The sequence below is a fragment of the Archocentrus centrarchus genome, chromosome 6 (genome assembly GCF_007364275.1).
Source record: "Archocentrus centrarchus isolate MPI-CPG fArcCen1 chromosome 6, fArcCen1, whole genome shotgun sequence".
Classification (NCBI taxonomy): domain Eukaryota; kingdom Metazoa; phylum Chordata; class Actinopteri; order Cichliformes; family Cichlidae; genus Archocentrus; species Archocentrus centrarchus.
The window spans coordinates 27,458,815-27,911,366 of record NC_044351.1 but is presented as its reverse complement, the minus strand read 5'-3'; the positions used below and the strand labels follow the sequence as shown (position 1 = coordinate 27,911,366).

Below are 452,552 nucleotides of genomic sequence, written 5' to 3'. Positions count from 1 at the left end.
ATCCTGACCATATATTCATTTTTAGAGGTTTACCTCTGAAATAGGCTTTTACAGATACAGCTCTATGAATTTTAGGCTTCTGGGATGTGACAGGCCCTATAAGACATAGAATATAAATAGGCAGTCTTTAGATATATTTTTAGTATTGCTATATTTAAGAACTAAGACTTGTCTGTGAAGCTTTTAGTGTAGGCTAAGTGAAACACACACCGGCTATTAGTCTACTCAGAACCTTTATTTGCTTAGTCTACAACCAAACCACAAGGCACTGACAGGCTTTTGTTTCCCACTGATATTGGTTTATCCATCCTGCCCATCATCTCTGACTGTGGGACTGCCACAGACACATGCAAACAGAGAATGGGAAAGATATCTGTCATTCAAACTCACTGGGTGTGGCGAGCATCCTCAAGCATCTTTCCCTTTTTAGACCATCCAAGACATCAGCTAGTCATCTGTTGCTAAATTATGTAGGGGAAGGCCATGATTTCAAGAAGTATTTAAAAAACGGAAAACAGCATTTATTCCTTAGGCCAATGAAAAGTATTGCTTTTGCTCATGCTGAATGAAACAGAACTTTTTTTTATTGCAGAGCAGAACACTCCTGTAAAAGGACAGTTTCACTGAAGCTCTCTCTTCTTTGTCTCAGCCACAAGTCAATTTTAACTCAAGATGATTTCCACCAATTAGGGTATCCTTACCTCACTGTCTGCCATCTCTCACTCTCTGCTTGGTCATGTTGCAATATGATACAGCTTCTTGTTGTGGTGGTTTAAATAATAATATTTTAAATAAATACATTTTAAAAAATCATCTGGTGTGATAAGAATTATATTAGCATATTTGGCAAACCAAAATGGGCTAGGACAACATTATAGTGACAGCTCCATTTCCTCCTCTTGGCCTTTATCGTTTCTTTAATATGAATAACAGATGTGTGGTGTCTAGCAGACAGACATAGGAGCAGAGGGATGCAAGGAAAATTAATAAAGGAAGGAAATGAAATAAGCTAATAAATATAACAATAATGAGGAAAAAAAAAAATATATATATATATATATATATATATATATATATATATATATATATATATATATATATATATATATATATATATATATATATAAAGAACAGCCATAAAACATTAAACACACATATTTTTACCAACAGCTGGTGACATTTTATTTTCTCTGCACAAGGTATAATTTGAGTTAGCATCACTTACATCAGTTAATACTGTATATCTACTATAACAAAGCAGTTCTCCTGTAAAATCTGCCACGCAAGGAACCTCACTACTGAAGACTAGACTGAATCGTGCTGATAGAACTTGAGAAAAAAAATTGTCAGCTGATTTAAATATACTTCATTAGTTTTTGAATTTGTTGAAAACTCTCAGCCACCAATGTGTAAGAAGCTTCCCAAGAGAAAAGGGACGAGGGTTACGATTTTATATGTGATGACATCAACCTTGACAGTGTTCCTGTAAACAAAATCGCATCATCCATTAAATCCTGAATTAATTACATTTCATTCATTTACAGCACAAAGTACAGTTAAACATTTCAAGACATAATAAACTCTATGTTTTGGTTTAGTTCTAGGGATATTCTTCTACTATTCACCACTGGCTCACATGTCTTCATTACAACTACTGTACATGTTGTCAGTGTAAAAAAAATGCATAAAATTTCCTGGCCAACAAACGCCACAGTGATAAAAACCTGGAAAACACACATAAAAGTGCTCAAAGCATTATCTATGCAAAACCAAAACATAGTACATGATTCCAATCTGTTTCGTCCCGTCTTTGTTTCATTTTTGTACATTTTGTCTTTATTCCAAACTCCAATGTCTCTCCATTACTGCTTTTCCCTCTTGTTCTAATATTGTCTGTCTTTTGATTGTACTCTTCTGTTTGCAGCTCTCAGCATTTGTCTTTTTTCCCCCATTTCTCACCAAATTTTTTGCATGTTTTCTTCAGTGAGCCATTTGGACCACAACTGCCTTCCAAGCTCTGTCTTTGTCAAAATCCTGCAGCGTTCCATTCAATGTTTGCTGTTGCTGGATACAAACAGGAGAAATCAGGTGTAAGCATGAGCAGCACTGTGTCATGTTTGCATGCAGTTCATTAACTGATATATTATTATGTTTAAATATCATTTATATGTGCTATACCTGGTGAGAACATAAATAAATTGGTTCTATCACCTTGTGTCTATTGTTGTAAGTAGTGATATAGAGAAGGACAGGCTAAGACTGACAGACAGATTTGCACATATAAGTGTGTTTACTTGCCATACCTCACAGTAATGCATTGGGGTTGGAATGTTATCGCCACACTCTGGAGCTCCCATGCGAAGCTGACTTTTGTAGGTGGCACAGTGCACCACAGTGGCTGAAGTAAGAATTGCCTGCACCAGCAGCAGCACCATCAGAATCAGCAACAATATGTCATATGATTGCTGGGATACACAGGACAGACAAATGCATGCAGGTGAAATTAGAGGATTTTTAAGTAATTTCCTCGTGAGTCACTTCCACAGCTCCTGTGTTTCTTATTCTTATCCAAAGCTAGATGGGTAACTCTTAAAAATGCGCACACAACCATATATTTTCACTTCATTAAACTCACCTTGGCTGTAGGCACATCATGCAGGAATATTTCAATAAAGCTGATCACACTGCAAGAGAGGAAGCCAGAGGCTGAAAAGAGCAGGGGAGACGTCACGCTGCTGATGGCAATCAGCACTTCCACCTGAGAGATACAAAGATGAGAGCAAAAGGAAGAAAGGAAGGGGGGGGACCCCACAAAAACCCAGTAGAAAGAGGAAATAGATATGGTGTTTAGATCTATGAAATGATACCTCCTCAGATAACATTTTGGTCCCACGTGACAGCAAGTAGCAGAAGGAAAAAGTTTAGATTGAAAACAGAACAAAGTCATAAAACACAAAAGTGGATGAATTCCAAGTTAAATGCCAGCTCCACAGTGTTAGTTTAGTAGTTCACATTCACACCGTACTAATCTGCCTCTCTGTCATATTTATACTCATGCTGCAACAATCAGATTATTGTACTCACCAGGCATTTGTTGGGGTATTCTGACACAACATGACTGGCAATAGCACTGGGGAAACACTGCAAGGGATTACATGCAATGTTATGCCGTTGTGTTGATCAACCACTTTAAATATACCTCATCATTCTGAGCTGTCACAAGTGCCATGACAAACAGTAAGATTTACTAAGCCAACTTACAGCCACAAGGATCCAGAAAAATGTAACAGACAAGTAAGGACCAGGCAGCAAAGCGTCCATGTTGAGCGCAATAATGCCTCCAAATACAGCCGAGATTCCTACAATCACTTCAATCACCTGTTGCAGACATTTATTAGGAATTCATAAATATATACATTGAAAGCACACAGCAGCATCATATGCAATAACCTGTTAGTTTACTCACAGAATATGCTTTAAGGAGCCGAGTGGAGAATACTGCAGGTTTGATAACAACAGGTCTGTCGTATGACTGGAGGATGGATAGAAAAATGGAGAGGGATCAGAAGGTACCGCATGAGAGGGGTGAGACATCCGATGGAAAAGCACTCAGTCACTCGCTTAGGCATGTACACACTCACACACCTTCCTGTGGCAGCAGCAGTCCTCTGCAGAGCGCGCTGATAGGATGACAGTGCTGGCCATCAACACCTCCAACAAGATCATCAGGATGAGGTTGAAATTAATCTGAGAAGAGACAGAATGCATTAGGGAGGGAGAACAGAGACACAACAGCTGAAAGAGAAAATAAATTATATTAAAGAATAACTTGATAGGTTTGTGTTTGTGCATCCAAATGGACAGGTAATTCTTGTTATAAATGGATTTACATTGACAGCCGAGGGGTTCAAGACCAGTTTACAACCAAACCAAACCAGGCACGTGGTCGTCACAGCAAATGTTGACACATAGACCACTTGGAAATCTGACACCTTGAAAAAAATCATGAGACCATAATTAATGCCGAGCTTCTGTAAAAGCTTCAATTAAAAATCCATTATCTCTTTTGCCTTTGGTGTGTTCATTGTTTACTTACTGCAACATGTCTATTCTTGGCAATAGCAAAACTAGCTATTGCTGCAGGGATGCCCTGTGAAGAATACCAACATGTGAGCTGCTGAATGTATCTATGCAGCAAATTATGTGTTACTGCCATTTTTGACATGACTCCAGTCTAAACAATGAGAATAAATGCATTAAGGTAGACTAGCTTTCAAGACAATATCAGCATGTGATTAATGTAACTGTGATGGTCACTTACAGAGCCTGCGGCACAGCGCAGGTAGTCCATGGCAACAGGAAACACATTTCCCAGGTACAGAGAGAAACCAGATGTGATGAGCAGACTGCCCTGAGGACACGCACACACACACACACACACACACACACACACACACACACACACACACACACACACACACACACACACACACACACACACACACACATTTATACACAGGCATACATACACAATTAAAAGGGTCATTAATGCATTCAACAGGTTAGACTGTGCAAGAATTCCTCTCTCAAACACAATTTTCAAGGTAACCAGTGTCACTACATAATCCTGCCTGGTGCAATAGCCCCACCTAGACTCTTGCTTCTGGTGGGCGGGTGTTTGCCTGATGAACACTACATACAGAATTAAAACTGACATAGACTGGTTGTCCTATAGTTTAGCTTCTTCCAATGTGAAATAATTTACACATTGCAAAACTTTCCCCATGTTGATCCTCGCATTGTGTGTGTCACAGGGTGTGCTCAGTCAGACGTGCACTATATGGACAAAAGCATTGGGCCACACCTCTTAATCATTTAATTCTGTAATGTTGTTGGGTTGTTTTTCTGGAGTTAACCAGGGGCCCCTTCTACTTCCAGTGAAGAGAAGTTTTAACACTTCAGCTTACCATTATATTTTGGACAATTTTGTGCATCTAACTTTGCGAGAACAGTTTGGGGAAGGCCCTTTTCCGTTCCAGCGTGACTGTGTCCCAGTGCGCAAAGTAAGATCATTAAAGGCATGGTTGGATGAGTTTGGTGTGGAAGAACTTGACTGACCTGACCTCAACCCCACTGAACACCTTTGGGATGAAGCCAGGCCCTTTCATCCAACATCAATGTCTGACCTCACAAATGTTCTTCTGGATGAATGGGCAAAAAAATCCCACAGACACGCTCCAAATTCTTGTAGAAAGTCTTCTCAGAAAAGTGAAAGACATAGATACAAAGGGGGGCACCAACTCCATATTAATGCCTAGGGATTTAGAATGGGATTTCATAATAGCTTCTTTAGGTGTAATGCATAGGAGGTCTAATACTTTTGTCCACATAGTGTAACACAGTATACATGTCCAAACTCAAACTGCTAACATTTGGAGGTAACACTGCAGCAACCCCATCACACCCATGCATGGTGTTGCTTACTCGCGTAACGTGGAAGCACAAGACAAGATTTCTTGTTGCCACTTCTCACTCAGATTTTCAAGTTTGGGGATGCACAAAAAAAGGAATCTCCCCAACCTTTAAATTTGTGTGTTATGGACTAAATAGGAAAATCCTGTAGTGTGCCTCCTTAACTCCCCCTGACCATCTTTTCTCTCACCCCTATGAGGACACTGTAGAGCCAGGCCCTGTAGCTGAAGCAGGGGTGCTTTAGGGGCTCCGGCTGGGCCAGCTGCAGGTCACTGGCTCTCACGTCCACTGTGTAGCTGTCCCGTTCAGGCCTGTCCCGCTCCCCTCTGTCTGGCCTTCTTTCTGTTCCCCTGTCGCCTCGTCGTCCCAGTGTCCCACTTCCTCTCTCCAGAGTGGGCATGTGGCTGTAGGTGAACTCCTCTCTGGCCGACAGCTCCTCACGCTGCATCATTACAGTGGCTGCTGGCAATCAGAGCGCTCAGATATGGGCTTTCGGAGGGAGATCGATTAAAAGCACATTTAACAAAAAGAAAGTATGCCATGCAGTAATACCCCCCACCCCCAGTCTGCTCAAGCAAAGACAATGAAACTTACTCTAAATTCCTCTTTTTCACAGCTTCTTTTTTGCTTGTCTGAACTCACCTATTGTTGTGTTTCTTGCAGAATCTCCACAGTTATTGTCCAACAAATGTATCCTTCAACAACCGCAATCATATCACCACATAGAAGACAGTTTGTTTTTGCTCGCAGCTCCTTCTGCTCCCCATCTCTCTGCCTCGCAACTCACACCCTCTCGCACCCTCCTCCTCTTTTCCTTTTCTCTCTCTTTTTTTTTTTTTTTTTTTACACAACGTTACTCAGAAACAGTTCTGAAAAGTTTTTTGAGACTATCAAAGCGTGGAGCTAAAACACATGGCTCTTGTGCTGCCAGCCTACTTTGTGCCAAAGAGAGAGCGTGCCTGTGCATGACAACAAGGGGAGGATGAAGGGGCTCGCACTGGGGGCAGAGTTAGAAGGGCAAATACCCTTTTTACGCTCCCTTTTGCTCATGCAGCCACACAAGCCACACATGCACATCAAGCCACTCACAAAACTGAACAATAGGCCTTCAGAATAGAACACATAAGAAATTTAGAAATTCAAATTTATAGCAAGTAGAAATTCACATAAAAGCTACCAAGTACAGTATCAAACTGTTAGTTCTTGCCTATAGCTGAGTGTGCACCCCTGTGGTGTTCTCCCTCACAAATTCCATCTGTATTTCACTTGCAGTTCATGGCCCACTAAATTAAGATGCCCAGCAGTGCTTTAGAAAAGAGGCGACAGAGACATTTCCGTGGCCTAATCACATGGTCCCTTGTGTGACACAGCTAATCTGATAATGGATCATTCCTGCTTCATGCAAGAATCTCCTAACGACTCATTAAGGACTAAATCCAATTGGAGAACAGCATCTTCTGAGTGTGTGTTAAATGTGTCCGTGTTTAAACGTGTACATGTGTGAGCACCTCGGGATTCCTTTCGGTCTTTAACACAGCCAAGCATTCTCAGCCCAACATTGTTCCTGGGCGGTGGTAACTATGGCGACTCCTTAACAACTGCTGTCACCACAGCCCTCGCCATTCTCCACCCAACACACACACACACACACACACACACACACACACACTGCAAATGCCATGAACGTTAAGAGACAAGTATTTCGCAACTGCCTCTGGGGATATTAAAGAGGGTCTGGGATGAGATACAAATCAATATCCAAATATTAATATAACAAATAACAAAGTATTATGCTGCTCGTGACATTTATGCCCAATGAAGAAAAATGAATGTCAGTGTCATGTTTGGCTGGCTGGCAAAAACAAAAAACAAAAAAAAAAAAACCAACCCTAGAGCCAAAGTGACTAATTAAAATGAAAAACTATCTACTGTAATGGCACTGCTCTTCTCTCGACAGTAATTTTAAATGGATGCATGTCTGCCTTGAAAGTGCAGCAGTACAGAGTGACCACACACATTTTTCTCACTGCTCTGATTTTAGCCACTTTTGCACAAAAGTGGACTTGAAAAGAACAAGGCTGGTCTGTCCGTTTCTCAGGCTTTTGTTTCTCTTGTTCCTCTTGACTTTTAGTGATGCACTGACTGATTTTTCCCCTCTGATGAACATCTGTCTGCTTCCCTCTCTGACTGTGACTCCAATCTGTACGTGAACTCACTTTGACATTTCAAGCGCATCTGGCCAGTGCTTGAATGTGGACATAACAATCATTCCCAAGCTTCAGACCAGTGCAACCCAGTTTGAAATGTAAACATTTTCTTAAGTTTAATAAAAGTTTAAAAAAAAAATTAAATCATGTAATAATTAAGAATTGCAGTTAACTGATTTTTTAAAAAGGTATTCTTTGTAAATGACATAGGAGACCATCTGCAGTACCTTCATCACCCACCAGGGGATCACCGCAAAGTAAAGTGTAGTAAAACTATCAGAATATGTTGTAACTGATTATTGGACTAATTATTAAATTACTAAATCTTGAAAGAGAAAAAATGATTTACTGAAAAACTGTTTTTAGTACATAATAACCTGTATTTTCTTCACCATATTTCCTATTTTTGGAACACATGCTTGACAATATAATTAAACTGGCTGCGCATCCATTTTTAGAGAATAGTATTGGTGTTTGTTTTCAGCTTGGTACCTTCCTAAAAGTAAACTGTCTTTAGTAAGCTAACTGCCCTTATACTGTACTGGACACTGACATGCACACTGAAACTCTTGTAACAACAGCAGTCTTAGCATTTTAGCTGTAACACTAACCAGTGGCAATTCTAGAGTTTGTTGGGGCCCCTCTAATCAGCTTTTTTTGCCTTTGTGTTATAAATAATCTGGCACCACCAACAACTGTCCTATAAAAGGATAAGTAAACTAGTACTCAAGCAATAGCATAGACTATGCTTATTTCAGTAACAATAATCAAGACCAAGTTGGATGGGTCCGTCCCTCTAAGGGAGGTCAGGTTTCTCCTATTATCACTGCAAACTTTGCACATTGCTTCTGCTGTAATTTAAAGTTTGTCAGACCTCAGGACCCCCACTGACCTGGGATCCCATATGTGTACAACCAGCATTTGTGCTCGAAGAATTATTAAAGCACAAGTGTAATGCTTATGAACCTCCCAGTAACAAATTAATTTTATTGGTTCCAATGCGTTGGCAGCTGGAGGTGAAGTAGTTAGCACTGCTGTATTATGGTCCAGGGGCTTTTTATGTGTGGCGTTTGCATGTTCTCCCTGTGACTTCATGGGTTTTCTAGGGTACTCTGGCTTCCCCCCTCAGTCCAAAGATCTATATTAGGTTAACTGGTGTGGATGGTTTTCTTTTTTTTTTTTTTTGATAAACTGGCAAACATTCCAGGGTGTAGCCTGCTTCTTAATCAGGACAGCTGATTAAGCTCCAGCTACCCTGACTTGGATAAGCAGTTAAGAAAATGGATGGTACTATTGCAAAGCTTTAGCTGCTATTAGAAGGGTTGATAATGTCATGCTACAGCTATTTGAAATATAGCATATGGTTAACATTACATGCAATTTATGAAAAATTATTTACATGTTTCAGTTAGTTCAGAGACTCCATAAATTAAATGTGCTGTGAATACATGACATGCTTTGTGTTTTCTTTTATGTCACTGATTTCAGACTAATTACCTACATGTGCGTGCATTTAATCGCACTTTAAACTGCCTACCAACTGGGATCTAACCTTCTGGCAGGAGAACAAAATACTAACAGGGCAGCCTTTAAATTTTACATCTAACAGCATTATAGATGTCACCTTGCATAGGTTTTTAGGCCAGAAACTACATCAGATAAACCTGAAAGCAAATACATAGTCTTCTTTATATTAGTCTTTGTAGAGGAAAGATCACACACATACAGTAATATGATTTCACAATCCCTAAAGAACATCTGATAGCATAATGTTCCCAGTTTTAGGACTAAACGCACCCACCGCCTGTCACACACACAATGATGACACCATTTGACTGCAACACATTTATAGTGACCCATGCTGAAGACAAAGCTAGTGTGGAATCAGCTCCTCAATGTAATCGTCCAACAGTTCAAACATAAAAACAAGTCACTCCTCAACATGCAACACTTAAACATAGATATTTAAAAGATGAGCTTTTTGTTTTTACAGCAATACAGTAACAGTAAGACACATGAGAAAACATCTGTGGATATATACATTAACTTACATTATCAATAGCTCTGTTTTTTATGAACAATATTTACACAGTTATGGTGGAAGGAGAAGTCCTCTTTCCTACCATGCTGCCCAATGTCACGTGTCTCAGTCGCATTACAGTTGTTTGTCATGTTTGGCTTTAAGGAGTAATCAGCACAGGTCTACAGTAAGTGACTGACAAATATACAAATTAAGTTATCTGTACAGGGCCACGTGTGTAGGCAAATTATAATGTGAGCCTGCATTTCTTCTTCATATCCAGGGATAAACTGATGGCTTATCACATAATGCTGAGGTTGTTCATCTCATTACACTGGTTGAAATTTCCCCTCTGAGTTTCTGCAGCCCCGGCTGATCCTGATCAGTTTAACATGTAACAGAGCGTACTACTACTTAGCTGAGATTTTTGCTGAACAAGGGACAGTAATATGTTATTGGCAAGTTGTGGCATAATACCGTACAGCTATCATATGACAGTCATGTTAGTAGACATAGATCAACAAGGCAGACAGACAGACGTGTTAACCATCTGTGCTAACAAGAAGCATTTTAGCAACTGATGAGAGTCACAGAGAGCAAGATCATAACACAGAGAGGCCATGATGCCCATTTTTGTTTTCACTCCGAAATCATTCATTGCTCAGGTGCATATAAATAAGGTGTCACGCCTCTGATTGCACTCTGCAAAATCGTCTCAGTTTCTGGGTTTAGAAAGCTCAGGAGTTCAGACAATCGATCCCTTGGAGGAGGACAGGTGGATGGACTGGATGCGAATGGCCAATGTTTTCTCCAGGTCTCGGAGGATGTCACAGCCGGGGCTATCGGGCGGTGCATCGTACAGTAGCTGTTTGAATGGCTCCAACTCAATCAGGATTACCATGTTCTTCAGGAAGTAGCCCTCTATATAGGATGCTAGATCTGGAGCATCAAGAAACTGAGGAAAAGGGAGGATATATATCATCATAAACTTTTTCAAGATATCACAGATTTGACGCTACTTCAGCACCACATATGCACCTCAAAATGCCTTGTAGCACAGTATTTGTTTTTACCTTGGTGTGGTTGTAGATCTCAACACAAGTGTCTGTGTTGATGTTTTTAGAGCAGATAATCTCACAGTGCCTTTGCAGTGCCTCCAGCTGGAAAAACTTTGCTGCTGACAGAAGCTAAAGAAAAAAAACAACCCACAATGCAAAATTAAAGATCAGAATTTAGTTTTTTTTTTTTTTTTTGAGACATTTGATGATAGAAATGTTCATAATTCATTACTCATGACACTAATGATCTAACCTCCATAACATCAGTGTTCCTGATGTGCAGAGCGTCTGTCCCTCCACAGTACAGATACTGCATGACCAGCTGAAAAGAAGAGCCAAATAATACAGTGCACACATAATGAAAATATGGCATATTAAAGATATAACTGAAGTGTACTTAAAAAGTCTGCCTTGTCAAAAAATAATAACACTACCTGAAATATGTGATATTTGACATTGCTGATTTCAATGCACGTGTTTTCACCACAAGGTCTGTTAGCTAGAAGAGTTTTAAACCTTGAGAGAAAAATAAAGAGAGAGAAGGAGAGAGATGTCAACAGAGAAATCACAGGTTTGGTTAACTGGCACTTGTTTTAAGCACTCACAGAATGGAAATAAACATTAATAACAGGCAGCAGCAGGGAGACCAAAAAAGCAGCAGTTATAGTACTTCTCTCTATAATATTGTAATTTGTCTTACATGCCCTTACTTTTGCTTTAATTTGGAATAAACAAATAAAATAAAATTGGACTGAGTTGAGTTGATCATTCTTTCAAGATTACAGATGGAGGAGAAAAGACTGAAGATTTGTCAGATAAAGTCCAAAATATCAGAGCTCAACAACACATTAATTCAGAAGTATTTCCTCATTGCTATATTAAAAATAATTCAGTGCCGGGGTCATCGTATTTAGCAGGAATGCATGCTAAAAAACATACTATGTCAACATCCTACAAGTACATTTTGAAAGCTGAAGTTTAAATACCTGTTGGAAGCTGTGAAAAGCAGAACTTTGTGGGCGTAGAAAGGCTTCCCCTCCACCAAAAATGTCACATCAGACATTTCTTTGTTGTTTAGAAAGTGAGGATCTGAAAGACACATGGCCAGAAAAACTTGATGTTTTTCTGATTTTCATAAAAAGAGCAAGTGGAGTGTACAACTTAGCCTTACCACCCATTCTAGACACATTTCAGCTACATGCAGTCATTTGCTTGTATTGAGGTGACAAATTCTATTCTAGTCTCTGAACACTAGAGGGCGTCATGTGCACTTTCTAGTCTGCATTTACTAGTAAGAGCTGACTAAAAGCAAAGGTAAGATCAGTGATTTGATGCTTCTTTACTGTTACACATGTACATTTCTATGAATACAGTTTATATTTAATTAAATAAGAATGATGAAGACATATGCTCACCCAAACGTGATGACTGCTTCTTTTTGATCTCTGGTAGTTTGGGGATGGGGTAAGGGCCGTAACACTGAGTGAAGATCGCAGCCAGCTGCTGGCTGATCACCTCATTCTGACAAAACACAGACAGAATGACAGAAAAGGGTAAGCAGAGCTCACCTTGGATGTATCATGCTAAGCCAGCATCCAGGAGTCTATGTTATGCAAGAGCATAAGCTCATACTGCACAGCGCTCGTCTCCTACACAAACAGCCCCGACACAAATATCAATACAGTGAGAGAGGTTAAACTTCTGCAGCCTTACCAGGCTTAGCATCCACTTTGTTCGAGCAGTTGTTCAAGTACACTTGTATTTATGGATATTTCACACATTAGATAGATAGACAGACTTTCATGCCCACAGTGGCTTAGGTTACTGTAATGGGAAATACAGCGACAGGCTGCATTTTTGTAGGCGTGAGATTAAAAGGGAACTACAGGAGATCTTCTTACCCTTCTACTAAACTTTTCACTTGTGTGTGTTCAGAGTTAAAGTAAAACTAAGGAGGGGTAGAGGCACGCTACAGTACATTCCTCACATGTGCCGTCAGACTGTTTCAGTGCAACAAACATAGATTTCTGCAATGTTTTCATTTCAATATTTTATTTGGTGGAGGGGAGAGATAGGGAGAAAGTGAGAGATCTAATTCATCTAAAATGAGCTGGACTGAAGTGAACTAAAAACTAAGATGCTGAATGAAGCTTCAGAGGAACAAGGCAACAGGAAAGACGAACGACCTGTACCTTGAGGTCTCTGGGCATCAAGGTGATGCAAACGCAGCCTCTCTCAGAGATGAGGACCCACCCATACATCAACCAAGGCAGAAACAAGGACTGACACTGCAGCATTTCAGCAAAGCATAGCATGGATGAAGTGTATGTACGTGCGTGCATGTGAGAAAGGTATGCTGCTGGTAGAGGACTGCCCATGCACGTGAGCCTCTGTGGCTCATTTATATGAGTGTGTGCACATTCACACTCTGTGCCTCCAGTGTTATATTTTTTCTCATATCATCAATGAGAGCACACTTATCGTGTCATCGGGGCAGTATTAAGCTTACGCACAATAGACAAAGCAAAAGGAAGTGCCAGACAGGACAATGGTGATCTGTTTGAGCTCTCGTATAGCCTACCAAGGGGATCATAAGCTTAAGTAATGAGACGAGACCCTGATATGATGAACTGCAACAGAGAGGAATGGGGGCATATTATAAGTCATTATCCTTTTAGATAATTGATAGTGAGTAAGGCTCTGGGGCTGTTTCAGTCTCTATGAAGCTGATGACCTGACTATGTAATAGCAATTATACAAAAAAGAGGAGAACAATGCTGTGGCTCAGTAAACAGAGCAGACACTTAAAAGGATGGACATTACAGTGTAGCTTTGAAGGAAGTTTTCTTCCATTTACAGATCCAATATGTTATGACCTGCCTTTGTTTCCTGGTAACAGGAAACACATACAGTGCAGTACCTTGCTGGCTCTGAGGATCTGGAACATAAGAGGCAGGCCATGTGTAATGAGCTCCTCGGTGTACTCCTCTTCCTCAATGCAGCTAAACTCTTTGAGAAGACCCTGGATCAGAGGTCGGCGGTGCTGATGGAAACATGTGCGCAGTGACTCCAGCCAAGTGTGCAAAGTCCACGGGACTCCTAGGTTCCACAAGCACAACCCCCATGAAATAAAGAATGCACCATTTCATACAAAATGAGATACTGTAGAAAATGCATGCACACATTTCCAGGAAACCCACCGAGGCTCCGTATATCTATGGTGATGTCTACATGACCGTGTTCAGCACTGTGGTACATGGCTTCTTTCAGAGCTTTAAGTTTGGCTTTTCCAGTTCTGATCAGGTCCATCTGAGACAGGCTTCTGCCTTCCAGCTCCGAGCCTTCTGCGAGCATCTCTTCCAATGACAAGACATCTCCTTTCCCTTTCTCTGTATGGGACAACAGCTTGCGAAACACATTTCTACATGAACAAAAGCACAAAAAAAAAAAAAATCATTTGATTAGACTGCACAGATTTCAGGACTTTATTTAAATGATTTTTTACCAAATATGAATTTGTGTCTCTCTTGTCCGACATCAGAAGTATGACTAAACTAGAAGCACTCAGAGAGTGCAAACCTCCGCCAAGGCCATAGGGTCACTTACGCTGTAATACGTGTATCTAAATACTGTGAACAACAATAACCCCCTATCCCACAATGGTGAAGAATCCTTAAAAAAATTCCTGGATCCAGATCGTGATCCGGATCACCGCCAAAATTGAATCACTTCTTCCTCTTGTCATTTCCAACCACTCCACAAAATTTCATCGAAATCCGTTCATAACTTTTGGAGTAATACTGCTGACAAACAAATAAACAGACAGACAGACAAACAAACAAACCAACGCAACCGAAAACATAACCTCTTATGACAGTAATTGGAGTTTAGTCATTACTGTGGTAGTCAGCTGGCAATCTAAAATTAATTGTCTCATAGCTTTAATAGTTGTTGTTACAAATGGCTGCATTTTAATTTATGGGTATGGATAGATAAACAAATAATGCCCCATATCAACAAACAAAGGGCTAAGGGCTTACAAAGAGTTTTATATTTCTAAAATGGAAAGTAATATACATATAGTGCTAAACAGTGGTTACAGAACATGGGCTTTTATACAATTTTATGCAAAAGCCACCTGAATAATGATGCTTTTGGCTTGCATTTCAAAAATACAGCTGGCCAGCCAAAAAAAAACCAAACAAACAAAAAAAAAGAACCTACTGGTTTGAGGCAATAATTTATTTTGCAGGTCTATATTTCAGAACAATTTCCACCTAATTTGCAAAACTAAAATTAAATGGAAACATAGAATTCAAATTGAAAATGTTGAGCTAATTACAGTTATTGGCAAGAAAGATCCAAAAATACTGGCTCTTTATACAGATAAGCCAGTAAAGCAAAGCATTACCAAAAACCTTTATGCATCAATTATTAAAATAAAGAAAGGAACTGAAATGCTGCACTTGACATACATGGACATAAATGATCAGAATACTTAATTAGACAAAATTAGACAATTAGACAAAAAAGAGGTATATTTAGAACTTTAGTTTTATTGTTATAATATGGCAAACTAAGTAATAGGTGTTACCTTACACAGCAACCACCGTTTGCAGTACAACCCTCAGTTTTATTTTTGCCGTTATTGATTCATTGTATAAACAGTACATTACTGCATATTTTTACAGCAGTTTGTTACAGTGCAAATAGACCAAACTGTGCTCTGTTAAGGCATACTTTTAAAATAGTTGTGCAGAGTTTTAAGTCTTTACCAAACAATAGGAAGACAACAGGAGGTTACTCGTGCAGGAAACGTAATAATAAAAATCAAGTGAAGAATGGAAATGGTCTGCCGAGGTTGTGTTTGTACATAATTAAGATTATATGTTGAGTACACAGTGCTTGTGTGCTTTTTGTTTAAACCCTGTGTAAGTGTGATTATTTAGCATAAATGTGTCTGTTACCTACCTGTGTCCATGAGCTGCTGCCAGGCTATAGGAGTTCATGTCTCCTTGCGGTGCAGTAGAAATGCCATTGCGATACATAGTTCCCACCATGGGGTCAGCCCCGCGCTCCAGCAGCAAACTCACCAGCTCAAAGTTACCTGCACATGAAAAATGACAGGCTCAGTTTAAACATGCACACACAGAAAAATAATAAGATTAAACCAAAATGAGACGCAGAGGAAGATGAGAGTGAAGCACACATTTCATCATTTGTTCTGCATTCACGGCTCTATTTGTCTTTATTGTTCTAACCCCCAGGATAAGTAAGCTTCTAAACTTGTAATTCAGCCACTGATCATGCTGACACTCTGGTGTTGTTATTAGCTGAGTATAGATGATGGGCTGCTGCTGCTGACAGCATGGTGCTGTACAGCTGGACTGGAGGTGGAGATGGTAGTCCTGCTGTGTCTCTGTACCTGCAGCAGCAGCCAGCTGCAGCGGGGTCTCTGTGTAGTTCTCCATCCCATCCTGCAGGGAACCCTCCACATTGGCTTTGGCATCCAGCAGAAGCTGTAGGTGAGGATGCACGTGAGCATGATAGACAAAGACAGAGAGAAGGAAGAAGACAAAGAGAGGAGAGTGAGGAGATGAGGGAAAGTCAGTTGCTAATGAGTCTGATTTGATTTCAAGGTGGTAAGTTTGACTTAACTGGCTAATTTACAACACTGCCTATCATTTCTTCTCTTTAAAACAGTTCTACATTTGGAGAAAAAGAATAGATAAGAGTCAGGTGTTTATATGTCAATTTTGGCCAACTTCCTTTTTTTTTTAAATTTTTTTTTTGGATGGGTTATACAAGTCCCATATTGATTGCTATTAAATTTTAGAGGTTGCTTATTTTGCCAAAAAAAGAACCAGGGCTTTCCACATTTGCAGCATGTGAGCTAAGCCAACCTTGTTCCAACTCCAGATTTGCACAGACATGAGGCTGGTATCCATCTTTTCATCAATCTCTTTGCAAGAAAAAAGTCTATTGTATAAAATGACAAACAAATCCCTTGAGATATGCTGACTATGGGTCTATGTAAATAGCTCAACTGTTGTCATTTTCTATTGTCTTGCTGTTGTTATTTTTGCAACACTGTACAAAAATAGAGATATAATAAAGTAATATGAACCTAAATCACAACAAAGGAAAAAAGCAGGAAATTAAAATTACAGACAATCCAGGCACCCATTTTTTCCCCCTTCAATATTTTAAATACATACCCACTATGTTGCACACTTATGGCAGACTTAATTGGCTCTGCTTTAAATTTACAAATCTTATTTTGAATAGAAGAAATTTGTTTAACTTTAACTTATGTTGGCGCTTCCAGTGATATAAAAGAAATCTGACTGCTACAGTAAAATCTGTTACTGTCGGCCCAAATTCTGCTCTAGCGAGCCCTGAAGGTATGAATGATTTAGCTCCTAGCAGTTATGGAATGCCATTATATGTTCTTTGAAGCACCCTTCAAATGTTTTTTTCAGTAACTTTCCCAAATAAACAACATATGGAAATGTGAAACTTGTTTATTATATTTCTAGCAGTTATGAAATGTATAAAGTTATAATAATTTTTAAACCCTGCCACTCTTCTCTAGTCTAACTATCCATTATCTACAGCTTGATGGAAACTGATGGCTCACTGATAGAACATCTTAGACCATATTTTCCACTATACTTCTAGAAAGAACCCTTTTTCAGTTAAATTAAACCTCTCATTAAGTTCTCAATAGACTTCATATAAAGTAATCTAATGATCTAATGATCTTCTGGCTGTAAAATATGTGTCATTAATAAATAGATTTTATAAACTTTATTTATTTATTTATTACTGAGATAAGGACCTGAACAAGTTCCTAAATGAAAGACAAACAAATATTTTTTAAAGTCATTACATTTTAATGGCAATATTTGATGTGATTTTAAACCAAATTTACTCTTTTTAACTTCACTGTTTCAGTTTTCTGATGCCCTCAGAGACCAAACTGTAGTGTCACCAAAGCAGTTTCCACTGGACTTTAATGATTCAAAATCAGATCCCTTAGAGGGCAAACTGAATTAGTTAAATGAGTTCGATTACAATTAGTGCGCTTCCATTTTCCACTCTCTAAACTCAGTTTGATCCATTTGCTCAAAAGTGCAAACTGACAGGAGGAAGCCATGTGCTGACCTAAAGCACGACTGCATAATTGTTCTCTTTAAGTATATAAAGCTCATATTGTACATATTTAGCAACTGGGTCATTTTCATAAAAGGAAAACAAAGAGAAAGAGAGAGAGGAGAAAACTCGTAGTGGAGAGCCATCATCATCACCACTGAGAAGCTTTGATGGCAAAAATGGCAATGATGACCAACCATGAGCTGAAGCACAACAAGAGGTCATGATAAGAGAATCACAGGTGAGAAAGGACGTCACTACCTGCACCACAGGCACATGTCCGTGTAACACAGCGAAAGTGAGGGGCGTCGCCTGCCGTGTTTCGGGAAAGACTGAGGGGTGCTTATGCACTGAGTTTGGCACCTGGGGAAGGGACACAGGTAGGTGGGTTGGGTAGGTAGGAGGGACAAAGGTGAAGGAGAGAGATATGAAGCCATTAAATCTACTACATGGCCTATGAGGTACAAGACAAGCAGCTGAAGGGAGGAGAGAAGGGGCAGGAAGCTCTATAGGAGAAACTAGAGTAATTAACCAGGAATCCTGGGGCTGCAGAGGACATCCTGCCACTATGTCTGCCTTCTAATGAACATGATCAATTGATCTGTCTAGTTGGGCCTTGTCCTAATGGTTTCACCCTGATTTTTCACCCTCCACTTTGGCTTTCTCTGACAGCGCTCTGAACTGACCTCTCCAAGGCTCATCTCACTGGTCAGGTTTACAAAATGAAATACATGAGACACAGGAAAATGAACAAAGCACAAAGGTTTTACTTAGACTGCTCTGGGGGAAAAGAGGCTGGGATGCCCATTAGATACAGATAGAATAATTAGGTAAAATTTTATGAATTGGTACTTGACAGTGTCATATTGTTGTATGAACCAGGTACCAGCAGGGGAAATACACATGATGGGTAAATGTGAAGCACCATAGTGGAACAACACAACAAAAATCATCTTCTTTATTATTTATTGTAGCTACTGTATATTGTGTAAGCTGGCCAAGGTTTTCCCTCTGTAACAGCTACAGTCTTTATCATTAAATAGAGAAGAGATGTTCTGTTGGGGCATTGGCACATAATAAATGCTACGAGCACAAGGCCATAGCACTTGTTTGTACTGTACTTAAAAGGAAAAGAAGTCAATGCAAACATATAGGTAAGTATTACTGAAATTCCCCTTAAGTATGACAGGTCCTTCAGTATTCCAAGATTTGTTAATCTTTTCTATGACCTTACAATCTAATATTACAGTGCTGTACAACAATATTGGTGCGTACACCTGTCAGCATTCTGGGGACATAACATTTATGTTCTACATGTCCCTTGAGATCACCATCTTGTAAGTTTTGAGCAATTTTCCTCAAGATGCCATTTGCTATTTTGGCTTTGCTTAATAATCCATAATTCATAATTAATTACAGATAATCTAGGGTCAGAAGATTATTAGCTGTCTTATACTTTTCCACTACTGGAATCTATAATCTTACTCCCCAGAGTCAGTTTTTCTTTTGTCCTTACATTTAGAGGCCAGTAGGAACCATTTATTTTTGGTACCTGATTCAAACAGTGAAAGTACACAGTACATTTTAGGCTGCTGAAAGAACATTCATAGGTAACACATTTGAACAAATTCAAATACACATGCCTGAAATGAATATTAAAGTGGGTTTTATTAATGCTTTAGTTGAAAGTGCTTTGTGCTTTGGCCAGCAAATGTGCAGTGGGCTACAAATCAACTTTGACACAATAGCTGATGGGACATGTTGCTGCTGAAGTGACTACTGGAGATGAGGATCATGAGATCTTAACTGAACGACCTCGCTGATGTCTGCACAGAGTCAAAGAATGCCATCGTGATTCTCTGCAGTCTTTGTGAGGATTCCTGTTTGCTTTAAGTCAGCCAATCTCTATTTTTTCCCGGACACAGTAAAGAATGACTCAGCACGAAACCTCTGTGTCATGTTGCACGCTCTAAATGCTGAAATGCAGCAGATTTCAGCGTGAAAGAGCAGAGCGGTGAGTGCCTCATGATCATCACCTCTTATACATTTAGCAGCATGACACATGGGAGAGAACGAGAGGAGATGACGGATGACATGTTTGGTTTTCTCCAAAAAAAAAGCAAAAAACACAAATAAAGCTATTACAGTAACACTGTGCACTGTTAATGTATTTCAATATTATAATTTTAAATTGTTTATATATAAAGTTATACATAAATGTTAAAAAGGCCCTGTTAACACAACTCAACCAGGCTTACTTCTGTCACAACTCCTGGCATAAAGAGTGCTGATGTTTCACAAAGGGATTTCATTCATTCTCAGTAGCTCAGTCTTATAATACAAAAAAGGCAAACGATATTCTCTGTACTCTAATCAAGGTAACCTAACTCTGTTCTGATGACTTCCGCTCAGTGTCAAAACAGCAGGCAGAAACATTTTCTTTCTTTTTTTTTAAACCACTGACCTCGCTGTTAATATCCGCTCCTGCATCCAGCAGCATCTGCACCATAGCTTCGTCTCCACGGACACAAGCGTACATCAGCGGGGTCATACCCTGCACAAACATATGCACATAGAACAAAAGCAACTGGAAGTTATTCCTTCATTTTATTAAAGCACCAAATGACATCACCAAATCCTAAACCTTCCTCCCAGCTCACCATTTTCAAACATTTCTAAATTCTGAGTGCCATGTTTCACGTGCCACCACTGAGTAATGTGAACTTTAGCTCATACCATCTGTTTTTAGGGGTTCAAAACAAGACTTAATGTTTGGCCTGCTTATCTTCTTGACAGCTCTACTCCAGGCTTGAATTTGATGACAGTAATATTCTACTGCTGATGAAAATTTTAAAGGACACCATATGAATTAATATCTCCTCTGGGCCATCTGGGACGCCAACCGAGGCTGTCTGAAGGAAATATACAATACAGTGCTCTGTCTGTGAACATTTCTGCTTAGATCAGCCCTGAACTGAATGTTGACTTTCCCAAGGAAAATCACGAGTTACACTTGCAGTATTTCCCTGATGATTTATTGTACTGGAGGTGGAAGTCATGATACAATGCTGAGCTCCTCTGGAGGAAAGCTGCAGGAAAACATATGTCAGAATAAAATTTAATATGCATAACTGTCTTTTTGCTTACAAGTCAGCACTGTGCTCAGTGGTGGAGGAGCCTCAGTTTACCAAAGAAACAAAATAAACTCTTCCATAGGCTGTGTGTGTGTGTGTGTGTGTGTGTGTGTGTGTGTGTGTGTGTGTGTGTGTGTGTGTGTGTGTGTGTGTGTGTGTGTGTGTGTGTATGTGTGTTCACGTGCCAGTATATGCATTATTAAATATGTTGACTGCTGACTAACCTGCTCACTCATGCTGTTGATACCATCCGGCCCTAGCAGGTTGACAGCCTGCTTTACCAGGTCTGTGCGTCCACAGCTGAGCATGCGGAAGCCCAAATCCTGCAGGAACTTTGCCTCAGTAGAGGCAGCATCCAATTTCCTCGAGGCACAGAAGCAGTCATCCGTTCTGAAAGGCAAAGCACACAAAGTGAGTGCAAGCTGACTACAATGTGCAGTGTTTTGCCTAAACACCCGACAGGCTTTATTTCTTACCACTACGGGGAGGATGAGAAACATGCACATCTTTCCTTGCATGTATAACTGACGTGTGTGTGTGTGTGTGTGTGTGTGTGTGTGTGTGTGTGTGTGTGTGTGTGTGTGTGTGTGTGTGTGTGTTTTTGTGGGTTCAGATGAAGAAGTTGAGTGCACACATGTACTGTAGCTCAAGAGCAAGCACACTCCGCCCAGGCCTACCGGAGCTGGCGGGGCTCACAGTCCACTCCAGGCAGCAGCAGCCTGGCAGCCTGCCGAACATCATCGCTGTCCACAGTGAAGCTGCGTCTGTGCTCGGTGTGAACCACAGCTACACGCACCCACTCCATCAGAGGCGGCAACACCATAAACGGCCTATTGGGGGAGGTAGAAGCACATGTAGTTACCACCACAGACACACACTGAACTTAAGTCACATTGGGTGTGCGCAGACATTTATCTAATACAGAATTTGCATGTTATTTTCACCAAAGTAGTTAACTATTAAGAAAAAAATTAACTCACTATAAAGACCCTAAACAAGAATGTAACAGGGATGCTTAGATGTAGAGAGATTATAGACCATATATAACCGAATGGAAAAAAATACAGAATTTTAATCTAGTAACTGTCTACTCTGCTCTCGTCTAATAATCTAAATTTGGTTATAATACCTTAAAATTGTTAATTTGGTAACAGAACACAAACCCACATAGCATTGTGTACTGTATAAGCCAACATAGTGTAGTGCAACTTGTGCATAATGCATTATAAGATTTATATGCCTTTAAAAGAATTGTGATGTTATAATGGTGTCAGCAATAACATGTGTAACACGTGCATCATATGTACTTCACAAGATCAACTACTGCAAGTTCCTTTAAATGTCCCCCCGCCCCACTCCCTTCTTTATACATAATATAAATAAATTTATGAAAGCTCACTTCCAATTTAAGTTTAATCTGAAGGTGTGTTTGTTACTTTTGAAATGCACAGTACTGTAGGGTTCAGAAAGAAGCAGGAAACAACCATCATACAGCCGATCCTGACTCAAGTTCTCTCACTGAGAAGATTGAGAGAGAGCACGCAGGCATTTAAAGCCGAACTGTAGTTGCACAGAGCAAACAATCTAGGTTGCATTACCAACCAGGCAAAAGCCCCATGGGCTCTCAAACAAGCTATGTTTACTCCATATCATCTGGGCTTATGTAATTAGATTCATTTCAAATTAGTCTGGCTCTTTCATACTCCATCTTGACCACAGCTGAGAAAAGAGAATGAAAGCCTTGTGCAATGACCAGAAATGTTTCAGTTCATATTGTGATCACCTTTATTAAAGTTTTCTTTTTTCCATATAATAAGTAAACAGCACAGAGAAAACCTCAGGCAAGGTTGTATTATTATTATTCCATCATCACCCAAAGGCTGTAACTTTTTTATTATCAATACATGTGACAATTATTTTCATTTATAATTGCCTGATTGCACAGTGTATAAAATGCCAGTCATAATGCGAGATATGCCCATCATTATTCCCTGAGGCCCTGTTCTGGCTCTAATTATGTAAAATACAATGGCTATGAGAATGAATGAATTAAAAACCTCCACCTCCTGGCCTTCTCTCCTTTACTCATCATGCGTCAGTGTTTATTGAAGCCATATGGAGTCCATATACACGGAAATACATATGCATGATGTTATATTTTCACCTTCGTGGCTCACTGATACAAGTACAGTCCTTTTTCATTTAAGTAAAACAGTGAGCTGGTATTAAGACACCACCGTGCTTTGTGAATATAAAAATACAATGTCTTTTCAAGATCTTGTTAAGTAATAAGTAATCAGTAGCATGTATCAGTAAGAGACTGATATGTGCTATTGCAATGCATCATGTGTACATGCACAAAAGTATTAAAATATATATATGTTTTATATTTTTACGCAAACTGATTAAAGTGAGGCCATTTACTTTTAAAATCATGCATCATTTTAATTATATAACAGTATTTGGATTATAGCAGTAGCAATCTGTATAGTTTCTTTAAAAAAGTCAGGCAGAGATAATTTCACTGTTGCTAAATCCATAAGTTGGTTATGTGTTTGTGTGTTCTTCTGGGATTTATTAATCAATATGCCCCTTTACAAAGGATGCCTTAATGGCTGGTCTGCCCTTGACACATGCTGAGCAAACAACTCCCTCATCTATGCTCCTTTGAGTTGACAGGAGGGTCACTTAATATCAGTTTGATACGCTAAGAAATGCAAACCCTTGTGTTTGTGTTTTACTCACTTCAAAGGAGCCTAACCTTCAGCCACATGACATTATTGCTTCTGCAGACTTCATTAAAGCTGCACACAACACCTAATCAAGAGGCGGGTAATGTATAATGGCAATGCATTCCTTCACAAGCCCAATGGAAACTCTGGTTCACAAGCAGTTCAAGGTCTCTCTCTGTTTCCATGCAATGCTCTTTTAGACGCTGCAATAAAGTGCAGACATTCCTGAAGGAAACGGCTGCAATCAGAGGGCTTTCCTTAATGTTGGGTCTGGCATTGTGCTTAAAATGACTTTTTAGAAAAAAAACATGAGTAAGTTGGATATCTGGGACACACATTAGCTGATAAATTGTTCCACTCCAGGTGATAAAGTCTGGACTTGAGGGGATGACTGTTCAGGCTCAACCATCAGCCCTGTATTCCACAGAGGTTTCTATGAAAGTGTAGGAAATACTGAATATACAGTGAGTAAATGTTTCATGAATAGAAACAGCAAAGAAAGTGCAAACTGTGGGAAAAATGTCAAGTGTCCAAACACAGTGGAAACACTGCCTGATTTTCATGTCACGGCACATTATGTCACCAACAGAGTCCCACAGTTTCCTGAAAATAATTTCCCAATAGGTCAGTGGTGGTAATTATCAATGCAGGTCTGTTCGCGCCTGCTCCCACTGCCTCTTCCTGCCACTGCTCAGGTCACCCAGAGGGCTCACTCAAGTAGCCAAGAAGTTGACAATTCACTGTACTTTCCTTCAAGAGGAAAATATCTGGTCTGCCATTTCAGGGATTAGCACAGAGGGCCAGAAATACAATAAAAGAAAAAAAAAAAAGTCTGCAGAGGTGTACAATTGCAGCAGAATGATCTCTGCAGAAGGAGCATCACCACTGGACTGTAGCCATAAAGTTATAAGCTGAGAAGGAGGAGAGATGCAGAAATTTAGAGTCTAACCAAAGGGAGTTTCCACTTTCTCGCCCTGTGACCTGTGATGGGCGTATTTGTTATTAGTGAATATTAAATATACAACATTTTTACATTTCCATACAGTTTGAAGTTACAGTTACCCTATCCATAACAGACATGTATTGTTTGCACTGTAACGCAACAATGCTACTTTTGAAACCTCTCACAGCATAAAAAACACAAAATAATTATGAGATCCAAAAACAGCAAATCTTTTCAACTACTTTACTGTACAGTGTGCTATATTATTAGTATACTAGATGCTTTTGTTGCATCTGTTCTCTAGCTGTCCCATTTCTTGTTGTATTTCCAAAATGTGTGCTTTATTTTTTTAGACAAATAAGGCTTAATACTGTGAAGTACACTTGCTGATGTCCATCTTAACAGGTCTGGATGGAGGATGTGCTCTCAGTTCCATAGTTTGTTATAGCCCACAAATTTCTTCAAAATAAGCTGATAACCTTTAAGCATTATCATTCATTCATTCATCACTCTGCAGGAATTCTCAACCATGTTTTGGTGTTGGCTCCTTTTGGAGCATTTTTCTTTATCAAATAAACAATATGGCTTCAAAATGGTGGCATCACTTTGGTTATGTCCATCTCATTTTATAACTCTTGAGGTAAATATCTGTTTTCTAGCTTGTAAATACTCCCACAGCTAGAGGCTGTGTTTTTACACTGTAAAGACCAATTTGGACATTTCTTTTCTTTCTTTTTTAAAAGTAGTACAAGAAAGCCATATGACATACAACAAGAGCAGCAAAGTGAACCAGGACTGGAGGCTAACTGTTTTGGTTCACTGGCTCTATGAGCTAATTTTTTTGTGGACAAAAAAGATGCGGTGAAACTCTGCTAATCTGACTTTTGTCTTTCATTGGTAAGTATTGTTTGCCCCATGCTGTTGTTGAGGATTGTGCAGCTCCTTGTACATGCATTTATGTGTGTGTTTGAGTCTCACCTCTCTGTTTGTAAGGTAACCTTGGAGGGTTCAACGTTGGGGTTTTCCCACTCTATCTGATGGCAGTGCATGAAGTAACACAGTGTGTAGATCGCTTCAGGTGCCCAGTGTATCACGCCGCTTTTCTGGTGCATTGGTGTCCCATTGTTGTGGTTCTTCATATAGAGTGGCTGTAGGTGGTGCATGGCCCGTGACACCAGGTCACCTACACACACACACACACACACACACACACACACACACACACACACACACACACACACACACACACACACACACACACACACACACACACACACACACACACACACACACAGAGAATCCAAACAGGAAAACACAAAAGTAACATAGGCAGTGAGAAAGGAATTCACGGGTTCACTCAGTAGATGAGAGAGATGAGACAGAAATATTTTAAGCACATGGCCTTTAAAAAGACATCTGGGAATTATTTTTATTCTTCCCAGCACCCTTGGAGCTCACTCTGTCAGGGGAAGTTGAGAGTTTCCATGCACCGCAATCAGGAAAAAGAGGGTTCATCCCAGCTATGTGCAGCTCACAGGATGAGAGCAGGATAAAAAGCGTGCCCAGGACTGCAATGGGTGAAGAATGAATATTTATGGATAAACATTAACTACTCCAAGCTATTTCCTCTGCATAATTTCTCAGTACTTTAAGGTCATCCAGTTGAGCTTCAAAAATCAAAACTTGAGAGGACTCTGCTAATAAAAATTTGAACATTCTCCTGGATGGTTTAGAAAAAAGTAAATAGTTCTTGGAAAAGTATGTTCCTGCCAGCTTTTTATACCATAGGGACAAGACAGATGGCCTTTTTGTAGAGCAAATTCAGTTAATCAGAAATCAAGAGATGACCTAGAAGTTTCTTTAACAGAAAGCCCATGTCTTATGACTGTGGTTGCTTAGTTATTGAATGCTTACTTGACAAACAACCCCGTTTTATTACAGCATGGACTCAAATCCCACTTCACTGAATGCTGTCAGGTTTCTGTTGCTTCTCCCTTCCTGTCTAGACCCACTGAGATGATGAGAAAATGTAATGAAAATCTGAAGCAGGGTCACCCTTAAAAAAAAAAGAAAAGAAACACTTTGACATATTTTCCTTGCCAATTTGATAGTGTTGAAGGCACAAGTAATAGAGCACGATGACACTTGGTTCCCTGTTTCCAATGGACTGTATTGTATTTGTGACTATACAATACAGAGAGGGAACAAACAGCGATTCCCATATACAAAAGGGTTTGTTTGGCATCAAAATTGCACTATTTGGTGCTTGCCAAGATTCCATTTAGCCTTGACAATGTGAGAGGCGAGCGTGAAAAGGATGCCTGAATGAGAGAGTGGCATTCATGCAATAAAACAGTCAACTGTCCTTTGGGAACAGCGGCGCTGTGCTGATAGAGAAATCATGTTGTGATGCAATAAGCAGAAAAAATGATGGCAGGAGTGACCACCTCTTCCAGACTTTTAACTTAAGCTTTGACATTCCTCTCACTATCTTTTACTCATTCTTTCTCTTAATTGTACCAATGAGAATACAGATAAACGGAGCAGCAACAGACAGTTTCTGTGTCTTATTTTTGCTGCTCTATGAGATTTCCTTTGCTGGCAGAGAAAGCTAGCAAGGTTAAAAATGTAGATTATTTCCATCACTGAAAGAGTGCAGCAGGTGTACACAGAAATAACTGCAGAGAAAGGATTATAACCTGTTGTTTTCAGCGACCCCGGTATACCAACACAAAGCAGTAAGATTTCTCTTTGGAAGGACATTCAGAAGTGCTGCAGTTTAATATGCTAAAATGTCAATAGCCTTTTTCATAATAAGATTCAAGCCTTTAATCAATACCTCATCCTTGGTGATTAATTGTTTATGCCAACAAGAAGAGGAGCGATGGAGGACATAAAGCAGACCCTGCACCTCGGGTATCTCAGTGATTACCTTTTAGCAGTGAAGTCATGCTCTCTATGTTTTCAAAGCTTTATAATCCTCCTTGAATAGCAAAATCACACAAAATGGCCAGTTTACAGAGTGTAATAGCACTGCTTTAAATTACAAGGTGTTTTATGAGAGCTGGCTTAAGGTCAGTAACTGGCAATGCACAATCCAAATAACAAGCAAACTGCTCATTACAGCAGAGCGTGAAAACAGTTTAATGTTCAACAGTGAGAGATAAATGTAGAAATTAACTCTCATTTCTGATGAAGTGATTATATTGAAGCCTTTAATACAGCTTTTCTTGGGCTACTGATGAATAGGTTCTTGCTGCACTGTGCAGCTGCTGACGTCATCACAGGTTCTGTTTCGGTTATTTGCCACTATGTCGTGATTATAATAGTCGCCTGCAGACATACTGACTCAACCAGATGCTAAGCTATACTTCTTGCTATTAGTTTTGCCAATTTCAAAACAACCAGAGCTTTCAGGCACACTCTGCCACACATAACAGATAGCATGAAGGGCACAAACTGCTTGTGGAGTTGTGAATGTAACTCTTACTCACTCAGGAAGTCTTTAACTCTACTTTACTTTTGAACGAACATCACAGCACATAGCATCCCTGCAGTAATCTGTGGACTATCTTCTTTCATTCAAGACAGGTTTGTTTAGTCAAACTGCTCGTAGGACTTGAGGAATTTTTAGTAGAAAAAGAAGCATATATGCAGAGGAATGTGGCTCTGATGTTACACTATATTGCCAAAAGTACTCGCTTGTCTGTCTTCACATGCATATGAACTTGAGTGACACCCCATTCTTAGTCCATAGTGTTTAATAAGGTGTTGGCCCACCCTTTGCAGCTATAACAGCTTCAACTCTTCTGTCAAGGCTTTCCACAAGTTTTAGGAGTGTTTTTGTGTGAATTTTTGACCATTCAAAAACTATTTTTGAACGGTCAAGTTCAGGGGTGGGCAATTCCAGGCCTCAAGGGCCGGTGTCCTGCAGGTTTTATATATGTCCCTGATCCAACACACCTGAATCAAATGGCTGAATTACCTCCTCAGTATGCAGTCAAGTTCTCCAGAGCCCTGCTAATGACTTCTATATGTGATTCATCTGTGTTGGCTCAGGAACACATCTAAAATATGCAGGACACTGGCCCTCGAGGCCTGGAGTTGCCCACCCCTGGTCAAGTTCTTTCCTAACCAGACTCGCTCATCCATGTCTTTATGGACGTGCTTTGTGCACTGGTGAGCAGTCATGTTGGAACAGGAAGGGGCCATCAACAAACTGTTCCCACAAAGTTGGGAGCATGAAATTGTCCAAAATGTCTTGGTATGCTAAAGCATTAAGAGTTCCTTTCACTGGAACCAAGGGGCTGAACCCAATTCCTGAAAAACAATCCCACACCATAATCCCCCCTCCACCAAACTTTACACTTGGCACATTGCAGTCAGACAAGTACTGTTCTCCTGGCAACCACCAAACCCAGACTCGTCCATCAGATTGCCAGATGGAGAAGCGTGATCCATCATTTCAGAGAACACATCTCCACTGCTCTAGAGTCCAGTGGCAGCAGGCTTTACACAACTGCATCTGATGCTTTGCATTGCACGTGGTGATGTAAGACTTGGATGCAGCTATTTGGCCATGGAAACCCATTCCATGATGCTCTCTACACACTGTTCTTGAGCTAATCTGAAGGTCACATGAAGTTTGGAGGTCTGTAGCAATTGACTCGTAACCTCAGTGCACTATACATCTTAGCATCCACTAACCCCACACAGGTGGCATCCTAATATGGTACCACACAGGTTCTGAGCTCCTGAGAGCGACCCCATTCTTTCACAAATGTTTGTAGAAGCAGTCTGCATGCCTTGGTTTTATACACCTGTGAGCATGGAAGTGATTGGAACACCTAAATTCAGTGATTTGAATTGCTGAGTGAATCCTTTTGACAGTATAGTGTATATCCATATATAGAGCGTTGTGGTGGCAGGTGTGGTTTGGGGCATGGCTGCAGGGGAGAGGTGGGGCAGTGGGTTCAGGGAAGGGCTTTAGCGGAGGATGGGCAGTGCGCAGCTACCCGGTTTGACATTGGTTATGTATGTGTGTCTTTTTACACAGTAGCTGGAGAAGGAGACGCTGAGTGGAGCTGAGGTGGACGCCTGCTGGAATACAGACAAGAATGTTTGCACGTGTGGGAAATAAAGACCATTTGTGGAAAATACCCAAGTGTAGTGAACGTGTGTACGGGACTAAACTAAGGCACTTGTGATAGACACATAACGTTAAGAAGAGGACCCATCACCGATGGGGGATATCCTCCCACAATTAATGAAAATACAAAATAAATGTAGAAGACAGGATAACATTACAGCCCCATTTCATAATAGAAAACCCTTCAGCATACATCTTATTACCTTCTGACAAACCATTACGCTTTAATTTGGAGGCTGTGCCCTAAACTTTTATCCAAATACTTTTAGTCACCCCTGGTTAGTAAAGCTATAATACATATTCCAGAAAGAAAGTATTTTGAGTATTAACAATACTCATTAAATCAAATGGGTTTTAAACATGCTGTAAGAGATTGGTTATCGTTAACATTTCTATAAACATTTTTTGGTAACTCATCCTAGAACAAACAAATAATTTCAATGATAAACAAATTAGAGAAAGTAAATACTATACTCTTGTACACGGGTGTATACTACATAATGTCTTTCTAGTTAAATTATCTATAATAATAAGACAGATATAATGCATACTTACAGGGTTATCACATCATATTATACTCATGTGTCTACAGGACTGTTACTACAAAATGGACCCATTCTACATAATCTGCTGATATCAGTGCATTATGTTTAACATTACTATAATCTTAAGACAACCATATACAAAACATAATGCAACCACATTGCTACATTTGAGCAATACTGCTGAGCAGTAGGTATGGCTTTAATATTGCTCAATGATGAGTCATAGTCTGTACTATCTTTGGCCATGAATCATCCCTGACCAACATGTTAGACAATGCTCAGCCAGCCTACTTGCTCCATTTCAGTCAATAATGGTCAAGTAGGTATAGCCAATCACACAGCACAATATCATCACATGATTAGGCTAAGCCAAGTAGGCATGAGAAAGATGTTGCATACTATTAGCATATAATATCATAGCATTAGCAGCCTGAAATCATCCATGTTATTTATTCTCCAATTCAGATAACTACAGCCAAGATGTACAAAGGGTAATAAATATCCAGGAATATGAATATCATGTCGCATATCTTTGAAGAGTGGCTCAACTCCTTGTGGTTCTCAAGTCTACAGACTGGAAAAGTAAACCTTCACGGACAAATGCCCGGACAGACAGATGGAAAGACAGATGGATGGACAGACGGACGACATGACGACAACATCCTCCCACTTTAGCTGAATCATCACACAGACACTACAGACAGGCACACATTTATTCTTTTTAAGCTCAGTTGATTTCATTCAGTATCAAACTGTAAAGACATAATTCCAACTGTCGAACTGCTCAATCAGAATTACTCCCAGAGAGCAAACCGCTGCAGTTATCACTTTGTGCCACGAAACACAAAAAACGATTAATCTGCTGTTTTCTTTGACATGGGTCAAAAATCTCAAAGGAGTTAAATGAAAAAAAAAAAAACTCAAGATGTTTTCACAGCTACAGAAAAAAAAAGACCTTTAAAAAGTGGAAACATAAATGGCTGATTAGCAGCACCTGCTGTTAGTTCTTGGTGGAAAAAAAAAAAAACAATAACATCACACTCAACTTCGAGTAAAGATGTAAAGTCAGAGATGAATAGATGAAAGGAAAGGCAGGCCAGCCTGCCTTTCCTTTGTGGGACTTTCATCTGGCATTATTATTTTAGTATTATATATAACTGTAGGTAATAAACTAGAGGTCATCTGAACTCTATAGTGGCATGTTTCCACTGACTCTTTTGTTTCTCTGAAGTGTCCAAATTGTGTTTGGTAGATTTCTGACGTTTGCACTTTGCACCGTGTGGTCCGATAAGGCTCAGTATTTGCTTGATGAGGGATGCTGTCAGTGGAAATAAACAAACATGGTGACTGGATCAATATTTTCTATACAGCATCATTTTAGTTAGCATTCTGGAGACAACTCCAGCAGTTTGTTGATAGGTCAGGCTGTCAGTCTCATTATGTGCCTCGTGGATGATTTCCAAATAATGTTCAAGAAAAAGACAGGAAAAATCAAGAGATTCAGGCTGACTTCTTTGAAAAAAAAATGAGGAATTCATTTTGGGAGAATTTGAGAACCATGAAGCTTTAGGGTTGAGTCAGTCTTTATTAAAACTGATTTATGGGAGTAAGTGTAATGTTTCATACAGTGCAAGACACAGAGAAAAAATAAGTCTATGAACAAACAGACAGCTGATTGTTAGCTTAATTTTGCTTAAATACGAGAGGACACTATAACCTTGGCTCATGTATAGTTCCCAATATGTCAAATTAATCCTTTTAAATTTATGTGTATGTGGTCTGAGATAAACATTTTAACCTGCACAGGAGGCTCACTGTCATCTGACATTATTTCCCTTTGTGGTGCTGAAGTAGGTTTACATATATATGGAGAATCTTTATGCATACATATTCTCTGTCCATTGCTGCTTCTATGAAAAGACTCGTTCAGATTTAGTAACATACTGGGCTACAGCGATATGTGGAAAATGTCTGAAGCAGGACAGCATGACTGAGTGATGATGACACACCCATAGTCCTAATAACTGCAGCATTTGTGGAGCCATCATTTCAAATATGCTAATATGGCCTTTTGGTAGAAGAGATGAGAAAATACAAAGAGGTAAATCAGTGAGAAACCTCTTAAATTGAGTCTAAATGCCAGCGCAAAAAAACTCTTCCTGTTGGATGCAAATTTTCACTGTGCTGGAAGCTCCAGTGTTTTATTCTGGGAAATTTGTTTCAGAAACTCATGCTGTTCTTTTCCCCTAACCTTTTAATCTTGTACTCCTTCATTCATATCTTGGCCTCTTTCAAAAAATACACTATGTGACAGCCCGACAGTGCAATCACTGCTGCTTTTCACAGTTGTTCATTTTGTTTCAGCTTGAACTGAGCGACTGGCTACAAATCCTCTAGTTATTTACAGAATTGCTCTCCAGAGCTGATAACATTACCACTGGACTAAGCTGTGCTATTAGACATGAGCGGCTGTGTTGTCTCACAGTGTGTTTGCAGTGTCAACACAACAGAACGAGTCCTTGCTTGACCTCATCAATACAAGCCGGACAGAGGACTTGCGATGTGTCTCATCACTACAGCTGCCCTGCAGGGCTGAGAAAAGCATACAGTGAGGAGAACTGGCTCACTATTTATTGTGATGATAAATGTTTACACTGGATATACAGAAAATATTTTCCCAGTCTTTTTTTTAGCATACCGATGCCAGAACAACAGAAAAAGACCCGAAGACCCTTCCCACATTATTTGACTTGGGGATTTCTTTAATTTTTGTCTTGCACATTAGGACCCAATTTGTGTTTTCTCTGCTTATGCATCTGTTATTCTTCGTGACACTACTGTGTTTTCTCTCTTGCAGAGCTGAACGCAACTGAAGACACAACTGTTCGGCATTTCAAAATGAGCATCTTGATTCTGTAATTATATCTGATCAAATCAAACGGGAATGCGCGACACTGTGTATTCAGTGGTTTGCAGCACAGCTTCCTGCTGCAGATGTGTTCGAGTGCTATTATCATTTGTCAGAAAGTTTCACCTTAAAACAGAAAACAAGGCAAAAACTCTCAAGACGGCTTTATATTAGACCTTTGTGAGTACTCTAACATAGACAAGAATGTAAAACACAACCAGTACATCATTTCTCAAATGGTGCAGAAATCTATTATCCTAAATCTTATGTAAATGACTTCATGCTGTATAAATGTAAGCAGACAGCATTGTGACGCCTATTATTCTTTGAATAATGAGTACATTGTGAGTGGACATGCATTCAATTAACTTTTGGAGGATTTGTCAAACTTTTAAGCTAAAATAATTTATTTTAATGAATGGCTATGGTTCATTAGAATTGCTCTCATTGACAGTGTAACTCCCACACGTTCACATTTATTTAAATAAGCACTCATTTAGTCAGATTATGATACAGTGATTTACTGATAGAGCAGCACAATATTTGTGCTATCAGACATCAGATTATCACATTGCCTATTAATGCCGTCCAGCTCGAATGCAAAGATTTTCCAATTGGCCAGAACTGCACACCTTCAGTAAAAATGAATACTGAGATACAGTACTGTGTAAAAAAAAACTACCCCTCATTTCTTACAATTCTAACAAGCTTGACAGTCAATGTGGCACCTCAACAAGCCTTCTTATAATTTCTTTAAGTAGTCTTCAGGAATAGTTCTCCAGGCTTCCTGAAGGACATTCAAAGCTCTTCTTTGTTGGCTGCCTTTTGTTCTATTCTCTGTCAAGATGATCCCACACTGCTTCAATGATGTTGACATTTGGGCTCTGGGGAGGCCAGTCCATGACTGATAGTATTACATTGTGCTTTTTTTTCTATCCAGGCACACTGCATTGGCAAGTTTTACAAAATATTATTTTATTATTATAAAATGTTTATGTGTCTTGCAGATGTAGACACTCGCCGTTGTACCTCTCTCCTGACCTCCTCTGTATATATTCACTGATGATTTGAACCAAAAATTTCAAATTTGAATTCATCACTCCATTTGACCTGTTGCCACTGATTTTCAGTTCAGCTCTTGTGTAATTTGGTAATTTGAGCCTTTTCGCCCTATTTCCCTTCCTTAAGAATGGTTTCTTGACAGCCACCTTTCCACTGAGACCATTTGTGATGAGGCCTCAGCAAACAGTAGATGGCTCAACTGAAGGGGCCAAATGTGTCAGGTCTTTGCTGGATTTTTTCCATATTTCTTAAGAACATGTTTTTCAGATACTCTCTATGTGCTGTAAATAGTTTTTTTTGTTTGTTTGTTTTTTTTTAGGTCTGCTACTTCTTTTTGGCTTATAGTTTTGGCTAATAGCCCTTTGGGAATCACCCTGCTGGTGCAATAATACTATTTTATGCCTGTCAAAAAGCATTATCTTTGGCCTGTCTTGTACATTTAAACTACTGCTCAGACCACCTAAAAAAATTATAATAAAGTCTGGCTCCTTGAAAGCAAAACATATAAAAATGTGGAGTGGCATAAGACTTTGGCACCGTACTGTATATTCTTTACTTACTAAATAAGTAAAGAATGGTTGGATCTACACATTGAAATTTAAACTATATGGTGATCAGCAATGGATAATGATTATAATATTGTAAAAGTTGGCCTATACAGGTTTTCGGTTTTTATGTCATGAAATGAATTTGATCATGCCATGATCAAACTGGGAACTTTCACCTTTTTTTTTTTTTTGCGCATTTTTGGCCACAGCGGCTCTTCTGTCTACAGTGAAGAGTGACAGGAAATGGGGGAAAGATACGGGGGAAGACACGCAGGCAAAGTGGCGACGGGCCGGGACGCGAATCCGCGCCGCCCGCACCGCAACGTGGCGTGTGCATGTGGTCGCCGGCTTCACCACCAAGCCACCCAGGCGCCGAACTTTCACCTTTTGACAAGATCTCCAACACCAAGTGTGCTGCTAGCTAAAAGGTTAGGGATAACTAAATGTAGCAAATTGAGTCTGGCTATTTTTTATTTTTTTTTGATAAATGCCAGATGTCTGCAAGCTTTCAAGCCTCAATGATTAAAACGTAATACACACACCATGTTTTTCAAGTGCTGGTTTTCTTCTCTCTTCTCAAGCAATATCCTGCCTCACACTCACACAGTCAGATGAAACAGGTATCTAAAACTATGTGAATATGCAAAGTGCAGACATCCAAAAATTACAGCTGCAGCTGGAAATTAATATGATGCTATAAAAGCCATCACTTTTCTTCAAGTCTTTCCACAGGACATTGGTATGTAGCTGCCCTGCTTTGCCCCAGTGTCATTTAATTAATAAAGACCAAATTCACTCTGAGTTTTGGGCATGCTGGCTCACGATCACATTTGCATGGCTTACTGGGATATTTGAATAGAACAGAGCCATCAGTACGGTTTCTGCTACGACAAGTCAAAATGCCTGCTGTGAAAAATGTTCACTGTTAGTGAAGCTGGATGATAAGACCTCACTTGCAAATTTATCCCCCAGGCGTTGGTGGAGGCTGAAGTCAAACTTTTTTTACCTGATTGTCTTTTCTTTTCTTTTCAACAGCTCAGTGAAATATGTTACAACCAAAGAAAGGAGTGTTCATTAAGCATTACAAGAACACTAACATTTTATATGATAGAAACAACTCCAGTGAGACAGCTGACTAGCTAAATGTCTTGCTTAAATGAATAGTGAATCTAGAGGGGAGGGGGGCTTATGAGAGTTTCTCACCTCTCCACCAACACTTTGCCACATGCATGCATGCACACATACATATATGACTCACTCAGTTCAGAGAGGCTGCCCACTCTGGTGGCCAATAAGCACTGTTCAATGGAGCGTAGTTCAGACTGACTGTAGGTGTTTCCCTCTCCACTCTTTCCTGCTCTCTGCTGCTGCTGCTGGTCCCTGTGAAGAGTCAGACCCTCAGGTAGGCTGAGCACACCTGAGAGAAAGAGAAACAGATGAGCATTACACTATGTCATGGTACAGCACAGGTGTGCAGTCTGTAAACAAAAGAATTTATTGTTTAATTAATTGTGTATCTGATACAGTTTTTTTTGGGTGTTTTTTTTTTTTTTTTTGTGGCTGTTTTTTTCAATGTCAACATGTTTGATTTACCACCACACAATATCTTATATCTCTGTAACCTGTTATTAGTGCCACCCTGTGCAAGGACCACTTATCAATTGGATATTTGGTACACTTCATGTTTGGTGCATTGCCCCTGATAAATACAACAAATACACCGAGTTGTTTCTTCATGTTATTGAAGAAATAAAGCTGGCACATAAATTCTAAAATGTCATTAGTATCTCATTATTTTCCCTTATCATATAACTAGAAAGAACACAAAGGTTCAGAACATTAGCATACGAGAGTTTGGTTGTGAAAACAATGGAGGTAATACAACATAGGATTTATGCCTCCTAGCTACACCTGTCCGAGACTTCTCCCGAAGGTAATAATGTGTAATATTTCAAATGTGGTTTCATTATTCACAGCTCTTCCTCGCTCTGAGAATGATGAAGCAGATTCTCCATTTCACTCTGCTGACAGTTTCTGATTCCTCTGCAGCTTTGTGCTGCACCAATCTCAGTGTTCACAGGGTGTCAACTTATGAAATGACTAAAGCCTGCGACTCTCTGCTTAGCCCTCTAATCACTGACGGAAAATTAGCTTTGGTTTTAATGCCTGGTCTCTTTGAATATGCTGCTAAGTTGCCTGTACGTGTAACCCATGGCACTCTTTATTCTGCTTGTGGAAGAATCTTTTTCATAATTTGCAATAGGTTTTTCCCACACTGGCTGCATGACCTGGTGGTTGTTCATCAACATACTGTTCATGGAATAATATTTTGTAAAACTTTTTTTTTTCAGTATATGACCTCTGAACATCTCTAAACATTGCTACTGAGTACTGAAATTAAATTATTAAATTATTTTGCGCACTTACAGTTGCAAATATTAAGATCAACTGTAGCACTATAACATCACCTAGAGATATTTTAATAAGACATAATTATCAGCAGTTTTTAAACATGCTGGATTTAAAAGACATGCTTGTAATCATACATTATTTGTGTTTGCTATTCACCATGCATTATACAAGGAATAAAATGTGGTGCAAAAACATCTGGAAAGAGTTAATAAGTCACAGTTATTTAGCCTATAAACCTAGAGACCAGCTGTCTAGAGAGCAGCAACTCTGGCACCATCTTGTCTACATCTTTGCTCGGGTAAAACTCGGGCCTGCGTGACTTGAAACAAAGAGCAGGAAACGGCACCATCTGCTGCACCAGAGTCAGGTGTCATAACTCGCTTCCATTTTCAGCCAAAGCGCCATGTGAGCCAGCAAGACAAATTACAAAGAAAATAAACTTTTTTGTGTGTTTCTGCATCAGGAACTTGTCTATAGGGATTTGGTTAGAACACCTCCTTTATTACTTTTATTGCTCACAATGTGCCTTCTTTAGTAAGCGGTTGTGCAAACTGCTGGAAATCCATTTTAAACAATTTAAACCAGCAGGGGGGCTAACCTGGCACCTTACAGCCTTTTACTTTCCTTTCAAATAATTATACATCAAATAAAATCAAATCCCATCAGGTGTCTCTGCAAGACTCGTGACCCACTTCCTTTGATGTGCCCAGACTAAAGGTGTCCAGGTGTGATCCAGCAGAATGCTACAATATAGATACCATATTTTTTCATAATTAACATAAAAGGATTTTTTTTTAAAAGCCTCATTAGTTTTATCTCCGTCCCTGCCATCACAGTCTGTAGGCTGTATTTAATCATTTGTCTTCTTGCCTTGATTGGATTTATTTTCTACACATTGCCTCGTGTAGAAAATTCTGAAAATTTGAAAAAAATATTTTAAAAGATTAAATATGATAATTACACTCTTAATAATACACTTACACTACTCATTTATTTTTCTCTAAAAAAATAAGATTGTTTAATGGCAAGACACAGAACATTTCCATCCATCACAGCAGGGCTAGAGCCTATCCCAGCTCTCACTGGACAAGAGGTGGAATACACCCTATTGTTATTACTGGATATATCACACATATTTATCATTAGATATGCACCATTAGAAGCCATATTTTAGTAAGCATAAAGCACAAAATTCTGAAATGGTATTATCACATGGTTTGTCAAGCAGAGTTACTCTGACTCTGTTGTTTAGAATATTTTCATCATGTATATCACAGTATCACAGTTGAGCAAATGTTTGTCAAAATCTGTCTTTGTGGCAAGTTGCTAACTAGTTTGTGAAATATATTGTCAGAAAGTGAATAAACAATGACCCCCATTATTATGTATACAAACATAGGACTGAAAAAAATCTACTGCAACCCCCCCAAAACAAAACCATTACGCTTGATCTCTCAGCTGTCACGCTCCTTAACCTTGTTCAGGGAAATAACAGGACCAGCTGACAGTGATGGTGGTTGCTCTTAGCATGGACTGAGGCAAGGTGACTCACTGGCTCTCTGCCTCCTAATGCAAGGCACTGTCTAACCTCAGGCAGGAACTGATGGAGCTCTTACATGCCAGGCAGCCAGTGCGGCTGCTCTGTGTGTGTATGTTTGTGTCAGTATCTTCCTCCAGATGTCACTCCGTCAATACACTTTGACTCTCCTGGGAAATGCAATGCTCTCAGGTTTTTCAAGTACCTCACAAAATATTTTAAGTTGATTACTGTTTTATAATCATAAAGAAATAATAGTTGGCAACCATGTTAGTTTATATAATAGTGAGATATCCTATTGCCTCTCTTTAAGTGAGCCAGTTGTGTTTGCCATATGGCAGCTATTCAGTGTTGCTGAAGAGATGAGGCTAGATGATCCTCCAGGCAAGACAGTGTCACTGAAGAAGAAGTAACAAGTACAGGAGTTCCCATTAAGATGTCACTGAAAGCACCTCAGATAGACAGCTGCATAGATGGGACCCAGTGCATGATCAAATATGTATTCCAGATGTTTGGTCACTTAAGAAATGTGTTGCATTTGTGGTCAAAATGATCACAAATGCAAAATCACAGACTCTAATATCGTTGTTTTTCTTTCTAGATTTCACAATACTAACTTCTGGATCCATGAGCAATGTTGCAGGCTTGCTTGGTGCAATTGTTCACTTTAACTGAAAGCTTTCACTTAATGTAAATGTTGAATTCATATTCTTTCATGATCTGGGTTAAAATGCATCTTTAATACAATGGCTCTGCCTGTCTTTAAGATAAGATGGGGCCTGATTATTGAAGACCTTGTATGTGAGAAGAAGGAATTTCAATTCAATTCTGAATTTAACAGGGAGCCAAAGAGAAGCCAACATGGAAGAAATAATCTCTCTCAAGTCTCTGTCAGTACTCTTGCTGCAGCATTTTGGATAAACATAATGGCTTTTCAGGGAGATTTTAGGACAACCTTATAGTACTGAATAACAGTAGTCTAACACAGAAGTAATAAATGCATGAACTAGTTTTTCAGCATCACTTTGAGAAAGGATGTTTCTAATTTTAGAGATATTGTGCAAGTGCACGAAAGCAGTCCTACATATTTGTTTAATATGTCCTTCATGTAAGTTGTGCTTGAAGTGTTGCTTTCTTTGATTTGAGTAGTAGTAGTAGTAGTAGTAGTAGTAGTAGCAGTAGTAGTAGTAGTAGTAGTAGTTTGGATCTGCTGACTCTCAGAGTTGACTAGAGCAGTGGGGCAGGAATGCTATGTAGCTCCTACCCTGCATTTAAATCTATTTTGGAGGGACGCACGGGGAAGTGCACTTCTCTAAACATACTTTAGCTCTGCAGGAACACTGGCTTCTGGTTTCACATGCAGATAAGACACAGCGACGGCAGAGTGGAGCTTTGTTTTTGAAAACAGGCACTTTAAGCAACACTTACACATACAAGACGTGCTAAAAATCTAATTTGACCTCTTATTTAACTGGGAGTGGCAATTAGAGTGAGAGAATGAAATTAGAAGAGGAAACGATCAAAATAAATAAATGAAACAGCCTGACATAAATACACTCTTGCTGGCGATAAAGGGTTAATCATGTTGTTACTGTACATGGATCACAGTAGTGCCGCCCCACACTAGGCTTCATGACTGTTCTGCCAGGCCAGATGGACACCATATGTATACTGAGCGAGTGATCATAGAGGGAGTCATAGCATGACGGAAAGCAGGAAACAGAGTGGTGAAATGTGTTAAAATTCCTTTCTTACTCTTGATGGCTGCTTAATGTAACCATATAGAAAGAATGATGTAAATATAAAACTAGCCTACTTATTAGAGACCAGGTATGCCTGGGTAGACTGTAAATCTCCAGAGGTATGGTTTTGGCTTGGGTTCTCAGGTAACCACAATATGGTCTGAGGTAGCCACAAGCTTTCAGTGTTTTAGACCTGTGCTCACCACATGGGTGTGAAGGAGTTTTGTGAAAAAATACATGTACCCATCCAAATGTCTGGTAAAATTAGGAAAATGGCAGAGAGAACCACACGCGCGCACGCACACACACACACACACACACACGTAAATGCTCCTTTACAGTGAGGAACCGCAAACAAGTTAATAACAAGTTATGTTGTATACAACGCTTGAGTGCATGCACACACACATAATTATCAGTAATTAAAAAGTCTTAATCCCAGACATTTCATGGGATGTGATGTGCTGGTGGAACAGTGTGTTCAGCTAAATCCAGACTGAATAGTTCCTCTTGCTCTGCAGCCACGTTCAAGATACAGTCTGTTGAAGATCCTCTTGAAGAACTGAAAAAGCTCCCAAGTTTGCATCATGCGTTGTTCTGAAAGAAACACACAAGCCTCCTGATGTGTTCTTACACAATTACGAACAAAATGCCAAAGGAAAGGTGTTCCAACTGTGAGTTTAGGTTTATTTTTGTTTGCAGATGATAAGAATCCTGGTCCTCTTCATATAAAGAATGTAAAAATGAATGTGATACTATATTGATCCCTTATTGACACCCCTCCTCCACACAGAGGCCATGGGTCTGTTAGAAATACAAAGGTGCCTCTTTGAGTTGATAGTCACTGTCTCACACCTTCAAGGACACAGTTAGCTCCTTCTTTTTTCACCTTGCCCTTCGTGGTGTTTCTGCCTCAGTTGTTAGCAGGATTCACTCTTGCTTAGATTAGATTCTCCTGATTGAGGTTACATGTCACCATTGACCTTGTTTGAAGCAAGTACACACTGACAAATCAGGAGGCAAACAGACCGATTACAATCAGATGCAGTGCATTTTGTCTTTAATGTGAAGACTGGCTTCTGATGGCAGCACTTTAATTGGCTATTCACTCTCTGCTAGGTAAGCACTATTTCCCTACCCTTTTGGGAATGTTTTTGGTTAATTGTTTTGGTTTTACATCTCACAGCTTTAATGCCGCTGCACACTCAGCTGCGGTTATCTTTATTCATGAGAAAGCTAGAAAAACCACTTTATAGTTGTATGCTTCCCTCAAACTGTGAAGTTTGAGGGAAGCATACAACGTTCCTAAATTACATTTAATTAGAAATTTTTAATTAGCAAATGAATTCCTAAGTTATGGCTAAAAAACTAGGGGCATAGGAGTTTATGGACACAAAAACAGGCCCTAACGGAGAGAGAATAGTGAACTTAAGTTTGATCAAAAATCCAGCTCCAAATATATCCATGTCCTTTGAATGTACAAATGGGCAACCATTTGCTAAAACTTTCAATTTTCAATGTAATAGCTTTTTGGGTGAACATTGCAGCACCATTACAGGTTAAATATATAATTTCTTTGAGATTGATAGCTATAAGTCAGTGTTTTTCCAGCTTTAGTGTATTTTTTTTGCAAGATAATTGCATATAATTACATAAAGAAATTGCACATTAATGCAAATTAATTCAAATCTAACCCTCCAGTTGGGTGCCATTAAAGGAAACACTGGAAACCCGTGGAAATATTGCATCTAATTTTTTAATATAAATTCACTTAAACACAGATAATCTGAATTTCAAATTTCTCAATAATATTTTCCACACTTACTTTGCACAGCTTGTGAAGCTCTTATACTGAAGAGTCAGCTATTGATTGGGCCAGTTTTTGTATTAGAAAGACTTTGGTTTATTAGCAGGTTCCCGTTTAACGACGGTAGGGGCATCTCTCTTCTTTTTACATTTTTTTTGTAATTTTGACAGTTACATTGCATAAATCTCACTTGTCTTGTAAAAGGCTGACTTAACTGATCAGCATCAACTAAAGCTGGATGAACTATGGATAATAAATCAGCAATTTTTAGGGAAGAGTTTCCAGCTTTGTCGAGATAGTGGCCACAACATTGTTGCAAATAGCAATGCACAAGAACTAAGAGCTAAAAAAGGAAATAGACTGTAATGCAAAAAAAATACACATGCAACAACATACCATACAAGTCAACAACAAACCACAAACCACACACACAAAAACACACACGTATACAGGACTTGACGGGTGAACGACGCACAACAAGGGCACCACTAGAATTATGCAATCTTCTCCAATCAGAGAGAAACCAGCACTGCCTGCTGGCTGTGTGTTATTCCACCCTGAGGTAGCAGCGCTTTCACTATTATTTCTCTCTTTTCATCTCATTTCTTCTGTCAAGGGTAATAAGTCTGTGTGTAATATCCGTGAGTCGCACGCTTCCCGCAGGATGCTTTCCAGACAACACTGGCAATCAGCAGCAGCAGGGAAAAATCTGAAGTCACTGAGCCGTAATCTCTCCGCTCATCCTGCACTGCTTCTCTACAAGCATTTGGGAGAGTCCTAAAAATAAGTGCTACGGTATTTTCCTTCTTACTGTTACCTCATATAATCTGATGTGGATAGGATTTTTTTTTTAAATATTAAGTCTGCTGCATACAGTAACAATCAAGAATGGAGTGGATGTGAATTATGCTGAAAAATATGAAAACCCGTCTGAACTTTCAACAAACACATGAAGCAGTTGTGCTAAATGCAACAGTGTTCTGAAGTAATTGCTCATTTAGCACCGAGGGCACTGGAGTAATTAAAGGATATGACTAATGTCATAAAATGAGATTTGCTGCAAGGGGATCTTTCCCTCTGGGTCATTTTTAAATGGGATGACATCATATGGAGCTGCTTGTAAACACTTGGAGCTTTTAAGTGAAAAGGCTCTCGGATATTAAAACATAAATGAGAAGTAAAGTGCAAAGCAGATAAGACAGTAAGTGCTTAAGGCAGGAAAAGCGCAGTCACTGCCTGTATGCAATGTATGCACAGATGAATGTTTATTTCTGTGTCTTGTGTGTGTCTGCATCCCTTTGTGTATGTCTCAGTGTGACTCCTTGTCTCTGTTTTGTGTGTGCCTGTGAGATGATGGTATTCCCAGGAAGTGCTTGGCACATATTTAGATTACTGGTCAGAATAGAAACAAATCTCAAATCTTATTCACTATTAATGGTGTTTACCTCCAGTTTTTGCTTCTGTCTGATAAACTATTTTTGTAGCTCTGGATCTACACTGTACATATTCCCAGTAGAATATGAAACACGCAGCAAACAAGGCATTTGCAATTAGGGGTGAGAGAGGATGATTCAAAGTATTCTAAGCAATACATTACACATAGTGATGGATGTAAGGAGTGATGAATGGTGACACCAGGATTTGTAATCCACAGAGGAGCTGGCTCAGTGGATGAAGAAAGTATATTTGAAATGTCGTCACAGAGACACAGGACAGCTGTGGTAATATTTTTACTGTCAACAAATTCCATAAAGAGACCAAAGTCAACAATCCCCCTGAAAATGGGCAGTTTATTTTGACTCAGTCCAACACAGAGGTCCAGCTGCTATAACGACTAACTTGACCACTTCAAATGTGAAAACAGTCCCCCACAAGTGCACTATTTATACCTGTTTGAGTAAAATTTGATGAAAACTACAGTCCTTGGTTGTTTGAAGGAAAATATTAAGCCTTATTCAAAACGAAGACTATATATTTGTGGCTTTTTTTTTTAACCCCACAGGTAGTCTGCCGTGGTTTTTGTACTGTTATGTTTTAGATGAAATTATCTCCTGTTTTATTTTGTAATATTTGGCTCTTGTCTATCGTTGTCAGTTTCACTTCCACCGGTAATTTTCCATCCTTGTTTGTTTGTCCTGGCCCGATTAATGTCACCTGTGTTCAGACTCCTCTGTCCTATCTACTAGCACTTGCCCATCAATTTTCCTTCTACTTTAACAGATTGTCTCATTGAGTTTGTTCAAGCCTTCTAGCGCCTCTTGCATTCCCATGGTTTTCCATTGAACTTCCTAGTGTTACTGTTGATCTCTTTGTGTTTGACCTTTTGGACTGTTTCACAAACTTTGACTTCTTCTGTTCCTCTTTTGGATCTATGTGGCTTTCTGCCAGCTTCATGATTTTGAGCTCTGCTTGTTTCAAAATAAAGGTTTGGATTTTGAATTTTTAACTCTACCTCTGAGTGTCCAGCATTCAGGTCCTTTCCCCTCCAAGGTGTCACATTTTCGGCCCTTTCTACTAGAACAGAGCAGGTGAATTGAAGTCCAATGATGTAACCAGATTTAGAACACCAGACTGTAGCTATTAAAGCTATTTCATTACTTTCAGTTGTCTGTATTCACTTACTGTAACATCATTAATCAGACTAAGCAGTCACATGAAACTGGTTATCAGCTCGCCAAGTCAATCCAGGGTTTCTCCTGTGCATTCACATGAAAGAGGTGGTGCTGGAAGCATCTAACCAATCATAATATGGGTAAGTGTAGTGGCAGCAGAGCAGCTGCTTTTACAAAGGAAGATAGAACTATGCTATGGGAAAAATATGAAGATGTTACAGACTGAAAGCAAGACAGCTGCTGCAGACAAAGCAGCGGTGTGAGAGGAAATGCACTGAATGAATGTGTGGGCACTTCAAGTGCTTTGGTCAAATAAGACTGGAAAAGAGTTACAATATCGATAAAATTTAGCCTATTAGAAACCAGGAAGGAAACCTAGCAAAAATGCTGACTGTGTAAGTTAACAGACTTATCAATATCACAACTCTATAATTAAGACATGGGAAAATGTGATGGAGTATTTGATTAAATTAATGTTTAAAAGACAATTTTATCCATTCACCTGCAGCCTCTGTGGCATTTATTGGTTTAAGAATAAGTAGGAATTAATATAAAATTCAGAATTCTAATGTAAAACACATACAATGCCAGCGTTATCTTTTTTTATGTTTCCAAAACAGATCACTTGGTCATCTAAATCTAGCTATTGGTTGGTTTCTTTTGTTGTTCTTTTTTTTTTTTTTTTTTTTTTAGTGACGTCTTAAATGTTACGCACAAATTCACACCTAAAACCTACTCTATATGGAATATCCATCCATTACAACACTGAACTGCTGGCCACAAAATTTATCTCTATTTTTATCCCTTGCTCCTCCCAGGAGTCTCATGTCTGCAAACTGGCGGAAATAATCTGATAACTGCTGCCATCCCAGCAGACAAGCTAGACCCCTGCCATCCTGTGCGTCACTACAGTCACATCTATGGCATGTCCTGTTCTCGCGTTCCTAATTTACTTTCTAAATGCCAGTTTATTATATTTACGGTTGGCAGATGACTCGGTTATCATGCCACCTGCATGATAACGCTGCACAGTGTAAAACTATGGAGGTCTCCTTAATGTGCTCTTGTTCTTATGAGGATTTAAAAAAAAAAAAAAATGCAATTTTACAGTTGTGCATGTGTTTAACTTTATGTCTTGGTGCATGAAGGTTTTGCAAGCCCTCATTTTAGACCTTCCAGCATAGCAGATATGGCAAAATAGCACAGAAGTGAGTACCTGACTGTCAGAAAACACTCCCAAAATATTATTTATTAGCATCAAAGACTAGCTTGAGTGACTAATCGGACTTTCTTTTCAGAATATTGAATCATTACTCTTCCAAGAGTTGTTTCAGGGTGGGAGACTAACAATTTATGAGGTACCGAGTTCCAAATTACTCCATAATTGTTTAACTCACCTAGCGTAATCTATCATTCTGACTCTGCAAAGTGGCTGCTTGTAGCACAGACACAGCATGGAAGTGGGCCATGCCTGGCAGAGAATGATGAGGCCTGGGGCTGTGTGTCGCTCCCTGTTGCTTCCACACTTCCCTCTGACCCTCCGCCGGGGGAGGACCCTCACAAGGCTTCAAATATTCCTGTCAATTTTATAATGGGGAGAGCACTCATGTCTGACATGTAATCATTCAATTTTCAACAATATTTGAACCTCAGGGGAAGAGCCCTGATGGCCTCAGCTGTATTGCTTATTATGGAAAATGTGGAAAGTCTGACAGAAAAACACTGGTCTTTTTGTTATGTCTTGCGAGTGAACGATTGCACTCATACTTATGGGTGAACATCAGCCAAAGCTATAATTGAGCAATTTGCAATATCGCCCACTAAAATGGCCATCTTTCAAAAGCACACTAAATATAAAGGAGCTAGAATCTGCGCCGCTACTTTGTGCATCACAACCAGGCTTTAGCAGGAAAGATAGAAAGGTTTCAACTAAGGATGTGCTCCCTAAGTACAATTGTTATTGCAGGTTAAAATTGTCACAGCCCATGCCAACAGTACATGTTTTACCAAAACAGGAAAATGAAGCCAAAGAAAATATTGAGTCCAGTCAGCTGCAGACAGTTGGTAGGCCGGGTCTCCCGCCTACTCCTCCAGGTTCTCCCCCACATGTTTTCCCAGCCTTTCTCTCCCAGGTACACTAGCTCTTCTGTGAGAAGGGAAAAAAAGGGTGGAGAAAAATGGCTGGCAGAGAGCACCCACTTCAAATCCAAACACATAGACATGGAGCTGGAACATATGTGCCAAGCTCACACACAAACGCACATGCAAATGCACATTTTTCCTCTGTTTCAGCTTCACTCTGTAGTGAAATAAATTCCTGCGTGCCAGGAATATAAATGCAAAAAGGGAGTCATTGTTGAAATGGCCAAATGCAGCATTCAACTCTCCACTTAGTTTATGAGGTGGAGTTCACTCAAAAGTTTAAAACAGCAATACACGGATACTGCAGTCTTTCAAAGACACAAATAGTGTAGTGTGTAGTGTAAACTGTGTAGTTCACAGATTTCAAAGTTTGCATTAAAGTTTAATGTTCTTTAAAGTTCTACATTTCTTGAGAAGTAAAATATACAGCACCATAATCACTTGTGGAGGCTATGGAATGCTTCCTCTTCTCATTTCTCTTCATCAGTGTTAAACTCTTCTTCCCTCAGTAATTATTTATACACCATCAAAATGCATATTTGCTGCTACACCCCTCTAACCAGTGCAGCCACATTTCCCCACATGTCCCATCAAAGCACTGATTCCCATATTATTCCCTTTTCTGTGTGGAAGATATATAGTCCAGCATCATCAGGTCACTCATGTTCAACTCATCAGTGGTAATTAACAGTTGCCAGGTCTCGGCTGCCCCAGGCACTAAAGAGTCCAAAGCTAACCCAGACTGACCCTGCCCGAGCCAACAGAGGCAAGAACAAGTTATTTTTCTGCTTGGTTGGCTGTGGCACTTCATCTATGCAGCTTAATGCACTTGGCTGAGGAGATGGAAAAGGGCCAACCCCGGAGAGCCTGATTTTTTTTTTTTCTTAAACTGACCTTTTAAAAGTGAAATTAAATCTGCATATGTGCGGGGTTCTTCATGGAGAATGATAGTGTGACTTTGAAGTGAATCAGCTTGCGAGAGGGCTGCACGTCGGATACATGGCTTTGAAAATTGCAGCTGCTTGAACTAACACCCCAAAGGTATGAACAGAAAGCATCATTCATCTGTTTCAAGTTCTGTTGGTGAAGGTACACATGAAGTGCAACTACACATGACCCCAAATGGTTGCCACGTTAGCTTGTTCTGCTTGCCTAATTTCTCCACTTAAAGCCGAGTTCTACAGCTGTAAAGTTAGTGACGCATTAATGCAAGTCATGTACAGAGCATTTCAGTAGAGAGTAGCATAAAGATGCCAATAACTGTTTGACTTCTAATGCACAAAAAATGTTTTGGGACAATTAACTGCACTGAGCACAGGCAAAGGACTCAAGAATTCATGGACTTATGAGCCTTGTGCAATGCTTATGAGTTCTGTGTCTTTTTCAGCAAAATGAGAGCAAACACCCAAGGGCCTGTCACACTTTAATATCATGCTGTCAGCAGTCTTGTGGCAAAAGTCTGAACACTGGTATTGATAGGCTTTTGATTTTCTCATCCATTCTTCCACTGCCTGAAAAGTAATGGTTTTTTGTAAATGATTTTCTCTGTTTGCATTACTTACTGTCATTAAGCTAATAAGAGCAGTCTCTTGTGTTTTCACAGTGTACACACTCATATGCATTATATAATGCTGACTTGGCAGCCAGGGGTATTACAGCCAAGGTCTTGATGGAGGGTATGACCATGAAGGGCCAATGCCTTGAACTGAAATCCGCCTTTCAGAGGTTTTCAAAACACTCAGCTGCCTGTTCCAATTAGAGAGAGGATCAAACTTAAACCTCTGCTCGATCAGTCACGCTCATGGTCTTCACTTATTCTGTGTATACTTGGTATTAGTACATGTTTTTGCACAGGGACAGAAAGTGTGCTGTGTCAACGGAGCGTGTGAGCTCCCCAAAAATGGTAAGGGTGGGGTTTCTAGAGATTAGCATGTGTGATTGCACACAGTGCTGCTAACTGTCCTTTGATTTCTTCCATGTAAGAGGTTTTGACATAGTAGCTGTAGTTTATATTAACCACTTCATGCTATGCCAAATTGCCTATTTTTATGTTCTCTAAGTGACTTTCTCATTTCCTCAGTCACTTCAAATTAGAAGGATGGAAGACAATGAAACGGCATTTAAATATGTGAGGTGCCATCAAGAGAGAAGCATGTCTTTAACAGCTGTGTGCGTGTGTAAATCTAGTGATACAGCAACCTGCATTTTTAACATCAGCACGTGGTCTCCCAGAGTCTAGAAACCCCACTTTCAGGGACTGCATAGGCCAAAGGTATATAGAAGAAAACTGAAAAGAATTCATTATATATGTCAACTGTGGTATGCAACCTGTCACACTGCCCCTGAAACCCCAGTCAGTCTGTTTAGGAGGAGAGCTATTCTACATTAAGACATTTGGATGCAGTTTGTCTGTCTCAGGTCACCTAGCTATAACAAAACTGTGAGCAGCTACAACTGAGAGGAAATGACTTAAAAACAGATTTGTTGAGCTCCTGAAAAGAAAGATGTTATTTTTTTTTTTTTTTTTTTTAATGAGGGGCACTAATAGAAAATAAAATGTGCAGGTAGGCAGACAGATGACCAGGGAAAGGGGAATATTTTTGGTGAGACCTGTCAGTGCTGGAGTCCTGGAGGAGCTCACTTTGTGACGAGAGGATACAAAGAGGAGGCATATGAAAAGAAAATACTTAGGTATACTGAGGGAGTTGATAGTAGATGCGAAGCAGGACTTGAAAGATTGAATGGAAGCTGAATTGTAAAATCAACCTTAACAGAACCGGCCGATGACTTAGAAACTCCTGAGAGGACATTTAAGCATATGGTGTGCCTGAGGCAACGGTAGGTGTGTTTGAGTTGTTTACTGGAGTGAAAAGGGCATTAGAGACACTGTCCTTAAGAGATAATGGTGTAAACGACTACTTCTTTAGCAGGTACATGTCTGCATAAGCACTGCTGGCAGGCACAATATGTACTGATTTGTGCTGTGAGATGAAGGTTGTTGGGTTGTTTGTTGCTTGCACAATCAAGCAGATTGGGTGGAGTATTGGGTGGAATTACTTACAGGTATGTGGATCAGTCTTTCAAGAAATTTCTTTGTAATACACTCACCGTCTTGCCAAGAGTTAGATGAAAAAACATTAATGCCGTCGTGTCTCAAGATGTGTTTTGGCATGACATTTCCTCTTTCATTGGCTAATAATAATAATAGTAATAATAAAAGAGGTGAATGATATCCAACCAAAAAGTGGATTCTTAAAGCTGATTTGTATTAACTGGAAAACTGCCAAAGCAGCCAGTGTGCCTGCCTCTAAAAAACCTGCCTCTAAAAAGTTTACCAGTGAGTTATAGCTCTAGCACAACAGTGCACAATATTTTGGGGGGTTGAAATAAGCTAACTGTCTCCTGGCTCTCATTTACTGTACTGTACAAACATGAGAGTGGCATTTCTTATTCTTTCTCAAATGCAAAACTCTGATGCAAATAGTCAGCAGTGATATGTGCTATACTGTTTCATGGGAATTCAATCCCAATCTATAAAGTTACTGACCCACCCAGGGGAAAAAAAGGATTTATTTTCTTTGGCTACAGAATAACATGCCGAATAACATTTGAGTAAATCCATTTTCCTATTCCTAAATTCCTCATTCCTGAAAATCTAACTGGCAACAAGTAACTGGTTTCAAACATGAAAGTTGGATGCTTTCTGAATGTAATTTTGAATACTTTGATTTTTTGACTTGACTTTTTGAACCCACTACAGAATAAAGTCTGCATCCCCCAACCCCCCCCCCCCCCCCCCCCCCCCCCCCCATCTCCTTCACCAAACCCAGTTAATATAATAACTAATCTCTTCACAACTAACACAACCAAAAAGGAATACTTACAGTCAGAGGTACCACTTTCCACCAGACATAGCAGGTAACTGCTTGAGGCCACAGGTGAGTGGACTCTAGCATTTGTGAAATAATGTTTTAGCTTTTGTTTCTATTCTTTGAATGCTGGTTGGTCTGTGATTGGGTCAACAAAACATTTTCCAAGATGTCCTTGCTCTGTCTGATGGAGGATTTGAAATGGCAAAATTCCCTTTTTAACTTTACACCTGACAACAGAGTTATGATTGGAATCTGATATCAGAATCCTGTATAATTGATTTATGGCACATAAAAGTGACAGGATTGGTGTTTTTGATAAGTATCTCCAAACCCTTGTTATCATAGAAAGCCTAAATACCTGTTTATACTATGACTCATACCTTTGTCTCCAAATGAGAAGCAGAGTACTATTGTTTGTGCAAATTAAGTCATTCATTGATTCTTTATTTCCAGTCTCACGGTCCCCTGCTGCAATACAGGGAGTACAAAGAGGCAGTCACCATTACAATGAGAACAAATTGATTTACAGCACACATGCTGTCATCTCAGACAAGAAGGAGCACACAGGATTAAACTGAGGGAATGAACTAATGCATGACTTCTTTGTTACATTTTTTTTCCTTAATATGATAGAAAAGATTTACATTTTTCCCATGAAACTAATGAACTAGCTGTAAATGATTTACAGTTTAAACTGAAATGAAAAACACATAATACTCAAGTTTGTTTACAATTAAATAATTCCACACTGGCTCTGAATCTAAAACTAAATGTGCAAATCTAAAATTACATGCACATTAAAAGGCTACATTGCAACATGTTTTACCTTTTTTTTTTTTTTTTTTTTTTTTTTTTTTTACAAATTGCACAAACCATATGAAGTATGTAATTATGATACAGTAGGTTAGTGTACACTGTTAACTAACCCACAATTCAAATAAATTTTAAAGGAGCTGCAGAATGTTCATAACGTAGACTCATTTCCATGCATTCATACTGTATCTCATTTAATTGATGAGAACTATTCAAGATGTATGCTTTGCAGCCTATTACTTTCCATTTAACTGATAACAGAGGGGCGAAAGTAAGCAAAACTTAAATACCTTAAGTGCCTGTTTTTAATGAAGTTTCGATTTTTGGGGAAACTAGAATGAAAAATATAAAGACTAAAGTTCAGTATCCACAGACACACGGGGAAGCAAGGACAACAAATTACAAGAAAATGCTGCATAAGAATACACCGTTAATCATCCAGCTGTGTGACTGAAATGGAACAGCAGTATCAAGGGCAGTGGTGACGTGTAAGCATGCTTAACTAATATTGTTTTGATTTCTGTTGTGCTCAAATGATCAATAAAGTTCATTTAGATGAAGTGAGACAGCGCTGCTACTATTCATCGGCACCCTAATTTAATGAGAGAACAAATAGCTGGATCATTAAAGCACTACAGTTTAATGGCCTAAATATTGAGTTTGTGAATAAAAGCCATGGAGTGAATTACAAGAGCTACTTCACTGAATATAAGAAGAAGATGATGGTATTCAGTGGACTTTACTGTCAGCTTGTGAATGGAAAGAGAGCCAGTGGACTTCTGTCAGAATAGCAGCTTGTGTCACACCGGTGCTTCTTCACCCCTGCAGGGAATTTATATTTGCCAGAGAATTTTTATTTGCCAATGAATGACTGGCAAGCCATTCATATCCTCCCTGAGGGGATAGAGTCGGTGATCCAGTTATTTACTCTAGGTCAAGACAGAGGAAAATCACTGATACAGTCGCCATAGCATTGGGAGATGAGAGGATATCAGTCACAGATGCAAGAAACACCTTGGGTCCATGAGTAGAAAATAACAACCAGGCAAGGTTTTGTGTTTGCTACAGAAGCAAGATTCAGCTCCTCATCAAACTACAACCTCCTGACTGACAGGTAATCTGACTCTACAAAAATGCCTTCACACCAGACGGCATCCATGTTTCAGGAGTGGATTTGTGCATACGTGCATGCATGCATAAACCAGCAAGGGATAAGTGTGTTTTTCTCTGCTGAAACTCTAGTGAAACTACAGCAGGGAATAATACAGTCAGTAAATGAAAGAGACTCTGTCCTCCCATAAAACATCTAAATCTTACAACTATGTATGCACCTTTTCTAAAAGCATAAGGAGAGGAAGGAATGACGAGGTTAATAATGAAGCATTAATAAAACAGGGAAAGGTGCTGCACATAATCCAAAATTGCATGAATTACATGTAGAACCATGTGCTGAAATTCAGGGGCTGTAATTACACATTCAGGCCAGTAGTAATTAGAAAAGACTATTTTCCTCTTTTGGTAAAAGGTGTTTGAAATGAGAACATCACTGTCTCTGCTCGCTCTCGACACTGACTCATATTTAACTAAACCAAGAAAGACCCAGATCACAGTGTGAGGAGTGATGGTTGGGTGTAGGAAGAGTGGAGAGGAAATCAATGAAAATAGGGAGACAGTGATTGACAGTCAATAGACCTGAGAGGATCTGGAGACAGTACTGCAAGCTACTGACAGTCACTTCCCCTGACGTATCTTGGAGATCCAACCTGCCAAGATGTGACTATCAATCACCCTCAAAAAGGCTTCCGCTGTCTCTTGCAATGACCTTGTGATGTGCGACTACATATGCAGAAGCGACAAAAATACATCCTGAAGGTTGGGGCTCAGTAGCCAGTGCTCTTTGGTGGAAAAAGCGATAGTGTGTCTGCCCCTGGCCTGTGTGAGCAGGGCAGAACAGCCTGCAGGAGCGTGTGAAACACAATCGTTCCCTGTCAGCTGCAGGTCAGCAAGTTTTACAGCACTAAAATAGGCCTTTGTTGTCAACCTCTGTAATCAGTGTTTTAAAGTGCATGGCCCACATTTCAGCTCATGTAGCTTTTTGTCTCCCATATAGCTTTGCATGTGTTTAGCAAACAGCGGCTACATGTGGGTTAAAATAAGAAGACAGGAACAAAGGCAGCCTTGAAAAATGCTTGGATGGTGTTGCGACTTTCTGTTGCCCTGCAGAAAACTACCAAGAACTTCCATGGCTGAGCATACATGTAGAGGGCGTTGATACCAGAAAAGCCACAATGACATCAATAGCTGGAGGCTGTCCTAGCCACTGGCCTGTAGCCATCCAGTTAAGAACTCCAAAATGAAGGGCCCCACCCCCATGTTGCCTCAAGGAATTGCACGGCCTCAGCCGGAGGGCTGACAGACTGCTCGGTCACCCATCCATAACATTGCACTGACTGACCAGAAATGTCCACAGAAGAAAGAGTTGTACATGAAACTGACAGGGGAGAGGGAGTCAGGGCAGCAGAGTAAATTGTTGGATTGACTTAACACAAGTGGGAAGTAATAAAACTTCCCACCACACAAACTAATGACTACAGCATGCAAACTGCAGGGCGCAGTTCTTCCCTCCCCCTTTTTTTTCTCTCTCTCTCTGTCGTTCTGCATAGACCTTGGGAAAAACCACATATCTCAACAAAAAACAGAGGACAAAGCTGTCATTTATAGAAGTTACAATGAACACAAAGTTATTCCGTTTGCACTTTTTGGAAACTGATCCAACTTTTACAGAAGTCACAGTGTTAATGTCTTTGTCACGCCAAAGTCAACAGAATTATGCTAATGCAGATTTAACAGCTAAAGTGGTTAATGAGTAGGGATGACTTTTCTCTGGTTCACGTTTCATCTCTAAAATTAATTGAGTGGTTTGTTTAAGGTGCTCAGCAGGGAGAATTATATCTGATACCACTCATGACACCTGCCAGGCTGCACTTCCCATGCGCACTGGTAGAGAGAACAAGAAATAACATTCCTGCAAGAGCAGGAATGAAGAATGAAGTATAGTTTAAAAGGTCATACACTGATCCTTTGTAGGCGTGTACAGTTTCTAACCTGCAGGTGTCCAGGTGTGAAAACCCCACTTGTCCTTGTCTAAACATAAGAGAAAACGTCTCACAAGCCTCGGCTGTTGAAGAGAGGGCATGATGCTGCAGCAAATGTTTGAAGCAGGTGGGAGATTTCTCTCTTAAAAATCATACTTCATCATCGCTGCATAATCAGTGATGATTTGCATATTTAGTGAAAAAGTACTTTTTGCTGCTTCTGTGCTTTATGTGGCATAATTGTAAATGTTTTCATCATGTAAGGTTTGTGTTTAAACAGAGATGGTCAGAAGCAGGGGAAAATAAAAACTATGCAAATGCATCACTGTAATCGTCATATGGCCACTTAATGGAAACATACAGTATACTGTTGTTTTCAGATATTTTGCAGGACTTAAGGGAAGGTAGACATTTCTACTGTTCCAGCTAACAGTGTTTTTTCAATACACTATCTAATATAATGCAAAATACAGTCTGGATTTTATCTAAATTGGGGGGAGGGGGGGTTTATAGTAGGAAAACATAATGCAGTGCAATTAATGGAAATTTTTGAGGAAACTATGGTTCTGCCTTTTCTTTTTAAAAAATTGAATGTAAGCATTGCTACATCTGTAGGATAAATAGTCAGTAGACATGCAGCTTAGCGTAAAGGCAGGGCACAGAAATCTCTCTCAGCCCTTTCTCTGTTCCATATATCTGTAATGACACTTGCTACAAATAAACAGCTGCCTCCACAGGGAGCCAACCCAAAAACAAAGCAAATATAATATAAGGTAATGCAATAAAATAGCTCTACAATAAATGCTGCCTCTATGAAGGTTCTTGTGGCTGTTTTAGTGATTGTGTCAGCCAAATTCTTTGCATAAGTATATGCTAATTTGGGTGTCTGTAGATTGCTAAAATTAATTTGCATTGGCCTTTTGTGTTTATGTTATTATGTCATTGTGTGTTGCAGCTATAATGAGTTTGCATCGATAATGAGTCAGTCTGAGAAGTACATAACCAGTACGCTGTCATCATTTTGCAAATCCCCACACAGCTGAATACTCACAGGATGATCCTTCATTGATCCTACAGATGCTGATCAAACACCACTGTGCAGCTATTTGAAGGATTGGATGATTGACTTTACTGATTGTGAATTGATTTTTTCTTTTTTCTTTTTTTTTTCTTTTTAAATCTAGTCACAAGTGCTTTGGTGTGAGCGCTTTGAGAAAATGAAAGTTCGGAATTGCAAGGAAAGAACAGAAAACCATTAGCTATATGTATTGTGTGCAGAGGCCATACAAACATGGATGTTTCCATATTGTTAAGGCATGTGTGTCTCATAAGGCCTCTTTCTCCTTTTTCTATAGGAACAATAGTCTCTCAACCAAACAAAATGTGTTTTTCCCTGATTCTGCTTTTATCCTAATCTGTTCCCTGATGGTTCAACCAAATTCCTCCCCCATGGGACACATTAAGACAGAGCTAATAGGACATCACTTTTGAGTGGAAAAGACGTGATGCAGCTTTTTTGTACTCTTACTTCAGTGCTATTTTGCACTTGCTAGGTTCAGTCAAAAGCTGGATCAAACTGAAGATATGGGCAAAGGTAACACAGCAGAGACTGTGAAAGAGTGCACATAGGGTGAAGGATCAGAGACACAGTATGACATATTAATCTCCTTCTCCCTCAGGGAACCTGACACTAGCAGAACACAACAGGTAAGACAGAATATTCACTTTGCAGTCACCAGCACAGGCCTTGTTGCCAAATTGCAGATCGTTCTCATTCCTCATCTTATTATTTCTTGGGTAGGCTTTTCAGCGTTTATTGAGGTAGGACAGTGAAGAGAAGGCAGCAGAGCTGGGAGAGAGAGCAGGGGCGGACACTCAGTGAATGGCATCATGACAGATTCAAACCTGGGCTCTGCAATAGCCTTATTGCTCACCTATTTAACCAGGTGAGCTATATCAGCAATCATTCTGCTGTTATTTTAATATACTATGTAAGTCAAGCAAACAATGTAGTCAATGACACTCAGGTAAAACCTCAGTAACTGTTTCAATTTGTTATTTGATCTGTACGCTTGTTGTTATGAAGACCTGAGATATTCTATCATTTGCTTTCTTTACAGCCATGAGGCAGATGTATGTCAGTTTGGTGTCTGCATATCAATATGATTCTAAACCCTAAAAGACAGGGATTAACTCTCCTTTGAATAAAGGCATGAAAAGGAGGGACATGACATCCAAGAGTGCCTATAAAGCAAAATAATAAAAATGTCATATATCATCCCTTTGGAGCTGTAAAAATTACAGCTGATGGGTCTGTGTAGTTTCTTGTTATCCTGTGTTGCCAAGTTATTCCTCTTAGAAACCTCAAACTGTCCTTCATTTTTGCTCAGGAACATGTAAAAAAAAAAACTTTGTGTAAATGAGTCAGCAAGTGTTGTTATAGACAATTTTTTTTTGACATTTCCTTCTGCTATCAGTCCAAATGCTAGACAGCATATAATTCTCCTGTCTATATAAAAAGTAAAATGAAGAGTTAAACTAAAGCAAGTAGAACAACTGCAGTTTCTCAAGTGGTCTCCTGAGCATGTGCCAAAAAAGGAGTCAGCCACAATAGGTGCCCATGTTTTTAGTCTCTATAGGTAGGGTCAACCCTCTTAACAATTCCTTGAGGAAGGGGGGGCGGGGGCATGACTGATCAAGGACAGGAAAGGCAATTTCCCCAAAACGCTAAACAATTTCTTTAAGTTGAAAATATTGTTTGTATCTTTTAAATAACTCACTAAAGAAATAAATAAAAGACCACAGTATGAGCAAACTGAATGTTGTCATCACAAAGTGTGCTTGGGGGCTTCTTGCTTGTGGATCAGTGAATGTTGTTCTCATGACAAATCTTTCTTCATGTGGCTCTCTGCCATGTTTCCCTCATTACACCATGGGCCAAAAACCCCCCAAAACCAACACGACCACAACCCAAGCATGTGGGTCTTTTCTGTTCAGTATGTCTCATCCAAATGGATCCAGAGAGGCGCTCTGTGTTGTGATGTCATGCAGTAATTTTTTATTACCAAAGCTTCCAGTGAACATGTGAAATCCGTACGAGTTCAGACGCAGATGAGCAATTAATAATTAGAAATGAAAAAAATGCCCCCTGCAACCAGCACTGATACTGTGGAGGAGCAGCTTGTGTTTACAAGGACAGAAATGACTAATTAAGAGGAGTTCATTTCATAAATACTGAGCAAATAATATGATGTGGCACACATTTGTTTAAAAAAAAAAAAAAAGGTGAGGCTTCAAAGCTCCCTTCATCCTGAGCTGCATCCATAGTGATATCACTGCAGTGGTTTGGGCCCATAGAGTTGAGCTGTTGCACGCTGTTAAAGACACATCATTATGCGCTGCGGGGCCATCGACTACAAATCAAAAGCACATTCAATGATCCAGAGAAAGTTCTCATATAGAACAGCTAATATTTCCAGCAAATACAAAGTAACATTATAGGACACAGGCAGGATAATAGTGCATTTGTTTTGCTAACACCCCCTTTTTTACAATATTAACTGCAGAATTTCTGGCTTGCACACAGACTGAGGATGTTTTTTACCACTGAACTCGACTGTAAGTCCAGCTGCCTTGGTACACAGTAAGTACTGTGCCACCTCATAATTTCTCTCAGAGTAGCTACAACTGAACCCCTGCGCCTGCATTACGCAAGGGGAGCTCAACAAAACTGAGCGCAAGCTCCGGCCCCATTATGTAGTTTCCATGTGTAGAGAAATAAAGTAGGTTTGATTTTCAAAGTAAAGCATGTTTTAATGGTTTCTTAATGATGTTTAAATTCCACTGAGACACTGCCAGCGGTGGAGAGTGAATCCACTAGATATATCTCAAGTTATTTGTCCCCTGGTTGTAATTTGTACTTATGATGTGTGAATTTTATGGAGTTTGGAGGAAAGCTGCATCAAATCCACATAATCAACATGACTGAAAAAAACAGAAGCATTTTGTTTCAAAGGTGAGATGCATAAATCATATTCTCTCATGCACAAAATGCATGAAAGACTGAAATCACATAAAAAGAAGATAGTGGAATCTGATGAACATCTATGACTTGCCTTATATTTAAAGTCTGCGCTGACAGTTTCAAGGAGTCTTATACTGTAGTTCTTACACTTCTGAAAATGAGGTGTGGAAGTCAAATATGATGTGACAGGATGAACTCTCATCTCTCAATAAATCTAAAAAAAATATTATTGGTCTATTTAGATAAGATGAAATAGAAACTTTGAGGCAGAAGAGCAATGAGAAGTTGTGAATATATATAGTACGCAAACCTGTTATATACTGAGATATGCAAACTGGGCTTTCTTCATCACAAAGTTATAACTGTTTGACCTTTAACTCCTAGGAGGAAACATTTTAATAGGACTTTCAATTATTTCAAACCATTAGCTGCTCTATATAAGGACTTATTATGAAGCTTTTCACATCCATCTACTTGAGCTGCTTCTCAAATGTCAACATTTCTGTTAAGAAAAAAAAAATCATGAAAATGTGACTTTTTCAGCTGGAGGTAGCTGAAAGATTTATCTGTCCTGGGCCTCTGAACGGATCAAACTCATCCTTGCAACGCTCTCATTTTTCTCCTGCTGACAATCAGGCCTTGAGAGGCAGACCTCATGTGATAAGTTAGACATAATTTATTTGCATGAGTCTACATCACAAAGAGGATTTCAAATCTCTGCACACAAATTTTACACTTGTGGTTGCCCAACTTTGATTATGCATAAAATAACCCTTTCTGTCAAGTATCCATCTCCACATATTCAGTTGTAACTTTCACAATATCTGTCCTAAACATGAATGTGGGTACAAGCAATTCAGTTACTCCTCAAGTCAAAAATCCAATATGCCATTTGATAGAAATAGATTGTCTCTCATCCTGCCAGAATTAATATGCAAATAACTTGTATCTCTTTTGGATCTTGAGCAGTAATCCTTGTCCATAGTGAAGCTCATATCATAGTATAAGCTTGGATCCTTGGCTGATCCAAGTACATACTCTGACATTAGAGCAGCGGTGAGAATGTGCTTCTTCAGAATAATATGCTGTGCTATCACTCAATCAGTCACTGTAAAGCAGGGATGAGACCACAAGGCTACATTTAAATATGTAGGTCTACAGGAGTATGCAGCATTAAACTCTCCCTTACTTGTCACTGTAACTTCGAAAAGGTGACAAGAAGAATGCTGTCACTCTTTGATCAGCATGAATCCGGCTTCATCTCATCCATTAAAGCTGCAATCAGTCTGAGAATCAGTGCTAGTTATATATTGTGTGCTTAGCGTGAAGAAGCAGAGAGTTCTGCTTCTGATGTTCTAGATAAAGTGCTGCCTCCTCAGCTGCAGTAGCTAAAACAGACACTGTGATGTCTATGTGATAATCTTTTTGCCCCCAAAGCAGGTTACACCAGGGTCGACATCACTCGTCAACCCCGAGGAGCATTTTTCTCTCTGCCTTTGTTTTTGTTATCAAACAGCCAGAAGTGGCAGCAGAGGCCAAAGGGTAGGGTCTTTATCTCAAGTGCCTGCAACCCCCTTTTTTTTTAACAGAGAAATCTGCCTCAAAACTTCACACGGCTGAGAGCTGCAGTTAGGGCGTGAGAGGGCTTCATCACTCAAGATAAAAAAAAGGACAAGACAGCACTGGTGCTTAAAGAAAATCTTTGGCAATGCTGTTAAATTTATCTCACTTCTGCACAGTAATGTAATTGGTAATTATGTAAGGCACTCAATGTATATGACAGGCAATTTGCAAACTGCAAAGTAGCAGTGTAGATTAGGGGTGTAACAATTCTCCAAATCCACAGTTCAGTTCATACCTCATTTTTTTCTTTAGAGGGAATGAATTATACATTTTACCACGGGCCCAATCACTTCATCATGATTGATCATCATGAAAGAAAATAATCACCACTATTTTAGAGCGATTCCAGTTCACTTGTTACCTGAGAGATCATTAGACTTTCACATGCATCAACAGATCCACGTGGGTATCACAGTGCAGGAAAATGGAGTCGCGGTACAATATTGTGGAGATTTGTATCACAGTTTGGATCTAGGTTTTGTAACGTTGTGCAGCAGAAGCACAGATTGGTAGAATGTGGAAGTCAATTCATTAGGCACCATTATCAGTAGGAGCACAAATATTAGACTACAAACATAGAAATCAGATCTTTGCATTGTGGTTATGACAGCTAGCATGTAAAGCAGCATCTATTTTACATACTGTCTTCTTCAGAATAACCCCACTCAGTAGTTCAGTGTGCTGCAGCTTCTGTCTCACTCTCAGAGTAGTTGTCATGCATCTTTTGAGTGCTGGACTATACCGTCATTGTGGCTGCGCTGTTTTTGATGCTGCTTAGCCTACTTGGTCCAAGCCACAGACAGGCAAGCAAAGAGACGATATTGGATGGATGCAACTTTCCCTGCCAGCTGTGTCAACCCTAATAGTTCACTTCAGATCTCAACTCAGCCCACTCTCATCTGACATACAAAATGTGCAGTCTTTTGTTTTCAAGCCCTCAGTCCCAGTGTTTTTACAGCCTGTCCTCTATCTGCTACTCTTCTTTCCCTCTCTCTTTCTCAATAACGCTGTGTGATCTCACAAAGCACACAGCACATGCTTGAAAACAAATTATGCTTGGGATCTCTGTGCTAGTGCAGCCAGTTTGAAGTTACCATTTCATTCACAATATGTTCTGCAGGTGTGCAAAAGGTTACAACAGCAGAAATCGGTTTTGCAGTCATCATCGCCTGGAGACCATCAATAATTTATATCCTGGAAAAAGAAGGAGCCTGAATTTGACATTTTCTGAGGTGGGATTTTCTATGCCAGTGAGCTTTATTTCAAAAACTTTTGCGACCACATTCCTCCACTCAGATACGCCATGTATTGAAGGCTTATGTTTGTAATATTATATGGGGATCTAACTAGTGGTGCATCTTGATAAAGGTCTTATATCCTTAATCAGATCCAACATTAACCACATGATATCTCTTCTAGCAGAGGAAGGAAAAAAAGGTTGAATTATCACATTCAGGATATTTCCCATGAGAAAACATTGCAACAACTGCAAGATGAAATGAGAAAGAAAGAATAGATACTTTAACTCTGAGGCATCAAAGATGATTCAGTTCCAGATGCTCAAATACACAATAGTCATGTGATTCACAAAATTCATGAAAATACCCTGCTCCATAAAATTTTTCATTAGGTTTAGAGATAATCTGAAAGTGAACAGCTTTCCTCACAAAATCCTCTACCTCATCCTCCCAGTGCTCACCCAGTTTCCTTTATAAAAACTGAAGTCTTTTAAAACAGACTTCTAGTCATGTGTGTGGCTGTGAGACTGAGCTGATGCACCATCATGCTAGGTATAAAACTGACAGACACAACTGTCTCAGCAGCATCATGTCATCCTCTCAACTCCTCTCTATCCAGTGAGTCAGATATTGTACCCAACTTCTGTCTCTCCAATGAGAGCAGCTGAACTAAAACAACAGAGCATAATAAGGAGGCTGACTCATTTTGGGGTGTTTTATCACTATTGTACCGTGGCAGCGGTGTGGGCGTTTCCCAGAAATTAGCTTTGTTCCGTAAAAAATACAATATGAATTTTTAAAATCCTGTCGACTGATGCAGGTAGGGCTCGAACTACCAAGTTTCCGACCAGCAGGTGACATGTGCTCTACCCCCTGAGATACAGTCAGGCCAAACAGAACTTACTATCCCCAACGTTGGTCTCCCATCCATCCAGGCAGCAGCCTAAGCAGAGAAGCCCAGACCTCTCTCTCCCCAGCCACCTCCTTCACCTCCCAGGCCAGCTGAGAGATATAATCTCTTCAGCGTGTCCTGGGTCTGCCCTGGGGCCTCCTTCCAGTACCTCACCCAGGAGGCGCCTAGGAGGCATCCTAGTCAGATGCTCAAACTACCTCAGCTGGCTTCTTTTGATGTGGAGGAGTAGTGGCTATACTTTGCCGCTTGTATCTATGATCTTTTGGCCTGCCTTTGAACACCTCGGTGTTCCCCAGATGAGCTGAAGGAGGTAGCTGGGTCTCCCCAGCTCCCCAGGTCTGGGCTTCTCTGTTTAGGCTGCTGCCCCCGCACCGGCCATGGAGAAGTGGAAGAAAATTAGACATTTTTTCTGGTGAAAACTTCCATGTGTCATTATGCTCTCAATGCATCAGATTTCAGATATGTATTTAAAGGCCAGGTCATGTTTATAATTGAGAACTGGTTCTCAAACTTTTTACCTGTTAAAATAAAGGTTAAATAAAAATAAATTTAAAAAAATCATTAAAGTAGAATTTAACAGTTTTATCTTTAAAATAAACATGACATATTCGTGAAATTATGTTACTCTTCTGACTGACTGCTTGACCTAACTCCATGCCCTATAGACTGTAGAGTGCCTCATCAAAAGTGGTGTACAACTAGTGGGTGCTAACCATTTACACTGTTTGGCCAAAAGTAGTGGGCCACCTACACATTACACCAACAGGAGCTGCTTGGCCATAGAAACCCATGCTGGAACGCTCCTGATGCACAGTTTTTGTGCTGATGTTAATGCCAGAGGAGGTTTGCAACACTGCAGTTATTGAGTCACCAGAATGATGGTGACTTTTACGCACTACATGCCTTAGCACTTAATAACCCTGCTCTATAACTTTACATGGTCTGCCAATCATGGCTGAGTTGCTGTGGTTCCTAAACACTTCCACTTTGCAATAATATGACTTACATTTAATTATGGAATATCTAGAAAGGAAGAAATTTCACAAACTGACTGGCATCCTATTACAGCACCACTCTTGAATTAACTGAGCTCTTCAGAAAGACCCTTTCTTTCCCACATGTTTGTAAACTGCATGGCTAGGTGCTTGTGGGAATGGTTCTAAAAACGCCTGAATTCAAAGATTAAGATGTGTGGCCTCAATACTTTTTTCAAAATAAGATGTGCTATACCATCATGCATTGCACCAAAGAAAAAAATGACAAATGTGAGTATTAAAAGGCACACATCACAACAACAGCGACACCAAAGTAATAATAAGAATTAATTAAGAAAACACACTCTATTCATCACCAAAAAAAGCACGCCGCATTCTTTTTTTTTTAGCAGATGTACTTCTGTCAGTTTCTAGCTGTGCAAGAGCAATGATGTAAAGTGGCACAGAGAAAATTTGCTGTTTTAACACTTAGTCGATAAGTTCACTATAAATCCTATTACACTGAACTCCTTAAATAGGAAGTAAGCAGTATTAAATGACACAATCAACAGCTGCTTTAAACTGACTCTAACCCAAAGAAATATTTAAAATTTCACCCTGTGCACCCTTGTAATAAAAGATGTTACAAATAATTTGGGGACTGTATAATCACAAGCTATGGACTGCAAAGAGGGTGTCAGAAGGGGGTTAAAAGAGGCACATTTAACCCTTTTCCTGATATTTTACTAAGCCTTTCTCTAAACCCACTTGTCACAGATACACTATATTGCCAAAAGTATTCGCTCATCTGCCTTCACACGCATATGAACTTGAGTCACATCCCATTCTTAATCCATGGGGTTTAATATGATGTTGGCCCACCCTCTGCAGCTATAACAGCTTTGATGATCTGGGAAGGCTATCCACAAGGTTTAGGAGTGTGTTTATGGGAATTTTTGACCATTCTTCCAGAGGCACATTTGTGAGGTCAGACACTGATGTTAGGCAAGAAGGCCTGGCTCGCAGTCTCTGCTCTAATTCATCCCAAAGGTGTTTGATAAGGTTGAGGTCAGGACTCTGTGCAGGCCAGTCAAGTTCTTCTACACCAAACTCACTCATCCATGCCTTTATGGACCTGCTTTGTGCACTGATGTGCAGTGACGTTGGTACAGGAAGGGGCCATCCCCAAACTGTTCCCACAAAGTTGGGAGCATGAAATTGTCCAAAATGTCTTGGTATGCTGAAGCACGAAGAGTTCCTTTCACTGGAACTAAAGGGCCGAGCCCAACTTCTGAAAAACAATCCCACACCATAATCCCCCCTCCACCAAACGTTACACTTGGCACAATGCGGTCAGACAGGTACTGTTCTCCCAGCAGCTGCCAAACCCAGACTCATCCATCAGATTGCCAAACAGAGAAGCATGAGTCATCACTTCAGAGAACATTTCTCCACTGTTGTAGAGTCCAGTGGCGGTGTGCTTCACACCACTGCATCCAACGCTTTGCATTCTTACAGTGGTGATGTAAGGTTTGGATGTAGCTGCTCGGCCATGGAAGCCCATTCCATGAAGCTCTTTACGCACTGTTCTTGAGCTAACCTGAAGGCCACATGAAGTTTGGAGGTCTGTAGTGATTGACTCTGCAGAAAGTTGGTAACTTCTGCACACTATGCACTTCAGCATCCACTTTGTCATTTTACACAGCCTACCACTACATGGCTGAATCGCTGTCATTCCCAATCACTTCCATTTTGTTATACCACTAACAATTGACTGTGGAATATTTAGTAGTGAAAAAATTTCATGACTAGACTTGTTGCACAGGTGGCATCCTAACACTGGAATTCACTGAGTTCCTGAGAGCGACCCATTCTTTCACAAATGTTTGTAGAAGCAGTCTGCATGCCTAGGTGCTTGATTTCATACACCTGTGGCCATGGAAGTGATTGGAACATCTGAATTCAATGATTTGGATGGGTGAGTGAACACCTTTGACAATATAAAGTATTTTTGAAAGATCTTCTTCATCTGTAACCATTACATAAGTGTGTCATTAGTTACTGATTTCTCTTAAGACTTGGATATCTACAGGCATTTGGAAATGGGACAAAGTGGGTTTAGCAGAGCATAATATGCCAAAGAATATAATTTCCCCATAGGAAAGTTAGAGGAACGATAATTACAATATGTAGAACTCTGACTTAGATTCATTAGTGCCAGGCTATATTTATCATTTGGGTTCAAGGTACTATATTCTGCTAATGCATACTATAAAAAATACTTTTTTGTTTTGTTTTTTAACTAAAGAGCAGACATTACAGTTACTGTTGGCATCTGTCTTTTCACTGCGGTTGATCTGGCAGTCTCTGATCCACTTTGACAATGCAATGGAAGTAAAGCAGTAACCAGCATATGTTAGTAATAAAAAAATGGCATGAACAAAATCGACATGTACCTTCTCCTGTGGTAATCTGTACCACATGTTGCTAGTTCAGCCGGAGGCTGAGCAAACTCATTCAGCTGGACTGACAGCCTAAAAAGACTTTTAACATTTAGGCACATTTTAGGGAAAAACTGTTTGGGACTGTATGTGTGGACGTCATTTTGTTGTTGATGTCTGACACTTTTCCCATTTAGTCACATCACCAGCATACACCGCCATCCATTCCACAGTACAGACCACAGTTACAGACTGTAGTTCAATCTGGAGGAGATCTGTTACAGTTCAGACACATATGTCTGAATGTGTAGCATGTGCTCAACCCAGGCTCCCCAGTGGGGCCTTCCATGTCTAAATTGACAGAACTATATGAGCCCTGCCAGATATGCAGGGCGGGACAAGGTTACCTCAACTCAGCACCAGCTCTCCTTCTAGGAAGTGGTGGAGTTTGTGTTATTTCTTATATCAGCAGTGAATGAGAAAGCTGGACTGAAATAGACAAGGGAAATGGAAGAAGCAAAATAGAGGGAATGAGAAAACTGGCAGCAGCATAAATGAGGCAAAGGGGAAAAGACAGAGAAATAAGTGAGGAAAGACAGAGACATCAATTCATTCACATCTTGTTTAGACTTAGGAAAATCAGCTGATAAATCTTTTAGGGCACATCCTATGATTGAGGCAATTTCACAGAGGAAAACAGAATGAGAAATAGTGTATTCACTTTATGCAAGTAGGCATACATTAACAGTATATGCAGTGACACACATATACTCTGAAGGTCAATAGTATAAGCACAAATGGGAGGTAATAGGATACTGGTCCAGTGGAAAGAATTGGTACTGTTTGTCTGAGAACTGCCCTGACATGTGCATGTCTTATATTCCATTCTTCATGGGCAACTTTACATACTTTATTGAAAAGTACAAAAGCACAGAAAGTTTTGCATTTTGTGTTTTAAAAAAATCCTGCAGATTCAGTAAAACAAGACAAAATATAAAAACAAAAAGGGAATATGTTGTGATAAACGGCTTGATTAAACAGCTTTCCTCAGGTCATTAACTGCATTAAGGCCAGGCTATTCCAAAACATAAAATTGTCAGTCATTCTGTTGTTGATTTAAGTCTGTGTTTTTCATTATTGTTTTGTCATATTGTTTAACCTCTCCTAAGCTTCAGGTCATGTTCTGATGCACTGAAATTCTCCAGTAAAAGTTTTTGGTTTGATTTGGAATTCCTTGTTACTCTAATAATTGCAAGGCACTGGTCAAGCTACAAAGAGCCACAAAACATTATGCTCCCTCTACCATACTTCACAGTTGAGATAAGGTTCTGTTGCAAACCTGTAGTCCTGTGCATATTTTGTCTTTTTTTCCAAAAAGTTACAACTTTTATCTAGTCTGTCCATAGAACATTGTTAAACATTCTACTTTTGCAAACTTAAGATCTAAGGGGATTGCAGAATTTAAGTCTAAAACAGTCAGAAAAAGAGTTACTGATTTACAGGTACTGCCGATGAGGCAGGTTGATTGAAAGTGGGCATATTCAAGTTGATGTAATCACGTTTGGTTGTTTTCTCAAGTCTTAAGGGTCCCACTTCATTTTAATCCAATACCACTGAGCAGCGTAAATAATTCAATTCCATTTTATTTATATAGCACCAAATCACAACAGACAGTCGCCTCAAGGTGCATTATATTGTAAGGTAAAAACCCTACAATACTGAATGTTATTACACAACAAGTGGTGCAAATCAGTGTGTAGCTTGTGTACAGTATGTTTAACCCAGCAGAGTGAGCTTATTTTTGTCACACGAACCAAATGGGATGTGCTGATCCAAAACTCTGTGTCACTCCAATAGAGACCAAAATTAAAGAACTGGATATCAAAGGGGAAAAAGTATAAGCTGATATGATCCATGGTCTTCAACTATGACATAAACGCTTAACTAATCTTTGAGTGCAGGTGAAGGCTTTCATAAGTGTTGAGTCATATCCAATACCTTTGTTTTTCTAAATACTATAAGTTGGACTTTAAATTTAACTTTGAATATGTAATTGGGTCTGACGAATCAAAACTGGCGCTAAAAATCTTATATATAAAAAGAAGAGCATATTTCTTTCAGACATTTTGGCTTAGTTTTTTTTTTTTTTTTTTTATCAGAGGTCAAAATACTGTTGGTATCAGTGCATTATAAGTACTAGGCATTATAAAGTGGTATCAAGGCAGCCTTATAATAGTAATAGAATTTCAGTTCCTCACATTGATTTCTAAAATCACACTCATATTTGCTCCATAATGGCTCAGTGACAGAAAAAAATGTGTTCACCGTGACTAATTCTTGGTAAATGTTTAGGACACCCAAAGATTTGGAGATAAAATATGACAAATATTCCTTAAACGATATAAGAGTATTTTTTTTATATCTAGATTATAGCTTAGTTTACCATAAAGAAAAACATAGACAATCTAGTTTATGTTACTAAGCAAGCTATAAAACTGCTGATATGTGAATTCTGTTACCTTAGACAAAGGCAGGTAAACCTCCTCTTTCCTTTCATTATGTGAAGCTTGCAATCTGTCAGCTGTACCTTTATATTTACCTTTTTTATTAACTTCCAAGACAAAAACGAATAAACATATTCCCCAAATTAATTTTTTTCAACTTTATTTGACAGGCAGTTTAGTGTGAAACACTGGTTCTGCGTGGCTGGTTTAGAGGAAACCAACAGTCCTGATTAGTATAATCAGCTAAAAATGACCGCAGTCATCTAGAGGAAGCAAACTGTCACTGCAAACAGGTTTCACACAGTGAAATGATTTGCACCATAACTGCCTCTCATCTTAGTCTTACTGTGATCAAACAACAACAGGTTATATGATACAGACCTAAATGTATTAGCACAGTGTGGCTTGTTATCAGCGCTGCTCACAACACGAGATGGCGCATTATGTTTGCTGAAAGCCCGCTCTGCTGATTACAGCACTTATCTGATGGAAGATGATGTAAGTGTTGTAGTGCATGTGTGTATTTGTGTGTGTGATGCATGCGTGAATCTCTTTGGGTTATGTAAATATCTTGGAATTTGGTTCACAGTTCACCAACTGTGAATCTGGAAATGCCCTGGTATGTCCTGACGTGCAGCTATCTATCTCTATCACACATGTCTCTTTTTCTACCAGTGACAAAACAATTTCTGAGTTTTGCTCAGCTCACTTCAAAGAGGGGGGGGGGGGGGGGGGGGGGGGGGGGGTTCAAAGCTTGTTTACCAGTATCTTCTTCACATTTTCCGGCCAGACTGGATGTTACTTAAATGGGATCATTTCCCTCTATACAACAAAAGGAATTCAGAGCTGCAAAAAAAATGTAATAGATACTGATGCTTCACCCAGCTAATCCACTTGCTGGTACTTGTTTGTTCAGACTTTTATTCCTGCTATAATAAGAAGGAGACATTGCTTGTATAGGTCTCATCTGTCACCCACAGCTTCTCTTATGGATTTTTCCTGTTTTGATCCTTGCCATCTGTGCCTCTTTCTCTCTCATTGTTTTTCCTTCCAAAGTCGACATCTTGAACAATTCCTTCTTACCCACAGCTTTACTACATGAAGAGTAATTATCAAACTATTCTCGTCTAGCAGTGGTATATTTTCATTGTTTACCTATGATTCAGAAAACTGAAAAAAGGTAAACTTTCCATCTGTCCTTTGGGAAAACGTACTAAAAAGTACCCAGACAATTTGGTCCAGAGGGAACTAAATCTACCCCAAAGACAGAAATAAAATGGCTAAAGCTCCCTTGATAATGTCATCCAGGCATGAAAAGAAATTGTGGCTCTTTTCCACTGGCAGTAAACAGGAAACTAAAAACATTATGCTGAGTGATTTTAAAGCAATAAGTGCACACTTTCTGGGTTAACATAGTCAGGGTCGTAATGGAGTAAATCTCTTTTTGGTATGAAAGGTCAACCATAAAAATGAGAAAAAACAGCTAAATTAGTCAATGCTGCAGCAGCTCCAGAAGTGTTTTCTCAAATGACATCACATAGACGCTCAGGGGGTTTTACCCTTGAAGAGATTGTTCATAAATATTGATTGATTTGGAGCAGATTGTATTGTTCTGTTCTTCAAAAAAAAATAATGAACAACAAGGCACAGTTTCATCAAGTCATCACTGAAAAGTCACAGAGAAGAACTTTGATGGTATGATCCAATTATGTTTTTGTGCATTTTCTGTGTGCAGTGTCTGGAGTTTCACATCGGTCCACCAGCTAATTGTACCAACACCTACACACTCGCATGCGCACACACACACACACACACACACACACACACACACACACACACACACACACACACACACACACACACACACACACACACACACACACACACACACACATTAATGATAATATGCAATGGAAAGTTTATGTACAATTCAGTGATGTGCACAAGAAAAAGGATGGCTGCAAAAGAACAAACAATAAAATAAATACAATCCATTGCAGGCACTGCCAGCTGGGTACAGAATTAACCACAGTTTATCACTTGTCTCCTCTTAATCAACTGAAGCAAACTTGGCTGGAACTCCCCCTCATTGTACCAGACACCGTGTCACATCAGCATTCCTCACCCACCCCAAAACTTGCAATTAATACCAGATCTGCTCCTGGCCATGTGTAGCTCTGTCTGCGTGTGAGTGTGTGTGTTTCCATTTTTGCCTGTGTTTATTGCTGCCTTACATGAACAAGTGTATGCTGCTGTGTCAGGGTTTCCCTAGCACAGATATATTATATCTTACTTCCAGACATAATGGGGACTGGTCTCCACCAGTACAGAATGGTACCGCAGCTAATGGCAGTCATTCCTGTCTGCCTGACTTCACCACAACACACGCACGCACGAACGCGCACACACAAACACACACACATATGCATATACCAGGCACCAGCCTCACGCAACAACACCAGCAACTGAATAAGAGACAAAAGACCTGTGACTGGAACATAGTTCGACCCGTACTCTTGCACCTCTGTGATGAGTGTAGAACCAATGTGACTAAAACAGCCAAAATTACAGCAGTAAAGTGTCCCTGTTGCACACACACCACTGCCTAAACAAATGGATGATTGCTTTTCTCGTATGATGGCAGAAACTTTACACATGTGAATGTTAAATGCTAAATGGAGGACCTGATGTTAGACTTTAAAAGGACAACCCCACCTCGGTTATGCACTTCACACTGTAATGGCACAGTGCTCTCCAAGGGATGTGCTTCAGTGCTGTAATTTACTATTTTTGTGCACTCCTTTTCTCTGTATTTGCCTTTTCAGTTGGTGATTTTACACTTTTTCCAGAGTGCTTTTGGACCCAACTCATAGAGGTGTATTCTTGGGCTAAAAAGAGTGGGCACTAGTGAAAGCAAAGGTTTTTTTGTTTGGTTGTTTTTTTTTTTTTTTGGATTGTTTTAAATCATGCAAGAAAAATAAGCATGAATAGAGAACAATGCCACAGAGCAGCAGGCCTGTTGTTCAAATGATCTCAAATTACCTCTCAAGAGTGTTGTATTTCCTAAGCAGCTGGCAGCACTTCCACAAAGATGCAAGGTGTTACGGCATTGAATTTCTGATGATACACCCAGTGTTATATCATTTTGCATCTCTGGCTTGCATCAATAAAAATATTTTCTGTCTTTTTCCATCTGCTTAGATCATGGAATAATCATTAGCTGAAATATAAAATTTACAGCATTCAGCTGTAAGACAACACCTGTAATGTTGTTACTTGTTACACAGCCTTTTGAAGTGCTGCTACTGAAAATCTATAATATAAGCACAGTGCTCTTGCATTGTGTTATGATTTCCACCAATATGTGTGCTTTTCTGGGTTTAAATGCTCCACTACTCTGTTTTCACTAGCTATCCATACAGTGGTTTTATCAGAAATCCTATTTTCTCCCAAGGTCAAATGCAATGTGACACTCACAGCAGTGAGAGTTGCCACCTATAAAACCAAAACAATGTCCTTAAAGACACCTATATATCCTATAATAGATACAGTAAAGAGCAGCCCCTTTCACAGTCAACTGTTTATGAAAGAAAGCTGATTATAGTTAATGTGAGTGAAAGAAATGCCACCACTATACAAACAAAGCAGATCAAACATAGTATGGTGCACTGACAGTTGTCTTTAGGGTGAAATTTTCCTTTAAATTTTCCAACCAAATGAGATTTGCCCAGACTTGAAAGTCATCTCGCACATAAAGTGTGGTTACAAACTGGTCCCCAGGGTGGAACATATCCCTGAGCACTGGATATCACGTTCCATTAGACATTTTCTTGACATGCACACGTCATTAAGGAAATCAAAGAATCACTGTGTCCTGGCTCTAGTGGGAGCCATAAGAAATATCCCACCATATAGAGAAGTTTCCTGTTCTGACAGGATACCACAGCGAAAGCAGGGAAACCCAACACCCACCTGCAAATAACACAAATGGTGAGAGGAGGCCCTGATCTTTAATGTATGCGTGTATGAGTTGGTATGTGTTAGGCTTATGTGGGAGTCTTGCCATATGCTGCATGTTGCAATGCAGAACTGCAATCTGCAGTAGGCCATGGAGCTTCTGTAAGGCTTAACAAATATAATTCATAAAACAACAAAGTAAAAGTTCCTAAATTCTTGTTGTTACCTATGGGCAGAGACTCGAAAAGTTGCTTCTGGCTAAGAAAAGCTGTCCAGCACATAAACCTTCATAACACCACTGATTTTTTAAAATTTTTTATTCTAGACTAACAAAAAAACAAACAAATGCTAATTATTGACCTTCAGCTGATTTTATTACTTCACATAAATATAACATACCTAATGGATAAAGTTTAAAATTGACCGTACTGACATGAAAGCTAACCTTTGCTGAGGTGCTGGGTTGACTGAGTGCAGTCAAGTTGTAGAAAAGTAGCTGAAAACTGACAGATTACACTCTTAGAGCGGAGTAAACTAACTAGCTCTGTAAAGCTGTAAACCCTTTCACATATTCACATCAAAAATATTGATTTTAGGTGTTTTAATGTTTATTTTTAGGTTAATGGTTTAAGAATTGCTACCTAACCCTTTAACGGAATGCTATATTACACTGTATTGCATGATTTCATGCACTATATCACTGTTCTAGCCTAGAGCTTTATGTCAATATTCCATATGCTCCAGACATTTTATTTGCATCTTATCCAATTCACTTACTCAATGCACCAGTGAACACTTATCACACCTCTTCCACAGCTGGAGCCTTGGTGCATGCCAAGTGGCCTGAGTATACCTAGTGAGTGAATCTTAATATTTATTAATGTGCAGCTAGTCTTCATACTCTAAATGCTGATGTTTTATTGTGGGTTTTTTTTTTTGGTGTGTGTGTGTGTGTGTGTGTGTGTGTGTGTGTGTGTGTGTGTGTGTGTGTGTGTGTGTGTGTGTGTGTGTGTGTGTGTGTGTGTTTTAGCATTTTGACATTATTACACAGTGTTTCAGTGTATGTTGCAGACATTATGAACACATATACTATGCAGAAGGGTGACAAATTAAAAGAAAGCATTTATAAATGAGTAGAAAAACACAGCAGATGCTTCCATACAGGTGCACTACATGGTACAATTAAGCAATTATCATCCAATCATGCACTGTAGCATGCATAAAACTGCTGAGCATTCTCAAATTATTCTGAGTTTGTCTCAAGATAGCATAAGGGGGAAAAAAATCTAAGTGACTTTAAAAGGAGCACAGATGGCAGGAGCTTTAGTCATGAAGAATACTCAACTGGCTAGTGTTTCATTAAGAAATTGAATCTGCAGTACATCTCTCAGAAAGACATTTGAGTTGAACATAGAATGCATTTGATAAACATGATGCTTGCATGTGAGTGTAATATGAAAAAAAAGAAAGAACAGGATCTCTTCCTCAGGTGACTGAGAATATCTGTGCAGCATGTGATCAGACTGTCAGCAACAACACCAACAATTACATAGAGAGGGATATTAGAAGGGTTGCAGTGTATAAACCCCTCATTACAAAGATGAGGTTCAGTTCAGTGGTGCAATAAAAAAAAATTTTTTAAAAAAGCTTAGGCACTGGTCTACAGAGATGTGGCTACATCCAGATGAATTATCCTTCATTGTGTTCTTGACAAGTGAGTGAATGCATGTGTCAGGCCTGAATGTTTGACCCCTACAGTGAAGGTGATCTTTAAGGTGAGTGGTCAGGATGACAGCGCCCCATCCATAAGACACAAAGGGTTATAGAATGGTTTGATGAGTATCAAAACGTGAATCATTTGCTATGGCCTTTGCAGTCACCTCATAACCCCAGAATTGAACGTTCTTGGGAGAGTTTGAACAAAGAGTTAGATAATCATGGCACATGGTGACTTTACACCATACTAAGGCACTCTGTATTTTTTTTTCTTTTAATTTGTTGCCTGTCTGTAGATGAGTTTGATTGTGTTCTACAATCCTGTACCATTGTGAACAAATAAACAAGGAAATGGCAAACCAACTGACATGCACTTAAAACAAGGGGCACAGTGAAATGAAGTACTATTCTCTTCTGTGGGTGATTCATCAATACAGTCAGTCTTTCTAACTTTCTCTCTCTCTCTCTCTCTGTCTTTCTCCCTCTCCCTCTCTCTATAACTCAGTTTTATTTGCATCACTCTGCATAATGCACGACAGCACATACGTCCCCCAGGGCCTTTTTTATTATGTAAACCTGTTGCAAGAGGAGTCACAGCAGTGCTTTTACAACATCCATCAAAACAGAGGGAAGAATGTCTTAGAGTGGTTTCTGATGTATTGATGGTTAAGAGGTAGCGAAGTCAGAATACAATTAGACTTGTCCTTTGAACTCAGTTATTTTCAAAGATAGACAAAAATTATTCTTAACACTTGGAAAGTCTGAGTGCTGTGTAATAGAATCAGTAGCTGTACACAGAAAATAAAAATCCTCACTCTAGGTGAAAAGAATAGAAACTCATCTCTCCAGTGCATCACTGCAGGGAGAGCCCCTTTTTACTGAAAGCTCTCAGAGTGAATCACTAAAGCCAGGGATGCTGGGCCCATCCTAATTATTTTGTGCATTAACAAAACAGCCACATGCAGTATGACAGAGAACAGCAGCTCCAGTCTAACCCTGCACAATAGAGGCAATCTGGACAAAAGCTGATCTCCCTTTCACATCAAGATGAGTCAGTGTTCAATTGCTTGCAGCTCTTGCACTCATGGGAAGAACTATAGCTGCAGGAATCCCATATTCCTGTCATTTAAACTTTCACAGTTCCTCATAAGGGAAGGGGCTGCAGGAATCTCGCAGAAAGTGAATCTGGGAGAATCGAAGGTACTTGTTTATATAAATCTTCAATGTTCTGACATTTTTGCACTGTGCTTATAATTTAAAAAGAAAAAACTGCTGTGAGAAGAGAGAAGTGACTCTGCAAGTGACAAATTTTAAAAATTTGTGCATATACGAATGTGAAGTGGCGAGGGAGTTCCTGTTAAACTGACTTACAGTATCCATAACTTACCATTTGCATTCTTCCCGCAGATCAGGTGTTGCCAGAGCTGCAAAGAGCCCCATATCTCCGCATCACTGTTAACGGCCTGGTCCAGGGTCTCCACAGTGAACTTAGGGATCCCGTTATCCCGCTCCAGCAGCGCACTGCGCAGCACCCGCGCATATATATCGCGGAAAAGGTTCTCCATGCACGCGGCCAGGTAGATCGCCGCGTGCTCATGGATCCTGACTGCAACCCTACTATCGACCATCCACCTGAAGAAGTTCCCTACGTTAAAGATGAGTCCGCAGCGCGCCGACTTGCCGCGGGTGAACTTGTCGTCCTCCGTGCTCATATTGTACAGTGACAAGGCACCGAGGGCCGCGCTGATGCAGTTCATCGAGACAGTCCAAGACAGGACGATCTTTATGGCACTTTGGATCTCATATTTGGTACATTTGGCGTAGCGCAAACTCAAGCGCTGCGCCTCCTTGGCGACCCTGACCAGGGCCCGGCTGACCAGAACCGAGAGCCTGTGCAGGACGTCCTGCTGAGGTGTCGGGAGGCTCATCTCCTCGTCCTTGCTCAGAGCGCTCGCCACTTCCCCGAGGCTCCACGGCACATCCTCAAGCTCGGGTAGTTTAGCGCATTGCCCGGTGTACTCCAGGATCTCGGCGTCTTCGACCAGGACCGTGTTAACAGTGTCCAGACTGTTGTGTCGACTGTGCATCGAGTCAGTTAAATGCCAGTAATTCCCCCCATGTGCCTCTGAGCAGCACAGCGACGCACTGGAAGACCTGAAGGAGTCGGCGGCTCCACCATAACCCGAGTCTAGCGTCAAATCCTCCAGGGTCCTTGCTACTGTCTTGCTACTCCTTGCCATAACTGCACTTCATGCTGTAAAAGAGGGCTTAGAAAAAGTGGAGAAAAATATTGACGGAGTTTGGATACACAAGCGCCTTCCACGAGCTCTGCTTACTAAAACGTTTTATTCCTTTTCTTTTCTTTTTTTTGTTTTTTGCTTTTTGGAAAAGTCCATGCAAGTATAAAGTTTTAAGAGTAGTATCTCCCTACAGTGCATCAACAGTCACACAGTGCCGTTCAAGCGCAGAGGCTGACAGATGGAGGCGGGACCGCGGAGAACCGAGAGCAGCTGTGAACCAATGGACTTACGGGAAGAATCAGCAAAGCGTTTTAATTGGATCAATAAAAAATACATAGCTCATGATAAAGATTGTTAATATGAATACAAACAGTAAAGACATGAGCACTGTGCGCATTTTTTCTGTTGCCTACGCCTGGAAAAGCTTGATTTCTCAAAACTCTTGACGAGCATAACCACACGTTCTGTGGAATGAGCTGTGTAACAACAGACACAAATTGCATTGAATAAGAAATCTTATAATATAGAAGCAGCTGCTTTTATGTAACCACGTTTAGAGGACAAACCCGCCACAGGCCCAGACTTTTCAGTTATTTTCTGAGGGCCCATGTCTGATCGTAACATGACTCAAGACCATTAATAATAGATTGCATGCATAATGTATCCTTCTCTGTTCCTCTGGAGGAGAACTCATTGAAAAGATCGGAATTACTTTCAAGGTCATTATCTGGGATCTCACAGGGTCTAACGTTAGTTTCTGTGTTTAGTTTTTTTTTCCCCTTCCCATTGGCCATCGTGGCTCTGCAGGATCTGCACGAACACCTTAAATAAAGCCACAATGTAGCAGTACTCTTTACTTTCGAGTAACAGCGATCGTGTGTATCGTTACAGTAAAATGCAGGCTACTGAAAGAAATCATGGACAATGTAAGACATACGAAAATAAGTTCGGTGGAAATAACTGTACATTTTTAGGTTCAGTGTTAAAAAAAAAAAAAAAGTCTCACTGTAATTAATCTAAACCAGCGGGATTTATATTTCAGATGCAGTACTTTCTGTACTGGACAGCAACTTGGCTAAGTCTCCCTGGAGCAACAGCGAACCCTTGTGTTGTGTAATAAAACTTCAGTTTATTTGTCAGTGGCAAAAAGAACATTTTTAAAACTCACAAGCTCTAACAATAATGACATAATGCAACTAGGATTGAAAGAAGACATTGCATTGTACAGTTAAAGTGGCAATGTGCAAAGGAAAAGTGCTGCACTGTCTTCTACACTAAACTGCAGGATGCTGCGTTGAGCAGGATGACATGCACAATTCTCCTATTCTAAAATCCTGGCTTTCTGTTCCACACTGTATATTATAAAGTGCTGCTGGTTAATAAATCATTCAATGTGAGGCCAATTCCATTTATGACGATGGAGAAGCTGCTTTCGCCTACTCTGCTGCACATAGAACTAGCTTTCTGATTATCATAATAGATTAAATGATTATAACAAATTAAAAACTTCTTCTCATGCACTGGTTTCCTTTCCATATATTTTTAAGTCAATATTATGCAAAATGGCCTACAGAGACGTGAATACAACATAGCATTTAGTGTTATCCGTGAAATCAGTCAAAAATGCGTGCTGTTATTAAGGTAAGCATGGCATATACAAGCTTGTGATAATATGCGAATATTGTGGATATTTCTTGCACACTGCAGTCAAGCATAATCCTGTATTGTTCTGCGATTATGGGATGTCTGCAAACAAATTCCTATTTCTCCAAAACCAGCTGTCTTGTGAAATTTCTCTGGTCTGCATGTAAATGGTGTAAACATAACATTATCTTTATACATAAAGCTTTGGAGAAATGCTAAACAGTCCAGAAGAAAAGCAAATAGGTTGGGAGGAGTCAGATACACACTAAATGCAATAGAAATGAGAGGGGGGTAGCACACATACAAGCAGTGTGTAGCATGTCAGCAACAATGAGGATTCTTGTGCGAATGGGCAGACAGTCAAGTCCTTTACAGTGATGTAGACTGATGCAGATAAAATGAGGCTGGTCCACCTTTATGTATGCATGTGCTTCATTTGATACTGTCACACATTTTGAAAAGCTGTGCACACATTAAAGCTTTACAGCTGTATGTCCTCTTTCTCCAGGTTTACTGAGAAAAATGCAGAGAGCGCCTAATTGATTTATGTCAGCACTCTGTATTTAAGGGGGAAAGCTACAATGCTTAACCTTTGCTTTTTAAAGTAAAATAGCCAGGATAGGCTCCAGCCCCCCTGCGACCCTGAATTGATAAGCAGAAGATGGATGGATGGATGGATGGATGGATGGATAAAACTGCTGAAGATCAGATCATTTGATATCACAGCTTAATGTAACAGTTAGGTGGATTGTAATAAAATCTGGTATAGATATTCATGCTTTCCTTTGGATGTACTGTAACTCTGTAACTCTGAACTTATGGCCTTCATCACACCAGCAGCCAACTATCATTACTCAACAGCATTGTTACATCATACTCTTTTTTTTTTTAGCAGTCAGTCACTGCCAAAAGCTTTGACACTTCAACCACTGAAAATGAAATTTTAATGCAAAACCCCTCAAAGTTCATGAAAACTGACTGGCTCAATGGTAAATACTAAAAGAAATAGAAAAAGTTGAGTTTGATGCTTCACAAAAACAATTTCTGGTTAATACTGCCATCTAGTGTCAACTTGCATAAGTGTAATGGCATGTTTTTGACTGGACAGCATTTTTACTGCAATCTTTACAGCAACCTAACTTTCTTAATATATTTCTAGATATACCTAGAGAAAGCTATAGGCTTTCCAGAAATTACTGGAACTGTTCGACTAGAAGGAGCCAGAAGGGTGGGAAAAAATGACTTTTTCAGGAATGGTTGAGGTGCATCTTTGAGAAGTCAGAAAGTAACTGCAGAAAAAGCCAGACATTGGCAACAATTATGTTCAAAGGCACTCAGCAAAAAAGAAAAAATATTTGACTGTAATTGTGAAAAGCAGTACACGCCTTACCCACACTGCTATGGGGTTCTTGGCACATCCATTGTAATTTTCTGCAGAAGAGATGGATGTCCAATCAAGGACTTCTGAAGCACCCAGAGAAAAACACAGACTGTCAGAAAGTTACAGGATTTCACCTCATGACTACATCTATTACAGAATAGCTATAGTCCAGACTTTACTGCCTTTGATTAAGCTTTATTTTCTGATTCACTGAGCAGGCTGCTTCAAGCTGTTTTTCACTTAGAAAATAGAAACAGAAATTATCAGGTGTAATGCACATTAAAAGCCATACATGATACTTACTAGAAAAGGAGAAATGTTGTATAGCTTCACAGGTCTGCTTGTGAGACAATGATCTCACTTGACATTCTGCCCCAGGGTGATACAACATGTTCTTCTTACTTAGTACAGCATGCCATCTTTGCTCCAACCCTGCCATTTCTGGGAAATGCAAAATATCATTAACATTTTTTTTTCTTCTTTAAAACAAAAAGATAACAATTTACATTAACCTTTCATTGCTGTAAAGAGATAAAATGGTAAGAAAATATTTTAGCCTGTTTAAATCATACCTAAAATGTAATAACCTATGCATAATATACATTCGTTTTGCCATGCTGTAAATTAAGAGCTAAAAAAACTACACTGAAGCTGGTTGTGCTGGCTCACAGACCATCTGATGTGGTGTGTATATTTAAACACAGGATGAAGCAGGTCCTTCCAAAGGGTTTATTTGTGACAATGCAGATGGAGGGTGGGTTGATGGATTGATGCATAATCTGTTCTATACATCCCAATAAGAACAAAAAATTACGATTAAGGATCAAACCAAATAACAAAACTATCATGCTACTGAAAGGATTCAGTACATTAGGATAATATGAACTTACATCACTAATGCATCCACCATCTTACTATTTTCCTTTTTTTTTAAATATAACAATACAAGGACTTAGTGTAACACAAAACACACATTAAAGTCAGGAAATATCCCTTTATATCTTATGGTAATCAGTTAGATAAAAGGCAGAGTCTTCTTAAATTACAGGTTCTTTGTTTTTAGTCTGGTGGTAAGGGTTGAGTTATATAGACTATATAGAGCTTGACAGGTGTCAGGATATGCTGCGTGCTGAAGTAGTTCAACTCATTTGCTCAATTTTCATTTTTCTTACACGACAAGAGACACAAGAAAATACAACTGGCATGCAATTTATACAATAATCAAATCAAACTTGCAATTTATTTATTGCAATCAAAGTACTCAATAAATACCAGTGATAAAATAATCAGTTTCATGTCCAAATCAATTAGAGAACGCTGTATAATAGTAGTCAGGCTATCTTCTTTTCAACTAACTCTGCAGCTACTGTTATGTATTAACAGCTGCAGACGTCGTGTCACATCTTAAGGTTTTATGCAATTTAACGTGGCTCACGAGGTACACATTGGTTAGAGATTACCGCTGATGATGACAGTGGGCGGGGTTAGATATGTCCGACCAAACAGACAGTTGCAGCAGGAGCGTGTTGCTGCTGATCACTAGGAGGAACCGAGTACACCTGCTTAGAAAAAATCCTTGCTGCGCCGCATGTGCTCATCCGGGTACTTGTGGCTATACCACATAACTGAAACTAGTCTCCTAGAAGCTGCCTTTAATCGCAATTTTTAGAGGACATTTTCGGGTGTTGCGCTTCAGGAAGGAATTTGTTAGAAACTATTTCGACAACACACCGACATCAACGTTTGAGCGTTTAAAAATAACCGCAGACGGCGCGTAAGCAGAGGTAAGAAAGCACATTATGGAAACGTGACACGGAACACGTTGCATAACGCTTGATTCTGTCCAATCACATTGCTCTGTTCAGCTCCGTGTTTTCCTGTGGGTGGAGATGTTGATAAAGAGGACATCTTCCATGGCGACTTTAACTGGTGTTATAGTTTACAGTATTTAATGTATTAGTGAGGTCGAAATAGTTAGTTTTGTGCCAGCTAACCCTATTTGTGGCAACAAACGGTACGTATTTGGGTGTTTGTACGTTTTGCTAACTAAAAGGTTGTCTTACAGGGCCTTCGCGCTAGCGCTGTGCGTTAGCTCACCAAAACAATACATTTGAAACATCGCTGTATGCTGTTATCACTTTATCTTCGAACTAAACCACGTTAAATTGCTTCCTTTCAGTGTTGGTGCTGATCGAGAGAAGAGTTGTGCGCTTTTTCTGCGGCCGCGGTGGTTACCAGCTTTCCACACATGCATGCACTGCTGGTCAGCAGACCCAACGCTGTGGATAAATTCATGGAGCTCGGTTGAGGTCCGACAAACCTTTTAGAGAGACACCAAGAACACAGACCAGCTTTAAAACTGCTACGGCCTCGGATGTGTATTTGTGACTTTATTTTTGCCACAGAACAACGTTAGAGGGCGCCGTTTGTTGTTTGTGGGAGCCCGGACTACCCTTTTCACCCCACTAGTGATAAAGAAGGAAGGCGACATGGTGGTCAACACCATCCACTGGTTCAGGAAGGGACTACGGCTGCATGACAACCCGTCTCTGAGGGACTCTGTCCGTGGAGCGGACACTCTTCGTTGTATCTACATCCTGGACCCCTGGTTCGCTGGGTCCTCCAATGTGGGCATCAACAGGTGGAGGTAAGACGTGGGACATGCTGCAGACACTGACTGTGTATTCCTAAACATAACTGGTCACTACACTTAGGAGCCTGTTACAGAAGTCATATTATGTAGTTTAAGAACTATGGAGAACTGTATCTTTACACAATATGGTATGTTTTTACTTGTCAAAGAATGCACAGTGCTTAGTTCATACTTGTTGCCTGCTTGTACTTGCTTAGTATCATGACCTGTGGTGTTTGAGCATAGTTTAAATCAACATGTAACTGATCCTAGAGAATTTGGGGTGTACAGTCAAATGGCTGAGACAGATTATTGTTTTGGATATAGGCTTTATCTGGACTAACTGGTCACTTGATTACATACACCTGTTCAACTGCTTGTTAACTTAAACATCTAATCAGCCAATCACATGGCAACAACTCAGTGCATTTAGGAATGTATACATGGTCAAGATGACCTGATGATGAAGTTCAAATCAGTTATCAGAATGGGGAAGAAACATGATTTGAGTGACTTTGAATGCGGCATAGGTGTTAGTACCAGGTGGACTGGTGTGAGTATTTCAGAAACTGCTGATCTACTCGGATTTTCCAGCACTACCATCTGTAGAGACTGTCCAATAAAGAGAAAATATCCAGTGAGTGGCAGTTCTATTGGTGAAAATGCCTTGTTGAGGTCAGAGGAAAATGGTGAGTTCACTGTATTCAGATGGCTTACGCAGTCACAAGATCTCCATCTAATAGTGTACCTTTAGAATATGTTGGAATGAGAGATTAGATGTGCAGCTGCCAAATCTGCAGCAACTGTGATCCTATCATGTCAATTTGGATCAAAATCTCCTGAGGAATGCTTCCAGCATCTTGTTGAATATATGCCATGAAAAATTAAGCCATTTCTGAAGGCAAAAGGGGGTCCAATCCAGTACTAGCAAGGTGTAACCAATGAACTGGCTGGTGATTGTAACTGGGCTGTCATGTGGAAATTCCCATAGTACAACAGACTGCAGGATTAGTTGCAGAAAGTTGTTTTTTTTTTTTTTTTTGTTGTTGTTGTTTGTTTTTTTTAATAGAAAATCAAATAGTAAAGAGGAGAGAAGCAGTGCAAAGTAACGCTTTCTAATGGGCTCTCTAACATTCTAATTTACTTTAATATTCCTTCTGAACCACTTATCCAATTCAGGTTGTAGGATTATGAAATTAAGGTATTTTGAAAACATTTCCATAGACTATCAGAATTCATGCATTGCACATGGAAGTGGTCATTTCAGGCAAATGGATCTGTGCTAAAATATGTGTATTTATGCTTTACCTAGTGCTACTTTACAGATGTAGTGTATCCCAGGAAATTTTAGCCTGTCACAGGCCTACTGTTGTCCAGTGTGACATATCAGTTACTTTCTCAAGAAGGCCAGAAAACAGCAAAAATAAAATATATTATCACCTTGAGTTTTTCCAGTGATGAAGGACCTGGGCCAGTTTCAGCTAGTTGGTGATATTTGTCCCAGAATCTGTTTTTCCATCCTTTTTTTTTTTTTTAAATGGTCAGTTTATCTAGAACCATTACTTTGTTGTTGTTTTTCATTAACGTAATGATAATGGTAAAAACAGTGCAGATACACAGTACAATAAATACAAAAAATGCACGCTACAATAAATACAGAAAAATTTCTATTCTAAAAAGTAATAAAGGAAGAAGACGGGACATATCACCGCAGTGATATACATTTAGCAGCATATATTCTAACAGCAAGGTCAAGTGTGGAAACGGTGCAAATTACAATATTGTGCAAGGATGCAGTAGTACAGTCACAGTAGTGCAATAACAGCATTAAGTTGTGTGACCAAGTCAATTTTGTATGTGTGTTATAGTCCAATATCATAGTCTGTCATATGTGTGTGCACTTGTGTGTCTGAGTCCATCAGTTCCTGTTGGAGTTCAGGAGCCTGATTTATGGAATGAAGCTGTTGCACAGTCTGGTTGTGTTTGTGCGATGGCTGCGGTACCTCCTCCCAGATGGCAGGAGAGTGAAAAGTCCATGTGATGGATGAGATGGGTCATCCACAATGCTGAGAGCTTTGCGAATGCAGCAGTTGATAAAAATGTTCGTGAGAGATGGAAGAGAGACTCGGCTGTCCTCACTACATGCTGGAGGGTTTTGCAATCCGTTGCAGTGCAATTCCCAAACCAGACAGTGATGCAGCTGCTCAGGATGGTGAGATTTTCTGCTAGGTGAACACCAAGGAATTTGGTTCTCTTGACAGTCTCCACTCAGGAGCCTTCGGTTGAACCCAACCTTTTGACAATACTGTTTCAGTTTGCTACTCAGTGACTCTTAAAAGAAGCTGCAGATGACGAAGTTAATGAATGTAAAACATGCAACAGGTTGTATATGTTTATAAGAATTTTTTTAAACTATATTTACTGCAAATGTTTATATGGTTCATTGCGTTACTGGCATGTTTCACCAATGTACAACTCTTTCTCTTTGAATTCAGCTGACTGTAGTTGGTAATAATTTTTTTTTTTAAATCAGTCTCTATGGGAGAGAAACGCGTTTCACCATTTGTGTCCCAAGAAGACACACAGTTTGCAGGCAGTAAGCTTATTTTTCCTGCTTACTGACTCTTCTGTTCAACCCTGAATCAAGGGCTGCAAATCTGGGTCAGTATGTTATGGTCATTACATCATCTGTCCTCACTGCTTTGACCTACATTAAACACACTCCCACCACACCCCCTTAGTCAGCTACACCATCTCATTTGTTTTATGTGCACACTATTTTTAGCTCATCGCATATATCCATGTAGCCACATTTGTCCACAATGCTGTGAGTGAGTATAACTGCTCAGTTTCACCACACACTGGCATCACTTGTTTGAGTTATTATGGAAGTGCTCTTGGTCTTCTCTCCATTTTCATGCCTGAACATTGCAAACTGGCATTACTACTCTGGTCAGTGGTTTGCTCTTTGTAACTGCTGAGCATTAATGGAAAAATAATCTAATATTTATTTTATGTAAATGTTGAAGAAAACCCAGATTCTAACCTCAGATGCATGTTGCACAGAGCACTGACCCATTGAAGCCAAAATGGACACAAAGATGGGAAGGCTGGTTGCAAGAAAAAGGTGATAATTGTGAACTGAGACTGCATTGAATAATTAAGAATTGGAGCTGGAGAGGTGGGCTAAGGTAGAGAAGCAAGCCGGGGTTAGTGGAGCAGGGGTTTATGGGGGAAGCTAACCAGACAGCACAATCCAGATAGTAGGGAGTTAAGCTAATCTGGGTAAGCAGTGTTGGAGTGTTTAAGCTAAATCTAGTAAAAGAAAACTACGGCGAGCAGGCAGACCTGCAAGGTCAATGAAAGAGAGTATCATTTCTAAGACTGCAGACAGCAAAAACAAGCAGGTGAGGGAGACTGTCGGTTAATGGAGTCTGTGATGTGTCAGAGCTGAGTATTTGAAGAGTCTTAAAAACTGAATAATGTGCAGCTGGTGAGGTTCTTCTCCAGTTCAAACACATCCATCTCCACTGTTAAAATACAGCAGAGGCACACCCTGCAGCACAGAGGAGGGGAAGCCACTCTGGGAGTGATTTTATAGGTCAACCTGACCCAAAAAGGAAGGTCAAGGAAGTGTCATAAGGGATTGCAGAGTATAACAAGAGTGTAACATTAGGAAATTAAAAAAAAAAAAAAAATTGTAATCTGCAAGAATCCTCTACTTAATTTACAATAATTAGAAGGTGTTGAGCTTAAAGGATTAAAATGTCATGTAATAAATGAGGCTATTGAAGCATATTTGTCAGGTTATCGGTAGTATACAGAGGTTTTTGTTTACTCTGAATCTGCTTATCAAGTCCAAATCCCTTCTAAATTCTTTAAGTGAAGGAGTAGTTCTTATATAGCACTTGAAAGCCAAGTAATAAAACAATCAGTAGTTTAGGTTGGGATTTTGGTATCAGTTACCAGACGAATGTGATTTGGATACTGATGGAGACCACAGTAAAAGACCATCAGAACTAAACAATGTACATTTGGTTTGTAGAGCTTTCATGTCATGGTTTATTCCTGCTTTGGGGCATTCATTGACTGTTGACTGTTTCTTATTACTGAGGGAAAACAGCATTTACAGGACTTCTTCAGTGCGGTGCTGTAAGAATAAAAGAGAAAATAGAATTAATTTAAGTTAAGTTAAATGAATTGCTATGGGATTCTTTTTTTTTTCTAACTATATTTTTGTATGTACTATGCATTTCAACTTACCTTGATGTAGCAGGAGTGGCATTGAGTTTACATCACTGCCTTGCTACATCCTACATATCTCATTGGTTAGACTGGTTCAGCCTAGTCTTTGGTAAGATGCCTTATGGGCAATTTGGTTGCAACTTTATGGCCAGACTGAACATGTGGCAACAGCTCCCAGCACAACCCAGTTCCTTAGTTGACAAAATAATATTTACATAATAAATGTAAGCCCTATTGATGGAATAAGAATTCACAATACAGAGCACAACTAGGCATTCATCCTGTTAAATTATCTGAAAGCTCTTATTTATGGGTACATGCTAGTTTTTTGTTCTTTTTAAATTTATTTTAGAAATTTGCCAATAATGTTAATATCAATTTCACCAGGAGAGGGCTGCAATGAAGCAATGAAAACTGCAGTATTGTATTTTGTCCATATCTCATGATACAAAGTGATTGTCTAAATTTCTTTTTTTTTTTTTTTTTTTTTTTTTTAAATCGTGGTGCTATTGTACTTCTGTGGTGTTTGATTTTATTTATATTTTTTGTTGTTTGTTTTCTACAAATGCAAAGCTTTTCCAATGCAACATTATGATACCTTTTTATTTTATTTTTTTTTACTTGTGTTTTATGGTGCCATTTTTTTTCAAACATTTAATCTACTAACAAAATTTCTACACTGAATTGTATTAACTGTAGTCAATCAGATCCGTTACTTTTTCCATTCCTTACCTGTTATCAGTGGTCTCATTTCACTTTGCATGGTTGTGGTGACAGTTTTACTTTATCAGTCAGTTGTAACTAATTATTTGATCCTTCTGTTCGTTTTTTTTCCACAGGTTTTTGCTCCATTGTTTAGAAGACTTGGATGCCAGCCTACGCAAACTCAACTCCCGCTTGTTTGTCATCAGAGGCCAGCCTACAGATGTCTTCCCTCGTCTATTTAAGGTATAAATTTTAGAGTAGAGTTCAAGATGCAGTCCTGTGCTTTACTTTTGCTTAAAATAAATCTTATATAATAAAAAGAAATGAAGCACAGTGTAAAATTTTGACACTCTGTTGAAATTTCACAAGGGATATCCAAATTTGGAAAACAGATGTATAGACTGGCAAATCAATATATTTATTAGAAAAACCATGTTTGTAGTTGTATATGAAATTAAGTATATATGATTTTGGGTTAATCACCCAGTTTGTCAATAAAATTAAATGGTACGAGATTACTAAACTGCTCAATAAAAATAAAAAATGACTAGTTTTGCATTTGGCTAGGGTCAACATCATTACTCGTAGCATGAGGCAATACCTGGACCGGTTGCACAGGTGGTCCTGCTCTTGCAGGATGGCACAAAACGTGCCATTGCCAGAGGGTTTGCTGTGTCTCGTAGCACAGGAGCATGGAGGAGATTCCATGAGACAGGCACTTACTCTAGGAGAGCTGGACAGGGCTGTAGAAGGTCCTTAACCCATCAACAGGACCAGTATCTGCCAGGATGAGCACTGGCACAGCCCTACAAAATGACCTCCATCAGGTCACTGGTGCAAATGTCTCTGAACAAATAATCAGAAACAGACTTCATGAGGCTTGGCATCCTTTTAGTGCAGTGGTTCTGAAACTAGATAATGACAGGTGGGGCACGATCGCCCTGGGAGAAAAGTCATTCGGAATAAATGTTGAACATCGGAAACATTAGCAGGTACAAGAGCACAGTGACTGGCGAAACTCTCCGTCTGCTGCTCTCGCTGGACCTCGCTTCGGCACTGAGGGGGGAACCCCCCCCACCCAATTAGTTTTCAGGGTAACCAGTCCCTATTAGTATAGATATCCAGTATATTTTCCCTATTGAGTTCTCAAAAAATAAAACATATTAGCAGTGTACTTTTGTCTATTTTGTCTAGGAATGGCAGATCACCCATTTATCTTATGAATATGACTCTGAGCCTTTTGGCAAGGAACGTGACGCTGCCATCCAAAAACTAGCCAATGAGGCTGGGGTGGAGGTCATGGTGCGGATATCACACACCCTCTACGATCTGGACAAGTGAGTACTAAGACAAATGTCCAATATTGAACCTGTTTGAAACAAGGCAGATTGTGACCACCTACTCTGTATATGTAGGGATTGCCTTTCAATATACTTTTCTCTTTCATAGGATTATAGAACTCAATGGCGGTCAGCCTCCACTCACCTACAAACGCTTCCAGGCTTTAATAAATAGAATGGATTCTGTGGAGATGCCAGCGGAGACAATCACATCTGAGGTCCTTAAGAACTGTGTCACACCCATCAGTGAAGACCATGATGAAAAGTTTGGGGTGCCCTCCCTTGAAGAGCTTGGTAAGGTCCCACCCCTCGAAAAAATGTGTGTGTGTGTGTGTGTGTGTGTGTGTGTGTGGTCTGTGTGCATGTACACATTAATACATTGTGTTGCATTTATATAAATGCAATCTAGCATACATCGGTGTTAGAGTTGGGGGGCAAAGAGCAGTTTTTAAATCTAATTTGGTACTCCTTTCAGGTTTTGAGACAGAGGGACTAACCACAACAGTATGGCCCGGAGGAGAAACAGAAGCCCTCATGAGGCTAGAGCGGCATCTCGAGAGAAAGGTAAAATAAATCTCACCAAGGCTTTATATCTTTGAAAAAACTTTAATCACCACCCTACAAGTGTAGTGTACTGTTCAAGTAATAGCTAAAGTATGTACAGGTGAAAGTTAAATATGCACTCTAACTGGGTGATCAGCATTCATCCAATTGGGACTACGATGCAGACTGACATTTCAGTACGGGTCTTAACAGAGTACACTATATGCATGGGGCATTTTACATTAAAAGTCTCGAGTTAATTCCATTTGCAAACCAACTGAATTTCTTTAATGACCCTCAGTAGTAACTTTTTTTTTCAACACCTTTGAAGCTCAAGTATTGATTATTTCTGAGTATTAATGACTCAGAAATTATTTGTTCTGTTTTTCAGATGAAGCTGACTAACCTTTTTTTTTTTTTTTTTTTTTTTTACAGGCCTGGGTGGCAAACTTTGAGCGTCCACGTATGAATGCCAACTCCCTGCTGGCCAGTCCCACAGGCCTCAGTCCCTACCTGCGCTTTGGATGTCTCTCGTGTCGGCTCTTCTACTTCAAACTTACTGATCTTTACAGAAAGGTGATTAGTTTTATCTTGTGTGTTGAGCTTTAGGTAAGCAATTAATCTCTGTCATGATTTGTTAGAAACTAAACCTTTTGATCCCCTTTTTACCTCTGCTGTTGACATAGCCTTGGCATTGGTGGTGTCTGTTCCACAAAAACTTTAACATTGGCCGTAACTAGAATGGTGTAACCTAAGATCTTCCAATTCACACCATTAGATGCATATACTGAAAATCTCAGTTCAAATTTCAGCGACCTTGACCTAAAGGTCAAGGTTAGAGGTAAAGTTTTCTGAAAATCTTGTGAATGTAATAACTCGATCTCACCTAGGATGTTCAAATTCACACCATAGAAATATAATGTTAAAGCTAGACCCATCAAATTTCACACACTTGCTCACTGACTTTAACCTGCTCAGCAGTGCGCTTGTTAAATTTTGTATATTTATTTTTTTATTATTAACTCAAACCAGCTGTCCATCATCCCATCAGGTCAAGAAGAATCGCACACCACCACTGTCCTTATATGGCCAGCTGTTGTGGAGAGAGTTCTTCTATACAACTGCCACTAACAACCCCTGCTTTGACAAGATGGAGGGAAACCCTATTTGTGTCCAGATACCCTGGGACCGAAACCCAGAGGCACTGGCCAAGTGGGCAGAGGGACGGACAGGCTTTCCTTGGATAGATGCTATTATGACCCAGCTGAGGCAGGAGGGGTGGATCCATCATTTGGCAAGGCATGGTGTTGCTTGTTTCCTCACCAGGGGAGACCTCTGGATCAGCTGGGAGGAAGGCATGAAGGTAAGAACAGTGAAAAGGGAACAAATGCCTAAATCAGTCTAGATTTTCTGAAGCCTGGAAAGAAAGGAAAAAAAAAAAGGAACTCTGAGAATGTGCAGGAGTCAGGCTTATTCTCAATCTTCTTGAATAACAATATGCTTAAAGGGTATTATAGATTTTATGTCCGATGAAGCCAAAATCATGTTTCCTGCCCCAGTTTTTAAGTGCATATGACTGACTGGTAATTATTTATTGAAAGTGCATTGAAAGAAGAATCTAAGTAGGTGCCTAGCTGCTGTCTTCTTGCTTTCCTTTGTATTTGACTGTCTTCTGTACGTGTTTTTTTTTTTTTTTTTTTTTTCAAAACAGGTTTTTGAAGAGTTGCTTTTGGATGCAGACTGGAGTGTAAATGCTGGCAGCTGGATGTGGCTTTCTTGCAGTTCATTCTTCCAGCAGTTTTTTCATTGCTACTGCCCCGTGGGATTTGGACGACGCACAGACCCAAATGGTGACTACATACGGTCAGTCAGAACTTTTATTGCATCACATGAAAGCAGCCTGGGTATTTATGTAAGCCCTACAGTCATTCCAAGTGGCAATTTACAAACTCATGGTTAACTTGTGTTTTTATTTTTGTAGTCTCACATGGTTGCACTGAACTGAATGAACACTGAACTCTGTTTAGTATTTTGTGCATTTGTGATAATGTGGTCTGTGTTGCACCACAGAAGTTCTCCTGAATGTGAAATGTGATAGTCATGTGGTGTAATTGGTACTGATGAAAATTTGTCATGGGACAAAAACTATGAACTTTAGGCCTCAGTATTAACTGCATGTATACCAGCTAATCAAACGTGACGTGCAGTACCTAATGTGACCAGGCTGTCACATTAATTATATTACATCCAGGGTTCGTACGGGTGCTGGAAATCCTTGAAGATGCTTGGATTTTAGTATTGTCCTCTCAAGGTTTTGAAAGTGCTTGAATTTCGTACATAATCTGTGCAAATAATGTCATTTTGCAAGCACAAGTATTCATTCCTCCTGAGTAAATTAACAACTCGCGTGCATAGAGCTCAGCACAAAGAAACGTGGTGCACACGAGTGTCTGCTGTGCGCACGCTGCTGCAGGTTCACGCTCTCGCCTTCCCCTCCAATTAAGAGGGTTAAGCAAAATGTCAAAAGTAACTTAAAGGGCCAAATTGTGTGTTGTATTTGACATCAGTGTATTTGTATGAAAATGTATTGCAGTGTTAATGTGTTGTAAAATCTTAAATGGACTTTGAAAGTGCTTTAGAAGTGCTAGAATTTGATCCTGGAAAAGGTGTATGTACCCTGTACATCATGTTCAACTCATTTTGACTCTGCTTTCAGGCGTTATTTGCCCATACTGAGGGGTTTTCCAGCCAAATATATCTATGACCCTTGGAATGCCCCAGAGGAAGTGCAGAAGGCAGCCAAGTGCATCGTCGGAGTCCATTACCCCAATCCTATGGTGAACCATGCTGAGGCCAGTCGCATCAACATTGAGAGAATGAAGCAAATTTATCAGCAGCTTTCCTGTTACAGAGGACTGGGTAAGTACACAAGCCACATGCTAATTCAATATTTGTGTTAAGTCTGGGTTTATACGGGTACTGGAAATGCTTGGATTTTAATATTGTCCTTTCAAGGTTTGAAAAGTGCTTGAATGTTGGATATAGTGCTTGAAATTTTAAATGCTTTTTTTTTTTTTTTTTCTTTTTTTTTTTTTTAAATTAAAAAAAAAAAAAACAGTTCGCTTATGAGATAGATAAAGAAAATGAGTCAGTCTAAAATGAAATTTTTTTCTGCCTGGCCTGCATGTGACCTGTCAGTCTTGTTTGTGACCCCGCCCCTCCCCTGAAGACAGAGTGACGCCCTTTTAATGAGTGTTTGCTGGAAAACTGCAAATTCCAATTATGGATAAGACGCGTGTGGAGGAAAAAAACATAATCGCACAAATGTCATTCTGCAAGCGCAGGTATTCATTGCTCTCGAGTAAATTCAACAACTCGAGTGCATAGCACTCAGCAGCTGCGCACACAAAGAAACATGGCACACACGAGTATCTGCTTTGCGCGTGCTGCTCCAGGTTCACACTGTCGAGAGGAAACTTTACACAACTGGAGATGAATTATACGCTCATGAAGAAACAGACTTTTCACCATTTGGACGGAGCCTAATGTCACTTTGATCCAAAGTTCAGGTTACTGCATTAGACCGACTTACACCGTGGCAGCAACATAGGTTTATGCCAAGTGCCAAGTTTATCAGTAGTTATTGTTTTCTATCAAGTGACTTATGGCATAATACTATCTTTTTAATGTGATTTTAAAAAATGTGAAATAATTTTGAGTATGTATGTATTTGTAGAAAAATATCAGTGTTAACATGCTGGAAAATCTTAAAAATGAACCTTGAAAGTGCTTAAAAGGTGCTTGTATTTTATCCTGGAAAAGGTGTATGAGCCCTGTAAAAGTGTACTTATTTATTCAGTTAAAATTTTGTCGTTCACGTTCTATTTTTAGTTCCTACAACTGACCATATTTTCTGACAAATGCATTGATCAGTTATAGTTTATTCTAATGCAATATGATAATTGACAGATGGTGTCCCCATAATAGTTATGCTGATGCATTAAATAACATTACCAAGTGCACAAGTATAGAACGTGTTTGACATGTGGAAACACTTTGAACCCAGAAAATAAATAAATATATTTACTTTTAAGGAAATGGCATCGTATTTTGCGTATATTCATTTTCTTAAGTGTACTTTAAGAAGTTTGTAGTACAGTAAAAATCAGGTATTACACAAACATTACGTAGGAGTAGGTAATGGATAATAGGTATTGATTTGTAAATAACTGGACATGCATAACTTCAGCTTATTATATAACATAACAATAATTATACTACAGTGTATTTCTAACTAACTAGGCAGCTCATGGGCAGCATAGTGGCATGGTGCCACCATGCTGCCCTGGGTCCTGGGTTTGAATCCACCTTGGCCTTTCTCTGTGCAGTTTGCATGCTCCCCCTGTGTCTGTGTGGGTTTCCTCCCATGGCCCAAAGACATGCATGTAGTAGGGTTAGGTTAATTGGTGATTCTAAATTGCCCATATGTGAGTGTGACTGGTTGTCTGTATTAGCTGGCAACCTGTCCAGGGCGTACTCTGCCTCTTGCCCCTGTGACAGCTGGGATAAGGAGAAGAAAATAAACAGGCATTCTTTCTCTTGACAGTACTTTAAAAATTTCACACATTTTGGGGGCAGCTTGAAAGAACGGCAGATGTGAAATGTAAACGTGAGATCAGAGGTCAAATGTGACACATTTGGATGCAAGCTGATATTTAGAATCCCCTTATACCAGTATCATTTCCTAAATGTTGCCAACACAAACAAAGGCAGTAGAATTTTAAGCCATTTTCTCAGTGAAAGTTTGACCTTATTTCACCTTGAAGAAGAGGTCAGAGGTCCAAAGTAATGTGATACTTGGAATCCCCATATATCATTCCCTGTATGCCTATATGTTAATACAAATAATGGCAGTAAGTAGTTTTAAATTGCTCTATATAGTGTTATCACTTTGACCTCTTCTTCAAGGTCAGACTGCTCTGAAGGTCAGAAATGTGGCACATTTATATCTTTATATGCTACTTTTCTATATGTTGACAATATACACCACAGTTGTAAGTTTTTTGTTTGTTTTGTTTTTTTTGTCAGTTTTTGATCTATAAATCATTAAGTTTACTTTGAAGACTTTAGCGCATGTAAACCAGATTTTAATGGATTGTTAACATGACCATACTCTGCACCCCAAACAGTTTTATCAGAACTCATTCAAAACTTTTCAAGTTATCATATTTACAAAGAGTAACAGATACATGTGCCAACACTACCAAAAACATAACCTCCTTGGCAGAGGAAATTAATGGATGTATGATTTTAAAAGGTTAATTTGACTTTTTCTTTGCTGCAAATAAGTCATACATTTTGAGCAAGAGCGCTGTTTCTTTATATATATATATATATATATATATATATATATATATATATATATATATATATATATATATATATATATATATATATACCTTTTTTTTTTTTTTTTTTTTTTTTTTTTTTTTTAAATCTCTTTAAAAAAATTTTGAATCAACAGTTATTTCTTTGTGGGTTAATTTGAAGTGCTTTGGTCGCCTTGCAGGCCTGCTGGCAACAGTCCCTGCCAGTTCCAGCTATGGTGCAAATGTCAGTAATCCCAAAGGAGTCAACACAGTGACCAGTGATGGTCCAGGAGGATCTTCTGAAGACCCCTCCACACAGGTGGAAACATCTCAAACAGGTACATAAGTTTTATATTGAGTATTTATAGTCACACCTACACATTGAAATTTTTGATTTATTGCAAGATGCTATTTACAAAGATTCAACATGCTCACGACTACAATAAATACTCGTGAGACTAGAGTGGTAGGAACTGTTATGAATTCCCTGACCTGCGGGATTTCTGTTAGCTGAGGACTAGAAACTGAATATTGGGCTTTATCACAGAGCACAATTGAACTACAGTTCTGTTCTCAAGAAGCTACTGAAAACCGATCAAGGGTGCTGAGCACCGAAAAATGAACATTCAGCAGTTTTATGTTACAGACTCGCAAATATAAGTTGTTGAATAGCAAATGAATCTGAAATTCTCTCCATGTATGTCATGTTTTAAAGCAGAAAGAGGACAGTCTGTGCAGAAGCGTCGTCTTGAAGAGACTCCATTTGAAAGAAGCTCTAAATCCTGGAAGCAGAGTAAATAGGGTGCTGAAGGCAGAACAAAGGTTCCTCAGTCAGTCTGTATCATCTGGGTAGCATCCTTCCCTGCAGTGTCCCCAGCACAAACAGTAATAACTGACACTACCAACCACTGCGGTGATTAAATCTGGGTACTGGAGCCATCTTCAGTCACTGACTTTTAGTCTTAAAACCTCCCAGTAGTACAGATATTCAGATTATCAGCACTTAGAACAGTGAGCTGTTAACATGACATGATCAGACACATTACACATTTTGAGAACAGAAGAATTATTAAAGGGCACATATCATGCTTTTAAATCCTTCCTTTTCATATGTAAATCATTCACTTGTGGTCTATATAAAGTAGAACTGCAATCCTTTGGTCTGAATTCCTCGTTATTGTAGCTCCACAGTTTGTTTTACACCTTTTCTGAGGTGCCGTCTTAGAGCGGCTCATTTTGGTGCGCCCCCTTCCAGGTCGCAGAGCGTTCCACTCCACCCCGTTCAGCCATTTTTGTAGTTTGATAGCAGCGATACGATTATCTACCGGCAGAGAAACAAGCACTTTGAAGAGGCTCTGATGTCGGGGCGCGATGTAAGGAATTTTGTGGGTTAATACACCCAACAACCAGATATTTTGACTTGTCTACTTGCAACTTTGGCATAACTGAACTTGAACAGAAGTCCATGACCTTGTTTAGCAGCTCCACAGAAAATACTGTGATGTAAGAGGAAAGAAAACGTAACATGGAATAGCGAAAACTGAACAGACTGAAAAATATGACCCAAAAAGAATATAAAGATACCTACACAGCACCGGGACAAAATGCATTTAAATTTCCTGCACTCCTACACAACAAAATGTATTTAAGGGCTAAAGTGGATTTTGCATGATATGTCTCCTTTAGCAAAAGGAAACCTGCAAAAGGGGTGAAGCAGCAAATATAGTTGATTATAAAGTCTTCACATCAGGGTGTTGTGAGGCTACCTGTTGTCTTCCACTGCAATATATAACAAATGTGTACAAATGATGAACCTACTAATCAGTAGGCTTTACCCCCTCCACACTGCACATAAGTGAGATTAGGACACAATCAGGCTGTAATGGGAATGTAAAACCCAATCTGGCATCTGTTCTCAATCAGTGACTGGTAGTCACCTGATCTGATGCTTAAGCTTCCACACTTCATGTTTAAAAAACAAAACAAAACTGGAGTGACAACTGTAGGAGATTTGTTGTGTACAGCTGACCCTATCACTCACTTTTAGCAAGCTGACTTAAGGTAAAATGACCTGGATAAACTGTATTTTTCTTAAAACAACCTCCTAGTATCAATATTATGTCCTGATTGTACATAATGGAAGAACCTTTCCTCATAAAGGTTTCACTTTAAAAGATTAGGAGCAAGTTGATAAAGCAGGCTGTACAAAAGCCTCCATACGTTTTGTAAATATTTCTTTTTAATTTCCAACTTTGTATATTTGGTCACAGGATCTCAAAACTCCTTTGTAAATAAAGTTACCAAAAAAATGTTCTCCAAAAATGTATGCTTTTTTTTTTTTTTTTTTCTTTCCCCTTGTCTCCCATGTGATCATAAATCTGTTATTTTTGTATCAATTACCAAATTCAAAATGTATTGAAATAAAGGATGAAATATTATTGAGTTCTCCTTTCTTATGTGCTGTAATGCCTAAGGTGTTTGTTCCTGTCATTCATTTCATGAGACTGTTAATTTCTGGTGGCAGTGTTCAAAATTCCACCCCAACCTGAAGTTGATTAGTTCTTAGAATGTTTTACAGCAGACTTTTTGACTTGGCATTTTAACCATAATGGTTATTTTCCACAAAGTGTCCCAGTGAGCCAACCTGCACAACTGCAACACCACCCCCTAAGTGGAATAAAGTTGTTGATGCACACCTGCTTTTCCAGCTAAGAAAAAGTCCTGTTGTTGGTGCCAAGACGGATTTACCTAGGCACCAGTTACAGTTGAACGTCCTTGCAGCCGATCCAATCTACATGATATCTAACTTCAAATTTAGACCTATAAGTGAAATGAGTGAAAATCAGTCAATGTCCAGACAAAAAATTTGAAAGCCCTCAATAAAGCCTGGAGAACTGTTGCTCAAGACCACTTTGTTTTTTGTTTTTGTTTTTTTTGGTTTTAAGTGCAAGAAAGGCTGGCTGCTTGGAAGCAAAATATAAAAAGTGAGGTGATTCAAGACTTTTGCACAGTACTGTAAAATAGAACAATTTTATGGTCCGTCACAAAGCAACAGAAATTCATCTTTGACGTGGCTCTAAAGAGAAACAACGAATAATGTCCCCCAACAGCAGGCTATCAGGCATGAGAGTCCAAAGTCGCAGTCCAATACAAATACGTAGGGTCTATGTCCATAAGACAGGGGTCGGCATCCCGCGGCTCATTCAGGCTTAATCTGCGGCTCTGTGCGCTCGCGCAAGTAAATTATAAGTATCCAATTGAAGTGCATTTTATTTTTGTCAGTTCAGTTTTTGTTGTAGTTTTAAATTGGAACATTACTGTGATCTTGAAATATTAAAATAAAATCATTTTATTTATCTATTTATTTATTTTCGTTTCTCAATATATGCGTCACTCGCGGTAGCAGCTACCGGCTTCCGCAAGTATTTGCGGCTCTCACTGTTTTGTTTTCCGTGGAAACCGGGTTCAAATGGCTCTTTCCGGATTACAGGTTGCCGACCCCTGCCATAGGACATAAATCCTTGTCATTCATATTTGTGTCGTCCAGCTGTTTTCATGTATTTGCATAATTACGGATATGCTGTCATAGAACACATTTTTATACTCTGTAGTTTAATCAAAGTTCGCCTTTGTTTGCATACAAGTCCTTTTCCGTGTCTGCAGCTGGGTTGTCATTTTGGACTAAACTGTGCATTTTCTTTTCAGTGTTAACACGATGTGAGCAGCATTTTTTTTCTTCCTGTATCTCGCCCTTCATTTCCCTTTCCCCTTTTTTTGTGGACTGCTTTTACAAAAAGTAACCCTGGGCTTGCGTGTTTTAGGGGATTATCGTGTATTACTGAAAAGGGTACCTCGTGAGCCATGCTGCTGAAAAATGCGAGCAAGCCTATTGTGGATGCACTGACCGTGTCCAATAAGCAGCTTCGGCTCGGTGGGCGGTGATAAGAGTCCAAACCTCAATAAATTGTTCCCACGCACAGGCGCAAATCTCGATGCAGAGCGTGATCCCTTGCTCCTAATTGTGTGTTTGTCTGACTGAGTGCTACTGGAGATGGAAACGAGCTGGGACAGACTGCAAAAGAAACCCGTTCGCCTCATAGCAGCAGTCTGCAACGGCAACGGGATCGGGAAAGATGGAAAATTGCCCTGGGATTTACCGTAAGAGCCAAACCACAGTAATGAGGCTTTTATTTACACAATTAAAGGAATAAATTCAGATAACACCATTTAATACTAGTATCCTATATATTGGCGATAGCTACTTTGCGTTTTACCTCAGCTACAGTAGATAAGTTATATATATATAGAGAGAGAGAATAACTTTATTACTTAAAAGATTTCTTTTCCTCATTTGATCTTCTGCAAGTGGATTTATTATTTTGAGGAACTTTCTGATTTACACTTATGGACCCATGCAGAGTTTTCTCAATTGGTCCCTAAACTGAAGAACACAGTGGAAATGCAAAAGCCATAAAAAATTTCCAAAAATTCATTAAGAAAAGCAGTGCTTCAAACAGCAAGACTAGTTACAACGATAACAATCATAACCAGTCATTAAGTTGTTACAGTGAGAGCAGCAGTGCTAGAAGAGGGCAAGCAGGAATAATAAAAATGTGCCCTTTGAGCATCAGTCAGCCTACTGAGAATAATGAGCTTACTGCAAAATGCAACTGTTTTCTGTTTGACTTAACAATGGAAATGTGACTTTCACAGGGCTGAATTCCGGTACTTTGTGAACACTATCACGACCGTGTCAAGACCAGGTATTTCTCACATCCTGTCAGACATTTCTCATTCACAACTGTGAAATGCTGCTGCTTCCAAACCCATGTCTGCCTTTATGGACCGAAATGATGATGAAGGTCTATACTTGCACGTATACAGGTTTTAAAATCAATGAACATACTGTATATTGTGATATCGCTCGGTCCTACTGTCAAGCTGACCTGGAATGCTTGTGTCATAAATAATTACTTGCATAATATTAGATCATGGAAGAGGCTCATTATGCAAGTAATTATTTATGACACAAGCATTCCAGTCAGCTTGACAGTAGGACCGGGCGATATCACAATATACAGGTATAAGTGTAGTTTGGGAACTTCTGGAGGAGGCTTAATTTAATTAGAATACTTTGATAGTATGTTCCATCATTAAGGCACAAGAACTACAAAAGCTGAGATGTTAATGCTATTTTATTCTGTGTTACAGGAAGGATGAATTTGATGATCTGGGGTCGACTATGCTGGAACTCCTTCCCTGAATCAGATTTCCCACTTGCCAATATTCTGCATGTTGTGCTGAGTAAAACCCTGGAGTGAGTGTCTCACACACACACACACACACACACACACACACACACACACACCACACACACACACACACACACACACACACAGATCAAGCAACCTGGGTGTTCTTTCTGTTATTCTTTTTTGTAATCTTGTCTTTCAGCACAGTTCCAGATCACGCACACTTCTTGTGTAAAGACTTTGAGAGTGCCATCCGTCTGGCTGCAGAGCCCCCCTCGCTGACTTAATAGAGACCATCTGGATGCTGGCGGAGTGCAGGTTTACAAGGTAAACCAGCACGCCCACTGGAACACCTGTTGTTGACGTGTCACATGTCATAGTAGGAAAACCATATGCCATAAATCATAAACGGGACTCATTATCCTCATTTCCAGCTCTATATTTTTATTCTCGAGCTTTACTAGAGAGACTTTGCATGATTCAGAGTCCAATTAATTATTTACCTCATATTGGGCTTTGGTGCAATACCCCAGTTGATCCACTTCCTGAAACTGGCCATGTTTAACATGAACATGTATCACTGTAACTATCTTAACTATATATATATATATATATATATATATATATATATATATATGTATATATATATATGTATATATATTTATGTATATATATATATTTATATATATGACATAAAAAAAAAAAAAAAAAGGAAATACACTTTACTAACAGAAAGATCCTGGTCTAAATTGTCCTGACTTACTGTGAAATTTGAACAGTGCAGAGCCATTGTTAATTTTATTACTAATAGCCTTTTTTTTTAACTATAAAAGTTCAAAGTGTGCTTAGTGGCAGTAAGAGACTCTTCTGGCTGCTGTACAAATGTGCAGTTGTCTTTTAGCACCAAAGAACATTATTCACATACTCCACTCTAAAGGGGCAGTTATTTTCCTCTCGTTGCATAACAAAGTACCTTATTTCCCAAGTGACATGTTTATGCACATCATTCTTGTTTTTAAGTTTCAGCCCCTCATTAAAGTTAAATTATCTGTTGATCAGCTTTTCACACATTTCTTTCTAATGATTTTCCACAGTTGTGGTAGAAATTAGCTATGTTGTCCAGCTCATCAGAGGACATTTGCATTGAGTATCTCTCTGAGTGCTAACATCATATAGCTGGAAAAGGGAATAAGATTGTTTAACAACCTTAAATCTGCTTAGGGGAAAGCTGTATTTAAATACAGTCAATGTGACTAGAATCTCTGTTACTTCTTCTTTTTATCCAGGATGCATTAAACCACCCTTGGTGTGACTTGCTTTACCTGACAGACATCATGGCTGACTTTGACTGTGATGTTTTCTTCCCAGAATTTGACAAAAATCGATTTCAACTACAAGAAGGGTAAGTTTTCACCTGATCTGAAGTGCAGGGCATACTGATCCCAAAGGCTCAGGCTCCATGTGTAAATTTGCTTTGCTTGTTTGCTTTTTTTTTTTTTTTTTTTTTTTTTTAATTTTAAATGCACATCCAGACATCACATGACCCCAGTGAGGAAGTGATTTTTGCTTTGTGTAACAAAGTCAACATCAGCACCATCTGTCAGCCTGAGTCGTCATTGGGTTTAACAGTTTACCGACTTGTTACTTTAATAAAACTGAATTTGTATGGTAATTGGCCAAATGTTTAGATAGGGTAGATATCGTGGAGTTTCATAATCATAAAAGAAGGTTAACTGACCAAGGTAATGAGTATTTTATTGTTTTATGTATATATATATATATATATATATATATATATATACATATATATATATATATATATATATATATATATATATAATATAATTTATTTATTTATGTCAGATTTTTGTCCCCCATCCCATTTCAAGGAATTTGAAGATGTTTCTACTCTACTCTAATCTGCTTTTATGCATTTTGACTGTTTTGTTAAATTATTTTATGTTCAGCTGAACCTTTTTTCTCTTGTTTTCAAATAAGATTTCCTGGTGTGCCAGCGTGAATTTCAAGAGGAGATGGTATTAAGTACAATACCAAGTATTCAAGAGAGACACTGCTGACACCGTGTAGCTTACCAAAAGAAAAATGATAGTAAATAAATATTTTGTTTTATCTTTTAATTCAATAAATGTCAATGTCTTGTAAGAGACTTTTGATAATGTAGTCACTGAGTAATTCAATCAGTGTAAATATAACTTCATGGTCTTTGTAATCCATAGCAACTGAACCACTGTAAGTATAGACACTCCAGCAGTTCTGTAGTCCAGTTTGTTTACTCATGTATTTTACTTTTTTTATATATATATATACTATTCAGATCTGGCATGTCACTTCTCCTGTCACCCTGTCATTTGGCACTGTTCCCATCTCATCCTCCTACTCAGTCACTTTAATGCAGCACAGAAAATTGTGCTCGAGTCAGTCGTCAGCCTGCATCAGTGCCAGCCTCTGATACTCCGATATCACAGCAGGTCTCCTCCCTTCTCAGCCAACATGACAGGTGCCTGTTTAGAAAGTGATGTTTCAATAATTCCACCTGTCTGCTTTCATATTATGAGTCTTATTTAAAATGTTACTGCTTAAATCTATTGTGGTTAGAAATTGTGAATCTCGTATTTGTTGATGATGGCTCTTGCTGTGACGTTTTTGTTGACAGAACCATAACTAAGTGGTGAAGTATTAATAATTGGCAGTTAGTCTTAATAAAAGAATCCCACATTTATCTGGCTGTATGTGATCCCTTTAGCCAGTAGATGGAGGTATATCAATAAGGCAAGAGACAGAAAGTCTATGTGTATGCTTACATGCATGCTGATTACCAATATTTTACCTATTGTTTCTAGCCAATGAATTTCTGAAATGTGCTCTATAAATAAAACTGACTTAATCAGAGCACGAAAACACCACAATTAAAAGTCAATTATAAGTAAATTATACATAGATTTTAGCACAGAAAATCACCAGGGACTGTCTGTGGGTAGAGCTGGAGGGAATGAAGGCAGCATAAAGATTTAAATTGGAGGGTTACACACTACACGCTATCACTAATTTGCTTAAAGCTCTGTAATGATGAACTCATGTAGTCTTTATCCACCCAACCACCACCTCAGTAGATGTCTAATTAGACAGAGTAAATGAAATGAGCATACAGGGACAGGACACACTGTGGCTCATCTATTCAGTAGTCAAATTACAAGAGGAACAGTTACTGCTAAAATGCCCAAAACAATAAGGAAGGTAAACAGGCCTTTCTCCAAGCAAATATTTTTAACCAGAACAACAGGTTTTTGGCACACTGTGCATGTCTGGTTGACCTGCTGTAATAGGAATGCTAATAACTGAAGCTGGCTGAAGGTATTAATGTCCCAAATGGTCAAGGAAAAGGTCACGAAGCATTCATCCTTCATCCTTCAAGATGACAAATCATCTTTGCATCCCTGTTGAAACAAAATTCTTCTCCTATTCCTGTCGCACCAAACTGGATCTGGACAGTCCATCTCATGCACAATAACAAACTTTAACAAGGACCTATAAAGACCTGAGTTTTATTGACAGTTTTCACAACAGGTGTCACAAACAGTAAATGATAATAAAATATATATCAGACAGGGTGAATACTTTGTTTCTTTATAAATAACATTAAAAACGTGAATAATAACAGAAACCAAAGCAGCCAGTGGTGTAGCACAAAAATCCTGTTCACCTGCATCCATGCAGTGAACTCATTGTCATGTTCAAAAAAATCAGCTTGAGATGATTTGAGCTTTGTGGTATGGCACATTATCCTGCTGGAAGCAGCCATCATGTGGGATAGACACGGCCAGCAATAATATTCAGGTAGGCTGTGGCATTTAAACAGTTTGTACTAAGGAGTCCAAAGTGAACCAAGAAAAAAAAAAAATTCTGTGCATCATTACACCACCAGCAGCCTGAACTGTTGATACAAGGCAGGATGGAGTCATGTTTTCATGTTCTTTACATCAAATTCTGACCCAGCCATCTGAATGTTGCAGCAGAAATCAGGACTCATCAGACCGGGCAACATTTTAACAATCTTCTATTGCCCAATTTTGTTGAACCCATGCAAACTGTAGCCTCAGTTTCCTGTTCTTAGCTGACCGGAGTGGCACCTGATGTGGTCTTCTGCTGCAGCCCATCTTCAAGGTCTTCCATGTTGTGCGTTTAGAGATGGTCTTCTACATACCTTAGTTGTAACAAGTGGTTATTTGAGTTACCGTTGCCTTCCTATCAGCTCAAAGCAGTCTAGTAATTGCCCTCTGACCTCTGGCATTTTCACCCAGAGAACTGCCGCTCACTGGATATTGTCTGTTTTTCGGACCATTCTCTGCAACCCTAGAGATAGCTGTGTGGGAAAATCCCAGTACACCAGCAGCTTCTGAAATATTCAGTCCATCTGGCACTAACAAGTCATGTAAATCACCTGTCCTCCCTATTCTCATGCTAGGCTTGAACTTGATCAGATTGTCTTTATCATGTCTACATGCCTAAATGCAGTGAGTTGCTGCCATGTGATTGGGCTAGGCGTGTTAATGAGCAGTTGAACCGGTATACCTAATAAAGTGGCCAGTGTGTTTATAATAAGATATTTACTATAATGTACTATAATATATACATTGCAATTTGTAAAGTTTTATTGAGAACATTAAATAAGATCACAATTTTAGGTTTGTTTGAAATAAAGGTAAAAAGTCACTTTACTCTAAAAAGGAGAAAACACTGTATTAGCTTTTTTGCACGTTCGGCATATGTTACTAAACAGGGTTACTTTTTATTGCGCAAGTAAAACATGATTGGGTGAATTCTTGTTTCATAAGTTGTCCTAGTATGAACATTGAAAACACAAGATTAGAACCTACTATTGCTTTCAAAAATCAGATTTTTTTTGATGCTGCTTGAGGATTATTTGAAGGAGCAGTTAAAGTGCTAAAATGCAACAGTAAATGGTCATATTCAAAAAGCTTTCAGACGGGGTCTTCAGTGAAAAAGGCCTTGTTTATAGGCACAGCAGATTTTAACATGTCTTAAGTTTAACCACTGACAACTGTTGCTTCAACTGGTCAATCAAGGGATAGACTCAGTCATGAGTGAATAAATGATAGTGATATCCAACACACCGCAGCCCTCACCAGGTGAAATTTCACCAAGTGACAGACGAATCTTTGTTTCAAAGTTGTGAATCTCAGATGGAACGTTCAATATAGAAAGTTATTTACTTTTTGCTATTGAACATCCATCAATGTGACATTTATTTCCCTCCTGCAGCATGTAAAGTATATTTGTGTTGTGTCATCAGGGTGACAGAAAACAAACTTTCTAGTGTAGGTGGGGAGAGAAAAATCGAGATTAGAGCACACAGTATCTCCGGTTCATGATATGAATATAAATATACCAGAACAACTCACAGCATGGAGTCAAACACATTTTTAAAAGCTGAAAATGCATTAGTGATGTTAGCATGAACAAAACCCAAACATGAATTTTGAAATATTCTGATATTTGGTCCTTTTTTTTTCTAGTTTACATAAGACAGTGTGATTTTTTCTTTTCTTCGAGCCCTCGTGGAATATTTAAGTGGCAAAAAGCTCATTTTCCACCTCCTTTTTGCTGCTTTTGAAGAATAGACTTCTAAATGAAAATGCCAGGGCTTAACTCACACTGACTTCAAATGAGGACTATTTACTGCAGCAGTGGTCGTCCATGCTCCTGCGTCAGCTGGAAATCATATCTTCTAATTGCAGATGTCATCTGTTTCCGGTGAGATATGACCCATAAAAGCAGAATGTTAAGCATGGTGAGTTTCAACCACTGGTGTATTTGAAATGAAAAAGGACAATTTATACTCCTATTTATTAACCTCTCTGGCCTGCCTGTGTAATTCACGAGCCCAGCACAGGAGGACAAGGCTGTCCATAGGACACTGGGTAAGAAATCGAGATGACTTCCACTTATACACCTGAGGCCTCGTCTCATCTGCCTCGCCTGATATATCCTGATTAACTCCCTTGTATTTATTACTAGCATCGGTGAAAGACGAAGACGTAACCTTGCAACACGACGAACTAAAGCAAATGTCAGTGATGTCTGTGCAGAGTTACAAACCTTCAGTGCATCAGCTGCAGTGTACTCAAGGTAACGCTGTAGCCCCTCAGGGCTGCCATGTTGTGAATGGCTGGAAAATGAACTCTAGTCAAACATCCATCTGCTGAGCTCACATTCTTTACCAGATGCACTCACTTTTTGAATCATCTGCCCAGTGGCTACGACCATGTCTACGGGACCATGGTGAGTGATTCAGACAGCAGCAGATGGGAGGCTGTTAACGCACACCCCCACCCCTCTAGACACACAAGTCCTCCCTCTCTTTGTTGTGACCCCCATCATCTACATTATGAGAGTGTGGGGACCTTGAGGCATAAAGTCATGACTTCATTAGCTGTGATGCTCGCTCCCATTAAAAGCCACTCTTAAGCATGTTTCAAGGGCTTTTGCTGGCTTTGAAACATTAAGACACATTCAAAATGAGACATTTTATGGTGCCCTCTCTTGGTTTAGACAATGCCTAGTATGATTGTATATTGATTTTGTGGCTTACACTAAAATGGGCACTTATCCAAAAGCCTTTTTAGAACCACGTGACATACATAGACATGAAAACCTTTAATTAATAAAGTCAAACCTTATGGAAAATCGATTTAGCCTAAATGAAATGAAAGTCTCCTGCTTTCTGAATGCAGGAAAGGTTGAAAAGGTCCAGTCCAAATCAAAGGCACATCACTTTCATTCCTTTTTTTTTTATCTTGTGTGGGTGCATCTGAATTCATTTGAAATGATAATGAAGTGACATTTTAGAAGTGAAATAGCTTCTAATAAAGTGTCTCCATCTGTAGAGTAACAATAAAAATCTGAGGCGCAGTTAGATTTCATCCCTGAGGGGAACAGTTGTGGAGCCAAGAATATTGTGTGAAAATGAGACACTTGCACAGACAGTAAATAAAATGGTTTGAAAAGCCTTGTTTGTTCTCGGTGTTACATCTGATAGACCAATCAGCACGTTTGTCACCAAGCTGTCATGTCATGCAGGGTTTTATGTGAAGTTATTGTAAGGAGAATTTTTAAAAGTTTTTTTTCCGTCAAGGGGCCGTATCTTCTCTAGACACTGACACATTAAGATGCCACTGCATTTGTCTCACTTTCTGATATCACTCTGGGAACTCAGCACATATCCACCCTCATCTCTTCCAATGTGAATTTACACCTACATGAAAGTGCACTGCTTTTTCTTTATAACACCATCAGACTTGTAAAAACTGGATGTTGGGGTGCAATCACAGCTTTCTTTGGTCTGAGCTATAAGTGAAAATTTTACTTTTTTCGTTCTTTGTTTTGAACTTTTTTCAAAATTCACACAGCCTACATAGACTAAAAAAATATTCACAACACTTCACAGCATAGCTTCTTAACTGGATTTTAATGACTTTATATCCCACGAGGTTGGAGGCTTTGGGAGCAGGAAAACAGTTAAAACATTCTCTGCATTGAACCTTTAGGTGAGTGTGATCCCAGTTTTAAAAATATGAGTAAAAAAGAAGGCAGCCTTTAACAGATTGTTTTCTGGAGTATGCACACTGTAATATTTAAGGCATCTTCACAGACATGACTCACTGTACATATTAAATGGCATCATTGTAGTTTATCCAATTAAACTACAGCAATAAATACATATATCTGATTATAAGGTAAACACTGGAAGTCAAAGCACCTTTATAATTAAGACAGTATGGATCCAATTACAGTTTTATTCATGCATACATTAGTCCATAAAACCCATGTCAGTCATCCCCCTTTACAGGGGCAACAGGGTTAAAAATGGGTCTCTCTCTGGAGAGCTGTAGTTTTCCAAAGCTCATCTCAAAGTCCTTCTTAGTACCATTTAGGACCTCCAGACTACCTGTCCTTATGTCATAGCCTCGAGCCTTCAGTCGCTGGATGCGATAATTTACTATTTGTGTGGTCAGCTCCAGGATAGTTGGAGTCTCTGTGATTTGAGACATGCTGATCCCAGCCCTGAGAAGACCCTCAAAGCGCTCAGCCAGAGTAGATTCAGGGTAATAAAGAAGAGCCGGACACCGGAGGATGATGTTCCGCAGCTCTGCCTCAGAGCACCCAATGGTGTCTTGGGAGTACGTCAGAGTGCGACGCATGCTGTCTGGGTTTAGCTCAGTCACAAAGCCCTTCAGACTGGACAAAAGGCGGAGCAGCTGTGTTGTGCTGAAGCCCTTGTCTCTAAGAAAAAGGAGGTTCTGCCTCAGCACCTCTGGAGACTTCAGAAGAACAAACGGGTTCTGACTCAGCAGCTTTTGAAGCCAGACTTTCATATTGGCCTCCTCTCCACCGAGCTCCCGGTAGGCCCGCTGTAGGGTGCGAACCATCAACTCATTCTGCTCTACTGGCCGGCTGAAGCTTTGAGGCGCACTGGCCATGAGTTTGGTGATGATTCGTTTGTTGAGGTTTAGACTCTGGAAGTAAGAGATGTTGTTTCGCTGGTTGTCATGATGACTGGAGGAGGTGAAAAACGCAGCTGGGAATTTCTCAATGATGCCAACCAGCTCCCTCTGGTTTGGACACACAGACATCCACAGCTCCTTCTGAGTCTGAATCTGCTCAGGATTGCAGAGGACAGCCTCAGGGTGACTTGTTAAGATATGAGCGATGATGGGGCCGGAGGCCCCCATGTTCTTCAGGAGTTCAGCTACCTCTTTCGTGTAGGCTGGACTTTCATGCAGCACCCATCCTTTAAGTTTCCGAACTTTCTGGATGTCCACAGAGAGATTGTAAAGAGCCTCTACAGTCTGCTGGTTCTCTGCTACACTGCGTGTCATGCATAGCCTGAGGTTTAACGGTAGAGCCGTGATATGTTGGCACCGGAGGCACAGGGATGTTGCAATCAAGCGCAACATTGGTGCAAAGTCCTGACACTAATCCCCTAAACATGAGGAGGAAAAGAAGATACTGAAGTAACCAAAGGACACTAAATAATGACAGCCTGAAGAGACAGTTGCAGTAATACACATTCACATCAACCAATCGTTACATTTATCAAACTCTTCTGGTTACCCTTGTTGGCCTCTGTGAGGTCAGTGGCCATCATGACAGGAGAACAACCAATACTCTTTTATTAACTCCATAAATTTTATGCAGAATAAAAACAAGTTCCAGACGTGCAGAGCCGGGGGATATTTCTAAAGCACACACTACCTGCATTGATTCATCTACCTTTATTATTGCTAAACTGTCACACTTGAACTCTCCAGCTCTGACTCCCCCGCTTTATGCTCCTTTAGTTAATGTCACTCATTCCATCCTTGCATGCATGACATGTTCCTTATCAGAACTTAATAGTTTCTCTGCACAGCCGCTGCCACGTTTCATAGGGAAAATGAGCCCACTTGATCATCTAACACTATTAGCGACTGCTTGCAGATAGCATCTTTGAAAACAGCTTGTTGTAACCTAATGCTCTTTATTTCCACACTGTAAATAAACGTATTCGTTACATCTTCCCAGAAGCCGCCTGAATGACTGACGGTATCCACTTGACGATGTCAAAATAAAACACTTCTTGCACTTGCACAAGCTTTCTCATTTGCTGCAGAGCATGCGAGCTCACAGCCACTACGGACAAGAGCAGTTCCACTGTACTGCTGGGCGCTTATTTATCATAATAATTATCACTTCGTGGAAACAGAAGTATAAACATTGAGCTTTAGCAGCAATTATTACCTTTAGCCGCGGTCAGAGGATGTGACGTTCAGTTATGAAACCTAATTCTTCATCTACAGTTTGTGTGGTGTGGTGTGTCACAGCGACACACAAAGGCCGTGACTGGTACTGTAAAGAAAGGCAACTACCTATAAACTCAAGTGACACTGAAATAGAAAAAATAATTTTGTAAAGAAGTCGATGTAGAAGTGTTTTATTTTATTTCATGTACCAATTTACCCTACTCTGTTTTTTCAAATCTCTTTTTTTTTTATTGCAGCCCATATGTCCAGTAATTAAATAATTTTGTCAAAAATCTGTAGCTCAAACAGCAGTTGGTGCACTTCCAAAACCCTGCAGCATACGCGGCCCTGATGAGTGTAATCAGTGCCGGGCTGAATTGGAATGAGCACACGGAGAGTTTCCTCACAGTTGGTGCTTAATCATGATGCTTGATCACCAGCTCTGCAAGCTGTTCCCTAAGTAGCACAGGAACTACTGCTGTTGCTGCTGAGTTATAGTTTATATAGTACTAAACAGATGATATGCCTCAAAGGAAAAGGGGTCAGTGCGTTTGTGAAACCCAGTATGCTCACAGGAATAAGCTGGTCATCAGAGTGCACTGGTACACATATTAGTTGTCAAGGCTGAATCTAGCCTGCTATGTATGGGTGGGCAGCCAACTTGGGTGAGACAAAGATTAATATCAGGTTTCTGTTTTGAATTCCTATTCACATCTCTGTGATGAAAAAAAAAAATAAGCATCATAAACAACTCAAGTAAAATTAATATTAAAACATCTATTGGTTCCAGTCCATATGTAGCAGCCTGTTATGTTTCTACTGGCAGAGGAACAGCAGTCACTGCAGGAATTAACAGCTGCACATTTATTCTCTATAACAGCAGCACAGTTAACACGCGCACAGAGGCAGACACTCTAAATCCTGAGAACAAAAGCTGTCCAGCTTTCTTTTTTTTTTTCTGTCAGCATACTTATTACAATACAATATAATCAGCGCTGTTACAGCAAAATGAAAATCAGTGGAAGAAGTTAATATTTACTGAAGCAAAATATAAAAATATGTCACCATCTAGTTTCCATGGAAATTTAAGGGGCTCTAAAAATTTTTAATTCCAGTTTAAATTAAAAATAAGACTACTCAGTCAGCTGTTTTTGATTTTGTTTTGGGTTTTTTGGTTTTTCTGACAAATGAATTACAGTCAAAATAAGAGTGAAGAGTAACTATGTATCCCCTCTAGTCACTTGTCTAAAGTGATGTGTAGAGAAGCCGGTAATCACTGTGTGCCTTGGTAGAGGCATGCAGTGATTACAGTGAAGTTCACCCCATGATTCAGTAGCTTGTAGAACTACCCTTAGCACCAATAACTTGAACTAATGGTTTTCTGTATGACTTTATCAGTCTCTCACATCAATATGGAGGAATTTTGGCATACTCTTCTTTACAGTGTTGCTCCCATTCATTGAGGTTTGCAGGTATTTGTTTATGCAATCAAGGTCCCATCACAGCATTTCAATAAACTTCAGGTCTGGACTTTGACTGGGCCATTCTGACACCTTGATTCTTTTCTTTTTAGTCATTCTCAGATCATTGTCCTGCTCTATAACCCAATTTATCTGTCAGATGACCTCACATTTGAATCTACAATACTTTTGTAGACAGCAAAGCTCATGGTCAGCTCAACAGCAAGTTGCACAGGTCCTGTGGCTGCAAAGCAATCCCAAATCACCCCTCTATCACCGTGCTTGACAGTTGGTATGAGGTGTTTATGCTGATATCCTGCCAATTGTGGCGTGGTGCATTATAGCCAAATGTCTCCACTTTGGTCTTATCTGTCCAAAGGACATTGCTTCAGAATTCTTGTGGTTGGACCAGATGCAACTTTGCAAACATAAGTCATACTGCTGTGTTCTTTTTGGAGACATTTTCTCCTGGTAACTCTTCCGAACAAGCCATACTTGTCATTTTCTAACTTTACCTTCATAAAATTTGGCATTTAATATTACTAACTGTGGCCTGTAGAGTCTGAGATGTAGATCTCTGATTTTTTTTAATTTCTCTGAGTATTACACCTTCTGACCTTGTCCACAACTGGCAAGATTGACAACTGTCTAGAATGTTTTCCACTGGTGAATAATTTTTCTCACAGTAGAATGATGGATTGGGAATGGCCTTCTAACCCTTCCCAGATTGATGGGCAGAAACATTTGCTTCTGAAATGTTTTGCCTCATTGGTATTGTGTTAACGCACATCTGAATGCTCCAGACCAGCAAACAACCAAAACGTCTGCTTTTACAGAGGTTTCGACACTTGCTGAAGATCAGTTAATCAGATGTATTTGATAGCAGCACTTGGCTGCTACTTAACCTTCTTAATTCCCATGGAAGCAGTATGGATGTACTTAGTTTTTTGTATAGTCTGCTTTGATGATGGATTTTTATCCCCAGCAAGGAAATATTGCACCCTGCCTGTAACCACCACACCCATCTGCAACCAAAGTGGATGACAAAGCCAAGAGAGTTTGAACAGGGGGCTACAGGTGTCCTTTATAATCAACCTCTGATTACAGGAAGCTGGAGGAATAGTCAGGACTAAGGCAATGTTCACCAGCACTACTCTGAGGAACATTCTACACTAGGTGAGCACCCCCAAATGCTTAAACACAACAGTCTGCTGTAACTGGTGTGTGACTTAGTAAGACCTAAAACAAATATATTGCCACATATTTACTGTGATTTTCTCTCTTGTAGTGACCATCATCTCAGCCGGATCTCCTAATGGGGCTCTTGGGATGTTTTCCCACAGCATGGGAAAGTCAGTCTGTTCTACTGACCTATCCAACTGACCTATCCAACATGTCCTGTTATTAGACCAGCACCTAATCTGTTCTCTGCACAGATGCGGGGGTTTCCCCTTATCTGATTGCCCTCTCTCCTCGACATACTGAAACAAACTCTGGCATTAACAACCTGCGAAAACAAAAGAAAAATACCCAAAGACAACAACTTCTTTAACAGAAGAGCATGCTTCTAAAAGCTGGTTTTACGTAGCACACACAAAGATAAGACCTGTCCTTGTTAATTTACCTTTACAGTGTTGCGAAACACTTTATACTTTATTGTATGCTGCTGGTATTAAGCATGTACTTAACCAAGAACCCAATATATGTGAGAATCATTGATGTTCATAGTTGCACTATTCATCAACTATAAAGAGCTCAGCATTCATAGAGTGAAAATATATTGAGTAATATGATGAGTGAAGTTCTAGCTGTGACCTGTTCTTTTATAGCAGCTCAAAGTCTTTTTTTATTAATTAGTCTGCTGACATTAGACCATTGATCAGAAAACTGGCCAAGCAGTTTATTATTGACAGATTTAACATCTTTCATTGTTACAGAAAAATAGGTCACAAGACACAGTTACTTTACAATGTGCACATATTACTAGGCTTCTAATAGGAACACTGATAAGGACATCGTCTTCTATTCATATTGTAGATGTACCGTCAATGACACTTAACCCAGTATAGCAGGACACAGCTTTTATGTCTTGTAAAACTTACTCAGATTTTGCATTATCAAACTGATAAAGCAATGGATGAATATTTTGTGTCATCTCACAATGACAAAAAAAAAAAGACAATTAAATACACCAGAAACATACCATAATACAGTTTTCCTTATACATCCAGAGTTAGGTCAGATTAGTCCATTTATCCTGTAACACTATAATGCTTAAAAAAAAAATACTTGAAGTGTAGGCATTTGCAAGTGTGCAAATCAAGCTTGCATGGAGAAAGAAAAATACATCACATGGATACCCATAAGGAGTGATGCAACCTGGAGTCATCAGGTGTTTCAGGTCTTTCAGCATCAGCATCTTCCAGGCCATCTACTGAGGCTGATCAGACCCCAGCTTGTGTCCCAGAGGTGATTATCCAAGGACCTGCCCTCTTAATCTAAACCCACCTGGTGGCTTTCTCTGTGGCTTCAGAAGCTGATCTAATGGGCCTCCTTTTATCTTGTCCAGTGATACCTAGCACTTTGTCGAGGAAATGTAATGTAAAACCTCAGCAGCCCACTGCCACCAGCTTGCATGCATCCACTAGCCTTTCCTTTGTCACGCATCCCTTTTGATTGGGTGGAAAGCATCTAAGAAAAAAAAAAAATTAGGAGTGGCCAGCCAAGGAGGTTTTAGAGACACTTATTAACAACTGATAAAACAATTTACAATAAAATACTATAAAACTAGTCCAATCCAGCGATAACTGAAAAGTACAAAAGAATAATAAACATAAAAGGAGTTCAAAATATTTATAGAAACTCACAGCTGTGGAGCACACACCAGTATCTAAACTAAAAGTTTTCACAATCAGGAGCTTCCACAGCCCTAAAACAATACTGCAACTTCAATAAACAGAGTCCACAAAAAATAGAAAAGTCCACTAAAGGTTTACAGGCGCAGGTCCTGTACCCCCTCATGTAGCTGCCTGTCTTCCTCTCCACACTCTGCATAGCACACTCTGACCTCCCGTGGAGAGCGAAATGACTGGCAGTAGCTTGCCCAAAAAACAATCCTGCTTTAGTGCTATGGAGGGTCAATACTCTCAGAGGTCAGGCAGAAGTCTGAACTCTGCTTGAGGCTGTGGCTGATCCTCATTCAGTGCCAGCCATTTCACCAATCCTGCCATAACACCATAGGGGCTGCAAGACCGTCTGCCTGCTTCCTGCTCTCACCGCAGCATCTCTCTCTTAAAAACCAAGGCCACCATGGCCTCCCTGCCATGGCCCTAAATAAAATAACTGTCATGCATGTCTGTTCTTTAGTGTAGCTTGCTGCACTAGGTCATCCCCATTGGCTGCTCTGCTATGGCTGTCTCCTGCTGTTGGCCTGTCTCTATTTTTAAGAAGGGTTGACAGGGCAGGAGTGCCTCAGTGCCTTGGGAGATGTTAGTAGGAAGTAAAACCCCCAAACAGATTTCAAAATAAAAACATTCAAATAAAAATAAAGTAAAAACATACAAAGCATAAAACAATAAAAAATCTATTAGTAAAAACCGTACCATATTAAAATACTTCCACTGGGTGATATACTGTAGGTAATGCTCACTCATCCCAGTGCGATGGAAGCCACCTGTGCCTTCTGTCTCAGTCATTACTCTGCCACCTAAAGAGATTTGCCCGCACTTCATTTACTGCTTGTTTGAGTTTGGATACCTACGGTTGTCACTTTTGGCTCTGTGGATTAGCTGTACTGCGACGTTTCCCACCGTGAACTCTTCAGTGAGGCCACTGATTGCGAGCATGCAGTGAGCATCACTATAGGCTGGACCATGTCAGTCATCGTCTGTGCACTTGCCATGAACATGGTCAGTGGCGGTCCTAGCCTGTTTGGCGCCCTGGGCGAGCATCCCCGCCAACGCCCCCCCCATAGCGATCGCCTCAGCAGCGCCTACCGCACTACTCCACTTGGGGGGTAATGAGCGCCCTCTGCCTGCTGTGTGGTGAATTCTGCCATGGCCTGACAGACAGTTTTTAACAGAAGCCCCCCCCCCCCCCCCCCCCCCCCCCCCCCCCCCCCCCCCCCCCCCCCCCGCTCACAGGCACACTCAGAATTTCTTTTAAGTTTTTATTTGAAAAAACATGGAAGAAACTGAAATATTATACAGCTTCTGCTTACCTTTATCTTTTGCTTCTTAATTTTCTTCTTCTTTTCTCTTTTCCTAAACTGCGCGCCTGATGGCTTTGACCCTTTCCTTTCCATCTGCCGTAATTCATACTGAAGCGGAATACGTTATCACCGCCACCCATCCCCAGGGTTGTCAGATCTGATTGACAGTAGCCAGCCCAACACAACAAAACCTCCACTGAAACTCATGTTAATAGCACCAGGTGTGATATATATTTAAATATACACAGCTTTGGGTAAGTTGCTAAAATTTTGGCTGCTTTATTTAGGAAGTTTTTAATTGTAAAATTATATATCTATATGATTTTATAATTATATAGATATATCTATATAATTTTCCAGCCCAATGTGTTCACAAGCTGCCCAATCTGGCCATCTGACAACACTGCGCCATCCACCAACATTTGTCTGAACCAGGGTTATAATAGTTTTGGATTTTACATTATAGTTTAGTTTTAGTTAGTTTTTACTTTTTTTTCTTTAATTCAGTTAGTTTAATTAGTTTTCAGAGTGGTTTTTCTCGTTTTTATTAGTTTTTATTTCTGGTTTCATGCTTAGTTTTAGTTAGTTTCAGTATTAGTTTTAGTATTTTCATACCTAATCAGGTGCAAGATTCAAGGCGCAAAAGTGACTATTGTGTAATGAAAACTTGACAAAAGATACAGTTTAAAGAAATATATTCAACAACCAACTGTTCACAAGACATGCTAAATGTGTGTAATATTAAGGACACACATAACATCAACAGGGAGAAACAAAGAAAAACATGAATTCCCAAACTCAATAAATTCTACAATAAACTCCACAATAAACTTCAGCATCAGTGCAGCAGATTAACAACAGCTACATGTGGTGTTTGACAAAAACAAACTCTTTGAAGGAGTCAAAGCTCAAATCCAGCTGCATCCTGATGTTCTCACCACCTGAAGCTGCTTCTGTTTTGGAGCTACAGTGGTGTGAAAAAGTGTTTGCCCCCTGCCTCATTTCCTGTTTTTTTGCATGTTTTTCACACTTAAGTGTTTCGGAACATCAAACCAATTTAAACAATAGTCAAGGACAACACAAGTAAACACAAAATGCAAGTTTTAAATGAAGGTGTTTATTAGTAAAGGTGAAAAAAAATCCAAACCATCATGGCCCTGTGTGAAAAAGTGATTGCCCCCCTTGTTAAAACATACTATAACTGTGGTTTTTCACACCTGAGTTCAATTTCCCTAGCCACACCTAGGCCTGATTATTGCCACACCTGTTCCCAATCAAGACATCATTTAAATAGGAGCTGCCTGACACAGTAAGGTCCACCAGAAGATCCTTGAAAGCTACACATCATGCCGAGATCCAAAGAAATTCAGGAGCAATTGAGAAAGAAAGTAATTGAGATCTATCAGTCTGGAAAGGGTCATAAAGCCATTTCCAAAGCTTTGGGAATCCAGCGAACCACAGTGAGAGCCATTATCCACAAATGTCGAAGACATGGAACAGTGGTGAACCTTCCCAGGAGTGGCCGGCCGCACAAAATTACCCCAAGGGCGCAGCGACGACTCATCCAAGAGGTCACAAAAGACCCCACAACAACGTCCAAAGAACTGCAGGCCTCACTTGCCTCAGTTAAGGTCAGCGTTCATGCCTCCACCATCAGAAAAAGACTGAGCAAAAATGGCCTGCATGGCAGAGTTCCAAGAAGAAAACCACTGCTGAGTAAAAAGAACATTAAAGCTCATCTCAATTTTTCCAAAACGCATCTTGATGATCCCCAAGACTTTTGGGACAACATTCTGTGGACCGATGAGACAAAAGTGGAACTCTTTGGAAGGTGGGTGTCCCATTACATCTGGCGTAAAAGGAACACTGCATTTCAGAAAGAACATTATACCAACAGTAAAATATGGTGGTGGTAGTGTGATGGTCTGGGGCTGTTTTGCTGCGTCAGGACCTGGAAGACTTGCTGTGATAAATGGAACTATGAATTCTGCTGTCTACCAAGAGATCCTGAGGGAGAATGTCAGACCATCTGTTCGTGTACTCAAGCTTAAACGTACTTGGGTTCTGCAGCAGGACAATGATCCTAAACACACCAGCAAGTCCACCACTGAATGGCTGAAGAAAAACAAAATGAAGACTTTGGAGTGGCCTAGCCAAAGTCCTGACCTAAATCCTATTGAGATGTTGTGGTATGACCTTAAAAAGGCCGTTCATGCTCGAAAACCCTCTAATGTAACTGAATTAGGACAATTCTGCAAAGACGAGTGGGCCAAAATTCCTCCAGAACGCTGTAAAAGCCTCATTGCAAGTTATCGCAGACGCTTGGTTGCAGTTGTTGCTGCTAAGGGTGGCCCAACCAGTTATTAGGTTTAGGGGGCAATCACTTTTTCACACAGGGCCATGATGGTTTGGATTTTTTTTTCACCTTTACTAATAAACACCTTCATTTACAACTTGCATTTTGTGTTTACTTGTGTTGTCCTTGACTATTACCATACCATACCATCTTTATTTATAAAGCACTTTAAAACAACCACAGCTGACACAAAGTGCTGTACATTAAAACACAAATAACAATTTAATAACTCTTTCAGGTTAAAAAAAAAAAAAAAAAAAAAAAAAGTTTAAAACTAGATCCCGCTGGAGTTAAAAGCCAAGGAAAAAAGATGGGTTTTAAGACGAACTTTAAAAGTGGACAGTGAAGGGGCCGCTCTAACCTGCAAAGGCAAGTCATTCCATAACTTAGGACCAACAACAGAGAAAGCCCTGTCCCCTCTGAGCTTCCTTCTTGATCTTGGTACCTCCAAGAGCAGCTGGTCTGCTGACCTGAGAGACCGGCAAGGTATGTAGGGGTGAAGAAGCTCAGAGAGGTAAGGCGGGGAGAGATTGTGCAAAGATTTAAAAACAAACATAAGAATCTTAAAATGAATCCTAAAATGTACAGGCAACCAGTGAAGTGAGGCCAGGACAGAGGTCATGTGCTCTCTCTTTTGAGTTCCCATCAAAAGTCGTGCAGCAGCATTTTGAACCAGCTGCAGACGTGAGAGTAGCGACTGACTGACTCCAAAATAAAGTGAATTACAGTAATCCAGTCGAGATAAAATAAAAGCATGGATCACTGTTTCAAAATGCTGCCTAGATAGAAATGCTTTTACTGATACCAATTGCTTCAAATGATAAAAACTGGACTTAACCACAGCTCTGATTTGGCTGTCCAATTTAAAATCACTGTCCACCTTAAAACCAAGATCAGTAATAATGGGTTTAAAATATACCTCCAAGGGTCCCAGGTCAACAGAGGAGGACTCACAGGAGCCACTGGGTCCAAACACCATTACCTCTGTTTTCTTTTCATTAAAATTTAAAAAGTTCAAGGCCAACCAAGCTTTAATATCACCTAGACATGCCAGGAGATGTTTTATGGAATGGATATCCTTCTTCTTCAAGGGCAAATAAATTTGACAATCGTCAGCATAACAATGAAATGAGATTCCATGTTTTCTGAGGATAGAACCCAGAGGCAGTAAATACAGTGAGAAAAGCAGTGGGCCCAGAATTGAGCCCTGCGGTACACCACATGGCAGAGAAGCAGCAGATGATTCAGCATCAAGAATGCTCACAGAAAAAGTTCTCTCTGCCAGGTAAGAACTGAACCATTTAAGAACAGTGCCACCAATGCCTACTAAGTGGTGTAAACGAGATATTAAAATGTTGTGATCTACTGTATCAAAGGCAGCAGTTAGGTCAAGTGAAACCAGAACAACATGGTTCCCAGAATCACATGCAAGAAGGATGTCGTTAAAAACCCTTAATAAAGCAGATTCTGTGCTATGAAGGGTTTTAAAACCTGACTGAAAAACCTCCAGGGTGCTATTCTCATCTAAAAACTGTTTCAGCTGACAGTACACAATTTTTATTGTTTAAATTGGTTTGATGTTCCGAAACACTTAAGTGTGACAAACATGCAAAACAGGAAATGAGGCAGGGGGCAAACACTTTTTCACACCACTGTAGCTTGGTTAAATGCTCGCTAATTAAACTTGCAGGGTCTTTGCGGCCTCTGTACACAACCTACGGAAGTTGCCGACCTCATGTCCGCATTTATGCTTGTGTAGCTGGATTGTGTGTGCTAATTACCTTGTGGTCGTGTGCAGGGGTTTTATATGCGGCGCAGGCTGGGTCCTCGCTCTTTGTGCTCAGTTTTTTGGCTGCAAACATATTTGTCCCCTTTTTTTTTTTTTTTTTTTTTTTCCACTTTCTTTATTCCTTCATGTCCATTTCGATAGTTTCAGCAGTCTCCTACCGGGAATTTGCTGACGGTTGTGAGTCCTTATATTGATGCTTTGATTATTCCTGATTGTTGTTCTCTCACTGATAAAGAGCCGGAAACGCACAAGGACGAAACAGTTTAGTCACAACGTTCTGGGCTGAATGGACCCGACAACTAGTCCCGTTTCTCCAGAGGCGCAGGCCAGGTTACCTGGTAGGATCAGAGCGGTTTCTGTAGCCTGTGCGCTTCTCAGGTGGACTTTGATTGTGCCAAATCTCCCTGCTTCGGAGGTTAGCGCGAGAGTGAACATCGCAACTGCGAGATCACGGTGCTCACTGTTTACGCACTGCACGGCAGACCGGCGTACCTAATAAAGCGGCGAAGGAGCATCACGGTAAAAGGACAGTTTCGGAGGACTGGGTGTGCGTTCATGAAGCCGTAAGTGTCATTCTTTGTCGGGTTACGCAATATGACAGCTGGACAACTGGGTGTGTATCTTGCACATATATTTCATTACCCGAATGTCCGTCGTAGCTCGGTAGCAGGTTAAGCTACATCCGGTTAGCCTGTATGGTGCTACTGCAGCCGGACTGTTCGATACTGACGGCACCCAGTTATGTTAAACTGTACCGCGAGACTGTTTATATCAGAACCGTATTTTATTTGTCTCGCTTTGTTGTTAACATCCTGATAAGTTTGAGTTTGTGTATGTCTATTTGTGGTCTATGGCGACCTCTTGTGGATGTTATATAGTAGTGCGTGTGTTACACTCAGCGGAAATTGAGGTGATTGTTATTATCCTGCTTGTTTATACTGTTAATGAGTGAATTGTTGTTCATGCTTTTTCAGAAACCACACATCTTTATTTAACCAGTCACCTACCTGTTACCAATGCGGTGCCTTCCCTGTGATTCACTTGTGAGACGTTATTAAAGACTGTTCCATTGCACTCCTGGGTTGCTGCAGTCGTTCTTACCGAAGAATTAGGCCTGACTGTATACACCACCTAACCAGTATAACCCTTACATTGATGTTGCTGGTTTTTCCTGACTGAGAAGTGTTCCGCACATTTTTCATCAACCACAACAAGACTTTAGATTCTATCTGTGCTCTTGTACTCAAAGAACCTCCATACGGGACTCTCGGCAGACCGCAGCCATTACTCACGCACATGCGCACTCACTCACACAGTTGTCCTATGGCGCTCCCAGCCTAAACTCGGAGAGCGGAAAAAATGATTTCGTATCAATCCATAAGGCTTAAAAAAAAAACAAGTAAATGAAAGTCAGTTTATGGACAATTTCAGTTAGTTTTAGTTAGTTTTGTAAACTCACAATTGAGTTTTAATTAGTTATCGCTTTTTCCTTTTAATTATAGTTTTTATTTATTTCAGTTAACGACAGTTTTTTCAATTTCAGTGTTCGTTCGTTTTCGTTAACTATAATAACCCTGGTCTGAACCGTCTAGATTTATTTATAATTCAGTTTTGTTACTGTTGGCCGTAACCACGCCAAAACTGTACAGGCATGAATGAATGAACCCGGCTGACTGTCTCGCTCTCTTTCATTCATTCATGCCTGTACAGTTTTGGCGTGGTGGCCTTCGGGAGGTTTCCCGAACAGGTCAGAATATTTTTTGCTCGTTGTACGATCGGATAAAAGGCCTTTCCAAACCAAGCTCCCGGGCTGAATTTCAGCCCACCTCTGTTTATGCCTGTACAGTTTTGGAGTGGTTACAGCCAACAGTAACCGCTGAATTATAAATTAAAGGCGACTTTTGCTGGCAACCTCTCGCCGATCCTTTCAACGTCCTCAGGGACGCTGCCGTATCAAAATTAACACGGAAAAGCATTCGAGATCTCGCAAAAGTTTTTAATATAAGGACATGCGCTTCCGCGTTAATCTTGTTACAAACACATACAGCGCTGCCCCGCCCCCTTCTCCTCTCTGCTGTCTGTCAGACCATGGCAGAAAGCTACATGCACCACACAGCAGGCAGAAGGCGCCCATTACCCCACAAGTGGAGTAGTGCGGTAGGCGCTGCTGCGGCGATCGCAATGCGTTGGGGGAGGGGGGAGGTCATGCCGCCCTAGATGAAAAGCCGCCGTGGGCGGCTGCCCATATCGCCCATATCAGAAACCGCCACTGCTTCTGCATCAATCCTACATACTGAACTGGAAATCCCCTCTGAACACTAAAACGTAACCTGATGTGTACCTCTCAAAAAACTGAACTACACATCGCGTCAACGATGCCTGCAAGGATTGTGATTACCACGTCGGGTTCAGAGGGGAATTCCAGCTCTGTATGTAGGCCCCGCAAAGACCCGAAGCAGAAGCACGAGTCAGGCCTAACTCACTGGAAAAGCAGGATGGAAAAATTGCTCTTTATTTACCTACACTTAGAAATGCTGCTGCCTTCCAAGCTGCAAGCAGCAATTGTTTTCTATGTAATCAGAAATATAATTTTCACAAATTTTCTTGAAATATCATGATGTCGGCTAGAATAGGCTAAGTCACCCGCCCCTACTCTGGCCAGTGTTTGTTCATTTTGCGTTACAGCTAATTAAGCCTGAGATTGTTTGAAATATCGGAACTGCGTTTAGAAACTCCACATGGTATCAGCAATAGATAGAATAAACCAATTTTTCATGCTCAAAACTACAATCAGCATAAATTACTTTTATTAGCCTCTTATAAAGTGTTTTCTGATGATCTGATGCCTTTGCTTTACCTGTGAATATGTCAAGGCTCTCCACATTAAGATATTTTGCAAAAGTGACTTTCATAACAGCCAGTGCAGCGCTGCTGACATAGTGGTGGTGGAAAATGGGGCATCAATGTTGGTTTAGTCAGGAAGTAAGTGTTTGCTGGGTGTTCTGAGAAACAGTAAAGTGCTGAAACTGTGTCGCCTTTGCTGTCAGCTTTGATAGTAAATTAATGTCAGTGTTTGCAGTTTGAATTTGCACATCTCTTTCCTTTGAGTTTCCAGTCACTGGTTATGTATCAAACCTATGTTTTTCATACGTTTTCTTAGATGATTATGCTTTCAGAGACCAATATTATTTTTATTAGAGTATTTGATTTAATTTTAAAGACTTCATCATATACAACATGCACACACACACACACACACACACACACACACTCACCCCACCCCCTTTCTACTATCTGTAAGCAGAACAAAAGTAACAAACCACAGTGAAGAGGGGTTTTGGTAATCACACTTCACAGAGTCAACTGGAAGAGACAACATGACCTGCTTCAGTTTCACAGAGCTCCTGCTTTTCCTCCTCCTCCTCCTCCTCCACAAGGCCTACAGTGAGGAGCCAGACCACCTTTACAGGGCAGAGGGTGGCATGTTTCTGACAGGTTATTGTTTCAGAACGGATTATATTGTTGTTTATAGATCTACTCCAGAGGGAGACCAGCTGATTGGCAACTCTTCAAACAAGAACATGCCCAACGCACCACCTGTAGACCTGCGGGGTCGTACCGACTTCAAGGACAATCACAACCTGCTCGGATTTCAAATCAGTAATCTCACTCACTTGGACTCTGGGATTTATCTGACAGAATGCTGGAAGAACCAGACGATAATCAGCCAGAAGACACAGCAGCTCACTGTGTGTAAAAAGGAGATTCAATCTGAGCTGATCAATCTGAATAAGTCAGATGGAGGGACAGAGCTCTTGTGCAGGAGCAGTGCCATTGGCTCAGAGGGAACGTCTGTGCGCTGGTACTATGAAATGCTTCCCTCTTATGAGCCCACACTCTTCCTGGATAGCAGTATTTCGCTGAAGCCTCTGGTGGAGGAGCTTGCAGGTTTTGTAGCTGTAAGAGACAATGGGGAGTTGCTTGTGTTCAACAATATGTTAAAGAAAAACACATACTTTAAATGTCTTGTGATCAAAGGTAAGAACTGTACAAGTTTCCAAAACATGTACCCACCAGATGACAGTCAAAGTAAGGACATTTTTGTCTCATTGGGGGACAGAGTGGTTCTAAATTGTTCTGCTGATGACAGTAACCAGGCATGGGAGACTCCACTGGGAAGAATTGATGGTAACAGTACAAGAGACAATCAGCTATACATATCAGCAGATGACTTCTCGCTGGTTATACCTTCCATCTTTGATAATCACACAGGAGACTATTTGTGCATCTCCCCCTTGCGTGAGATGCATTATTTATTGTTTCTTTGCCCCAATAATGAACCCCAAGAAAAAGTTGTTTATGAAGGTGGAACTGTCTCGCTGGCATGCAATTTTGGTCAAGATGTTCCAGAAAGGGTGCAGTGGCACCGCTTTGGACTATCAGATCAGTATGAGATCATATATAACTCACAGGACAAAACTATTCCCATCCCTGAAGATCTACGACACAGAGTGACTCTGTCTGAGGATGGCTCCTCACTGACCATCTATAACCTCGAGATGAACGATGGGGGGAAGTATGGGTGTGCTGCTTTAAAAAGTCCTAATTTCCCTGTGAATTATAGAGATTATAATGATTATGATGAGAACATTACTAAGGAAGATGAATCCAGCAATCAACACCAGTGGATAGATCCACCAGAATGTATTTTTAAACAGGAGATAATTTTGACCATATTAGTCAAGAGAGACAAAGGTAGAAATTTCAACTCTGTGACATCATCCAATAACAGTGCTCCATCAGCAGCCTTCAATGCTACTACGTTCGCTGTGGTGGCAGCAGTCCTGGTGGGACTGCTGGTGGTTGGAACAATTGTCACAGCAGTGGCAGTGAAGAAGAGGGTGTGGGCTTCGCCAACGCAGAGAGAAGTGACTCCGGACATAAAAATGAATGTGGATCCTAGCTGTACTGAGAGGTTAACTCCATCTGAATAATGTTGCTTAACAGCTTTTGCAAAATAGCTCCAAGGTGATTTTAACATCCACCTGACACATGATGTGCTGTAAAATCTGTTCATAAATCAAAGATGTAACTATTTTCACCAGTTGGTTATAATAAAAAAACTTTATATATACATTAATTTTGCTTTATGCCATCTTCCCCTTTCTTCATAAGTGCTAATGACTGTGGATATCATTCATTCATTTCATTTGTGACTGAAAACATTAAAATTCTCTAAGTTTCCAAAAAGGAAATGTTCCTCCCCTGCAATGCAAAATCCAGTGTACAAACTAAGCAGCCAGTATGGTGCAAAAATATTGCAGCTATCACATTTTTAACTTATCAGATGGCCTGAAAAATGAGTGTGATGTGACAATAGTCCAGTGTGTTCAACATGCAAAAAATGAGAGAATTTAAATGTACATAAAGATAAATGGTATAAAAGTCAAAAGCAGAGAAGTTTTAAAACCAGCCTACAGTAATACCAGTCTTAAGCAAACAGGCTGATAGCATACAATTCTGTAAAGTGATGCTAACTGTTTTAATCATCGGTCTTCGGCGACCAGGCACACAGAAGCCATAGTGAGTTGATGATTTTGATGGAATTCGTGCTGGTGTTAATGTTTTTCTGTTTATTTTTCATTAATATTTATGTGTAAGACTAACTTACCTGCTCTGCTCTCATAGATATGCCCCTCTAAGAGAGACAGCCATCCTGTACAAACTGACCAAGTACAGAAAACTGATGACAGTGGTTAAGGGTGCTAACAGCAAAAAGTCAAGGCTATGCTACTGGTTATGTTAATGGCCAAGACAGTCAAATTGTAACAGCTAACACTTTAATATATGTTTTTTAGTGGGGAATAAAATTATTAGAATAGTTTATCATTAAGAAAACAAAGACAAGAGAAGTTCTGTCTCTCAATAAACAGTTAATTGATAATCTGATGGAAAATAGGACAGTTCACATTGTGTTATACAGTTAGAGCCATGTTTTTGGACAGTGGCTTTTTTTTTTACATTCTTGACTCTGTACAACACCACAGTGGATTTTAGTTTAAACATATCAGGATGTCTCTGAAGTGCAGACTTTATAGATCTACCTATTTGTACAAACTCGAAAAATGCTGTGATGTTGTGTAAAATGTAAACAAAAACAGAATGTTACAAAATCCCATAAACCTAAGTTATTCACAGTAGAAGATAGAAAACAAATCAAATGTTTACATTGAAAAAATGTACCATTCTAAGAAAAAAAAAAGTAATTTTAAATTTGATGGCAGCAATATGTCTCAAAAAAGTTGGGACAGGGCAATGTTTACGACTGTGTAACATTCTCTCTTCTGTAACAATAGTCCGTAAAAGTTTGGGAACTGAGGAAACCAGTTGCTTGATGTTTATCGACAGGAATTTTATTTCATTCTTGTCTGATATAGGATTATAGTTGCTCAACAGTCTTGAGTCCTCTTTGCAGTATTTTTCATTTCACGTTGCATCAAATGTTTTCAGTTGCTGAAAGCTCTGGACTGTGGGCAGGTTTACACCCAGACTCTTCTAATATGAAGCCACACTGTTAAAAAAAAGTGACTGTAGAATTTACAGTAAACTACTGGCAGCAGGGTTGCCAGCCAGTTACTGTAATTTTTACAGTAACCTTACTGTAATTTAATTACAGTTTTACTGTAATTTTATTACAATTTGGCTGTAATTTATTTACAATTTTACTGTAATTCTCTTAGTTTTACTGTAATTTTTTCTTACAATTTTACTGTGATTTTATTACAATGTTACTGTAATTCTATTAGTTTTACTGTCAATTTTTTTTACAATTTTACTGTAATTTCATTACAATTTTACTGTGATTTTATCACAATTTTACAGTAATTATATTACATGGTTACTGTTACTTCATTTTTTTCCTTTGATAGAATTACATTAAAAGTTATTTCATTTTACAGTAGTGTAAGAGGCACCCTAAATTGTAATTTCAACAGGAATTAAACTCTGCATACTTTGGCTATTGTTAGCTGTTAAAAGTTAAAATGTCAACTTGCAACTTAATTTACCAAACTCTCAATAAATGTTAGCAAGTTTTCTAATTTCAAGCAAATAAAAAACAATATATTTTAAAATTACTTTATTCCATTGTCAATTTAAAACCAACAAACTGAAACATAACAAAATATGACATGCTTTGCAAAGGCAGCATTTGCTTTTTACATACAAGTCAAAAAGTATAGAAACCAAAGTGTAAAAATACACTGACATGAATTGATCAAAAAACATTATGAACTGATACATTTTCAAATGCATAACCCCCATGGTAATATTACATTATATACAAGTTAAATAACCTTTAAAATAAAAGTTCCAAAGGGTCAAAATTTCTAAAAAAAAACAAAAAACTGTCAAAGGCATAACAATGTTCCCCTTTTGAAGGAAGGAATCCAGCACTGTCAAATATTGAAATTACATATTTTTGTACATGTAGGAACCCTAATAGTAACATCTTTAACACTTGAGCTAGTTTAAAACTTCGTGAACAGCCAAACCAAACCAACATGAATGAGTGCTGAGTAGGGCTTAGTCCTGAACACCTCCTGAAATCATCAAAAGGTGGCTGGAAGATAAAGAAAGGAAAAATGTTTCATTTAACACATGAAATATACACATTTCACATTAAACTACATTTATGTCAGTTAAAGACAGACAGGAAGAGGAGGACAGATTTGGTGGACAGACACTCTTTCTCTGACCTTACCTCATTGTAGCTGTCCTCCTGTCTGTCTGTTAGAAATGGATAGGACAGATACAGAGAGACAGAGGTAGAGAAAGAGAAAGAGGGAGAGACAGCCAGAAAGAGAGAGAGACAGAGACAGCCAGAGAGACAGAGAAAGAGAGGGAGAGACAGACACATCCATGGACAGGAGGACAAATAGAGAAAAAAGCAAAGAGCACATACAGAGAACAGTAAATGTGTAATCTTACCATTTTAGAAGTTCATCTGGTAGTCCATGAACTTGCAGAGGAAAGTGGAGACATGTTTGTTCACTGCTGTCTTTTTCTTTTGCACGAGTCGTCCTGTCGTTATTGATGTTACTTTTCCTTTTGCAGCTTTTGTTCCCCTTCCAGGGTTGAGGCCTGTGAATCACCTAAAACAGATGGGAGACATATAGCTCAGTGTTCAAAACTACCCTTTTCTTTACTTTAAGTTATATATTGCCTTTTTTAGATTAAATGCTTATGAACTACCAAATATGTTTAACAAAGGCATTACTGAAATAGATCTCACCTTTGAAAAAACTCCAGTGTGCATGTTGCCTCCTCTGGATACTCAAGGCTAAAAACGTAGAAGGTGGCAAAAAGTGCTGCGAGATCAGCCTGGAACGTAGGTTGAATGCCCTCACAAACAATTTCACCCTCGATGCTTATCATCCATGATGAAGGGTAATGTTGTCTCCTGAAAAAATAACAAAAACAGATGAAATTTTGCTGAAACGTCAGTGTATAGCTGACGACATCTTTTATTTATTTATTTTGATTGTGCTTTAAGTTGTGTTGAGTCATTTACTTGCTTGGCTTACTTAAACATCCAGAAGAAATATAACACTATTCAACTGAAGTCAAGTTTCTGGCTGCCTGATAATCGAGAGTCCAATAGCCACTCTCCTTTTTCCTCAGTTCTATTCTTCACAATGTCCTGAGGGAAATATCTGGCTCTTTAGCAGCTAAATACTGTTTGGTCTATTGTTTGGTGCTGGACAGGTAGTGTACAGTTGGTTTCTGGGGTTAGTTTTTCTTTTACTGGAAACAGCTGCTTCTGGAAGAGAGATTAATGAAAAAAATTAGACTGAACCAAAATATTAAAGCTGCAGGCTGTGAAATTACTGCCTGACTTAAAAGATGCAACATACTTCATGGGTATATGGTAGAATCTAATGATTCCTATTGGTCCATCACCTTTCACCATCTATATCCAAACATATCACTCATTGGCCCACTTTCCCCGATGTTTGGTTTCTAGTCAATCCTTTATTTCTTGTCCTAAATCCTGTCACTGGGATTCTGTTCTGCCATGATGGGTCATCAGAGTGTAATTGCCAAATAGATAAATTTATTATTATTATTATTATTATTATTATTATTATTATTATTATTATAAACTTTATGTAACTTTATTCCTCTGAAGGGTGGCTGCCCTCTCCCTTAGAGATAGGGTGAGGAGTGTAGCCATTCAAGAGGGGCTCAAAGTAGCCAGTTGAGGTGGTTCAGGGATCTGACTAGGACTTCTCCTGGGCGCCTCTTGGGTGAGGTGTTCTGGGCATGTTCTACCGGGAGGAGGCCCTGGGACAGAACCAGGACACGCTGGAGAGATCATATCTCTCAGCTGACCTTGGAGTCCCCCCGGGTGAGCTGGTGGAGGGGACTGGGGAGAGGGAGGTCTTGGTTTCCCTGCTTAGGCTTCTGCCCCAGTGACCTAGCCCCGGATAAGTGGAAGAAAATGGATGGATGGATGGATGGATGGATGGATGGATGGATGGATGGGTGGGTGGGTGGAACTTTATTTTACCAGGAAGTATTACTGTGATCACAATCTCTTTTACAAGAGAGAGCTGTCCAAGATAGTTCCAATACAAACTCAAAACATTTCAAAAACACTACAAATACAACATAAAAGTAAGAATTATAACAAACACACAATATAAAATACCCATTATATAAAATATTAAGTGGCTTCTTAAAGGAAACATCCATGAGGCTCCTTCACTCAATTCTTTATTATGCGCTTACATTCACCAATAGGGGCATGTTTAAATTTAAGTCTTTCCTTTAAGTATTCAATGTCGAGATGTAAATGCTTTTATTCATTCAATACATTGAATGCATTCATGGATGGCGGGGTACCTCAGTGGGTGAGCAGGTGCCCATGTATGCCACATGTCTGCGATGCAGGTGGCCCGGATTCGCATCTGATCATGTGGCCATTTACTGCATCTCTTAGAAGATACACAAATCATTGAAGAGACAGTTTCAAAAACAATGACTACTTGAATTTGTTTGAGTATTTTCATTTGAAAAATCATGCTAAACATAAATAGGGGTTAAAGTGGACTTGAATGATCTGCACCCAGCACCTCCCATTACTGAGTAATCAAATCGATCAGGAGTTTACTACACAATGCTGCCAAGAGACTTAATTTTTCATATGCTGTAGCCTGGCATTGCTTCCAGCTGACAGCATGGAGAAAATAATGTCATCTCACACTCTCAACACAGAGTGCGCGCCATTGCCTCTGTAGTGGCAATTTTAAAGTTAATGACTTCTCAACTGATCAACTTAGCAACTGAAAATTTAAAGTTAAGTATGATTCTAAATCATGCTGGACTAACGTAATTTTCATATAGTGAAAGACTTGAAAAACAAATCGAAGTATAATACTTTAGAATACTAGGCCATTTAGTGCAGGCTAAACTGAGGTTTTCAGTAATGCACTGAGCATTACACATGCACAGAGCAGATTGTAGTGTTCATGGCCATAATTAGGTTACATCAATAGAATAGAATAGAAACAGCCTTTATTGTCCCACAAAGGGGAAATTCCAGTGTACCAGCAGCAACAGATCTAAAGGTTCACACAAGAAGTTCTTAAAAATCTTAAAAACAATATATAAAAAACAAGTTTAGCAATGACATTAATAAATATTCTATACAGACTACATCGGACTCAACTGCATCGAAATGTGCAATAACAAGGGTATCAAGGGTAGAAGACATGTGTTTCAAATTAAACTTATCCGTCTACTTATAACCTGCTGAACTAGTTAAATTCACAAAGAGCAGCAGCTGCACAGGCCAGCTGATCACAGCCTGTATGCAAAGCAAACAAATATACTAGAGCTCACCATGTAAATTTCTTATTCAAAGTTTTTGTTTGTTTGTTTGTTTACACACACACACGGACACACACCAGGTTTGCCAAATCACACTTTAACCTCTGGGTACAGAGCATGCCAGCTAACAGCTAGAAGAAACAAGAACAGTCTCACTATACTGGCGGTTTACCTGCTCATTTATCATACTAATCATAAATTATTGGACAGAGATGTGTAAATATGTTTTAGAAAGAATAAGAAAACCTTGGCGAAATGAATTACCTTCAGTAGGATGTGATTTTTGCTATCGAGAATAATTTTTTTCATCTGGTCTGTTTTGTGTGGTGTATCACAGAGACACACAGAGGCCATGACTGGTACTGCAATGAAAGGCAACTACCCATAAATTCAACAGACTGAAAGAGAAAAAAAATTATAAACTGAATGTAGAGAAGTTGATGTAGAAGTTCCTTATTTTATCTCATGTACCAGTTTTACGATATTTTTTCTCAGTTTTTCAGAACTCTACTAATTCATTTTTGGCAAAAATCTGTATCTCAAACAGCAGTTGGTGTGCTTCCAAAATCCTGCAGCGTACTGGACCCTGATGAGTGTAATCAGTGCCGGGCTGAACACACAGGAGTTTCCTCGCAGTAGGTGCTTAATCATGATGCTTGATCACCAGCTCTACAAGCTGTTCCCTAAGTAGCACTGCTACTGCTGCTGCTAAGTCAGTATCTGGGTTCACTGTAGTTTATATGGTAGTAAACAGATATGTCTCAAAGGAAAACAGGTCAGTGCTATTGTATAGCCTAGTAAGCAGGAATAAGCTGGTCATCTGAGAACACTTGTAGCCTTGTTAAGTTTGGTGATCTCACACAGACTGTGTCCACACAAGAATACAGTAACAGTAATATTTTTTAAAAATCCTCACTGGGTTGCGTGAGCTTCATGGGAAACAACTTTCTTTAGCAATTAAAACAACAAGTAAGCCTCATCCTGCAGTGTAAACAGTGTCTTTCACTCTTCGTCTATTTCCAGTCAACCTGTTAACTGTTTCCCTGAGTTTGAGCAATGTAATCATTTATCTAACCAGCCTTGATACAGTTCTTCTCTTGTATCAACAGGAATGAGGAATTTAAAACATAAACAGGGATTAAAGAAAAAAAAGATTAAGTCAAAATAAAGAGACAGACTGAAGCTATGCTTAAACGGAACAGAGACGTCGATTCCTGTCAAGCTCAAGTAATAAGGGTCTCATTCCTGTCTGACTTGCCAAGACCTAAAACAGAAATATATTGCCACATACCGTGATTTTCTTTTGTTTATAAATGGTGCTTAATGCTACAGAAGAGGAACAAATATTAAAGGCACAACTGTAACCAAGTTACAGTCACCACAACATGAAGAAAAATAGCAGCATCAGAGACAAAAATTAAGATTTATTTCTTTCTATCTGTACCTGCTGTAGCCAGTTATATCTTTTAAACACTGACTACTTCGAGACACACCATCATCTCATCAGTTCTCCTAATGTTGGGAATCTTGGGAAACTATATCCAGCATGAAGAGACTTTTTCTTGTCTTACAAACATCATTGTTTCCGTTTAAGTCTGCACCTAACCTAACCTCTACACAGGTGTGGAATTTTCCCAGCCCATGTGATCACACTCTGTCCTCTACATACTGGTGCAAACTGACATTTACAACCTGAGAAACTGAAAGAAAGATATCCAGAGACAGAGTCTGTTTTATCGTGAGAACGTGGTTATAAAATTTGATTTATACAACACAGAAACATAAGCCTTGTCGTCGTTTTTATTAACTGTACAGTGTTGTAAAAAAAAAAAAATGTTTACAGTGTATGCTGCAGGTGCAGTTTTTAAGAACACAATACTGAGGTGTTGAATTTCAGAAGTGTGCTATTCATCACCTTAAAAGACCAAATATTCATGACATGTAAGAATAGCATATTACAATGAGTGAAATCATAGCTGTGATTTGTTGCATGATAATAATCAGTCACTGGGGTGCAAACAAAGACATTCAGTCAATAGATTTAACATTGTTAAAATCACCAGTAGAGGCATGTTCAAATTTAGGTAAAGTAGTCCATGTCCAAATGTAAATGCTTTCATTCTTTCAGTACATTGAATGCATACATGGATGACTACAGGTTACCTGAGACATTTAGATTGAAACCAGATTAGTTTGTTCCCTCAGTAAGAGTATGATGGTACACAAAACTTGCATGGCATGCATTTGCAAATGTGCAATCAAGCTTGCATGAATAGAACACTCCTTCCACAGTGACAGACCGCACCCACGGCTCAGTGAAAACCTGTCCAACTACACAGCAACACTGTTAATCTACAACCAGGAGTGTAACTTTTATTTTCTGTCCCCTGGCTTTCCTTTAACCTTGTTGACTCAGGCTTGTCAAGATAAATAAATGACTTTCATGACAGTATGTAATGCTTTTCTACCTGCTCTTGTTGCCCATAAAGCAAACTGGCGTGCGCGCATGTATTTATCTGTCTGCGTGTGAGTGTTTGTGTGTGCTCTAATGACTTTGAAGTTGAGCATGTGTAAGTATGTGGAAACATGTGGAAGAGGAGGAAACTGATGTTGGATGGAGGCGGGACAAAAGTGACAAACCAAAGTGAAACAGGCTTTGCACTTTGCAGAGTCACCTGGGAGACACAGACAACATGACCGGTATCGGGTTTATAGAGCTCCTGCTTTACTTTCTTCTCCTCCCCAAGGTCTACAGTGAGGAGCCAGAACCTGTTTTCAGGTCAGAGAGTAGTACTATTGAGATGGGGTACTGTTTTGGAACGGATTATATTGTTGTTTATAGATCTACTCCAGAAGGAGACCAGCTGATTGGCAACTCTTCAAACAAGAACATGCCCAACGCACCACCTGCAGACCTGCGGGGTCGTACCAACATCAGCGATGATCCCGACCTGCTCGGATTTCAAATCCATAATCTCATTCACTTGGACTCTGGAATTTATAGGAGGGAATGCTGGAAGAACCAGATGATAATCAGCCAGAAGACACAGCAGCTTATTGTGTGTAAAGAGGAGATTAAATCTGAGCTGATCAGTGTGAATAAGGAGAATGGAGGAACAGAGCTCTTGTGCAGGAGCAGTGCCATTGGCTCGGCGGAAACGTCTGTACGCTGGTACTATGAAATGCTTCCCTCTTATGAGCCCACACTCTTCCTGGATAGCAGTATTTCGCTGAAGCCTCTGGTGGAGGAGCTTGCAGGTTTTGTAGCTGTAAGAGACAATGGGGCAATGCTTGTGTTCAACAACATGTTAAAGAAAAACACATACTTTAAGTGTCTTGTGATCAAAGGTAAGAACTGTATCAGTTTCCAAAACATGTACCCACCAGATGACAGTCAAAGTAAGGATCTTTTTGTCTCATTGGGGGACAGAGTGGTTCTAAATTGTTCTGCTGATGACAGTAACCAGGCATGGGAGACTCCACTGGGAAGAATTGATGGTAACAGTACAACAGACAATCATCTGTACATATTAGCAGATGACTTCTCGCTGGTTATACCTGCTGTCTTAAAGGTACACATTGGAGACTATTCATGCATCTCCTCATTGCGTGAGATGCAATATTTATTGTTTCTTTGCCCCAATAATGAACCCCAAGAAAAAGTTGTTTATGAAGGTGAAACTGTCTCACTGACATGCAAGTATGGCCAATTTCCGGATGATCCAGAAAAGGTGCAGTGGCACCGCTATGGACTATCAGGTCAGTATAAGATCATCCATGACTCAGAGGATGAAACTATTCCCATCCCCGAAGATCTACAAGGCAAAGTGACTCTGTCTGAGGATGGCTCCTCACTGACCATCAAGAACCTCAAGATGAAAGATCAAGGGACATATGGGTGTGCTGCTTTTAAAAGTCCTTATTTGTCTGTGAATTATACAGATTATAATGATTATGAACTGAACACTACTGAGGAAGATGAAACTGACAATGAGTTCTACTGGATAGATTCACCAGAATGCATTTTTAAGCAGGAGATAATTTTGAAATTATTAAACACCACCGGAACTGAACCACCAGCCATTAATGCAACTGCAGTCGTGGCAGCAGTTCTGGTGGGGCTGGTGGTGGTGGTTGGAGCAACTGTCACAGTAGTGGTAGTGAAGAAGAGGGCGAGGGCGAGGGCGGGTGTACTGTGAGTTTAACTTCATCTCAATTATATTACTTAACAGCTTCTATAAAACAGCTCCAAGACATTATAGCATCCACCTGACACATGCTGTGCTGTAAAATCTGTACATAAATCAAAGATGTAAATATTTTCACCAGTTGGTTATTATGAAAAAGCTCTAATTATACTTTCAGTTTCCCTTTCTTTTCTCTTGCTATGATATTTAATTTATTTTTTCAAAACCATATTTTTACTCATGACTGAAAATATTCAAAATTAAATATTTTTTCTCCTTTGACATTAGTGTACAGACCAAGCAGCCAGTGCAGTGCAAAAAATATTGTAGCTACCATGTTTTCAACTTATCTGATGGTGCAAAAAAAATGTTGCATGACTGCAGTGTGACATTAAACGATGACTAGAAACCAGTCAGGCTGCTCTCCTATCAGCAGATTGTTTGTTGCCAATCACACAGACAGCAACAGTCAGAAAGTCCCTGAAACTCCAACGTTAAAGGCTTCAAACAAGAAAATGTTTTTTCTTTGGGATGATTTCACTTTAACTGTGCTGCACATTAATGTAATTAATATAATTGCAATTAATATTAACACCTTGTTTGCACCACAAATCAGTGGTTAATAGGAAATTAAATCAAGTCATTAAGTCAATTAAACGTCTGGGATATTGAGCTGGTCAATTAAGTAGCAGAGGGGGTTGTATATCAGTTTCAGCTGCTTTGGTGTTAATTAAATTAAGTGTCACTGCTGGTAGTATAAGGTGATACCTGGACACTACAGAGGTTGCACAGGTAGTCCAACTCCTCCAGGATGATAACCAGGAGTGAAAGTAAGCCGGTCTGGTCTGGTACTGCGTACCACTAAAAGATTCTGTACCTGTACCTGGAAGAGGGTGTCTTCCACGTACAGGCTGTCTGCTGTAAAGCCGTCATTCAGAACCAGTCACAGATGCACTTTGGATCAGAATAGATCTGCTAGCAATAAGCAGTCTAAAACACAACTTAATCAGTTAATAAATAGCTTTTTTTTCTCATTTCAAATTGTTTCTGAACTATTCGTGCTATGCTGGAGCCTCAATTCTCTAGCTTTTCTCCCCTTGGAGCTCGAGACTTTCATCAAGCCTTTAAAACGTTCACCGCTACGTTTAATGTCTGTCTGCTCGTTACAAAATATCCCAATTAAAAGCAAAGAGAGATTAACTGTGTTTCATGTTATTCTGCTCAATTTCAACAACTCAGCACAGCTGATTATGACTGGAGATTTCATTTACGCTACACAAGAGTGCATTTGCCTCCAAAATACAGTGGTTGCCAAGGGGCTTGAGGTTTGAGAAAGTTTGGTGATTATTTCTTCCATGAATTTTTGCATTGGTGGACAGAGCCAGAATTCGTGGAGGTGGTCATCAGCTGTGTTAAGTGTACAGTGTGTGCAAACATCTCAGTTTCTTAACAATTGAAAAAATATATTTCACATTGCCAAGTACAAGATTTCAGGAGACAGACAGTTACTCTAGGAGAGCTGGCCAAGGCCGTAGAAGGTCCTTAACTCATCAGCAGGACCGGAATCTGCTCTTGAACACAGTGAGCACTGCCACAAAATGACCTCCAGCAGGCCACTGGTGTAAATGTCTCTAACCAAACATCAGACTTCATGAGGGTGGCCTGAGGGCCTGAGTTCCTCTAGTGGGCCCTGTGCTCACTGCCTGGCACTGTGTAGCCTTATTGCGATTTACCGCAGAATACTGGAATTGGCAGGTCCATCGCTTTTTTTTTTGAGGGGAGGGGGGGCATTAATTATCTCCTTATATTTTATTAGTAAGCAGTGGCTTATTAAACACAAAGAAGAAATACATCAACATTCATTTCAAGTCAAGTTTCTGGCTTCCTAATAATTGTGAATCCACTCTTTCTGCTCTGCTCTGTTCTTCACAAAATCATGAGGGAAATATCTGTCTCTTTTGCAGCTAAATAATGTTTGGTCTGTTGTTTGGTGCTGAACAGTTAGTGTAGTGTACAGTTTTTTTCTTTTACTGGAAACAGCTGCTTCTGGAAAAGAGATTGATGAAAGAAATGTGACTGGACCAAAACATTAAAGCTGCAGGCTGTGAAATCAGTGACGTACAACATGCAAGAAACTTCATGGGTATATATTCCAGTAATGATTCCCAGTGAGTCAATCACCTTTCATGATCATATGATCTATCACTATTATGAAACTACATATGTTGTACACTTTTTTAAAAAAAATTGTTACAAAAGAATTCCTCAAAAATTTTGGGTGGAGAGGGCCCTGGTGTGTTATTTGATAAACCTGTGTTTGCATATCATACATCTTACTATGCAAGTTCTTCTGCTGTTGTTAATTGCATTGAACATTATTACATATGCTGCAAAATTGAATCAATATCATCTGTAGCTCCTGAACAAGTTTAGCAGTGCACTGCTGCAGTGTGTATATCAATATTGATTCAATATTGCAGTTTATTGTTTGGGAAACACAAAATGAGACACACTATATAAAGTGATAATATACTGTACGTTGTTGACTAGCTGACTGTGTTCATATTGATTAAACTGTATATTTTATTTCACATGATAATATACTGAGGAAGTTTATATTTTAACAAAATATGAGGTGCTGTTGCAGTGTCATGGTGTCATGCTCAGGAAACAGAGCCTCTTTTGTTTCAAGCTTACAAGAATTTGAATAAATATTTTCAAAACAGGATGTGGAAAATGGTTTATTATCATTATCACGTACCCTGTTGATGATTATGTTCAGTCAGAAGAATTTCCAAAAGGAAAGTGCAAATGCTGTTCTCGTTCTTGCAGTCGGACTGGACCTTGATTATCCTCTCAATCAATAACATGTTGACAGTTAATATGCAGCAGTTAGCACACTGTGAGCCCTGGGCTTCTCCACAGCAAGGCCATTGAAACACTCCTGATCTCCCCTAGGTTCTCAGTAACACTGGGTCCTGGTTCACAAAAGGCATCAATAATGCATGAGTCACTTACGCGAGTGCCCTGTATTCGTTACTGTCAAACTCAGGAAAACCAGCCTACGTGTGTATTATGTATGATTAAAAACATGATGTTTGCGAATAAAAGTGAAAAAAATATAATGTCTTATTATTTGTGTTATGAGTAAGACGTTTACAGACACTTTCACAGTCTGCTGCATACCAGAATGTAATACAGGTGGCGGTCTTTCTGCTTGGCATCTCAGCGTGCCGCACCTCCTTCCAGTACCAATTGGGTCAGCTGCAGTGTTGTCAGCTGGAGCCACCATTTACAGATGTTTTGCCCCTATCCAGTACTTCTTCTGGTAGTGGGTGGGGGGCTGAAAGGGGATGTCTCCCCACTACCCCCTTCAGCTGCCCTCACTGGGGTGCTGAACCCCAAACATTATCTCTCCTCTGTAGCCACAACCAGAAGCTTGGTGCTTCTTCTGCCAGCTCCTTGATAACCCTCTGCAAATTTATCCCTGTTGTTCCAGCTGCACGGATAAGCATGACTGCTGAACTGCCCATGAAGCCCTGGCATACGATTTCCACCCGGTGGATGGCTACAGCCAGCCATCCCAGATCTCTGCATTCTGCAGCTAGGTCAGAATACTTAAGCTGCTTGAATTCATGTAATGCTGACATTCCCTCCACCCAAGGGATGGTGAGCTCAATAATGAGGACCATCTTGGCAGCTGCAGAGTACATCACAATGGTCTTAATGATTTTGGTATGATCTCTGCTGGAAAGACCAGCGGCTTACCCAAGTCAATGCACATCTCCCATCCCTTTCCCGGAGCAAGTAGCGCTATTGTTTTCCTTGCTGCTGACTTCTTCCAAGCCTCTCCTGGTCTGATGAAGGGAATGGTCAGTTGGGAGGGAGTTACAGGGATATTTGCCCTCACTTTGCATTTCTCCAACAGCTCTGCCAGCCTGTTTATGGGGTTTGCCAGATATCTGAACAGCTTATGGAGCCAACTCTTTATGCTGCAACCTGCTGATGGCTTGATCTATCTCTACTTGCACCTTCCACCTGCGGATGACCACTTCTGCATCTTTGATGAGCGGGTATCTGGACTCCCTTAATTCAACTGTGAGTCAGGTCTTCTCCTACCTATATCTGATGGTAATGGACTTAAATGGCAGTTGCAACATATTTTTGCCAAATAGACCTGTGTATGAGAAGCAGCGGGGAAGGCCCGACCACCCCCTGATGTAGGTGTTGGAGACGCCATCCATCCATCCTGCTGACTACTGACAATGGAAATTTGCTGACTTTCGGTGGCCACATTAACCACTGGTACAGCGTGAACTGGTAACACCACACTTTCAATTTCTCTGGAAGCTGGCTGTTGTCAATCTTTGCTAAACTACTGATAGCAGATTCTGTACTGTTCTCCTCATCTATCTGTCTGAGAGCACTGATGTATGCTGTCTCCCAAGACTTTGGGTTGCTCTGACAGCAGCGGTATTCTTTCTCTGTGTTGTTATTCCTCAGTCCTTTCCTGATCTGGTTCTGGGACTTTGAAGGCTTGATTTTGATCCTTGCCCACAGTGTTAGCTCATCTAGCTTCTTCAGGAGTCTTGCTGTGCATGGGGGCAGTCTGCAGGATGCACGTGACATTCCGGATGGTAATCTCCCATCTCTGGCCATTTGCCTGGCGCAGATGAGGATGATCTCAAAGGCAGCTACAAAGAGGATCGGTGATATTGAGCAATCCATGGTAATGGCGATTTCCAGTTGTTGCCATCCTGCTGTGCAGCCATTGGAGGTAAAACACATTTGGAAGTTGCTGAAATACTTGGCTATGATGCTGATAATGCTACTTGGTATGTGGAAGAATTCCAATGCAAAAACAATCAGCTTATGTGGCACTGAGCCATATACATTTGCCATGTCAAGCCACATCACATGTAGGTTTCCCTTTTTGCATGCTGTATTTGTTCCCAGTTCATGGATGAATGTTCAATTCAAACCGGGAAGCCTGGAAGCCTGGCTTTCTGGCCAATTATATCATTGTAATTGTTGCCGTTTAGGAAGTTTGGTATCCTCCTTGCCAGAACTGTGGAAAGATATTTCCCTCCATGTTTAGCAGGGTGAAGTTCCTGAACTGGTTGATGGTGTTGGAAAAATCCAAGTGTGTGTTATCATGCCGCTGGAACAGATTGATTTTTCCAGGCAATTCTCTTTAGGTTGCACAGGATTTTTGTTACTTGGGGCAGTTCTTGTACAGCTTGTAAAGAAGTCCATTTGGTCTTGGTGCTGAGGATAATTTGGCTTTTCTGATGACTTCTGTGACCTCACTCAGTTTCAGTGGGGCAGTGTCAAAGGGGATGCTCGGTGGTTCCGACCATGGCACATACCCATGTGAGCCAAGTGGTGTCTCTTTGGCTGCATCCGTGTACTGCCCCTTAATGTACTGCTCCAGCTCTTCCTTGGAGATAATCAGCCTTCCACTTTGGTTCTCCTCCAGCAGCTGGTGGGCATACGTGAAGGGATCCTTGAAAAAGTCTTTCCTCTCTATCTCCTTCCTTTTTCCTTCTTATCCGGTATGCCTGGCGCCACTTATTCAGCCTCTGTTTTAGCCTGTTTCACAGTAACTTTCGCCCTGCTTTTTTTCTCTGGGGCTGCTTTCCGCCTCCTCTTCTGCAAATGGCGTCTATTGTGCAGGAGCTCCTCAATGCGTTTCACAGTGACCATGAGGAACTTCTCATGATCATTGTGTGTACTGTTCGTTGCCGTTTTATCCGTCCTAGTAGGCCCATCTTCAATCCCGCCTATTGGAGGGCCTTCAGGTTGTCTTTTCTCATTCATCTTTGTAGTCAGTAAAGGTGCTTCCAATAGGGAACTAGTGGGTAAAGTGATTGGCCACCCACTCCTCAGGCAGTTTTTCCCACTGTCCTTTGGTCTTTCCCAGATGCTCACCAGTCTTTCCTGGCTGCCAATTGTCCTTTCACAATAGTCACTGGTCCTCCACATGTGTCAGAATGTTATACAGGTGGTGTTCTTCTTGCTTGGCATCTCTGCCTGTCACACCTCCTCTGGTGCACTTTGAAGGGTCATCAGCTGGAGCCACTATTCACAGATGTGGGTGGATGGTTACAGTTTAACCCAGGTCTTTGCACTCTGCATCTAGGTCAGAATACTTAAGCTGCTTGAATTTATGTAATGCTGACATTCCCTCCTGCCAAGGGATGGTGAGCTCAATAAAAGGACACCTCTTGGCAGCTGCAGACCACATCACAATATCCAGTCTTAGTGATATTGGTGGATACTGCTGGAAAGACCAGTTGCTTACCAGTCAGCTCGTATCTCCCATCCCTTTTCCGGGGCAAGTAGCGCTATTGTTTTCCTTGCTGCTGGCTTCTGCCAAGCCTCTATTGGTCTGATGAAGGGAATGGCCAACTGGGATGGAATTACAGAGATATTTGCCCTCATTCTGCATTTCTCCAACAGCTCCGCCAGCTTCAGAATCTGGTTGTGCTGCCACCTTAACTGCCACCTGGTACCATGAGAGGATGTGCTGGAGATCTGCATTGTCTTAGCTGCAGAGGACACTTCTGAGCCACTGGGAGCATTTTTGGGGACAGGGGAGGGTGTCATATTCTGCCCTTATTAAGAAGGGTTCACCAGATATCTGACCAGCTTATGGCCCAACTTGTGGTGTCATTCTATCGGGTCCATGCCTCTTGTTTGCCTTGGGATATTGCCTTAATAAGATAGCGCTCCTGCTCTGCCCGTATAACTTCCCCCACAATCATAGACTTTCTCTGAGCTCTTGTAGCTCTAGACCAGACCTGGACAGATTCTCCCCAGCTCAGATCCCTTGGACCTCTTTATGCTGCAACCTACTAATGGCTTGATCTACCTCTACTTGTGCCCTATGCGGATGACCACTTCTGCGCCTTTGATGAGCGGGTATCTGGACTCCCATAATTCAACTGCGAGTCAGGCCTTTTCCTGCCTATAACCAACTGTAATGGACTTTAATGACAGTGGAGACCTGTGTCTGAGAATCAACGGGGAAGGCCCACCCACCTCCTGATGACCACCGACAACAACAAATCACGAAGTAAATCTGCACACAAACTGCTGTGTTTCATTTATGGCTGTATCAGTGAATTTGGCCTTAAGGTTTTTATTGATTGAACCTAGAACAATGAATCTTATCTGTGTAAAGTGGGGGAAGGTTATAAAATGATTTTTAAAGGGTGATTTTTTTTTTAACTTTTATATGCTGTTGATAAATCTGAGTGTCTAAAGCAGCAGTAATTTCTGCACTAATTGTTTCACTAGCTGAAAGAAATTTAGAAAATAACACATTACCTCTATCAATAATTCCATCCCATCTTGTGCTTCATTCACTGGAGGAGAAAAATCAAGCTTTTACTATAAATTATAAATATGAGGCTATAGCTAGCAGCTCATTTAAACAGTCTCTCAAAACCACAAAGTGTAGATTGTACACATGCTTTTGTACAGCTCAGATAAATGAGATAAAACACGTGTCTAAGCTGGCTGCTCCCCTTGCTTTAATTCTTTACAAGTTTCACTAACTGGTGGGTGTGGCATCCATCTACTCATTCAAGATAGACAAAAAAAAAAAAAGTAATTGCACATGTCAACTATTCCGTCAACTACTCAGGAACATTTGCTTCAAGTGCCTCAACTATCACCATTGCAAGTACAAAGTACAGCCTGCACCCTCAGATGACTAAAGTCAACTCTGTGAGACCACAGCAACCTGTACCATCACAGACTGTATAAAAAAGATGGCCAAAGCCGTGTGTGATGGCCATCACGCATGGATTTTTGAAGCCCCATTTTGAAACCACAGTGTGACCATTTCAAAAGAGGGTGGAGTGCTAAGTTTATCAGCTAATGCTAGCAACACACCTGCTTATTTTCACTCAACAAAACTGGAGCATAGACATCTTGGGCTGGCTGTTTGTGTAAGTAGCCCCACAAAAAGCCAATTGTATAAGCCAGCACCACCACCACAAACACCAGAGGTCCAGTTCACCAATTACAATTAGCTAAGATGACACCTACTAGAAGGCTAGCTGCCAGAAATGACTGTGCTAGCACTCCCTTGTCACCTAAAGTGACCTTTATATATATGCAATTTTAAGCATTAATACAGTTTAACTTGTACTGATGTTAAAGGCCTAAATTGAGAAATTAGCTATAGAGAGCAAAACAGTTTTTGTACCAGGCACCAGATACACATGTTTATTTCTATTTTAAAGTTGTGTATTTTAACAGTGGCCTCAGCTTCAAGTTGGCCATTTAAGGAACGGCAATTTTTGGCACTTGTGCATTGGCTTTAGTTTTCACCCCAAAAATTGCTCATTATGCAGTATTTATGAAAATAACAAGACAATGACAGTTATTTCTGTTGCATATTTACTCAATAATCACTTTTTCAATCTCTCCGTCAGAGATGCAGCGCCCCAAAAGTGGACTTTGTAGCTGAGAAAATCATATCACCACCTCCCATGTTGGCATAAAATACTGAACTAATATGTTGAAAATGTGTTACCTTGAGCATCCTCAGTATACTAAAGCTGTTTTTAAGGCAGCACACAACTACATTAAGGCTTATATAATCCTAATTCATATTTATCATTTATGTTTTATGTTCATTATTTTCAACAACAACAGCAAAAGATGTTTGGTGATGTAAAAATATTTTAATAGCTGTCTTGAAGCTTCAGATCTTGCAAAACAACCTGGAGATTTTGTGTTTCAGCAATATTTTCAGCTGCCAGATTCTATCACTCCCACACACTTAACCTTTTGGAGCCCTGATAAATATTTATGTTCCACAGCAGTGCCAATATATCCAAAGAAGAAATATGGTTTCTGTAAGGAAATATTTGCTCAGCTGGTATCTAAAGATTAAATCTTATTCTCTTTTTGTTCTTAATTTGATACTGAGCTAATATCTGATACTGCAGCTGCAGGAAAGCCATGTCTATGAAATAAACCAATCTGGTATTATTTCCATAAAATTAATGCAACTTTCATGTAATTTTGAAACCTTGCCTTTTCTTGATATCCCCTTTCTCTGCTCTTTGCTAACACTGAAACTTTTACAGCCCTCTGATGAAGCACTTCTATTAAAAATACATCCCGAGTGTTAAAACTACATGGGCTAAAAATCCACCAACTTTATGAAAGATGTCGTATTTGGAAGGTTGAGCTATGAATTGCCCACAGTGAAAATTAAATTTGGACTTTCTCATCATTCGTTTTAAAAATAAATTTATTATTTGTTAGCCAGAATATTCTCAGGACAAGATAAGCAATATCTACTGGAAGGAGAAAAAGGAGGGTTTTTTTTTTTTTGCAGAGAAATCTGGTGAGTAAAAACAATAAGATAGACATAGGGAAGAACACCGTCCATATTTGCCGGCTTGTTTTACATACACCCTTTCGCAAGCTTGACTGATGGAGATGCAGATGTGACAGAGGAGCAGCTGTTCTGCGCTCTCAGGTGTAATTAAGAAAAGGCTCGGTCACACAGAAAGGCCCCGGAGGCCCAACAGAGCACAGAGGATTCAACATGCCTCAGAGAGCAGCAAGATCCAGCAGTAGGCTTCCTTCAGCTTGTTACAGTGTGAGACTTTAAATGGATCAGCTTAATTGCAGAGGCATCTCTCAGACCATCTGTGTGTGTAGGAGGGCATGTTTGAGTTCCTAGTGCAAGTCTGTCTCAGTCCGAGCTGCTTGTGTGTTTGAGTTGAAGCAAACTGAGCTAATGCGGTGACAGAGCAGAACTAAAGTTAGAAAAATAACCAATGAAATCAGCCAGGAAATTGTGTTTAGAAAAGTTGTTACTCAGAGTCTCTTGTGTTCACTTGGGCTCGTTCAACTTCTGCAGCGCACCAAGACGTGTGACTCGACTCTCGATTTGAAGATTATCTAAAGTTTTCTTTGTCTTATAAGCACACATGTGCACACACACACACACAGGTCCATTTCGCTCACCAATGCAGCAATCAAAACCACAGTCAGTCGAGGTTAGCATGATCTCTCCACACTCCCAGGTCAGACTTTTCTCTCTGATCAGGAGCCCATGTTCAGTAGAATCAGCATGTCTGCTTGGTGTTCCCTGGTGGCTGCCAGGCTGAGCCTGCTGAGGCCCGATCTGCTGTAATTTGCCAGGCCCATTACTCCCACAAATGTGATGGCTGCGAGCCCTGTGAGTGTGAAACAGTTGGTGGGATAAAGAGAAAGAGAGAGAGCGAAAGAGAGCAAGGTACCTCGCTACTGCTGCTGTCTAGCCACAGTGTCTGAGAGCGTGCAATGCTTTGTGCTAATGGCACCAATTATGCACCAGAGAGCACTGCTGATGGGCTGGATTTACAGCAAAAGTGCTGGAGGGAAAATGGTTGCACAGGGAGGCCTTTGGTTCCAAAAACAGAAGGGGAAAAAAAGGGGATGTTAGAGACCTGACTGAGATGAGCCACTTGGGGCTTATCTTTCCTAATAGCGGTCTGTTCGCCACCCAGACATGTGGAGGTGTCTGGTTGGATTGCAGCCATGCAGGAATTTATGTATGTTGTTTCAGAGGAGCAATCCAAGCAAGACTACGGCCCATCAAATGCTCTCAATAAAACTGACTCCCCCCTGGACGTCTCAAAGGCTTTCTGTAGATTTGATTTGAAGGCTATAACCTAGAAATTAGTGGGCGTGAGAGTGATGCTATGATACTCGCTCTCTGTCAGATTGTAAAACTTCTGTGTGATAAAAGTGTTTTAGAGTGGGAAAAGTACCACAATAATTATTCTGTTTTTCATTCTGTGGAGTAATTGCACTCATTGTGCGATGTGTACAAGCAAAATGTTGATTATCTACATTTTTATGTATCACATAAGAACACATCTTGTCTTTCATGCAATAAAGAGCTATCAACTGGTTAGACCTGAAATCTCTTAGTCATTTAATTGCCTCCTCTGGCATGTAAGAAGAGCTGTCTGTGTGCATCCTGACTGGTGGAAGAAAAAGAAACTTTTAATTTCGCTCAATGCTACTGAGATACCTGCATCTACACAGCAGATAATTAAAAGTCTTTGTTAGCAAGCAGAATATTTTTACACAGGGTTCAACAGCAAAACAGCAAACCTGACTTGTTCAGTCATGTGCAGATACTGTTAGATTAAAGTTGATATGAAAAAAAGTGAGAGCTCGCTAGACAGGCAAGTAAAAATGAGACCATCTATATTCAAGAGATCTCTCAATCAGAAACAATCACACAGACGTGTTTTGTGAAGTCAGAGCCAGCACAGCCACGCCTTTGATGCACAGATGGTGTGTGTAAACTTTCTCATTCCACCTCCTGCTCTTTCTCTCCTCCTCTCTGCTGTTATCTATCTCTATGGCTTTCTCATCCCTCTTGCCCCACATTCTTCCTGCCTCTCATCATCATGTGTGTCGCTCAGCGGATTTCTCTCGCTTTGCCAGTTGCGAAGCACCTCAGCACGCATCCCGTCCCACCTGAATTTAATAAATGAAGCCTTGCAAAATTGGCAAACAGGAAGGGAACACCACGGATGCACAAATGTAAGCTAAAAGTGTTTGGTTTATAAAGACGGGCTCGTTCTGCAATGCTGGAGTCTTCATAGAAAGCAGCCAGTGATGGATTTTGTCTGGTGAGACAAATTTATGCCAGATGATCCTCATCTCTGGAAATGGTTCACTGAGTAGGACAATAGAGAGACAACTGAGGCGAGTCGGGTCAGGAATTCTGCAAGCCTCAAAATAACAAGCAATCAAACCAATTCAGAAACCAAGGCTGATTGGGGTCAGCATTGTTAAATTCAATCGTGACCTCTCATTAACAGTTAAGTAACATTACACAAAGAAAGCTCCCTACTTTGGAAAAAATAGAAAAACCCCGATGACTAAAACTGCACTTTTTCAGTGTGTGAAATTACACAAAACTAATCCCAGTCAGTATATATTTAGATTTTTATCATTTTTGTAAATATGCTGACTTTTTTGGCATGGTCTGATGAAACAACTGATAGCATCACTGTGTCTGGCAGTTAAATGTAAAGCTAAATGCCATTTATCTTAGCTTTACATAGATACTGGTGATAGAGAATAATAGAGATTTTGTTGTGCACAAAACCACAACACATATTGCTGTGATTACACTTTTTTGAATATATTAAAAATATAGTACTGTGGTAATACATTACATGATACATAATGGTCTTAGGTGCCTTGTTGACTTTTTCTCCTCAAAAGGGGCTACGCTAGTGAGTCATCTCAGCATTTGCTAATGTCTATAGAGGAAATGACAGAAAAGTATCCTGTAACATCAGAAAATGTTGACCTGACACCAGCGCTACCAGATCAGTTACATATGAGAGCCTCTGGATTATCTTTATTTGTGGATTCAGGAAGTATAGACATGGCTTCAGGATGTATACACGTGCCTTCTGTGAGTTAATCTGGACAAAACTGTAATTCTTTATCTGTCTCGAGTTCACGCTCCATGTTTCAAAAAATAGAGGAGAGGAGGACAGTCAGAAAACAGAGGGATGCTCCTCTGCATCTGTGAAACTCGAAAAATGTCACTCAGATTATAAAGAGCAGAATTCACCTTTTTCTTTCTTTGTTCAATGTGTGAGATCAACCAAATATAAGTGCACGGTTCTCAGAAACATTCAATTTAAAATTGCAAAAGTTTGTTTGTTTGTTTTTTCAAAAGACTGTATAGAGGCATTAATGTTGGATATAAAAAAATATACAAAATATATATAAGTAAAAAACCAAGGTTAGCCAATTAACACCTAATTAATGTAACACTGGTAGTACATTTTTACCCACTGATACTGCACAGTTATAGAAGATGCACATAGCTACCATGATTTTTTCCAATTGTATCTGAACTTGCATGTATGAAGACTTAATTTTAGCATTGTAGATATCACCATTTTGACCAGAAGTCAATATCTGGATGAGGTGCATCTTCACGGGTTCATCGCACTGACACAGATACCTGCCAACTACTTTCTTTAACCACAAGATAGTAAAGCAGTAAAGCCTTGCAGACAGCTACCAGCTATAGCTGCTTGGGTCACCATAAACCTGCCATTAAAAACAACACCCCTAATTATGATAACTTTACACTTTCAGAAAGAATTCATCTGCCATACAAAGGAGAAAATTAGGTGTAGGGACTACGTAAAATCTTTTTTGTTTTGTTTTTGCTGCACACTTATTTCTGCTCTTAAGTTGAAGTATTCAAAATGGAAATCTGTGATTGACTCACGTTTGCAGCCAGCCTCAAGTGGCCATTTGAGGAACTGCAGCAAAATAAAGGGAAAAAGGAAAAATGCTTTTTGAGCCAGTATACATCATGTTGTGAACAACATGGAAGTTGCAGTGATGAGGACTCATGTGGACTCAACATGCCTACTATATGACAAACCCAGCACTCTTAAACCCTTACATTTCCAATTAAAGACACATTTTTAAGGTTAGGTTAAGGTGAGGGTTACGATAAGGCAGTGGTTCATAAACTGCGCCCCAGTGGTGGGGCAAGGAGCCACTGCAGAATGGCCATGGATGACCAGGATAAAAATATGATGTGAAACCAGGCTGAAGGACTATTATAAGAAGACTAAACAGAAAAGAGTTTGCTGAGGCTTAAAGACTTGCTTTTAGTTAACTCAAATTTATCTTGGATTTATTTTCATAGCTACTTGTTACCTGTACCAGATCCGCGGCTCCTAATAATAGTAAAGAGACTTCTGGCATATACTTAGCTTGGCACATAGCTGGTAGCTAGCTTCCTCGTCTTGGTCACCTCAGCAAGGATGAGAGATGCAGAGAGGTATCGAAAGGTTGCACCAGCAGATCTTTAGTCCTTTGGCGTTGGCAAACATAGTGTACAACTGAATACCAACATTTTGCTCATAATTGGCCCAGTTAAACACTCTTTTGACTGCAGTAGCAAGCACTCTTGGCATACAGTATGTTTTTGCCCCGACTGAAAAACTTTGTACGGCCGACATTACTCTCTTGCACTCACACACATACACACAGAGGGAAGGGAGTGGCCTCTCACTAATCCTCAACACTTGACCTGTGTCTCAGATACATTAAGTCACCAGTTCTATGCTTGGTGTTGTTATGTTTTTGTTATTTCCTCTTTTTTGCGTTAGTCCCTTGTCTTGTGTGCATGGTATTTAGTTTTGCTTGCTCTGTCTCATTGCCTTTGATTGGTTTCAGCTGTGTCTTGTTACCACGGTGTTTCCCATCTCCTCACGCCTGTTTAAAGTCTCCCTTTTTCTTAGTTCTCTGTCCTGTCATGCTGTATTTCTGTTTGTTTTACCTGGACTTCTTTTTTCTGCTGTTGTCTTGTATTACGTGCCCTGCCTAAATAAAATGTCTTTTTTTAGTTCCCTGAGCTCATTTCACAGTCTGCATTTTGGGCCATTTATCCACACACTATGACACTTTGAGAACCGTGGGATTAGTATTATAGTGCCGTGTAGTCTGCAAGAGCATAAAGAGACCCCTTTCACAACACTAACCCACAATCCAAGAACTGTTCATGGGGGTAACCATACTTTATGTGGCATACTGTTTGCAGCAGTGAACAGCAGTAATCCAAGGTTAGGTGGGTAGCTGCTTAAAAAAACACAAAAAAACAAGTTAACCAGCTTCAGGTTACCATGTATTTAGCACCAGTCTTTAAAAAAAAAAAAAAAAAAAAAAAGCAACCACATTTTAAAATGTCAATCTTTAAATAAAATAATTGTGTTATATTACCGGCCAAGTGGCAGTAACTTGTTGAAAAGTCTTTAAATGTGGCAAGGGTGATATTATAGAGAATTCTGCTGGAGTGCCCTTTGGTGGTGGTGGTTGTTTACTGAATTAAATTTAGTTGTCTCTGCTGGCATGGTACTGGGTAAAAAGAAATTTCTTTTCACTTGTTTATTGCACATACAAAAATGGAGGCCTGAACTGAGGGAATGTTTTTTTCAAGCTCTCAACTGAGTTGGAGTGCATAGAAATGCAAGCTCTCCTCCAGAGGCAAACTTTAAGACCTGGTTTTACTCGTGACAGGCTGACTGACAGTTAATCTGACTGATGGGTCGTGCATGTAACAGGAAGCAAAGAATTTGTTAAGCAAGCCCAGATATATAAAACCACTCAGTGAGCTAAGGAGCCAAGGTTATCCCTACAACAGTGGAGAGATGTCAACTGAGCATTTCCATCCACTTTATGATAAAATACTGTTGTCATGTTATAGATCAGATACTTAGGTGAATCACAGAGATATGGAGACGAAAGAGTGCAGATTGGTGAAACATGAGTTAAGAGCCTGAAAGTCCTAGAAAAGGAAAATGAAAGGCACGATGAATCTTTAATGCAAGTATGTGCATATCTGTTCTCTTTGCATATAGTGAGGAGCAAGTGTGGGCATAGCTAAATGGGGAAGCCCGTGGAGGATTCAGTTTTCGAACACAGAATATTCAACTTTTTCTTATTGCTTGTTTCAAACCTCGCCAAGAACGTGCGGGGGCGTTTGGCTGTTCAGAGCCGGGGAATCAATGCTGCAGGCAGGCAGAGGGGAGGCATCGGTGCTTAGAGGAGCGGAGGACGGGCCACACTTGTATCACTCACAAGGTGTTCTTGGCAGTTTGCTGCCCTCTGTGCAGTAAAGCCTTCAACTTGTAATGTGCCTCAACCCTGTAACACCAGAAAAAGGTTTCTCCATATCTGTGTAGGCAGATTTTATCCCCTCCAGTATCTATTTCGGAGACTATTTCTGCCTCTTTTTGCTTTGGTGCATTGCACTGCCTCAAAAGATTTAAACACATGAAGACTGGATGAAGGCAGAAAAGTTGGAATAACTAATAGGAAGTTTAGGGCTTCTGATGAATTGGCAGCTCATAGGATAACAAGTGAGAACTACAGGAGGGGCGGGGGGTTACATTATTCAACTAATCTAAGTTTATCTCCATAAAGACACCAGTGTGATTCCACCACTGAGATAAAAGGCTGCAAACAGAATCCACCCCGATTCCCAGGAGTAATGAAGTTGTCACTGGCTCAATCTGCCCCTAAAGCAGCCCTCCAGGTACAATGATATGGTACCCATATCTCCACACAAGAAGGCTGGAAACCTGAGGAGGGGGACACATCTGATGATAGCAGTCATCCTCACTGGAATGGGGAAAAATAGAGGTCATTGTGTCACTGATCCAATGAGAGGCGTGTGTGTGTGTGTGTGTGTGTGTGTGTGTGTGTGTGTGTGTGTGTGTGTGTGTGTGTGTGTGTGGTGTGCTCCAGTTGAGCATATAGTGAGAATCCCTGCAGAGATAGTGACAGCAAAGGAGGAATGACACTGGTGGGATGCTGAAGTGATTGTTGATGTCTGGCTGGAGCTGATCCCGCCTCCGTGAAATATGGGATATATTTGGTCCTCTTTTACCTGCAAACAAGTTAAATTACAGATGGAGGGCTGCTGGAGCGTATTTCATATGCAGATTAGGCTACTCCCTCGTAAGATCGTATGCATTTCTAAGACGTAATGAAACGTGCCCTACGGCATCAAAGCGTAATGCACGGCAAGGCAATCGTGCATCCAATCTAGAGACTCAGTTCCAGTAGCCTGTGTGGTCTCTGGAGGGGTGAGACATACCTCCTCGCTCAGACTCTCGCCGCTCTCCATCCATAGCGGATCTCCAGCTCTGAAGCCACTTTGGATGCGGACACCGGTGGAAGCGCTCGATTCCTCCGCTACACACACACACTCACTCAAACACACTTTTAGTCATGCAGCTTACCAAACAGGACCGGCCGGAGAAATCCTATCTGATCAAGCGCATTGATGGTGAGACAAAAAAAAAAAAAAAAAGCTTTTTTTCCCCCGCTTTTGCGCTCAGAGGACCGTGACCGAAGTGTGCCACTGACGCGAACACTAAATATTTTAACGATGTGTGAGTTTAAAGTGACCTCGTCTTACTTTATCGGCTGCTGTTATTGCTATAATTCTCCGAAAGGGCTGGAAGTATTTATTTTAGGTGCAGTTTATGTTATATTTGTGCCATTTTTCAATCCTTTTCGGATGCAAAATTGAGCTTTTCATTAATGCTCCAACCACTTAAACTGGCTGTGTAGTAGCATAAATTAAATCTTACTAGTGTTTCAGTAAACTTTACTTTTTAAAAAATTAATTTTTCATTTGATTTTTACACTTTATCACATTCACTCTGTCCATTTTTATATTTCTATTTGCAATGTTTTGAATTGAATCAAACACTGAGAAAGCCTATAGCCAGAATCCTATAAAGTAAATATTATATTCAGTGTGGACAAGATCAGATGAAGCGCTGACCTTTTTCTTTATTTTCCTTTTTTTCTCCTCTCAGCGCCTTTTGTTTTCCCCTTTTTCTTTGTGTTTATGTGCTGGAGGAATCATGTAGGACAAGATTCATCTTCTCTGCCCCATCACAGGAGCTCCTCTGTAGCCTGGGGTCAGATGTATCTCCTTTGAGCGCTGCAGTGTTCTGCTGTGTTCTTCTGCCTGTGGATGTGTGTGTGTGTGTGTGTGTGTGTGTGTGTGTGTGTGTGTGTGTGTGGTGTTGGTTTAGAGAGAAAAAGAGAGAGGAAAAAAGATGCATAGATGCAAGAAATACTGACTGGAGCATTGAAACGCCTCCTGATGATGCTACTGTTGCTTAACTCTTCGTGTTTTCCAGGATTGATCACCAGGCTTTGTCGATAAACAGCCTTCCCCTGAGGATCTCTGAACACAGAGAGGTGCCTTAATAGAAAAATCTTTGGCACTGTCACATCCCTCAATCACTTGCATCCCAAATCCCTCAGTCCCACCCTCATCACTAACCCCTATCCTCATTTGTTGTCTTTGTTTTCCACAGAGGCAATTACCTTTCTTGCATCAAGCACTTTTGCTGCTATATTTTCTCAGCAGCAGCAATGCTTGCTTACTGAATTTACAAGTCAAGCCTGACAGAGGACCATGCACCACACAGTGTAATCTTTGGTCAGTCCTGTCCCTGTGGCTTTTATCCCTTGTAAGCAATGTTATTGTACAAGGGTTACAAAAGCTGAGACCATCTGAAGCCTGCAGTCCCCTTCCAGCTGTTGACTGAACATCTATTATTCCTGGTGTGAGTCCCGACGCAGAAGGTGTTATAAGCCTGGGAGAACGGAGGACTTGCAAATCAAATTGCTTTAATCCATTGAAGCATCTGTCTTCATTCTCCAGAGGGCAGCTGGGTGTGTAGCAGAGGAGCTCTGAGCCATGATCATGACTGGAAAGGAAAACAAAACCTGTCGCTGAGGAATTATATGATGCGCCTTGGTCAGCCAACTGTGCAGTAAGGGTATGGATGACAAGACTGTCAAATTGACAGATTCTTTTTTTTTTTAAAGTGTCACAGATGGTAACGAGCTTGGTCAAAGTTTCTCATTATCTGCAGTCATTCCAGTCATTCATACAGTCATTATATGTCGCTATATCTCCTTTCCTTTCACAAACAGAGAAGCAACTTGAAAGTAGCCCTAAAACAAAGAGTATGGTGTCCTTGTTTCTGCTATCCTGTCTTTAACTATCAGTCTAAGAAACAAACTTCATTCTGTGTCGCTGCTTTTAGCTGTATTCAAACAGAATGGCTCATGATGTCAGCTCGATTTCTTTTCCCCTCACCCACAGAGTAAATGTCTCTGGTTTGGCGCTGTTTGTGATTAATGGAACATCAAAAGCTCAGTGTGATACATTCCTGAGGATATGAGTCTGCCAGGGACACATAAACATCATTAATGAACAAGAAGCAGACTGGAGAGAGATGGAGTGACAGAGGGGGGGGGGGGGGGGGGGGGGGGGGGGCAAACAGGAAGGCAATATTTATTTTTGTCAGTTCTATGATATATATTTACCTGTGATTTTGATGATGATTGCCTCCACGCAGCAACTTTGAGTGATGGAGAGACAGTTTGTACCCAGGGATCTCGAGCGATTACCTAGCATCAGATGGTGCATAGGGACGAATGGATGGCAGCATCTTTTTTTTTCATGAATACATTTGGAAAATCACATCTACCTTTGCTCTTTCATGCCCAGTGGCAAAGAACTCGGAAGTGTACAAAGGAAACTTCTGCGCTCGTCTGTACAAAGACAGCTATATTTATCTGGGTATGTAGCTCTCTGCTGGGCTTAGAGGCTTAATTACCCAGAAGAGAGGAAAGCAAAAATGAAATGCAATTATGCAACAGTGTGCACCCGATCCTGAATAGTGGAGCTTTTGTAGATAGGGACATTACTGCCACCATTTCTCCATGACCTTTGAGCTGTGTTTTTCAGTGGCACAAATCTGTGGATGCTTATGGAAACATTTTATGCTCCGTAACTGGCTGCTGTCTCATATTTGCTGCGCAGAGATGAAAGTGGTGTCAAAATCATAACAGTTAAGCAGTTTCTTTATTTACTGATATTACTTCAGCAGAAATGATTGTTGAAGGACAAAGGTTTGTATTCTGAACTAGCGGGAGAAAAGTTAATGACATGTACACTTGAGCAAGATTCCCCACTGCTCCAGCGTGAGCAGCCCAGAAGACCATCAGTAGAAACCCACAGGCATAAGTGTGTCAAAGCTGTATGTATGAAGCTTCAAAATTAAATCCTATTGTGTGTGTGTGTGTGTGTGTGTGTGTGTGTGTGTGTGTGTGTGTGTGTGTGTGTGTGTGTGTGTGTGTGTGTGTGTGTGTGTCTTTCTGACAATGTCAGTGGGAAGGATGTAGAGTCAGAGGTGGAGGCAGGATGGAGTGCTCCTGGAAGACGGTGCTGCTTCTTGTATGTGCGTCTCTGGGGGTGCAGTATACAGCCATTCGGACCCTGAGGGACTCGCTGTCAGGACCTTGTCAGGGAGCTTACCGCTGCCACAGCAGACATCTCAGAGGTACTACCTGATGGCCAATTTATACTGCCCTATATACCTCACTAATGTCTGCATATCTGTTGGCATATGTATAGGTTTATGCTTGTATTTAATGCAAATCTAACATGAATAGCCGAAAATGGATGTGAGACAAATGAGACAGTATTTGGCAGCACAGCAGCAGCAGGCATACAGCGATATACCCTCAACACTTGATTGGTGATATTATTTCTGTTCCAGCATCAAGAACCAGGCTGCAACATCATGACTGTTACTGACTTAAAAGAAAAATAAAGAGCATCATTAACTGAGGGAATTCCCTGTAAGTGGAGAGGATAGAGAAATTAAATATGTGTGATTGGTTTTACAATCATCCTTCAATTTGTCTCCATTAATCCTCTCTCATAGCTCACATGTGTGCCGGTGATGAGCTCCTGTGTATAAAAGTAGCATCCTCTTTGCAATCAACTCCTAATCAGCAGTAATTACACATTAGCTATTTGTGCTATATTTAGAGATCCGCCATTTCTCAACCCCCAAGTAACCACCAGCAGACAAGCAACTTACTCATGCATGTTTACCCTCTAAATTATTTACACTTTATTGGCTTGATTCAGTACTTCTTCTAGACTAAAGACTGGCTCTAATTCATTTTTATGAGCTGAAATTATTCTTCTGAAATGACTAAAATAACTCTTTTTTTTTACACCAGAACTTGTAATAGGTAATAAAATATGTAGTGAGTTATTTAAAACTGTTCTCCTTGTTGCAAGAAAACATAATGAAAGTGACGTCAGTGTCGCAGCCATTAGACAGTAAAGCATATGTTTTTTTGTCATTGTTTTTTAATGTTTTTCTTTTTTGCTCAAGACTCCAGGTGGAGAGCCTCCTGTGATGACAGTTGGTTGCCCGTGGAGTCACCTCGAAAGCACATCCTGCTGTTTGCCACCACACGCAGTGGTTCCTCTTTCACCGGGCAGCTCCTCAACCAGCATCCCGGGGTCTTCTATGTGTTTGAGCCTCTGTACCACGTCCAGCAAGCCTTCACCAACTCCAGTAGCAGGTTGCGTCGCACCTTGGACCGCCGTGCCTTGCTGGGAGCATACAGGGACCTTCTTCTCAATCTGTACACTTGTGAGCTTCACTTTATGGAGAACTACATCCGTCCTGAACCTCAAGACCACCTCACAAGCTCCTTTTTCCGCCGGAGCTCCAGCCATGCCCTCTGTTCCCCTCCGGTTTGCTCTGATGGAGTGGTTGCAGCAGCCTCTGATCCACCTGATGAAACCTGGTGTCCTAAGAAATGTGGCGCCCTGAACCTCACTTTAGCCTCTATGTCATGTCTGTCAAGAGGGCATGTAGCTGTAAAGACTGTGCGGGTCCCTGAGGTGGGGGATCTGCGCACTCTGACTGAAGATCCACGTCTGGACCTGAAGATCATCCACCTGGTGAGAGACCCCAGAGCCATCCTTGCCTCACGCATGATGGCATTTTCTGATCAGTTTCGCGCTTGGAAAATATGGAATGCGACGGGGCGGCAGCCTCGATACGTGGACCTTTCGCAGATCACCAGCACCTGTAAGGACATGGTGGCCTCTGTAGAAACAGGCCTGCAGAGACCGGCATGGCTGCGTGGACGTTACCTGCTGGTACGGTATGAGGACTTAGCCTTCAACCCAAAGGACAAGGCCAGTGAGATCTACAGGTTTGCGGGGCTCGAAATGGAGGAGAGGGTGAGGATATGGATTGCAAAGAACACCAACAATAATGTGTCATCGCCATCTGAGTGGAACTATAGATACTCCACCACCAGAGACTCCAGAGTGACAGCTGAGAGCTGGAGGCTTCGTCTCAGCTTTGACATTGTAAGAACAGTTCAGAATCTGTGTAATGACACTCTGGCTCTGCTGGGATACAAACAGGTTCACTCCGCACCTGAACTCAGAAATTTGTCACAGAGTTTAGTGGCACGCAGGACATTTCAACCAGTCACATAGTAGATTTTTGTTGCAGATTTTAAACAAAATCTTTATGTTATTTATTTATGCTCAGTTTAAATGAATGTAATTTATCTTAAATGTGAACAATGCCTAAAAATTAACATTCGTTGTATTTTCACTTTTTGTTAAGGATATTAAAACGGCCAAATCTCAAGTGTGTGTTGCTGAAAAATATTAATTACCCAAAATAAAGTCCATATTGCTGTATGTTTTGAATGCTTTTCCTGACTTGTACAGCAAAGCTCTGAAGCCCAGTGGAAAAAGGTTTAGACTTGACTTTTCTTTTTTTTTTAACTATGTAACTTTTTCATAATTTCAGTAGTTAGAGAGTTTAAATGGCAAAGAAGACACGGCAGAGTCCAGGTGCCATTTCGTAGTAAGTCACCAAGAACATGCCCATGAATGAAGGGGGAAAAGGCAGAGAAAGACAAAAATCAAAGGGAAAAAAATTACAGGGCTTAGCTTCCAAGTGTCTCTAATGCATTTTGGAAAAGGATTAAAATGTCACATATTGCAGGAAATCTTTGCTGGTGCAATCTTCTGCAGTGCACAGCAACTCTGTTTTCAGTATGTCAACAACAGGAGATTATTTCTTGTTTCTTCACTGTAAATACTTAAACACTGTAATACCTGATTAAGTGGTGCAATGCAAGTATGAAAATATAATGTAGTGGATGTGTTTAGAAATTTTTGTCAGTGTTACTTTACTGTTTGTATTTTTTACTTTTTCAAATAAATTATTCATATCTAAGTAATGCATATCTACCACGCTGGTAAAATCTTCTTCCAACTACATTTGTTTGATGTCTTTTTTATTTTTTACTTCTTTAATCCTGAGAGGAAAGGGGATAAGTACCCGAGTTTTAAAGCTTAAAACTGAAAATAGTGTAAATTTGTTGTCTTTTATCTTGTAATCCCTCTGTATTTGGCTTGTCTTCAAGCCAAATTTCAATCATGCTGATGTGTTTTCTAGTAACAGGCTTCTGACTCAAAAAAAAAAAAAAAGTTTCATTTTAACTTTGAACCTAATAAGACTAATACGAGCATCACTCAGCTCTGTCTTCACCATTTAAAACTGTCCTTTGTGTCTAAACAGACAAAGGAATTGCACCCTCTCTCCAGACACCAGCCCATTTATTTCTATGTAGGACTGCTCTCTTGAGATAATGCTGGAGGTAGTTTCTGAGAACAAACTCAATGCATGAATCATAGACAAACCACTGTTTCACTGTGATTTTCTTGCCTTTTAAATGCAAACACTGCATCTGCCTAAGGAGGTTGCAATTGTAGCCTGCTGGGAGCTATGAGCTTTGATGCTCATGCTGCTGAAGATGGCCACTCCTGAGCGAAGGAAAGTATGCAATTTGACAGGAATAGTCATGCTGCTCTGTGAGTACTATTAAATCTGAAGTGAAATTGTCCCTTAAATTATGTATTTTTAGACACCCAGTCTTCCCCATCCTTCCTGTAGCTGCCCCATAGCTGCTGACACCAGGGATATCTCAGCACAGTCCAAAGAATTGATCTACAGATCTAGCTGAGGAGAAACAGGATTTAAGATGCATGGAGAAAAGAGCAGCCGCCTTTCTTTGAACTTAATCTGCAAGGCTACACAAACTGGCCATAAAGCAAAGCTTTATGACACCCAGAGAGATGTGCTTCATCGGTTTTTCCATCCCCACTCTGACACACAAAGCTCGAAGTGGCCTGAGTCAGCCGTCAGCTAATTACCCATTTCTTCTGCACTCAATACCGACAACCCCTTTCTGTCTCCTTAACAGTGCTGACGAATTCAGGTCTTATCAATACTGAAGACAAATATGAGGTGTGCACTGTTACTGGGAAATGCAAAGTAGCACACAGTTTGTCTGTGTCACTGGTTCCTTTATTCCCGGCAGACCTGTCAGATTAACTCAGGTACCCCTTAAACTGTTTATCCATCACTGTGAGCTTATTCATTTTTTAACCAAAGATTTTTAGTTGAATATTTTGTCTTTTCTGTTTTGCTTTGTTTTTTATTTGCAAATGAATTATGGAACAACCCAGACCTTATTTCAAGATATTGACAGTTTAACTGTGATCTTTAACTACTGCAACCCTGTATTCCTGAACTTTAAATAGCTATTTTAACCACTTATCATGTATATTTAGCTGCACTTTAGCTATTTTAACACTTCACTAAATATAAGATGGATCGTAGCTACCATGACATTACCCTAGAAGCCCCATGTCTGGCACTTTGGCTTTCTCCATCCTGTGACTATATTTGGAAGAGAGGGCAAAACTACACAAGGAAGCTGCCAATAGCACTAATTTGGTTAGTACATTTTATCTGTAATTTACCATAACATGACTGGATGACACTGCATGTCAGATAATTCACATTACAGTCTACAGTATTATTCATTCGAATATTAGGATTTTGTAAATTAGTTGAGCGAATTCAGAAGCTTTTCACATTTCTACTAGCCAGAACAGAAGTGTCAGAAGTTCCCCTGGTTAGAAATTTCTTCTCCACACTGTTTCAGTTTGACATCCAAAACAGAGGTGCAGAGGTCAGAGTAGGTGCACAAGACCAGATACATTTATGGAATATATACATATATATATATAAAAAAAATTAAATACACTCCAGCAAAATTCTTTAAAGTAAAGCAGAAATTTTTATTCTGTAAATGATTCGTGATCACACGCAGAGATGGCTTGCTGACATCTGTCACACCCACAGCGCCTCGGAAGAATGCAGGGCAACACTTTGCCCTCTTTCTATTGCTTTTTTTTTTTTTTTTTTCATTTTAGAAGCAGGCAAACATGTCCGTATGGCTTTCTTCCTAATGCTTGTAAGAGTAAGCCACTGTTGCATCAGCTCGTGTGGAGAGGTTGAAATTTAAGAAGTTGGGCGGTGATGGCCTGTGTGTAGCTAACAAATCTTTTATTCCAGCGTGATAAAAAGAGAATTGTATGATAAATGAAAAAATTTCTTGATGATGCAGGCTTGGTAAGAGAATGGCGGGGGAGCATGCTCAAGCTGAGAGGTTTAAAGTCAAAGAAGAAGCAGCCTTTGCCTGCTGTGCTCTCATCTACAATGTGAAGAGCGACAAGAAGGAAAAAAATTACCTGCAGGGATTAATAAAGAAAACTCAGTTATGATGTATTAATTAACTCAAAATCAACACAATTTTTCTTAATTATAGATTTTGCTTGCCACTGTGAAAATGTAAAAATCAACAGTTTTCCATGTACCAGCTTTGTCTACTACTAAACTTTAAAACACAAATATTACAACTTTGCTGCCTGGGTCACAAACCAGAAGGTGCATAGACACAATGTAAACCCGTTTTCAGCACTGTTTTGAAAAGCACCTACTTGACCTTCCAGCTCCTCTGTTGCATTAGTGTCAGTCGAATAAGTTCTATCACATAAATCTCACCACTGCTCTGTTCCATGGCTGTCTGTAATCACCAGCCTTAACCATTCACTGGTCATAATGACGTGTAGGAGCAAAGGAGACTGCGAGACGTCCTTGGAGTTGATCCTTCAGCTGCAGGTGTATCATGCAGGTTCATTATCGCATGGTTGATCCTTTATGGTCCTTATCTGGGTTAGCAGCCAGCCGGTCTGCAAATTACATGCTTTCTTGCTATCACACTGTCACATGATGGCATGCTCTGATCAAAATCTGCACTATTATGCGCTTATGTTTATGTATGCACATAAACATAAATGTTTGTGTGCATAAATAAACATAAATGTAGCTATGTGTTCAAAGCCTAATGTGGATATGAGTGTTAGAAGCATGAAAAAGGTAACACGGAGCAGAGGGAGTGTGAATGAATTCTGCTGTTCTGTTAGCAACACAAATTGCTCTCTTGGCAAACATTGATTCAAGAAAGGTCAGAGGCTGGTGAGAGCAGAACACACAACATATTGACATTCCTGTTAAAATTACTTCTGAAAAGTGCTGCTGATTATTGGGGAAACATTGTCAGGAAATGGGTATTCCTATTTTGTATTACACTGGCTGTAGAACAGTACTTAAATATAGCTTTTCACAGCAGACACTATTTAATTTCCTTCAGCCTCTTAAGTGCTGGGGGCTACTGTGGGCTGTAATTTCCACATACTAATGCTGTCTATCATTTCTGAGTATTATATATAAAAATTATACAATTACAAATTGAACACTTATTATATTTAAGCTCAGCATCTTTTTCTCTTTTGACACAACCATAAAATCCCAGTAGCACTGGCATGAACAGTTTGCATTTATCACTCTCCTTACTGGGAGCCAAAAATGTCATTTATGGAGAGATTAAGGATCATTTAGGACAGAATGAAGCCACTTTGAGCCACAGTATCTTTATTACTGGAGCCACACAGGCCCTGAGCAAACATCAACCTCTGTCACACCCATCACTCAAGCACTATTATTTCCCCCCATGCGCACAGTACAGTTACACACAAACATACACAAGTCCAGTGGACCCCTGCTCTTCATCGGTCATCTTTACCTCTCAGTGCCTTCTGTCCTGCTCTCTCTGTTCACTGCAACTGCTTTTAGAGAAGGTCTCTTTACGTTTGGGTGTGATATCTTTTGTTGCATTCTTGTGACATCTCTCCCAAGCATTTGTTTCAAGCATAAGCACAGATTACTTATTGTACTTTCCACTGATCTTAATAAGGGGCTTTCATAGCGAACATCAAACGGGCAGCTGGCCTGCATCTCGGGTAGAACTCCTTAAGGTAAATGCAAGCAAGCCCCTGTCAAACTTAGCATCATCAGCAGTATCACACACACACACGCACACACACACACACACACACACACACACACACACACACACACACACACACACACACACACACACACACCATGGTTTAAAAAGAATTTCACGTATCAGTGTATAGGCTTCAACATCAGTGGTCCATTTAAGACAATCAGTGCATTTATTATTAACTGTCAGCAGGACATAAATCATGAATTTTCATCTTTAAAATAATTAAATGCTCAATTGATCTCGTCCTTTTTTGCTCTACTGGGTAGAAAACACATTCCATATAAGGGCATGTGGTGATTGCAAAACTGCTGTGATACCGCAAAGGGTAATTAGTTATATTACAATTGGAGGTAATAGGCATTAGAAATTTTTAATTTTAAGAAGTGTCTATGCTTATGAAATGCTGTGGCTATTTTGAGCCTTTTTTTTATGATGCACAATGAAGCAGCGGCAGGAGCTCTGGAAAGAGAGAGAGAGCTCATCTAGAGAGAGAAAATGAGAAATAACACAGCATCAAGCAGGAGGCAAGTAACAGCAGGCTTCTTCTGAGTGGGTAAATAACTGAATATTCACAGTCAGCCTGTTTGTAATGCTGTCTTCCTTTGCTTGATCCTAATGCAAGTGGAAGATGTATCTTTTGCAATAAGAAACACAGCAGTAACACAATGCTAAAATTCTAACTTTTGTATTCAAAGTCTCTTGCATCTATTTACTCTATCTGCAGAATAGAGTTTACACAGTCAATGATATATGATAATATACAGTATAACACTATAAATTAAACCAGTCTGTGAGCAGCATTTTAAGAAAATCTGTAAAAACTGTCTACATGCAGGTTGGTTGCGTGGTTCAACATTTTGACATTGACTGATACTTATTTGAACATCTATTTAAAACATTGCTTCATGTCAAAAAATGTCTGTGACTTTACTATGACGTATCAGAGGCCATTCAAACAGGCAACACACAATGATGCAGGAATATCATTTGGATTAAGTAATTACTATTTTCAAACTAGATATACATCATTTGTATTAATATGCAGTTTTATATTTTAAAAAATTGTATTCAGTAACACTAGTCTTTGTCTGTAGACATTTTATAAGGATTAACAATGCATTAAATACATCAAAAGGCACATACATGTGGGGTTTTTTGTTCTGTCTTGTTGTTTTTCAGTAGTAAATGGACTGCATTTATGGCACTTTTTTAGTTTGGGCGGGGGGGGGGGGGGGTCTTGGCCAAAGTCACTCAGACAAGTGGACTGGAAGGGAAACTATCACCTTTCTGATTAGTGGATAAATCAATTTAATGCACTTCAATTTAATTTTATTTATATAGTCGCCTCAAGGCACTTTATATTGCAAGGTAAAGACCATGCAATAATAAAGAGAAAGCTGCAGCAATCAAATGACCCCCTATGAGCCAACACTTGTCAACAGTGGGAAGGAAAAACTCCCTTTTAACAGGGAGAAACCTCTGGCAGAACCAGGCTCAGGGAGGGGCAGTTATAGTATCTGCCATGACTAGTTGGGCAAGAGGGGAGGGTGACAGGATAAAAGAGACACTGTGGAACAGAGATGCAGAGTGGTGTATAAACACAGATTGAAAAGAGGTGAGTGAAGAAGAAGCACTCATCATGAGAACCCCCAGCAGCCTAGGCCTACTACAGCATAACTAAGGGATGGTTCAGGGTCGCCTGATCCAGCCCTAACTATAAGTTTTATCAAAGAGGAAAGTTTCAAGCCTAATCTTAAAAATAGTCTGTCTCCAGAATCCAAGCTGCGAGCTGGTTCTAAAGAAGAGGGCCCTGAAAGCTGAAGGCTCTGCCTCCCATTCTACTCTTAAGCATCTTGGGAACCACAAGTAAGCCAGCAGTCTGAGAGCGACGTGCTCTATTGGGGTGATATGGTACTATGAGTTCTTTAAGATAAGATGGAGCCTGGTTATTCAAGATCTTGTATGTGAGAAGAACAATTTTAAATACAATTCTGGACTTAACAGGGAGCCAACGAAAAGAAGCCAATATGGGAGAAATATGCTCTCTCTTTCTAGTCTAGTTCCCGCTTGCTGCAGCATTTTGGATCAGGTGAAGGCTTTTCAGACTGCTTTTAGGACAGCCAATTACATTAGTTATAATAGTCCAGCCAAGAATTAATAATGCATGAACTAGCTTTTCAGCATCACTCTGAGAAAGGATGTTTCTAATTTTAGAAATATTGTGCAAATGCAAAAAAGCAGTCCTACATATTTGTTTAATATTGCGCACATATTCTGATCAAAAATGACTTCAAGATTCCACACAGTGTGTAGACGAAGGCAGTGCCATCCAGAGTAAGTATCTGGTTAGACACCATGTTTCTAAGATTTGTAGGGCTGAGTACAGTAACTTGAGTTTTATCTGAATTTGGAAGCAGAAAATTAGAGGCCTTTATGTCTTTAAGATATTGCTGCAGTTTAACTAATTGATGTGTGTCACCTGGCTTCATGGATAGATAAAGCTGGGTATCATCTGCATAGCAATGAAAAAGTAAGCTATGCTTTCTAATAATATTGTATAAGGAAAGCATGTATAATATAAATAGATCTGGTCCTAGCACAGAACCCTGCGGAACTCCAAAATCAACCCCAGCGTGTGAAGAAGACTCCCCACTGACAGGAGCAAATTGAAGTCTATCAGATAGAGATTATTTAAACCGCTGCAGCACAGAAACATATTATGGTCAACAGTATCAATAGCTGCACTGAGGTCTAGCAAAACAAGCACAGAGATGAGTCCACTATCAGAGGCCACAAGAAGATCATCTGCAACCTTCACTAATGCTGTTTCTGTATGTGATAAATTCTGAATCCTGACTGAAAATAAACCATTCCTCTGCAGATGATTAGATGGCTGTTTTACAACTACTCTTTCAAGGATTTTTGAGATAAAAGGAAGGTTGGAGATTGGCCTATAATTAGGTAAGACAGCTGGGTCAATACTGGTTATTCATTACTGATTTATAAGAGAGGATCTGACTTGGCCAACTGGAAATAATGTAGACTTTGTGTTAGTAGCAAGTGTATTTCCACACTAGGTTCTGGGATTGCAACTCTCAATATTTTACTTTTCAAGTCCTAGTTACTTCCATCATGCTGGCCACCTCCTAACCAAAGTGAGAGACTTTTCTTCTTTTACACTCTCTTAACACATTGGTCCCCAAAAGGCAGTCCACGGTCCATTCCTTTGATAATAGCTCTACATACACTTTAGTTAAAATTGACTCCTCCTTCGAATAAAAAGCCACATTACTTTGAAAAAAAAAACGTCAGGCCCAGCTTAAACTATTTTCTACTAAAGTTTCTTTGCCAATCCAAACCCACTTCCTTTGACTTCCTTTGTCTTGTCTCCCTGAGTTTCCTCCTGTCTCTCCCCTTAATTGAAAATTGCCCCAAAATGGCACCAGTCAACTTCCTCCAACACTCAACTCTAAATAGCCGGCAGCTGGGTGTGGTTTTTCTCATAAATACATCAAATTAAAAATAAGGACATGTGTTAATTGATATAGAAAACAAAATAATCCCAACCAAGTGTTTTCAGTCTTTGGACATCAGACAGTGATCTAAACACAGCATTTTGCTTTGACATTCCACAAGTTGAACTACAATTCCTGCAAGATAAAGGCACCATTCTGAAAAATAAAAATGTACCCTAAGCTGTCAAATACATTGTTGAAAAGCTTGGATCTTGGGGGGGGGGGGGGGGGGGGGGGGGGGGGGGGGGTAAATGGGAGTTTCAAACACAAAGTGAGAGAAATCATTGGTTGCACTATAGCTTAAAGCAAAGCACTGGTTTTGTTTCCCCTGATCTCATCAGGGTGCTCTCAGTAGAATACAGTAGTCCAGCCTGTTTTACTGGCATTCAATCACAAAGCACTGATGCCCCTCACCATCCAGAGCCTGAGCTCCTCTCAAGGATCTTACCCTGAGGAGAGTCTGTCTTCCGGAAGGTTTTTGGAAAACCTAGTACGAATCTTTTTCAAGTGAGCATCACTGAAATGTTTTAGATGTGGGTGCTGGTCCACTGCCCTCTCTTCCTCCCTCCTCCACTGCTTGGCATTTCTTTTTTTCCTTTCACTCCCAGCTACACTTTCAGAGGACAGTAGGCGTGAAAATGTCAGTGGGATTTTTATTTTTATTTTATTTTCTCTGCTCCCCTGTATGTGAGTCTTTCACACAAGTAGGACTAAAGTGTGGAGTGAGGCGTGGGATGCAGTATCACAGAGGCAGAAGAAGGAAGGTGTGATCACAACCCTGCAGGCTCAACGTCACACTTTTAAGACCTGGTCTATGAGTTTGGTTTGGCCTCCGTCCTTCTAGCCCACTCATCCCAGTTTGCAGCAGCAGAATATTTTGAGGCAAGTTTGAAACACAAACCTCATGCAGTTTTTTCCTTTTCCTTTTATCTAACATTCTTTGCATTGAACTGCCATCCCTCTGTTTCCCCCCACAGCTCCAGCTGTCTAGATAAAGGTATACCAACACTGTCAGCAGTTCCTCAGTGAATTCCTAACTAGCTTTAATTTTCAAACTCATCCATAATTCACCAACACTGGGCACCTAACTGAGCAACATCTAGCAGGATTAAAGGCCAAAGTACTGTATCTTTTCCTTTCAGTTTAATTTGAATAGATTTCATATTCATTGAAACACCATATGAGACATCCAGTTTAAATATGTTGAAAAGGAAAATGAGCAGACAGGAGGGATTTGAGGCAATAGGGAAGTGGACCCAAACTACAAAAATATCAGCATGGATGGCTTTCAGCTGTTGCATTTGAGTATTGAGGCAGCTGCATGGTTGTATCCTTTCAAATAGTTTTGAAAGGATACAGCTGAAACTCTTATTATCAGTACTGGACCCCCAATACTTATAGAGAAAGACTATCAAAAAAGAATGATCAGAATTAGTGCAACAGAATCATATTACTTTTACTCCTTCGTAGTGGATGCTGTATTTCCATTGACATCTGTTAATAGACCTCCCCTGCCTGCTTACCCCACAACATGATTATGCAGCCAAAAGAATTTAAGACAGCAATACTACAAAAAACAATGAGCACATGTGCTTCATTTTGTTTATTTTATGTTTTGCCTCAGTTTGGCAAAAGGAAAGGATGGGTTCCTCCTTTTTCAAACTTCTCCGGCTAAGGTCTCAGGGGCTAATGCTCGGTCCAGCTAACATAAGGCGAGAAGGGGTTACATCCTCAACAGATTGCCAGTCCATCACTGGGCTGCGGGAAGCCTGAGCAACTGGAGTAAAGACAGAAGCAGACAAGCACAGAAATATGTAAAGTCTACACATAAAGGCCTGAGATAGACTTGCACCCAGAACCACAGCTACACCACCAATGGACCACCATGGAACCCACTCTAGTAAACTAATTACACTCAAACATCTATAACTATAACTCATAAAAAATGCAAATTATTATTGCCACTATTATGTGCATGTTATTAACACAAGATCAATATTTCATTTTTAAATGTCAAGATCATTGTCAATATTTATATATCAATTATATCTGCACAACAAAAGAAATACGTCACATGATATCAAGTGAGTATTATGTGTTGATCTATTTTATTATTTTTTTTTTTTTTTGGCAAATAGAAGGAACAGCAGTGTCCTCCTGGAGTCTGTGAATCTTTAAATCCTTCTGGTGCAATTTTTACATTTACATTTTTAGATTTTTATCATTTATGTGTTATATTGCACACCATGCAAACATTTTTCCCAAATTTAAACACTCATACTTTCCCTTTCCCTGGTTTCCAGCTTAATGCTATGTCAGACTGCACAAATCCTCACACTGGGTTTCTGACAATGACAAATATCTTCTCATCTCTCTCTTGGATTGAATGCAAATGGACGCGTTTCCCTTTAAATGACTGCAGGCTCTTCAGGGCAACAGTATGATGGCCTGCTTGTAAACCTCAATTACCACTTTTCTACCTCTCCTCAATCTTTTAGTCCTTCTCTTTCTTTCCCTTCCTTCTTTTGTTTCTAGACACACAACTTCAGTTCCGTCAGTTCCTCAGGGCTGACATGTCTGCTGATGCTAACAAATGACGAGCGTCCCCACTGACAGCAAGTCCATCTGTCTGTGTCAGTGTAATTGAATTTCATAAATATAATCAGAGGGGTCTGTTATGAAGAGACCTGTAGTGTGGTCTCCAGTGCGTCATGGCTGTGTATTATTCCACACACAACACACACTGCCTGCAGTCCGATTAACAAGAAGGAGCAAAAGCATGATACCCACTAAACACTGATAGAGATTAGTTTGGTATCTAAAGAGCAATGAACACAGAATCTGCTGCACCATTTGTCTTGAAATGTAATAGGAAGAGGAAGTTGCCAGTTGCGTTCTGGCTTGATTGCAATGGAGGGGCACTCTGGCATCATGATGATTTTCTCTGGTCTCAAAAAGAATTGTGCTTAAAAACTTCACTAGACAATTTGACATTAGTCACATCAATGAATGTACTGCCGGCAGTCATTGACTATTGATCAAAGCAAAAATGAAGCCGACAGCGCCGAACCTAGTGAGGACAAATAGACTTGAAACCATGGAAGCTACTTATTATTAGCCAAAGCAGGTTCACAGTATTCCCACTGACCAGTGTGTGCAGATTCAGCATTAACTGTATGTTCTGCTGAAACAGATGCTTCACAAGAACCATATGCTCAATAGAAAGCATCTAATTAGCTGTTAAATGGGCCAAGCTTTGACCTGAGAAGCTCCCTCAGAGGGGTAGTTAATCCCTCTTGATGCAGTTTGAGGAATTATTGATTCAAAGGCCCATCAAGCTCTGTTCCACGAGGATGCTATCGACCGAAGCAGCCAGAGCCCTTACACTTAAACGATAAACTCACTACAGAGAATTAAAAAATAGACACTTCACATGTATATGATTACAGCAAGAGCGAAGCGACAGGGCCTTCAGGGGTTCTCAGAGACTGCAAACTAATTAGTGGCAATAAAGACCTCAAAAACTTTGACAATGACGCTCTCAGCAGAGATTATCTCACTCCCAAGCTGGAGAGCAGAGCTACAAGCTGATCGTGATTCTCTTAATGCCACTATGAGGAGATTCTGTGAGATGCAACACTGTTTGAAATTACTCAGTTCAGAAATGAAATGAAAATTTTTTAACGAACCATACGAAGTTGTCTTTGCTCCATCTGATCCATCTGAAGCCATCAAATGAAGTTTCGACTAAGAGCCAAAAGGGAAAAAAAACCCAAAAAAAATAACCTTTCAAATGTCCGTGACTTCATCATATTTTCTTTTTGAACAATATTATTATACAAAGATCAAAGTGACAAATAACCGGACAGATAACCACACGTTACTGCTTCTCTTTGGCAACCATTCAGAAGGACCACGGTGATGTCTGCCAAAACGCAAAGGAAGTGGCTCGAAGCAGCAACTGGCTGATTCACGCACCCTCTCATGTTCAAGTCCAGATAGATTTCATTTTCAAAACAATTGATAGTTTGTCACATCTGCTGTGTTTTGGGACATGCAGCCTGTGATGTGAAGAGACTGCCAACATATGGCAGATTTAATTAATGTGAACCATCTAGTCGTGTGCCTCCCACAGACATTTTAGGCCTGGTAAACCCCATAGACGTCCAATGTTGTTGGGATTCAAAGGCGTTTCCATTCAGTCTGTTGGGTTCACGTTACCAAATTAATTAAATGCTCTCCCTGCCCACCTGAGTCTGGGTTTCACATGCTCCAAATCTGCCAAAAATAACATTTAAACAAATTAAATAAAATGAAATTTTGTTTGAAAGTACCCAGCCTGATACATATTCCATGGTTTGCAGAAAAAACAACTTGAAATTTGATTTGTCTGTTTGAGATGCAGTCACTGACATTCGGCCGAGATGCAAAAGCTTATTTCTCAGATCCCTGAGATCAATGAGTGTCTTCTGAAGCGCTCCTTGTACTCAGTCATACTTTTTCTGTTCTGCTAAGGAGAGTGTTCCTTTAATGGATTTGAACACTAAACTGATGAAGGGGCATTTACTGGCTTATCGGGACGAATCAGATTTTTGAGCTGGGTCTTTGAATCAGAGCCCCTGTCTATAATGGGATAACCATAATGGCCGCATCTGGGAGTGTGTGAACCTACAGATGCTAGATATTCCAAGAGAGATTTCAAGAAATGTTGGCTCTTGTGCACGGTTTTGTTAAAATTTGATTAAAATGATTGAGCCCTGTGCCTGCTGGCAAGTTAAGCCTCTCTCTCTGAATGTTAACCCTTTACTTGCACATGGCAAATAAATCATCTGCACAGAAACATAATTTATAAATGAAATGTTGAGCATTATTTGGGTAAATGAGATGAAAATAGATGAAACATGTTTCTCCAGAAACTTTAATAATGTTGTGCCTCTGGTGTGATCTGAATATGTAAACTATGCAAAATAGAAAAGCAATGAAATATTGAAGTTTTATGGAAAAAGGTTAATCTTTTTATTCTTCCATGTGTTGTTTCAGCATTTCATTTGTGAACCAAATCAGTCAACAAATTAAAAAAAAAGAAAAGTTAATGTAGTGAGCACAAAAAAACAATATATTACCCCTTATCATCAGACTGCATGGTAGCTATATTTAACAGCACAATTTAATATGCAACATCACCGAGTTATAACATCAGCTCCTCCTGGGGAAATCCAAGAAAGCAGTATTGATTGGATGGGCAACACAGTGCTTCGTCTTTATCGACTGACTCCACTGTCAGGAAGAGACCTGACAAGCTATTCACTGTGGAAACATGAAGAACAAACGTGGACAATCTGGTTATCAAATGCTGGAAATATGAGATCATTCACGAGTGAATTTTCCAGAAATATAAGTATGTAATCATACTCAGCTTAGATTTATATTCATTTGCTCTTCCACGTGAACATAAAAGAGAGGAAATAAGGAAACAGTAGGCTATATTTTTACTGTTGTCTAACCAGAATGAAATCCATTCTCTTGCTCTTCAATGAGGACATTATGAATTCACATATATTAGATAAACAGAATCCAGAATAGTCAATCAGGTTTTGGCCATTTCAGAAGCAATGCAATAACATAAACCATTAAAAAAAAGATTCTTGTTCATTGGCCCGATAGATAAATACTGAATGTGTCAGCCATGCAGAACATAAAAGGTTTTCCATTATTTTGATAAACAATAAAAATCAACCAAAAAAATTCTGAACAGAAGTTTTTGTAAGCTGCTGAAAGCTAGGCTCTAACTTATGCAGCCATGGTGGGAAATCATATACAGTCATGTGAAAAACTAACACACTCGTACTGCTTCCATAGGAATTGAGCAGGAAAGTACAGTAGCAGCCAGGTGCTGCTAATGAAATGCACACAATGCCACAGTCTTCCCAGGAGTGGATGTCCCTGCAAAAATACCCCAAGGTCAAACTGTGCAATGTAAAAAAATCCAAGAACCACATCTGAAGACCACAGTTAACAGTACAATTTGAAAAAAGCTGAGCAAGTGTAGCTTGTTTGGAAAGGTTGCTAGGAGAAAGCCTCTGCTCTCTGAAAACAACACGGCAGTACACCTTACTTTTGCAAAATTGCATCTGAACAAACCACAAGATTTCTGAAACAATGTCCTTTGGACACACCAAAGTGGAGATGTCTGGCCATAATCCAGAGTGTTACATCAGGCAAACACCAAATGCAGCACATCAGCACAAACACCTCATATCAACTGTCAAGCATGGAGATAGAGGGGTGATGATTTGGGACTGTTTTGCAGCCATGGGGCCTGGGCACCTTGCAGTCATTGAGTTGACCATGAACTGCTCTGTATACCAAAGTATTCTAGAGTCAAACGTGAGGCCATTTGTCTGACAGCTAAAGCTTGGCTAAAATTGGGTCATGCAACAGGACAATGATCCCGAGCACAGCAACAAATCTACAACAGAATGGCTGAAAGACAAAAGACTCAAGGTGTTGCAAAGTCTAGACTTCAGCCTGAATGAAATGCTGTGGTGGGACCAAAGAGCTGTGCATGAACAAACACCTGGAAACCTCAGTGAACTGAATAAATAAGAGTGAGCCAAAATTCCTCCACAATGATATGAGAGATGGATGAAGTCATACATAAAACAACTGCTTATTGCTGCTACAAATGGTTCTACAAGCTACCGAATCATGGGGTGTAGTTGGGTTTTCACAGGACTGCATAGAGTCCTGTGAAATAAAGACTCGAATAAGTCCAATTTAAATCTGGCAGGCAGAAAGGTGCAAAAATTAGACACAGCACTACACATACACACACACACACACACACACACACACACACACACACACACACACACACACACACACACACACACACACACACACACACACACACACTTACTGGGCCTGCTAACATGTTACCCAAATAAATAAATACATTTATATCCAGCAATCACAGAGAAATAATTTGCACCCAATAATAAACAAATTTACTATTTTTCTGATTCAGTTTTTTTCCTCTATTGGAGAAAATATCTGGTTCTTAAACAGCAAACTGTTGACAGCACTTGCTTAAAAAGCTCATCACCAACTTGCTGTTTGGTGCTATAGCACTAAAAAAAAAATGAATAAAGGAACTATGATGAGATCAGTGAGCTGAAATCAAAATGCAAGAAGTGTAGACCATCAAACCAAGACATTAATCTAAAAGCTAAAAGCAGATCAGTGTCAGGTGATAATTTTCTGAGTTTGGCACAATGACTGCAGTCATGTGGACCATGCAAACTCTATTTGAAATCTTATGTTTGAAAAACTTTATGTTTGAGTTCAGATCCAGTATCTGACTCCCATGACACCATTTCAGCTCATTTGAAAGGACATGTAATCTAAAAACAAATACATTTACTGCACTCTTCCTTTTTTATCCTTTCTCTTTAACATTGCATTGCTGTGCTGTTATCACATTTACCAGCTCTATTCATTCCAGCTGCTTTAAAGACAACATGAAGAGGGGGGTATTGATGTAAAACAATATTAAAAGTACAGCTGGGTCTTACCAGCTTCTTATTGCTATTCCTTCCCAAATTTTTATCTGAGTTGCTTTGTGGTTTTGTCATTTCTTCAGCCATGGCCAGGGTTTGCTCGGGGTAATGAATAGCATGCTAGTGTGCAGCCCACAACCAGGGAGGCTGTGACTTTGCTGGAGGAAGAACCCTGCTGTTCTCTGCCAATTAGAGCCACCCAGTCGCCCCGGCCACCCTGCTGATCTACAAAGAAACCTCATGATTGCAGTAGCTTCTGTAATAATGCCAGACTGCACGTCCCAAAACCAGCGTGACGAAGATATAGCAAATAAGAATGCTGATCTTCTTCATTCACCCCTAATGTTACTAAGTTGGTGTTCTTGGACTATTTATACTTTTTTTTACTTGACATCACATCATTAAAGGAATGCCCACTTAGAGGGCAAAACAAGGCATTCTTCTACTGCCTGCCAATTATTTTTTTTACTGGGTTCCTTTTGTCAAACTATGGAGAAGCAAGTGCCGCAACTCAGCAGCCATCTTGGAATGAATCAGTTATAGTCCTGGGTCTTTGACTCCTAAGTTGTGTTGATTAATACTTGTCTTCAGTTTTATTGTAAGTTTGTTTGTTTAGTTTTAAGCCTTGTGTCTTTTGTTTCAGTTTCTGTTGTATTTATGGTATTCCTTCTTTCGGCTACCCTGCCCTGCTTGGGTTCCCTATGTATAGTTAAGTCTCTGCCACCCTTTTAGTGTAATATTTAGTTACTTACTGCATTATTTTGATAGCCCTGTGTCCTTGTGTCTTGTTCTTAGTTTACTTCCCCATGTATTTAGCTGTGTGTAGTTCTCAAGGTGTCTCCACTCGGCCCTCATCACCGCTTGTGTATTTATACCTTCAGTGTGTACCTGTACTGTGTTGTGCCATCTTGCACTGTACTGTTTTGCCATGGTTCCTGTTGTTTCTGAGTTCCTGAAATAACCCTGAGCACTTTCTGCAGGGGGTAGGGGTGTTTTTTTGTTTTTTTTTTCAGACATCCAACTTTTGACAATATTTGACGATATCATGGCTTCATTAATGGTTCATTACAAAGTTTTGACGCAGACACAAGAACACTGAACAGATTCCTTGTTTATTCATGTTACAGGTACATTAAGCAACAATGAGGTTTAAAAAGTACACTTACCTACCTCTTTACTATTATATAGTGTTTGGACAGTGTTGGTACAAATGCCATCTTTAGTGTCAATGTTGAGATCATTACTCAAAAAAAGCAATATATTACACAATATTTGTTCCTTTTTTAAAATGAAGTAATGCATTATGTTAATTAATTTGTTACCCTACTCGTTACATTACTTTTGCATTTCGCCATAACATGGCCTGAAATGCACTGTCGCATAATTAACAGTTTACAATATAAACTTTAGGCTACAGACCCTGCTACAAGCCTGACTGCTCATTACGCCCTTAGATACCTGTTGAGGTCAGCATACACTCAGCTTTAAAATCGCTCTGGGTTCTTTACTGCTAGCTTTGTGTTAACATATTGTCTGTGCAGATGTTTGCAAAGAGTCAGAGTTGTGTTAGAGAAAAAAGTGCCACTGCCGCCAGTTCCCCCACTTCTGTACCAGTTATCCATGAAACTAGATGGAAACTGTAGGAAGTGTTTTTGTGACACTACAGCTACGTGTTAATTACATTTATGTCAAGAGATTATGTTAAGCAAACATGACAAACCTTATCACTGCTTTCCATGTAAAGTGACTTTGAAACTAACCAATGTTAGTACTTCTGTACAGCTCTGTAACATGGTAACTGTCATTAAAAAGCATTAATTTTAAGGAATGCAAATGTAACTACAAAGGTCATAAACAGATATAAGTTTGATGTTAACAGTAAGTGCATCTGGGTTTCCCTAATAGTTTAAAGAATAGAAGAAACAGGTGGTAAAATGTGGTGAACCCAATGGCTTCAAAGTCACATGAAAATTCTTAAAAATTAAAACTGGTTATTAATGTAATGCTAAAATTGATCATGTGTTTTGTTGTATGCATGATTATATACTTAGATGATATATTTGTTTTTGCTCTTTGGAAAGGTGGTCTAAATACTTCTGGCTTGAGAAACCTGGAAAATGGACAGGCCAGCACCCCCCACCACCACCACCACCACCACCACCACCACCATCACATGATGGAAAACTGTAACTAAGAGTTATGAGGACACCTGAGAGTTTCAGATCGAACATTATGTCCAACCACAAATAAGAAACTCCAAAGATGTTTTCCATCTCTGTATTGATATGTTGCTATGCTACCACATTGTACTGCCCCTCTTTTCTCAGAGTAGAGAACTCTTCACATTCATGGTTTTCAGGGTCTGACAGCATAGTTAATGGGATCCCTGAGCACTCAAGAGCTGGATGCCATTCACATCCAGGAAGCATTAGTAATGTTATTAACATTAGAGGAGGACAGGCTTTTTTCAGGAAAGAGACATGGTACAATTAAGAGGCATGTTTGGTTGGAGCTGTTTATTTCTGGTGGGTTAGTGGACTGAAGATTTTATAGTTGATATGTGAAATAATGATTATATTATACCAGAGTGCCAAAATGTTTCCTCAGTATGTTAGGAATATACATTATCATTTTAATTTAATGTTGGACTCACATGAGAGTAGACTTCTCAAATAAATTCATTTTTTGGTGTGAAGATGTAGCTTGGCCATTACTCTTGAGATGAGAAGTCATGTTTTATTTTTGACAGTAGTGGAAGAAAAACAACTTCCTGAAATACTCCAAACCTTAAAAGGGTACATTTTGTGAAATACACCCCCACCCCAAGCCTACATTAGGAAGAGGAGTCCACTCGAAAATAGACGCTCACTATAAACATTGTGTATATTCTTTCTAAATTCAAAACAGGCAATTTCCCACCTTATAAAGCACTTAATTATTTGTAACACATTGCTATCCCAATGTTATTATATTGTTCTGTCAGATGTCCTTTGTGTCTCCAAATTATGCACAATCATGTCTTTGATGCACCTCCTCAGGCCACATATGACACAAGTTAAAAGCCCATTTTTCAAAGAGCTAAATAGTCCACATTAGGACATTGGAACAGTGGTAGTGATGGTGGAGTAAGTCACATTTGTCATCCAGGTTCACTTGCTGTTCAGAAATTTTTAGTTTTGAACATTTGTTGTGCTTTGTTTCAACTTGCTTTGTTTCCACTCGCTTTTTACTTTAACCTTTACTCACTGGTAAAGTTTAGGCATCAAAAAGAACTCAGTTAGGTTAGGGAAACTAAATTATTTGGGGATAAAATAACCCCTTTAATGCATTAACCCTAAGCAAAACGATGTATCTAGTGTTTAAATGTGAGGACTTGTGAGCGACAGACCCATAATTCTACACAAGGGGAACCTTGTGTTTAATCTGGCCGTACTAGAGACTTTAACAAAATGGCAGTATTTAATGCAATGGCAATAACAGGTTGTTTATTTATAATTTAGTACATTAAATCCAGTGTTGTTACATCGGTATGTAAAAGCTCTCAGTCTTCTTCTTACCTACTTTTGTTATTCCATTGTTGCCTATCTTGATACACTATCAGCCGCTGATCGGTAAATATTATACATTATCTGCAGCATGAGTTAAACTAAAATGGTGATCTACTCATAGAAAAACAGATCAGCAGCTTTACTAGATGGACAATAAATAAATAAATAAATAAACAAATTAAAACACCAGATGATTAGCTTAGCTTAGCAGAGATTAAAAATGGGGGCCTATTAATATATATAGGTTATTAATACTCATTCTAGCTTTTTATTAATAATTAAATGAACATTCATTTAATTAATTAATGAATTTTGTGACTACCTCCTTAAATAGTCCAGGAGAAGATATGCTAGTGCTCATGTGGGCAAAAAATAAATAAATAAATAACATGTCTGTCAAAATACTCATAACCCTAACCCAGGAAAGCATCAAGTTTAACACTGCAGCTTAGTGTACAATAGCATCCCAGCTGCTATGATGGCACTTTTGGTTCAATCTGAGTACAGGTGCTAAATTCATAAATTAAAAAAAAATAGTCTGACTGTAGATGTGACTGTGTAAGTCATCTTGCTAAAGGGCTGTGTAGTGTATCAATTTTCAATCATATCTAGGATTACTTATATTTACAAAAATGTCATTTAAGTTAATGCTGCTGTTAAGAAAGCTCAATAAACTGAGAGGAAAGACTCCTACAAATAACTGTAAGCAACATATATACTATTTTAGCTTCTATTAATGTTCTGGTGAAGCTCTTTTATTTGATTTATTTACTTTTTTGGACTCTTTAACAGACTCTTATAACAGAAGTGAAATTGTGTTGCGAACTGAGGAGGACATTGATGTGACGTTGTATGCAAGCTATCCGAGCTTCAGTTTTCTAATTTTTTTGTCCTGCATGGGTCAAATCCACCACACACATACAAATAGAGCCCAGTAGTATTACAAGGAAACAGAAATATTCACGCTGAACAAAAAGGGAATCACAAATAGCATAATGCTCCAAGTCTCACAACAGAGAGAGAACTATCTTCTATCCACCCTGACACCCTCAAACATTGATGAGCCAACTCAAGCTATACTGTCAAGCCTTGATGTGCCAACATCTGCCAGCACATCTGCCCTTGCATATTGCAAGAGAAAGCACATTCACAAGGCCCACAGATTTTCACAGCTGATGAGCAGGAAGTGGCAGAGGAGGCTGTCCATTGAGGAAGAGGAGAGATTATTCTTTTCTGTATTTACTCTAAGGGACAAAACTGTATTCACATAGCACATCAACATCTACAGTATGGTGTGTGATCAATACTTATACACACACGTACACATATACACACACATCTATCGTCTTCTCTAGACGGCTCACTCCAGCTGAACAAAACTATGACGTCGGGGACAGGCAGTTGCTTGGTGTCAAACTGGCACTCGAGGAATAGCAGCATTGGTTGGAGGGGGCCTAACACCCGTTCATTATATGGACAAATCATAAAAACCTCGCATATCTACAATCTGCCAAACGATGAAATCCTAGGCAAGCTTGGTGGTGGTGTTGTTTTTGGCATCTGCAGCAGTTTCTGTAACAAGATATTGTTTTTATGGAGTAGGGTTGTTAGCCCTACATCCAGTCTCCAACATGGAGGACCAGGTGCTGAGTTTAACACAGACTGACATGAGAAAACTGGATATCTTTCACAACAGCTGTTTGATAAAAACCTTATGTCCCAAAAGGGACGAAGAGCACTAAGTAAGTAAGTAAGTACGTAAGTAAACTTGGTGGTCCTTATTGTTTGGCCGCTTTAACTTCTTCATTTCACATCGCCCAGGTACCTGAAATGTCAAGCCTGATCCCTTGTCCCATCAGTTCACTTCAGAGGAGTCCACAGAATCTGCACTAATCCTACCCTCCTCTTGCACTGTGGGTGTGCTAACATGGGAGGTAGAGAACGTCATTCAGCAAGCTCTGCAAGGGGAACCAGATCCTGGTGGTGGCGTTATGTGCCTACCAAAGTAGGCAAACCGGCATTATGCGTTATGGTCCTACCACAGTCCATCCTGCAGTTATTTGCTGGGTCCATAAATCTAAGTTTGCGTGCCACCCCAGGGTGAGTAGAAGTGTTACTTTTGGTGGCCCTCTTTGGAACAGGACATTAGGGAGTATGTGTTGTTCTGTCCTGTGTGTTCTCAAAATAAAAGTAGGACCCAACTTCCTTGAGGTCTCTTACAACCTCTACCAGTTCCCCACAGGCCCTGGTCTCATATCTCTTTAGATTTTATAACTGGGTTACCTCCTGCTAATGGCAAAACTGACCATAGTGGACAGGTTTTCTAAGGATGCACATTTCATTACTTTAGAAGAACACTGCCATTGAGACAGCTCAGTTTATAGTGTAACTTGTTTTCGGTAACGCAGCAAACCAGTGCCGGACCGAGGGCCCCAGTTCACCTCACGTGTCTGGAAAACCTTTTGCAACACCATGCGAGCTAAGGTCAGTCTCAGTTCAGGTTATCATCCACACTCTAATTGGCAAACAGAGAGAGTATATATTGAAAGTATAACTGCTCAAAATCCCTCTCAGTGGTGTTCACAGTTGCCCTGGATTGAGTATGTTCATAATGCATTAATTACTTCTGCTACAGGATTGTCACCTTTTGAAGCTCCCCTAGGGTATCAGTCTCCCTTGTTTCCAGTTCTGCAACAAGACCTGGCCATACCCTCTGTCCAGCACCATCTCCAGAGGATTCTGGTCGGCCTCCCGGAGGTGGCCATTGAGAGGAGAGCACTGTCACAATATGAGATGTTACTGGAGTCCTTCTGCTTTGCTGAGTTATTGGGGAGGCTCCTCCCGAGTGGGTGGAGTGTTCGGTGTCTTACTCCATACTTTGGCTGCATGCATCTGTTCCTCATCCTCATCATCCAGCTATTTGTGTTAATAAAAACTGTGACGCTGCTTTTGCTGGCTCCCACTTAGCTTGGGAGTGGTGGCCTAGAGAAGAAGAAGAGGGTTCATCACTGAGAGGACACTGGTTTGAATGCTTGGGCTTGCATCACTGTGGGTCCCTGAGCACTGTGCCCCCCCACCCACCCACCAAGTTGCTCCCTGGGTGCTCTCTAGCTGCCTCCTGCTCCACATTGTCCTGTGTGTGTGCTACATATTCCATGTGTGATGGGTTAAATGCAGAGACTGAATTTCACTGCATGTATGTGACAAATAAAGTTCTTTCTTCTTCTTTCTATAGGCTTACGAGCTGTGACTTATACAAACACACACATTTTTTTTTCACATCAAAAATCTCTATTCATGTTCACTTTTGTGTGTCTGTATTGGCCTCATTGACTCAGTTTCTTTAAAGTGGCAGTAAAATCTTGGCACCAACCTCTCAGTGAGAGGTTATTGTGGAAAGGTCCATGCATCAGATTTTCACAAGCTGTCCTGATTACATTTCAGATTCAAATAAAGTAAAAGCAAAAAGAAAAAAGTATGCATATAAAACATATATGTGCGAATTGAGATCACAGTGACCCCAAGTCCTCAAAGGACCTGATGGGCAGCAACAAGTGCAATCAATATTTTCATGAGAGCTGCAGGGAAGGAAGAAGGAAATTTGCAGATTATGGATTCAACTGTGAAGACTGCATTTAAAAAGTTCATAAGGCAGAATTATTTCCATTGTTTAAAAGCTCTTTTCCACTTTTATCTGTGGTGCTCATTGCATACTGGTTTACATTTACGCTTACTTGTATACCTAAAATATTAAATACTGCAGCCTATATAAATGCAATTATATTTAAAATGGTATAAACTGCTATTACATTTCATGTTAGAAAAACTTGAGATTCATCTTTCTGATCAGTTTACACATGAAATACAGTAAAAAAAAAAAACAGTAAATACACAAATACTAAAATCAATTTAATTATCATTTATTTTTATCAGAATCAACCTTGGTAGCATTTCATGATATAGCACATGGCTTTTGAGAAATATAAATGAGATTGCTGAGAGTTTGCATCATTTTATCAATGTCACTGAATATATTTTTAAGTGTTATCCTTCCAAAAATAATTGCATCAATATCTGAGTATACACAAACATTTATAAATGTAAATAAAAATCAGGTGTTATTGTATATGGGTATTAACCAACATTGGTTTCACTACAACCTATAAAGTTTTTATTATTCTGATGACTAATGAAAAAACTAGAAAGGATTTCATATGAGCATCTGGCATTAATTATGCACTTCTGTAATGCAATGTCTGGGACAAAAAAGGTAAAAGTCACTCTCATTAGAATTGCTATCTCTCAGTCAATTTTTGAAATTTTTTAATAATTCAAAAAGCTTTGTGCTTCTGATTCTCAGGGGCTTCCATTAAACCAAATTTTAATGAACAGAGAACTTTGAATTCTTTTGTTGGGTACCTAATACTACTGGGCCTGCAGTCCCAAGGACATCCCAGTCAGGGTTATCTGTCTGGTTATAGACGGGAAAAAGTTTCCACTCAAAGGAATAATCATTCAATCACATGTTGGGCTTGAGTCTTACTAAGAAAAACTTTTCACCCACCTTAATAAGCCTTGTGTTAGTGAGGAGTGAGGTTCCAGATGAGATCCTGGGAAAGTGACTTTCAGTCTCTTCCTCGCCTGGTCCTTGTTGCTTTCATCAGGCTGGTCACCTAATTGCACAGTGGACTTTTCCTCCTTAGACTCCCTTAATACACAGGTTCCTACCAGCAGTTCCCAGTCCAGTCCTTTGTTAAAGCCCCAATATATAGCTTGGTTAAAATCTAGATTACTTTACAAAACAGCTACTTCCAGTATTCAACTCCAAATATCTGGCAGCTGGACTACAGTGGAATCTCCACTCCCACATGGATGTGGCCTACATCACACAAAATCAAATAAAAGCATGCAAAACCTGAAACAGAAAACAATCCTAACCCAGTGTTTGGTAGGAGATCCTCTCAATCATTCCACTATGCCGCAAACTGATGAAGATTCATCTCATAAATCTCAACACACTGCTCTCCCCTACATAATCTAGCTTCATAAGTTAAAAGTATCTGTATTGGTATCAGCCCTGTATTTACTTGGTATCAGATCAATACCAAAATTTGCAGTATCACACACCACTAATGCAAGCCTGCTTTAAAGGTGCTGGGTAGATTTTGTCACCTCTGGACAGAGGGAAGCTAGGTGTTTGCATCCACTTCTAGTTTTCATGCTAGGCCAGCCACCTGCAGTTTGCTCCTCATGTAGCAACACAGACAAAAACGTGGTATCTCTTGGCTAATCGTCAAGAAAGTGAAAATGTGCAAATATTCCTTTAACCTCAGGATAAAAGCCTTCTTATGTAGCTAATTTAAAGCACTCACCCTTTGTTAATAGAATAACGCAGGCCTTCCGATAGCCATGAATGAAGTCAAACAGAGAAAAAAGAGCAATCTGTCTGTCTCTGAACCTTGGGCAGAGCTGGGCTTTTTCTTGAATGAGCCAGATGGAGTGCACAAACATTATACATTGTCAAGGGCAAACATTTTATTTGCAACATTTTATCGGTTTATATTACGTCTGACTCCTTCCTTTTTAAGCTCTGGGACTAAATATCCTTGGATCCTTCACCTTTTAAATCCCAATCCACCAACCTTGTTGTGCATATTTTAAATTCATATTGTTATGAAATACGTGACCTACTTTTTATTTCAGAAAGATAGAACATATGCAGTGTCTGCAGCTGGACAATCAAGGACATGTGCAGGTTTCATGTAATGGAAAACACATCGGCAAGCACACAAATAGATCACCAGTTTACAAACATTAAATCAGTATGTTGATGGCTGTAGACTTCAGTTATAAAAAGGAAAAGAGGCCTGCGGCAAATTAAGTACTTTGAGTGTCACGAATAGCACATGTTACAACATAAAAAGGACGAACCACTATTGCATTTTGCAGCACACGCTGTTGTTGTGTTTGCCTCCATTACTGTGAGGTGGTGGCAAAAAGAAAAATGTCTGCAAAAATTATTTAAGCACATTAAAACAATCATTTTAATGTACATATTCCTTTGCAGGTGTGCATAATGAAAAACAAAAGGCGGGCAGCTATATGAGACCGATAATGACAAACTGTGTTACTTTGAAAACTGCAGTTAAGGCAGAAGAACATACTTGTGCAGTAATCAGATATGAGTGCCCTGGGGTACAGAATCAATCAAATTCTACATTAGCCAGAAACTTAAAGGTTTATAAAAGGCACAAGAAAAAGCTCATTAGCTCTGTTTGCCTTTGCAGCCGTTTCAGTTTAGTTCTAAGGAGGTTCTTATGGCTGTTATGTAGTCACCAGGAGACCAGTCAGCACCCTTATCAGACAAGAGCCACACAGAAATGTTTGGTCCCGGTGAACAATCTTGTATAAGTGCAAGGTTCATATAATCTTACATAAGATTAGTATATTTAATCATTTTTGACAGATCACGTGCATACATTCATTGATTTCCTGTATCTAATTGATAACATTAGATTTTAGTATCGCACAAGCGGGTTGATAACATTGTGTGTTGCCTATTTAAAGCCTGAGAAGCATAAAAAAATATATATTTATGCCTCTAATCCTCTAATCAGTTTTATGCTCTGTGAGAAATGTAATGGGAACACTTTTAACCCCAACTTTAATATAAAACAGGTGCCGCGCAGGAGCCTGCAGAAGAAAATCCTTCACATTGAGCAATTTATGCATTCAGGTTGCATGTCTACGTGTCTCTGCAGTGCTTAAGTGGTCTAATGGGAGCCAGGTGCTTATCCTAAAGTAGAGAGAAAAAAAAGCATAGGCTTGATTTTATGTAGCCTATTTACTCCGTATATATATTCATCACAATAGATGATAACAGGGTACTGTGTGCAAGGTGCCATTATTCCACACCACACAAGAGAAGTTAATTGAGGAAATATTGACTGACTGGAATTATTAACTTGCCAAAAACAAATTAGCTAGCTACACACTTATAATCAATATTTTTAGATTAACAGTTAATCACATTACACTTGGTAAGCGAAAGCTAAAGCTCATGGTGATAAACACACAGAGAATTATAGCTCAGCTCTGCAGTTCTCTTCACAAAGAATTTAGATTGCATCTTTTATGCTTATGTTTAATGATTCAGCTGAACATTATGCACTTTTAATACCATTCCTCAGACACACTGCTCTCATCCATAGACTGTATATAAAAGATTGACATAGCTTCCCTGTATGAAAAGTGAATCCAAGTGTGGAAGTGCCTTGGATTATAATGGCCAGCAGCAGGTGACTACTTTCGGTACAGAACATCTGATAGAGTAGACTATGAGCCTTAAATTATGACCTCGGTTAATAATTTCCATGATAAGTTTTATGGTGTCAGTCATTTGTTAACAGACTTATTTATAGTTACAGTGTGTAGAAATTTCACTGCTAGATGTTAGTAGATTGAAGGTTGCAGTCAACTGAGTTCTTTTTTTTAATCCTTCCCAATGCAAGCACATATGTTTAAGCCAAGAGAGACCCCATAACAGGGGAATGTTTCTACTACTGTTTATGTTAGAAAAAAAAAAAAAACAGGAACCACCATCGCCTTCACCTTCCACATCTTTTCTAGCTCTTCTGTCAGCCCTTGGTATTAATCTAATAATATCTAATGATACCAAAATCTTCCTGATGCTGCCATCATTAATTGTTTTTTACTGTTCACTGTTAGTGAAATACTTTTTTTTTGTTGCAAGAACTAGTGACATAAACCACATGTTATCAAGTAGCTCCTAATTTCTTTTGTAGTGGTTTGAAAACATCATAGATGGATGCTGTAAATCTTGTAAATCCTTAACCGCACAATCAGCATACAGTGTATGGACAAAATCGGCTTTCCTGTAACAGTAACAAAAGGACATTAGTGTTGTTTCGGTCAAAAATAAATTTGCCAAAACTTTTGTCTGCAAGTGAGTGTAAATATTCTATTTCCAGTCAGTCTTATTCCTCGAGGACAGCCTCATGAGAGCTTTTCATAGATGGGCTCCGAGTTTATACTCATACTCATCAGTTTTGTTTCCAGTCAAAGCAAGAAGTCTGTTCAAAGACAAGATTTCAAAATATCCATTGTTTATAGTACTGTGCAAAAGTCATGAGCTCCCATTCATTTCTTTATATTTTAACTATGAAAATAGGAAATGGGTGCAGTGATCTATTGAAATGTCTAAACGCGAATGGAAATGCAGTGTATAAGGCAAAAACAGAGATTGTGCAAGTCTAATGAGTTTGAAATGCAACACTTTTATTCTGCAGCACGGGCCTGAACTCTCATAAGCACGCTTTCTTGTAATTTCTTCAAGTAGTCTTCAGGAATCATTCTTCGGGCTTCTTGAGGGGCATTCAAAGCTCTTCTTTGGATGTTGGCTGCCTTTTGTTCTGATCCCTGTCGAGAGGATCCCACACAGCCTCAGTAGTGTTGGGATCCGGGCTCTGGGAAAGCCAATCTGTCACTCCTAGTGTTCCATTGTGTGTTTTTCTATCCAGGTGTCCACAGTGGAGGCCAGGCTATTGAGGTAATAACTACAGTACATAATGACAGATTTGGAATTATATAAACCTAACACTTATAAACAACTTTTCTGTGCCTGGTCATCTGAGCAATCAATAATAGATGAGATGGTGACACATGCAGAAAAGACTCCATTATTTATTCAGCTAAATGTTCAGAATGGGAGTTCGTGGTCATCATGGAGGAATTACATCTACATATCCTGCAGCTCTGTGAGGAAAAGACAAAGAATCTCACTCCTGTGGTAAAACCTGCATTAAGATTGCTTTGTCTTGTGTGGAGAACTGAGGTCAAAGTCATCCTGTGAACATAATGCAGATGCTTACAACAGATTGTGTGGCATGCCAAGTGTGCGCTTAAGACAATCCGAGTCACAGCAAGCTGGGAAGAAAGACCTCTCACTAAAATAAAGCAAACATCATCCCCCCACGAGCATCTCCACCGAATATGAGTTTGAAAATGTGCCAGAGAAAATGCAGACTGGTGTGCTGATAAATACTGCGGCTCCTGTGTTAAAGGTACAATAATGTTGGCACAAAGTGAATAATGTGAATACAGGTGATTCAGCAGAGAGTGTGCTTTAGATAAAGCACGTGAAGATTACACTGAAATATGTTGTTATCCAGATAAACCGAGCTACACAGATTATACAGCTAACAGACAGCATAGCACCACTGGGCTCCGGAACAGGAACAGGAAGTGATACGATATCGCAGTGAGAGCCAACACCAACCTACTCTGTTTATACTTCACTCTATATTTAATCGTTAATTATTATTAACCTCTGGCTCTCTTCCACAGCATGTCTTTTGTCCTGTCTCTCTCCCCTCAGCCCCAACCGGTCTCAGCAGATGACTGCCCCTCCCTGAGCCTGGTTATGCTGGAGGTTTCTTCCTGTTAAAAGGGAGATTTTCCTTCCCACTGTCGCCAAATGCTTGCTCATAGGAGGTCATTTTGACTGTTGTGTTTTCTCTGTATTATATAATAACTATATAAATAAAATTGAAATGAATAAATTGAACTGAATTGTGTCTATAGCCTAAATATGGACCTCTGTTCCTCATTCATTGGGCAGTATGATCTCCCTGTGAAAGTAAAGAGCTTACTCAAATGCAAAGTGACTGAGAGGGATTTCCCTCATTAGTTGATGATTGTAAAATCAACTTCCTTAACTGCTTACATTTTGATCTCAGCACTGCTGCCACCTACACTTTCTGTTTTCCCATCTCTGCATGCTGCCGGTACATAAGTTCCACTTTAACCTTGAACTACCTGGGAATCTTTCCCACCGCGCTTCGTCTATTTTCTCTCTCAGTACAAACAATCCCTCCCGATCAAGCAACTCACCGAGTGGTGACCCACAAATGCTCTCCTGGGATGTCAAACATGGTCACCCGCTGGTGATTCAAACTGGTTGACACGGGGAGTATTTAGAGAGATGAGTCTGCTGCCTGCATGTGCACCCCATTATTTTCTCTCAGTGTCATCCACCGGTGCTGCCTCCTCCTGTTTCACATCTTACAACTGTCTTTGAAACACAAGCCTTTCAGGGGAAACAGCCTGTTTTGTTCAGTTTTAGTGTGACATTTTTATGAGTCTGCCACTCTCAGGGGAACAGCAGCCTCAGCTCAGTGTATTGTTCCAAAAACTTTCTAATAGACGTGAGTTTTCATATAGCAGAAAAGGACTAAAGACTCACTCTGTCTCTTTCTCTCAATATAACCCATAAACTCCCCTCTTTTCTCTCCATGTCACTCTCCTCTATGACCATCTCTGCTGGGTCTGATTTCTCTCCATTTCCCTGCAAACTGTGTCGCTGTGGTATGTGTGCTACAAATCACGTACCACACGCTCACACACGCTGCTCGGCTGGGGCTCTGCCTCAATCTGACACTAGTCGCCATCTGTAAATGGTTTCAAGTCAACCCAATGATTTACATCAAAAACATGAAAAACTGCTCTTCTTTAAAAGAAATCATTTAATTGATTTATTTGATGATAATCTACAAAACCTCAGACATGAAAAGCAGCACATTTTTTTGTCAGTACAAGGACAGCTAATTAAACAGATAATGGGTTTCATCAGTAATACTTTCTTCTTCCAGCTGGGCCTTTTCATTTTTTTTTCTCATTTTTTTAAATATAGGCAAGGACTGAATAAAAGTGACTATTGTCTCTCAGATGAAAATTGGTTTTCTTTTTCTAAGCAGCTCAATTATCAGTTTGCACTTGCGTGATCTATTTTAATGAGATATCCGTCCTTATAATGTTTAATACTGCAATCTGCTTGTGAGCTAGCCCAGTCTGGCAAATAAATATGCCGCTGCACTGCAAACAAACGCATATGCCGTCACGCACCATGTGCACAGCAACACGTGAGTGGGTATCAATGGTTTCAGGCTGTCACCATGGCTCCTCTCTTAAAAAATAAAATCAATGCCCTGATTTAGAGAAGTGTTGATGCCTGACACAGAGTTCATTTGCTTGATTTGTTTTACAGTTAAAGGTACAGAATAAGACGTATGCAGCTGAGCTGACTGATTAAACTATTCCTCACCACAAATGTGCATCATTTAACTTTCACCAGTATGCTCTCAAAGCACTCCCTGCTGGCAGTTGGCAGAGGCCATTTCAAGACAATGAAGACGAAAGAACACTAGGGACATCAGAAATAATTTTTTTCTTCATGTTACATTAAATCTTTGTCAACAAAATGCATTAAGAGTTTCTCCAGAGACCAGAGACTAGGCTATCCCTTATTCTTCTAAAGCCATTACTATAGTGCAGGGCTTGTTCCTCACAATATTATTTAATTGCTCAGTACTGATAGCCAGTAATTACCCATTGTGTGACTTCTTGTCATCATTTTTTTTGTGACAGTGAAAACATATTGTTCAGTCACTCCTGTGGCAAAAAGTGTGTGAATCCAGGCTACATCTGGAGCATATAGTGTAATTATTTTACTGTTCCCCAATCACATCCCATGATAACTAAGAGGAGGGAAATGAATTCTCTACAGCTTGTTGTTTTGATCTGTATTAATCAACGAGTAAACTCTCTAAATAAATTATGCTTTCTGAATTTCTTGGCACGTATTACCTCTGGCACCCCGCTGTGCCATTTGTCAACTGAGCCAAATATGCTCAGAGACCAAAGTCACTTTTCAGAAAGCAAGTGGGACAAGAAAAAAAAACAACAGTTTTTGTCTAGTTTGATTTTGTCTAGTTTTAAACTTTTCAGGGTCATCTCTATGTAGATGTATTGTTTTAACTGCAGGCTGAGGCTGTGAAGTCAGTAGAAAATTGGCAAATGGCCATACTCTGTTAACAACACTGTCCTCCCAAAAATAATGACATTATGTCATAATGTTTTGCTTCGTCATTATGACACAAGCAATCCTAAATAGCATCTTTTCCAAGAAGAATTATAAATAAGAAACAGCTGAACCTCCAAGAGCAAACAAGGTAAATTTTCACTCAGGCCTCATCTTTAAGTCCAACATCCAGTTATCTTCAAAACAGCCATCTGGAAAACAACATAATGGGTTGCTCAGGTTACCAGACATGTTTGTATGTGTCATCCAGAACACTGAGGTCTGGGAATTTGGGGATTTTAGCAACAACCTAATTCCAGTATTGTTATTAAAATGTTTTCCTGCCATAAGGAGAGAAGTTTGAAACTGTATTTAAATTTTTATGATTGGAAATAGAGCAGCCCTGCTTTATTTTATAGGTTTATAATTACAAGCAGTTTTCTAGGAATAAATAATGCATCAGGTGGGTATATTTGCAGTGAGTGGGAGTTAGGCATAAATTGCAGACAAAGTTTTGACACCAGAACTTTAGCTGATTTTTTAGAAAAATCTATTCACACAAGTACACCACAATATATTTTAAACAAATCTTGATCTGCATGTCTGTGACCCACAGTTGGGATTTATCTAAAATGACTCATATGGCTACTGAAATACATTATTTAGGGGTTGCGTAACTTCTGTAATATGACTCTGCATTCATAGAAATTTAATTGTGATTCATTTCAGCCATTCTTATCTTTCAGTCAGCTCATAGCAGCTTTGCTTTTTTTTTTTTTTTAAATGTGTTTGCAGATAAGTGTGATTAAAAATAAAGTTCACTTCAATAAGTTTTTGAATTATAATGATAACACATGGATATCGATAGTCACCAGGATATAACAGAGCTTTTTTGTTCTGATGCATGTGTCTGGTCTGAAATAAATTTAATGTTCATATACTTCCTGAGACACTGATATAAAACCTTCTCTTGTTCCCTTTAAATGTTAGGCATGATGATGAGCTTTGTGTGAAAGTGTGGGCCGTGCATGTTTCACGGATTGTGCTTCAGGTAACATGATGAAGAATATCCTCTAGTGGTGAAGAGAGGATGTGGAAGGACTACTGCAGACGTTCAGAGTCAGCGTTGTGTGTTCAGGGTCCACATGTACACACAGCAAAGTGGCTGCAGGCTCTAAAGGGACATCACTGAGGTTAGACATCCATTACCATAATGATTATACAAGAAAACTAAGAGGTACACATCACTTCTGTTTTTTTCATACAGCACCCACAAGCCTGAAAGAAACAGCTTAGATGCAGAGCATATGAACCTGAAATACGGCTATAACCAGCAATAAGGTGGCCGAACAGGAAAAGCATGCTTTTTTTCTTAATGAAAAACCCCAGCTTGAGTGATTGAGACAATTTTGTGCTAACAATCTCAGTGAAGAGTGATAAATCCCTACACAAAGTTTGATGACAATATGAGAAGCAATTGCTGAGATATGTCTTCGTGCCTTCAAATTCACTTTTTTGTATTTGTTTGTTTGTTTAAATCCTAATGAACAACATAGACAGTGCTTCTTTTTTAAATCTTCTTTTGCATCAAATGCACTAGACCATGCATTTATAAAGGAAAGGAGGCGTTCCACAACATTTCATTTTACATTTGCTGCTCGAAGCCTATATTCCTTTTTTATTTCAAGTCCGACCCTCATAGTGAAGTATTGTTTCTCACTGGGTAGTCCACATTTATACAATCCCCGTGAATCAACAACAGTGCACAGTATTAAGTACTAAGTATTGATTTGTTTTAATAGTCCATCACTGAAATATTATATTTTAATGACAGGAGGACATCTGCTGTAGTGTTAACCTTTGGTGCCTAATTCCAAAACCTTTAATTATGTGATTCTTTGATTTGAGTGGCAGAAGAAGAAGAAAATAGTGTAAGAAAGGGTGAGAAAAGTGTTCCTATGTTTGTCCACTTATTTTCGACGCCTTTTTTCCCCAATTTCTCTCAGTGTTGATTCGAGCATTCTTTAACATCTGTGTTTTTGCACAGCAGAGACGGCTACAAAAGGCTTCATGGAAAATCAGTAACATTGCTGTCCACCTTCTGAAATATCTGTGAGATTCAATGAGCTAGTCTTGACACACTGCTGTGACTCTTAACGCATGTAAGCCAAAAAGAAGAAGAAAATAACTTCATGAAATCCAGAAAGTTGCCAATTGATTATAGGACGAAATGTTAATTAAAATCCGTGTTTTAAGGGCAAGACTGTGTTCCACCACCTCAGCACACTCACACAGAGCTCTTCCTCCTCGTGTTTTCCAGATTGTCCAATAGGGGGAGCTACAACATCTGTTTACTTACCAGCAAGTCTTTTACTACTTAAGAACTCAAATAAGTTATCTAACAATAAGACTGTGCTGCTTGTGGCTCCACAGTGTTGTGTTTTTCTCCATCTCCAGCTTTTTCAAAACAAACAATCATCAAATTGTCCCAGTTCGGAGCTTATAAAAATCCAAACAGGCAAGGGGACCCAAAAACAGGACTCTGCTTCAGATCTATCTGGAGGTGAGAAGAGTTTATTGCAGTTTTGCAGTTGGATGCTAATTAAGCTGATGTTGACTGGAGATTGTGGCTGGCAGTGGCAGGCAGACTGAGGTTGGCTGAGAGCAGAGCTGGTTGAGTGGTGCAGAGCTGGACTGGAAAGTATATGAACACGGTCCAGGAACACAACACAAAGGAGAACAAAATAACAACAGAGGTCTACAAAACTCTGCAAAGACATGAACAGAGTTGGCCATGGCACAAGAAACTGATGAGGAGCAGATGAGAAGACTGAGTGGATGTGCTGCAGAGCTTGATTGGTGGATAGGCACCAGGTGTGCGGGCTAATTGCGGCTCAGTAGATGATTAGAGTGCCAATGCCATATGCATAAAAACAACAGAGAAAACAGGGACCAGAAGAAACACGGAGGAAGGGTGTAGTATCTGATCTACTATGGCTTAAACTGCATGTATGTGTGGTTTCTTCCTTTAGGGTGAAGGCCATGAGTTCAGGCCTGCACTGACCTTTTCCAAAAAAGGGTAACTTGGGATGAGCCTATAGTTCGGTCACCACAAAGGTATGCACATAAAGCCCCTCGTTGGGCTCTCTCTCCAAATAAGGAACTGACCATACATAAATTGATATGTTAAACAACTTGAAGATCGGTTGAAGCTGTTCTCCATATATGGTAAAAATCAGGAATGTGGGAGTTGGTCAGGAGGAACAGTATATAACCTCTGTCAACCCTCTTCTCTTGGAGTCAGGACGATTGGGAATCCCTCTCCCATTCGTCATGCATGAATGTAAAGACATTGTTCCTTTTGTAATAAACTATATTACTTATAAAGGCTCTGTATGTGAGAATTTCTCCAACTTACAAAGCACTCCATGTTAAAGGGGAATGAAAAACAAGAACTAGAGGAAATAATGGAGAGATAAAACTGAGTTTCAAGGAAGTAAAATTACACTATTTTGAGCTACTTTGTTCTGGGTTCTTGTCTCTGTAGTTTGAACTACTTCTCCTGGGAAACAGGACAAAAGTACACAGAAATCTATAGCCAGTACTCAAAGAGTGGAGGTTTCACTGAGATATCACTGATGAAAGTTTTGATGATCCTCTTTGGGAAGTGTTGCTTTTAGTGGGAGAATTCATCATGCAGGAGTGGTACCTTTATTTCCCATTGGAATGCAACTCGTGGATGTCAAGAGTTCATCAAAAAGAGAAGGGCAGAGAAAGGTAGATAATTTACGAGTGTCATTAGTGCAGGCTGGGCAGAAGAAAACTGCAGGAGGTGGTAGGTGAATAGCTTTAACTCTGAAAGGATGAGGAGCTATGTTACGTTTCGGCTATTGTGTTCAGAGTGCGAGAACAATTTGGATGAATAGAGGCTTGATTCTTATTAAACTGAGTATGACTATCTCATCTGTCAGGATTTAGCCTTTAAACCTTAAAAACACTCAAATACAGCCACAGTTTAGAGCGTCTGCTGGGAGAGCTGTTCAAAGCACTTCTCACACCAGTATAAATGTTAATTCAATGAAAACGAAGCCAAACATCATGTCTTTCAACAACAAAATCATGATAATGGAAACATTTTTAGTAGAATTTATCAGCTGAAGTCTGTTGTCTGTTCACATTTTGCATCTGTATACACTGTAGCATTCTTTTTTTCTTTCTTGCTCTGTATACATGTGTACATACATGCAAGGGAATCATCTTCAAGTGCTACTCTTCCTTGTCAAATGTGATGCAAAGTCATTATCTACACTAAATCCTTATTCTTGTACCAAAATTGTCTTCCTGTTTCACTAGATCGAGAATATAAATTGTTTTTTAAAGTGTTAGTTTTCAGGTCTGTTAAACAAGCAAATTATATATGACCTATTTAAAAAAAAAGAAAAACTTCAACCACAGCCTGTATAATGGAGGACAAAGGTATACGTGATCTTCTCCATGTGCAGAGTGTGATCAAATTGTTTCACTGTTGCCACACTGACTCATAGACCGGGGCCTCAAGGTTGCAATTCCAATATGACATCAACTCGCTACACCCGCTCGCTGTGATAGACAGCAGCCATCTGTAAACACAGTCCCCGAGCAGATCTGTGGGTGTGCCAGTCTAGGCCACAGGGGTCAGCTCTGGGTAAATTCAATGACAAGAAGACAACTATCCATTAGGACTCCTCCACCTTCTCCATCAAAAAGCAATACCTTTTCACAAGATGAGAACATAAGAGGTGCCATAATTGAAGCCTCTGGCTCCAGTCCACTCTGCCACCAGATAAACTACATGTAATGCATGACTGTGTCTCTGTAAACTACCCGATCACACACACTGCTGTTTTTCCCTTTTTTCTTTAAAACTCTTTAGCAAGGATGGCTCAATAAGGTACTTTGTTTATTTTGTATTGCACACATGTCCAGCATGTTGGACATGTTATTATTATTAATGTTAATGTTGTATTAAGACTCATTAATATCCATACTGCACATGAAAATACTGTATTATTAACCCTTGCATGGTGTTCAGGTTATAAAAGTGTGGAGGTGCTGTATCCCTTCACTCTGCTGCTGTTGACCTATTCTGTATTTTCTCCAATTCTATCCCAGCTGAAAATCAGGGGTGGGACACAACAAATAAACAGCTTTGCCTGTGTGGCCCATTATTGATCAATATGATGATCAAGATCTGTTCAGAGAACCGCTGTGATTTTAGAAGAGAAGAAGGTGATTAAGTGTTTTCAGAACATTTATTGGATAGGAAAGCGCAGACAGAGGGCAGGAGGGTAGGGACAGAGGAGGGGAGAATGACACACAGGAAATGGTCTGGTGCAGACTCAAACCCAGGATTCTAGTCTTCAGTATGTGGGCCACCTGTTCAACCAGGTGAGCTACAGCAACACTGTCTAATCAGAGTCTGACACTCAGTTAAAAGTTGAGGATGAGATTGACCATCAGCTCAAAAACAGGCCCATCAGCCACCAGAAAGGAATTAAGCACCCTGCATGGCTACCAGTGTGGTGCAACCAAGGCAAACACAAACAGTGGTTACTCATGTGCAAGACATCAACTCTTATTTTGAAGTTTTCATCCACCTACAAATTCATCTGTATCAGGAAATGTCCCCTGATCCAAACTCTGTTCTAGACAATAGCAACAAAAATAAGAGGAAGGCACAATATACCGTAATCAGGTGCAAGAAATACACATGCAAACTGTCCCTTAAGTGTTGTATAGACTGGCACAAATAGTGTCAGAAAAACTCTTAAATTATCAAATGATCAGGCACACTCAATCAGCTCTTGTAGTAAGAATTTAATGTCTTGCAGCTACATTCAGCATGGCAATCTGCAAGTGCTCACTTGAGGAAGTCTCACAGAGCATTTTCATACATGTGATTACATAAGATGTTCCTTTTACACAGGAAAGGAGTTCAGACAAAGAGGAAATAAAACCACACATTCGCAGTTCGACAAAGTTCCACCAACTTGCCACCTTGCAGCTGCACGCAGGAAGCCGTTCTCCATCTCTTCCTGGAAAATAAGTCATATCCTCTTCATAGCAGCTAAATAAAAACATACATTAGTATAAACTTTCACTTCCCTACCGTCTGCTGTCAACATGTTATACAAATGGGGAAGTCAGACAGGGGTGGGAGGGTGACATTAAGACTGTAGATGTAATGTTGTCTTCACATTACTGCTTATTATTAATTCATTAAAGTACATTCAATACAAAACGACTTCTGAGAGGTCATACAAAGGTTTCCTCTTTACATAGACATCTCTGTTCAACAATTTATATAAGCATGATTATTATAACTTGCACAGCATCTATTTGTTCAGCCATACAGTTCAAAGAAGTAAATTTTAGTAGTGATAAGAAACCTTGCTTCATGTATATTTGTTCAAGATAAACATATCTTGGTTATGATTATTACATTATGCCTCAAAAACAAGTAGCACTTCAGTTCATAAATATGGCCTAACAGATGTAAATAACAAATATTAACCATATATGTGGTCTGGATTGCTTAGAATTAAGATAAAGTAATAATCTGTTAAGCATTTTTATATAAATTGTTGTGGCTGTATTGATTTAGTAACACAATACTGTGGCCGATCCACCAGCCCCGTAACACTGGCTGAGGAAGAAGAATATGAACAACATGCATGCGTTAATAACGGCACGTCGATCATTAGTTAAAATTTAACAAATGCTGCGTGTAAATCAAAGGTAGGAATCGTTTTGAGCGGAAAAGATTGTCCGCATGCCGGTTTTAGACGGTCGAAGGAACTTCAGTCCGACCTTGTTTTGCACTCGTGTGGGAAACACCGGAGTCACGCCGTCTGCGGTTGAAAATACTTTGCGCATCTACATCAATATGTGCGGTTCAACTCATGTTGCCTTTAGGCGCACCTCGTAAACTCAGCAGTCTATACTTCAACAGACAGACGGGTGTTGAAGACGGGAAAGTTTCGTTTGTTGACATATACACGTCTGTCATCACTGTTTTATATAATTTAGTGCTACAATGCTATGATGAAATGAATTTTAAAAATCTGTATAAAAAATAGATACTTTTCATCAACATCTTCCAAAAGATTTTTGTTTAACACATTACTGAGACCCTTTATGATTGTTATAAAAACGAAAGTGGTACACAACATAAGCAATACTATACAGGTATATTTACACATTTCTAAGATTATTATAACCAGGTTATTTCCAGAATTTGGCGCCATGTTCATGCTCAAAGTTTCTTTGTGAAAGACAAGTTTCAATTGGTTACTGCAACATTTAGCTAATATTAGATAATTATTAGATAGATCAAACCTAGGTCAATCATCAATCATATTTAGGTACATGGTTGTAGCTGCAAGAAAAAAATCAGTCAAACTGCTATCAAGTGATGCGGTTGTAGAAATTTGAAATTGTTGCATCCTAGAAATACAAATATAACCATATCACTGCTGCATCAGCAGATATTTAAGAATACATAAAAATGACAATCAAGTTGATTTTTGAAAACACCGCCATATTCTTATTAAACATGTTCTCAGGGGCCTCTGCGACCATTTTCATTAAGATTCTAGCACTGAATTATATAAAACACTGCATCAAAGGGAACAAGATAGTGGTGACAGATGTCAACTCGAAAAAAATTCCCTAAAAGTTTTATAAACAACTTTCTGTTTGCTGACGTACAGATTGCTGCATTTACGAGGTGCACCTAAAGGCACCATGAGCTGCCTCCATATACTGAATCATATTTAGTGATGTAGATGCGCAAATTATTCTTAAGGGTAGCTAGCGAGACCGTTTAGCTGAAGCGCTCATGGCGTGGCACCGGTTGGGAAACGGCAGGAACAGTCTTATCGATTTTTACTTGCTTTTCTTTTCTTTTTTTTAAAGTCAGTTAACGTGATTGTGGCAGAATGTGAGGTTAAGAAAGGCCACGCTTTACAAACAAGAGGCTATAACTGTAGCCTCACCGCTAACGTTAGTTTATTTGCCTTAATCTTACCTTTGCTATCATGACAACAAGACTTTTAATGCCCCGATCATGCACTCAATATGTTAAACTATTTTACAAACTGTTTACACAGACACAAGGGCACAGATACCTCTCAAATGTTTACCCGCCTGCCGAGCGCATCAGGAAGTTTATTACAGAAAACACGGAGCTCACAGGAGAGCAGAGCCTGACTCCAGAGATCAGGCTGAGATTATTCACCCCCAGCTGCAGATTCTGGCGAGAAAGACCGGAACTGTGGCCCTTTGATGACCCCTACTGGGCCATATACTGGCCAGGGGGGCAGGCGCTGTCGAGGTAAGGTGACAGCTTCAGCTGACTGATCACTTTATTAGGTACACCTCTTAATCTGCTCATTAGGGCGAATATCTAATCAGCTGTTCAGCTATGGCAGCACGTGCTTCCTGCAGGATAATGCACCAGGCTACAAACCTGAAATCATATCAAACTGGTTTCTGCAACATGATAGTGAATTCACTGTATTCAAATGGCCTCCACAGTCACCAGATCTGAGTCCAATAGAGCAACTCATGGCTGTGCAGCAACTGTGTGTTGCTCTCATGTCAAAATGGACCAAAACCTCTGAAGGAAGATTCCAGCAGCTTGTTCAGCTTGCCAGGAAGAAGGCGTACCTAATAAAAATTAGTGTAGTTTATGGTGTTTGGCAGTTTCTGCTGTTAAACTGTTTTGTTTGTTTTCTTAATGACTCCCTCTGGCAGGTATGTCCTGGATAACCCTGAGGTCTGCCGGGGTCAAACAGTCCTGGATCTGGGGAGCGGCTGTGGAGCCTCGGCCATTGCTGCAAAACTGTGTGGTGCTGCTCACATAGTGGCTAATGACATTGATACTGGTACCTGTCTGTTATTATTTATTTATGTATTCTGGTATTGTTGCTGAATTTTGAGTTTGTAGCAATGGGTCCAAAACTGTTCAAGAAGACTTTTAAAGCAGTCATATAACAGGAACTATATTGCTAAAATTCTAGCCCACAAAAATCAAAACGCACTTCCTTTTACGCTCCACAGGGCCGTACAGCCTTTCCCTCTAGACACCAGTATTTATGATCTTAAAACTGACAGTACTGATACTTTCGTTTGGCTGACAGCTGATGCCAACACTAAGGACAAAATTAACAATCTAGCTTTTTTGTTAATACTAAATTGGAGCTGTTACAGTTTCTGCTCAGGTGTTGCAGTAGAAGCCCTAAATCTGCTTGTTTGCATCACAGTTGCAGCCGTTGCGACCCAAATGAACTTTGAGCTGAACGGCCTGGAGCCGCCCGCTTGTCTGACCGAAAACATGATTGGTTCAGAGCCCGAGGCCTTCAATCTAATCCTCCTGGGTGACATGTTCTATGATGAAGCCCTCGCCACTGACCTTCACAACTGGTTGGACAGCTGTATCAGAGCACATGGCACCAAAGTCCTTATCGGAGATCCAGGCCGAGCCCAATTTGAGAGTCACCGCATCCGACGACTGCTGCATCAGCTGGCCCAGTTTGAGCTGCCCGAGTCTGTCAGAGAGGAGAATTATGGTCTAACCTGCAGCAGTGTTTGGTGCTACTGTCCTGAACTGTAACAAAGAGGAGAACTTGTGCTGCATTGATCTGTGCCTAAATATTGTGTCACAATACCCACCTGAATGAGAATATGTAAATATGTTGTGTGACTGCTTTGGAATTACTTTTTACTCTGGGTCATGTTTCGATCAAAAATAAAAAATAGAAAAGTGTTCATGTAATATGTGGACAGGACAGAAATACAGGCCAAACATTATTCTTTGGTTGCAGCATTAATTTCATCCGGATTTTAAATGCATGTAGGTTACACACACACACACACAGATTATTAGGGTTATTTGTCAGACTGAAAATTTTCAGAGGAAAACTTTCAAGAAAAAAGTGGTAAGTTTACAAGAAAAAGACAACAATAAAAAACTCTAAATTTATCTGAGATCAGACACAAATTTATGATATGCTGTTTTCTTCTGAATAGGCCCACTTTATAACAATGTCAAGACATTTGTGATAAAATGGGGAACCAGGACTTAAATCAAAACTTCCTTATTCTGAAATCCACTTGCAAAACAATTTGATTAGGTCATCCAGTGCAGACATAATACCAGTCAAATGGTGGGGCTTGTGATGTGATGAGCTTGATCCAACTTGCCAATTAAGACCACGTGGTCCCTTGACCAAAATTAATTTTTTTAATGGAAAATTATTATTTTATAACTTTAAAGAATATTAACTTGTAAATTTTTACTAATAAATTTACCTTTACTAATAAATGTTTAGACATTGTGATTGCAACTTACTCAAGAGCACTTCTCTGTTTTTTGTCTACTTAAATTTTTTTACTATTTAGCCTTCACCATCTGCACTATATGGGCAAAAGTATTGGGCACAGCCTCTTAATCCTTAAATTCAGGTGAAATTTGGGTGAAAGCAAAGTGGCCCTACTGCTAACTATGTTCTCACATGTGCTAATGAAAACACACATCACCGGAGTACCCCATGCTTTATGGCATTTCTGACAGGAATAGTAAATAATAGATCCTCCTCCAATTAAAGCCCTTTGCCACAGCACCACTTTTAGACAGAACACACTTAACTAGAATTTATCCCCATAATAATTCATACTACCAAAACACAAGTTGGTCTGCAGAGCCATGTTTCAGGAGGCACACAGTCATAAAGTACAATGAAACATAATATATTTTTGGACAGCCAAAAGTCGCTAGAGAAGTTGCTATATGATGTCATCACTTAATTTGCATAATTGATTATTTGCATGTAGTTGCAATCGAGGCTGTAGGTGAGAGGAATAACATCTTTGGAGACTAAAAGGCCAGTGAAACACATAGAAAGTAGTGGACAGAGTTTTCTACTTGCATTTTTCAGATGCTCAGCACAAATGTTATCCATACCACATGCCTTATTGTCTTTCAGTGTCATGATTGCATTATGTATTTCTTGAGGGGAGACAATCACATTCTCATTACTATGTATATCACCCACCACATAAGCACTACTTTTGACACAATTAAACAGCTCATTGTAGTGCTCCTGCCATAACTTAGTAATACCTTTTACATCACTGACACCATCAATAGTAGTTGGAAGTGATGTTTTGCAATTATTTATTTTCTTAATTTCTTTCCAAAAGTCCTTGACACTATTAATTTTTTAACTTTCTTTCAAGATAGTCAGACCTCATAGTGTTTTCATTTCTCTTTATAAATCTTAAAGCATAACTGTTTTTACCTGTTTTTATACTCAAACAAAGGGCCATGTCTATGTTTACCCGAATCAAACCATGCTTTAAGAGCCCTTCTGGCCTCTCTGTGAAGCTCTCCTACATAGTCATTCCAGCCTGGCTTGATACCATGTGAGCTGGTTTTATACAGAGGCTTACTTGATGTAAGAATGGACGTCACAACATTCTCATACACAGTGCATAACTCAGCGCTATGTTGAGGGTTCTTACAGTTCATATCATGGCATGAGATGGCTTCTTTTGGTAAACCCACTGTCAAAAAGTAAAGAAAAAAGAGACAAAAAGTAAAGAAAAAATGCCCTAAATATGTTTAGAACTACTAGGGCTGGGGAATATGGATCAAAATAATATCTCAATTTTTTTTTACCTGAATGGCGATATACGAAATATATCTTGATATTTTTTCTTCCCAAAGGTATAAACAAAAAGGGACTTCTGAGTCAAGGCTACATGTCCCAAATGTCACACAGACACTTTTATTAACACTCAGCTGTAGATGTACATGAGAAATTGCTCAAAAATAAGCCACTGGCATATTTAAATAATAATGCTCCTCAAATAAATAAATGCTTTTTTCCTTCCTAAGAAACGACTCGCAGCTGTGCTATTAAAATGTAAACAGATAAGATACAGAGCAAAAACAGCAAACGGCTGACATATTCTTTAAAAAGCCAGTCTGCAGTGAAGTACACTTCACCAAAGCACTTCTTCCTGTAAGATAACAAAATATTTAAACTGACTGAAAGAACAAACTTCCATCCTTCGGTCAGCAGGATTTCAGCCAGCTCAGTAAATCCATAGACATATGCGCTGACGTATCACAGCAACGGGCCCACCCGCTCAATGCGGCGTCGTATGCACCGGCTGCATCAGGAGGACAGGAACAGAGCCACTTCCGCTATTAAGATCACGTGACTTACGGTACAAACCAACAGCCAGGTACTCTTGGGGGTCCGCGCGATGCCAAAGCGTACGAACGGATGCAGTACGAAGGCTGCATGTACACAAAACACGGCGATAGCGGAGGATTTCAGGTTAACAAAAAAACTCTCCAAAAGTCGCCGACGTCACCGGGAACACTCACTAAATTTGTCGCTAGTCGCTTTTTGTAAAAAAAAAAAAAAAAAAAAAAGGTCTCTAGGGGGGTCTGAAAATCCGCTAAATCTAGCATTGCTAATGTAGTGTTGCTAAGTTGGCAACACTGGAGGCATGTTTCCCACTGTGTCACATCAGCTTTTCTTTTAAAAATTAAAGAAAAACATAGGCCGGTTGCTTGGCAGATTGCTAGGTCAGTCTATGTAATGTCAACATTCTATCCTTCCATCACACTTTGATCTTTGAGCTAGGATAAAAGATCAAAGTGAAGTAATGCCCTTAAAACCTATAGGTAGAACTCAGCCTACAGAACTCGCTCACTTACTAATATATGCTAGTGAAAACTTAACCACAGCTTGGAACTGTAGTTTCTTGGTGAATACAAACTAAACTTATTCAGTGATTTCAAGAAGACAAAAATGAGTCACAACGAACAGAAAGTTACCTCTTCAGAAACCTCAGAGTGCTCTGTGAACACAGACAGCTTTGAGACAGTTGAAGGAGAAAATGAAGCTTTAACTCAACAACTTGAAGTACACCAGAAGGAACTCCAAGGCCTGCAGGAAACACTGGGAATTAAAACAGTGTTAGAGAAAAACTGCAAGGCTCTACAGAAGTTAAATGAGGAAATGAAGGAACAGCGTACAGCCATGAAAAAAGAAATCCTGAGACTCAAGGAGGAGCGTGAGTACATCGCAAAATTAGCAATGTGTTATGAGGTTGAAAAAGATGTCCACACCAACATTCAACAAGAGAATGAGGACTTGCAAAAAGAGATTCAGGAGCTTCAGAAAGATCTTGCAGAGGCAAAATCTTTACTCAATGAAAAGTGCAATAATGACAATAACCTGATGGAGTCTCTGACGTCTCAAAATTTGAATTTGCACCAGGAGCGGGAAAGTCTCCTTAAAGAATATCATAACTCTGAGAATAGAGAAGAACTGGAGAGGTTGAGGAACTTAAAAAAAGAAAACAAGCACTTGGAAGCTCAAATCAGTGAGATTAGGAACAATATTCAGATGAGAAGAGCTTTAGAAGAGCTTAAAGCTGAGGAGAAAGTCCTGCAGGAACACAGCAGAAAACTTTCAGCAACACAAGCTGACGTCTCCAAACAGCTTGAAAGTGAAGAAGATTGGAGACAAAAATATCTTGTGCTGACGCAACAGACAGATGCCTTAAAGCACAGAAATGAAGAAGTGGCTCACCAAATTCAGACCATCAATGAGACTTTAGAAGATTTAGCTGCTGCTAAGAGGTCTTATAAGACTCTGAAAACAGAGAAAACCTTAATTACTAGACAAAATACGACCCTTGAGAGGGAGCTACAGGCGCTACAGTCAACGCTCCGAAAAGAAGAGTCTTGGACGGAAAAAAATAACAATCTCAGAGTTGAGATTGAAGCCCTCAGCGTGGCAGCTCGCACTCTGAAAGGTGAAATCATGGCGGTGCGCACAAACCTCCATGGGGAAAGAGTGTTTAAGCTAATGTATGCATCATTGAAGGCTGAAAAAAAGAACATTAGTAAGCTCAAAAAACTCATGGAAAAAGAACGGGATGAACTAAGAAAGAAAATGAGAAAAGAACATGATCTCAAGGAGAAATGTGCAGCAATGAGGGCTGAAAAAGATGATCTTAGCAGACAACAAAGAGCGCTAAAACAGGACCTCAGTGAGCTGCGTGAACTTGTAAGCGGTTTGAGTGCTCAGACAGAGGAGAAAAGCGCTATATAAAAACTAGTCCGTTTACCATCTTACGGAGTCAGCATCGAGTCAGAAAGCATCTTTTCCTAGTAAATGCTCAACAAAACCATGTAGATCTCTGGCTTTATATTTGGGCCATCTCAAAAATTGATCTTAAATGAGCAATTCATTAAAATTAGTTAAGCAACTACCCAACCAGTCGCAGCAGATGGCTGCCCCTTCCTGAGACCGCGGTCAAGTGAGCCGTCAATTCTGAGCCGCGGTCAAGCCAGCCGCAGATCAGCCGCCGCTTAAATTTTCTTGCGCTTCTACCCTAAGCTTTATGGTAATGCTCGTCTTTCGTTGCCAATTTCTGTACAGCGGAACAAAAATAACCTGTAGTTGCTTTTGATTAATATATGTGTTCGCGTTCTGTAAAACACTATGACATATAACAATCACATTTATTAAATTATGGATTTTAAGACAAAGTTGTGGTGTGTGTGTGTGTGTTTTGGCGAAATTAAGAGAAGTACAGCCCCAGAAGTCCTTTTTTTTTTTTCCCTCGGCAAAGATGTGTTCCTTTAGTCGTGTGAAACTTGATTTCATTACAGATTTATTCAAGTCTTCCTCATGGCCTGCACAGCTGATTTTGCAGAAATCTGCGACAGGCTCCAGCCTGACAACCCTCCACCCGCGACGCTTAACCCAATAAGCGCAATAGGATGGAAGGATGGATGGAAGGATGGATGTGGCTAATATTCATGCAGAAAATCACGAGAAACAATCCCAGGCTCAAGTTAAAGGACTGTACAATTGTAATTATAAATTGACAATTCTGAGCGTATTTAATGAACTCAGTCCAGTGTGGTTGTATTTTTTATAAGTCCATTAAAGCTTATCATTGATAGCTGACATTTTTTGTATATTCAGCTTCTGCCTTATCCACTCTACCTGGGTGTGAAATTTCATCTAAGGCTAGTTAAGGACTCCACTTAAATTACATAACAAATCTGCACAAAATTCACCAAGGTTTGTTAAATATGGAAAATATCAAAATAAATAAATTCATAAAAAATCAGTATAGGAAGCTGACGCAGAAATCTCAACAGATTATCAGTCTGCCTGACCCCCTCTGCATGTGGACCCAGTTTCATCACAAATAACTGCAGGAATCCACACAAATCAGGTGATAAATCCACTCATATTCATCCAGGTCCATTTAATATGGAAAATATCAGAAAATATTCATAAAAAATCAGTATAGGAAGCTGATGCAGAAATCTCAACAGATTATCAGTCTGCTTGACCCCCTCTGCATGTGGACCCAGTTTCATCACAAATAACTGCAGGAATCCACAGTAATCAGGCGACAAATACACTCATTTTCACCCAGGTCCATTTGACGGCTGGCTTGACCGCGGCTCAGAATTGACGGCTCACTTGACCGCGGTTTCCTGAGCCCGGTTCTGTCGGAGGTTTCTTCCTGAAAAGGGAGTTGTTCCTCCTCACTGTCACCACATGCTTGCTCATAGGGGGTCGTTTGATTGCTGGGGTTTTCTGTATAATATTGTATGATCTTTACCCTGCAATAATATACAGCTCAACTCAATTTTATTTGCATAACATCAATTGATTTGCTCAGAATACAGTACCAGTCAAAAGTTTGAACATACTTAGTAGGGATGCGCCGATCCGATATTCAGTATCGGTATCGGTCCGATACTGGCCTAAATTACTGGATCGGATATCGGAAAGAAATAAAAAAATGTAATCCGATACATTAAATAACGTTTCGCTCACATTAGCTGCATTACAGGACTCAGTCGTCTTCTTCTTCTTGTGGGTTTGCGGTTGACCAAACCAGCTTAGAGCTGCATTACCACCACCTACTGGAATGGAGTGGGGGATCAGGAGTTACAAAACAACCCCCTCAGATACTCCGTCGCTGCGATGGATTCCCTTTGACACTGAGCGATCATCGCTGACATGTTTTTCCGCCTCCACCGCTCTCTGCCTTGTTTGTGTGTTGTGCTCGCAGTGCTCAGAATCAGCTGTTATGTTTTTTTTCTCTACTTCAGCTCCCGGACATACTGCTAGCGAGCGAAGCTATTAGAACTGGTGACTGTCCGGTACCGGAAGAACCCCTTCGCCGTCAAAATATTTTTGATACTTTAATCCCTGATTTGTGACTAAATATAGACCTGCAGTCCCTAGTTTTTCACGTGAACACTGATGACGCAACAGCAGCAGTCAGCTGATTTACGTGCAGTCTGTCTGCACAAGCGCAAAGAGGCGGAGCCGGTGAGCTCTGATGGAGCAGAAGGAAATGTTTTTCTAGTGTCCAAAAGAAGCCTTTTTGTCCCTGTAACCTCCATTAAACCTTTACTGGGAAACAGCTGAAGGTCCTTCATCAACCACCTGATCAGTAAGTGAAGAAATCCACCCTGTTTGTTTCACACAGGGAAAAACTGCAGTACGGAAGTTAAAATATGCAGATGAACTGTTAATATGAAAAAAAGTATGTCTTATCCAGTTACTTGGGTAATCAATATAAATAGAATACACAATTGCTAAAATAATCGATAGTTGCAGCCCTAATGAAATTTGCAACATGCTTCTCACACAGAAGCAATAGGATTCAGGTGATAGTTATTGTTGTAACTAAGTAAAGTTTATTTATATAGCGTTTTTCACAGACAGAAAAGCGCTGTACAATAATTAAAACACAATATCACCCCCACCCCCACCACCAGAAAACACTATGTTAAAAACATAATAACATTACCATATTAAAAGAAAAAGAATAAAAATAAAGTCAGAAACCAGAAAGCCTGGTTAAACAGAAAAGTTTTCAACTATTTTTTAAATGACGTCACAGAGTCAGCTAAATGGAGCTGGAGTGGTAAACAGTTCCAGAGCTTTGGTGCCACTGCCTAAAAAGCTCTGCCCACCCTGATTTTGTTGTGTGAGGGACTGTTGACTTCTTTTTTTTATATATTTTTAAATGCCTGGATCAATTTTAAATATCGGATTTATATCGGTATCGGCCGATATCCAAATGTAAAATATCGGTATCGGACATAAAAAAGTGGTATCGTGCCATCCCTAAAACTTAGTGTGTCCAAAATTTGTGTCCAAACAGTTTTATTCTCCTTAGCAACAGGGTGCATTCAAGCATTTACAATAGAACACAAGCTGGTCCGTTTCTGAAATGCTCCACTCTGGACCCCGTTTCCGAAACACATAATTTTCACTCCGTTGTCGTGTAAGATGTCGTGTAAGCGGGAGGCCGAAACGCATCAAAACGACGCCGTTTTCATTTTGAAACGGTGTCGTCTAAACGGGACCTAAGACTCCTGTTAACCAGTTAACCAGTCTGCAACCCCCACACAACCACCCAAAAACACTCAGAGTACTCAAAACACACACACACACACACACACACACACACACACACACACACACACACACACACACACACACACACACACACACACACAAGAACAGGGACTTTGCTACACACACACACCTACACAGACATCACTCCCTTCACACAGAAGTAGGCCTACACGCACACGCTAAGACAATCTTGCTACTGGACCTGCATGCCTCCAGAATCAGGAAGCGTGCAGAGAAAATCATCACTGACCCGTTTCACCCTGGCCATCACCTGTTTCGGTGCCTTCCATCAGGCCGACGTTTCAGCCATATGAAGACCCGAACGACCAGGCTACAGAGAAGCTTTTTTCCAACTTCCATTATTCTCATGAACAATTGAACACTACTGAACTGATAATACTTGGGACACTTGCATATCAAAAATTACCTATTTAATTTATGTAAGGGCATACACAGGATTCTCACCTTTACTTCAATTTTTTATTTATATATTTTATATAGTTTTTATACTGCACAAACTGCAGCTTTTTAAAATTACAAGGTAAATTGCACATGCTAAATATTTTAAATGTTTTCTAGATTTACAGATATGAATGTGTGTGTAAGGAGAGAGTGAGCTGTGTGAATAAGATTGTTTTTACTGTATTTTTCGTGCACTGTGAGCGTAACCGAAAACAAATTCCTTGTTTGTGTGAGCCATACTTGGTCAATAAAGCCTGATTCTGATTTTTGATTCTGATTCTTCGCATTAAAGCTCGACGCTCAGGTAAATGCAGTAGTGACATCCTGCTTTTTTCAGCCGAGTCGGCTATCAAAAATCAAGCCTTTTCTTTCCAAAGGTAATCTTGAGACAGTGATACGTGCATTTATAACGTCTCGCCTTGACTACTGTAATGCGCTTTTGTTTGGAATCAGCCAGGCCTCTATTGCTCACCCACAGCGGGTGCAAAATGCTGCTGCCCGATTTTTATCTGGGGCAAAAAAGCAGAAGCACATCACCCCAATCTTGGCTTCTCTTCACTGGCTTCCAGTTCGATTTCGATTCCAGTTTAAAAATTCTTTTGTTTGTTTTTAAATCCTTAAAGGGTCATGCCCCTTTGTGTTTGTCTGAACTGCTGCTCCCTCCTCTCGTTCCCTTAGGTCAGCAGACCAGATGCTGCTATGTGTTCCAAAGTTGCAACGCAAACTCAGAGGAGATAGAGCTTTTGCAGTTGCGGCTCCAAAATTATGGAATGAGTTGCCATTATATGTAAGAGAGGTTCAGTCACTCGCTGTTTTTAAATCTCGCTTAAAAGGACATTTTTACTCCCTGGCCTTCGACCTAGTGTGAGACTGTGACTATGGTGTTAAGTTAATTTTTCTGTTTTGTAGTTCCTTATTTTTAAAACTTTTTGATATTTTAAGTATTTCAATTTTTAATACTGTGGTCATTATTGGTGTGTCTTTTATATTGTTCAGTCCTATGTCTGTGCTTGTTGCTGTGATTGATGTGTTGTACAGCGCTTTGGCCAGCCTTGTTGTTCTTTTAAGGTGCTTTATAAATAAATTGGTATGGTATTTTATTTTAACCATAAAAGTCCAATTATATTTTTAAAGCAAATTTTTCATGGAAGGTGCTATTACACGTCTTACTGGCAATTCCTAATTACACTTGCATGACGTTAATCAGCTCACTTTACCATTACTAATTAAGCTTTTGCTTTATTTCTCTTTTTCCTTAGTATTTCATTCATCTTTATTTTCCTATTTCTTATATCTTGTACCTATTGTACCTATTCCCCCTCTTATTGAGGTGTTTTTCAAACACCGCAATAATATTCCAAATTTATAGGGAGAATCGCTCACAACACACAGCAGGAATCTCACACAAAGGTTATTTGCGGTGTGATATAAGCAGCTCATGCATATTCTCAAACGGAAAGCACCAAGCCCAGTTTAAGGAGAAATAACTCACCCTCCCGGCCGGTGTCTGGACACAGCTGGTGGTGTCAGATGTCGCTGCAGATCACAGATTGTTTCGGTTCGTGAACGCCAAATAACGTGACGCCAAATAATGTTGCTTCTGTTCTGCTGTGAGTGTGTTGGAGAAACTCTCGTAGGCAGAGCCTATCATCCGTTTGACGAACGGGAGAGGAAGAAAACCAATCGTTCTGCTCCGCGAATAAGAGGATTACAAGAGTTTTATACCTTCATATCCACTCCCACATTTTAGTTTACATCAAACATGATATATTATGGAGAACCGGCTTCAGCTAGTTTTCAGTGTATGTGAGAGACTTGGTATGCAACCTTTCCATATCTGGCTAATGTCAGGGCCTCAGTGTCTAAACTTCTTCACTGATGGAAGCATGCGTGGATCTTGAACATGCACATCCTTATTTAGACAAAGACATGAAGTAAGGGGAGATTTTCCACCCAGAGAGAAACAGGGCCTCACACGTAAAGTGTTTTAGAGTAGTAAAAAAACCCCTATATGAAATATCAGGCATGTAAAACATCAGATACCACATTCTTTTTTCTCCTGACAGGTATCTCTGCGGGTGTATGTTACACATAGTCTCAATCAATCATCCCTCCTCTGGTTGATCACCGGTCACACACATATTTGGGTTAAACCTGTCTCTGCTTCATTAAAGACGCATTATTTCACTGTATCCGTGTTCCGTGTTAAAGCAAGCCCCTGATTCACCAACGCATGTTATCTTCGATGTGTGTGTGTGTGTGTGTGTGTCTATATATATATATAATATATATAATTACTATATTATTACTACTGAACTAAAGCATACACTGTTCATTAATCCAGTGTATGTGACCACTATAATTGTCAATAAATTATACTAAAACTAACTGTAAATACTAATACCAAAGCGATAAAAAAAATCCCCAAAAACTTCATGGCATGGGTTTCAAGGGCCAAGCAGCTCCTGTAGTGAAGGCAGGCAGTGTTTAATGATAAGTAATGTTTCCTTGTCTGTCTCCAACACCAGGGTCACAGAGATACGCTGGAGTTAGTTTGTTTTACATTTATACAACAAGAGTGTTGTCTTCATGCAGAAAGAGAATGCTGTGTTCCCTTGAAGAATGCCCTCATTTGCAAATATGTAGCCATGGGATTTCATATTAACCAAATAGTAAGAAATGTGCTATTTTAATTATGATTGAAAATGTTTAATATTTAACACCAATCTTCACATTCTTCCCTGATAAACAAGCTGCAGACAGCAAACTATTACACAAGATTTTATCTCTGACTCAGGCTCCTGAACATTAATAACTATCATATCTGTAAGTCGAAGTAAAACTGTTGGGTCGTGACTTTTAGGGGTCCCTGTGTTCCTTTTTGGCTGAAATGAAGTAGATTCAATCCTGTATAAAACTCAATTAAAATCAAAGTTTCCAAAAAAAAAAAATTATTGCGCAGGCTCCAATGCAGGCTGTTTATTAGACATACTGGCTACACAAAACACAGACAAAAACCAAAACACAGACACTAACAGACTTAAGACAAAGAGGGAGAGAGAAGAAAGAACCAGAGAAAAGGAAAGAGAGAAACAAAGAGACAGAGAAAGATGCAGAGACAGGAAGAGAAGAGGAAGAATAAAGTAAGACCCAGACAAAGAGCAGGCGCATCATTTTATAATCTTAAGATGAGAATGTGAATGGTTGTCTGTCTTTCTGTGTTAGCCCTGCGACAGGTCACCAAGCTGGCTCTACTAACCAGTTCCTTTTTACACAAACTCAACGACACAGTTCACTGGAGCACTTCATAGTTTACAGCAGTTTGTCAAGATGAGGGATTTTTTCCAACTAAAACTACTGCTCTAAAACACTCCTTAGGAAGTCTTTTAAGACTTCTATTTAAAAAAAAACAAAAAAAAACTCATTTGGACAGTTTTTATCTAATTAGAATTTATACCCACACTAATTCATATTACACAAACACAGGTGGGTCTACAAAACCAAATTTCAAAGGCACATAGTCCTAAAGCAACCTGAATTATATGATAAAGGTGATACAGTGTCACATGAACACAAAGTTGTGTATTAGATAAAACTGAGGCCCTAAACACAAAATGAGAGTGAGTATGACAAGCCTCAAAACTATCATTCTAATCTAAGCACAGATTATATTTGGCCATTTGACCAAGTGCCTTGAAAAAATTACAGACACAGAAATTTGTGTGTTCCCCTGAATCACCTGTGTGTATGTGGTGATATTCAATTGCTGTCAAACCTGCAAACCTCCTGTCTCCTATCATTTTATGAATATGTTGAATGCTATGTTTAAAATATCTATTAATTTAATTCCCACAATAACTGACAGAACACCAACAAGTCCAACATCATCAAATAAATCCAGTGGCTGCCCTGTACCCACTGGCTGAACTGAATAAATATGCAACAAATTATTGATTTTGGTTAAAAGAAAAAAATCAAAAGTTATTAATACACGTGTAACATGTCTGATATGATCAAAATATATCACTGTTAAAAATTTAGTAAGTTTAGATTTTTGAGGTCAAGAACACCCTGCAAGGGTCAGCATGGCTAAATCAGTTTTAAACAATATGCTGTTTGGAAATATGGACATCATGCAGTACCCAGTACCCCTCTGCATGTTTGATTATAAAGTTTCATCCACAATTTACCATGTGATTCAAATTTCATGGAAGCTAGTTTCTGTATGAAAATAATTTATAACGCAGGAACCCTTTAAAAAAAAAACAAAAAAACAGGCAGTATTTGAAACACGTTCAGCCCTCAACATGTCTGTGATTCTTTTTTTGTTAATATTGATAATACTGAGTGAAGTGGTATTATAAACCACTATATTGGATATGTATTTTTTTCCTACTTTTATATTTTTTGAGGGCAAAAAAGGGATTTAAGCCAATTTAAACAAAATATTTGATACAAATTAGTCTAAAGGTTTATGCATGTTATATAATTTTAGATTTTTTTTTATATTTGTTTCGTATTTAAGATGAACAATGAGAGGCAAAGCTGAACCAGTAAAAATTTATTTCTATGAACTACAATACAAATAAACAGAAAACAGAATACTGTGAAGGCTGATGAGAGCTGGCAACAAAAGCAAAACAGAAATATTCAGAAAGTTTAAACAGATGGCGAAAGCATCATCTGCTAGTTTGATGGAACTTTAACAGGGAAGAACAGTTTCTCAACCAGCAACATCTCATCACTGAATGGAAGTTTACCAGGTGGTGTTACAGAAATGAATCTGAAAGTAAGAGGCTGTGACTCTCACAATGAAACTTTAGATTATTGTGTCATTTCAGACAGATCTGTTAATGTGGCTTTAACAATTACAGACACTACAATTGCATGAGTGCAGTGTTTGTAGTCCTGGATTAAGAACTGGGGAGTCAAGAATCAGTCTTGTCATACATACAAAAGTCCCCTTAGGAGAGTTCTGACAAGCCCATAAATTATTACTGTTTGAACAGCAATGTCGTTAGTTGTTTTTAGCATTCTGAAGTGGTGCAGGGCCACATCTGGTGCTGATAAGAATTGACAGCTAGGGCCAATTCCAGAAAACAGGTTTAAAAAAAAACAAACAAAAAAAAAAAAAAAAACACAAGCTTTAATCCTGGGATGGGAAACTCCGAGGCTCCATTGAAGGAGAAGATTTAAAAAAAAAAAAGCAACACAGTAAAAGCAGCAGTGAAGAAATGATTACCAAGGAAGGAAACAGCTGCCCAAGGTCAATGCTAAGGGTTTGAATGCAGTAGTCTATTCATTTAATATTTATCTTCAATTTGTTTTAATATTCCAGGTAATAAAGTGATTGAATACTATTGAATGATATGGTTACAGAGTATCGAAGCAGCTGAACATGAAATAAAACCACTGAAGTAAAAGTCACTCAGTGACTATGTTTAAATTTGTAGCCTCAAACTGCTTTAGGGTAAGCTGTGCTTTAGGTTTGCAGTTTCTGAAAAGGCTACATCTGCTCATGCTTCAATAAAATCAGAAAGACTTGCATAAACCCTTTTGATTTGGTATTAATAACAATACAACAGCTTAGTTACAAGACAGTTGAATGTATTGAGATAACAGATGAGCAAAGAGGACAGCTGCAAGGAATGAAATTAACCAACAGTTACCACTTCAGTGTCCTCTCATTTTTGGAGTTTGTTTTAGATTAACAATCATTTTGCCAGGAGGCAGGCTGTTTTCCTCTAATGCTCTTTAAACACAATTTTCAACTTATATCAATCTATGTATGAACTAATAAAAGGTATTTAAAACATATGTAAAAAAAAAGAGATAATTTATTGGTTAAAAAAAAGTTTAAATGCAAATACTGCAAGTGTAGAAAAACCAAGTAAAAATACAAAGTGTAAACGTTACATGTGGAGGGTTTCTTTGTATAAAATGTTTTGAAAAAACCCTTTTAGATATGTACAGCTTTAGTTCTTTTGAACATGTTGGCTTACTGACTGAATGAACACAAGTCTGCATGCAGGCGCACGTGTGTGCGTGCGCGCGCACTACACTTTAACAGACTTGTAAAGTCCACTGAGTCACAGTTCACATGTCTCAAAAGGGCAGTCAGTAACTATACGTGATGCATGACTGCAGCATTTTTTACAAGCATGTAAACAACCACAAACAGCTGTTTCCAAAAACTGGCACAGCCTCCTAATGTATTGCTTATATATACACACAGTACAAACAGACAAAAGGCATAGTTTTAGTAGCAATCTTTGTAGTAGATGTTTCAAATGAAAAAAATTCCCTGAGGAGAAAAGAAAAATCTGTCACATTATTTATCCTTTGATGAACGCTCCTTGTATTTCTTCTGATATTCGTGGAAGAGGCCGAAGGTCTTAGGAATGCGTAGAGGGCTATAATTCTTCTTAGGACTCGGACACCATATACCTATGATGTAGTTTATTAAAAACCATTAGACACAAAACAGCCTAAATATTAACATTTTTAAAGAGACAGAATAAGAACTGATCCCTGTGTCACTTGTATTTGTTACCTTTTGGCATTGTGACATCTGTCTTGAGGTTCTGGTCCTTTTCTTTAAAATCTGGATCTGTAAAGAGGGCAGACTCTCTTAAAAAGGGATGTTCAAAAATTCCTTAAACAAAATTGTTCCATAATTTTTTTTCAGTCACTTTATTTATGATAGAGAGAAATTTTCTATTTTTACATATTTAAATGTGCATGATTCACAGGTCCATTCTTCTAGATAATGCACCCTCTGTGGGAAATAAAGACTTTTGTACAGGGAGAGAGTGTTTTGATTGCTTATGTGAACATACAATGTAAAGCAGTTAAGACTCAGCTGAGAAACAAAAATAAAAATAGTGTACCATTCCAACAGGTAGCAGCAATCCAAAAGATTATGAAACAACAATGATGGCACATAATACAGAACAGTGAGCATGCTAATGCTTATCACCACTTTTATTTTGTTATTTTGAAATGAAAGTCCTTGAGACTTGAGACTAAATAAGAAATACCAGCAAGTCATATTCAAAATGCTCAAAATACAGACCACTCTGTCTCAGAACTGATTCAATTTTATTCACGTAGCACCAAATCACAACTGTCACCGCAAGGGTACTGCAAAATTATTGGGCCTCCTCGTGGGTCCAGTGAACTTTGCAACACTTTATCTCTGCACTCAGCTTTCTGAAGAGGAAGGGCAGCTAAGCAAAATGATTCTAGCAGAAACTGACCATGAGATGAACAAAATCCTATGCATTCTCAGCCAATCAGAAATACTTGGTGAGTCCCACCCCAGGAGGTTACTGGCCCTGCAGTGGAAATGCACCTAGTTTGCCCAAAGGTTTCTAGTCCCTGAGGGGAGTTACTGAGGCTCTGTTGTGTCAAAAAGCTTAAGTTGAAGACCACGTTTATTCACCAGGCTAAATTCTCAAACTATTGCCAATCTAAAGCATGCGAAATCCACTGGAGATGCAACTTCAAATTACAGATATAGTTTATTGAATGACAGTTTTAATAAACTCAAAGCGTAAACATAAGATGCAAAGACTCAGACACAACTGAAGAAGACACAGACAGACAGACACACAGACACACACACACACACACACAACCCTCCAGGGTTCTCACTTTTATAATAGGGAGTGGTCCACTAATCCCACCCTTTCTGTATAATTCCACTGATGAGCTCATCCTTTGCCATTGTTCAGCTAAGAAAACTGGTACTTTCCAGTTTGCTTATTTACCACCGTTAACGGGTCACTTTGACCTGTAAGACTCCAGTATCTCACTCCCCTGCCAAATCATCTCCCATCAGAGGAGGCTGAGTACTATGCATTTTCACCATGTTCAAAGCCAAGAATGTGGCATGAAGGAAAACTTAGATGCCCCACACATAATATATTAACAGAGTGCACATAATATTTGGCTTTATGTAGATACTCAGCAGGAAATGCCAGAATAACTGTAGTACTACCCTAATATCTCCCAATATTTACCTGAAACAGGATCGGTGAATTCCTTTCTCCCACTGGCTCCATCTTTGAAGTTGAAGTTACTGGGCAGAACACTGAATTTTAAAACACCGTTCTCCTGTCCAAGCCTCTTAATGTGGGACCTCTCCATCTTCAGACTCTGGGAGCGTTTGGATTTTCCATCAAAGACTTTCATTTTAGATGAAACTGACAGCTTATCATTCTTGAGCCTTGGTCCAGGTATAGAGTCAGAACGGCATTTAAGCCTTTTCAGTTTGTTTCTGTACATAGCCTTAGTTGGTTGAAAACTTCTCCACCATTTTTCGTGAATCTGTTGTTTGACAGAATAACTCCCTGTGTAGACAGCTTCACAGGATTTGCTACTCGAAGTGTTGAGATTCACTGTAAGAACTTCTGGAGGCCTCCGTGCTGCATTAGACACTTCCTTTAGAGATGGTGAATGGGTCTGTTTACTGTCAGATAAAGCATGCCTGTCTTGTTGAGCTGAGCCAAACAGCACTAGTTCAACAGTTCTTTTTGAACGGTCACCAACAAGCTCTTTGTCACATTTTGAAACACCATCAAGGGCATGCTGTAAATTCAGATCAACGGAGGAATTGTATTTCTTCGATTCCTTTTGGGGTGGACCTAATTCATCATGACATTCGAGTGGCTCGTGTTTTCTTTTAGTTTTTTTATGTTCAACACATTGGCTGAAAGATGCCTTAAAGTCACTCTTAGCAGTTTGTCCTTTGGTTTCCAAAGAGGAGGCTGCCACATCTGGAGCTTCTTCACAGCTCCTGAAAGGATCCAATACCTGGATGACAATTTCACTCTCAGCACTACTGAATTTCTCAGTTTCAGCTTTGTCACTGACTGAAGCGCCCGACTGCTTAGTTTCTGTAGACTTCAGTTGTTCTTGTCCACACTCATCTTCACATTCAGATGTCTTTATGGCAAGATATGTCGCCTGGCTAAGAATTTCATTTTTGCTGTTGGAGAGAGCTTCATCATCACTTATGAATATAATGTCTGAATGGCTACTATCGGCTTTTTGGGAAGTGTTCTGGGGGTTTTGTTTAGAAGACTCAGGTTGGTCATCTTTGGTTAAGTCAATCATTTGACTGGGAGTGCTACAAAGCTCAGAACCACTAAATACCAAAATTTGATTGCCAATGTCCTCTTTGCCCTGTACTAGATCCTCTCCTTCCATTGCAGGGTAAAACTTGCTGCCAGGAATAATCTCAAACTGGTTATTGTGCTTTAGCTCAACAGTCTCACCATTATCAAGGATCTTACTGGTGCTGTCTTCATAATTTTGCTCTTCCTGGTCCTGGCATTTACACAGAGAATGTGTGCTTGATCCTGAAACCATTTCCACCAGCTTGGCAAGACAGCAAATCTCTTTAGTCAGACCGATTTCCCCTGTCTCTTCTTTTGATTCACTTGATGTGGTCTCAGTATCATCAGGTGTCTCACTCTCCATGGAACTACTCCTGATCATCTCTGCCTGACTATCTGTATCCATACTTTGTGGCATCTCATCTGGTTGTTGCTCATAGAAATGTTTGGCCTCTTCTGGAGGCAAAACTTGGATTTTCAATAATAGACATGGGTCACTGGCATCATCGGTCTTATTAGGGGAAGCATTTTGACTTGAGGGGGCTTCAAGTGTGGTGGCTTCTTTTTCTTCACCTGAGTTCACAGGTTCAAAATGTATTGGTGGCAAGACCTTGGTTGGCACCTTGCTTACAAATGCAGGAATACTGTTGTTGGTGTTCACCTGATCTTTCTGGCTTTCTGTCTGGATTTCTTTCTGGCTACTCTCAAGCATGGGAATGTGATAGTTCAAAGTCCACGGGAAGCCAAATTCTTTGTCTATTTCATCTAACTGCTTACTGACATTTAACCATGATGATTTGTAAGGCAATTCTGAAAAGACTTCATCATCTTTGAGGACATGGTAATTTTTCATTTGCTCCTCAAAATTGCCATTTACCTGCCACAGTACAACAGAGCCTTTTTTAAAATAACTTTGGCAGAAGTTCTTAACGTCTGCAAATAAATCCTTGAGCAAACCTGATGTGCGTGAAGTGTGTAATGTTTTGAGTTTGCCATCCCAAAACAAGTCTAATATATTTTTTGTAGGGTTACACTCTTTCAAATCATCAGGCTCTTTCTGGGCTTTTTCGGTATATCTTATTAAATTTATTAGTGCCTCTGCAGTCCACGGGGTTGTTGGGAGTGAGGAAAGGTCAGACCCCTGTGATGTTGAAAGTGTTTCCATCCTACTTTGGTCTTTAGGACAGTTTTGGCTTACTGGTACTGCAGATGGTACTGAGTTTTGCACTTGCACAACATTAACATCACATTCAGGTTGTTTCCTTGTGTTTTGGGTCCCTGAATCTAAAGTTTGCGAAGAGGCTTCACAGTCCTTCAAATATGTAGCCTCTCTGTTGATTGCTGTAGCCTGTGAAATAAATATTTTCTCAGGGTTGTTTAACGAGTCACCTGATATGGAATCACAAGAAGCATGACTATTGGGAATGTGACTTTCCAGTGATGGCAGTGGTTGTACAACAGCAACAGCTTTGGTGCCTGTGTGTCCAGGTGATGAAAGAACAGAGCTATTGTTTTGCTGGATTGATGGCATCTCAAAACCACCTGCTACAGATGATTGAGTCTCGTTTCCCTGTGGTGAAATGTTCTCAGTCAATGGCATCGGCAGAGATGAGTCACTCAACAATCCAATTCGGCTATACTTTTTGTTAGGAAGAAATGCATCATTTGACTTATTTATGCCACTTCCATTTCCTGCAGTTGAGGCATGAATAATATTTGGTACAGAGTTTTGCTGAAGGGGTGGCCTTACACTGTGCTGTGTTACTGACCTTACACTCTGAGTGGTTTTAGGCAAAGACTGCCCAGACTGGCATTGCAAGAACTGGATGGCATTCAAGTTATTACAATTTTTAGAGACAACCGAAGTCCCAGGCTGCATATTACATTGATAAGGCAAGGTCTTTGTGGTGGTTCTGACAGACTGCTGCTTTCTGTAATTTGAACTACTGTACGGAGGAGGAGGGGGACAACCATCAGAGCCAGGAGTGTTTGAATTACATAAACTACTTGCACTTAACATGTGCCTGGGCACGTGCTGTTGTGTAAAAGGACTTCTGGGAAGCTCTCTTTTTTTTGCCAAGAGGAGAACAGTTTCATGCTCTTTATGTGAATTTGAGTGACTTGAGTTGACGACCTTGATCCCACTATTGTGGGTTAAGGATTGCTGAACTGGGTATTGCTGAGTTTTCTGGCTTGTGCTGGAAAGGTAAGAATTCTGTGCATTTGACGGTGTGTGTGTGGCGACGTTTTTGTTTCCTAAAGGCTGAGAGGTCACCGTATAATAACTCGGTAAGTTGACAGAGAATCCATGCTGAGTGTCCTTTTGTCCATGAACCTGACTACTGACAACCTGCACAGAGTATACAGAGTGTTCAGAGGCAGATACTGTGCTGGTGCATAAAGCCTGTTCAGGTGCAAGTGATGTAGCTGTTGTAGAGTATGCGGAAATAGGTTTTGTCAAGGCTCCAATAACATTTTGCTGCATGCCCGTCTGAACCCTAACATTTTGGAAATCCGTCACAGTTCTACCATCTTGTGTCCCCATTGTTTGTTTCTCATTAACTGCCACGGGCCATTTCCAATTTGCTGACATGTCTTTCTGGAGATATGTAGCATTTGAGTTGATCTGGTTCGGTAGACTCTGGGTTGATGAATTCTGATGAAAGTCTTGCAGAGCGGGAACTTGAAATCCCGAGGCTGGCAAACATGGGTTTCCACTCTGTGAATTAGCTGATGAATTCTGAAGACTGTTGAGTAACAACCTGAAATAATAGTCATTACTATCGCCTCCACCAGTCTGAGAAGAAGCCCCCTGATAAGTGCCTGCGGAAGTCTGCAAATTTGACACTTGTCTGTTAGAATAAGCTCCATTATGCAAAGGGAAATGTCCACCATGTGCATTTTGGACTCCTACATTTCTTGCTGCATAGTGAAATGTGTTATTTCCAGTCCAAGATTGGCAATTTGTCATTGGCTCATGAAGACGAGGAGGACCAGCTTGTGAGGGTTGTGAGGCTGGTCTAATCTGTTGGTGTTGTCCATTTGTCAGGCCGCAGGATTGCATTTTCATCATCCGTTAAGCCTTGTAGTAGGTTCAAATGGTAATGCTCCTGAAAAGGGGAAATGAAAATATGTTTATTAACATGTGTAAAACATTTTAAATTACAAAACTGAACATGTCTATTTTCTTTTGAATAGGTTTAAGGTGACTTGCATCTTAAACATAAACATTCAGCTAATATTTGTTAGGGATGCGCCGATCCGATATTCAGTATCGGTATCGGTCTGATACTGGCCTAAATTACTGGATCGGATATCGGAAAGAAATAAAAAAAGGTAAACCGATACATTAAATAACGTTTCGCTCACATTAACTGCATTACAGGGCTCAGTTGTCTTCTTCTTCTTGTGGGTTTGTGGTTGACCAAACCAGCTTAGAGCTGCATTACCGCCACCTACTGGAATTGAGTGGGGGAATCAGGAGTTAGAAAACTACCCCCTCAGATCCTCCGTCGCTGTGACGGATTCCCTTTGACACTGTGTGATCATCGCTGACATGTTTTTCCGCCTCCACCGCTCTCTGCCTTGTTTGTGTGTTGTGCTCGCTGTGCTGAGAATCAGCTGTTATTTTTTTCTCTACCTCAGCTCCCGGACATACTGCTAGCGAGCGCAGCTATTAGCACTAGTGACCGTCCGGTACCGGAAGAACCCCTTCCCCATCAAAATATTTTTGATACTTTAATCCAGGCCTATTCAATTACTTTTCTTCTGGGCCAGATTTGAAAATTTTGAGATGCCACTGGGCCGAAGACCCCTACTTACATTATTTCTTGAGACTTAACTCTAAATATGTTACCAATTGAACTAAATCATAAAAATAAATAAAAGAATTCACAATAAAGGCTTTATACTGCATCATTTATTGATGAGCAAAATAATTCAAGTGCATTGCAAATTTTAACATTTGGCCCAAACCTTGACTAGAATATTTTTAACAAGGCAAATTTCACCACACATATGTTTAATTAAAAAACAAAACAATGTAATAATACAACCTTTTGCAACAGTAAAGTCTTCTATAACATTTTATATGTATTTGCAAAAGTGCATTTGTTGAACTAGAATGGCCAACTGAGGCAGTGCATTAAATATTTCAACAAAAGAAACTGCACCAAGTGAACATTTAATAACTGTAAAATTAAAGCGTCTTCTGCATATTCAAAGTAATGTTGACTTAATGCGTTCAGTCTTAGAGTGCAGTCTTTGGGGTAAAATAAACACATTTATCAGTCCAAGCAGGGTTAAAATGGCGATTTTCATTGTCAATTTTATGTTTTTGACCTGTCAGTGACATATTTTCGCGGTTGTCGTACTTGGAGAGAGTATTCTGGGCTGGCGTTGCTATGATACCGGAAGCAGTGCGTTCAAGTACAAGAGGAAGGGCGAAATATGATTCAATTAAATCACAGCAAATATGATTTAATTGCGTTTTTGCAGCTTACATTGGGTCAGTCGGGGGGTGGGCCAGTCAAAGGGAGTCCGCAGGCCGGATGTGGCCCCCGGGCCGCTAATTGAATAGCCCTGCTTTAATCCGTGATTTGTGAATAAATATAGACCTGCAGTAGAAACGTATTTAGGAGAATGCTTGTAAATATAAAGCATTACAAGATTGCGCTCACGCAGCCCCTAGTTTTTCCCGTGAACACTGATGACGCAACAGCAGCAGTCAGCTGATTTACGTGCAGTCTGTCTGCACAAGCGCAAAGAGGCGGAGCCAGCGCGCTCAGATGGAGCAGAAGGAAATGTTTTTCTAGTGTCCAAAAGAAGCCTTTTCGTCCCTGTAACCTCCATTAAACCTTTACTGGGAAACAGCTGGAGGTCCTTCATCAACCACCTGATCAGTAAGTGAAGAAAAGAGAACTTCACACAGGGAAAAACTGCAGTATGGAAGTTAAAATATGCAGATGAACTGTTAATATGAAAAAACAGTATATCTTATCCAGTTACTTGGGTAATCAATATAAATAGAATACACAATTGCTAAAATAATCGATAGTTGCAGCCCTAATGAAATTTGCAACATGCCATAAGCATCACCTTCTCACACAGAAGCAACAGGATTCAGGTGATAGTAGGGCTGCAACGATTCATCGATTAACTCGATTAAATCGATTCTAAAAATTTATCGACACAAATGTGTCGATGCTTCGTTTAAACTCTGCAGCGCTCAGCTGTCTCGGTGTAAGCGGCGCTCCTCACTAGCATTAGCAGCATTAGTGCTGACGTTATTTTGTGGGTTTATTGGGGGCTGGCAAACCAACATAGAACTGCATTACCGCCACCTACTGGACTGGAGTGTGAATCACTCACGTATACACAAGCACACATTCTAAAAAGCTCTCCGTCGCTGCGATGGATTTCATTTAACACAGAGTGGATCATCACTAGAGTTGCCACCTGTCTCGTAAAATACAGAACCCCGTATGTTACGGGACTCCGTGGAATACGGCTCTGTAACATGCGGGGTTCCGTACTTTACGGGACGGGTGGCAACTGTCGCTGACATGCATTTCCACGCCTCCACTGCTCTCTGTGTGTCTGTGTGTGTTGTGCTCGCTGAGAATTTCAGCTGCTATTTTTGTCTTTACTTCAGCTGTAGCTACCAGAAATGGTTTGCTAGCGAGCGCGGGCTATTAGCACTAGCGATGGTTCGGTACCGGAAGGCCCGCCCCCCAGGACCGGGAGGCTCCTTCAAAATATTTTTTATACTTTAATCCCTTATTAGTGACTAAATATAGACCTGCAGTAGAAACGTATTTTCGAGAATGCTTGTGAATACAAAGCATTACACCATTACTCACACATGCGCCATGGCTCCCGCAGCCACTAGTTTTTCAAAACACTCATAGCAGGCAGCGGTTTTAACTGCGCAAGCGCAAAGAGGCGAAGCTGTGACGGTGAGCTCAAGTAGTGAAAAAGGAAACATTTTTCCAGCGTCCAAAACAGCAGCTTTTTCTTTTAGTAACCACCATTAAATCTGTGAAACAGCTGGAGGTCCTTCATCAAGCACCTGATCAGCAAGTGTTAAGGTGAAGAAAAGAGAACTTTGTAGCTGCTCCATTCACCGCTGTTTGTTCACATGGCGAGAAACTGCATTACGGAAGTTAAAATATGCAGATAAACTGTTAATAAAAAAAAGTATTTCTTATCCGATTACTCGATTAATCGCTGGAATAATCGATAGAATACTCGATTACTAAAATAATCGTTTTATGCAGCCCTAGATGATAGTTGTTGTAAGTAAAGTTTATTTATATAGCGTTTTTCACAAATAGAAAAGCGCTGTACAATAATTAAAACACAATATCACCCCCTACCCCCAGAAAACACTATGTTAAAAACATAACATTACCATATTAAAAGAAAAAGAATAAAAATAAAGTCAGAAACCAGAAAGCCTGGTTAAACAGAAAAGTTTTCAACTATTTTTTAAATGATGCCACAGAGTCAGCTAAATGGAGCTGGAGTGGTAAACAGTTCCAGAGCTTTGGTGCCACTTCCTAAAAAGCTCTGCCCGCCCTGGTCCTTAGTCTTGTATGTGGGACAACTAAAAGACTTTGATTTTGTTGTGTGAGAGACTGTTGACTTCTTTTTTTATATATATTTTTAAATGCCTGGATCAATTTTAAATATCGGATTTATATCGGTATCGGCCGATATCCAAATGTAAAATGTTGGTATCGGTATCGGACATAAAAAAGTGGTATCGTGCCATCCCTAATATTTATGAAGACAACACACCTTTGAACATTCAGATTATATAAATATTACACTTCCAACCCTGACCATTTGGCCTTGGAACAGACAAGGTCTTAATCATAATACTGTATTTAGTGTATGTAAACTTCTGACCACAACTGTAACTGTTCCAAGAAATTACAGCCAGCAAGTTGCTGACATAGTTAACGTGCCAACCTCATTTAGCAGAGTACATCAGTAGTGAGAATGCATCTAACAAGAAGGCTTTACTGTAGGGCTGCATCGATTCATTGATGTAATCGATGACGTCGACTACAAAAATTAGTCGACATGGAATCATATTTTATAACCCATCCATCCTTTTTCTTCTGGTTATCATGTGATTTTGTAATTGCAATACACTACAGGTAGAAATGGGGCAGTATTGCCTCCGTTGTCTGCCAATAACAACAATACCAACGAAGAAGAACATAACATGAACAATATAGGGCTAGTGGAAGAGAGATGCGGGTGACGAAAATGAAGGAAAATAGAGACGGTCAAAGGTGTGGGAGCATTTCACAGACAACAAAAATAAAGCTGAATGCAGACTGTGCAAAGCAGAGTTTTCCGTCCATGGCAGCATCACTGCGTGAAACGAAAGCACGCTGTGCTTCAGTACAAATCCTGTGTGAGAAACATGCACATCACATGGTTGTGTGGATTCAACAAAGCATCGAAGCAAGGTATTTGCATTGATGATTTTTCATAATCAAGTTATTTGAGTTACTTGTTTAATTATTGCAGCCCTAGTTATTGTAGGGTCTTTACCTTACAATATAAAGTGCCTTGAGGTGACTGCTGTGATTTGGCACTATATAAATAAAATTTAATTGAATTGTATCAGCCAATATGAGCTTTTTGTCAAAGAGATATGAATGTGTTATCAGTTGATTGAGTCCTGATTTTAATTATTTATTTTTTGCTGACTCTATACCACCACCTTTTGACAGAACTCAGCAGAAAATAAAGATATGAAGCGCCAAACTGTAAGGCTGAAAACACTGTTTCTTTAAGGTTAAACTGCAGAAATACCTGTTCTTTTTACAAAAGACTCATTTTTAAATTTTTTAACCTATTTTACCATGGGAAATGTTTGAGAACCAATTCTCATTTACAGACATGACCTGGCCAAGAGGCTTCAATAGTCACTGTGAGTGTGTGTGTGCACGCACAAGTGTGTGTTAGTGCACTGAAGTTGAAACTTTTAATATGCGACGGGTTAGAAATAATACTTGGGCTGTCTAAACCTATTTTTTTCTTCCTTAGCAGACCTGTGCCACACTTTGAAATTCTTAATAAAATTTGGAGACTTGGTAGAATACCTGTTGATGTAAGCATCAACTAGAGCTGGTAATACTTAGTTAAAACTACTGCTGGTTTTGTTAAAATGTTTCAATTTCAGATCATGATCGGGTTTAAACACTATAGAAAATATGAATGAATAATGTAAGATTTGGACTTTTATTTTGGAAAATTAACAAACTGCTTGATTGTCTTAGATTATACATAGTAAGCACATGGCCATTTTCACATATGATCTCTGGGCAACACCAGTCAAGCAGGGCTGCAACTAAAGATTATCAATTATTTTATCGACTAGTCAACGATTATTTCAACCTTACCTCACCTGTTCAAGCCTGCCCACCTGTTAACATCACTTTATTGTCTCTTCTCACAATTAAAAATAATGACCCATAAAAATAGGAATTTGAAACTAATCAACTGTATTTTTAACATTAATGTGAACATCACAATAAATATCAAATAAACAGGGCGCCCAGGTAGCTTAGTGGTGAAGCCAGCAACCTCATATATATGCCATGTTGCGGTGTGGGCGGCATGGGCTCAAGTCCCGGCCTGTCACCAATTTGCCCGCGTGCCTTCCCCTGTATAAAAAATGGTCTCTGTCCAAAAGTTCAAATAAGACTTCAATTTAAATCAAAAATATTTTTCCGTGCAAAACAACTGAAAAGGAAGAAAATAGAGAGATGGAAACACCTGAAAAGTTTACAGACGATTCCGTTCATGAGGAGGCTTACTAGTCAGAATGAAAGCTAATAATAATGTGAGAAAAAAAAAAAAAAAGTAGCCAATGTAGCTGCTCTTATTGTCCTTCATTCGTTGGCTAACATAACTGAAATGGTGGGGCTTAGCAAACATCATCCGTGAGACCTTGTTTCCAACAGGTAAACTAACAGAAACATTACTGTATAAACATTAACAGGTATCTACGACACACTAACGTACCCATCCAGAGCTGACGTTACAGCTCCAGGGTGCAAGCGTTTTAACATGGAGCTAAAATATTTTTCTAGCATCCACAACAGCAGCACATGTTACTGCAATCTATTAAAACCTTTACTGTTATAAATCTAGTCAGAGGTCTTAATCAAATCAACCATTATGTACACACTGACTGCAGTAAAGCAGCAGAAGAAATATATGCAGATAAACCGCTGAATTAGTTTGACAAGGTATTTAACTTTGGCAGCTTGCTGGACGCTGACAGCAGCCATACGACTTTGGCAGTTCCACCTGTAGCATGCAGCGAGGAGTCTAGGGGGGGAGATGGGGTGACTCAACTAGATTAATTTCAAGGCTTGGATCCGGTCTATTCCTATATAGCTGGAGCTTACAAAGCTACACCCCCACCACCACCACTCTCTTTTTCTCATTCAATGTGTGAAACCAACAGTGAGGACAAGTGAGGTTGGCTTGAGGGGACAGACTCTGAGGCCCCATTTACACAAGAGCGTTTCCAGTTTTTGCGTTTTTGTTTTCAAAAAAGTAGCACACTCACAGGGAAACGTTTCAGAAATGATCTTCATTTACATGGAAACGCAAGATGTTGAAAAGGCTGCAGTTTCTATTGCCAGGCCACAAGCTGGAGGTGGGGATAAAGGAGCCACAACCATAGAGCGCATGTGTGAGTGCCCCCGTTTCCCAAAAAGAAAAAAAAAAAAAAAGAAGCTTTTTTTTGTCTGTTTACACAGAAACGGAGACCGGAGCATTTTGAAAATGCTCCACTCTGGAGCCCGTTTTCAAAAACTACCGTTTTCACTCCATTCTCGTGTAAACAGGAGGCTGAAACGCATCAAAACTTAGTCATTTTCAGATGAAAACGTTCTCGTGTAAATGAGGTCTGAGCTGCAGGACAGGTTCAAACACATGGCAAATGTTTGATACTCAGGCAACCTGTCACTCCCACACAGACATTGAGAACTACCCTTTCACATTACTGGACTACATCTCCACCACCATAAACAATGTACCCACCCAGAAACAAATTACCATTTACCCAAATCAGAAGGCCTGGAGGAACAAGGACCTCACCTGAATAACCAACTGCTCCAGTGCCTGTTCTTCCTGAGGACTCTGAAGAAAAACCACCTCTCTTCAGACATCCTCATGAACTTCTATCGCTGCACCATTGGGAGCGTCCTAACCAGCTGTGTTACTGTCTGGTATGGGAACTGTTCTGTCTCAGATCGGAAAGCGCTGGAGAAGGTGGTGAAAACAGCTGAGGGCATCGCCAGAGCCTCACTTCCCCCAATCAATGACATCTACAAGAAGCTTTGTTTCAGGAAAGCAACTAACATCACAAAACATTCCTCCCATCCAGCAAATAGACCTTTCACCCCCCTGCTCTCAGGAAGGCGCTACAGGAGCGCCAGACAAAAACTGCCAGGTTCAGGAAAAGCATTTTCCCCAAAGCTGTCTCCAAATTAAACTCATATTTAGTCATATTTTGTGGACAATAAACAAAATGAATGAATAAAAGAAAGTAGCCTACAGAGAACTTGGAGAGCTCTTCTTGTAAAAGCAAATATGTTTGGGACAATAATGCATTTGAATCATGATTTTGCAAAAACTGCCAGACATGACAAGCACTTCTGTAAAGATATTATTGCACTTCTGTACATATACTGCTCATGTTATCATATGCTCTTTTTCTTAAAATCACCACTCAAGTACTTCTGGTTAGATGCAATCTGCATTTCATTGCACTGTACTTGTGGCATATGCAAATTTACTCTAATCTAATCTTGCTGTCTGTCTATAGAGTTAAATTTGTCAGACTTCTGCATTTGGCAGTAGGAACTTCTTTTTTGCCCAAACAGAATTAATAGTTTTGACCTCTACTGCAACTTTGTGAGTTGCTGATTTTTGAATGATTATACAATTTGATTGATATTAAAGGTGCCAAAACCTTTAACGTTTCACAACAGACTCCTGCCTTACTACCACATACTTTAAATACAACTCGAGCGCTTGGGCCTCAGGAGCTGTGTGCTCAGCTCGTGCTGGAGGTGCCGGCCTGCCGGGGGGGGGGGGGGGCTGCTCATCGCCTCTGGCTCTCTGGATTCTTGCCCTTTGACCATGGGGGCTCCATCTGTGGTCTCCCTCCTTCCTCCTCTGGGGTGTGCACACGGTTGTCATCAGGATGTGTGGCCTCAGGTCTTCTGAGCTCCTGGGCTGTGGATGGCCTGGGTCCCCTGGGTCCCTATTTGCCTCTGGATCGCGGGGGGCATGGTTGCAGTTTCTTGCCCTCATTATTGAGTACATTGCATGACAGAGGCGCATACACACACATTACTGCAAACAATAAAATTGTGTGTGTGTGTGTGTGTGTGTGTGTGTGTGTGTGTGTGTATGGATGTGTGAGTGTGTGTATATCTACTTTTCTTCGATTTTTTTTCCCCCTTTCTTCCTTTTGCCCCCCCTTCTCTGGAATTTACTCTGGAATTCCATATGGTTTTTTCCGCTCCCTGAGGAGGGACATTAGATGTAAGGCCCCTTTCCTGAGTTAAGAGGCCCAGTGTCAGAGGCCTGCTTGTTCCCAAATATATCAGTTTCAGACAGACAAGAACCATATATAAATACCAAGGTTCTCTCATTCCTATAGGTGAAGTCACATGTAAGAGAAAACAGATGTTATGAACATAACATCTGTTTTCTGTTTCATTTGACTTCACCTATAGGACTGGCTGAACAGATGTTATGAACATAACATCTATGGTATATAAACTGACACTTTCTGTTCGTCAGGGAGAAGACGATTGTCGGTCTCTCCCGAGCACATCCGGGAGTGTCCGATACGACACAGCTCTTCCTTGTAATAAATCTATGCTACTCAAAAAGACTGTCGGTGGAGAATTTCTTCAATACATCTATACAGCATCACTATCAAGACACAACAGTTGTTGCTGTGTTTAGTCATGACCCGGTGTTTTACATGCGGCGCCAGCCAACAGAAACATAAAATGCTGGGACTTTTTTCCCCCTTCTGGGGTAAAGGTTCAAACACATTTCTCCCTCTATTTTTTTTTCTTCTTTGTGCAAACTTGGTGGGAGTAGCTGGAAATGCATGGAAGGGAATGACATAACACTAAGTCCTTAAGGCTTTCCTGACCAAGTTTGAGATGGTTCTGCTCAACCACCTTGGTACTTTGAGTACCTCAAAGTGCAAAACATGATATTTCCTGTTCCCATTAGGTGGCGCTACAACCAAATAATTTTCTATATAGATGTTTTCAGGGCGGACCCTTATTACATGTGAGAAGTTTGATCCTGATTGAATAATGTATGTGTGCAAGACAGCCAATCAAATTTCATGGCGAATGATCAAAATTCGCTGTGGTGCCACAACCACGCCCTGCAATGAAAACTCACCAGTTTCACAATTTATATTCATCTATGCCTGCAGTTTACACTCACAAAATATGAAGTTGATCCCATTAAAACCCTAGCCTCAACACTGACGTTTACCAAAAGCCCACACACACAGACCAGTACCTACTCAGACTCCCACCACCCACTGAAATACAAACTTGGGTAAACACCACAAGGCAGAAGATATTCCCTCTAAGGCAGAAGGGAGAGAAAAGGAACCCACACATGTAGGAAACCTCTATACATGTGGTTCTACCAATGAGGCCTCCTAAGAAGGATAGGCGTAAGAGAATGCATGGCTAGATTTTGAGAGCTGGTGGTTGTTAACGTGTCAAAAAAAAAAAAAAAATGGCTTGTTACCAGGTGCGTGTCTGCAGTTGGAAGACTGCCCTGAGGTCTGGGGAGAGAGGCATAGAACCAGGCAGACTGCCAAAAGGTTCTGTATACTCTAGTGTCAAATTTCATAAAGAGAAATAAAAGCTTGTAGAATCAAAATAAAGCAGTAAACATATTTACCATATGTTTAAACTGTTAAAAAAAATAAATAAATAAAACATTTGCTTTTTCTTTTTTGTGCTTTGTTGACCTTGTACATCTAATAAATGGCTTGCAATAGCTCTTTTCATGTTCTGACTTTTGTGCCTAAGAGCAGTGGCGGTTCCTGATATGAATCTAGGGCGGCATGCCCCCACCCCCCCACCCCCGTGCATCTGATAAAATTAGATGCACACAATTGATAGAACACAAAGCACATTTCATTTATAATACTGTAAATATGGTCATTAATTCACAGTATTTGTGTGAACCTGAATCCCGATTAAAAAAATAACACAGATATGAATCTAGACAGTTCCAACAAATGTTGGTGGATGGCACAGTGTTGCCAGATTGGGCAGCTTGTGAACACATTGGGCTGGAAAATTATATAGCTATATCTGTATAATTATAAAATTATATAGATATATAATTTTCCAATAAAAACTTCCTAAAAACCTACCAAATAAGGTGAAAAGCAGCCAAAATTTCAACAACCCACCCAAAGCTGTGTATATTAACATGAGTTTCAGTGGAGGTTTTGTTGTGTTGGGCTGGCAACTATCAGTCAGATCTGGCAACCCTGGGGATGGGCAGCGCTAATAACCTATTCCGCTTCAGTGCGAATTAGGGAAAATGGAAAGGAAAAGGTCAAAGCCATCAGGTGTGCAGTTTAGAAAAAAGAGAAAAGAAGAAAAGGAGAAACAAGCAAAAGATAAAGGTAAGCAGAAGCTGTGTAATTTTCAGTTTCTTCCATGTTTTGTCAAATAAAAATTTAAAAGAAAACTGAGTGTGCCTGTGATAGTTGGGGGGGGGAGGGACTTCTGCAAAAACCTGTCTGTCAGACCATGGCAGAAAGCTACATGCACCACACAGCAGGCAGAGGGCGCTCGTTACCCCCCAAGTGGAGTAGTGCGGTAGGCACTGCTGCGGTGATCACTATGGGGGGGGGGGGGGGGGGGGGGGGGGGGGGGGTGCCAGCGAAGTCGCTCACCCAGGGTGCCAGACAGGCTAGAACCACCACTGCCTAAGAGTTCTTTTCTTTTTAAGCCCTAAATTAGTAGAAAGAAAACCTGAAGAGTGATCTTATCAGCATGAGAGGTTCTGCTAGAGTACACCAGGAATTCACTAACAGGGTGAGCCTGGCAGACCCTTCTCAATTAACTGAAAAGCACCTATTTTTGATTAAATTAGCAAGTTTACAAAGTTAAAGAGTACAATTCACTGTTCAGCTCAAGTTCCTGACACAAAAATTGTGTTCCTGTATAACTTAATTGCTTTACATTATGTTTTGAAACAGATCAAAGGTTTAATTAGACTGTAATCACATAGTTAACTTTATCATTTATAGTGAATTAAGATAAACATTTTAAAATGTTATCAACACACTGCTTGCATGACTTGAGGGACCTGAGGATCCTCTTTTAAGCCATATATATATATATATATATATATATCAATCAATCAAACATCAATACTACTACTGCAAACACTATTCAATAATTAGGTATGGGATAGCAACATGGCTTTGGAAACCTTCCTGTGTCGTTGGAATCTAAGTTAACACGCCTAAGTTAAGCAACAATGAAAAGTGTTAGTCAGAAGGATCATTTTAGATTCAGTTTTTGGCCACAGGGAAGTGTGATCCATCCCACATCCTGTACTCAATAATACTTGTTGCCATCAGAACGGATACATAGAGTTCTGCAGTTCAACAGCTTGAACAGTTCATCACCTGTTTTGTCCCTCTCCCATTAGAATTTTAAACAGTGGCAAAATAGGATGAGACGCAATCGGTTATACAACAGCACAGTTCAAATCCAATTTCAGTGACAGATTTTGTTTTGTGTCGTTATGTCGTTAGTATTTAAATCTGTCTCTATCTGCTGTTGTTGTGTGCCCATACATGTGTAGGCCTGTCTAGCTTAGTAGAGTTCAAGTCAGATTGGCAGATATATATAGATAGATAGATATATACACACCATTTAAAAACATTTTAAAAAATACAAGAAAGCATGTTGTTCGAAGCATGTTGTTCGAAAAAACTTCAACTGCTAGCTAATCACGTATACAGATGCATGCATCTGTAGCGTTTTGCAGATTTCTGTTGCAATTAGAGAAGGATTTAAGGTCCTGAATGGCACATGCGTGCTTAACAAGTGGTCAAGGGAAAATGATATCTCGTTTTTTCTTTTGTTGTTTTCTTTCTCTTTCTTTCTAAAAAGGCTGCTCTTTGTGGTTTAAATGTTGCGGCGTAGTTCTTAAATGCAAGAATGAGTAACATCCGGTTCTGACAGTGATCAATAAGGATTTTAATATTATGAACCTTAATGTAGTCTACTATACGCTCACGCACAGCTTCTTCAATATGCGAAGGCTGCGCACCCTACCCAGTATTCTCTGTATTAACTACTTGACTAGTTGTTGAACTTACTCTTTCTCGAATTCCAGCTGACCTGCAGTGGTTTCAAACAACCCGAGTCTTCTTGGGCAAAATAGTTCCTCTTAGCGGCAGTAACGTCCTTCCATCCATATTACATCCAGTTTTAAGTAATATAAGGAACGGCAGGACGAGAAAAAGCCTTCTGCTCGTCTCAAAAGCGACTGACGCGATTTCTTCTACTCCACCACTTCTGTTGCAGCACAGCAGCGAGCTCTGCTCAGGCTGAGGAATGGTAGGCGTCACCGGAGCAGGCGGAGGAGGAGGACCTCGACAAAATCACCTCGCTAAAAAAAAAGGGGGGGGGGGACAAAAGTTTTAATCATAATGTGAACGTTTGATATGCGTGTAGTTTAAGACGCCTTGTTAAGTCCCATAATAGTTGTGGGAATTTATCACTTAATGCTTCAGCTAATTGGCAGGAAATGTAACAAAAAACTCATGCGTGAAATGCGTCACGAAACCTCTCCAACGGCGCCAGTGTAACCCTCATCCTATTTACAAATGGACTGCTTATTCTTGAGGTCTTGGGGACCCCACTAACTAAAGTTACTGTGAGAAGCAATAGCATTGTTTGTTATGTAATTAATATTTAGAGTAAACATTGTGTTTTATTTATATGATGAAACCAATCAAGGTCTTTTTCTAACTTGAATATATATTATAAATGAAACAATCACAAAATCAGCCAGCCCAGATATCTGATCTCACTTCCTTACCTCCTCCTCTTCCTAAGATATACCCAAAACACCTAGGGTGCACCCAGAAGGCATACTGGTCACATGCCTAAACGACCTCAGCGACCACAGCTAGCTACTTTGGATGTGGAGGCATATCAGCTCTACTTGGAGTCTCTCCCAAGTAACTGAACTTAACACTCTACCTCCTGCTTTAGACATGCTTAAGCAAAGATCATTTCTGTTTCTTTTTTCAGTCACTACCCAGAGCTCGTGACCATGGGTCACGGTCAAACATAGGTTGACCTGTAAATAGACAGCTTTGGGGTCAGCTCTCCTTTCACTACAAAAGACCAGTACAGTGTCCACATCATTGCACCAATCTGTCTATCAATCTCCTGCTCCACTCTTCCTTCATAGTTCAGTTGTACAGGTTCCAGAAATGAGGTTATTAAGGTTATTAAAGGTATTAACAAAGTCCAAATTCTACCCCCATCGCATGCAGAAAAACATAGTTTTTTAATCAAGCATAGCAGCTATCACAGTCAAAGTATACACCATATTCATGATGTAGCTTCTCTAATTGAGTTTCATAGTGAACTAGCATGTGCAACGTATGCTGTTTTAATTTTGTTATATTTCCCATATGAAGATCCAAGGTTGACATACGTAAATATTTCTTGTAACTTTGAAAGGGAAACTACTACAAGACCCTAAATATAAGACTACAGCTTCAGTGCTTAAGACAAAAAAAAAAAAAAGATGTAAATTCATCAATCAAATGTATGTTATTTACTTGGTTCATGTGCACTGGTGTAATTTCAGTGTGAGTCTCTGCTTCACGTCACTTTTACAAGTTGATTTTATCTCCTCTGTTGTTTCACACCGTGTCACAGGACACAGAAGGGGTGAGAAGAAGAGAGCAGCCTTTTAGTAGACAGTGACTCCTTAGCTGATTGATGGTGTAATAAAGTCTTCCCAACATCTTGCACTTAAAAAGCACTGACTCCAAACATCTGAAAGTCTGAATGCAGGGAATCTAGTTGTAATAACACTGTCAGCTCTCCTGCTGAGTAACAGCTGGACCCCATCATAAGGCAGACAGACCCAGACTTGATTATATAGGCAGAGGTGGTATAGCAATTATCACTAAATTGTTAACTTTTCATCTGTTAGGATTTATTTTTATCAACCAAAGTTATTATTCCTACTTCTGTTTATTTGCAGCTAAACTGCTTTCCACAATGTAATAAATGCATATTGTGTAGTAGAAAGGTTTGAGGCCTGTTTGAGTTGCTCTTATTTGTGTTCAGGGCCCTAGAAGCTCTGCTACCCCTCCCTAATAGTCTGCTGTCACCAGCAGGCCCTCTCAGACCATCCTCAGAGCATACTCATCTTCTGCCCTAGCCCCGTGATGAACCTGTTGCTCATTAAATTCATGCTAAGGGGTCTCAACTCATAAAACTGCCCGATTTTGGGTTTGTGTACAGGACACCAGTCATCCTGTTTGCCCATTTTTTGATTTATACTGGTTATAGGGATAAATCTGTCCAGTGGACCTAGCCGTAGGCTAACTTGCTTGTGTAGCACGGCCAAAAACTTTGGAAATGCAAATCAAGAAAGTATAAATCTGTCCATGCAACAGGTCCAGGGGCAAAATGGGCCTCATTTTCTCCCTCATATCTGGTCCTTTTCCCTCATATCTGGTCAAGCATATGTGTGAGGGGTTGTAAATCCTTCTCCAAGAGTGCCTTAGGATGGCCTCAAGGAGGAGGTGGCTGACAATTACTATGATGAATTTTTCTTACTGTCTTGTTGATGTATTGAAAATGCTCCGGGATGTTTATGCCCTTTCAGATAATGACAGTAGAATTAATGGCAGTTTCTAATGAAAGTTTGCAAAGTGCAGACTCAGCACAAATCGTAGACAAAGAAAGGGAAAGAGTATAAATACCACAGTTAGAAGAGGAGAGGAAAAAGAAGAGAAGATGTAGCGACTGTCTTTGTCCGGGTTGTCCGTTTTTCCAGCAACTACTAAGGCACAACCTCCCAGGAGGGCTTCTTGCTTTTACTTTTTGCTTTTTGTCCTTTGTTTTTTGTGTTTGTATATTTCTAAGTACTAGTAACTTTTTGCAACAGAGCTTGCTCATCGCCATGGATCATCTGGACAGTTTGATTTTATTTAGACTCATACTTAATCTCAGCGCGGGCTCTCCTCGGTCGGAGGGAGTGATGAGGAAGCCGGGGCATGATCAACAGGTTCTTTCTTCCTTTCTGTTTCTCTGTGTGTGTAACTCAGTCTTCATATGCTACTGTCTGTCTTTTTAACTATTTGTGTGCTACTAAGATGTCTAATAAACAGCCTGCATCAGAACCTGCTCAACCCTGTGATTTGTTGGTAACTATGGTTTTAATTGGGTTTTAATTTGCAGTCAAAAAGGAACGTGGAGACCCCTAAAATGTATCCTACACATCCTCAAAAATGATGATTAAAAAGAATTAAAGAGAAGGAGGAGTCATCACTTCCCAACAGCAGTCACTATTATGTGTATTATGTTATACTTTTAGGCATACATGCAATCCTGATTTGCTCATATAGAATTAAATCCCCACCTGGCCATTGTCCTAAGGCAGGGGTCGGCAACCCGTAATCCGGAAAGAGCCATTTAAACCTGGTTTACACGGAAAAGCCACAAATACTAGCGGAAGCCGGTAGCCGTTACCGCGAGTGACGCATATATTGAGAAACTAAAATAAATAAATAAAATGATTTTATTTTAATATTTCAAGATCACACTAATGTTCCAATTTAAAACTACAAAAAAAAACGAACTGAGAAAAATAAAATGCACTTCAACTGGATACTTATAATTTACTTCTGCGAGCCACACAGAGCCACACATTAAGCCTGGATGAACCGCATGCAGCTCCGGAGCCACAGGTTGTCGACCCCTGTCCTAAGGTATTTGTTTATTTGAGTTCATTGGTGGATACATTTGAGTTGAGTCTTATATTCTTATACAGATATCACATCATTTATATATCAGGACATAATAAAATAAATCACCTGGTCCATACTGGGTCTTAAAATTAGGTTAAAACAACCTCAGATAAAAAAACATTTAAAAAATTAACCACACCGTTTCTCCTTCCACAGAAATTAAGACAGCAAGTAGTTGGTTTTTAAGAAATATCAATATATCTTCATACACAACATAAGATAAGACAATATCACTTATATCTCTCCCTCACCGCTTCACTGTAAATCATGCTGGAACCGACAGCATGGCAGTGTTGCCAACTTAGCAACTTTGTCGCTAGATTTAGCGGCTTTTCAGACCCCGCTGGTGACTTTCATTTCCAAAAAGCGACTGGCGACAAACGTAGCGACTTTTCCCGCTGACATCAGAAAATTTTGGAGAGTTTTGGAAACCTAAAATCCTCCACTGTCACCATGTTTAGTGTACATACAACCTTTGTACTGCGTCCGTTTGTACGCTCTGGCATCGCCTGGACCCCCAAGAGTCCCTGGCCATACCACAACTAGATAGCAGAAGTTGATTTGTACCTTAATCAAATCAGTTTTATTAATTGATTATCAACAAGTGTGAAGCAAATGTTCTGACAGTTTGCTGGTCTGGAGCATACAAGTGTGTGCTAACACAATGTCAAGGAGGAAAACCACCAGGAAAGATCCTAAAGAAGCAATTGTTTCTTCCAGTCAATCTGTGAAGCGGTATAATGCCATTTCCAAACACTCTGAAGTCCATGATTCTATAGTGAGAAACATTACTCACGCGTAGGAAACATTCAGACAGATGCCCATTTTCCCAAGCATGCACAGCCAAGCAAAATTCATTCAGGCCAGACAGAACAAGCTCAGAGAAACTGCAAAAATAAAAATTAAATTAAATTAAAAGCTACATCTTAGATGCTCCTGGTCTCAGTATGTTAAATGTTCATGACAGTACAATTAGAAAAGTCTGATAAATATGGTTTGGAAGGTAGGAAAACTCCAAGGAAAAAGCCTCTTATCTCTAAAAACATGGCAGATAACTATATTGAATTTCTACAAATAAACAAAAGCAAAAAGTGTCCCTGGAGTGTTGAGCAAAAAGCACATTATTACTCTGAAGGGGTGTTTTTACCTAATGTTAGAACCTGGCCCAGATGATAATGTTTTTATGTATGTACAATATTAGAATTTTCACATATCCTCCTGCAAGGTTTCAGTGGGTGAAAGACATGTAAGCAGCAAGATGAATATTCAAAATTCATCATGGAGTAAGAATTCTAAACTATATGCAAAATGCTGTAAGACATTTGCATATAGTCTTTGAGGAGCAGTGTGAAACCTCTTGAAGGAAAATATTATTATTTCACTGTAATCAATGCTATAGAGAATAAGATTTGTAAAGCTGATGCAGGATCAAATGCTTATGTAGCTCATTGCAGGACTTGAACTGTTCTGACAAAGGAAAGAAGGTTAAGAGGCCTGCAGAGAACAGACAGAAAGAAAGTAGCTGCATGCATGCAGATTAGGTATAAGAAAATAAGTATAGAATCATTAGGCAAGAGCAAAGAGGAACAAAGAGAGAAAACAACTCCTTGTAAGGTAACTGTGGAGTTTAGCATCTTCCGAGGAACTTAACTATAAAGTAAACAACTCCAAATAAGGCAAGGTAAAGGAAGTATAAAGGATCAAGGAATAAGATAGAGGGGGTTATTCGGATCGGTGGGTGCGTTCGTTCGTTCGATCCGGCAGAGAGAGGGACAGATAGGGAGCGCTTAAACTCGAGTAAGAGAATATTGGTTTGCATTCTCATATGCTCGCTTATTCAATATATTTCTGCATTATCTTTGGGCTTCATGTAATATGTGTGGTGATTAATAAATGGTTAAGAACAAAAGTGAAAGCCTGACCTTTGACTTCTTTTATCAACCAATCCAGGGGGAACCGGAGGAAATGATCCCGATTTCCCAACACTCTTCTTTAGTGTTGTGGTCATTTCCACTTACCTCTATATTCAAATCAGTGAAACACACTGATCACCTTCTGTTGGTTTCGTGGCTCGACACTCCCATTATCTTTTTAGCAGGTGAAAAACAATCCCAGTGGAGCAAAGGTGCTTCTCAGCAGGAGAACCAAACTCCTTAAAAATCACTGGAGATGAGCAGGTTTCGTCACCAGGGTTTATTAGCAGACAGTGTTATACAGAACAAAAGCCTCCCAGAGTTTGTGCCTTAGCAGTCAGCAAGAGAAAAAAACAAACAGCAACAGGACCCACAGCACACTCTCACTACTCTCTTCTAAGTGTGGTATTTATACTCTTCCTCTATCCTTTGTTTCAGGTTTTTGCTTGGTCACAAAAAGCCTCTACAGATATTCATTAGAGACTCTCATTAATTACCCCCCCATTATCTAAAAGGGCACAAACATCCCGGAGCATTTTTAATTCATCATCATGACAGTAAGAAAAATCCATCACAACAACTGTCAAAATTAACCTTCTCATGACCATCTTATAGTGCTCATTAAAAATGATTTATAACTGCTCAGACCTTACACTAACTAGATGTTGGGAGAATTTGAGGCCAATTTTGCCTAAGGGCGGGTTGTTTGGGCAGATTTATGCCCAGCCCCAAAAACAAATCAAAAAATGAGCAACCATTCTGAGAGATGCCCTGCCCATGAACCCCCATTAGGGCCTTTTAATAAACTGCTGAGCTTGGCATAGTGAATCTTGGGATGAGCAAGAAGTGCAATACTGGGGCACAACAGATTGCACGGTACAGGTGGCAGAACTTCTGTGAATGAGCTAAGGGTGCCTGCTTGGCTACAGCAGACAGCTAGCAAATGGCAACAGAAGCTCCTGCGGCCTCTGAACATGAATAAGAGCAATTCCAGCAGGCCTCAAATCCTCCCACCAATTTTATACACACAATATGCATTTTATTTCAGTGTAAAAAGCAGTTTAGTTGCAAATAGACAGAAGTAGGAATAATAACTTTAAATATCAACATTGGGGTAATAAAAATGTTCCAACACTTCCATGTGGTAAAGGTGATAAAGATGCACCACATATAACCCTGCCCCCAAATGACTAAAAATGCTGAGCACAGAAAACACTTCTGCTTAGCCTAATAAATGCAAAGTGAGTTAACATGGTGCAGTCTGAAGACATTTTCAATGTGGGCAGATGGCACATTTTAAACACTGGAATAATGTACTATTAAAAGCTTAAACAGCTTCATCTCACAATCAAATATTCCCCCAGAATGGCCTAAGAATGACTTTCACATTTAAACTTTAAAGTGACAAAAGGATGTGAAACATGCAGAGGGAGAAAACCTTCTCCCACTGCCCAGAAAATGACTGTCGTGGTCTGATTTCCCCTTTGTCCCCTTTCCCCGGCAGAGGGGATCCCAATTTGGGGCAGTTGTAGATACAATTAAAAGCAGTATTTCCAATAAAGCCACTGGAGATGAGCAGGATTTGTTTCATGGATTTATTACACAGAGAGTTAAACAAAACAAAACAGCAATTAAGCATAGGAAGCTAAAAGACAAGAAGAGAAGCTACTCTGCTGTCCACAGCAGGGCAGTTACACTAATCTCTAAAGGAGTTTCTCCACCCCCTCCTTTGTTCCCAGCTAATTTACATATATTTGATCCCCATAACCGGATAGTCTTTGGTCTCTGCTAATCAGCTCCTCTTTCACATGTTTTTAAGGCATACGCATACAGTATACGGGTACCTCTTGGTTTATGACAGTTTTAGACAGATGTCATAATGTATCCTGAAATACAACATGATACAATGTCATGTGAACCAAAGATCTGAATCCCACTGAGGCCTTAAGCATAAATGAAAATGGAGAGGCCTCAGTTTTATCCTACTAATCTAAATCAGTGTTCTGTAAATACCAATATCAAAGTGATAACAATTCCCAACAAAAACATCTGTACAAAACATCTGTAAAAATGTGTCCGCATACACCTCAGAAAGTATATAGCTGCACCCCTGCACACACACACACACACACACACACACACACACACACACACACACATACACACACACACACACACACACACACACACACACACACACACACACACACACACACACACACACACACACAGTGTGACGCTGAACTGCCCCAGTTCCCTCAAGAGATATCTCTCCAATTGTGTCATAAATCTACAGCCTGACCATACGTGAGAAAGAAACTGCATTTGTCCTGCTTAAAATGATATTTTAAATGCTAAAATGTTACTCTTACGAAGTTCACTATAGTTTACTATTAGTTACAGCTTTGTATGAAACTACTTGTGTGGAATCTACTTGTGTTTCATGTAACTATCCCATTGTCCTGAACTCTCAAGACAATTGTTGGGTCGAGATTTTAGGGGTGCCGGTGTTCCATTTTGGCCTAAATGAAGTGGATATACGCATGTAAAGGTGAACTTTTCATTCATTACACGCAGACTGATATTTCAAATGTTTATTTCTTTTAATTTTGATGATTATGACTGACAACTAATGAAAACCCCAAATTCAGTATCTCAGAAAATTTGAATATTACTTAAGACTGATGGAAGGAGTGAAAATAAGCTACACAGTAGACATACCATAAATATAACAATTTAAATAGAAATATAGTATCAAGTAGCATTAATCTTCACAACAAGGTGAAGGTGTTGAAATAACTGCACAGGAGACAGAAATAAGACTGCATAGTAGAGAGGCAGGAAAATCATGCTGGATGAGTTACTGGAAAAGAATGTGTGTTTTGGTCTGATGTTTTGTGCCTACAGGACCCAGATGAGGCCGTTAACTGGCGACAAGAAGGGCACAGAAGAAGGAACTGATAAGCATGCTACGCGTCCCCCGCCGTACAAGGCAACATCTTACATATTTCAATAACTGTAACAGGTTTGTCGAACCCTGTGTATAAAAAGTGGACTAAGATAGAGAGCGGTGTCAGACTTGTGTGAAGCTGCACCGACTGACTGTCTTAGGCAGCTTCGACAATTCTGAACCAGAGTACTCTGTAACACTTCGTGTGACGTGTGTGTGTGTATTAAACATCTCCTTGATTGTGATCCAGCTTCTGACTAGTGAATTTTTCCCGATTATCAAACACGCAGGGACTCAGGGTGATTCAGGAAATACGTTTTGTCCCTTCAAGACCAATACAAAAAAAGGATTTTTAGAAATGTTGGCTAACTGAAAAACATGAACATGAAAAGTATGAGCATGTACAGCACTTAATATTTAGTTGGGGCTCCTTTTGCTTGGATTACTACAGCAATGAGGCGTGGGATGGAGTCGATCAGTCTGTGGCCCTGCTCAGGTGTTATGAGAGCCCAGGCTGCTCTGATAGTGGTCTTCAGCTCTTCTGAATTGTTGGGTCTGGCATATCGCGTCTTCCTCTTCTTCTTCCTCTTGTTCAAGAGTGGCTCGACACAAGGAATGCGACAGCTGAAACCCATGTCTTGCATACGTCTGTGTATGATGGTTCTTGAAGCACTGACTCCAGCTGCAGTCCACTCTTTGTGAATCTCCCCCACATTTTTGAATGGGTTTGTTTCACAATCCTCTCCAGGGTGCGGTTTATCCCTATTGCTTGTATACTTTTTTCTACCACATCTTTTCCTTCCCTTGGCCTCTCTATTAATGAGCTCTGTGAACAGCTAGCCTCTTTAGCAATGGCCTTTTGTGTCTTGACCTCGTTGTGCAAGGTGTCAATGGTCGTCTTTTGGACAACTGTCAAGTCAGCAGTCTTCCCCATGATTGTATAGCCTCCAGAATTAAACTGAGAGACCATTTAAAGCCCTTTGCAGGTGTTTTGAGTTAATTAGCTGATTTAGACTGTGGCACCAGGTGTCTTCAATATTGAACCGTTTCACAATATTCTAATTTTCTGAGATACTGCATTTGGGATTTTCATTAGTTGTCAGTTATAATCATCAAAATTAAAAGAAATAGACATTTGAAATATATCAGTCTGTGTTTACTGAATGAAAAGTTTCACTTTTTGAATGGAATTACTGAAATAAATCAACTTTTTCATGATATTCTAATTTTATGACCAGCACCTGTAGGTTAAACAAGAATCTCACACACACAGACAAAGACCAGGACACAGACAGTAACAGAGATAAGATGAGAATACACACATGAAAAGAAGAAGAAAGCAGAAAAGGAAAGGAAAGGAAACAAAGAGACAAAGAAAGGAAGAAGAGAGAGAGAGAAAAAGAGCAGGCCTCTCAATATATAACCTGACGATGCTAACTGCCCACTTTGATCCCTCTCAATTTGCATAGCGTCATCCCCTGAAACCTGACAAAAGACAAATCCGCTTTGGGGTCTACTAACCAACTCCTCATGGTTTACGACACCATTTACACGACACCGTTTCAAAATGAAAACGGCATTGTTTTGATGCATTTCGGCCTTCCGTTTACACAACAATGGCATCGTTTTGATTCGTATCGCCCTCCATTTACATGACAATGGAGTGAAAAACGATGTGTTTCAGAAACGTGGTCCAGAGTGGAGCGTTTCAGAAACACACTGGCCTGCATTGTCGTGTAAACGCACTCTTGCCAACTCCTCAGTAAGGAAAGTAGCTAATGGCTGTCCTAAAAGTTGCTAGAAGTCGCTACGTGATGTCATCACTTAATTTGAATAATTGGTAGTACTAATATAATGGCACTTTTTATGATTGACAGGTAACAGGTGGGGGTCAAAGGTCATGCGTGTACATGAGAGTCCTCGTGCGCGTGCGTGTGATCGTGCGTGTTCGAATGATTTATGACTATCAGCTGCATGTGTATCACTGCAGGAGGAGTGTCAGGAAAAGGGCAAACCCATCCACACTGTTTGGGGGCTATGCTTTAAATAAACTCTTTCTTAACAGGTGGTATGAGCATCAAAGGCTGTAATTCTCCACAGGCAGTTGTATCATCTGTTTTAACTATAAGACTGGCATAAAAAAACAGACCAACACCTGTTGAAACCAGCCGAATTCGTCTTTCTCTCTCCCACTCATGATAAGAAAGACAATGATCGACAGCTGCATGTGTATCACTGCAGGAGGAGTGTCAGGAAAAGGGCAAACCCATCCACACTGTTTGGGGGGGCTATGCTTTAAATAAACTCTTTTTTAACAGGTGCTATGAGCATCAAAGGCTGTAATTCTCCACACATGCAATTGTACAATCTGTTTTTTAACTAAAAGTCGATGCAGCGCAAAAATAAATTAAAAAATACGGATATCACTACATTTCCCATCAGGCAATGTGGCGCTTTTTTTACTACGTCACAAAAAGCGACAGCGACCGGTCTTTGTTTACAGCTGGGAGGCATGTTGCTTTCACGTTTTTCCGAGCTCGTCAGTTTCTTAAAAAGAAAAAGTTATGTGGTTATTTTTAATTTGATTTAACATTCAGGATATAATGATAATAGACAGGTCAGGACGCAGTACTTTTTCAGAGAGAACAGGTGGTGGTTAAAAAAGGAGTGAGGGGAGGGTTTCCAACAAACAAACAGGACACAGTCATAAAAAAAAAAAGGGTTGTGGTTTATAAAGCATGCAAGCAAGCATGGCGAAGACCTCATTGTGAAGACGAACGCCGCGCACTTTTCCTCGTTTTTCCACACAGACTCCGGAGCAAAGGCTACTCTCTCTGTCTTTTTTTTTTTTTTTTTTTTTTTTTTTTTTTTTCATTTTGACATTATATATTTATTGTTTTTAACAACACACAATTGTCGACAGCGCAGCAGTGACAGCAAGACAGTCTTCTGTGTATGTATACATATACCATGTTGATCAATCAGTTAAGACCAGTCAGCATAAATAGATGTTTACAGTGCTAGGACCGCCTTCCTCCTCTTCCACCACACGTAAGTCCATACAGCAATAACAGCAGTGAACGGGTCCCAGACTCCAACTGCACAACTGTCAGTAGTATTATAGAAAAGAAACAAACACAGTCCAGAAAGGACAGAAACAAGTGAAAAACAGAACGGTAACACCCCAACCCACCCACCCCAAAATGAAGAATCAACAGTGTAAATAATAATAAATTGCAAGAAGGAAAAAACAAACAAAACAAAACAAAGAAAAGAAAAAAAAAAAGGGGGGGGCAGCTCCATATCAGTCTATTTGAAGTCCAGGTATGATATACAAAATTACATGTGGAATAACAGGTAGGTCAAGCCCCAACAATTGTCAGGCAGACATAGGACGGCTCCACCAAAGTAAAGTAAGACAGCTGCTACTTGTGACTCACATGAGTGGAACTGCTCATATGTTCAAGGACTCTCTCTGTCTTTTTAAATGGCTTCGGGTAAGCATATTCTTTTTTTTTAAACAATAGTATGCGAAGCAAGCTGTATTCTGTATATCAACTCATTTCTTTTTAAAAAAAAAAATAATGGTGTGTTTGTGTATTACATGAATGATGGCTACATAACTAACAATTTTTTCTGTTTTTGTTTTTCCAGACGTTAAAACTTCAACTGTTACAACTTCACAACCATCACAGATGCTGACCGTTCCTCCTCCTCCTCCTGATTCCTCATCTTCTTCACTTTCACCATCTCACCAATTACATGAAGAGCAACTGACGAAGTACGGCGTCGCAGGCGTTAAGCTCGTCACACTACGCCTTCTGTGTACGGCGGTGGAGAGGTATCATGAAGAGATATGTTACGAATGTCAAGTCAAACGCCGTATCGATAAGAACCACGGTTGTATGCAGCATGTTCCTGAGTTCTTCTACGGTCGTCATTACGACGAAGTGATGAAAAGATTCTGGTCGGATCGTCTCATTCCCGCTATCAGGCTGTTCTTATGGTCCAACAGTCTGGACAACGCACGTAAGGATATCACACATATTGTGGTTGCCCAAGCGTCTGAATTGAAAGATACAATAAACATCATAGAAGCCATAGAGAGTGTGGGATATGAACTGAAGGAGGAGTATTTATTTGAGGACTTAGCAGTAGAACTTCTCATGGTGGAAAACTACTGGTTAGGCAAACACAGGATGTGTATGTAATACATTCTCTGTATTTTTTGGTTTATGGGTTGAAATAAAAATCAATGTTAAAAACTGTACAGGCTGCTCATTTTTAACTCTGCATTCCTCACGGAAAACACAGTGCAATATATGTTTAAACACCACATACTATGCCCCAAACTATGGTTAAAGCAATAGCTGTGTATTTTCCTATCTAAGGTGGGGGAAAAAAAAGAGTTTTTACAGGATTCTTGTATTCTATTTGTTATCACATCTGCATTTTGTTAAAAACACTAAATGACTAATTTTCAGATACAAAGAGGTCGGCAGTCATTAGGTGAACTCTCATTCATGTACACTTTAACTATTCATTCCCAGTTACCAGTGTGTGTGTGTGTGTGTGTGTTACTTCAGTTTTTTAAAAATCCACAGTTAAAACTTTCTGAATAGTCTGTTTTTATTCAATAATAATAAACCCGTCATCAGTGTGAAAGGGATCATAGCATTAGTTTCTCATCATCCATCATTATAAATTTGACACGATAAAAGTCAGAACATAAAGTAAAACATCACAGGTTTAGATTAGTATTACCCCCACTTCACTTTGTGATTTGGCTAGGAGCTGGATCTGGTGTACCACGGCCGCTGTTTTGGCTAGGAGCTGGATCTGGTGTACCACGGCCGCTGTTTTGGCTAGGAGCTGGCATCTGACTTCACATTGCCCTCATCCTCTCGTCTCCGTCTGTATCCTCTCCTGACCTTACCCACCATATTGCTATCCTGGCTTTAAATGTGCAAATATGTTTCTGCTCTGTCGCAGAGGTTTTTGTAACCTTATACTGTGTATGTGCATATGTATACAAAGTATGAGATGATTTTTTTTTCCTCACTCATCCCTATATGTTTTCACTATTGTTTCTGTCTTTTTTAATGGCAGCGCCTCCAGAAGGTGGGCAGCATGGCCACAGTTCACCTATCTCTCCATGTTTGTTCTGTTTGTCTTCTTGGATGGGTGTTCTGTTAACTGTAATTTCCCCATTGTGGGATCAATAAAGTATCATCAAATAGATGTACGTCCCTAAAAAAGCCCCAAAGTCTCAGTCATGCGAGGCCTAAATTGTTTTTATTCATAAAAAATCAAAAAAACTTCACATGCACAGTTGTTTTGATCAAATATAAGCTCGACAAGATCCCCTGACAGGATGAGTTGAATAACATCAGGAGCTATTTCCCTAAAACACTAACGAGTGTAGAAGATCATTTAATCATTAAAGATATGCGTTTTTTTTCACACACTTTAACCACAGTGTGCATTGAATGATACCATAATCTTCTGTATCACCCCTCCTATGACCACTCCCCACTCCTATGTACGATTTAAAATCCACAACTTGATGGTTAAGCCTGTCTTTTGACCTGGATAAATAAACTTAATCTACTTTTTTATTTTACCCAAAAGCATCTATATCAGCTTTCAGCACCATAGGGCATATCCTCTAACCGCTTGCCTGCACAAAGAGTCTAAAATCAGCACAGAAATATGCTGTGGAAACATCACAACTTAAAATACGTTTGGTTTTTTTTCCTGTATCGTAGCCTGCACACTGGGTTTAGCGTCAGAGCAAAGGATCATGGGAGTTCTCATGGCGGTGTTTATGTGTTTAGTTATAGAGTTATCAGCTATGTTTTGCTGCTCTCTCTCATTATTATTAGTTTGAGATGTGAATTACGCACGTTGTGTGGTATGAGGTTAGTTAGTTAATGGAACACTGTGACTGTGACGGGCATAACCGCTAAAGGCCTAGGGTCACCGTGACTGCTTCAGCGCACGTCCTGTGCGAGTAAAACAACAGTACCTGCATATGGCTAGTAGGATGAGGTCAGGACTTAGGTTATAAGCTTGTCTCTGCAGCGTTTGCACAGCGCGAAGGTTTTACAATGTCACAGAAGTACGATCTGGTGGAACTGCGCAACTTCCCTGTGGAGACGTGTCAGCTGCACGCGGTTGTGCTCGACTTTGTGAAACTTACCGTCAAGGCCGTTCTAAACATGATTATTCAAAAACACAGAAGAGAGATTTGCGCAGGTTGTGAAACCTCACAAAGAAGGCACACCTGTGGGGCTCCGTTAGAGAGGCACTACTTTTTCAAGTATTATGATCACCTATCGAAAAAGTTTTGGAATGGATATTTCATACCTATATTAAGGGAAATTCTCCGTTTGGAAGGTTTCACTCCGGACACACACAGGCTCATGGGCGCTACGGAGGCTTATCTCCACGAGTTAAGAGAGGTCAAAGATATTGAACGGGCGCTTTTTGAATTGGAGGACAGCGTTATCGGTGTCAAACGAACATCTGTTGACCATGTTTTAAATCAAAAGTATCATCTGTGGGTTTAACTTCATTGTATGCATTTAAATCGAAACTGCATACTTTTTGGCCGGTTCCATCGTTTGTACTTGATTTACTTAACTTATGTTATAAAATTTTAATTATTTTATGTCTATGAACATGTAGCTATGTGACGTTTGTATCTCTGTTTTACATGATTATATTCTACTGATGCTTATCTTAGTCTGAACACCCATGAAAATAAGAGATTTTTTTAATCTCAATGGCAATTTCCTTGCTAAAATATCATCTTAGTTTGATTTCACTATAGTGGACTTAAGTATTTTTTCATATCACTGTTTGTTGATGCACAAAGTGTGCGACAAGATGATTTTTTAAAAATAAAAGTCTGTAATGTAAACGGCATTGTTTTGATGCATTTCGGCCTTCCGTTTACACAACAATGGCATCGTTTTGATTCGTATCGCCCTCCATTTACATGACAATGGAGTGAAAAACGATGTGTTTCAGAAACGTGGTCCAGAGTGGAGCGTTTCAGAAACACACTGGCCTGCATTGTCGTGTAAACGCACTCTTGCCAACTCCTCAGTAAGGAAAGTAGCTAATGGCTGTCCTAAAAGTTGCTAGAAGTCGCTACGTGACGTCATCACTTAATTTGAATAATTGGTTATTTGCATGTAGTTGCAATTGAGGATGTAGGAGAGAGGAATAACATCTTTGGAGAGACAAAAAGTGAAGAAAAAGACCCTAAATATGTTTAGAACTAATAAACATATTGATGCCAAAGCGCCTGAACGGACGCAGTAAGAAGGCTGTATGTACACAAAACACAGCGATAGCAGAGGATTTCAGGTTAACAAAAAACTCTGCAAAAGTTGAGGACCTCACCGGGAAAACTCGCTAAATTTGTTGCTAGTCGCCTTTTGGAAAAAGAGTCGCTATGGGGGTCTGAAAAGCCACTAAATCTAGCAACAAAGTCAACAAGTTGGCAACACTGTGTAAACAGTTGAAAACGGGTGATTTGAAAACGGGTGACTCGCACATGCACACTATGGTTGTGACCGCCACAGTTTTCCGCGCATGTGCAAATTGATAAACAGTACTCGCGGATTCACAAGTGCTTCTTGTGCTTTTCTTGTGTTTTTACCATTTTGTAGTTCATCATTGTGTGCAGCAGCAATCCAACCTCATCGTCAGTCCACACAAAACCTCTCACATTGGCCATTTTGTAAATAATGACCAATTTGCAGCGCTTCCCTACTGTGTCACTCCGCATATGCGAGTCTTGCGTGAACAAGCTTTGCAAAGAAAAAAACAATGCCAATTTGTGGCCTGGCATGGGAACTACATCATTTTCATCGTTTCATGTGTCACCGTGGAAATGGAGATCATTTATGAAACGCTACCGTGTAAACAGAAGGCTGAAACGCATCGAAACGACACCGTTTCAAGTGGAAACGGTGTCGTGTAAACAGGGCCTAAAGCATACAGTGTCCATTAACCCAGTGTATGTGACCACTATAATTTTAATTAAATGATACTAAGAATAATAACTGTAAATAACAACACCAGAGTAATAAAAATTCCCAGCACAATGACTAAATCATGCTATGGTGGTTAGTCAGCACTTTATTAGAAAGAATGCATTGTAGCTCCCCCGTCCAGGATTTTAAAAAAATCACAGGAACCGGTTGTGGCAAGAACTATTATGTTAATGCTCCACGTATTATCCAATGCACTGAGTGAAAATCATGCTATCAGCATCCCTTGAATTTCTTGATACGCTGAATTTATGTTGATGGATCCTGTAATGCTGTGAAGTTAGACTTGAGGCTATATGCTGGACATTTGCCAGGTGGTTTCCCAGTAACAGTTTATGTTCTACAGGTGAGACATAATCAAATATGTCTAGAAGCCACTCATGGTCTCTCTGCCTGATGTGGCAAACAGTGCTAAACACTTTGTTTCTCTTAGAAAAAAGTACAGAAACAGCAGGACAGAGGAAACTTTTAAAAAAGTAAAAAAACAAAATGTAAAGGAAACAAAAAAAAAACCACTGCTTTGAGAATGGTTGCATAACAGGATAACACAAAAACAGAGGAAAATCACGCCCACAGCATTAACATTGATTATGACTCAGCTTGCAGTAGTGTAAATATTTTTATATTTGCACTCACACTTAATAGATAGTTATTTAGACAAGTTTTTTTTTTCTTTCCTTTTTTTGCACCAACAGAAACCCAGCTAAAACCAACAGGCACACGGGAAACAAGTGCATGCTTTTCCAATAGTAATGATACAATATCTTGGTTTGATCCAACTTTAAGAGGTTTAATTTAGTTTTAATGTCTGTTATACACTATACATTAAGATAATTCTTCAGGCCAAAAATCCACTTACCAGACAGAGAAAGTGAGACATGGCTCTGCAGGATGCCCAACAGGTGTTTTAAGATACTAGAAATGTACAAATAAAATATTGAAAGCATCTAAAAAAAATACCCTTTAGGCTTTTTTTTCTTTAAAAAGTTATGTTTTGACATTTTAGTTCTTTTGTAGATAGAGGCAGAGTGAAAGAGGGAGTTGAAAGTCACAGAGCTTGGTCACCAAGCAGACTGTGTTTGGGTTCTTTTGTTGTTAAAGTAAACAATAATAAGAGGAAGAGGTTTGTAACTATGGCAACACACACATAACATGAGATTTGTGTGGTTTTTTGGGGGTTTTTTTTGCATTTTTGGCCGCAGCGGCTTTTATCGACAGTGGTGAGAGACAGGAAATGGGGGAAAGATAGAGGGGAAGACACACGGGCAAAATGGCGACAGGCCAGGACGCGAACCCGCGCCGCAACGCAGCATTTGTGTGTTTTAAAAGTTTCTCATGAACACTGAGTTTTTTGCCATAAAATATTATAATAAAAGATTCTCTCTGTCATCTTGTACCTACTTTCATTACTCATGAGGTTCAGTTGCCTTTAACGCCATCGTTTCTTCATGTTTTTGAACACGTAACAGCTGCAATGCGTGGCTCTCTTATATTACACAACATAGTCGCAAGCAAACAAGAATGATATGAACATTTTTGTTGTGATTGCAGTGCCCTCAGAGGTCTAATAATGCTTCTTTTCTTTTTCTTTTTCTTTTTTTTTTTTTTTTGAGAGAGAGAGAGAGACAAACTTGATGTCAGTGCATACCAGACACAGGAGGTAGTTGTTTAAAGGCGCCTTCACGGTGTGCAGTTTTAGCAGTTTGTTGCATCAATGAAAATCACATTGTGCAACATGGATTAATAAAGAAATTTGGGTGAGATTTAAATATGCATGTAGATTGTACAGTGATAATTCCTATAGTAGAGTAGCTAGATTTTCTTCTTTTTTGAAATTCCAAATCCTTTTTTTCTTTTGCCCCTTTTGTTTGTTTGTTTGTTTAGCACATGGTCAAGCTTCTAGTTGATCAGTACTCATTTTATGCTACTCTCGTATTGGTAGTTAGTTAACTTTAAAAATTCAAAATCATGAAATTGTGGCAAAGAAATTGTGACAGACACAAAAATTGGAGGGACTGTCATCCACGGTGCCAAATTTCATAACTTTCATGGACTCCAGTGGCAGATGAAGAAAAATGAAGAATTTTAGTAAGAGTCAGTAGCTTCACTACTACAGCCCCCAGCAGGATGCAAAACCAGGCATAAACTGGTTATCAATGATTTCTAATGTGCTTTCTCACTTTCTCAAACATTCAGTGTCCTTGAAACTGTGTGAATCCTATTCACTGTCTTTCTCATCAGATTCGCAGCTGCTACAGTGTTCACTCTTTTGTTCTTGCCAAGCTGATCTGTGTTGCCATTTCTGTGTTCATTTGCCTGCTTTTCTATCCTTACGATCTGAAACACAAAGACGGGAGCCACAGTAGGTGGATTCTGCTGCTTAATGAAACTACTTTACTCACAGATAGCAAAGCTGTGCTATGAATTTGCAACATTACAAAAAACATAAAACATGCAATATATCTGAATAGGGTTGCAGCTAATGTTTCATCAGTGTTGTTATTAGTTCATTTCTAAACTAAAAGAAAATGCAAAAAAAAAAAAACTCAATAGTAAGTTTATTTATCAATGATACTTTAAAGCAAAATTACAAAGTGTTCACAGAGTGAACTAGAAAATCACACCAATTGTTTTTAAACCCCCTTCATGATGGAAAATATTACATTTATCCACCATATAAACATACTTCATATGTGAATCTAGAAATACTTCAAACATGCTAAAGGCTGTGTGATAGGATTGTAATGTGGGAAGGGTCAATGAGACCCTTTGCCTCCCCACTTTTAGTGGTCTTTACTCATATGTGGGATCACACACTGAACTCGACCCTTGCATTTTGCACAGCTGCAACATTATAATGTTGACAGACCCCGCCCACAGAAGGACAGACAGTAACCACATTTTGACATGACAGCACACATGGTGACGCACACAGTGAAGCACAAGGTGAACAAATGGCACTCACGCTGTTCTGGGTTTTGTAAGGGCATGATTATGTGCAGTGAATTAAAGACTTAAAAAGTGACAAAACTGTGAAGTGTGTTACAGTCACACATATTTGTATTTGTTCTGTAGGTGTGCTCCTTGTGTTTTAATAAACAACTTAAAGCAGAAAACTATGTTGCTATCTGGCAAAGATGAAGGCAGATTTATGTGTTGAATAGCTTTAATATGACTCTATAAGCTGGTTATGTTTCAGAACTATAAAGTCTTATGTTTTTTCATTTTGAACTTATACACTTCCTGAATCACCAATGCACCACAGCATGAGGAAAGCAAGCGAGAGTAGAACAGTCCCTAGAAGATCTCCGAGGGCTGTGAGGTAAGGTATTGAATAGCTGTCAGGATCTTTACCCCTCCTCCACAGACAGTGAACCAAACAGTCAGCTATGCAGAGCAGGATAAAGACCTGTGAGACAAGGAGACATGAGATTGCTGCAGAATTGGCCAGTATCTGCAAAGGGAAATACCAATGCATATCTGACTCACCTGAATCAAAGAAGTAAACAAGAAGGCAACTGTGAAGAGAGGACTGGGTAAAGTGTGCCCTCCTTTCATTAGATGAGTAGTGTGTAAAAAGATCAACTGGCCAGGGATGACCAGGAGAAGCAGAATCTTAGCAGATCGATGGTTTGCTCCTGCCACGACAAAGATGAACATCTGATTGTGTCTGCAGAGTGTGTTTATGTGGTAAAATTTTGACACCATTATTTAAATGATTCAGAATGTGATTTTTACCTGAACCAAAGAATGTGTGCCAGGGGTTACGACAGCTCTGTTGGCCCAGAGGAAGCTCCCCAGGTGAGCATTTCAAATGCAGATGAGTTGAAATACGACTAGACTGTATGGAAACGAGGTTTCCTCCAACACCTTACAAGAAAAGAAAAGGTTGGAGCATTTTAGCCAGCTTTGGTGTGAGCACCCAGTACTTTCCAACATCAGAATTTTAATCATGTTTTGGAGCATTAAAAAAAGCATAAAATGTGACACAGCAGCATTTACACCATACGCTTCCTAAGAAGAAAACATGAAATTAGAATTGAGTCAGTGAGTGAGTGAATTTCACATATGCCAGAAGTCAGCCATAAAATGACTCCAATGTTCTATTAAGTTGTGCCACCCAGATTGATTACAGATACATTAAGTTCACATTTATTGACATTTAGAAATAGAACCAAGTGGAGACTGGTGTCATCATAAATGTTGATAAATAAGATAAAGATAAATTAAGATAAGATAGTGTTTATTTGTCACATGCGCAGTTATACAATGTACAATGCACAGTGAAATGTATTTTGTACCTGCAACCATATATATACACACATATAAATAAGAAGAATAATTCACACTATACACTATACACTATATACTATACACTATACAATATATACTACACACTATACACACTTTACATGGAATTATAGAATATTATAATAATAATTTACATAGTGCAATAATAGTCCAGTAAGGCTCAGAGTTGAGCAGACAGATGGCTTGTGGGTAAAAACTCTTCCTCAACCTTTCAGTCTTAGTCCTCAGGCAGCAGTAACGCCGGCCTGATGGGAGCAGGGAGAAGAGAGAGTGACCGGGGTGGCTGGGCTGTTTTAGGATCTTCATGGCCCTCAGCCTGCACTGCTTGGTGTAAATGTCCTGCAGGTTGGGGAGGGTGGTTCTGATGGTCCGTTTAGCTGAATGAACCACCCTTTTTAGGGTGGAAGTCCTGCTCAGTGCAGTTTCCCATCCAGGTGGTGATGCTCCCACGCATGATGCTCTCGATGGTGCAGGTGTAAAAGTTCCTGAGCACCTTGAGTGGGAGCTTGAAGTCTCTCAGCCACCTGAGGAGGTAGAGACGCTGTCTGGCCTTCTTCACAGTGATGTTTATGTGATGAGTCCAGGACAGGTCCTGCAAGATGGTCACTCCCAGGTATTTGAAGGTGTCCACTCTTTCCACCTCAGCACCACTGATGAGAAGTGGATGGTAGTCCCTCTGCTGCTTCCTGCTGAAGTCCATGATCAGTTCCTTTGTTTTGCTGATGTTGAGCAGAAGGTGGTTCGCCCGGCACCAGTTCTCCAGGTGGGAGACCTCTCTCCATTAGGCTGTCTCTTCATTGTGGGAGATTAGTCCCACAACAGCAGTGTCGTCAGCAAACTTGATGATGACATTGGACTCTGACGTGGCCTTGCAGTCATGGGTGTACAGTGAGCACAGCAGAGGGCTGAGCACACAGCCCTGGGGGGTGTTGAGGGTGAGGGAGGATGAGGTGAGGTGACCCACTCGTACCACCTGTGGTCTGCTGGTCAGGAAGCTGTGAACCCACCTGCACAGGGATGGGCCCGGGCCCAGGTCCAGGTCCAGCAGCTTAGAGACAAGCCTGGAGGGAACTATGGTGTTGAATGCTGAGCTGTAATCTACAAACAGCACTCTCACATAGTTTCCCTTACCAGTGTCTATGTGCGAAAGGGTCTTGTGGAGGAGGAAGGATATGGCGTCATCTGTGGATCTGTCTGGCCGGTATGCAAACTGTAGTGGGTCGAGGGTGGTGGGCAGTGAGGAGGTGATGAATGTCTTGACGAGTCTCTCAAAACACTTCATCACCACTGAGGTGAGCGCTATGGGCCTGAAGTCACTGGGGCTGCTGGGGTGTGGTTTCTTTGGGACAGGGACTATGATGGACTTTTTGAAGCAGGTGGGAATCACACACAGTTTCAGTGAGAGGTTGAATATCACTGTAAATACAGGTGCCAGCTGGTCAGAATCAGAATCAGAATCAGAATCAGAAGGTTTTTATTGCCATATGGGTGAACAGGTTCACAGCATTAGGAAATTGCTGCAGTACTTCGTGCTTACAGAAAAAAACAAATAAGTATAAAAACTATAAGACAATATACAAGTATACAAATTGCAAATATACAGAGATATTAGAGCTATAACTATAACACAATATTACAAAATTACAAAATATACAGTGCAGAGACTAATTAAAAGATAAAAGAATGTAAACTATATTCCACTAATATGTACATCAATGCAATCAGACAGGTGCATAGACATAGGGTCATCAGCATTTGTGGAGGGTGGTGGTAACAGTCTTAGGGTAATTGTTCATGAGTCCAACAGCAGAGGGGAAGAAACTGTTCTTATGGCGGGAGGTTCTGGTCCGTATGGACCGTAGCCTCCTGCCTGAGGGGAGAGGGTCAAAAAGTCTGTGCCCAGGGTGAGAGTGGTCGGCTGTGATCCGACCTGCACGCCCCAGTGTCCTGGAGGTGTACAGGTCCTGGAGAGATGGGAGGTTACAGCCAATCACCTTCTCAGCAGAGTGCACAGTGATGGAGGAGGTAAGGATGGACTCAATGATGGCAGTATAGAACTGCACCATGGTCCTTGCTGGCAAGTTGAATTTCTTCAACTGCCGCAGGAAGTACATCCTCTGCTGGGCCTTTTTGACGACAGAGGTGATGGTGGGCTCCCACTTGAGGTCCTGGGTGATGGTAGTTCCCAGGAAGCGAAAAGAGTCCACTGTGGTGATGGGGGTGTCAGTCAGGATGATGGAGGGTAGAGGGGCTGTGTGCTTCCTAAAGTCCACTATAATCTCCACTGTCTTCTGGGCGTTCAGTACCAGGTTATTGTGGCTGCACCAGGACACCAGACGTTTGACCTCCATCCTGTAGGCCGACTCGTCCCCGTCTGAGATGAGTCCGATGAGAGTCATGTCGTCTGCAAACTTAATAAGCTTGACAGACTGGTGGTCAGAGGTGCAGCAGTTGGTATACAGGGAGAAGAGCAGAGGAGAGAGGACACATCCCTGAGGAGTGCCAGTGCTGATGGTCCGGGAGTCCGAGACATTCTTCCCCAGCCTCACGTGCTGCTTCCTGTTCATCAGGAAGTCAATGATCCACCTGCAGATGGGATCTGGCACGTTCATCTGGGACAGCTTGTCTTGGAGGAGATCAGGGATGATGGTGTTGAAGGCAGAGCTGAAGTCCACAAACAGGATCCTGGCGTAGGTTCCCTGGGAGTCCAGATGCTGTAGGATGAAGTACAGAGTCAGGTTGATGGCGTCATCCACAGACCTGTTGGCTCTGTAGGCAAACTGCAGGGGGTCCAGAAGGGGGGCTGTGAGGGACTTGAGGTGGGACAGCACCAGACGCTCAAATGACTTCATGACCACAGAAGTCAGTGCCACAGGTCTGTAGTCATTTAGTCCAGTGATCCTTGGCTTCTTGGGGACAGGAACAATGGTAGCGGTTTTAAAGCAGACAGGCACGTGGCAAGCCTCCAGTGAGGAGTTGAAGATGTTCGTGAACAATGGGGCAAGCTCGTTAGCACAGTGTCTCAGTGTGGCAGGTGAGACACCATCTGGACCTGGAGCTTTGTGAGCTTTGACACTCCTGAACTGCTTTAGCACCTGGTCCTCCTGAATACAAAAGACTGTGGGGGTGGGGGGGTGGGGGGGGGGGGGGGGGGTGGGGGGACTCTGGGGTGAGAGTCCTTGATGATGTGGGCTTCTCTGAGGTGTGGGGAGTGGGGGAGGTTGGGGGGTGAATATTTGTGTTGGCTGTATTGTAGTTGGGACTGGTGGAGGTGTGAAGGCTGCTGAACTGACCATCAAAACGACAATAGAACTCGTTCAGTCTATTTGCAGTTTGTAGGTCGTCTGTGGAGTGGGGGGTTTTAGGCTTGTAGTTGGTAATCTGCCTAAAACTTTTTCATACAGAGGCCACGTCGTTCTCTGAGATCTGCTGCTGTATATTCTCAGAGTGATGTGATCTAGGTCTTAAGGACACGTCCGCTAACTGCATAGCAATGGAAATGTAAGCTGTTTTCTAAAAGTATGGAGGGGCAAAACTGCCAAAACCAAAAAAGAAAGAAACAAATAAACAAAGGAGCAAAGAAATATGACAACAATAGATGGAAGCATCTAAAAGAAGAAAATATCAGTCCGTGCACAGAAAGCTGAAGAACTTTTAAATAACTTTTGTGTGCACTGAAGATTTATTGTATGCACCAGAAAAAAAAACAAAGACGAAAGTTCCCAGCTGTAGGCTTGAAAATGCAAACAACAACTAAAGAGGAGACCCTTGCCCCAGAATGCTCTCCGATTAGCACTTCAGGCCTATTGTAGGTACGAAGTGTGAAGACCTGGAGAACAATCTGCTTATCTGGTACTTCACATCAAGCCTATTGAAAGCCTGAAGTGTGAAGGCAAGATAGGTAAAATCCCCCGCTGTGAGCCTGGAGTCCTTTTGAAATTAAAAAAAAAAAAACAGACAAAGCATGTGTGTGAAAGATGTCTACAGGATAATGTTAGGGAACAATGACAGTGCCTGTAGACAACAGGACATTTTGATTTGGCGTGAAAAGACAATTTGACCTGCGATAATGGATCGCAAGAATGGATGTAATCAGTTGTCATGCATCAAGTACAAGTCTTGTGCTTTCACCTCCAGACTAAATGCTCTTGCTACAGGGTCCACTTCCCACATGCCCCAGGAGCCTATAAGGCCGGCCTTCTGCCTCTTTCGTCACGCATTCTTGGTTCAAGACCAGCTAGCTTGCGGGGCCCAAGTTGAACACGTTTTTTGCCCAAGCACCAAGTGCGTTGGTGGTGAAAAAAAACGCTGAACGGTTCAAATACTGGTAACAGCACCGAAACCCCATTGGTGGAAAAGAGGCTTAGACTTCTGTGCTGAATCTTTGTAGGACCTATAACGTAACCAATGTGAATGGCCAACGTCATTGTTGCCATTATATTTTAATTACCTTGCAGTCATGTTCCGGTGTTTTATATGTGATGCCAGCCACGACTGATACAAATAAAATTCAGGAACTTTTTTTAGATCCCCACTTTTTGTTGTGGTCAAAATTTTTTTCTGAGTGTAAACATATTTATCCCTCTAGATTTTCCACTTCTAAGTAGCCAGAAACAGGAGTGGCCCTCCAGTCTCATTGTACATCCTAAAAGCACAGGAGGAATCGACAGTACTGAATAGGCCAATCCCAAAAGATGTGGGCTGCACTGACCCAGTGTAAAGTTACATTTCTCTGGAAGCATGTATCAAGTTACATTGTAGTGTTTAGAGGGGGTTCCAGCTACAGCATACATTTTGGCATTGATTTCCCACTGAAGCATAAATCTAGAGTAGGAGTGTACATGCAGCCTTTGGCTGGGATTATGCAGGTATTATACTTTCAACATTTGCAAAGGTCTGTTTTTCTTACAATTTGGTGGGACTGCACAGACACAACATTACCTACAGACCTGGATGACCTCTAATTTCCTGCTTCTAAATTCAGACAGAACTGAAGTTATTGTACTCGGCCCCACAAATCTTAGAATCATGGTGCCTGACCAGATACTTACTCTGGATGGCATTACCTTGACCTTCAGTAACAGAATTCCTGGAGTCATTTTTGACTGGGATATGTCGTTCAATGCACAAATTAAACAAATATGTAGGACCGCTTTTTTGCATTTGTGCAATATCTCTAAAATTAGAAACATCCTGTATCAGAGTGATGCTGAAATGCTAATTCATGTATTTATTACATCTAGGCTGGACTATTGTAATTCATTATTATCAGGTTTCCCTAACAACTCCCTGAAAAGCCTTCAGTTGATCCAAAATGGTGCAGCAAGAGTACTGACAGGGACTAGAAAGAGCATATTTCTCCCATATTGGCTTCTCTTCATTTGTACCCTGTTAAATCTAGAATTACATTTAAAATCTTGCTTCTCACATACATACACATGAATAATCAGGCCCCACTTATCTCAAAGACCTTATACCATATCACCCCAATAGAGCACTTTGTTCTCAGATTGCAGGTTTACTTGTGGTTCCTAGGGTATAGCTTATAGTTTGGAATGGATCACGTGACCCTGAACCCCTCCTTAGCTACACTGCAATAGGCCTAGGCTGCTGGGGGGTTCCCGTGATGAGTGTTCCTTCTTCACTCACCTCTTTTCACTGTCTCTGTGTTTATACATCACTCTGCGTTTAATCACTGGTTATTATTAATCTCTGGCTTGCTTCCACAGTGTGTCTTTTGTCCTGTCTCCCAACCAGTCTAGACAATTTGCAGACTTGCATGAACAGAGTGGCATGAGATCGAGTCATTCTTGGCCTGAGTTATTGGTTAAGTCCAATCCAGAGGCAAAGGGATCCATACTTTTAAACTGCACTGCAGGTTGCACCTTTAACCAAAATTATCAAGATGTTGTCAGGTAAATCATGCCTTGCGTGACTAGCATGAGTTCCTGGTAAAGCACAGGAGCTCCAGGGAATTCAGATGCATACTCAGACATGTACACACAGGGAAATAGATATTGTGGTGTCTGTACTGCTCTGCTAAACTATATATGCATATATGGTCTCTTTCTCTTAGGCTTTATTAACTTGTGTAAAATAAGTAACATGAGCTTGAACATGAAGGCTTGGCCTCAGCTCAAAGAAAGAAGAATGCAGAGGGCCTCTTGCAGGTCTCTGGCCTTCCATAAAAGGGAATGACCTTACATACATGCAGGAAACAAGCTATACCTGGTTCTCCATAAAATACTATATGTGGTACAAGGTCAAAGGTCAAGAATGTGGGTGCTGACTATATAACTCTTGCCAGTCCCTTTGTCTCATGAGCTAGGGCGATTAGAGACTTACCCTCTCCCAGGTCGCAAAGGAAAGCGCCTGTTTTGACACTGTCTGTTTCTTTGCAATAAACTTTTGTATATATGCATTAAGACTTTGTCAGCGAGGATTTTTTCCCAAGAACACATCACTGAAGACACCTTAATATCCAAATAAACTAGGGGTGGGACTCGATTAAAAAAATTAATCAAATTAATTACAAGCTTTGTAATTAATTAATCGAAATTAATCGCATTTTAATCGCATTTCAATATTTGACATGAGAAATATTAATTTAAGTTTAGTTGATGAATAAATCAATATACATAAGCTTAAACTTCAAAATTTTGTTTATTTTCCCACCAGTCTACTACACAGACCAACGAAGGGTGGAAGTGCTCCTGTGATAAGCAAACATCTGAAATTAAAGTTAAGCATCATAACTGGATAGTTTTATTCAACATTAATGTCTCACTTGTTATAGTTGGAAATTAATCATTCTCTCAGCTGTATTCCTTGATGTTGAAATGTGCTATGCTTGTTTTAACAGCTTATTTTGAATTAAAGACTTAAAATTAAACCACAAAAAGGAGAAAAAGTTCGTTCTCCGTTTAACCAGCTGCTTTTACACAGCTGTGCTTCGCACTCACGGTTGCTAGGCGACATGAGCTACGCAGAGGTGACGGCAGCTGATATGAAGGCTAGCTGCTCACTTCCGGCCTTTGTGGTCTTCGTGGGCTGCGAAAGACGTGGGCCGGGTCCTTCGCAGGATTCGGCCCCTAATTTGGACATTGTGCGTCGATATAATCTGTATGCCGGGAACTCGTGCACTGAGAAATGTTCCACGGTGCAAAGTGCGATTAAAATGCGTTAAAATTTTTAATGTGTTAATTTCCCCGTAATTAATTAATCGAAATTAACGCGTTAAAGTCCCAGCCCTAAAATAAACATGAAACTGTCTTCAGAGAGTGAAAGAAAAACTAATTGTGAAAATTGTTACGTTTACCTAAGCATTAACTTGATCTCTGACTCACCCAACCCTTGAAACCTCAACTGTAAAAAAAAAACAACTGTGATTTAACAGAAGTTATTCTATCAATTCTACAAAATTTTCTTATTATTTTGAAATAGGTGAAACATCAATAAAATCACAACAACAGATATTAAATTAAAATGTCTAAATGACCTGAGAATAAACATGATTTTTTTATGTTATCACAGGAAATCCATTATTTTTACACACAAAAGGACTGTAAAAATACAGTCACAAGAGTAACATAATTTCACAAATATGTAGTGTTTATTTTTAAGTTAAAACTGTTACATTTTAGTTTACTGATGTAAATACATAAATACAAATCTGATGTATTAGGTGCATAATGACAAAAAATGTCTGTAATTTCACATGGATTTGTTCATTAAATAACAGAGATGTTATTTTTTTTTTTGCCACAGTGGCTTTTATTGGCAGTGGAGAGAGACAGGAAATGGGGGAAGGATACAAGGGAAAACATGTGGGCAAATCGGCAACGGGCCGGGACTCCAACCTGTGCCGCAACGCGGCATATGTATGTGGTTGCCGGCTTCACCACTAAGCCACCCAGGCACCACAGATATGTTATTTAATGAACAAACCCACGTGAAATTATATGGATTTGTTCATTAAATAACAGATATGTCATCATGGGTGTTATCGCCAGAAAAATCATGGGGAAAAAATAAAATAATAAAATATTTTCTTCCACTTATCCATGGCTGGGTGCGGGGGCAGGAGGCGACGTCGGAGGATTTCAGGTTTGTAGGCTATCTCCAAAAGTTTCTAAAAGTCGCCAAGTCACTGGAAAAACTGCAAAATCTGTTGCTAGTTACTTTTTTGGCAACACTGCGTTCTTTCAGTTGCAGTTCAAAGCTCGTGACCATACATTGTTAAAAAAAAATGACACAGGAAACTTCAGCTTCTTTAAGGTATTCATGTGGTGCCCAAGCTGCTGGAATATTTTCAAGATTTGAAGGGATTTTTTTTTTTTTTTTTTTTACAGTGTATATTAAAATAGCCCTGCTGATAATCACAGATGTCACCTTATTTTTACAAAGCATATACATAAAATCTCATTGCTGATCTGACCATAATAAGTAAAGTGTTATATGACGTTCATATAAATTAAACTATAATTATATATCAACACTTGCTTCAAGTTGCACTTATTACCCATATGTTCCTATTCATCTGGGATTTTCCCAGCCGCTGTGTACAAACTCTAGTGATTTTTTTTTTTTTTTTTTTGCATGAGAAGAGGTGCGAGCTACACCTCTTTCAGGGCTTGCTCTGTTTGTGTGCAATTTTAGTCCTCAACGAGAATCCTGAGTAAATGGGTCAGCAGGAATTTGCATATGTTCACTGAGGATAGAAAGGAAGGCCATGTGTGTATTACTAAATTGTATAAAAAAAAAAAAAAAAAAAATGTAGCCTTACCCATAAGTTAAATCAATATATTTGATCATCTCTAATACAAGAACATAAATAAAGCAAATAACTCACCATTTATGACCGGGGCATAAACTATGATTCCTGCCAAGTTTGGATCTGACACAGTCTTGTCCAGAATAAGTCCTCCAATACTAAAAGAAAGACAATCCAAACCGTGCTTGTAAAAAGTTATATTCCTTATTCCCCAAACTACCGGAACCATAAAACATACAAATAACTGATTCAAATAATATGATATATAAGCATGAGAACATTTATCAAATAATGTGAGGCTGTAAACCGACAGAAATCATAAATGAAATGAGATCTTAAAAGTTTTTTCATCCATTTATTTTATTTTGTAAGTTAGACTTTATTTTAAAAAGTGTAAAGAAATTTTACACATAAGGATGATAGAAATAGTAAAGTTTAATTATTTTTAAGTGCAAACATATATTGTCTGTATTCTCATCAGTATTGGTGGGAGGGAGATAACTTTTAATAACATAATCCACAGAGTTTATGGAATCAAATGAACTAATCATTATTACATAAATGATGCGTTACTGTAAACATTAGGAAATCTGAACACCTACAAGCTAGAGACAAAGTCAGTTAAGGGCTGAGAAGTGTACCTGCTGATGAGCATTGCTGTAATGATTGGTTCCCAGCCTGTGCGCAGCAGGATGTGACTGGCTGGGTGTTTGGAGGAAATAGTCACCCAGGCAGGGATCAGGCATAAAAACAATAGATTCACCAGGTACAATACATAGGGATAAAGTTCTGTCAAAAGAAAAACAATTATTTTTTTCTTCCATTTTCTACCAGGATTTAGATTAAAATTAAAGGCTGTGATCTTAGTGAGTTTAGGTGAACTGGTGTCACCAAAAGTAAAAAAATACATGGCTTCTAGCTCTTGGAACAAATATATAGAATTACTCTTAACTGTTTTGGGGTTTTCACATTCAAACCAGACCATGCTGTTGTCATCATCTTTCTCACCTATAAAGGAGTAGAACCACTGGCTGAAGCACACCAACAAGGCGAGAGTGATGAGATCTCCAAAGCTGGCTGCTATGGGTGTGGCCACATTGTCAGGGTTGATTCCTATCCGTTTGGAACCCATGATCACTCCCACCATAACGAAACCTTGAGAATGTTAAAGACAAGCTCAAATGAGGTGACAACAGGTCCTTAGAGTATTCATTCTGCTTGAGAGTTTTACCTTACTTACAGTAACTTTAAACCTCAGTTTTGATGCAACTGTAAAGGGTTTTCGTTCAAAAAATTTCAGCTTTATTAGAATAAGTGTAATGTGGATTTAAAAAGAAAGTAACTCAGTGTACAGATGTTTTTAAATTCCTTTCAATTGTGACTGAAGTTTTAAAAAAAAAAGAAAAAGAAAGAGAAACATACAAATAAGTACATTATTCCCAGATCATTGGGTTGAAGAATAAAAAAAAACATGAGATCCATGCCCATGATGAGTTTGTACAAACTTTTGACCACAACTGTATTGTGTTTTAAACATAGATCTATGAGGTGGATAGCATGCATCCAAAGATTTGGACTAAACAAGATAAACAATGTCAGTTTAGCATGTTACCATCAGACTGGATACAATTTTGAAGGTTTCTGTGTTAGAAACACTCAATAAGGAGCAAGAGACAGAGAGAGACTCGTGTTCAGAGAATAAGGATTGTCCTGTAAGATACATGAGGAATTTTTGCAAGTCTTAAACCAAGATACAAGCAAGAGGGACCTTGCCAGTAACCAAGAAGCTGAGATGTTCAGAAGAGGTGAAGTTGCCAAGGGAAACAAGAGGACATTTATAGATGCGAAAAAAGCTGAGGTTACATTTAGAGGACAAATATGAGCACAAATCCAATTTTGTGTTAGAGTAGTGCAGCTGATTACTCCTGAATGTTACTGTACTCAAGCCTACTCTGGCTAATTTGTTATCCTCATAACTCATTCCACTGTTACGTAACAGTGCTGTGGGTCTTTTTTAACTTATAAAGACTGCAGCCTTCATTATTTATACCCTTTCATAGCACAGATCTATCTGAGATATAGGCCTACATGGGTTTGTGAATTAAAATAGGACAAACTTCCTGCATTCAGAAGGAAGTGCAGCATGAATGCACCTAACTGTCATCAAAAGAGCCACTTTCAGAGGGATAAAGCCTATTTTCCATTCAAAGCATCCATTCCTCTATAGCTCAGCATCATTAATGGAACAGCAGGACCAAGAGCGGTGCTTTAGAGTCATTACCTATTCTACCATCACACCATTATTATTATTTTTTTTTTCAAAAAGAAATGAGATGATATACAGAATACAGCTTGCTTCGCATAATTTTGTGTAAAATATGCTTACCTGAATCCATTTAAAAAGACAGAGAGAGTAGCGTTTGCTCCGGAGTCTGTGGAAAAACGCGGAAAAGGGCGCAGCGTTTGTCTTCACAATGAGGTCTTCGCCATGCTTGCTTTATAAAAGACAACCCTTTTTTTTTATGACTGAGTGTGTGTCCTGTTTGTTTGTTTGAAACTCTCCCCTCAGTCCGTAAAAAAACTTTGCTGTAATTATTTGCGTGTGAAAATAAAAGCACGGATCGGGAACGATTTCATCAGCTGAATTCTGCATCAACTTTTAGTTAAAAACAGATTGTACAATTGCATGTGTGGAGAATTACACCCTGTTAAAGAAAGAGTTTATTTAAGCATAGCCCCCAAACAGTATGAATGGGATTGTCCTTTTGATGAAGTCTTCTTCTTCTTGTAATGAGAGAGTGGGAAAGAGAGTGTGGGAAACACGAATTCAGCAGGGTTTCAGTGTCAGTCAGCTAAAGTGTGCATTGTCTTTTAGTTTAAAAACAGATGGTATAACTGCGTGGAGAATTACATCCTTTGATGCTCATATCACCTGTTAAAGAAAGAGTTTATTTAAACATCTTTCACAAACAGTGTGGATGGGATTGCCCTTTTTTCCTGACTCTCCTCCACTCACACACATACAGCTGCCGATCATAAATCATTCGATCACGCACGATCACACGCATGCGCACGAGGACGCTCATGTACGCGCATGACCTTTGACCCCCACCTGTCACCCACCTGTCAGTCATAAATCATGATTGCCACCAGTATATACTACTGATGACATGTACAAAAACTGAGTAAAGATAGAAAGAGGAAAAAAAAGAATTAATAGACACACAGGCATCAGGAGCTGTGAATGTAACGTAGCGACATAACAATAAAGATGATATGAAATATTGTATTTTAGTTTTTTTACAGGTAGGGGATGTCAAGGGTTTAAAGTAATGGGAGGTTATAAAGTTACCTTGCAGCAGTGAAGCCACAAAGGCAGTAGAAACACTGGTTGAACACAGGAGCACTATGTGATGAAAGGGCATCTGTCCTTCTGCCATCCAGCCCAACATAGCCGCCAGGAGGGATGCCAGCAGGCCCAGGACTGTAGCTTGTAGCTTTTTAAAAGAAGAAGAAAACAGTTCTTGTCAGACAAAAAGCTGGACTACATGGATTAACAGATACATGGATACTTAAAAACTGAATTATCATAATTCATCACACAGTTTTGTTTTTTTAAATGCTTAAATGAAAATAATGTACCTGCTTGATTGCCAGGTTTCCAGCAATCAGCATCCACTTTTCTCTGGCAGAGTCCATTTTTCCTGCATTCACCTGACAGCATCAGATATTTTATTAAGGCCTTAAAAAAAAGATTTGTAATGGAGTATGGAAAGCCCCACAAATATCAGAAATTATCCAGAGCTGTAAATTATGACATTATTTAGAAAAGAAAAAAAAACAGCAGGCATAGCCGCCTTATAAATATATATGTATATATTCTGCTCCTCAGCAGTGACTCTGAGTCCTCAATTGATCTAATAGAAACCAGAAGACTGAGCCTCTCTTCAAGAGTTGAAGAGAGGCTCAGGCATTTTAACCCCAGTTTTTGACAGAACAAATAATACGACTGATTATTGAAAACAGCAACTGATCTGAAAGCTTTCTTCAGTAACTGAACCTTGAACCTTCCACATCTGGACCGAGGTCTTGTTTTGATCCCTCTGTGACCTTTCTAAGGTAGTTTACAAGAACACTCACACACACAGTTAAACTAAGGGAAAAAATCTGACTGCGAGACCCAAGAAACTGAAGTCTCTCTTATACCTGCGGTGGAAATCTGAAACAAATTGATGACTGTGAGACTCCAAAGTGTCTTTCTATGTCCTTATTCAACCTTGTTGAAGGGTCCAGACACAAACACAGTTAAGGCAAGAGAAGCCCTCAGCCTATAACGCATATTTATCACATATACAGAATGTTTGCAATCCATCAAGAGTAAAACAAGGTTTACTTAAGCATACTCCCCCAAGATTCATGCAAAGATTCCCTGTTTCACTGCCTGAGGTGCAAATTCCCATGGACTGAAATAAAGTTAATTCCTGTGTCAGATAATGGTTACACAAAGAGAACAAAAAAGACTGCTGCATATAAGCAACTGATACTTGTGTAGACAATTATGCAATGATTAATTTGCATTTCCTACTACACATCATATCTGGTAAGAGATCCAGTCTTGACCCCTCTGCGAACTTTCTAGGTTAGTTTACCAGAACATATGCACACATGCATGCACTTAGAAAACCCTTAACAGTGTCTCTATAGTGTGGTGATCCCTGGTTCAATTCCAGGAGGAGACATAAATCCCTTTGGGGTTTCATCAGGAAATCAAATGTGCAGAGCTACTAGCTGTGGTGACGCCTTGTGAACAATTGAGCAGCTAAACGTTAGAAAATTCTTCACATCACCCGCTGGATAACATATGATTTACCATTTTAATGCATTAAGCCTGGGTTATATTCTGTTGCAAACATAGACAGCTCGTGACCCGGCAGCACAGCAGTTAAACAAGGATTTTGCTATGAGAACTAAACTATATGAGTAATTCAAAAACTAAAATACGAGAACAATAATTTGAAGACTTAAAATAATAAAGTCATGGTCCCTGGGTCTTGGACACAGAGTTTTGACTTTTGTGGGCTGGTTTGATGAATGATTTATGTTCATGCTTTTCTGTTGAGAATGTATTTCCTGGCACTTCTGATACCTGTAGCCCTTGTTTGTTTGTAGATTACTTCTCTGTATTGTTTATCTTCTGTCTCCCTGTCAAGTTTCTATGTCTTATTTTTGGTCTCAGTGTTAGTTATTTCCTGCCTTATTTTGTTAGTCTGTCTCTTGCACAGATTATAAACCTAAGATTTATGTTCTGTGGTCTCATATTTTTGTATTTAGTTCTACTTCCCTTGTCTGTGGTCCCATCTGTTTCCTCTCACCTCACTATCTCACATGGAGGGGCGGAGCTGCTGGGGGGGCTGGGAGGTCCCAGGGGGCCCAGATGGAAGAGAGGATAAGATTTCAGGTAGCCAGTCCTCTATCACATCTGAGGAGAATTGGAGAAGGGGGGGCCCTCCCTTTGGTGTATCCAGATAAGCACAGTGTATGGCCAAAAGCACAGCCTACTTTACATCGCCCATGAGTCACTGTTTCACATGGGAGTTTTAAAGGCTGCCACAGTCAGGACTGAGTCATAGTTGCTAAAAGCTTTACAAGACCGACTGACTTTAGTGATGTAGTAGGTGTAAAATATTGAATGAAATGTTATGCTGCATGACTGGCTTTATTTTCACTCTTACATTTAACTTTACGACATGAAAATTTTCAAGTGGATCACCAATATGTTGTAAAATGATGTTATGATGAGCTTTATTATTTGGTTATAAAGGGCCCAATCATTTGCCCTGCCCCAGGCCCGGCTCTGATTTGTTCCGCTAGTGCTCACAGGTATATATTGTCTGAGTCTTCCTCTGTTCTTTGTTGCATCATTCCCTCTTGTTGTGGCATCTCTAGCTCCATGCGATTCATAGTTTGTACTTCTGGCTCCAGTCCGACCCTGTCTAGTTAAAGCTGTGAGTTGCCGGCAAATAAAGCTGACTATTTTTCAGCGCAATCATGTCTTCCAAGTCCAACATTGGGGTCCTATTCCTGCCTGCCACACAGTGGTCCTTGATAAATAATGAATATTATTAAATTCCCCATTTGCATTTAGCAACGTGTGAGTTTATAGCGCAAAGCGTGCACTCATATATTGAATATACAGTGATGTGGGAACAGTAAAATAATACAATGTTACCTCAGACACACAGCTACACGCTGTCCGGGATAATTTCTCTGCATCAGATGTGATCCCAGCTCTGCCAACAACAGCTCAAACTGCCCACTGACATCCTGAAATATCACAAACTTCAGCTCCGGGATCAAACCATGAAACTGTCCCTGCTGCTGCTTTCTTATGAATTGAATGAACCCAGAATCTCTTGTTTAGAAACATCAGGACCTCATTACATCATCGCTTGATGTCGCCTTCATTTTTTTTCACAGTGCGTTTTATGGGGACGATTTATTCACAAAAGCACAACGCGTCCAGTGTGTGACGGGACAGCCTTTATGAACTAGGTTGCGTAGCGGTCATATAATGCCCTTAACTGCTCAACTAGAGAAAGAGCTGTATGAAAACTAGTCCACATTCAGTAGTTCACATTTATATTTGACACTGGGGATAGCAATCAGGCGGACCCATCCAAGATTCACCTTTATTAATTTATTTAGAAAAAATATCACAGTTTTTGTTATTATTGTAATTATTTTGTTGTATTTATTAACTGAAAAGAAGAGTTTATTCGACTATATTGTTCTGTTGGCAAACACTGTTTTATATATAGCGCATTAATCCACTCTGTCACAGTGTTTGCCGACCTGGGGGCTACTACTGCCAGAGCCAGTAGTAGCCCCCAGGTCATTTGAGTTTGACACCACTGGTCTAGAAACTCTCATATCCTGTTAAGTTCAGGGGGTGGGGGGCCTATCCCAGCTGTCATAGGGTCACAGGGTGAAAGGCAAGGTACCAGCCTGTGTTGCAGGGCTAACGCGAGACAGGTAACCACTTACACTCACATATATGCCTATGAGCAATTTAGAATCACCAACTAACCAATCCCCACTAACTGCATGTCTTTGGACTGTGGGAGGAAACTGGAGGACCTGGAGAAAACCCACAGAAACACAGGGAGAACATACTAACTCCACACAGAAAGGCCCGGGCAAAGGTGGATTTAGTGATAATAAAACAGAATGTGCAATACTACAGTTTTTAGATATTGTAGAACATCTCAGCAGTAATACCCCCCCCCCCCCCCCCGCAAACACTCCACCATTATTGCGCACATATCACACAATTAAAATTTTTTTTATCATGAGTCACTAATGTACAACTTTTCTTTACTACCTATTCCAAAACCTTATTCACATTAGTGCTTCTCAACAGGTGTCAGCATCATAACTAAGGTAGGGTTCAAGGTCACCTGATCCAGCCCTAACTATAACCTTGATCAAAAAGGAAAGTTTTAAGCCTAATCTTAAAAATAGAGAGGATGTCTGTCTCCCGAATCCAAACTGAACCGAAGATCTGTGGCATTTCAACGATTCTCCCAACACTAATGTGTCAGAGTGGGCATTGCTGCCTTTCCACGGAGCAGAGAAAGCAGGTTAAAGATAAGGACTTATCCTATGTACCAGCATTACCATTACTCAGACTGAGGATTAAATCCATACTGTTTACTATAGATAAAGATGTAGTTACAAAATAAGTGTACAGATGAGTGCACATGAGTAGTAAATATGATGAGCTTCCGGTGCCCCCTGCCCCCCACAGGGCCACGCCCCTCAGACCAAAAGTACCCCCACTCCCCTTCATCCACCCATACCGACAACTACCCCCCCACCCCAAACCCTGACAACACTAACAGTAGTCCACCACTACCCCCCACCTGTTGTATCATCCCCTATCAACCGTCAGACCAACAACAGCACCTCTCTTTCACACACACACACACACACACACACACACACACACACACACACACACACACACACACACACACACAAAACCCTAACCTCCACCTGCTGCAACATCAGTACCAAACACCGATTAGCTGATGCAACACCCCAGCACACATGTGAATTGGCCTTAACAGAAAAACTTATCACTCGCTCACAGGATCACAACCACCCATCTTTCTTTAAAAAATGTGGCAGTTCAAACAGTCATAAACAAAACCGTCGCTGAACCAACGTTAGGACATAGGCGGTCATACACTCTGAACGAAGATCAACACGTTATCTCTCCAGATCACCACTTCCAAACCCTAACAACACCAACAGTAGACCACCACTACCCCCACCTGCTGTATCAGTCCCTGACATGCACATTTGCAAGAAGCAATAACTTCATACATCACAAATCCCTATTTTATAATGCCCATCTGATCAATGTAAGCTCGACAAGAACTCTGACAGGTGGAGTTGAATAACAACATGAGCACAGCTATTTTCCTAAAACGCTAAGGACTGTTAGAAGACCCATTTAATCATTAAAGATATGTGTTATCACACACTTTAATCATTGTGCACATTTAATGATACATGCTCAATGCCACAATCTTCTGTATTAAGCCTATGTCCATCCATCACGCCTATGTTTGATATAACTCTACAACCTCATGGTTAAGCCTAACTTTGCTTTGGATAAATCAGTGATTTATTTTTTTTCCTGAAAGGATCTATACCTATATAAGCTCCATCATATTTACTACTTTTGTGTATGTGACCTCTACCTTGTAGTTTACTAGTAAAAATTGTTTCCTGCCGAGATGTCACAGGGTGTGTACAATATGGTCATTGTGTGTTTTCATTGAATTTCCGGCTTGTGTGTCACTGTTTATATGCACACACTCACAGCAGTTGAGAGTCTTGAGGCCAGAGTCATTTCCAAGTTTCCCTTCATGCCTAAAACAGCTGGGACTAGAATTAAGATCTCTGTGATTTCCTGGAACACCACCCAGCTCTGCCACGAAAACACAGATTGTAAAATGAAGCAAAAATAAACATGTTAGAAGAACAAGACCACAGCCAAAACCAACATTATCAATTATTCATCAATAATAACTCAATGTACGATGTGACATAAATACAAAAGTTTTGGTCATATTTTCTTCTATAAATAACTTATGTTCCCCAAGTCTTCTGTCATCCCACAATAATATGATCTCATTCTCATTCATTCACTCTATAAACTTCCTCTGTGTTCTGTTTTCTCACCTGAACAACATCAAGCACCATCCCGGCAAAAACCGTTCCGAACCCAGCCAACAGAAATGGCACCAGAATCTGCATAACCATGGAGCAGATGGACTCTGCAGGTGCGCCTGAGACATCTGCATCCTTTGCTCTCACTGATCTGCTGATCCGTGACCCACCGTAAAGCTCATTCGGGAGCAGAAAGTCTGTCTCTGTGTACTCCTCTGGCTCACAATAAATGCTTCCATTAGAAGTAAAATGTTGTGCGCTTCCAGAGAACTGGGATAAAGATGTGTTGGATATGTTTTGTTGGCTTCTGCACACAGACTCACTTTGGGACTGTTTCGTATCCTGTGACTCTTGGACATCCATGGTGCAAACAAGATGTAGCTCCAGCTGCTCCTAAGGCAGTGATCATGAATAGTTGGTCTAAATAGGAAACAGAAAAACATATGCCACTGCCATGAAGATAATCAAGTGTGCAACTTTAATATAGAGAGAGCTTTTGTCATATAAGCCTGTTTCAGAATCAGATGACTGCCAGGATTGCTTGCATTATCATTCTTCATGCCTGTTTCACATCACTATTACTGAGGCTGCATTGTCTCACAGAGACAATACTCTTTATATGCAATTCCTAAGACATGACCAGGTAGTAAACCCCTGAAGTTGAAGTTTAATGAGCAAACTCTTAAATGATCAGAAAATATCCAAATATTCAACAGTGGCAATCCAAATGTAAATTATTTTGTTCTCAGTGTTTATTGTTATCTTTGAGGAGTCCTGCAATACCGAACCCATAAATCTGATGATGCTCAGGGACATTCAGAGGCAACCAGAATACACCTAGAAGATTTTATTTACATGTGTAATTATAGGGATTCTATAACTTGGTACAAATAATATCAAGGATCAAGATTAAAAAGGTCAAGGACAGGAAAAGGACATCAGTGAGTATTTTCCATTGCCTGGTGTTTGCAATCTCTCCAGCATCTCAGAATCTGTGATAACAAACTTGCTTAATAAACAAACTTTATGTTTTAATCTGATAGTCTAAAATGCTTTGGTCTTGATGCAAGAGTTTAAAAAAACAAAAAACAAAAAAAAGACAAATGAAAAGGTAGCTTACCTTTTTCTTACTCCATAAGACAATGAGGAGGCATCTCTTCTGGCACACTGCTGCTGACCGTGATGCTTCCTTGTGATTTCAGTTGTCTGAATGGTATGTTCAGTCTCCAGTGTGGCATTATTGTACAACCTACCATCACCCAGCCAACACACACACACACACACACACACACACACACACACACACACACACACACACACACACACACACACACACACACACACACACACACGCATCGTTGAAATTCCCTGCCTGAGGATCTCAGGCAATGCAAATGATATCTATCTATCTATCTATCTATCTATCTATCTATCTATCTATCTATCTATCTATCTATCTATCTATCTATCTATCTCATCTGCTGTTCCTCCCTCAGAGACTCCATTTCCCATGAGCACTAGCGGCCTTTCGGAGAATCATGAGATCTATCATGGGATCGCGCAGCCCTACTTTTTAACAGCACTGTGTTTTAGACTTTTTGCTTATTAATTCTGGAAGCATGGCGGTAGAAATCATCGCACCCGACTGGGAGTTTGACCGTTTTGACGATGGTTCACAAAGTAAGTGCTCCGTTCAGTCCTGACATGCAAACAAAGACTGTGGCAGGCTAAAGTTTACTAGTTTAGCATTTAGCGCTAGCTCAAGTTGCTAGCCCGATGCTTTGCAACTGGACTTCGTATTAGTGGAAGAAAATACAATCTGCTGTTTAATTCAAACAATTTGTCTTTAGTAAATGCCATCAAGCTTAAAATAAGCATTTACCACACCCACACTAGTTAAAATTAAAGGAGTAAATTAGTGGAATTAATAGCTAGCTGTAGCTAAGTTAGCGAACGTCAATTATCGCAATGCGTCGCATACAGCTGATCAGGCTGACAGCTGGTTTTGACAGTACTGTTAAAGCCTTACTCTTACACTTAGTGTAATCTTTTTTAAAGGCCACAAAACTACCCAGTGTTTTGCTTTGTGTATCTGCTAGTCTTTCCCTCTCTGGCTCTCAAAATATTTGTTTACGCCAGCTTGTGTAGTGAAGGGTAGATGGCACCAAGCGGTGACCTTTAACTGCCATTAGTCAACTAAATATAATGGACAAGATGGCTCGGAATTAGCCATAGTCTAGCTTTACTCATTTCACATTAATATTAGCTCAATAATGTGGCTTCCACTCTCACTTAAAGGATTTTCTTAATGATTTTTCTAATGCTTATGAACTTTCAATTGATGAGAACTTTGACTACAAGACACCTGCAGTAAATTAAGGTTTTTATTATTTGTAGAGTTACTAATTACTTAGCAGCTTGATATGCAACACCATTAGTAATCTCTTAGTGGAAAAAATAATCAAAAGTATCACAAGCAGGTTTATATGCAGTTATTTTCTTTTTTTTTTTATTACTAATAAATAATGTAGCATTTTACTACTGTGGAGGTTAAAGTTAAAAGTTCAGAATCTACTGGGCAACTGAATAATGCATAAAGCTTTAAATGACTTGTGTAAGTTACAAGTGTCTCTTTGTCTGATGAAAAACTAGTGTTGTAAGAACAGCAGTGTTGCTTATAAAATACAGTGGCGTCTGTTTATTTGTGAAGGAAGACATCTGAAAGCTTTAATTAAAAAAGACATTTAATATATTAAAGAATCAGAAGAGATCACACATGTACATGTGGGCTCCTGGTTCAGGGAGACACAGGCCTTATCTGCAGCTGCCTGTGGCTCCCCTCCCCAACAGAGCAAAGTCTCTTATTAACCATAACATTTTTATACTGACACTGTCTACAAGCAAAACAGATACTGTGAGCTGCAGTCTGGCCTTTGTCCTTGGTCCGTCCAGTGGCTGGTTCTCATGGCTCAGATTTCTTCCATCAGCGATAAAGCCCTGTACAAAAAGCACATCGTCTCCCCTGATGTTTCCCTTAATCGTTACAAAGCAGTTTTATCCCACTTAATAACAGAACATGGTGACATTTAATTGTACATACTGTGGCCAAACCTTCAAGAATGAGATAAACTGAGACTGGGAAGTTAGTCTGCCACTTTCTATCTGTCTAATGTATTTATTTAATTGTCTATTATTTACTTAAGCCACTACTTAATAATTCATTTCCTGGAGTTTACTTTTAAACATTTGTCATTTTATTCATTGAGTAAAAAGTAAACCCTGACAAATCAAGTAGAAGGTTTACAGAATCAAGTACAACTAACAGTGTCAAACATTCCCCCCAACAGAAATACACACAGAGGTTCAACTAAAGAACTACAGTAAGTTTCTGGAGGAGTACACTTCTCAGCTGAAGGGTATTGAAGAGGCTCTGGATGACTCCATTGGAGATGTGTGGGATTTCACTCTGGACCCCATCACTCTGAAGGTAAAACACCCAAAACACACTGGCTGTGCACTAAGTTGAAAAGAATGATATTGCTCCTCTCTCTATTAAATTACACAACTATAATTGTGTAATTTCCTTCCTTATACCTTTGGTGTCCTTTCAGCTTCTTCCGTATGAGCAGTCATCCTTATTAGAGTTAATTAAAACTGACAACAAAGTAAGTAAAAACAAACAAATTTAGTCATGTTTAACTCTCATATCCAAATAGTTGTTCTTTCTTTGTTTTTCCTTTTTTTTTTTTTAAATAATGATCACTTTGGTTGTGGGCAGGTTCTGAACAAAGTTATTACAGTTTACGCTGCTCTCTGCAGTGAAGTTAAGAAGCTGAAGTATGAGGTAAGTGTGGTCAAATAATGGTTTGTGCTACTTACCAGTTAGTTATTTGTGTACAGATTATTATTTACCATTGTTCTATGTTTCTCTTCAAGGCAGAAACCAAATTCTACAATGGCCTATTGTACTATGGAGAAGGAGGTAGTTTGTCAACTATTATTGTTTAACTTTATTCTTATTCTAGGCTTACCTTCAGTGGTACAAAGTGCTTCTTAAATAACAAATAAGACACGTGAATTTCTGTTACAGTGTCTGACACAAGTGTTGTCGAGGGGGAGTCCCAGATTCAGATGGGCAGATTTATCTCATTTCTACAGGTGGGTAGTAACTGATTTCTGCCATATTCTTATTTACTCAAGTCCAGAAAATGTTAATAGTTTTTTTTTTTTTTTTTCTTTGTCCTTTCATAGGAACTGTCCTGCTTTGTGTCCAGATGTTATGAAGTGGTGGTCAGTATTGTTCATCAGCTCGCTGCCCTCTACAACAGCAGCAAGTATGAACCATGAATTCATGACAATAATGTCACAGTCAATGCACTATTCTTGTAGAGAGAGGCTGTGTGCGCTTTACATCCAGGCAAAGCACCTTAAAATGAGATGACATTTTGGTTCCCAGCATAAACTGTCCTGGGCTTTTTTTGGACAAACGGTTGTGTAATTACAGTAATTCAAAGTGCATTTGATCAGATGTTTCAGCGGTGATATGCTCGGTGTTAACCAGCTGTTCATGGCAGGTAACAGTTGTATCACCTGGGTTAATTAGACCAACAACCAATTACAGTAATACAGCACATGATATAGTAATATTATATTGGTTATTAATGAAGGTGCCTCAACGCTGCTGCTCTGCACTATCATTGTATCAAACCTGCCTCATATTAGATGAGTGGATGTGATTGGCATGGCATGGCATGGGTAAGCTGGACTAAAATCTGTTAGAAGGGGGCCATTTACTGCCACAGTAAATGAAACATAAGCTGTTTCCCAGGCTGTATTTTGCTCTCTTATGACAAGACAAAATGTACAAATTATCTGTTTTCTAAATTACAGGGGTGCAACAAAAATCATTGAGTCATCTGGTGTCCATTTCCAGGTGAGTTCTCAAATTGTGTGAGGTTTTAATATTTATTTTTTGTGATTCAGTCATTTATACTGTGGCTGCTCTGTTTTTCCTTTACAGATAGTGTATGAACACCTGGGAGAGTTGTTGGTGGTGCTGCTCACAGTTGATGAGATAATGGAAAATCACAACACTCTAAAAGACCACTGGAAGATGTATAAAAGGTTATTACACTATTACACAGGCAACTATTGTAACATATGATGTGCAGTGTAAAAGATGTAATAAAACAGTTCCACTTTGCACAAGAAAGCTATGAAAGCGCATTTCAGGCCTCCCCAAAAACACCAAAATCCTTTCATGCGTGTTGAGGTTTTTGTCATTATTTTCACTTTAGTTCACTTCACACTGAAATCCTGTAAAATATAGATTTGCATTTTCTGTGTAAAGATACGGGGGCAGCACGCTGGCGTGGTGGTTAGCACTGCTGGTCTTGAGTTCAAATGCACCTCAGCCCGGGCCTTTCTGTGTGGAGTTTGCATGTTCTCCCCGTGTTTGTGTGGGTTTTGTCTGGGTACTCCGGTTTCCTCCCACAGTCCAAAAACATGCAGTTAGTGGGGTTAGGTTACTTGGTGATCCTAAATAGGTGTGAATGTGAGTGTGAATGGTTGTCTGTCTCTCTGTGTTGGCCCTGCGACAGGCTGGCGACCTGGACAGGGTGTACTCTGCCTCTCGCCCTATGACAGTTGGGATCATCCCAGATACCTTTTTTTCTACTTCTCTTGGCTGCTCCCATTAGAGGTCGCCACATTTGGTCATCTGCCTCCATCTCCTCCTATCCATTGCATCCTCTTCTGTCACACTAACCCTCTGCATGATGTCTTTCACTACATCTCTGTAGTTTTCCATTTTTTTTCCATTTTACCCAGAAGCTCCATATTCCACATCCTTAGTTTAGTTTCTTCCTCTGCACATGTCCAACCAGCTCAGCCCTGACTATATACTCATTTCTAATCCTGTCCATGCTGGTGACTCCCAATGAACATATTAACATCTTCAGTTCTGCCACTACCAGCTTGGCCTCCTGTCTTTTTGTCAGTACTACCATCTCCAAACCACACATTATAGAAGGTTTTACTAGCATCATGCAAAACTTCCTGTTCACTTTTTGCTGTTTATCTCTTGTATAGGTTACTGAAATCTGTACACCATAACCCTGGGAAATTTTCCATTCCTGAAGACAAGCTGAAACCTTTTGAGAAGCTCTTGCTCAAGCTGGAGGGGCAGCTGCTGGATGGCATGATACTTCAAGTGATTTTCTTTTATTATATTGTTATACAGCTAAGGTTTTTCTGAAGGTAATATGATGAACATTAATCTTATGATGTGCAACAGGCCTGTGTCGAGCAAAGATTCGATGATCCTGGAGAGGGAGTAGCTGTTTCCAAAAACAGTGCCTTTGCTGAGGAGTTTGCCTTCAACATTCGCACCATATTCGCAAATGTTGAGTCCAAAATTGGTCAGTTTTTAACTTTTTTAGAGAAGAACACTTTCCTTTATTTTGTTCTTCAGAGTCAGACTGATTTGCTCTTTTTCAGGTGAACCTTCAGAAATTGACCAGAGAGACAAATATGCTGGCGTCTGCGGTCTCTTTGTGCTTCACTTTCACATTTTCAGGAGTGTTGACAAAAAGCTTTACAAATCACTGCTTGATGTCTGTAAAAAGGTGGGTTTCCATACTTGGCCTGTTTTCTTACTTTGTCAGTGACAGTCCTTCCTTCCTGGCACAAGTGGAAGCATCCTGATTGTGTGTTTGTGTCCACATTTTCACTTAGGTTCCAGCTGTCACTCTGGTTGCAAACATCATCTGGTTTCCCGACACTTTCCTCACCACTAAGGTCCCGGCTGCAGCTAAACTGATGGATAAGAAGAGTCTGCAGGCCATCAGAGTGCAGAGAGACACATTCCTGCAGCAAAGGGCGCAGACATTAACAAAGCAAGTAGAGCTAAAAATCAGCCACATTTATTATATATAAAGTAAAGTATCTGACATATTCTTTGTCTTCAGGGATGTTCAGTCCTACTATCTGTTTGTAACCTCTTGGATGATGAAGATGGAGTCCATGTTGTACAAAGAACAAAAAAGTGACAAGTTGGAAGAAGACCTTAACAGCAGGTGTAATGTATTTGTACAGGTGAGTAGTGACTGCGTTATTTTGTAGCAGCTCTGGGTGCACTTTATTTTTGCGATGAGTGTCCTCATAGCTTTATTGATTTATCATTTTCGTGTAGCTAAATGTGCTTTCTTTTTCTTTTTGTTTCTTTAATGTGAACCTTTACATTCACATATGACCTAACACTTACAAAAGTGCTGTGTTTAATTTACAGGGTATTCTGTATGCTTACACCATCAGTACCATTATCAGGACGACCATGAACATGTACGTGTCCATGCAGCGGCCCATGACCAAGACATCGGTCAAAGCTCTCTGTCGACTAGTTGAGTTACTCAAGGTGTGTGTGTGTGTGTGTGTGTGTGTGTGTGTGTGTGTGTGTGTGTGTGTGTGTGTGTGTGTGTGTGTGTGTGCGTGCTCTTTTAGTGTTGCAGCTCTCTTTAACAGCTCTTTCAGTGAAAATAATATGTGTCATGTGACTCTCCTTTCAGGCTGTGGAGCACACATTTCACAGGCGCTCTATGGTTATAGCTGACTCTGTTTCTCACATTACTCAGCAGCTGCAGGCGCAGGCTCTCAATGCTATCAGCATTGCCAAGGTGAATCAAAACCGATTACAGGAGGAGTTTGTTTTATAGGAGAAGATATGTGACCATTTCTGCATAGTTGTCCATTTTTTCTGTCTGTCTCCAAGATTCCTCAGAAACAACTAAGATGCTTTTCATAAAATGTTTTATTGAGGTGAAACATTAGCAAAGATTTTAATGCAGATCTGGACTGTGCATTGACATTATTATGGCGTGTATTCTGCTTTCTAAATGGCGCACTGTTTAATATAATACTGTGTTTTTTTTCCCTCAAGAAAAGGGTGATCTCTGACAAGAAGTACAGTGAGCAGCGCTTGGATGTGCTGTCCTCTTTAGTGCTGGCAGAAAATGCTCTGAGTGGTCCCAGCACAAAGGAACGCCGCCTTGTGGTGTCTCTGGCTCTGTGTGTTGGCACGCAGCTGGTATGTCAGGAGGAGACATTATTGAAACACAAATTTTCTTCCTTCTTCCTATTTTAGCTCATTCTTAGTTATCGTCTAAACTTTATTCTAGAAAACTTTCAAGGATGAGGAGCTGCTTCCACTGCAGCTTGTGTTGAAGAAGCTGGATCTGATTAGTGAACTGAGTGAAAGGTGGGACTTTTTTATTCCGTTTTTAGAGGTCCAGTACTATCTGTCACACTGTCATTGTAAACCTGGAAAAAAGGAAGGACAATGCTGGAAGGACACCAGATTCCGAAACACACCCTTCTGAACTCACAAATGTGTCATTCCACTAGTCTAAAGCCAAAAAATGCAGACGCTGATCCAAATAGTCAACAAAACCATGCGTTAGCAGGTGACTCATTGATTATTTGTTGAAGCTTTCAGCCATCTGGCAACTCAGTTCCTGTTGGGTTTCATTAGAAGAGTGTGGAAAAATTTGGCACAGATTGCCACATTAATGGTCCGGTTGAATGTTATCTTTCACCTACCTTAAGATTAGTTATACATGCTAAAATGTAGTTTTCTTTGCTCCTCAGGGTCAAGCTGCAGTGTGACTGTAGTTTCCTTTACTGGCACCGAGCTGTGTTTCCCATCTATCTAGATGATGTATACGACAACGCTGTGGATGCAGCACGGATACATGTAAGCGGACAGACCTGTGATGAACATAATACAGTGAAGCTTTGAAACGTTGTGAGATAAATCAAAATCAGTAGAGGAAATCTTCCAATAAATGAACATTTACAATGGCGAGAATAAGTCCTTGGCACCCAACCATAGCGACATCTGCTTTCATTAATCCCTTTTTAAATAAGGACTGTTTATCATATCAAACCCTCAGTCAGAATGACCCTGACAAGATACCTCGCTCTTTGTTATTTTCTCAGCTCAAACTTGCTGAGTAAAGTAGGAGTTGTAAACATACACATGATAAAACTGTTTTTGTCTTATTTCTTTGACTGTTCTGCTGTTCTGTCATCTGCATGTTCCTGTGATTGGCTTGCACAGTACATGTTCAGTGCATTAAGGGACAGTGTGCCATCCATGATGCACTCCAAACACATGGAGTCATGTGACCAGCTGCTGGAGAGCTACGACAAGGAGATCATGGACGTGTTCAAGGAGGTGAGAACACTCACTGAACGTGCTCCTCTCGTGCCTTTTTTTGCAAAGCTTTTATTTTTTATTCATTTTCACATTCCTGTGTTGTAGCACCTGCTCGACAAGCTGTGTAAGGAGATTGAGAAGGACCTGCGTCTCTCTGTTCACACCCACCTGAAGCTTGACGACAGGAACCCTTTTAAAGTTGGCATGAAGGATCTGGCCCACTTCTTTTCCCTCAAGCCCATCCGATTCTTCAACCGCTTCATTCATATCAAAGGTACAGAGCTTTTTCATTTATGTGTCCACTGGAATCATGTTCACTCCTGTTTTTCACTTTTTGGGCTGCTAAAACTTGTGTCCCTTGATTTGATTTTATTTTTTGAATGTAAATTTAGGTGTTTGCCATCTTAACTGAGGTTATAAAGAGTGCAGGTAATATACATCTTGAATATTGCTTTCTGGTGACTTAGTCCCCAGTTATAGTAAATATGCAAAAATGTGTTCTGTGCAAGTGTTCTGTTCTCTGCAGCTGTTTGCAGATGCAGGATCAATGAATGGGCCTTTAGCAGTAAGCTGTTTATGGTAGAACTAGAGTATTGTGGAATCTTAGTGAATTCAATTTTATTCTTTTTTTTTTTTTTTTTTTTTTTTATTTATTTTATTCAATTTTATTCTTGCCAGAAAGAATTCAGTTGGTACAGAGCGTGCAGCAGTGTAGTGAGGGAATTCTCTGGAGCTTGAACAAGGCGACTGGACTTCTTTTTGTTTCTTGAAGATGTTTCACCTCTCATCCGAAAGGCTTCTTCAGTTCTCAACCAAATGGTGGAGAGACCCAGGTATTTAAACCCCTGTGGGCGTAGTCCCCTGGAGGTGGTTATGACCCTCTATTGATCATGTGCGTGAACACATGTGCCCAGGTGTGAAGGGGGCGTGGGTCATATTTAATCAGTGGTTTCAGTTGAAACCAATTTAGGACTCCGCTCCATTGTTTCCTGTGGCCTATTGAGGTCACTGGAACAAAGGTGTGAATGGGGGTTGAGACGTCTGGGAAGGGAGCTCAGGACAACACTGTAAGCGGGGGAAAGTTGGTGACGTAATCCACCTCCTCTGTTCAATGATGGATCATTGAACATTGAAGAAGCCTTTCGGATGAGAGGTGAAACGTCTTCAAGAAACAAAAAGAAGTCCAGTCGCCTTGTTCAAGCTCCAGAGACTACTATGACCTGGATGACTGAGAATCTACACAGACATAGTGAGGGAATTCACCAGAACAAAGGAGACACACCTCATTTCTACAAGGTTCCACAGTATCATACTGTTGCTAGGCAGAAATTAAGTTATCAAATACAGTTCAACAAGATATATGTAGTTTGGAGACTGAGGCACCGGGACAGAAAACAGGACACTGTCTCAGGGAGATCCCGCATGGCTGCATCTCTCCTGTGTTCAGGGGTCGAGAGGTTAAGCATAACAGGGCATGAGAGCAAGAAAGCTTAATCTTTGGATATAACAAAATAATCCTCAACAGGTGTTTACTATGTGAGGCTGGAAAACTGTAAGATGGTCTTGAAGGTAAACAACGTTTAATTTTTTAATGTCCTTGCAGCCTATGTGACCCACTACCTGGATAAAACTTTCTATAACCTAACTACCGTCGCTCTTCATGATTGGGCCACCTACAGTGAGATGAGAAACCTCGCTACACAGCGCTATGGTCTTACAATGACAGAGGCTCACCTGCCCAGCCAGACACTGGAGCAGGTCTGTTTGGTTTCACATCACGCATGATGAGCAGAGGTGGAGATTTACATAGACAGATTAATTGAATTCTCTCTGAATTCTCACCAGGGTTTAGATGTTTTGGAGATCATGAGGAACATTCATGTTTTTGTCTCACGGTACCTTTACAACCTCAACAACCAGGTAACGAGGCCATATTCACCTTTCTACCATGGAACCGCAAACTGTTCTTGGCTCTGCATTGTGTAAATTTTAGTCATTTGCTTTGTGACAGATCTTCATTGAGAAGGCAAGCAACAACAAGCACTTGAACACCATCAACATCCGTCACATCGCCAACTCCATCCGGACCCACGGTACAGGAATCATGAACACCACTGTGAGTTCACAGGGAAAAAAACTGTTTTTTAATATTCTCAGGTGTAGGTGTAAGGCCTCGTTTAAATCTCCTCTCTTCTTCTGCCAGGTGAATTTCACCTACCAGTTTCTGCGGAAGAAGTTTTACATCTTCAGTCAGTTTATGTATGACGAACACATCAAGTCAAGACTCATCAAAGACATTCGTTTCTTCAGAGAAACAAAGGACCAGTCTGATCAGAAGGTGCGGTGTTTGCTCTCTCTCCAGATTGACTCATTTTAAATTAATAGAAATTTGGCAAAGGTGGAACAGCCTAGAGTCAGGGATTAAAATTGAATGGACCTATTATTATTTAGTCTAAACTGCTACAGTACCAGACACAGATTGTCTTGTTGTTATAGTACCCATTTGAGCGGGCGGATAAGTTTAACCGTGGTATCAGAAAACTGGGCATCACTCCGGATGGACAGAGCTACCTGGACCAGTTCAGACAGCTCATCAGCCAGATTGGTGAGGAAGCTTTTCTTGGTCTGTAATAGTAGACTTGAAACTGCAGGGGCATGCAAAGACAGCACAATTTCACTGTTCTTTCAGGTAACGCCATGGGCTATGTGCGTATGATCCGTTCTGGAGGCCTCCATTGTTGCAGCAGTGCAATCAGGTATAATAAAAAGTCGGCTGAATCTGATTTTTAAATCAGAAGCATTTTTATCTCACCAGTGGAAACATTTTCATTTTTGTTGTTGATTCAGATTTGTCCCAGATCTGGAGGATATAGTCAACTTTGAGGAGCTGGTGAAGGAGGAGGGACTGTCAGAGGAGACCCAAAGAGCTGCTAGGTGAGTAATGCTTGAAAAGGTAGTCTTCACTCTTTTATTTAAAGTATTGCTCCTATTCCAAGTGGGGAGACAAATCCCTTTAGTATTGCATCAGGAAGCGCATCTGGTGTAAAACTGCCAAATCAAACATGCTGTGCTACCTGCTAACATCTCAATCCTGCACCCAGCAATTAGTGTTGAGTGTATTTCCATCATCATACCAGTAGGGGGCACAAGAGCAAGAAAAAAGATAAACACAAAGCCTCTCCCATTGTTTGCAGTTTGTCATTTAAATCTCTTAGACTGACTTTATTTGGTGATGATGCTAACTTACAGTGATCTGTCAGCTTCTGAATACAGTGGAAAGGAAACTGAAAGTTTTAAAGTAACGTTTTTTAACCAATTATCACTGAATTAGAGTAAAATATAGTGAATAATACTTGGTAATGGGAAAACAAAAAATAAAGTAAAAATCATGGATGAAAGAGTAAAAATATTTTTAAAAAAATGGATTTTGGAGCCATTCACCAGAAATCATGTTAGTAAAAACTACTGTTGTGAAAACAAAAATGTTTAAAATTATTGAAGTACCATATAAAAATTAAAGAATATATAGAATCATAAATAATTATACATACTGTATTGTTCCCTTATTGTTTAATATATTAACTACTGTGTGCATAATAAGCTGAGGTTTCAGCCTGCACTTTTCAAGTCAAAAATTGTATCCTTGCATTCCTTCCATATAATTCTTTGCTGTAATTTATTTGCTTTATGGGCACTATTATTTTCATTTACAGCATCCTGGACTCTGTTTTGGGAGATCTCACCAGCAACTCTGCCGAGGGGACAGAGTACTTCAAGATGCTGGTGGCAGTGTTTGCACCTGAGTTTCGTAGTGCGAAGAACATGCACCTGAGGAACTTCTACATGATTGTCCCACCGCTGGTCAGTGCTGGTGTTTTGCTAGCTGTCATGTTCTCCTCACTTGAAATCTGTTTGTACTTATCACAACAAATCTCACTCCTAGACTGTAAATTTTGTGGAGCACTCCATCAGCTGCAAGGAGAAGCTCAACAAAAAGAACAAATCTGGAGCTGCTTTCACAGATGATGGCTTTGCAATGGGTGAGCAGGCAAACCTGATGATATACATAGAACTGAAGAAGCATCCTAAATTCTTTCTCCTGTACTGGCTCTTGACATACTCTTCTCTTTTTCTGCACCCTCTCTTGCTGCTGTTTCTCGGTCTCTTTTGCTCTCAGGTGTGGCATACATTCTGAAGCTACTGGACCAGTATCTGGAGTTTGACTCCCTGCACTGGTTCCAGTCTGTCAGAGATAAGTACAAGAAAGAGATGAATGCAGTGGTGAAGGAGCAGAACGTCCAGTCTGCCAGTCAGGATGAAAAGTTGCTGCAAACTATGAATCTCACCCAGAAGAGGCTGGATGTGTATCTCCAGGTACATTTGCAGCAAAAGAATTAGCTTAATTTATAAGCAGGTGTTGTGGTGGTTGTGAGAGGCCGCTGAAATGTGTTTCTGATCTGGTTTTTTTTTTTCTTTTTATTGCAGGAGTTTGAGCTTCTCTACTTCTCTTTAAGCAGCGCCCGCATCTTCTTCAGAGCTGACAAGACGGCAGCTGAGGAAACTCAGGAGAAGAAAGATAAAGGTTAGCGGTGGCTGGGGTCATTAATAAAGACTTTTAATTATGCAAAACCACTGACACACTCCTCCTGCCGTATAGGCTATTTGTAGATCATTTTTAAAGAGATAGAAAGATTGATGTTGCCATTTTTTCCACCAACAGAAGTTGCCAAAGCAGGAAGCTCTTCAGATAGCTCCACCCCCACTGAACCCGCCTCAAAGTGAGCCTCTCTGTCAGATCATTGGGGTCGTCGCATACTGGATTGGAGTGATGAAGAGGAGAGCTCAGGTGGCAGGCTACACTTGCGTGTGCAGTTCAGGGATAAAAGACTGGAAATTGTAGAAAAGAGTTGAAAGACAATAGTTTTAGGGCTCTTTATGCCCCACCGCAGCACAGTCATCTTCATTAGAGAAAGAATGTACTTCAAGTGCTACCACAGCAAGTGTCTGTCTTTGTTTCCATACTAGAAACATCAGTATATCAACCCTACATCTGATAACTTCTTAGCATTTACAACAAGTCCAATGTACAAGTGTGTCCTCTGATACATTTACTCAGTGTAGATGGACTGTATTATTTTTCTACTTAACTGTCAGTCATGGACTAATTTGGATCTTTGTTTCAAACTGATTTGTTGCCTCTTTGCTGCTGTCCAGTGTATCATTGTGATTGTTTACGGCCTTTAATGGAAACTTTGGAGTGAAGACTACTGTGAATGTTTTCAGTGTAAAGTTTCACGTTTGTGTGCCACAACTGTGTACCGTTTCTTAGTCCATTGTGTACATTGTATGAATTAGGGTATGTATGTGCCTTTCTAAACTGTGGTTACTTGTTTTGCTAACCTAATTTAGAAATAACACATCCTGATGCAAAAGATACAGTTCTAAAATTCTGTTTTTACTGCCGCACTGAAGGTGTCATTACAGTTTTTGGTTTCCAATTTTGTATTTGTCAGCATGTGGTACATGTGTAATTACATTCCATGAATTAACTTCAGTAAAAAGTCTTTGAAGAAAAATAAAACTTGCATTTTCAGCAGAATTTAATGACTCATTTAGGAGTTTTTATTAAGTCTTTAAAAGATACAAATAAAGGTCTTGAAGTCCAGATTGCATGCTCAGTGTTTTCTGTGGTTGAGTTCTCCTATAAACTCTTATCTGAATTACCTTTTATTGCTATGCTGCATATGGATTTGTACAGTATTAATTAGAGGTCACTAACTTTAATGAGACAAACGACACAAGTTGGTTCAGGAAAGCCTTTTTCTGCTTTAATACAAAGAAATGATGCTTTTAAATTCAGAAAATACAAGATTGGTCTGGATTTTTTTTTTTTTTCCTCCTCAGTCACTTTTCCGTTTCCTATGAAATGCTGCCGTTCATTGCTGTTCAAACAACTTCAAATGAAATGCGTCCCTTCTGTTGTGTTTGAGATGAAATTCAGGGGATAATCTCCAGGTTTATCTTTATTTTTTTTGGTGGTGGTGGTGGGGCTGAGATTCAGGCCTTTCCTCGCTTGACATTTTTAGATTTAATTTTATTTTGATGTAAGTGCCCAGTGTCGTGTGACACCCTGTCCAGCAGATCCAGAAAATTCCTGTTGCGTCCACACGTTGCATCCATGCTCACCTCATAAAAACGAGGTACAAGGCAGGGCAAAGTTTCTTCCAAAATAAATGTGTGTGTGTGTGTGTGTGTGTGTGTATATATATATATATACACACATTTATATATATATTATATATATATATATATATATATATATATATACACACACACACATATACACACACATACATATATATATCAATCATATATATACATTCGTACATACATATACTAATTTATGTGATGCAAAGAAAAAAAAATGTACACATTTCTTACAAAACTGTAACAAAGACTGGAAAGAGTTTTGTTTGCTCTGGAGCAAAGTTGTGTAGATGTTTGCCTCTGTGAGGATTTCTCCACCAAAGTAGTAAATTTGTGTCCATGTTTGGCCGGCACAGACGTTGCCGAGTTGTACAGAGGGAAAAACGGTATGTGACAGAAAAAGTTTGGTGGTGCAAAAACAGATTAGAAGATAAATGTAAATTGGTAAGGGGGGGTGTAAGAAGGTGAGATGTAGTTGAACTCCCTGACTCAAAACAAAAAAACTAAAAGAAAATGAGAGGGGGTGTTATCAGGGAGTGTTCACTTTAAAAAAAAAAAAAAAAAAAAAGCACAAACAAATTTTGTGTTCTTTTATTACTAAATATAGTGCAACAATAAACATTGCATTTCTTTCACCCTTTAACTTTCTTCCTAGAATGTCAACTTTTCTTTCCCTGTCTTTAATTCAGTTAACACTTGGTGTAAATACAAAGTATAACCTTTGTTCTGTCACTGTCCTGTGCGACAAGGTCAGTCCTCCTTGCTGGGAGAAAACAGGCTTCAGATTCAGAGACGTAAACATAACACAGACCCTGCTTGAAACAAGAAGAAAAAAAAAACAAAAAACAGGAGGAACATGAAGAATAAAAACAGAACAATCGTTGGTGTTTTGGGGCAGCTTGTAAATTTGAAAAAGCAGGGCAGTTTTAATGGTGGTGATGACCCCCACAGTCAAATAGCCAAATCCTCAAGGAATTAAAAAACCAAGCTGTGTGGACCCCACAGTCCCTCCTGGACAACAGTGTCATGTACAGGAACAGCTGCGGCCTTTGGACTGGTTGGGCCTTAGAAGGCCTGCTGGGCTGGGTTGTAGTTGAATGTTGTTGGCACATGAGGCCTCTCTTCCAGCTTGTCATACTCCAGATGAAATTCCTTAGAGAAGCAGACACAGTTTTAACACGATATCTCTAATCCACAAAATGAAAAAAACTTTTTTTTTAATGAGTAAAACTTGTCCCAGATTTACGTCATAATATCATCTCTTACCTTGGCTACTTTCCTCCAGTTAAGACAATCAAAAAAGTAGTACGTGCCCCTCTCATAGGTGTTGGTCTTCAGTGAGGGCTCCATGCCAGGTGCCCTAGTTATCCAAACCCGTTCCTCTTTGTGGTACCTCCAGTCCCGGTTAAAGCTGGAGAGTGAAGAAGAAATTATAAAAAGGAGTATTATTTAAAAAAAAAAAAAAAAAAAAGTGACATCTTTAAATTTAATTCTGAGAACAACCACATGGATCAAAGTTTCACATACACTTCCAGCTATTTGTACAAAAGCTGAAAAATCTAGTGTTCACACCAAGTAGAAAAATTCCTTTATAAAACACAAATAAAGTGTTTATCAAAGAGTACACACTGAAATGTCAGAATCAATCACAATTTTTCCTTACAAAGCGTATATATAAGATGGACTCCATGTAGATAAAGCCTTGACTTGGCCATTTTTGACCGTTACCATGTGGTGTTTTTAAAACAAGACATCACAATCAAGGGGTGAAAATAACTGGGAAACCGAGAACACGCTTATGATACGGTAAGTTGTCAATCACAATGTACTAGCTGCATCTTAATTCACAGTCTGGGTTGTCGTTTATTTAACTCCTAATGGGACAAGAAACTAGAAACTGAGACAAAAAAAAAAACACATTGCATCAAGTGATGAGTATGGCCATTTTTTCACAGACTTCTATACACAATATAGCCTTTAGAAAGAATGCAGATTTAAAAACATTTCTGCACAGCCTTCACTTTTCAGACCAGGAAGCTACATCTATCTTTAATATGCCTTCTATGGTTTTTCCTAATGTTGAGTTGGTAAACCTTTACTGCGTTGCAGTCCAAGACTGCTGCCTTCCACTCTCAACTAAGCTGCATTTTCAGTGGCTGAACTTGTGTGTTGAATCAAAGTCCATTAGATTTGGATCTTCTGACCAAATCACTGAGGTTTGGAATTTAGTTTCAGTTTTCCATCAGGGTTAATGTTCCAGCTTGCTTTTACTGCTTAAAGGAATATCGTTAAGTCAACTGTCTTTGCAGTTACTGCTTCATATTAAAAACTTTCCACTGGTGAACAGATAAGATGCAGTTAATGTGAAAAGGAAATGAATATAAGTTGTTCATTACTAAGTAAGGTGATCTTCATCTTCTCAACAGATGGGCACCTTTAGGGCTGTTCCCGGCATGACTTGCCACAACTAAAACTTAGTACTCACAGCTCTACTGCTGCCAGAAGCTGTAGTAGATCTCCTCCATTCATGTAGTACAGGTAGAACAACAGGTCTTCACCATATCGAGACAGTTTGATTGCAGCCAACTAGAGACAGGAGAAGCCAGGACAGAATAAGGCAATGTCATTTTACTATATTAATCTTTGAACCTTTTACAGTAGCCGGAAGCTCATGATTACCTTGTCCCTTATGTGGATGTTGGTTAAATACTCCGATGGAACATGGAAGTCTGAAAATGCAGGCACAGATATACGTTAACAGCACACACAAGGGTGACTACAGCACATATCACAGAAAATCTTGGTTTATAAATGCCTTCATTTACTGTCACTTGAAGATTTATGCTACTGATGCCAAAAAAAGTGATTTTTCCAGAACAGTCTCCAAAAACAAGCTGGTTAAAAAACAAGGAGGCTGGTCAGAATCTTATCTCATTATTTAACAGCCAACTACTTGCCATAAAATTGTATGTTTTTTGGTTCTTTTTTACTAATTTAGAATGGACCACATGTATTTTTGTAATTCAATTTGTACAACAACAGTTTTAGTTCCAATTTTAGAAAAAGAAATTGCTGAAAAATGATTACAAAAGGAAATATTTTACACAAAAAATAAGATATTATTTTCCTTTTTCTGCTCCTCCTTAGCACTAATGCAAATGTCTTCACACCTGCTCTGACTCTGGTCTTGAAAGCTACTCAGGACTGTCATACATCAAATTAATGTCTTACCGATGTCTTGAGGTCGACAAGGTGCGGAAGCCCAAGGAGAGGCAAACTTGGGGTACAAGTTTCTGTCAAAGAGTTTAGCTGCAATCAGTTCTTGCTAGTATTAAAATCAAAAGCAGACGGTTTGCTAAATGTTTTAGATATAACAGGAAGAAATGTCAAAAACTCAAACAATACCAACTTTAACCAACCTACTGATGCTGTCAGCAGGGGGGGGAAACTTAACTAATGAAGTCTCTTTCTTATTTCTTTCTTACTTCTGAGTAAGAGGGAAATTTGATGTATATCAAAACTCATAGACCCTGAAACTTAAAAGACCAGCGTGTATAATTTAGTGCTCCTCCCGTGCCACATGTGCATGATGACCGCTAACAATGCAAAAGGTCCCCTAGAGTACAAAAGTGACAGTGGAGCCTCCATAGAAGAGGCCCCACCCCCTCTGTAGATAATAAAAATCTCATTCTAAAAGTATCAAAGACAACATGTTTCTTTAATTCTTTTTCTTTTATTGTTAGATTTTTTTTAACTAGTAAAAAAAGTCAGTCATTTGCAGGTTAATGAAATTTGTCTTACTCTGGCGAGTTTAAGTTGAGTCCCAACGTTGTGAGGTCACTTCCTAATGCCAGATGGACCATCCCCGGATCAGTCTCAGCTGCTCGGATAAACGTCAGCAGGCCAATCATGCCAAATTGATCTGTCACCATTCCTGCAGGAATGTTCGTCACCCGACCTGCAGCGGCAGGATTATTCAAGAGTCAAACAAACTGTAGAAACTGGGCTCTGATCTACAGTTAATACTTACTGTCAAAACACCTCCGTATTTATAACCACACTTTGTGCACGCACTGGAGAGCAAACCAACCGAATACCTCTTTAAACTCTCGATCACAGATAAGTTAATGGAAAGGTGATGATGGTCTGCATTACAATTAACATTATTCTTTTGGTTTCCTCACTGTAGCCTAGTCAATAATTATCTAACCCCAAATGCAGGGCAGAGAGCCCAACTGCCTCACCCAAGTTGTGCGATTAAGAAGGGTTGTCTCAGTGGAATTGGAGCGATACGATTGGCAGTGAGGTCTCACCATCGGGCAACACCTGGATCCCTTTCTTCTGGTTGTTGTTCTGTGCTGAGGCCGTCTTGTCTCCGGGGAACTTGGGCCCATCTGCGTTGGATGTGCTCTTGCTTGTGGAGTTCAAATTCTAAAGGAAGAAAAAGAAAAATCAATATACAGGAAAAATAAAACATCAATTCTTTTTAATCTGTAACCTTGACACACACACAAAAAAAAAAAAAAAAAAAAAATCCTGCCAGTGTGCTGTGTCACTTACAGTTTTGCTGTCATCGTTGTTCAACGTGGGGTCCTTATAGTTTGGCCCAGGCAGTGCGGGGAAGTCCTCATTGTGGATGGAAAAATCCTGTGTCTGTTCAGTTGATGGCTTTGTCACCATGCCAACTTGATGATGAAAGTGTAACAGCACAGAAAAAAATAAAAGCAAAAGGGTATAATCAGCAATAATAGTCTGTAATGTGCAATGTAACAAAGGCTTAGCTAATATTATGAAGCTCATCAAGCAGCTGAAATCCATTTCCAATGTTAATGGAATGTCCTGCCTGTAAATTCATGTGTGGAAAATAATAAGAGATTTTCTTCAGACTAATAGCCTACCATAAGGAGCTCGTCCAGTCAGTGGGTTAAGAACTGGTGTAGGGTTTCCAGTCCCTTCTCTCCGACTCCTATCTGCTAATGCAGGGAAGTCTGACAGATCCAGGCCTGTTACATTTTCACTTCCGTCTGCATCAACAGGACAATTAACAACACATGAAATCTTAAATACACTATTTGTGTAATTATTTACAAATTCTAATTTTTATAATGTAGCCACAGTGCAAGGTAAATTAAGAATATAATAGTCCTTGCTTTTTCAATGTATATTTATGCAATCAAAGGCAAATTAGGACAATGGCAAAGATTTTCAGAAGAGCCAGATCAGTTTAATCTGATTTTCATTCTGACCTAATTTCCCACAATACAGTTCAAAGATGTACATGACTGTATGCTGCTGGTAGGCTGTTACAAGATCCTCTTTCAATTCTCTCAGTGATGGAAAACCAAGATTTTGCACAGGGAGTAACATTTATTTATCAGATTGCAACCACTTTTTTAATGTTTTCTACACACACAGATAGTGTGATATTAATCTTAAAGTAGCTGAAACCTAATGGTCACTAGGCTGAAACACAAAGGTGAACACACCAACCTGTGCCGTTAAAGATGTTGCTTGATAATGAGTTGTTCATCCCAAAAGCTTGATTGCGGTTCATACCAAATCCTGACATGCTGCAAAGACAAAAGAAAACAAAAATTGAAAAAAAAAGGTTGCAAACATTTCCTTGATTAGAAACAACTATTTTCAAAAGGAACTGTACACACAAAGAATACACAAAAGACAGCAGAGGCCTGTACTATAAAGCAAGATTTGGCTCATCCTGGTAATTTCAAGGTTAACTCTGGCTTTTCAGTATTACAAAGGTGGTTCATAACTTACACTGCAGTCCAAACCTGCTCCAGAGCAGGTTATGTTCGAAGTTAGAGATAAACAGCTATGAAACCAGTGCCTACTAATCAATCAGTTCTCTGTACAATAGTGTCACTGTTTCTTGAAGATCCCTTGGGCCTTCATGTGTGGATAGTAGAAGGGCATAAAGTTCTTTAATGGCATCTCAAGTGTCTCTCTTTCCCTGATGAGATATAGATTCTTAGATGCAACTGTAGTTTTCCTGTTGGCTATAAACAATTTTATTGTTCTGTAAGCCTCGCCCCATGATCTCTATATAGACTCCAGCCCCCCCACAACCATGAAAAGGATAAGTGGACGAAGATGGACGGATGGATGGATGGATGGATGGATGGATGGATGGGTGGGTGGATGGCTTAATATATGATCCTAAAACTGGGCATCTATTTATACTCATTTGTTCTGAACTGACTTCTGTTTTTATGGGGTTTTTTTAAATCTCAGAGCTGCAGCTGAAATAAACTAAAACTGTCTCAAAAGCTTCTAAACTTTAATGTAATGGAAATACCATTTGTAATCCATCAGATTCTCCTATGTCTGATAGAGCTTTGATAGCTGTAAGAAGCCTGTTAACTTACGCAACTGGCGTTTTTACTGCCTTTCCTTCCAGGCTTTAAATAGGCTAAACTTTATTAATACAGAAGGACTCTGGCAGTCCTTCTGACCAAACACTTAAAAGCGCACAAATATTCACACAGCACTTTTAATACTACACTACTGTATAGCATTTTCCTCTCTCTCACACACACACACACACACACACACACACACACACACACACACACACACACACACACACACACACACACACACACACACACACACACACACACACACACACAAAGCACCTGTGTTGGTTTCAGCCTTTATAATGTGTTTCTCTTCACATTTTTTCTCATATTAAAGTTTTATCTTTCTCTGCAAAATCAGCTGTTCTGTGCCAGTAGACTTATCCACATTTCTGATTTATAAAATGTTTAAACACCACCCCTTTCAGGCTCATAGCTAAACTGGGAAACCCTGGGTTGGCTTGTCAAGTTGATAATCACCTCCTTGTGACTGCTTGGCCTACTTGCCAGTGTTAAGGTAAATGAACCCAGATAACAGAAAGACATCCTGGATATGTTGGGCCCTGTACTATGAAGCAAGCTCATGTCTCTTTGAATCACGAGTGGATATGTGCAATAAATACTAGGTTCATCTACCTGTTTATGGTAAAGGGCTGCCGTGCCGGCTGCTGTTTAGGCATACAGATGATACTGGGTGAGCTACGGTTGGGGCTTCCCAGCCCCGAGCTGCCCATACTGTTGGTCCTGCCGCTCATCCCAATGCCTTGACCGACCTGAGAGTGGTTCAGCACATTCCTCGAATTCATCGGTAATGTCCCCCTGTTAAAAGATCATCAAGTCTGACTTAGTGAATTAAAGGTTGTCGTGTAAAGTGCCACTGTATCTTCCAGTTGTGTCTTTAACTGCACACAAAATCAGTCACCTTCACACTCACCTGCTTGGTGATGGTGGAGTATGGAGGGACATTGTGGGGACCCCTGTCGTGGGGGTGATATGACTTGGTAGCTGTGAGCCTTGCGTTAGACTTCGGTTTAACTGAGGTGTGTTGTTTCCCATGCCTCTTACTGAGAAGCCGAGTGCACCTGCATAAAGACAAAAGAGAAGACTTTAACTCCAGTAATTCCAGTTCCTCAGCAAAGCTAAACAAGAATTGATTGTTTTTACTATTTTAAGTATACTACAAATGAGCAAAACTGATGTGACAGGCTGTAAGATAAAGGACAACACTCACTTTGTGGACCATATAAACTCGCACCAAGCTGCGAGAGCTGACCCGATGATGATGGTGAGGGAGAGGACAGCATCTGGAGAAAAATGTTCAAGGACAGACCACATTAAGATAAATGGAAAAAAAAAAATCTCAAAAAACAAGAAAAGTGTGCAAGTACACAAAACTCACATCTTTGTCCGACCGATGTGGGAACATCGACGGCTGGTTGTAGTACATGCTTTCATCAGTAAAGTCGTTATCGACTACGTCAACGAACTCTACAAATTTCTTTCTAGCACCAAACATGCCTTTTGTCACCTGAAAAGAGAGGAAGGAACCTTCATTAAAAACATGAATGTGAACGAAAGCAGACAAAAGATTAAGAAGTGAAATTAGATAACTTATACTGTGACTGACATTCACATTTTAACACTCTTTAAGGGTCCCACTTGAACCCTAATATTGCCAGGATCTTTAGATAAAATGTAGAGCCAATAAGGTGCAACCTAGCTATATGGGTCATTCCATCTCAACTCATTAAATTTTTTAGAACATTTTTTGCTTGACCACCTGATTTGCCTGAAAATTTCATGGTTTAAAATTTGGACATGGCAGGTGCAGGCTCAAGGTTATGGTTAGGGGTATGCGCTTTCTGTCGATGACTCTGCCTGAAACAGTCTGTTGACCAAATCAGTTTTGAATGGAGAGTCAAAGGTAATGCATGGCCCAACGCATGTCACCACTAGCACCCTGAACCCTGTGCTGCTTCTATTAAGGGGAGAAGTAGTAAGGGAGGAGACATTGCAGGGATCTGAAGTGCATCACTATCAAATAATCCTAACTGCCCAGGTTAGGGGTATTGTGTGTCCTTAAATCACCTCATCATTCCTCCAGGGGAAGGAACGGTAAGTAAACATGGGGATGAAGGGGGGTTGGCTTTGGTTCCTCTTGGGGTCAAGGTATATTGGCTAATGGGTTAGGATTAGGGTTAAAGAAGCAAGTAGGGGGATTACAATTTGAATTAAGCTCCTAGGGTTAAAGTGAGGGTTAGAGTCCTGCATCAAACTACCAATCTTGCCATGTGGTAAAGACAACTTGGCCTTGTAAGATTACTCGCATGGCATGAGCTACTAATACCTTTTTCATTACTCTTAATTGCATTGCTATATTTATTTGTATAAGCGAAAAAGTTTACTCCAGTACCTGTTGCGTTTTTAATGCCTCTTAGTACATTTTAAACTTAACCTGAATTATAAGGCCCCACCAGACCAATATGCACCCTACAAATAGAGTGTAGAAAATGAAAACATTTCAGTATCATATTTAAAAAAATTATTTTCTCATCTATAATTTGAGCACCATCTGGAAACACCCAAATTTTGTTTTATTCTTATTATGACTATCTGCTGATACTTTCTTTTTGTGTTACAACTTGTCACATTTGCTCAATCTGCATTAAAGTTGAATGAAAACATTTTCCTCATTTTTATGACAAAGAATTTCATGTTAAAAAGTATTCAACATGTTTTAGCTTGCATTATTGTGAAACAGAACTATATACCATTCAGAAAGTGTCACTAGTTGTCTTTTGCATTGTTGTTTTTGTTTGTTTGTTTTTATCAGTGTGTGCTCAAATATTTGACTTTAAAGGAGGGCTTGAATTTTTTCCCATACTTTAACTAGCCAATACTCAGACATTTTTTTGATGTACCTGTCACAATTTACAGATCCCGATTTACTTTTACAGTACGAAAGTCCAAAGAAAATTTAAGGCTTATATCTTTAACAGTTTTTCAAATTCTACATCAGACAGGACTGAAAGTTAGTGAACAGGCCTTTTTTTAAATAAAAAAAAAAAAATTATATATATATATATATATATATATATATATAAAAAGTATTTGCTATACGAAGCTGAAATTTCACAGCAATCATTACATATGTCAAAACTTTTGATGATTTGAGACGGAATGACCCATATCTCAAACTAACAGCATCACATTGTATTTTTGAGCATCTGTTACTTTATTGTCACCACACAGCTCTAATATTTAATAACTTCTATGTAGACAAGGAGAAATCTGATTTGCCTGCAACGCTAGGTTAAATGGAAACGTCAGGAAGTGTAGTACGTTACAGTTTCTTTCTAATTCAGTGGGGTATATTTGGCATCTTAAAGACTCTTTAAATAAAGTTTTGAATAGTTATTTTCTCAACGCATATGAGATGAAACTCTTAACTTTCACAAGAAAACAAACAACTATAGCCCTAAAATACGTGTTAACTAAATGAGACGACAGCAGAACTGATTCTTAATTTTCATCCCGTTAAACTTTGCTATTAATGTGTTTACAGCAACAATGCTAACAGGCTAGACAACACTAATTTAAGTAGCTAACATTAGCAGGCTAGGTACTTGTCACTTTGCGTTAGCTTAGCTAGCTTAACGTCAGCTTGCTAACAGGCTATTCTATAAAGGACCAAAGAAACAGAGCATTTAAACTGGAAAAATAAACAGCGGTTTGGCTACCAGCAAATAACACTGGCCCTCTTTGCCTCCGTATATCCACTGTCAGTTGTGTGTTTTCACGGCTCAGTTTACGCTCCGTTTGCAAGCAGTAGCAGCAGACGGACCAATAGCGACAATCTGCGGATGCTAACGGCTAACGCCGTGTTACGTATTCAAACGGAAGAAAACAAGGGAGACAAAAAGCTCCAGCTGAGGGGGTTTAATTTACACCGGGTAGTTCTAACACAGCCACAAAAATAAGTAAAATACTCACCGCATCAATTTCCCTTCGCTTCGTTAGATCCAAGATGGCTGTGAGTACTCTCAATCGAAAGAGGTCTAGCCTTTACCCCCTGACCTTACAACCTGCTGACCACTTCCGTACACAAAAATGAACACATCTGATAGTTTGTCTCGACTGTCCAACAGGGTGCTGGAGCATAACCAAGAAATATCACGAAAAACACCAGAGAGGGAAAGAAAAGGAAGATTTTGCAATTAATTTTAAGTGAAAGTAAAACTGCAAAGCCTTTGTCTCCCTCCTGTGAACATTAGGTGTCTTACACCATTAAAATAACTTGTGTGCAGCTGCATGCCTCCTTCATTAAAATTCGAGTATAACAATAACCCCGGATTTACATACTCCAGAGGATGTGATTGGCAAGAATAAAAGTTGTGTTATCAGCCAAACCTGACATCTGTCCCACAGAGGTCCCCACAAGCACGCGGGTTTCTGTGAAAAAAATCGAAACTGCCCTGTCTTGAGAGGGGCCTTAAGTCACTATCTTTTTTTTTTTTTTTTTTTTTTTTATTTAACTTAATTATTTAATGTAATTGTTTTGTACTGCTTTTCTATGTTTACTCAAATTGCCACACCACATAGTAGTGGCTAAAACTGTTCATAGCCCACATGAAATGGGTAGTTTAGAGAAGCCTGGCAGCCTGGGGCATTTTAAAGTGGACCTTCAGGAGCTAACACTGTTTGCAATGGCATAAATTAATCATTGAGCTTGGAAAACAGCAGCTTCACATGAGTTTCATATGGCCCGGAAACTTAAAACCACATTGTATGGACTTCCTCAGCAGATGGAGTCGTGAGGCTGTTATACAGATCCTTTACCAGTTTGATTTATATTGTTTAGTAAACCATCAATCGTCATTATTTATCTGTTGAAGAAAGCAACTAGACACAACTGAAAGCTTTGGAAACAACAAGTAAGCCTAGTGCATGGAGGAAAATAGATGTTTTTATAGCAGGAAAAGCAGGTATAAAATGAATGATTCATTTCCATTCCATTCCAGTTGCTTCACCCTGGAACCATATATTATATCTGTGCTTTCCCTTCCATGAGATATCCAGGTTTCTGCCATGAACAAGGTCTGTTAGTCACACCGTTCTGCCCTGGCAGTAAGTGGCTGCAGGAAAGTGATAAAAACAGCGTGTCGGTGAGTGAAAGCAGAGGAGGGTCAACTTTTGCCCCCTCAGATAAGAACAATAAAATCCCTTACTAATTTTATCTAGTTGCAAAATAGCCCTAATGAAGATATGCAAGATACCATGGGCAGTTCACACTTCAGCTATGATATGCAGCTTACTTCCAGTTCAGAATATTCTACTTTAAGCAATCACCGTGATTGCCTGGATTTGGAAGATCTTTAGAGTTGCTATTTCGTGACTTCAAGTTGACCTCATATCCAAGCATATACAATCTGGCATTGGCAAAACAGAGATCTACACTGGAGTACACCTCTTGTCCTCATGCCATCGTTTTCAATTCTTGAAGATATATTAAAGTAAATAATTCTGAAATATAAGTATAAAACCCCCTCTCTGGTCTCCCTGCAAACACTGGCAAAGTGTTGAGAAAATTTCACTTGTTGAGCACAGTGTCTCACACCCAGGACTGCATCTGGGATGGTTATAACAGAATGCAAATTAGCTTTATTGGTCTTTCATCACAAAACACTTCTGCTTATCTATGTCACCCTGCCCCTCCCTGTTTCTCTCTCTCCCACCTCTGTCATCTCAGAGAAGAAGAGGGGAAAGTCATTAGGCACAAATGGGGAGGAGAGAGCTGGTGGTTGCTATAGCCATGAGAGTAAGGGCAGAGCTTGGAGCCACTGAGAGATAGTGACTGCAATGGGAAATATCTGCCCAGGGAATACAGTAAGTTTTCAGCTCATTAAGTTGGATAAACAAATGGCTTACTCTAGGAGATACTGGGAGTGATGGATATCATCAGGAAGACATTAGAAAGTAGGTATTTTGAATTCTTCGTATTACCATCTTAACACAGTGCTTTTGTTTTATTTTTTTTAACTTGACACAACACCTCCTTTATTCTATTAAAAGATGTAATTCATCAATTGGTGTACCATGCTCCTGCCCATGCTGTTGCATGATTTCACTGTTGCATTTTTCTTTTTAATTATCAAGATCAATAAATACAGAGGGGAAGTGGAGGCTCACTAATGGGACACCATGAAATTCACTTGAAGACAGAGGAAATTGATGTGGAGTAAAAGTGGTGTGTCAGAGACAGTAAGAAAGATGGGCAATGCCATGAGAAGTATTCTCGCCTTCATTCCTTCTGAGCGCTGTCAGCGTTTCTTAGTTGGGGACCTGAAGGAGATGCCACTAGATCGGACGCTGGACCTGAGTAGCCGGCAGCTGCGTAAACTGCCTGTTGCTGCCTGTGTCTTCAATGAGTTGGTGAAGCTATACCTGAGTGACAATAATCTAAGCAGCTTACCAGCTGAAGTGCAGAGCCTGAGAAATCTGCAGCTCCTGGCCCTTGACTTTAACTGCTTCGAGGAGCTCCCTTTAGCTATATGCAGGTTGCCCCAGCTCAGCATCCTTTACTTGGGTAATAACAGGCTTTATCACCTCCCCATAGAGCTGAGAGAGCTTAGGGAACTCAGCACTCTGTGGCTGGAAACTAATTGCTTCACTATTTTCCCTAAGGTGGTTTGTGAGCTCTCAAATCTCAAGACCCTACACCTTGGATATAACCAGATACGGAGTTTACCCAAAGAATTTGGACAACTGCAAGAGCTGCGAAGTATCTGGCTTGCTGGGAACCAGCTGTCAGAGTTCCCACCAGTGTTGCTTGAAATGCATTCTCTGGCTGTTATTGATGTGGACCGGAACAGAATACGCTATTTCCCTAGCCTTTCTCACATGCAGGGGTTAAAACTTGTCATCTATGACCACAACCCCTGTGTTAATGCCCCAGCAGTGGCTGAAGGAGTCAAAAGGGTTGGGCGCTGGGCTGATAGCTCAGATGATGAGCAGGAAGATGTCAGTTCAAAAGCAGCAAGTGAGACTACAGCTGAGGTTGTGGAAATCCATCCTGAGGAGCAACACAACATTCAAGGTTAAAGACCAAAGTGACCTTCAGCTGTGGTGAGGTGGAACTGACTGGCTACTCTCTTGAGTGGCGTCCTGGAGCACTTAAAGCAGAGTGGCATGACAAATACTGTGAGGGTGATGGTATTTGGTCCATATATGGTAAAGCCAATCATTTTAAAGGGAGAGTTCACTTCTAAAATCAAAGCTGCACACACTCCCCCTGGCCTGTTGCACCACTTGTCTATCATATTGTTTTAGTGCGAGTTGCCCAATTTAGGAGATATCAGAAATGTTTGCATTTTCTTAACTATAATGGAAATATGTCTTCGAACTATGTGTTTGATTTTGGACTGAACTGTCCCTATAAAGGCCACAATGTAATACATTCCAACATGTATACTATGTAATTTGAATCATGAAATAAAATATTAACTGTATAAAATATTTAAAAAAAACTGCATGCCTTGAAAAGATCAATTGCAACACCATAAATTGTCAATCATTTTCACTAATAGTACATTTTGTACATTTTCTAATTTATCTTATGGTGCAAGACATTTTCCTTGGGAATGTTACATGTATTAAAGTGTTTCTGATTTGGCAAGTTTTAATTTCTACTTCTACATAAATAAGTTGTGTGCTTGCAGGGCAATGTGTCAAAACAGACATCAAGATTATTCTAGTAGATCGACTATGCAGTTGTTGCTGTCCAGTCATCTGAAAATTTGTTTGTAAGCATTAAGTAGATACAAAACCATCTTTATTACTCAGCATAAGTCGTTGTTTGTGAGTTCTGATTTTACAGATGCAAAAAATGCTGGAACATCTTGTTCCAGCATTGTGAGATAGTATCTGCACCTGCTGAGGCTAAAAACAGGATTTTAATACAAGTGATGGATGGTTTAAGTCAATTAGTGCACTCTGTATCCAGACCAATGCATAATTCATCGACTAGATTGGGGCTGTGGCTTTGAATAAAGACTGCTAATGGGCCATAATGTTGTCACCGTAAGGTTCTGGTTTGAAACAGATTATGCATGCAATTTTGCAATTCCCCCGTATACCAGGAAAATGTTCCATAAACAGGCTTAAAAGAATTCCACAATATATGATCTGAGCATTTGGAATCTTTTTAAACAAAATATTTAAAAAAAAAAAAAAAAGACTAAAAGGGTTTAAAATTGTTTATTTTACTGGAAATGTGATTATTTCAGACTGATTATCTTTGCTTCCACCTTTCAAAGATCTCTATATTATTATATAATTTTTTTAGATCTTGATTTCAGACTAGCTTTTACTTTGGTCCTATTGTATTTTGTTTTATTGAGCTACATACCAATCTACTTAAGTAATTTCTTATGTTTTGTGTTTAACAATTTTTAATTGTTGTAACAAAGGAATAAAATGATCTAATCTTATCTAACATAGCAACTATTTTTTTGCATATCTCTTTAGGTAAGTCCAAAGGTTTGACGAATATATAACCATCTTTTTCTTTTGTCATTCAAAAGTACTCACACCTAAAATCAATCAACAGTGTAGGTGTGAAAACATTTGGGATTTTGGTGCCCTATTGGGTTCATAACAAAATCAGACCTCCTGTGAAGTTGCAGGACTTTTTGCAAACCAATGTTTGCCATGGTATTATACACTGCCTGGCCAAAAAAAAAAGTCGCCACCTGGATTTAACTAAGCAAATAGGTATGAGTCTCCTATTGGATAATTACTGCATGGGTGATTATCTTTCAGCTGGCAACAAGTTATTTAACCCCAACTGGTGCAATGAGTTGCTTCTCATTTCTTAAACAACCATGTCGAAAGACACATTGCGTGGTCGTGGAAAAGATGTCAGTCTGTTTGAGAAGGGTCAAATCATTGGCATGCATCAAGCAGAGAAAACATCTAAGGAGATTGCAGAAACTACTAAAATTGGGTTAAGAACTGTCCAATGCATTAAAAACTGGAAGGATAGTGGGGACCCATCGTCTTCGAGGAAGACATGTAGCCGGAAAAAAATCCTGAATGAAATCCTGGTGAAATCAAATCGAAGAAAAGCAACAGCACTCAGAGCTATGTTTAATAGTGAAAGTAAGAGCATTTCCACACGCACAATGCCAAGGGAACTCAAGGGATTGGGACTGAACAGCTGTGTAGCCTTAAGAAAACCACTGATCAGTGAGGCTAACCAGGAAAAAAAGGCTTCAATTTGCTAGGGAGCATAAAGATTGGACTCTGGAGCAATGGAAGAAGGTCATGTGGTCTGATGAGTCCAGATTTACCCTGTTCTAGAGTGATGGGCGCGTCAGGGTAAAAAGAGAGGCTGGTAGAGTGATGCACCCATCATGCCTAGTCCCTACTGTACAAGCCTGTGGGGGCAGTGCTATGATCTGGGGTTGCTGCAGTTGGTCAGGTCTAGGTTCAGCAACATTATGTGCTCAAAGAATGAGGTCAGCTGACTACCTGAATATACTGAATGACCAGGTTATTCCATCAATGGATTTTTATTTCCCCGATGACACGGGCATATTCCAAGATGACAATGCCAGGATTCATTGGGCTCAAATTGTGAAAGAGTGGTTCTGGGAGCATGAGACATCATTTTCAGACATGGATTGGCCACCACAGAGTCCAGACCTCAACCCCATTGAGAATCTTTGGGATGTGTTGGAGAAGGCTTTGTGCAGTGGTCAGATTCTGCCATCATTACTGCAAGATCTGAAAAATGAATGCAACACTGGATGGAAATAAATCTTGTGACACTGCAGAAGCTTACTGAAACAATGCCACAGCGAATGCATGCTGTAATCAAAGCTAAAGGCGGTTCAACGAAATATTAGTGTGACTTTCTTTTTTGGCCTGGCAGTGTATCTATGCTGAACTGTGACACACATATATATACAGATTTCATTCAAAAGCTGCAGATCAACTTAATTACTGCAAACCATATCAATTTTTATTTCTGCTCTCACTGCACACAAACACTTACCAACCACTTTATTAGGTACACTTTGCCAGTACCAGGTTGGACCCCCAACCTTCAGAGCTACCTTAACTCTTCTTTGCATAGATTCAACAAGGTGCTGGAAACATTCGTCAGACGTTGGTCACACAGTTGGTGCAGATTTGTTTGCTGCACACGTATGATCGAATCTCCTGTCCTATCACATCCCAAAGGTGCTCTATTGGATTGAGATCTGGTGACTGTGGAGGCCATTTGAGTACATTGAACTCATCGTCACGCTGAAGAAACCAGTTTGAGTTTTGTGGCGTGGTGCGTTATCCTGCTGGAAGGAGCCATCAAAAGATGCTTAGAATTTCCAACAATGATGATTTTAGATATATTACACATATAAGGGAGTGGATAAAAGGAAGTAGAAATATATTTTTGAAAGTTTAAAGTATTACAAATCTAGCATTCAAGACATATTTTTGGAGATTGATGACATATTTATCTTTTTTCATGTTTTTGACAAAAACTTTTAAAGAGAAGTTCTCAGATTTACATCTAAAAATTCCACATACTATGCAAAAATATTATAAAGTCAATCATCAGATTTCTCTATAGACAGAAATTTAGTTGGTAGCTAGAGCTGCTTTATTAGGGTGACAATGACAATTGTTTAATGCATAATGACACCTATTCATATCTTCTGAGGATACAAGATGACAGATTATAAGTGCATCATATTACATACATAAATACATAAATATTTTTGGTTCAAAATTCAACGTAAACACAATTTGCCCACTGCCTTTACTTCAGCTTACTTAGATACAAAGCGCCCCTGAAGTGCAGGTTAAAAACATGAAGACTGAGCCATACACAGTTCCCGCATCAGCTTAAATTCTACAGTAACCTTACTAATCTTTCTTATTCTGTATGGTTGTTAATGTTAAATAAAGAAAGTTTCAAACATATCAATAAACTTATAATAAACTTAAAATACCCATCTAAAATACTCTGGTCCTTGTTGCAATGAAAACAAAATACTTTGTTACAGTGCAAACTGCACTGTAACAGATACTTTATAATAAAGACCTTATGGAATGAACCACAACTGTATAAAAGAATCAAAGCTTTAACTAAACGTGCCACAGTAGGTAAGTCACATGGTACACTGAAACAGAACATGTATTTATAATATTAACCAAAAAAAAAAAGCATCAGCTTGCTTATATCCCTCAGGCTGGGCCCCTTGAACATTTTGCCATAAATGCCTTTTTTTTTTTTTTTTCCTTCAGCAAATTTCCCAAATCTTATTGCTCTCTGAAAGACCCTTTGAGAAAATGCAAAACTATCTTTTAGTTTTGTTTCAACTGCAGGGCATTTACATTAAAAAAAAATGGCTTTGTAAGAGTAACACATGAGCATGTTCAACTGACTTAAAAGGGTGTGTCAAGTTGTTTGCAAATATGTGATGACAGACAATACTGTTGGACAAGTCAGAGCTGGAATGTAGCACCTCCTGATGTGGGCAACAGTAAATAAACATTAAACAACAAAGTTAAGGCTTGTGTGCAGAAGAAAGAAATAAGCAGAACTAAGAGTTACAAAGTAACTCTTGTCAAACCAAAACAATCAGTGTACCAGCTAAAGCAACACGGTTAATAGATTATTGTCATGTGAATTTAGTCCAACTGTAACAGTAGGTATGCTTCAGTCTATCACCACCTGCCAACTCACATTCAGGCTGCTAAAGAATGATAATGCAACATACAAGCATATCCTACAGGTACTGTAACTGTGTGAGGTGACAGGGTTCAAAGACTCATCCATGGTCCAGGTCTCTGCCGGAGAACTGTGTTACCCAGCTGAGGTGATGAACTCTCATCAGACTCATGAGACTCCTCTTCCTTGCTATCTGGGACATCAGGCCCCAAGGAATCTGGGATTACAGAGGCATCCTTTGACAGCTCTGCAGCTGTGCCATCCTCCTGGAATTCAGATGACTCATTCACAGATCCAGTCATTTTAGCAGCATTGAGTTCCTTCTGAGAGTTTTCCCTCTCCATGCGCTTTCGGACCTCCTCTCTCCTCTGCTGGATGCGGGTGTCGTCTCCCATCATAACCCTGACTCTCACTTGGTCTGGAGGCCAGAGACCACCCCATATAAACTGCAGGTAGCTAAACAGCACAATAACACTGAGGAAGGCAAAGTTGGTCGCCACGCCAATCACTGCAGACATCAGGGGGAAGTTATACAGAACATACCGAATACCAGTGAAGTAAGCATGGATACGGAGCTGAGATGAGTAGATCTGAACCTGTTTCGAGTGGATCTCAATGACTGCACCAACAGTGGGTTGATAAGCATTGGTCTTGTAATCTGAGAAGAGCTCCACCTCTATGAGCTGCTTCTGCTCAGCCATCCCAGTGAGGAGGAGAGGGGCGAACACTAAGGTACTCAGGGTCTGCAGAAGCTTGGAGCGGTAATGCAGCATTGTAGATCTTCCAATTGATGAGACAGTCTTCCCACCCTTGGTATAACAAGACATCTTTACCATGAACATACCCAGCTGTTCATTCACTGGCGACTCAGGCATCTCCAACTCCAAAGATATTTGGTAAGGCTGGCCATTGGCCATCACCTGGTCTCTGTCATTCTTCATGAAAGAGATGTTGGCTGTGGGGAAGGAGCAAAGTGTCGACTCTGAGGCATCACAGTCAGCAGTGTAGTAGAAATGTACAGGGGTGGAGAAGCTCACAGTGGGCATGTAAGAGTAATAGAAGCTCCCATAGAGAAAGATGGACACCCAGAGCAGCAACACTAGGACGCAAAAAAGGATGGCTGCCTGAAGTAATGTTCGTCGGGCTTTGAGGAGAGTGACAGCTGCCACATCGTGCAGCCAGTGCAGAAGTGGTCCCATGGCACCTCCTAACGTTTCTGATCCGGAACTCACCGACCTTCTTCTGGACCTGGTTTGGACAGTCGTTCCTTCTTCGAGTCCAGCGGACTGCTGCCTCAGCGGTGGTTCCCTACCTTCATGCATCAGTGGGTGGGTCCCCTCCATAACCGTGTAATCGCTTATCTTCTCCCTCCATGTCAAGATTGTTTAACAAGCTACACGCTAACTGAGATGGGTATAACTACGAAGTAAAATTCTAGACAAACACCAATATCCTGCTCTTCTAAAGTCTGGACCCTGTTGGTTTCTACTACTCCAGACTGTTTTTAAGTTAGCAGCTTAGCTTGCCGGTTACATAGTGAATTTCCGTTGAGAGGCTCTGCTGCACTCAAAACGCTACCCCGTGACCCGGAAATAAAAACCTTTTGTGCCAGCTCGAAGCAGCAGCGCAGACCAAAGCAGCGAAGGAAGCAGGCCTCGAGACCTAAACAGAGATGGGGAAGAAAAGTCGTCTGGCTGGAGGAGCAGTCGGTCGGAGAACTATATTGCAGCTCTCCCCACCCGGGAACCGCGGCGGGAATGTTGGAGAGAGGGAAGAAGCGCCGTCGGGATCTGATGGTATTTTATCTCAGTAGCATGTTAGCTGCAGGCTAGCCTAATGCTAAGTGTCTGAGGTGCGAAGAGCGGGCCCACCTTGTTAAAAAAATAAAATAAAATAATGCAGGCGATTGTTATTTAGCTGCCCAGTTAGTTAACATCTGGTATAAATATATACCGTTACTGAGAAGCATCTAGCTGAGAAATGTCGTGTCTAAAAACATTTTCTGGATTTAGATTCCACCAGAAACTGTGGCTAGTGCGCTAAGCTAGCGGTTAGGTGAACACCATCAGATTGCCTTCCAAAACAAGGCTTGTCTGTGTTAAGAGACAGGATCAACATACCCAAAAGAAATGGGTGAAAAATCGATGTGATCGTTATCCTTTAGCTGTTATGTCTTTTATTTAGCTCATGTATGCCCATGATGCTAACAGCTACAACTTGCTGCAGAAAATGTTGAAGCTCAGCTTTAAATTGTTTTTGTTTTTTTTCCCCCCCCAGATGAACAGGACGGGGATGGGCACAGATTTGTAAGACGCACAAATATGAAGGCTCCAGCAGTAAAAGCTACAGGTGAAATATCTTTTTTCTTTTTGTGTGTATGTGTGTGGCTTCAGTGATTCTCAAGCAGCGGATTCAAGAAATTATTTAATTTGATTGAAAAAAGCTGTTTTGCTTTCACTTTTAGAGGGTTTGTCCTTGCTCGGAGCCTATGAGGATAGCGATGAAGAGGATCCCGGAGATTCTCACCACTCAGCTGCAATTTCTCAACACAATCAGTCAGGTGACATCGACAGTACGCTGGCTAATTTCATGGCTGTAAGTATGATGAAATACTTTAACTCCGTTTTGTATTGTTTATGTTGAGCTCATAGAAGTATAGTAGAATTCATGACAAATAAGTTGAAGTCAACTCCTACTTTATAACATAAAGTTTTGGGTTCATAATAGCAAGAAAAGCAGTGTTATTTCAGCTGTCCACTGGCCTTTGTCAGGTTCAAAATTAAGTTATTTATGATAATGAAAATGTAGTAGTTCACATGTTGAGAGAAGCCATATCAGTAAAAAAGAATTTTGGTGAACACATTGGGTCTCTCTATCATGTTAAATATTTTTCCTAATTATTTTTTTTAAATCAGTTATGTATGTATGTTTTAGACCCTTTGAGCTCATCATTAATTAATTAATGAATTCATCTTTATTAAGCCTGGTGCTTTAAAGTGTGTGGTTTACTCATGCAACTAAAAACATGTTGGTCTTTTCTGGTTGCAGGAAATTGATGCCATCACAACTCAGCCAAGTTCAGATGATGCACCATCTCATCAGACAGTTCCAAATGATGCTCCACCCAGACCTGAAGTTAATACTCAGCAACCAGCTGCTGGTGAAGGACAGAATCAGCAAAGCACAGATTTTGAGTACAATACTCAATACTCACTAGCTGGCGGTAACTATCTCTGCTGCACTGACAGATCAAGTGTGCATGTCCTTAGTGAACTGATTTCTTTCTCAAAAATAATTCTATATATAATTATTATATGATAAGAAAACAGTAATTTTCTGATGTTAGTTGCTGGATTACATAGAGACCGATCACAAAGTGGTTACTTTCAAGAGAGACTTTTTTGATATTGCTGTCTACTGGCCACTTTTAACATAGCATATTTTTTTTAGATACTTTCTTACTCTAAATGTTTTTTTGTTTTTGTGGGAAGAACAATATTTAGACATTGTGTTTAAAAAAAACCAATCACACATTTACTTGTATTTCAGTGGGTGTAGAGATGGGAGACTGGCAGGAAGTGTGGGATGAGAACTCTGGCTGCTATTATTACTGGAACACACTGACCAATGAAGTGTCCTGGGAGCTGCCACACTACCTAGCTGATCAGGTGCAAAGCCTGGGGCAGTATGCCAACAGGTATGAGAAACTAATAAGAGTATTAAGCAAAGTTTGTGAAGATCGTGATTATGTTTGACACCTGATAATTGTGTTTTGTACTTTTCTTTTGTAGCTCGAGTGTCAATGGCAATGGTACAGCTCATGCAGGTTATTACACAGAAGAAAACACTGTATCTGCTGCCACCACAACATCAGCAAAAGAGACAAAAGCAAAGGCATGTTTCACCTATGTCCAGCACAAATTTGGATTGGCTCGTTACTGTTTTAAATAGTCTTTTAAATATGCCTTCCTCTTTTTTTGATAAAGGAGGTAATTGAGAGCGTGGTAGGCCTCACAAGTGAAGAGGAAGAGCGTCGGGGAGTTGCTGCAGCTCTCCTTGCTCCTCTGATCCCCACCGAAGTGAAGGAATCAGAAGAGAAATGGAGGAAAAGACTGCTTAAAGGCTTGGATGAGAGTGAGAACAGCTTGGATTCTGATGCAGAGGGCATTCGTCTTGCAGAATCTCCCTCTACACCTGTGAGGGACTCAGACTCCACTCCCACCGTCCAGAAAGATGTTTGTATCAAGAAGCAATCTGGAGACAACTCTGAAGGAGAGGAGGAGACAGAAGAGGACACAATGGAGTTGGAACTTGCTCTGGAAAGGAAAAAGGTGTGTATTTAATGCAGCTCAGGAATATTTTTGAAGCGTTCTTGTGGCGCATAGAATAATCAAAGAGTTGACTCTTAGGCTGAGCTACGGGCACTGGAGGAAGGTGACGTGAGTGCTGGGGGCTCCAGTCCTTGTTCTGAGAATAGCCAAGAAGCCTCCGGTCCTCGTGGTGTCCTGCAGAAGAAGAACCGGTGGAAGACTTCTTTTCTCAGTGCTGCCAGCCCCGACTCTAACAGTAGAGGCTCAGATCTACCAGATAACACAGAGACAGGTGATTTCTAACATTAACATGACACACATGACAGGAGTAGGTGAAGTAACGCAAACAAATGGTAGATTCTACATACTGACTCTCTTGTGTCTGGTAGCACTTCCTAAAGTCTTGGAAAGTGTTGTGGATGGAGAAGACAAGGAAACTGACAACTCTGAGGACAAAGTGGATTCAAAATCTTCCGTGAAGGAGGAGGGGGAGATGTCCGAGCTCAAAGAAGAAACACCTGAGCTCAAGGTAACAACAATGTTACTGTTGTTAACCATAGTAATTGTGATACTCTCTTTTGGACATATTTTGATGTTGAAAAATGTAGTTTCAGATTGGTGAACTGGCAAACACCTTAATCAGCAAGATGGAGTTCCTGGGGATAAACAAGAAAGGGATTTCAAACTTTCAGTTGCTTCTGCTCCAAACTGAGGTGCGTGAATATTAGTTAATTTTCTACGCAATATTATCGTAACTTACAGTTGCAGCTTTTCTAGTGTGACTTTTAAAATATCTAACAGTTAATTTTGTTTCACATAATTTTGCACTGGCATGTGGTAGTATTTAATATTTAAAATCTTCATAATAATCCATCATAAGGTGCCATTCTGGAAACTTACTATAATTACTCTTCCATATTACTCATCTATCCTGCGGCTCTTCTGTCCTCATCTGTCTTGTGAACCCTTTACTGATACTTTATGGGCTTTTATCTCATCCATGTCTCTGTCCCTCCCCTCTCTCTTCTTTTGCACTTTGTTTAATTTATTTTTTCCAGACACGGGTTGCTGATTGGAGGGAGGGCGCACTGAATGGAGTCTATCTTCGCCGCCGGCTGCAAGAAGCTGCCGAACACATAAAATATTACGAACTTAACGCCACCCCTAAAGGCTGGTCCTGCCACTGGGACAGGTACGCGCTCCTTTCCTTTCACATCTCTAAACTCCCCCGCCCCCCAAAAATCTTACCGTGTGACTACACATCCCCCAGTGCTGAGGTTGCAGACTTTGTAACATGACTTGAGGAGAAACTTAACCAGTCCAAGTGGATCAAAATACTTACCAGAAACAGACTCTTCAGGTTTTTGTGATGCAATCCTTGCATATACTGATAAGGGAGCATCCACTCTGGGCCTGCCTGCTTCGTGTTAAATATACCTGCCACAGAGAGGACTCTTTGTCCCTGTAACAGACTCTTAAGCCCTTTGTTGTAAAAGGGCATTTGTAGACTGATTATGGGTCCAGACAGTGGAAATTTGAGAGGGGGTGTATGGTAGGAAGGTTTGGTTGCGTGGGACAGCTTTGCACTTTACAGGACTACAACCCCCAGAATGCAATGCAGAAAGAGTGATGTCCTGGAAGCGACGAGTGTCACGCATCAAATAAAAGGTGAAGATGGAGCAATGACGGGAATCCAGCAGGTCAGACCAACTCTATTTCATATGTTTTCCTGTTTTTTATTTACTTCTTTCTGATGTAAAATGAGTTGAATGTGTGCTTATTTTTTTGACCTATGGTTGTTGTTTCTGATGATGATGATGATGATGATAATGGTGCTTCCTCCCTGGCGTCTTCCTGTGTCTGGGAGGGAATGGTTGTCTAACACAAAACAAATGTGACAACCATGGTGTGAGCTGCTGAATGGTGCTTTCAGGACCTAGAGATGATTTGTTTTGTTTATTTATTCCTGAGAGCAAGGTGGGTTCCCTATCCACATCCATAACCACACTCTAATTTGGCCCTTGTTCAGGACAGCTAAAACCACTGTCCATACAACATTCCTCGTCCCTAACTGTGGCCATTATGTCCACTCCCTTGCCCTTCTGTCCCAGGGTATCATGCTACACGGCAAGTCTCAAGACCAGTGGTTGAGACTTTTGCCTTCTATCTCTGTTGTCCCACTCTCTAGAGAGCACAGGCGGTATTTCTATGTGAAGGACCGGACCGGTGCCTCCCAGTGGGATTTTCCATCAGAGGAGGACAAGGAGGAGGACCTGAAAGACAGCCAAAGTACCCAGACACAGACTTCGAGCCAGGGGGATGCCAAAACATCTGTATCAGCAGCTGGCGGTGTCACAGGTCAGTCTATTACTGCCGCTGTTGATCTTAGACTTAGACTTAGATCTTAGACTGTGTGTTTGGTAAATATTACTTTGCTGTAAGTGCTTACTAATGTTACCTCCCCTTTTTTTTTTTCTTTTTAAAAAAAGGAGCTTCTACATATCCCTCTGTTGTCCCACCACCACTACCCCCTCAGCCCAGTGCATCATCCTTCTGGTCCCCATCCCAACCTCCGCTTCCTGACAGCCCTCCTCCACCATCCAACTACCCCCCGCCTCCTCCTCTTCCACCAGGCTCACCACCTCCACCACCTCCCCCTCCTGACAGCGATGGAGAGATCATGGAGGTGGAGATGGAGATGGATGATGACAATGATGAAGAGCCTCCAGCCCCTGGAACTGAGGAAGATGGCAGTGGGAAGCCTCCTTTGCCCCCAGGCTCTGTTAGCATCAAGGTGTGGAAGTAGTTAAGTTTTTTTTTTCTTAAATTAGTGTTTTCATCTTTTCAGGACAACAGTAGCCAGCACCTTTTTATCATAATTGTCCTTCACACAGGCTGTCGAGTCGGCGGGTGCCTTGGGGAAGGGTCAGAAACGTAAAGCTGGTCAGATGAATAAAGCCATTACAATTGGGAGCAGTCCCATTCTGTACACCCAGCCAGCTGCCAGTGCAGGTAAAAAAAAAAAAAAAAAAAACCCAAAACAAACAGTGTCTACACACAACTTCTACACTACATGTTTATCATGAGAGCAAAATGCAAAGCTACACTGAATAAGTGACAATACATGTACACAACTGGCTACATTATTGGGTAAACCAATAGCTATAATGTTTCTCTTTGTCTGCAGCCCCTCTTATGTCAGCAGCTGCCTACTGGGGTATGCCGGCTGTCACTGCCCCTTTGGTCCCTTGTGAACCTCCAGCCCCACCTGTCCCAGCCTTACCTCCACAACCACCACTGCCACCATCCCTGCCACCCTTTGAACCTCCTGGGGCCAAAGCTCTGCCCACAGACAAGAGCAAGAAAACCAAAAAGGATAAGGTTAGTATTGGAGTTAAAATTGATTGTCCAAGGAGCGTTTCATTTTAGTGTTATCATGGTTTGTCTTTTGCTGAAGAGTGAATGTTCTTAAGTAATTTCCTTTTCCATGAAGGCATCCTTGTGACCAAGTACTTAAATGTGACATTCAGAACATGCAGTTCAAGTTTTCCTTTTCCTCTGTGTGTAGCCCAAGAAAAGTAAGACCAAAATGCCTTCTCTGGTGAAGAAGTGGCAGAGTATACAGAAGGAGTTAGACGAGGAAGAAAAGAGCAGCTCCAGTGATGACGATAGAGATCTGCTCAACAAGAAGAGTATCGAGGAGTGGAAGCAACAACAGCTCGTGACGTATGTGGTTATACCTTCTTCTTTCACTTTAGGTTTAAATGAGCTTTACTTGTCTGTCACTGACTCCCAGTTTTCTCCCAGTTTTCTCCCAGTTTTACTGTTATTTCAGTTTTTGTGACTACAGCTGTTTTTCAATTTTACAGAGGAAAAGCTTCAAAGAATGCCAACTTTGAGGCACTTCCTGAAGACTGGCGGGAACGCCTGAAGAAACGGAAGATGATGAATAGCACGTAACATTGAGTCTGGGTCATACACTGCCCAGAAAATGTTTTTAAAACCACTCCAACCACTATCATTAGGTTATCCTTCTCCAGCTTAGGTTTTTCTTTAAAGATCTGTGGACTTCATCACAGACAGAAAACAGTTGAAGACATTTAGAAGCCCTTACATGGCAGGCCATTCACACAGAGGGGTTTGAATGTCCTCTTGGTTTTTCTAACAAATGTAAATGTGCCAAATGTCTTGAGTGAATCAGTACGTTGGTATTTCATGGCTATTTTGTATAGCTTCATGTAGATGACCGCCAGGTTGTTTTGCAGGACTGTTTATTTTATTGAGCATTTTTACAGTGTTGTATATAAAATGTATAATGGGATAAGCCATGTTTGTGGAATGGGTGGGAACTTCATTGAACTTGTACATTTTGTAAAAAGTTATTAAAAAATCTTTCCAAAGCTGTTAGTCTTTTTTTTTTCTTTTCTTTTTTTTGTGCTTTCTGGATAAACCAATACAAAGGCTGGCTCTGTGGTTGTCTGCCAACTGGACACGTTTGAAGCTGTGGAAGAGAGGAGGTTACTGTAGAAACTGTTATCCATCTTGGGTGACTGACCACCCTCTGCACCCGCTACTGGAGAGGCAGTGGAGCACCTTTAAACTCTGCATATATATAGGAGATCTTTAAACACAGGATAATTAGGCATAAAAGCATGTCATTAAAAATCAAACATCTACAACTCAGTGTAGTCACTTGCAGATTATTTAAATGTGCCTTAAACTCATGTATTGAGACCAGGTCCTTAAGTTTAGGGTCTTTTTATCCAGTTATGACACATAATATACAGTCACTTTACACTAAATTTTTCCCCTGTGCAAAACGGGAAAAAAGCTCTACCACATAACTGGGAAAGTGCACGTCCTGCAGAGCCAGTCAAAATTTGGAGCATTGTCTCAAAATGTGAAACAAGGGGATAAGGAACAAAAATGCTGTGGATTCCCACATAAAGAGGACATCTGGTTATCCTATTGCCGGTTATCTTATTACAATTAACTAGTATTAACATTTCATAATAATTTCAACTGCTGTAACAAAATAATTTCGAAAATATGGGATAAATAATGTAATTTGCAAGTTTCCTACATTTTTTTTTTTTTTTTTTTTAACAAAAGTAAATGGTTTCCACGGCAACCACGGTGTTGGGGCTTTGCGTTGCTCGGTAAAGTCGGGTCCCCGAGAAAGATTGCTGCTTGTTGTCATGATTAATTTCGAAATCGTAAGTTTTCTTCCGTAAGGGGCTCGCAGTGCAGTCAGATATGAGCGAGGTAAGTGGCCTTCACACCCCAATAAATGTAGAAAGCTTGAGTGGACGCTAGCGCAGTGGATTGTTAGTAAACTGCCAAATGTAATAATAGTCGAAAGAGTGGTGAACAAGGATTTAACTCGCTGTGTTCGCGCAGGAATGCCAATTGAAAAATCCAATGAGAGATTCCACACTCAGCACCACACAGGTAACTTGGACTTATATTGTTTTGGTTAATGGTTATTATGGTTAACTAAAATAAAAGTGTGATAAAGCTACTTTCGGCTGCTCCCTGTTATTCGCGAGGGGTCGCCACACAGCCTGTAGCGCCGCAGATTTTTCACACAAGGTGCCCTTCCTAACACAACATTAAAGGGATTTGTGCTCCTCCTGGGATATCTATACTAAAATTCGTGAACACTGACCCTGACAAAAAAACCTTAATATTTAAACTAAACTGAAAGGAGCAAATCCAATGTAAAAATCCATTAAAACTAAACCGAATAAAATGCAAAAATGATCCCCTTGGGGATCAAACAAATAAGAAGTGAAATGTACACAAATAGCTATTTTTGTCTTTTTCCAGGGTGACATGATTGAACAGCATACAGCTTGAATTGCTTTAAAAATCAAAAATTGGGAGCACAAGTTTGAATTTATTTTAGATTTTCTCTGATCCACACAGAGTCAAAAATATGTATACAGGCACAAATCTTTTAATAAGTGGTGGCGAAGGTTTTTACGTCTTTTATTTTTTAATAGGCCAAGGCCTGTTAACTTCTTGTAAATGATCATGATCGACTACAACTGGTAGTTTCTTTTTGACACCACTCATTGGACTGAACAATGCACAGAACAATGGGAAAGTCCAAGGAACTCAGTAAAGGTCTAAAAAGGAGAACTGAAGATTTGCATAAGCTGGGAAGGTCTCTTGGAGCCATTTCTAAACAACTGCAGAGTCCAAGATCATCACTTTCTACCCCACAACTGTACATAAGTTATTGGGTGTTCCAACAGGACAATGATTCCAAACACACATCAGTAAAGATGCATGCTGTATATTTTTAATTGCATATCCTGCAAGCCTACATTTGTACAGGTGCCAAGTTATGTTTGTTTGTTGATAAAAATCATATACAGCACTCATGACTTACATTTTCCTGACTAGGCAGAGGAAACATCAACCATGGTTAGCTCAGCTATTAGGAATTATGGGACTACCCACCAGCTGGACATAGCAGACACCACTGACTCCCGCACAGATGAGGATGATGAGGAACTGCCAAAGATGAAGCAGTGTAAGCTGTTTTCATAACTTATGCATTTGGATAACATACACTGGAAAAAACAAACAAACTGTAATTTAACAGAATTTTTGTGTTATTTTGAAATTGGTGAAATACCAATAAAAATACAGTGAATTAACATGTCTAATGTAAAATAACATGAAAAAATAACCTGTGAATAAACATGACTTTTTTCATTTTTTTTTTTTTACAGGAAATCAATTCTTTTTTCACACAAAAGGACTGTAAAAATACAGTCACAAGAGTAACATAATTTCACAAATATGTCATGTTTATTTTAAAGATAAAACTGTTAAATTCTAGTTTATTGATGTAAATACATATCTGAAATCCGATGCATTGTATGCATAACGACACAATAAATGTCTGTAATTTCACATGGATTTGTTAATTAAAAAACAGATATGTTGTGTCATTATGGAAGTTTTTACCAGAAAAATCATGGGGAAAAAAAATGTAAATGTATTTTCTTCCACTTATCCATGGCCGGGTGCAGGGGCAGCAGCCTAAAGAGAGAAGCCCAGACTACTTTTCCCCCAGCCACCTCTTCTGTGGCCCGGACCCGGATAAACAGTTGCCATTTTGCCTGACTGTATCTCAGGGGGTAGAGCATGTCACCTGCTGGTTGGTAGTTCGAGCCCTACCTGCACCAGTTGGCAGGATTTAAAAAAAAAAACCTATTTTATTTTTTACAGAACAGAAAATTTCCTTTTTTCAAAACATTTTTCTGGTGGCCCAGCTCCCGGAATATTTCCATGATTTAATGACACAGAAAATTGCCTTTTTTTTTTTTTTTAACAGGAATTTTTCTGGTGCCCAGCTGCAGGAATATTTTCGTGATTTGATGAGTTCTTGTACCAGCGTATATGTAGCCTAACATTAATAGCTCGCACATTAATGTGAATATACTGAGCTCTTGAAATGGAACAGTCATCTTAGTTTTACATCATTATATATTTAACAAGAGCTTTTTTGTAAATGGGATAATTCCATTTGTCAGGTGCAGCATAATCCCCTTCAGTTTGCCTAGCCTTGTATACCTGATGAAAAATGTATAAACAAAGAGCACAACTGTAAGAACAGCATTAAAGGTGTTATTTGTGTTCCCACTCAGTATGTAAAGATCTAAATGAGAAACTGAGGACCACACAGCTGCTTGTGACCTTCAGTGGTAACCGACCTGTTATAAGTCTCAGGCCACCACCAGAACGGGTCAACTTCACATGCGGCATCCGCTGGCCGATAGAGTGTGAGGTCATCAGCGACATTATCCATCACATAGGTAATGGTGCATTCCAATAAAACGTTGATGTCACTGGGTTTGTTAGTGATATGCACAAAGACTTATTAAGAGTGAAAGTTAGCAGTGAGAAATTTCTGAGCTGCTTCTCCAAAATATAACCAAAAATAGCACTAATAATAGATTGAACACAAATTTGGTGTTCCCTTTGGAGTTTTTTTTTTAAATGAGAGTGTATTTTGTAGAGTGGGACCCACCAAAGCCAGAGCCCTTCTATCAGTCCACAGGATATGAGAGGACACCCATGCCAGTCGGAGAGGAGAGGGGGAAGGTGGTATTCTGCATAGACCATGGTAACTCTTAACGCTCGTCATTGGTGTTTATGTTGCAGTGCCAAATTATTTCATATGTACTTTCTATGATATACTATATACTGCCCTTAGTCTGTGAAAAAAATACTCGATGCGAATTCAATGCAACTGAAAGTTTTTTTTAAATTTAGTCTTTCATATTTGTTTTTTCTTGTTCTTTTGACTCTTTAAAGCCACTAAGCACCCCTATTTCACCTACTCTCGTATTGGAGGGAGCAGGGAGCCCATTAAGCGAGCCACTTTTTATGATGTCAATGAGACAGACCTGATCCTTGAGTTTGAGTCGCGCTTTGAGAGTGGGAACCTTCAGAAGGCCGTCCAAGTGTGAGTCTCCAGGCTTATTGTTTCAGCATTTCAGCCCTTATCTTTTCACTTCTGTAGTGGCGTTAGGTTCAATTTGGGTCTCTACTCATATTTTCTTGCTTGTTCAGGGGTGCCCGTGATTATGAGCTTACCCTGCGCACAGACATGTACACCACAAAGCACACGCAGTGGTTTTACTTCAGGGTCAGAAACATGAAGGCTGGAGTCACCTACCGCTTCACTATCATCAACCTGATGAAGAGCAGCAGTCTGTATTTACAGGGTATGAAACCACTCCTCTACTCTGAGAGAGATGCTGAAGAGAACGGTGTTGGATGGCAACGTGCAGGCTCCAATATCAAATACTATCGGAACTGCAGTCAGGTATGTGGTATACCTCATTTTCCAGCAGCAATCACTTGCACCTTTTGAGTATAAACTGAGAATTAAATGTATTAACAGACTGTAGAAGTAATCTGTCAAAGAGTGTTTTGTTTTTTGTTAATAGTATGTGTAAATTAAACCTTTAATTAAAATTATAACTGTAGACATGATCGCTTTTAAAAGTCGATTGTTTCTGTGTTGTTTAGAATACAAAGGAAAGCAACAGTGACACCATCACCTTTTACTCACTCTCCTGGACTCTCCAGTTCCCTTATGACTCAGACACCTGCTACCTGGCCCACTGCTACCCCTACACCTATTCACGCCTGCAGCGCTACCTTAGTCATATTACTTCCAACCCTGCTGTTAAGTCATACTGTAAAGTGCGGGTCCTGTGCCAAAGTCTTGCTGGGAATGCTGTGTATGTGATAACAATAATGCCCCAGGACTCTGGCAGGATGGACAAGACCAAGAAGGCTGTGGTGGTGACAGCCCGAGTGCACCCAGGAGAATCCAATGCTTCCTGGATGATGGAGGGATTCCTGGGCTTTCTGCTTGGGGACTCAGCTGATGCTCAGCTTCTCAGGGACACTTTTATTTTTAAGGTGCCTGTTATCTCTGTTCTGGCTTCATATGTTAATCAGTACCAAAGTAGATTGCAAATTAGTGTTTTTTGTTTTTGTGTTTGTTTGCTTTTTAAGTGATGAAATAATCTATTGTAATATAATACTTAATTTTTGAACACATTGTTACGATCTCTATTTTTTTTACTATTTTTAATTCTGACAGTTATGCGAATTTTTGTTATCCCCTCTGTGGTGCTGCAGGTGGTACCAATGTTGAACCCAGATGGTGTGGTGGTCGGCAACTACCGCTGCTCTCTCGCAGGCAGTGACCTCAACAGAAAATACAGGACATTGCTCAGAGATTCCTTTCCTTCCGTGTGGCACACCCGGAACATGGTGGAAAAGTGAGACCTGATATGCAAACAATTGCTGCACCAGGAAGCTTTGACCTAAAAAGTTAATTTTAGATTGTTAATTTTAGTTGCTTTATCAAGCTCATGTTATTTCTCCTTTCAACTCCCTTGGGCCTTCAAAAACATTTCAGATATGTAGAATACCAAACAGCCCATGCAATATTTGCATGCATTACTTTTCTCTTCTTTTTTTTTTCTTTTTGGCTTTTTTTTTTTTGCTTGTGAATTTTTGCCAAAATTTCTGAATGGAAATGTCTGCTCCACTGTTCTTTTCTCAGACTAATGGCCGAGAGAGATGTAGTTCTTTACTGTGATTTTCATGGCCACAGCCGAAAAAACAATGTCTTCATGTATGGCTGCAGCAACAAGGTTGATGCTTCTCTGACACTTCACGAGAGAGTCTTTCCACTAATGATGAGCAAGAATGCTAGTAATAAGGTAAAGTTTACCTTGCCTGAGGAACGCAGGGCTTCCAAACAGTATTGCTGACTTTTAAAATTGAAGTTCTACATTGATCAATTTTCTGTGGTTTTTTAAGGACATCTTAAACTTGTAAACCTCTGTTATGAAATGACCCAGCTATTTGTCACACCAATCTTTAAACTTCGTGTTTACTACCTATCATTCATCCATCCATTCACTTCCACTTATCCTGTTCAGGGTCGCGGGACTACCTATCAAACACTTGAAATTTCATATACAACATTTTTTTTCCTTAGTTCTCCTTTAACACCTGTAAATTTCGGGTGCAGAAGAGCAAAGAGGGCACAGGGCGAATTGCCATGTGGAGACTTGGCATCAAAAACAGCTACACCATGGAGGCCACCTTTGGAGGCTCCACTCTGGGTGAGTGTAGACTTTCTGAAGATGTACGTGTGTTTTGTAAGCTTGCACATATCAAGTAAGAGAATTTATAATCTATTGGACTCTCAGGCGACAGGAGAGGAACACATTTTACTACTCAAGACTTGAAGTCCATGGGTTTTCACCTGTGTGACACCCTGCTGGACTACTGTGACCCTGATCCAATGAAGGTGAGAGATGAAGGAAATATAAAATCATATGCTATATTACTGGAGCTCCATCTCCCTCCAGTTCCTATTGTACGCCCCACAATATTCCTGGATATTTGTATTTAGACATAATGAATATACCTTTATGCAATTATTTACATTTTTTCTGTTTTTTTTTATTTCAGTCCACTTACTGTCTGACAGAACTGGCTTCACTACAAAAGGCGGTGAGAGAAGGATTGGGCAAAGATTTGGGAAACATCTCCGTATCTGACCTCGAAACCAGGTGATATTTATTTATTTTTAACCATACAAACCATACTCGGGCAGTATGGGACTGGGAGAATATTGTCTGAATGTAAATATTTCTCCTTTGCTCTCACAGCACAAGTGGTTCAGATAGTTCAGATTCAGATGGACTTCCACTTCATTTGCTGGACCAGCCCAAAAATGCACATACAGAGGTAAACAGACTACTGTAAAACCCTGCAGCACCTTAGTGCTTCATTTTCAAGGTTACATTCATGTTTCACTCTAGTGATCACTGGGCTACTTTGTGACAATCGGCTTTAAATTGTGTCTTCTCTTAGTTTACAACATGTTTCTGTCCTCCATCACAGCAAACTCCAGTGAAGAAAAAAAAGAAACACGTAAGGAGTCACAAAGCGAGGAAGAGGCAGCGACCAGACAGAGTGAAGGCCAACACGCAGCCAAAGGTCCTGAAAAGCAACATGAAAAGGCAACCAGTTCGAAAATAAAAGAAGACGACAGTTATTCTTAAATTTACTTTGTTTTATTGCAGACAGAATCAACTCAAGATATTTTTTTTTCCTCTGGTCATTTTCATTTCATTTGTTAATATATACATCCATTCCTACAACACATTCCAAAAAAAGTTGGGATGGTAAAACCTTTGCCACTTTGTAATCTCACAGCACTTACAAGGCATTTTGGCACTGAGGTACCAAACAGTGAAGTGTTTCAGGTGTTCGTTTGTCCCATTCTTCCTGCAGACGATCTTAAGATATGGAACAGTACATGGTTATAGCTGTTGCCTTTTTTGTTTCAAAATCCTAACACATTCTCTGTTAGAGACAGGTTAGGGCTACAAGCAGGTTTAATTATTTTACCTCATTAAGAGCCCAAAATTACCCTCATCCCAGCTTTTTTTCTTATGTGTTGCAGGCCTGAAATGCGGGAATGAATGTATATATTAGCAAATTCAATGACAAGGCAAGACAGGAAATATTTTGGGTTCATGACTGAAAAGTCAATTTAAGAATCAGTTATTCTCTTTTTTAAAATTTACATTTTCCACACAGTCCCAACTTTTTTCTGATTTGGGGTTGTAGAAGGAGGTTATGCCGCTCGGCAGCATCTTATCTTATAAGTACGTCTTATTGCAGATGTGGGAAATTCTATACAACAAAATCAGCCTTTCTCCTCATCTTGACAAAGCACAGAGCAAATTCCATGCTTACCTGTTCTTTACTGTGAACAGGTAAAGAAAAGTAAAGGACAGTTTGTATTTTATTTCCATTTCATACTCCAAATCCATATAGTTTTATTTTTCTCAAACCGGAAATACGTTTTTTTGTGGCAACAGAGAAACCTTTTGATCGATCACTGTGAAGTTACTGCAAGATGGAACAGTACGTTGTTTTTCGGAACAGCAAAGGCTTGTCCATTAGACTTTTGACACCTCCACCTGCAGATGTGCATCACAGAGTCCACTTAAGCCAATTTCCGTGAAGAATCTCCTGGTGCTCCTCGGGAAAAACCCCCTTTCTTCCAAATAGAGATAGCTGTAGAAGACAGTTCCCTTCTTGCCATGTGTGCAATTGCTTCAGAATGTGGTTCTAAAGCCATCCTAACAGCTCTGAAAACCATGAACTGACAAGAGCAAGCATCAAATAAAAGTGAGCACTTTTATTTGCCTTGACCACGGTCCAAAAAGGGTGACTACAGTGTTAAACTTCCAGTTTAACACTGTAGTCACCCTTTTTGGACCATTTTTCTGCTTCCTATTTCTTTCCTATCCTATTCCTATTCTTTGCAAATTTACGTTTTGATCTCAAAAGGAAGAAAGAAATCTAATTTGTTTTACATTGTATGAATTTGGAGTATAAAATGAAAATAATAATAATAAAAAAAAAAAAAGACCTGTTTTTTTTAATATTGGTTTTCAAAACGGAAAAACTAATGACCAAATAGTACACAGACCTGGATCTTATGCTGTACACAAGTATATAGGATTCCCACACTTTGGGAATCACTGCTATAAACAAGACTGATGATCTGTGCAGGAGTCCAACCTGTGCCATGACACAACAGTCAAAGACAGCATCCAAAAGAGGCCTGCTGAACATCATAGGAAGAAACTTCAGGTATGAAGTAACATCTAAACATGAAATTATATTAATGCACCAGATAAAAATGCTTCATAAGGGAAATTAGAAAGGGTAGTGATGCAGTAGCCTACCTACTTAAGTGAATTTCAGTCATTAATCGGACAACACCCATGATCACACTGAACCTTTAGTAACACCTATAAACACCTGTCACACCACTTTAAACTTTGTGGTAGTCCCTGCTACAGTTGGTGTTTGCCATGAAGGATCTACACAGCAATAGCAGGTAGACTACTGAGGCTGATATGCAGATGAAGACATTTACTGATGTCTTCCTTACTGTTTCTTCTTTCATTAAGGTAAACAACCTGATAAGAAAAACTCCTCCTGTCACTCACTGCAGGGAGGTCAGCCAGGTGAGGCTGTGGCAGGGCTGTGAGCCTGCAAAGGTAAAAGTATCCTCTCACAAAATGGCCTTATCCTCCAGTGTTTGGTCACTCCTATAAAACCTATAAACTTGCCTTAAGAAGCACTAATAATTGATGCAGTGAGAATCTGTAGATGTCTTGCAATACCTTGAGCAGCACAATATAATCTTTCATTTCAATTTCATCCATCTTGAAAACCTACAGCTGCCTTGCACTCCACAAGCACGCCCACTTCACAGCGCATACACATGTGCATCACCCCATAGAGGTAAGGTTTATTTTAGGGTCTCAGTCTGAACTATGTTCAAGTATCAAGATTTTGTGGAGAACCTGCTTAACTTGCTTTACAGGTGATCTGGACATGGAGAAAAGACAGTGGGGATACTCGTCTCCGTTGCTGCACCTGAGTACTCTTATTCCACCTTCACCAAAAATCATAAACTCCAGCCTCTGGCGAACTTTTACCCCCTACAAAGTCTACAGAGGTTTGTCTGCATGTACACTTCTTCCAGATGGAACTGATTTATGTTGTTAATAATTTTAAAAAGTCTGTCGATCCCAGCTCTTGCATCAAATTTTCACTCCTCTGAAATGAATGTGGTCTTCCTTTTTCAGGGTTGCCACCTTTGCTTACATTGCCACACAGGTAAACCTCAAAGTGTAACTATATTTTAATCATTAAACATAACTACATGCTAACTTAAGATTGAGAAATGCTGTATCTCTTTTGTGACAGATCTCCAACAGTCACATATGTGAATATGTCTCCAGAAATTATTCCCAGAAGGCGTTTACTGTCATGTTTCTCCACCAACCAATTCAGTGGCCAGCGCATTTTTAGAGACGAAAGGTCTTCATGGCTCTCAGATTACTCTGACCCAAAAGAGTCCTCCACCTCATGCACGGACATAACCAAGGCCAAATGGTATAAAGGGGAAGATGATTCCTCAGAAGGTTCAGCTGCACATTTATTATATTAATAATGACAAGTCAGCTTGTAGTTGGTTATTGTTGTGACAATTTTCAAGAAATAGCTTTATCATGGTTATTTACCACAACTCTCTGACTTTTCAGTGGATTCACCACTGCTCAGATGTGGAGAGCAGAACCTGAGAAAAACAATTGTGACACCTCTCTGAAGAAGCCTGGATCAAGCTGCAGGTTTTTTGTGCCTGTGCTGAGGGACCTAACAGGAATAAGGTCCAGTTCATTTTGATCCTCTTGATTCTGTGATTCTCTATTTCTGTTAAAGTGTTAATCATGACAAAAGTGTAATAATACAACAAGCATTATTCATTTAAACCCAAGTTATGGTCTTTCAAAGCTCTCTCCTTTTTCAATTTCCTCAGGATAAGCAACGACAAAAGACACGGAGGTATTTTACCTCCATCCCTCATGAAAGAACTTCCACGTCCACAGAGTGACACAGCCACTGGGCTTCAGGATGTGAGCCTCTTTGGAAGAGAAAGCCAAATGAGCATGACTCCACATGACGCAATGGTCATGAAGACATCACAGTCAGCCATACACAAGGGAAAAACATAGTTTCTAATCTGAGAACAACAGACAGTTTTTATTCTCTGGTCAATGATGGGAAGTTTTTTTGGTGGATGAAGAAACATCTGGATAAAATTTCTCAGTATGAATCAGCGAGAAGTGAAACCCCCAAGGATAGTTTAAAAATGCCTCTTTATAAACATTAAATAAATAAACTGGCTCTGAATTGATCAGTTGGTTTTTTTTGGCTTAATGCTAATGATCCTGCTAATGTGTTTTCACCAGAATTTGGATACTGAGAAGGACAAGATTTAAGGCATAAAAACCTTCATGTTTGGATCCTCCTAACAAATGACAAAAGGCTACACATCATTTTCATTTTATTTATTGCAAAACTTGAAAACAACAAAAGATGTCAATAAAATACAAAAATAAATGTCCAAAATTCTCTCTCTTCAATAATGGATCTTGAGAAGCCACTAGCCCATGCACCACATGTAATACAAAATGCGATGATTTTGTTGTTGTCGGCCTCTGAGCCAGGAGGTGTGAGTCAAGAATATGCGAGGGTGTGTCCAGATGTGAGAGGGATATCAGCACTTCAGAATTCAGTTAAACTGTCGTAAATGAAATTGGCTTTCTGTGTGTCTGACCATGTCCCGTAGAGCCACAAAACCAGAGAGAGCCTAGGACCATTCAGGAATAAAATCAGTGTTAATCACCAAATTATAAAAAATATAGAAAAAAAATAGCATACTGTATATTTAAGTATATGGACCAGTTGCAGTGTAAACAGTAGAGTTGCATGAATCATTTTTTAATAGGAATACAGTCATACCTGTGTGAGTATGAATAAGGCAAGGATGATGTGAACACCCCTCTCCAAGGGCTGTATGAGGATGGCCTCATTAAAGAGCTGAAACAGGATTAGTGGAAACTGCAGTAGGATGCTCAAGAGCCAAAATCCAGCCAACTCTGGGACCTTCCAAAAAACAGCCATTAGATGACTTTCCATTTCTGCCTACCACTAACTGGGTTTCTTTGCCGATAATTGCATAAATATATCCTTATATCATGTGATTAATGCAGTACCTTTTGGTGCAGGTTCCCAGCATAACCAAGATAGAGTCGAATGGCCTCAATCAGCGTCATCAGGATAAGAATGGTCACAAGGATGAACTTGTAGTAGTCTGACAAAGCAGGATACTGGTGGAAATGACAATCAGAAACAACACAGCTTAGAGTCTAACTCTACTACTTGTATCCATAACTTTTTAAAAAATAAAATTAAATATTACTTAAGAAAATTACATATAATCACATACAGCTGGCTCATTTGATCTGCTTTGTACTGACTTTAAAAAAACAAACAAAAAAAAAAACACATGCTCTGTGAAAAACTCATGTAAATTTCCTGGTTGGTATTAAGGTTTACTTTTAAATTAATAACTATTGTAAAAGCCAGATATTACTGTTGTGATTTTAAGTCCAGCTGGAAACACACAAAAGAATATTTTTTACATGTTGACTTTAGGACAACTGGAATAATCATTTTGGACCTCAAAGTACCAAATGTGTCTTAAATATAACTGTAAAATGTAATTAATTCCATATTTTAAATATATGCTGGGATTTTTGTTGCTTCTCCTCACAACTACTTGTTCTTTATGAGTATTATTTATTTTTAATTGGTAAGATTTCATTTCCCTAACAGACTGGGACAAAGCATGTTTGTGTGACACTTGTGGCACACAAGCAGTAGTAATGTGTATTTTAGCAGTAGTAATTGTAGATCTTTAGCATGTGAAGGACAAATACATCTAATCTGAATGTGATGTTCACTACATTCTTGCAAAGTAAATACACTAAGTATAAAAGTTTGTAATTTGGCAATAGTCTTGCTCTCCTGCATTCTCCTTTTTGTTCCAATAACCATCTTATGTTTATTGTTAATTCAGCTGCTATTTTGTCTAGTAACTATTTCGGTTTCAGTGGGGATGCGTCCATGAACTGGCTCATATTTTTTAGAGCTACAGTTCATGTAACGCTCACAAATAACAAAAGTAGAGGGGAAAACATTTGAGCACTCAGTTAGATCCTTGGGTCAGGAAATTCCCTAGATCTTAATCTGATCAATAATCTACGGTTAATCCGTTAAAAAAAACAACAAAAAAAAAACAGGCGGACAATGAGAAGTCCACAAACCTTAATCAGCTTTAAAAGCTGATATCCAGCAAGCAGAAGTTATAAAGAAACAGGGTCAAGACTGTAAATAATAATTCTGCATATTTCTGGTTTATTCGCCAACATCACGACACAGTGTAACATGTAAAAAATAAAAATAAAAAATTCCAGGGTTTATAGAAAATGTCTCTTACAGTGTTGACTTTGTGGAATATTATCTCCACAAAGTGGAACACCTTTTTGTCTTACCTTGAGCTGCAGCATTACAGTTTCACTGATCCACCACCAGGGGAAGAACCACATGTTAAAGTACAGAGACATCTGGAGCTGGAGGCTTGACAGAACCTGTTTGTCTGAAAACAAAACAACAGAGCATGCACGGACCGAATAAACAACCCAAATACAAACAAACTACCGGAAAGCTCAGTCTGTTGTAAACCAAAATGCAGCCATTCGTGCTGCTACATCAATGCTAACGCCAATGCTAATTCATCAGTAACGTTAGCTGCATTTACCGTGCGGCAAAAACGTGTCGCCGTCTTCAGAGAAAGGCTCCGCCCGACTCTGGTCAAACAAAACGGTGCGAGAAAAGTCTTCTAAACGTCTCCTAAGTGTCTCCGGTAGCTCCATGGTGCGAAACGCTCCCCGCTAAACACAAACATAACGAGAGGAAAAGCACTCCGCCTTTTCCTCCTCGCTGGCAAAGAGACGCTGAACGCTGCCGTCGTTTCCATGGCTACCGGGAGACTGGCGTTCTGTTGTATTTAAGCGGAGCTGTTTGCGCTCTGTGTTCTTAATACCGCAGCACAAACGAACCATTTACAGTGTTTTTACGCACCACAATGGTAAAGAAACAAACAAACAAATAAATAAATGGTTTTACGTTCGGAAAAAACAAAACAAAAAAAAACATTGACTAATATTCTTAAAAAGCTAAACAACAAATAATCCAAAGCAGCTCTGTAGATTTATACGTGGGCCAACATTTAACTTTATTTTGGGAAGTGTTTGGGCAGGCTATAACATCACTTGCGCTTTTGTTTTCAGGGAAAGTGAAACTTACAGAGTGCTGCAGCGAAGATGGCAGAGAGCAGGGAAGTACGAGATTCTTTCTCCTGCTCCATATGCCTGGATGTTTTGAAGAGCCCTGTGACTCTTCATTGCGGCCACAGCTACTGTTTGGCCTGTGTAAATGGCTGCTGGGACCAGGAGGATCCGAGTGGTGTTTACAGCTGTCCGCAGTGCAGGCACACTTTCACCCCCAGACCTGTGCTCAGCAAGAACACAGTGCTGGCTGATTTGATGGCAAAAATGTCTGTGGCAGCAGAATCCACCACTCCAGCGAAGGATAAAGTCGGACCAGGGGATGTGGAGTGTGATTTCTGCACTGTGAGGAAGCTGAAAGCTGTCAAGTCTTGCCTGGTGTGTCTGGCATCTTACTGTGCCACTCATGTGCAACCTCACTACAAGTCTGCTGCTTTTAAGAGGCACAAGCTGGTGGAAGTGTCAGCTTCCATACAAGAGAAGATTTGCTCCAAGCATGACAAGCTGCTCGAAGTTTACTGTCGCAGTGACAGCCAGTGCATTTGTTTGCTTTGTGTTATGGACGAGCACAAAGGTCACGACACTGTCTCAGCTGCAGCAGAGAGGAAAGAGAAACAAGTAAGAATATAGCTGTGGACCTCCAACTATTAGAATATCAGTGTGGAAACCAAATGTCAATTTAACGTTACTTTTAGAGCTTGTTTTGTAGCAGTACGCAGTATTAAAGTAGTTTTTTATACTACAGACTTAATTTTTGCAATTTGTAAAACTTTGACTTTTTCATGATGTGACTTTTAGAAACAATTTGGAAAGAAGAAGCAAAGATTTCAGCAAGGCATTCAAGAGAAAGAGAAGCAGCTGCGGCAACTGAGCCAGAAAATTAAAGGCCTGAAGGTGAATTTTTGAATCTATGTAATATTTCCCTTATATTTCTACAAAGTGACCATCGTTATTCCCTTATGATCTTTTCTCCCATTCTTTTGAAACTCTTTAAGCAGTTTCTTAAAAGTTGGCACAAACATCTTGGAGTCAAGGCTAAGATGAGTAGATTTTGGTGGTCAAAGATCTTTGGTGACTGAAAAACAAGAAGAAAAAAAAGCATAGCTCAAGAAAAATGTGCTACATATGACAAAATTACATGCAAATTCTTAACAAGAATGAAATGAAATTAATGAAAATAAACTGCAACCTAAACCAACAACTGTGAGATGTTAAATTAAGTTTTCTGCTCAGTCTTCTAGTGACGCAGCAGTTGATCAAAATGAGAAAGCCTATGCTGAGATTGTCCTGATGGCAGACAAGAGACGATGTGCTGTGAACGATCTGATCAGAGATCAGGAGAAGGCCGCGGTGAGCCGCTCTGAGGCCGCTGTGGATCTGCTGAAGAAAGAAATCAGTGAATTGAGGAAGCGGGAGGACGAACTGAAGCGGCTGTCGCTCACTGAGGATAACGTTCATTTCCTGCAGGTACAGAGACAGACAAATATACCTATTTTGTAGCGTGTAGGACTGCAGCTAATGTTGTGTTTATCATTTTGTATATTTGCAGCACTGCCAGGGCATTTTTGACTGTACAGAACCTGATGTGTCTTGTGATGTGAACAGTCAACTACACACGCCTTTTGACTTTGTCACAAAAGTTCTTTCTGACCTGAGAGACAAAATGGAAAACATGTCCAGGGCTATTGGACAAATATCTGAGACAAGTAAGATGATCAATTTGTTAAAATAATGCATGTTTATTTGAATGGATGTTAGATTATATTTAAGGAGGGGACAAAGCAGTGCTGCTCACAGTAATATCATGTTTTGTATTTTTAGTTCAAGTTGATCCCGATCCCAAGACAAGAGAGGAGTTTTCCATGTGTGAGTTGGTTTTTTTTGGTGTCTGTATTTTTTTCAATCAGTTTTTGTGCTTTCTTTTCCTTTCATCGCACTGACTAGCAAATATTTTCTGACTTTGCACATTTCAGATTCCTGCTGCCTAACTTTGGATCCCAACACAGCATTTGAAAACCTGTTGCTGTCTGAGGGAAACACTAAAGTAACCTGGATTAAAAAACCCCAGAGATACCCTTACCACCCTGAAAGATTTACCAAATATGATCAGGTGTTATGCACAGAGGGTTTATCTGGCATTTGCTACTGGGAGGTTGAATGGAGGGGGCCACGGGTTGAGGTCGCTGTGTGTTATAAAGGGACAGAGCTGGAAGAAAGTGGCTTTGGCTACACTGAACAGTCCTGGTGCATTTCTCTTTCCAGTTCCGGTTGCACTTTTTGGCATAATGAACTCAAAACTAGAATATCCGTCCCCTGTTCCTCTACAGTGGGAGTGTATCTGAACCACAAGGGCGGTAGCCTGTCCTTCTACAGCGTGTCTGATTCTGGTCAAATGTTGCTCCTTTACAGAGTTCAGACCACATTCTCCCAGCCTCTGTACCCTGGGTTCATGGTCTCCAGAGGAGCCTCAGTTAGGATAGTCACACCAGAGTAAAGGGCCTTTACTGTAAGAGCTGCTGGAGGAAAGCATCAGAATTACATTAGGCTTATCTGCATATGTTTATCAGCATTCCTAAAATACTCTTCAGTCTAAGAATACAGTCTGTTGACTCTTGCTCATTATAGTTAAAGCTTCCTTGTGTTCTTTAAAGTATTTTTTGTATCTGTCTCCCATTCTGTAATGATTACATTTGTGCCCCGATCTGGCAAAAGGAGTCACAAGTGGCAGGGGCTAATTCTTAGGCAAATAAGATGAATTAGCGCTGTATTGTGAGTCATTTCCAGGTTCACAGGATGTACTTGGCAGCAAGGGAGAGATTGCTTACATGTTTTAAGCATTATTATCGGCTACCAGTGATGCCATCATTAAAATTACTTTGCATATCTAATATGCATATCTAATATCTGAGTGGCCCCTGTGAGTCTTTTTGCCAGATTGGGTCACAGTTTGTTGAATTGAATTTGTTTGGCACATATGTTTATGCATAGAAGTCTGATGTCTTTTAGCATACATAGTATTCAGGAGGGTACAGATACATAAACATACATTAATAAATACATATAGAAAGTCCTCTACAGAAATAACAATGTAAACCAAGCATTTCACTCCTAGAAGCTGTTTTAAATTGTTAAGATTGTTTTGTATGATACAGCTGAAAATTCTTTATCATTGTGAGACTGCTAATGAACAGCCAGTATTGCTTATATTAATAAAAGTGAAATTTTTATTAAATGTCTTATTTTACTAAGATCTTTTGCATCAAACACAGATTCATAGAAAAATAGAGGTCGTGTACAATATTATGCATTGTAGCCCCTTAACTGGCAAGGGCCCGGTGACGGGCCGTTTGTAGTCCCTTTTATATGGCAGGCTAGACCCTCCCATTTTTATTGACACGTCATTCGGCCAATCATGTAACTGGCTGCACCAAATCACCTGACAAAGCTACGTGACGCCCTCTGAGTATTATTGGCTCTGGGAAACCCATTTCTTAACATTATTGGCCGAATGAGGTGTCAGTCAAAATGGGCGGGTCTAGCCTGCCATATAAATGCACTTCATTCGGCCCGCGGACCAGACGCAGCCGATTAATAGGCTATGAAATGGGTTGTTCAGAGCCAATAATAACCAGAAGGCGTTATGTAGTTTTTGTCAGGTGATTTTATTTGCTGCCAGTTAAGGGGTTAAGATCTTATTTATTTATTTATTTTTATTAGTATGCTCAGTGGTGTTGGTGGTGGTTAGCACTGTTGCCTCACAGCAAGAAAGTCCTGTGTTCGAACCCACCGGCCTGCTGGGGCCTTTCTTTGTGTGGTTTTCATGTTCCTCATGTGCTTCCATGGGTTCTCTCCTGGTACTCAAGCTGCCTCCCAAAGCCAAGCATGTTAGGTTAACTGGTTATTCTAAATTGGCTGTAAGTCTGAATGTGAGTGTGAATGGTTGTCTGTCTCTCTGTGTTATCTCTGAGAGAGACTGAGATAGACTAGCAACCTGTACAGGGTGTACCCCAATGTTTTTTTGTGCTTTATATTAATGCATCCATAACATTTGGAGGCTCTTTCTATAGCACACTAGTAGTGCTGCAAGCAATTAAGCGTAGTTAGCTCTCACTTTCAATCACTGGAAGCATGACTGAAAATCATGTGCTTTTTATATACTCTCTCTCTCTCCCTCTCTCTCTCTTTCTCTCTCTCTCTCTCTCTCTCTATATATATATATATATATATATATATATATATATATATATATATATATATATATGTATAGAGAATACATATATTCTCTATACATATATATATATATATATATATATGTATAGAGAATATATACAAGAGGCTTGACATATATATATATATATATATATATATATATATATATATATATATATATATATATATATATATATATATATATATATATATATCTTTGCAGTCAGCTACTTTTAACTCACTTTATGACAGTAAACTGAACTATGGCCTGCTTATGAACTGTGCAGACATTGGATATCACATTTGATATGAAAATTCACGATGTGTGAAAAGATAGAAAAGTCTTAATAATGACTCGAGTGTAATCCTCTGACTCAAAATGACACCTGAACCAGGCTAAAAGAATGCAAGAATTACAGCATTCAGTTTTTTATTTAGATTTGTGTGATTTGTAGCATTTTGTCTGATGAACTAGAGAGAAGATAACTTAACTTTAGGCTTATAAGAACCAGAGAATGTACAGGAATCAAACACCAATGCACCGATGCCTGAAGTAGTGTTGTGGTTTGGCCACAGTGTGACGGTTGAGCTCTGACTAAGCATGCTGCTATTTTCAAAATAGCCAGTAGGAAAGCAGGAGTTGTTTTGACCTAGAAAAAGAAAGGGTCAAGACTGAACTTGCTCAAAGACTCATATACTTTGACACATATGTGATTCTTCCATTTGCAGTTAATGTTTGACTCGAATAGTGGGAGGTGAACAGGCTGTTTACACAGCTTAGATCAGTGAATGAGGTCTGAGTGCCTTCCTACTAGGAACAAGCTCTCTGTAAGCCACTCCTCCTCCAGAGAAATTGAAACTAACTTGTCAGTTTGTGCAGGAAGAAAATGGCTCACGCTCTGGATCTGTTTGACTGCTCCATATGTTTAGGGTTACTGGAGGACCCAGTGAGTACAACCTGTGGACACAGCTACTGTATGAAATGTATCAATACTTTCTGGGATACAAAACAAGACAATAGCGGAAAATACAGCTGCCCTCAGTGCAGGCAGACTTTTAACACAAGGCCTGTGCTGAAGAGGAACACGATTCTGGCTAACCTGCTAGAGAAACATGAGAAGACAACCAGACAAAGAGCTGCTCCTTCTGCTGCTGCTTCTGATGATGACATTTATGCTGCACCTGGGGATGTGCTGTGTGACTTCTGCACAGGGAGAAAACGTAAAGCTCACATGTTCTGTCAGGTATGTTTGGCCTCTTACTGTGAAGCCCATCTGGAACCTCATTTTCAGGTGCCACCGCTACAAAAGCATAAACTGATAAAAGCTTCTCCAAGGATCAAAGAAAGCATCTGTGGCCGTCATAACAAACTTCAGGAGATTTACTGCCGCACTGATCGGCAGTTTTTATGCCTGTTGTGTGCAGTGGATGAGCACAAAGGCCATAACACTATATCAGTTACGGAAGAAAAACGAGAAATGCAGGTAAGTCAGTTTATTCCCATGTTGTAGTCATGTGTTACCTGTCCTTTATGAGGTTCTGAAAAGCTCCTGCATTTGTTTAACAGAGACACCTGGAAAAGACTAAATGGGAAATTGCAGACAGAGTGCTGACTTCAGAGGACAAGATGGAAAAGCTGATGGAAGCTGCACAGTCTATAAGAGTGAGTGTTATCCACAAACATAAATTTCCCTTTGTTTTACTTAGCATTTGATATATATATATATATATATATATATATATTGGTTTTTAAATACTCAATTTTATATAACTCTGAGTGGAAAAAGTGTGTAAACCATAAGGATTAGTGATGCAGCTGAAGGTGAAAGTAATTTGTTTTCAGCCAGTAGGATGACAGATGTGAGTAATGTTAATTTCCATGAGTCCACTATCCAGAGATCACCGAACAATAAAGGTGTTCATTGAAGGCTGCGGCGCTGCAAGGAGAAAACAAAAGAACAGTGATGTCTGTCTGCGTTTTGCTAAAGATGTAGATGAGCCAGATGCCTGTTCTAAAAATGTTTATCTGATGAATAATTGATGAATTTTCTAGTTTAATCAAGATGTGTTTTGAGAAAGGAAAGCACTGCATCCTAGCATAAGAAAATGATCCTGTCTGTAAAACATGCTGGTGTTAGTGGCATGGATTGGGCCTGTTTTAATGAATCTCAGCCAGAGCACATCATATATTGTTAATTGCACCAACATTTTCAACAGACAAGATACTGAGCCCCAAATTACCCTGGATGCATTCACCAGTGTGAGAGTTTCCAGATGTTATCGATAAAGTGCTGTTTGCATAGAAGAAGCACCGACTTCTATTCATACAGCACTTTATTGATTGAACGTCTTGTTTAGTTGGTTTGGATTATTACTGTAGCAGTCACAGCAGGCAAATAGTGCATGTTTCCTACAGGATGCTGCCTGGGAGGCGTGTGATGACTTTGAGCGAGAATATGAGGAACGTATTCTTCTGTACACCCACTTCATGAGGAAAAAGTGCTCTGAGATGAGAGAGAAGGTTGGAGAGGCTGAGAAAGCTGGAGTGGACTGGACTGAATGTCACCGCAGGCAACTGAAGCTTGAAGTGTCTGAGTTGAGGAGGAGAGAGAGTGAAATCTGCCAGCTTTCACAAACAGATGATCCCATTCAGTTTCTTCAGGTGACGTTGCTGTTTGACACTTTATTCCTATGATTCATTTTGCATCCAGTTTGTGAGGCTAAATATTTAAAAAAAGTTTGCTTTTGCAGGGATTCCAGGCCCTGGGTGACCTCCCTGTGCTCACAGACTCACACAGAGGACTTGACAACCTGACAAAGTTTGTCACTGAACAAAAAGATAAAATGAAAAAGATGTGCGACCAAGAAAAAACGGTTCTGAAGGATTTTTCAGAAAAAGTCATCGGTAACTATAATGAGTTGGCATTTTTAAACCTAATAATTCTGGTCTTGCCTGTTTCCTTTAAACAAGTGTTTTTCTTTGTTTTTCTTTAAAGTGGGAAAAAGGAAAAGGCTGCAGGAGAGATATACCAGGACAGAACTTCTGGACAGATATAAGAGTAAGCATCATGTTAATGAACTTTGCATAAATATTACAGACATGTTTGAGAGTTGAGTGGGTGTTTTATAATCAGTGAGTGTTTCATCTTCAGACTCCAAAGTGGAGGTGGATCCCAACACCGTAGCAGCATGTCTTCACCTCTCCGATACAAAGAAAGAGATATCATGGTGTGAGAGGGATCAGGCTCATCCAGATCACCCCAACAGATTCACCTACTTTAACCAGGCTCTGTGCAAAGAGGGCCTCAGAGGAAACCACTACTGGGAGGTGGAGTGGGATGGTGGCATTGTTGAGGTGGCTGTGTCGTACAAAGGCATAGAAAGAAAGGGTTCAGGGAAAGATTGCTGTTTTGGCCACAATGCTCTGTCCTGGAAATTAATCTGCTTTCCTTCTGGTTGTACGTTCTGGCACAACAATCTTCACAAAGGTCAAATTCCTCCAGCTCACTCCCACAAAGTAGGTGTGCACCTTGACTATGAAGAGGGAAAGCTGGCTTTCTACAGCATTTCTGGGCCTGACAGTTTCACACTACTCCACCAAATCCAGACCACCTTCACTGAGCCCCTCTATCCTGGGTTTTCTGTTGATTTTGGTGCAAAACTGAAAATATGCAATATCTAATTTTCTGCAGATTAGAAAGTTTTAACTTCAGAAAATGCTGCACATGTAAAATTCTGAGATAGAGAAAATAGTGCAATGTTTTCCATATCAATGCATGCAAGACAGACTTTTACAGAGGCATAGGCTGACAAAGTGATAAACAGTATGTGAATCTTTTGTTCTTACTGAAGAATTCAGAATCAAAAAGTGAAAATGGACAATTTTTTTGCCATTATCTGCCCTTTTTCTTTTAAATATTGGTAAAAATGCTTCAAAACATTTTGATCAAATGTTTTTCTCCCTTTTTTGCCTTTCAAATATATTAATTACTACTTTTATGACCTCTTTAATGCTGTGATAATAACCACAAAATGCACAAAACAAATGAATAAGAGTAATAATCAGCTATTTGACCACGTGGAACAGGTTTTGCTTGTTTTAATCATAGAAGATTCTTAATGTGCAAGTGACATGGATGCAACTGGTCACAAATGTGGATGGACACAAATATATGAAGACTTTATGAGGCTTCTGTCATTTGACTAAAACATTTTGTGTTTAACAGCACATATTTTTGTCTTTTTGAGCCTATCGTGTTGTTGAGGTGGAGGACCAAAAGGAAAACAGGCCTTTTAGTTTTTTATTGTGTTTTATTTCTAAGTGATTGGAACTATTGCTCAGCTCACTCAAACTGAAAGATTGCTTTAACTTGAATGATTCAAATGAAGGACCTTGCTAATAATATTCTGTTTACTGATTTAACTAAATATTATTTACCTTTTATTGATAAAGTAATGTTACAGTGCACACTTGTAGTCATGCAAAAATAAAACAAAGTTTTGATGACAAGCAATTAGGGACATGTTTGATTATATGATTATATATATTTCTTATATTTCAGTTCAACCCCAGAAACTGCTCGGTTACAACATAAATACCTTAATTCATCAGTGACATTTGTGCTAGCAATAGTAGTAAGAAAGCAAGTAAATACCGTCTTTAAGCCATTGAAAAACATTTAACTGTATAGTTTTTCATACAAAATATATATATTTCAAAAGCTATGTTAATGTTAACCGTGACAGATTTTTATTTATGTTTCTATTTACTGACCACTTGGGGGCATCCAACAGCCAATTTACACTAGTGGATGTGCTCACACTTGTCAACCTGGACAGCAAGTTTTTCACTCGATGATGGAAAAATCACATTTATTTTAGCTCTGTTTGGCTGATGAGGGAGATTTCCTTATGGAATTACATTTGTGTCAAAAGCTAAAGCTACCCAAACTAATCTCACCACATAGTAAGATCTCCTATATAAGAGAAATTCCATCAGCAGCGTCGGTCTGTATACAGAAATAAGACAGTAACAGAAACAAGAATTGGTACCTAGGACATTTTTTCTGATACTTGACTTTAAAAAAAACTTCACAAAGTTAGATATAGTTAAATATTTCTTGTTTAAAACCTCTATATTAACACTTTTATTGAACTGTACACTGATACAAGACACATTTTAGACCAGGAAGTTATAAACTTTATGTGTATAGATTTTTTTTAAGACTAGTGTGTAAAAATAGATTATTTTATTCTGTTGTCTTCTTTGTATCTTCACATTCAAGCACGTTTTCAAAGAGGGTTTGAAAAAGTGGTTAGCAGCTTTCAGTACGATCTATACTGTGAGGACAGCTTGAAACATATTATTGTGTTGTGACTGCAATTATTGCTCAGCTCAGTCAAGAAAAGAGAATAAGTGCTTTGGCTTAAATGCCTAAAATAAAGGACCATTCTTGCTAATATATTTTTTATTGAGTTTATTGTGCTAATAATCACCTTTTCAATATGGAAATGTTACAATTTTCTTTTGTATTCATGTTTATGTAAACAAAACAAAACTTTTGATGAGACACAATTCGGGATATGTTTGATTATATCCACAATATCTGTGAAAATGAATAAAATATATACAGTTTAGTCCATCATTTCTTAAGGTGCTGATTTTGACTCAGTAACGTGCAGCGCCAGCGCCAGTAACAGGATCTCAGTGAAGTCATTCATAAAATTGAACCAGTGGAGTGGTCTACAGTGTCGTAGAATCGCAGACTGGCCTTGTGATGCAGCAGCTTCTCAGTCAGAGGGCTGACGGTCAGCGCTTTACCCTGAACCCTCAGGTCTATGTACCTGCACAACATTAGGGGAACCAAAAATACACTTAGAGCTGTGATACATAATTTTTAGGAACATGCTTGTAAAATAAAAATGAAAATAAAATAAGTTTACACTAAGATCATTTAACATCAGTTTCCTACATCCAACTATGTGTTTTCCCGAAACATAAAATGTTTTACCAGCTGCTGAAATGAACCTACAGTGGACTGTAATGGTTTTTGTTAAATTCAAAAATCTAACTGTAGCCTCTATTCCATCATCCTGTATCTTTTATACTGTACCTGTATGATACACTCCAAAACACCAGGGTATTTATAGCCATCAGTGTGGCTAGGAGGAAGAAGAATCTCTCCAAATTGCCATCATGCAGTGTGCTTGGGTAAAAGTTACCTGTAACAGAGTACCGCAGTGGTTATAACTAGTGTCTCTATGTTGTTAGTTAGTACAGTATTTGTATGTATTAGTATTATTATTTATTTATTTTTTTTACCTCCAGAGAGAAAGTATACCAGCTGGATAATGAAGGCTCCTAGAAAACAACCCCCTCCATAGGACAGAGTGAGGAAGTGCAGGGAGATCCCTCTGATGTGGCTGGGGGTGAGGTGGAACGAAATGAGGGAACCTGCCAGAGAGAAGAAAGTGTAGGGTCATCTCTCCTAGTGGTTATTTGTCACACTGTACTTATTTCATAAATCTGAATGATGTGCACAAGCAAAACATGGAGACCTTACAGTAAGTCTCTCACTCACACGCAGGGCTGACGAGAGCTTCTGCCAGACCGAGAAGGATGTACTGAGGAGCCAGCTGGAAACATGGCATCGATGACACTTGCAAAACCTTCCCAGACAGTGTCTGATCCACCAGGGGGTAGGACTTTCTCTGCAGCTCAGACAAACCTGCCACCAGGACTGACAGAGTGGCACACACATGGCCCAGAGCTGGAAGGGGAGGATGGAAAGGGTGGGGTGATGAGAGAGGGGGCTGAGGAATGGGAGGTTGTAATTGCAAGACAAAGAGAGGGAGGGAGAGAAGATACAGGGATATTTAAGAGAAGAAATTATGATGAAGTGTGGACTAGTCGGGGCGTGCATGTGTGGAATTACTCACTAATGAGCTTTACAGGTGGCGGAGGAATTTTTTCCATGGACAGGTAGCAGGTCATTGCACACTCCATCAGTGGGGCTAAGAGCAGCAGTGGCAGGATGCTGATCACATTCATGGCACCGATGGGCAGGAGGAGGTCGTTCAGGTGAAGGTTGGAGTTCATCGTCTGTATGTAGTAACCTGAAGGGATCTGTGGGAAGCATATTCTTAACCAATCACTTGCACATAATGAAACATGTAATATTTCTCGTTCATGCTTTGTAATTTCTCAGCGACCTGCCTGTGTGATGCAGGCTCTGTACAACAGTTGAAGCCCGTAAAGAGGGAAGAGCTTGGCCAGGACTTTGACATTCTCTACATGAGTCTCACTATACCGGCCACCATTGTTCTCTTTCGCCCGGTCTAGCCAAGATGCCACATGTCCACTCAGGTAGCGATAGCGGAGGCAACACAGCTTAATAGAGTTCAAAAAAACTCCCAGTGTAGTCAGTAATGATCCACCTAAGAGGAAGCACAAAAAAACCTGCGTGAGCTCAAGTTTTTCTATCTGTGATCGTCAAAATAAAAGCACAGAATGAGGTTTTCTTTCTCTCCTTTTTCTTTCTTTTTTGTTTTTTGGTATGTTACCTTTCTTGGGTTTGTAGGTGAGTTTGTTGCGCATCATGTGTATGGCGATGAGAGCCAGCAGCACAGATGTGAAGGGGATGAGGAAGCCTAGATTTTTGGCCACAGATTGTTGAATGTAAGCAATACCCAGAAACACAACAGTGGAATTCAGGTTCACCAACCAGTAGAACCTAAATGAAAAACAAAACTCACAGTAAGCCACTGGTATTAACAAATAATAAGTATTTTATTTAGGTATAGTTTGACAGGTCAGACTTAAATCTGAAGTATCTTTGGTCTAGTTTTATCATGTCACTTGGAACAATCTAAATTAATTTGTGAAGGACCTATTGCCATTAAATTTGCTGTGAATATGTATTAAGCATGTAGTGTGGATATACATAGTTTAAATTTTGCAACAATAGTCTAAAGAAGTTTTAAAATTAAAACTACAAATAGTTGGGAAATGTTATTTGCATGCTCATTCCTCTCTAGAGGAAACACTCAATGCACTCTCCTTTAGAATTATCCTCATGTCAGAAAAGGGTTGTTTTTTTAATAATAAGAAAATATTGATTTAATTCTAGCACCACTCTCAGCCACCAGTGGGTTGTCTGAAATCAAACCAAACAGAAACCAACAGAGCAGAACTATAAATGAACTTCCTAAGAAAACCTGTTGGCTAATTACATGGATGACTGTGTCCAGGTGGTGTTACCACCTACCAATTGAAGAAGGTCAGGAGCTGGTGCTGGTTGTAGCCCTGCAGGCTGTAGGCTCCCATGGGACAGAGGATAGCTCGGATGCCACCGATGCCCAGCGCAGCAGCCAGGAGGCCAGTGTAAAACAGGATCTGCTGCTCTCGAGGCTCCAGCTGATGGGTCATGTGGTGATTGCTGATGTAGAAATCCTCAAAGGGAAACGCCACCACAGGCAGCATGGCTGTGCCTGAAGTAGCATGAGATTGTATGGTAGGTGCAACTAGATGATTCTGCATTTCACTGTCAGACATTTTCTTAATGTCAGCTGGTTGATTTGGCATACATTAGATCTGTAGTCAACATTGCTGAAACAAACACAGAAGTGGAAGCAGCCCTGCTGTTTTCTTGGAATTTGAAAATAAACATGAAAGCACTGTAAAAAGTGAGAACAGGCATACAGTTACAAGCAGGTGTCATCTTATCACATCTGGCATCAGATCTTATTTCGTTCTAATATTCTTCTATAACAGCAATGCAGTCTCCAAGATACTAAACACTGCTTAGAAGTCACATGCCTGCAAATTCTTGACAACAGTAACTTGTGTCAACCTTTAATTCATTGTGTCTTACCAAAGAAATGAAGAAAAGCGCACAAGTATAGCACCTTAGTCCTCCCTAGGCAGGCTTCTGCAAACCAGCCAACCAGAACAGGGGTCAGAGTGCTGGCTCCTATGAAGCACAGGTTGACTGTTGCGGCCAGGTAGTTGTCATATCCAAGCTTCACAGTGCAGAAGAGAATCATGTTGCATACAATCCCAAAGAAAGTGAATCTTTCAAAAAGCTCTACAAGAAGTACACAGATAATCACTTGGAGCTTCTTGCAAGACTTCTTTGGTGGTCTCTGGTCTAGATGAGGGGTGTGGGAGACAAGTCGCAATTGGCTTCTGCCCTCCGGCAGTCTCTTAAGGTCTCCTGCTAGCATCCTGTGCAGCTTTTCTGCTTGGTGGGCTGAATGCTGTCATTAAAGAACTCTGAATGAGAACGGCTGCCCTTGCTAGAAGGGAGTATCAGAAACCAGAGCTGGAATCTCTCAACTTGGTGTGACTCTGAAGCTGGACACGTAGGATCAGCCACACCCACCTGCTTTCTGCACATGGCCATATGTGATTATCATCCATCATTATCTTACTCAGAACTGCCTTACGCAGATCTGATACATTATCCAAAACTCTATAGGTGAGGAGTGAAGAACTGGAGCTATTTAGAGAATGATCTTGAAATATTTCTAGCATTTCAAAAGACAAACATGCGACTGCTTTTTTTTTTCTTTTTTTGATCTCTGAAAGTTCTGTCAAGGTTGCAAAAACAGGTTCAACTCCACTTCAAGTCATCTTATACCCACAATATAATTACTCACAAATTTGTTGGAACTGTGCACCACTGATGGCTCCTTCTTGTAACCTTGTGTTTTAAAAGACCTAAACCTTTTTAATGCAAACAACAATTGTCCCAACTAATATTATATCTGATGATTATATTTTCAAATAATTAATTGAAGTGTCAGAAAACAGGGAAATAAACAGCAGTTAAGTTACTGTATTTGTTTAGGGATTTTGAGTTTATTCACTATTTAACTAATTTGTGTTTGAGAAGATCATGCCTGATATAAATAATGTCAATTAATGACCTGCCAATTGATGATAAATATAGTCAATTTATAAAGTCCAGCCCTAGAGTACTGGTTAGCGTCTGTGAATATAACACACCCAAAAACAAATCTCTTCCTTTCAAAGTTAACCTCACCATGGTTGAGATTAACCATGGCTGCTGACACACTAACTAATCTGCAAAACTTTTTGTTTTCAACAAACATAGCCATAGCTGTATTGTGGGAAGTCACAATATGATTGTAACATTTAAAAAAATAAACACATGCAGAAGGTTTTGCAAACCCTCACAAAATGTTACACATCTATGTGAAAGCAGCTCTTCGCTTCACTTCCCTGTACAAGCTCATTTTGACTCGCCTGCTGGTAATTAGACTGAAAATGTTAAGTGAGAGTGAGACAGAGTGCATGTGCTGGTTAACTTCAACTAAGAGCTGTGAGACAGGCGACATTTTATCACTGTAGGAGGTAAAGAAAACCATGCAAGAGCATTCCTTCAGTATAGCTGATTTCTCTAATGTCTTTCCCATTTTTAGGAATGTTCTATGGGGTAAAAATATCTATAATCGAAATAAGAAAAAATCAGTCATTCTAATGAACCTGCTAAAATTACTGACGCTGTATTATTTTTAAATACGCTTATTCATTTCTTTCATGAAGATGCAGCTCATTTTGCATTATAGCCTAGAAAAATTAGAAATCAGTGATTTTTCTTCTACAGCTGTGTTCAGAACTTCATGAATGTCATAATAATTTTGGGGTTTTAATTATTTCTTTGAATTGTTCTTTTTCCAGGCTGGAATGATTGTACAGCAAACATCATTAATGATTACAAAATAATAATTGGGTGCACAAGTTTATAATTATTTTTGATTTTTTTTTTTAACATGGCATTCATGCCCATGTTAAGTGTATGTAAACTTCTGACCACAGCTGTATAGTGTAAAAAACCATGACACATAACACGGATGATGGCCACTGGATAAGTATCAATAAAGCTCAAGGGTTACACAATATGTTGTATTTTAACATTGAATGCCTTTAATTTGATCCTTTAAATTAAAAAGTTAGCCTCTTCAGTGAAATTTAAACTGGCAAGTAACATATAACCTCGGGTATTTGTGACATTAACTAAAAAGCGGCGAATGTGAAACCTGATGAGGACTGTGTTTATAACTGATGGGTATAAAAACGTTTGCGTGGTGTCTCCATGGTTACGGACGCGGCGTCCAGCTGAGCGTGGGGGCGTGGTGTATCATGGGAAAAAGTTTGTAAATCACTTCTAGGTGCTGCGCACTCAGCGCTGGAAGAGGAGTCCTCCTTCCCTGGAGAGAGAATGTTTAAACTGTAACGTTAAACACAGTAAGCTCCTATTTGCAGTTCTTTTTTTTCCCCCAGTGAAGCTAATTAGCACTGTTAATGCTCCGCAGCAAGTTAAACAACACGCTTATGTTGTTGTTAAAGTGCGCTAAGCAGCTGTGCTAACGTTAGCATGTTGCTAAACACATTTGCAGATGACGATGTCCGTATTTGGCCTTAGATTAAAGTGTCTCATTGCCCTTTCTTTGACATCAGTTTACACACTCACGCAGGTAACGTAAAGAAAACACTTGGCGTACTTTGTTCGCTTTTGTGTTGTCTGTTGCAGACACGCTGGATAGTAATGTCTGGAGAGAGGCTACCCAACGGCTTCAGCTCGACCCCTCTCAAAGACTTCCAGTCATCAAAGGGCTTGGGCGACGGCATCCTACCAGACGACGAAGACACCTTTTCTCTGCTTTCTCCAATTTATCATGACAGCTTTGATAGTGACGAAGAAGACCAGAGATCCACCCCAGCTCAGCAGACCTCACCCGAACAAACAGATGACTCCAGGCTCAGTATTTCACCAGTCAGGTGCTGCTGTAAAGCTTTAGATGGAGATCTGGCTTGTATGTGGCATGGCTATATCTGTATCTGACTGTATTTGTGCCTATTTTATAGATGCGAGCTACCAAAAGCAGTTTCAGAGCATTCTGCACCTTCACCTGCTCTCAGTGCATGGGAAATGTGGTTGGTCAGTAAAGCTAAAGAGGAGCGTCTTAAACAGGAAAAGAAAACAGAGAAGGCAAGCAGCCATTAGTCCTGATTTTAATTCCTGCAATATAAGTGCAGTGTTTACTTTTCTGACATTAATTTGTTGTAGTGAGCAGTACTCATTGCACCCCATCTGATTCACTAAAAGCATTTATTTCTCATATATTAGGAACGCTTACTGAAAGAAAATAAAGAAAAGCAAGACAGAGAGCGGGAACATAAAAAGATCATCAAGGAAGAAAAGATCCAAGAATGGATAAAACTTAAAAGAGAACAGGTAAAGAACCACTTCAGTAAAATTGCTATGGGTTAATCTTTTTAATCTGCTACACTAGTCTTTTCTGTTTCTTATTGCAATTCTAGGAGAGACATGAGCAGCTTCTTAAACAAAGAAAGGAGGAGGAGGAGATGCAGAGGCAGCAGGAGAGACGGAGGGAGACTGAACAGAAAGCTCAACAAAAGTACAAAGACTGGCTGCACAAAAAGAACCGAGAAAAAACAGAGAAAGAGAAGAGAGAAAAAGTAATCAGGCTCTTGTTCAGCTGTTTTTTTTTTTTTTAAATGGATAAACAGATTCTAAGAGTTTTTTGTTTTGTTTTTTTTTAACAGGAGGAAGCTGCCCTGAAGGAGGAGCAGGAGATGGAGCGCCGCAGGAGGGCTGAAGAGAAGTTTAAGGAATGGCTGGCAAAGACGAATGAAAAAAGCAGCGCTAGTTCCAAAACACGCAGCTGTCCATCAAGTATGTTTATTTGAATAATCTTGGAGTTATTAACTATATCTTCATTTTTTAATTTGTTTTGCTGCAGTAACTCTGTACCTTATTAGTTTAATTAGACTTTCAGATATTTGTGTCTCTGACCTGCTTTATTTTTCTCAAGGTCCCTATGACAAATCGTACCCATCGCCCAGCTTTATCAATCCAGTCCCCTGGAAACCAGTTCATGTCCCTCCTCCAGAAGCATCCACCCATAAGACATCCAGCAAGAATCCTCTGAAACCGAGGAAAAGCCAACAGAGCCTCAGCGGTGCTTTTAGGCTGAGAAACACTGCAAGTCCAGCACATTTGCAGCAGAGGAGATGACACAGCAGACCAGCGTTTATGACTGGGATGTGGTAACTTAGTTATGGCTCAGATATGATTTCTGCATCACCACAGCTCCTGAGCCAAGAGCTTGCTGAGTCACACAAGGATTTGTATTCTAAGATGATTGTGGTGAAGGCATTTGGTTTGTTATGTTTATTTTTTTTTAATAATGTATTCCCTCAAATATTTAAAAGTCCAGAATACGTTTCTCTGTAAGTGAAATACATTTTTCTTTGATAAGAGGCATCTGTTTCAGTCTCATTCAATGTGTGGTCAACAAAACCACATTTCATTGCACTGAACAAATAAGGCACCACCCGCACGACAGAAAGAAGGTGGCTGGTGGTCACAGCCAAAGATAGACCCAGCTTGGTCAAGTGCCCCTCACACTTCACACATTGTTCTGTGTCCAGCTGTGCCTTGTTCTTCTGTGGGCTGAGATGACGACAGAAAGTAGTGAGGGGGTGGAGAGAGAGAGAGAGAGTCAGAGCAGTAGGCTCAGTCTGTGTTAGCATCTCACTGTGATGCCAATGTGTGAAGCTTGAGGTAAAAATCATTTAAATTATGCTTTTTCTGATGTATTTTTGTGTTATGCTTTGTTTTTCATTCTGTGGTTAACCCCTTAAGGTTAGTGATTGCTGTGGAATGTGTTGGTGATTGTAGTCAAGGGGAGGGGGCTGATAATGCATTTTTAAAAAAATGTTAATCATTGTGGGGTAGGCAGCTCTATGCGAAGTGATAACATTTTACATGAGTAGTTATATTGTAACGAGTCTAAGCTGAGGTATTTGAACACTACGCCTTGTAAACAAAACCTTCCCTCCTGTCATGGACTGAGCTGGTTAGGCACAGGGACACAAAGTATTTTGAAAAAAACTGGCTTAATTTTGTCTTTAAAATAAAAATGACAAAAGTCAAATTGTAGTTCTGGAACCTCAAGGGGCAACAGATGATAAAGTGAGATCATAAACTGCTCAAACTAATTCTACAAGTTCTCCAGTTATCCCCCCTATGATGTAGCAACACTTGGTATCTCCCAGTCAGTATTTTCTGTATTTACTGTATTCACTGATGTACTTTCAGTGTTTCTTTCAAAACTACCTATTTTGCTCTTTTGATGCTAGTAGGCCACAGCAGTGAATAGAAACCTGTAGCACTACAAAACAAGAGAAAGAATTAATAGAAAAAATAAGGTAAAGTAATCTAAGAAAGTCAAACATAGACCCTCAGGGAACTTTCTTAGGTACGCTTTGCTAGTACTGGATTGGACCCCCTTGCCCCTTTGCCATCAGAACTGCCTTAGTTATTCATGACATAGATTCAACAAAGTCCTGGAAAGTCTTCAGAGCTTTTGCTCTATATTGACATGATAGCATCACACAGTTGGTGCAGATTTGTCAGCTGCACATCTGTGATGAGAATTTCCTGTTCCACCACATCTCAGAGGTGCTTTATTGGATTGAGATCTGGTGATTGTAGAGGCCATTTGAGTACAGTGAACTCACTGTCATGTTCAATAAACCACATTGAGATGGTTTGACATAATGTGTTATCCTTTTGGAAGGAGTCACCAGAAGCACACAGAAGTGGTTATGAAAGGATAGACTCAGTCAGCAACAGTACTCAGGCCCAGTGTGTGCCAAGAAAATATCATTCACACCATTAGACCATCAGCAGCAGCCTTAACCATTGATGCCAGGCAGGATTGAGACTTTTTTTTTTTTTTTGGAGTGTTTTTGATATATGTATACAGTGTTTTGATGTATATGTGTATTGATATTTTTTTTTATGTATATAGTGTTTTCTATTCTATTTTATTTTATCTCATCAATATCTGTACTTGAGCCGCTGTAATGTGTAAATTTCCCTGAGGTGGGATCATTAAAGTTTTATCTTATCTTACTCATCAGATCAGGCGATGTTTTTCCAATCTTCTGTTGTTCAGTTTTGGTGAGTCTATGTGAACTGTAGCCACAGTTTCCATGGCCACCAGTGTGGTCTTCTGCTTTTGTAGCCCATCTGCTTCAAGGTTCAACATGTTGAGCATTCAGAGATGTTCTTCTGTATATTTGGTTGTAGTTTTATTGGTTATTTCATTTATTGTTGCCTTTCAACTCAAAGCAGGTTGACTGCTCTCCTCTGACATCAAGACATTTTCACCCAGAGAACTGCTGCTCACTGGATATTTTCTCTGTTTCAGACCATTCTCTGTAAACTTGAGACAAAATCAAAATAAGAGGGTGATTTATGAAATCAGTTATGTGTAGTCATTTAGAAGAAGAAGAAGAAGAAGAAGAAACAGCCTTTATTGTCCCACAGAGGGGAAATTTGGGTGTAACAGCAGCCGCAGTTATTATAAATATAAATAAAGATATAATAATTTACACTATTAAGAAAAGAATATATATAAAATCAACAAACAAGATTAACCTTAATACTACTAATAATAACACTATATACAATGTACATGATGTGCCTGTGTGTTTGTGTTTGTGTATCAAAAACTAAGAACTAAGACGTGTTGAGTAAGGTTTTAGCATATGGAGGATACCAATTTTTATAGCTGTGGCTGCAAGTGCAGCAATCACACCTTAAAATCAGAAGTCTACTCAAAGTGAGTCTCAAGCCCTTTGGCCAACTGTTTTATAATTTATGCCATGTTTTATCTAGTAGTTTTAGCTTAATCTTTAACAGCATTTGGTAACAAATGAATTCTATCTGCCTCTTTCAGGTATTGCGTCCTGTTATACGGCCTAAATAGAAAATCCATTTCCCAAGATGCAGTGGTGCAGGTGGGCTGGCAGCTGGAAATCACAACTTCCAAGACAGGTAGGAGGCGTGTCTTATACTACCTCAGACGTAAACTGAGTGGGGCAGGGGTGTAGCAGGCACAAAGACTGACAGTCTAAAGGGCAGAAGGACAGACTACTCTTATTTGAAGAATGTGACTAATCATACTGTAGATATGGAAACCAACTCAGGATGAAGAAACAGTTTTTGGATCCTGTTTTTTTTCTTGAAGAAAATGGCTTTTGATTCTTGTTATGGGATAATTAAGCTGGTTGTGTAATCTTTTCTGTTTCTTGAATAGAGGTTAAAGAATGGGGTTAAAATAACAGAAGAAACGAGCTGCTAAACTGGATTTATAATTTATTTATCAAGCTCTGGATGGGACTTTCACCTGGAACCACAGTATACAACAGAGTTTCTGCTTTTTCTCAAGGATGTGACTGCTGTTTGTGTAAATATTATAAGTCTTATTGACACAACTTGGAAGGGAGCAGTTCATTTGCACAGAGGCCCACAGGTCTTGGATCTTGTGTTTCAGCGACAGTGTTTTTTTTCTCTCTGTATTCCTCTTGTCACCATGCAGACGGCTGAGGCGGAGATCGAGGACTCTTTTGACTTTCTTTTTAAAATCATCCTGGTTGGGGACTCGGATGTTGGGAAGACCTGTGTGGTGCAAAGCTTTAAATCTGGCATCTTCATTGAGAAGCAGCAAAACACCATTGGTGTTGACTTTACTGTTCGTACCCTGGAAATCGATGGCAAGAAGGTGAAGGTAGGTGACTCTTATTTCAAGCACTCGGATCAAAGCAAGTAGACATGCAGTCATGTTCACATGCTTTGGTGCAATCAGAAAGTGTATTTTCTATATAAGAAATCATTTATGGGATGCATGTGGGTGCACTTTTGTCTTAAAGTAAATAATTGCTTTGTTTCAGTTCTCCAGAGAAAGGGGAAGGGCTGAAAACCTTTCTGTAATATCCTCGGTGTGTCTGTTAGCTTTCTGGGTGTGTTGATTTGTCAGCTGCTAGTTAAAGTCTAGTTATCTAGTTGAAAATTCTGTTTACAAGAGCAATGTTCAGAAACAACTGCAAACTTCAAACAAGATTCACAGCATGCTTGAATAACTTAAAAGTATGCTGTTGATCCTTAACCCACGCTGCTTATCCGGTTAACCCATATTTGTGTTTTCTGTATTTCGCAGATGCAGGTGTGGGACACTGCAGGACAGGAGCGTTTCCGCACCATAACTCAGAGCTACTACCGCAGTGCCCACGGAGCAATGGTGGCCTACGACATCACACGGCGCAGCACATTTGAATCGGTGTCCCACTGGATCAGGGAAGTGGAGCTGTATGGAGCTGCCAGCGTGGTGCTGATACTCATTGGTATGTAAAATGTCTGCATGCTGCAGAACATATTTTTGAGGCGTAGATGTCTTCACGAAAAACCTGGGACCTTCAGTGACACCACCCATTGTCTTCCTTATGTGTTGTTTAAATCACTTTAAACCCCTCCAGGTTAAGCTATTGTCCACGCTGAGAGATGTTAGTTGCAGTATTTCTATTTTTTCCTGATTGCTAAGCATTGAACAATTTCCAAAGGTCAATACATTCACTGTCCACTTTATTAGGTATATGTTCCTAGTACTGGGTTGGACGGCTTGTCTGTCGTCCACCTGGCCCTTACTCGGAGTTTCTGATTTCTCTGACTTTTTATCTGATTTAGTGCTCAGTTCAGTTAAAATAATTATACTGGGTGATTTTAACATCCATGTAGATGCTGAAAATGACAGCCTCAACACTGCGTTTAATCTATTATTAGACTCAATTGGCTTCTCTCAAAATGTAAATGAGCCCACCCACCACTTCAGTCACATTCTGGATCTTGTTCTGATGTATCGCATAGAAACTGAAGACTTAACAGTATTCCCTAAAAACCCTCTCGTGTCTGATCATTTCTTAATAACATTTAAATTTACAATAATGATTACACAGCAGCAGGGAATAAATTGACTCTCTTTCTGAAAGTGCTGTCTCACTAATTTCTTCATTTAGACTGGGAATAAAAAAGAGTTTGAAATGAAATTTTTTGCTTGTGTTTGTTTTTTTCCCCTCGTGCATGATTTTTGGCATAATTATAATTCCATGTGTCTCCCTCCCTTCAGCGGCAGATGCCTGCTCCTCCCTGGTTCTGCCTGTTAAAAAGGAGTTTTTTTTCTTCCCACTGATGCCAAGTCCTTGCTGATAAGGAGTCATTTGATTGTTGGGGTTTTCTCTGTATTATTTGAGGGTCTTTATCTTAAAATATAAGATATCTTGAGGTAACTGTTGTGAAATAAAATTAAATTGAATTCCAAAAAGTGCCCCATACCCCACTTTTTTGAAGGGGGTATCTGTGAAGATTTGGTTATATTAGGTGTTACACTAACAGAATAGTTTAATTGAAGATAATACCAATCATAGCTGCAGATATCTGCTTCACTTGTTTTTACTAACTCTGGTTCTGTTCACCACTACAGGTAATAAATCAGACCTCCATGCCAAGAGGCAGGTGCTGTTCGAGGATGCGTGCAATCTGGCAGAAAACAGTGGTGTGTTGGCTGCTCTGGAAACCTCAGCCAAGGAGGCCCAGAACATAGAGGCTGCCTTCATCCTTATGGCTCGGGAACTGATGGCACGCAATGGTATGACCATCATAAATGAGGGCTCTGAAAACTCTCCTGAGTTCATGCTGAGTAACAGCTCTCACCCAGTCCCTAGTGCTGTGGCTTCAGATAAAAAGTGTGGGTGCTGAGAAGGCTGAAGCAGGGAGTCATTTGAAGAGTGGTGATTGGTGGCCTGAATCCTCAATTTACCTGTGTCAGAAGTTTCTCAACCAGAGAAGGAATTTTATTTAAAAAGAAACTTTATGTTGCATCATGTGTTTGAATACTGGTTTTGTATGTTTTGACTTTTAATATTTAACATTTTGTAATATTATTCTGAGGATAATGAATGTGATGACAAACCACACCTCTGCTGGAGGACTCTGTACACAGACTGTACAACAGTAAAATACTACAGTTTCACATGTAACCTTGTGTCTTTAATCCCTTTTGTAATTACCACAGCTTTAAAGTCACCTGCAAATCCTACATTGTTAAACCAGTTACAAATTAAAAAAAAAAAAAAAAAAAAAAAAAAAGTAAAAATTTTTAGCGGTGCTGTAACTATAACTGAAGTCTTCTAATACAGACATTCACATTAACCAAAAAGTAGCACCCTTTAATTTCTGTGTAAACCCCTACTGTTAAATTCTGACTTCACAAAATAAGATTGTTTTTCAAAATAAAATTTAACATTCTGCTGATTGAAGTCAAAACTTCAAACCTGGCAATTTAAGTATTGCTTATAGATTTATATCTTAAACTTAGGTTAAATATGACAGCAGTGAAAACAAGTTAGGACCCACAGTTTTTTTTATAACCTGTGCAAATGTCTTACATGGTACTGTCATGCAGTGATAACTGTGTCTTTCTGAATCAGTCTACACATGCAGAAAAGGTAACTATGAAGAAGGAGCAACAACTGAAATCCATCCATGAGCTTTATCAATACTTAAAATGACTAAAATGTGTAATTCAACAACTGCATGCATGGACTCAGCAATCTGCATTTTAAATTAGTTTTTTATATTTATAAAATGGGGACAGGACAGATGCTCCATTTGAATTTTTGACTCAGAAACAGTGATGTCTAATTGAAAGTTTACCAAACTTTATTTAAAAAAAAAAATCATCAAAAGTCTGACACACTACTGTGTATGACTGATATAAAATGCAACTTTTATGTATTTAGTGTTAAAACTGCATATTACTGCTTTTCACAGCTAACTCTGGCATGTTATAACACAGTAACAGCTACTTCTCCCCTGTGATAACCAAGGGCATGGTTTGATAACCTGTTGCTAACAATTAAGGATTACACTATGAGATGGAGACAGAACTTGAGATTCCTACTGCAGAGGCCAGCCTTCCTGCTTGAATACCAGCTCCACTGCCTCCTTTACATCCTGCACTACAAAGGATGGTTGAGTGAGGCTGGGATCAAAGCGGAAGTCCCTGTGACCATGGAAGATGCGTTGCTCTGTGACTGTTTGTGTTGGGTCTGAGGGCAGCTCCTGCTGGTCTTTGCTGTACACTCCTGTGCACACCAGGATTGAGCAGCATCCCTCGGGCAGATTCTTTTCTGCCACACGTGAAGCTCCGCCTAGTTCTGCCAATGTCATTTTAGGGTTGTCATCAACAGCCGTGGGATCGATACCTCCACCACCACTCTGTGCCTGCATCTGTGCCCTGGTATGACGAGAAGACTGGAGGTAGCGGTTGTAGAGGTTCGCACCATATATGTCAGCCATGGGGTTATCGCTACAAAAAAAGAACACATTAAAAAGCGCATCTACTTCAAATTATTAAACAGAATTTTTAAGTGTTAAATGGAGATTGAGTTACTCACCCGATAGCATACACCCTCTTCACAGGTGTGGTCCAGCCAAGTCTCTCAGCCTGCTGTCTAATCAGCAGCTCAGCGTAGTTATAAGTCACCACACTGGGTTTCCCAATCAGAGCCTCATACTTGAGCTCATACCCTGTCAACTTCTTGTACAGAGACTCCAAGCACACCAGGAACATGCCATGACCAAACCTGTGGGGCAAGGAATATTGAAGTACGGTGTTGTGAAAAAGTATTTACCGCCTTCCTGATTTCTTTCAAAGAAATTGTAATATTAGACAAAGATAACCTGAGTAAATACAAAATACCATTTTTAAATTATTTCATTTATTACTGGAAAAAAGCTATCCAAACCTACCTCGCTCTATGTGAAAACATAATTGCCCCCTAAACACGATAACTGGTTGTTCCACCCTTGACGGCAAGAATTGCAATCAAGTGTTTGCGATAACTGGCTATAAGTCTTTCACATTGGTGTGGAGGAAATTTTGGCCCACTCTTCTTTGTTGAATTATTTTAATTCAGCCACATCGGAGGGTTTAGGGTCACCCCAAAGCACCTTAATCGGATTTAAGTCCAGACTTTGACTAGGCCACTCCAACTTATTATTTTGGGTTTTTTGAAGCATGGAGAGGTGGGCTTCCTTATGTGTTTCTGAGCATTGTCTTGCTGCATAACCCAAGTGTGCTTGAGCTTCAGGGCACAAAGTGATTTACGGTTCCATCAATTATGGCAAATCGTCGAGGTCCTGAAGCCGCAAAACAGCCCCAGACCATCACACTATCACCACCATTTTTGACTGTTAGTATGACCTTATGCTGTTACTTTCACACCAGATGTAACAGGACTATAACCTTTCAAAAAAAAACAAAAAACTTCTGTCTCATTAGTCTACAGAATATTTTCCCCAAATTCTTGGGGGTCATCAAGAAGTTTTATCATTGAATCATTAAAACTGCAGCCTGGAGTTCTTTAGATGTTTTGAGTTCTTTTGTGACCTCTTGGATGAGACATTGATACACTCTTGAAGTAATTTTGGTAGGCCATTAACTGATACTACAGTCTGAGCAGTCTCTGTGAGCTCCTGAGAAGCTTCACCACTGCTCAAAGTTTTCTTTGTATGTGGATAATGGCACTTGCTGTGGTTTATCCCAAAGCTTTAGAAATGACTTTGTAACCCTTTGTAGACTGACAGATGCCAATGACTGTTTCTCAGCTGTTTCCTTAGATTATAGCATGATGTGTTGCTTTTTGAGATCTTGTGACCTTTTCCACTTTGTCAGACAAGTTATATTTAAGTGATTTCTTGATTCAACAGGTCCGGCAATAATCAGACCTGAGTGTGGCTTGTGAAACTGAACTCAGCTTTCCTAAAACTGGGATTAATCAAAGTTAATTCATGATTCAACAAGGGGGGCAATTATTTTTTCACTGTGTAATATCAAAATTTGTTTTGATACATTTAAGTGTGACAGATGTGCAAAAAACAAAAACAAAGAAATCATGAAGGGGGCAAATACGTTTTCACGGCACTGTATAACAATACTGCTGTAACACTTAATATTTCAGTTTGTGCTGTGCATGTGTACCTAGGATTCTTTGCCTCTGCCATCCACAGCAGGTCCATGTTACAGGCCAGGACGGGGATGTGAGGATAACGCACCGAACTCCAAGTGTTGCCTGGGTTTCCACCAGTTAGGAGCACGTCAACAATAAGCTGGAGGTTGGTCTCCCATCTGATAGGCTCACCAAATAGGATAACAGCTGTAGGAACACAGAAATAAAGAGAAAATATATAAAATATATAAATAGGTTGTATATACAGAAAATCATTCATTCTCAGGGTAATGACTATGCAAAGGAAACATACCATCTATTGGCCGTAAGCCTTTAGTGGGCGGAACCTGCAGGGCATTGTACACAGTTGGTAAGATATGTAATTTGTCTGAACATAAATATCTTAAACAGTATTACTTACAATGTCTTTGGGTCTTCTGTTGTGATCCACAACATCTAGGACTGGGTATGCCTCTCTGAGCATATCTATAGTAACAACATCCTGAAAGCCCAGGCTGGAGTTTGTTGAGTTAAAGTCAAACAGGTTAAACAAGAATTATGAGCCACTTAATGAAAATATGTAGACAATCTTGGCAGTGTTTTAGGTATTTGACATTATTTTCTAATATCTTTATACAGAGTAATTTACTGCATTTCTTTATATTTCAAATAACCATATTCTGACTTGAATTAAGGGCAAACTCCCACCAGTCATATAAAAAACAAAAAACAAAAAGAAATCTGTGAAAGGGCTTCACTAAGACTGTCAAGCAGCAAAGGGAACAAAGGGTGAAATGATTAAAGACTGATAACAAACTGGAACATGGAGAAAAACAAGTGAATAAACAGAACATTCAGCTTTAAAGGTCAACATCCAGAGTGCAGGAACCAGATTACCCCAGGCAGGATACTTATGAGCGACTTCCTCTACTGGACCCTGTCCTGAGACCAGCACACACATTTTGTGGAACTGGGTAAACATTCGCAAAGGACTATGGGACAGCATCACTTGGTCTGGAGATACCTGAGATAAAGGAAGTCCAGAGTAAACGACTGATGTCAAAGAACTGGGAAAAAAAACAAACACGAGACAAAGCTAACTAATAAAGATTTAAAAGATGCTCATTTTACCTCCACCTCAAGCAGATGTGACAGATGTTCAGCTTTGGTCTGCCTCATGCAGTTCCCAGCATTAGTGACAAACACCACAGGGACCTTGTATTTCCCATTGCAGTCCACCAGGTTTCTGAAGCACTGCTTGGCTGCAGGGATTGGAGTCCTGCCTCTCACCAGTACTCCATCAATGTCAAAGAGGAGCCCAAAGGAGCTGGTGGCCTGAGGAGGGAGCAGGGCCACAGAGTGGGGACATGTGCAGTATAACAACATTAGGTTGTTCATTAACTGATACCACTGAGCAGTCTCTGTGAGTTCATCACTTAACTGGGTGAGACTTTGTTCCCAGTGTAGCTTATATGAATTGTATAGAGATTTTATTGGAGTTCATAATTCCCTGATGAATTGATAATATAACAGTGGTTATAAATACAATCATCAGTGTGTACTGTGATTAGCATCAGCATGGTCTTAGCATGCCGTCATTCCATCTCAAATCTCTGATTTGCCTAAAAGTTTTATAATCCAAAGTTTGGACCATTTGTATATATATATATATATATATATATATATATATATATATATATATATATATATATATATATATAAAATGACTGCTGTGAAATTTCAGCTTTATATATCAAATACTTTCTTTATTTTTTAAAGAAAGGCCCGTCCAACAACTTTTAGGCCTTTCTTTTGAAATCTGAGGCAATGTTTGAACAAAAATATCTCAGACAGATAGAAGATAAAAGCCCGAAACATTTACTGGCCTTTGTTACCATAAAATTTAATCAAGATACATAATTTGGCTAGTTAAAATATGAAAAATGTCCTGCTAAGTCCATATTTAAGCATGCACTAAAAATAAAATTCTCATTGCAAAAGACAACAAAGACGAGGCAATTTTTTGCAAAAATAAAACATGTAGAATACTTTTTAACATGAAGTTATTGGTCACAACTTTAAAATATAATAACCGGCATTAAAAACACATTAATGCATGAAAATTGGATGAAAATAGAATTTCAATCATATCTGTCTAATCTTTAGACCATAAATTTTCAAAGGTGGCTGAGTAGAAAACCTTCTAAAACAAATTGATGATTAGCGCGAATGACCCTGCTGTCAGGCTACATTTCTTTGACAGGTGATGGAGGTGCACCAGTCCAAGCCCCAGTGCTTTGTATCGTCACCTGTGTCTCCATTCATCGTAATTTCAGTACAGTTTGTACGAAGCGTTGACTTACATGGCTATAATATCTTGAGGTCGAAAACTGGGTGTTTGCTTGCTTTGCCGCTCTCTCACTGGTTGATTTCAGCAGCTGCCAGCCACTTTTTAAATAACTCACTCTCTGCATTCCTCCAGGCACTTGTGTGGAAAAGGCGACGAGTAAACAACAACACGGCTGAGCTAGCTTTAGCTGCGCCAACGGCAACTGGCGACTTAGCAAACGTGACCTCTGAAGAACCGGGTCATGATATCTTCCGCAGTCTGAACCAACACTAAATTCTGCGCTCTGTCCTCATGCTGGTAGTGAAGCGGCTGCCATTCAGTAAACAGAGGAGGAATACAATTTCTGATAGCAGTGAGGGCGCATGCGCAAAGAAACAAAACTTACAACTTCCAGGTTCAATATTACGCCTAGAACGGAAACTCGTGTATGTGTATCATTTTTGTGGAAATGAAACTGAATTACTGAGTTTATATATATATATATATATATATATATATATATATATATATATATATATATATATATATATATATATATATATATATATATATATATATATATTTAACGTAGTGACGGACGCTACAATATATATACATACACACATACAGAGAGAAAGCAAGAGAGAGCGAGAGAGCAAACTTCCTGGTAAAGATGTTAAACTTTATCTTTTTTTAAAAACCCACAATACTACATTTCTTTGGAAGAGCTAAGGTTCCATACTAACCATCAAAATGACCTTTTTACAGAAAAGTTTAGTAGCGTGTTGGCATTGGCGGATCTAGGATTTTTCTGAGTAAGGGGCCATCAAGGGGCCACAGTATTGATAGAGGGGCCAAGAATTTGTGGTAGATGTGGTGATATACGGAATAATAAAAATTAAAGCCATTACATTAAAGTTATTGTAAATCTTATCACCATGAGGTGTAAGAATTCAGTGAACTTGTACCATTTTACTAAATAACCATATCAGACATTTCATACATTATTACAGCATTAACTGTTGTTGCTCTCCCTAAATGATTTCTGACCTGACTGGAGGTGCCCTGCTCTTGACCAGCCTCTGGTCTACTGTGTTCTGCTTCTCTCTCCCTCCTCTCACCCTGCTCATTTTCAGCTGGCAGACTCACTCTTTTGCTCAAAAACTGCTGAATTCCCGCCTGAGACTGACCCCTTCTTTTCATATTCTTCTCTATCACTGCCAAATATTATAGTTAATGTTAACACACAAATGCAAATTACAAAGAAGTACATGAATTAGTATTACATGAATTAGTGAAATGCTAACATTTATGTCCAAACACAAGTAGGGCCTCAGTTAACATTACTCTTAACTAACTTTGCTTTTTTAATTAATGTTTGTCAGACTTACGGTATGTGACAGCCGTGAGTAAAAAGGGATTTATGACTTATCATTACCAACAAACTCCTCAAAATCTAGACTGGCATCAGTTGTCAGTTAAAAAACTTTGTCCATGAGAGATCGTTCAAATCTTCTTTTTCATCTGTAAGCTTTATTCACGCTGAGCATTCCTAATTGGCTCATTAGTGTTACTGGTGTTTCGGCATGGAATTGCATTCACCTATAATTTGATCCTCGCTCTCGGACAAAGGACAGATGAGTGACAGGACAAGGGCACTTCAAGGGGCCAATCAGATTTCAGATGGGGCCAATGCCCCTGTGGCCCCGCCCCCTAGAACCGGCCCTGTGTTTTTCTGATTGGCAACCAGTAATAGTTTCTCCTTTTTTGTTCACAGTATGTCAAATCATGAGCAGTCATACATAATATCTAATTTAACATCTATTTAATGTAACCTCAGTTGATTAAAAAGAAATTGGTTAAATACCAATTCTTTTATTTTTCCTATTAGACATCCCCCGGCAAATGCAATATTACATTCTCAGTTTGTGTTTGTTTAATGCATCAATGTATGACACACGTATGTGACCTAACAGTCACCAAAATTTGTATCGGCAGTGGAATTTATTTTGAGTCACCACTAACTACGGAATGAAGACTTTGAAAAAGACAGAACTGTTTTGTTTTCAATAACTAGTGAGACCATAAGTAGTTCATAGATCAAATAAGCCAAGGGCTGTTTACCCGTGGACTTCTACACAGTTAGACTTGCTTTTGCAAAAACAGGTTTAAAGTGCATTTGTTTTGAATTTAGGTTTTATGACACCAAATTCCTATGCGCATACACTAGAAAAAGTGACATTTTTTGAGTGTATGCTTTTTTGAATGTAAGCTTGTGAAGTTGCAGTGTTGTTCAATCAATTAAATATACATATTTCCAACTTACGTAATATATCTGTGTTATCTTTTTCAACCTAGTCACCTTGAGCAGGTTTAAGTTAAAATGCGCACTTGTTAAGCCCACACAAGCCAGTTAATTTGAGACAACTTAACCAAGCTGATTGAATCGCACAATTAATATGCCATACTAATATGTCCTAGAAGACTTCCTGTAGGCCAGACGTTGCGCATGCTCAGACGCGCACACGTGCATAATGGGAAAGTGGCGGGAGAGAAGATCTTGAACTGGACTCTAAAGCAATGTTAGTGGAAAAAATGTCAACATCCAAATAATGACCTGAGTAAGTATGTTTTTATGCAATGTATGTGAAGCTAACATATCAGTATGTGCTGATAATGTGATATTGACGGTGTTAGTTCATAAATGTAGAAGTGTGTGAAATATCTGAGCATATGGGAGTTCCTGTTAGCTAGCGAGCTAGGCAGTTAACGTGTTGGCTAGCAGTGGAAAGTGTTGCAGTTAAGTTGATGAATCAGAGTTCTGTGAACTCTTCTGAAAGCAGCATTACTGCATTGTAATAATGCTGCTTCTGAAAGCAGCATTATTACAATGCAGTACTGAGTTTAGCAGCATTTTAGTTACAGGTCAGACACATTCAGAGGGAACTTTTCAGGACTGTGGTCTGTTTGTGGTGCTCAGACAGCCTCAGTAAATCTGTGGTGATGAACTACAGCTGCAAGTTAACAAAGGTGAGTTAGTTTGTGTCGAAGAGCAGCCTTGATAATTTGAGACACCAGCAGTGTTTTAGCTGCAGGCTTATGGCTAACAGTAAACTAGCAGAGTGAGTGAGGGTCGGTGGAGCTGTTGGTTTGCAGTCTGAAGGTCTTTCAAACTTTTTTTAAAGCACTGGCTGCTTTTTCACTCATTTGCAATCCAGGAATTTAATAAATAACTAATTTTAAATGGTCTGTGTAGGCAGTTTGTTACTAGCAACCTACCACAAAAAACACATCATTTGTTTCCGTTTCTTTAGTTTAATCCATGAAAAAAATGTCAAAGATAACACAGTAACATAGAAGAAAGTGGCATTCTTTTCAGTAGCATTCATCAACAAAATGATTCCCAAAGAATTATTAGCTGAAAACATGGCACATCTCAGCATGGTGTGCAGTGTGCCTTTAAAACATTTGAGGAAACTGAACAAGTGGAAAACAAAAGAAATGGCAGGCCTTGTAAAACTATCTACAGCAGATGAACAGTATCTGAAAGCCATGTCCTTAAGAAATAGGAAAAAAAAAATCTAGCAAAGACCTGACACAGAACCTGAGCGATGCATCTGAGCCTTCAGCTGATCCATCTACTGTTCACTGAAGACTCATCAGAAGTGGTCTCAATGGAAGCGTGGCTATCAAGAAGGCCTTCTTAAGGAAGGGAAACAGGGAGGAAAGACTGAGGTTTATGAAATTACGCAAGAACTGGACTGAAAATCAGTGGAAACGGGTCTGATGGAGTGATGAATCCAAATGTGAAATCTTTGCTTCAAATCAGCACGGTGGCTAGCACTGCTGCCTCACAGTTGGAATACCATCTGGGAGGCCTGGGTTCAATTCCACCTTGGCCTGGGCCTCTCTCTTTCTCTCTCTGTGTGGAGTTTGCATGTTCTCACTGTGTCTGTGTGGCTTTTCTCCGGGTACTCCGGTGTCCTCCCACAGTCCAAAGACGTACTGGGGTTAGGTTAATTGGCCACTCTAAATTGCCCATAGGTGTGAATGACAGTGTGAATATGAGTGAGATGGTTGTCTGTCTTTCTGTGTTGGCCCTGTGACAGGCTGGCGACCTGTCCAGGGTGTACCCTGCCTCTCGCCCTACGTCAGCTGGCATAGGCTCCAGCCCCCCCGCAACCCTGAAGAGGATTTTGTAAAACCTTTTTGTTATTTGCATGATTGATAAAAGATGCAAACATACCAACAGCAGGCAATATCAGATCTAGAAAAGCTGCACCAAATGCTGTCTGGAGGGACGGTGAATTGGAGAGTGTTAAATGTCACTTGGCATTTTTCTCTGCAATAATTATTTTTCTGTTTTGACTAAAGCTTTTTATGTTCTGTGTTTGAGGATGTTGAGGACAACCAAGAAGGAGGTGATGATGTTTTGCCGTGAAACATGAACATGCAGAACCCGCAGATGACCTTGAAGTTGTTGGAGTCGTCATCAGAGGTGTGGAAGTGTTTCACAACCTTAGGAGCATTGCATATGCATATGATATTATCACATTTCCTATGTTGCTGAGCTGATTTCATTAAGGTTTTGGAATGGCTTTAATTTTAGATGATTGATAAAGGGGAAAAAAGAATTTGTAAGGAATTCCTGTGTAGTGTATAATGCGTGTTTGTGTGTAGCTGGTTTTTCTGTTCGTCCTAATTTGAAAATATTTTCATTGCAGAGAATCACTGCAGGTCCCATAAGACGTGTCATGAACTGCTGCGTGGCAGGCAGGTGAGGACCTCAACGCAGGACACTGGACTCGGAATAACTCAAAAACTCAGCTTTTATTTGCTGCCAAACACGGGGGTGGAACTGGCAGGAGCAGCAGCAGACGCCTGGAAACAGGAAAAACCAAACAGCACTGAGACCAGGACAACGACGAGGGCGCGACAACAAGCAGAGGAAAACACAGGACTTAATTACACAAGGGCTGATGAGGGAAACAGACACATCTGGGAAACACAGGTGAACAACATAACACGAACGACACAAGGACAGGAAAACACAGGTCAAAACTAAACACAACTAAGAACGCTGGGTCACAGGACCCAGGACCCTGACAAGATGTAAGCTCTAATGTATCTTTTAATTCTTAAATTAGGACGAATAAAATTTTAACATGAAACCGATACATATAAATGACAGTTGTTGAGAAGTTTGAGGAGTGAATAGAAAGTTAATGAATTGTGTGTGTCCCATTTTTATCTGTGTGATTTCAGCTGATGGGTGTTATACAGTTGAACTATGAGGAGGGATTTTCTATATATTTTTTTGTTTTGTATTGATAACAATGTGAAAATGCCATAAGCAGCAGTGTATTACAGGTATTGTCTGTGTTTTCAAACACAGTCATTGAGCCCCATTGTTGTTGTCCAGTGTGTCTTTGATAGGATTTCTTTGACATGAATACAGGAAACCAGCAGCCCTGTGACCTCAGGATAGAGGAAGCCAACTGTGTAAGTGTCAGTGAACTAGGGCTCATTTTCAATGTATTTACTTTTCAGAAACAGTAAAACATTGTCAACAGATTGAAATGTTAATTTATATGGTAACACAAATCTGTTGTCAGGTCATTTAAACACAGGCAGCTCACCAGGTTGGTGCTATTTTGTGTTTCACTGCTTAATAAATGGAGTTTTTCACAGAACCAAAGTAGTGTGCTTTGAATTTACTTAACTACACTGTGTGTAGCTGAGCGAGTTAAGCAATGAAATATTTTTATGTTGGTGTTAATTTACTAAGTTACATGAAGCAGAAGAAATGGTATTTTGTTGAATTTATGTTGGCCCGGTAGCTGAATGTTGACTTCTTAGTTAAATTCAAGTTGACTGGATATAGTTGGAATTACCAAAAACAGTTCAGTTGGTCGTACATAAGTCTGTTAGTTTCATTTTAATAATATTAGCAAATTACATCTAACCTGAGCTTTGTGTAAATTGTTGACATAACATTAAGTAAATACAAGGAATTCTTTTTTTGAGCGTAGATTACGGTGATGGCGGAGGATTTCACTAGTCGTTACGCAAACGTAACTGCGGTGAATTTCCTTGTTCCGCCGTGAAAATGATTCTGATGTTAAACGTGTGTTTTCTCCTCGATTGTTGGCGCCCCACCTGTCACGACCCTGCGCCCCACACTTTGAGAAACACTGATTTACACTAACACATTCATCCTGCTGTAACCAGGTCTCTGTAAGGTAGAATAAATCCATATGTTGATAGATTTCTGTACTAATTTACTGTAAACAGACAAAAAAAAAAAGCCTACCATAAATTCAAAGTCAAAGTCAAAATTCTTTATTTGTCTCCCTTGGGAGAAATTTATCTTGGTTTAAAAGAAGAAGAAGAAGAGGGTACCCCTGCACAACAGGTTTGTATTTTATTGCAAACATTCAACTGAATGTTTGCAATAAAATACTGAAAGAGATCATAGAGTAATTACAGTCCTTATTGGTAAACGGGCTCGTTCTTAAATAGCGCTTTTCTAGCTGAGCACTCAAAGTGCTTTATACACCATGTTTTGCATTCACCCATTCCTACAAGCACTTCCTTCTACAGCTAAGTGCTCCATGTCTTGCATCCACGCACATTCATACTCCGACGGCTGCATCAGAGAGCAACTTGGGCTTCAGTATCTTGCCCAAGGATAATTTGGCATGCAGACTGAAGCATCCAGGAATCAAACCAGCAACCTTAAGATTAGTAGATGACCTGTTCTACCACCTGAGACAGCCTTGCCAACTTTTTTAGACTTTAGGAATTTCATTATTTTTCATTTCCCGTGTGCTTACTGCATTTCATTAGTTGTATTTAAAGCAAACATGTCATCCATCTGTCCGTTTTCTTCGACTTTCTTCCAGGGTCGTAGGGCGGCTGGAGCCTATCCCAGCTGCCAGGGCGAGAGGCGGGGTGCACCTTGGACAGGTCACCAGTCTGTGACAGGGCTGAGAGAGCCCTGGTCCGTGTGAACCATTCACACTCACATTCACACCTACGGGCAATTTAGAATCATTAACCTGACCCCACTAATGTTTTGGTATACTGGCTTTCTGGTCCAAAGGTAACCACAAGTTTTAGGCAACTTTCATATTTGTGTGGTAAACATTTAGGCTAATCTTGCACAGAGACTGCAAGCTCAAATAAATAAGTGAACATCCACAAACAGGAGTAAATTTAGGTGGCATGTGATTGCCTTTATTATTCTCTTAAAATGTAGTCTTCTTCTTTCCTAGCGGGTGTCCCGCGTGTTGTCAGGGTCCGCTATGCTCCGCGCTCTCCAGAGGGATCGATTTTGCACGTCTTTGGGGGCGAGGTTTCCTCTTCTCATGTCCTCAACGATGGCATCCATCCATCCATCGCTTCTTTGGTCGTCCTCGTGGACGCCGGCCATCAACTTCCAAGCTTGAGCCGCAGCTTGGAGACGTGCAGCCACGACGGGAGGGTTGAATGTACCTAACAGTCACACACCACAGTGTTTTTGTTAAATTTCATATTCTAACATTAAACAATACGGGACAAAACTGATCTATGTAATGTGGGTCTAGGCAAAGCATTAAAGTTAAGTTATTTCATAAAGTTTATTTGTAGTCCTAAACTTATTTATGATGTTTTATTTTCTACACTGTTTGCCTCTCCAAAGATGTTTTTCCTCTCTGCTACAGCTGCGATTGCATGATTGGTCATGAATATGACCAATTATGGAAATTAGGCGATGACGTCATGCAGCGACTTCTAGTTTCAGCGGCAGAAAATTTTGTGTATTTTTAAATACAAAACTTGACAGGTATGACCTCCACCGTTAGCCAGGGTTTGAGACCACTGTTACCAGCCGGCACCGCGAGGAGGTGGTGGTAGGGTTTTGCACAGCCAAAATTTAGAGTGTCCAATTAAGCTAAATTACAATAGGATTGCCTTTATTATTATCTTAAAATTTAGAGTATCCAATTAAATTATATTCCAAAAAAAAGGAGGGAGAGAGAAGAAAGAAAGAGAGGCACAGGGGAGAGGTCAAAGTGAAGGAGATGGATTCAAGGTGGTGGCAGATGAGGTGAGCTTTGTTTAAGGTGAAGAAGAGTTCCTGCGCAAAAACTTGAAGCGTTTTTGCTTTTTCAAGCAGCGCTCTTGCAGATCTTTATGCTGCAGTATGATGGTATGCAGATCGCTGATGCTTTCTAGCTTCTGCTCTTCAAGCTTCTCGCACCTTATCTTGAGTTCTTCAATTTGTTGGTGCTTTTCTGCATGGCTTTCTTTCATCTCTTTATATTTCTTTTCCAGCAGTTTCTGTGCTTGCTGCATGCATGTCATTTTCTCAGCACAGATTTTCTCCAAATCTTCCTTGATTTGCTGCAGTTTTTTTTTGTTCTCCGTGAGTTCTCCGTTTCTCTTTTTAGAGTTTTGGAGAACATCTTGCAGCTGTCTCTGTGATTTGGAGAGTTCTTGTTTCTCCTTCAGCACTTGTGCATATTTTTCTTCGCTTTCATGGAGCTTGCACTGCATCTGTCTCTGTTTTTCTTCAGTCTTCTGGAGAACTGCTCTGTGCTTAGCTTCCATTTCTTGAAGCATGGCCGCATTGCTTTGGCGGGCTTTGTGAAGCGATCCATGTAAGCTTGTATTTTGCTTCGTCATATCTTGTAGTTTGACCTGCACCTCCCTGTACATCTTTTCAGTTTCTTCCAGTCTTGATTTGACTTGTACATGCTTCGTTTTCAGTTCTTTCTTCTCGTGCAGTATAGTTGCTTTCTTCCCCAAGGCTAGGTCAAGCATTTGTCGCAGGCTTTCATTTTCTCCCTCCATGTCTTGGAGCTTGGATTCCAAGTGTGAACATTTTGCATCCTGTTGTTCCTGTTTTAACAGGACTTGAGTAAACTTTTCTTCCAAGCCTTCATTTTTCTTCTCCACATCTTGGAGCTTGCATTCTAACTCTGCGTATTTGGCATCCTTCTCTTTCACCAAGTCTCTTGCTTCGTTCAACTTTGCTTGCAGCTCTTGGATTTTGGCCTCCGCCACTTGGAGCTTGCTGCACGTATCCCTGAATCTAGATTCGTCCACATGACGTTTCTCCTCTTGCGTGCGGTGTTCAGATGCAGTGTTGAGGGATCCAGGCGGACCATTACTGTCAAGGGGGTCTGCATCCTGCCCAAAACCCCAGTAATGGGTGTCAATTTCAGGGTCAAGCGGGATTTCTGGCACATCACCCCATTCGCGGGGGATTTCTGACTGCTCTCCCCAGTCAAAGAGGTCGGTGTAATCGCTCTTTCTTGACTCCTGAGACATGCTGTCGATGCTCTTGGTTGACTATGTATTCAAATCTTTTCAAAATCTTCTTTCGTCAGTGCTGAACTGGAGAATGCTGCGAGTGCTGCGAACAAACTGAATTCTGTTGTTTATTTTTCCCTACTTAAAGGAAACACTTGACAGAGAAAAAGAAAAGAATGTGATGTCAATATAATGTAACAGTTCCTGAGAAGGTCAACATTCCATATGCAAATTAGAATAGAATAGAATGGAATGCCTTTATTGTCATTATACAGGATGTACAATGAAATTAGGCTGTGACATGACTTTAAAGATGTCATGTGACATCTTTAAAGTCATGTGAGTCGATGTTTGTGTAAGTGCATTTGTAGATAAAAACAAAATGGCAATCACATTTTGTTTAATTTGAATCAAATGAGAGCTTTCAAATGAGAGCCTTCACTTCAACTGTATAACAGTCACCATCTTGGTTTCCTATAACCAGAAGTTACCATGTTTGGATAAAAGCCTTTTTTTGTACCACTTTCTAAACATATTAGTTTTAATCACTGAAATTTAACATTTTAACATGATTGACCTATTTTTGAGCACACTCCAAGTGGCCATCAGAACTGTAGTTTTAGGCGCTTCCTCATTACCTTAATTTTCAGCCTTGGAGGTAGAGAAAACTATACTGCCCCTCCAGTAGGTTACAGGTTTTTCTTTTCTTAGTAGCTCCTGCTCTCAGTGACACTTTCTGCGGATGCTATAAGAGCACAAGTCCACATTTAAGGTGAATAATCCATAATGGAGCCCTCGAGAGGGAGCAAAGAGCAGCTATTTGAGGTGTGCCCACACCACCGAGCTCTGGTGATGTAGGATCTGGTTCTTGATGTATAAATCTCACCACATGTAGCGTTTACACAGAAATAGACGGTCAGCCAGGGCATGGTGCAGACATTGGCTCTGTCGCAGATGCTCCGTACAGGGTCGCTTTTTATGGACGTCTGCGCCGATGCTGGGAGATTCACGTTAGCACTGCATTGTTTTTCTTGCCTTTCATGTATGGCAAGGGCTTGCCATATTCATGCGTTAATTATGCTGCGCTTTGTAGTGTGTTTTGGTTGAATAAGTTGTGTTGCGTTGCGGTGCAGACACACAGCACTCTTTGCATATGCTCACTTCTTGGTTTCCAAACACGGGATGATGATCCGCATCGGGGGACAAGCTCTTCACCTTACATTTAAGTTTTGTTGTATATCCGTGTTTTAACGTAGTGTTGCGTGTCCACATTACATCCATGAAACTTCCAGCTGCGCGCTGCAGGGAATGGCTGTGATTGGCACGTGAAAGCACGTGGTAAGGCTTTAAGTGGCGCTTGATTCGCTCTGGCTTTGCGTTTTGTCTGAACGATCTTACACGTTTAATTGTGGGAATCCAAAATCGTGATTGAGATTAAAGTTTTATTAATGTTTTTTTACTCACTGGTATTTGGTTCACTACTGCACTTAATATTGATTAAATCAAAAGTCAGCAATCAAGCCAGTTAATGTATTACGTTTGAGGGATTGGCTAAAGCATCTTTTTTCCCCCCCGTCTGCTAAGCTTTTAGCATTTATCTCCATGTTGTAATGCATTTTGTTACAGGGCCCGACAACACTGTATTAAATAAATAAATAAATAGAAACCATACTGCATTTGTGGAAGCATGCGTAGTTACTGAAAGGCAGTGAAAGGCGCGCTCCTCAGGTGATTGTTAAAAAGCAGCACATCAAACTCAATCATTTACCCATAAGAACATTTGGGTTGCAGTTGTCTGCATGCAAACTTTTTTTTTTGTTTTTTTTTTGAGCACCATGGCTGAGGCCATTACTTACAGTGGAGTGGCACAACATCTTATAATATATAATGATGTCTGATAATTTAAGTTTTTGGAATACCTGAGAACTCAGAAGGCATCTGCCTGAAATATTCCATTTAATAAGGACATTGCTGTGTGCTACGGATTTAATTTTGACTGCTATATAAAATAACTTGTAAATACACTGGACTGTTATAATTTTTATTTACTTTTATTTATTTATACGTATGTGTGCATATGTATGTATGTATATACACGTGTGTGTGTGTGTGTGTATATATATATATATATATTATTTTTTTTATTACTACTTTCGTGTTTTGTTTGTTTATTGTATTTTGAAAATGTTTAACAAAGAGAATTGTTAAAAAAAAAATAGTAAATTTACACTTTTATGATTTTGTTGGGGCTTTTTTAAAATGTATTTTTTTTACTCTTTTTTGCTTCACTTCCGACACATTTGATATAGTATAAAACAAAAGAAATATACATAAAAAATAGGTTTATTTGAACACCACACATTCTGTCTGCTTTTATTTAACTACATTCATTCATCTTTACTTTTTTGCTGTACTTATTCCTTCACTTGTATATTTTATTTCATTAAATTTGAATATTTGTAACAATATTATTTTTAGTACACAGTATGATTCTATATGAGCTGGTCCTAGTGATGTTGTTCACAATGGTTTTGGTTGTAGTCATAAAATATAAATTATTTGACATATGAATGCAAATACCCTCAAAATTATGCAAAATATTTTCATTTCTTCAAATACTACTTTTTAAATGTTACATGTTTAATGTTTTTCCATTTTATTTGTCCAAAAATATAAGCAATTAAATAAGAGATTTAAAAAAGTAATGTGTGAATGGTTGTCTGTCTCTCTGTGTTAGCCCTGCGACAGGATGTCCAGGGTGTGCCCTGCCTCATGCCCAATGACATGCTGGAATAGCTTCCAGCCCCCCTGTGACCCTGAAAAGGATAAGTGGAAGAAAATGAATGGATGGCTGGATAAAAATAATGAAGGAACTGACATCCACTGATTTAAAATCACTGTAAAAGATTTTTATTGGTCCAAAGCACAAAATATAAATAACATTTAGTCCAGTTTTCTAAAATAAACACAGTAGAACAATCATCCATAACTGAGACAAACACAGCTACACATCACAGAAGGTATCTGAGTATTATCCTCAGCTGAATCTTAGCTCATTTTCTAGTCCATAGATTTTCGCCTTCAGAGCCATCAGCTCACCCTGAACCTTTTTGGTCCTGGCATTGGTCTGACGTACCTCATGCAGAATGGCCAAGTCCTGATTGGGCCCAACATTCAAGGTAACCTGAAGAAAAGAGGATCTATCAGAATGCTTATTAAAATGTGAACTCTAACATGAGCAATCCAGAGGACTGTAAGGAAGTCAAGTTAAAGTTTTGCATCAAAACAAAATAATTTAAAGTGCTTATAATCTATCTAAATGTGTTGGTATGTTGAAATCAGCTTTCTAACATGTTAACAAAAATTAGTCTTCAGTCTTTTACCTTCAGAAGCTGTTTTTCTACATCTTTGAGCTTCTGTCTGAGGAGTTTAAGGTCTGTCTTGAAGCCCTCCACTTCCATCACCCTCCTCTTCTCTAATGCCTCATAACGCTGAGTCATCAGCTGGAGGCGCTTGGCCATTTTCTCTGAACGCTCCTGCACACAAAGTATCAGTAAAAATAAACTTGGTGATCGTCATCAGTATCAGACAACATTTAATCAGAGATGCAAGGCTTGTACAGACAGAACCATTAATCAAACTGGTGTACCTTGAATATTTCCCTGCCCACATCCCCTTCCTCTCTGATTTGGGACAGTTCTGTCTCAAAGGTAATGCACTGCTCCCTGTACATGTCTGCCAGACGGTGGGCTTGTTTCAGCTCCTCCTGCATTATCTGATTAAAACAAACAAACAAAAGACTACAATGAACCCCAAAAAGCCAGTGAATTTCCTCTAAGGGAAATGGTAAAACGTTCTTTTCAATACCACCCTGCAAAATAGAATCAGGAAGTACTTCTTGCAGACTTTGATTAACATAAACAGGCAGGTAATTCTACCTTTAGCTCCTCCTTCTGTGGCTGATCGGTCTCTGGCTGTGGCTGAGGGAGGGCTGTTGTGCTGCTGCCGGGCTGCCACGTTTGCCCCAACTCAGCGCCGACACCCCTGGCCTTTCTGAGACGACTGTGGCAGGAGTCCAGTTCCCTCAGCAGGCGATCCTTCTCCACCATCCAGCTCTTCTCATGAGCTCGTGTGTCAAACTTTAGCTGTAAGAAATCTCTGGTGCTCTCATGCAACAGGTTCTGAGTTCGCTGGAGTCTGATGTGTCAAAAGAGATATATGAAAATCGGTTTGGAATTTTAATGTCACTTCAAAAAGAAGAGAACAGTCTACAGCTTTTACAAACAGCTATAAGTCACAAAAAATACAGACATAAATTATAAGACTGACTTGTCTGTCAGAGCAGCGATGCGGTCTTGGTCTCTCTGCCGCTGTGCCTGGGCCTCCTCCGTTTTAATCCTGCGATCCTCCAGCAGAGCCTCCACCTGCTCTTTGGCCAAGCGAGTCTGTTCTTCCATTTGAGCCTGCAGCGCCTCCACCTGGAGACATGAAACACAAAATGTAAACTCAGGCACACGAGAGAAAGAAATATTTTACTTTCTTATAACAGACTTTATGCATTAAATCATTTCATGTATAAATAAAGTGGACCCATACTTGTAGCAACAATGTCTGGTTCTCATTCTTGTATTGTTCCAAGCTTTCTCCATTTACCCCATCTGTTGATTTTGCTCTCTTGCCAGTCTCTGTGGGAACATGAAATCAAAATGGCACAGTCATCATTTATTACAGAAGGCTGGTTTCATCACAAAAATAGTGATGATGGCTTGATTAACATGAAAATCACATATAAATTAGATTCACATTTCTTAAATAATCAGACAAAATTTAGCTAATATTATTTGTAGAAAAAAATCTTTTCAGACCTTTCCTGGTTGCAGAAGGTCTCAACTTTGTTGGCCTGAGACTGAGATTTTCCTCCAATCTGGACTCTGGGAACCTCTGTGAGATAGTGACCTGAAATACAGTAATATTAGTACATCAGTATTTCAACTATTTCAGAAGCTTCAAAATCATGCCCCAAAATAACAGCCTAACAGCATTTCCAGGATAGCTGCCTAATGGAGGCTTGGTTCTAGAAGAGCTTTGATTTTTTTTATAAACAATTCTGCAGTTCTGTATAGATATATCAGTCAGTTACTGAGATTATATATGAGGTAAAAACATCTAATGTGAAAATGACCTATGATGAAATAAGCATGCACCTTGTGTGGAGGTTCCCGGTGGAAATATGTAATCTCCCCTGTATCAGGACCCACGAGGGCAAGAAGGTGCTGGATTTTCTTCCTGTCCTCCAGCTCTCTGTAAAACAGTGGTGGTAATAAAGTTTTATATACAGAAGCACCAACAGATAATGGTGGTACTATGTTATTAAGATATATATCAGACCCTGCATATCTAGTGCTATCAGTCAAGAACAACTTGTACAGGCCTATACATTCTAAAAAAACATGCGCCCATGCTATCCACTGCCTTTAAATGATTAGAAATGTGAAGAAACTCTATGCACGTTCAGTTGCAGTAAGCCAGGTGGTAACCCATTACTATTAACTTTTATATAAAAGTGTTCCCTGCAGGTGCTGTGACTCATCATATCTGCAACATTAAATGTTATACTTAAGGTTGAACTGCACCTACCTGATCTTTAGTCTGTCATTTTCTGCATAAAGCCGCAGAGACTGCTCTCTTTCTTGGAAAAGGTAGACCTGCATGTCACTCAGAGCACTCTGAAGCTCTGCAATCTCTCCTTCGCGCTGCCGTATTTCCCAATGTAGCTTATGCTTTGAGGGCATTATCAAGAGAGACAAGATGAGTTAATACTGGCAAAGACTCTTTGGCATAGCTGAAAATCAAAGCCACTTATATCGACTCCCATCTCTCACCTGGTCTTCAGTGAGGCTTTTATACTTTTCCAGCATCTGCTGTAGCTCCAAGTGTTCGCTATCAAACTGGGCAATCTTCTGTCTGTAGAACTCCAAAAGCTCTCTGGATGGACGCAGGTGCGCGAGACGTTCGTGGATTGGGGGGAGTGGGGAGTCGGGCTCTTGACCCGGGGTACGAATGTTACTCCTGTTAGAAGAAAAAAAAAAAAAAAAAAACTACATGGAGCATTTTGAAGATGACAATACCTGCACACATTTTTCATTTGGATAACGAACACTCACAGCTGTTTGGTTGGGACTGTAAGACCTGTAATATCACAACACTTTATCCATGGAATGTAAACTGCATAAATGATTACTTAGGAATTTAAACCCATTTCAGTAATAAGACTTAATCCATGTGGGATAAGTCTGTAACAGTGGGGGAACCAGACTGACACAACTAATCCAAGTATCATTTAGGGAGATTACAGATAAAAGCATTACTTTGCTTCACTCTGTGCTATGGCAGTACTTTTTTCCCCTCTTAGACAAAAGTCCAGCATCCAGTGTGTTAATACAGTGTGCATGTTCTTTACCTGTGCGGTGTTGCATGTTTCTTTGGAGATCCCATCCTACTGGAAACACTGAAAACAAAAAGGAAAATTATATATAGACGCTTAAGTGATTTATAGGGTTTGTGGCTGAAGTCTTAACATTTACATACATTAAGAGTCCAATTATGTAACTAGAGACCAAACAGACGCAGCAGAATAGATAAAACTAGGCAAACAGTGTAATATTCACTGCAAGGAAAAAAAAAAAAAAACCTCTTGTGTTAGGAATTCAGAGAAAAGCAACAATATCACCCTTTACACTATTTCCAACCATTATGATACGTTACAAATTCGGTGAAAAGACCAACTAAAACAATCTTTAGGGTTGACAATAGTCGTGAAAAGGTACAGAGGTAACAGGAGTCGTGTATCTCTGTTGCCACAGACTGGGCGGCAGGGGGAGCGGGACGTCTGAAAATAGTCCGCTATTCTCATCGGTGTAGGGGCACAATTTTAACACTTTAATTCCATATTGACTGTCACATCAATGAGATTTAATCGGGCATACTGAACTTGTACTTCTCATGAAAAATAAACTGTGAAAGAGCAGGTCGTGCCAAAGTAAGTCGCTATAAAGTATTTTTTTTACGTTCCATGGTGGTGAAATCATGGAACATAAAAAATTACATCATATAAAATGCAACAACATAGCTGTCGTACGTTTACCCTTTTCCACTTAAATACGTCTTAATTGTACTCACCCGTCGCCGTTTCAAACAGTCAGGGAGCATCGCGGTGTTGTTCTTTTGAAATCAGGAAGTTTCCGCCCCCTTTTTCTTCTTCGTAGGAAGCTCACAGGCGGTCAGGCGGTATTTTGCCACCTAGCGACAGCAGCAACAGACGGCGTGTCATTCCATAAAATAACGAAAACATAATTTATAATGACATGTATGTATGTATGTATGTATTTTATTCATGTATTTATTTATTGCAATTGTCAACAGTTTGGTCAAGCTTTCTAAGAAGCACAAGCTAAACAGTCAACCTTTCAAAATAAAGGTCCAAATTTAAAGTTTGATTTGGAAATAAGGAACCAAACAATTATATTTTTGTGGATAAGATGTTTTTGAATGTTAAAAATGGCCATATTCAAGACAAAGGTCCCTTTAATTCTGACTAATACACACATTACAATAAAAATCATAACCGGAAGCTCTGATTGCACTCCGGCTAACTTGACGTATTGACCCCCGACAGTCAGCACCGGGATCTCACGTCGGACCGTTTTCTGGTGTCTCTCAACAATGGAGCGGAAAGTTGCTCGGGAATTTAGACACAAGGTATGATAATAATAACAATATTAGTAGTAAAAGAAAAAGTTTCTCATATGAATTAAATAGATTTTAAATGAAGCTCCTTTTTCTACCTGGTTGTCTCTTCGCTGGCTGGCTCAGGTGTCTGTCTGCTGGTGAGATGTTGCGTAGACAGGCCTGCCCAACAGACCCAGGAAACAGAAACAACAGCACAAAACATTTTTTCAAAACGCTGCTATTTAAATAGTAACTCAAACACATCACTAACAAACAATGTAGAAGCAGATTCAGGGTTTAAACTAGGTCATCATCTTTTTTTTTTAGTTGCTGTAAATTACTGGGTTTTTATTTAACTGAAACATCTGCTTCTCATCCATTGCTTAAGCAAAGTGAGTGTCAGAGTTTTTGTTAATGCTGTTGTCTTTGATGACACGTTTTTCCATATTTTACTTTAAAGCTTAAAGAGGCTGCTGTAGAACACCTTTTGTATATATATATTCAATGACTGGCGTCTTGTTTTTACTCAGGTAAATGTTACACAGCAGAGGTCACTAGTCATCAGCAAACAGTATAAAAATGTTATTAAAATCAATTTTATACAATGTATTAAACTGAAGTTATACTGTGCTGTGTTGGTGGTGTTGGAACATTGAAGCATTACTTCCCAAAAAAATTCACAATGAGCAAATGATAACAGAGGAAGCGAACATGATATGTTCAAGGCTTTTTTTCAGCCCCAGAGCATGTAGGGATCACCTCACAGCCATCTGTGCTGCAGGCAGGCAAGAAGGGTCCCATACTGTAAGCTCTCCACAAAGGGCAGTTTAGCATTAGATAATGTGTCAGATACGTGCAGCTAAGCGGAAGTGATGGGACAATTTATGGGTTTAATTAGAGGCTGAGGGGAGAATGAGGCACAATTGAGCTTTGTTTCTGTTGGCAACACTATGATAGTCACTGAACCTCGGTTTGTTTGTTTGGTTGGGCATATGTGTCAGTTTTATGGCCTGATTCGCCTGAGATTTGGATTATTTTTACATTGTTACTATAGTGCTTTTATTTGCATGAAACTTTTTTTTTTTTTTTTTTTTTTTTTATAATTCTGTATGTACTACACTGTGATAGAGAAGCTCACTGTGTGTCTGACTAACAGGTTATCTTATACCTTATTGGTTTATGGTGCCAAAGTCTGCATGTTGCTCAGTCTGCAAGAGCAAGAGAAATTTATGATTGCCATAAACACTCTGTTCACACACCCTGCATGGCTGAGTGGACATACCTTAACTTTAACCCCTGCAGAAATGGCCCTCTGAGTGTGTGTGCTCTATGATACCTATTCTTTAATTTGAGCTCTGATTGTTCAACATGAGGTGTGTGTGTGCGTGTGTATGTGTATGTGTGTGTGTGTGTGTGTGTGTGTGTGTGTGTGTGTGTGTGTGTGTGTGTGTGTGAATGTTCATCTCTGTTTGAGATGTAAGGTGACACTCCTGACCTTCCTACTGCAGCCTCTCCTCATCTCTGCTGCCATTATTTTCTCCCAGTGGTTTGATGGTTAGACATGGGCAGCCCTTTACACGTTTAGTCCAAGGACCCTCATCATCCCTAGATTTAGCTGAACCTTAATGTCTTAAAAAGAGACGCCCTCAGCTTATTTTAAGACAGATTTAGCCTGGAAAAGGAGTGAAATGTGTTATATCAGCGACTGGCCCAAACGGTTTCTCAAAACTATCTTGGTGCAGCTGAGCCGTCATCAGGTTTGGACATACAAACACACAGGTGGCTCAACCCCTGTTGCCAACAGAACCACAGGGGAGAGGTACGGTGTGTGTCAGTGGGCTTAATGAAAAAAGATGATGCTTGTGTTTTCTTGCAGGTGGAGTTGCTGATTGAAAATGAAGCAGAAAAGGATTACCTGTATGACGTCCTTCGCATGTATCACCAGTGAGTACCATCTGCCACTGCTCAGCATGGCTACATAGTCGGTATTGCATTTCCTCACTGATTTTGCACACTTTATGACTAAAAAAATTGAAGATTATTAGATTATGCCCTTAAATAACATTGCACAGGTAGGGACAAAAAGGGTTATAATGAAGCAAATGTGGTGACCACCATTTGTTGTATTTGTACATATTTAAATACAATGCTTCTTTAGCTTTCTCTAACTTTTAACATTTTTCATGATTAATGCTCAGGAGCCATTAATCTCATCCCTGACAGTTTTAATCCACAGAGATCTGCAGTTTAAACTCTCCTCTCTGTCATGGTTTTTGATAAAACCTGGTCCTAGAGGGCATGAGAGGGGGAGAGAGAGGTCTAGGTTTCAATTAATCTTTGTACAGATGCAGAGTCCTGTGACCCTATTGGTTAAGCCTCTGATCGGTTTCCATTGAGCTCCGACAAGCCTGGCCAGTTATCAACAAAAGCTCTTTTTGTGTTCAACCTCCAAATGGAACTAAAATGGCACATATTAATTATTCAAAAAGGAGGTGACATGGAAGGATTTTGTGCCATAGCTTTTGCTGCTTTAATTGCTGTTCCAGTTGCCCTTTACATTAAAAAAAAACCAAAACAAACAAAATATTAAATGGAACATTTGCATGTATTTTTTGTTATGGAAAAAAATCCCCTGTGGCTCTAGAGAGAGATTGCTGTGCTAACCCTGATAAGTTGTGTCAGTTGGTGCATAAGGTGAAGTACAAACATTTAAAAAATCTGGTTTGTAGATTGATAGAAGTGGGAGTTTCTTCTCCTGATCACAAGTTTTCAGGGAAGGCTTTTCTTATTTATCGTGACAATGTCGAGCCAAATTCGGCATGGATTAGTAAAAGAGTTGCAGTCCAGACATGCCACACCTTGAAAAAATTTGGCACATTATGAAGCAAAAAACATGACTAAGACTAAGGACTAGCACTTTAAAACAATTAAACATTAGTTTAAATAATTATCTGCATTTTACACAGCATCTCAACCTTGTTTCGTAATTTTGTTTGTTCGTTGTTCGAGGGGAGCTTTCACAGTTTGTGTTGGCCTAAATTAGCAGACGAGGTAAAGCCAATAATTATCCTCCTCTCACTTTCCAGGTCGATGGATTTGCCAGTGCTGGTGGGAGACCTAAAGTTGGTAATTAATGAACCAAAGCGCCTCCCCTTGTTTGATGCCATCCGACCTCTCATCCCTCTCAAACACCAGGTGGAGTATGACTTGCTCACCCCCAAGAGGTCAAGGTTAGTACAACACGGGTATTTACTGTCTTCTTTTTATATTGACCTTATATTAGCTTTCTGCAACTCATGCATCCCACTTTATATTTTCCTTTCTCACCTGATGTGTGCAGGAAGCTAAAAGAGGTGCGTTTGGATCGGACAAATCGTGATGGCCTAGGTCTAAGTGTCAGAGGAGGGCTGGAGTTTGGCTGCGGCCTTTATATATCTCAGATTATAAAAGACGGACAGGCTGATAATGTTGGCCTACAGGTATTATAATTATTATTTATGTTTTTTTGTTACTATAGTTTTTTAAATGCTTCTAATCAATTTATACAAACCTGAGTTACAGCACTATGTATGAATCTATCCATATGTGGAATAATTATTTGTCATTATAGTAGCAGTAGATTTGATATTACTAGTTCTAGTTGAGCACAAACTGAAAATGTCAGTAAAAGAGTAACACCAAGACTGCATCACTAAACAAGCAAACTGCTCCTAGTGGTCCAAGTGGTAAGATTTAATGTAATAACTGTAATGAAGTTAAACTCTTATCCATCTTGGATAATCTCGACCGCCCTCTGCACCACTTACTGGAGAGGCAGACTGATTCAGTTCTGCTGCCCAAGGACAGATACAGGAAATCATTTATACCTCTTGCAATAACTCTCTACAATGTCACACATCCGACTAGCAGAGAGCAACAGTTTATTTCAACCCTGCACCTTCATAGCTCTTTATTCCACTTCACTGTACTGTCCATTACACTTCATAGTGTTGTACCGAGGCACATAATGTTTGCTAGTGTTGCCAGTGAACACAAGCTAGTGTACTACCAGTGCTCATCCCAAGTCCACTGTTTTTAAAAAGTATTTAAACTGCAATTTACCAATTTTTAACTCAGTACGGTAGCTTTTTCTGCTGCAAATATGTAACTTTATAACCAGCCTTACCTCGTAAATTAAGAATTTGTCTGTAAATCACTTGAAATGACATAATGATATTTAATGTCTCAACTATAGTATACTCTCCTGTATTGATTTATAGGTCGGTGATGAGATTGTGCGAATCAATGGATACTCAATTTCCTCCTGTATCCACGAGGAGGTCATCAGTCTCATCAAGACAAAGAATACCGTGTCACTCAAAGTTCGACGTACGTAAGCCACAAACTTATTTTACAGCAAAAGCACCATGATCTACTAACTCACTCGTTTTATTTTATTTTTCCTTCTGTGCAGATGTGGGCATGATCCCAGTGAAAGGGTGAGAAAATGATTCATTTGTATATTACACTTTTAAAAAACAGTGCCATGCTCTGGAATAGTTTTGCTGCGCAGAGCTGTATTCTCACTGCTTTTTTCTCATTTCTCTAGCTCATCAGATGAACCCCTCAAGTGGCAGTTTGTTGACCAGTTTGTGTCTGAATCAGGGGTGAGAGATATAATTCTTTTTTTTTCTTAATGGCATTTGTTTGGGAGCCAGCTAAAAAAAAATCTCTTTTTGTAACTTTTCAAGGAGAAAAAAAGCAGTGTGGCAGGCTTGGCATCCATTGGAGGAAAGGAGATCAAGGAGAAGAAAGTTTTCCTCAGTCTTGTGGGTACCAAGGGTATGGGCATCAGCATATCCAGTGGTCCAACCCAGAAACCTGGTATATACATCAGTAATATCAAGCCAGGCTCCCTTTCTGCAGAAGTTGGGCTTGAGGTGACTTTTCTTAAAGACCACATCACTTTCATGAAATGTTGACACTCATAAACCTACTGACAGTGAATATGTGTCTCATATCAAAATGCAGGTTGGAGACCAGATTGTGGAGGTGAACGGGGTGGATTTCACCAACATGGACCACAGGGAGGTATGTTTTGCTTAATTTAATTATTTAGATGTTGTTTTTTTCTATTGATCAGTATGCCTCTGATGCAAGGAAAAGTTAAGCCTTCTATCACTGCTGGTGTTTGTTCTCAGCCTAACTCACTGAGCTGCATAACCACAGCCAAATTTATCCTTCTCTGAACTTTAACCAGCAAAAATCCTTCCTGCGGCTAATGGCCAAAACAAATCTTGCAGCATGTACCTATATTTGACTGGATATGGGGATTATTCACACCCTGATAAATGCACATAACACACACAACACTTACTACAAACTGAAGACATTGTTGATGTGGTTAATTTTTTTATTTCGTGAATCTGAACCTTATGAGTGTTATTTGAAGTCCTCTGTTTTGACATTTCCAGGCTGTGAAAGTCCTCAAGAGCAGCAGAAGTCTGACTATTACAGTTCTGACGGGAGCTGTAAGTACACTCTAAACTGAATTGTTTTGCATAGAAATGTATACCAACTTACACTCACCATCCACTTTGTTAGGTACACCTGCTCGCAAATATCTAATATAACATGGCAGCAACTCAGTGCATTTAGGCAAGTAGACATGGTCATGACGACCTACTGGAGTCCGAAATGAGCATCAGAAACAGGAGGGAAGGTGATTTAAGTGACTCTGAACGTGGCGTGGTTGTTGGTGACAGATGAGCTGTTCTATTTCTGAAACTACTTCGATTTAGGAAATCTACTGGGATATTCCCACAAAACTATCACTAAGCTTTACAAAGAATGGTCCAAAAAAGAGAAAATATCCAGCAGTTCTCCGTCTGAAAATGCTTTGCTGATGCCAGTCAGAGGAGAATTTGAGAAGGTCCAAGCTGATCGGAAGGCAACAGTAACTCAAATAACTACTCATTACAATGAAAGTACGCAAGAAACCATCTCTGAATACACAAGTGTACCTACGTGTGTCCAGTGAGGGAATATAAAATAAATAGTTGCATTAGATATTGTATTATGCTTTTATTGCTGCTTGCCTCATCAAACCCATATATAATGAAATAGCTTTTAGCAAGAGTTTAAGTTTGGTAATCCTTGATGGATTCACACATGTATTGTCATGTATTCTTACATGTGTTAGAATGTAGTTTGAATTTAAAGATATTACCACGTTTCTGTGATATTTAACATGGATATAATATAGGTAAGTGGCTAAAACTTTAACTTTTACTGTGCATAACTTTTTAAAGACTAAAGTGCAGATGATGAGAAACCTTTCAGATAACTTACTTTAATCACTTTTGAAACAACTTCTGAGAAAATGTGCTCCTCTCAAAAAGTAAAACACTTAAGAGGTCATCTGTCATGGATGTAGAGACAGAAACTTCTGCCTCCTGCTCAGTTTCTCCTGCATTCCTGCATTACTCAGATTAATCTGTCCATTTGTTTTGGAGACATCACATTACCCAGCCTGTGCCTCTGCCCGGCTGTCTGCGGGAGCAACATTTATCATCAGTCAAGTTACTCAGCAGGTTGTTTGCTCTGAGACTCAGTGATGAGGCCTGTGTAACAGAGACAAGTTTTGCCATCTTATTTATTATTTTCCTCGGTGCCTGTCTAATGCAGTTATCTGTGAGTACATCTTTGTTTGGGCATGTGTAGTAAAGCCTCTTTCGGCTCATTGAAACCAAGAGGTACCAGGTACCAGGGACACTTTAATTTAAATTTTTGTGTCTCTAGCTTTTCATATATGTATAATGTTATTTTTCTGCATAATTTAGGAACCATGCAACAATAAATCATTTGAAATATTTGCATTATGCAGTGTATCTTTACAATATACAGTATATCTCTAGAATGAATTTTATAGTTTTTGTTCCAACAGTGGGAAATCCCAGATTACTGTGAACTTGAAACACAGTCAGAACTATTGTGCTGAAGTAGTGTTTATAACTCATGATCATTTCAATCAACTTCCAGCCATTATAACCTGTTCTAATGTGGCTGTACCACCAGAACATTGTTTATTAAGTAGCTTTGTGACCGCTGAAAACATGCCATCAGGTCTATGTCAAATTATTATTATAAAGATAGAGAGACTTTGTCAGCAGACTGAAGGTTTCTAAGTAGGCTGTGCATTGCACTGTAAAACAAATCAGTTACATCCAAAGCACAAACAGGGACACCAAAAGTGAACACACCAGCAGAAAATCAATACGCCAAGGTCACAAGAAGATGGTTGTGGTCTTTAGGGATGTTTAGTGGTCTCTGTACCATTTCTCAGCAGAGGAAACAAGAACAAAAACATCAGGACTGAGATAGGAGACAGGGCATGACAGAAAAAAAGGGTCCTATTTACTGATTAATCTGAGGTAGGTGTATGAATACTTTCAAGTTCAATGCCTGCTTCAATCAACTACACTTTGGTCAAAGAGAAGGAGCTCCATCTTTAAAAGACATGCTCTATCTTCTGGCTTTGTGGAGAAGAGATCACACATTGTGGATGTGGCTCAGGAGAGGGAGAGGGTTATTTACTAATTGGAAGGTCAGTGGTTTGATCTCCAGATCCTCCTGTCTTCATATCTTCATATCTTCATATCAATCCCAGTCCTACCCTACCAATCACAAAATATAAAATATACAGAAAATAAAAAATATCCTGCCTTACATATTTTTAAATGTATTTAGCATTATTTGTTGTATAGTATTCCAATATTTTTTTATTATACATTTTCTTAAATTTCCAAACACTGGAAGAACACTTAAATTTAAATTCCAAGGTGTTCCACAGCTTAACTGTGCAAAAACAGTTTTAAAACTAAATTGCCTTCTATGGCCATCGTCCTCAGATAAAAATGTAAATATATTTTGTATAGCTATAGGTAGCATTTTCTGTTTAACTTTCCACATAAAAATCAAAATCTTTAAGTCAGATCTTAAATCTTTAAATTTTAACAGTCCAGACTTGACAAACAAACTATTAGAGTGTTCTCTGTATCCTTTCTTGTCTAAAATAACACCTAAAAATTTTATTTTATTTGCTTTTTCAATATCAGTACCTTCAAAAGCTATTCTTAAATTTTCATTCTTTTTACGATTATCAAAAATCATATATTTTGTTCTTTCCCAAAATTAAACATAATTTATTTTCATCAAACCACTTCTTAATTTTTACCATTTCTGAACTTATACTTACGCTAATGTCTGACAAATTATTTCCAGAACAAAAAATGTTTGTATCATCTGCAAACAACAAAAACTCTACTATTTAGGATACTTCACAGAGGTCATTAATAAACAAAATGAAAAATATACTCGTTCCGGTGCATGCTGTCATTAAAATAAAAGGAAGAACAAATTAGTTTCAAACTTTTACGCTCATAAATTTCAATGAAAAACTTTGTGCTCAATCCAAAACAAAGGCAAAAGAAAAGCACCTGTAAGAACCACACAGGATATTGTAATTATATTCACGTTATAGAAATTGCTTACATGTTCAGTGATTCTGAGGCCATTAATGAGGCTTCAAGGATGTCAGGTGTCAAAAACTGACATCTCCTCTCTGTCCCTGGTCGGAGAAACTGGTTTGAACTTGCCTGCCAGTCTCCAGAGCTAACGTTTGAGGACCCCCTGCTGTATGTCTTTCCGTCATTATTGTCTGTGGCTCTCACTCTCTCAGGGCAGCGAACTGTTTATGACAGATGAGGAGCGTCTGGCACTGGAGGCCCGCAGAGAGCTGGATAGGAAGGAGCTGATGCACCAGAAGAGGGTGGCACTGGAGACCAACAAAATCATTAAAGAGCAGCAGGAGAAGGAGAGACAGTGAGTGAACAGCACAAAACTTCTAATTAACCTTGTCTTGACACGAGACAGAGCTTCTTCAGTGTGTAGTGGGAGTTGTACAGTTTGCATTGTAATGCAAGATGCTGACTTCATGCTAGTTAGCAAGACTGCTCTCGCTTGAACTTCATAGGTACAACTTTGACCTGACTCAGCATTAACTGAAAATTAATGTAATGTAAATGCCACTAACACATTGTTTTACACAAACAGTTGGTCGTTTATAATAAGAAATATTAATGTTTGTTGTTGTGAACCCAAATCTGATTAATACTCTTTAGAAAAAATATAAACAATGCCTCCAAATGAATATGGATGTTAGTTTGTGTCTGTTGAACAGTGTGGCAAATCACTTAAAATAGGAAAAAAAAAAATCACCCTTTTTTTGGTCACTGACTCTTATAATCTGGTTACACAGGGATGACTCTTGTCTTGGTACACTACCACCATTTAATCAAAAGATGTGCAAACAACATCCATAGAAAAATTGTTCTGATAAAATGTTTGACAGTTACCCTTTAAATGGCTGCACTATTGGTTATTGCATGGCCCCCTGGCTTTGCCCCTGCAGCTGTATGTGTAAATCATGGACTGTTTAATAAAACATGGCCAATAAATTATTATCAAATTACCCTTCATTAAATTTCATAATGTTAAGGCATCGTCACACTGAAAGTGAAAGCTTAACTTAACCAAAGACAGTCCCAGACTATGAGCAGTATGGCCTTTGTAATCAGCTGAAACAATTTATGCAAAAATATGGAAACCTCGAGCAAATATTATGCAGATAACAGACATAAAGATGTTTTTTTTTTTTTTTCAAATATAAAATGCTGCTACTTTTTATTGTATCAACAGAAAAAAAAAATCACTCATTCGTTCAGTAGTTCATCTCTACTGTAAGCCTAATTTGGACTCTGGTGTACAAAGTAAGCCAATAACTGGGTCAATAATCAGTTTGGGAATATCAATATGCAGACAACAAGAGGCTAAATGTCATCATCTAATGCCAAAGGTGTTGACTGATGTTCCCTTGATATTTTTCAGAAACCGGTCTCCCCTGGATCCAGTCACCAAAAATATCTGTCAGTCAGCTTGCATTGTAAATACATCAGTTAGATTTATGTTCACCTTATTAAATGATTTACAAATTTCTCTTGCTGCTTGTAAATTCAGAGGACACACTCGATATCCTTAGTGCTTTGATGCCAACAGTATCTGGGGATGAATAATATGTCTGCATATCATAAGTTGCAGGGCTGACACTCAAAGGCAGGCATAAGTTATATTAAAGATGCCAAACAGCAAAAGCATTAAAATCACTTGCCCCTTCTAGGACCACCTATACAACTCTTACATGTCAAAGCATAGACACAGGACCTGCAGGGGCATCATTTTGACGCAGGCAGGGGATCCTGGATCGATCCTGTGGGTGGGGGTCCGTGGCATGTTATGGCCTATCCGACAGAAGCATGATTAATTGCTGTCGGGGGAGTTTGCAGGCCAAGGGGTTGCATAAGCAGCGGAATTATTTAGGTGGGTAATACGTGCCAAAGTAACATCCATATTTCTTTCATCCAGATGTGGTTTTAATGTTCTCGCTGGTCAGTGTATTTTGTATATCTATAACCCAGTACACTAATATGTTGTCTGGACAGACATTAATCTTTGTATTAATGGTGTGTTTTACCAGACGAAAGATGGAGATCTCTCAGAAAGCTGCAGAGGAAGAGGAGCGTTATAAGAAGGAAATGGAAAGGTTCGTAACTCATTATTACTTTGGTCATGAATTTCTAAGCAAATATTGTTAGAACAAGTATAAAATATCGTACACATCTGTAGGATTGAGGCTATGGAGACGAAACACAACAGAGAGTGGGAGGAAGACTATGGTACAGACAGACCCAAGAGCCCTAAATCGGGTCCAAAGACCCCATCACCAACCCCACCTGAGATTAAAACCACTCCAACTCCAAAGGCCAAAAGTTCTCGTAAGGACACATGATGGTGTCTTCCTTTTTAAAATGCATGAAAACTGTGTTTACTTCTGAACTTAGCTTCTCTACTAAAACCAGAAGGGTGGCCCTGTTTCACCTCCCTTTCCTCTTTTCACTGCATGCTCCCCATCTGCTGTGTGCTGTGCTGCTTTTTATGGCCTCTTCTCTAAGCTAATGAAGCCAGCTCTTTCGCAGAGGAGGATGAGCAGGACGGAGAAGTGAGTCTGGAACCTAAACTGTCATTGTGACAGCTGTTATGAGTGGACATCTGTGTAGAGTAGCATACACGAAGACAAGGGCTGGATTTCCTTTGGCAATCACAGTTTCCCGATGGGAGTCATCTGTTCCTATTATTATGCCAGTTATTTAATTTATTTATTTATTGTTTTACTGGTAGAAGCTGCTGATATTTAATTCCAGCACCTTTTTTGTATTACTTAAGACGTGTTTGCATCTTCATCTGGTATTTGGAGTGTGTGAATGGATTCATTTCTCTCTTTGAGTGCTTTGTTTGGCTCTTGTTGTGTTGCTTTTTAAAAGGATGTGCTGCATGGAGTTTGATGTCACCGTTTAAGCTGAAATCATCCTTGTAAGGCTGACCTGTGCTCATTTTCTACCTTTAGCATTTGGCTGGTTTTATCGATATGAAGGGAAACTGCCATCATTACGCAAGGTATGGTCAGCTGTGTGGGTTCAGTTTGCTGTGAAAGTGGCTTAAAAAAAAAGTGTTTTTTTTTTTGTTTGTTTGTTTTACCTAGTCCTTATGATGTCATCTTATAGTGTTGGTTACAGTTACAGTTTTAAGGTCTTGGAAGTTTTAAAGCATATGAAGCATTTGGGTTTAGATTGGCAGATTTGTCTGTTCCCTTCCTTCCTTGTATTTTGACTAAATGGTGAAATGTCAGAAAGGAGAAAAAAAGAAGAAAAAGAGGAAAGTGTCGAAAACAGACACACTGCAGGAGCAGAGGAAAAACAAGAAGGAGATGGAGTTTGAGCTGAAACTTGCCAAAGAGAAGGAAGAGATGTATGAACGAGAGAAGCAGCTCAAGATCAGTCGGCTGGTTCAGGAGGTATGTGGAGGCGATGGAGAGGAGCAAGCGCTCATTTTAGCTGTATGCCGTGGTTATTTTATAGATCAGCGTGTGAGCATGTGTGCCTCGCGTTGTGTGATGCTGCCTGGCTCTGACTCTGCATTAGGTTTCAGAGACAGAACGGGAAGACCAAGAGGAGTCAGAAAAGGTGCAACACTGGGTGGAGCGTCTATGTCAGACGCGGTTGGAGCAGATCTCATGTGTGGAGAACGAATCCCCTGAGGTACAGAGTGAGACTTCCTCTGTCAGAACGCCTCTGCATTCAGAACTCTTTAACAAATATTTGCTCATCCATATAATGTTATATGCAGTTTTTTGGTACTGGTACAAGGACATGACTGTTCTAAAGGCACAGCAGGCCCACAGTAATGGGCAAGGTTGCACCCAATAATGTTCGGTTAATTATTTGTTTTTGTAACACACATTTGGGCTTAAAAATTACACTGCTATTTGACACTCACTGCTCAGTTCACTCATTTGAATGGAGTAAAGTGGTAGCAAATAACAGGAAAAAAAGGGGAGACTACGCCAAGAGTTGAATATTAATGACATGATGAACAAAATATAAAGCTAGTCTTTCAACATTTTGAGAGCCCATTTGCAGCTAGAAGTATAAGTCATGTTTCTGCAAGTCGAATTGGTAGAAATGTACGGGGGTAGGGGTGGGGGGGGATTTAAAATGAAATGCACTCATTGTGAAATTGTTTAAAAGGTGAATTAACATGTGAGGTGAAATTTTTTACATTTCATTTTGATTTTAAGCTCTCCCCGCCACGCTCCCCTGCTTCTGAGCCAAAAGTGAAACGTTTTCCTGGTGGTCTTCACCTGGCCACCACTGATCTGGATGACATTAACCTGGATGAAGTGGATCAGAGCCTGAGGGGCCCTCTAAAAAGACTAGCCCCCACCCAGCCCAGCACCAGCCAGCCACCACCTCCCTTGCCTCTCCCTCCACCCTCACCCAAGCTGAACCCAACCATCCCTTATTCCCCCCCTGCGTCTCAAGCATCTCCACAGCGCCGGCCCCCGTCTCCACCTAATGCTAGGAAACCTCCCTCTACCCCATCTACTTTGACCAATAAGAGACACAGGCCTCCACCACAGCCCCGCCCTTCCCAACCTCAACCTTCCTCCCATAACCATCCCCACTCTCATGTGTCCCGACCTCCATCATCCCCTCAACCTGCTCCACGGCCCCCTCCGCCCCCCACCCCCCCCTCCTCTGCCACCCCCGCCGCCTCCTCCCCCTCCACCTCCACAGCGTTCTGAAGAACGAGTTGACACCCGCAGAGGGTACCACCACCATCATCACCAGCATCCCCCAGAGCCCAGGAGTGAGTGGGAGGCAGGCAGGTATCTCCCCAGAGGAGGGATTTACTCGTCTAACGCTAGTGAAGTGTCCTACCCCTCTAGTCCAAAGGTCAGACATCCTTATGTGTGAAACATGTGAGTTGCTAGGAAAGATGTAGTTGCTACGTGTTCAATAGCAAGATTCCATTTATTTTAATGCATAGGTTCAGGTGCATGTGGTCTTTTATGCATTGGGATGTTTTTAATGCATGAAGAGGGAGCAGTGCATTGCATCAACCTCACTGAAGTGAGCAATAAGCTACTGATGTTTGTTTGTTTGTATGCATATGGTTTCTTTGCAGTTCATAAAGGGAACCTACAGAGTTTTCTGAAATTTGGGTGTTTGCTCATGTTTGTGCATCTGCAGTTGGCCCGGTGGGCTCGGCAGCAGATGCTTTTGAACTCTCAGCCATGCTGTGATATCTGAGAGAATGAGCGTGGTTTGTCGTGTGTGTTGCACTGATATTTCCTAGTGGTCTGTATGTGCCGGGGGGCTGAAAGTTTCATTATATTTCACTGTGGTTCAGGTGATGAGAAATACCTCCCATGCCAGTCGTGTTTCATCTTCCAGTAGCCCTCTGGTGAGTCTCTTGCTGTAAAAGGTCATGTCAGCTTTTGTGATCGTACCTTGTTTTTTTTTTTTTTAAATCATGAGCTTCAGAATTTTACATATATACATATATTTAAATACAAACATGTGCTCGGGTGTTGTTTGGAAACCTGGTCTTTTACCATTAGCAACTAGCTCCCAGTCCCCCCAACCAGAGGCGTCAGATGGCCCCAGTCATGTCTAAGCCTGTCATGCTGCCCCAGTCGCAGACTCACCGCCCAGATCCACACAGACCTGCTCTACGTTCTGATGGCCTGGTAATAAGCACATTACACTGCGATGATTTTCCTTAATGCAAAAACCATTGGTGGCTGAACAGGGTCACAAAGCATTCAGACTTTTGACACAGCATGCCATTAGCTGGCTGAAGAATTACTCTTTGCCTCATTTCATGTCCTGATGAGTTTCCGTATTCTCCAGCTGTTTCCCAGTCTGTGGTTTTCAGAGTGTATAGGTGACCAGTTCAACTCTCTGTAATTAAAATGAGATGAAACTGGGGAGATTATGAATTTTAAAATCTGTATTTTCCTTGGACAAGTCAACTGAGCAACTTCCTTTTCCAGTAACTGCAATAGAGTCAACTAGCACGACACACTTCACTAATGTTATGCTGAAAAATCCATAAATCGCTATTCATTTTTCAAGCAAGAAATACAAATATTGCAGTAGTTCAGGTTCTCAAATGTGAATATTTTCTAGTTTTCTTCATAAGAAACAGTATTTTTGGAGTTTGGGTGAAACAAGACATTTGATGGCATAATATTAATTTTTTTATAAGTAATTGTTAGTTGCTGTCATAGTTTAATTTAACATTATACAGATAACACAGCCTGAGCCTAACCTTTTACTTTGCTGTCATGTAAAGTATCCTGCAGACTGTGTTGGTAAGGTGACACTTTGGGTGTTGTTACAGGTACAGGTGGCTAGGTGTGGTCAGAAATCACATGGACTTTGAACCAGAGGGGGCAGTAACACACTGTCGTTCACCCTGGTCTGAACTTTCTCTTTAAAATGTTCATACTGGATTAAAAGTGGTTACCTCCTCTTGTATTTCAGCCTCCAGAAATGCTGAAAAGGATGGTGCCTTTCAACTCATCTTTTAAATCGAACAAGAGACAAGTAATTCATACATCACCTTCTCCGTTTGTACTCTGGAGTGCTTTTCTCCCCTTCTTTCTTGTTTTTTTATTATCTCTATGCTCACACTTCAGGTTTGACTGTTGACTGAAACCTCAGTGTTGGCTCTGTTTTTCTTTTTGTGAATCACTGACTTTTGATTTAGATGTGCTTTTATTGATTTGGAGTAGACAGTAGTATTGTGAACATGCAGGAAAGCATGTCACATAGGTTTGGCTTTACAGCAGTGATGGCAGGCAATGGTTTGGCATGACTGTCTAATAGAGGCTCACTGAAGACTCCAAGTGGTTGAAATATATCTCTTTACACATCTTAGTGCAGTCTACAAGTTTGTATTACCTTTTCCTGTGCCTTTAGTTTAATATCTAAAAACCATGGCTGTTTGGATTGTTTGGTGTCTGCTCTCTCCAGCCCCAATAAATAAAAACATACACACAAATGAGTTCATTTTCTATGTCCATCTTTGAGCCACTGTGTAACAACAGGAAATGAGCTTACAGGATATTAATGTGTGTTTATTCTGTAGGGAGAAAACGCCTCTCTGACTCATCATAGCTGCGTAAATGTGATGTCTGCTCTCTGTATTTCCTTCCTATGAAGTTAAATAGCTGTCATATTGAGAATGATTTGTGCCTTTTTTTCTGCCTCTGTTTGTGCATGTTAGTGTGAATTATTATCTTCATAACTGAATTAAGGGGTGAGGCTTTCAAAGTCACTGTGTGTAACGCCTTGAAAGCCAAAGTGCTTTTTTAATAAATGACTCTGTGGTTCCCCTTTATCTGTTTAACACAGAAGTGATTGTCAAAGGAAATCTGGCCAGCGTGCCACAAAAAGACTTGTTAAACAGCTCATGTCTATAGGGATGTGCTAGTTATTAACTTCCTGTTGACGTATTGATCATTTTTAATGAACTGCATGTTGATTCTCTTTCAGGGATTTCAGAAATATGTGGATGACTTTGACCCCTACAGCATGGTATTGTATGGCCAATTTTAACACCACAGTGATACAGAAAGTGCTGCTGTAAATATGTAATTTAACGCATAGGTTTAAAAAAAAAAAAAAAAAAAAAAAAAAAAAAAAAATATATATATATATATATATATATATATATATATATATATATATATATATATATATATATATATATATATATATATATATATATATATATATATATATATAATATTACATCACCAGTCAAAAGTGGATATAAGGCCAACAATTCTATCAATCAAAACCAAACTTGGTAGATCACCCTGGATCAACTTTTTGACCTTCTTTATGATTCCTCCTCAATTTATTGTTTTATTACTTTATATGCAACCATTTATTTTGTGTTTCTCCATCTCCATCCTTTCTCTGTTCATAGTTCTCCTCAGACCAGATAGCTGACCGAGATGTGAGACTGCTGAGAATCAAGAAGGTAGTCAGAGCCTTTATTGCTGAGAGGAGAGTAAAAATAAGGTATTCAAAAATTTGACTAATACAGTTGCTTGTTGTTTATCATTTTTGAGGTTGGAAACCTTGACCTGGCGCTGGAGGGGGGAGCAGACTCTCCGTTAGGGAAGTTGGTGGTATCTGCAGTGTATGAAGGTGGCGCCGCTGATAAGCACGGTCAGTTTTTTAATTCCCATAGTTGCATGTTATGATATCTAGAAATCCATAACAATTTTTTTTTAAAGCTTTGTTACACTACTAGTGCAGTGGCTTCCATCAGGGGTATGTTGTGCTCAGCAAAGGTGGATGTCACAGTGAGCGGAGGTGAACTCACTAAATACAGTACAGATGTCAGTGCCTTCAGATCTGGTTATTCCAACGAATGGTCTTTGAAATACAGCATAATATGACATAATACAGAAAATATGTCAGTAATGCATAACTTGGTGGTCTTTTTTTTAACATACAGCAACGTACCCAACAAATCTCAAGTAAATTGGATGAATGGCTGTCAAGATAGGCAAAAGATAGGCATTTAGGCTGCCTTCTCCAATGTAAATGAGGTGAATCTCAGTATTCAAGGAATACAGAGATACAGAGCTAAACTGAGGTTGTTTGAATGAGTGATGGTCCTTTTTGTTTTGTAGCAAGGCTACATCATCAGGGGTGCTGTGACACTATCTCTGACCTAAAAGGTCAAGACATCAATACACCTCCTGACTGTAACATGCACCTTTGCTGTGAAAACAGGCACCGCATTAGTTATCATTATTATCTAGGCGTACTTAAGAAACTGCTAAACAAATCTAAATATTTGAAAATAAAAATCATTCAATACTACAACAAATGCTTTGTGATAAGAAACTTTAATGGTATTGCCTGTGTCTCTATAAAACACCTACATTTATTTTTAATTTTTACAGCATTGTTGCTGCTTTGCTGCTTGGCAGTTAAATGTCTCCTGATGCATGTCTTTGTAGGTGGGGTTGTACCCGGGGATGAACTCATGGCTGTGAATGGGAAGATCCTGATTGATGCCACACTGACGGAGGGACAAAACTCTCTGACTCGAGCCTGGAACAGTGGAGGGGTATGAACCCTCAGATTCAGAATAAATTAAATGCCATTCTCCTTTTTTTTTTTTTTTTTAAATAGATTTTGCCTTAGTGGAGTTTGGTGCTTTATTGATTTTCAGTAAAAACCTTATCAGCCCTGATTGATTGTGTGTTGTAGATTCCGTTGGGCTGATTGAGTTGATAATTCCTATTGATTCGGTCACATGCAAATTTAAAGTGTTTTCACCTCCAGGATTGGATTGATGTGGTGATCGCTGTGGCCCCTCCAAAAGACTACGAAGATGAAGTGTAAGCATTCATGTTGGCATTATTTATACATTTTGTCAAAAATTTCTATGACAAGCTAACAGTTCAATAAAATAAAAATTTGGTTCATCAGTTTATGGGTTGTGGCTCGTGTATCTGTGTGTGTGCATGTGTATGCAGCCCCAAGTCAGCATCAGTCAGTCCCACCATGAACAGAAAGGTGTTTGAAGGCAGTGCAGTACTTTATAGACATGGCTACCTACTTCAGCACTAGCCCTCCTTCTCCTCCTACCGCACCCCTGTCCTGGTAATCGACGTAGTCTTCAAATATCCTTTTCTTCCCTGCATGTCATAGCGGATGTTTGGTGTGGCACTTGTTTTTATTTAGCCCTTTTTTTTTGTTCTTGAGGACATGTGACAGTCTCCCTGTCATTTAGAAGAAATCAGAGAAGGTGCCATTTTTATGTCTTCCTGTTATCACTCAGCTAGTTCAAAAGAAAGTAGCATGACATTAACTGCATATGGACACAATATGCAGTTTATTTAGAAAATGTCACCACAAGGCAGCATCTCCAGTGATAGAGCCAAGCTGAAGACATATACAACTAATGTGATCAGTGACCCATCCCACCATATATCTGTCAGATCCCAACTGAGTGAGCCATATATAAACTCATGCATACACGTAAAGCCTCTGCAGTATCATCAGGTCATGGACACAGTGTAGGACTCCTGCCAGCCTTCAGCAGTTATTCTGATTCATGTTGTTCAGTGGGACTGTTACATGTTCTGAAACCTAACTTGCTATCAGGATTGGATCTGGAGTGTTTTTGAGGCTGATATAAAGTTAAACAAGCTTATTTCATGTTTCTGTAACTCAGCTGCATGTGTGTTGGCCTGTTGTGTTCAGTGCGCAGTGACTGAAGTTTTTCCAGTGTGAGCAGTTAAAGCACAGCAGCATTAACGGTTTGTGTTTGGTGCAGTTGAACAAAGTTGATCTGACAGACCTTTTCTCTTGCAGGACATTCTTCTAACCTTATCTTCAGCCTGCCAAGAAAACCAGACTGATTGAGAAGCATTTCATTTATGATTCTTCCGCGGGCCACTAATCACAAGGCACATTCACTTGCTTGTCCTTTTTGCATTTTACTTGGTTTTGCTTTTTGAGAATGTATGTGTCATGCTATTTGTATGAGCTGCCACTGTCTTGTTTTGCTGAAGGATGGTCCAGTCAATATCTAGCTGCCACTAGTAACCTTCATCACTTCTCATTTAGATACACCTGAGCTTTCATCTGTCAGTATAAGAAAGGGGAGAAAAAGGAATTGTAACCAATAGCACACCCAATAAAGAACAAGAAATGAAGTTGTGTTGTGCATACTGACTTTCTGCTATATATATATATATATATATATATATATATATATATATATATATATATATATATATATATATATGCACCCAATTAACAGTTAATCTAACAAGTCTTTAGGCTGTGTGTGTGTGTGTTGGGACCTTCTTGGTGTGTGGTGACAGTACTAACTGCTGCCCCACGTGTTGTCAGTTTAATTTTTTTCTTCTTTTAATATCAAGTGATTTTGTATGTAATTTAAACTGACTATAAATCATCTTGAACTATACCAGTTATCACATTTTCACATTTATTGGTTTTAAAGATGGACCCTGAGGTCAACTGCTTGCTTCTTTTGTGTTTCCACTACTCAAGTGGAGGATTGTAAGTGAATGTCCACAGGGGGCGACAATACTCCGTAATGAATACCTATTGAATGAGAGCGTGTGTGCATAATTCTGCTTTAGATAAGCCTCCGTGTCATAAAATAGGCCAACATCAGATTTGTAATCAGCGTGCTAAAGTTAATGGTGGCAAATGCAAATTTTTAATAAAAAGAAACAAAAAAGAAAGAAAGAAAACGCATCATGTGAGATTCGTGTAATATTAGGCGTGTGTTGCTGTGCAACATCTAGCTTCGCTTTTTTCTAAGCGCTCTGTTCAGTCATCCACTCCCGCCTCATTGTTCATACGTGACATCTGTCTGCTGTCAGTTGGCCGCCGTGCTGTTTGTACCTGACGCTACTCTACCGCCACAGTTCATGACCAGAGGTCGGCTAGAAAGATCTGCCTCTTTCTTTCTACAACCCCTCCTCTTCCTCCGCCTCCTCCTCGGTACCCGGGGTCAGCACCGTGGACAGCTCCTTGCCGTCACCCGTAAACCACCGCCTGCGGTCGTGTTGTCAAACGCAAGTAGGACGGCGAGAAGTCGGCCACACTCTGAACACATGAGAGTGTGCTATTTAGGAAATCTTACCTCTTTTCTTTTTTTAACATCCAAGCGACGGATGTGACAGAAGATTGTGTCTGAAGTCAGAGAAACGAGGCTAGAACAATGATCTCACGATATAAACCGGTAAGTGCTACTACATCTGTCACCTGCTCAGTCGCTTGATCGATATTCAGTTTGAAGCAAGAAATATTCTGTATGTAGGCCTACGATTCATGCCGTACACACACACACACACACACACACACACACACACACACACACACACACACACACACACACAAAAACAAGTATCTTTATTTAAGTGCATGCAGCATTTTGCAGACATGAGCTCTCTGCAGATTAAGGCCTATCTAATGATGATAGGAGCCATTTCAGTTCATATTTAGTCAGTGAATCCCTGTGTGCGCTGTAATTAGATCATTCGTCACCGGAGCTAATTTCTGGAGGTGAATTATGAGAGTTTAAAATATTGGGTGTGCTGATTCCTCAGCAAGGCGATTGCACTGACTGTGGTAACAAATTGTCACAGTCAGATGGGGAGCATTTTACAAAAACAAGTACCTCCCCTTCCTCTTTCTCTCTTAGGTGAGAAAAATACCTACAAAGTACATGCACATAGATGCCACAATATAACACATGAGTCACTGTTCACCTCTTACCCTCACTTTACTCCCACGGACATAATTATCACGCTTGATCAGCCAACACACACTCAAACCTTCTTTTCTGTTAAGCCACTTTTCTTTGGTTGGCATCTGTCTGTATTTGGGATTTTATGATATAACAGTGGCTCGGTGTCTATTTTGAGGCCAGTCTGATATTTTAAGATTTTTGGAATCTATTGTTCTCCCTTTGTGCTGTGAGCCTGCTAAGATGATGTTGACTTTCCCTCTCTTAGTGTCTCTCTGAGAGGCTGCTGCTCTGTGTAGTCGTGTTTTTTCTTTATCCACAGACACTCTGGATGCTTCAGCTCTCCCCAGGCTATAGAGTAGTGACCATCTCTGATGTAGGGCACTGCAGAACTAAAGTATAGTAATAGCCCAAGGGTAGTGTATTTTAAAGAGGAACCTTTAATTGAGGCATGAAGCTGGTAGGAGAGACAAAATAAAAGTAAACCCTTGGCTTAACAAATGCTATGCTAATGCTGTGCTTTTATTGATCAATTGGATTGGGTCCTGTAAGCTTTTTTTTTTTTTTTTTTTAGCCAAATAGGAAAATTAAAGTCTACTGTTCAAAGAAATATTTGATATGTATGGGAAGTGAGTAAACAGGGCTGCAGCACTAAGTTGTATGGGCAGCCTGAAAAAAATCACCTCATTAATATGTTTATTTTATTTTATTTTATTTTTTTTATAAATACAGTTATGGCCTTGCAGTGAGAAGCTACTGTTTTCTTTTGCAACTAAGGGCACTGTCTACATAAAGTATCAGACTTGTTATCACTCAAATTTAAACCATTCCTTTCTGGGTAAACAAATGCATGCTTGCAGAAGGATCATTTCCGGCTTTACGGCTTCACTGCTTTCAGAAAACAGTGCACTGCAATGCAAATCTGCAAAAGAATATGCAAACCTGCTTTTAAACAGATATCTTGAGTTTATGTAAATTTCGTGCCTATCTGCAGGTGCCTTTAGTACAGGACCACATTTTTGATGAGTTAGTTCAAACAGGAAGCCCCACTCTCCTCACGTCACATACCAGACACACCCTCCTACATTGGCGGCCTCTTTAAAGCTTTCCCATCTCTCCCTCTGATATGTCAGCACCTGCTATTTTAACCCCTCCTCTTTTTAAATTTGAGTTCTCTGCACAAACCAACTGGAGGTTATATTCTTTCTCATATTATTGTTATTATACCACAACCTGAGTCCAGGTATGCGAACTGGCAGACAATTATATATGTAAACACCAAAACACTTGTGTAATTACATTTAAGCTCCTTGCTGCAATGATGTAAAGGTCATCATGCCATGGATTACATTGAACATAAATCATTTGAAACACTAAGAAAAGGCCATCGGTCTACCCCTGCTGACAGATGGATTATTGAAATCTGCTCCCATGTGAGTCTTAACAGATCCAGTTCAACAAGCCAGCTGCTATTTTCTGCAGTGGCATATCTCCCTGCAGGACCATAGCATATAATACATCCATAGCAGGATCTCATAAATATTTTATGCTTCACATGTGTTTAACCTAGTTATGCAGTTATTGTGGTCTTTCTTGCTTAAAAGGTATAATTTTGATAAATTATTGGGAGTTAGAATTATGTAAGTCCTGAGAATGTGTTTTTGGGATTTAGATTTTATGCGCTTGCTCATGCTTCACACGTACCTCTGTATGACGTTTACACTGTTCATCCACTAGCTGTATCCCAGTGTCTCGCTCTTCATCATTCACTGTGCACTGCCGCCTTCCCCCTCCTACCTTTAGTGGCTCTCCAGCTTGCCTGCACACTCTGCCCCTTCTGCTCTCCTCTCCCAAGGTCGACTTTGAGCTTTCGATTGCAAAGAGACAGGAATAGCAGTTGGACTACAGAATGCAGTTGCTGCTCTAGCGGTGTGTGTGCATGTGTGCATGCTTTTATGAGGAACGTGAGCATGCCTGAATGTATTCCAGTGGAGATGTGCAGCTCTGTGCACAACTGAAGCTTCAGCCTTAGAGGATGTCTGCAGACTGCGGATGGATGGGATGCAGATGCTTCTCACCAGCATGGCCAGAAAAGCTGCTTAGACTGTCACAGAGGAGAGGAAGCTGCTGTTGTTGCTGCTGCTGCTGCACTGGACTGTGACTGTTCCTGACCCCTTCCTCCCTCCTCCTCGGTCTGCTCTCTTTCACTGGAGCTGATATTTGGGAGCTGGATTAGAGAAGGAACAGGAAGGAGGACACCTTGGGAATTACCGGGATCCACTGCATACGTCAGTGTTCCCTTTTGAAAAAACGACATGCTCTGAGAACCTCTTCTTTTAAATCTCTCTGTCTCTGTCTCCTGTCCTCCCCTCCTCCTCCTCTTCTTCTCCTCCTCCTCCTCCTTTTCCTCCTGGCGGTTCCCTGCAGAGTCCCGGTTCCACCATGTCCTTGGCATTCTGTGGGAACGAGAATAACTCGGTGGCCTACAATGTGGACGGGGGTGTTCTGAACAACGGCTGTTTCCTGGATGCGCTCAATGTGGTCCCACATGTTTTTGTCCTCTTCATCACCTTTCCCATCCTCTTCATTGGTGAGTATCAATAGGAAGTGAGATTCTGATCCTCTTCTCATCACAGTTTTGCCTGCATAGGCTTCACACTCAGGACATGCTCAGATAATGTGTCAAGTCAGCTTGATGGGCTTTGGCATGTTTTCTATCCTTCTCAGTTTCCTCTTGATCAGCTTGTTTACTCTTGCATGTAAGTAATGAACTATTGCATGATATATTCCATCAGTGTTTTACTCCCATTATAGAGCCCATTCACTTTAGTATGCTCAACCCTTTATGTTACTGATGAGTGGTTTTGAGTGTGCATTTCATTTTCTGATTTTAAATGCCCACAAACATCTGTAGGTGTGTAGGCTAGCCAACTATGGAAGGCTGAGGCTCTTCAGTGACACAACATGAGGACATAACTATTGAGCTGCAAGCATTTTTACAAGCAAATGCATGTCTTCTGATGAAATGCAGAGCACAGAGGCAAATGGATGGTGGCATTAGGTTACACCTCGTTTGCCCCCTTTTCTGGCTGCTGGTCATTCTATTAGAGTCATCGACAGCGTGTAACAGATCAGCACACACACTCTGCTGCTACAGTCACACGTGTTCCAGCTTCGTCATCTGACCTTTCATATGTGTGTGTGTAATGTGAGTGTGTGTTCATTTAGTGTCCCCCCCCCGAAAAAAAAAAAATAATAAGCAAGGCAACACTCACTGTTAATTACTGGATGCTGTCACTTTAGTTTTCTCTTTGTCTGAGAAAGTGGAAGGAGGTGCAAGATATATGAGCTATATAGAGATATGTAAATTTCCCACAATTTCTGAGTCTTTAGACATTGTGTTAACCTTTTACACTATTTCCCCACTATGTCTCATTAGTTTACTGACCAAATGATTTGTCAGGACAATAATAAGAGGTTTAATCAAGCAATTTGTACTTCTACAAAAACTCAAGGCACTAAAGGAGCCTTGTAAGTCCACTGTTAGATGATAATAGGCTGCAAGCTGCAGGGGGGTTTTTCTCTTTCCTGTCACAGTGAGCTGATGTGCTCTCACTAACCACTTTGCCACCAAAGACAGACCTCCAGGGTGTGAAATGTTTTCTGTTTATATTGACAAAACCCCTTAAAACCTCTTAAACTAGCATCCTGTGCTGTGCCTTACCCTTAAGAGAACCAGCTCATTATTTTTATCTTGTCACATCAATGCCAAAAGAGGATACTGGGGATATATGCACCACAACATCATTATAAGACACTTTGTTTTGCAGTCTTAAATGAATCCTTATTACCTGACTTTATTTTACAAGGAAATCCACTTAAATTATAATTAATACACAATTTCGCTGATATAATATATACCTTTTTTATATATCTGCAATGCAATCACTAAATATGTAACTTTTTTGCCCTATTGCAACATTATTTGAGTAAATGATATGTTGCTGGTTTTATTTATACTGTGCAGTACTTGAGCAGAGAGAAGTAGTTTGCATGCGTCAAAAAGAGTTAGAAGAAGTGATGGAGTACATGGCAGCCTGTGCCAACACTTCTCACTGAGAAAAACTGTTAAGATGCCAAGAGCTGAGGAGTGATTTACATAATTTCATTCAGCAGAAATGTGTTTTATGACAGCAGTGAATTGAATATAAAATCTATATTGCACAGTGATTATCAATTATTGTTGTATTACAGGATAAGATGAGCCCAACTGTGCTGTCTAAGAGAAAAATAATGTACAAGGAGGTTAGAGCAAAACAAAAGTTAGAGCTGAAATAACTGACTTAAGGATCTCAGGCAAACAGCCATCTAACCACATTCAATGGCTCTTTGCCTGCAGTGAGTCAAGCAATCAAAGTGATAATAGCACAACTTTCCTGCTTTACTCTAGCAGACCTGGCATTTTCCCCAGTAGAACCATGTTTCTATTTTCCCTTCTATGAGTTATTTACCATGCTGTGAGCTTGGTAGCTCTTTATCACGAAGCTCATGATGTACAAGGTATTAATTCAAGACTGCTCATATGGTTATTTTCCAAGTGCAGACTCACATAGAAATATGGCTTTTATTATCTCACACTCTGCTAATGTTCTCTGCCCCCGTGCATAAAAACGATAAATAAGTTTTGACTATATACAACCCCAATTCCAAAATAGCTGGGATGCTGTATAAAATGTAAATAAAAACAGAATGCAACTATTTGCATATCCCATAAACCCATATTATTTTCACAGTAGAACACAGAAAACATATCTCTAAAAGTTGGGACAGGGCAAAAGTAGGGAAATGTAAGTGGTTCTAAAAGAAACAGCTGGAGGAACATTTTACAAATAATTGGGTTCATCAGCAACATTTCACATAACATGATTGGATATTTTTAATAAAAGTGTGTTAGAGAGGCAGAGTTCCTCAGAAGGGTCTCACAGTTCACTCTGTCATCCATAAATACAGGTTAAAGCTCAATGATGCAAAGAAGACCACATATGTGAACACGAAACACTGGTTCTCTGGACTCGCTCTCATTTAAATTGGACTGAGAAAAAATGGAAAACAGTTCTGCGGTCAGACAAATCGAAATTTGAAATTATTCCTGGAAAACAGTCATTGGAAACATCCTCCAGACTAAAGAGGAGGGGTAGCACCTGGCATGTTGTCAGCACTTAGTTCAAAAGCCTTCATCTCTTTGGTGTGTGGGTGGATTAGTACCCATGGAACCGGCAGCCATTGGTGCTGAAAGGTATAAACAGGTTTTAGAGCAATATATGCTCCCATCTAAATGATGTCTTTGTCCTTACATATTTCAGCAAAGCAGTGCTGAACCACATGATGTAGCTTTTGCAATAGCATGGCTTTGTAGTAGAAGAGTGCGAGTGTTGAACTGGCCTGACTGCAGTCCAGACATTTCATCAACTGAAAACATTTGGCACATCGTGAAATGAAAAATATGACAAAAAGGACCCAGGACAGTTGAGCAACTAGAATCCTGTATTAGACAAGAATAGGGCAACATTCCTCTCCCAGAAGTCCAGCAGCTGGTCTCCTCAGTTCCCAGATGTTTATCGACTGTTGTTTAAAGAAGAGGGGATGCTACACAGTGGTAAACATGGCCTTGTCCCAACTTTTTTGAAACATGTTACTGATATCAACTTCACAGTTACTTTATTTTTTCTTAAAATGGTTCATTTTCTCAGTTTAAACATTTGATATGTTTTCTATGTTCTACTGTGGGTAAAATATATTGATGAGATTCAGTTTTTATTGCTTTTTACACACCCTCCCACCTGTTTTGGAATTGAGGTTCTATTTAAAGTGAAACAACTTTGCTGCTTTTCAAACACATTTGATGTCCTGGTTCCCATTTGAGGTTGGGGCAGCCAGAGTTCAAAGGTCCACATCCACCACAGCACCTGGCTTCACTTTCCTGGACACAACCTGCGCTGGCTCCTCACCTTCGTCCTGCTCTTCATCCTCGTCTGTGAGATCGCAGAGGGCATAGTCTCTGATGGGTATGTTTGGCATGTTAGTAATACAACACTGCAGCCTCATGATGATTTCAGTCAGTTGCATGTGGTTATATGTCATGACACTGGTGATATTGTTCAGTTTTATATGTTTTCTTTAAAATAGTGATGTTGCATTTAGGTAACAGCTAAGCTAACAGCAGTGAGGTGGGTGTCGGGGGCTCTCAGTTACCTATTTGCAGGCTAAAAAAAACTTTGCGATATAAATAATTTTTTGGGATTTATTTGTTTGTTTACTGAACACAGAAATCAGGACAGTACCACAACAGGAACAAAGAGGGCTTGCATAATACTGAAGATAGCAAAGCAAAGACAAGATGCAGTGGAGAGGAGAAGCACAGACCCTTTTCAAAGCAGACATTTTAACATGAAAAAACACGTTACTAATGACATTAGTGACGGCTCTGCACCTTCACTAATGTGCTGCTATGAAAAGGTCTTTTCACTGAAATGCAGGCATGTCCGTGACTGCAAATAGAACAATTCTTATAGTTACTGTAGGACATTAATAGCATAGTAAAGTGGGTTTATTAAAAACTGAGAAAGTCTAATGCAGACAGAAGGCTTCTGCTTACCACACTGAGCCTGGCTAGCATTAATCCAGCAGCTTCACCTCCACCCATTAGGAGCCAAATATTAATATCTGACTACTGAAAACAAGTCAGTGAGCTTTACCCTGGACTCCAGTAAGCGTGTCTTTGGACCGTGGGAGGAAACCAGAGTATCCAGAAAGAACCCACGCAGGAGCAGGGAAAACATGTAAACTTCAGAGAGAAAGGGCCCAGCTGGCCAGTGGATTCAAACCCAGGGCCATCATGCTGTGTGTACCACCATGGTGCCCCATTTCCTAGATAATCACATGAAATGACTCAAGGGGCTAAAAGCTGGATGCAAAATCCAACTCTGTTCCTTGTTTAGGTCTCGTTATCTAATTCCTCTCTTTGATGCTCTCTCTGTTGTTGTCTAATTTAGTTTGTGAAGCTCTAGTCTAGTTGTGGAGACTGGAGGGTGTTAGCCTTCTGAGGTGAACAGAAGTTTGGCTAATTTACTTGCTTAATGCTTAATGGGGCATCTGTTGAATGGGTGGCTGTTTTATAACAGGCTTACATCCCATTCTTTCTTTTTTTTATGTGTAGAAATGCATTATTATTATAATCTAGCATTTTTAGACATTTTGTGCTCACTCTAACCTGTTTCTTTCTGTATCTAATGGTCGTTTGCAGGTTCAGTCAGTCCCTCCATCTTCACCTGTACATGCCTGCAGCTCTGGCTTTCATGGCTGGGATCACCTCTATTGTCTACTATCATAACATTGAGACCTCCAACTTTCCCAAACTATTATTAGGTATAGTGACTGATTTCTTTCACATTTTCCTGAGCAATAACAGGTTTATTTAGACCTTTATTGTTGGCCTCACACTGAAATAACCTCCTCAGTTGGGATTCAATCATTTGTAGCATCAACGTAAAGTGAATGCATTACTAATTGTGATCATGGCTTGTAAAGCTAGGATTAGCTTTGAACTTATTTGAATTTCCTATACAGAATGACAACTGATTATTGATTTACTAAACTCTTTGGGATTATATAAGAGAGCAGCAGGCTTGGTGTCACCATTTACAGATGAATGGTTCATTGCCTTCTGATAATGATGGAGGGCAGTGTCATTGAGGGGAATTGCTCTCTTCTGTGTAGATATTAATTATGCATTTTTCTGAGGAAAATTAATTTAAAGTGAAAGCTCTGCACAGTTTTTCACAGTGGATAAATACCTCTATGGTAAATATATGTAGTTTTTGTTATGAAATAATGACCAGTGCTTTCAGTTCTGTAAGTTAATGATATTTATTAATAAATAAATCACAGTTTGCCTTTGTCCCTTAGTTATCCACATGTGAAGCTCATGTTTGCTCATTTAACAATCACCATGCAGTTCTCCCTTCCTTCTCAGGCATCATTAACTCATGTGCAGCTCCTGATGCTTTACTCGATACTCCCATGGAGTCACTGAGCTTCCCTGGCTTTAAGGTTTCCATTTCACAGCCAGGAAGAAATGTATCTTCTGAAGAGTGCCTCGGCTGTTGACACCCATGTTAGAGATATTCTTCATTACAATGAAGTATACACTGTTTGTGAATCTTTTGGTGTTGGCCACCAGTATAACCTTTGTGTGGAAGCATTAATCCTTCCTTTATCGTTGTTTCAATCTTAATATTTATAATAAACCTGTTGAGCCGACATGATGTAGTGCTATCAAAAAATCACAATGGGACAAAGGCAACAGATTTACCTTCTGTTTGCTGACATACAGGTGTTGACTTTGACAGCTGCTGGAAACGCACTGCAAAAGTATTGCAGTGAGAAAAGGAAAGAAACCAGAAAAAATATCATACATAGGTGACCAAACTAATATCTTTAAGGTTCTCTTATTGCTGGAGGACTGAAACATGAGATTAAATAGTGCCTCCACATGGTAAATAAATTATAACAAGAGTTGAACAATGGACACACTTGTATGAAATGTATCCCATCCCCGTAACAAAATACATGTATTGCACAAATTCAGTTTCAGATAGAGCAATTTCATATTGGTGACAGACTTTTTCATTTAGTCTGCTGTCGAGTTATTTATTTTTTCAGATTTTCTGGTAATTCACTGTCTGACTCTGATCCCTGTTAAAATCCCTTCAGCCCTGCTGATCTACTGGGTGCTGGCCTTCATCATGAAGACCATCAAGTTTGCCAAGTACACTGAGCATGGCATCGGCCCCAGGCAGCTACGCTACTGCATCACAGGACTGCTAGTGCTGCTGTATGGACTCCTACTAGCTGTAGAGATCAATGTCATTCTCGGCAGGGTAAGTGTGTACATCTGTGTGTGTGTCTGCGTGTGTGTGTGTGTGTGTGTGCGTGCGTGTTTGTATGCTTATGTGTGTTCAGGTATGTCTGGCCAGTGATTAGTGAAGCTACTGAGAGTGAGTTAAAATCATCTGGATGCAGTGATACTTGTTTTTTGTTATGCTGTTAAAATGGTAATGGTTATACTGGTGCATGTGACAGTGGTTATAGAACTTTAATGGCTGCCATTTAAATACAAGCACACATGCCATCTATTTTAAACATGTTTATGAAGAAACAAAAATAGAAAAGTCTCAAGAGTATATAGCCAGGCTAGCTGGTATCAGTGACAGTACAGCAAATGCATTCAAAGACACTAATGTGACATTGCCTCCCAGCCTTGCTTCCAATTTTCCTGAGGCAGTTACAGTGTCTCCTGCAGCCAGGGAGCATTCTTTCCCCACAGACCAGTTTTATGAAACAAATGATGAAAATGATGACAGCTCGAGCTGCAAACAAGGTTAATTTTATGCCTTTTTTCAAGAATTTTTAATTGTTGTGGAAACTCTGCAAATCTAAGACAAAAGCTTTACTTTTATCACATCATTGTAATCTATTGTAGAGGAGGGGTGGCACATCTGTATAGTTGTGGTCAGAAGTTTACATACAGTACACTCATCATGTTCAGGAATGTCGTGGCAATTTGGGGTGCTTAATGATTTCTTTGAACTGTTATTTTTCCGGGGTGGGATGATAGTGCAGTATTCATCTTTAACGACTTTAAAACACTAGAATTGGGTGCACAAGTTTGAATTTATTTAGGATTTTCTCAAATACACACAGAGTTAAAAAGTATGCATACAGGCTCAAATATATACATATACACCAAACAAATATTTGTTTAAATGTCCCTTAGCAAGTTGCACCTCAACCAGATGCTTTGGGTAGACATCAAGAAGTTTCTGGCATAATTCTGCATATTTGACCACTCTTCTTGGCAGAATTGACAGAGTTCATTTAAACTGGCTGGCTTTTAAGCACAGTCCACAAATTTTCAATAAGGTTGAGGTTGAGGCTTTGGGAAGGCCAATCCAGAAGCTTAATGTTAGCATGCTTTTTCATTCCACAATCATTTTTTATGTGTGTTTGGTATCATTGTCCTGTTGGAACACCCAGTTGTGTCCAAGTTTCAACCATCTAGCTGTTGATTTGAGGTAAAGGTGAAGAATTTGGAAGTAGTCCTCCTTATTCATTATTCCATCCGCTTTGTGCAATGTATCAGTACCACTGGCAGGAAAACAGTCCTGAGCATGTTGCTACCACCACCACGCTTGACAGTCGGTGCAGTGTTCTTAGGTTTGAAAGCCTCACCTTTACTCCTCCCAATATAACCCATCTTGCTGTGGCTAAAAAGTTCAATCTTTGTCTCGTCTGACCATAAAACTTTCCTTGTCCATGCGGGCAGCTGCAAATTTCAGTCAAGCTTGAAGGTGTCGATTTTGGAGCAGTTCCTGGGGTGTTCCTGAACATCCTAACAAATTTCGTCTCCTCTGAGGGTGACAGTTTGACTGTTCTTCCAGACCTTGGCAAAGCGGTGACACATCTGGATACTCTGGATACTCTTGTACTTACATACAAGCATTTGAACTGATGATCTTGGAATCAGCAGTTGCTTAGAAATGGCTCCAAGAGATGCTTCCAACTTGTGTAATTTAAAATTCTCCATTTTTAGATTTTCACTGACTTTCTCATTGTTCTCAGTACTGGTCATATCCAATGAGTTCCAACAAACAAATTCTTTTTAGGCTGGCAAAGAGAAACTACCAGTTGCAGTAGATCATAATCACTAACGAGAGGTTAATAGTCCTTGGCCTTGTCAAGTTCAAAAACACTGTAGAACCTTCAAAACCACTTATTAAAAGATTTAAGTGAGTGCATGTATACTTTTGACCCTGTGCTGATTAGAGAAAATCCAAAATAAATTCATATGTTTGCACCCAGCTCTTATTTTTTAATGTCATTAAAGATGTATGCTGTACAATCCTTCATCATTCACTTTAAAGTATAATAAATAGACACTAGGTTCCTCCCACACGTGTGGTTCAATGTGGGGCTTCATGTTGGTCCCTTGTCATGTTTCTAGATGCATCTTATTAATATTTTGTTGATTGCACAGCAAGATGGCTATTCAGCTTTTGACATTTTCAGCCTGCCGACCACTTCTGAGCATGGAGAAAATGTCAGACCAGTGTACACTTTTCTTGACTTTTTCCTTTAGACAATTCAGAATGTGTTTGTCTCTGTTAACCTCTGCACTGAACAAACACCTGTTACTAAATCCGATTGCCCTGAGCAAACAGCAGAGAAACAGACTCTCCCATCATCCCCTGCAATCATTTGACCTGTTAGACCTCCGTTTGTTGAAGTACCCTTATCTGCACTGTTATAAGTGTGTAGATGGCTTGTATTTATATAATTAATAACTACTCTACATGTTAAAATAATAGAAAATAAATTACTGCATGCTTTCATTCAGTTTTCAGTAATCCACTCATGATCTAGCTTTGATTGGCTAATTAATTAATGCCCAGGAACTTGCAGAATATAATTGCTGAATATTTTTCCTATGCTGACCCATTTTTAGACAGAAAGAACCTTGCAAATACATTTTATTTTGTTCATCTATAAATATTTTCTGTGGCTTAATTGATTTGCATAAAGCCTCAAACACCACAGTGGTCATGCCTTTCCCGGTTTTGAATTCATTCTATGCTCTATAGCTGTAGTTAAAGTAGAGCCGCATCTCAATGGTTAAACTTTACATTAGTCAGCAATTTCCATACCAGACAGCCTGTACTGCTTAGCTTTCAGCAGCTATACTTTACCCCACTATTATGGATTAGTCAGTGTTTCCCTATGTTTTAATACATAATCAGTGATCTTTATTGTTCACTCTTAATCTTCGATTAACTGCAGGGAATTGAACAATTAATCAGACTTCTTCTTTCTCTCACAGCGCTACATGTGTTTCACCAATCCAACAGAGGTGAAGCCTCCCGAAGACCTTCAGGACCTCGGCGTTCGCTTCCTGCAGCCCTTTGTCAACCTGTTGTCCAAAGCCACCTACTGGTGGATGAACACCTTCATTACCTCTGCTCACAAACGACCCATCGACCTCAAGGTCATCGGCAAACTGCCCATAGCAATGAGAGCACTCACAAACTATATAAAGCTTCGCAAGGCCTTTGAAGACCAGAAGGTTAGTAATATTTAGTAGATCTTTGTGAATATTAAGGGGGTTGTTGTCCAGTAAACAACATTCAGTCACTGACCACTTTGCAGCATTATTAGTAAATATTGTGTATATTTTCTGGCTACAGCTAGTGTTTAGAGGGTAGCTGTGGCTCTGAAGGTAGAGCAAGTCGCCTGCTAATTGGAGGGTTGGTGGTTCAATCCCTGGGTTCTCCAGTCTGCATGGCAAAATATCCTTGGCCAAGATGCTGAACCCCAAGTTGCTCTTCGATGCGTTCATCAGAATGTAAATGTTAGATAGAAAGCTTTTAAAATAGAAAAAACATGGCTGTGTGAATGGATGAATGAGTGCTTGAGTAGAAAAGTGCCAGTCCATTTACGAGGGTGTGTGTGTGTGTGTGTAAAAAGCATTACTACTTACCTTGTTTAATTATCCGTCCACCCGTCCATGACCTTGATATAAATAATTCAGGGTTGTGGGGGTCTGGAGCTTACTTTAGCTGATATATGGTGAGAAATGGGCCGTGGACATATCACTTGTCCATCACAAGACTAACATTCACACTTACATTTACACCTACAGGCAATTTAGAGTCACACATTCATTTAAAGTGGCCATCTTTGGAGCGTGGGTGCAAACCAGAGCTCCCATGGAAATCCCACACAAGCAAAGGGACAGCATGCAAACTCAGAACACTGTGCTTCTTTTTGATGATTATCAAGGGATCATCTTGGATCTTGATCTCAGATGCACAAATAAGATTTTAAGTATTTATGTGAGAAGTCAGCATGTAGCTTGTTTGGCTGCTTACAGCCCCCACTTTGTTATTTATAAGTTTATTAATAAATCTCGTGCTTTTTATATTTCTCTTGAGTATGTTTGTAGAGGCCATTAGGACATGTGCATAAAGTGATCTGGGAATGCCACAAAGGTTTTTTTTGTTATTCTGCCATTCTGTCCAAAAAAAAAAAAAAAAAAAAAAAAATTCCAGAAAACAGAGTCAATGTCTTTCCTGCACTGACTCATCACTCACTGAACTGTGGGACCATTCAACTTTATTTGGACATTATAACTTTAAGTACTTCAATAATGTAAACAGTGAAATGTCACACTGCCATGAGTATACTGCATGTGCACATGCTCAGACTTATTCTCTAAATTGTGCTTCTTTTGTTTAGGAAAATACCGCTGTGGTATACGTTCCAATACTACAGATTATAGATTGCATTTTTGCATACTGAAAGGTGTTTTTAGTATTTTTTTTAACCTTCATATATGCAAATTAGAAAATGCATCCAAAATAAAGGTGCCTTGCTGGCTTTGATTTTCTGTGGTGGGTTTGCTTGATATACCTGTGATATCCTGTTATAAGTCAGTTTGTATAAACAAGTCTCCATTTCAACTCATTAAAAAAACAACAAGGTTGTCTGAAAATGTTTGCAATTGCAAAAATCAAACCCTTTCTCTCATAAAATTAAAAATTTGCACTCTTTCAATTCCTCTTCCTTTAGCAAAATCAATAGTAATTTGTAATGTGGCTCCCAGGAAGGTTACATGTATGATAATGTAATAATAATGCGAGTATGTTTATTTGAGAATTTTATAGGCTGAAGAAACAGCTTGTTTCCCTCTCTTCTTTCTGGTCTTCTAGTCTTGCTAATGCCAGTCCAGGCTGTCCCTCGTTCCCTTTTCCGTCTCTCCCTCTCTGTCCATCTCACTTTTGGAGCACGTGTCAGGGGTCAGATGTGAAGGGCGTCCTCTGTAGGGTCATTGTTTTCCAGTGTTTGGAAGGTCACACTCAACGTCATGTCTGCATGTGTGTCCAGTGTGAACGCAACCCCACTTCCTTCCGGCAGGAGTAGGGGATGAGAGAGACTGAGGGATCCCAGTGGAGCAGTGGGGAAGTGTGGTTGGTGCTGAAGCATTTAGAGGAGGGCCTGGAGGCGCCAGGTCATTCCCATTCTACTGTGAACGAGGCAACATCCTGACCCCTGCGGGGGTGAAAGCACTGCACTTCATGGGAAGCTAGTTTCACTGTGAGTGTGTGAGAATGAAACATCCTCCTTCCTAGTTGTTTGAACTTGAGGTAGGAAGAAAGGATGTGCGTGTGTGTCTGTGTAAATGCTGAGGTTTAATGTAAGCTTGAATAGAACGATAGAGGCACATGATAACGGTCACGTCTGTTCTCACAGTTCTGAGAATGACTCAGAGATGTTCACAGAGATGCACACACACACAGGGAAAATATCCTGGGACTGTTTGCTGCACCGTGACAGTCCAGATGTTTTCCTCTCATCATTACTAAATAACCCACTTAACCATGCTTTTGTGTTGTTTGGAAAATTCATATAATTTTATATACAAATAAAAATTCAGTCAGCCTTGAAAATCATCTTAACCCTTTGAATTTTAATCTCTTATATTTTTGGCTATTTGAAATGATTACAAAGTGTTTTCTGCGTCATTGACAAGGTGCTCCAGCTTCAATACCCCCAGAGGAGTAATGTATGCTTTTTATATGGTGCAGTAGGCTCCAGTGTGAAATTTGCCATTAATCATGCTGTCCAAGGAGGATGAGAGCCCTGAACTTGACCTCATTCTATACTGCAGGTTTCTGTTGCAGTGCTGTGAACCAACTCTTGAGTTAATGGTGTTGATTTGGCTTTTATGTTCAAGCAATTAATTCCTCTTGCTGTGTTAGCAGGCTTTTATACTCCAACCTAGTTTCTTTGACTTTTGTTGTCCTGCTAGTTCAACTCCACAGAGAAATGGCACTGTAGTTTCTCTCCAAAGACGCTATGTTTATCATGCTAATGGAGCAGTGTGAACATTCAGCATCCAAATATGAGTCATTTCTCCTCAGTGTATTCAGTCATCATGCTGATTTTTTTTCAACCTCTGGCCCTTCTTTTTATTACCCTTAAGAAGCCTCAAGGCACAGCACCCCAAGGTCCAAAGTGGATCTGGCAAGCCCTGAGGAAAGCATTCGGCAGACCTCTCATCCTCAGCATCACGTTCCGCTTCCTAGCAGACCTGCTGGGCTTCGTTGGTCCTCTGTGCATCTCTGGCATCGTCCACCACATCAGCAAAGACAATCGCACCATTCAACCACCGGTGAGGCCATGGCCACAATAACATAACATAACACAACATAACAGCCTTCTGTAATAAAACTTTGTGTGATTAGCAAGTGACATAGAACAGACATTGAGATAAGAAGTGTTATTACATTTGTGATAAAGATTTTAGAAAATTTAAGCAATGACGACAGCTTTAAACATACCCGAGATATCACATGGTTTCCTCTTGCCTCTACAATTACAGTTAGGTGAGACAGTTATGATACCCTGTCTCCCCTGTACACCTGCCTGATGGTGCACTAATTTAAACCTTATCAAATATTTATGAAACTTATTGCTACAGGAACAGTCTCTGTTTCTTAGATTCAGGCATAACTCTTCAATTATTAGTTTGAAAGTCATGTTCAGTGCAAGGAATGGTAAGAAAAAAAACACTTAAGAGGCACTCAGTAAATATTCTTGTCTGCAGGAGACAAGACTGAAAATAGTCACAATTTCAGCCAGTGAGTATTGAGAGAGAACAAAACATGAGGAAGTTTCAAGGATGAGTTGCTATGGAGTTCTAATCAATAATTTGTAATTCCTTCTGGGAGAATGACCCTAAAGTAATGCAGGGTTCATTAATTTTTGAGGACGATACTGTGTCCGTGTTCTGTAGCCTGAACTGTATTTTACTTGGTTTCCAGCCTACACCCACATATCAGCTGTGTGTTTCACTGCAAAGGCTCTGCTTCATTTCAGTTAAATTGAGTTTCATGCATAATATTAAAGCTTGCTCTGAAATGGAGATAATATGTTTTAAATGGATGCGGTCCTGAACAGGAGGAGTTTAGCTCTGGGGCATTCAGCCTATAATACTGACAATGGTTTCTTCCTCGCTAACAATGACAAATCCGTCACTTTCTGCATCCTCCTTTCTTTGTCTCTGCACTTCCAGATGAAGCTGCTCGGTATCTATTTCATTTCCTCCAAGGAGTTTCTGGAAAATGGATACGTGTTGGCTGTGCTGCTCTTCTTTGCCCTACTCCTACAGAGAACTTTCCTCCAGGCCTCCTACTATGTGGCCATCGAAACAGGCATCAACCTGCGCGGAGCCATACAGGTACTCTGTACTGATACATTCTGTAAAAAATTTTAAAAAACTGTGTTTATTAGGTCAAGTTGAAAAGTTCATTGTTAGTCAAAAGCTGAAAGGACTCAGCCATGAAACCTTTTAACCTTTGCTTACATTTGTCAATTTTAAAACTCCCCAAAATATTATCTATTGATTTGGGTGTCTGAACATGATAAAAAGGTGTAGTAAATAGTTAATTACACATAAATACATATTAAAGCGTGTTAATCTCAAACAAACAACGAACACAAGCTTAGTAAAGATTTAACAGTGCCATAATAGATAAATTAGTCGAACACCTGTACTGGAAACATTCCTCTGAGATTTTGATCCATGCTGACTTGATAGCATCACACAGTTGCTGCAGATTTGCGAGGTACACATGAATGAAAGGAGTCTCCCATTCATGCCACATTCAGAGTCACTTAAACCTCCTTTCTACTCTGATTCTGATGCTCAGTTTGAACTTTAACATGTCGTCTTGACCTTTTCTATATGCCTAATTGTATTGAGTTGCTGCCACATGGCTGATTAGATATCTGTGTTAACAAGCAGTTGAACAGGTGTACATAACAAAGTGGTCGGTGAGTGTGTATTTACACATTGTATTGTGTTAAGGCCTAACAAGCACTATACTAAGCACTTCTTAACTAATGCTTATCACAGGGAAAAGCAGTTACTGTTAACCCTTTTACGTACTTTGTTCACTCCCCAGACTAAAATCTACAACAAAATCATGCGTCTGTGCACCTCCAACATGTCCATGGGTGAGCTAACCGTAGGTCAGATCTGCAACCTGGTCGCCATCGATACCAACCAGCTTATGTGGTTCTTCTTCCTCTGTCCTAACCTGTGGGCCATGCCAGTACAGGTACAAAGCATGGTTTTCTCCTGTGCTCTGCCTGTAGATATCTTTATGGGTTTTCCACTAAATTTAGGTGTTGTTGAATTGTCATTGTATGTTTCAGGCTTTAATTGTATTTCTAAAGATAGCTTGATATGTAGAGTGGCAGTGGGTTACTTCCATTAATATACATTTGATCCATATAACTCAGAGAGCTGCAGCTGCAGCCGCTGTTTTAGTCTTTCTTTCACTCACTAAAGAGGACAGAAGTAGAGATGTCTATGCTAGATAAACCAAATTTTTCTGGAAGATGCCTGCTAGAGTTTTCTTGCAAACAAGGAAAAGTTATGCTTAAATTCTGTGTTACTGACCAAGAGGCTGTTTGTGTCCTCGAGGTCTAACTAATGAGTCGAATGCATTTGCTTCCTGGAAAAAGCTTTTGCAAAGCAGGTTTGTTGTGAAATACTTTAAATGTGTCCTTTACGTCACATTTATTTGCTAGCATTCCTCATCTACTTCCTGTTTGAAATCTTCAGGATGACTATTTATCCCATTATCCATAAACAAAACAGAGACTGGAGGTCCAAAGCTCTGTGGTGAATGTTGTCTTTACTACCAAGGATTCAGTGACATCATAACCATACTGGAGACGTACAGGGGACACAACTCAGGTGGTCCCTGGATATTTTCTCTACCTCCATTTATTTATGTAGGCTGTGTGGCTGCCTAGCCTGCAGTCCTTTACTGCAGATCTATAAATAATGTTTTACACTATGTTACAGTGCACTGGATAGTGTGACTCTGTGTTATACATTTGCTGGCTTTTTGCCATGTTGCTGCCTTTCTGTTACTGCATTGCTCTTTCATTGCATGTTGTACTGTTGCGCAGTTTTTTGTTTGCGTCCCTATGTGTTAGCTGCCGTTAAGATGAGATTCAAAGGTCTTTATAACACTGCATTTTTTAATATTAGATTGTCTGGTGCGCTGATGTTTCTTCATGGTATCTGTTTTTCTGTAGTTTGCTGTGCACTCTGTATTTTTGATTGCATTAGACTTATAGCGTATTCTTTTTACCATGTGGGGGGAAAAAAGGATTGTATACAGACATGTGGGTGCTTAAAAACTGAACGTTTGGTGTTATAAACACTTTCGTAGATGAACAGTTTGACTGTTAATGCACGCAGTAGATGACCTTTGAAATAAGTGGATTGCATAATTTAGGTCAAGCAGCACTGTTATTCACCGTGTTCACTTTTATACCATCAAGTCCCTGGGCTAAATTAGACTTCAATACGACCACCGTTTATAATGAAACTACAATATCAGCAAACTATGGAGATCGATTAGATACTTGTAGAGATTTTGTGTCACAGGAAGCCTGCAGAAACTCATAGCTTTCATTCTTCCACCTGTTCTTTCTCAGAACCTTACACAATACATTTTTCATGTCAATTTTCTTCCTTCTGGCCTGTGTCATTACACATCAGATGAAAAAAGTAATTTTTGCCTTAAATATAAATGTGGAGAGATTTAATGACATTTTAAAATAAAATACCTTTAGAAGACATTTATTTTTGCTGCAGGTCTAGTCCAGTCCTGTGCTGATGTACAATGTGTATTCTGGGCTCTGGGTTTAAGTCTTTGTTGACACCTTGCATTGTGTTTGGGTGGAGGGGGGGACCTTATCTCTTTACAGCAGGAAAACTTTGTCCCAAGAACGGAGCTTTAAGCAACTTTTATTTTAAAATGCTAAAAAAAGATGAAAGAGACTACTCAAATACAAGCCCCAGGGCTTATAAATACTATCTTTTATTTTTTTTACACAAAATCTCTCACACATTACATGTGCATACATAGTTAACCATTGTCTAGTATTTTTGTCTCTTTGTATTTTCAGTTTTATAATTTCTGCAGACATTTGAAAGACAGAAACAACAATTTGCTTGACTAGGACATCAAACATTACAACATTAAAAAGTATTTAAAAATCACCAATAACCATTCAAGGCATTGAAACAAACTCTTATCAGTAAAGATAGGAATAAAAAGAAAAAAAAACATCCTGTGAGCCTGCTGGTATCTCTGAGGTTTAAGCAGCATTTGTATTCATTGGCTGTACCCACCTGTCTGGGAATGAATCCATTGTACTCGCTCTCTGCTGCCTCCTGCACTGAGCTTTTGAAATTCACCACTAATCTCAGATGTGTCAGCTCTTTACAAAACCAGTTTTCTCTGAATTCCTCTGTCTTTCAGTTTAGCGGCTGCACTAATATTTTAGTAGATTAGCCCCTTTGTTGCCTGACCAAATACACAAATAAATAATTATTTCTGTACTGTATTTCAACTGTACAAGGCCTTCCAACATTTTCTCACGGAGATGAGTCATGACCCCAAAGATTGAATTCAAGCATCAGTTGTTTTATTGCTTACACCTGTACTTTTCCTCCAGAATGTCTTTTATAGGCAGGCAGCAAAGACCAAAATAAAACGATGAATGCTTTGTAAGTCAGTGTTGGCTTTAAGCAACCAGAGATATGATCAGTCTTTTATCTGTGATACAAAAAGGCCTTTCCTGCCATTTTGGTTTTGTTAACAATGGCTCTGTTCCATCAAGTGTCCCAGTGAACCACGGCAGTGAACCAGCATGAACAATAACAGGAACTAGTGAAATCCAATCTTTTCTTTTTTTAAATATTATTAATTACACCTTTGCTTTTCCTGCTTTGACAAACCAAAGTATTTGTTGCTACAGGGTCAGTTATGACTCAGGATGAGCAGACTTGAGCTAATCAGTCTTCTTTTTGTTGAATTTTGTCCTTTTCCCTGCCATTTAACATTTACGCGAGATGACGCTTGTGACCAGTTATTGTGAATTTATATTACAAACAGATTTGTGTCCTGTTTTAAACAATGCTGTTGTCTTTAAAGGTGTTAATTTTGTCCTTCTTGTTTATCGCTTTGGTCCAGACTGAAATGTCTGACTGAATGTTGGATGGATTACCATGAAATCTGTATTAAATATTGAGCCCATGATTTTTAATTTAGCTCCACCAGCAGGTAAAAATACTAATGTTTCCCTTAAAGCTGCTATCATGGCTGAACACTCCTAATCCCCAAGAAAGTGGTCTTGAAATTCACAGTTCTGCAGTTCTGCCTAATGTGAATCTAATAACATGCTTATAAAATGTAGCTGAAAGCAGCCACGAAGGGGCCAGTTAGTTCAGCCAGTGTGGCACTAAGAGAACAGACTGTATATAATTGATGGAAGTTAGTACTGTGACACCACCCAGTGGTTTCTGGACGCAATATTTTAAACCCTCAACATTTTGTGTTTTGGCTGGTGCTGTGTTGCCTTCACTAAGAGACCAACAAAGTGATCATGCTGAACGATGTTACAGGCAGCATGATGTTCTCCACAACTTCTCCAGACCTTTTTGCATTGGTCACATGTGCTCAGGGTGAATCTGTTCTCATCTGCCAGTGAGGACAGGGCCCACTAGAGGACCTTGGGGCCTCAGGCAACCTTCTGAGTTTGTGATTGTTTGGTGACAGACATTCACACCAGTGGCCTGCTGGAGGTCATTTTGTAGGGTCTTGCAGTGCTCATCCTGTTCCTCCTTGCACAAAGGAGAAGATTCTGGTCCTGCTGATGGGTTAAAGACCCTCTACGGTCCTTTCCAGCTCTCCTAGACTAACTGCCTGTCTCCTGGAATCTCCTCTATGCTCTTGAGTCTGTGCTGGGAAACACAGCAAACCTGGCAATGGCACGTATTGATGTGCCTTCCTGGAGGAGTTGGATTACCTGTGCAACCTCTGCAGGCTCCAGGTACAGTGTCATGCTCTGGTCGTGAAAGTGACCCTAGCTAAATGCAAAACTAGTGAAAATACGGCCAGAAAATATGAGGAGGGAAAAATGTTAGTGGCCTCCACCTGTAAAACATTCTTGTTTTGGGGGTTATCTCATTGTTGCCCCTTTAGTGCAGCGTACAGACTAATAAAATACTATTTTCATCATTAATTTCATTCACCGAAACTGAACTTACTACACAGAAGGTGATGGTATTTGTAAGATAACTCCATTAAAAACATTTCAAATGCACCACCAGCAGAAACACTATGGAGAAGTCCATCACAGTGACTTGAATTAGTGAGCTGCAGTTTCACGCAGCTGAATTAGCTAAGGCAAACAGCTACATTTGTGTTTTACATATTTAAACTTGCTGTTTTTTTAGGTGTAAATAAGCTAACATGAACAGTACACTAATAACATTCTTTAGTTAATTAATTAATGGCTATATAAGAAAAGTCCTGAAGGCTTGCGATAAACTGGTGGAAATCAGTGCCATACAGTTCTAGGGGCTTCAAAGGCAGAAAGTGACACAAGATAAAAAAGATGCACATAAAATGCGGGAAACACCATAGATGCCTTTAGCATGGCTGCTTGGCCTCAGTTGGGTGTGACTGATGTGAGGAGCTGAGAGAAACTGTGTGGGGGCTGGTGGTTTACACGACTGACACCTTTCTGTGCAGCTTTTATGAAAAATAAAAACCCATCACCCACTTTCTCTCCAGTGACTCTCATCCATCTCTTTGTTCTGCACATATTAGATGTGAGGTGTTGTTGTTGTTGTGTACTATAAGCTACTTGTTTGTGATCTCCCTGCCTGCATGCTGCTGCCTTTATTCTGTTCAAGGTCACAGCTCCACAGAAAGCTCTGCAGTGTATTGATATGGATTTTGTAATTGTCCGTGAGGAGTGATGTGTGAGTGAAAACTACTTCTGCTTTCACCACAGGGTTAATGCTTTTTTTTTCATCTTTTGTGCATCTTACCTGCTCAGATTATTGTGGGAGTGATCCTGCTTTACTACCTCTTGGGAATCAGTGCCTTGATTGGAGCGACCGTCATTGCTGTGTTAGCTCCTGTACAGTACTTTGTGGCTACAAAGCTGTCCCAAACACAGAAGAGTACCCTGGTGAGTGCAGTCATGGGCTTTTCTTTCTTTCTTTTTTATAGTGAAGTAGAATGGTTTGTGGCTATTTTTATCTAGTTGTAGTCATGTTTGCATCTGAGGCTGGCAGAGTGTGTCGTTTAAGCTAATATATTTCAAAAAATAAACAGCTAAACTGTGGTTTTTCTGGTCCCCAGAGATGAATTCTTACTATCTCCGGTAATCCCCAGACCTTTTTTCTTATGTGTTGCACAAGATTGCCACTTGCTCAGAATGAATTTTGCATTGAATGGACAATAATGGTTTTTAGTGACCCCTGTACTCTGTGCTCACTTTTAAATTTCCTCAGTTTTTATAACAAGACCTCAAAATAACATTTCCTTAATATTAATATTTCCTTGGGGAATGAGGACTTTTATTTATCTTGGTATGAAAGCCACTTTGAATAAGACAAGCCTTCCTTGCCTCAGGCCTATCTGCTACTTCCAACTGCTCTAAAGCTGCATTTAATATAATTATACTGTTTTTCTCGGTCCTTGGTACCGTCGCTGAGCTGTGTATCATTCACATATGTGACCTCTATGTGCCAGATTGAGGTTAGGTAATCAAATGTGCCTTTTTCAGGAATATTCCAGTGAGCGCCTGAAGAAGACCAACGAGCTGCTGCGGGGGATCAAGCTGCTGAAACTGTACGCCTGGGAGCACATCTTCTGTGACAGTGTGGAGGAGACCAGGGATAAAGAGCTCACCAGCCTGCAGGCCTTTGCTCTTTACACATCCATATCTAGTAAGTCCCTTCTATCCCTTTGCAATAATGATTTTTGACCTTCTTAATGTAATACAAAAATTAATATGAGCACATTTTACAATCTTGGACTCTTCTAGAGCCTCTAGAGATTTTTCTTTCTTATTTGCTTTCAGTTTTCATGAATGCGGCTATTCCTATAGCAGCTGTGTTGACGGTAAGTTTAAATTCCACTGAATTCACTAATATTTACATAATCATAATGCTTAAGTTAGTTGTGCCTTTTTATAATAACTATTGGTCAGGGTGCATCCTGTTGTTTTGCTCCCACTGTGAAGGATGAAACAGAGACAGTGCCAAGCAGTCTGACTGTCCAGTGACATTTCACATTGAGACAGTGGAGGAGTTTCTGACAGCGCTACACTAAATCCTGTCTGTATTTATAGAAGTCCTTCATAGTTGTAGACTTGAGTGGTGACAAATGAGAAAAGTCCGACAGATACCAAGGAGTAGGATGACCGTGAAGGGCACCTGGAGACAAACAACTCATCTATGATTTGATTTAATTCTCAAACTCTTAACAAGATGATGCAAGTCTGACTGGCCACAAGTGACTGTCATCTAAAAAGTTATTAATTAAAGGAAGTAAATTCATACTTTTGAGACTAATTTCCACCATTATGTCCTCCTTCTGAACCTGCAGACATTTGTGGTTCACGTCCACATCTCTGAGGACGCTGATCTGTCACCAGCTGTGGCCTTTGCCTCTCTGTCCCTCTTTCACATTCTGGTCACACCACTCTTCCTCCTCTCCAGTGTTGTGCGCTCCACTGTCAAGGCTCTGGTTAGGTAAGAAAGAAAGCCATGTTTAGGTAAAGCTCATGTAGATATTTATTTTAAATGATGTTGTATGTTAAAAAATGCCTGAAAAATAGTCGTGCAGAAGGGGATTAAACTAGATTAAACAGTATGGGGAATGACCTTGTTGTGAAAATCAGTGTGATTAGATGACCTTTTCCCACAGTAGATGGATCACCTTTGTTATCAGATCAGCCTTTGCTTGTGTAAGAAAGGCCTTCCCTTCTCAGTTATTCCAGTCAACTGTTCCCTGACACTAACATTTATTTATCTCAGCAATTACTTTCACAATGAGTTTGCCAATCACAACATCAGTTGTGATTAGCTTGTTGCAGAGTAGCTATTCCCCTACCACAATGCAGTTCTCTGATCCTTCAGGCTGCCTTGCTTATTATATTGAGTGATAATATTGATTGTTTCATGCAGTATCTGTGCAGGGTAATTAGAATTAAAAGGATCAAGGTATTTTATAGCTTACATGCCTTTATCTGCAGAGATGTACCCTGGGTCTGCAGATGTCTTGATAGGCTTTACAGGTAGTTAAAAAACAAGTGCCATCAATTGCACACAAGCAGGGGCTCTCCCCACAAATCTGACATATGAGTAATAAAATCTGAAAAGGTTTTAGTTCATGTTTTGCGTTGTTGCTCCTGTCTGACTCCCCTCACCCCCAAGCTGGTCACGTTTTAAGATTGTAGGATCTTCACCTTAGAAATCAAAGCACTTTGAGCTGACAGCAGTTGTGAACTGACACTATACAGATCACGCTAAGCTGAAGTCATGCCGCGTGTAAACATAAGCTTTCTTGTCACTAGCAAATTCAAGTATGAATGAGTTCACTGAATCAAACAATCCTGTGAGGATGTCTCATAAAATCAGTGAAGTGGAGCTCTTCTTAGCACTCGTCAGGTAATGTGGCATTTTAAATCGCATCATATCAGCTTGTAGCTCTTAGCAGTAATCACAAATTATGTGTGGTGGATGGATAAAACTGCCACAACACTGCACATCACATCTTTTGTTTTAAAAGTTCTCATACTACAGTGTTGGCAGCATTGGGAAGGTTGCTTTTTTAAATGCAGTGGGTTATAGATTGCTACGCACTCTCCTAACTGTGCAATAATGTTAGAACCCCTTTATGATTTCATGAGGAAAATATTTTGAGAACTGAAAGGCGTTCTTGTCTGACGACGTGGCCGCCCACCTCGTCGTGGGCAGCTGTTCACAGCATGGCAGATTCGGGTTTCTTAAAGCAATGCGCATTTATTTGATTGGAAGGAGAGAAGCAGTGGAAATTTAGTGTAATTGCAGAAACAGCTTCCTATAAGCCATACTGTGATGGTGTTGTGTTAAAATTGTTACCTGCATGGTGGGAAAAAAAATTCCAAGCAACAAAATGAATGTTACAGCCTATGTATATATGATTTAATCTCTTTGTGATCAAAGTTTTAATCAGTAGCTGTAATTTAAATATGTGTTCTCAACATTCATTGTATGCTGGTTTTAGCAGAACTAAAACACTCATTTTAATTAGGATGGATCTGGAAGCTGTTTGAGATCCTTTGAGGTTCCTTTTTTGGGACTGTGTGATCTGACACACTTAATCAACGACAAGGAGGGACAACTTAGATTTAACACCTCAGCTTATCGTCACTGAACATGACAAAATGTTTCTTTGAGGAGAAAAATAGGATTTGATTGTAGCAATGAACTGTAAACAAAATGCACTTTTAGACTTTTTGGACCGAACATGTGAATGCATCATGAGTCATTCTCATTATATAATCCAGTTGATGATGGAGGTATATATTTTTGAAAATTTCTCACATTAATGTCATAATTTTAGCATGTTACTATACTTCTCACATCTATACCAGGTTTTTTTTAATGTATGGAGCACATGAAGATGTAAATGAGTAAATTAAGAAAATTAGTTGATTCGTTCTCAGCTTTTATTTAGTGCTGACTTTGTAATTAATTTAGACTCCATGTATCAGTTTGGCTCATTAAGGAGCAGGAGTAATGAACAGGTGATGCAGAGATATGTGAGTGTGTGTGACAGAGACACCAGCTGGTAAAAGTCATCCCTAGTGAAGCATGTTGTATTGATTACCCAATCTGAATGGGTGAATGAAAGATGGGACACAGTAGGGTGCAGTTTTCTTCACATGAATGAAAGTGATCTAATTTAAATGCCACATTACTAGTACATTACTCCTGGCCGCCTCCTGGGTGAGGTGTTCCGGGCATGTCCCACCGGAAAGAGGCCCCGTGGTAGACCCAGGACACGCTGGAGAGATTATGTATCTCGGCTGGCCTGGGAACACCTTGGGGTCCCTCCGGATGAGCTGGAGGAGGTGGCTGGGGAGAGGGAAACCTGGGCTTCTCTGCTTAGGCTTCTGCCCCCGCGACCCGGCCCCGGATAAGCGGAAGAAAATGGATGGATGGATGGATGGATGGATGGATGGATTACTAGTACATGCTACTGGGAGTGGCTTTTTAAAAAAAAAAAAAAAAATCATTGCTTTAGTGCTTTTCTCCGCCTCTATTTTATTTGCAGTGTTCAGAAGCTCAGTGAGTTTTTTGCAAGTGATGAGATCGGAGATGAGCAGGAGCCCAAAGCATTGGTAACTTCTGGCTCCAGCAATCACAACCAAAATCGGTACCAGGCTGTGGTGAGTGCACGTGTGCTGAGTTTGCAAAAAGTGGACAATATCTCTTTCAAAGTGACTCCATTGAACATTTTCTTCCTCTATCTTACCACCATCCTCACTGTTACCTCTTTATCCTTTGTGCTGCATGTTTTACAACCCTCCTCTAGTCATCCTCTAAACCTTTCCCTTTGTCCTGTTCCTCCTCCTCTCTGTCCCGATACCTCCAGCCACTGAAGGTGGTGAATCGGAAACGCCCCCCACGGGATGATTGGAATAACTATGGCTCGCAGGGGAACCATGAAGGTGATGGACCCTTCCAGGATGTGGACCAAGACATCTGCATCAAGGTAATAGAGACAGTCAAGAAAGACCAATGAGCCATCCTCTAGACTGGGCTGCAGGTGATGTAGATATGACAGGCTGGTCAGGAATCGGACGCAGTGCTTCTTATCACAACTAAAGCAGTGGTGGTGTTGCATTAACTGACTTCTGAAATTTACATTTACCATTTGTTAAAGATTAGCTGGTGGGAAGTGAACACACTTTCCCTGTTACCTTTAGAAAACTATTTATTTTATTTTTTTTGCAATGTTGTCTTAGATTGTATTTCAGTTGTGGGCTACACATGTTCCTGTTTTGTTTTTTTTTAATCTAGATGCTGTTTGTTCTGTATCTATATTTATCCAAAAAAAAAAAAAAAACGAGATATGATAGTTTTTTTTTAATCACAAATGTTCTGTAGGTTTCACATTCCCCTTCCACACTGGATCAAAGTCTTCTGAGTAGCACATCACTGCTTTTCAAAATCATTTTCAAAGCCAAACCAGTTGGCTTGAAATGTCATCATCACAGCACAGTGTGCATATCGTGCACCATATTTTGGACGCTGATCAGATTTTGAGTAGACACATTTTTTTGAGTAAAAATATTTTTTATTTTTTACACTCTGCAGTGCCTACATTTGGACTGATTTGCTTAAGATTAGCATTTGCTTAAGGGTTGCCATCCAGATATTAATACTTGATTGGCTGTATGTGCAATTTTCAATAATGTAGGAAATCTAAGCATTTTGACACATGCCATGCAATCATTTGCTTTCATTCTCTGCATGTAACCTAAATATTCTGGAAGAAAGCAAACAACACCAGTTATCCTTCTTCCCCAGCATGACATGAATAAGAATTAGGCAACAGTTTTTTTTATTTCACAGGCAGTATGCATCATTTCAAAAAGGATGACGTGTTTGCTGTTGGTTTGTCAAAGAGAGGAGTTATTCTTTCTTTGATGTATTTGCTGGTTGAGCCTGTGCCATCTTTTCAGATAACAAATGGTTATTTCACCTGGGTCGATGGCACACCAACACTTTCAAATGTGGACATCAAGATTCCCTTTGGTGAGTATCAGGCAGTGCCATATACAAGCTGTCTGTCCTGCGCCTCACTTCTTTCTTTATCCAGTTGTTTTACATACTCGTTCACTCAGTACTGTTGCCTTTCCTTCATGAAATCTCTCAGGGAAGCTTACTATGATTGTGGGCCAGGTGGGTTGTGGAAAATCATCTTTGCTACTGGCAGCACTGGGCGAGATGCAGAAAGTATCAGGAACTGTCACCTGGAACAGGTCAGCTGTATTTCTTTTACTTATTATTTGATGTTTTCAAAAATATGTGGTAATCAGTTGTGAAATGTGATTCTGAATCTCTGTTTTTAGATCTGAATAAGTAAAGTTTGTGTTGCTTCATCAGCTTAAGAAAGTGAGGTGCAGTATGTAGGTCTGCAGTGAATCACTGATGCTGAAATTTGATTAAAAAATGAACATAATGGCAATACTTCTTCAAACTGCAGCACACTGGAAGAACAATGAACGTGATTTAGTATTGTAATTATTTGATATTTTTTATGATTAGGATTCTTCAAGAGAACAGTGCAGATCTCATTAGCATGATAGTGTTTAACAGCAGGCACTCCAGTACATCAATCACCCCTCCCATCCATTCAATTACAAGGCAAGAAGACAAATGCACCACTAGGGAAACACATGTCACTACTGCATCTCATACAGTTCATTCTATAAAATCAAATTCAGTCCAGAGGTGAAAGGTTAATTTCAGGTAATGTGCTACCCATAGAGGCCCAAACCACTCTAGCTGATCCCACATCATGTTTTCCTTCTCCATCCTCAGCCTGCGTTCCTTTCCGACATGTGCTTTTCCAAACCTAGCTGATAATTGATCCGTTGTGGGCACATTTGTTCTTTTATTTATGTGTTGTTGTGCAAATATTAAATCTGTGCTGCTGACAGGGCAGTTACCAACAAAATCAGACTTTCAAGCACCCTGTTTCCATGACACAGCAATATAACATAAATGGATTTGTAGGTCAGTGAAATGAGCCGATATAGCAGCTTTCCTTTTTTTATGGTTGGGTGGAACAGCGTGGAAGAATGTGGGCATCCTTTTGTGCACCACTGACCCAGATACAGTTGACTGCATTTGGTAAAAAACTGGTTTGCAGGGGCTGCAGGCTAGAAACCCACCTCCTCACATCTGGGTATGCCTTTCTAGCACTTATTTCTTTATTTTCCTCAGAAATAATTTTCTAGTTGTTGACATCTGGCTCATGTTTCCCAGTTGAATTAATTTATCCCAACAAATGTTTTTTCTAAATGAATGATTCCAGATCAAAGCAAAAAATTTTAAGGCAAAACTCTTTGAATCAGATCATCAGTTCAGCAAATAAAGTCTGTGAGAAATTAATTTATTGAAAATTATTAAAGACTTTTGGTCAAATAATAATATTTTTTTATTTACTATGTGGCTAATAAAAATAGGACAAGCCAAAAGAGATAGCAGCTGAACTGAATTTGTACAATTTCATTACATACTGTATGTATTATAAGTAAAGAGTGATCCATCCATTCACAAATAAGAGTGATTGTTACACTGTGCTAAACGAAGATGTTGTAATGTCTGTAGCTTCCCATTGGACAGTAAACGCACTGTGCGCTGTTGCAGCCTCTTCCTGATTAGACAAATTTCAACAGATTAAATCTTTTGAAGTGAGAATCTTTTCTTCATTGTAATCTGGATTATTTTTACCTAATAGTTTGAACACAGTTTAATAAGAAATACTTATTAAATTAAAAATATTTATGTTTATTAAAATATTAAAGGTTTTTAATAAAACTAAATAAGTAAATAAAAACAGTCTGCTTACTTTAGTTCAGCATGTCATGTAGTTGTTGATCTGTTCTGGTCCATAGACTGTGTAGAAAAAATGGACATAGCCACCATGACATTACCTGTTGTTTTTGGGTGCTGTATCTGTTTTGGCTGCCACCAATTTAGTTTTTGGAGTGCAGAGTTATCAACTAACAGTAGCAAGTTTGGTTTGGAAGTGCTGGGTTGAAATGCAAAGATTCACAAATCTGCTATTTACTGCTAACTAGCAGAGCAATCAAATACTGCAATTTTACCTGCCAAAACTGAAGCACAAACTTCTTGAAGGGGCTGTACCACGAAGCAAGCAATCTTATTTGTTAGATTGTTCCACTAAAAATCATCTAAAAGGCACCAACATTCACACTGATGGAGAGGTCCAGATCAGTGAGTCAGTTAAGTGGAGATGAGGCCCAGCAGACAGTGATTGGCTGCAACTCTTTTTCTTAGGACACTTGTCCAGGAGGACACACCTCTAATTCCAGTATCCAGCTAGAGGTGTGAAGTGTAGGCTGTGTGGCAGGCAGGGCTAGACCCCAATGTAGGACACGTGAGAAGAGAGTGGAATTCAAAAACAGCTTTAATGCAAAATACAAAAGCACAGAATCCCAATCCAAGTTAGGGAGTGTCCATAATACAAAAACCTTGGAGCACCTGAAGGGAAAACTCAAAAGAAGGGCAAACACAACAATGATGCAACAAAGAGCTAAACAAGACACAGACAATATAAGCATAACATAAGGTAACGAGAAGATTGGAAACATCTGGGGAGCACAGGTGATCAAAATTACACTGATGAAACAAAGAAAGCAAAACTAAACACAGTGCACATGAAACAGGACCCTATCACAATAAGACAGGAAATGACAAACACTGGAACACAGACATTCAAACCTGACACCAGGACAGGACGATAAACACAGACACAGCTGGCTTCACACATGAGGGCCTGAGGATAAAACACAGAGACAGGCAAGACTAGGGTAGACACAGAAACAAAGCACAGACTTGACACAACACCGGAAGTAAAACTAAAGATAGAACACATAAGACAAGGGACGAAGACACAGAGGGACAAGATCAACACTGGAACACAGAGACATGGGGATCACAAGAAGAACAAAAGGAAAGAGGAATGCAATACAATACTGCAACTATAACAAACTAAAAAAAAACAATAAGTAAACTCAGAACACAGAAGAAATATAACAATGAAAAAACCAAAACACGGGGCAAACAGCCCAGGACCATGACAAGATGAGTCATAAAAAAAGTTGCTGCTTGTTCTGGACTTTCAAGCTGAAAATAAGTTGAGAATATGAACTTTTGCTTATTTTATGACAACTCACTTGCATTGTTTTCCTTTTTTTTCCTGATTTGATGGATTTGTATTTAGTTCATTTAGTGACCCAGTTATCCTGTTTGCTTTTTGGTGCCCTTGGACTCTTTTTCTGAAAAGGTCCTAATCCTGCTGCAGATGTGGATCATTGGTTTCAGCCAAACAAAACCCAGTGGGTCTAGAAAAGCAGACCACAGTTAAAATAGCACAACCCAAAGTGAATCCTCATATCGTGCCAAATGGATTCTGGGAGTTATTAGCCTCTCTGAATGTCTTGTCACCTACCTAGGATGGCGCTGCTATCAGTCTCCATTTGTCACCAAACTTTAGACTCTTCCACTTGATTGTCACAATGTCCCTGGCAGTCAAACACACACTCACACGCTCCTTCTGAGTTGATGCCAAGACTGTGCTGGCACTCCCTCTGATATTAAGTTGGAATGAACTCCAAGCATGCCAAGTGCTTGAGTGTCTGACTTATCATCTGTCCCTGGGAGTCTAAGGTGCTGTCAATTAGAGTTTGCCCTGCTGTAGTATTCAGGCACATAATCAGAGCACTTTTTCCTCTGTTTCCCCCATTTTTGCTGTTATTGTTGTGCAATATACTGTATCACTAAGACACACACACATAAACGTACAGGTTAAATGAGTGCAGCTTGTGCCTGGCAGGGGCTGAACACATGACCAATCAGAAGCGTGAGCATGTGAGCTTCTCAGATATATAAAGACAGTCTCATAGACTTGGCGGTAATTGGTGATTCAGAGTCAGCTGTTCGTGACCGGCCGATGGTGTTTATGACTGCAATGCCTTGTGTGAGCTCACCATGCTCAGACATGTGTCTGTTTCATCAAGCATTAAAACCTATTCTGGTCACTTGAAAAAAAAAAAGGGGGTCTTAACACAAGGGCCATTGAACAGCTGTCATGGAGGTTCCTCATTAGATTGCCTTTCCCCGTGTTCACGGAAGTTATGTGTTCCTGAGTGCTTTAACAATTTCTTGTCCACCTTGGCTTACAGATCGAAACAGAACGTCCTTAACCTTTGAAAACTAAAGCTTCTGGTTTTATTTTTAAATCAGCTTTGTTTGCCTTTTCTGAGCTGTAGCTGCATGTGACATTGCAGCGACTGGGAATCTTAGTGAGACCGTATGACTGAGCCATTAGAAGGAAGACAGACTTGAGTCTCTCTTTGCAGCAGTACTTGATTTTAATATGGTCTGATAAGATTTTAATTAAATGAACCCTGCTGAATTACAGGCCACAGAGGATGCCAGCTTTCCTGTTGGATGTGACTATACTATAAAAACTCAGTTAATCTCTTCCATTGGTGGGAAACCACACATACACATTTCATTGCCCACCTGCTCCCTCTGGCTCCTGTTGTTGTCTTCAACTCTCTGCTCTCTTAATCCAAATATGGCACAGAGCAGGGGGCATATGGGGTTTCTCTGTGGTTAAAGTACAGGACTATTTGCATCTTGACCTCAATATCCAGTCAAAATGCACTTTACTGTTGAAGACTGTGAAGTTTGTGGTAAATTTATCCAGCTTGACTTTGAAGGTTAGACTTTAGTTCCTTGCTGCTGATAGAAAGTGTCAAATGTGACTCCATTATAAATTGTCCTCCAGCACAACCTCGGGTCCTTCAAAATGTTGATTGACGAGATGGGGAAATCTCTTTCTAGCTCAATCAGACATAAAAGCTGTAAGTCATCAGCTCCATCATGATTACGCAGTTGTTGTAATGGCTGCAGGAAAAACAACACACTCAAGTTTCCGTCTTTAAGTGTCATCAGGTGATTTTGTGTGATTAGGTGACTCAATACAAAGATGAGAACAGACATGGAAGTGCGTGATCATGGCTGTTTGCTTGTTTCCCAGCAAGGTTGAGATGGCACGGGTAGAAGAAGAAGCCATTAGTTATTTATTTATTTGTGGACATCTATATCTCTTTATTCAAAATTGCAAAATCCTTATAGTTTGGCCAAATGGTTAACACATTGTTGGAGCATAATGGCTATTGCAATCTTGTATTATTTAGATGGACAGTATATGGTCCTAGTGTGCTAATTATTTTATGTTAGTTGCTCCATTCTAAATTATTGGCTTGTTTTTAAATCAAAGAACCTGAAGGAGTAATGCAGTTTCTAGTAGACAAAATATTGTTGCTTTTAGGAGGAAAAAACTGAAACTATGAATAAATATTTTCCAAGTAAACAACATTTTCATTTTGGCTTATCACATCCTGAATAGATTTGCTGTCTCTGTTTGCGTCTACTTGTTTTTACACAGTCTGTAACAACCGCGTTTACACGTGAGAGTGCGCCATGTCTGAGCCTCTAAATATCAGTCAGTCCTCCTAACAGCTGTGCCCTCTGGCTGATGTTAATGCTGCTGCAGTAAACTTTGGGTAAATCTCTCCAGTTGTCCTCAGATGTGATCGGAGTCACCTTCTCAGGACAAGTGTGAGAGGTGTCAACTTGTCAAACCTAAAAATACACCGCAGCTTCAGCTGAGCATGTGCAAAGCCAAAAACAGCCAGTCACATCCTAATGAATTTTAGGGTAAGAACTGTGAATGTTTGTTGCAGTAAATGTTAAAATAAAGAGCCACAATTAACAAATTTCCCTTGGCCTTTAATAAAAAAAAAACAACCAAACAAACAAACAAACAAACAAAAAAGTTGCAGAGTTACATACTAGTAATATATATTTTTCTATTATTTACAGCTTGCCAAACCTGGAGTCTGAGGGGGATGAAAGGTAAGTGCTGCAAGTAGCGAGTGCAAATAATCATGTATTTTAGTCAGGCCTTAAAGCTCTCAGACAGGTTCGGCTGTATTCTGTGTGGACTATTTTGAATGAGAAAGCTATTTGACTGAGCTGCCGCTCAGAAACAATAGTGAACAGTACAAATCAGTATTATAAATAGAGCACTGTTGACAGTTCTGAATTATCAGTGGGTTAGCTAACACATATGGAAGCCTTATTATAGCACACTGTAGCTGATTGTTTCTGAGCTTTCTCACTCTGGACCCACATGTGTGAACAGTAAGTATTTGTGTATTTGTATTTGTGTCAAGTATTTGTGTCATGTTTATTTTTGAAGGCTGATGTTTCGTCACTAACTGATGCCTCTGTTTCTGTCTAAGCCGACGCTGACTGAACATGAAACTCTTTGCTGTGTGTGTGTCTTATAATAGCACAATGGTTTATGGGTAGGAGGGGAAGAAGCAAAACAAAAAAACCCCAAGGCAACACAGATCTTATCTTTGTTTTCATAGGCTAGTTGGGTCACAGTGACTGGAGACAGATTCAGTTGTGTTAAAATAATGCAACTTACTGCCCTGTAAAGTTATTAAGGCAATTTAAAAGTAAGTTAAAAGCAGTTTTCACCAACTCACAACACTAATGAAAAGCCATTTTACCTGTGACCATTTTTTTCAGCTCCCAAGCCATCCAAATGCTGAACAAACCTACCTCCTGGACCTGCTCTACCGCCTAAGCAGAATCAGCACTTATTCATCACACATGATGCACTACTGCCATTATACACACTTGTACTTTATACACATACATGATTGTTTTCTATAATCTGTATTTTTTGAATTGTCTAAGAGTCGCTGTCGACCATGAAAAAGTTCCTTAATATACGCTGATATAACGCTGATTCTGATTTGGAGCACCATTACACCCCATCAATATTAGGGCAGCTTTAAGTTTATTCAATTAGGAAATGTGGTTAATTTATTCAGCCTGGCTTCAAAGATTAGACTTCAGTTTCTTGCTGCTGATAAAAAACATGCCAAAGTCTCCCTTGGGAAAGATACTGATTCCCAAATTACTCCCGAGTGTGTCTGATCTTTACTCTAACTAAGCTCTCAGTGCTCAGTTGGAGCAGAAAGGCACTACATAAATACATAGTACTGTTTATATATTGATATAGTTAAAATTTTTGTTTTCTTTTGCCATAAAACAATTAGCACAGAGCTAGGACACAGAAAAGTCTCATATTATTCAGTGCAAAGCTTGAGGCTGAGCATGGTGAGTTATATTGGCAGGAAAAGGGGAAACAAATTGTTTTTGTATTGAATAAAAAAAAATACTCCATATTTTATTGTCACACAAAAGAAATTATAAATCATTTAACCACAGTATTTATCATCTACAAGCATAAGTTCATTGACAATAATAAATATATTCTATAAGATGAAAACAGCACTGGATAGCCCTCGGCTGAGCACTAATGTTGTGCTGTGTTTTGGCTGCTGTTTGTGGTTCGATAGAAGGAAAATTGTTCTGTCATGAAAATGCTTAAAGCAAGGATTGGGATTTTTTTTTTTTTTCAGTAACTACATCATAATTCCTGGAAAGAGACATCGATGCAGAGTTATTACAGTGTATTTTCTTTGCTGCTTTGAACGTCACAATGTGAGTGCAGTTTACTTCCATTATAATTCGATTATAATCAGCAGAATGCAAAGATTTCTCCCTATATGTAATATTGAGTTGAAGTGTTCCTATGAGTAAAGTACATCAAAATTAAAGAGTTCAGCTGTCAGCAGTTCTTATTAATCAGTACTGGCACAGTGCTAAACACAAACTCAGATCTGTCTGTTTATTTTTGAAGTTTACAAGTTTTTTGTGCACAGGTACGCACAAATCATATTTTTTTCTCAACTCAAACAGTTTACCTCACTTGTAAACTACTGTAGTAACAGCAGCTTACAGTGAGAGACAAGATAAATAAGGTACCAGTGAACAGCCACAAACATACACACAAGAGCCACAGACCTAGTACTAATCTCAGCCAGAGGAATTAGATCCTCAGAGAACTGCAGGCATCACAATCCAAACGGGCTGATGCTGATTTCCAGTTCAGCAAATTACAGGAAGCAAAACTGGGAGGGGGTGGGGTGTGGGCGTTATTTTAGGAAGCATCAGATCACTGCTAATGATAGATTTGCTCATGTAGGGCAGTGGTTGGCCTGTTTGTGTTGGGAAGGAAGAGTAGACGGGTTAGTGAGTGTGTTTGTTTTTTGTTAATCATTACAGGAATACGGTGGCGTCAACGGTTTATTTCAGGGGGAACGGTGCTTGTCTAATTATTTGGGTGTGTCTCTAATGTGTCCTGTGTGTTTGGTATTTTCTCTGCAGTCCCACAGACAAAGATGCAGCAGGTGATGGAGACATCAGGTGAGCACAGTCTCCATGGTGATGTATCACAATTAATAGCAGACCTATTAGAGCTGTATTTGTGGTTGTTATCTGGAAATCCACTGAAGATAATCAAGAACTAGCTATACCATCTGCTAATATAATTGTCCCAGACCCTTGGCTAGATATTGACACAAATCCACAAATACGCCAACGTTGTTAATGATCCCAGAGGTTAAACAGATCGTCACCCATGTGTGAAACTATACACTTATTAAGAAGTAAAATGTAAACATAAAGAGATTATTGTGTTTGTTTGACCCTGAATGAACTGTGCTTGTGTTGTAAATCTCTGGTAGGAAGAGATGCCCTGTGGCCTACGCTTCCCAGAAGCCCTGGCTACTGAACACCACAGTGGTGGAGAACATCACCTTTGAGATGCCTATGATAAAATCAAGGTAAGACCTCATAGCTGCACTGCAGTGTTTAAAAAACAATGGTATGATGCTTAAATCTTGGTGACCTTTTTGGTGGATGTTGCTGTTGGTTTGAGAGCACTGCGCTCTACTAGTAGAATCAGATGTAAAATAACCAAGGATACTTTTTATATGTTTGGTTTGTTTGTGAATAAACTTTATGCAGGTTTTACTGCATTACTGACTGAGTCTTAATGAGGTGCAACTAATAAAATGAGTGCAGTAAATATCTGAGTTGCAGATTTCCAGCCTTGTGGTTTTCACTGCAAACTCTCATCTTAATATTTTTTGCCTTTGTTTTCATTTTTATGTTCATTAGTACTTCCATAAGTAACCAGCGTGTAAGCTCTTCCCTACATTGATCACTGAATTTTATGTTGTTGTTACTGTATTGCTACAACAGCTGTGATCACAAAGAAAGTTAAGATGACATCCAGAGTTGTTCATTATAAGAAGGTGATCCACTTTCTGCCAAGTCAAGCTGTTTAGCCAAATTAAAGCCAACAACCTTTCTGCTCCTTCCAGCCACTGTAGTAAATTGGATGTGAATGGTCAATAGTTCGGTTATGAACCCTGCAACTAAACTGTCTTGACACTGAAACCCCTGAAGCTTGAAGTTTTCCTCCTCCTGTGTTGTGATGCAGAGTGGCTCCAGTTTCACTCGGTGTCGTAGTCACCTGTGGAGGGGCAATTAAAATACACACATTTTCTTAACACATGTGCCGTTCTCATCCACACAGCAAATGGTGTTTCTCAAAGGTCGCTTGCATTCATGGCCATCTTGGCTCTCTGCGGATCTAATGGACTGTTTTTGATCAAATATGTTTAATGGACTGCGGTGCTTTGTTGCTGTGGAGATGTTCAATAAAACAGAGTCTCCTGCCTCGTTCTGTCTCCACTGTTCTGCTGCGCTTTCTGCTTTATCCAGCAAAATCCAGATTAGCCCTGGGCTGCAGCAGGTGTTTCCATGAATTTCCCAGCTATTTGATCAAGGCTATTGTAACCTGTCATGTTTGTTATTGTAACACACTTGCTTTTATTTGTGCAACAGTTGGTTCAATTTATGTGCTGATAAAATTATCCAGTGTTTTGGTTATTAGGAAATGCAGTGGAGGTGCAGCTTCTTCATTATGATTCGCTTTTTTAAAAAAAACCTCACAGGTTCTGGAAGATGTCTGTGAGTTAACTAAACTTCCCACAGATATTAGAGCAGAGTAGTTCAGTATTTTCTGGGCGAAGATAGTATTTTTAAAGCATAACCTTCTCAAGCTACGTGCATTTTTACTAAAGAATTGAATCTATGTGGGTTGCCTTAAATAGATGGTGAAGAAATTCTGGTCTCTCTGTCGAAATCGTTTGTCTCTTTATTTTTTATCACTGTGGTGTTGAAGCGTCTCTGATCACCCCCTCTGGACAAAATCTTTCAAGCTGAACCACAGAAGCTGCTATTTTCATTTTCCTCTCTTCTCTCTCATGTGTTTATATGTGAATGTAAATGAATGGCCCACAAGATCACAATGAGCAGGGCTGTAGTTTCCCTTCTGGCTGGTATTATCAGCTGCTCTCTGCCCTCATCTGTATTCTGTCTCTGTTTGTGCCTGCCAGATACAAAGCTGTCATCGAGGCCTGCTCTCTAGAGCCTGACATTGACATTCTTCCACAGGGGGACCAGACAGAGATCGGGGAACGGGTCAGTATCACAGTAATATTTGAGTTTCTCCCTCTTTATTCTGAATGTCTGGCTGTATCTCCCACAGTGGCTCGCTATATTGCAGAATCATTTGTCATCGTTACTGTGCAGCGAGGATTTGATGTTTGCGTGTGCGGGAAACTAGACTGACCCTGTTCAGCTAGAGCACTGTCATGTTGGATTTCTTCATGCACCACTCGTGCAGGAAATAAACCCTGGTCTCCTTTGTTCATATAAGGGAGAGAGACACATATATTTATGAATATTATTAATTCTTCTTTGTGTTGAAGCCTTGTACATTTTGCTGTCCTATGATGCAGGGTATCATCCTATCAGGTGGACAGAAACAGCGAATCAGTGTGGCCAGAGCCTTGTACCAGCAGACCAACGTTGTGTTTCTGGTGAGACTGCACACAAAAATAACTGAACAGATAAAAAGGATGGCTTATCTGGTTGCACCGGCGATTTATCAGCATTCAGTGAGAAACTGTTTCTGAAGCTCTACCTGAAGGTGCAGATGTGATTCTCTTTCTGATGGCTTCCTGTGTGACAAATGTAGCAACACAGTCTAAGAAGCCCAGAGCAGAAGGTTTATTTTCCACTAAACAATAATAATAATTTTGTTTCAAATGGATCTTACCAAGGCTGCAACTAACTTTTATTTTTGCTGTCAATTTTTGTGTTACTCATTTTCTCAATTAATACATTAAATGTTAGAAATATTCAACGACAATCACAGCACAATTTCTCTTAGAAGTGGAAGAAGATGGATGGATGGATGGATGGATGGATGGATGGATGGATGGATAATATAATTATGTTTCACTGACACTCTACAACCTTATATGATAAATCATTTTTAAATGGAGTAGCACTTATATAGCACTTGTCCACTACTGAGCTCTCAGTGTTTTTACTATAAGTGACATTAGCCCATTCTTGCAGCATTTAAGTGCACTCACATTCTATTGGATGATCGGCAGCATTTGGGGTTCAGTATCTTGCCCAAGGGCACATTGACCTATCAGCTGGTAGATGACACACCTAATGAACCAGACTTTTAGATTACAGCTAAAAATAATCTAAATTAATATTTAATGTTGTAGTGTAACGCATCCTGAACTTCAAAATACCCCAAATATGAGGGTATTTTCCTTTATGCACCTTCAACACCATCAGCTTCTCATTTCTATCCACAAAAGCTGAATTATACATAATATATTATAATGTCATCGTGTTGCCTAGCAACAACAACAGTGGGCTGAAATGACCCATTATTTCCATATATGTTCCTCACAGTAGTGTTGTATAATTGTAGCCAACAGCACTAACAGTCCAAACAATATTGTAGCATGGGCATGTACTAGTGTAAGTAATATATAAGGGAATATAAGTAATTAAGGTAATATTGCTTATTGATTAAGAAAAATTCCAACACACAAAGAAGACTTGAATCATGTTTTCAGGACGTTCATATGTACTTATTGTTTTGATTTCTTCTACCCTTCTGGGCCTTTTTCAACTAACGTATGTTTGTGTGTTTGTAGGACGATCCTTTTTCTGCCTTGGACATCCATCTGAGCGACCATCTGATGCAGGATGGCATCCTGAAGCTCCTGAGAGAAGAGAAGAGGACAGTGGTGTTGGTCACACACAAACTGCAGTATCTACCCCATGCAGACTGGGTAAGAGCTGATAAGACTGTCCATCTGTGATGCCAGATATATTAAGACATTTTATTGTTTCATTTGTGATGCACTTTATTGCTCAAAGATCCCAAAGCACATAGAGATTGATTGGCAGTCTCAGCTAAGTACAGATCACATTTTTTCTATCTGCTTGTGTCTGTGTGGTTATTATTAGATAATTGCCATGAAAGATGGCACTATCCAGACTGAGGGGACTCTGAAGGACATCCAGAACTCTGAGCCTGAACTTTTTGAGCAGTGGAAAACCCTGATGAACAGACAGGACCAGGAGTTTGAGAAGGTAATTAATGGCTGCAAAGACAAAGTGTGATTGAGTCTTTAATAATGTTTAATCAGCTGCAAAATTCATTAATTTGTTTCATTTGAACACTTTTTATTAGATTGAGGCAAGGCACAAAGTCCAGTGCTGCCTGGAAAGAAAGTTAGATCACCTGGGTGTTTGTTAGACATGTTTTTAGTATGCTGAAATAAATTCAATATTTATCTGCATCTCTCCTTCAGGAAACGGTGGCAGAGAATATGACCGACCTGGAGAGGAAAAACCTGCGGAGGGCCATGTACTCGAGAGAGGCCGCCAAGACTGAAGAGGATGAAGAAGGTGAGAAGACACAGGAAACAATCATGACAACAGCAGCTGGAATGAGTGCTGTGGGTGCTTCTCAGCCTGACATTAATCCTTATGTTTACCCTTAGTGATAGGTGCAGGATGTCATTTCCCTTCTCCTGTTAAGGAGTAGCATGTTTTACATTAAACCTTATTCAGCTTATTTTAATATCAACATCCTTTGTAATGTCTGGAGCGATTTGAATGACTCCTAATTCCCTGTGTTTGATTCCTTCCCATCTATGCAGTGCAAACGTTGCATGGATGTTAAGTACTCTTCTTCTTCTTCTCTTGGTTTGCTCTCTTGTCTTTCAGCTTCTCTTTTGACCTTTTCAGCAACCAGATATGTCACCGTGTAATTTCCCACGGCCTCCTGCTGTGGTTAACCACTGAATCTGATCCTTTGTCTGTGTCTGTCTCTGCTGTTAAATGCGCACCTGCAATTAAAAGATGCTAAGGTGCACTGGCTGTACTCTTTATCTGTGTTCTGTGTTGTCTCCCGTGTGCTGGTGGCACCCCGGGGTGGACTTGTGCGATGGCTCCAGCCGCCCTCGTGTTCGATCGAGCAGGTGTGGCCAGAAAGCATGGTTTGAAGAAAAAAAAAAAAGAGCTAAAACAGAAAAACGCGTGTGTGGCATTGTGACGCTGCTAGCAAACTGCAGATGTGTTTGCTTCTGTATTTTAGAATCTCATCATCCATTTTCTTGCTTTTTTTCCCCCAAAAACATTTGTCACTCTTGCTCCTGAAAGCCTACTTAGTGTGAGCATGACTGTAGTTGAGACTAGAAGCTGTTTCTTTAGCCCTGCCACTCATCATTTCCCTTTCTTTTCCTCCCTTATTCTTTTGCTTCCTCTCCACCTCCAGCTTGTCTGAGCCTCTCAGACGCCCACATGTAGCAACGTGCTCCAAAGCTTGCTGTTTGATGTGATGTGATATATTTAAATCAGAGGTGGGAAAAAGGTTGGAGGTCATTACATTATCTCTTCACCCCCTGGTCAGTGTGTCGTTGTTGCTCTGTTGCTCTTGAAAAACATGCCATTCATGGGAATGAGCGTCTGCTTTTTTTTGTGGAGTATAGCTTCTGTAGTCTGTAGTGTGCTTTCTCCTCTCCTTTGGACCTCTTGTCTCTTATTTCTTCGCTTCTCTCCTTTCCTGTGCTAGTAGTGGATTGTCAGACTAGCACAGGAGATGAAATATTGAGCAATGTGTCAGAAAAGGAAAGAGGACAGAGAGAGAAAGCGAAGGTAATGAAATATTATGGAAGAAGGGTAAGAAGGAGAGACAGAAATGTCATGAGCATCTGAGCTGTGAGTAGCAGCAGAGCGTAGCACAGTGAGACAGAAATAAACAAATTTACAGAAGATAAGAAAAATGTGTGAAAGGAAGCTAAAGTACAGTCCTTATTCCTTGCAAAAAAGATAACTCGGCCTAATTAGAAGCTCACACTTGGCTGAAAACCTAAAAATAGCTCTTTAACATTGCAACTCATCTCTGTTTCAACCCCAGAGGAATCTTTGGAGAGCGATGAGGATGATAACCTTTCGCAGGTAATGCGCCAGCGAGCTACCATCCCCTGGCGCTCCTGCGGCACCTACCTGTCATCTGCTGGGCTTCTCTTGCTCAGCCTGCTACTCCTGTCACAGCTCTTCAAACATTCCCTCATGGTGGCCATCGACTACTGGCTGGCCCACTGGACGTCGCATGTCATCACAGCCAAGATAGACGCCACAGCTCACAACTGTACCGTCGTGCAGGTGAGGGGATGGACAGTTCAGCTTTAGATTAAGACAAGTCCAGAGTTTTTTAGAGCCATAAAGTATGCTCCGCTTGATTGCCACTGCCTTTTTTTTGGAGCATTAATATAATTAGTGGGTGATTTTTGACAAGATCCATCTGGTGGGATGAATCTAAAGGACACAAATTTAAATTATTATATAAAATGCTGGATTACTTTGTGCCTTTTGGCCTTAAAATGTCAGACAAATTCAGAAATTATGAGGTCAAAACATGTCACTTTTAGACTTGAAGCACTTTTATGTCGAAAGGATCATAATCCAAAAATATTTGGAAACATGCTTTTCTGTAAAAGTAAAATATCAACTAATGTCTGATGTTTTATAAAGAGAATCATTAATTGATAAGTTTAGAAAAGAATTGGGAGCATTAATTTCAAATTGTTTATTTAAAAAAAAGGGGGGCAAAACAGTCACTGATTGTAGGCCAGCGTAAGTTACATAACAGCTTTGTCACTAATGCTCCAGTGGTTCTCAGTTAGGCAGAGCTGACCTACAACACAAACACAGGCTCTGCCAAATCCAGATGGAGCGTTCACCAACACACCCTGAAGAAACGGCAGCTCGGCCTCTTCTGAATATTAAAGCAGAACTAATGTATTTATAGAAAGTCGGTGTCCAAATGGAAAATGAGTTAAAAGCATGTATAAGGTTTGATGTGAATGCCAGCTGAAGTGCTTTCATTTATGTGGATGGACAGTTAAATTTGAACTCAGAAATCTGAGTGGGTAAAAAAATTACCTCAAGTAAACCCTGCCACCTATAATGTATTTTGTTCACCCTTTTCCTACTTACAGCTTAACTGTATTAATTATCACTTCACCAAAATAGTCGGCCACATTCACACTCTCAGAGAAAGCAGGGAAAGAGTTGACTTGCATCCTTCACATTCAGGAGGTCACAGTTATTGTGTTTCGGGACCAGTAAAGCAACACTGTCTTCAGCAACTGCTGTATATGTATATGTGCGTGCATGTCTGTGTTATGTGTGCATGTGTGAACTGCCAGGTCACATTTCACACGATCATGTGAAGACTGCAGACGGAGTCAGCTCAGGATGAGGGCTGCATTAAAGGCACCGCGTCCTGCTGAATATAAACAGCGGCACTTCTGTCTCTTTCTCTCGCACACAAACATCCACTGGATGTCCAGCTGAGCGCAGATAATAAATTGTCGCTTGAATGCTGAGCACATCTTGTTTGGCTGAGCTTCTGTGTGTCTTTGCCAGCTTTATCTAATCTATGCTGTGCCACAGACTAATCCACGAGGGGACTCTCAGAAGTCCTGTTCAGACAAACGTACGTACACTCGCCCACTTCACATAACTGCCGCACTGCTGCTCTCCTTCTAGAGAGGGGAAGTCATTGAACAATGAGAGGATTAGATAGGTGGAAATTCTTCATGTCACAAGTGGCAACTGGGCTGTGTGATGAGCAGCTGAAGTATCTTTTTTTTCTTTTGATATCCCTGATATTTTATTTCTCTACCTATAGAGGTCCAATCTGCAACCTTTTCACTATTTACATTTATTATTGAAGCAAAGATAAACATTTGCTAAATATATATAAAATTAATAACTGAGATTTTCTGACTGCTTTTGTTTACATTTAGATCACTGTGGCTCAGCAGGGAGAACGGGTTATGTTCAAATCACAGATTTTAGCCAAATGAAGCATGCTGTGCTGTAACTGTTTCATTCAAGCATCAAAATCATTGGTTCGATTTGCTTTGTTATCAGCTGACTTATGAGATCTGATCGATTTATGCAGGACTGCATTGAAGCCATTATAACCATAAAATTCTCACTATTATGGCTTCCAGGTGATTTAAATGTTTGGTAGGAGAGCTTTTATCTCTCAGTCACTGCTCCTTTAGAGGAGAGAGTGCTGTCCCTTCAATCTGTAAACAGTTAAGACCTTGATATTTAGTTCCTTGGATAAATAAATAAATAAACACAATTTTTAAAAGGACTGGTAAAATCTTCATTTTCATCTACTTCTTTTATGAAAAGCATTTTATTATTATTTGTTTATCATCTGTTCATCCATTTTCTGGGATGGGAGATGGTGTCATAAAAAAATTACAGCATTTAAAATAAGAAGAAGAAGAAGAAAGAAAGAAGATTGAAAAGCTTGATCCAGATTAAAGTAAAACACAGAATGACGAGGATGATAAGTGTAGAAAGAAAATGAAGAACAAAATAGTTTCCCAGCTCTCTTTATTTCTCTATTTACTGTTCAAATGTTGCCAGTTCAGCTTTAAAAGCTTTGCTGGCTTTTGTCACATTAGACAGCTAATTTTTAACCAGTGTTTAATCGTGTTTATAATTATAGGGAAAGCAAACTAAGTGGGAGGACTGTCCCTGCTTGTTTCTTACTTTCTCAGACACACACAAAGTGCTGCGGTCATGTCTTTTATAACCCCCCTCCCCCTCTCTCCCTCTGTGTGTGTGTTGTAGGACTGTGGGTTCAGCCACTCCTGGTATCTGTCAGTGTTCAGTGTGCTCTGCTGCCTGGGCATCGTCCTCTGTCTCGCCACCTCCGTGGCCGTGGAGTGGACCGGACTCAAAGTGGCCAAAGAGCTCCACCACAACCTGCTAAACAAGATCATACTGGCCCCCATGAGGTGCGACACTCAGTGTGTTTGCATCTTTTTCTGTATGCATGTGTGTGTGTGTGTGTGTGTGTGTGTGTGTGTGTGTGTGTGTGTGTGTGTGTGTGTGTGTGTGTATGCTGCAGCTCTGCCTTATGATGTGTGAAAACGGGCAGAGAGAGAGAGATGTGTGCTTGCTGGTGATATAAGAGAAAAACACAGTTAAAAGGTTTTTTTGCCTCATTACTCTGAGCACCATCTGCTTTCCTCGTGCAGAACCCAGGACACGTCACTTACCTCAAGACACATTTGAAAGCACTCTATATACACATAAGAAGCTGCATTAATATAGATTTCACATGAAAGACTATAAATTGAGCCAGCCAGCTATGGAAATTTGTTTCCAGATATCCATCCATTTTCTTCTGCTTATATATAAAAATATTTTTTACATTCATAAGTCACAATTTCTGGTTATTAGCTAAAAAATTAGAGTTGGGTATCTTGAAATTTCAGCTTATTAACTAAAACCTTTGAGAAAATAATGTAAAATTGTGAAAATAATTAGAATTTTTTTATGTTATTAATTTGAAATTTTGAGAAAATAACAAGGAATTTTGACTTATGGATGGCAAAAATAAAAATAAAAAATTAGTTCAAAGGTGGCAATATTATTTTTTCAGTGGCAGAAGTAAGTTTCCACAGTCTTTCTAAGTAGAATAACATTAAATCTTATTGTATTTTATTGTATAAAGCTGATGTTTTAAAATTCATCTAATTCGCTTTATTTATATGGCACCAAATCAGTCACCTGAAGGCACTTTCTAGTGTAAGGTAAAGACATAACAACATTATAGAAAGGATCCTGTGTTAGTGAGGTCCCATTTAAGACCCCAGGTGGATGGGGGTAAGAGGAAAGAGGAGGTAGAAAGCCCACAGGTGAAAACACAAAGTTAATGACATCCAGTAGAAGCATGTAACTGCAGGGAGAGTGGAAAAGAGCCAACTGGAGAATGCTCATTGCATCATGGGAAGTCTCCCAGCTGCCTGATTAGACTGATTGGAGACAAATTAGATGGTTAAGTAAATTAAAATGAAGCTTAGAGGTGAATGATCGTTGCATTTATTAAAACCTTTATTTATGACAAATGTTCTATAACAATTAACAGTGTAACATAACAATTAACAGTGTAACCAACATGTATTTATTTATTTTACTACAGCAGTGAATTTAACACTGAAGCAGTAATAAAAATATATTTTAAAAAAATGACTGATGTAGTTAAAAAAAATATTGAATTTAATGATTTTTTCTTCCCTCCAGGCTCTTTGAGACCACTCCTCTCGGAAGCATCCTCAACAGGTTTTCCACCGACACCAACACAATTGACCAGCACATTCCCACCACCCTCGAGTGCCTCTCCCGCTCCACCCTGCTGTGCGTGTCCGCTTTGGGTGTCATCTCCTACGTCACACCCGTCTTCCTCATCGCCCTCCTGCCGCTGGCTGTCGCCTGCTACTTCATACAGAAATACTTCCGGATGGCTTCCAGGTGAGTGTGATGGGACAGACGAAGGGATGTCACAAACATGTTTTACTTGGTGGAAGAAAATTCTTTTTCATAATTAAATCATTTGGATTTAGCTTATGAATGCAAAGTCTTAATATTTGAATTATGGTTCAGCTGATATTCCCCACGTGCTGTTTTCTTTGTGTTCTGGTCAGGGACCTGCAGCAGTTGGAGGACAGCACACAGCTCCCTTTACTCTCCCACTTCTCTGAGACAGTTGAAGGTCTCACCACTATAAGAGCCCTCAGGTGACACATGCTTACATCCTTGGTGAAAATAGGAATTTTTAAGAAGCCATAGCTGAGGTTAAAAAAATACAATATTTTTCAAAAGGGCTTCAAAACACTGCAGTCTTATATGCTGTACTTGTCTTCAAGACTGCAAATGTTTAACAGAAAATCTGCATTGGAACCTGGGAAATATAAAGTATAAAAAAAGCATTATTCCACTGCATTACGGGAAGTGTAGGAACAAAACTGCTTGCTGTGAAAGTGTGATAATAGAGTGCCGCGGGGAAGATCTGTTTTGTGGGAAACTTAAATGTCAGCATCACCCTGATTCCCTCAACAAAAAGCTGGAATTTCTGTGAGCTTTTTGGATTATTGCAGAAATAAGCTCTGCATGAAATAAAAATCTGGGGTATTTTGTTCAGCAAGATCATCTTCACAAAAGAATGAACTTCTAGGATTTTTTGTGTTCGGCATGATGATGATGTTGAATTTTTCCAACAACTTCCGTAGTCTCATTTAGCTACTTGGCTGCAAACAACTTCTCTGGGATACACGAAAGCTTCAGCATGTACAAATGAACTAGACTGGACTATTCCATGTACAGTAGAAGTGAAAATGCTCTAAACGTAACCTTTAGACCTTATTTCAGGCATTTAACCAAAAACATGGAACCAGAAGTGCAAAGATTTGAAGACATTTTCAGGTTCTAGGGCCTCTTCCTGCAGCGCTGCTTCTTAAAGGCCTTGAACATTTGAAAGGGCAATTTTTATTAAAATACCACTGTGTGTGAGGCATTTTCCTGAAGCTGAAAATGTCAGTAGAAATTTCAACCTGATGCTGCTCTTAAATACCAAAAAGGCAAAGCCATTAGTTTTATTTTTTAAACAAAAGTCACGACCTGGAAACTGCCTCTGTGGATGTCTGACAACTGCTTTATGCCCAAGTAAATGTTTATTTACAGTGTTCAGTCTTCTGGTGGCTCTTTATCCTTTTAGACATTTTAATTCCCTGGATGAGAGACAGTATAGGTGCTTTTCTTAGATGCAGTCTTGCAGTAACATTATTGCCGTTACAACTTAGAAATTTAATACTAGACTTCAGTTTCAGTTGTAATAATATTCCATCTACCATGTTTTTGCCGTGCTGACATTAAGACAGAATGGAAACGTTTCAGGCAGGTGGACATTTACTGTGTAGGGAACGCAGTCCGTGATTCAATGAAATTATTCACAAATGAAATCCTTTTCGTTGGCAGGTATGAGCCCAGGTTCAGACAGAGGGTACTACAATTCACCGATGCCAACAACATCGCCTCCCTCTTCCTCACAGCAGCCAACCGTTGGCTGGAGGTCCGCATGGTAATGATCCGTCTGCTGTGTCCTCCTTTAAAATTCTGCTTCACTGTTTGTCAGATATCTGCTTCACATTTATGTCAATGTTGCTGGGTAACTGCTCCCTCTGTTGGGGCACTGAAACAATGAATTTTTCATTCTCGTATTAGCATGAAATTCTGTCTACATGCCATGTTTTATGTATCAACTGTGCTGCTCACAGTTCATTCGGCTCATCGTGTTTCACAGCAGCAGAATACCTTGAAATGTTGATGGATGGAACCGAGAACACACACATAGTCCCCACTGTCATGTTTGTTAACAATAAATCAATTCACAATAATGGATCTCTTTAATGTTATTTACCGTCTTCAATTATTCAGTGAAGCGTTAGCGTCTTGCTGGGATGTTGACACTGTCTGTCTCTGCAGGAGTACATCGGAGCCTGTGTGGTGTTGGTGGCAGCTGTAGCCTCCATCACCAATTCTCTCTATGACCAGCTGTCCCCTGGGCTGGTGGGGCTCGGTCTGACATACGCACTCATGGTGAGAAAGCGTGTGTGTTTTATTGTCTGTTTAACTGTAGTCTGGAAAGGTACTCACACTTGTTCTGCAGGTTCTAAAATTTCTTTAGATTTATTTCTAATATTTGCATTAGTGTAAAAGTAGTAGTGGAGTAAAGTTAGGAACAGAAAGTCCAACTGTACAATCTGTAGCTTTTAAAAAGGATGGACAAAAAAAAACAAATAATTTAAAGTGTTTTTGAACAATTATTTAGTTTTTATTGTTGTTTGTTAATTGTTTAATTATTACGTGTTTTAAGCGAGACAGATGAAAATAACTTTTACAGGCATAGTAAAAAGCAAATACACACTTTGCCAATCCTAAGGCTTTACGCATCAGCACATAAGAAAAACAATTCTTAAAATTGGGTAAATACAACACCAAATAATATATAATAATAATAATATATCACACCATCTCGTTACTTATTTAACAAATGCAGAAGCAATATGTGTAAAACTGAGTTCACCCCATGAGTTCAAAACATTTAGCAGCAATAACTTGAAGTTATTGTTTTCTATAGACTGTCTTGAATGTTTTCCACTTGTAGATCATTTTTTCCACTGCAGAATGATGGACTTCAGCTTGTTTGGAAATAGCTGTATAACTGTTTCTATGTTTCTGAAGCAGACTGTCTAGAAAATGCATTGTCACAGTCACAGAAAGCCGAGACACACTGAGGCTGTACGAGGTGTAGTTGGTTGAAAACAACAACAGCGTCCACACTGAAACGACCGCGCGCCTGTGTGGTGACCCGGCTCACCTCCTCCCCCCTCCCCTCTTGTATCAGGTGTCCAACTACATGAACTGGATGGTGCGTAACTTGGCAGACATGGAAGTACAGCTTGGCTCAGTCAAGCGGATTAACGGCCTGCTCAAAACTGAACCAGAGAATTACGAGGGACTGCTCAGTGAGTGCAGAGTCACCCTTTCTCCTAAAATTAAACTTTCTCTCACTGATTCACGAGGCACACAGACAAATTGCATCTGACCTCTTATCTGAAAAGTGTGTGTGATTTCTTCTTGTATAAAGAAGCATGAAATTCCCCATCAGTTCAAGAAGGGTATCATAATGCTCCAGAGAAATGTGTCTTTATCCCTGTTCCACTTTTTAAAATCAGCTAATGCATTTATATTCCATAATAATATATCATACATGCATAGACTATGTAAGTATGCATGTACACTATGCAATGTGTCTGTTTCATATATGTAAAATATGAGAAAAAATAACATTTCAAACAAATGATCACAAATGGAAAGAGAATCTGTGCCGATACAGTGAATCTTCTCACATTTTTTTGCTTCTTGGATGGAGAAAAAGATCTAAATTAATGTTGTGATGTTTTCCCATGTGCCTCAGCTGTGTCTCAGGTCCCTGACGGCTGGCCCCAGCAGGGAGAGATCAAGATACAGAATCTGAGCGTTCGTTATGACACCACACTGAAGCCTGTGCTCAAAAATGTCAATGCACACATCAACCCTGGTCAGAAGGTAATAAAAGGGAAAGAAACCTGTGTTTGATTATAGAGGGACAAAACAGATTAAATGAAAACTATATGGAAAAAAAATAGATAAATGTCATATAATTGCATAAAAAAAAACTAAATTATGCAAATTTTAATTAATAATTCAATTAATTTTTGTTTTATTGTCTCCTGGGCTTTTCTTCAAACATTTTTCTAATTTTAATTGTGTCATGGAGTCAAGCTGCCGTCTGTTGAGCATCAGGCTCACAGCAGAAATACACACTAATAATAATTAAATGAACTGGGATAGTGAATGAAAGAGAAGTAACACAAAACTAAACACTTCACACTTGAAAAATGAAATAATGTCTGCATTTATTTTAATGCCTATTTTGATACATTTAATGCTTTAAAGCATTTATTTTAAAGTTGGCAGTTTTGGACTTCCATATATGAAACGAGCTTACACATGCAAGAAATATTTTAGTTTACTGAGCACTTCTGAACCTTTTGGTGAGCTTTGACCTGTCCAGGGAGAACCTTACCTTTGCCCTATGACAGCTGGGAGAGACTCCAGCCCCCCACAACCCTGAACAGGATAAGCAGTGAAGAAAGTGGATGGATAGAGTACTAGTGATAATTATGATGAATGTTTTTGTTTGTTTCCAGGTGGGGATTTGTGGCAGAACTGGCAGCGGTAAATCCTCTTTCTCCTTGGCCTTCTTCCGCATGGTGGACATGTTTGAGGGTAAAATATCACTTCAGCTTCACATCAGCATAAAAAAAGTTAACAGGATAAAATAGAAAGCTACTTTCGGCTGCACCCTTATTCACAAGGGGTCGTCACAGCAGGTAGCTCCACAGTTTTAATTCTTTAATTTTCTGCCTTTCCTGATGCAACCCAAAGAGCATTTGTGTCTCTTCCTGGGATAAACAACAACTAGTAGCAAAAAGGTTTCACATAAAGCAAAAAATAAGAAAAGTGTGTTTACTGAAATCAATGTGTTTTTACAAACTTCTGTCACACAGGAAGGATTGTGATTGATAACATCGACATCTCTAAGCTGCCTCTGCAGACTCTCAGATCTCGGCTGTCCATCATCCTTCAAGACCCCATCCTGTTCAGTGGCACCATACGGTACAGTAAACTTGTCTGCCAAAAGGAAGACTTGTGACACTGATAGAAATGTTAGTAAATGGGGAAAATATAGAATAATTCAAGTAAGATGAGCAGATGGCTGACTGGCTTCAAAGACACAAAACAGGAGGAGGGCTGATTGTGGATAAGAGCAGTGTCCTCTGAAAACTCCAGTGGAGAGGTTTATTTTTAGACTCCAGCAGCACCGACCATAAAAGCAATGTCATGCTGGATAAAAACAGATGAGGTGGAATTTTTAAAAAGCTGCACGATGCTCCCAAGACTGTAGTTTTATACTCATTCAGAGAATGTAAAAATACATTTTAGTCTAAAGTTCCTTCACATGTTTTGCATCTGGACTCAGGCAACCTGAGTCGCTCGAGTTGACCTCCTAAACTGGCTCATAGGCTTTATTCCATTTATTGAAATATTTATTGCATAATCATCAGAGACAATGCTTCAAATAGATCATAATAAAAATGGCTCCAGTGTTACTTGAAGGTGGTGGAGGGTGATATTGAAGTTTAAGTCCGGGGATAAATGTACGTGCCAATAAATAAAAATTATTTTCAAGCAGACATGTCTATTTGGGCATTTGGTTACAACTTGGATTATGGGATTATGGGAAGGATATTTTTCACAGTTTTATGATGCTTTACAGACCATCCAATAATTTAATGTTCAAGAAAATGTCCCAATTGTGGAGAAACTGGTAGTTGCAGCTTGTTTATGTGTGTGTTTGTGTTTGTTTGTAGGTTCAACCTGGACCCAGAGATGAAGGCCACTGATGAGATGCTGTGGGAAGCGCTGGAGATCGCTCAGCTGAAACCTGTTGTTAAATCACTCCCAGGAGGTCTGGGTGAGACATCTGTGTTTGTTTTAGTGTTTGTGTGTGTGTGTCGATAATATCACATTTACAAACAGTTTATTTTAAAAGACACACAGAAAGTAACCTGCGCTCGCCCTGATCTGAACAGTAAATAGAAAAATTAATTCCTTCTCGGAGATTAAATGCGGTCTGCCATCGTCACATCTACCAGCTGCTCGAATGTCTCCATACAAAGATCAAGCTGCTGTATCAGATGACATGAGCATTCATTTTTAACTCGCTGCTGTGGCTGTTTTTTTTTTTTTATGTGCTACCACTTCGTCCTGCACAGTTTTTTTTTTTTTTTATTCTCAGCTCACGTCTGGTCGTGGTTTTGACACACAACACCCGACAGTTGCTGTGTGCAGAAGACTCACAGGCAGATCAGATATAGTCTGAAAGTCAAGTTAAAAAAAAAAAAAAAACCTAACCTACACACATGATGGATGTTTTGAGCAGTGATGCATGGGGTCATGCTTGTGTGGAAGTTAATTTTAGCTTGTACTGGTTCCCAGTTTATCACTCGATTTGTCATGGCAAAACAGAAGAAATGCTTCTCTTGTGAAATAAGACTGCTGCTCATCTCACCTGATCAGTTTCAGTCTTGTGTGACAGTGACAAATGTGTGGTTGTCAGGATGTGACAGGTTGAAGATGAGCTACCTGCAGCTGTAGTTTATATTTGCTGGAGCCAGATGTTTAATAAGATATTGATCCCTGAGGCTGGAGGTAATGGCTAATTAGGTTTGTCCTTTGATTTTACTTTAAGCAACAGTACAGTGTACTACACGTGTGCCGCTCTGTGCGGCAGTGTGGTGAGTTAACATGAGTCCTTGTTACTGCAGTTATTATATTTTCATACAGTTTGAGGAATTAAAAGAATATACATGAATTTCCTTTAATTCAAACATGAGTAGAACTGCAATGCTTTACTATACTGGAAAATGCTTCTCTTCAAGTGTGGCTTCACTGTGTAACTTAAAAAAAAATTGTGCACCTCACCCCTCCCATCATTTCCAACCCTTTACATTTACTTTGTAACTGATTTGATTCCTGTTGGGAGCCTTTATTTGAAGAACACACCGAGCGGTGGATCAAAGAAATCTAGCAGACGTGAGAAAAGATTGATCCGCTCATCAAACAGCTCCCATGTAGGGATTTTGTTTGCTGTGTTCAGACTTACGATAAATAAAGAACCGAATCCCCACATGGGAGACGTTTGGTGTGTGGATAAATTCTTATCTCAGATTTTTTGCGAGCTTGCAGCCCACACTGCCCTCTATCCTCTTGTTGTTTCCTCTTTCTGTTTACCACTATAAAACTTACAAAAAAAATTGCACCCACAAAAGAAGAAAAATCAAGTTGTTGTTAATGACCTGATGGTACTCTTTCATTATGTGTCGTAAACAAAATAATGTTTTAGGTTTCAGCTGTGCTCTCTGTTAAATCACTAGAGAGCCGGTTGGTAATTCAGGCGTTTTTATGACGTAACCTTCATCATTCATAACAATGAGAAGAAAACAGGAAATCAATATGCTATTGATCTGCAAGCCAAAACCTTAAGGCCAATTAATTTTATCCTCTTACTTTAGAAAATAACTGTATAGTCCCTCTGTATCATGTACTGCAAAAGCATGGTTATGAATATACACAAGTATGAATATAGGCTGTACATTTATTAAAATTAAATTGTATGTTTGTGTTTTCAGATGCCATGGTGACGGAGGGAGGAGAAAACTTCAGTCAGGGTCAGAGACAATTGTTCTGTCTGGCCAGAGCCTTTGTCAGGAAGAGCAGTATCCTCATCATGGACGAAGCCACAGCATCCATAGACATGGCAACGGTGAGCGTGCAACTGAACAAAGAGCATCTTAAAGGCAGAGAGGGGAAGAGGGGTCAAAGGAATGTGAAAATCAGAAAAAGAGGAGGTGAAGGACAATGAGGGTGCAGGGGTGACGCAAAGTGCACAGGGTAATTTTCATCTGCAGGCATGGCAACAAAGAAAAATGAAGGAAACACTGACAGATGCAGAGATTTATATACAGATAAGAAACATCATTTCTTTTGGAAGTAAACACAGGTACTGATCAGGTTTGGATTGCACCTTTAACTGATGTGTTTTGATGTAAGGAAAAAGAGTGTAGGAGAAAACATTCATGAAGAAAACTGAAATAGAAGGAAAATGTTCAGTGCAGCGAGAGCCTGAGGGGAATTTGAGTAAATGGCTGCTTCGTACTTAAAAGCATCTCTTGAAAGAGCGCCGGTTCCAGCTTACAATAAACGCAGCAGGACTGCCCTCGAGGAAAGTTGAGCCTTTAATAAGGAACAAGATTATAAACAACAGAGGTGACTGTTTGAAAAAGTTATTTTTTTAACACCATGAATGAAGATGTTAACTATTTAAAGGGGTCTTTTACACAAGCTCTGATTCCCATGTTTACTTGAACCAACCTCTTCTGCCTCCATCTCCACAGGAGAGCATCCTGCAGAAAGTGGTGATGACTGCTTTTGCTGATCGAACAGTAGTTATCATAGCAGTGAGTATATCCCCTTCACATTTACAGTAAAGTATCCAGCTCCGGCGCTAACCCAAGGACTGCTGACCTTTGATTTGCACTGCTGATGCTTTTAGTTTAAACAAATGAAAAGCAGCAGCTACAGCACTAAAAAAAAAATAAATAAATAAAATAGAGAAAGTAAAAAATCAGATTTTTTTTATTGCATTACAAAGTAAGAAAGTACTAAAAATGGGTCACAATTGAATGTAAAATTAGTTAGTGCTCACTTTAGATATTTGTCATTAAATATTTAAGAAAAAAAAGACAAACCACAGCTTATCATTTTATCTCTATCTAATCTAATTTGGCAGCCAATACAAAGATGTGTATATGATGCTTTTCAACTCAAAATCACTGAATGAGTGTACGGTAACGTGTGCCTGTTAAATCAATGCTGCTTTACTTTTAAACAGTTATAGTGATCTGGTATCGACTCTGTCAGAGCAGTAAAAACTTTCTTCCGCTCTGTTGTGCAGCATCGCGTCCACACCATCCTCAATGCCGACCTGGTGATTGTGATGAAGCGGGGGATCATCCTTGAGTACGACAGACCCCAGGCTCTGCTAGACAAGGAGGACAGTATCTTTGCCTCCTTTGTGCGAGCAGACAAGTAGCACAAAAAGAGGAAGAGCATGGAAGCATTAAAGGAAGACATTCAAAGTGCAATTGATCCCATGGAATATATTCCTTTTATTTTTTAATCATGTTGTATTATATTTGTACATAAAAATGTTAATGCTTTGTTAATAAAACATAAATTATCCTCGAAGTGTGTGTCCAGATTTATTTGGGGGGTGATGACTAGAATGTGTTTTGTGCATGTGTAAGACTTGCTGTCCAAATTAGTCATCACAGGATTGCGGGTTTAAAATGACCTGGAGCTAAGGTGACAAATGTATGCGACCAGAAACATAAATTACAGATCATCTTCATACGCTCATGGAGTCAAAACTGATATCTGACCTTAGAAATTTACAAGACTTGGGAAAGCACAAAAACTAAATCTGGTTTTGGTTCCTGTGGTTGACCATCTGTTAGTGCCTAACGCTGTTTAAGTTTATGGCAAACACTCTGAAGGTGGTTTACTGTAGAGTAACCATTTGTATGTTCGGATAATGAGCTGCCTGTGGTGTTGAGGCTACGCAACTGAACAGTTCTTTTAATGCGTCCTGGGCTCTCTCCTGCATTCTCATTGAAAATGAAAGGAAGGGCACCAGACGGGTGGCGGTGGTGCTGGTGGTGGAGGGAGGGAAGGACTGCCTCTCCATCTCCATCTCACACCGTCTCCTTCTCACGTTACCAAGCTATAGTGAAGTGGCGAGATCAGCAAACTGCGCCACATGAGCCTGCCTCCTCATCCAAATTGATCAAACTCAGCTCAGAGGCCCATTACGCAGCGATAGCAGCAACATTTCACATCTCACTGAATTTCCTTTAAGCACAAGGCCGCGGCGAGTGCGTACCAACGCAGCGGTAGATAGGACTCACCATGGGAACAAAGCGGCATGGCATAACTACGCCTGGTCGCTCGGTTTTGTGAGTGACGGCGGCAGCTGCGGAGCTGGAAGGAGAATCTTCTCATGGGATTTCGCGAGTGTGAGGCGCCTGATCTGGAGGCAACGTGAGGAGCGCACATACCTACAGAAAACAGGGCACAACAAGGATCTCCCTCCCTGCGCCCCGACAGCTGCCCAAGAGCTGACACCACACCGGTGAGTACCGACTGGTAAGAAAAGGCACCGGGAGAGAAGGGAAGAATTCATTTTTCATCTGGGCACAAGCTGACAACACTTTCAAAGTGAAACGGCTGTGAGTACGTAGCATGGGAGCGCTATGTTGTCCAGGAAAGGACTCATTCCTGAGGATTACTTGCTGACACGTTTGGCCGAGGATGTTCTGCAGCCCAAGTTCAAGGCGAAAGCGGGGAAGGCTCGGTTCGTCTCCAAAAACGGCACATGCAATGTGGCGCATACCAACATCCGAGAGCAGGGCCGATTCTTGCAGGACGTGTTTACCACACTCGTGGACTTAAAATGGCTTCACACGCTCATCATCTTCACCATGTCATTTCTGTGCAGCTGGCTCCTTTTTGGAATGATCTGGTGGCTCGTTGCTTTTGCGCACGGCGACTTGGACCAGAGCGGAGACGATTTCATCCCGTGCGTAACGGATATTCACTCCTTCTCCTCCGCGTTCCTATTCTCTATAGAGGTCCAGGTGACCATCGGCTTTGGAGGCCGGATGATCACGGAGGAATGCGTCTCCGCCATAATCATTCTAATCGTACAGAACATCGTCGGGTTGGTTATCAACGCCATCATGCTCGGCTGCATCTTCATGAAAACTGCGCAGGCCAACCGGCGCGCGGAGACGCTCATTTTCAGCAAGCACGCCGTCATCTCCGTCCGAAACAACAAGCTCTGCTTTATGGTTCGCATCGGGGATCTGAGGAAAAGCATGATCATCAGCGCCACCGTGCGAATGCAGGTGGTCAAGAGAACCACTACTGAGGAGGGTGAGGTGGTACCGCTGGACCAAATCGATATACACATGGATAACCCAGTGGGCACCAACGGCATCTTCCTGGTGTCACCCCTCATCATCTGTCACGTGATCGACAAACACAGCCCCCTGTACGAGATGTCCGCCTCTGATCTGTTACACGAGGACGTCGAGGTGATCGTTGTGTTGGAGGGAGTGGTGGAGACCACCGGCATCACCACGCAGGCCAGGACGTCCTACGTGTCGGAGGAGATCCTGTGGGGACAGCGCTTTGTGCCTACAGTGTCCGAGGAGGACGGCATGTACGCAGTGGACTACTCCAAGTTCGGCAACACGATGAAGGTCCCAACACCTTGCTGCAGTGCTAAGAAACTGGATGAGGCAGGTGGTATCGCTCGGTTTAAGATGACCGAGGGCGTCACCTTGCGGGCGTCTGTAAGAAGGCGGCGGGGCTCCGCGGTACCTCGAAGGTCCAGGCTGGAGATCCTGAAAACTCACGATTAACAGTGTGTAAATCATGTCTGTAAGCGTTTTATATAAGAATTAACTGTAAGATCGGTGATTATTGATTCAGGTAATCATATTTATTTCATAATGTATGCTAGGGATTACCTGTAATCAATTAGCATAGTTTCCTCCAGCTGTATGCAGCCTATGCGCACATGCTTTTGAACTCAGGGTCAGTGTGAAAATGCACCAAGATAGAATGCACTGATTATTAGAAGTGACTGCTGTATCGAGTAAATTGCATTTCTTTTTCTTTCTTTTTTTTTTTTTTTTTTTTTTAATAATTGTGACTGCATGTGTCTAAATTAATAAAAGAATGCTTCGTAGAATTGGTGTTGTGAACGGACAAACACAAGGAGGAAATTAAATCATGAGGCAGTCCCACACGTGGAGTATATCTACTGAAGAGTGATGTCATTTAGTGTAGTATTTCTTAGATATTTCTGCACTGCAGTTTCCCATTACAGCTTTCTACTCTCGAGAGAAAGATTAAAATAAATAAAAGGCTAAATATCAGCGCTGCGGAAACGATTACCAAACTCCCAGCTCTATGGCTTGGATCAAACAAATCTTGCAGTTACCACAGTGCAGCCAGTAGTCATGTAAATCACGTTCAATTCAGTTCAATTTTATTTGTATAGCACCACTGTGGGTAAAGACCCTACAATAATACAGAGAAAGCCCAACAGTCAAAACGACCCCCTATGAGCAGCACTTGGCGACAGTGGGAAGGAAAAACTCCCTTTTAACAGGAAGAAACCTCCAGCAGAACCAGGCTCAGGGAGGGGCAGTCATAACTAAGGGATGGTTCAGGGTCACCTGATCCAGCCCTAACTATAAGCTTGATCAAAAAGAAAAGATTTAAGCCTAATCTTAAAAATAGAGAGGGTGTCTGTCTCCTGAATCCAAACTGGAAGCTGGTTCCACAGAAGAGGGGCCTGAAAGCTGAAGGCTCTGCCTCCCATTCTCCTCTTAAGTATCCGAGGAACCACAAGTAAGCCAGCAGTCTGAGAGCGAGGACCTCTCTTGGGGTGATATGGGACTATAAGGTCTTTGAGATAAGATGGGGCCTGATTATTCAAGACCTTGTATGTGAGGAGAAGGATTTTAAATTCTATTCTAGATTTAACAGGGAGCCAAAGAAGAGAAGCCAATATGGGAGAAATCTGCTCTCTCTTTCTAGTCCCTGTCAGTACTCTAGCTGCAGCATTTTGGATCAGCTGAAGGCTTTTCAGGGAGCTTTTAGGACAGCCTGATAATAATGAATTACAATAGTCCAGCCTAGAAGTAATAAATGCATGAAATTGCTTTTCAGCATCAGTCTGAGAAAGGATGTTTCTAATTTTAGAAATACTGCACAAATGCAAAAAAGCAGTCCTACATATTTGTTTAATATGTGCATTGAAGGACATATCCTGGTCAAAAATGACTCCAAGATTTCTCAGTGTTACTGGAGGCCAAGTTAATGCCATCCAAAGTAAGTATCTGGTTCGACACCATGTTTCTAAGATTTGTGGGGCCGAGCACAAGAACTTCAGTTTTATCTGAATTTAGGAGCAGGAAATTAGAGGTTGGGCAGCATGGTGGCGCAGTGGTTAGCACTGCTGCCTCACAGTTAGAATAACATCTGGAAGGTCTGGGTTCAATTCCACCTTTGCCCAGGCCTCTCCCTCTCTCTGTGTGGCGTTTACATGTTCTCCCCATGCTTGCATGAATGTGAGTGTGAAAGGTTGTTTGTCTCTCTGTGTTGGCCCTGCGACAGGCTGGTGACCAGTTCAGGGTGTACCCTGCCTCTCGCCCTATGACAGCTGAGATAGGCTCCAGCCCCCCCCCCCCCCCCCCCCCCCCCCCCCCGCGACCCTGAACAGGATGAGCGGAAGCGAATGGATGGATGGAAATTAGAGGTCATCCAGGCCTTAATGCCTTTAAGACATTCCTGCAGTTTAACTAATTGATGTGTGTCACATTGCTTCATTGATAGGTAAAGCTGGGTATCAGCTGCATAACAATGAAAATGTGTGCTATGCTTTCTAATAATACTGCCTAAGGCAAGCATATATAATGTAAATAAAATTGGTCCTAACACAGAACCCTGTAGAACTCCACAATTAACCTTCGTGTGTGAAGAAGACTCCCCATTTGCATGAACTAATTGGAATCTATTAGATAAATATGATTCAAACCACTGCAGTGCAGTACCTTTAATACCTATGGCATGCTCTAATCTCTGTAATAAAATGTTATGGTCAACAGTATCAAAAGCTGCACTGAGGTCCAACAGGACAAGAACAGAGATGAGTCCACTGTCAGAGGCTGTAAGAAGATCATTTGTAACCTTCACTAATGCTGTTTCTGTACTGTGATGAATTCTGAAACCTATATATTTATTATTAAATTGTCAGGGATGCACATGTACTACAGCAGGCATGGCCTCCCTAGAGTTTGAGACAAGCAGCCAGACCGTCCTTGAAGCCTCAGAGGCCACACAGAAGAAAACAGTGAGGCCATCACTCCAAAAGAAGAAAAAAAAGGCTGAAAAAAGTGGCACAAACAGCATCTTTCACCTGTTCTAAAAAACTTCTTGGTGTAAAAACTGTTATCAAAGCCAAACTAAAATTCCTTAAAACTTTTCACACACTGAGTAGGATTTAGTGTTAGAAGTGGGGGAAAAAAATGGCCTTACAGTGTAAAGTTGGTGGAGTTCTCATTAAAATTATTACATATAAATCAGGCTCCTTCTTTAATTTCCACAGAAAAAAAATCTTACAAAAGACACAGACAGGTGGCATTTCTTTCTTTTATTAGATTATAATCCGCAGAGCTTAAAATATTAAATTGCTTTTAACTTAGTTAATAATTAAAATACATAAAAACAAGAGCCAGAACTGAGGAACCCTGCAAAAAAAGTTAAAATAAATTAAAAAAAAAGGAGAATTATAAATTCAATCCTCCTCCATACAGAGGCTATGTCTGACAGAACCCGCTTGTGATTCTTTGTACAGTAAAGTCCAAGCAGACTGTGCATTTTCTATACATGTGTAATGATATTGTTATCATTTCCAAACTAATTTTCCTCTGATATATATATATAAAAAAAAGCAAATTTAAAGGGACCGGTAAAAATAAAATAGATTTTCATTTTGCACTGGGAGCGCGTTTAACAGCAGAGCAGCTTCACACCATTGCCCTCAACCCTCACTCTGTCTCCCTCTCTCTGTGCCTGCAGACATTACCTCATGTCTTTGTCCTTCTGTGCTGCTGGAGTGG

The 452,552-nt window shown here is 39.9% G+C and overlaps 29 protein-coding genes and 2 long non-coding RNA genes across 43 annotated transcripts in view; 18 read left to right on the top strand and 13 right to left on the bottom strand.

The window, feature by feature from the left end:
* Nucleotides 1-1,207: 1,207 nt before the first annotated feature.
* On the bottom strand, nucleotides 1,208-6,253 carry mlc1 (modulator of VRAC current 1). Its single transcript, XM_030732136.1, has 12 exons — nucleotides 6,115-6,253; nucleotides 5,663-5,961; nucleotides 4,322-4,411; nucleotides 4,097-4,150; nucleotides 3,891-3,992; nucleotides 3,646-3,747; nucleotides 3,467-3,532; nucleotides 3,262-3,378; nucleotides 3,085-3,141; nucleotides 2,636-2,758; nucleotides 2,304-2,465; nucleotides 1,208-2,064 (listed from the first exon to the last, which is right to left on the bottom strand). Exons 2-12 carry the CDS (start codon nucleotides 5,921-5,923, stop codon nucleotides 1,981-1,983), a joined length of 1,218 nt encoding a protein of 405 aa, XP_030587996.1. The 5' UTR covers nucleotides 5,924-5,961; nucleotides 6,115-6,253; the 3' UTR covers nucleotides 1,208-1,980.
* Nucleotides 6,254-9,491: 3,238 nt separating this feature from the next.
* Nucleotides 9,492-76,806, bottom strand: btbd11b (BTB (POZ) domain containing 11b). 2 transcript variants are annotated; one of them, XM_030732496.1, is made up of 17 exons: nucleotides 75,743-76,806; nucleotides 36,192-36,350; nucleotides 25,700-25,904; nucleotides 21,724-21,876; nucleotides 21,271-21,436; nucleotides 20,377-20,466; nucleotides 18,174-18,275; nucleotides 16,183-16,276; nucleotides 15,729-15,864; nucleotides 13,958-14,178; nucleotides 13,678-13,856; nucleotides 12,173-12,278; nucleotides 11,744-11,846; nucleotides 11,192-11,273; nucleotides 11,011-11,079; nucleotides 10,773-10,886; nucleotides 9,493-10,654 (listed from the first exon to the last, which is right to left on the bottom strand). In XM_030732496.1, exons 1-17 carry the CDS (start codon nucleotides 76,593-76,595, stop codon nucleotides 10,445-10,447), a joined length of 3,042 nt encoding a protein of 1,013 aa, XP_030588356.1. In that variant the 5' UTR covers nucleotides 76,596-76,806; the 3' UTR covers nucleotides 9,493-10,444. The 2 variants fall into 2 exon arrangements, with proteins under 2 accessions (XP_030588357.1, XP_030588356.1); XM_030732497.1 differs by lacking the exon at nucleotides 18,174-18,275 and having other exon boundaries at nucleotides 9,492-10,654.
* A 4,427-nt stretch (nucleotides 76,807-81,233) lies between these two features.
* Nucleotides 81,234-96,803, top strand: cry1b (cryptochrome circadian regulator 1b). 4 transcript variants are annotated; one of them, XM_030730828.1, is made up of 12 exons: nucleotides 81,234-81,404; nucleotides 81,800-82,267; nucleotides 87,337-87,445; nucleotides 88,397-88,539; nucleotides 88,652-88,836; nucleotides 89,018-89,106; nucleotides 89,521-89,661; nucleotides 90,137-90,448; nucleotides 90,797-90,948; nucleotides 91,802-92,004; nucleotides 94,655-94,792; nucleotides 95,170-96,803. In XM_030730828.1, exons 2-12 carry the CDS (start codon nucleotides 82,110-82,112, stop codon nucleotides 95,253-95,255), a joined length of 1,716 nt encoding a protein of 571 aa, XP_030586688.1. In that variant the 5' UTR covers nucleotides 81,234-81,404; nucleotides 81,800-82,109; the 3' UTR covers nucleotides 95,256-96,803. The 4 variants fall into 4 exon arrangements, with proteins under 4 accessions (XP_030586688.1, XP_030586689.1, XP_030586687.1 ...); XM_030730829.1 differs by lacking the exon at nucleotides 81,234-81,404 and adding an exon at nucleotides 81,492-81,634 and having other exon boundaries at nucleotides 95,173-96,803; XM_030730827.1 differs by lacking the exon at nucleotides 81,234-81,404 and adding an exon at nucleotides 81,492-81,634.
* A 1,096-nt stretch (nucleotides 96,804-97,899) lies between these two features.
* On the top strand, nucleotides 97,900-102,446 carry LOC115781935 (dihydrofolate reductase). Its single transcript, XM_075074377.1, is given in 9 exon segments — nucleotides 97,900-98,612; nucleotides 99,168-99,217; nucleotides 99,666-99,771; nucleotides 99,909-99,979; nucleotides 99,982-100,008; nucleotides 100,011-100,033; nucleotides 100,993-101,108; nucleotides 101,705-101,751; nucleotides 101,754-102,446. Coding segments are annotated over 9 exon segments (588 nt in total). The 5' UTR covers nucleotides 97,900-98,505; the 3' UTR covers nucleotides 101,795-102,446.
* Nucleotides 102,447-107,211: 4,765 nt separating this feature from the next.
* Nucleotides 107,212-120,378, bottom strand: mterf2 (mitochondrial transcription termination factor 2). 2 transcript variants are annotated; one of them, XM_030731964.1, is made up of 2 exons: nucleotides 120,350-120,378; nucleotides 107,212-108,728 (listed from the first exon to the last, which is right to left on the bottom strand). In XM_030731964.1, exon 2 carries the CDS (start codon nucleotides 108,700-108,702, stop codon nucleotides 107,575-107,577), a length of 1,128 nt encoding a protein of 375 aa, XP_030587824.1. In that variant the 5' UTR covers nucleotides 108,703-108,728; nucleotides 120,350-120,378; the 3' UTR covers nucleotides 107,212-107,574. The 2 variants fall into 2 exon arrangements, with proteins under 2 accessions (XP_030587824.1, XP_030587823.1); XM_030731963.1 differs by lacking the exon at nucleotides 120,350-120,378 and adding an exon at nucleotides 109,526-109,577.
* LOC115782014 (uncharacterized) lies at nucleotides 119,825-124,336 on the top strand. The gene is made up of 4 exons (XM_030731983.1): nucleotides 119,825-119,905; nucleotides 122,875-123,380; nucleotides 123,753-123,924; nucleotides 124,135-124,336. Exons 1-4 carry the CDS (start codon nucleotides 119,898-119,900, stop codon nucleotides 124,334-124,336), a joined length of 888 nt encoding a protein of 295 aa, XP_030587843.1. The 5' UTR covers nucleotides 119,825-119,897.
* Nucleotides 124,337-151,075: 26,739 nt separating this feature from the next.
* LOC115781178 (carbohydrate sulfotransferase 1) lies at nucleotides 151,076-157,046 on the top strand. Of its 2 annotated transcripts, XM_030730679.1 has the most exons (4): nucleotides 151,076-151,292; nucleotides 152,691-152,808; nucleotides 154,209-154,380; nucleotides 155,230-157,046. In XM_030730679.1, exons 3-4 carry the CDS (start codon nucleotides 154,242-154,244, stop codon nucleotides 156,354-156,356), a joined length of 1,266 nt encoding a protein of 421 aa, XP_030586539.1. In that variant the 5' UTR covers nucleotides 151,076-151,292; nucleotides 152,691-152,808; nucleotides 154,209-154,241; the 3' UTR covers nucleotides 156,357-157,046. The 2 variants fall into 2 exon arrangements, with proteins under 2 accessions (XP_030586539.1, XP_030586538.1); XM_030730678.1 differs by lacking the exon at nucleotides 152,691-152,808.
* Nucleotides 157,047-193,494: 36,448 nt separating this feature from the next.
* LOC115781102 (uncharacterized) lies at nucleotides 193,495-207,350 on the bottom strand. 2 transcript variants are annotated; one of them, XR_004020056.1, is made up of 3 exons: nucleotides 207,123-207,350; nucleotides 197,092-197,227; nucleotides 193,495-193,743 (listed from the first exon to the last, which is right to left on the bottom strand). It is a non-coding gene; the product is annotated as an uncharacterized LOC115781102 (long non-coding RNA). The 2 variants fall into 2 exon arrangements; XR_004020055.1 differs by having other exon boundaries at nucleotides 193,495-193,711; nucleotides 207,123-207,347.
* On the top strand, nucleotides 195,455-197,489 carry etfbkmt (electron transfer flavoprotein subunit beta lysine methyltransferase). The gene is made up of 3 exons (XM_030730514.1): nucleotides 195,455-196,011; nucleotides 196,434-196,564; nucleotides 196,943-197,489. The coding sequence occupies exons 1-3, from the start codon at nucleotides 195,716-195,718 to the stop codon at nucleotides 197,290-197,292; spliced, it is 777 nt and encodes a 258-aa protein (XP_030586374.1). The 5' UTR covers nucleotides 195,455-195,715; the 3' UTR covers nucleotides 197,293-197,489.
* LOC115781100 (myosin-2 heavy chain, non muscle-like) lies at nucleotides 200,383-202,189 on the top strand. Its single transcript, XM_030730513.1, has one exon. It carries the CDS (start codon nucleotides 200,507-200,509, stop codon nucleotides 201,815-201,817), a length of 1,311 nt encoding a protein of 436 aa, XP_030586373.1. The 5' UTR covers nucleotides 200,383-200,506; the 3' UTR covers nucleotides 201,818-202,189.
* A 2,826-nt stretch (nucleotides 207,351-210,176) lies between the features above and the next one.
* Nucleotides 210,177-235,947, bottom strand: amn1 (antagonist of mitotic exit network 1 homolog (S. cerevisiae)). The gene is made up of 5 exons (XM_030730528.1): nucleotides 235,897-235,947; nucleotides 230,195-230,487; nucleotides 213,655-217,862; nucleotides 212,184-212,240; nucleotides 210,177-212,077 (listed from the first exon to the last, which is right to left on the bottom strand). The coding sequence occupies exons 3-5, from the start codon at nucleotides 217,823-217,825 to the stop codon at nucleotides 211,962-211,964; spliced, it is 4,344 nt and encodes a 1,447-aa protein (XP_030586388.1). The 5' UTR covers nucleotides 217,826-217,862; nucleotides 230,195-230,487; nucleotides 235,897-235,947; the 3' UTR covers nucleotides 210,177-211,961.
* A 13,505-nt stretch (nucleotides 235,948-249,452) lies between these two features.
* Nucleotides 249,453-270,374, bottom strand: slc41a2a (solute carrier family 41 member 2a). The gene is made up of 11 exons (XM_030731605.1): nucleotides 270,252-270,374; nucleotides 269,144-269,551; nucleotides 268,782-268,889; nucleotides 263,534-263,605; nucleotides 263,244-263,388; nucleotides 260,900-261,046; nucleotides 260,533-260,680; nucleotides 259,970-260,049; nucleotides 250,546-250,677; nucleotides 250,297-250,445; nucleotides 249,453-250,216 (listed from the first exon to the last, which is right to left on the bottom strand). Exons 2-11 carry the CDS (start codon nucleotides 269,492-269,494, stop codon nucleotides 250,040-250,042), a joined length of 1,509 nt encoding a protein of 502 aa, XP_030587465.1. The 5' UTR covers nucleotides 269,495-269,551; nucleotides 270,252-270,374; the 3' UTR covers nucleotides 249,453-250,039.
* A 376-nt stretch (nucleotides 270,375-270,750) lies between these two features.
* On the top strand, nucleotides 270,751-283,985 carry washc4 (WASH complex subunit 4). The gene is made up of 33 exons (XM_030732160.1): nucleotides 270,751-270,811; nucleotides 272,479-272,618; nucleotides 272,743-272,796; nucleotides 272,910-272,975; nucleotides 273,068-273,113; nucleotides 273,222-273,289; nucleotides 273,383-273,465; nucleotides 274,022-274,064; nucleotides 274,152-274,255; nucleotides 275,222-275,342; nucleotides 275,427-275,550; nucleotides 275,630-275,757; nucleotides 275,867-276,027; nucleotides 276,100-276,226; nucleotides 276,420-276,545; nucleotides 276,697-276,804; nucleotides 277,068-277,214; nucleotides 277,306-277,385; nucleotides 277,775-277,880; nucleotides 278,247-278,363; nucleotides 278,451-278,619; nucleotides 279,949-280,103; nucleotides 280,191-280,265; nucleotides 280,357-280,461; nucleotides 280,549-280,683; nucleotides 280,842-280,950; nucleotides 281,035-281,101; nucleotides 281,193-281,279; nucleotides 282,059-282,206; nucleotides 282,289-282,385; nucleotides 282,523-282,719; nucleotides 282,831-282,927; nucleotides 283,066-283,985. The coding sequence occupies exons 1-33, from the start codon at nucleotides 270,751-270,753 to the stop codon at nucleotides 283,125-283,127; spliced, it is 3,513 nt and encodes a 1,170-aa protein (XP_030588020.1). The 3' UTR covers nucleotides 283,128-283,985.
* A 750-nt stretch (nucleotides 283,986-284,735) lies between these two features.
* Nucleotides 284,736-295,103, bottom strand: cnot2 (CCR4-NOT transcription complex, subunit 2). 3 transcript variants are annotated; one of them, XM_030731235.1, is made up of 15 exons: nucleotides 294,923-295,103; nucleotides 292,329-292,457; nucleotides 292,161-292,233; nucleotides 291,864-292,011; nucleotides 291,566-291,748; nucleotides 290,043-290,122; nucleotides 289,451-289,540; nucleotides 289,113-289,237; nucleotides 288,866-288,983; nucleotides 288,354-288,510; nucleotides 287,784-287,845; nucleotides 287,232-287,281; nucleotides 287,038-287,138; nucleotides 285,819-285,963; nucleotides 284,736-285,704 (listed from the first exon to the last, which is right to left on the bottom strand). In XM_030731235.1, exons 2-15 carry the CDS (start codon nucleotides 292,443-292,445, stop codon nucleotides 285,618-285,620), a joined length of 1,536 nt encoding a protein of 511 aa, XP_030587095.1. In that variant the 5' UTR covers nucleotides 292,446-292,457; nucleotides 294,923-295,103; the 3' UTR covers nucleotides 284,736-285,617. The 3 variants fall into 3 exon arrangements, with proteins under 3 accessions (XP_030587095.1, XP_030587096.1, XP_030587094.1); XM_030731236.1 differs by having other exon boundaries at nucleotides 289,451-289,576; nucleotides 294,923-294,935; XM_030731234.1 differs by lacking the exon at nucleotides 294,923-295,103 and adding an exon at nucleotides 294,670-294,771 and having other exon boundaries at nucleotides 289,451-289,576.
* A 1,643-nt stretch (nucleotides 295,104-296,746) lies between these two features.
* On the top strand, nucleotides 296,747-298,039 carry lrrc10 (leucine rich repeat containing 10). The gene is made up of 2 exons (XM_030732428.1): nucleotides 296,747-296,905; nucleotides 297,086-298,039. The coding sequence occupies exon 2, from the start codon at nucleotides 297,161-297,163 to the stop codon at nucleotides 298,028-298,030; it is 870 nt and encodes a 289-aa protein (XP_030588288.1). The 5' UTR covers nucleotides 296,747-296,905; nucleotides 297,086-297,160; the 3' UTR covers nucleotides 298,031-298,039.
* Nucleotides 298,040-301,572: 3,533 nt separating this feature from the next.
* Nucleotides 301,573-304,395, bottom strand: LOC115781371 (seipin-like). Its single transcript, XM_030731002.1, has one exon. The coding sequence runs from the start codon at nucleotides 304,010-304,012 to the stop codon at nucleotides 302,762-302,764; it is 1,251 nt and encodes a 416-aa protein (XP_030586862.1). The 5' UTR covers nucleotides 304,013-304,395; the 3' UTR covers nucleotides 301,573-302,761.
* Nucleotides 304,264-311,379, top strand: fnbp4 (formin binding protein 4). Its single transcript, XM_030730996.1, has 17 exons — nucleotides 304,264-304,465; nucleotides 304,947-305,018; nucleotides 305,134-305,264; nucleotides 305,718-305,892; nucleotides 306,219-306,366; nucleotides 306,461-306,563; nucleotides 306,656-307,000; nucleotides 307,079-307,271; nucleotides 307,369-307,508; nucleotides 307,588-307,692; nucleotides 308,038-308,171; nucleotides 309,168-309,337; nucleotides 309,469-309,773; nucleotides 309,874-309,991; nucleotides 310,167-310,360; nucleotides 310,548-310,705; nucleotides 310,849-311,379. The coding sequence occupies exons 1-17, from the start codon at nucleotides 304,342-304,344 to the stop codon at nucleotides 310,937-310,939; spliced, it is 2,706 nt and encodes a 901-aa protein (XP_030586856.1). The 5' UTR covers nucleotides 304,264-304,341; the 3' UTR covers nucleotides 310,940-311,379.
* Nucleotides 311,380-312,103: 724 nt separating this feature from the next.
* On the top strand, nucleotides 312,104-322,284 carry agbl2 (AGBL carboxypeptidase 2). Its single transcript, XM_030730995.1, is given in 24 exon segments — nucleotides 312,104-312,244; nucleotides 312,380-312,430; nucleotides 313,391-313,520; nucleotides 314,644-314,811; nucleotides 315,015-315,122; nucleotides 315,314-315,464; nucleotides 315,572-315,827; nucleotides 316,034-316,432; nucleotides 316,655-316,797; nucleotides 317,085-317,244; nucleotides 317,526-317,652; nucleotides 317,740-317,840; nucleotides 318,005-318,105; nucleotides 318,205-318,283; nucleotides 318,440-318,535; nucleotides 320,126-320,206; nucleotides 320,530-320,619; nucleotides 320,803-320,866; nucleotides 320,949-321,083; nucleotides 321,214-321,244; nucleotides 321,335-321,552; nucleotides 321,673-321,711; nucleotides 321,714-321,798; nucleotides 321,948-322,284. Coding segments are annotated over 24 exon segments (3,018 nt in total). The 5' UTR covers nucleotides 312,104-312,235; the 3' UTR covers nucleotides 322,144-322,284.
* A 222-nt stretch (nucleotides 322,285-322,506) lies between these two features.
* On the bottom strand, nucleotides 322,507-325,033 carry tmem17 (transmembrane protein 17). The gene is made up of 5 exons (XM_030731005.1): nucleotides 324,795-325,033; nucleotides 324,529-324,632; nucleotides 323,188-323,301; nucleotides 322,934-323,077; nucleotides 322,507-322,781 (listed from the first exon to the last, which is right to left on the bottom strand). Exons 1-5 carry the CDS (start codon nucleotides 324,907-324,909, stop codon nucleotides 322,704-322,706), a joined length of 555 nt encoding a protein of 184 aa, XP_030586865.1. The 5' UTR covers nucleotides 324,910-325,033; the 3' UTR covers nucleotides 322,507-322,703.
* Nucleotides 325,034-325,037: 4 nt separating this feature from the next.
* Nucleotides 325,038-328,468, top strand: LOC115781369 (tripartite motif-containing protein 16-like). Its single transcript, XM_030730999.1, has 7 exons — nucleotides 325,038-325,124; nucleotides 325,327-325,941; nucleotides 326,122-326,217; nucleotides 326,557-326,790; nucleotides 326,873-327,029; nucleotides 327,145-327,189; nucleotides 327,297-328,468. Exons 2-7 carry the CDS (start codon nucleotides 325,360-325,362, stop codon nucleotides 327,815-327,817), a joined length of 1,635 nt encoding a protein of 544 aa, XP_030586859.1. The 5' UTR covers nucleotides 325,038-325,124; nucleotides 325,327-325,359; the 3' UTR covers nucleotides 327,818-328,468.
* Nucleotides 328,469-330,411: 1,943 nt separating this feature from the next.
* Nucleotides 330,412-335,047, top strand: LOC115781368 (tripartite motif-containing protein 16-like). The gene is made up of 6 exons (XM_030730998.1): nucleotides 330,412-331,016; nucleotides 331,100-331,195; nucleotides 331,949-332,194; nucleotides 332,284-332,437; nucleotides 332,529-332,591; nucleotides 332,685-335,047. The coding sequence occupies exons 1-6, from the start codon at nucleotides 330,420-330,422 to the stop codon at nucleotides 333,212-333,214; spliced, it is 1,686 nt and encodes a 561-aa protein (XP_030586858.1). The 5' UTR covers nucleotides 330,412-330,419; the 3' UTR covers nucleotides 333,215-335,047.
* A 202-nt stretch (nucleotides 335,048-335,249) lies between these two features.
* On the bottom strand, nucleotides 335,250-338,936 carry slc15a5 (solute carrier family 15 member 5). The gene is given in 10 exon segments (XM_030730997.1): nucleotides 335,250-335,376; nucleotides 335,646-335,754; nucleotides 335,855-335,986; nucleotides 336,114-336,302; nucleotides 336,472-336,658; nucleotides 336,749-336,969; nucleotides 337,096-337,265; nucleotides 337,800-338,022; nucleotides 338,406-338,769; nucleotides 338,772-338,936. Coding segments are annotated over 10 exon segments (1,887 nt in total).
* Nucleotides 338,937-340,661: 1,725 nt separating this feature from the next.
* On the top strand, nucleotides 340,662-342,804 carry ccdc34 (coiled-coil domain containing 34). The gene is made up of 7 exons (XM_030731003.1): nucleotides 340,662-340,804; nucleotides 341,091-341,338; nucleotides 341,426-341,549; nucleotides 341,688-341,795; nucleotides 341,882-342,040; nucleotides 342,128-342,257; nucleotides 342,397-342,804. The coding sequence occupies exons 2-7, from the start codon at nucleotides 341,106-341,108 to the stop codon at nucleotides 342,597-342,599; spliced, it is 957 nt and encodes a 318-aa protein (XP_030586863.1). The 5' UTR covers nucleotides 340,662-340,804; nucleotides 341,091-341,105; the 3' UTR covers nucleotides 342,600-342,804.
* Nucleotides 342,805-342,981: 177 nt separating this feature from the next.
* rab19 (RAB19, member RAS oncogene family) lies at nucleotides 342,982-348,415 on the top strand. The gene is made up of 5 exons (XM_030731004.1): nucleotides 342,982-343,148; nucleotides 345,334-345,431; nucleotides 345,976-346,164; nucleotides 346,594-346,777; nucleotides 347,911-348,415. The coding sequence occupies exons 2-5, from the start codon at nucleotides 345,381-345,383 to the stop codon at nucleotides 348,183-348,185; spliced, it is 699 nt and encodes a 232-aa protein (XP_030586864.1). The 5' UTR covers nucleotides 342,982-343,148; nucleotides 345,334-345,380; the 3' UTR covers nucleotides 348,186-348,415.
* Nucleotides 348,416-348,654: 239 nt separating this feature from the next.
* hdhd5 (haloacid dehalogenase like hydrolase domain containing 5) lies at nucleotides 348,655-354,136 on the bottom strand. Its single transcript, XM_030731000.1, has 8 exons — nucleotides 353,803-354,136; nucleotides 352,571-352,774; nucleotides 352,351-352,463; nucleotides 351,861-351,954; nucleotides 351,753-351,786; nucleotides 351,472-351,646; nucleotides 349,886-350,074; nucleotides 348,655-349,797 (listed from the first exon to the last, which is right to left on the bottom strand). The coding sequence occupies exons 1-8, from the start codon at nucleotides 353,911-353,913 to the stop codon at nucleotides 349,386-349,388; spliced, it is 1,332 nt and encodes a 443-aa protein (XP_030586860.1). The 5' UTR covers nucleotides 353,914-354,136; the 3' UTR covers nucleotides 348,655-349,385.
* Nucleotides 354,137-356,101: 1,965 nt separating this feature from the next.
* Nucleotides 356,102-359,455, top strand: LOC115781375 (uncharacterized). Its single transcript, XR_004020079.1, has 3 exons — nucleotides 356,102-356,389; nucleotides 358,165-358,266; nucleotides 358,493-359,455. It is a non-coding gene; the product is annotated as an uncharacterized LOC115781375 (long non-coding RNA).
* A 6,535-nt stretch (nucleotides 359,456-365,990) lies between these two features.
* ccdc77 (coiled-coil domain containing 77) lies at nucleotides 365,991-370,330 on the bottom strand. The gene is made up of 12 exons (XM_030732211.1): nucleotides 370,248-370,330; nucleotides 369,529-369,576; nucleotides 368,951-369,137; nucleotides 368,706-368,848; nucleotides 368,273-368,369; nucleotides 367,934-368,024; nucleotides 367,665-367,753; nucleotides 367,398-367,546; nucleotides 367,007-367,265; nucleotides 366,718-366,843; nucleotides 366,452-366,604; nucleotides 365,991-366,252 (listed from the first exon to the last, which is right to left on the bottom strand). Exons 2-12 carry the CDS (start codon nucleotides 369,561-369,563, stop codon nucleotides 366,106-366,108), a joined length of 1,476 nt encoding a protein of 491 aa, XP_030588071.1. The 5' UTR covers nucleotides 369,564-369,576; nucleotides 370,248-370,330; the 3' UTR covers nucleotides 365,991-366,105.
* Nucleotides 370,331-370,706: 376 nt separating this feature from the next.
* On the top strand, nucleotides 370,707-390,009 carry ush1c (Usher syndrome 1C). Its single transcript, XM_030731702.1, has 20 exons — nucleotides 370,707-370,826; nucleotides 372,673-372,740; nucleotides 373,883-374,026; nucleotides 374,137-374,275; nucleotides 375,056-375,164; nucleotides 375,250-375,274; nucleotides 375,385-375,442; nucleotides 375,527-375,715; nucleotides 375,807-375,866; nucleotides 376,250-376,306; nucleotides 379,516-379,658; nucleotides 381,370-381,435; nucleotides 381,519-381,667; nucleotides 381,845-381,891; nucleotides 386,795-386,836; nucleotides 387,234-387,287; nucleotides 387,379-387,478; nucleotides 388,282-388,391; nucleotides 388,610-388,665; nucleotides 389,645-390,009. The coding sequence occupies exons 1-20, from the start codon at nucleotides 370,791-370,793 to the stop codon at nucleotides 389,655-389,657; spliced, it is 1,665 nt and encodes a 554-aa protein (XP_030587562.1). The 5' UTR covers nucleotides 370,707-370,790; the 3' UTR covers nucleotides 389,658-390,009.
* Nucleotides 390,010-390,815: 806 nt separating this feature from the next.
* abcc8 (ATP-binding cassette, sub-family C (CFTR/MRP), member 8) lies at nucleotides 390,816-447,039 on the top strand. Its single transcript, XM_030732203.1, has 39 exons — nucleotides 390,816-391,049; nucleotides 393,984-394,146; nucleotides 397,480-397,621; nucleotides 398,860-398,981; nucleotides 400,329-400,495; nucleotides 403,492-403,734; nucleotides 406,654-406,842; nucleotides 407,746-407,910; nucleotides 408,638-408,793; nucleotides 413,607-413,741; nucleotides 414,342-414,504; nucleotides 414,639-414,679; nucleotides 415,166-415,311; nucleotides 417,881-417,995; nucleotides 418,202-418,321; nucleotides 419,295-419,367; nucleotides 419,489-419,594; nucleotides 425,260-425,292; nucleotides 427,687-427,725; nucleotides 428,046-428,144; nucleotides 429,768-429,852; nucleotides 430,173-430,253; nucleotides 431,400-431,537; nucleotides 431,716-431,841; nucleotides 432,063-432,159; nucleotides 433,673-433,920; nucleotides 436,417-436,583; nucleotides 437,875-438,102; nucleotides 438,276-438,368; nucleotides 439,606-439,708; nucleotides 440,113-440,226; nucleotides 441,035-441,155; nucleotides 441,608-441,738; nucleotides 442,383-442,461; nucleotides 442,743-442,851; nucleotides 443,607-443,710; nucleotides 445,428-445,561; nucleotides 446,193-446,255; nucleotides 446,753-447,039. The coding sequence occupies exons 1-39, from the start codon at nucleotides 391,029-391,031 to the stop codon at nucleotides 446,888-446,890; spliced, it is 4,797 nt and encodes a 1,598-aa protein (XP_030588063.1). The 5' UTR covers nucleotides 390,816-391,028; the 3' UTR covers nucleotides 446,891-447,039.
* Nucleotides 447,040-447,628: 589 nt separating this feature from the next.
* kcnj11 (potassium inwardly rectifying channel subfamily J member 11) lies at nucleotides 447,629-449,515 on the top strand. Its single transcript, XM_030732204.1, has one exon. The coding sequence runs from the start codon at nucleotides 448,110-448,112 to the stop codon at nucleotides 449,280-449,282; it is 1,173 nt and encodes a 390-aa protein (XP_030588064.1). The 5' UTR covers nucleotides 447,629-448,109; the 3' UTR covers nucleotides 449,283-449,515.
* A 2,867-nt stretch (nucleotides 449,516-452,382) lies between these two features.
* mob2a (MOB kinase activator 2a) overlaps nucleotides 452,383-452,552 on the bottom strand; it is a 62,745-nt gene continuing 62,575 nt past the window's right edge. For all 4 annotated transcript variants that reach the window (XM_030732208.1, XM_030732206.1, XM_030732207.1 and 1 more), the window contains exon 5: nucleotides 452,383-452,552. This exon is cut by the window's right edge and continues 1,365 nt beyond it. The gene's annotated coding sequence lies outside the window, so the exon portion shown is untranslated.

Bases quoted from the DNA above. Each gene is read 5' to 3' on its own strand.
- abcc8 (XM_030732203.1), top strand. From the start codon at position 391,029: ATGATCTCACGATATAAACCG. The intron at 407,911-408,637 runs GTACTCTGTACT...TTCACTCCCCAG, and splicing joins ACCTGCGCGGAGCCATACAG to ACTAAAATCTACAACAAAAT. The intron at 440,227-441,034 runs GTGAGAAAGCGT...CTCTTGTATCAG, and splicing joins GTCTGACATACGCACTCATG to GTGTCCAACTACATGAACTG.
- rab19 (XM_030731004.1), top strand. From the start codon at position 345,381: ATGCAGTGGTGCAGGTGGGCTGGCAGCTGGAAATCACAACTTCCAAGA. The intron at 345,432-345,975 runs GTAGGAGGCGTG...GTCACCATGCAG, and splicing joins AATCACAACTTCCAAGACAG to ACGGCTGAGGCGGAGATCGA. The intron at 346,778-347,910 runs GTATGTAAAATG...TCACCACTACAG, and splicing joins CGTGGTGCTGATACTCATTG to GTAATAAATCAGACCTCCAT.
- hdhd5 (XM_030731000.1), bottom strand. From the start codon at position 353,913: ATGCAGAGAGTGAGTTATTTAAAAAGTGGCTGGCAGCTGCTGAAATCA. The intron at 351,787-351,860 runs GTAAGTAATACT...AATGCCCTGCAG, and splicing joins ACAGAAGACCCAAAGACATT to GTTCCGCCCACTAAAGGCTT. The intron at 350,075-351,471 runs GTACACATGCAC...CTTGCCCCACAG, and splicing joins GCAGAGGCAAAGAATCCTAG to GTTTGGTCATGGCATGTTCC.
- LOC115781368 (XM_030730998.1), top strand. From the start codon at position 330,420: ATGGCTCACGCTCTGGATCTGTTTGACTGCTCCATATGTTTAGGGTTA. The intron at 331,017-331,099 runs GTAAGTCAGTTT...TTTGTTTAACAG, and splicing joins AAGAAAAACGAGAAATGCAG to AGACACCTGGAAAAGACTAA. The intron at 332,195-332,283 runs GTGACGTTGCTG...TTGCTTTTGCAG, and splicing joins ATCCCATTCAGTTTCTTCAG to GGATTCCAGGCCCTGGGTGA.
- LOC115782014 (XM_030731983.1), top strand. The intron at 123,381-123,752 runs GTAAGAACTGTA...AAGATGTTCCAG, and splicing joins TAAATGTCTTGTGATCAAAG to AAAGGGTGCAGTGGCACCGC. The intron at 123,925-124,134 runs GTGTGCTGCTTT...ATCCAATAACAG, and splicing joins AACGATGGGGGGAAGTATGG to TGCTCCATCAGCAGCCTTCA.
- cry1b (XM_030730828.1), top strand. From the start codon at position 82,110: ATGGTGGTCAACACCATCCACTGGTTCAGGAAGGGACTACGGCTGCAT. The intron at 90,449-90,796 runs GTAAGAACAGTG...TTTTCAAAACAG, and splicing joins GCTGGGAGGAAGGCATGAAG to GTTTTTGAAGAGTTGCTTTT. The intron at 90,949-91,801 runs GTCAGTCAGAAC...CTCTGCTTTCAG, and splicing joins CCAAATGGTGACTACATACG to GCGTTATTTGCCCATACTGA.
- kcnj11 (XM_030732204.1), top strand. From the start codon at position 448,110: ATGTTGTCCAGGAAAGGACTCATTCCTGAGGATTACTTGCTGACACGT.
- LOC115781371 (XM_030731002.1), bottom strand. From the start codon at position 304,012: ATGGAGGGGACCCACCCACTGATGCATGAAGGTAGGGAACCACCGCTG.
- ccdc77 (XM_030732211.1), bottom strand. From the start codon at position 369,563: ATGGGATCTCCAAAGAAACATGCAACACCGCACAG. The intron at 366,844-367,006 runs GTAGAATTACCT...TGTTTTAATCAG, and splicing joins CACAGAAGGAGGAGCTAAAG to ATAATGCAGGAGGAGCTGAA. The intron at 366,605-366,717 runs GTACACCAGTTT...CTTTGTGTGCAG, and splicing joins TGGGCAGGGAAATATTCAAG to GAGCGTTCAGAGAAAATGGC.
- slc41a2a (XM_030731605.1), bottom strand. From the start codon at position 269,494: ATGGATGTCCAAGAGTCACAGGATACGAAACAGTCCCAAAGTGAGTCT. The intron at 261,047-263,243 runs GTAACTTTATAA...AACATTCTCAAG, and splicing joins TGTGGCTTCACTGCTGCAAG to GTTTCGTTATGGTGGGAGTG. The intron at 250,217-250,296 runs GTGAGTCAGATA...CTTGTCTCACAG, and splicing joins TGTTTACTTCTTTGATTCAG to GTCTTTATCCTGCTCTGCAT.
- cnot2 (XM_030731236.1), bottom strand. From the start codon at position 292,445: ATGTTTGGTGCTAGAAAGAAATTTGTAGAGTTCGTTGACGTAGTCGAT. The intron at 289,238-289,450 runs GTAGGCTATTAG...TTCATCATCAAG, and splicing joins GACTGGACGAGCTCCTTATG to TTGGCATGGTGACAAAGCCA. The intron at 287,139-287,231 runs GTAATCATGAGC...TCCTGTCTCTAG, and splicing joins ACATCCACATAAGGGACAAG to TTGGCTGCAATCAAACTGTC.
- washc4 (XM_030732160.1), top strand. From the start codon at position 270,751: ATGGCGGTAGAAATCATCGCACCCGACTGGGAGTTTGACCGTTTTGAC. The intron at 272,797-272,909 runs GTAAGTAAAAAC...GGTTGTGGGCAG, and splicing joins TAATTAAAACTGACAACAAA to GTTCTGAACAAAGTTATTAC. The intron at 280,684-280,841 runs GTGCGGTGTTTG...TTGTTGTTATAG, and splicing joins AGGACCAGTCTGATCAGAAG to TACCCATTTGAGCGGGCGGA.
- tmem17 (XM_030731005.1), bottom strand. From the start codon at position 324,909: ATGGAGCTACCGGAGACACTTAGGAGACGTTTAGAAGACTTTTCTCGC. The intron at 323,302-324,528 runs GTAAGACAAAAA...CATTTCCACCAG, and splicing joins CTGTAATGCTGCAGCTCAAG to TATCCTGCTTTGTCAGACTA. The intron at 322,782-322,933 runs GTATGACTGTAT...GAATGGTCCTAG, and splicing joins CCTTATTCATACTCACACAG to GCTCTCTCTGGTTTTGTGGC.
- LOC115781178 (XM_030730678.1), top strand. The intron at 154,381-155,229 runs GTACTACCTGAT...TTTTTGCTCAAG, and splicing joins CCACAGCAGACATCTCAGAG to ACTCCAGGTGGAGAGCCTCC.
- btbd11b (XM_030732496.1), bottom strand. From the start codon at position 76,595: ATGGCAAGGAGTAGCAAGACAGTAGCAAGGACCCTGGAGGATTTGACG. The intron at 16,277-18,173 runs GTAGTGACGTCC...CCTCACCTACAG, and splicing joins GACATGTGCCTGTGGTGCAG to CTTCTGCTGGATGCCAAAGC. The intron at 14,179-15,728 runs GTAGGTAACAGA...TTGTTCATGTAG, and splicing joins GCAGCAGCTCATGGACACAG to AAATGTGTTTCGCAAGCTGT.
- amn1 (XM_030730528.1), bottom strand. From the start codon at position 217,825: ATGATGAAAATGCAATCCTGCGGCCTGACAAATGGACAACACCAACAG. The intron at 212,241-213,654 runs GTAAATATTGGG...CCCTCTTTACAG, and splicing joins ATTCACCGATCCTGTTTCAG to ATCCAGATTTTAAAGAAAAG. The intron at 212,078-212,183 runs GTAACAAATACA...ACTACATCATAG, and splicing joins AGATGTCACAATGCCAAAAG to GTATATGGTGTCCGAGTCCT.
- mlc1 (XM_030732136.1), bottom strand. From the start codon at position 5,923: ATGATGCAGCGTGAGGAGCTGTCGGCCAGAGAGGAGTTCACCTACAGC. The intron at 4,151-4,321 runs GTAAGTGACCAT...TATTCTTCACAG, and splicing joins TGCGCTGTGCCGCAGGCTCT to GGCATCCCTGCAGCAATAGC. The intron at 3,142-3,261 runs GTAAGTTGGCTT...AATCCCTTGCAG, and splicing joins TTTTCTGGATCCTTGTGGCT to TGTTTCCCCAGTGCTATTGC.
- ccdc34 (XM_030731003.1), top strand. From the start codon at position 341,106: ATGTCTGGAGAGAGGCTACCCAACGGCTTCAGCTCGACCCCTCTCAAA. The intron at 341,550-341,687 runs GCAAGCAGCCAT...CTCATATATTAG, and splicing joins AGGAAAAGAAAACAGAGAAG to GAACGCTTACTGAAAGAAAA. The intron at 342,258-342,396 runs GTATGTTTATTT...ATTTTTCTCAAG, and splicing joins AACACGCAGCTGTCCATCAA to GTCCCTATGACAAATCGTAC.
- etfbkmt (XM_030730514.1), top strand. From the start codon at position 195,716: ATGACAACAAGACTTTTAATGCCCCGATCATGCACTCAATATGTTAAA. The intron at 196,012-196,433 runs GTAAGGTGACAG...TCCCTCTGGCAG, and splicing joins GGGGGGCAGGCGCTGTCGAG to GTATGTCCTGGATAACCCTG. The intron at 196,565-196,942 runs GTACCTGTCTGT...TTTGCATCACAG, and splicing joins GGCTAATGACATTGATACTG to TTGCAGCCGTTGCGACCCAA.
- lrrc10 (XM_030732428.1), top strand. From the start codon at position 297,161: ATGTGGAGTAAAAGTGGTGTGTCAGAGACAGTAAGAAAGATGGGCAAT.
- ush1c (XM_030731702.1), top strand. From the start codon at position 370,791: ATGGAGCGGAAAGTTGCTCGGGAATTTAGACACAAG. The intron at 375,716-375,806 runs GTGACTTTTCTT...ATCAAAATGCAG, and splicing joins CTGCAGAAGTTGGGCTTGAG to GTTGGAGACCAGATTGTGGA. The intron at 387,288-387,378 runs GTAGTCAGAGCC...ATCATTTTTGAG, and splicing joins GACTGCTGAGAATCAAGAAG to GTTGGAAACCTTGACCTGGC.
- fnbp4 (XM_030730996.1), top strand. From the start codon at position 304,342: ATGGGGAAGAAAAGTCGTCTGGCTGGAGGAGCAGTCGGTCGGAGAACT. The intron at 309,338-309,468 runs GTCAGTCTATTA...TTTTAAAAAAAG, and splicing joins AGCAGCTGGCGGTGTCACAG to GAGCTTCTACATATCCCTCT. The intron at 310,361-310,547 runs GTTAGTATTGGA...CTCTGTGTGTAG, and splicing joins AGAAAACCAAAAAGGATAAG to CCCAAGAAAAGTAAGACCAA.
- mterf2 (XM_030731964.1), bottom strand. From the start codon at position 108,702: ATGTTGCGCTTGATTGCAACATCCCTGTGCCTCCGGTGCCAACATATC.
- LOC115781369 (XM_030730999.1), top strand. From the start codon at position 325,360: ATGGCAGAGAGCAGGGAAGTACGAGATTCTTTCTCCTGCTCCATATGC. The intron at 325,942-326,121 runs GTAAGAATATAG...TGTGACTTTTAG, and splicing joins CAGAGAGGAAAGAGAAACAA to AAACAATTTGGAAAGAAGAA. The intron at 326,791-326,872 runs GTACAGAGACAG...GTATATTTGCAG, and splicing joins ATAACGTTCATTTCCTGCAG to CACTGCCAGGGCATTTTTGA.
- LOC115781100 (XM_030730513.1), top strand. From the start codon at position 200,507: ATGAGTCACAACGAACAGAAAGTTACCTCTTCAGAAACCTCAGAGTGC.